At 40.3% G+C, this 576,716-nt stretch overlaps 3 protein-coding genes and 1 long non-coding RNA gene across 14 annotated transcripts; 3 read left to right on the top strand and 1 right to left on the bottom strand.

The window, feature by feature from the left end:
* The first annotated feature begins 186,193 nt into the window (after window positions 1–186,193).
* LSM6 (LSM6 homolog, U6 small nuclear RNA and mRNA degradation associated) lies at window positions 186,194–211,976 on the top strand. 2 transcript variants are annotated; one of them, XM_067736744.1, is made up of 5 exons: window positions 186,194–186,312; window positions 187,722–187,824; window positions 199,503–199,618; window positions 208,948–209,061; window positions 211,574–211,976. In XM_067736744.1, exons 3-5 carry the CDS (start codon window positions 199,525–199,527, stop codon window positions 211,606–211,608), a joined length of 243 nt encoding a protein of 80 aa, XP_067592845.1. In that variant the 5' UTR covers window positions 186,194–186,312; window positions 187,722–187,824; window positions 199,503–199,524; the 3' UTR covers window positions 211,609–211,976. The 2 variants fall into 2 exon arrangements, with proteins under 2 accessions (XP_067592845.1, XP_067592844.1); XM_067736743.1 differs by lacking the exon at window positions 187,722–187,824.
* A 22,531-nt stretch (window positions 211,977–234,507) lies between these two features.
* On the top strand, window positions 234,508–246,316 carry REELD1 (reeler domain containing 1). Its single transcript, XM_067734749.1, is given in 8 exon segments — window positions 234,508–234,657; window positions 234,659–234,716; window positions 237,448–237,603; window positions 237,606–237,677; window positions 239,478–239,631; window positions 242,758–243,072; window positions 244,506–244,569; window positions 245,711–246,316. Coding segments are annotated over 8 exon segments (1,575 nt in total).
* A 25,587-nt stretch (window positions 246,317–271,903) lies between these two features.
* SLC10A7 (solute carrier family 10 member 7) lies at window positions 271,904–525,310 on the bottom strand. Of its 10 annotated transcripts, XM_067736733.1 has the most exons (12): window positions 524,928–525,295; window positions 518,864–518,946; window positions 512,527–512,663; window positions 507,114–507,189; window positions 450,798–450,836; window positions 351,909–351,944; window positions 332,898–332,981; window positions 323,205–323,370; window positions 322,011–322,062; window positions 312,287–312,360; window positions 276,919–277,064; window positions 271,904–274,472 (listed from the first exon to the last, which is right to left on the bottom strand). In XM_067736733.1, exons 1-12 carry the CDS (start codon window positions 525,025–525,027, stop codon window positions 274,443–274,445), a joined length of 1,023 nt encoding a protein of 340 aa, XP_067592834.1. In that variant the 5' UTR covers window positions 525,028–525,295; the 3' UTR covers window positions 271,904–274,442. The 10 variants fall into 10 exon arrangements, with proteins under 10 accessions (XP_067592834.1, XP_067592836.1, XP_067592839.1 ...); XM_067736735.1 differs by lacking the exon at window positions 450,798–450,836 and having other exon boundaries at window positions 524,928–525,299; XM_067736738.1 differs by lacking the exon at window positions 332,898–332,981 and having other exon boundaries at window positions 524,928–525,298.
* Window positions 525,311–538,289: 12,979 nt separating this feature from the next.
* On the top strand, window positions 538,290–541,494 carry LOC137223257 (uncharacterized). The gene is made up of 2 exons (XR_010942767.1): window positions 538,290–538,502; window positions 541,214–541,494. It is a non-coding gene; the product is annotated as an uncharacterized lncRNA (long non-coding RNA).
* The last annotated feature ends 35,222 nt before the right edge of the window (window positions 541,495–576,716 follow it).

The following is a 576,716-nucleotide window of genomic DNA, read 5'->3' as shown; positions in this document are numbered from 1 at the left end:
GTAAGAGACTCTGGCTTTTTGTCTAGGAGAGAAGGGGTAAAACAGATGCCCTGGTACTCTCTCCAGGAAATGTTGCTTCCGGTTTCCTGAAAGACAAGTATGAGCTCCCACGTAGACATCCATTGTTACATTATTAAAGAGAGCAAAGTCATCTCTGCAAGTAACCAGAATGGAGACAAGCAGTGCCTTCACTGTGCCTTGTTGAGGTCACACTGCGCTGGCTCTTCCACCTTTGCCTCCTGCATTCTCCTCCCTCCCTGCCCTATTCTGAGCCCTAAGAACTGACCTCTAGTGACTGCATCAGCCAAGCTCTCTGGCTGGCTTGATGTACAGCTGGGCCAACCAACAGGAGGTACTTGTGGGAGGGAAAAGAGTAGGAGGGCAGAGGGGTAGGGATATTTCTTCGTTCCCCCTCCCTGCTTTGATGCTTTGTCTCTGGCTGTGACTCTGTCCCTCCATGAATACAGCTTCTGAGCATAGCTCAGACATCACCGGACTTGGGATACACTATTTCCTTCCCTTGTTTTTTCAGCCTTAGATGTGGTAATGGCTTTCCATCATTGCCAGTCTCCGGATGCCTCATCAGCCCTCATTTATTCCCATGACCTCACCCACACCCCAATAAGTAGTCCCTTGGTTAAGGGCTCTTCATTTGAATCATCTGAGGTGAATTTTGCTCACGGCCCAAACGTAGACTGATCCAAGCTCCTTTCATTCATTCGCCAAATATTTAATGAGCGCTTCTCTGTGCCAGACACTGAACAAGCCACTGGGAATGCCATAGTGAGCAAACAGAGATATTATCCTTGACAGTGTAGAGTTTGCAGAACTCCCGGGCTTATTTTAGTTAACACTTCTTTGTTATTTCCCATGAAACTAGGAGGAGTTTTTTTTCCTTTAAAGTATAGAAATTCTCCAGGCCAGCCAAGAACTCTGAGAACAGGGAACAAAGCTATGTGAGAGGTAATAATAAGCCTTGACCCAATATTAGACACATAATTAGTAAATGCTATGGACTGAATTTTGTCTGCCTGAAGTTCCTATGTTGAAGGCCTAACACACAATGTGATGATATTGGGAGATGGTGCCTTTAGGAGGTAATTAGATTTATATAAGTTCAGGAGGGTGGGGTACTCATGATGGGATTAGTGCCCTTATAAGAAGAGACACCAAAAAGCTCTCATTTTCTCTCTCTGTCTCTCTCTCTTTCCTTCTTAGGAAAGGCCATGTGAGGACACAGCAAGATGACAGCCTTCTGCAAGCCAGGAAGAGAGTCCTCACCAGAACCTGAGCATGCTGGCATCCTCATCTCAGACTTCCCAGCCTCAAGAACTGTGAGAAAATAAACTGTTGTTGAAGCCACCCGGTGTATGGTATGTTGTTATGGCCATCTCAGCTGACTAATATAGTAGATGGAAAAAAAAAAAAAAAAAAAAGAAAGAAAGCAGAATCAGTTGCCCAAAGAAAAGTCTTTTGCCCTCACGCTCTAGGACCATCTCAGTTCCACTCTCTGAATAAATTTGGGGTGACCTAAACAAAACTGCCAAGTGGGTGATGTTTTTCTCCAGGACCCATTCCTTACATCTTCTGTCTTTTCTCCCACCCCCACTTCCACATATTTGGTGCCCATTTACCCTCTCAGCAGTGCTGCTCCCTTTAGCACCCAGGAGTACCGATTGCACTGCCCACCAAACCTACCCTCTACTTTTTTTGTTTTTTTTGGCCACCCAATGAGCATTCCAGATCTTAGATCCCTGACCAGGGATTGAACCCGTGCCCCCTGCAGTGGAAGCACAGAGTCCTAACCACTGGACTGCCAGAGAAGTCCCAAAACCTACCCTCCCCTGACAGGTGGAGCCCATAGTCTTTCCTCATTCAAAATATACCTGCTCCTTTTTTCCCCCACCTCCCAAGGTGTCTTCATGTTTTTATTCCCCCCAAAATGATAGCCAATGGAATAATGAGAGCTGTTCATTTTTTTCTTTTTTACTGTCTGCATGATTAAAATATATTGTCATAATTAAAGATTTTTTTGAATTTAAAATTTAAAAATTTTGAACAGTTAAGTATATTAGCTACTCTATGCCAGTGTCTTCAGCAGTACAAATAGCTTTTACTTGTGTTTTTTCCAATAGGGATACACATAAAGTAGTCTGAAAGTACAAGATAGCACAGAATAAACATGTCTGTCTTTCTGGAATGCTCCTTTCACTCAAATATTTGTTGGCGGAGAGTTATGTAATTTAACTTTTAAATAATTTAAAGCATACTTTTATTAAGATATATTTGGATATACCAGGTGCCTTGGTTTTTCTCCTGGAAAGTGGGGGTAATGAGAGCATTGTCCTTACCCTAGGACATTGGGATTTAAATGAATCCAGTGTGTGAAGCCCTAAGCACAGTAACTGTTCCTGATGGCACAGACTATGCTATGAGGTCCAAACTCTAAGTGCATTTTAAGTGAAAATGCAAGGTCTCAAAGAAATGTTTCCCGGAAACCTCTTCAGGCTCTATCCCTAGATTCCCGGAGGATGAGTTTTCGTTTTCTTTGGCTACTAGAGGAAAAGTTTGAATATATTACCTCTGCTTTCTAGACTCCCCATGCTTTATCCCAGAGCAGCAACTTTAATAGCAGGAATTTTAGGCATTGTGGCATTCATTCAGTTATAAATTTCACTTATAAAACATTTATTGAGGAAAAAAAAATTTATTGAGGTTTTCAATAAAAGATTTGGTTTGTTTTAAACCAACCTATTCTCCCTCTTCCACCCCCATCATTGTGCCCGAAACAAAATAAATGACCCAGTATTATTTGGCATTCATCTGACATAAATCATAACCCACATTGGATTACTTACAAGTCTATGTTATAGTCCTATGGAAAAAGTATATTTCTGAATGAGGACTACCCTTTCCCTTTTAACACTTCTCTTTGTCTAAAACAGGTAGGCAAACAAAATCTAAAAATATAATATCAAAACTAAAATTTATTTTATAAACCTGGACTTTCTCTGAATTCAGAGAAGGAATGTTATACCAGAAAACCTTCCCAAACCCAAACAAAACAAAGCCCACATATACAAAGTTTGATAATGTTTAACCAAGTCTTAGGTTGGAATCTTATTCTTGAAAGAACTAAGGTCACAAGACAAGTCCAGTTGTCTCCATGTGCTTTGAATGAATGAATGCTTTTAATTATACACTATTTCAAGTACCTGTGTCACTCTATTAGTTACAAAGCATTCAACTCGCCACAAAACATATGCAATAATTAATAATAATAACATTGAATGCAGAGTAATGGCTAATATCAGCCTAGGCCACCTATGCTTTGGGTATACAGTATGATAAAGGAACCATGGTCCCTGCTGTCATGAAACAAATATAATGACAAGTTACTGTCCTTTTAATAAAAAAGCTCTAATGGTAACGCCTTAGGTTTTAATCCAGTTACTTTTGTTTAAAAATCAACAAAACAGGGCTTCCCTGGTGGCGCAGTGGTTGAGAGTCCGCCTGCCGATGCAGGGGACACGGGTTCGTGCCCCGGTCCGGGAAGATCCCACATGCCGCGGAGCGGCTGGGCCCGTGAGCCATGGCCGCTGAGCCTGCGCGTCCGGAGCCTGTGCTCCGCAACGGGAGAGGCCACAACAGTGAGAGGCCCGCGTACCGCAAAAAAAAAAAAAAAAAAAAAAAAAAAAAAATCAACAAAACAAAATAATTGAATTATGAATCTCAGGAAAAATGATAAATGTGATAAAATCTCTTATTTCAGATGCTTTGGTCAAAGAGCTTGTATCTTATTGAAAGTTCTTTACATAAATCACCTAAATTCACAGTCCATTTATAATTGAGAGGTTGTCTAAACGAACAGCAGGGTCTGGGGATGGGGAGTGGGTTGCACACAGTTGAACAGAGCAGTGAGGCCACCTCCTGTTTCTCCACTCCAGGGACTGTGGACCCTCTCTCACATGTCTTCACATCTTTTAAGAGAAGCAGGAAATCTAAATTTTGTTGTGAAATCTCTAAGCAGGGGGACATATATACCAAACAAATTACATCGTAGGTCAAATCTGTGAATCACCAGTTTTCAATCTCCCCTTTATACATACGTAACTCTCAATAAATCATTGCAGCTCATACATTGTTCTTATCTTGTGTACATCAGACCAAAAAATAAATAAGGCCCTCAAATACCATGGTGGATCACAGATTTATACACTCTCCACATGGGGAGTGGGTTAGCACTTACCTAGCCTAACTTCTGATTTGATCATCCCAAATAATGAGGAAGACTCTATCTAACTGACAAAACTTACTGTGAGATAGTTCTTTTGTAGAGTCAGTCAAAATCTAGCATTTCGCTCACACTCATTAGGATGGTTATTATCAAACAAACAAAATAATAAGTAATGGTGAGGAAGTGGAGAAATTGGAACTCTGGTGTGAACGTGCAGCCACTGTGAAAAACAATATGGCGGTTCCTCAGATAATTAAATATAGAATTGGCATTTGATCCAGCAATCCCACTCCTGGGTACATACCCCGAACAATTGAAAGCAGAGACTCAGCTATTTGTACACACAGGTTCATAGCAACATTATTCACAGTGGCCAAAAAGTGGAAACAATCCAAATTTCCCCTGATGGTTAAATGGCAGTGTATACATACAAATGGCATATTACTCAGCCTTAAAGAGGAAGGACACTCTGACACATGCTACAACATGGAAGAACCTTAAAGACATCATGCTAAGTGAAATAAGCCTGACACAAAGGGGTATATATCGTATGCTTCTCCTCATATGGGATTCCTAGAGTAATCAATTCATAGATACAGAAAACAGAAGAGTGAATGCCAGGGATTGTGGGGAGGATATTGTTTCCTGGGTACAGCCTTTCAATTTGGGAGGATGAAAAATTTCTGGAGATGGATCATGGACGATATGCACAACAACGTGAATGTACTTAATGCCACTGAACGGTACACCTAAAATCGGTTACGATGGTAAATTTTATGTTGTATACATTTTACTACAGTAAAAAATGTGAAAAGAAACCTAGCATTTCCACTCTCTGTTCTTTCTTCTGCTCTCTGAAGCCATACTGCACAGGTCTGCCCTTTTACATGACTATTCTCCAAATATTGGCAGAGAGCGGCCCTGGTACTTCCCAGATTCCCTTTTTACATCTTTGCTACTTTCCCCTGGAGCCCTTCCAGTCTCTCTGGGCCCTGTACCCAGGCCAGAACCTAGTGCGTGTGTAAAAGGTGGAGCGGGGAGGGGACGGGGGGCAGGAAGATTACCACCCCTGATCTATTGCAGTCTCTGGGAGGCTGCCTCTGATTACATGACTCAAGTGATTTAGGTTTTATTTCATTTTCTTTTGGGCCTTGGAAGTTGGCTCACTTATTTGCAGATGCTGGCTAACCTCGAAGGGAAGAAGCAGAGAAAAGGAGACATCCAGGACTGTTATTCCCTGATCAGACATTTTCAAAGCCCATGTATAAGCAATACTTTAATTTGTTTCTGAATTCTGGGACTGCAGCTTGGATGGATTTGCATTTTCACTGCAAATTAACTTGCAGTTGAAAAAGGCCCCAAAGGGGGCTTTCTGGGTCATCCGTGGACTTTGCTTTCTAGAAGCTGTGTCCATCAGCAACCAGATGAGCCTCCAAGAGGAGGGACACTGAAAGATGCCACAACAAAATTTGTTTTTCCCTCTAGACCTTGCCACCCCCTTTCCTGGCACTTTCAGTACTGAAAGATAAAGGCAGTCTTGCACGTTTAAAAGTTGAAATTTCCAACAGGCCTCCTCCTCCCCTTCGGTCTCAATAAAACCAATTGTCATCCTTCCAGTAAAACCCTCCCTAACCCTAGAATACAGCGACTTTTAAAATATTATTTCTAATTTGCTATTTGCCCATCCAGCAGAATGTAATAAAAAGTGACTTTCTAAAGACGCTCTGACAAAATCCGTGAGCCCTTTTGACCTCACAGACTTTAAGGCATCTCAATGTATTTCCTTCTAAGAAGAAAGGCGGAAAAAAGGCTTCCTCGCTCACACACAGCCCACTTTGCAAAGGACCTTGAAAGGTCTGGGGGATGCTGGGAGTTCCCAGCTGGCCAGCTCAGGCTCCGGTTCCACTAGGTCATGTTCAATGTGAGTGTGCACACGAGAGAAGGGAGGTGACCTCAATTGTCTCAACAGGATGTAGGACAGCACAGGGGCGAGGCAGCGAGTGGCCCAGGCCTTCGCTATGAAGAGCTTTAAATATCACTGGTATTAGTAAATGAGCAGCTACAAGCAGTGTCATAAACTTTATGGGTTCACAACACACTGTGACAAATCCTTCTTGAAATATTGGTTGTGGCTGAGGGATTCCTGAATGTGCTGGGTACGGACACAACGCAGATGAGCCAGCAAGAAAGGTCATTTGTCTCTCAGCCAAAGTCCATCCCTGGGCAGAGGCATTATTACTTCTTATTATTCACTCTAATGACAGCAAGACACGTCTTTATGGCATTTGAATATTGCAAAGTACTTCAACGTCATTCTAAGTTATTCTACCCCACAATGAAGTCGGTACAAGGGCAGAAGGAAAATACCAAGCTTAGACGTAGCAGAGGCTGATCTCAAGATTCAGGTGGAGTTGGTAGCCCACAAGAAGTCGTTGGTGAAAAGTTAAAAAGTCAATGAGAGCAGCTTGCTTGAAATGGCCAGAAATGTTCAATGTTGCAATTGCAGACTTCAACAAAGTGTCAAAAATTTGAGCGTTGGGGTTTTTGCTTTGCCTCTCCTTTCCCTTTTAGCCATTCACTCTGCAACTCCCAACTTCAAGCCAGGACTCGAAACTCTCCCTGCCTATTGACCTAACCTACCTCTCTGAACTCACTTCTGGTCCCCCTCCCTCCGCTCAGACATGTCTGGTCACATAGTCTTGCTTCTCTTCCAACAAGCCCAGCTCTTTCCTTCTTCAGGGCCTAAGGTTGCATCATGACTTTTGTGGGCACGTTCTTCCATTAAAAAAAATTCAGATTATATTTTATGACTGTGTTGGTAGAAGGATGAATGTATAATGTTATACATTAAAATAGTTCCTTTGATCTGAAAGTTTATTTTTTCCTTCTGATTTTAAAAGGAATTAAGACATTTTCACGGGCCCCTAAAAGTATTGTGTCCCTGTGTCTACTGGGTCTGATGGAGAAGTCATCCTTGTCAAGGTCTTTGCATTTGCTGTTCCCTCTGCTTGAAATGCTGTTCCTCTGGACAGTCACACAGCATATAACCTCAATTGCATTCATGTTTCTGCAAAAATGACATTTTTTCAGAGAGGCTTTCTCTCATCACCTCATCTAGAACAGACCCCACACCTCAACTTCTGCCGATCATCTCCATGCTTCAACTCTGCTCTACTTTTCTTATAAGCATCTGACAACATATTAGATATTTATTTATGTTTTACTTGTTTGTGGTCTGTATCCCCCACTAGAATGTAAATTGTGTGACACTAGGTATTCTGTTCCCAGGGCCTAGCACCGTGCCAGGCACACAGCCGATGCCCAGAAATGTTTGTCTATGTTGAATGAATTTGTGCCTTCTTGATTTCAAACACTTTGTCGTCCAATACAGAAAGAAAATTAATAGTGAGCATGAAAGGAGAAGGAAAAGGCTTTCTTGATCAAATATCCAACCTTACAGAAGATCTTAGAAAAGCTGGGCACGTGCTGGGATCGCCCAGCTCTTCCACGCAGGCCCTCTGCTCTGGGCTCTCCATAGCCTTGTACATTTCCCTCTCCCCATCACACCACCTTGTTCTGTAATTATGCATGGTTGCTGAAGCTGAGGTTTTCATCCCTCGTGCCGCCTCCTCCTCCCCTCCTCCCCCTCCTGCTCTCCTTCCTCTTCTTCTTCTTCTTCTCCTTCTCCTCCTTCTCCTTCCTCTTCCTCTCCTCCTTCTCCTTCTCCTTCTCCTTCTTCTTCTTCCTCTTCTTCTTCCTCTTCCTCTTCCCCTTCTCTTCCTTCTCCTCCTCCTTATTCAATTGCATTTTATTGTGGTAAAAATACTTAACAGGAGATCTACCCTCAATGAATTTTCAAGTGTATAATACAGTATTATTAACTATAAGTGCAATGTTGTACAGCAGTTTTCTAGAACTTATTCATCTTTCTTAACTGAAAATTTATGCCCATGGATTAGTCATTCCCCATTTCTGTCCTTCCTCCACTCCCAGATTCTAGCAACCACCATTCCACCATCTATACATTTGCCTATTTTAGACCCTCATATAAGTAGAATCATGCAAGATTTGTCCTTCTGTGACTGGTTTATTTCACTCAGCATAATAACCTCAAGGTTCATCTGTGTTGTTGCATATTGCAGAATTTCCTTCTCTCTGTTTTTTTTTTTTGGCCACACCATTTGGTTTGTGGGATCTTAGTTCCCTGACCAGGGATTGAACCCAGCCACGGCAGTGAAAGCACTGAGACCTAACCACTGGACTGCCAGGGAATTCCCCAGAATTTCTTTCTTCTTTTAAGACTGAATAATATTCCATTGCATGTGTATACACACTTGCTTTATCCATTCATCTGTTGATGGGCATTTAGTTTGCTCCCACGACTTGGCTATTATAAATCACGCTGCAATGAACATGAGTGTGTACAAATACTTCTCTGAGATATTATTTTCAATTCTTTTGGATATATACCTAGAACTGGGGTTGCTGGATCATATGGTAGTTCTATTTTTTTTTTTTGCGGTACACGGGCCTCTCACTGTTGTGGCCTTTCCCGTTGCAGAGCACAGGCTCCGGTCGCGCAGGCCCAGCGGCCATGGCTCACGGGCCCAGCCGCTCCGCGGCATGTGGGATCTTCCCGGACCGGGGCACGAACCCGTGTCCCCTGCATCGGCAGGCGGACTCTCAACCACTGCGCCACCAGGGAAGCCCGGTAGTTCTATTTTTAATTTCGTGAGGAAATGCCATACTATTTGCCATTCTGGCAACACCATTTTGCAATCCCACCACCAGCTTTCAGGGGTTCCAGTTTCTCTACATCCTTGCCAACACTTGTCATCTTCTGCTTTTTTTTGAAAATAGCCCTCCTGAAAGGCGTGAGATGATAGCTCGTGGTGGTTTGGATTTGCATTTCCCAGATAATTAGTGACAATGAAAGTCTTTACATGTATCTGCTGGCCATTTTTATGTTTTTTTTGGAGAAGTGTCTGTTTAAGTATTCAGTTTATTTTTTATCTGGGCTATTGGTTTTTTTGCTCCTGAGTTGTAGGAATTCTTTATATATTTTGGACATTAATCCCTTTCGGACAGTTGGAAAATATTTTCTCTCATTCCATTGGTTGCTTTTTCACTTTGTTGCTTGCTCCCTTTGCTGGGCACCTTATGACTTCTTCTTCTTCTTCTCAGTACTCAATTTATTGAGTACTGAGCACTCAATAAACTGTTGCTGAATTAAAAGTGAATGAACACAAAGGAGAGAAAGATACAGAAGATTCTGTAAAAGTGTAAAGAGCTTATGCTTTATGCTTATGTTTATGCTTATGCTGTAACATTAGATTGCACAGAATTAACGAAGATGGCTTCAAAAAAATGGGGACATTTGTTGGCGGATGTGAGAATCATTTAGTGTGCAAAAAAAAGAGAGCTTATAAATATCACAGATATCTAGAAACAGGTCTCTGGAATGATGCTCAGAGTAGCAGGTATGACTCTTTTGGTTGCAAAATTCTCTCTTAAGGAAAAAGGAGACTTCGTGGTTCTTTGAAAAGTCCGAGGATAGGTTTACTTCCGGCTTCCTGGATTCTGAGGTCTGCCAGCTCGCTGGGCTGTGCTGCTGTCTTTTCCCAGCCCCTCCTCCTACTGGAGTGGTTTCATGGCAGCCTCCAGATTGCAGTAAAATGGAGGCACTGCTCCAACCTTTTTGTCCTCTCAAATCCAGCATGGGAAGTAGGAGGGACTCTTTCTCAGAAGTTATCCCCGAGGTCTCACTGTATTTCATTGCCTTTGGTTTGGCCATTTACTTACCTTTGGCCAATCACAGTGCCTTGGAGGAGTGTGCTGATGTCCTTAGGCCTGGTTCACCTTGTGGAGTGACCCGTGGTGTGGGGGAGGGTGGTAGGAGTGCCCCTGGAGCCACAGGGAGCAGGGATGAGTGCACTGGGGCTCCCCAAACCGCAGTTACAGGAAGTAGGGTGTATGGACGCTGAGTGGCCAAAAAACAAATGTCCACTACTCTTGGCTCCAGAAAAAAAGTGTAATGGATTGGTTTGGCATCAAAGGTCAGGACTTGAACTAAGAAGTTGCAGGGAAGTATTCGAAGTATTGGAATCCCCTGGGACAATGAGAAAAGATCATTAGCAATTGTGGAGGAAAAGTAGATTCCCTTCCTCACAATTCCTGCACCCTGTTATCTAAACAATTCTTATGATCTAAGGAATGAAGAGGTAGAGGTTCATTTTACTGAAACATTTCACACACACACACACACACACACACACACACACACACACACACACACACGACATTAATCTTGTTTTAACCCGGCTTTGACCTTGAGACTTGGGTGTGGGTGTGAATGGGGAGTGAATTACCTTTCTTCATGGAAGGGAAGGAATCTTTCCCCGGGGAAAGCTGCTGTATAGACCGAGTAGGTGGTTTTTCTACAGCTGCTTCTGATCGGATTATCTTAAGTAAGTCATATCCATGCCTTAGAGAGGTTGGGTCAATGCCAGGTAACTTTCTGCCTAGGCTTAAGTGTTAGGCCAGAGAGTTTGGTAGATGTCTTATTTTATTTATTCTTTTGAAATTGAAATATAGTTGTTCCAGGTGTACAGCAAAGTGATTCAGTTTTACCTATCTTTTTTCAGATTCTTTTCCTTTATAGGTTATTATAAATATTGAATACAGTTTCCTGTGCTATACCATAGGACCTTATTGTTTATCTATTTTATATATAGTAGTGTGTATATGTTAATCCTAAACTCCTAATTTATCCCTCCCTCCCTTTCCCCTTTGGTAACTGGAAGTTTGTTTTCTATGTCTGTGGGTCTATTTCCGTTTTATATATAAGGTCATTTGTATCATTTTTTTTTTAGATTCCACATATGAGTGATAGCATATGGTATTTGTCTTTCTCTGTCTGACTTACTTCACTTAGTATGATAATCTCTAAATCCATCTGTGTTGCTGCAAATGGCATATTTCATTTCTTTTTATGGCTGAGTAATATTCCATTGTATATGTGTACCACATCTTCCTTATCCATTCAGACGTCTTATTTTATTACGTCTTATTTAGTAAAGAGAGGAGACAGATGTTCACCTAGGCCCCCTCGTAGCCACAGCCCACTCACACAAGCAAACCTGCCTTCTTCCAGTTTTATGGTGCTGGAACCAGAGGGGCAAGAATGTTCATGTTTCTGGGAAGTACGTCAGATCATAGGCTGCACAGAATTGAGAGGTCCACTCACCTCTCCGCCTGCTCTAAGGCAGAAGGCCACTGAAGACCAGATTGAGCAGATAGACGTGCCCATGTTCTTCTCTTCAACACTGTGAATCGTTGTTCCCACTGAGTAACAAGTTCTATTGAACCATAATTGGTGTATTTTGCCTCTTAGGAGGAGAAAGAAAAACACAAAACAAAATAAATAAGAAAATATTTAATTCAATTCAGATTGCAACCACCCTATTTCCTTGCCGTCCTCTTTTTTTCCTAATGAAAAAGAAAAGCGTACTTTCTGTTCCAAAGTTAAAATATTGTAAAAGCAGCAAAAACTAAAAATCAGTAAGTGTGTTCCTTTTAGAGAGTGGGGTGGGGGTGAGGTGCCAGGTTAGGAGCTGTGCTTTCTGCTGACCTATGTTATAGAGTAAGAGAGCTGAGTGTGTGTATAATACTTGGTAATCCTTGGGCTCAGGTGTGTAACCCAAACAAACAAACGAACCCGTAAACCTCTGAAATAACACGGTGTTAGTTTTGTTTTGGCCAACAAAAATGTCTCAGAATGTCTTACTTCTTATACCTCCTTCCTTTACTTAAAAGAGAGAGAGCGAGCGAGCATGGTTGCACCACGCGGCATGCAGGATCTTCCTTCCCCGACCAGGGATTGAACCTGTGCCCCCTACAGTGGAAGCTGAGAGTCCTAACTACTGGACCACCAAGGAAGTCCCCCAGGATGTAAAATCTTGACACCAATCTGGATCAGATAACATCCACCATCTCTCCCCCCTTGAGTGGATGAATGCAAGCAAGAGCAATAGTTCCATCTTACTTGCTAATGTTCAACTTCTTCCCTCTTGGTATCCCTCTTATATCGCCCTAGACAACACTCTCCCAGCAAATCTCTATTCCCACCTCTATTAGCAGGATTTCAGTACTACTGTTTACCCAACGGCATCGTTCTGCCATCTGCCTTTTGCCATGGGGAATTCCTCTATTTTGTTCACATTTTTAATTCGGTCCCTTATTCATCAATGCAACCAAAACCTGGGTTTCTGTCATGATGCAATTCTCTTACTAAATTTCTCCAGCTGAAGCCACTCTTCTTGCTCATGGGCTGAGAAGAGGGGATCCCCTCCCTGAACTCTGCTAATTGCACTCAGTTCCACTGCTTTCTCTTCTGAAGTCTACCATTCACTTATGCCAGCCTCTCTCCATCCTTTCTGCCATCATGTCTCATCTTAGAGAAAGCTTCCTTCTTCCCCAGTGACTTCAGATCTGTGTTCCATGGAATACCAACATCCATTGGCATTCTGGTATTCACGTTAATGAAGACAAAACCCTTCAGGCTCTTGACCTCTTAGGCTCTGGGGATGATAATCTCCACTTGGCCATTGATGTGGTCTCACCTTAACCTTGGACTTCATTGTCATGTAGGATGTTCCTTTCTAAGCCTTCATGATAGCTAGCCTCCAAAAATGGCTCCCAATAAGCTTCTCTTCCCCGTAGGTTCAGGCTGACTTACACATCAAGAAGTATAATTTATTTCTCCTTCCCTGGAATCTGAGGTGGCATTGAAATTCATTTTGGTAAACAGAGTGTGGCTGAGGAGACATCGGCATCTTCTAAACCCAGGCCTTAAGACACCTGGCAGCTCTTACTTCCTCCCTTCAGGGAATCAGCAAGAAGTCTGATTACTCTGAGACAACTATGTTGTGGGGGAGCTCAAGCTAACTATGTGAGAGCCCATGTGGAGAGACAGAGGCTGGGCCAGTCCCCAGCTGTTCCAGCCATCCCAGCTGAGGCTCCAGACATGTTGGTGAAGAAACCACCGAGGACACTTCCCCAACCCAAATTGCGGAAGCGTGAGAAATGATATACTGTTATGGTTAAAGCCACTAAAGTGGGGGATGTGCTAAAAAAACAAATTCGATGGAGTAAATTTTAAGGATTGAGTTGGGTTTTTTTTTGCACAATTCATGACTTGGGCAACACCCCATCTAGCAAGTAGAGAGGAGCTCCAAAGGGTTACAGAAAAGGAGAGGTTTTTAAAGGCAACACAAAGAAGTCCTAAACAAAAAAGATAATTTCAGGCTTAGGTAACTTACCTACAGGGGACAGAAGGGGACTATGTGGCAGATGACCTTTGGGGGCTGGAGAATGCCCATGTGACAGATTACTTCATTGGTGCTGACCAGAAAAGTCCTGACTGAGCAGTAAGACTGCATTTCTGGGGGGAGGTTGAAGTTTCAGTTAGGTTAGGTATGAAGCCCCAGTTTGGTGGCACGGCCGAGCATAACTGATTCCATTTTGGGCCTTTGGTTTTCTCTTTTTTTTTTGCGGTACGCGGGCCTCTCACTGTTGTGGCCCCTCCCACTGCGGAGCAGAGGCTCCGGGCGCGCAGGCTCAGCGGCCGTGGCTCACGGACTCAGCCGCTCCGCGGCATGTGGGATCTTCCCGGAACGGGGCACGAACCCGTGTCCCCTGCATCAGCAGGCGGACTCTCAACCACTGCGCCACCAGGGAAGCCCTGGTTTTCTTTTTAAGGAGTGATTTGTTATGTAGCAATAGACAACCCACACCATCTTGAATTGTGAAATTTCTCTCTAGTCATATTCTAACCCCCCAACTCTCCCTCAGTTTCATTCCTATGGAACATCTCAACCGCCAGTCCTTAGAGTCCTTCCTGAAACTCTATGACACTGTTGTGGCTCCAACGTATCTCTCCTTTTCCCTCATCAACACATTTCTTGAAAGAGTTGTCTGTTTCCTGACATTATTTCCTCATCACATACTCCCTTTTTGTTTCAATCTTTCAAAAATACTTACTGAGCACCTACTACTACCTACTACTCTTTTAGGGATATAACAGCGAATAAAATAGATAGTATCTCTGCGCAGCCCTTATGAAGATTACATTCCTGAAGAGGGAGTCACAAGGAGACAGAAAATAACAACAATGAAGAAAAGAAAACTTATAATGACAGGTGGTGACTTGCGCTTTGGAAGAAAAGCAGAGTTAAGGCAGAGAGGTCAGGAGTTTGCCTCTGTGAGCCCTGAGTCTGTCTCCTCAGCTCAGTGTTTTGCTTGGGTTTCCCGCCAGAGCCAGGGTCCAGTAAATATCTCCAGGCAGAAAGCTTGGGCTCCATTGGGCTTACTCCTCCTAGGGATGACAGTTGCCCAGTGTCCAACTGATGTTGATTCATACGTTTCGTCCAGTTTTCTAGTTGTTTATGGTGGGAGGGCTAGTCTGGTGACCAGTTACCCCTTCATGCTCAAAAGTGGAAGTCTTCTGGCTTAAATTTTAGAGGATGACTCTGACTGTTGTTCTCACTACCTGCTATTTTCTGCCCTGGCTGTGCTGGTTGAATTACTTTCTCATCAGCTCTAGCCACCAAATCCAGTGGGCTCCTCTTAGGCCTCATCCTTTCATTAGCGTTTGATTCTACTGGTCACCCTCCCCTTCCTGAAATCCTCTTTTCTTGTGGCTGTCGTAATGCTCAGAGTTATTTTTGTTTTGGCTTTTGTTTTTACAGTGACACTCCACTTCACGTGCTCATTTGAATACATACCAACTTCCCCCCTTGACTGCAAGCCCCTTGCAGCAGAGACATGGAATGTTCATTTTTGTGTACCAGGGCTAGTGTAGTACTCTTGACTCCAGCAGGGCTCTCAAGGAATGTTTATTGAGTGAATCTGAAACCTAGTCATAAAAGACAGTGTATAAGAAACACTGTCGGTCTGAGGGGCACAGAGCTGGTTAGAGCTTTCTCAGAGTGGTTAACCTTCCCTGTAGGCCCAAGTGTCAAACTCTCAGTGCTAAAACTGGGCAAACCAGGGTGATGGGTCATCCTAGCACTTCCCAACCTTGTCAAGTCATGGCACATGGAAAATGGTTACCTTTTTAAAGCATCCTGGAGTTGATGGGTGAGACCAGCCTTGGCAGGAGATGGCCTGGGGACTCTCAGCTTCTCAGGCTTGCAGGGCCCCTGGGAGGGTCACAGGAACCTACCAGCTGAGCAAGGAAAGCGTGTGTGTCCTCAACAGGCGGATAGCCCTGCTAATAGCAATTCCAAGGAGGAGGCGGCTGGCTGGCAGGATGGGGCTGAAATTGGAAGGCTTCCATTAGAGTCCTTACTCAGCCACTCATCACTTGTGAGCGTGGGCAAGTCCCCTTACCTCTCAGAGATTTAAAAGTGGGAAAACAATAATACCTATTTTTTTAGATTGTAAGGATTCAAAGGAAATTATGTACACAAGAGCATTTTGTATACTAAAAATTCCATACCGATGTTATTTCTTATTGTTGCCTCTATTACAGAATATGAGTTTCTAGAGGGAAAGGAGCTAGTGGAAAGGACAGAGCCACAGAGAAAGTCTTCAGGATCAAGGGGGACGGGTGAGGCTGGAACACAGGAAAGGGCACCATCTTTCCTGAGATAGGGGGAAAAAAGAAGAGAGGAAAACATACTGAGGTGGGACACGTTAATGGGGGGCCGTTTAAATCTAACCACTTTGAAGTTCTCAGGAAAGTTAAAAAAAACTGTTGTTTGTTCAAACTTAGGTGACACTGGGAACTGAAGGCCCCTGAAGAGGGTTTGCAAGGACTTCATTGTTCTTCTTTTTTTTTTTTTTCGGACGCGAGGCATGTGGAATCCTAGTTCACCAACCAGGGGTCGAACCCGTGTCCCTGGTAATGGAATCACAGAGTCTTAACCACTGGACAACCAGGGAAGTCCCCTGGAATGACTTCGTTTTATTAACCCACGTGTGATGGTGGGTGGCAGAGGAGGGAACTGGGGCTGTTTGTGGGGTAGGTAGAAAAGGGAGACCCCCGCAGGCCTTCACATGTGGGCGGAGCAGGGAGCAGAGCCTGGGAAGAAAAGCCATGGACCGAATATAATCATCTTATTTTCTCTACTTTCGTTCATTTCCTCAACTTTCTCATGTCCCTTCTTTTTCCCTCCACTGACCATAATAGGGGCAGTTTTAAAGACATTAGTCTTATGACTTGTATTTATCGAACTCACTATTCCTTTAAAAGCTTGGAAGTTGAATGCTTTGTCTTCCTCTCTCTCAGAAAAAGAAATTAATAGTGATAGTGTTTTCATTTCCATGCAGCCAGTAATGATTTTTTTTAGTGGACCCTTTATTACTCTTGTAAGGGAAAAAAAAATCTCCCCACCTTGACTATTCCTATAATGGTTAAAGTATGTGGCATCAATGGTTCTTCTTTAATATTCATTTACCACATGGAGTGCCGTTTTCAACTTTTATTTCCTGGGCAGCATTCTTTCTGGAGAGGCAAAAAATCTCTCTTTTGACCATCTTTCCCTAGATGTTAAGGGCACACCATGGTTAGATCCTCCCAAAGGTCATCTGCCTTGTAGTCTGTCCTGTAGCCAGTGCTGTCCTAGGAAGAGGAGGGTTTAGGTTCAACAGCTGTTAAGCACCACTGTCCCAACTCTGAGTACACTTTGAGTGGTTGTGATGATTCTCATAAATACTAGATTTCCTAAAACTATTGCTTTGGTCCTCATGCTGTAATTTCATTTGTCCCTATTCTCCTGACCATGACTGCACCATTTATTTATTACGAATACCTTCACACAAGCACACTTTCTCATACGATTTCTGGAACAATCAGGACCGCATCGCTGTCTTTGGCCTCCAACAAGCAAAGGATTAACCCTCTGCCATCTCTCTGTTTATTGAAGTCTAAGCCTAGAGATCATTTCTGAAGTTGAGTTTACTTATTTGGCTTTGCTGTTTGAAGTTAATTTATGACATGGCCCAACTAACTTATCTCCTTACCAGCCCACAGCGGTTTCATTTTGCAAAGTGGCAAGGGAATAGTATGTAAGTACAGAATGGTCTTAGGCTTTCAAGTGCTATATTTATCTTTCTTCCTATGGCTTTAAATATCAACCATCAAGTCAATAAGCCACTATTTGGCATTATTATTCAATATGCAAATGTGTCTTCAATGAAATGGGCATTTCGATGGCCATAGATTAAGTCAAGCTACTGGGTTATTTGTTGAATTCCACATTTACACAGAAAATCAGTTCAAGACATTTAATTGTATGGAGTTTCAAAATACCCGAATTCAGATATTTGCATAAGTCTATTCAGTTTAATCCATGATCCTCTATCAAGATCATATTCCATAGGACTCTCATTTGGTATCAAAATGAATGACTGTCAGAAAGTTAGACTAAACTTTTCTCATTGCAGTGCATTTAGTCTACCATAATACAGACAGTTTTAAAACTTTCTCTTAAGAATTTGAAGATTCATAAAAAAATTTGTAACAACTTTGCCTCCTCTTCCCATTATTGTTTGGTGCAATCTTCCAATGTCCAAGAGAGCCTCCTGCTTTTGTGGAGCAATTGGAAGTCCTATTTGCTGTTTTGCTCTCCATCCCAATTCCTGCCATCAGCATGGGTTACGTCACTGACCAGGTGAGGATCCATTAAACACCCTACCTCACAGCTCCTTAATCTCTTGTAGGCCAGTGACCTTGGTCTCTCTCTCCCCAAATTTTTACCAAGACCATCTTCTGGACTTCGTTAGCGTCAAGGATCACCCCATCTCTGAAACACCACTGTTCTCTTTTTAGACTACAATCTCCTATTCTTTCAGCTCTAGTTCTCATTCTGTACCTTGCAAGGCTCTTTTCTCAGTCTAACTCACTAATGCCACTTTCTCTATTTCTTACCATGCTACTGAAAAAAGAGGATATTGATTGTAAAATACATCATCATTTTACAACCACTAGGGAAAATAACGATGCCAATTAAACAACAGCACAGTGAGTTCTTACGGCTTAGAAAAATTTTTAATATTTATTGAAAGAGCTTTTCTAGACTTAGGCATAGTTTTTATTATGTATCACTCTCGTGCATCTATTAGTAAGGGAACTTGACTACAATAGTGTCTGAATTTTCTGAATCACTTTTCAAAGCAGAGTCATTGATACCTATGGTTTGCCACACAAAATCTTCCTCTGTGTTATCCCCAGCATTGGTGATGTAGCAATTTTTAAGAGAGAGAGAGTTCCACTATTGTCTCTGTATTTTTTTCCAAGACAATGACAGCCACTCTGCAAGTTTCGATGCTGACATATTATTGATCTTACCAGAAAGTATCAATGGAAGGTTTTTTGACAATTCTAAGGGCTTGTATTTCTTCCTCAAATGGTCTTCAAATGATTTGTTGACTGAAATGTCAAGGAGATGCCATGTCCTGTCATGACACCAGAAATAACAATCATATCATTACTTTGTAGCAAGCTTCTCTTTAACTGTAAATATACAAGTCCATGAAATGCATCAAAAGCTAATTATTGGGTGGGTTATGTGAGGTTCATGGAGGGCTATTCCAGATGACATTTAGTGATTTCTACTTCTTTCTTTCCCTGTGCCCTGGGGGGATCTCTTTTGGCCCAGGGAAATCCCCTTCCCTTAACTTTGAGAGGACCTCTTCTGTCTGTGAATTCCTTTCCCCTTTAAGCTAAGCCTGTATTTTACATTCCTCTTTTTCTTTCTCTTCCCTTCCCCTCTGTTCCTTTCTTTTCTATGCTCTTCTTTTCTCTTCCTTTGTTTTCCTGAACAATTTGGTCCTAAAGCTGTTAGGTGGGGCAGAACAAGGTAGGTGTCTGAACCTAAGGTAGGGGGTGTGTGTGTGCCCCAGAATGGGCTACAGGAGCCTGAGGAGGGTACTCATGGGGGCAGCCTGCAGCCAGTGTCATAGACTGAGCCAGGTGAGGAGGACACCCGTGCAGGGGAGGGGACAATAGGAGAGCTGGGGTTTGGGTTACACATGGTAGACTGACCAAAGGTAACCAGAGAGCCAGGTTTTTTACTTTTGGATAATGGACTTACAGATGTGGAAAAGGAGAAAATTAGAAGGAACCCAGTGCCATTACACTGGAATCAGCAGTATCAATATGTGTCAAAAAATGTGAATAGATTAACAAAGTAGAGATACAGAGAATTCCCTGGTGGTCCAGTGGTTAGGACTCAGAACTCTCACTGCCGTGGCGTGGGTTCAATCCCTGGTCGGGGAACTAAGATCCAATAAGTCACGTGGTGAGGCCAAAAATAAATAAAATTAAATAAAATTAAATTAAAAGTAGAGATACAAATGTGTGTGCGAATGTATATATGTTTGTGTGTGTGTGTGTAGACGGATATGCACAATGCACAAATATATTCCCTAGTTCTGTACACTGAGAGGGCCTAGAACACTCCAATAATATGAGCACATCTAGCTCCCAGGATGTAGCTTCTAAATATTATTCTCCACAAAAAGGGACCAAGGATCCTTAGAGAAATGACCGATTTCAGGGCTGGTAGGGAAAGTACAAGATTAGTCTGGGATATCTTAATTTATGCCAGAAATCAAGGAGGTGTTTCAAGAATGACACATCCTTGTCCAAAAGATACAGAAATTAGCCTGAAGGGGCTGCCACTGACCAAATCTGAGATGGTTTAAGCACATCCATAAATAATAACAGTAATGGATTATAACCAACTGGGTAAAGAAATCATGAATCCATTCTGATATAAACTAATGAATGAAGAAATTGAAAGTTTGATGAGAAATAGCAGGTGTACTTATTCATTACATAGGGGAAAAGAGTAACTTTAAAGTGAAGAAAACTGACAGATACCACCTTAATCAAGCGATCAAAGCAAACAACACCAGTAATGGGATAAACTGAAATCATGTACCACCTGATAAGATGCAATAAGAAGAAGGTAACATCACAGTGATTTTCCCGCCAAAGACGCATAACCTGAATCTAATCACGAGGGAATAACAGACAAACCCAAATTGTGGGACATACAGCAAAATAACTAACCTGGAATCTTCAAAAGAGTCAAGGACAAGAAGTCCAGGAAAGAATGAGGCCCAGTTCCAGGCTGAAGGATGCCTGACAACTACATGTAGCCCAGGATTCTGGACAGGATTCTTTTGCTAAAAACGATTGATGGGACATTTGGCAAAACTTTGCTGCGAGTGGAGGAATAGATGGTAGTAGTGTTGCAAGTTAATTTCCTAATTTTGCGGTTATCCTCTGCTTATGTGGGAGAATGTTCCTGTTTGTAGGCAATACCTACTAAAGAATTATGTATTCTTTACATAAGGTGATGGGGCATCAGATCAGCCACTTAGACATCATTAGTAGGGTTAAAGGGGTAAAAGGATTTTTTCATTTGTACTGTAATTACAGCTTTTCTATATGTTTGGGATGTTTCAAAATTAAAACAATAAAGAGAGAGAAAGAAAAATATTGCCACCTGCTTCAACCCCAGGTATTTAAAATTGCATTTATCTCAAATAGAAATGACCACTCTTCCAGTTTGTTCCTTTCCTCAATTCTCAATTTTGGTTATGGGTATTTTTACCTAAGTGTTTACTAAAGCTGGGAACCTTGGAATCATTCCTAACGTCTCCTTCTCTCTCACTCCCACATCCAAGCTTTATCTCTTCTGCCTCGGAAATATCCCTCAATTTGAACTGATCTTTTCCACCCCCATTACCATTACCTTGGCCTCCTTCTTTGTCCCTGACATCACCCACCAGTCTTCCTGCTTCCAGCCTGTCTCTTCCACAGCCCTGCTGGCAATGATCGTACTAAAAGGGAATCTTTTCATGTCATCCCACTGCTTAGAAACATCATCTGGCTGGCAAGGGCTTTCAGGATAAAACCTAACATTAGTAGAGTAGTTTTCCAAGCCTTTGTCAATCCCAACCAACCACAGTCATCTTCTCTCCTATCCCTCCTGAAACACTGCCGCCAGCTACCCATACTTCTGTACCTTCTCTAGACATACCTGCCCATCCTTGACTTTGTGTTTTTATGGATGTTGTCCCACTCCCTAAAATGCTTCCTGTGCCACCTTTAAAGTAGGGGGCATGAATTGGAAGGCCCACACACTGAACCTGGCCCCCAGAATATTTTGTCTGTCTCCCCGCTAAAAGGGGGAACGCGCATCCATTAGGTGGGGAACTTCGTCTGCAGCTCATCACGAAGCCATCCACGTGGACTTCACACCTTCACCTGAGTTGGATCTTTCAACACTCATCTCTTTTGAAGCCCTTCCTGACTTCTCCCTCTTCAAGCCTCCGTTCATCACCCGAAAATAGCACTAATCACATCATCCTGAGGTTTCTGCTGCGTGTTGCTCAATTCTATGGGCGTCTCAGCAAGAACTGTGGCACCAACCTAAATTCTACAGAGGGAAGTCTGCACAGATATTGGGAAACACTAGATAGGGGTTCAGAAGTGATTTGCTCCTTACCTGGAACATTGAGGAATTCCAAAAGTATAATACGGAACATCCCAGATCATACATCTTTTAGAGGAAACTTCCAGAGGGAAGACTACTTTGAAAATTTCTTTCATCTTCTTTGGGAAAGTGGTGATCCTAAACATTTGGCCTGGATGGCAGATTTTGCCTAATTATGCCTTTTGGTGAGTTGTGAAGGAGAATGTGAGCTTTTTCTTAATTTTGGTGTTGGCTAATTCCATTTCTGTTTCAGGTCTACCGGCCTTTGGACAGAGAGAAAGCAGATGAAGAAGCATTATCTCTGTATATGATTATCCCCATCTGGCGGGGCAGCAAACATATTTCTGTTACAATAATTAAAAAGCCTTTTTGGTTATCTGAGTCAATATCAAACTTTGGCTCCCATAGAAATGAGCAAAAGGATTTGCATGATTCCACCAATCCTATGTGAATGTTTATTTTTTGCTAATTTTTTTGGATTTGAATTATGTTCTCTCACAACACATTTTTAGAGGGTTTGAGAAATTAACAAGCACAACAAGCAGACGGATAGAAATGCAGAAATGACAAAAGTACTCACCACGTGTATTCCCTGGATGCATTCATAGTTCTGTTTGCTCCCATCAGAAATTAGAACTCATAAAAGCCAGGCACCAGCACAGGGATGACAAACAGATGCCAGACACATGTGGTTCGCTTTAAGAACCGTCTTCTGTGGGGTGTTCTCTGTGCTTCTGACAGTCCTATCTGTGTGTCCAATTCTCAGATTCCTTAGACGAAAGCAGGCTCTTTTCCTTCCTGCAGTGGGTAAGAGGGAGATGGGCTGAAAAGAGGAAGGGGGCGTGAGAGACTGCGGCTTTTGTAGTCATCAGGGAGTGACACTCAATTCCTAAATCAGGTCCCTTGTCCATCTACGGAGAAAGCCGTAAGTTGCTAAGTCAAATTCTGGGGATGGTCAAAGTTAGCAAACTCTGTTTCTTCATTTCATTGTTTTCTATTGGATAGAGTTGGTAGAAAGTTTCAATTTCTCGAAATCTAGAAACAGGGTTTTAAAAAATTCATTATGTGTAATTAGGGATGGTGGTGTTAATCCCTAATTATGTTTCAGATGGGACAATCTGTATATAGACCTTTTGGTGACAAGTGGGCTTACTGGTTTAAAAATGTTGAACTCAGAAACATATAATAAGCCTTGTCTCCTAATTTGTTTTTTTTAAATTACCCCCAAATTTGAATTTGTTATATATATACACACACACACACACACACACACACACACACACACACACACACAGTCTACATGTCTAGCTGTCTAGATGTCTCTGCCTAGACCCATATATTAGGACCCTCTTAACCTGTGGACATGGGGGTAAATAGCATGCCTCTGGCCAACCTATCTGGTTGCCTTCATTGATGTTCTATAGACTCCAGTTCTGAGATGCCATCACATGCAAGATGTACCATCAATCTAGTAACTTTTCAAGGGGAAACACCCCCATTACATTTAATATGCATTGGATTTTATGATAAATCCTTATTTTAGAAATTTTGTTAAGTGGCAGGGAGAAGGAAGGAGAGATGCATCTTAAAATGGGGGTAGAAAAATCAATACTTGGAGAGAGTTTGTTCTTACCAAATTGGTTCAACTACAAAATAGCATAAATTTTAAGGACATAGAAAGATCTCCTAGAACCCGGTGGCAGGAAGTACAGGAAGACTTCATAAGAACCAGGCAGTCACCGGGCAGTAAGACTCAAGTGCTGGTGAGGTCTTCTCTCTGCATGTCTCTCTAGTTCTTTCTGCCGACCTTCCCATTTACCACTCCGAATTTCTGCCCGCCCATCATTTCAGCTTTGACTTTTCATGGTGCCAAATTTGGACTCCATCTGACTGATTCCTGCTGATCAGAGACTTATTCTTAAAGTGTTCCAATATTTAATAGGGGGAATCAGATTGGCTCAGCTTGGGTTCGGTATTCTCTCTTTGTCCAATCAGGTTTGGCCATGGAGTTGGGGTCACCTAATAAAAACAGAGGCACATAGACTTACTTCATCAAGGTATGGGTGGATCTAGGATCTCTAAATATGGGAGGGGAGATAATGATTATCATTGCATGAAAATCATGGATGTGTAAGGAAATTTTCAAATCCATAGATTTTGGAGATAAATGAAAGGTGGTCATAAGCACCTTGGTTTCTATGTAAAAATAACCCAAACAGTTCTGTTTACTGCTCACCTAACTAGTGCCTATTGTTTTAAAATGTGAAGCTCCATCCTCTAGGCTATAAGCTAGATCCTCTGATATCTAAAGTGTCAGATATTTAAAACTACAGGACTCTGGGTTTATATAATATACAATTTGTGTGACACACTCTCTTTACTTAAGTTTGTCATTTTAATGCAAAACATAGAGTGAAACAGGAATTTTCTTCCAGTGCTTGTGGGAGTGCCAATTGTCTGAATCCTTTTAGAAAGCAATTTGGAAACGTGTATGTATCAAGAACCTTAATGGCCCATAACTTCATTTTGAATTTAATTTGAGTCTTCTTTGAGCTGGTCACACAGTTGGTACTCAATGAAAGCTTGTTGAGAAATTACACTTGGCCCTCTGTATCCACGGATTCAACCAACCAGGGATTCAAAATATTTGAAAAAAATTCTGGAATGCTCCAAAAAGCAAAACTTGAATTTGCTGTGTGGACACTATTTACATTGCATTGGGTATTATAAGTAACCTAGAGTTGATTTAAAGTATACAGGAGGATGTGTATAGGTTATGTGCAAATACTATCTCATTTTATATAAAAGAAATGAGCGTCTATGGGTTTTGGTATCCGAGGGGTTCCTGGAACCAATCCTCCTCCGACACTGAGGGACGACTGTTGTTTACAGTTTATACATCGTATCCTTTCACGCTTTTCTGTTTAACTGGCCTTACTGTGTACGGCATATTGAGCTTATGTTTTAATGAATAAAACAACATTTGCGAGAGCAGGATAAATGTGTGCATGCAATTGAATCTAGATCGCATGAAAATGGAGCTCTGTGCTCAAGTTGGCCTGTGAATACAGGTGTCCAATGTGAGCTTTAGGATGTGATGATTGAAGGCAAACTTGGGGAAAGGGCACTGATGAGAGGTTGAGGTTTTATTATGTCCACTCTTGAGTGAAATTTCATCATCCCAGAGTTTTCTTGGTCTGGCTCAACTCACTTTCACGGGCAGCCAGACCTCAGCCCCTTACCCACCGTGCAAAAGGCCCGTCTCTTTCCTTCGACACTGGCTCTTTGTCAGCAGTTGGAGAGAAGGCTGTGAAGTAGACTATTTCTTCAATGCTATAGGCTTAAGCACTCCTCTCCTGTTCTACTCTTGCGTCCACGTATCTTATGGTATTCCACCTACACCATCTTGCTTCTGTGGGATTTTCACTTACAAAGTCTTCCAAGAATGAGATCATGTGTTTGTCCTTCCGGGTTAATATGGTAGATCTTTTTTTTTCTTCCAGTTTTACTGAGATAAAATTGACATGTAACACTGATTCCTTTTAGGTGGACGACATGATGATTTGATATATGCATATACTGCAAAAAGATCATCACGATAAGTTTAGTTACCATCCATCACCGCACATAGTTACAATTTTTTTTTCTCGTGATAAGAACTTTTGACATTTACTCTCAGCAACTTTCAAATGTACAATACAGTATTGTAAACTATAGTCATCACGCTATGCATGATATCCCAAGAACTTATTTATCTTATAACTAGAAGATAGATCTTACAGATCTTATAGAAGACAGATCTAGTTATCTTATAACTAGATCAGGTCTTATGACCTGATTCTCGGCAACCTTTTACAGAATTGCACAAAGGTGGTCCCTGATTTTGGAAAGAATTTGTCATCACATGTTCTTGTGCACCCAGCAAGGTGTAGATCTTTCCTTGTTTACTTTAGGACTGTTGTTCCCAAGGCAGCAGTGGAGATTGGTGAATGCCAAGATTCTGCTTCCTCATTACAGACAAGTTCGGCCAGATGCCATCTTTACATGTGGTTTGCCAGAAGTGAGACAAATCTAACTTGAAATCCCCATCCTTCTGGGTATGCAGACATACAAATGCATGGTAATAACATTTTCTGTTTGACATATTAAATTTAGATGTTTGTAAAATAATGTGGAAGTCATCACTGAGTAGAAGAACTCAGTTATGTGACCGTGAAATTACTTAAAATAACTTAAAAATTCAGTATTAACTGACTCAGATTTTTGATTAGGTTTCTGAGATTCCAATGAAATCTTTAACAAGATCTGTCATGAGAAATGCCAGCTGCCTCTGGCAGGTTTGCATGATCTATACTAAATAATACTTTGCTAAAGGCCACTGGAGATCCCATACACGTACTTCTTTTTTCATCAAGATTCCCATGTCTTTATGTTACAAAAAAAGCCAGTTAGATTGGGGGATTGAGGAGAATTTGGGAAGAGGAGTAAGGAAAAGAAGACAATGATTTTTTTTTTTTTTTTTTTTTTGCCGTACGCGGGCCTCTCACTGCTGTGGCCTCTCCCGTTGCGGAGCACAGGCTCCGGACGCGCAGGCTCAGCGGCCATGGCTCACGGGCCCAGCCTCTCCGCGGCACGTGGGATCTTCCCGGACCGGCGCATGAACCCCTGTCCCCTGCATCGGCAGGTGGACTCTCAACCACTGCACCACCAGGGAAGCCCCACAATAATTTTACCTACAATGGTTTTGAAATAAAAGTTCCAAGAAGACCCCTGCCAAACATCAGCATAAAGGTGAGTTGGTGGAGTTCAATTTACACTCAGTGTTTAAAGTGTAATTCTAACTCCTTTCCTGCTAAAATTTGTATTTTCTAAGAATTAATGATAGAGTGACAAGATGACCCTTCTGGTCTCCAGTTAGTTCTAGGCCTTAGTGTACAGAGCCCTTTTCTCCCAAGGCCAAGGGGTAATTTCAAGTTTAACTCCCCATTCCAGACACTTTAGGGCTCCAGGAAGCCTTGGCCTTGTGTCCCTTTGTCCTTGAGTTCCCACAGAACGGCAGGCAGATCTGTCTACTGGGTCACAATGCAGAATGTTAGCCTGCCAGAAAGGCAGGGAGACTTCTATTAAGATTTCTATCACCCACCTGTTTTTGTTGTCAACTCCGAAGTTCAGCAACAAAGGGGAACTTTCACTCCGTGCCTGCACCGCATTCCTTCCTGGAAGTGAGAAAGCCGTTGGCATTAGAACAAGAGGAGCCCGGCTTCCCTTGAGTCTCGTGATCACTCAAGGTGTAGCGGGTGACCAGAGAGCTTTCCCTGGGAATCACTCTGAGGCACTGAGGCAGATTTGAAACTAGTCCCTTATTGTGCAAGGTCAGGAGAATAGCAATAGCTGACGTCAATGCCAGCTGCACGTGTGAAGTACCCTCAACCCCACATTCTGCATTAATAGTCATAGAGAAACAAGTCAGAATCTCACATTTGGGATGCCATATTTTTCAATCCTGCTCAAGTAAATAGTTTTGGAGAAGGTAAACATTTCACTCTTCCTGCCAACGTTAAGGCATTTCAGTTTCTCCTTTCTGGTGGATACAGCAAGAGACAAAGGAAGTGCTGGTATTCAGCCTGGACCGTGGTTAAACATCTATACTTAATGTCATTACTCTGTCACCAGGAAAAGTCGTAACAGAGAACATTGGATTTTTATCTTAACTGCTTGGTAAGCTACATAAATACTTATAACCCAAATAGAGATATATTAATGTATACAGCTACAGAGGGGGTTTTGGGGTTTATGTTTATTTTGTTTACTTCTTTGACTTCAACCATTTTTCATATATAATATTTTATACGTGGATATAAAGCCACCTATTTTTGTATGTGAAAGTGTTTATTCTCTGGAAAATTTTAAATGGATGCTTTCCTGAGTTTTATGTTTTTTAGCAGTTTTTCTTTGTAAGTTTTCTATTTTATTCAGCAGAGGAGAATTCAACAAAGTTCTGCAAAGCATTGTTGAACTTGCAATTGGCTGTGATTACATTTACAATGCTTACTTTCTCTTCAGTTAAATGCATTAAATACTATTGTTTCAATGGCCCTTGCTGTGTCAAACTGTTATTTCTGGCATTTCAATATAAGCATGAGGTCAGGAAGAATAGAGAACACCAAATAAATTTCTCAGCAGGAATTCCAGCTTCCTTTCTCCTATATGTTCAGACTTCTGATTTCCAGGAGGAAAAAGGGAAATCTAGGTAGATAAAATTTCTGAATTCTTCTATCATTTCTGCTCATGGCTTTAAGAACACTAAACGTATGGTATTCTATGCCGTAGCAGATAGTTTTGTATAGTAGAGGCTAACTAACTATAATTCTTCTTGGCTTCTACAGAGCCAAATAAAAATTCTAAAATAAAATGTATTTTAAGTCCTCAACTCATACTCTCTCTGAATCCTTTCTTATGTAATTCTCCTACAGGAAAACCTGTCACCACGACATCTCATTTCCAGAGCTCCCATCGACTGGTGCTTTCCAAACTCTGATGTCTGAATGTCTTTAAAAATGTTTAATCTTCGTCACACATAAAACAATGTGGAGCAGTCTGACATTGTTTGTCTTTGTGTGGTTGAAAAAATGCAAAAATAAATTGTTTGTATGGTGCTGAAAATGGCGGTTGGGATTAAATTGACCTCAGGTTAATGACAGGATGAAGATCAACTGTCAAGTAGCAAGAAAACGCTATAGCCTTGGCAATAATTAATGTTGAACAATGATTGGAGTTCAGATTTTTGTAATGAGAGATGATATGATGTAATGAGAGATGTTCTGACTGTCCAGAGGTCAATGTGACTTGGTTTCCTATGGTTAGGGGTAAATAAGGAGGACTTTCTAGTAAAAACAATGTAACTGGATACAGTGAGCCTGCAGTGACCCAAGGTTCATGGGAGATATTGTTAGTATGTATAAAGACTTTATAAAATATGTAGCAACCAATATTTTATGGAATTTGGTGCCTGATGGGGTGCAGAGCTAGGGAGGTGTATATCTAACTGTAGGAAACAGACCAAGATTACAGTTTCCAGAGTCACCACGTGTTGGCTATTATCCTGTAATTCTAATGAATCTTTTCTTGAATCCTTCATTTTCTGAATTGCACCATTCTTCTCATCATACATCATCAGTTGTCCTTGCTCTGATAATGTGTTACATCACTATATCATTAAAGCAACAGATGTATTAGAGTAATACATTATCAGAACAAAGCACTCTGGTGGTGATGTATTTCATAAAAGATGGCTCTGTCTTGGGCAGAACAGGTCCGGAAGCAGAGTCAGTTCAACAAGACAAAGGTGAGTCCATGGCACATGTTCGTTGGCACCTAACACTCAGTTCCAGTTGTATGTTGTGACCCGAGTATAATGCTCATTCTTATTTCTGTTGGCCCATTGACTCTTCATCAAAATCCTTGGGTATGGTGAGTCTCATTTCTGAAAAACAGAGTGGAGTGAAAGTCTTCTGTGAGAGCGGATTGTTTGTAGGCAATGGATTGCCTACACAGAATGGCAGCTGTATTTGCTTTCCCTTCCACCTCACCATAAGCATCATTTTCCTTCAACACTTTATCAAGTCCTTTAACCAGGACAGGTGCTTTCCAAATCAAACATTTGGTCTACAAGTAAAGGGAACAAGTTTACAAGATGCTCAATGTCTCCAGAAAAACTAAAATAGAAAAAAAAAGGTAAAGAGAGAAAACCAATACACTTCCTCTAAGATGGGCATATGTGAATTCTGCCACAAGTGACCAGAGAAATGGTACCCAGATGGGAGCAGATATGGAGAACTTCAATACTTGCTTAGTGCACTTTTAGATAAAGATGGATTTTTCTTTAATAGTTTGTCTTTCATCATCTTCATTCTCACAATAATTGGTTTAGGAACTCAGGATATGGGGAGGTTTGGACCAGAAAGGCATTCAAATCACATTTGGTATGTTGACATGTTTACAGGCAGATAGGGCCATGGCTGGTACCACCATCAGTGCCGGGATTTTTTTTTTTTTTTTTTTTTTGCGGTACGCGGGCCTCTCACTGTTGTGGCCTCTCCCGTTGCGGAGCACAGGCTCCGGACGCGCAGGCTCAGCGGCCATGGCTCACGGGCCCAGCCGCTCCGCGGCACGTGGGATCTTCCCGGACCGGGGCACGAACCCGCGTCCCCTGCATCGGCAGGCGGACTCTCAACCACTGCGCCACCAGGGAAGCCAGTGCTGGGATTTTTATGGCAAAACCCCACTTGCATTATTGCTGTCATGGTACAGAAATCAGATTTTTTTTGTTCACCGTTACCCTTTGCAGCTACTAGGCTTGACTTGCAAAAAGTTCAAGGAAAGGAACAGAATATGTATAATACCTCAGAGGCATACTGGCTAGAAGCTGCAACTGATGGGAAGTTTCCATTATTCAGGGTGTGAGTGATGGGGGGGGGGTAATACTCTCTAGGTACTGACCTCTTCCACCTGAGGGAGCCTGAGAGAAAGGGTTATTCATTTCAATTCTTTCCCTTGCAGAATCCTCTCAGGGCTGTGAGATTCTCCATCCCCTCCCTCCCCCACACCATTCCAGGAGAAAGCAGTAATCACCTCCTCCTAAGAGCCTGCGGCAGCAGTCAACACCTTGAGAAAACAGCCACAGTTTAGAGAATGGCATCTCATAAGGGGTTTCCTTTGGCACCTGAAGGAAGGATTTGGGAGTGTCCAAAGCGGGAATATATGTACTTGCTAATGTGGTTTTACCGTAATTGCTGTGACTCTTTGTCACATGACCTGTGCCTAGCCCCTTGGGGTGAGATGTTTGTTAACTGGGCATTTTCTGAGTGGATGACTTAGATGAACAGATGGATTAATCCCTTAATGGCTTGACTGTCTCTTTGTAGATTACAAGACATCCCAGGAGAGAGGAGTAGAGGGAGAGAGCCATTGTTTTACTAATTCTAGTCCCTTGTCTGGAAGTTACAGAGCAAAATACACATGAGTTCCATGCTTGAAAGAGAAAGAACTTTGAGTAGGACTCATTGGAAAATGCCAGCCTTAAATAGAAGACACAGAAACAGGCTTGTGAGAAGAGACAATTATCTCCCACAGGAACTTGGGTTCCATTGTGTGTGTATTTGCAGCGACCTTGCCACTGTCATTTACTACTGGATGATATGAGAAATAACTGAGTTCCATTCGTTACATTTCAACAGAATAGACTCAGTCCCCACAAGGGGACTGATACATCCAGTCTCTGAGGCACCATAGATTAATTCATTGATTTTAAATATTTTACAAAACGTACCCATCCAAAGGCTAGAAGCATATATCCATTAATTAAAAATTAAACAATCAAGGCAAAACAGTACACATACACATACGAACTCAACCGTGCCACCCATTACTATGAATAAGCCATCAACAGGAGACCAAGGAAAGACATAACTTACACCAGGCCTGCTAGTGAAATACATTTATCAGCCCACTTAATAAATGCTTTTTTGACATTTAAGAGCCTGCTTCTATGTGGTCCTGTACCAAGAGAGATGTACGCATACATACCGTGTACATTCTCAGAACTTATAGTCCAAGAAAGAACCGAACAGTCCACTGAGGGCTCCGTGGCATCTTCTACTAATAGGAAGTTATTTTAAAATATAACAAATTAATATGGTGGCCTTTGGGGGTTTTCCTTACATCATAATCTGAATTTGGAAGATAGATGCATGAGAAGATAGACGAATGAGAAGGCTCACGTCAAATGGGTATGCAGGGACTCACAGATATGTCTAAGGGGAATGCAGATAGTTTCCAACTTCTGGGGCAATTTGGCAATGTGCCGTTAAAGCCTTGACATGGTTCATCCTCATTGGCCCAGAAATCCTACTTGCAGGAATTTATTTTAAAGAAATAATCATGGAGTTTGTAAAGGTTTAGCAACAAGAATATTCATTTCAGCATTGTTCACGATAGTCGCCATTTGTGAACCGTCTAAATGTTCAAAAATATAGGATCCTTTCAATCTATGAGAGGATACTCATATAGTCAAAGCCTATCGAGTTCCTAACAAAATAATGAAGAACGATTAATGACATTATAAGATGAAAGAAGTATGCTGCAGAACAATATTACTGAATCATCACTTTGTGGTTAAAAAATTACACATACAAATTTACATATATGCTCTGACTTCTGTGTTCATGTAGACAGCACAAGACTGCAAGGAAACACAACCAAATATTAATAATGACTATCACTGTGTGGTGAAATTGTTGATGAATTTCATTTTATTTTTGCCTACTTCTTGTATTATCTTCATTTCTGAATTGAACTATTTAAAACTAATAAAAGTGTACTAAGGTAGGTGAAAACAAGTGTCAGTGTGGCTGGGGAGGGGAGTGCCAAGGAGAAAAAGTTGGAGATGGAGACAGAAGCTAGAATAACCTCGAAGGCTAAGCTAAGAAACAAGACATTTTCTCCATATACAGGGCATTTTATTGAAGTTACGTAAAATTGAACAAGTGCTATGTAAAACATTGGCAGTCTCACTTTATGTTCAAAACTGAAGATAATTGGAATCTCCCTCTCCCCGCATTAAAAACCTTCATCAAGAATCACACACTAGGGCTTCCCTGGTGGCGTAGTGGTTGAGAGTCTGCCTGCCGATGCTAGGGGACACGGGTTCGTGCCCCAGTCCGGGATGATCCCACTTGCCGCGGAGCGGCTGGGCCCGTGAGCCATGGCCGCTGAGCCTGTGCGTCTGGAGCCTGTGCTCCGCAACGGGAGAGGCCACAACAGTGAGAGGCCCGTGTACAGCAAAAAAAAAAAAAAAAAAGAATCACACACTATCAGCACAGGGAACTCTACTCAATACTCTGTAATGGCCTATATGGGAAAAGAATCTAAAAAAGAATCTAAAAAAAAAATCTAAAAAAGAATCTAAACAAAAAAAGAAGAGTGGATATATGTATATATATATGTATATATGTATATACTTATATATATGTATACATATATATGTGTGTGTATATATATATATATATATATATATATATATATATACCTGATTCACTTTGCTGTACACCTGAAACTAACATAACATTGTAAATCAACTATACTCCAATAAAAATTAAAAAAAAATTTTCTCACCTGTAAAATGTGGATAATAAAGTCTTGAGAGTTTCATGAGATAATCAGGTAGTTGAAAAAGTATCTCAATAAATGAAAATATTATTTATTTTCCTCAAAAGAAAAAAAAAATACCTAAAAAGAATCACACACTATCAGAGGTGGCGGGCTGAGTTGTCGGGATGCTGTGTTCGCTGTGTGGTCTTGGGGCGGCAGCACCTTAACCAACATCCTTTGTAAGTGCCCGCTGAACCACAGCTCTTTACCTGCATGCGTGTCTGTGAGAGACCTGATGGCTTCTCCTCTGTTATTTTAACATTTACTGCCATTATAATTTAAAATTTTCTTCATATCCAACCTATAATCCTGTAACAAGGTCACTCAAGAGTTCATTAAGTGGTAGAGCTGTAAAACACTCAGGAGAGTCAAGGACTTTGGTACAGAACTTGGATGTGTTAAATCTCCATTGAGAAGGCCAGACAACTCTCATGACGCTCTGTGCTGTTAATTTAAGAGAGAGCACTTCAAAATATTAGAGAAAATACAGGGAAAATAAAAAGCAGTCTTAAAGCAAATATACATTACCACGTTTGCAGATTTATGCACTTCAAGATTCATCCCCCTCCTGCATGCACTTTATATTCAGTCCTGTGGGAAAAGCAGGCTTGAATTATGTAAGTTTTGAATTATATGAGGTCTCCAGGAATACATTCTTTGCATGAAATGTAACCATCTTGCGCAGTGGGGATGGGGTAGGTTGAGGGTGGTGGCGGCAGAACGGAAGGCAGAGAGGACGCTGAAAAGAGGGTGACAGGAGTATAGGGATTTAGAAGCTCAGAGGGGGAATTGGAGGGAAGAGAAGATGGGGGCTGGGAGACAACTGGGAAGGGGCAAGAAGGAATGAAAAGTGACTCAAGGCACTGGAGGAATCGATTTACAGGCATCACGTGGCTTAACTTTCACAGCCATGAGATGTTATTTCTTCTTGGCAAGAGAAAAAACAAATGGAGACCCCAAAGAGGCTTGCGTGGAAAGACTCTTTTATTTATTCATCAATTTCTTTTTAATTCTTTAATTCTATTATTGTCGTTGTTGTTGTTATCTCACGGCTTGTGGGATCTTAATCCCCTGACCAGGGATAACCAACCTGGGCCCTCGGCAGTGAGAGTGCGGAGTCCTAACCACTGGACCACCAGGGAAGTCCCTCTTTTCATTCTTTTGAATGCTCTAAAATGAAAATTTTGATTATAAAAGTAACGCATGCTTAAAAAGAACTTTAAATATTGAGGAAGTATTTAAAATAAAAAGTGGAAGTCCACCATCCAAAAACGTCTTCGCCTCCCACAATTCAATTCTGCTCCTTAGAAAGAACTGCTATTAATGGTTGAGTTATGACCTTCTAGACACTTTTACACATGCAAAAAGATCATTCTATACCAGCTGTCTGAAATCTGCTCCCCCCACCCATCTAATCATAAGCTGTGTGTACTGAGATATGAACCACCTTATCCTTTTTCTTTTTTTAAATTAATAAACTTTATCTTTCAGAGGAGTTTTTGGGTCACAGCAGAACTGAGCAGAAAATACAGCTAGATCCCATATTGCCCCCAGCCCCACACGTGTACAACTTCCTTGACTATCCACATTCTGAAGCACAGTGGTCCACATGTTACAATCCACAAACCTACACTGATACATCGTTATCACCTAAAGTCCACAGTATATATTAAGGTTCACTCTTGGTATTGTACCTTCTGTGGGATTGGACAAATGTATAATGACATGTATCCACCGTTATATGTTATACAGAATAGATTCACTGCTCTAAAAGTTCTCTGTACTCTGCCTATTCATCACTCCCTTCCCCCAGCCCTTGGCAACCTCTGATCTTTTCGCTGTCTCCATAGATTTGTCTTTTCCAGAATGTCGTGTAGCTGGAATCACACAGGTTACAGGTTTCCCTTGTATCCGAAAGTAGTTCCTATGAAGACTTTTGTAAGCTGAAATTGTGTGAAGCAAAAAAGCATTTACCTTAGGACACATCTTGCTAATGGATGCACAAAATAAATTGAGATGAAGCACAGATGCTCACAGACACAGTTCAAAGCAATGATGGCTTGTTACTGAGTTGCTGAGTGTGGTTCCTGGGAAGGAACTTGTTTGCTACAAAACAAACGCAGAACGCTATTTTCGCTTTTCACTTTTCTTCATAAAAGTGAAAATCCTCTTCGGATTTCTTTCTGTTAGTGAAAGCAGGTACTAATGCAGGTCTTTCATAAAAATGAAGTAGCATACAGGGAACTTTCAAAAATGAAGGAGACATGTACAGCCTTTTCAGATTGGCTTCTTTCATTCAGTGATATACATTTAGGGTTCCTCCATGTCTTTTCATGGCCTGATAGCTCATTTCTTTTTAGCATTGAATAATATTCCACTGTCCGGAGGTACCACAGTTTATTTATCCATTCATCTACTCCAGGGCGTCTTGGTTGCTTCCACGTTTTGGCAATTGGGAATAAAGCTGTGGGGACTTCCAGTTTCCGGTTCCACCTGTAAGGAGCTTGGAAGTTGCCGCTCTTACCTAACAACAAGTAAAAAGCTGAACAGACTACAAAATCAGCAGTTCTTCTTGGATTCGCTAGGGAGGGGAGGACACAGAGCAAACTGCTGCCCCCAAGACTGGAGAGTCAGACAGGAGAATACAGGAAGTTGTAGCGTACTGGAGCAGAGACTCCCAATGAACTATGCGCCATGGGTCGGAACACCTGAACTGTAATTGGCAAACAGTTGGAAGTTCAGAAGTTAAAAACTCCTGGGGCACCCGGTCATGAGGAGACTCCCACAATATTCTGAGTTATATCTCCAGGAACTTGACCAGATTCCCACAATAAATATCAGAGAAAAATCTCCTCATGCTTCTTGCAAAGGGAGCTGGGAAAGGAACCATTTTGAAATAATGCCAGAGACCTCTGTTCTTCTTAACAACCAGATTCGGGAGAATCTGGTTAACCAGAGCCTAATCGCCTGGGGTCTCATCAAAGCCTAACTGATCTGAGGAAGGGACATACCCCACCCACTCTAGCCATCCTGACACACTAAGGGGGGAGAAAAAACTGAGACATACTTGTGAAGTGCACAGTCCAGAGGCACAGGCTCACTAAAAGACTAAAATCTAATCAAAGGACTATGGAATGCTTCTATGTGTACCTTTATATTTCAAGTGGGTTTCTTGTAGACCACGTATAGTTGGGTCTTGCTTTTTGACCTGCTCCGATAGTTTCTGTCTTTCAATTGGTGCATTTAGACTACTGACATTCAAAGTGATTATTTATAAAGTTGGATTAATAGCTATCATATTGTTACTATTTTCTGTTCATCTTGTTTTTTGTTCTATTTTTATTTTCCATACTTTTTCTGCCTTTCGTGGTTTTATTTTTTTTTAACTTTTTAATCGTTATTTATTTATTTATTTATTTGGCCATGCCGGGCCTTAGTTGTGGCACTCGGGATCTTTAGCTGCAGCATGTGAACTCTTAGTTGCAGCACGCATGCTGGATCTAGTTCCCCTACCAGACCGACAAGGGATTCAGCCCAGGCCCCCTGCATTGGGAGCTTGGAGTCTTACCCACTGGGCCACCAGGGAAGTCCCTGCCTTTTGTGGTTTTAATTGAGCATTTTATATGATTCTGTTTCTTTCATTTCTTAGCATATTAATTGTACTCCCTTTTTTTAAAAACGTTTTTAGTGGCTGCCTTAGAGTTTGCAACATACATTAATAACTAATTCAAATCCACTTTCAAATAACATTATACCCTTTCATGAGTCATATAAGTACCTTATAGTAACAAAATAATCCTGATTCCTCCCTCTTGTCCCTTGTATCATTTCTGTCATTCATTCACTTCTATATAAGCATACATAAGCACATATATATGTAAGACATATACATAAGCATACATAATCAAATATATAGTTGCTATTATTATTTTGAACAAACTTTTATCTGCTAAGTCAGGGGTCCCCAACCCCCGGGCCATGGACCGCTTCCTGTCCGTGGCCTGTTAGGAACCGGGCCGCACAGCAGGAGGTGAGCAGCAGGCGAGCGAGTGAAGCTTCATCGGCCGCTCCCCATCGCTCCCAATCACTTGCATTACTGCCTGAACCATGTCCCCTCCCCACCCCCATCCTGCCGTGAAAAATTGTCTTCCACGAAACTGGTTCCTAGTGCCGAAAGGTTGGGGACTGCTGTGTTAGATCAATTAAAATTAAGAAAAACAAAAGTGTTATTTTACCTTCACTTATTTATTCTCTGATGCTCTTCTTTTCCTTATTTAGACCCAAGTTTCTGACCTATGTCATTTTCCTTCTGTCTGAAGAACTTTTTTTTTTTGCGGTACATGGGGTCTCTCACTGTTTTGACCTCTCCCGTTGCGGAGCACAGGCTTCGGACGCGCAGGCTCAGCGGCCATGGCTCACGGGCCCAGCCGCTCCGCGGCATGTGGGATCTTCCCGGACCGGGGCATGAACCCGTGTCCCCTGCATCAGCAGGCGGACTCTCAACCACCGCGCCACCAGGGAAGCCCCTGTCTGAAGAACTTTTAACATTTATTGCAAGGCAGGTCTACTTGCAACAAGTTCTCTCAATTTCTGTTTGTCTGAGAAAGTCTTTTTTCCTCCCTCACTTTTCAAGGATAATTTTACAAGGTATAGAATTCTAGATTGGTGGATTTTTTTCTCTCAACACTTTATTTTCCTCACCTCCTGTTTGCATGTCTTTTGAACAGAAGTTGGATATAATTTTTATCTTTGCTTCTCTATAGCTAAGGTCCTTTCCCCCCACTCTGGCCTCTTTCAAGGTTTTTTTCTTTATCGTTGATTTTCTGCATTTGGAATATGATATGCTTAGGTGTGTTTCTTTTTTGTATATTTTGGTTTTGTTTTCTGTTTGGCATATATTCTTCTTGGTGTTCTGTAAGCATCTTGGATCATGGTTTGGGGTCTGATATTAATTTGGAGAAAATTCTCAGTCATTATTGCTTCAGTGATTTGTAAGGGCCTAATTCGCATTTTAAATTCCTTCTGTTTAACACATCTGGGTAGTTTCTGTTTCTAGCAATGGATCCTACTAATTCCAAAACCTATAAAGCATTACCTGCTAATACAAGATAGTCAGGGTGTCTGGTTCCAGCTCCCCAGGAACAATTATTTAGTGAGATAAGGATCCATGAGCAAGTGATTTACTAAGGAAGTTCTTCCAGGAAAGGCTAATAAAGGTATGGGAGAAGCAGACAGGGGAGGGAAAGATACCAAGCAAGCATGGGATCTCAGTAAAGACTGGCAGAGGGTGGTTTCCACCAATCCCACTGAGGAAGTTATGCTGAGTGTAGGGTAAGTGATACCTCAGAGTTGTCTTGCCCCCAGGCAAGGGAGATGGGTCTCTTATTCCCACCGCTGTCAGTCATTGGTTAAGAGCTGCCCCAGGGGGTGGGAGTTTTCAGGCATTTCCAGCTCTCTGTACTTGTGGGCAATGCGGTTCCAGTAGCAACGCTAATCCTCCAAAGAAGAACCGCTGGTGCTGGCTGTTGAACGTGACAGCACATCAAAGACAAGAAGGGTGACATGGTAAGAAGGGGCTTGAGGGGGCCTGGGCAGTGCCCAGGGCTGCACTGGGCTTGTTGTTAGACTGGGGCTGAGAGTTTGGAGCATGGGCAATCCTTGGGTATAGCTGGTTCCCTTTTACCTTGGTACAGTTTAGGAGTTAATCGTAAAAACAAAATTGACGTCAAGGGGACAACATGAGCCACAAAGACAAGAAACTTGACTCAATCTTTACTTTTTAATTAGTTAGGGTTTTCTCAGCCATCGAAGTTTGTTTGTCTTCTGTTCTGGTCTCACGAACCATTAACAAGTATTGGGCATCTGCTTTTATCAAGACACTCTTAGGTGTTGGGGATACATAAAAGATGTAGAACCCAAGCTCACTGGCAAGGCCCACAGAAGTCATCATGCTTCAGCCCTGCCTTCTCCCACTGTTCCCCATTTCCCTGTTCACATCCGGGCTGCAGTCGCATGAACTTGTGTAAACAGTTAGAATACGTTGCTCTTTTCCCCCAACTCTATGACTTCTCATCTGTCATTTCTTTATATTGAATACCCTTCATTGTCCATTTTGCAGTTTCTTACATTCACTAGGATCCAGTTTATGGCAGGTGCTTGGAATGGACCCAACCATGTTCCCAGTTCCTCCTCCCTTGTTCATTTCCCCTGTAAACGACAGAGATGGTCTCTTCCGCAGCCTCCTTGGTTGCCATGGTTGGCCACGTACTCAGTCCTGGCCAATGAAGCAAAGGGGAAATCTACATCCACTTGGGAGTCTTGGGAAAGTTTCTGCTTTCTGATAAAAAGGACAAGCACAAGAATAGAGCTGCTGGGGCTGCCTCTTCCTCTTTCTTCCTGTCTTGATCATGGGTGGACCCAATGCTGGAGCTATTAAAGTCATTCTGTGTCATGAGAAAACAAGCATGAGGGCAGGCAGAGCTGATAGATGGAAAGAGCCTGGGATCATAATGGCAACCAGGATCTCCCAAGCTACAACCGATAACCACACATCTCTGAGTTTCTTGATATATATATATATTAGACTTCTATTTGTTTAAACTAAGGGTTGGCCAATTATGGCCCCGGATCTGATTGCCGTTTTTTTTCTATTATTTGAAGCCAAAGAATTCTTAATTGAAACATGACTGAAGGATCACCTCTTCTGGGATCTTCTTCTGCTCCTCCATGCTATTAATGCATTGTATGTCTTTATAAATTATTTTATTGTTCTTATCCCATGGAGCTGGAATAGCTGCCTAATTCCCTCTCCTCTAAGCTTTGGAACTGTGACGGGGAGAGCCTGCGTGTTATTCATCCTACATATTTAACATCATTCCAGCCCCATGCTCCATTCTCAGAAAATGATTGTTGAATGAAGGAAAGACATAGTGTCCCCTCTGTGGTGTACACTGAGGGCTGCCTCCCCAACAACCAAGTCATCTCGTGGCTGCGGCGTGTGTGCTTTCCAACATGCTCGATGCCTAGTTTGGTCGCTCTCCCTCCTCCTTCATTCCCCAAAGCACCATGACCATCAGGCTGTAGGGTAGAGCCACTCACAGTGAGAGTTTGAGGGTAAGGGATGAAGAATTTTAGCACAGCTCAGAACAGGAACGAACTTCAAATGAAGTTCCATATCAGACATCATTGTCTGAAGCTCTTCAGTGACTGCCATTGGGGAACCTCACACTGGTTGTCTTTCCTTTCTCGCTGTCTTTCTCTTGCCCTGGAGACCTCCTCTTTTTCTCTCCCCTTTCCCCCATTCTAGAGCTTGCTACCTAAATATATTAACCAACGTAACACTCAAGAGCTTTCCAAGTGGCCTGGATTTACTTTTGGTTATCAGTGGTATCTAGCTAAACAAAAATGCCCTCTATCTCTGATGACATTCAGCAGAAGTTCTGAAATTCATTTTTCTTCTACTTCCTTCAATTTCTTGGGCAGGGTTTCCTGCAGTCTATAATCTGTGCACTAGGGGGTGGAAAGTAGGTGGAGTGGTTCTTATTCTTGTGACAGTGGGGTAAAAAATGAGATGATTTATTCTAGAAAGGAGAAAGCTAAGAAACAATTTAATAGGCTTCAAGTAAAAATTTTATTAGTATCTTGAGAGAGGAGAGTGGTAGCTCTGATCATCTCAGATTTATGAACAACACTGAAATGCATATGTTTGCACACTTGATTTAGCTAATTTTATAATGAGTTGGCATTCACCTGCTTTTTGAGAGTATACTAGCTGAGTCAGAAAAGGAGATGATGCTACGGTAATGTGTAGGATGGAGGGGGAAATTTACCTAGGATTTTTTTTTAATGCCACAAAGTGGGTAATTAAGAGTTAACTCTCCACAAAAAGAGATTATATAACCATTCTTCAACCCCAGGAAAGAGAGAAGTGGGATGGGAGAGGGGGAGAGGAGCAGAGGGAAAACACAGAGGGCAGGAGCTAGCTGTTCTATCTCTTTATGCTTGTGGAGCTAGAATTTCCGGCTATCTCTGCTGAGGGTCTCTCCTGTCCCCTTAAACAAGAGTTGCAAAGTCTTTCCATGCCAGCTTGTGATGGCTTAGTTCCCTGCTAAAACTATGTATCCAGAAAGTGGTAGCACAGTCTAGATATATATAGCTTACTTCAGCCAAGGCCAGGGATCCTTGGAAAAGCTTCCACTGTGCTTCTGAGGACTAATCAGAGACCAAGTTATCTTGTGCTCAACTTTCCCCTTACTTCCTCCTCAGTGTTGTTTTCCTGTGGATGGCACAGAATGACTGCACAACAAGAGGAGGAGGAAAAGGAAGACGCTCCACTTCCCCACAAGAGGAATAGCAGTGACAAAAATCTTGGGTTGCAGGGATACTCATTACAGCATACTCACTGCCTCCACCCCATGTGTCTGCCTGGTTTATGAATGATCCAGGCTCCACCCAAAATTCAGCTTAGCATGGCCCTGAACTTGACTCCATCCAAGACAATAGGTTTTCTAAATTCTAAAGAATTAAAGAGACAAAATGAAGGTTTCTTTGAGGGAAGGGAGGCAAGGGGATTAGGTAGGTGGGTGCAGAGGAGGGAGTGTGGGAACCGCATGATACACTGTGATAAAGGCTATCATCCAGGTCCTAGCTTTGGTTAAAGGTGGTGGGCTCCTAGGTGCTTATGATATTATTAAAGGTAATTATTTAACCAACTAAGCAAAAGCAGGTTATGCATGACCTCCAAGGATGACAGTGTCATGAATCAAGGATTATGATCTATCTGATGCCAAGGGGATCAGGGATGAAAGGGGAAAAAGACAGATACTGGTTCTATCTCATGGCACTATTCCTGGCCCATAGTTTAACACTTCAAATTATTATTTAAAAACAAACAAATAAAAACTTCAAATTATTGAAAGGGATTTAGGAGGGACAGGGGCACTGTTGATTGTGGTGGGTGATCTCATAATGAGTTCTATGGCTATGCATACAACACAATCCCACTCGATCCTGGCAGAGTCCATGGATTTGGCATGAGAGCCATTTCACTGATGAGAGAACTGGAGCTCAGGGAGATTACACGGTGTGCTTGAGGTTGCACCAGTTAGGAAATGGTGTCATCGGGTTTGGAACCTGGGTCTGACTCCCAGACCCTGAACTTTCCCTCTGCTGTACCACACAGCAGTCCAGGGGGCTGTGGAGAGCGAGGCTGAGTACCCGCTCTCCAGTGGGTCCCAGCCTGGTGCCAGGTTAGTGGACGGTTTTTGTACTTTGATAATGATCTTTTAATAGGGTGAAGCACAGTAACAATAATCCTACTCCATGCCGTGGACTGGCTCAACATACCCAGTTTCCCAGAAATCGTTTTTTTGAGTACTTAAACTGCTTTTTCTGGGAACCACATTTTATGTTTCTAATACTTAATAATATTAAAATCATGCTACATTATCATCTGTTAACCAAAATGTCAAAAAACAACAGCAACAGAAAAGCCCTAGCAAAGCCTCAGAGTAGGCAGAAGTCACACTTAGGACTTGCAAGGAGAAAATATGGTGACAAACAAGGCTGGGTACACAACACAAGTCATGGGGCTTCTAGGCACAGGGCTCACAACAATGTCTTAAAATAGCCAGTCTTGAGTCCTTAGTGAGTTCTGAAATCAATCTAGTAGGTCTCAGTCGGTATTTTTTTTTTTAAAGAAAAAGAATAGAATAGAAAATAGAATTAATCTGTATAGTAAGGGTAAGTATTGCTTCATAAGGGTTTTTTTTCGGTCATATAGGTGTGTGCGTGCTTTTGCATGTGTGCACACGTGTGCATGTATATGCATTGGGTGGTGGACTTCTTACTGGGGGTGGAGGTCATAGAAGGCCCTTCTGTGTGAGCCCCTCAGAGCATTAATGAACGCCTCTGAGGGGTTAACGGGAAGGGAGCTGAGAATATACCCTGATCTTGTGGGCTCACAGGAAACATGAGCAGGCTCGTACGCAGGATGTATATCCATGACCTGTGTTTTGCAGGGTTAGAATTAGATATTGAGGCAAGTCATGAATGCAGGCCGCTGTAAAGCAGATGGCACCTGGGAGAATTTAGAACACACATAGTCAGCGAGAGAGTTGGGCTGGACATAGCCATTTGGACCAAGTAATTGCATGAGTTATAAGAGGCTAGAGAATTGCAGGTCCTTAGAAATATTGTGGCTTCACTGCTACCTTACTGCCTACAGATAACGTTGGGAAAGAACGTCTCCTATTATGAGAAGGAATGCCTCCTACTTACTATGGACAGTAGTTCTTTACTACTCCTTTTAAGTGTATAGTGTATACTGGTTTCAGGATGCCTGAAGATACCAAAATCCATGGAGCCGCAAGTCCCTTATATAAAATGGTGTAGTATTTGCATATAACTTACACACATCTTCCCATATACTTTATTTTAAAACATTTTATTTATTTATTTTTGGCTGTGTTGGGTCTTCACTGCTGCGCACGGCCTTTCTCTAGTTGCAGTGAGCGTGGGCTACTCTTCGTTGTGGTGTGCGGGCTTCTCACTGCGGTGGCTTCTCTTGCGGCATGTGGGATCTTCCCAGACCAGGGCTAGAACTCATGTCCCCTGCATTGGCAGGCGGATTCTTAAGCACTGGGCCACCAGGGAAGCCCTTCCCATACATTTTAAATCATCTCTAAATTACTTATAATACCTCATACAATGTAAGTGCTGTGTGAATAGCTTTAAGTACAATGTAAATGCTAGCTAAATAGTTGTCATCATGTGGCAAATTTAAGTTTTGCTCTTCGAAATTTTCTGGAATTTTTTTTTTTAGTATTTTTGGTCTGAGCTTGGTTGAATCCGTTGATGTGGAACCCGCAGATATGGAGGGCTGACTGTAATTCAAGACATGTATAGTTATCTCTAAAATGCAAACAATAACAGCAATAACTCCCATATTTATTGTCTACCTGGTGTCAGACACCCTCTTAGGTGCTCTGTCTGCATTATCTTTCCTCCTCTCAGAGTCTGTACAAGGTTATTCTTGTAGAAGTTTTACGTATAAAGGGACAGCAGCTATTGGTACTTCCAAGGGTTAACAGGAAGCTGGTTGCCATGCACAAGCTCACAGGATGCCATTAATTTGGTGGCAGGTACCCATTCCTTGGCTCTGCAGGCTCAGATGCCCACTTTTGTCAGCAACCTGTGAGTCGGTCTCTCAGACACAGGTCATGCCGTCTAAAGCTCCCAGAGGCGTGGACAACCAGAATGTCTGTTGATTAACTTATGATGAGAATAACTGTGCCACAGCCTGGACCACCAAAGCAAGCATAAGTATAAACATGGGAACTCAAAACCCAATTGAAGCTTGCTTGGTGAACCTGGAATTAGAAAAGGGCACAGGGACTGTATAGCACAGGGAACTCTGCTCAATATCATGTAACTACCTAAATGGGAAAAGAATTTGAAAAAGAATAGATGCATGTGTATGTATAACTGAATCACTTTGCTGTACACCTGAAACTAACACAACATTATTAAGCAACTATACTCTGATATAAAACAAAAAGTTTAAGAAGTAAAGATAAACAAAAACAAACAAAATGAATAGCAAAAAAAAAAAAAAAAAAAAAAAAGAAGAAAGAAAGAAAGAAAAAGAAAAGAAACAGAAAAGGGGACGGGGTAGGGGTGGGAGGATTGAATGTTTTCAGGTCACAACGGCCTGAAGCATCTCTTGGAGGTGAGGGTTGCCAGTCCTCACCCTGCACTCATGTAGGGGTCTCAGTGAGAGGAAGAGGCCCAGGGAATGTCTAAGAATCAAAGCAGTGCCTGTCTCTTGAAGCCCCCAGGCTCCAACTCACCCAAACTGGCATGGCCAAACTGACTTACCCCTCCATCCCCTGCCCTGCGCCCCCAGATTCATCCCAAGAAGCTAAGGCAAGAGAAGGCAGAAGGCAGCCTAGTGAAGACGTGAGGCTCACGGGCCGAGGCTCACGAGCCCCAGGGCTGGGCAGGCTGATCAAAGAGAGCAAAAGAGTCCGAGGTGCAGGAGCTGTGCCCTGACTCTGTGACCCCGCCCCCGGGCACACGAGGCCAGGAGTTGATAGGCTGTCCTGAGTCTGGGTAACTCCTCCTCCTTTGGGGAGAAAAGAATAAAAGGGTGGAGAAAGCGAGCGCAACTGTTCTCTGCAATAGTCTGCAAGTTGGATGGGTGATCGTCTATGAGCATCAGATGGCAATACAGGAAGGGCAATAACATTCATAGCCCCAAATGCGCGAGCCCAAGGCCTGGACTGCCTCTTTCCCCCGAGTTATTCTTAGATGGATGCTGTGAGCTTGGGATCCCATGAAGGCAGGGCAAGTCAGATTTGTTAACTGTCCTGAGCACAGTGCTTAGCAAACTCTCAGAAAGCAAACAGAGCGCATGAATTTGCCTCTCTGCTCTCTCCTTTTCCTTCTCCGATAGTATCCAACACGACTTCAAATTGACCGCTATTCCGTTAGCTGTGTTAATATCTTCCATTAAGTTATTACGGTCAATGTGATGGCTTTGCATATCTCTGCTCCATACAATATATATTGATGTTTAAAAAACTGAAGTATAGTTGATTTACAATGTTGTGTTAATTACTGCTGTACAGCAAAGTGATTCAGTTATACACACACACACACACACACACATATATACCATCTTTTAAAAATTCTTTTCCATTATGGTTTATCCCAGGATATTGAATATAGTTCCCTGTGCTCTACAGTAGTTGATTTTGTTGTTTACCTCTTGGAAAACAATCTCATTTTCCTTCATTCCTGATACCAATTTCTTTAGGGGGACATTTCCCTGCAGCTGGCAAGCGCTTACCATCTCTTGCCCATTCTATAGTCACCTAAGGGCAGAGGCAAAGTTATGATCCAAGGACAGAGGGAAGAAAAAAATTACTGGATGTACTGTTTCAGCCACCCCTGTTAGATATTTGTGTTTCAAGAGAACGCATCAGAGAAACCCAAGTCTTCACAAAACTGCATTTTCTCTGCCGCCTGCAGTAGTCAACTTGCCCAAGAGAGGAAACTGTTTCCAATTTACACTTGGTAAAGGGCACCTTCTGGAAAATTTCCTTTGAGGCCCAGAATGTAATCTTACCTAGAGGTTAATACTGTTATTGCAGCTACTCCTTAGCCTGAGTAAGGGAGCAACGCTTCCTCCGCCACCCCTTTCGTAATGTCGGTGAAAAGAGACTCTGGTGGGGTTGTTGCAGACGCAGCCCGGCGGATCCGGTGCAGTTACATCGGCTGCCTGAAAGCAAAGATGCCAGTTCCAGCTACTTCAGCCCCAAACCACCAGATCCGGTCACCAAGGAGATGAGCGGGGCGAAGGCGGATGTCTCTTTGCCTTTTTCTTCCACTTCCTGTTCTTCCACTGCTTCCATTGCCTTCACACAAGTTACCCGGGCTGCCGGCTTCCTTTTCTCTTCTCTTTTCAAGTTCTCAAATGACAGGATAACTTTCAAAGCCTTTGTTTCTCTCCGCATTCCATCCACGTCTCGTCCCCTCAGCTACGCAAATGCACGAAGTTCACCATCCAGCTAAGGAGACAGTGCACTTTTCAGGGTCAAGAATGTAGACCCGGAAGCCAGACTTCCTGAAGCTGAATCCTAGCTACCTCGGAGAGTTATTTAATCTCTTGGTGCCTCAGTTTTCACATCTGTAAAGTGGCCTCATAGGGTTATTATGTGAATCAAATGAGTTAGTATGTGAAAAGTGTTTAGAAATGTTGCTTAACACATACAAGAATGTTTGCTGGGGGAAAAAATAAACAAAATCTGGGGGGGAAGAATGAATAGGAAAATGAAAATGGGTCTCAGAACACGAACCATATTCCACACCTAGAACACGAACCATATTTCACACCTTGTTCCTTTGATTGAGGACAGGGGATACCCTTATACCTAACTCTGTATCTATTCTTTTTATGAAAGTTGAATTTAGTCCAAAAGTATTTGCTCATTTTCTTTTTTTAATTTGTTCATATTTGCTACCATTTTCTTTTGCCAGAATGACAAATCTGGCACAATGACGTATCTCTTTTGTGAAGAGATATCTCTGGCCAGTTTTTTAATGGTGTTAATATTAATGACTATTTTTTATGTCCATGTGATATGTAACCTAAATGACTACATTATATAATTCATGTCCCAGGTATGGGGAGAAAAATGCCAGGATATTATGGGGAAGAAAGAAGTAAACATCACCAACCCACCAGTAACATCCCCCTCCTCCCATATTCACTCCTTAATTACAGAACTGTATTTATGTACATATTTAGATAATTACATGTTTACATGTCTTGTCTCCCCTAGATCACAAGCTGGTGTCTGTTCCATATTATGTAGTCTCAGTGCTCAAAACAGCGCTCTATTTACCTGTGGGTGTATAAGTACAATTTGCTGACAAACTGAGGTTGTTGGGACAGATCAATACAAACATACCATACATCAAGCAAGTTTTATAAATATAGAGTCCATCAAATTTATGAGTTTTAAATGACAAAAATGAAAGGAAAGAATTAAAATGAGAGTGGTTTGCATTTTTCTAATCACATTTTCTCCAGAAAAATCTGGGAGGCAATCTTAAACATACTTTTGTTCTCATATGCATACAGAAGGGATATATATATATATATTCATGGTGTATATATGTGAGTCATATATACATGTGTGAGAGAGATACATGTATATGTATACTTACACACACATACACACACACAAACATAGTTACACACACACACCTACCTAATGTGTGAATTAAGCAATTGAGTCGGTTCACCCACAAGGAGAAAATCATGATAGCCAAAATTACCTTAGAAAATTGCATATATATATCACTTGGGGCTCCATCCTTGGAAGATTAAGAAAAAGAAGGGTTAGCTTCATTTGTTTCTATTTATATGTTCTTTGTGACCTTGTTATCTTTGGAGCCCCAGAGTCTAGAGTCTCATGTGAAAGTGGGGTCCATGTAATGGGATCCAAAAAATAATTTTTCTTTTTTTTGTGCACTGAGATTTATGAGCAGTCAATGCTTTTATTTTTTATTTATGTATTTTTTTTGAAAAGTAAATGCTTTTAAATGCAACTTTATAGTATAGGTATGTGTATATGTGTATACATACATATACATATATGTGTGTATACATATATATACATATATGTGTATGTGCACACACACATATATATACATATATAAGTGTGTGGTATATTATATTTTAAATTTTCTTTTTTTTTTTTTTTTTTTTGCAGTACATGGGCCTCTCACTGTTGTGGCCTCCCCGTTGCGGAGCACAGGCTCCAGACGCGCAGGCTCAGCGGCCATGGCTCACGGGCCCAGCCGCACGGCGGCATGTGGGATCTTCCCGGACCGGGGCACGAACCCATGTCCCCTGCATTGGCAGGTGGACTCTCAACCACTGCGCCACCAGGGAAGCCCTTAAACTTTCATTTTTATTACTTCATTTCATTCTTACAATAAACCTGTAAAGCAAAGTTTCCATTTACAGATCAGGAAGCTAAGAACGCTGAAGGGATTTGCTCACAGCTGGTAGGTAGTGGAGCCCTAGGTTGGAACAGGAGAAAGCTTACATGTTGATGCTTCTCCACTAACAGTACTTCCCGAAAGCTCATGAAATCATGATAATGAAGGAGCTTTTGAAACTATGGATCTATAACATCTTTTTATAGCATCATGTGGTCACAAGACTGGAAAGCCCTTAATTAAATCCTCCATTTACAGAGGGGAAAATGGAAGCTCAGATATGCCAAGAGACTTAGCCCAGGTCATCCCTTGTTGATGGAAGGACTAAGAGAGCAAGTCTGCCTTTCTACTCCCAGCCTTTTCTCCACCCCACCTCCTTTGCCTCAACCAAGGGGCTAGATCTCAGAATGCAACAAGACAAAGCCTTCCTTGATCAATAGTAAGACTGTAATGCTAAGAAGGAATATTAACAACTCCTTGGAAAATGACAAAGAGCATGCATAGCTAATTTATGAAGGAAGGTGCGTATATATTTTTTAAAAGCTTGACTTACCTTGTAAACTAAGAAATGTAAATTAAAAGAAAAACCATTTTGACCCAGTTGGCGAAGACTTTTTTAAATGCTAATACTCATTGTTTGAGGGATGGGATCTCACTGTGACAGACGTTCTCTTAGCTGGTGGATGTAAACCATTTCAGTTTTTCAAGAAAGCAGCTGAGTACTGTGTATCTAGAACCTTAAACATGGTCGAGGCTTTGGATCTAGCAATCCAAATCCTAGGAAAATTTTCCAAAGATAATCAGGTACGTGGCCAAAGGATATTACTCACACCATTATTTATAATAATGAAAAACTGATAATTGTGTATATTCCCAAGTAGAATGGTTTAATAAATTAGTGTAAATTCATGTGATGTGATATTATGCAGCTGTTAAAATCATTGTTTTGAATATTATTTGATAATCTGGAAAATGTTTATGCTATGTTAAGTGAAAAAGAGAATCCAAAACTGTATATAATCTGATTCCTATTTTATTATCAAAAGTGTGTTGAGAAAAGGGCTGGAAGGAAAGCAATTGGAAGTTAACATTTCTGGATGGTGAGCCTTGAAATGTGCTCTGCACATAGGAAGGTGTGCAATTTTGTATATGTGTTACTCGAATGAGCAAATGAATGACTTGTGGGATTATGGATAATTTAAATTTTATTCTCCATAGTTTTTGGAGTTTTCCTGATTTTATAAAATGAGAATGCATTCTTTTTATTATTATAAAAATGTATCATTATAGAAAACTTATAGTGTGTTGACACTGAACAAGACAGGAAAAACTAGTTTTTTTGTTCAGATCCTTCATTTTTATTGTTTTCCAAAAATTCAGAATATGAGGACTCAACATTGGCTCGGTGCCCTTTTCACGGAGAGGCTGGACGGATCCCTTTAAAAATTAGTTTGCTCTCCATTTTTACCTAGTGATCCTGGTTGATATAATTTCTTCTTTCAAGACTGTCTGAAGACAAATATCATATGGTATCACTTATGTGGAAACTACAAAATAATACAAATTAATCCATATACAAAACAGAGACAGAGTCACAGACAGAGAAAACAAACTTATGGTTACCAAAGGGTCAAGGGAGGGGGGAGGATAAATTAACAGTATGGGATTAATGAATGTAAACTACTAGACATAAAATAGATAAGCAACAAGGATTTACTGTATAGCACAGGCAACCACATTCAATGTCTTATAATAACCTACAATGGAAAATAATCTGAAAAAATATAACTGAATCACTTTGCTGTACACCTGAAGCTAATACAATACTGTAAATCAACTGTACTTCAATTTAAAAAAGACCATCTGCTGAAGAGTATCCTTGTATTAGTCAGGGTTCCCCAGAGAAATAGAACCAATAGGAGATGATATAGGTGTAGGTATAGATGATACGGATAGAGAGGTTTTTTATTTTTAATTTTTTACACAATTTTTAAAGGTTACTTTCCACTTACAGTTATTGCAAAATATTGGCTCTATTCCCTGTGCTGTACAATACATCCCTTAGCCCATCTTACACCCAGCAGCTTGCACCTCCCTCTCCCCCTCCCCTTGTTCTCTAGAGATACAGAGATTTATAATGAGGGATGGGCTTACATGATTGTGGAGGCTGAGAAGTCCCACGATCTGCTGTCTGCAAGCTGGAGGCTTAGGGAAAGCAGGGGTGTCGTTCCAGTGCAAGCCCTGTGGCCCAAGAATGAGAGCAGGGCGCCAGGGTGGACGTGGAGGTGATGGCATAAGTCCCAGGCTGAGTCTGAAGATCTGAAAATTAGGGGCACTGATGTCCGAGGGCAGGAGATGGATATCCCAGCTCAAGCCAAGAGAGCAAATTTGCCCTTCTTCTGCCTTCTGTTCTATTCAGGCCCTCATCAGATCAGGTGAGGCCCACACACACTGGTGAGGGCGATTTTCTTTCCTCAAGTCTCCTGACTCAAATGCTAATCTCTTCTGGAAACACGCTCACGACACACTCAGAAATGATGTCTGAACAGCTATCTGGGTATCCCTCAGCCTGGTCCTGTTGACATATAAAATGAACCATCCCAGCCCTCAGAATTAAAATCATTATAAAAGGCTCTTTCCAATTTTGCAGAGATTTTTGTTTTGAGGCATAACTTTTAGACATACCCAAGGCCTGTATCATTTCCACACGAACAGAGACATGTATATTCCAGAGCGCAGAAGGTAGTTGGGGCTATGACTGTGCTATGGGGTCTCTCTCTATACCAACTGTCTTGCATGGAAATAGGACTTTTGATCTCAGGCTCCTTAGCGTCATACGTTAACCAAGTGATTTTCCATGTGCTAGCAGTCACAGTGGGACTCAGTGTAGGGCTATGGATGGCTCAGCTCAATCTATTTCTTGTTTTTGAAAAACAATTCTAATCTTGAAGCCTAGAGCTGGAAGCCAGTTGGGTTACATTCATACAAGGGCAGCCCAATGTCCTTCCATGTTATCATTTCTTTAGAGAGTAAAAAATAAGTCGCTGTGTGTCATTACCAAGCATGGGCAAATTGGGGCAGAAATCATAAAAGAACATATCTCTTTAGTGAGACCCATCTCCTACTTATTTTTTATACTTTAGTAATTTTTCATAATCTTTCAGAATTTAGTAGGGCAGAAATGATCCCCCAAATTACTAGCAGATTATCACTGACTTTCTTGCAAAGGCAAATGGAGAATTTTAAATTTTTACTAGATCTGGGGTTTCAAATTGGGAAATTACTGAGGAACTAAGGGGAACATATGGACCTGTTCCAAGCAGAGAGATCATATTAAAATAATTCTGACATTAAAAAAAGAGAGAATCAGTTACACGACTGAATCAGATACATGGCTGAAGTCAAATAAGACATTCTCATGTCAGCACATAAAGGAAGATTCCACTTAGTTCCTACTGTCAGGGAGTCAGTCCATTAGAACTTATTGAATATTTTATAAGTAATCGAGCTATTAAGATTATTTTGAACAGTGAGGTTATCTGCCACTGCAGGTTATTTAAAAATCTCTCTCTATAAATTAGCTAAATATGATATTGAGTTTGTTTTCTATGACCATATATGTAGGAGTCAAGCTGAGAACAATATAGAACATTGTGCTTGACCCAGTCATTTAAAATGGAAACACGTGGGACTTCCCTGGCAGTTCAGTGGTTAAGACTCTGCACTTCCACTACTGGGCAAGGGTTCCATCCCTGGTTGGGGAACTAAGATCTTCCATGCCGCACGCCTGTGGCCAAAGAGAAAGGAAACACATGAGAATGAGTTAGGCATCTCCAAGCCACAAACACTAGCTAAATATACTGCTGCTTTATTTCTGATCAGAAACGAGCTGTCTTTTGCATAAATGGTTACCTGTACAACCAGAGGATGAAAAAGTTCCCTCTAATGGAAAGAGTACTCACTCTGGGCAAGTCTCAGCACTGAGTGGTTTACCTCAATGACTTGTCAAATAATGAAATTGTCCACTGTGATCATCTGTCCTAAAGGCCTTCTAGACACTTACTCATTTTCTTTTAACTGCCATATAAATTTTTGATGAGCATCTCCTAGGTGCTAAGTGCTAGGGGAAATAAATAATTAAGCCATGACACAAACCCTAATTCTGTCCACAGTGTGCTTTCTCTCAAGTCTATAAGAGGACCACACATCCACTCAAGTAATTATAATCCAAGAAGAAAGTGTTCAGTGTAATTAGTAGAAGACAAAACACAGTACCTTCGAGTTACAGCTGCGGGAGTTTGAAGGAAGGAGAGATCATATTTTAACCGGGTTAAAGCATTAAGTTATCCAGGAAGATCACCAAAGTGACGAGGATTAGATTATTTTATTGATAAATTACTACAATCTTCTATCATCTTCAGCAATGATTTCTAAACACTTTTGATTGTACAGGCCACTAGTAAGTAACATTTTGAGTAGAAACTCTCAAGGATGTCTATTTATATTTTGTTCTATACACACATTGCTGTATTTATATATGATGCACATCATAGCATACACAAAATAGATGTTTTCAAAGGATGATCTAAGTTGGAAATTAACAATATTTGAAAATATTTATTCATTTTTATTCATGACATGAATTTTTCGCTTGAAAATGCTATGTTTAATCAGTGCAATGTGTTTGAATATGCTTCATTATTTTTGAAAATTGTGGTGTGACGTTTTGTGATACAGCAATTCAAAGGTCTCCTTCTAAGTTCAGTTTGTTTTCTCATTAGTTTTAATGGCTGTCACAGTTGAAAAAGACATTTCACAGATGCAATAGAAGCTCGATAGATGCACCTAAAGTGAAATTTAGGTGCATGATGGTAGATATCCTTTCATATTTCTGGTAGTCTTCTGGTTATTTTCGGTTTGGTGGGAACCACTTCTTGTTTGGTACCAGCAGATCGTCCTGATTTTTCCTGTGTCATGTAGCTGAGGAAACCTTGTCTTAGGACCACAAATGTCAGCTCTGCCTTTACCTGGCTTGATTCTGCCTTAGTCGCATCTTCAATCAGAAGAGTGTTTTTTCTTTCCCCTGTAATCTTTTAAAGCTTTTTGTATATTTTGTGAGGCTAGTTTACATAAAATTAGATACTATGATCTCTAAATCCACTTAACTGGCGTAAATAAACGTCCATGTGTTGCCAGACACTGGAAGCAGTGGGATGCCACAGTCAGTGCCCACAAGCAGTGAAGCCCCTACTCTTCCGTAGAAAGGTCCCCTCCTGGGAGTGAGGTCTGACCATCAGACATCTCTACCTCGTGTCATTGCCGCTGTCAGTCCATATATTGAAAATTCGGAAGGCATATTTCCCTTTTTGGAGGGGGCCACGTGGCATGGCACGGCACGCGGGACCTTAGTTCCCCGACGAGGGATTGAACCCTTCCCCCCTGCAGTGGAAGCACAGAGTCCTAACCACTGGACGGCTAGGAATTCCCTCCCTTGCTTTTTTGTTTGTTTTTGTTTTTTGCGGTACGCGGGCCTCTCACTGTTGTGGCCTCTCCCGTTGCGGAGCACAGGCTCCGGACGCGCAGGCTCAGCGGCCATGGCTCACGGGCCCAGCTGCTCCGCGGCATGTGAGATCCTCCCGTACCGGGGCACGAACCTGCGTCCCCTGCATCAGCAGGCGGACTCTCAACCACTGCGCCACCAGGGAAGCCCTCCCTCCCTTGTTTTTAAGATACTCGAAGTGTTCTAACATTTTCTTCTCACAATGCAATGACTGCTCTGAGAATCCTGTGAGGGGCACCCACTTTGGAGAACTTCCAACTATTAGACAGGCTCTCCGCTCCACAACAGAGGCAGGGGACAGGTGACCTAGACACCCAGGATGGAGCCCCAAAGTGGTGCTCTTTCCCTGGTCAATAAAATTCCAGGTGTTTACAAAGCCAGATAACCATTATGTTGCAACTATACCACTTGTTTTTGCTTTGGGGTCCCTTTGGATGAAATAAACCGATTGACTCTGTCCTAATCTCCAAGTCTCTTGAAGTCTTAAACGTGTGTGAGTAGATTCATTAGACTGATGGATTACAGCCCTGCTCCACTCTCACATCAACCGTGCAACCCAGAACATGAGGTTCCCATTTGTTCGTCATCGGCATTGGGAGCTTGATAAACAGTTTTAATACTAAATGCCAAATATCTGCGTTTGTAGATCTATCAGACAGATGGTCTATGTTGTTCTTTTCTTACTTCTCAGACTCAAAATGAAACACTGCCCTCTCTAGGATGTCACTTACTCTGAGGATGCCCCCGTGGCTCAGTCTCTGGGGGCCCGAGACCTGAGCCCTTCCTGCTTCTTCAAAGGCTGGACAGCCTATGCCTTTTGCTATGTAATACTTGTCTCTGATCAGCCCCTGGGCTCTAGCTGTGTCCCCCCCAGCCCTTTTAACTCCATCAGGTAGTTTTGGTTTGGCCTGAGAATGTTTGTATGAAACCCAGTTCAAATTCAGTTAGATAAGTTGTTTGGTGTCTTCCAAATGGGCACGACACCTAGATCCATGGTTATTCGCTTTTTGGGGTCATCAACTCCTTTGAGGAGGTATGCAGCATTTAACCAGAAAAAATGCACAAACATTTTGCATAAAATGTTTGCATAAAAATTTCAAAGAGGGGTACTTTATATCCCTTCTGAAGTTCATCTTAAACTAGGACTGTTTTTAAAAGTAAATTTACTGAGGTATTTCCCTGGTGGTCCAGTGGTTAAGACTTCACCTTCCAATGCAGGGTTCGATCCCTGGTTGGGGAGCTAAGATCCCACACGCCTTGTGGCCAATAAACCAAAACATAAAACAGAAGCAATATTGTAACAAATTCAATAAAGTCTTTAAAAATGGTCCACATCAAAAAAAGCTTAAAAAAATAACTTTATTTTTAAAAAAAAGTAAATTTACTGAGTTGATGTCCTACAAACCAATTGAGTTGAACTAATGTTTTAGGTTTAAAATTTTTTATTGCCATTTTTTCCAATGGCTTAGCTTTAAACAGTTATAAAATGTTTATGGTATGTCTATTTATATTGCCTTGAATGGTTAAGTACTGTTCATTATGGCATAATGTTTCTCCTTAAAGACATAGTTACAAAGGTCCCTGCTTTATAATTTGGTTGTCACTGAAGTCTGTACACAGGCTGCTAATTGTTTACCCAGAATTGATCTCTCCTCTTTTTCTTCACTAAGAGAACCCTGTTTTTGAAGGGGATGTCAATGTAACCAGCTGAAACCCTACATTTTCCAGCCTTCCTTATGGACAGAGATGGCCACGTGGCTAGATTATTGCCAATGCCAATTTAAAGAATGTTCCTTAAAAGGGGCTGACTCAGCTGGAATGTGAGGCATTTTCGCCTCCCCTTCCCACCTTATTCTTTCTTTTTCTTGCCAAGAATACAGTTATCATGGCTGGAGCTCCTGTAGCCATTTTGTAGCCATGAGGCAACTTTGGGAGTGAAAGCCATGCTCTCTGCAAATGGCAGAACAAGAGACTGACAAGGAGACAGAGAAACTTATAACCCTGAAGCCTCTGACTAGCCCTGGGCCTCCTTCCTTTGGACCTCTAGTCTTCAAGTTACATGAGAGAAAAAGGAACACTGACCTTCATCAAATAAATAAATAGGTACGTTTACACACATACAGACACACACACACATCCATGCAACTTAACACATTCTTTGACTAATAAAAGCTTCATACATATGCACATACTTTTTTAAAGTCTATGAATATTAAGTAGCAAATTCTTTTTCCTTAAAAAAACTGATAATTTCAGCAAATTCAGCAAAGTATTCTGAAAATGAGTTATTTGTAATGACCTGTTTGTAAAGTATCATCAAAACACATATATTAGTGGTTAGCATACAAATGATATTCTTGCAAAAATTCCCAGTTTACAAGTATTCATGCCCTTTGATGTCTCCTCTCACTTCCCTCTCCCCCAAGACCTTCTTCCCCAGAATAACCACTTGCATCAGTTTCCTGCTGCTGCTGTAACAAATTACCACAATCATAGTGGCTTAAAAAAAATCCCCCATGAATTTATCTTACAGCTCTGGAGGTTGGAAATCCAAACTGGGTCTTGCTGAGTGAAAATCAAGGTGCTGCAGGGGCTGAGTTCTACTCTGGAGGTTCCAGGGGAAAATGCATTTCCTTGCCTCTTGCAGCCTCTAGGACTGCCTGCATCCTTGGTTCCTGGCTTCCTCCCCTCTCCAAAGCCAGCAATGGCTGGTCCAGCCTTTCTCACACCTCATTACTCTGACACTGACTCTCCTGCCTCCCTCTGTCACTTATAAAGCACTTGTGATTGTATTGGGACCACCTGGATAATCCAGGATCATCCTCCCATTGCAGATCCTTAATTTAATCATATCTGCATAGTTCCTATTGTCATGTAAGATAGTATATTCACAGGTTCTGGGGAATAAAATGTGGACACACTTGAGGGACCGTTACTCTGCTTACCACACCACTATTACAAGCTTGGTGCATATGCATGAAGACTTTTTGGTAACGTGTTCAGTTATATTTGTATTTTAAATATTTTATCAAAATGACATTCCATGCTATTCTGAAACTTGCTTGTTTTCACTTAGTGACATGTAACATACAACCTTCCACGTCGGGATGGATAGACCCAGTAAGGAAATGTTTTAAAGAAAAGCCTCCTTCTGGAATTTTGAGGTTTTTTTTTTTTTCTGCTGAAAAAATGAAAAGAAGGAAAAAAGATTCTAAGCATCCCTCCTAAGGCTAACTGAAGTGAAAAATGTTAGTGAGAATTTCACAAGAAACATTCTCATCTATTTACATATTACAGGTGAATGTGATATTTCACAAAGCAGTGAATATCCAATTGTGTTCAGTTTAGCTCTGTTGAAATGTTGCAAGCTGTCCACAGTGGGCATTTCTGGTTATTTAACTGCTTGGCACTCCTTCCTCTTGACAATAGCATCTGAATTCCCTTGGAAAATTACCACTTCCTAATGGATAAAGTTTGTTGGGATTAAAATAGTTGCCCATCTCTTAGCCAAGGGTGGCCACATGACCCAAGCTAGGCCAATCAAATATTCCCTCTGCAAAATCCAAACTTTGATCAGAGTGTTATGGACTAAATGTTTGTGTGACCCCCCCACCACTCCTCCTAAATTCGTATATTGGAGCCCTAACCCTTAATGTGATGTTATTTGAAGATGGGGCCTTTGGGAGGTAATTAGGATTAGATAAGGTCAAGAGGACCAAGTTCTCATGATGGAATTAGTGGCTTTATAAAATGAGGAAGAGAGAGAGATTCCCCCCTGCCCTGTGCCCACATACCAAGGAAAGACCATGTGAGGACACAGAGAGAAGGTGGCCATCTGCAAACCGGGACGAGAGCCCTCATCAGGACCTAAACATGCCGGCACCTTGACCTTGGACTTCCAGTCTCCAGAACTGTGAGAAATAAATTCCTTGTTTAAACTACCCAGTCTATGGTATTTTGTTATGGCGGCCCGAGCAGCCTACGACAATTAAGAGTGACAATTAAACTGAAAATGGCTGACTCTCATGCATCATCACAGCAACTCTAAAAAGATTAAAAGCAGGGGTAGTACTCAGTGAAATAGAAAACAAAACCCCTAAAAACCACATTGAAGCAGGTCTGCAGAATTGTATCCAAAACATGTTAAGAATTGTCAGTCCTGTAATGTTAGATCAGAGCTATTTGGTGAGCTCTCTTGCATTTATCCTTGGGGTTACAAGGTCAGGATAGTCCTAGGAATGGCTTGGGTACTCCTGAGAGCACTGAGCTTTCGTAATGCGACAATTTAAGGAGATGTGTTCGCTATTGCCCCGAGAGGTGGCGTCCACCTACCTCTGTAATCTGCAGCCAGACCCACAGCGTTGAACAGCTTCAGTCAATGTCTAAGCTGGGGGTGGGGAGAGCAACAGGTAAGAAAAATCCCAGTAAGGAAGCATCCAGGCCTGAGAAATCACTGACTGAGAAATCAAAATGGAGAAGTAATAGAACGCTTTGCCTAATTAGGTAGTGATTTTATAACTATTTGATCAAATAAACAAAAGTAAATGCCAGACATTCATCAGAGCTCTTGGTTGTAAATACCAGAAACTCACTTGATTTACCTTGAGCACAAAAGAGGAATAATGGGAAAGATATTAGGGGAGCTCCCCGAATAGAGGGAAAAGGGGGACGGCCAAGCCCCAGAAGGCAGTGGAGGCCAGAAGAGGGCAGTGGGGACCTCAAACATTGGAACCAAGGACTTGAACCTTTGTATCACCTGTCTCTGAAACTTGACTTCATTCTTACCGACCAGCTTTCTCCATGTGGTGGAGTTCCCTCGCTCTTTCAGGCATCGTCACTAGAAGAGAAAGGGCTCTCCCTCCACTCCTATCTCTTCTTGGAAAACCCTGGAGAAGACCTCTAATTGGTTTCACTTCCATAGCCTCTTGGAGCCACCATGAAAGACAGTGGATAATACATGAAGATTAACCACATTCCTGCCACTATGTCAGGAACAGAAAATCGGGGCTCTGCAATTAGAAGGTCCCACATGGTTGAAGTAAAGAAACAATTCTTCCAAAAAGTGGGGGAGTTGTCACCAGAAGAAGCAATAAGTACTAGGTAGACAAAAACAATAGAGGTTCAGGGAAGCCTGGATGGGGGCAACTTGCCAAAGACCCAATTTAGGTATTCCATATGCCTATGCGAAGAATGAATCTGAATATCATTTGGTTTCAGAAACTAACATTCCATCGAAAGTGAAGACAAATAAAGTGGGATTTATTCAACAAATTATCTGTATAGTTTAAATTGAGCAGAGACTGTTTATTCCTGACGTCTGACCACTCTCTGGCTTTCTCAGGACAACACTGACATTTTTTTGCTCTCTGTGAATGTGGAGGTCTTAGCAATGTCACTTCTGGAGGGTTTCATACTATGTGCAGGAGATAAAGGAAGAACTACCGTACACTCACCCCCAACACAGATTTCTTAGTAAGCTACGTTCTAGGGGAAATACTGCATGTGTTACCAAAGTTAACATGTATGAGTCTGTAGAGCTACCCTTTGAAAATGTGTAAAATGTGGAGATGTGTGTGTGTGTGTGTGCATGTATATGAAAACCCTTCTGTAAAGTGAAAGATAAATGGGCCCTGAGTAACCTAATAGCTCAAACAACTTTTAAAGTAAAAAAGAATACCTATTAAATTTGAACTGTGATGTTTATTTCTCCTGCAAAATGTTGATTTCATTAATCATAGTAGTTGGCCAGTGATAGCAATTTCAAAATAATCCCTTGATAGTTGACAGCCCTGCCAACTCTTTGCATAGTTATTAAAATATTCTTCTTCTTATGGTATAAGTATGTATTACTGCATATTTTTTCAAAGTTCAATTTCCTCATTCTTTATAAACTAGTGGAAATAATGTACTTTAAAAACTGTTCTTGGGCTTCCCTGGTGGAGCAGTGGTTGAGGGTCCACCTGCCGATGCAGGGGACACAGGTTCGTGCCCCGGTCCGGGAAGATCCCACGTGCCGCGGAGCGGCTGGGCCCGTGCGCCATGGCCGCTGAGCCTGCGCGTCCGGAGCCTGTGCTCCGCAACGGGAGAGGCCACAGCAGTGAGAGGCCCGCGTACCGTAAAAACAAACAAACAAACAAACAAAAACAAAACTGTTCTTCACATTTTTACCATTACTACAGTATGTATTACTTAGGCCTATCAGCTAAAATGGTATTCTTTTTCTCAATAAAATTTTTTCATAGTAAATAACAAATAAGTACAGGTAGACAAACTTATAATGAAAGCTCACCATCTTTGTTTGGGCTTCCCAAAAAGTAGATCCTGTGAGAAGGACTGGACTGTGGGTTGTTTAGTTGGTGATCCCAGAAAGCTTGTGGGACGGAGTGGACAAACAAGAGAAGGAAAGGGGGAAAGTCAAAAAGGTGCACTGATAAGCAGACTACCACTTTGGACAACTGGGGTTCACCACCACTGGGGGCGCTCTGAGGAATCAGGTAGAATATATCCCAGAACTAATCCACTGAAGGGTAGGGAAGTTGGAGCAGTAACCTTCTGGCGCTTGAACCTCATTGGTAAAGGGTTGATCTTGGAGCCAAAAAAGGCTGAAAATAGCAGAATTCGTGAAACAAGCCACACTCCTCCCTGCTGTGGCTGGTCCCAAGGCCATCATCTATATCCATCATCTCTCCCCTCTGCCACCTAGTCTAGATTTCCTTTACTCTTAGCCAACACTTGCACTAATCTGACTTGCTTGCATGTAGAAGGACCAGACCTTCATCTCTGGGCAGTTGGCCCTGGTTATCTTGCCCGTGTCAAGCCCTGGTTGCTTGGATTGCCCTTTCCCCTTATCACCAAACGTAGAAGCACTAAGGAGTGTCCCAGCGAATCCTCCAAGTTCCAGACATCTTCCTTCCCATCCCCATTACGAAGCAGCGACTCCAACTCTACAAGATAATCAGAGTCAGAGATCCCCACCAGTATAGTAATTCCCATCTTTACCTGCTGATCTGTCAACATAAGGATCCCCCAATCATCAGGGGGGCAGTTATTGTTTCAGATGCAGTGGAATCATTACTATATTCCTAGAGGAAATACCCGCTACTCTACACACATATACTGAGAACAAGGCCTTTGATCTGGAAGAGCCTAAATTACAAGGATTAAAAACACAAATTTCACTAATGAGTCCCTGGGAGTGTGGTGAATGGGGTCAAATCTACTTGGATCCTTTAATTGCCATTTCTGTGTGTTCCAGATATTAGGATACAGCACATAAAGTGATTATAGATAGTGATCACTGGCTTAACATACATGTTCCATCCTTAAGGACAGTGATTTGACCATGTAAGATGTCATCCCTATGCTGATTCCTTAGCCGAGTCTTTTTTTTTTTTTTCCAGTACGCGGGCCTCTCACTGTTGTGGCCTCTCCCGCTGCGGAGCACAGGCTCCGGACGCGCAGGCTCAGCGGCCATGGCTCACGGGCCCAGCCGCTCCGTGGCATGTGGGATCCTCCCGGACCAGGGCACGAACCCATGTCCCCTGCATCAGCAGGCGGACTCTCAACCACTGCGCCACCAGGGAAGCCCCTTAGCTGAGTCTTTAAGAGGCTATTTAAATACTCTCTCAGGCCCCCTCAAAATCAACAATCTTCTAATAAATGGGTCAGAGTAGTATTCTCAGGGTAGTAGTATTATTTTTTTTTGCCTAAAAAACCAAAGTAGCTCACCAAGTGCTGTGACTCTTTCCTAGTGGTAGTAAATGTGATACATCCTTTTAGATGCAATATTCTAGATCTTTAGGCCTCTAAAATATTTCCCGATGGGGCAGGCTTTAGAAACTTTGCAGGGTTTACTTCTCATCCTCCAGCATGAAGTATTTTACTACAGCAATCAGCATACTTGCTCCTTCCTAAAAACCAAGTCCAATGATCATGCCGTCATTCACATAATGGCCCAGTATGACGTTCTATAGAACGTCAAGATGACCAAGGTCCTTGCTGATGATACTGTAACAGAAAGGAGAGTTAACATCCTGAGGACCAGGTAGTGAATGATGAATAGAATGCATTCTCTAAAACAACAGCCTTTGGCACTTAGCAGGAGGCTATTATAAAGAAGTTTGCGTTCGCAAGAGAAAGATAGAAATGCACATTCACTATCAGCATGAAGTATTTTACCAGAGCAACCAGTGCACTCGCTCTTCATGTGCCTTGGCTTTCTTACAACGTGGTGACCGCAGGGAAGTTGGTCTTCTCACATGGTAGCTCAGACCTACAAAGGGAATGTCCCTATGGACAAGGCAGAAGTTGCATCACCCTTTATGACAGCCTTGGAAATCACCCAGCATTAGTTCTGCTTCACACTGTTGATCAAAGCAAGTGAAGCCTAGCTCAGATTCAAGGGGAGGGTAATTAGACTCCATCTCGTGATAGGGGAATGTCAAGTTTGCATTATAGAAGAGCCATTGGGTTGAGGGATATTGTTGCAGCCATCTTTAGAAAATAAAAACTATCACGTCTCTCACAAGAGGAGCTCGGGCTATGCTGAGACCTGTCCCTAGTTTTTGGAGTAGAGGCGGTGAGAGGAGGCAGGGGCAGACCTCGAGCATAATCTATGAGGCATCTGCTGCAGAGAAGAACTTTGTAGGGTCTCTGGGCAATGGCAAGCTGTTCTCTTCAACTATAAGAAGGTGAGGGACACTTCTAGGCTGGGTGGTTCAGGGAAGTCTAGAGGCGTCAACGTTCTCTATTATACATCTATCCACATGCCCTCATCCCCTTTCTCAGGGCCCCTTTCCTCCCTACCAGGGCTTTGACTTTTATATAAGAGGCCTGACTGGCCTTTGCCTTCAGTCTACTTTGCAGTTCTGTTACCCTTGTTATTAGGCCTGACTTTTCACAAGTCTGCTTTCTGGCTTCAGGAAATGGGGATCTCCAAGGAGGCTTTGCAGCTTTCATTCTCATGTTGTGAATTGATAACTGGATGATGTAAATGCATCATTCTCTTTCCTCAATGCTTCTGGCCAGTGAACAAAAGCCAGACACCTCTTCAATTCCTATGATCACCACATCCTCTGTATCTTTCAGGCATAACACTATTGCATAAACCAAGCATCTCCTTTCACCTTTACCTCATTCCAGTAGACCACAGGTGAAAGTTTGATAATTGTGGTGCTACAGAGTGCCAGGGTTTATCATCACCCAACTTACCACCACCAATGGGGTCTTTGTTACCTCCATACCATTGAGAATATACTTTCTAGGGTCTCTTCCACTGCTGATTCCCTTAGTTTGAGTTCCTCCAAAATCAGACCTCAAGGCAAGGCCTTGGATACAAGGAATTTATTTTAGAAATGATCCCAGGAAGTACGAGTGAGGGAGTGTGGAATATGAGAGAGGAAAAGGAGAAAATCCAATTGATCAATAGGCTACTACTATGGGCAACTTGGGCTCAGGTCTACTGGGGACTTCTGAAAAACCATGAAGAGTATCTCATAATAGTCTCACTAAGGTATGGGAAACTTGGCTATTAAGCCACTGATTCCTATTCTTCATTGGGTGAGAGGTGTTGGATTCCCAGAAATTCCAGGATACCTTATGGGAGGGCTGAGCAAGTTCTTGTGATACTGGAGAAAATCCTCAGTCGTAGAGGCAGAATGATAGAGGTGCTTGAGCTGAGAACTTTTCAGCACAGTTAGGCAATGTTCATGTTCAGCTACAGGTCAACTCAGAAGGGAGCCAAGGGGATATGGGGCAGGGCATAAAGACTGTCTGCTATGTGCACTATTCAGTAATCCAGATAAGAAATCGGGAGGAAGTCCCTGTTAGACATGGTGGATCGAACACGTGCATTTATCATACCTCCGTCTGAAAGTCTCTCTAAAATGACTGACAAGGAATAAAAAAACAATTTTATAAAACCTGGAAGGGTAGGGACTTCCCTGGCGGTCCAGCGGTTAAGACTTCACCTTCCAATGCAGGGGGTGTGGGTTCGATCCCTGGTGAGGGAGCTAAGATCCCACATGCCTTGTAGCCAAAAAACCAAAACATAAAATAGAAACAATATTGTAACAAATTCAATAAAGACTTTAAAAATGCTCCACACCAAAAAAACTTAAAAAAAAAAAAAAACCTGGAAGGGTAAAGAGAGCAGAAGAGACAACCACAGATAAGACCTAGCAACAAAATGTTAGAAGACAGAAGGCTGGTGGATGAGTGGTAACAAAGTTAACAGAACAGCAAGAAAGTTTGCTTTGTGGTGGAAAATATCAAAAAGCAAATAGATCCCTATGATAAAACCCTAAAAAGGCTCAGAAACTGGTAGTAGTTTTTACCTCTATAAGAAGGGGTTCAGGGCAGGGCTGAAAAAAAATAAGGAACTGTAGTTGGACCACAGAATCCCTCTCCTCTCCTGTGCAGGAAGGGACCAACACTAGCGTCAGCCCAGCTGGCAACAGGAGGTTTAATTTCTGGGGAAATGAAACCAGAGAGTTTTCAGAATGAATGATACCAAGTTTGGTAGAGGACGGGAGTAAGACTGAAAATGACCCCAGAGATCTCCCCTTCTGCCACGTGAGGACGCAGTGTGAAGACAGCAGTCTATGAACCAGGAAGTGGGTCCTCAACAGAAACGGAATCTGCCGGCAACTTGTTCTTGAACTTCCCAGACTCCAGAACTGTGAGAAATAACTTTTTGATGTTTTAGCCACCCATTCTATGGTATTTTGTTATATGGGTGGCCAAAAAGTTTCTTCGGTTTTTAAGTAAAAATAAAAGACACATTTTTCATTTTAACCAAGAACTTTACTGAACAATGTATTCACCATTTTGTTCCACTACCTTCTGCCATTCTCCTACTGTATTTCCTCTCCTACCCTCCTAAATGACTGTATCTTCTATAATATCTCCTCTCTCACCCTATTTTAAAGATAATGACCTTACTTCCTAATTCCCTGAGAAAATGAAAGCAATCCGAAAAGTACCACTGTTCATCCTCACCACCACATTCACTTGCATCTGTTGGCATACTCTGCCTGTGTATAGACTGTCCGTGCTCTGAGCTAAAATAATCCCTCTGCTTGTGTTCTAGATTCCATCCACTTGCTTGCACGTTCCTGTAAGGGTCCCTTCTTTCTCATGTCATTAGTTTTCTCCCTCTCTTGGATCATCCTCACCAGCCAACACATGTGCTATAATATCTTTCATTGAAAAATTAAACCCTCTTCCTTATGGCATGTCTCTGCTCCCCTTCAGGACAAAATTTAAAGAGCTATCTATGTCTACTGTCTCTATTTCTGCTCTTCCACTTCCTCTTGAATCCACTCCAGTCATGTTTTAACTCTTGCAGCAGATCTAATCAAAGTCACTGATGACTTTGTTGCTAACTTCAAAGGTTAATTCTCAGTCTTTTCTTACCTAATCAACCAGCAGTGGATCACCCCCTTCTTCTTGAAACTGTCTCCTGGTTTTCTTTCTACTTACCCAGTCACTCATCCTTAGTCTCCTTAGCAGGTTCTTCCTCTGCTCCCTGATCTTTGCGAGACCGACATGCCCCAGATCTCAGTCCTCAGACCTCTTCTCTTTTCTGTATCCCCTTCACTCCTTTGCTACTGTCACCAATTTTGTCATTATTTATATGCTGATGACCTCAAAGTTTATATACCTAGTCTAGTCCTCTCCCCTTAACTCCGGACTCCTGTATCTAGCTGCCCACTTGAGATCTCCACTCAGAAGTCTAGTAGCTATCACCAACCAAGAAATCCAAAACCGAGCTCCTTCTCTTCCTACAGAATTCTCCATTTTGGTAACAGCAGCTTCTTCCTTCCATTTGTTTAGGGAAAAACACTGGTGTCATATCCGACTCCACTCTTCCTTTATCCCACCTACAATCATCCCACCTAAAATCATTCCTGTTGACTCCACACTCAAAACATAATCAAACACTGAACACTGTTCAACACTTTCAACACCACTAGCTGGAACACCCCTGGCTGGGTACAAGTCTGTTATTGCTGGCTGGCTTCCTGCAATCACCCCCTAACTGGTCTCCCTGCCTCTGCCCTTAGCTCAGTCAGTCTTTTCTCAACACAGCAGCCAGTATGATCCTTTAAACATATAATTCAGATCATGACATTTCTCTGCTCAAAACCCTTCATTGCCTCCCCAGCTTATTTGGGATAAAAGCCAAATCCTTATAAAAACCTCCAAAGCCTGATATGATCTGGCCACTGACTACCTCTTGCGCTCCACATCTAACTTCTCTCCCCCTGCAACTTCTGTCCTAACCTCCATGGGCCCTTGCTGTTCCCACCTCTCGCCCCCCGGGCTCTTTACACTGGATATTAATTATCTGGAAGGCTCTTCCCTCAGTGGCACTCTCCCTCACTTCCTTAAGATCTTTTTTTTAAAATTAATTTATTTTATTTTTTATTTATTTTTGGCTGTGTTGAGTCTTCGTTGCTGTGCGCGGGCTTTCTCTAGTTGAGGCGAGCGGGGGTTACTCTTCGTTGCGGTGTGCGGGCTTCTCATTGCAGTGGCTTCTCTTGTTGCGGAGCACCGGCTCTAGGCACGCGGGCTTCAGTAGTTGTGGCACGTGGGCCCAGTAGTTGTGGCTCACAGGCTTAGTTGCTCCGCGGCATGTGGGAACTTCCCGGACCAGGGCTCGAACCCATGTCCCCTGCATTGTCAGGTGGCTTCTCAACCACTGCACCACCAGGGAAGCCCAAGATCTTTTTTTTTAACACTTCAAGCAAAAAGACGAAACAGCAATGCCTTTACGAGACTGAAGTACTACCTACTGCACTAACAAGGCACCTAGCAATGCCTTTAAAAACTTTGCTAGAAAAGATTCTCGATCTGTAATTCTCTACATATCTAGAACATTAATCAAGTTTGAGGGTAGACATGATATTTTAAGGCATGCAAGGTCTCAACAGATTTCCCTTCTGTTTCTTTTTCAGGAAGTTCCTGGAGGATGTGCTCCACCAACATGACATAATAACCCAAGAAAGAGGAAACAGGGCATCCAACACTGAAGAGAGGCAGCGGGAATTCCCAGGGTGATGGTGACCGGAAGTCCTGAGCACTGGCTGCGCAGCCAGCCTAGAAAGATGACACAGGGCTCTGGGAGGAAAGTACCAAGGGGGCAAAATGGAACTGCAATGTTGCCTGATGTATTTCATCATAATAAAGAGAGGGATGCAGTTTTTGAGTTTGGAGGTGATACACACGAGGGTTACATAAAAAGCCAGAGGGATGGTCTTCTGCAGGAAACAGAACAATTGGGCAAGAATGATAAAACACATTCATAATATTCAACATGCCTCAAGTGGTAACAGTTTTTTCATGATTTAATCAAAAATTGTATAATAACTCTGTTGGGAGGATGCAAGAAGAGTGTGGAGAGGAGAGTGGGTAGGGAGAGAGCTAGAGCCTCCACTTTCAGCATAGGAGACTAATACATCACATCTAAAAGTGTAAAAGTCGGGCTTCTAGTGGTTAAGAATCCGCCTGCCAATGCAGTGGACATGGGTTCGAGCCCTGGACCGGGAAGATCTCACATGCCGCGGAGAAATTAAGCCCGTGCACCACAACTACTGAAGCCCACTCGCCTAGAACTCATGCTCCACAACAAGAGAAGCCACTGTAATGAGAAGACGGCACACTACAACGAAGAGTAGCCCCCGCTCACCACAAGTAGAGAAAGCCCACACGCAGCAACGAAGACCCAACGCAGCCAAAAATAAATAAATGAAATAAATAAATTTATATAAAAAAATAAAACTGTAAAAGTCAAGACACAACAATGGAGCCGTGTTACTGAAGAATGTGTAGGTAAATACTGGAAATGATAGCCCAAAGATGTGAAAATGGCCCTCTCTAGTAGAAGAAATCAGGATAGAGGGGGGAGATTTTTTTTCCTTTCTTAAATTGAAAGCCTTGTGATAATTGATTTTTTAAATCTAAGATGTGATGGTAAATTTTATGTGTAAACTTGACTGGCCACAGGGTGCCCAGATTAAACATTATTTCTTGATGTGTCTGAAAGCCTGTTTCTGATGAGATTAGCATTTGAATCAGTGGACTCAGTAAAGTAGATGGCCCTCTCCAATGTGGGTGGCATCATCCAGTCCACTGAGGGTCTGAAGAGCCCATAGGGCAGAGGAAGGAGGAATTTGCTCCTGTTTCCTGTACGGTAGATTGTGGAACTTCTTAGCATCCATAATTGCGAGCCAATTCTCATAATCAATTTCCCAGAATAAATCTATCTATTTATCTATCTATCTATCTATCTATCTATCTATCTAACCTATTGGTTGTTTCTCTGGAGATATCTAATACGTAAGTATAATCATTTCTTTGAGAAAATTAAAATAAAATAAAAAGTAAAGCAAAAACTCCCCTCTCTTCAAATCATACAGAAAAGAGAGCCATGAGTTATATAAACCATATTTAATATAACTGATATGTAAGTGGTGTAAATTTCTCATAGATGGAAAACAAAGGAAATTATCTCAATGTGCTATAACTCTGTGGGTATCTAATAACTTGGTCAGCTAACATTTCTCCTGTTTCTAGCAAATACATCCCCTTTGTTTTAGAAATTTCTTTTTTCTCCAACCCAAACACAAGCTTTTGGATGTACCTATCAGAGTATCACATATTATGTACATAGGATTAGGCATGTGACTCAATCAGGACAATCTGGGTCCTGTCCTGGAACTCTCTGAACTGAATAGAGAAAGGGAACGCTGTAAAGGCAACCCCAGAGCTGCCAGCAGGTATGTCTCCTCCCATGTGAAAAATCCTGTCTGGAACTTCTGGTTTACAGTGTTGCAGGTAAGGAGCTTGGAAGTTGCCACTCCATCTTAACAACAGCTAAAGAGGTGACTAGACTGAATACTCAACAACTCTCCTTGCATCCATAAGAGAGGGGAGGACACAGGGCCCTCAAGACTGGAGAGACAGAGAGGCAAACACAGGTTATCAGGGCTTCCCAGACTCACTAGCAGAAACTACTGCAGGAATCAGGATGGATGGGACCATCTGAGCTAATTGATGAATTGCTGGAGGTTCAGGGTGGACAGTTCTGAGAGTTAAAAATGCCAGGGTATCCAGACATAGGAACCCCACCACCCCAGACTTTTGTGGCTTTACCTCCAGGAGCTCGACCAGCTTCTCACAGTAAATAGTGGAGAAAAATCCTCTCATGCCACCAGCATAGGGAAAGAAAAACAAAACCATTTGGAAAAATTCCAGATAACTCTGTCCTCCTTAACAAGGCCTTCCCTCGGGGGATACTAGTTAGCCGGAGCCTAACCTGTTAGTGAATTATCAGAGTTTAACTGATCTGGGAGAAGAGAAACTCCTAACTCCCACGCAATCTAGCAATTCTCTTCCATCTAAGGGGGATGGAAAAAAATGGAAAAACACTTGTGAAGTTCACAGCTCAGAAGCACAGGCTCACTAAAGACTGAGATCTAATCATAGAACTATAGAATACTTCCCCTCCACCCCCCACTTTATCACCACATTACTGAAGGCCTATTTACAGCAGTTACTCTTACCTAGATTCATGTCCAACTATCAAGAAAAAACAATAAGGCATACTATAAAGGAAAACAATAATAAGGCATACTATAAAAACAACTTGAAGAGAAGGGGCAAGCATCAGAACCAGACATGGAAGGGAGGTTGGCACTACCAGATTAGTAATTTAAAACAACTATGATTAATAGGTAAGGGCTCTAATGGGTAAAGTAGACAGCATGCAAGAAGAGATGGACCCTGTAAGCAGAGAGATGGAAATCCCAAGCAAGAATAAAAAAGGATTGCTAAAAATGAAAAACACAATGACACGAATGAATGAAGAATGCCTTTAATGGGATTATTAGTTGACCGGACATGGCTAGGGAAAGAAGCTCTGAGCTTGAGGATATGTCAGTAGAAACCTCCAAAACTGAAAAGCAAAGAGAACAAAGACTAAAAGAAACAAAACAGAATATATATAAGGACTGTGGGAGCAACTACAAAAGATGGAATATTCCCATAATGGGAATACCAGAGGAGAAGAAAGAAAGGAACAGAAGAAATATTTGAAAAAAAATCACTGAGAATTTCCCCCAAATTTATGTCACACACCAAACCACAGAGCCAAGAAATTCAGAGAACACCCATCAGGATAAATGGCCAAAAAAAAAAAAAAAAAAAGAAAGAAAGAAAGAAAGAAAAAGATCCCCAAAAGTAAACAAAAACTACATTTAGGCATATCATTTTCAAGCTACAGAAAATCAAAGACATGGAAAAATTCCTGAAATAAGCTAGAGGGGGGGAAATCTTACCTATAGTGGAATAAAGATAAGAATTATATCTAACTTCTCCTAGAAACCAGGTAAGCAAGAAGAGAGTGGAGTGAAATATTTAGTGTTGAGAGAAAAAGACCCTACCAACACAGAATTCCCTACCCTATGAATTTTTGTTCAGAAGTGAAGGACTGATAAAGACTTTCTCAAACAAACACAAACTGAGGGAATTTGTTGCCACTAGACCTGCCTTGCAAGAGATGTTAAAAGAAGTTCTTTAGAGAGAAGGAAAACAATGTAAGCCAGAAATTCAGATCTATATAAAGAAAGGAAGAGCATCAGAGAATAAATAAGTGAAAGTAAAATGAAAACTTTTATAACGTATATATGCTTATGTACAAGTGAAATAAATGACAGCAATGAAATAATGGGCAAAAAGGAAGAATTAGAAATAGTTTGTTATTATAAGGTACTTGCACTACCCATGAAGCAGTACAGGGTTATTTGAAAGTTAAACAAAGGCATGATCCATGAAAGAAATAATTAAAAAAATTAAAACTTCTGCTCTGCAAAACACAACGTCAAGTAAATGAGAAGACAAGCCACAGACTGGGAGAAAATATTTGCAAGAGACACATCTGATAAAAGTCTGTTACCTCAAATACACAAAGAACCCTTAGAACTCAATACTAGGAAGACAAACAACATGATTAAACAACAGGAAAAAGATCTGAACAGACACTTCACCGAAAAAGATATACAGATGGCATAAGCATATGAAAAGATGCTCCACACCATATGTCACCAGGGAAACGCAAATTTAAATAACAATAATATACAACTACATGTTTATTAGAATGGCCAAAATTCAGAAAACTGACAACACCAAATGCTGGTGGGGACGTGGAGCAACAGGAACTCTCATTCATTGTTGGGAATGCAAAATGGTTCAGCCACTTTGGAAGACAGTTCGACTGTTTCTTACAAAATTAAACAGATTCTTACCATATGATCTAGCAGTCGTGTTTCTTTGTACTTGCCCAAAGGAGCTGGAAACTTAGGTCCACAAAAAAACCCTGCACATGGATGTTAATAGCAGCTATTCATAACTGCTAAAACTTGGAAGCAACCAAGACATTTTTCAGTAGGTAAATGGATAAATAAAATGTGGTACATCCAAACAATGGAATATCATTCAGTGCTAAAAAGAACAGAGCCGTCAGGCTATGAAAAAGTATGGAGAAAACTTAAATTCATCTTGCTAAATGAAAAGGCTACGTACTGCATGATTCCAACTCTCTGACCTTATGGAAAAGGCAAAATTACACAGGTGGCCGAAAGATCAGTGGTTGCCAGGAATTGGGGGATGGAAGAGGAATAAATTGGAAGAACACAGATTTTTAGGGCAGCAAAAATACTCCGTATGATACTATAATGATGGATACGTGTCATTATACATGTGTCCAAAGCCATAGAATGTACAATACCAAGAGTGAACCCTAATGTAAACTATGGACTTTGGGTGATTATCATGTGTCACTGTAGGTTCATCAATTGAAATAAAGGTACCACTCTTGTTAGGGATGTGGACAGTGGGGGAGGCTACGTATATGGAAAATCTCTGTACCCTCCTCTTGATTTTTCTTGTGAAACTAAAACTATTCTTAAAAAACTGAAGTCTTAGATAAAATCCTGTTTGAGGTAGGTAGTAGGCAACTATGACTCCGCCATGCAGAGAAATCTGGGTAAGAGATGAAAAAAGAACCACAGAGTGAGAGAGAAACAAAAGACCGGCAGCATTCAAGTTCCTACTTCCAGTTGTCCCCAGCTACTTGCCTGCATTCCCAGTTTACAAGCCAAAAAGCCCTCCTTTGCTGCTTAAGCTGCTTCAAGTTGGATTTATAGAAACCGCCAAAAGCATGAGTAATATACACGTTATTCAGGCAGAGGCGGCACCACCAACAAACATTTATTGCTCCCCTGCTAACTGTAGGGCACCATGCTTGACCATGGGTCCACTCTCAAAAAACGTAAGCAATCCAGACACAAAGACAAGTAGAATCTTGCAGAACCTCGATTACAGGTAGCAAATGGCTACAGAGGGAGGTATGGTAATCCAGGAGTAGGGGACCAGATCGGCAAAGAAGGTGTCCATGGCAGGAAGAGGAGAGAAACGGGAAGTGTATTCTGGGCAGGGGACAGTGAGAGCTAGGGTTGCAAACTCATGTGCTTACCAGGGCCAGGCATGAAATCAGGCAGGCTGCGGGGGATCACGGGAACCCAGGCTCTGTCTACAAAGAGCTTCTCTGCCCAACAGATGAATGCTGCCAGGGGACAACCCAGTGTTACCAGACCTTCCAGTTTTTTAGGAAAAGTGGGAAATCTGAATTTTATTGTGAAATTTATTACTTTTAAATGTTGGCAATAATTTCAAAAAATTAAAACACAGCGTGAGCCAAACATAACATGTCTGTTGGCTGACTCTGGGCTGTGGACCTCCAGTGAGAGACGGATGCTTGTAAGCAAAGGCAAAGCGGGAGGAGAAGCACTTCTGTTTGTGAAAGGGAGACCTGGAGCAGATGGCTCGTGTAGGAGAATAGTAGGAGAGTCTGGAGAGTTCGATGGAGTCTTGGACCTGTTAACAGGTTATTCAAGAGAAATGCATGCAGATCAATATTTTAAGAAGATATAGTTAGTAGCTGGTTGCAGAATGGGTCAGACATGAGAAAGAGCAGAGTACTGTTTTATTTAAAGATAGGATTTTGAGGGATTGGTACTTTTGTGTTTTTTATTGCACACTGGGGTCGAAGTTATTTTCATGTGAAATCAGAAGGTTTCAGAAGCAGGACTGATTTCTTCGTCACCTTCTGACAGAGCAATACTGAAATGACAGGTGACTGAGTGGAGAGATGGAGGGGAAGATTTACATTGTACAACACTTGGAGAAGAGTCTAACGACATTCTCACTGTGTGTTTCTATACTCTCCACAAAGTCCTTCTTTGACATCTGGCCACTGAGTCTCCTTCTGTCCCCAACCCCATCCCCCTCCATTATTATGTACATAATCCTCCTCCCAAATAGAGATGTCAATGGAATTGCACCACCCCGATCTCCCTACTAGAGAGAATCTGCCGTGAGTTGAGTTAGTCAACAGCCTCTAGCTGCAGTGCCCTCTGGGACCTGCCACAGGGCACGTGCTGAGGTCAGGCTCTCCACAGGCTGCTCCCAGCCAATCACTGAATATGGCATGAGTCTTAGAGCTCGTCATTTGACCAACATGGAGCCCTCCCAGTGGCCAGTTGGGGCTCCTCATTGTGCTGGCTGAGATTTTCTCAGAGATGCACTTCAGTTGTAACCTGTTGCTACCCAAGCCTCCTTCCTTCCCCATTTCATTTCATGGAGTCAGACGTGTATCATGGTCTGAAGGTTCATCCCTGCCTACTCTTGCTTCCTCACCCCTATATCTTTCTTTTGTTCTTTCTTATTTTTAATTGGAGTATAATTGCTTTACAATGTTGTGTTAGTTTCTGCCGCACGATGAAGTGAGTCAGCTATATGTATACCTATATCCCCTCCCTCTTGGACTTCCCTCCCCCGCCCCATCCCATCCATCTAGGTTGTCACAGAGCACTGAGCTGAGCTTCCTGTGCTTTATAGCATGTTCCAACTAGCTATCTATTTTACACATGGTAGTGTATATATGTCATACCTAATCTCTCAGTTCATCCCACCCTCCCCTTCCCCCACTGTGTCCCCCACTGTGTTCTCTACATCTGTATCTCTATTCCTGCCCTGCATATAGGTTTATCTGTACCATTTCTTCTAGACTCCACATATATGCATTAATATATTTGTTTTTCTCTTTCCGGCTTACTTCATTCTGTATGACAGACTCTAGGTCCATCCACCTCACTACAAATGACCCAATTTCATTCCTTTTTTATGGCTTAGTAATATTCCATTGTATATGTGTACCACATCTTCTTTATCCATTCATCTGTCGTTGGACGTTTAGGTTGTTTCCATGTCCTGGCTACTGTAAATAGTGCTGCAATGAACATTGGGGTACATGACCCTTTTTGAACTATGGTCTTATCTGAGTATATGCCCAGTAGTGGGATTGCTGGATCATATGGTAGTTCTATTTTTAGTTTTTTAAGGAACCTCCATACTGTTCTCCATAGTGGCTGTATCAATTTACATTCCCACCAACAGTGCAAGAGGGTTCCCTTTTCTCCACACCCTCTCCAGCATTTATTGTTTGTAGATATTTTGATGATGGCCATTCTGACGGGTATGAGGTGATACCTCATTGTAGTTTTGATTTGCATTTTTCTAATTATTAGTGATGTTGAGCATCCTTTCATGTGCTCCTTGGCCATCTGTATGTCCTCCATGGAGAGATGTCTATTCAGGTTTTCTGCACATTTTTTGATTGGGTTGTTTGTTTTTTTGATATTGAGCTCAATGAGCTGTTTGTGTATTTTGGAGATTAACCCTTTGTCTGTTGCTTCGTTTGCAAATAGCTTCTCCCATTCTGAGGGTTGCCTTTTTGTCTTATTTATGGTTTCCTTTGCTGTGCCAAAGCGTTTAAGTTTAATTAGGTCCTATTTATTTGTTTTTATTTTCATTACTCTAGGAGGTGGGTAAAAAAAAGATCTTGCTGTGGTTTATGTCAAAGAGTGTTTTTCCTGTTTTCCTCTAAGAGTTTTATAGCCCAGTCTTACATTCAGGTCTTTAATCCAGTTTGAGTTTTTTTTTTTTTTTTTTTTGCAGTATGTGGGCCTCTCACTGTTGTGGCCTTTCCCGCTACGGAGCACAGACTCCGGACGCGCAGGCTCAGCGGCCATGGCTCACAGGCCCAGGCACTCCGCGGCATGTGGGATATTCCCAGACCGGGGCACGAACCTGTGTCCCCTGCATCGGCAGGCGGACTTTCAACCACTGCGCCACCAGGGAAGTCCTGAGTTTATTTTTATGTATGGTGTTAAGGAGTGTTCTAATTTCATTCTTTTACATGTAGATGTCCAGTTTTCCCAGCACCACTTATTGAAGAGGCTGTCTTTTCTCCACTGTATGTTCTTGCCTCCTTTGTCATAAATTAAGTGATCATATGTGCATGGGTTTATCTCTGCGTTTTCTATCCTGTACCATTGATCTATATTTCTGTTTTTGTGCTAATACCATACTGTCTTGATTACTGTAGTTTTGTAGTATAGTTTGAACCTGGGGAGCCTGATTCCTCCAGCTCCGTTTTTCTTTCTCAAGATTGCTTTGGCCAATCGGGGTCTTTTGTGTTCCATACAAATTGTAAAATATTTTGTTCTAATTCTGTGAATAATGCCGTTGGTAATTTGATAGGAATTGCCTTGAATCTGTAGATTGCTTTGGGTAGTATAGTCATTTTCACAATATGGATTCTTCCAATCTAAGAACTTGGTATATTTCTCCATCTGTTTATGCCATCTTTGATGTCTTTCATCAGAATTTTATAGTTTTTTGAGTACAGGTCTTTTGCCCCCTTAGGTAGTTTTATTCCTAGGTATTTTATTCTTTTCACTGTGATGGTAAATGGGATTGTTTCCTTAATTTCTCTTTCTGATTTTCATTGTTAGTGTATAGGAATGCAAGAGTTTTCTGTGCATTAATTTTGTATCCTGCAAACTTACCAAATTCATTGATTAGTTCTAGTAGTTTTCTGGTGGCATCTTTAGGATTTTCTATGTATAGTATCATGTATTCTGCAAACAATGACAGTTTTACTTCTTCTTTGCCAATTTCTATTCCTTTTATTTCTTTTTCTTCTCTCATTGCTGTGTCTAGGACTTCCAAAACTATGTTGAATAAGAGTGGTGGGAGTGGACATCCTGTCTTCTTCCTGATCTTAGTGGAAATGCTTTCGGGTTTTTACCATTGAGAATGATGTTTGCTCTGGGTTTGTCATATATGGCCTTTATTATGTTGAGGTAGGTTCCCTCTATGCCCACTTTCTGGAGAGTTGTTAGCATAAATGGGTGTTGAATTTTGTCAAAAGCTTTTTCTGCATCTATTGAGATGACCATATGGTTTCTATTCCTTAATTTGTTAATATGGTGTAACACATTGATTGATTTGTGTATATTGAAGAATCCTTGCATTCCTGGGATAAATCCCACTTGATCATGGTGTATGATCCTTTTAATGTGTTGTTGGATTCTGTTTGCTTGTATTTTGTTGAGGATTTTTGCATCTCTGTTCATCAATGATATTGGTCTGTAATTTTCTTTTTTTGTGACATCTTTATCTGGTTTTGGTATCAGGGTGATGGTGGTCTCATAGAATGAATTTGGGAGTGTTCCTCCCTCTGCAATTTTTTGGAAGAGTTTGAGAAAGATAGGCATTAGCTCTTCCCTAAAGGTTTGATAGAATTCACCCGTGAAGCCACCTGGTCCTGGACTTTTGTTTGTTGGAAGATTTTTAATTACAGTTTCAAGTTCATTACTTGTTATAGGTCTGTTTATATTTCCTAATTCTTCCTGGTTCAGTCTTAGAAAATTGTACCTTTCCAAGAATTTTTCCATTTCTTCGAGGTTGTCCATTTTATTGGCATAGAGTTGCTTGTAGTAGTCTCTTATAACCTTTTGTATTTCTCTGGTGTCAGTTGTAATGTCTCCTTTTTCATTTCTAATTTTATTGATTTGCATCCTCTCCCTTCTTTTCTTGATGAGTCTGGCTAAAGGTTTATCAATTTTGTTTACCTTCTCAAAGAACCAACTTTTAGTTTTATTGATTTTTGCTGTTGTTTTCTTCATTTCTGTTTCATTTATTTCTGCTCTGATACTTATGATTTCTTTCCTTGTACTGACTTTGGGTTTTCTTTGTTCTTTCTCTAGTTGCTTTAGGTGTAAGGTTAGATTGCTTATTTGATATTTTTCTTGTTTCTTGAGGTGAAATTGAATTGTTATAAACTTCCTTCTTAGAACAGCTTTTGCTGCATCCCATAGGTTTTGGATTGTCACGTTTTCACTGTCATTTGTTTCTATGTATTTTTATTTCCTCTTTGATTTCTTAGTGATTTCCTAGTTATTTAGTAGCACACTGTTTAAGCTCCATGTACTTGTGTTTTTTACAGTTTTATTTTCCTGTAATTGATTTCTAATCTCATAGCATTGTGGTCAGAAAAGATGCTTGATTTGATTTCAATGTTCTTAAATTTTCCGAGGCTTGATTTGAGATCCAAGATTTGATCTATCCTGGAGAATGTTATGTGCGCACTTGAGAAGAAAGTGTATGCTGCCACTTTCCAGTGGAGTGTCCTATAAATATCAATTAAATCTATATGGTCTATTGTGTCATTTAAAGCTTGTGTTTCCTTATTTATTCTCTGTTTAGATGATCTGTCCATTGGTGTAATTGGGGTGTTAAAGTCCTCTACAACTATTGTGTTACTGTCGATTTCCCCTTTATGGTTGTTAGCATTTGCTTTATATATTGAGGCGCTCTTATGTTGGGTGTATAAATATTTATAATTGTTATATCTTCTCCTTGATTGATCATTATGTAGTGTCCTTCCTTATGTCTTATAACAGTCTTTATTTTAAACTCTATTTTGTATGATATGATAATTGCTACTCCAGCTTTCTTTCTTTCTTTTTTTTTTTTTTTTTGCCGTACGTGGGCCTCTCACTGCTGTGGCCTCTCCCGTTGCAGAGTACAGGCTCCGGATGCGCAGGCTCAGTGGTCATGGCTCACAGGCCCAGCCACTCCGTGGCATGTGGGATCTTCCCGGACCGTGTCCCCTGCATCGGCAGACGGACTCTCAACCTCTGCACCACCAGGGAAGCCCCCAGCTTTCTTTTGATTTGGATAAAGAAGATATGGTACATATATACAATGGAATATTACTCAGCCATAAAAAGGAATGAAGTTGGGTCATTTGTAGAGACATGGATGGATATAGAGACTGACATACAGAGTGAAGTAAGTCAGAAAGAGAAAAACAAATATCGTATATTAATGCATATATGTGGAACCTAGAAAAATGGGACAGGTGAACCAGTTTGTAGGGCAGAAATTGAGACACAGATGTAGAGAACAAACGTATGGACACCAAGGGGGGAAAGTGGCTGGGGGATGGTGGTGGGATGAATTGTGAGATTGGGCTTGACATATATACACTAATATGTATAAAATGGATAACTAATAAGAACCTGCTGTATAAAAAAATAAATAAAATAAAATTCAAAAATTCAAAAAAAGAAGTGATCATGAAACAATAAAGCTTTTGTCTCAGAACAATAAAAATAAAAAAGAAAAGGCCTTGGCTGTGGGGGGCGGGGCTTATGCGAGGGGGCTTAGGCATGGCTGGGGGTTTAAGCAGGGGCAGGGCCTATGCTTAGGGCCCACGAGGCTTAAAAAGGCCCTGAGGGGGTCGGGGATGGGGCTTAGACTCAGTGCAACCGGAGGGGCCCTGTACTGCCTTTGGCCTTGGAGTGTGGATGATCAGATCCAGGACCTCAGCAGGCTCCCCAGGGCCTGAGAGGGTGGCGTACACACTAGCTGTGCTTCCCCCCGAATCCTCTGATCCTGGAGGGTCCCTCTCCATTTGCCTCTACTCTTCTTCCCCCTCCTCCCTCCTACTCCCCTAACACCCACGTAGCTTGAGGAGGCCTCAGAGGGAAGAGGACCAGGCCCAGGACCCCGATAGGCTCCCCAGGGCCCAAGTGGACAGGGAAAATGCTAGGCACGTTCTACCCTGATCCTCTGATCCTGGATGGTTCCACCCCCCCATCCACCTCTCCTTTTCTTCCCCCCTCCCTCCCTCCTATGCCCCTAGGACTCACGAGGCTGGAGGGATCCCCAGAAGGTGGAGGACCAGGCCTGGAAGCCCAGCAGGCTTCCTGGCACCCAACTGGGCAGAGGAAATGCTAGCCACATACCCCCTGATCCTCCAAACCCCCGAATGTCCCTCTGGGGAGGGAACCCCTCCCCTCCAGCAGCCACCCCTCAGGGAAGCCAGTCCCATCTGGCCTCTACTTCTCCTCCCCCCTTGCTCCCCCCCACCTCCTAGGCAGTTGCTGAGGGGCTCCTCCCGTTCCCTTGGGTGTCAAGGTCCCCCAACAGCAACTGGTAGGTGCCCTAATTGTGGGGAGATGTGAACTCCACAGCCTCCTACTCCGCCATCTTGACTCCACCCCACACCCCTATATATTTCAAAGGTGTTTCTCCCAATAAACCTTTGGCATTTCTAATTCCATCTTGGTGTCTGCTTCCCAGAGGACTGAACTGACACAGTAAGAACAAGGATTGGTACCAGAAGGCAGGTAGTGAGAGGAGTTTGGGGACTGGATTGTTCAATGTCTGGCTACCAAGGAAGACACCCACCTCAAATGGAGTGTGGGGTACGGACTGTCTTTGGCACAAGATGGCGGCCTATTTGCAAAAACTTGCATTGGTGGTGACCTGGGAAATCAGGTCACTGAAAGTTATGAGGTTATATTTGGTTATGTTTTGTTTGATTACATTTGATTATATAGATTATATTAAATTATATTTGATTGTTAACAAATGTAACCAAATATACTATATTTGGTTATAATATTTATGTAGTGAGTTTTCATCATATGCAGGAAAGTTTTCCTAGTCTTTGAGAGTATTTTGCTTTTGAGAGTGTTTGGATGGATCAATATTTATTAGTCCATAAAAGAGAAAGAAAGTTATGAGGGAACAATGTGTACAAAGACAATGAACTTGGTAAGATTTTACTATGTTGTCCAATCCTCTGCAAAGGGATTATGAAAGACAGGTAAAAACTATGTGTAAAAGACCAAAAATATTTTTTTAATGAGGAGGGGATTTGAATAGACACTTGCCCTAAGAAGAGATATAGTGGCAAACAGGCACATAGAAAGATGCTCAATATCATGAGTAATTAGGGAAATGAAAATTAAAACCAGAAAGAAATACAACTATATACCTATTAGAAGGACCAAAATAAAAAAATTCAGATAACTCAAAGCCCTGGCAAAGATGTGTAATAACCATAACTCTCATAGATGGCTGGTAGAGATGCAAAATGATGCAGCCATTTTGGGAAAGTTTGGCAGTTTTTAAATACATTTAAACATACACATTATCATATGGCCTGGCAATCTCACTCTTAGCTATTTACCCAGGAGAAATGAAAATGTAGCCTTTACAGAAAGACCCATATATGAATATTTTTAGCAGCTTTATTTGTAATCACTTCAAACTGGAACAACCCAAGGGTCCATCTGATGGGAAAAGGATAATCCAATCATGATGTATCCACATAAGGGAATACTCTTTAGTGATAAAAAGGAACCAACTACTGATATATGAGACAATATGAATGAATCTAAATGCGTTATAGGAAGTGAAAACAGCCAGATGCAAAAGCCCTCATGAATGGTTCTGTTTATATGATAGTTTGTAAAAGTCACAGAGACAGAAGTCAGATCAGTGGTTTCCAGGTGCTGGGACTGTGGGGGAGAAGACTGACTACAAAAGCACGTGATGAGGGAACTTTTGGAGGATGATAATAATGGTCCATATCTCACCTGTGGTGGTGGTTACATGATTCTATACATTTCTCAAGACTGATCAAACCATTCATCTACATTTTACTGTATGTAAATTTACCTTAATAAACCTGAATTTTACAAAGAGGCTAAAAATGAAAGCCTTGGATAGTTTACAAAGATGCCCTTGTCTTTGGCAGTGGACAGTGGACACAGCTGAGGAGTAGAGTCAGCACTTAATAGGGTCACAAAGGTAACTGAAGGATCAGACAAGGCAGCTCTGTTATGCTAAGGTCAGGGCCCTGGGTGAGAAAGCCAGGGACCCTGAAATGTGAAATGGAAACATTTGGTGAATGCCCCCTAAGATTTTGGTTCTGCAAACTCCCTGAACCCTCAGAGCTGCAGATGTGTCCCATTCTCCATACTAAGAACCTCACCAGGCAGGAAGACACTGCAGAGTCCTCTTTCCCTCAATACAAATGACCCCTCAGGACACCATCTCTTCTCCTGGTGCCAGGTGGATAAATAGGGTTCAGTCTCAGCATAACCCTGCTGAGGCATGCTGGGTCTGATGAGGGGAGAAAGAGATTACATCCCAAAGGGGCTGGACGAAATACTCAGCATAGACAGGCAGGAGCCAAGGGGAATACTCATTGGATTTGATGTTGAGGGTGTTTGATCGAAGAGGCCAGAATAGGAGACTGGATAAGCAAGAGTTCAGTGTCTTGGGAACTCTATCTTGGGACATTGGATTTAACACCTTGTCAAAAACCAAGGCAAATTTGTGGCTTGTGTGGCTCTTAGAAATATGGAGAGAGTGATGACGCTACCAGAAAGTATTTACCATGGAAGAGGCTCTGAATAAGCAACTGACTTGGTCAGTTGATGTGGCCAGAATTGACATGGCTGGCCCCTGAATGGAGTAGCCTTGGATGCAGAGATGGCAGTTACACATGCGTCCAATAGCATGAACTGCCATGATCTAGCTATTGCTGCCTCCGAACGTCCAACCTTCCAGTAACAGATACTAACGATGAGCCTGCAACAAGGAAATTTTCTTGAGTCAACTTGGTGGCAAGTTGACTTGCCATCCTTCCAAGATGGGACCTGATTCATTCTCACAGTAATAGACAGCTATTCTGGTATGGGTTTGCATTTCCTGTCTACAGAGCCTCAGCCTGCCCCACTCTTTGGGAACTGATGGAATGTCCGATCCACAGGTATGGAATCCCACATGACATAATGTGCAACAAGAGACCCAATTTACACTAAGCGGAGTCCATGGCTTTGGGTCTATTGGATGTACCATATACCACACCATCCAAAAGCAGCCAGTCTCAAAGAACACTGGAACAACCTTCTAGTTACTCAACTTCAGTGCCAGTGGAGATACAATACTTTGTAAGAATGAGTGTCATCCTCCAGGATTCAGAGTATGTTCGGAATCAGAGACCTCTTTATGGAGCTGTGTCCCCAACAGGAAGAATACGTGCATCCAGGACCCAAGGGTTGGAAGCCGGAGTATTTTCATTTCTACCATCATTTCTTATCATCATTTCTAATGACTCATAGGGACATTTTATTTCCTTGGCTGCACCACTGTGGGCTCCACAGGGTTAGAGCTCCTGGTCCCAAAAGGGGTTGCATTCTTGCCAGGAGCACAGCAGAGTTCCATTGGACACAAGTTAAGGCTGCTTCCAGGGCACCTTGTGAACAGCAAGTGAGAAGAGAAGTTACCTTGTTGGCAGCGGGATGTTGATTTTGATCAACGAGATGAGGTAAGAACATTTTTACACAACGGGCATGGGGGCACTCAGAAGATCTACTACCCTTGCCCAATTATACTGTAAAAGGACATACACAGCAACCCTGAAAGGTATGATCACCCAGGCTCAGACCCTGCAGTAAGGTAGCCTTGATCACATCACCAGGTAAATCTCCTTCACTTGCAGAGGTACTAGCTGAGTGTGAAGGGAATTTAGAATGGATGATGGAGGAGGGAGAAAATGAGGACCAGTTGCATCCCCAAGACCAACTTCAGTGATGGGACTGAGGTTCATCCCACTAACTTCCCTCCTCTGAGTTTCTCCTCAGGAAGCAAAGCCCACAGAAGCCATAGAAGAGCTGTTCCTTGACCTCGCGGGAAGACGCAGATGCCGTGGATGAACTGCAGTGGCCATGTGCTCGAATCTCCCTTGGAGAGGGCCTGTTGTAAGGAGTGTAGTTAGTGGGCAGTTTCCAGCTGCAGAACCTTCTGGATCCTGTGCAACGTTCACACACACTAAAATCAGGCTTTCGCGAAGGACTGAGTGTGGCAGGGGAACTACAGCCTGGCCATTTCTACCCAATGCAGGACTCCTCTCATGGGCTGTCTTGGCTCTGTGGTTCCTTGTTGGGCTGGTTGAGACTTTCTAAGAGCTTGCATCACAGTGTGAGGCTCTTGCTATCCAACCCTTCCTCCTTCTCTCTTTCCTTTCATTAGTGTCAGTACTACATCACAGTCTGAAGGTTTTCCCTGACCACACCTGCTCCCTCTTTCCTTTTAATAGCATCATGGTAACCCTAACTGAGGGAGGAGTCTCTTCTGTTGGGCAAATGCCTGCATAGCAACTGGACTTCTAATGGGCTCAGGCATAAGAAAGATGGTACTTCCCCCAAGAAATGTCTTGCATTTCTAATTCTGTCTTGGCACCTGCTTCCCAGAGGGAAGTAATTCTTTTACTAAAATTAAGAACAGAAAATTAATATTTCTCCACATTTTAACATCGAGAATGACTAAGTTATTAAAATTGAGGGGAAGATTTCATTTTTGCCAATATAACCATTTATATTTTAAGAAAGAACCATCCCATAAAGTGAGTGCACATGCAGTACATTTGCTCCAATTTCCAGAAGATCCCCAAACAAACAAGTTTTAATCTATTCTTTTAGGTCTCTTCAAGTTTTGTTAATTTCCACAGCTCCTTATCCCGAAACATACAAGTCCATTTTTCTGCTCCATAATCTGTTAAGAAAAATTCCAATTTCCGCTGATTGAAAAGGAAACTGCAGCTATGAAAACATAACCTGGCAGCTTTGGAGGGGCTGGCACTATTATGCGTAAATGGTTTTGAGTGTTTTAATTTCATGTCCCAGCCAGGTTTTATGCAAACAGTGAGTAAGGTCTATGCCTTATATTTCGTACATCCCTCCCAGGCTCCAGGCACTCTGCCTGTGCTTAACTGGCTTTCAATAAATAGCTATATTTTTTTTCAGTCTTTTGCCCTGCCCTCTTCTCTTTCATCACCACTCTAGGATAATGGCCATGCCTCAGAGGGCCAAATCATTCTTTCTCTTGTTTTTCCTCTCCCAATATGCTTAAATATTTAAAATTATAAGAGCAAATATGCTAACTGAAAAAAGTGGTATACGTCCAAATATGCATAAAGAAATCATTCCTTAACGCCTTCTAGTCCCTTCCATCCTCACCCCATGGATAAGCAGAGGTAACAGTTTGGTGCCCATTTGTCAACATTGTTCCCCAAGCTCATACAGAAATGCAAAAACAGGGGTACTTGTGTGCAGTACGTTTTTTGTTTGAACAACAACAAAATCACATCTAAGCAACCTGAGTTTCTCATTCCTCTATCTTAGTAAGTGAGGCTCTGGCTCATTTTATTTAAAACTACATCATATTCCAAGTTATTGGTAAAACCACAATTTATTCAGTTTGTTGATCTCTGAGTTCTAATGACATTGAGCATATTTTCATAAAACCTACAGTTATCTCTCTTCCAAGAATTGCATGTTCATATTCTTTATTTCTTATGTTTAAATCTCTAAGCCATGGGAATCCTATTTTTGTGTATGGTGGGAGCTATAGTGTGAGTTTGTTTTCTTCCAGACGGATGGCCAGCTTGTAGTATCAATTCAAAAATAAATCAATCTTTTACCTCTGAATTGAAATATCAACGTTTCTATAAGTTCTCATACATAGTTGCATTTATTTGGGGATCAATTTCTAATCCATTGATAATTTTTTCTAGTCTAGTCCCCTTTTAATGTTGTTTGGATTACAATGACTTTATAATATGTGTTAAGATTTGGTAAGGAATTTCTCCCTGTAACAAACCTTTATTTTCATAATTTTCTTGCCTATACTTGGATATTCATTTTTTTTTATATGAACTTTTTTTAAAAGATATGTGATTTAAAATTTTTTTTTCTTTTTAAAAATTAATTTATTTATTTTTTGGCTGGTTGGATCTTTGTTGCTGTGCGCGGGCTTTCTCTAGTTGCGGTGAACGGGGGCTACTCTTCATTGCGGTGTGCGGGCTTCTCATTGCGCGGTGGCTTCTCGTCTTGCGGAGCATGGGCTCTAAGGCACGTGGGCTTCAGTAGTTGCAGCACTTGGGCTCAGTAGTTGTGGCTCGTGGACTCTAGAAAGCAGGCTCAGTAGTTGTGGCACAAAGGCTTAGTTGCTCCGCAGTATGTGGGATCTTCCCAGACCAGGCATCGAACCTGTGTCCCCTGCATTGGCAGGCAGATTCTTAACCATTGCTCCACCAGGGAAGTCCCTCATATGAACTTTAAATTTATTTAATCCAGCTTCATAAAATAAGTCAATGTGATTCTAATAGAAATTGCATATAGTTATATATTGATTTTTTATAAGAATTAACATGAACGCTATCCTGTCTGGAGCAATGACACGATTCTCCACTTGTTTAGAAGTTGTTTTCTGTCTTTAAAAATTTTTTTATAGTTTTTTTCGTATAGGTAATGTTCTTTATTATTAAAAAAAATCCTCAGCCATTATTGTTGTTATCATCATTTTTTTTTTTTTTTTTTTTGGCTGCACTGTGCCGCAGCATGTGGGATCTTAGTTCCCCGACCGAGGATCGAACCCACGCCCCCTGCAGTGGAAGTGGGGAGTCTCAGCCACTGGACCGCCAGGGAAGTCCCCACATCATCATTTTTAAGAAGATATTTTAAATTTCAAATTGCATCATTAAATATTTAAAATATGTAGAAAAGTATAGAAAATAATATTCAAGGCAACAAGTGCCCTCCTCTCATACTTATTAGATTTTAACATTTTGATATATCTAAGATTTCCTTATTTAACATATAAAAAAATAAAGAATGTGGAGACACCCTTTCATCTTCATGCTTCCCAGAGATGTAATTACTATCCAAAAGTCTGTGTGCTATGCATGTAAACTTTGCTCTCTATCCGTGTATCCTTAAATAATAGAAAATGTTTTTATATGTTACAATAACGGAAATTTTAAAAAATCAGTTTCTATCCATGACTAGTTACTGCTAGTATTGAGAAAGGTCAATGATTTTTATGTGTTTATCTTGACTTGAGATGGTCTATCCAATTTTTTTCATTGTAGCAGTTTTATTAGAATCTTGGGCTTTCTTTGTTCACAATCCTATCACATGCAAATAAATATAATTTATTTATAATTTTATCTTTTCTCATATGATATGCACCAAATGTTGCATTTTCTTTTCTGTTTAATTAGGTAAATGTTCTAAATAATGTCTAGTAATATTGTTCACATTACTCGCGAGGCACAGCTAGATGGTTCACAAAATGTGCTCTCTGGACAAACAGCATCAGTTATCTCCTGGGAATCTGTTTGAAATACGAATTCTTCGGTCTCATACCAGACCTACTAAACCAGAAACTCTGAGGGTGGGACCCAGCAATGTGTGTTCTCACAAGCTGTCTGACACACACAAGTCTGAGAACCACTGGTCTGGAGAACAGTACGGAGCTCCATCAGGCTGTTATTGGCTCATCTTTTTTATTCTTTCAAGTTTTCTCTTGTTCTCACTTCTCCCACTAGTTATCACCCATTTCTCTTTTCTTTTGCGAAAAAAATTTTCAAAAGAGTTGTCAATGTCTCCAAGTCTTCTCTTCCCATTCTTTCTTCAAGCCGCACTAACTACAGTTTCTGCCCACGTGCACTGAGACTGCTCTTGTCAGGTCTGTGATGATCTCTATGTTGCTACATCTAATGACCATCAGTCAGAGCCTTTGACAGTGCTGATCACTCCCTACTTTCTGATACACATGTACGTTCTACATTTTTCTCTAGGGCATCATACTTTCTGGGGTTTCCTCCTACTTCCTGGCTGCTCCATATCAGGTTTTTTTGTTACTTTCTCTTTTCCTTCCTGACCTTTAATGTTGGAGTGATCAAGGGTTGAGCACCTAATCCTTTTCTATCCTCCATCTCACTCACTGCTTGGGAATCACATCTGCTCATTGCTTTAAACGTCACTAAGTTTGAGTTGCCCAGTTTAACAAATATAAATACAGGATGGACAGTGAAATTTGAATTTCAGATAAACAACAAATCATTTTTAAATATAAATGTGTTCTAAATATTACATGGGGCATGCAATATTAATTATAATTTTGTTAACATTATTGGCATTAATTATTTACATAATCATAATAGTTATATTAAGGAATTAATTACATGTCCCAAGCAATATTTGGGACATACTTATACTAAAAAATTATTTGTTGTTTATCTGAATTTCAGATTTCACTAGGTGCCTATATTTTATCTGGAAATTATAATCTATGGGCCAAGGAACACCCAGATTATATCTCCAGCCCAGATCTTTCTCTAAAACTCCAGAAATCATTAACTATCTACATTTCTACTTTGATGGCCAATGGACAGTTCAAATTCAATATGACTCATACTGTACTCCAGCTATTTCCCATCCCCAGATCTGCTCTACCTGTAGCCTTCCTCTATCCCTGCTGATGGCAATGCCTTCCTTCCAGTCAATTCAGACAAACATTGGGGCCATCACTTTCTTTTTCTCTTTCTCTTACAACCCACATCCAATCAGTCAAGAAGACTTGTTGGGTCTACCTTCAAAATGTATCCAGATTCCAACCACTTCTCACTATCTGCACTCCACTACCATCCTGGTGCAAGCCACCATTGTTTCTTGCTTCCAATAGCCTCCTGGTGGGTCTGCATCCCCTCACCCCCCTTTTTCTGCTACAGTCTGTTCTCATCACAGAAACTAAAGGGGTTCTTTCAAAATGTAAGTCAGATGTTCCTCTTCTGCTCAACCCCCTCTAATAGCTCCCTCTCATGCAGAATAAAAGCCACGCTGTTTTTAATGGCCTGCAAAGTCTTACCCACTCAAACCCTTGTTACTGCTCTGATATCATGTCCTATTACCTTCCCCTTCATTTACACTCTTCTAGCCATACTGGCCTCCTTGGTATTCCTTTGTTCATTCTAGATATGTTCCCACCTGAGGGCTTTCTAGTGGCTGTTTCCTCTTGTCCAAGATATTCACATGGATAACTTTCTCACCTCCTTCAAGTCTTTGCTCAAATGTCACATTCTCAGTGAAGCCCAAACTAATCACTAGATTTAAGTTTGTGATTAACCCCTTCCACACCCACATACCTAATATCCCTCACTCTGCTTTATTTTTTTTCCATAGCACTCCTCATTTTAACACAATGTAATTTAAACATTGTGCTTATTAGTTAGTATCTGTTTCTTCTCCCTCACTCTAGCCCAGAATGATCAAGGGAAGCTCCTTTTTTATTTCTGTGAGTGGACTTGCCCAATACTCCTTACCCCTACTTCTTTCTGAACATATTTTCTTAATACTAATAAGATCCTTTAATTGAGCTTGGCCCCTCTTCCCAGCAAGATAGTACAATTCATTCAAAGAAATAAGGTGCTGAAGAGTTTTGATCTCAGAGGAGTACTTTGCATGTCCCAGGACCTCAAGATTAAGTGATGTCCAATACATTTGGCTCCGGTCAAACTAGTATGATACCTATAGACATTTCTTTACAGAAACTTATATAAATGAATGTATGTTCCCCAGCAGAATTTGCTTCTTATTTTAAAAGACCCTAAATGCCTTAACTACAGGGTTTTCCATTAACAAAGTATTTTGACAAATTAAATATTATGAGGTTTTCTAGAGTGCATGACACATGGTAGGTACTTCATAAATATGTTTAGATACTCTCACATTCTCTCTTCCTTAAAATATACTGCGTATTTAATCTAACATCTTTTTCCTAAGAGCTCTTGCCTCAGCAGAGCTCAGGTGAATTTATAGCTATTACACCATTAATTTAACTTATAAAGTAGAGTTACCAACGGCTATTACCCTCATTTTGTGGAAGGGGAAATAGAGTTCCTTGTAAGTCAAAGTGATTTGCCCTAACTTTTATGTGTCATTGTCACAGGTTTTCTTTCCATCAGTTCTTAGTACCTTAAAGCCAATATCTGGTTGCAGTTTCATGAGAGCCTTTAAGTGAAACTAGCTGTAAGAAATCAGCCTAGAGAAAATACTTTATATTTATTACACTTCCCTAGGACCCTTGAGATTCAGCATCTCAGTACTCAAGAAACAAGCAGTAAATTCTGAGGTTCATTTCATGCTGAGTGAAATGATTGAAATCAACAGTCATTAAAGGTGACGAAAGTGATAAATTCTGCTCCATATTTCAACTGTTTATCATCACTGCTGTTGCTCATCAATCAGCAAATTAAAAGATAGTGCCTGTATTGCTATTCATTCAAATCATTTATTTAACCACTGTCATAGATTACTAATATAGCAGAAGGGAGATTTTAAAAAATTCCACTAAATTTATAAAAGCGATAAATATAACTCTGATTAAACATGTTAGCAGTCTCACAAATTACATTTCTAAGAACTCTAAACGAAAGCTATGAATTCCCAAACCTGGCCACATCTGAATGATCTGATTCAGCAGATTAAAACAAAACAAAACATGAACCTAATCTCCAAACATTCAGATTCAGTAGGTTTGAACTGGTGGTTCAGGAATCAGTATTTGAAAATATATCCCCCACTGGATCAGATGTAAGCAGGTTCGGGAATCACTGAGTTAAAGAAACAGACTATTAGAATGAAGAGAGTGAGCTTGAAACTTCTCACCAACTGGCTGATTATTAATGGACCCAAGCTGGACGATCCAATTTCATTGGAAAGTCTTCATTCAGAATGTCAAACAGATAACTTAGCACGAGATTTCCTCTACAGACTACTGACCCGTGCCATGTAAAGACAGTGTGGCGATTTTCCTAAAGATGCAAGAGAGAGGCTGTATTAGACCCATCTCTTCTGCTACCAGCATCATCTCTCAGGTGTGATCCCTACCTGTAAACTTGCAGGTGCCTAGTTCTTGCTTTTCTTTCCTATTATCATCCTCCCTTACTCTCCCAGTCCCCCACCACACTACCTTGCCTTCTCCCACTGGGGAGGTATGGACAGTGTCCAAATCTGAATCTAGAGAATGAGTGTGTTAAGTAAGAGGCCTCAAGTAAACAAAGAGCTCATGCAGGCCCCGAGTACCGATTTATTTTGATAGTCTTTTAAAATAATCACCCCACATAAGATCATATTTTTCTTTGCTGTGCTCCTCCCTAATCCTTTCCCTCTGTTTAAATTGGACCTTGAATAATTATTATCTTCTGATAGCTCTTCTCTATCTCCTTTTATTGATCTCATCCTTTGCTCCAATTTGTCATGATTTTATAAATTTTAATTCAATTCCTTTTGCATGTGTGATCCCTCCAGCATCACACTGTCTTTGCATTTTTATTCATGTGGTCTCCAGCCTAACTTCTAAGCTGATAGTTATTATTATTATGTGACGTGAATGAGACTACTTAAAAATATTGTACTGCGGCAGCATCTTATTAGAAAAAAAAGTCTTGCCTTGACATGAAGCCATTAACATTAACTTTTATGTTTAATTTTCTTTTTTTTTTTTGGCCAATCTGGCATTCATTTTACAGTGGAGTTGCTTGGTCCACGTGTCTCTAGTTTTCCTCTGGGTGTTAGGTAAAGGCAAATGCTTTTCTAACACAGTGAAATCATACCATGAAACACTCACTTTGGTGCTATGTTTTTTTTCTTTTTACCTACAGAGCTTCTTAGTTCATCAAATAGAAAAATCCTCCACTTTCTTCACCTGCATTAGTTAAAGTAAAAAACCAAATTCAAGGCAATGTTAAAATAATAGAAAGCCTTTGACATCAAACTACAAATTCGAGACCTTTACAGGTAATATTGATGCTACAGCCTAAATTCATTCTGTGGAATCTAAGTTCAAGTTTCCCCAGAGAGCTGCTTATCATGGATCCTTACTGTACAAAAAAGAAGTGGGTTAAGATAAATGAGTGGATTAAGATATAGATGTCCCCGATGTTTCCGGCAATTCCAGTCAAAATATTATATATTCACATAAAGATGATAAACCTCAGTAGTGATATTCTGCCCTTGTTTGCACCTTCTAGTTACAAATTTCAGCTCTTTCTAGAATCGTGAAATTTCAGAACACTTGAGAAGCAATGTTAAGCAAGGTTATTCTCTATTTCCATATTAATAAACAGAAGAGTGAGGAGTGTTTATGTATCCCAGGGTTTTGAAGCCAAGAGATCTACCCCACTCTTGCCTCTAACATTGTTGCACAGTTCTGTCTGTATTGCGCTCTCCCTGATAACCTCAGGGCTTGCTTGTAAACTGGGCTTTTGACATGATGACCAGTTTTCAGGCTGAAGGCCTCATCATTGCCACTTGCCCCGTTTTGACCTTTTAATTCCCCATGGCTTAAAATTCATGATGGAGAATCTCTCTCCAAATGGGCTTGTCAGCTACTTCTGTTCATCTCATTTTGGGGTCCAGCCTCTAGGGCATTTCATCTCAGCAAGACCCAGGGTCTGGCACCCCGCCATGTTTACCCTGGATCCTTCTGGAAGATCCAGATGCCACCCATGCAACCACAGCTTAATTGACCTGATATGAAAAATGTGGTTATTTCAAATCAACATGTTTTTTCTGTACAATTGAATCCTGTGGGATTGCCCTTATTGATTATAAGGCCTTAAGACACCCTCTGCCACACCTAAGAATGTAAAAAAAAAAGGGCATTTTATGGTATATATTTAATTTTCCTGAGTAGAAAAGGCCTAAAGTATCATTGAACTTCAAAGTCAATTTGGCTAATGTTTTCAATTACTGCAGAGGCTGTACAATACAGACCTCCAAAGACGGTCTCTTGAATTCAAATATTAGGGGCAGGGGAGAGGGACCTCGGAGAACATATAACTGACCTTCTCATTTAACAGAGTAAGAAGTATAAATTACGGAGAAGCTAAGTACATTTTCTAGTGCTCGAACTAGAACCCAGATCTCCAGTGTTCTCTAAACTCTTTCTTCTATCACTCTGCCTGACCTGTGAAAATGTTCCTACTTTTCCAAAGATTAGTAAAATGAAACCATGAGTAACAAAATACATGCATTATAAGAAAAATAATCTAGCATATGTTGGAAATTTCTGGAATGTTTTATGAATTGTATCCTATTGTGAAACAGGACCACAGCATTTTAGAGTTGGAAAGAACACATCATCCACTCCAGCCCACATAAGAAGGCAATGGACATGTCTTATATCTATATTAGCTTTGAGTTCACTAACCAGTTCCTTGTTCTTAAATTCTCTCCAAAGAAGTTGCTACATTTGGAGGTCTCATGAGAATGTAGCTGAAACAACCACATGGAGAACTGTTTTGAGAATTCTCAAGTTCATCCACTGCAGTTTTGCCTCCATGATTCCAAATAGTTTCATTCAACCCATGAAGCCAATAAAGCTATAAGGCATAATAAGCCAGTTCAAATCCATTTAAGAATTTTAAGGAAAGGGAATAAATATTCACATTACAGATAAAAAGATGACAATAAAGTAAACAAATAAAGTGGCTCTTCTGCAAATGGTCAAGACGGGTGTTTCAGCTTATGATGATAGATTGAGTGACAACATTCTGACGTTGTCTGTTAGGACAGCCACTAGTTCACATTTGCTGTCCCTCAGATACCTGGCCCCAGTCTTCTGTGTTCCTTGGCAATTTCATTTGGTATTTTCTCAATCAGCTATACCACCCTGGCTCTTAGACTGATCACATCTTAAAGACCTCAGTTGATAGTAAAGGAATCACTGTCTTTACCCAAGATAATTAGCTTGCAACCACTTGCAGGTAGGAGCATCCTTGGGAGGAAGCTGAGGAGGCTTGGTGGAGCCCTGAAATTGGGTAGCTTGAGAGTTATGCTAGACCAAAGCTGTCCAATAAAAATCATAAAACTCCTAGGAGAGAACATAGGCAGAACACTCTTTGACATAAATCGTAGCAATATTTTTTTGGGATCTGTCTCCTAAGACAAAAGAAACAAAAGCAGAAGTAAATAAATGGGATCTAATTAAACTTAAAACTTTTGCACAGCAAAGGAAACCGTTGCCAAAATGAAAAGACAGCCTACTGAATGGGAGACAATATTTACAAATGATATGGCAGATAAGGGGTTAATATCCAAAAATATCTAAACAACTCATACAATGCAATATCAAACAAAACAAAACAAAACAAAAGCCAATTAAAAAATGGGCAGAATATCTGAATAGACATTTTTCCAAAGAAGACATACAGATGGCCAACAGGCACATAAAGATATTCAGTATCATTAATAATTAGAGAAATAAAAATTAAAACCACAATGAGATATCACCTCACACCTGTCAGAATGGCTATGTTCAAAAAGTCTACAAATAACAAATGTTGATGAAGATGTGGAGAAAAGACAACCCTAGTGCACCACTGGTGAGAATATAAACTGGTGTAGCCACTGTAAAAACAGTATGGAGGTTCCTCAAAAAAACTAAAAATAGAGTTACCATATGACCAATAATCCCACTCCAGGGTATGTATCTGAAGAAAACAAAACCACTAAATTGAAAAGATACTTGGACACCGACGTTCATAGCAGCTCTATTTACAATAACCAAGATATGGAAGCAACCTAAGTGTCCATGAACAGATGAATGGATAAAGAAGATGTGGTACATATAAAACAGAATATTACTTGGTCTTAAAAAAGAATAAAATTCTGCCATTTGCAACACTGTGATGGACCTAGAGGGTAGTGGAATAAGTCAGACAGAGAAAGACAAATACTCTTATGTTATCATATATGTGAAATCTAAAAAATAAACAAATGAATAGAACAAAATGGGAACAGATTTACATAGAAAGAGAAAAAAACTAGTGGTTACCAGTGGGGAGAGAGGACGGGGGAGGGACAGAATAGGGGTATGGGATTAAGAGGTACAAACTACTATGTATATGATAAATAAGCAACAAAGATATATTGTACCACATAGGGAAATATAGTCATTATTTTTTAATAAATTCAAATGGAATATAATCTATAAAAATAGTGAATTACAATGTTGTACACCTGAAACTAGTATAATATTGTAAATCAACTATACTTCAATTAAAAAATAAATAAAAAAGACACATATGCAATTAAAAAATTTCTAGTAGCCACTTTATAAAAAAGCAAAAAAGAAACACATGCAAGTAGTATTAATAGTCTATTTTATTTAACTCAGTATATTCAAAATATTTTCCTTTCTGCGTGTGGCATAGCCACATTTTAAGGGCTCAACAGCCGTGCGTGGCTAGTGGCAACCGTATTGGAGAATGCAGTGTTAGACAGATCTCTTGGCAAATCACTTTTTTCCAATTGAGCCTAGTAAGCTCTCACTCTTTATGATGAGCTTGCCATGACGGGAAAACTATGACGTCATGACTTCCCAGTTGTATGAGTCAGGGTTCTCTAGAGAAGCAGAACCAATAGAGTGTAAGGAATTAGCTCCCTCAGTTGTGGAGAGTCTGAAATCTGCAGGGCAGGCCAGCAGGCTGGAGACGGAGGGAAGGATTGATGTTGCTGCTTAAATCTGGAGGCACAAACTTTTTTCCTCTGGTGACCTCAGTGTTTTTCTCCTAAGGTCTTCAACTGATTGGATGAGACCCACCCACATTAGAGAAGCTAATCTGCTTTACTCAAAGTCTACTGATTTGAATGTTCATCACATCTTTAAAATATACCTTCACAGAAATAAATATATAGACTGGTGTTTAACCAAACAACTGGGCACCATAACCTAGCCAAGCTGGCACATAAAATTAACCATCACATCAACCGAAGCAAAGAAAAAGATTTGAAGCCATGATCCATGTAACTCAGGAAAAAATCTTTATCCAAGAAGTCAAGATAGAATTGAGTTTGGCTTTGGCTGTGATAACCTGGCAGAAAGAATGTCTTTTCCCAGCTTTTCTTAAGTTACTTATTCTTCTCATGGATGGCCCTCATTTGAAACATTTTAACTGTTACAACAAGTGACTTAATTGTATTGTATTAGCAAGGAGGACATTTTATAAATTAAAGAGATAAAAGAAACTAGGAATGTCAATCCACTCAAACAAATTCCCTCTGGAAGAAGGAAAAGCCACAAGAATATGTCATGTATATAACATCTAATGACACCATGGGAAAGTACAGAAGATGGTTATTGATCCTTTTTCACACTTTATTTCATACAGGACTGATAAATGTAGAAATCACACTCTCTAATTGCTTCACTGCTTCTGCTGTCTTTCCCAAGTTAAGATTTGGATAGTTGTCATTTTTAATAGCCTGGTATTTTTTTTTTTTTTTTTTTTTTTTTTTTGCGATACGCGGGCCTCTCACTGTTGTGGCCTCTCCCGTTGTGGAGCACAGGCTCCGGACGTGCAGGCTCAGCGGCCATGGCTCACAGGCCCAGCCGCTCCGCGGCATGTGGGATCTTCCCGGACCGGGGCACGAACCCGTGTCCCCTGCATCGGCAGGCGGACTCTCAACCACTGCACCACCAGGGAAGCCCAGCCTGGTATTATTTTGGGTATAATCCAGAAAAGGTGGAAGGCAGGCCTTCTTTGGAACCTGAAAGGAGCAGATGTTTCCTCTGCCCACTCCCTGGATATTGGGGTAAGGACATAGAAATGAGGTTTTTAGATTTTTGCAAATCTTTTTAATCTCTGGCAGAATAGGAGACAACAGCATTCTCAGGTATGTTTCTGCATTCAATCCGTCGTATGTACTTTAAGTTAAAATATGAAGAAAATCCAGCCTCACTTGGATATGTAATTGGAAAAGATAAGAGAATTTTGATAGCCTTTTCAGATAATTGTAGATATTTTTCGAGACAACGCCAAAACTTGACAAGTGGTAGTTTCTTAAAGGTTAGTTGCAGTATGGAATCTGAAACCATACCAATAAATATTTCCTGTTGTGTGGCGTTAAAACTGATTTAAAAATGGTTCTGCAACATACATTGGTTATTTGTAAAATATGGCTTTACTGCAATAGATCTTCCATATGGCTTTACTGCATTACACAGATCTTCTTGACGCACCTCACTGTATAATATCAGAACATTCATTAGTGTCACCACCAAACTCATGTAAAAAATCCTTAAGTATTAGGAGCTTGTTAGGCTGACACTGGCAAATATAGATTTTTTTAAATTCTAATTTTTACTTGAAAGCTCAGATTTTATCACTGGCAACAAAAACTCCCAGCTGCTTCCCTCCAAGGGACAGGATCACTTCATTCATTCAAAAAAAAAAAAAAAAAAAGAAATGTCTACCGAATACATCAATAGGAAAAACTAGTTAGTCTGAGAGTAATTTCTTAAGTAAAAATGGTGTTCTATGAAAAAAGTGTCTGGTTCAGCTGTGTTCAAACTATCACTCAAGTCCTTTTCCTGGAGACATTCATGGTACTTTGGAATGCCCAGAAATGCTTTGTACGTACTGCCCATTTCTTCACATAGGATATTTTAAAATCCTGTGTTCAAAGGTCTCGATTTAATAAAATGAATAATTTTTGCTGCTTTATCAAGGACATGCTTAAGTGAAATTGGCATTTCCCCCTGCAAGTGTGGTGGTAAAGAATGCAATGACCACCAGGGCAGCCTGGAGCCACAGCCCTGATCCATGCTGGGTCACTAGTAGTTTTACCTACTATTAATGCAGAAGCTGACATGATGTAGAGGCAATGCTTTAATAGTATTATAAAAATAGTTTGAGGACCCCTAAAAGTTCTCTGGCCACACCCCTGCGGGGTTCATGGACCACAATGGGAGAACGCGGGGCTCATGAGTAATGTCTACCATTGCCAACCAAAGGAGAGGCTGTGTAAGTCTCTATCAAGCGGAAGCAGGTGAGAATAAGAGCTGTCTTCTTCATTTACACTCTTTGTTATCATTTTATCTACATAAAGAGTAGCCTGTCATGGTTTTTTGCAAGACTCTTTTCTATCTTACTCTAGGTATAAGCCATGTAGAATTGTAAAAGCTGGAATATCGGGGTATTTGGCTCTTTGTGATCCTACTGGTTATTTTGCCACTCTGACCTCTCAAGCTGTGGTAGGTAGTGCCATAAAGGGTCATGGGTCAAGGGTCATGGGGCTGGAGTGTCAGGAAACGTTAGTTGAGCTCTTGTAATAACCTATGGGTATGGTATGTTGGTTTAGGTATCAGAGAGTCCAGGAGGTGGTATTGGTGAAACCGCTCCTGAAATCTAGCCTTCATGGATTCTGACCCTTTGATTAAAGGCTTTTAACATGCAGTGAAATAAGGGACAATTGTAAAGGCAGAGATGAGAAATTTACACGAGCTAGCTTGAAAGGGCACCGCAGACAGGATCCTGGCCCTGGATCATAGTGGATGGATAATGACAAGAAGGACCTCTAGTAAAAGTTCTTTTTCCAGTAATAATCTAGTAGAATAAAGTGTCAGTTACGAATCCACCCTCTGGTTTAGGGTGATTTCTCGTCAGTCAGTTTGAGCATTTTAATTAACAAATATTGGAGAACCTCATTTTTCTCCAGAGAAAACATGTTAAAATTGCTTTTGCAGACCAACACTGATAAATACTAGGGAAAAATTTTTTTTCAATCCCAGTTTGAAAAAAAACGTTGATTAGATAACAGATAACAAAGAGTTAATCACAGTTTACAATACCCCCAGATTAAAACGTATGATAAAAATTCTAAGGAGATATATCTGGTAACCGAATACCTGTCAAGTTTTAAGTTTTGTTATTTTTTTAAATAAATTTATTTATTTTATTTTTGGCTGCGTTGGGTCTTCGTCGCTGTGCACAGGCTTTCTCTAGTTGCGGCGAGTGGGGGCTACTCTTCGTTGTGGTGCTCAGGCTTCTCATTCTGGTGGCTTCTTTTGCTGTGGAGCACAGGCTCTAGGCGTGTGGGCTTCAGTAGTTGTGGCACACGGGCTCAGTAGTTGTGGCTCACGGGCTCTAGAGCACAGGCTCAGTAGTGGCACACGGGCTTAGTTGCTCCGCGGCATGTGGCAATCTTCCCACACTCGAACCCGTGTCCCCTGAATTGGCAGGCGGATTCTTAACCACTGTGCCACCAGGGAAGCCCAAGTTTCGTTATTTTTATTTTAAAGAAGTTAAATAATGGAGAATTGATGTATTTAAAAGGCTGGACATACAAATTCTTCAACATACCTCTCATACAGTGCAATTAAAATTACAGTATGTCATTATGCAGTAAAATTCCCGCATATCTTGACTTGGAGATAGAATTCAAGGAATTAGAGTCTTTGGCCTGGCACAAGGTCAAGGTCATGGGCAGGCCAGGGGCTGATGAGGCTTGGAGGTCACGAGAACTATCTTCATTGCTGGTGGGGTGGGAGCCCATCCAATATGGGAAACAATTTGCAATATCAAAAATCTGAAAATGCACATCCCCTAAGACCCAGAAATTCCATTTCTAGAAACGTTTCCTAGAGAAACATTCACACATGTGCACAAAGGGAAATGTAGAAAGAATAATCACTGCAGCATTATTTATAATAACAACATTAAAAAAAACTCTAAATAGCCATTTAGAAATGGATAAAGGGTAGAATAACCAAACAATAAAATAGTAAATAGTTGAAAAAAGTAAGCCAGAGCTACGTGTTGTAGATCTATCAACACGAATAAAGCTTATCAATGTAATTGTGAGTATAAAAACCAAGCTACAGGGACTTCCCTGGTGGTCCAGTGGGTAAGACTCTGTGCTCCCAATGAAGGGGGCCCGGGTTTTATCCCTGGTCAGGGAACTAGATCCCACACGCCACAACTAAGAGTCAGCATGACGTAATAAAGATTCTCCGTGCCGCAACTAAGACCTGGCACAGCCGAAATAAATAAATATTTTTTAAAAAACTACAGAAAGTATACATACATCATGATACCATTAATGAAAGAAGGTAAAACAAGCAGCATATATTTTATGATGAATACAGTCACAAAAATTAAATATCTATAAAAAATATGAAAACAAGGGAAGGATGCACCTCAATTTCAGCCTAGTGATTGATTTTACAGAAGGAGGAAGTGGGAATCAGATGATTGACTTCAATTTTGTCTATAACATGTTATTCTTAAGTTAAAAGGATTGGAGGTAAATATGGCAAAATAACCACATTTATTAAAGGGGTAATGGGTATGTGGAAATTTGATGTATTATTTCTATGTTCATAATGAAGTAACAAATATTTAAAAGGAGAATGAGCCTGAGAGTTAGGGAGATCTAGGTCCCAATTTAGGTCCCACTACTTACTAGCTGTAGGTCCATGGGCAATCACGTAACCTTGCTAAGCTGTTTCCTCCCATCTCCCAACTGTATTTACCTCTTGGAGATATTGTGAAATTTATTGGCGCTCATATAAAGCACCTGGTACACAGCATACAAAACAAATGGTCCCTTTTTTGGTAAAGTACTGCCTGGTAACATTGATTCAAACTCCATGCTTCTGTATAAATTAGAAAAAGGCTCTGTAGGGGGAGAGGGACGCAGAGGGCCTGCGTCCTCTTCCTATTTGCCTTATCCTGGCCTTCCTTTCCTCTTAAACCCCTACCTGGTCTCTGGTGTTAAATGCATATGTGCATACATGAGCACATAAGCAATAATTCACAGATGCTTTAGAGTAGACGCTAAGCTTTTGGAGGGTTTAATTTCATGTAAGCATGAAGCGTCTCGACTTATGGGCTCCAAATAATTACAGCACAGTGAAACTGGAAATCATTTAAACTTTTCATGTTAAGAAAAATGATTGCTCGTTTAAGTCTCATGGTGTATGCATTCGTCTTTAGGAAGGCTTTCATAGAAATATAATGAGGACAGCTTTGTATGGTGAGCTTTCAATTACTCTTGCTATGGAGATGTCAGAGAGCTCAGGAAAATCCAGAAACTTCATCTGAATCAATAGTTTCATTTTTTTCAATTGCCATTTGAGCTGGCAGAAAAGATAATAGATTCGAGTATCTACCCCTTTTCGTTATTTTTTTTCAATCCAGAGAATTTGTTACAGAAAAATATGGACGTCAAAATATCAGCAGCAATAAAGATGAAAGAAGGAACTGAACATTTAAAAGTTCTCTGCTACTTTGGCTGTCTTGTAAAATGCCTACTGAAAATCACGCTGACCAAAATGCTTGTCTTGAATTCTCCGTTGTATATTTCTAGCCTGAAGCTCAGAGCTTCCTATAATGAAGTTTGGCCCACGGAGGAGGAAGGAGTGCAGAGAATAGGCAGGAAGGAGGCTGGATCGCCAGGGCCTGCCATGCACGTTGCGCACTGCGCAACACCAGAGAGCACCATTCACGGCAACAGCCAAGTATGCATACGCTTTAAAGGCGATGTCAAAGTAAGGAATAGAAAAGGCCTCTAACGGCACGGAAGAGTCCCTCGTCTCTGAAAATGCCTCAGAATCCAACTCTGTGGATGGAACATCCCTTTTTTTTTTTTTTTTTTTAACCTCCCGACACAAATAAGTGACAGATTTGTGGAGAATCAAAGTCCATAATGTAGATAATATATAGAACTATTCAGTGGGATCCCTCCTAAAAACATGGGAATAAAGAGAATAAAACTAATAGGAACCAACACATAATAAGTTTATCCATCTGGAAAAGTTACCCAGTTACCCAAAGTCGACTGCTGGTAAACAGTCGAATCTAATTTAAAAAGTAGACAAGGGACTTCCCCGGTGGCCTAGTGGTTAGGATACTGGGCTTTCACTGCGGTGGCCCGTGTTCAATCCCCGGTTGGGGAAAATCCCACAAGCTGTGCTGTGCGGCCAAGAAAATAAATAAAATAAAAATAAAAATAAAGAGTAGACCAAGCCGCCCCTGACGTATGTTGGGTAGTTTCCTGTATTAACAAAGACAAGAAAAGGCAACAGTAATCAGTATTGGGATAAAAACATGAAGAGACTCATCTTTATTGAAGTTCCGTTATTTAATGATGAATCTCATCTTCCCATTGATAGACACATGTGAGGAGTCCAGTTATACAATTTTTGCAGCTCTGAGAATAAACTTACTAAAAGTGTAGAGAAAAAAAAAGTACTGGAGAGTTTTGAAGAGAATCTTGAGTTTCATCGCTTTGGTTGGAAGTGTAAAGTGGGTGACCCCCGCCAAAGGTCCTTCTATTTATGTATGAAGTTGAAGGTTAATTCATGAGTTCTTTTTAGCTTTAAGGTTCTGTGATTCTGTTAGCAATGATGGATGATACACAGGGAAGAGGAACGGAAAGAAATCAACCCTTTCCACAGATTGCAGATGTTCTTCTTTATCACTGCTTTTGTGTGTGATTAAATTCTTTAATTTTGGTTAAAAAATATGTTATTCCAAATGCTCTGCTCCAAATCTGAATAGAGTGCCTTTGATGTAAGCAATGCAGGACTGTTGTTTAAAAATGTGATTTGGAGATCAAGTGCTTTACCTAATATGGTCAAGGTCTATTTTGAACTCTTTCCTTTGAAAGTAGCAACAAAAGATTAAGGACAAGTTTACACTCCAAATTGAAAGTAGAAATATCTTTTTGACCAACATTTAATTTCTTGCTCTTTCAGATTCCAATTTGGTGAGATTTTGGAGGTTGAGTATTAAGATTATATTACTGCCTTGTGCTGAAAAATAATTCTAGTCTGTATAACGGCATGGTAAGCATTCAGAGAGGTCCAATGCTTGTTTTCATGGCATATGGATGGTTACTGGCTTGTGAACCATTAGTAGGTCAAGTTCATTGTCAGTAACCATCATATTATCCTACCCTCTCCTGCTGACCACAGAGCAAATGAACCAGAAGATAAGGTTCTTTCCTGGCTCATTAAATGTTTCCATTTTGGCAAATTTATATCTTTCCTGATGTAGCAAAGCAGCAGTAAGCATTGTAATTTCAAGAGCTGAAGCAGAGGTGTTACAAAAAGAAGCCAGATGTCTGCCAATACAGTGGTGGTGTTACGGTGAGGCAACCACTGTCCTAAGTCTGTACTCAGACTTTGAAGTCTAGAATTGGTTGTTTGCACAACCAGATTTGATTGGGCAATAGCAAATAATCAAACTCACAAAGAATTGATGTAAAAACAAACATTCCAACTTCTTAATTACAGTGGTAAATATTTACCATATCATGAACAGATGATGTATGCTCCATATTCAAGGACCATTTTTAAAAGAATCTTGGTTTCTGGGAAGTTGAGTGAATTTCACAAAGATGCTTGCTGTAAAAGCTAGGGTCCAATAAAGAGAAAGGAAAATCCACACAGTAATTCAAACAAGGAATGTATAATATACAGCATTATTAACTCTAACAGAGAATTGGACCTATAAGGAATTAGCTAATAAGAAATATTAATAACTCTAAGGCATACAGGAAAAGCAGAGACGAGGAATAGTCACTAGTCTTAAGACTAAGAAGAAGAAACAGACCTTGTTGGAGAGGGTGTAGCCGCGGCTCACAGGATGGCTGACAGGCACTGAGATGCCTTGCCAGTAGAACTTGCTGGAAACCCAGCCTCCAGGGTATCAAGGAAGCCATCCACACAGAGACACCACACCTTGGAATTTACTGTGAAGCTGCGTGGGGAGGTGCTGTTAGCCCCCAGCTGCTGTTGGCTGCTGTATGCTGCAGGGGGTCTGGCAGTCCAGAGGCCACACACAGCAAAAGAATCTGGGGAAGAGAGCAGACCAGAACAGGAGAGAAACCCTTCCTCCTCTGGTATCCTTCCTTACCCTCTCCGGGCATGATATCCTGCCAGATGGAAAAGGGAAATATTTACAGGGCCTTTCTCAATTCTCAAAGAGTAGGTAAGAGAGGGTGGATTTGGAGCTGAGAAGCCATACGTTGACCACTGGCACACTTGCCAAGTCAGAGCTAATTTCATGCCAAAGTCAGCATGAAATTAGTTCATAGAAAGGGAGACAATTTTGAAAAATATGTCCTTCATGCCAAGGAAAATCCAATAAGCTCTCCCTGTCCTAAAATAGAGCATACTTCTCTGTTCAAGAAAAATGCCTGTGGGTTCCAGACTCGTCACTCCTGGGTGGCTCTGGGTTAGCACAATCCAATACTTGCCCTGTTTTCTAAGTTCTCTGATGACCATCTTCCTGTGTGGGCAGGGTATAGTAAAACAAACCTTGTTTTAGTTTTCTTAGATTTTTATCATTGTATGGCCTATCTCCCTCTAATTATAATCCCATTACTTTGACTAATATTGGGTGTTTCACATGTCTTCAGCCATAATGACAGTCTTTGGGTAATAGTTACAGATGGCTACCTTTCCAGACCAGCGTTCCAGACCCTTAAGTTCGAAGATGACCCTAATTCCAAGTTATAGAATATCTCTCACTATAGACTCCTTTATGCCTATAGAAGGAGCTCTAATGCTCTCCAACCTGACCTGAGAGAGGTAAAATCATTTATCTTTTTAGGCCAGTAGTGTTTGATTTCATGAAATACTAAAGAGCTTAGTAGCCTTCTTAACAACCTTTCTTATTCCCTGGAAATAAGCTTTGTAAAGGGGGAATTAATAAAATAAAAGGAACATGGACTCAAAAAGATAAGTATTTACTAGCTGTGTATCTTTAGTCTCTCTTTGTGCCTAGTTTTTTCACAAAGCAAAAGGTGGATACTAATAGCAACAATTTCGTTGGGTTATCATAAAAGTCAATTGAGATAATACAGGTTAAAGAACTTACGCCAGTACCCGGTACAGAGTGAACATTTGTAAGTGATATATGTGACCTGAAATGAAAACTAAGAAATGATGAGAGAAATTATGCCCATTTTGAAAGAAAAAGATCAGTAAGAATAAAGCATTATAATACGTTTTTTTAAAGAAAAAGAAGGTATTGGACTCATTGGTACTAGACTAAGTCTACTTCCATCGACTAAAGTCAAATATGCTCTATTTATTTGAACACGTGAACATATGAAAATTTAGAAGATCTGTTCAGTTAGGGACGAAAAACCTTGAGGGCAACGCTGTCTCCAATGGGTTCATGAATTGGCAATGCTTGGTGTAACATTCAGTGTCACTAGATGGCGCTGTAGAGCAATTAAGCTTTGGGCTTGTTAAATGTGATTTTGAACATTATTTTAAAATTAAGATTATTTGTATACAAACATTCTGCCCAGGCACAGATAGTTATGTGAACTGAAAGTAATGTGGGTATGTTCACCAGGTTTTTTACTCTTAAATAGCTCATGTGGCAAGGGTAAATGACCTTGAGAACCAGTGGGCTAGGAGGAATAGTAGACTTTAGGAAGATAATTGAACACGAATCAATGTCAGACTCAGTGCCAGCTGGGATCATTAAATGGTGATGGAGCAACTATGATTCAAGGTCAAATTGTCAAAACAGAAACAGACTCACAGACTTAGAGAATGAGCTTATGGTTACCGGGGAAAGGGTGGCAGTGGGAGGGATAGGTTAGGAGTTTGGGATTGACATGTACACACTGCTATATTTAAACTAGATAACCAACAAGGACCTACTGTCTATCACAGGAAACGGCTCAATATTCTGTAATAACCTAAATTGGAAAAGAATTTGAAAAAGAATAGATAACGTATAGGTATGGCTGAATCACTTTGCTGTATACACCTGAAACTAACACAACATTGTTAATCAACTACACTCCCATATAAAATAAAAATTAAAATAAATAAATAAAGCCTGTAACAGTAAATAAACAAGTTCTCATCACAAGAAAGAAAAAAATATTTGTAATTATGTGAGGTGATGGATGTTAACTAAATTTATTATGGTAATTATCTTTTAATATATATAAATATCAAATAGTTATGGTGTAAACTTTAAAGTAATACCATGTTATCTGTCAATTATATCTCAGTAAAGCTGGGGAAAATGAACTACCTTAGCATAAATTTAAAAATTGGAAAACTAAAAAAAAAAAAAAAAAAAAAAAAAGAAAAGTCAAATTGTAGCTGGCATCACCAAAATGGAAATGTGACCTAAACAAACATATCAAAAAGAGAGCATCGGAAGAGTATGATTTGATATCATTATTTATATGTTAGTTTCCAACAGTATTACCTAATGTTTCACTATCTAGTTCCCATAAACAATGCTAAAATGAAATTATATTTTTTCTAGTCTTACCTTGGATTAGTAGCTTCACTTTGAAAAGGGCATGTTTTGGGACTTCCCTGGTGGTGCAGTGGTTGGGACTTCTTGCTCAATGCAGGGGGCCGGGTTCGATCCCTAGTCAGGGAACTAGATCCCACATGCATGCCGCAACTGAGTTTGCATGCCACAACTAAGGAGCCCACGTGCCGCAATTAAGGGGTCTGCCTGCCACAACTAAGACTCAGTGCAACCAAATAAATAAATATTAAAAAAAAAAGAAAAGGGCATGTTTTAAGGGGCGTAAGCAATGATATCAAAAACTGTGTTTAGGATAGAGTAGGGCATTTTTAAGGAGGTAGTGAGTGAGGGAGTGAGGCAGAAAGTCAAGCAAGATAGGAGTGGGTTTTATAGACAGATGTCACAGAGGCAATAAAGAAAGAAGGTGCTGGCCACATGTCGACGTTTGACTCACACTCCAGAGCACTAAAACTAGTCGATTCAGCTCATTGCCTTCAATCTCCTCAGTCAGTACAACCTTGCCAATTGTTAAACCAGCCAGCAGAAAGCAAGAATGACTGGATGCAATGCTGTAATCCATTTATTGTACAACACAGAGCTACAGCTAGATTCTGACTACGCCGTAACATCAAAAAGGAGCTGATTGCACTTAACCTGTAGATGAATGGCTTTTGATGGGATCTTAGATGGAGATAAGGAAAGTCAGCTGCTACGGCTCAAACTTTAAAAATGGTGGGAAAAGGAAACGATCTAATAATCTTGGAATAAAGAAGAAATGGAGATAAGAGATTCACAAGGTCAAGAAATGAAGAGGAAATAGAAAGGAACTTAGAAGGAAATTATTCCCTGGCTTCAGGAAATTAACTGCTGATTCTTCCCTCAGTAAATTGGAGCCTTAAATAGTCAGCAATGTCTGTGGTGTGTTGAGAGGAACATCTGTCTGGCTGTGTTGTAACTCTGGACACTTTGCTGATGCTAAAAGGTGTAACATTTCAGTAATCTGGACCTTAGAACTCCAAATTTTAGTGGTTTTAGTGTTGTAATGTTTTCAGTCTCCACAAAGTTCAGCACAATTGAGTATTGATACTTCATTATCTTTGGGTTATTAGACTTTGGGTTATAGAATTCCTACTTTAGATATCTTCTTAAAATTAACAAAGGGCAAACGTGTATAATTCTTAGGTATTTCCCTGGCACTCAAGGTTCAGGTGATAATTCAGTCGGAAAAAAATGTCAGTTACTGAGTGTAATGATACAGAGAAAATGTTATTTCTGTTGCAGCTCGTATGACAATGCCATCTCTAAGGAGGTTTTGCTGAGCAGGGACTGGGCCATTCATTCTAGGGACTCTGGGCTGTGGGAGGTGAGGTGGGAGTGTGTCTTTGAGGAGGGGGCTAAGGCAGAGGGAGAGATGCTGGTGAGATGGTAGGAAGTGATGCAATCCACATCATAATCTCTCCGGTGGACCATCGAATCTACCATGTTACTCATCGCATGACAAGCTTGGTGTGAGCAGATCCAGGGTCTTTAGGGAAAATCCTGAAAGGACTGGGCCTTGTGTCTGGCTGGCATGTTTGAACTTAGGGTTAAAGAGGAACCATGAGAAAGTATGATGTTGAGAATCATAACATTGTTTTACTGTCGTCATTTACTTAGAGCTGATAATAGGTCATCTAGCTAGAGCACGGCAGACCTGCCACACCACTCTTACTCTAATAGAGGGGAAAAGTAAGCTCTTACACAGTAAAATTAATGAACATGCAAGTTCCTTCTTTTTCAAGGGTGACTAGTACTCCGTTGTACGTATATATCACTTTTTCTTCATCCGTTCATCTGCTGATGGACATTTGAGTTGTTTCTATTTGACGGTTGTGAATAAGGCTGCAGTAAACTTGGAGGTGCAGATATCTCTTTCAGAACAAAATGCAACAACATGGATGAACCTTAAGGACACAGGAAGACAAATACTGCATGATTCCAATACATGAGGTATCTAACAGAGTTAAATTCGTAGAATCAAAGAGTAGAATGGAGTTTGCCAGGGCAGGGGGAAAATGAGGCGGTACTAGTCAATGGGAAGTTACGAATCAATGGACATAAAGTTTCAATTAAGTGAGATAAATAAGTTCTAGAGATCTGCTGGACAATACTGTACACTTAAAAATCATTAAGAAGGTAGCTCTCATTTTAAGTGTTCTGAGCACAATAAAATAGTTGAAAAGCCATGAATGAACATGGAGACTAGTGAGGCATTCCCTCTACCACACTGTCTCCTCTTTATTGCAACCCTAATGTTAGCCAGGACCTCCCCGTGGCCTGAAAGGTTAGGTAAACAGAATAAAGGAGAAATTATCCCCTCAGTTTCCTTATCTGTGAAATGGGGACTTCGTGGAACCTTTCCCATAAGATGTGATGATAGTGACTATAAAGCCCTTAGACTATTGCCTGTCATACGGTTGAATATGGAATATATGTTAGTTCTTATTATCCTTAAAAAGGTTGAATATATGTTAGTTCTTATTATCCTTAAAAAGTGAATTGGAGAGCTGTTATTCAAAGGCCATAAGGTTTTAGTTATGCTAGATGAACAGGTTCTAGAGATGGGCCATATAGCCTAGTGTCTATAGTTAACAATACAATATTGTGCACTTCAACATTTAAGAGGGTAGATCTCATGCTAAGTGTTCTTACCACACACACACACCACACACACACAAGGAAGGAACACAATGAAACCCTGGGAGGCGTTGGATACGTCTGTTACCTTGACAGTGGTGATGGTATCATGGGCATTTGCATATGTCTAAACTCATCAAATTGTACACATTAAACATGTGAAGTTCTTTGTATGTGAATTATACCTCAATAAAGCTGTTATATATAAAAAAAGACCTAGTTCAATACTCTGTGTAGTAGTAACAGATGAAGGAAACATTATCCTCAATGTTTAAACTTTCTTCACCTTGTGCTTTATCACCACGCTGTCTGAACCCCCAGCAAAAGTGCCAACTCTGGAGAAAACCTTAGTGCTCTACTGTGGGAAAAGACCCAGAGTTCTTTTTTTTTTTTTTTTTAATATTTTTTGTTATTTTATTTATTTATTTACTATTTATTTATTTATTTATTTGTGGTACGCGGGCCTCTCACTGCTGCAACCTCTCCCGTTGCGGAGCACAGGCTCCGGACGCGCAGGCTCAGCGGCCATGGCTCACGGGTCCGGCCGTTCTGCGGCATGTGGGATCTTCCCGGACCGGGGCACAAACCCGTGTCCCCTGCCTCGGCAGGCGGACTCTCAACCACTGCGCCACCAGGGAAGCCCTACTATTTATTTATTTATTTATTTATTTTTTGTGGTACGCGGGCCTCTCACTGTTGTGGCCTCTCCCATTGAGGAGCACAGGCTCCAACGCGCAGGCTCAGCGGCCGTGGCTCACGGGCCCAGCCGCTCCGCGGCACGTGGGATCTTTCCGGACCGGGGCACGAACCCGTGTCCCCTGCATCGGTAGGTGGACTCTCAACCACTGCACCACCAGGGAAGCCCTATTTTTTTTTTATTGAAGTATAGTTGATGTACAATATTATAGAAGTTACAGTTGTACAATATAGTGATTCACAAATTTTAAAGGTTTTACTCCATTTATAGTTATTATAAAATATTGGCTATATTTCCTATTTTGTATAGTATATTCTTGTAGCTTATTTGATACACAACAGTACCCCCCAACCTCAAATTTCTCCTCCCCACTGGTAACCACTAGTTTGTTCTCTATGTCTGTGAGTCTGCTTCATTTTTGTTATATTCACTAGTTTGTTTGGTTTTATTAGATTCCATATATAAGTGAGATCATACAGTATTTGTCTTTCTCTGTCTGACTTATTTCACTTAGCATAATAATATCCTCCAAGTCCATTCCTGTTGCTGCAAATACTACTTAGCCATAAAAAAGAAAGACCCAGATTTCTTGATGCTGTACAGTCCACCTCCCAGCTGTAGGCACTGTGGCCAAATGCCAAGCATTAAAATATCCCAAGAAAGATGAGGATGGAAGCTAAAGCAGAAAGGAATCAGAAGGGGAAAAATAATCATTCAAATGACACCCAGTTACAATTAAATACAGAACTAAAACTGAGAAAATTTTTGGTTACTCTCCCTATGAGTAATGTTTGTACTTTGAGACTTTTAAAATATTTAAGGCAAGAAGAAATAAAATGCATGGCAACCAGTTAAGGTCATACATTTAGGACAAAAGTGATAAAATATTAAAATGAAAGAAATAAATGTTCTAACTGAAATACTGAGATTCTGTGAAGATGAATTATTCAGAGTTAGAAACACATGTGTCCTCCAATCTTATTATGTAACAGGGGGAAAATGGTAGTAAAGATCAAGGGTAGAGCAATGCCAAGAAATGAAGAAATGATGGTGGCATTGCTTAATAATATGCTAAGTTTATGTTTCATTTCAAGGGAAGGGGCTTCAAAGAAAGAAGAGGAATGGTTGGCTAGTGTGAAATGGAGTTGGAAGTATAGATTCTCAGGGCTTGAGAATGGTACTTTCATTCAGGACACCTAAGCGGTCGGGACAGACTAGGTTGTGCAGCAGTAACAGACAGCCCCAAGCCTCAGGGTCTAAAACAACACAGTTGTACTGCTTGCTCACAGTAGAGGTCTATCATGAGCTGGTAAAGTCCTCTGTTCACCGTCACTTAGGGAGTGAGGTTGCCCATGTCACAGCCACCGTCTTGAACTTGGCCAATCTCTGTTCTAAAGGGAAGTGAGAGCTTAGGGTTTCAGATCATATGAAATGCCAAGGTCCAGAAGTGACACATGTCACTTTTCTCACTGGTTAGGACACTTCAGGGTGGTCAGAAAGTTCAATCTTACCCTCTTCCCCAAAGTGAGGAAGAAACAAAAAGATGTGGAGAATATTCCTAGTGATTCCCATGAAGTGCAGTATGGCATTTGTTGGAAGGGAAATCTTGTTTGCTTGGCTAGAGGCTTCACACCTTCTTTTTCATGAAAACACAAAAGAATGAATCCTGACCCCAGCACTTAAAGTGAGTAGAACATTTGTGACTGAGATGTTCATAAACTCAGGATGACTTTAAGGAAAGGATTTTAGCTTTAATTTTAGTACTCATTGCCATAGATGTAATGGAAATCCAGTAGACACGGGAAGAGGCAAAGGCCCTAAAAATCATCTAGCCTCAGGATCTTGAACTCAAATGGCCACAGGGTCAAGGCAGGTAATGTGAATGAGTGGAGCGGCCTGGAGTCATACAAGAGGGGGGGTGGGACAGGGTGACAGAGAGGACACGTCCTGTCTGAAGGGAGCAGCTGCTTCTCAGCACCAGCTCATTGTCATCATGACAGATTGTGAAATGACTGTTGCCAGATTTTCTGATTTTTTAAGAGAAGCCAGAGACAAAGGGTTTTTTTGTTTATTTGTTTTTCAAAATCATAAATGTGACAATTTCTGATTTTTAAACATTGGTTTCACATTTTAACTTTTTTTTTTTGCCAAGCCGGGTGGCATGCGGGATCTTATTTCCCCGACCAGGGATCAAACCTGTGCCCCCCGCAGTGGAAGTGCACTGAGTCTTAACCACTGGACCGCCAGGGAAGTCCCCTCAAATTTTAACTTTTATAACACCCTTTGGAACCAACAAAACATGGCTTGAGCCCATGGCCTACCAGTTTGTGATGATGAATTTAGCCGTGTTTTTCACCACCTTTTCTCCACCACCACCCCTTCCCTGCACCCCCCTCCCCATAAGCAGCACGGCAAACCTTTGGTCCAAATTGAACTCAGAAGCCCAATCTGTAGAATGGTTGTATCTGAGGAACTGCTCTGACTGGAGCAAATTAAGGGGCCAGACCCTAAAATTCAGCTCTTTCCCTCTTCTCGCAGGACTCAAGAAGCACACTTTGAAAACCAGGAGATGAGTGCAAAGCTCTCCTTCTGCAGGAGATAGACCACCCAGCCGCCTAACTCCCGGTCCAGCTCCTCTTCCAGAGCATCTGTGGCTGGTGCAGAGAGCGGGCATCAAATGCACTGACTGAATGCCTGCTGAAGCTCTCTGTTTATTTAGAGATTCACTGGGGACCCTCTTTGACATGATTTTGGTTGGCAAGGTCATCACCACCTTCACCATCACCAAATGTGCCCTGAAAGACTCTGCTGGAAACATATGAGGCAAATGATGCAAACGTTGCCTTCGCCAAGGAACTGTTTTCTAAGATGTGCATTTCCATCTCAGCAAGCTCAGAGACAAACACCCAGGCACTATGCTCTAAAGAAGTTAAACTGATAAATTAGGGGAGCAACATCTTGGGGAACATCTGCACAGGTGTTCAGTGTGTTGTGGGAGACAGAAGGTGTGAGTGGCATGACAGACCTGGCGGCAGGAGTGGGAAGGAGTACACGGAATCATTGGTGTACGACAGTTTGAATATTTTAATAGTCATTACTACTTTTCAAAGAATGCCTTGTATCTGCACCCAGACCTTTAAGGTCTGGAGGTGTGTGTGTGTGTGTGTGTGTGTGTGTGTGTGTGTGTGTGCGTGTGTGAGTAATTTTATATATATATATATATATATTTTTATATATAGTTTTATTTTTAAATAAAAGATTATGTTATTTTTTAATTGAAGCATAGCTGGTTTACAGTATTATGTTAGTTTCAGGTATACAGCAAAATGATTCAGTTATAAATATATATATATAATACATATATTCTTTTTTAGATTTTTTTCCATTATAGGTTATCACAAGATATTGAACATAGTTCCCTGTGCTATACAGTAAGTCTTTGTTGTTTATGATTATGTTATTTTTTTAATTCAAATATGAATACACAGAAAAGAAAAATAACCAGCCTCACCAATTACCTGATCCAGGGGTCAAATTATGGTCCCTGGGCCAAATTCATCCCACTACCTGTTTCTGTTTATAAAATTTTATTGGAATAGAGTCATGCCCATCTACTTATATACACCAATGAAGCATTTATGCTGTAATGGCAGAGTTGAGTAGTTGCAACACTGGCTGTATGGCCTATACAATCTAAATATTTACTACCTGGCTCATTACAAAAAAAGTTTCCCTACCTCTTATCTAGTTCCACCAGCCAAGATCATCACAATTATTATTTTGCATATTTCTTTCAAATTCCTCTATGTGCATGCATACATTGGAAAAAATAATAAAATCATAGTCTGTATTAGTGTCCTCAATAGAACTTTCTGCAAATGATGGAACTATTATGTATCTGTACTATCCAATATGATAGCTATTGAATACTTGAAATGTGCCTCGAGGGCAGACAGCAGAAGCAAGAAGAACTACAATCCTGCAGCCTGTGGAACAAAAACCACATTCACAGAAAGATAGACAAGCTGAAAAGGCAGAGGGCTATGTACCAGATGAAGGAACAAGATAAAACCCCAGAAAAACAACTAAATGAAGTGGACATAGGAAACCTTCCAGAAAAAGAATTCAGAATAATGATAGTGAAGATGATCCAGGACCTCGGAAAAAGAATGGAGACAAAGATTGAGAAGATGCAAGAAATGTTTAACAAAGACCTAGAAGAATTAAAGAACAAACAAACAGAGATGAACAATACAATAACTGAAATGAAAACTACACTAGAAGGAATCAGTAGCAGAATAACTGAGGTAGAAGAACGGAGAAGTGACCTGGAAGACAGAATGGTGGAATTCACGGCTGCGGAACAGAAAAAAGAAAAAAGAATGAAAAGAAATGAAGACAGCCTAAGAGAGCTCTGGGACAACATTAAATGCAACAACATTTGCATTATAGGGGTCCCAGAAGGAGAAGAGCCAGAGAAAGAACATGAGAAAACATTTGAAGAGATTATAGTTGAAAACATCCCTAACATGGGAAAGGAAATAGCCACCCAAGGCCAGGAAGCACAGAGAGTCCCATACAGGATAAATCCAAGGAGATACATGTCGAGACACATAGTAATCAAACTGGCAAAAATTAAAGACAAAGAAAAATTATTGAAAGCAGTAAGGGAAAAATGACAAATAATATACAAGGGAACTCCCATAAGGTTAACAGCTGATTTCTCAGCAGAAACTCTACAAGCCAGAAGGGAGTGGCATGATATACTTAAAGTGATGAAAGGGAAGAACCTACAACCAAGATTACTCTACCCGGCAAGGATCTCATTGAGATGCAATGGAGAAATCAAAAGCTTTACAGACAAGCAAAAGCTAAGAGAATTCAGCACCACCAAACCAGCTCTAAGACAAATGCTAAAGGAACTTCTCTAAGTAGGAAACACAAGAGAAGAAAAGGACCTACATCAACAACCCCTAAACAATTAAGAAAATGGTTATAGGAAAATACATATCGATAATTACCTTAAACGTGAATGGATTAAATGTTCCAACCAAAAGACACAAGCTTGCTGAATGGATACAAGAAAAAGATCCATCTATATGCTGTCTACAAGAGACACACTTCAGACCTAGGGACACATACAGACTGAAAGTGAGGGGATGGAAAAAGATATTCCATGCAAATTGAAATCCAAGAAAGCTGGAGTAGCAATACTTATATCAGATAAAATAGATGTTAAAATAAAGAATGTTACAAGAGACAATGAAGGACACTACATAATGATCAAGGGATCAATCCAAGAAGAAGATATAACAATTATAAATATATATGCACCCAACATAGGAGCACCTCAGTACACAAGGCAACTGCTAACAGGTATAAAAGAGGAAATCGACAGTAACAAAATAATAGTGGAGGACGTTAACACCTCACTTACACTAATGGACAGATCATCCAAAATGAAAATAAATAAGGAAACAGAAGCTTTAAATGACACAATAGACCAGATAGATTTAATTGATATTTATAGGACATTCCATCCAGAAACAGAAGATTACACTTTCTTCTCACGTGCGCAGGGAATATTCTGAGGATGGATCACATCTTGGGTCACAAATCAAGCCACAGTAAATTTAAGAAAATTGAAATCATATCAAGCATCTTTTCTGACCACACGCTATGAGATTAGAAATGAATTACAGGGAAAAATACGTAAAAAACACAAACACATGGAGGCTAAACTATATGTTACTAAATAACCAAGAGATCACTGAAGAAATCAAAAAGAAATCAAAAAATACCTAGAGACAACTGGCAATGAAAACACCACAATCCAAAACTTATGAGGTGCAGCAAAAGCAGTTCTAAGAGAGAAGTTTATAGCTATACAAGCCTACCTCAAGAAACAAGAAAAATCTCAAATAAACAATCTAACCTTACACCTAAAGGAACTAGATAAAGAACAAACAAAGCCCAATGTTAGCAGAAGGAAAGAAATCATAAAGATCAGAGCAGAAATAAATGAAATAGAAACAAAGAAAACAATAGCAAGGATCAATAAAACTAAAAGCTGGTTCTTTGAGAAAATAAACAAAATTGATAAACTGTTAGCCAGACGCATCAAGAAAAAGAGGGAGAGGACTCAAATCAATAAAATTAGAAATGAAAAAGGAGAAGTTATAACAGACACTGGTGAAATACACAGCAACCTAAGAGACTACTACAAGCAACTCTATACAATAAAATGGACAACCTGGAAGAAATGGACAAATTCTTAGAAAGGTATAACCTTCCAAGACTGAACTGGGAAGAAATAGAAAATATGAACAGACCAATCACAAGTAATGAAATTGAAACTGTGATTAAAAATCTTCCAACAAACAAAAGTCCAGAACCAAATGGCTTCACAGGTGATTTCTATCAAACATTTAGAGAAGAGTTAACACCCATCCTTCTCAAACTCTACCAAAAATTTGTGCAGGAAGGAACACTCCCAAACTCATTCTATGAGGCCACCATCACCCTGACACCAAAACCAGTCAAAGATACTACAAAAACATAAAATTACCGACCAATATCACTGATGAATATAGATACAAAAATCCTCAACAAAATACAAGCAAACAGAATCCAACAACACATTAAAAGGATCATACACCATGATCAAGTGGGAATTATCCCAGGGATGCAAGAATTCTTCAATATAAATCAATCAATGTGATAAACCATAAAATGTAAATCAATGTAAATCAATCAATGTGATAAACCATATTAACAAATTGAAGAAGAAAAACCATATGATCATCTTAATAGATGCAGAAAAAGCTTTTGACAAAATTCAACACCCATTTATGCTAACAACTCTCCAGAAAGTGGGCATAGAGGGAACCTACCTCAACATAGTAAAGGCCATATATGACAAACCCAGAGCAAACATCATTCTCAATGGTGAAAAACTGAAAGCATTTCCTCTAAGATCAGGAACAAGACAAGGATGTCCACTCTCACCACTATTATTCAACATAGTTTTGGAAGTCCTAGCCATGGCAATCAGAGAAGAAAAAGAAATAAAAGGAATACAAATTGGAAAAGAAGAAGTAAAACTGTCACTGTTTGCAGATATCATGATACCATAGAGAGTCCTAAAGATGACACCAGAAAACGACTAGAGCTAATCAATGAATTTGGTAAAATTGCAGGATACAAAATTAATGCACAGAAATCTCTTGCATTCCTATGCACTAATGATGAAAAATCTGAAAGAGAAATTAAGGAAACACTCCCATTTACCATTGCAACAAAAAGAATAAAATACCTAGGAATAAACCTACCTAGGGAGACAAAAGACCTGTATGCAGAAAACTATAAGACACTGTTGAAAAAAATTAAAGATACCAACAGATGGAGAGATATACCATGTTCTTGGATTGGAAGAATCAAGATTGTGAAAATGACTATACTACCCAAAGCAATCTACAGATTCAATGTAATCCCTATCAAAGTACCAATGGTACTTTTTACAGAGCTAGAAGAAAAAATCTTAAAATTTGTATGGAGACACTAAAGACCCACAATAGCTAAAGCAGTCTTGAGGGGAAAAAGTGGAGCTGGAGGAATCAGACTCCCTGACTTCAGACTATACTACAAAGCTACAGTAATCAAGACAATATGGTACTGGCACAAAAACAGAAACATAGATCAATGGAACAAGATAGAAAGCCCAGAGACATAAGGTCAGCTAATCTATGACAAAGGGTGCAAGGGTAAACAATGGAGAAAAGACAGTCTCTTCAATAAGTGGTGCTGGGAAAACTGGACAGCCACATGTAAAAGAATGAAATTTGAACACTCCCTAACACCATACACAAAAATAAACTCAAAATGGATTAGAGACCTAAATGTAAGTCTGGACACTATAAAACTCTTAGAGGAAAACACAGGAAGAACACTCTTTGACATAAATCACAGCAAGATCTTTTCTGATCCACCTCCTAGAGTAATGGAAATAAAAACAAAAATAAACAAATGGGACCTAATGAATCTTAAAAGCCTTTGCACAGCAAAGGAAACCATAAACAAGACAAAAAGACAACTCTCAGAATGGGAGAAAATATTTGCAAACAAATCAATGGACAAAGGATTAATCTCCAAATTACATAAACAACTCATGCAGCTCAATATTAAAAAAACAAACAACACAATCCAAAAATGGGCAGAAGACCTAAATAGACATTTCTCCAAAGAAGACATACAGATGGTCAAGAGGCACATGAAAAGCTGCTCGACATCACTAATTATTAGAGAAATGCAAATCAAACCTACATGAGGTATCACCTCACACCAGTTAGAATGGGCATCATCAGAAAATCTACAAACAACAAATGCTGGAGAGGGTGTGGAGAAAAGGGAACCCTCTTGCACTGTTGGTGGGAATGTAAATTGATACAGCTACTATGGAGAACAGTATGGAGGTTCCTTAAAAAACTAAAAATAGAATTACCATATGATCCAGCAATCCCACTACTGGGCATATACCCAGAGAAAACCATAATTCAAAAAGTCACATGCACCCCAATGTTCATTGCAGCACAATTTACAATAGCCAGGTCATGGAAGCAACCTAAATGTCCATCGACAGATGAATGGATAAAGAAGATGTGGTAGATATATACAGTGGAATATTACTCAGCCATAAAAAGGAACTAAATTGGGTCATTTGTTGAGAGGTGGATGGATCTAGAGACTGTCATACAGCGTGAAGTGAGTCAGAAAGAGAAAAACAAATATCATATATTAACACATATATGTTGAACCTAGAAAAATGGTACAGATGAATCGGTTTGCAGGGCAGAAATTGAGACACAGATGTAGAGGACAAACGTATGTACACCAAGTGGGGAAAGTGGAGGGGGGGGTGATGGTGGTGGTGTGATGAATGGGCAATTGGGATTGACATGTATACACTGATGTGTATAAAATTTATGACTAGTAAGAACCTGCTGTATAAAAAAATAAATGAAATAAAATTCAAAAATTAAAAAAACTTTTCATCTTTATCATGTATGCCAATGGTAATTTAAAAAAAAAGAAAAATGTGCCTCGTGCCACTGAGAAACTGGATTTTTAGTTTTAATTATAATGAATCAAAATTTAAATTGCCATATGTGGCTAGTAGATGCCATATTGAACAAAACTTTCTTGAAATATTTTCTACAAAACAGAAATAGACTCACAGACATAGAAAACAAATTTATGGTTACCAATGGGGAAAGTGGAGGGAGGGATAAATTAGGAGTTTGGGATTAACATATACACACTACTATATATAAAATAGATAACCAACAAAGACCTGCTGTATAGCACAGGGAACTCTATTCAATATCTTGTAATAACCTATAATGGAAGGGAATGTAAAAAAAGAATATATCAATATATTTTTATATATCTATGTATAACTGTATCACTTTGCTGTATACCTGAAACTAACACAACATTGTAAATCAACTGTATTTTAATAAAAACTAAAAAAACAAAGAGTCACTTAGGGAATGAATGAGGTTCAGGAACAAAATTGTTTAGCTGGAAGAAGATGTGATTGTGGAAGGAAACAAAAAGAACTTTCTTGAAATACTTTTATTTGCATAATATTTCATGATCATTTCTTTCAATCATTAAACGTTCTTTGTAGAACCCCTTGTTCTGATTGTATAATATCATAATGTATGGATGTGTCATCGTTTTCCTAAACAAGCCCCTATTGTTGACACTTGGATTATTTTCCATTTTTCACTATTATAATCCATTTCTGTGATAAGCAGTTCTGTGCATATAAATATGTACACATGTCTATGATGATTGACTTAAGGTAAATTTCTAGATGCAGAACTGTTTGATCAAAAAACATAAATATTTTTCAGATTCTTGAAACGTATCATCAAATTGCTAGTTAGAGAGATTGGTCCACTCTACTTATTTGACAGCAATGTAGGAAAATGCTTCTTCCCCATACTCTACCCTATGTATTTTAAAGAATTGTCTTGAAAAGCCTCTCTCCCTTGTCTCCTCCACCTAGACTGAAGTCAAAGGAATAACTGAGGAGGGCACTTTATGAGAACCCATCAGTGTGCTGAGAGAGGTGGGGCAGAGAGCAAAATGGAACTTTTTCCACTGAACTTTTCTACACAGTCAAGGTTTCAGGCAACTTGATTAACTTGGGCAATCACTCCTGAGCTTCGTGCTCGGGACAAAGTCCTTATTCTGTGGCAGATCATGACATTGAAATGTTCTTGCTTGGCGGTGATTAAGACTTAAATGATCTTGTGTATGGGAAAGTGAAACAGTATGCAAATAGCAAGGAGGGAAATAGTACCTTTTCTTCCTCTAGCTCCCATCCCCCAGGGTCGAAATTGTAAGGAATACGTAACATAGAAATAGAGGGATGGAAGAATAAGGAAGTTAGAGGTAAACACCAACTGCGAGTGGTTGTAAATAAAGGTGAGATGAGGTGAATCAGAGAAGGGTTTTCTGGTCAGACAAACACAGGATTGAATTTTACTCTGCCATCTTATCATGGAACCTTTATCTCTCTGAGCCTCAATGTTTTCACGAGAATAATGAGTACTTTATGATGAGGATTATTAAAAATAATCTATGTGAAACATTCAGTGCAGGGCCTGACTCATGTTTATAGCATCTCTAAGAACAAGGGGGGGGGGCCATCAGTGGGGTAGGGCTCATAAACCAGGAAGTTCTCACTGTCTCTTGAATTGGTAATACAGTGTATTGGCAAAAATGAGATTACGTAATCCAGATAGGCTCTCTGCAACCACGGAAATCTACCACTCTGGTCAAGAGTCAGACACTAGAGAAGTGGTGTTGATATTTTACCAATTCCACAGTGGCTGCTGAGAGCACCAGCCGAGTTTTTGAAGCACAGAGAAGTCAGCCATGCAGCTCACGCGAAAAGCAACTGCAACCCAGTCTAAGTATGTTGACAGCCGGCTTAATTACTAACAGGAGAAAGTTGACATTTTCTGTGTGGAGTCCAGAAAGTGAGTGAAAAGATTACATTTTCATCCAGCTGTGTGTGGGTAGGGCATGAAAACCAGTCCCTGCTTGCTTAAGAAGAGACAGAAATCCTGGGTGTGGACGGACTTTCAAGTTCAAGCATGGAGACCAGTGATTGGATTGCCCCAAACTGCCTTAATGAAGCCTCCCCGGGTCTACACAGGGGAACACCCACCAACCTTCAGAGAGATTCTTTGGTCATCCTCACCCACCACGTTCTCCGCTCTATTTACCTAATATATTTCCCAGCAAAAAGATTAGTTGATACATTCACACATGAAACTAATTATGATAGAATTAAAGCTTTCCCTGCTCCTTTCCACAAATTGAATTACTGAGACTCAGACTGAATTCTAAAAAATCTCTTCTTGAGTCATTCTGGGAGGAAAATGAATTACACGTGTCGTGAGCCTTGAGTGCCATGGTTTCCTTATGTTGCCACCAGTGAAGGGAGCTACATTTTCCAGGGGACTGGGTGACCCTGTGTGACGGAAATCAGAAAATGGGAGTGGGAATTACCGTTGGGTCTTTAAAATAGCCCCCCTGGGACTTCACTGGTGGCTCAGTGGTTAAGAATCCGCCTGCCAATTCAGGGGACACGGGTTGGATCCCTGGTCCGGGAAGATCCCACATGCCGCGGAGCAACTAAGCCCGTGCACCACAACTACTGAGCCTGCACTCTAGAGCCCGAGTACTGCAACTACTGAGCCCACACGCCGCATAAACTGAAGCCCGCGTGCTCTAGAGCCCGTGCTCTGCAACCAGAGAAGCCACCGCAATGAGAAGCTCGCGCACAGCAAGGAAGAGTAGCCCCAGCTCGCCACAACTAGAGAAAGACCGCATGCAGCAACGAAGACCCAACACGGCCAAAAAGTAAATAAAAATTAAAAAAAAGAAATTCAAAGAAAAAATAGCTCCCCTGGAACACAGAACTCCAGAGAGTGACACAGTTGGTCTTGTAGTTGAGATTTAGACTGTCTTAAGTCAACCATTCATAAACTGGTTTAGTTATGACTCCCTTGAGAAATTGTCATGTCTGTCACGTCCTGGACATTTTGCAGGCTCCAAATCATGAAATAAAATGTCCAGAATATTCTCAATGGCTCTATTTACGTCATCCATTTTAACTGGCATGTCAACATTTACATTGCTGGAGAATAGCTTTGGGAACTATTGCTCTGAATACAAATTAACGATGGAATGCACCAACCCAATAGCATGGTGTGGTGGAGAACCGAAATAACTTTTCCCCCAAACTCTAGATGAACCGTGTGTGTGAGTGTACCTGTGTGCCAGTAGGCGTTAATCAATTGGTATTGGGCAACACAATTAAAACTCACTTCGTGGGAAGCGCATGTTACGATAGGATTTTTTCCCAATGGTGTTTCAGAGCAGGATGCTTATAAGCAAAATACAATGAAACATGCAACGATGAAATTCTACAGCTCATCATTCTTTTCTAGTACCTAGTAGGTTAGAAGCACCATGGGAGACACAAAATAATCAACCCCAGGCCTCACCCTCACAGTATTTACAGCCTATTAAGAAATACTAGTTTTTTCCCAATAACAGAGAGAATTAAAATACGGCTAGTTCCCCGCATTTGTTGTCAAAAATAGAAAGAAAACCATACTCTGCTGGAACATATTATTATTTGCTTAAAAAATTATATAAACAGATGCCAGCATAGTAAATTTAATTTAAAGTATCATGGAATTGGAAGTCCTTCATTTATACCGACCAATAAACTGAGCCAAAGAAAATGTGAATGACTTGCCCAGGGTCACACAGCTATTTAATGCCTCCAATGGCACCAGAAACCAGCTTTTTGACCCTCAGATGGAGATCTTTGGATGTATACTGTGCATACTAGCCTGGGATTTGGTCTGGCTCTAAAATTCTGGGACTCTCCAAGGACTCTGCAACTATGCTAACCACACTCCTGTCATTCATTTTAATGAATAAAATCACTCAGTTGAACAAAAACAATAGTTTCATTAAGATGGAGAAAGTGCACTTTCATTACTAAAAATGACCTCATGCCTTATTCACTTTAGGGAAACTTTTATATTTAAAATTTTAACATAAAGAGATTTTAGAGATTTGCTTAGCAAGGAAAAGCAACCAGTCTATTATTGCATAATATTTGATTACCTATTAATTTTGATCATATCACTGAGCAAACTGTTAGATCCTTGCACTGAGGCATGTGTAGAAACTGCCCTATTTTTAACTCTGCCATTCTGGTTGTTTGTAGAATGGATTTCCCTTTATTTGGAATGATGTGTTTGGTTTTTGTTTTTTTTCAAGACTGCAGTTTTTAATTGCTTTCAAGGCATTGAGGAATGAAATGGACAGAGAGGGAGCAAAGGAGCCTAATTGGAGGCACTTTGGGGACCACTTTAATGAACAGAAGGGCAAGTCCTGTATAATTAATATGGTATGGGATAATGTTTTAAACTGAGCATTTGATGTTAACATCATCACCCACTGAAAAAGTGCTAAGTGCTTCCTGAAGAATGCAAGGCAAAGTGAACACTTTCAAATCAGCGCATGAGGCTTTGTTAGCAATGGCTGTGTCCAGCCTTCAACTCAGCTTGTGAGGTGTAAAGAGAAAGTTTGTGCCTGTTTTTGTGGCATTTGGCCAGTTGCCTTTGCTTCAGCCTGCCTCCTGCTCCCTGCTTGCTAGGTCCTGGGAAGTCAGTAATTGCATTAGAAGACAGCGGTAATAGTGATAAAATGTGACATTTGTATTGATAGTACTCTGAAACCTTGTTTCAATGCACTTTTCCACACAGTACCTCAGTAACCCTAAGGGAGGAAGGAAACAGTGTTATGATAGAAAAGTGAGGTTCAGGAAATGTAAGTGACCTGAACTTTGACAGGGGGCAGACCCAGGACTAAAATCCAGGTTATCGGAAGTTCTGTCTGGGGGTTACTCCCCAATGGCAAGGAAGGACACGTAGAGACAGTTCAGTCTTAAGCCACCTTAGGGATGGGAGATATTTCTGCACCTGTCCCTTTGATGACTCCAGGAGTGGATCTCTGGCTTCTGGGTATCCCTGGCTGCTAACGTCTTACTTGACATCGGTCATGGTCACATCTTGCCCTACAGCTTTCATGCACTTCTTTCCCTGTGCTGTGGTCTGTCTTGTTGGCCATTTGATATGTCCATCATGGGATACCTTACTGCCCCAATTTTAATTTTTGGATAAATTGGAGGAAACAGAAAACTTTGGATTCTAAGACTTTGAATCCAATCCCTCATTCTCAGTCTCAAACTCTGCCGAACTTACCATTTATTGGGCACTTAAAGCGTTAGGTGTTACGCTAAGAACACTGAATGTTCTCAACATCCTGACAAGGTGGAAATTGCAGGGATTTAAACCCAGGACATCTAACTCAAAACCCACACTCTTAGATGGGATGGTACCGTTGTCTCCCACGGTAAGATAACCGTATTTTAAGTTTTGTATAACACTAGTGTTTAGAAATCTCTTCAAAAGTATGGGATCCTGAGATTTCTTCTTGCACTGTGGCATAAACAGAAACTATGAACATACCTAATGAACAGCTGCCACTGATATTTACATCTTAACTGGGGGTTAAATATCAAAGACATTGTTCTATTTAGCAGGATTTATGGTGTCATAACTTTTCCAGTAGTTCATTTCAAACAGATTTTTTAAATAGTGGGAGAAAACAGTATCATAGTAGCTTTTGAAAGTCTAGTGTGGGAAATTAACTGCAGATATTCAAAAGATCTCTCACACACTGTCAGCATTCATTTTTAACCCCCAAACAATGACATGAGCAAAAGTGACTGTTTTTTTCTCTATTTTCTTTGCTCCACTTTCCTCTCCGAAAATAAGCCCATTAATAAGGAGGTATGAATGGAAAATGTAGATGTCTCAAGACAAATTACACTAAAAGTTGTTTCTTAAAGAAACAATTTTACCAAAATGAGTTTGCATATAAAAACATAACTAGCAGATGAACATATTAGGGAAGTGTAGCCATTAGGCATGTTTTTATTATGCAATAATTTATCCATGAACAGTTTATATTTCACATCCATATTACAGTATTTCTTTCCTGTCACTGGGAGTACTCAAGAGAATTGAATGAATGCTCATTCATCTGGAAAGTTCCAGAAGGGAGTTTGCAATGGGTAGGAAATTGAGTTAGGTTGGACAACAAGGTCACTCCTAATCTGAAGATTCTATAATTTCCAACTTGGACAACTGAAATGAGGTCAGTGTTCTGGTAGGCTTCATGTCACAGTGAAAAAAAAAGGCCTGGTGGTGGGAAGCAGTCATGGGCTGTCCTGGGGGCCTGGAGCCAGCCTGCCTGGCTTCACCACTTGATTCCGCCACTTACTAGCTGTGTGACCCTGGGCAAGCTATGTCCCCCGTCTCCGCCTCAGTTTCCTCATCTGTGAAGTGGGGATAATAATAGCACTGACCTCACAGAGTGGCTGTGAGGAGTAAATGAATGAATGTAAGCAGAGTACTTAGTGGTACATGGGAATGTCCCATAATCTTAGTTGTGCTGTTATGTTCCAAGAACGATGGGGCTAGATTGTTCATTTCTAATGAACAGTCTTATCTGCTTCTTCTTGTTACCTCCAACATGAAATAAATGGCAGTCCATTCCGAGTTTAATGAAGGTGGGGTTAGGGCTCACAGCTTGCCTGAAGGGAAGGAGATAAGGAGGAGAAGGGGAGAGGTAAAATGAGGGATTTTGTTTAAAGGGAACAGAGAAATGTCTGATGTCCAGGGAGATAGATGGAAATTCCATGGGAATGACACCTGCATGGGATGCTGGGAATGACAGTTGATAGGAGGAGAGAGAAAGCTCATGGTACATACATACTCTCATTTTACAAACACACACACACTTCATAGCAAACAGATATGGGAATGACTGGTCTATTTGTATCCTAAGTTTTCCACGTTAGCACAAGTATTCAGTTCTAATATTGACCTATGGTTTCAGTCGGTCAGTTCAAGTCCACAGGTTTGCCCTGAGCCTCTGCCACAGTACCAAGCACGGTGTGAGGTTCTGTGGAAGCAAAGAGGAGGCTGCCCTGTGGTGCTCAGCCTGGGAGGAATGCAAGAAGTTAAACGCTGTACGTTTCACTCAGCGTGCTAAGTGCCGTGACCAACCTGTGTGTTACACTATAGGGTCTCAGAGGAGGCCACTTGACCCATCTTAGAGAGACAGGGCAGACTCCCAGGAGGAGGGGAAAGCTTAGACTTGAACCAGCTCTTAGGCTGATGAAGAAGGGAAAACAAACAAACAAAACAAAGGAAAACAAAACCCAAAGAAAAGTAGACTTATGAAAAGTTTTAATTCTCTCCATCGACTTGGAAATTTGACACAGCTGGTTCTGCTACTTATTAGCTACATGACTTTGGGCAATTACTTAAGCTCTCTGAACTTCAGTTTTGTCATATCTGAGACAGTTTCTGGCTCATTGGGTTGTTCTAGGAATTAGGGAGACAATGTATGAAAAGCCCAATCCCTGTGCCTGACGCAAGCGGTGTGTGCAGGCTTATTTTGAGTATCGGTGACATTAAATTACTCGTACTAAAATATGATAAAAGAAGAAGTGATGATTTGTTGAATTTAGGCTAGGAATAATGTCAAGACAAGCCAAAAGTAGAATAATAAGCTCAGTGTTAAGGCCCATGTGTCAATTTTGCCTGAACCACTAGTTCAGAGCCTGGATGGAGAAAAGCTGGCCGGAGTAACATTCCATCTAATGATATACCTATGGAGGGCAGGGGAAAGGATTTTGGCATCTTACCTTGTCTATTACCCGCCCGTTGTACTACAAAGCTCCAGCCCAAACTAAAAACCTAGAATAATCCCATGATCCACCTTCTCAGCAAATATGATGGTTAAACCATCCACAAAAGTTATATGCAAAAATATTGATCTGTTTCATTAGCACCATCTGTAATTTCACCTTAACATAGAGATGAAGCCAAACAGGGGCCCAGAAAAAATCAGTTTTTTCTAATGCACGAGGCAACTTAGGAGAAGGTTCTGTTCTCATTTACAAATGAAGAACCCAAGGCAAAATTGGTGACTTAACAAAGGTCAGATTGCTCCTTCATGGGAAGCCACCAACAGGCCGATCTGTCTGCCAGCAGAGCTGCTCTCTTCATCATGGGGCTAGGACACCTATTGCTCTGTGATTGGGGAAGGGAGGTGATATGTGTGGTCAAGGACCCTCAACGTCACCAGGAGACTACGGAAGGCCATTCTTCTTCCTTCTGCTTCTGTGATGCTGCTGCCGCAATGTTGTAATAATATTGTGAACTGTCCTGGCAAGTCAGGAAGTTTCTCAGGGAAGAGAAGAGAAAGGTCCACCCAGAATGGGAGAGGAAATGCTAATTGGAGTTCTTCAGGAGCTGAGTGGAGTTAAAAACTTCATCCTGGATGAGGCTGTTAGATCTCTGCTTTGCAGATGACCCCAAATACAGATGCAGCCTCTCTGAAATGAGAAGGAGTTCTCTGGTTCTGAGGAGGTATATTTTCTTCTTAGGTGGAGTGGAATGCTTTTTTTTTTTTTAAGATAGATATTAAAAAATCAGAGACCTTGATTAAAATCCTGTCTCTGCTACTTAATAACTGTGTGATCTCTCTCTAAACCTCACTACTCATCTGCTAAGTAAAATTAATGGTATTTACTTCACTTTTCCTATCTCTAAAATGGTGATAATACCTGCCTCTTAGGATGGTTGTGAGGATTAAATGAGAATGAAGTCTGGAGTGTAGGAAATGTTCCCCAAAGACATCTATCATATTATTTCTATGTTATTATGTTCATTAGCTACATTACAGCATTCTTATATAAAGTGCTTGGATGTGGTAGATGATCAATAAGTGACAGCTATTGTCATTAAAGGGCAACATTTTTGTATTGGTGGTGGTCTAGTGGTGGAATTGAGCAGGCTGGAATGAAGAGAAATTCTAATTCCACAGGCAAACATAGAAACAAAAATAAAAACAAAAAAGCAGAACTGGAAGGAAAAGAATCCTACCCCGAGTCAGCCAACTTATTCCCAGAATTTAAATATCAAAAATCTCTACATTATAGAGCAGAAGCAAGAAGAACTACAATCCTGCAGCCTGTGGAACAAAAACCACATTCACAGAAAGATAGACAAGATGAAAAGGCAGAGGGCTATGTACTGGATGAAGTAACAAGATAAAACCCCAGAGAAACAACTAAATGAAGTGGACATAGGAAACCTTCCAGAAAAAGAATTCAGAATAATGATAGTGAAGATGATCCAAGACCTTGGAAAAAGAATGGAGGCAAAGATCGAGAAGATGCAAGAAATGTTTAACAAAGACCTAGAAGAATTAAAGAACAAACAGAGATGAACAATACAATAACTGAATTAAAGAACAAACAGAGATGAACAATACAATAACTGAAATGAAACTACACTAGAAGGAATCAACACCAGAATAACTGAGGCAGAAGAACGGAGAAGTGACCTGGAAGACAGAATGGTGGAATTCACTGCTGCAGAACAGAATAAAGAATAAAGGATGAAAAGAAATGAAGACAGCCTAAGAGAGCTCTGGGACAAATTAAATGCAGCAACATTCGCATTACAGGGGTTCCAGAGGGAGAAGAGACAGAGAAAGGACATGAGAAAACATTTGAAGAGATTATAGTTGAAAATTTACCTAACATGGGAAAGGAAATAGCCACCCAAGGCCAGGAAGCACAGAGAGTCCCATACAGGATAAACCCAAGGAGAAACACGCCAAGACACATAGTAATCAAACTGGCAAAAATTAAACACAAAGAAAAATTATTGAAAGCAGTAAGGGAAAAATGACAAATATATACAAGGGAACTCCCATAAGGTTAACAGCTGATTTCTCAGCAGAAACTCTACAAGCCAGAAGGGAGTGGCATTATATACTTAAAGTGATGAAAGGGAAGAACCTACAACCAAGATTACTCTACCCAGAAAGGATCTCATTCAGATGTAATGGAGAAATCAAAAGCTTTACAGACAAGCAAAAGCTAAAGCTAAGGGAATTCAGCACCACCGAGCCAGCTCTAAGACAAATGCTAAAGGAACTTTTCTAAGTGGGAAACACAGGAGAAGAAAAGGACCTACAAAAACAACCCCTAAACAATTAAGAAAATGGTCATAGGAACATACCTATCAATAATTACCTTAAACGTGAATAGATTAAATGCTCCAACCAAAAGACACAGGCTTGCTGAATGGATACAAAAACAAGACCATCTATATGCTGTCTACAAGAGACCCACTTCAAACCTAGGGACACATACAGACTGAAAGTGAGGGGATGGAAAAAGATATTCCATGCAAATGGAAATCAAAAGTAAGCTGGAGTAGCAATACTCATATCAGGTAAAATAGACTTTAAAATAAAGAATGTTACAAGAGACAATGAAGGACACTACATAATGATCAAGGGATCAATCCAAGAAAAAGATATCACAACTATAAATATATATGCACCCAACATAGGAGCACCTCAATACATAAGGCAACTGCTAACAGTTTCCTCTAAAAGAGGAAATCAACAGTAACACAATAATAGTGGGAGACTTTAACACTTCACTTACACCAATGGAGAGATCATCCAAAATGAAAATAAATAAATTACACAATAGACCAGATAGATTTAATTGATATTTATAGGACATTCCATCCAGAAACAGAAGATTACACTTTCTTCTCAAGTGCGCATGAAACATTCTCCAGGATAGATTACATCTTGGGTCACAAATCAAGCCACAGTAAATATAAGGAAATTGAAATCATATCAAGCAACTTTTCTGACCACATGCTATGAGATTAGAAATGAATTATAGGGAAAAAATGTAAAAAACACAAACGCATGGAGACTAAACAATATGTTACTAAATAACCAAGAGATCACTGAAGAAATCAAAGGAGAAATCAAAAAATACCTAGAGACAAATGACAATGAAAACACCACAATCCAAAACCTATGGGGTGCAGCAAAAGCAGTTCTAAAGGGAAGTTTATAGCTATACAAGCCTACCTCAAGAAACAAGAAAAATCTCAAATAAACAGTCTAACCTTAGACCTAAAGGAACTAGATAAAGAAGAACAAACAAAACCCAAAGCTAGCAGAAGGAAAGAAGTCTTAAAGATCAGAGCAGAAATAAAAGAAATAGAAACAAAGAAAACAATAGCAAGGATCAATAAAACTAAAAGCTGGTTCTTTGAGAAGATAAACAAAATTGATAAACCATTAGCCGATAAACAAAATTGATAAACCATTAGCCAGACTCATCAAGAAAAAGAGGGGGAGGACTCAAATCAATAAAATTAGAAATGAAAAAGAAGAAGTTACAACAGACACTGCAGAAATACTAAGAGACTACTACAAGCAGCTCTATGCCAATAAAATGGACAACCTGGAAGAAATGGACAAATTCTTAGAAAGGTATAACCTTCCAAGACAGAACTGGGAAGAAATAGAAAATCTGAACAGACAGGTCACAAGGAGTGAAATTGAAACTTTGATTAAAAATCTTCCAATAAATAAAAGTCCAGGACCAGATGGCTTCACAGGGGATTTCTATCAAACATTTAGCGAAGAGCTAACACCCATCCTTCTCAAACTCTTCCAAAAAATTGCACAGGAAGGAACACACCCAAACTCATTCAATGAGGCCCCCATCACCCCGACACCAAAACCAGACAAAGATACTACAAAAAAAAGAATATTACAAACCAATATCACTGATGAATATAGATGCAAAAATCCTCAACAAAATACAAGAAAACAAATCCAACAACACATTAAAAGGATCATACACCACGGTCAAGTGGAATTTATCCCAGGGATGCAAGGATTCTTCAATATATGTAAATCAATCAATGTGATAAACCATATTAATAAATTGAAGAAAAACCATATGATCATCTCAATAGATGCAGAAAAAGCTTTTGACAAAATTCAACACCCATTTATATAAAAATTCTCCAGAAAGTGGGCATAGAGGGAACCTACCTCAACATAATAAAGGCCATATACAACAAACCCATGGCAAACATCATTCTCAATTGGGAAAACCTGAAAGCATTTCCTCTAAGATCAGGAACAAGACAAGGATGTCCACTCTCATCACTATTATTCAACATAGTTTTGGAAGTCCTAGCCATGGCAATCAGAGAAGAAAAAGAAATAAAAGGAATACAAATTGGAAAAGAAGAAATAAAACTGTCACTGTTTGCAGATATCATCATACTACATAGAGAATCCTAAGGATGCTACCAGAAAACTACTAGAGCTAATCAATGAATCTGGTAAAGTTGCAGGATACAAAATTATTGCACAGAAATCTCTTGCATTCCTATGCACTAATGATGAAAAATCTGAAAGAGAAATTAAGGAAACACTCCCATTTACCATTGCAACAAAAAGAATAAAATACCTAGGAATAAACCTACCTAGGGAGACAAAAGACCTGTATGCAGAAAACTATAAGACACTGATGAAAGAAATTAAAGATGATACTAACAGATGGAGAGATATACCATGTTCTTGGATTGGAAGAATCAAGATTGTGAAAATGACTATACTACCCAAAGCAATCTGCAGGTTCAATGCAGTCCTTATCAAATTACCAATGGTATTTTTTACAGAGCTAGAAGAAAAAATATTAAAACTTGTATGGAGACACAAAAGACCCCGAATAGCCAAAGCAGTCTTGAGGGAAAAAAACCGAGCTAGAGCAATCAGACTCCCTGACTTCAGACTATAGTACAAAGCTACAGTAATCAAGACAATATGGTACTGACACAAAAACAGAAATATAGATCAATGGAACAAGATAGAAAGCCCAGAGATAAACCCACGTACCTATGGTCAACTAATCTATGACAAAGGAGGCAAGGATATGCAATGGAGAAAAGACAGTCTCTTCAATAAGTGGTGCTGGGAAAACTGGACAGCCACATGTAAAAGAATGAAATTAGAACACTCCCTAACACCATACACAAAAATAAACTCAAAATGGATTAGAGACCTAAATGTAAGACCGGACACTATAAAACTCTTAGAGGAAAACATAGGAAGAACACTCTTTGACGTAAATCACAGCAAAATATTTTTTGATCCACCTCCTAGAGTAATGGAAATTAAAAACAAAAATAAACAAATGGGACTTAATGAAAGTTCAAAGCTTTTGTACAGCAAAGGAAACCATAAACAAGAAGAAAAGACCACCCTCAGAGTGGGAGAAAATATTTGCAAATGAAGCAACAGACAAAGGATTAATCTCCAAAATATATAAACAACTCATGCAGCTCAATATTAAAAAAACAAACAATCCAATCCAAAAATGGGCAGAAGACCTAAATAGACATTTCTCCAAAGAGGACATACAGGTGGCCAAGAAGCATATGAAAAGCTGCTCAACATCACTAATTATTAGAGAAATGCAAATCAAAACTACAATGAGGTATCACCTCACACCAGTTAGAATGGGCATCATCAGAAAATCTACAAACAACAAATGCTGGAGAGGGTGTGGAGAAAAGGGAACTCTCTTGCACTGTTGGTGGGAATGTAAATTGATACAGACACTATGGAGAACAGTATGGAGGTTTCTTAAAAACTAAAAACTGAATTACCATATGATCCAGCAATCCCACTACTGGACATATACCCAGAGAAAAACATAATTCAAAAAGACACATGCACCCCAATGTTCATTGCAGCACTATTTACAATAGCCAGGTCATGGAAGCAACCTATGTCCATCGACAGACAAATGGATAAAGAAGATGTGGTCCATATATACAATGGAATATTACTCAGTCATAAAAAGGAACGAAATTGGGTCATTTTTAGAGACATGGATAGATCTAGAGACTGTCATACAGAGTGAAGTAAGTCAGAAAGAGAACAACAAATATTGTATGTTAGTGCATATATGTGGAACCTAGAATTATGGTACAGACGAACTGGTTTGCTGAGCAGAAATTGAGACACAGATGTAGACAACAAATGTATGGACACCAAGGGGGGAAAGCAGTGGGTGGTGGTGGTGGTGGTGTGATGAATTGGGCGATTGGGATTGACATGTATACACTGATGTGTATAAAATTGATGACTAATAAGGACCTGCTGTATAAAAAAATAAATTAAATTAAATTCAAAAATTAAAAAAAAAAGATCTTCCAAAAAATAAATCTCTACATTATTAATTTGACCTTTGGAGATTTTAAAAAATTGCATCTTTTACTGTTTTCTTTTGTTTTTACCAAAGTCCATTTGAAGATTCCAGTCTTCACTGGGCCAAGGAAGAAAGGGAAAGGGACTTAAGTTTCTACTCATTTAGTTAGTTCTGCTTGTGAAAGAAAGAACAGCCCTGTCCAGGATCAGATCCTTAACTGCCCTCACCTCTGAAGATTTTCTCTTAGTCTTTCTTGCCTTTTTGGGTGATGATGTGTCTATGTCTATGGGAGGGGGAAATGGGGACCACATGCCCTGGCGGTGATGAGACAGAATGTAAAGTACTCTAAAGAAAGGGGGAAGATTCAGGAGACAAAGTCAGAGGCTTCTTGTGTAGTTATCCCTTCCACAACCCTCACCCCCCAAGCCTGGAGTGGTTTGTCCCTAAAAGCTACCTGATTGTTCCCTTGGTGATTTTTTTCCCTATCATGGATCTCAGTGGAGCTCAATCCCTTCTATGGCTAAACACCCAACTACTGCTGTCTGGTGAGATGGCTGGAGCCGAGGAGGGTCACACTGAGGAACAGTGTGAGGGCTCCTGACACACCATGACCCTGTGACTGATGCAGGCCAGCCTGGGCAGCCAGCAAGCACCGCATCCCTGAAAGGTGATCGTCCACAAGGAGTCCTGCCACATCGTGGGCCACCTGACCTAGAGCAGAGACTGGGGGGTGGGATGGGATGGGGCGTGGTGGAGGAAATGCCAGGGAGCCGTGGCAAGCCAATATGGAAATAGGCAGTTGTCCTCCGGAAATGATGCTCACAACTTGTCTATATCTATCTATTATCTTTCTTCTTTTAAATTAATTTTTATTGGAGTATGGCTGCTTTACAATGTTGTGTTAGCCTCCACTGTATAACAAAATGAATCAGCCATACACATACAGATATCCCCTCCCTTTTGGACTTCCCTCCCATTTAGGTCACTACAGTGCATTAGGTAGAGTTCCCTGTGCTACACAGCATGTTCCCATTAGCTGTTTTATATATAGTATCAATAATGTATATGCGTCAATTCCAGTCTCCCAATTCCTCCCACCCCAGCCATTTCCCCCTTAGTATCCATACATTTGTTCTCTCCATCTGGGTCTCTATTTCTGCTTTGCAATTAAGATCATCTATACCATTTTTCTAGGCTATCTATTATCTTTCTATCTATCATCTCTCTCTCTCTCCCTGTCTATCTATGTATCCATCTAACATCTATCTATTATCAATCAATCATCTACCTACCTATGTATGTATTTATGTGTATAAGTTTGGGGGTGGAATGGTGTAAGGTAGGTTTGGAGACACTGCTATTCTTTTTACTGAAGTAGAGTTGATTTACAATGTTGTGTTAATTTCTGTTGTACAGCAAAGTGATTCAGTTATACATATATCTATTCTTCAGATTCTTTTCCATTATAGTTTATTACAAGATATTGAATATAGTTCCCTGTACTATACAGTAGGACCTTGCTGTTTATCTATTTTGTATCTACTAGTTTGCATCTGCTAATTCCAAACTCCTAATTTATCCCTCTCCCCACCCTTCCCCTTTGATAACCATAAGTTTGTTTTCTAGAGACACTGCTATTTTGAAACCTACCTAGAATTTGCACCTATTACTCTAGTGGCAGAGACAGAATTCATTTTCAGGGAGACCATCCTTTTGATTGGGAAAACACTGTAATAGGCTTTGTAGTAAAACAAAGATAGGGCCATGCTTCTATTTTGGAAGAGACAGATTAAGACAGGAAAGCTAAGCTGTTCTCCAGAGGGTTTTTTCTCTAACAGATCTGATGGCTTCCTCAGGGGAGAGCAGTGTCAGGCGGAGTGGAGATAAAGAAGGAGGCTCCTGGAGAGGAGAAGTGGACTTTAGCATTGTAGTGGTAGGCAGGAGGTTCAGAACAGAGTTTAATTGTAAGGGATTCCTTTGACAAGGCTGTGACCAATGGGCTTAAGGAGCAATGGTGTCAAGTTTTCCACCTCCCTTTTCTGTGGTATGACTCCTCAGGTTGTCCTGGACTCTCAGTAAAGTTTTGTCACACTCCATGGCTGGTGTCAGCAGTGTTGTTGGAAAAAAGGGAGGAGCTGTGTCCACACAGGACAGACAAGTCACAGGGAGATGGGGGTCAGGAGATGACAGGAGTTGATTGGTAGAGATAACTAAGCAAAATCCTGAGCTTCTCCCACAAATCCTCAGAAATTCTTGGGAAAGAAGACAGCACATCTCTTGGTCACACAGAATGGATTCAGATTATTTGAGGAGGAATATTGTCATAGTTATTTACCATATGGGGCACTATGTGATTTGTGGATGCACTTTTTAAAAAATTAATTAATTGATTGATTAATTAATTAATTATTTTTGGCTGCATTCGGTCTTTGTTGTTGCACACAGGCTTTCTCTAGTTGTGATGAGCAGGGGCTACTCTTCGTTGCGGTGCGCGGGCTTCTCATTGCGGTGGCTTCTCTTGTTGTGGAGCACGGGCTCTAGGTGCGGACTCCAGTAGTTGTGGTGTGCGGGCTCAGTAGTTGTGGCTCACAGGCTCTAGAGCGCAGGTTCAATAGTTGTGGCGCATGGGCTTAGTTGCTCTGAGGCATGTGGGATCTTCCCAGACCGGGGCCCGAACCCGTGTCCCCTGCATTGGCAGGCAGATTCTTAACCACTGCACCACCAGGGAAGTCCCCATGGACTCACTTTTAATGTTTATGGAACTCCCCACACCTACCCACACGTGAGTGTTGATGAGAGGTAGAGCCCAGCTCTCCCATAGCCCTCAAGCAGGTCAGAGCTTGCTTTCCTAACCCCCAACCCCCGGACTGGGCATATGTGACCTAGGTTTGGCCAATCAGGCACTGACCCAGGACCTTGAATTGGAGGCTCATGAGCCAAAGCAGAGGGGTGGTGAAGAATCTATTTTGGGGAGTGGGGTGGGTGCAGTGGAGGACAGCTGGAACCTCCAGTTTCCTGGGGCAGGAGAGAGAGAGGGCTGGTACCATTTGTTAATTCAGGTTCTCTAAGAAGCAGATTTCAAGAGATTTAATAGGGAAAACAGCTCTGGAGGATAAAGAGGGAGGGAGTGGGAGTTGGTGGAGAGAGCTGTTAGATTAAGAGGCAGCTCTGGCCACTGCAAAAGGAGAAAGGGAAGAAAAGATTGGTGGCAAGAGCCTCGGGCAGCAGCATAATTCTGCAAACATCTTGGCTTGGCCAATGTGGATCCCCAGGGAAAAACTCTGCATTAGTTTTCTGTTGCTGTTTAAAATAGCACAAATTAATTACCTAACAGTTCTGGAGGTCGTGAGCCTGCAATGAGTCTGACTGTCTTATCCAGGTGTTGATAAGGCTAGGTCCTTCGGAGCACTCCAGGAGAGAAGCTGTTCCTTGTCTCTTTCAGCGTCTAGAGACTGCCAACATTCCTTGGCTTGTGGCTGCATCACTCCAATCTCTGCTTCTGTCATCACATCTTCTCCTCATTATGATCTCCTGCTTCTCTCTTATAACAACCCTTGTGATGACATCAGGTCCGTCCTGATAATCCACGATAATCTCACCATCTCAAGATCACATCCTCAAAAATCTCTTTTGCCATATGAAGTAACATAGGAATGTTACTTCATAACATAGTAACATAGGTTCTGGGAATCAGGATGTGGATATTTGGGCGGAGACCATTTTTCAGCTGACCACAGTTGCCCTTAGAGGGTCCTGCACTGGGCAGGAATGGGCCAGCACTAGTATCCCCGAGAGGCTCACCCACTGGGTATGAGCAGCCCAGGGGGAAGCATGGTCTCAATGATGATGGGCCAGCAGCTGGACGCTCACAATCAGCGCTGCTCCCTTGTGTAGGTTCTGTTGAAGGTCTGTTCTAAGCAACATCACTCCATGGATCCCTCATAGTCGATCTGGTTTCCTGTGTTGGTGGCAAGAGTGCAAGCTCTGGTGTCCAGTGTTCAGTGGTTCCAGAAGCAGTGTCCTCTACTTATAGTCCTGTGGCACGGGTTTTTCTTTGGTTCCAAATACTTCAGCTCTCTTCTGCTTGTTTTCTGAGCTTTCTTCTAAAAGCTTCCTTGTGTTTCTGTGGGCTTCTTGATCACCTTTTTAAAAAATATTAATATTTTATTTAAAAAGTTTTTATTTTATATTGGAGTCTAGTTGATTTACAATGTTGTGTTAGTTTCACGTGTACAGCAAAGTGATTCAGTTATATATATATATATATATACATATATCTATTCTTTTTCATATTCTTTTCCCATTTAGGTTATTACAGAATATAGAGTTCACTGTGCTATACAATAGGTCCTTGTTGTTTATCTACTTTATATATAGTAGTGTGTATCTGTTAATCCCAGACTCCTAATTTATCCCTCCCCCCACCTTACCCTTTGGTAACCATAAATTTGTTTTCTAAGTCTGTGAGTCTGTTTCTGTTCACCTTTTCATAAATTTCTTTTCTACTTAAATCAACCAGAGTCAGTGTGTTTGGTTATTGTTTCCCAATATTTATTTTCCCCCTTTTCTTTTAGTAACAGAACCTCTTTCCAAAGTTCAGCTGGGCAAATGGCCACAGGGATAGAGCTTAAACTTTCTAATTTACCTTATGGCCAGGCATGGCCATGTGACTAAATTGTCATCAGGGGAATGTAAACAGTAGTCATGTGTATAACTTCCACGTGACTTCTTCAAAAGGAACTTGCTTGCACTTCCCTTCCTCATTTTCCCTCTCCTTGTGGGCTGAATGTGTGTGGTACTGGGGAGTTGCCTTTGATTCAGTGAGTAACAGCAACATTTGAGGACAAGATAGGGCGGGTGGAGAGAAGGAACCACGTTCGCTGGGTGACTTCACAGAGCTCAGCCACCTGCCTACCTTAGATTGCTTGTATTCTTCTGGACTGTTACAGGACAAAGAAATAAACCTATATTGTTTGAGCCATTGTATTTTGAGGTCTCTTTTGAAAGCCACCAAGTCTATTAGAGTTTAGTATAACCTACCTAATGAAAACAAGCAGTTTCTTTCTCATAACCTGGACTAGTTTAGAGACAGAAACCAGGAGTAATTCCAGTACCTCAGGAAAGGAAAGAGGAAAGAATTCTGGGATGAATTGTCTGGAAAGTTGGGACTAAGGGCATTAAAATTCCAGCCACAGTATATAAGAATGAGAATTTGTTAGCCTATAGCGTGCACCAATGAAACAAACAAGTGTCGGGGATCCACATAGCCACTGTCATCGAATAGTACAGATGGGAAGAGGCACACAGGACTGCGGGGCAGGGTGGTTACTACTAATGATAGGAGTAGCTTAGATAAAGAAAATAACAAACAAATCACTAAATTCTAAGCTCAAATCACAGAAAAGAACAGGATCATGTATAACTATGATAATACAATCTCTTGCAAGGGGGTCAACACAGCTACAAACCAAATACAATGGCTAAATCTGAAGTTAGCTTCGATCTGTTTTATTCTCAGCCTTGCCAGTTGAACATCAACACATAGGATCCTGAGAATTGAAATGGGGAGATATGGGAGGATGCAGAGGCCTCATACTATTATTTTGATCCCCCGAAGGCCACTGAGCCTCTGGAGGTCACCGAGGAACACACACCCATAGGTAACAGTGCATGAGGTGCTATGGAAATCAGCTGTTGGAAATTCTACTGAATTTTAACAAGGTAAAGGGAGAAAGGTCTCCATCAGTGTCTGGATGAGCACAACTCTCTGAAGAGGTTGTTCTTGCCTTTTTTGAAAACCCTGTAATAACCTTTCTGAGGATTTACTCTACAGGGAAATGTCAATTGTTTATTTCCACACTCTCAACATCCTTCATTGTCTACAGACCTATAATTAAAATGCCAGCATGCCTGTGGAGTGAAAGGGGAGCAATTACAAAGTCAAGTAGCAAAGGAAAAGTCTTTCTAGAACAAGAGGATAATTTTTTTTCCTATTTTATATTATCAAAAATATTTTTGGAATATGATTGGGGAACGGATTCTGGGGTGCTAGGTCAAGGAGGGGGAGAACATACATTTAAACCACAGATTTTTGTCTTTATCTTGGTGGGGGGTGGTTTTTCAGGGTTTCCTCTCGGTCCAACCTAAAGAGTTAATCAAATCAACCTAACATTCGTGAGGGAATTGCTGACTAATGATGAAATTAGATATTAGAAGCACAAAATGGTTTAGTTGTCCATGTAACTTTCTGGTTTGACTGGAGTAGAACATGGATCTTAGAAAGTACAGTGGATTATTGTAAACTCACTTAGGTGATGACTCTACAACTTCAACTCCAGATGTAGTCTCCTTAATGGAGGCAATTATTAGAACCCATGTGTCCAGGTACTACTTAGTTTATCTTTTTTCTCTGTCCCAGGGATTGGAAGACTTTTTCCGGATAGTATATATTATAGGCTTTGCAGATCATATGCTCTCTGTTGCAACTATTCAACTCTGCCATTGCAGCAAGGAAACATCCATAGACCATACATAAACAATTGGGCATGACTGTGTTCCAACAAAATTTTATTTACAAAACTAAGCCATAAGTGCCCCAGTAGCAATAAGCATATCTTATTGTGCCCAGATCTTGATTTCTGATACCATTCTCCAATAAAAGGAACTAGGGCTCCTTGGGAAAATGTCTGAAAAGACTGAGTCAAAAATATATAAGATGAGCCAAAAAGTAAGGAAGAGCTAAAAAAAATTACATTGATGGAGGTATGTCAAAGCGCCAACTGAAAGAGCTTCCAATGGCCAAAGTGGAACAAATTGAGCAAAAAAGTAAAGTATTTATAGTACTGGATTATAACCCAAAGGATATGGTAAATATCCATGAGCCCATATTGTTACAAATAAATGACTGAATAAATAGTAAACGGAGAGAAGAGGCAAATACCTCATGCAGGAGAATTCTAAATAAATTATGTAGATACTTGGTCCTAAAGAAGGAGGAGCATAAGTCCCAATTCTTTAAGTGTGGGCTGTGCACAGTGATTTCTTTCCAAAGAGTACATATGGAAGGGTGGAAAAGAGTAACTTTAGCGTAGAGAAACCTGACAAATATGGCTTCATAGGTGACTGAGGTCAACATTGACAGTTATAAATCAGGGTGATAATATGTACCCTTGATGTGATGTGATGAAAAGAGCCCTTTACATCTGTAATATTCTTTCCCAAATCCATCACCCCAGTCTCATCGTGAAAAGATCATCAAATTCCAAAAGAGAGACATTTTACAGTATTTCTGACCACTACTTCTTAAAACTGTCAAGGTCATCAAAACCAGGGAAAGTTTGAGAAACTGTCATAGCTATGAGCAGCCTAAGGAGATATGACAACTACATGTAATGTGGTATCCTGGACTGGATCCTGGCACAGAAAAAAGAACATTAGGTTAAAAAGAGGGCAGTCAATAAACTACAAACTTTAGTAATAGTGTATCAATGTTGGTTCATTGATGGGGAAGAATGTACCCTACTAATGTAAGATGTTAATAATAGGAGAAACCATGAGGAATTATATGGGAGCTTTCTGTACTATCTGCTCAATTTTTCTCTAAATCTAAAACTGTTCTAAAAAAATAAAGTCTGTTACGTAGAAAACAAATGGATGGTTACCAAAGGGGAAAGGAGGGCGAGGGATAAATTAGGAGTTTGGGATTAACAGATACAAACTACTGTATATAAAACAGATAAACAACAAAGACCTACTATATAGCACAGGGAACTATAGTCAATTCCTTGTAATAAACTATAACGGAAAATAATTTGAAGAGGAATAGATCTATATCTATATAACTGAATCACTTTGCTGGACCACAGAAACTAACACAACATTGTAAATCAACTATACTTCAATAAAAAATTAAAAAATAAAGTCTGTTAATAAAATAAAAGAAGGTGACAAGCTGGATTTTACCTTCAGACTCTACTTTGCTGACTCCTGCTCTATGCCATTAAGCAGAGAAAACAGTCAAGTTTGCCTTCACCTGTCAGGAATAGTAGAACATCTTTACTGTTTTGCCTCAGGGTTATGTCAGTTTTCGGGGTCTACAAAACAATACAGTACACCAGTACCTTGACCATCCCATTATCCCATAGGATATCATCATGATCTACTAGATGGATGACATCTTGCTGGCACAGGTTGAAGAGGAGGAATTAAGAGGTAACCTACTAGTGGGAAGCAGCCGCATAGCACAGGGAGATCAGCTCGGTGCTTTGTGACCGCCTGGAGGGGTGGGATAGGGAGGGTGGGAGGGAGGGAGACGCAAGTGGGAAGAGATATGGGAATATATGTATATATATAACTGATTCATTTTGTTGTGAAGCTGAAACTAACATACCATTGTAAAGCAATTATACTCCAATAAAGATGTTAAAAAAAAAAAATAAGAAAAAAAAAGAAAAAAAAAAAAAAAAAAGAGGTAACCTAGATGCCTTAATAAGATACACGTCGGCCAAAGGGAAAGAAATACATACTCCAGGGACTTCCCTGGTGGCACAGTGGTTGAGACTGCATGCTCCCAACACAGGGGGTCCAGGTTCAATCCCTTGTCGGGGAACTAGATCCTACATGCATGCTGCAACTAAGAGTTCACATGCTGCAACTAAGGAGCCTCAACCAAGACCCGGAGCAACCAAATAACTAGATAAGTAAATATTAAAGAAAAATACATACTCCATAAAAATAGAGGAGGAGACCTACCACTTCAGTGAAGTTTCCAGGAGTCTTAGAGTCCAGGGCATATTGGAGTATCTTCTTTAAAGGGAATGACAGGTTGGAACACATGGTAGCACCTGTTTATTACAACAGGTACAATCTGGGGCTCTCTGAAATTTATTGCATTTGATTGGGTTGCCCTGAACGATTGACAAAGTGAGAATTGCTAGGATCTTATAGGATGCAAGGAATACAGAAAGTATCTCAGTTAACAAGGTTTATTGATAATTATAAGGAAAGTAAGAAAAACCAGAAAAAGTCAAAATAACCAAAGCTAAGCCCCTAGAGAACTAAAACATTATTGCTATCTAAGATGCACTGAAAGCTCTCATCATATGTCTACTGACTTAACAGTCATCTCGACTCATGATTCAGGTCTTCCACCCCACTTATTTTCTTTCCTAGAACTAATTCTCTATTTTGTCTTGGCTTCTGTTTCTGCTCCTGTAACTACTACAATTGAATAACTGTTTTTAATCTCCTCTATTTATCTCAAGATTTCTGTTTACTCAGATCTTCTACTACTACCCAGTTTTGCTTACTGCCTTCTTTTTGTGCATGTGTCTCTTGGCCTCTCCAGCCTGCTGACTCTCTCTGAATGCTTTGCATTTAATCTCTCAAAAAGAGTTTCTGGTGGGACCCTTAACTCCCATCCAATGCCCTTTTATGGCAGAGCTCTTGTGCTAGATTCTCTCATAGGCCCCTAGCCAATGAGATAGCCGACCAACACCCATCTCTGGTCCAATCAGCTTTGGCCATGGCTGTGATGTCACACAATACACACACGAACCCACTGACCTATGCAAGTGATCCTTCAGAAGAGGCCGTTACTGTGACAGGCACGCTAAAGATTCTCAGAATGAGGATATTATAACTAGGAGGCACTTTCCCTGGCCTGTCCAGACAATTTACTTTGCCATTTTGATTAAGGAAGCCCCCAATCTTTAACACATTAAAGAATTAAGGGAGGCTTCCCTGGTGGCGCAGTGGTTGAGAGTCCGCCTGCCGATGTAGGGGACACGGGTTCATGCCCCGGTCCGGGAAGATCCCACATGCCGCGGAGCGGCTGGGCCATGAGCCATGGCCGTGAGCCTCCAGTTTTACTGGAGCCTGTGCTCCGCAACGGGAGAGGCCACAACAGTGAGAGGCCCGTGTACAGCAAAAAAGAATTAAGGGAAAAAAATTAAACTCTTACTTATTTCAAGTTGGCAGATGAGTTAGAAAGTTTTGATTGAGAGGAAGATACTTTGAGGGAATTCCCTGGCGATCCAGTGGTGAGGACTCTGCGCTTTCACTGCCGAGGGCTCGGATTCAATGCCTGGTCGGGGAACTAAGATCCCACAAGCCACGCGATGGGGCAGAAGGAGAGAGAGGAAGGTACTTTGGGAGACCACCAGTCATTATAGCATACTTCCTGTCCCCTTTTCTCTGCGTATCTGTGGAAGGTTTTCGTCCCAGTGGGTAGTCTTGGTTTATGATGGGAAAATGAGTAGGGCTGTGGAGAAAAGGAACATAGTAGCTCCAAACCCCACATGTAAGTCCGGTGGCTGCCATACTGTTATAGAATGCTATACAGTTAGAGCTCAGTGTTAGTTAGTCCTTGCCTGTGTTGGGTCCTGTGTCCAATGATCAGCTACTTGCTTTTCTTTTTTTTTTTCCTTGAAAATTAACCTGATCTTTGTTTTTTGTTTTTGTTTTTGTTTTTTTGCGGTACGCAGGCCTCTCACTGTTGTGGCCTCTCCCGTTGCGGAGCACAGGCTCCGGACGCGCAGGCTCAGCGGCCATGGCTCATGGGCCCAGCCACTCTGCGGCACGTGGGATCTTCCCGGACCGGGGCACGAACCCGTGTCCCCTGCATCGGCAGGCGGACTCTCAACCACTGCGCCACCAGGGAAGCCCGAAAATTAACCTGCTCTTGATGACTGTGTTCTTGCTTATGGAAACCTGCTCATGCAAACCCTTGGCACAGCTGGTTTGATTTCTGTGTCCTAGCACTCAATCTCCTCGCCTCCTCAGCCTCTCTGCAGTACACAGCCTCCAGAGCTCTGCAAGGTGTGAGTGATGAAAGTGCATCACTGAGATTCTGCCTCTGGCTGCCTGTCACAGGCGCTGCCATCAACCCCTGGATTCATCCCTCTTGAATTCTGTGAAACTCTCTCCTTAGTCATTCAATGTGAAAAGAAGAAAAACTCTCTTTTCCTGATCTAGTTTTTTTTTAAGAAAAAATTAGTTTTACCAATATTTCCCATTATACCTACAAATATTCCTTCCCTGTCATGGTCTAGTTCTTGTCATTTCGTATTAACGTTAAGAGAACATTGAATGGAATCTTCTTTCAATCACCACTCACATTAGCACTTATTTTAATATTTGCAACTTGGAAACTAAAGATCTATAAAATTTTAAATATAAACTCTCTAGACACGAGGTTCTCAAACAATCATGAGTGACTGAATTTAGTGTTGGACTTATAATCCAGAGAGAGAAATACTGGGTGAAGAATACCTCAGAGACTCAGAAATCATATCCTGCAAAAGCAATCATGTTTTATTCGTTTCAAATCAAACTAGCATCATAACAGGATTAATTCAAGTTATTATCTAAGAAGATATCAGCCTATGCACTGTACATAGCTTCAACACCCAGTTTCATTTTGCTGTAAGAAACTATAAATTTTACTGGACAAGCACACAAAAAGCCTGTCATATTATTCTTCACCCCTAGAAGCGGGTCATAGAACAGCAAAGTAATGCCACTAACAAGAAGCAGTTTTCTGTAGTAGACAGCAATTCTCCCCCTGCCATGGATTTATCTTACTATTGACAGTAAATTTGGCTGGCATTGACCAGAACTGGTGCTTCCTCCAGCCCCATACCAGAACTTGAGCATGAGATAAGCTTACGCCACGTTCAATGTCAGTCACATATTTCCCCCACTCAAAGTCACATCCGTCTTCTGATCTAAATGATTAAGGAGGATGTTTAAAAGCAGATATTCTACACTTTGTTACAGAGTGGTCAGTAAGTAATATTTTGCAATGCCAATACTTGTAAGAGGAAACAGCAACTACTTTAATATGATTAAAGGTAGCAGTATTCACTACAACAAATGAGACCTACCATTGGCCACCAGACATTTCTCTGTGGCTGGCTAACTCTCTATTTACTTTGGTCAGGAAAATGCCAGGTCAATTAGCACAGGAATTCGCTGGGCTCACAAATGACCCTGTGAGGAGTTGGTATTCTATTTTCCTAGTTCTGTCATTTCTGTTGCCTTTTTAAGATATATTGTATGATAAAGCTTAATGCAACTCTCATTTTTTAAAAGTCACTTGAGGGATGAGATAGCATGAGAATCTGGGGAGGTATACAGAGGCAGTAATCAATAAAGTTTGCATGAGTAATTGGGCTCAGGGTATGCAAATCAGCAGGGAGAGCGATGTGCCCCTCAGTGAGCAAGTGCTTGGTTGAAAGCTGCTGAGGTGGGTAACCTACTTGGGGTCAGTGGAGGGACTGATGAAGCAGAGACAGCTCCAGAAAAAATGATACCTACCTCCCAACAATATCCATTCCCCCTTTATAGAGCTAGTAGGAAGTTTAAAGACAAAAGGAGTAAAATTGTCCATATCTACAATAAGTATGAAGAGATACACAAAACAAAAAGATGTAAAATACAATGTCAAAGACATTAAATGTTGTGGGCATGGGAGTAAAAATGCAGGGTTGTTAGAATGTGTTTGAACTTAAGAGACCACCAACTTAAAATAATCATATATGATACCAAAATCAGACAAGGACACCTTCAAAAAAGAAAAGTACAAGCCAACATCACTGATAAGCATAGATGCAAAAATCCTTGACAAAATATTAGCAAATCAATTTCAACAATATATTTCAAGGATCATACAACATGCTCAAGTGGGATTAATCCTAGGGATGCAAGGATGGTTCAATAACCACAAATCAATCAATGTGATACACCACATTAGCAAATTGAAGAATAAAAATCATATTATCATCTCAGTAGGTGTAGAAAAACCTTTTGACAAAATTCAATATTCATGTATGATAAAAACTCTCAACAAAATGGGTACAGAGGGAACACCTCAACATAATAAAGTTCATATATGACAAACCTTCAGCTCATATCACAGTCAATGGTTAACAGTGGAAAGCATTTCCTCTAAGATCAAGAACAACCCAAGGATGATCACTCCTGCTAATTTTATTCAACATAATATCAGAAGTCCTAGCCATAGCAATCAGACAAGAAAAAGAAATAAAAGGAATCCAAATTGGAAAGGAAAAAGTAAAACTGTCACAGTTGCAGATGACCGTATACTATATACAGAAAAATCCTAAAAATGTCACCAAAAAACTATTGGAACTAATAAGTGAATTTAGTAAAGTTACAGGATACAAAATTAATATAGAGAAATATGTTGCATTTCTATACACTAACAATAAACTATCAGAAAGAGAAATTTAAAAAGATTCCATTTATAATTGCATCAAAAAGAATAAAATACCTAGAAATAAATCTAATCAATAAGGTAAAACATCTGTACTAGGAAAACTATAAGATGATGATGAAATTGAAGATGACACAAACAAATAGAAAGATATATCATGCTCATGGATTGAAAGAATTAATATTCTTAAAATGATGATACTCCCCACGGCAATCTACAGATTCAATGCAATCCCTATCAAAATACCAATGGCATTTTTCACAGAACTAGAATAATTCTAAAATTTGTATGGAAACACAGAAGGCCCTGAATAGCCAAAACAATCTTGAGAACAAACAACAAATCTGGAGGTATCATGTTCCCTGATTTCAAACTATACTGCAAAGCTATAGTAATCAAAACAGTATAGTACTGGAATAAAAATAGACACAGAGATCAATGGAACAAAATAGAGCCCAGAAGTGAATGTACATTTATATGGACAATTAATCTATGACAAAGGAGGCAAGAATATATTGATACAATGTGGAAAAGACAGCCTCTTTAATAAATGGTGTTGTGACAACTGAACAGCTACATGCAAAAGAATCAAACTAGACTACTTTCTTATGCCATATACAAAAATAAACTCAAAATGGATTAAAGACTTAAATATAAGACCTGAGACCATAAAACTCCTAGAAGAAAACATAGGCACTTTTCAGGAAAAAAATCATGCTCTTTGACATCAGTCTTAGCAATATTTTTCGTATATGTCTCCTCATGAAAGGGAAACAAATGCAAAAATAAACAAATGGGACCATATCAAGCTAAAAAGCTTTTGCACAACAAAGGAAATTCAACAAAACAAAAAGGTAGCCTACTGAATGGGAGAAGGTATTTGCAAATGATATATCAGAAAATGGGCTAATATACAAAATATACAAAGAACTCATACAACTCAACATCAAGAAACAAACAACCCAATTTAAAGGTGGGCAGAGGACCTGAATAGACATTTTTCCAAAGAAGACATAGAGATAGATGGCCAATAGAGACATGAAAAGGTGCCCAACATCACTAATCATCAGGGAAATGAAAATCAAGCCCACAGTGAGATATCATCTCACAACTGTCTGAGTGGCTATTATCAAAAAGAACAAATAACAAGTGTTAGTGAGGCTGTGGAGAAAAGGAAACACTCATGCACTATTGGTGGGAATTCAAATTGGTACAGCCACTATAAAAAACAGTATAGAGTTTCCTCAAAATAATTAAAAATAGAACTGCTATATGATCCAGCAATTCCACTCCTGGGTATTTTTCCAAAGAAAACGAAAACAGTAATTTGAAAAGATATATGCATCCCTATATTGATTGCAGCATTATTTATAATGGCCAAAATATGGAAGCAATCTAAAGTATCCATCAATAGATGAATGGATAAAGAAGATGTAACATATATATTTATATATAATATATATTTATATAGTTTTATATAATGGAATATTACTCAGCCATAAAAAGGAACGAAATTTGCAACAACATTTGAAACTTTTTTTTCAAAGTGTCAACCTTGTTTATAATTTCTTAAACATTTTATAAGTCTTAATATCTGCCTTAACCTTTTTTTAAAAAAAGAAAAAGTAAAAATCTTCCCTTCAATTTGCAGTCTCTTTTCCCCAAGACAGAAATAACCAGCATATAAGTGCACTTTTAACACTGTAGAAATAAAAATGAAATCATCTGAACTAATGTCCTAGTACCTAATATTTCCTTCCATTTGCAATATCAATGGACCTAGAGGATATTATGCTAAGTGAAATAAGTCACATAGAGAAAGACAAATACTGCATGATTTCACTTATATGTAGAATCTAAAAAATAAAACAAATGGACAAACAATAAAACAGAAACAGACTCATATCAGAGAATAAACTGGTGGTTGCCAGAGGAGTGGTTGGTGGCTGATGAGTAAAATAGGTGAGGGAGATTAAAGAGGTACAAACTTCCCTTTATAAAATAAATAAGTCACAGGGATGTAATGTACAGCATAGGGAATAGAGTCAATAATATTGTAATAACTTTATGATGACAGATGGTAACTAGACATCATATTGATGATTTTGTAATGTACAACAAAATTGAATCACTATGTTGTACACCTGAAACTAATATAATATTGTAAGAAAGAAAAAAGTATGCTCTGAACAATTAGAAAAACCAATACCCACCCCTAGTTTTATATTATCTTGTCTACTGGAGAATTTTCCCATAAGTATGCCACCATTGGCTACTCTCATTACCTGATTGATGAAGGCTGGAACCAAATCCATTGAATCTGTCTCACATAGCACTTATGAGGCTACTATGAAGCTACCACAATTAAGGCTACTATTAGCAGGATTCCAAGCAGCAGGATGAGGGCAACCTACAGTGCTGACTTCAGCCACGCTGCCCAGAGTGCCGGGCCAACCAGCTTAACAAATCTCGTAAGCCATCAAGGTCTACCTTAGAAAGCCAGGTGTCTTTCTCCTTAAGTTTCAGCATTGACCTTTCCACTTGGCCCTGGCATTACTCCAGGTACAGCAGAATGTATTAGTGATTGCACAGATTTTTCTTTGGCCCATGAGGAGGAAGTTTACGGCAATTCTATCATCAATAACAGGTCTGACCTACATGCCTTCCAGGGCCTGGGTGGTGTCATTGACAATTTCAGCTAAAGGACAGGACAAATTTTATACTACCTTTTCTAATTGGATCACTTCTGTCTCCTATCATAGAGATTATTGCCTGCATAGTGTGCATAAATAAGGAGGGACATCTGAGAAGCAAGCTCATGTAACCAAGCCTAGCCTTGTTTTGGACAGGACTCTGCAGCCATCTGAAGGCATTATGATCCACTTACGATACTGAGAATTAAATCCCATTAAACCAACACTCCTGTGAGGTGCTCTAGCTGAAAATGGCAGTGATGTATGTCGCCTGCATTTTAATAAGAGGACTTAAAGTGTTAGATCCTCAGTTCTCAACCAGGAATGGTTTCACTACCACCCCTCACTCTCCTCACCCTACCCGGGACATCTGGCGATGTCTGGAGACACTTCTGGTTGTCACACTGGGGACCGGGGGAATTGCTCCTGGCATCCAGTGATTACAGACCAGGGTTGCTTCTAAAGGACAGCCCTCTCACACAAAGGCTTAGATAAAAAGGGAATTTCACTGACAGTGTCTGGGCAAAAAATACCCTTTGAAAAACACACAGACACGTGTTGTGTCACCACCTCTTCTTCAAATCATGCAAGTGTGGGAGTTTCTGGAAGGAACGATGGAATCCTAGAGGGACCCGGAGCAGCCTGACTAAGGGGCTGGTCACCTTGGGGTACTTGAAGTACAGTCAGCACCTTGCTTAGTCAGGTCACCCCAAAATATAGTGTTTCCTTAAACACTTGAAGGTCTCTCGAGAGGCCCCAGCCCCCCAAAGTGCAAGTCATTGTATTTTGGGAATACGATGCTTGGGAAGCTAGTTAATGTCTGACTTCCACACAAAAAGTATAGTCCTGAGGATGGACATGGTACGCTGGAAAGAAAGTTTTGTTTACAATTGTTGGGGACCCCCAAAGGGGACCTACATCAGTTGGGGGCACAAGCTGATAATGTTTCTAATGTGGACTTCTAGCCAATTGGTAAATCTTAGAGGTCCCAGTTCAGTTCAAATAACTGAGTCTAATCCTTGTTTTTAGAGGAAAGACATCTACATATGTATCTATTATCTCTATCTATAGATACATAGACACATGATGTTGAAGAATTATCCATCTACCCTTGTTTTGTTAAGAATCTTGTTTGGCCCAGAATATATTTGAACTTGATCAATTGTTTCGAGCATCTGTAGAGATAATCATATGGTCTTTCTCCTTATATGTAGTAATATGGGAAATTACATTAAAGATTTCTAACTATTAGGGTATTCTTACGTTCTTAAAACAAACCCCATTTAGTCGTGTATCATAATTTCAGTGTGTTGTTGTATTCTGTTTGTTAATATTTTATTTAGGATATTTTAATTGATGTTGATAAGTGAATTTGGTCTGTAGTTTTCTTTTATGTGCGATCTTTGTTAAACTTTCTATGTTATGCTCACTTCATTTAAGAAACATGATCTGCATATAGTATTTGGAATTTATTAAGGTTTACTTCATGGCCTGCTACATAATAAAGTTTAAAAAATATTCATCAGGGATTTGGAAAGATTGTGTAATTTTGTGTATTGGATAGCTTGTTAATTGTGTGTGGTTTAAATTCTCTATAACATTCCCCTCTCTGCTGCCTCTGACCTCTGTCCCCTTTTTTTTAAGTTAGTCAATGTCAACAGTTTCTGGTGCATAGTTCCAGAAAAAAACAATTATGTATTTAATATCATATATGTGAATACGCTTTTTAAATATAAACAATTAACTTGTTTTATAACCTATATTATTTTAATTTAATATAACTTGGAGATGTATTTTTAGCCAGACACATAGATAGACCTCATTGTTAATAGTTCTTTCTTTTTTATTTTAAAGAATAAATAAAATAGTCTCTTCTTCCCATGTAGTTAGATTTATTTTAGATGTATTTTGTTCTTAACATCTAGTTTCCTTGCATAATGATCAGAGAATGTGGCTGTATAGAATATTTGGAGTTTATTGAGATTTTCTTCATGGTCTGATACATAATAAAATTTTTAAATGTTCCATCGGGACTTGGAAAGAATGTATAGTTTTTGTATCTTGCCTGACTTATTAATTGTTTGTGATTCAAATTCTCTATAATGTTATGGAGTTTGACTACTTGACCTGCCAAGTCCTGGAGGTATGATTCTCCCATTATGACTGTGGTTTTGACAATTCTCCTTGCATGTCTAACCTTTTGGTTTTTATATATATTTTGATTACTGTTGTTTAGAATAAAATAGTTCTTGGCTCTTTTATCATTTTTGTGGATTGTATTTTTAAGTCAATATAAAATATCTCCCATTGCATTAATGATTTCTGCATTAAAATATATTTTTCTGACAAATATATTTTTACATGCCATTTAGTTTACATTTGGCTGACATATATATTTGTCTGCTTTTTATGTCCAACCAGTTACAGTTTGCTTTATGTATGTTTCATGAAAATAGCACATAGCTGGGTCTAACAGCTATAAGAAGTCTATAGGGTGTATAATGAAATTTTTTGGCATCTCCCAGACCCAGATCTAAACCTTGACTCCACCATTTACTGGTCATGTGACCTCATAGAAGTTATTTAACTTCTCCAAGACTCAGTTTCCTCATCTGTGAATTGGGACACTACATTCTTAGTAGTTAGTACTTTGTATGGTAATAAAAAGGCAATTCAAATGAGGTTACATGCAAAGGAAATTTTCTGTGGTGTCTCATAAGAAGCAATAAAAACCAAAACATGAGGAAGGACGGGGTTACCCCTGCCCATCATTTATTCCTTTTCTACAACAGTGTCTCCTCATGCCCTTGTTATTTCCAACCAGAGACCCTGTTTATTCATAAACTTTAGCTCACACTGCATTTTGTTTATTGTCTGCCTTGGTGTTACAATGTAAGTCTGATGAGGGCAGCAAACCCATTGGTCTCCTTCGCTACCCTACTATGTTCCACACACTATCTCACCAGTGTGTGGCACTTAGTAAGTATGCAATTAAACATATTTGTAAAATGAAAACAGATGAACTGAATTGGGCCAACATGGTGGAGGGTAGAGAGGGAGAGTTATGGGTTGAATTGCATCCCTACAAAAAGATGTGTTGGAATATTAATGACCAGTACCTCAGAATGTGACCTTATTTAGTGACAGGGTGTTTGCAGATGTAGCAAGTAAAGATGAGGTGGGCCCTAATCCGATATGACTGGTGTCCTTATAAAATGGGAAAATTTGGACACAAACACAAACATGCACAGAGGACTATGTGACCAGATACAAGGAGAACTCCAGGTAAAAATTATGCTGCCACAAGCCGAGGAACATCTGGGGCTACCAGAGCTGGAAGAGGCAAGGAAACATCCCTCCCCTGCAGGTTTCAGAGGAAGCGTGGCCTTGTAAATACCTTGATTTGCGGCTCCTAGACTACAGAACCGTGAGACAGTACATTTACTTTGTTCTACGGTACCTAGTTTGTGGTACTTTGTTTCAGCAGCCCTAGGAAACTAACACAAGTGGGTCTCAGGTACCAAAGACTCACTCACCCCCAGCATCCCAGATGGTACATGGTTACAAGGTATTCACAGACCCCACTAGCTGGTGGCCTGGGCTGCTCTGAGTCAAGACAGGATCAGGAAATGCATGCATGAAACTGCAGGTAACAGACACTGATGAATCCAACGGGCTGTGCCTGAAAAACACCATGCCTGACCACTGACCACCGAGTTCAGCAGCACGGAGAAGGGTCCCTTTGGGGAAAAAGAACTTGTTTCTGACTCAGCACAGAGTTGGCTGCTGAGTGTCTGAGAAATCAGGATTGTGAAGGAAAACACTCAAACCTGAATGCGTATTCAATCACACACCACCCCTGTTTCAGAAGTAGAAATCAGGAAAGGAAAAGCCAGCCAGTACACTACTCTGAGCAGCATTTGCAACATCAGAGATAATTGTGGAATTAGGATTTTTCAAGGTTATTTAGGCAGAATAAATTAAACAGATCACTCGAGGAAAACTGAGGAGGAAAATGACCTGCTTCCCCGCCTCTGACCTTTAATTAGCCATGAAAAAGACAATGCTTGAAAAATTCCTGTGTCTTTCCCACCAAACTGGAACGTTTCAAAGTGCCTCAAGAACGGTGCTTTTTGTGTGGAAAGATTCTCAGTGACAGTCAGTTTATTTTTATTTATTTATTGGCCGCACCTGGAGGCATGCGGCATCTTAGTTCCCCGACCAGGGATTGAACCCATGCCCCCTGCAGTGGAAGCGCAGAGTTCTAATCACTGACCACCACGGAATTCCCGATAGTCATTTTAGAAAGTTGATTGGACTGACCAAAATTAATGAGATTTGAATCCCAGATAAGGAAATATCCACATGTATAAGACATTCTAATGAACACCACTGGATTATGGACACATGTTTCTATGCAAGAAGCTTAGAATACACCCACCATTAGAAGACGAATCATTAAATTCAAATGATTTTGCTTACCTTTCAATAAATGCAGTTCAAGTCTGTTCTTTCAGTACCATCTCCAAGTATAATCTCCAAAAATATTCCAAAGGGTTTTCTTTTAGATTTTGTTTCTGAATTCAAAGCTTTCCATTGGTTTCAAGTGAATAATCAGGGTCTTTTGATAAAAGTCAAATAAACTTAGTTTCGATAATTTTAATTTAGCTGAGACTAAGAGGCTTTTGGTTTCATTCCCATCACCCTATCCTGATTTTGTTATTTTTAGGTTGACTTTTTTAAAATGCTATACAAAAAAAAAAAAAAAAAGTAGGGAAAGCTAAAAGTGAGTTAAGAGGAATAAATTAGGAAGTTGGGATTAACAGATACATGCTACTATACATAAAATAGATAAACAACAAGGACCTACTGTATAGCACAGGGAACTATACTCAATATTTTGTAATAACCTATAATGGGAAAGAATCTGAAAAAGAAAATATATATCTATGTATAACTGAATCACTTTGCTTGCACCTGAAACTAATAGGACACTGTAAATCAACTATACTTCAATAAAATAAAATAAATTTAAAAAAAAAACCCAACTCATTACTCACTTAGCATGGAGAATGCATACATTCAAAAAAACATGAGTTACATATGATCACATTTATTTTGACCAATATGTAATTCTTCATCTTAACTTTATCATTGAAATATTAGAAAAACATGAACACTTTTACAATCAGAAGGGGAGATATGATGTAAAGTTGGGTTCTGAGCAATGGCTTCCTCTCTTCCTACTCTGTGAAGGAATCCAATTCTTTTTTTTTTTTTTTTTTTTTTTTTTTTGCGGTACGCGGGCCTCTCACTGTTGTGGCCTCTCCCGCTGCGGAGTACAGGCTCCGGACGCGCAGGCTCAGCGGCCATGGCTCACGGGCCCAGCCGCTCCGCGGCATGTGGGATCTTCCCGGACCAGGGCACGAATCCCGTCCCTCCTGCATCGGCAGGCGGACTCTCAACCACTGCGCCACCAGGGAAGCCCAGGAATCCAATTCTTAATGAAGTAGAGTCAGTTCAAAAGCTGAGGGAGGCTGAACTGAACTGATGGGCCCGTATTCTGGTTCGTTGTCAATGAATTCAAATAATGATGCAACGATTCAAAGAGTGCATTTTAAAAGTTTTCAGACAGGTACTTTCTTGAAGCTTAATCAAAGCTCTATATTTGACTTTGTATGTTATCTGGGACATATAGCTACACTGAGGTACAAATTTCATCTCCGCCAGTTATCTGTGTAGCTGTCACCTAGGTCCTGCATCTGATGACCCAGCATCTCTGTTATTAAGTGTTGGAGCCCCTCACCTTAATTTTCTCCTAGGCTGTTTATCACCAGGTAATCTGAAGAAGGTCACTGCCCGCAGTAGAGGGAAACAGGGGTAATCTGTGCTAATGTACCTTTAGAATACTTCCCAAAGTCTTTCTTATTCTAATATTGTCAAGTTTCTCCACCAAAATTGGGTTGTTACTGAGCTGCCTTTCCATTGGAGGAAGACTTTGTATATCTGTACCAAATATGCAGTTAACAAGAGGGCGGTGTTGATAGCTACGCTCTTGATGGCTGGTCTGCTGGGCCTACTTGCTGAGGTTGATCCCATACGGCAGCTGGGGCTGATATCAAGGACACGCAGGAAGAGCCATTCCCCTGGTAGGAGGCAGTTATCTGCATCCACCCTCAGCAGTCCTCACTGTGATTAACCCAGAAACCCTCCATGCAGTGGCTTCGATTTCTCTGTATCTGCTCAAAATACTCAGCTAGCAAGTTATTCTAATCAAGGAACTGCTGCTTGCATCAAAAAACCTTGCACCCCAGCAGGCGGATAATAGTTATATCTTCTGAAAGTCAATAACCTTGACCCGTCCTGCTCCTCAGGCTCATACCGTCCTTGTGTTTTTCAGTTATTTGGGGCATTTAAAAATTACTCCAACTCTGGGCTGCAGCAGTCACACTGATACCATCTTCTCCTTCTCCCTGGCACAGGAACTCAGCACAACTGACTGTTTGGATATTTCTGGCCTGAAATCTTTCTCCTACCCTGCTCTGCAGTGCATACTGGTTCTCTGACATGTCTGCACTCATACCCATCAATTAGTATGGCAGGATGCCCACTTCTACTAGGTATGGAGCCAATTTCAACAAGGCGATGTGCCAATCCCATCCTGGCTCAGACAGGGACTGAAGCAAGTGACACAACATGTCCATGGAGATCCTTGCTGGTGGACAGAGCTGCCAAAGTGGGACCTTGTGTTTCTCTCCAGGGAACTGTCACCGTGGAAATCTTTAATCACTGTGCATCATTTCTACGCTATCCTTTCTCTTGTTAGAAAAGAAATCTGCATTATCGGGTACTGTGGATCCAAGACTCTGAAAAATTCTCTTGTACAACCAGAAGAGAGAAACGTGGGTATTACCAAGCATGGAAGGTCACAATAAGAAGTGTGGGGTCATCCTTCCTCCCCAAAGCTGAGAACTGCCTTGACAGACAGGAAAGCATGATCACAGACAGACAGCAAAGCCCTCTGTGTGCTGGTGTTGGGACCTAGGAAAGGTGACTCTGGTGGTGCTAGAGAAGAGAGAAACACTACTGTAAAAGTACTGTAGAGTTGCCCTTTCCCAAGAAGTTCTCCCTTCTGGCTCATGAAGAAAGGCCTCAAATGAATTAAGATGCTAAAAGAGCAGAAGGAACAGGTAGAATATAGGAGTAGGATGATCAAGATAACCTCTCATTAGTTTAGGGGCTTCCCTGGTGGCGCAGTGGTTGAGAGTCCGCCTGCCGATGCAGGGGACACGGGTTCTTGCCCCGGTCCGGGAAGATCCCACATGCCGCGGAGCGGCTGGGCCCGTGAGCCATGGCCGCTGAGCCTGCGCGTCCGGAGCCTGTGCTCCGCAACGGGAGAGGCCACAGCAGTGAGAGGCCCGCGTACCGCAAAAAAAAAAAAAAAAAAAAAAAAAGATAACCTCTCATTAGTTTAAATAATGTACAAAGAAAAAAAATCTGTGAAGCTTTGTTCTGACTGCCCCCCACCCCCCTGCAAAAACATAAAAAAGCCTGTCCATGTAAGAAGTGTCCTCAAGGTGGAATGAACTTTTTTAGTAGTGAGTCCAGTTCAGGTAAGTGGCCTGGAGCCATCTGCATGCAGGAAAACAAGGGTAATAATATTAACAGTGTTTTCTATTTTAGTGAAGAGGTTTGCTGTATGAATTTTTTATGTAACTCTGTTTTCCCATTGTTTCCTGAAGTAAATGTACAATTGCTTTTTTTAACAAGGAAAAAATACAAAAATAAAAAACTCACTTCAGAAAAATAAGACGGCAAGGTATAAAAATGAGACAAACTACTGTCAAAGGAATTTGGAAGAAAGGAGCAAAGGTCACTAGGCATTTTCAGCAAGTAAAAGCATTCAAATAAAAGGAAGATTGGCAAAGAGGAGGAATCACTAATGAAATGCAAGAAGACTTCCCAGAGCTTGTGCCTTGCAGTCTGTCATAGAGTAGACATAATGGAGCCCTCGTTCACAGAGATGAATGAAAATTGGGGACCTGTGGTCACTAACCGGGCTCAGGAGTGTTTCCAGTTATACTTAGTAAATATTTGCCAATGCAAACCTTGTGCATCGGGAGCTGTCTGCGCCTCAACTCTGGGTGCTGCTGTTACCGCAGGCTCCTGATGCCCCAAGTGGGCTATGCTCTGGGTCCCTGAGTCAGTGGCGTGCTGGAACCATGTAGACGGACAACAGCTGGTGGTGACATACTCAGGAATTTTGCCTGTCGTCATCAAACACAGGCATTATTAAAATCTAAATTACATAAACTTACAATTAAATAAATTATATTAAAAACAATACTTTCTCAAAACTCATCAGTTCCTAATTATTTTACTATGATCGTAACGTTTACCTGACTCTATCGAATCTGTAGAGTGAAATTATTATGTGAGGAGGGGTTACTGTCTATCTTCTCCCACCTCCATGTTTGATGACATCACATTGGCAGCTTGAAACTGGCCATGGTGGGAATGTTTACACCGTGAAAATCAGCAAGTTCTACACATTGGGACTTTTACTTTTTTATTTTCTAGAGAGCTGATTGTTCAAATGTATTGGCACACCACTGCTTGAAATCCACAAAAGCCAAACTTCCGTGTTCTGTAATCAGGTGACCAGCCTCCTTCACACCACCTTCTATGTGCTTTGGCTGCCTTTTCCCAAAGCTGAGGTTTGCTTTGAATTTCCAGAGCCCCAAGAAGGCGGTGAAAAAGGTTCTTTTAGTCTTTTTTCTCTCCCAAGGACTCAGGCATCCATGTGATGTTGGGTGGGACGTGAGGGGGAAATGACACCACAGGGTCCTCGGAGCTCCCTTCCTCGGAACCCGAGGGCCACCCAGTGTGTTGTCGCCTCTCTTAGAACCATCTTCCCGCGGAGGCTCCTCAGGCCCCCGTGGGCACGCACTCTGCCACCAACCCTCAAGATCTGCTTAGCCGCAAAGCTTCCGAGGCGACGGGTGAAGGGAAGGTCAGGCTGCAGTGATGCCAATGGGAATAAAAGAGAAAAAAACAAAACAGGACAGATCTGAGGAAGAAGGAAGAAAGGGTGATGCTTTACATCTCATTCGTTACAGGTGATGAAAGAGAAGATTGAGACCAAGATAACTCAGTTTCACAACCTTTGACCCCACTAGGAACAATCAGGACTACAGAGAAGAATAACTTCTGTCAGAAACTCATACCTGAGAGTACAGCATTTCCATTTGGCATCCTAAGAACAAGGGGTGACAATGATCAAAGTGTGGCAGTGATAATATTGGCTTGAAATACTTCTCCAAAAAAAAAAAAAGCCTGTTTAATTCATATATATGGAATCTAGAAAAATGGTACAGATGAAGCTATTTGCAGGGCAGGAATAGAGACGCAGACGTATAGAATGGACATGGGGACACGGGTTGGGGGAAGCGGGGATGGGATGAATTGGAAGATTGGGATTGACATATACACACTACTATGTGTAAAACAGATAGCTAGTGGGAACCTGCTGTGTAGTGCAGGGAGCTCAGCTCGGTGCTCTGTGGTGACCTAGAGGGGTGGGATGGCGGGGGTGGTGGGAGGGAGGTCTGAGAGGGAGGGGGATATACGTATACATAGAGCTGATTCACTTTGTTGTACAGGAGAAACTAACACAACATTATAAAGCAATTATACCCCAATTTAAAAAAATGAAAAGCAGCTATTCGAAACGTCTAAAAAAAAAATAAAATACTGTAGGGAGAGTTTAAATGTCCATTCAATTTGATGACATTTCTTTTGCTCCTTATCTCGACCCCTTAGGGCATCGGACAGTTGGATAGTGAGGGTCATGGCCTCTTTTTTTTTTTTTGCGGTACGCGGGTCTCTCACTGTTGTGGCCTCTCCCGTTGCGGAGCACAGGCTCCGGACGCGCAGGTTCAGCGGCCATGGCTCACGGGCCCAGCTGCTCCGCAGCACGTGGGATCTTCCCGGACCGGGGCACGAACTCGTGTCCCCTGCATCGGCAGGCGGACTCTCAACCACTGCGCCACCAGGGAAGCCCGTCATGGCCTCTTTGAAATATTCTCCTCGCTCAACTTCCACATCAGTCCGGGAGGGAGGGAGGGAGGGAGGAGAGAGGGAGGGAGGGAGGAGGGAGGGAGGGAGGGAGGGGTTTATTTTAAGGAATTGGCTCACAGGACTGTGGAGGTCGGCAAATCTGAAATTTGTAGGACAGGTCAGCAGACTGGAAACTCAGGCAGGATTTCTGTTAGTCTTCTTATTCAGGAAACCTTGGTCTTTCCTTTTAAGGAAGGCCTCCAACTGATTGAATGAGGCCTAGCCATATTATCCAGGGTGATCTCCTTTGCTTAAGTTTGTGAAGATTAATCACATCTACAGAATACCTTCATGGCAACATCTAGACTAGTGTTTGACCAAATAACAGGGCACCACAGCCTCGCCAAGTTGACTTAAAATTAACCATCACAGCTTCCAAGCAAGACCTTCCTCCTGACTGCTGGGGTCCCTTCTCATAAGTCTCTTGCCAGCCTCTTCTTCTGCTGGACCCCTTTTAAATGTTGATATTCTCCAGTATCCATCTAAATTTGAGGTACAGTTTTTAAGAGTTAAAAGAAATTTTATAAATGTGTGAACAGACATAGAACTGTGAAAAGCACATAATATGCCTAAGTAAATGGTGAAACTTAAGACATGATTTTATTTGTTCTGAGGCAGCATAGCTTTCGTTGGGACAGAAAATTAAAATAAGGAATCAAAATAAGGCACTGTTTGTTCTCTTTAAACTTTTGGAACATGACATGCCTAGAGTTTCCCATGTTTCATCTTCAGCCCTCTTTTCTTCCCATGCAACATTTTCTCTTTGGGGATCTGATCTATATCCATCCTTCAGCGATGCTAGTGTCTCCAAAATGATGTTCCAAGGCACACTAGATTCCATGTATAAATAAGGTTGAGAAATGCTAGCTAGAGACCTCTTGCTCTTGGAGAATTGCAATCCGTATTGTCAAACTAAAGGCTCTGAGAAGTCCTGCAGTAACAGGGAAACATGGCCCTGAATCTGCATTCTGAGCCCAGCGCCCTAAGTTTCAGAATGATGCTTCCAATTGTTTACTGTATGTTACACTTAGATGTCCCATGTAATTCAAAGTTAAAATGATCAAAACTGACATTATTTTGGGACTTCCCTGGTGGTCAAGACTCTGTGCTGCCAATGCAGGGGGCAAGGGTTCTATCCCTGGTCAGGGAACTAATATGCCACATGGCACAGCCAAACAACAACAAAAAATAATGTCGTTATTTTGCCTGAGCCAAAGTGTCTCCTCTTATGTTCCTTTTCTCCTATAATCCTTATCTTTTTCTCATAGTCGGTACCTGCGTTGTCCAAAAAAAAAAAAAAAACGAAAACAAAAAACAAGACTTGCAAGGCCACGCAGACTCTTTCTCTCCCCTCGTGGCTCCCCATTTGCTAGTTTACTTACTTAGGTCTGTTGAATCTACCTTCTCAGACTGTCCTGTGTGCCCCTGTCTCCACCCAAGCTGCTCCTGCTTCCCCTCTGCCCTCCATTTTCCCTTTATCTGTAACAGTAACCTCAGTGCTTCCGCTGCCTCTGGAAAGACCGTCTTCAAACACAAAGTGATGACATGACTTGTGGTCGACACACCACGAGTGACTCCAGGTAATGTCACAACTCTCATCGTGGAATGTGTTGCACATTTAATTTAAGATGAAGGGCTAAAGTTTTCTTTGTTCCTCCTGAGTAATTTAAAGAAAAATCCTCTACCTTCCTTGGAGATGCAAATGTGTCTCTGTTGTATTTGAAAAGGCGTCGACAGTATTCAAGTGAGGTTTGGGAAGCAGAAAAGTAGAGAAGCATTATTGATGTCTAATTATTATTATTTTTAGTCATTTGTTTCTGACCATGGAAAATTGAGAGCTGACTTTTTAGGGAATCATTACATCAAATAGTCTGAATCAGTGTTTGATTGACTTGGGAAAATGGAATACTTAATACTACTACAGTGAACTTCCTCACAGATCAGAAAAATTCTGACTGCTCTTTAAAAAAAAAAAAGACTTCTAAAAACTTCTAGAGATACAAGATGTTGTAATACGAAAAAGAGCAGGTTGCAAATTAAAAGTTTCACCTTGACATGCTCAAGTGGTGACACTAGTATATTTTTCTATACAAGGAAACACAAATTCTGGAAGAATACATCCCACACTATTAATCGAGTTTATCCCTAGGGAAAATAAATTGGTCATTTTCATATTCCTCTATCTGCTTAATTGTGTTTCCTAACATGTCTACAATGAATATGAATTATTTTTATAATAAGTAAAAAAGTGTGGTTTTAAAAAAATTATTTGAAAATCTTGGCAGCTTGCCAGACTGACCGATCTTAGTCTACTTATATCCAAGATGACCTCAATTTACCTCTTTTCCCTCAGTTTTGTTTCTCTTCCAGAAGAACAGCATGTCAATTTGAACTAGCCAATAGCGTGCTTTCCGTGCTCATCCGTGTGGTCTGGCGTTCAACGTATTTTCCATGAGAAGGTAGTACGACCCAACCATGATGACAACCCTTCTAAGAAAACCCTGGCTACTCTGTCTGAGAGTTTAAAAGTAAAAATTGCAAACTGGCTTAATCTCAAAATGATGAATTAAGGATGAATACTGATATGCAGAAAAAAATAACTTAAAGACCTCTTATCTAAGCTATGCTTCCTGTTTATTTGAATTTATTTGTATACCCAACCCATTCTAATATCCTAGATATTTTATCATTTCTGCATGGATTTTCCTCCCTTTTTTTCTTTATAAGTGGTCTTATTATGGCTGGAATGCTTAATGATTAACTTTGCCTTTTTTTTTTTTTCAAATAGATTTCAAGCCTAAGTACCTAAAATGTTCATTTTTCTTTACCTTACTTGGAGGGGGTAGGTATATGTCTCTACTTATTTATTTTCTAGTTTTTATTTAAAAAGTACTTTCCTTTTCAATATGCTAAAACAGAAGTAATTCTGAAAATATTATACACGGCTTTTAAGATTTTTATTTTTATCCCAAGAATTAATTTTAAAACAAATTGCTATAATGTTGATCCCAATATCTGAGGGGAAAAAAGCACACATAGTTCATTCAATTAGGGCGACTATCTTTTTTCACTATTCTGTTTAATAAGTTTAACAAAATTTAAAGCACACACTTTAAAAATTTCTGAAAGGGCTTCCCTGGTGGCGCAGTGGTTGAGAGTCCGCCTGCCGATGCAGGGGACACAGGTTCGTGCCCCGGTCCAGGAAGATCCCACATGCCGCGGAGTGGCTAGTCCTGTGAGCCATGATCGCTGAGCCTGCGCGTCCGGAGCCTGTGCTCCACAACGGGAGAGGCCACAACAGTGAGAGGCCCGCGTACCGAAAAAAAAAAAAAAAAAAAAATTCTGAAGTAAGTCAAAGTCTTTTCTCCTCAAAAGGATCACAACCCAGAACTCTTTTTACTTCTCCAGATAACATGACATGCACTTAATAGAGTCCTCAGGCATCTGATTATTGAGTGCCCCCAAAGTTTAATAAACATGGTAGTTTAAAAAATGCAATATTTTGGGGGCTTAGTTCTTAAGAGCAAAGTTATCCACAGAACGTTCTGCGAAGATGGGAAAGTTCTGTATATGTGCTGTCAATACTGTAGCCCTAGCCACTGGGACGGTTGAGCACTTACAGTGTGGTTAGGGTGACTGAGAAGCTGAATTTTAAATTTTATTTAATTTTAGTGAATTCACTTTTAAGTAGCCACATGTGTCCAGTAGCCACTGATTGAACTCACAGCTCTAAAGTTATAATCGGTTGAATTATATTCAGATAAAAGTATTCATGGATATTTGCCACTTAGTAATGTTCCTTTTGCCTTAATAAAGTCAACGTTAGGACTTGCCAAATTTCCCCAAAAGAGTAAATTACCTGTTTTCATTACCTCTTTACTTCCAATTCTTCCCTGGCAGATGGTAGGAAATGAGAGCTTCATCTATTTCCCCTGAGAATGCGTTGGCACGTCACTCCATCCCAGTAATAGTCTGGTTGAGCCCTGGGGGCTCTCCTGATGAGCCTCAGACTGATTAAAAAACTGAAGTCCTTTATTTTCTACTTATAGGAGCACAATGAGCCAATAGTAAAACTTTTATTTTTATTTTATTATTTTTTTTGCGGTACGCGGGCCTCTCTCTGTTGTGGCCTCTCCCGTTGCGGAGCACAGGCTCCAGACGCGCAAGCTCAGTGGTCATGGCTCATGGGCCCAGACGCTCCGCGGCATGTGGGATCTTCCCGGACCGGGGCACGAACCCACGTCCCCTGCATCGGCAGGCGGACTCTCAACCACTGCGCCACCAGGGAAGCCCAAAACTTTTATTTTTATATATGACTGAAGAGTGTTTACTAGTAATCTACTAACAGTTAATAGGGCTTACTTTTCTGGATCTAGAGGTGATAATTAATTACATTCCTGTCCCCACCTGTATTAGTTAGGATCCCAATAGGAAACAGAAGGCACACGCAAACCTGTAATTAAAGAGAATTTTAAAAAGGACACTCTACAAATGTGTGGGCTGTGTTAAAGGAAACCTACTAGGAGTGGTGGGTATCCTAGGGTCAGAAGCAGAGGTGAGCTCCTGGACCAGATAGGGCAAGGGAGAAGGTGGTTTTGGAACTATTTGAGCGTTGCCTTAGGAGAAGATTGTTTGATAGGAGCTGTGCTCTTTGTTAAAGGGACACAGCCAACAGTGGCAACATTACTCCGGTCTTATCCTCTGATCTCTTGGTGTATCGCATTGGCTAAACCAACTAGAAGCTAGAAAACTGGGGAACCTCTAGATATAGTCTATATAGGCAGCCTTCCAGAGCTCAGACATTTGGATAAACATGGGTAGGAGATCTGGAGAGGCAACAGAAAATATCCAACTACCTCTCCCAAGTTTGGAACCAATTGAGAGAGGCACAGATGGTTCTAAATCAACCACGAGAGACCTTAGATGGTTATAAAAATATCTGCTTTATTACTTATGAAAGCTGCATTCAGTGACAAGGTTTTGATGTGTGCACTGGGCCGGGTTTACGCATGTCCCCAGACTCACAGCCTCACCTGCCCTCATCGGAGAGCCTTGCCCACCACCACTGTCACCTAAGTTAAGCAGCACCAGTTTCTAACACCACTAGTTATCTTGCCCCCCTGGCTATAGAGTGCCCCAGACTGCCTACCACTGCAAGAGCTACAGCAGCTTTGCCACCAAGGGCTGGACGCTCTGGATCATCCCACTTACTTCTGGACTCAGATGAAGGGCCACACAGTGGATTATGGAATATGGCTTCCCCAGCAGCCACCTTGGAGTGTACGGGTTGCCAATTCATAGGGCAAACTTTGACAACGAAAGACAACAGACAACATGGGGGTGAGGAACTAGCAGATAAAGTCTTCTTTCTTCCCAATAGACTGTTCTGAGGTGGTTTTCTCCACACATCCTATCTGGAGACTGAAATGTTCAAATAACTGGCTGTATTTTCTTGTATAACCCTGGCCAGGTCAGTCACGTACCATCTTATATTTGCTGTCCCTCTTCCCCGCCCGTGGCCTGTGGTAGGTTACAGATGGCAGCATATTCTTGTTATGCTTTCCATTGAGAAGTAGAGTTTAATTTCCCCTCCCCTCGAATCTTACACTGGTCTTAGGGACTTGCCTGATTAATAGAATGTAGTTGGAGCAACATTCTTGGACTTCGTCTTGCAATGTCTGCCTGGTTCTCCTGGAACCATAATGCTGAGAGAAGCCCACACCACATGGAGAATCCACATGGAGAATCCACGTAGCCCAGCTGAGCTCCCAGCCAAGAGCTAGCATCAATTACCACCGATCCCAGACCATGTGAGTGGGGACGCCATCTTGATAGTGGATCGTCTATCCCAACCACCAGAGCTGATGCCACGTGGAGCAGAGGTGGATCACTCATTCCCATCCTTCCCAGGTTCCTCACAAAATCAGGGCAGAATAAAATGCTTATTGTAGGCCACTAGGTTCTCGGGTAGTTTGTTATATAGCAATAGAAAACCGGAACACTGCCCTCAATAGACTGTTGTTAGAAGTGCCTACTTTCAGGGATATATGGCATTGGGAAGCTGACTAGGGTGTTGCTTAATTTGAATACTTTAAAAAATCAATAATTATTGAGCAGAAGGCTATCATTGCCTTCCACGAGGGAACACTGTACTCCATCATTGAGTTTCTAGATCTAAGTCAGTTAACAAACCCAGAGCCCATTGATTGATTGGATTGGATTGATTGGATCCCCTTGAGGAAGGACCCTCTAATGCCACTGAAAGTATATACAAGTATATATACTTGATCCTTCCCCGGAGGGAACCGAGGCAATTTGCCCGGGTAACTATACGCTGGGGAAAGGGTCAAACCTAGACTTTTCAAGGGCCATTAGCTACAGTGCATGAGATGATCCTGATATCAGGAGACTTGAATCACCAACACAGTCCTCTGGTTAAAACGGAGGCTTACGGAGACCAAGTCCTTCTAATGGTGGGTTCAGTGGTTTTGGATACCCGCTTTGTGATTAGTTCCCTGGTTTCTGAATGTATAGTCAAGACAGATGTACTTAGCTCTGGCAGCATCCTCAAATCAATGACCTGTCCTGTGAATTAGCTGTCCTGTGAATTGACTGTGGTAGGAACGGTTAAACTCAGCACTACTGCCATTTGGAACCAGACAATTCTTTGCTGTGTGGTATTCCCTGGGCATTGTAGGATATTTAATAGTGTCTCTGTCCTCTCCCCATTAGATGCCAGTGAGACGTAGTTGTGACAACAAAAACCATTTCCAGACATTGCCAAATATTCCCTAGGAGGGCAAAATCGCCCCTGATTGAGAACCACTGGCTACGTGTAAGCCCCTGAAACTCCCTTATCCCCTGTCATTTGCAGGAGTAATACCACAGTCCTTGAAGAATGACGGAGATTAACACCATCATTAAAGATGGAGGGGTTCTCATAACATTCTCTTTTGAGTCAACTCTCTGGCTTCTGTGAAAATCAGAGAGATCATAGGGCATGACAGTGAACTGCTGCAAATTTAACAAGTGATAGAGCTGAGCACAGCTACTGTGCCAGATGTGGTGTCTCTGCCTCAGCCACCACGCCTCTAAGGCTCTGACACTACCTCTGTCATGAGCGTCACAATGAAAGCCATAACAGCCTTGGTCCCTAGAACTAAACTGATAGGACTTGCTGAGGATCTAGCTCTTCTCACCCAGTGGGTGTGGGATCTGACTTCCCCATCAGTTGCCTGGAAGTGTGGGTGATACAACCTCTAAGTGTTAGGGAGTACATGCCATCTGGAGCAAACTTTTTTTTTTTTTTTGCGGTACACAGGCCTTGCACTGTTGCGGCCTCTCCCATCGCGGAGCACAGGCTCCGGACGTGCAGGCTCAGCGGCCATGGCCCACGGGCCCAGCAACTCCGCAGCATGTGGGATCCTCCCGGACCAGGGCAAGAACCCGTGTCCCCTGCATCGGCAGGCGGACTCTCAACCACTGCACCACCAGGGAAGCCCTGGAGCAAACTTTGACCAATGCGAGACAGTATACAGAATGGGAGGGGGATGAACTAGTAAATAATTTTTCTCCCTTCTCCCACCAAAGAACTTTTCTGAGACAGTGGTTCCACACAGTTTGTGACATGTGACAAGGTAATTGGCTGTGTTTTAATTTTTTTGTAACGCCATGGCCAGCTTAGTGATACACCTACCACTTTATATTGGCTCTCCTTTCTTCCCTTCCTCACACGTTTTCCCTCATTCCAGTTGCCGTGGGATTGCACCCCTTCCCAATAAAAGTTAGCCTGTAGGTTTCATCTCAGGTTCTATTTTCTAGGAAACTCATGCAACAAACAAATTGCAAAAAAAATAAGTTTCTGGGGACTTCCCTGGTGGTCCAGTGGCTAAGATTCCATGCTCCCAATGCAGGAGGCCTGGGTTTGATCCCTGGTCAGGGAACTAGATCCAACATGCCTCAACTAAGAGTTTGCATGCCGCAACTAAGATCCCACATGCCACAACTAAGGATCCTGCATGCTGCAACAAAGATCCTGCAAGGGGCAATGGAGATCCCAAGTGCCGCAACTAAGACCTGGCACAGGCAAATAAATAAATATTAAAAAAAAAAGTTTCTGAATATTTCTATCAGAATAAAATTTACCCATCCAATAAAAGGCAGAAGTGGAAAAATATGGTATTGCCAGTTGAGACAGGCCACCTTTTTCATGGTAGAGAAGTATAGAACACAGAAAGAAGTGGTGTTGTCAGAGATACTTAATTCCTTCTCCCAAACTCACCAATCGAATTATTTACTTCTCCTTCTGTTGGGACATGTGAGCAAGGGGCAATGACAGTCCAGGAGAGATTCTGTCCTATGTTGCCTCAAGGACATGTGAGGTCAGGAGAGTTTTATCCTCCTTTCACCATGGTGACTAATGCTTGGCATTTATACCTTTTGTAATTGTCCCACAGTTCTTAGATATTCTGCTCTATCTTTTTCACTATTTTTCCTTTTTGTATTTCAGTTTTAGAAGTTTCTATTGACTCAAGTATCAAGCTCACTGATTCCTTCCTTGGCTGTGTCCCGTCTATTGCTAAGCCAATCAAAGGCATTCTTCATATCTGTTACAGCGTTTTTGATTTGTAACATTTCCTTTTGATTCTTTCTTAGAATGTCCATCTCTCTGCTTATATTACCAGTCTCTTCTTGTACGTTGTCCACTTCTCCATTAGAGCCCTTAGCATATTAATTATGTTGTTTAAAATTACTAATCTGCTAATTCCAAAGTCTCTGCCAGGGACTTCCCTGGTGGCGCAGTGGTTAAGAATCCGCCTGCCAATTCAGGGTACACGGGTTCAATCCCTGGTCCAGGAAGATCCCACATGCCATGGAGCAACTAAGCCTGTGTGCCACAACTACTGAGCCTGCATGCCACAACTACTGAAGCCCGCGTGCCTAGAGCCCATGCTCTGCAACAAGAGAAGCCACCGCAATGAGAAGCCCACGCACCACAACGAAGAGTAGCCCCCGCTCTCCGCAACTAGAGAAACCTCGGGTGCAACAGTGAAGACCTAACACAGCCAAATAAATAAATCTTTAAAAAATAATAAAATAAATAAATACATCTAATACCTCTTTTCAAACGAACAAACAAAGTCTCTGTTATATCTGAGTGTGGACCTGAAGCTTGCTCTATCTCTTCAGGGTGTGTTTTTTGTCTTTTAGCATACCTTGTAATTTTTTTGTTTAAAGAAGAACATAATTTACTGGATAAAAAGGACTAAAGTAAATAGACCTTTAGTATAAAGTTTTATGTTTAGCTGGCTAGGAGTTAGGCTATGTTTACTGTTTGCTATAGCTGTAGGTATCCGAGGCTAAAATTTCCTCTGGTGGCTTTGTTGCTTTCCGCTCTGTGTTTTCCTAGAGACTTCTTCTTAAATAAAGTCTGAAGTGTGCAGTTATTTCAGTCGTAATCCCCTGATATTATACCGGAGCCCTACTTATGTGTTGGTAAGATGTGGGGGAAGGAAAAGCATTCTATGGTCCTAGGATTAGGTCTTAGTCTTTTAATGATCCCATGCCCCTGGGCTGTGACCTTCACAGGGGCTTCTCAGATTTTTATTTTCTCCCTCTTAGATGAGACAGGAAGGCTAGATGGGACTGACATTGGGTATTTCCCTACTCCTAGGTCATTAGGCTCTGGTAAAAGCCATGTTGTTTAGGCTTTTGTAAAATATTTTCCTTGAGGGCAGGACTTACTAAGAACAGGGAGTTCTGGGCTGTTTCGAAATGGCTACATTTGCCCTCTCCATGGTAGAAGCACAAGGGGATTTTTCTCTACTCTTCACTGTGAGAACTGGTTCAGGATTCTGGAGGTAAAACCCATCAAAGTGTGGGGACCACCTAAGACTGGGAAACCCTGGCATTTTTAACTCTCAGACTTGTCCACACTGAACTGCCAGCAATTATCTACTTACAGTCTAGGTTTCCTGCCCCCTGCTCTGGTTTTGCAGAGCTCTCTGCTCTGGGAAGCTTTGCCGCTCTAGCCACCTTTCTGCTTCTCCAACTTTGGGGGCAGAGGTTTGCCCTGTGACCTCAGTTCTCTGACAGATCTAAGAACAGTTGTTGATTTTCCATTTGCTCAGTGTTTTTTGTTTGTTTGTTTTGTGGCTAGGTATGATAACTTCTGCTTTATTTATGTTAATAAAGTTTAATGAAAGTTTTGACTCAATATTTTACTAATAAGCCTGCCTCCCACGCCTGGCAATACTGTGAAATTCTTCCTGTGTGTGTATAAACATATGCAGATGAGGAAAAACAGAAAATGGAACTAATAACACATGAAAGGTAAGATCTGGTATGGTATGTGTGCCATGAGGTCTTGTGCTCCGCCTGAGTGAGCCAGGGTCCAAGTTTAGGAGCCCCTCTAGTATGTTATGACCTTGCTGCCTATATTCCAAGGATATTGTTTGGTTCCCATGCCTCGACGGAATCCAAAATCTCACCCACTACCTCCTGTCACACTTAGAAACTAAGAGACAACAACAAAAGATGTTCCAGCCATATGCACAGCCATGAATATTGTGCCAAGATTCCAGTCATGTCCTCATTTCCTCTCCTACTCCAGCAAGACATCAAGAAGCCATTCATCCCTTGCCCTTAAAAAACAGGAAAGAGGTGGCCTGAGAAATTTGCCTTGTCTCTTCTCTCTCGACCCTCACCTGGCCCCCTTTAGGCCTCTAGATCTGAAGGTACCTCCTAAGCAGAAGGCAATACCAATCTTACCAAGAAAGAGAAGGGAAACTACATATCCTTCCAAAGGTCCATCCTCTCATCCTTGATGTGTGGGGGGAAGGGCATCATCCTCCAGTGAGCTATTAGGACCTCTATATACCATCTGCCTCAGAATCAATGGTCTACCTACTAAAATCGCACATGCCTGGGCCTCTGTCCAAGTTTACCAAACCGGCATGTCTACATTAATAACGTGCTCCCTTGATTCTCTTGTGCACATCAGAGTTTGAGAACCACTGGGTTATAGTAGCCTGGGGGTGGAAGGGCAGGCGTGTGGGGTAGTAGTTGCCATTAATATTTGAATGGGTACACATTTTTATGTCAAAGTCATCATTCAAGGATCAGTAGCCCATGGACCTAGGGCCACATGTAGTCGCTTAGAGCTTGAAGTATGATCCTTTGAGCAACCGTGAAGAAAAAATTTCCATTACAAACTATATACATAAGGTAATTTTATATATTCTGAAGTATTACAAATGAGCTCTTAGTGCAAGACACATGACTAATATGGATATTTCTCTTCTTTTAATTAAGATCAATATCTTGTTATATGTATCTTTTTTACTTAGGATAACTATCTTATTTTAATAATTTAACTTAAATGTCTAACAATTAAATAAAATTGATTAAAATTAAATTAATATTTAATTTAATTATTTTAATAATAATAATAGTGGTGATAGGGGCTATCATTTATTTTTTCTGGAGTATAGTTGATTAACAATGTTGTGTTAGTGTCAGGTGTACAGCAAACTGACTCAGTTATACATATACATGTACCTATTCTTTTTCAAATTCTTTTCCCATTTAGGTTATTACAGAATATTGAGCAGAGTTCCCTGTGCTATACAGTAGGTCCTTTTTGGTTATCTATTTTAAATATAATAGTGTGTACATGTTAATCCCAAACTCCTATGCACTCCCATGAGTGTCTAACCATGCTTTAGGCATGGTGGTAAGTGGGTTTCAGTGATTATCTCAATTAATTCTCACAGATACTGTGAGGTAGTAAAACGATTATTCCCATTTCACATATAATGAAACTGAGGCCTAAAGAAATTAGGTAACTTTTCCAAATCGTATAACTTGTAAGTGGCAGAGACAGAATACAGCCCAGGACTGCCTGCTCAGGCTCATAACCACTGTTTCACTGCAGTAAAATTAATTAGATAATAACATCTTAAAAAAATTTATAGCCCTTTGTGATATTGGTCATTTCTAACCCTTGCCTTTACCGTTTGGCTCCTTTACACGATAAATCTTTGATACTTAATTTTGAGTGTGTAGATGGCTGAATGTACCTCCATTTAATTAAAGAGAAGTACGTTTCATTGCGCTGGCAAAGTTTAGATGCTCGGCTATCCTCTGAGCTGGCAAGACCTCCTAAGTTCTTAAGTTAACCCTCGGACTTCCAGAAATTTTGCTTAATGAATGAAAGTTTATTTGAATAGTGAGAGCCCCTCTGGTTTTGGAATACAGTATTAGGGTTTTCCTTGCTAAGCCGTATCAGACTTTTCTCTGATGTGATGGAGGGTGCTTTCAGAATTTCACGGGGAAGTAGCTTGCAGGAGTTCCTTTCTCCCCTTTCCCAGGTACACGGGATTCAGCAACATAGCAGTTCTCAGATGATTTGATAAAAATCCTTCCTGCTCAGTTAGGAGTGGGTAGCAGTGTTAATTAGAGGACTTAGGACAAGGACATCTGAATATCTGCCTCTGAGAATGCAACGCTCTTTTCAAAACCAGAACCAGTATTTTCTACACCAAATGCTATACCTTTAAGGCCTCATTTGCAAACAAAAAGATTGCGAGTTGCTAGCATTTGTTTACTGTCGTTTCTCCAGGCACAATCATCAGGCACCCTCCTAATGACAGAGGAGCTGTCAATATCATTTTCAAGTGATGAGACCTCTTCCAGGTAGGAGAGCAGGGAGAGGAAATGGTCAACAGGCAATGCAGCTTTCATTGAAATCCTCCCCGGAGGATTTTCATTACCCTTTCAGTATCAGGACCTTTTCCCTTCTCAAGGTCAGCTCTGTCTAGACAGTTCAACTTCTGGTAGCTTAAGCACACTCACAATAGACTTGTGCCCAGGACCTCGCAGGGCGCCCTTCCACCTAAATCTGGAGAGTCCCTTCCTTCTGTCTTATTTGTGACCTTTCTCTAGGTGAGAAGGTCTCCTAGGAAGCAGCCAGGTCGGCCTTGTTATGGTGATGGCACTGCAGAAAGCGGCTTCTCCCTCGTTAGAAGTGACATCACTGTACACTAAAGACATCATATCTCCTTTCATATTAAAATGCCTGTCAGCTCTCTTGCTCAAAGGTTGTAAATCTGCCAGAGTCGCCTGAGCGTGGGGAGTTTTCATTATGAAAATACAAAGATAAGCACTCTGTTTTCCTGTCAAAGGGAAAAAGGTAAGCCTTCTGGTAATGACATTACTTTAAAAAATAAATATACATTTTCTTAACTGAGTGTTATAGGAGCACATTTGGAAAAGATAGCTCCCCCCGCTTTTTTTTTTAAGTTTTAAAAATTCAGGCTTAGAAAGCGGGCTGGCATAGCTCAGATAGGATATATAGCTGGAGTAAGATTTATTAATGCATGCTTTTCACACTTACTCTTAGAGTAAATCATTAGACATTTTCAATGATTTTAGCCCTTCATTTTTTGTTGTCCAGTCTCGAAAGTGACCAAAGAATACTTAACCCACCAGTCACTTGTAATTCACAAATGAAGTAGCCATTGTGTTGGACTTAAGCTTTTCCTTAACATTTTTAAAGACTTGCCAAATCATCTCTTGCTTGTAGAACTTATTTGACGACGGCCTCTCTCCAGCACAGGGAAAAAGATGGTGCCAACTACAGACTGGCACTTGTCATCTACCTCTACAACGATTAAATCATGAGCCGCTGCAGCTGCTGACTTTCAACACCCCCTGGAAGGAGTTCAGGGTGGAGATCAGGAATGAGGCCCTCTGTGCTCTGGGAAAAACTGGTAGAACAGGTCTTTAGATAGTTAGATATTTTCAAGGGAAGATTTTATGAGCCCAATTCTTGCAATCTCCTTGTACATAGAAAAGCACTAAAACCCTTCATGGTGACGTCTGCTCCTCGTGACTCGCAGTAACCTTCACGAGACTGGCAGAAACCTGCAAAAAATATGTGATTGATTGCATGTGCTCCCCCTTCACCAAAATCACATCTTTACTGACCTTCCCCCCTGCCTCTCTGGAGCAGTTTCTCAGAGCTATCTGGGATGCTGTCTCCTGGGCTATTGTCCTCATTTTTTCCCCAATAAAACTTAACTCACGGGCTTCCCTGGTGGCGCAGTGGTTGGGAGTCCGCCTGCCGATGCAGGGAACACGGGTTCGTGCCCCGGTCCGGGAAGATCCCACATGCCACTGAGCGTCCAGAGCCTGTGCTCTGCAAAAAAAAAAAAAAGAAAAAAAAAAGAAAAAAAAAAAACCAATGTAACTCACAACTCTTATGTTGTGCTTTTTTTTTTTTCAGTTGACAAAAGTGAGTTTAGGGAGCATTATCCATGGAAGGTGGGGTTTCCTTTCTACCTAAACACATAAAATAGAGAAAAATGGTTGAGGAAACTACAGTATAAACCTTTGCCTCTGTGAGGCTTCAGGTTCCAAATTAACACTTTCCAGGCAGGGACATTTGCATTTTCTGAAAGGTCTTACAATCAAAGACCTAAATTAAACTCTCAAAACACCGCTGCATTCAGGAGTGGGGTTTCATCAGCTGTCTGTGAAGCAAACTAATGATTCTCAATTTGGTTTTGAGGTTCATCTCCGAAGTTTATTCTTACTTGGTAGCTCGTGAAGAAGAACTTAGATTTCAGATACTATTACTTCTCTCTGCAGAAGTGACCATTAAGATCAATGCCGGTTATTCAGGGCATCCCATTAGTGAAAAACAAGTGGCACAGCTGTGTCTGGCTGTCAGCTACTCTGTGGATTCTTAAAGACTCAGAGAACTCAGCTTCTCAAAGCTGACAAATCAAAAACTTCTCATAGGTTGGAATTAACTCCTCTTTCATTCATAAAAGGCTAAAATATCAATATCTCTATATTCATCCCACTGACAAATGAATAGAAATGCCACAACGCTCCCTCTCTTGCTTTTGACACAACGCTGTGGACTGTACATTATCACTTTCCAAGGTAAGCCGTGAAATGATTTTATGGCTGTGTTTATCTGTAATTCAGTAAGTCTAGGCCCTATGACTGGTGACTTTCTATGGATTAATTCAAATGAAAATAACCAGACTCAACAAGCCCAAGAAAGGCTTGGGTATGAGAAAAGCTATCCAATTACCATGAACAAAAAAGAAAACCTCCAGGGAAGTGGCTGAAGCCCAGACATCCTCTGTTTGCTGTGTTCTGTGTAGTGTGTCTCAACACCAGCCTGGCTTGCTGGGGCCTGCTCTGTGGCTCTCTCGGTAGAGGAGGAAATCTAGTTGAGATTAGTCAGTGATCGCAAATGCCCAGACATAAAACTAAGTCAGGGAACAGGCTCTGTAGTTCCTAGCGGCAAAGAATTGGTTCCGGCAATGTTATAAGTCAAGGAATTTGGGGCACTCCACTATCTAGTGAAGCGAAGTGATGTTTTCAGTTATCAGCAAAATTCTCAAGGGCAAGTTCTGTTGTTTCTCCACCCTCGCCCTTAGAAAATTTAGACCATGTTACAAAAGTTAACAACCTCCCACCAATAGCGGTGTGCCTTGTGCCAATTCAAAAGGAGACCAAACCTTCGCTCATCATCAGATCCAATGAGCATTTAAGGGGATCCCTTACTTTATAATCCTTCTGTTGAAGGAGAGGAGGGGGAAAGACTCTTGGCCTTTTGGGAATTTCTCGGAGTCTGGCTTGGGGCTGGGACGCTTTTCTCCCTAGCTGTGCTACAGGCAGTCTGTACTCACGGATGTTGGCTGTCGGTTCCTTTTGAAGTCATAATCACAAGCTCACATAAAATGGGCCTAAGTTACTTTGTGCCACTGAACATAGTCACGCACTAGAGTGTTTTGGACTTGTCCAGAACAGGTGGGACAATTTAGCACAGACAGGCCGTAGTGACTTACAACCAGAGACACTAACCTACGCAGAAACGCAGCGTTCTCAGACTCCACCAGTTTGAAATCAATGACAGGCTTTATAAAACAAACAAACCAACCGTAAGCACCCGATATCCCCAAGGCCGTCATGGAGGGCTGATTGAATCACTCCGAGCTGGTTTCCTTTGGGGGGACTTTTACTTTGTTACCTACAGCCAAGAAGTAAATAGGATTGAAATCTCTAGCTGTCACTACTCGGGCCTCCTAACGACTTCCTAAATCAGCCTTGTTTGGTAAATGAAATCACAGCTGAAAGGGGACAGGCCGTCGCGGTGGACATCACTGCATGGGGAGGGGGTCAAGTTGCCTTCGCCTTTCTGCTCCCAGCCCTTTATTGCTGGCCTGCTGCCAGAGGCCAGCACTTGCCTGGACACCGGTGACCCTATATAGAAAGCCCAGCACAGTAAAGTCAGCTACACTGAATCGAATTCGTGTATGTAATAAAAAACAGTTTTGCAATAAGGATAATTTCTTAGAAGCAGAAAAAGTATATCTTTCCCATTTAGTTGAAATTCTGCATTAAAATCCTGGACATTAGGTCAGGGTCCCAAGCTCAATTTATATAAAGTCTGGTCATTTCTCTTTGGTCCAGAGCCGCAAACTCTACCTCCATTCTGTAAATATACTCTGCCAATTTGCCATTTTATAGGCATGTTTTATCAATCAGAAGAGTGGGTTGCTGACAAACAAGAATGAATCAGTGCCCACATTATCAACTCTGTGAGTTTTAAAGCACGTTTTATGGGCAAAGAAATTTTTAGTTATGTGGCAGATTGTATTTCCCTTTTTTTAAATTTACTTCTTAAAAATATCTTTATTGGAGTATAATTGCTTTACAATGTGGTGTTAGTTTCTGCTGTATAAAAAAGTGAATCAGCTATATGTATACATATGTCCCCATATCCCCTCCCTCTTGAACTTCCCTCCCACCCTCCCTATCCCACCCCTCTAGGTCTTCATCACAAAGCACTGAGCTGATCTCCCTGTGTTATGCAGAAGCTTCACACTAGCCAACCATTTTACATTTGCTGGTGTATATATGTCAATGCTACTCTCTCACTTCCTTCCAGCTTCCCCTTCCCCACCGTGTCCTGGGTCTTTATTCCTGCCCTGGCATTAAGTTCATCAGTACCATTTTTTAAGATTCCATACATGTGTGTTAGCATACGGTATTTGTTTTTCTCTTTCTGACTTACTTCACTCTGTAGGACAGACTCTAGGTCCATCCACCTCACTACAAATCACTCAAAGAGGGCAGCAACAAGATTTCCCATCCCTTGTGTTCTTGCGATGTGACTTTGACATACCTCCCACTGAGGGGAGGAGTCTCCCTTAACAGTGGAGTTGCTTTGTGACTTTTGACCAATAGACTACGGCAGAACTGACTCTGTGACTTCTGAGGCTGGTTCATAAAAGCCTTCAGCCTTGTTTGCTGGAACACTCACTCAAAAAGTCTTTAACCACCTTGTAAGTTGTCTGCCATGCTGGAAGGAAGCACAATTAGCTCATGCTCAGAGACCATTACAGAGTGGACTCACGACCACATGAATGGAGAAAGAGAGAGAAGTACCTAGCTAATCCCCAGCTGCATAAGCCCACTGTAGTTCTAGCTCTAGCTACCATCTGACTGCAACCTCGAGGGAGATCCTGAGCTAGGGACACCCAGGTCTGTCCCAAATTCTCACCCACAGAGACTGTGGGAGATAAAATGATTATGATTTAAATAACTAGGTTTTGGGGTGATTTGTTATAAAACAATAGATAACAGAAAAGAACTTAGCTATTTGGCCCATGACTACTGCAGTGCACAGATTAGTATTTGCAATTTAAAAGAAATCTACTGGGCATATACCCTGAGAAAACCATAGTTCAAAAAGAGACATGGGGCTTCCCTGGTGGTGCAGTGGTTGAGAGTCCGCCTGCCGATGCAGGGGACACCGGTTCGTGCCCCAGTCCGGGAGGATCCCACATGCTGCGGAGCGGCTGGGCCCGTGAGTCATGGCCGCTGAGCCTGCACGTCCGGAGCCTGTGCTCTGCAACAGAAGAGACCACAACAGTGAGAGGCCCAAGCACTGCAAAAAAAAAAAAAAAAAAAAAAAAAAGACATGTACCACAACGTTCATTGCAGCACTATGTACAATAGGCAGGACAAGTTCATTATAGCACTATTTACAATAGGCAGGACAACCTAAGTGTCCATCAACAGATGAATGGAAAAGACGATGTGTCACACATATACAATGGAATATTACTCAGCCATAACAAGAAACGAAATTGAGTTATTTGTAGTGAGGTGGATGGACCTAGAGTCTGTCATACAGAGTGAAGTAAGTCAGAAAGAGAAAAACAAATACCGTGTACTAACACATATATATGGAATCTAAAAAAAAAAGGTTCTGAAGAACCTGGGTTCAAAGCTCAGATCCACAACTGTGTGATATTGGGCAAATTATTCTTCTGAGCCTCAATCAACTCATTTACAAATCGGGGATGACAGCTGTAGTAACTTCACAGGGTCTGTGTGAGGATTAAATTAATTCATATTCATAAAATGCATAGGAGAGTGCCTGGCAAAGAGTAAGTGTTAGTAGGAGAAGTCCAGGTTATATAGGGGCCTGAAGCATATACAATTTGGTTTCTCTTTTTTTTTTTTTTTTTTTTTTGCGGTATGCAGGCCTCTCACTGCTGTGGCCTCTCCGGTTGCGGAGCACAGGCTCCGGACGCGCATGGCTCACAGGCCCAGCCGCTCCGCGGCATGTGGGATCTTCCCGGACCGGGGCACGAACCCGTGTCCCCTGCATCGGCCGGCGGGCTCTCAACCACTGCGCCACCAGGGAAGCCCCAATTTGGTTTCTCTTAATTCCAAATACATAAAATTACAAATACTAGACATACTTTGGGTTAGGCATGTTCCAGGAGCTAGGGACATAGTAGTAACCAGGAGTTCTCGCTGTCTTCCAGGAGCTTATACACCACAAGGGAAGGCAGGAAAATAAACAGAAATTTACAAACGAGGCAGATTATTTTGGAAAACATCTATCTTTGGGCACTCTCATTTATTTTTTGAGGAGTATAAATTGGTCTTCCTGGAGACACATCTGGCTACAGTTGTAGAAAAATATCCTTTAAAACACGCAAATCTTTGGAAATACTGATTCTACATTGCGGAATTTATCTAAGGAAATAGATAAGCATTCAAAAAAAACACAAAAAACCTCACACACATATTTAAATATATGTTGCTATTGTAGCAAAGAATTTAAAATACAAAGTTGTTTAATAATGACAGGATTAACTAAATTGTGACGTGAGTGTTATGCTGTTATTAAAATGATTTTATATTCACTGATATGGAAAGATCTTCACTAAGTCTAATTAAATGAGAAAAAAGTTATACAAGAGTGAGTGTCATCTGGAGTAAGAGAGAGCGAGAGACACAGACAATGGCAGTGGCCCAGGGGAGCTCTGTACTCACACACTGGTTTGCTCGGAAGTGGTGAAATAACAGGCAAATTTTGAGTTTTCTCTTTTTCATCTGTATTTATCTACAGAAAACATGTCATATTTGTGTTTTTTAAAAAGTAGATAATTTTTTTAAAAGAATGACTACATTTCACTCAGTGTTTTTTCTTGAAGAGTAACAAACCCATCTCATTAAATATTCATATTTGCCCTCACTTCTTGGTCCACCTTAAATAAAAACACATATTTGATCAAGCATTAGTTTTTGCAGACTTGGAATCACCTTCTGGCTTGGATGGAGATGTATTGGAACAGGAGGTGAAGTGCAAGTTTGTTAGCCAGGACCGGACATGAGCTAAGAAAACACACGCCCTTCCTGGACGACCTTCTGCGCTTCCACATCCAGATTCACTAATGGAGCGTAACTAAAATCTGAAGTGTGATATAAAATGTTAACAGTATTGATAGAGAATAACGCATCATCTCTGTGGTTTAACTGGATCGACTTCCTTGGAAGTAATCAGGCACGTTCATCTCGATCATCTTTGTGGCTCACCTTCGTGACAGCTGCCACTATTCTAACTGGGGGGTAGAAGCCTTTCATTTTTCAGGGATGGAATAAGAGGCTTAAATCTTTGGGGTTATAAATATTGAAAGTGTTCGAGTTAAATAAATTATATTCCATGCCACCTTCATGTCCTTCCTCTCCACCCCCTCCTTTTTTTTTTTTTTTTTTTTTGCAAACAGGTGCTGTTTTATTCCTTGGTTTGAATGAGATGGACAGAGTCTAATGTGGTCCACTCTTAGCCCTATACAACAGGAGGGCTAGGCAGTCAGGCTGCTCTGCGTCTTTGGGCAAGTGGGCTCGTCTCCTGCTTGTCTGGGAAAGCATTGCACCTATAAATACCTGCACACTGTCCCCACACCTGGCACTGATGCCAACGCTTCCTAAGAGATTTATGACTCTAAGCTATTAAAGAACTCCACCTTACAAATGCACACGAGCAAAATCACATATTGGATCTGCTATTATCACTTTATCAAAAATGAGCTTATGAGGTCTTTGCTATGATGACGTTCAGCTGAAAACCTGGGGAAGAGACCGAAAGCACAGGAATTACCTTGGGGAACATTTAGAGGGTAGAAGGGCAAACTCAGAGCCAAGGCTCAGTTCCTGGGGACACTTGAGAGAAACAGCCCGAAAAGAATTCCAGTGTTGTCAGGGGATGGCCTAGGAGACCAGAAGGAGGAGAATCTTGGCAAGGAAACTTTGGGAAGATGTCAAAGACAACAACTTTCTTCAGACAGCTCTTCCCTTGGCACTCACTATTCACATGGGAGGCTGAGGGTGTCATCTTAGAGGCTTATTTCCCCAGCTGAGAGGCAAGGCTCACCCCTTCCTCATGCCCTTCTCTACAGAAACCTTGCTTCTAGTGTGTCTTCCAGTGGACGTTCTTGTTCTGTGGCACCATATCTGACTTGCCAGGTCCCTCTCGGACTGAGGGGTGGTGAGCTATGGTGGCCTACCTAACGATTGCCACCTTTCTAACCATCCTTGCAAATCCCTGTCAGATGCAAATATTCAGCTTTAGTACTGGGATAAGTCTTGCAAATGGTCAAAGGCGAAAATTAATCCCTGCCCAAGTTTTGTCCAGCAGCTGTTTCCAGGCGAAAAGTTTCACTCTTTCTAATACGGCACTTGGTGCAGGTTTGTGTGAAATTCACAGCCTCATACCTTATCAATCAATACCTCTAAGTTAGGTGAGCACTCTTGGGCCAATGACAAGTTGCCAGAGGTTTAGGAATGAAGGAACTTCAATGATGGAGAGAGACCACGCACAGAGCTTACCCAAGGCTTCCTTTGCTAGTGGAGACTAATAAAATATTATTGTTTAGAACACATGCATACACTCTAAGAATACAAAAGTCATCTACCTTTGTATTTTGAAAGAACAATCAATTTTCTCTATAATAGATTTCCTCCAGAATCTTCTTTTCTCTTGATTTTTGAATTTTTAGGAGTGTACTATTGAATTTTGCTCACAGTAAGTTATTCTTGAAAACCCTCCTTAAGTGATTTGGGGTGGGGCAGTTGGCATCCGTAAGACTCTAGTTTTCCTTCACATGTAGTTAGGAAGTAACTTACGTGCTGAAGGAGGCACTGGCATGGTCTTTATCCAGTTAGGAAAGTGAAAAGTAAGCTTCATTGAAGGTTCTGCGATCTTTGCTGCCCCTGAAGAGGAACGGATGCAGAAAGTCAGATTCGGAAGCCATTACCCATTTCAGGTACTTAATCATTGATGAAGAAATGTTTATTAACTAATTGTGTGATTTGGGGATGGGAGAATAAGGCTCAAGAAGTGTTGAAACTCTGATTCCTGTAGAGTTCACATCAAGGAACTTCATATTCTTTCATATTTTATTTAATATTTATTCAAGCTGTGGTTCTCAGAGGGTCTTACTCTGGGACCAGCTGAGGATGTGTCACGTAGTCACATTTATTCATCCACGTATATTTAGGAGTACCTTTTCTTTGCCAGGCACTGAACAAAGACATAAAACTTTAAAAGGGAACAGGTTGTCATATGGATATAATGTTAGGATGGATCTTAATCTAGCAAATGCCTACATTAATTTTTCAGTATCTCCCCCACCAGGTGTGAGAAGAGTATATCCAGCAATTGTAATATACATCCTGGCTCTTGACTAAATTGGACGCTGTGATGTCCTCACCACGTTTTGTGTCCTCTGCGACCTATTTGTCTCAATTCTTCAGCGTAAATCCGAAGGCCTTGTTTCTCCTTCTAACAAAAAGCAGAAAGGGACTTTTCTGATGGCGTAGTGGTTAAGAATCCGCCTGCCAATTCAGGGGACACCGGTTCAAACCCTGGTCCGGGAAGATCCCACACGCCGCAGAGCAACTAAATCCTTGCGCCACAACTACTGAGCCTGCGTACCACAACTACTCAAGCCCGCGTGCCTAGAGCCCTTGCTCTGCAACAGGGAAGCTACTGCAACGAGAAGCCCGTGCACCGCGAGGAATAGTAGCCCCACTTGCCGCAACTAGAGAAAGCCTGCGTGCAGCAATGAAGACCCAACACAGCCAAATAAATAAATAAATAAATAAAAAGGCAGAAAGGATTCTCCTCAGCTGAGTCTGTAGAAGACCCTCAGGGAAAGAGGGTATTATCCTTTGCTCTAGTTACAATTTATAAGATGGCTGTCAGTTCCCCAAATTCTTTTTTGGGAATCTTATGAAATGAGGACAGTGTTGTGTTTTTGAGGCAGCTGATCACCCTCTACCTATGGGTAACCTTCTAGAAATGTGTCCAGACGTTGGTGCAGGTCTTGTCACACCAGAAAGAACTAGACAGTCTGCTACTCAGAGTTTTAGGTAGCCACAGATGTGTTTTTTATTGCAGTAACTTCAGTGAGAGAAAAAGGCAACTTTTTCTCTTTTGTTTTAAGAAAAACAAAATTGGAAGGAAAGAGTTTATGCTACCATATTGGTAATTTCTAGCTGTATTATGTTCACTAATCCAGAACTGGGAAAAACAGCTTCTAATGCTAAAAGTTACAGAGAGGTAGCATCTGCTCTTAAATTTTTGCTTTCTCCCTGTATTGAAGGCCTGAGATTCTGAAGTTGTTCTTGAACTTGACCCTGCTAGTTTATAATATGCTGTCTTTTAACTACACCACAGTGCTGGTGAAAGAAACATTTACATCAAAAAAGCATATGGATTTGATAACCCACCCTGGGAAATCAAGGACACCTGTTGGTTTTTTTTTTTTTTTTTTGCTGTAAACATTTTTTGAAAGTCTAAACATAAAGCACTGGTCCAATTCATTAATATTTTGGAATGAATTTAGTTATGTGTCATAATAGAAATGGATTGTGGTGTTTTTTGTAGTTGAAAAGATCAAAATTTTCACATTATCAGTTAAAATCACGTTAGTAAGAAACATTTTGAAAATTGAATTTATTTTAAATAAATGTGGTGTCAAGTATTCAAGCAGAGAAAATCCCTCAGAGAGGTAGATGTGCATTTTTAAGAAAGAAAAGAACCACATACCTTGGAAATCATTTGCTGATATCTAAACTATTCCTGAATTTTTATAGACTGTAATTTGTTTATTTCAACTGGCTGTACAGTTTTAATTAGTTTCACTGTGGTAGAATTAGATCACTGAAGTAGATTCACTCCACTGCAAGATGAACAGCAGCCTTATGGACCACAGATTTCCAACATAAACTATAATTCAGAAAAGGCCAATACAACTCTTTTCTTTGTGGCTGGGTAACCATTTATGTCTGAGGTGAAGATGTTAATATGGAGATTTTGTGAGCTAGGAAAGAAGACGAACGCTATCATTCTAATTTATGACCTTTCATATAAGGCCAAATGTAAAGGTAACTTCAATTGTTTTATATCTCAGAGCCAGCACATAGCAGATGTATGAAATTTGGAGTGTTAGACATAAACTTTTATTACTAAATTATAAATAATTTCTCCCACGTATACTGTTCACCTTTCAAGTTCATCTTGATTAAAATACGAGAGCAGGGCTTCCCTGGTGGCGCAGTGGTTGAGAGTCCACCTGCCGATGCAGGGGACACGGGTTCGTGCCCCAGACTGGGAGGATCCCGCGTGCCGCGGGGCAGCTGGGCCCGTGAGCTGTGGCCACTGGGCCTGCGCATCCGGAGCCTGTGCTCCGCAACGGGAGAGGCCACAACAGTGAGAGGCCCGCGTACCGCAAAAAAAAAAAAAAAAAAAAAAAAAAAAAAAAAAAATCCAAGAGCAGCGTCACACCGATTTCACTGAATTTTACTACTGAGAGCGGTTTTCTAGAGTTCAGAGTGGAGCATAAAGCATAAAGACTTTCCTCATAGGAGTTCAGACCCTGAGCCCATCTCTTCTGAAATTCAAGTTATACCAAAATGATGGTCGATGACGTCTGAACATTTATTTAAACATCTCAAATGTTATATCTGAAACCCAGTGCCCATGATGTAGAATATATCACATCTTTTGGGAAAAATAAAAGGCACACCACGGTTTTTTCTGAGAAATTTGGCCCACAGTCAATAAGCTTATATTACTTCTCAGAAGATATTCGACAAGAGTATCTTTTTCCTTGTTGTCTTTAACAAAAAATTTTCACATCCCATGATAAAAGGTAGATAACAGTGGTCCAAATACCCAAATCTAGGATGTGACAGGTGTTTCTACTGTCCAGTCTGAAGCTCCAAGTGCAAGCCAGCACTTCATAGAGTTAATGCATTGCTGGAACAAGACGGCCAAAGTTACTAGAAGCATAACACTAATTTAGATATTAAAATCTGCTTTGGAGACTGTTGACCAATCCAGTTTCATGTTTGCATTTCTCATCATCAGTGTCATGAACATAACACAATCACCCACATGTCCGCAGGGCTGTTGGGTGTTTTATAAAGTAAGCTAGACGTGATATTGTTACCCAACTGGGTTTGTTTGCCTGAGGCTCAGCAAGCCAAATGCTCAGATGATGAGGTTTGCAGCAGAGAAAAGTTTATTCACAAGGCAGCCAAGTGAGGAGAAGGGAGAACAGATCTTAAAACCGCCTCCTTCAAAGGCGAGGGGCTCAGGATATTTATGGGATAAAGCTGAGGCATAGGAAGCGTGGAGAGAGGTGCCTGGAGATAAGAACAAGGTGAGGTGATCATCATTCTGCGCAAGCGCAACTATGCTACAGGCTTTTACATGGGACACGTGTTCAGAGAGTGGCGGTGCCAGCATGTTTTGAGGGTGGAGTTTTGGATCCTCTGATGTCAACAGGTCACCTATTGGACAGCCTAATGGGAAGGTCAGTGGTCCTAACCAGTCTTAACCTACCTGAGTTTGAACTGGAGACACAGGTGACTCCAAGTTTCTAAAACAAATACTTGGGCAAACATCTTATTGTTTAGGCTACATGATGCTTGGAGGACATGCAAGTTTTTGTAAAAACAAAGTGAGTTTGATCAATGAAGTCAGGTTACAGTTTATTATTTATTAATGGCTAATTGACGACTGCCCTTGACTACCTTCTCTTATGCACATGAAACACTGAAGGACGTGGTTTTTTCAAAGGCCTAAGTACAAAGAACTATACAAGTTTGGAACAAAAAAACAGAGTGGCAAAAGTTCATCTCAGTATTTTTATGCTAGCATTTGCCTATTTTAAGAATAATAAATTCAAGAGAATGAAAAGACAAGCTACAGATTGGGAGAAAATATTTGCAAAAGACACATCTGATAAAGGACTGTTATCTAAAATATACAAAGAACACTTAAAACTCAATTTTAAAAAATGAACGATCTGGTTGAATAATGGGCAAAAGATCGGAAAAGACACCTCACCAAAGAAGATGTACAAATGGCAGATAAGCATATGATGATATGTCATTAAGGAAATGCAAGTTAAAACTGTGAAGAGATACCACTATATACCCATTAGAATGGCCCAAATCCAAAATACTGGACACACCAAACACTGGTGAAGATGTGGAGCAATAGGAACCCTGAGTCATTCCTGGTGGGAATGCAAAATGGTACAGCCGCTTTGGAAGACAGTTTGGCCATTTCTTACAGAAGTAAACACACTCTTATCATACAGTTCAGCAATTGCACTCCTTGGTATTTATTCAAGTGAATTGAAAACTTATGTCTATACAAAAACCCACACACAGACATTTATAATAACTTTATTCATAACTGCTAAAACTTGGAAGCAACCAAGATATCCTTCAGTAAGTGAACGAATAAATAAACTGTGGTACATTCAGACAATGGAATGTTAACCAGAGCTAAAAAGAAATGAGTCATCAAGCCATGAAAAGATATGGAGGAACCCTAAATGCATATTACTAAGTGAAAGAAGCCAACCTGAAAATGCTACATACTGTATGATTCCAACTGAATGATATTTTGGAAAAGGCAAAACCATGACGACAGGAAAAAAATCAGTGATTGCCAGGGGTCAGTGGGGAGAGAAGGATAAAAACACAGACGAGGCACAGATGATTTTGGAGACCCTGGAACTGCTCTGTATGATACGATAATGGTGGATACATGTCATTATATGTTCGTCAAAACCCATAGAGTGTACGCCATCAAAGTGAACCCTAATATAAACTATGCACTTGGGGTGATTATGATGTGTCAGTGTAGGTTCATCAATTCTTACAACTAAAGCATGTAAGCTAAACTAAATCTTGTCATGCTATTTTTATGACTTTAAAACTCCTTAATAAATTAATGTTTGTGTTCAGGGTTTTGAAGACTTTTTCTCAGTGTACTACTATTCCGAAAAAGCCTTGCACGTGTTTTCTTTGTATAATAAAAGATGCTGGGGGGAAAAAAGCCCTGTAAAATATGGAAGGTTGCTTTGTGGGTTAGTGAAAGCCAATTCTAAGCTGCTGAGGGGGTTCTGGGCACAACTACATTTTGGTAAACATTTTTGGCTTGTGAACTAATTCATGGTGCCCACCCTGTTTATCTGCTTGGGCCCTTACAAATCTTTGCCCCTTCGAAAATGTTGCAGCTGCTCTGCAGATGAAACATGTCCTTAAAATTCTTCCTTGTCCCCTGCCCACCAGTCACAATGACTCCATGGAGGCTCTTTGGTAAAGTGAAAGAGGCTATGAATAAAAAATTCTGTTTTAAATAATTGAAACAATCGGTGCAGAATATAGTACAATTTGATGTCTTCTGTGAAGGTTTTTGGGGATGGGGCTTTATATCCTATTATGTTGTGGGGTTTTTTGGGGCAGCTAATTAATTTATTTAAATGACACTTTACCTAAATTTTTAAAATTTACATTATATTTTATATTGCAAGAACTTCAAATACAGCTCTTTTAAATAAATCTACAATTATGTGGTCTTTACCCAAAGGGAGCTCTTATAAAAGCATATAAGGAAGTCCTTCCTTTCTACCAAATCACACCTAGTCATTCTCTGTCCCCTGTGTCAATCAAAGGTTCATTTCTTCTGCCTTTAGCTAAGAGAAGCTCACAAGAGGGTGAACTCATTTTTGTCTTAGAAAAAAAATCTGTATTTTAGATCCTGTAACACTTAAACAGGGTTAAAGATCTGCTTAAAGATATCATCGCTTTGTTTATAGTATTACAAATTTGGAATAGAAGTAAAGGATAAATTTTAAGCTGATGAGGGTATGTGTGTAGGGGAAAAAGGATCAAGTCCTGGCATATTAGTTTTCTTCTTTTTCCTCTCCCTTGAATAGCAAGAATATTGAGAATTCATGCAAAGTTCCAAACCAAGTTCCAATAGCAGCACTTAAACAATGTCTGTACACCATGTCCAGTTAGAACTAGTTTGTAATGCAACGCACTTTATGCCTTTATAATACGAGTTACTTCAGTGATTTTAATTTTTTGTGTCGATTATCGTCGCTATGGAAACAATCTCTTGCTAAGAAAGACTTCGTCTTCACACATTTAAGCAAAATCCAAAAGTGGATTTAAAGGTCCGAGACTGCTTGTCTTATTTATTTATTTGTATTTAATTATTCAAATTCAGGACGTTTCTTGAGTATGTATAGACATTACTTTCGCAGTGAATTCCAGTTTCTTAACGCCTTCAAGTTATTTTTTAACATTTCTGCCTAAAAGAAATCCTGGTTAAAATATCCTTTCCAGTGTTGCTTTTTCCTTTGCGGGAGTGGGGGAGGGAGGACTGGTGGTGTTTGCTTTCTGTTAGAAAAGAGCCCCAGCGCTTTCCACCTTGACTCCGGGGCGCCAACTTCACCTTCAGGCAAACCAGGATTCTGGGATTAGCGCGCTCTGGCGCGGTGAGGCTTTTCGGTCCTCGCGGGCTGCCGTAGTCATGGAAAGCAATGATTGGCTGAGACAGAAAAGCGCCGCAGCCTCGGCGATTTCAGTTTCGGTTTCGCCTGGTTGGTCGGCGGAGGCCGGGCTTGTGGGGTGCCCGGAGTCGGGGTGCTGATCCCGGCCGCGAGGTGAGCCATGCGGCCGCGCGGGCAGTCCGAGGCCTCAGTGTTCCGTCGTCCCGGGCAGGGTTAGTGAGCAGCATCCCCGGGCCGGGCCTGCAGCCCCTGGAGGGCCCGGGAGCGAGCGCGGACTTCGGAGCCTGCGGGTGCCGGGTCCCCGCGCTCACGCTCGGTCCTCGGCGCCTGTCGTGCCCGGGAGATCTGGGACCGCCGGCGCCGGGCTTCCCGAGCTCGGTCCTGAGAACCCCACCCCGAGGGCAGCCTAGATCGCGCGGGGAGGAACGGCATTGGCCGGGCCCCACGAGGTGGCTTCCGAGACCGCTCATGGTGGTCGAAGTACGCAGGGAAGCACGACATGAGCCCGGGGATTCGGCGGGAAAGCGGACCCGAACACAGGGCCAGGCTTCGCCTGGGATTGCTTGGCCTCCGCTGCATCGGGGTGGCTGCGCCTGACTCCCAGGAATTAAGAGCTGGACTAGCCCACCTTCCCGAGTTGTCAGGTTGGGGATGCCCACAGTTGCATGGTTTTAAGTCCTGTCACCACGGCTTTTGTGAGCAGGCGTGTGCGCGCGCGGTCAGCCCGTATTTTCGTTTAAGGTGTCTAGAACTGGGATGATGCAGATAATCTTGAGAGTGATTTGGTGTGTCCTTTCCCTACCCCTTATTAATACAAGACGGTTATAGAAAAATTGAAAATACAGAAACGTTTAGTGAAGAAAATAACGTTCATGGCACCCTTCCGCCTACAGTCTGTTCTGGGCTGGTTTGTATTTGAGTTAAGGCTGTACCCATTTTATCACTTAACAGTATATTTAGTTTTTCACTTTCATTTAGAAATCATTCCTGAGTATAATTTCTAATTTTGTATTTTCTTTTGATCGGCTACCTAAATCATCATTGTGTAGGTCCTACCCATTATTTAACCATTTCCCGGCTGTGGGGCATTTAGGGTGTTTGTGAATTTTTGCTTCATTTTAGTATTCCAGGTAATACTTTGATAAACATTTTTTTTAAAAAGTATTTCAGATGATTAACTTGGACTGATTCTGAGGAGTGAAATTATTAGAATAGATGCTGTGATCTTGTGGGGTCTTTTTTAGGTCTTCATACACATGGCCAGATTGTTTGCCAAAAAAGTTTTAGCAGTTTCCATCATTCACGTTTGTGCCTTTTTCACCAAAACTAATTCTTTTCTAGGATATCAACTGGCAAGGTTGAGCCTCTTTGGGTTTTTTTTTTTTTTTTTAATGTAGTGTTACGTGGCAATTCCACTTGCTTGAATTTTGTGCAGGACTCTTCAGAGGATGTTATTGTGTGTGTGTATTTGTATTTTTGGAGTTACTGCATAGGCCCTGACTGAATGTTAGAGCAGGATGATCCCTTAAGCGATCGTCTGGCATAACTCCTTTATTTTGCAGATGAGGAACCTGGGGCCTGAGAGGTGAAATGATGAGTTATCCAAGGCACACTGCTAATTAAGTAGCAGAGCTGGGATTAGAACTCAGGGTTCCCGCATCCCAAGTGAGTACTCTTTATGCTGCAGCAGGTGGTCTCTCACTGAACTGTGACGTTCTTAGTATTAGAATTTTAAAAGATGTTTACATCACTTGGATTATTCAACAGTTTATTTTTTTTATTGAAGTGTAGTTGACTTACAATATTGTGTTAGTTTCAGGTGTACAGCAAAACTGATTCAGCTATGTATATATAATTTGTATCTATATATAATATATATATATATTTTTTTCATATTCTACAGTTTCAGATTTGGGCCAGGTAACAGAGATTGTAATCATCTGAGTGATCTGTAGCACTGAAAAATGGGAAAAGTGACGTTTTCATGGTCAGGACTAGAAATTCATTATTTGGAATGGCAATCCCGTCAAGATTTTTTTTGACAGTTGTTTTCATATTCTTTATATGTTGGAATAAAATATCTAATAAGTTATGATTTATACTCTGTCATGTGGTTAGAACTTAGCTGTTGGTTCTCATTTGTTAACCCTTGAAGGTTTTTTAAAAACTTGTTGCCTTGAGATCAGAGAACAGTGGTTTTAGGGCTTATAACAGAGTTTCCCAACCTCAGCTGACATCTGGGGGCAGATCGTCCTTTGTTGTGGAGGACCGCCGTCCTATGCTTTGTAGAGTGTTAAGCCGAATCCCTGGCCTCTACCTACTAGACATCAGTGGCACCGCGCTCCGCAGTCAAGAGACTCTAAAATGTCTTCAGACGTTTCTGAATGTCCCTGAGGGTGGGGTTTAAAAGCGCTGCTGGTGGAGAACCACTTGCTTATGGAAATTATTTGGGGAGCTTTATACAGCATAAATTACAGTGTTCCTTACCTAGAGAGTCTGACTGGGAGTTGGCTTCAGGAATCTGCAGTTAACAAGCCATCTGTGTTGATTTGGGTGCAGCTGTTTCTTGGACAACGCAGAAACGTTTCTGTTTTCTCCATCTTTCTTTAATTTGGTGGTCAGTAATAGAGATATGACTAGGTTAGAGCTGTTTACATGCATGGATGATGCTGTACTCATCCCTGTGCCCATAGCTGGGAGAGGAGGGGAAGGGACAGGGCTTTTCCTTGGCACTGCCCTTAAGTGCTGCTTCCTCAGGCCTGGGCAGTGTGCTTAGGTACCAGGGTTACTAAATGAGGAACACATTTTCCTCGTCCCCGAGAAGCTTAGAACCCAGTGTGGGAGACTGGTCAGCAAACAGGAAAACTGCAAAACAGCCGCCCAGGGCAGTGACTGCGAGTGGAGAGAGGCGCTCTGGGTGCGCAGAGGGCCAGCTCAGCGTGCCCCCGGGAGAGAGGGGAGGAAGGTAGCCCCCTGTGGGTGGGGAGGAGGGATTGGTCTGCAGCCTTCGGAAGAGGGCAGCGTATCCGCTGTCTCGGAAGGGAGATATAGAGAGAGCTGTGTTTCTCCGTGTCTCATGCCCTCTCTGACAAATGATGTGTTAGTCTACAGCTGTGTTTACTTGGGTTGTAGTATTGGGTTTCATTGCAGTTTTTTTCCTTTTCAATTTTTTTCACCCTAAACTGTAAATACTTCAAGAGTAGGTGAAAGTTTACAGTGAACATTGCCAAGAAACAAGGATTTGCAAGTCTCCTTGTATATTTCTTTCTGTTTGACCATTTTTAAATATTGTCACAGGCTAATTTACAGGACTTTGTCACTTTCGGTGTTTTCCCCTCAGTACTGCTACTCTCCAGATAAGATCTCTCACTGTCTCTATGGCCATTCCCCTGGTTTGACACCTATTCAGAAGGGCAGCTGAACCTCTGAAAGGGCTTCGGCTTTGGGGTCAAGCCTTAGTTCTGCTCACCCCCTCACAGGGTTGCTATGTGAATTGCTGAGGAATCTAGTGTGGCCTGGCACATAGTGGATGAATAAAATGTTTCTTTTTTCCTCCCCATTCTTCTAATTAAAAAAATCTCTGCAAGGCAGTAGGCAGATGTTCTTGTACCAGACCTCTCAGTAGCTTCTGCTAGAAAATATACTGCTTTTGACTTAATAGCCATTTATGAAAATAGGTCATTTAAAACCCCGAGTAGGAGTCAGGGAAGGGAGAGGAGGCCTAGAGGGTGATTATGGCTTTAATTTTGAAGAGAAGTTTTATCAAGGTGACCCTGAAGCAAGAAAGCCTTTTTCCTCTTATATGTTTATGGTTCAAGAGGCTTTTTTCTTCCTTCAGAAACAGTCAGAACTGTTCCTTCTGCCTTATCCAATTTAAAAGATGAAAACTTAAACTTACGTGAGGCAAGTCATGGGAAAAATTGTGGTGTCGAGACCAATTGACTCATACAAAATGGATTTATGGACGAGTCATTAAGTAACAGGGAGTACCACGGAAGCCTAATGAAGACAAATGTAAAAGATACACTCTCCTAAAGTGATGGATAAAATGTGTTTGAAGCAACCATCCTCTTTACAAATAAAAACAAATTTTTTTTCAAGAGATTTAGCACAATGTCGATGTTCTAGAGAGTAAATGAGAAGCTTGGTACTAGTCTCTCCTTTCACGTGGCTTCCAGTCTTGTGAGGGAGCAAAGACTCCTATTTAAAAAAAGTAAAGCATATAAAAGAGTAAATAGTGACAGGTAACCATATGGGAAACTCTGACGCCAGAACTAAGTGAGAGGGCCTGTCTCCAATCATGCAAGTCTCTGCTTCAGACCTCCCCAGGGTCCCCATCACTGACACAAGTATTTCCCATGCTTGCCAGTTCATAGGCGTCTCCTGCGCTTTTGCAGACAGATTCTGGTTCCTGCCCCAGAACTACCGAATCAGGATCTCCAAGTGATGCAGATGATTCACTTTTGGGAAACTGGCCTAGAGGCTCAGGGCTGCGCTCTCTCAGTCTGACTTGCTCTGATCCCATGATGGTGGCCCTGCTCCCTTCTGCAGCTGCTGCTTGTCCTTCTTGCCAAGGTGGCATTTTCCCCTCAAACCCAAACACTGTCTAATACCTTTGCTAAGATTTCTCTCCTTTTAGGCTGGTGGACTCCTTTTCCTCCATATTCAGCTCAGGTTCACCTCCCGAAATCTTCCTTTGATCTCCAAGGCCTGGTGTAAGCCACTCTTCCGTATGTGCTGTTCTCTGCACCATTTTATCCAAATGCATACAGCTTTTTAAAAACTTTGCCATTTGTATGTTTCTGTCCCCTTTGGAGTATCAACTCTGAGGGCCCAAGGCCACATCTTATAGGTGCTACATCCCCAGCCTAAGTGCCTGACAGGTAGGTGCTGCATAAAAATTTGAAGCGTTGAATGCCTTCAGGAAGAGATTGATGTTAATTGGGGTAGAGATGAGACTTAATGGCAGAGGCATGATCTTTGATGAGTTTAGAACAAGAATATGTCCATGCTTTTTTAAAAGGTGAGGAAAGATAGTGTTAGCAACATTTTAAAAATAACTAATATCATCAGCTAAGCAACTATCAGTCTAGGTTTGTATTCTTTCATGTGTCTTTAACTTTTTTCTTTTTTCTAAACAATGGAAAATTTTATTTGAGGATCCTAACCCAGGAAGAGCATCTCAGAAACTTTCAGAACTGTTCTCTGTCATTAACTTTTTTTTTTAACATCTTTATTGCAGTATAATTGCTTTCAATAGTGTGTTAGTTTCTGCTTTATAACAGAGTGAAACAGCTATACATATACATATATCCTCATATCTCCTCCCTCTTGTGTCTCCCTCCCACCCTCCCTATCCCACCCCTCTAGGTGGTCACAAAGCACTGAGCTGATCTCCCTGTGCTATGCGGCTGCTTCCCAGTAGCTATCTGTTTTACATTTGGTAGTGTATATATGTCCATGCCACTCTCCCACTTCGTCCCAGCTTACCCTTCCCACTCCCTGTGTCCTCAAGTCCTTTCTCTACGTCTGCGTCTTTATTCTTGTTCTGCCCCTAGGTTCTTCAGAACCAATTTTTTTTTTTTTTAGATTCCATATATATGTGTTAGCATATGGTATTTGTTTTTCTCTTTCTGACTTACTTCACTCTGTATGACTGTCTCTGGATCCATCCACCTCACTACAAATAACAATTTCATTTCTTTTTATTGCTGAGTAATATTCCATTGTATATATATCCCACATCTTCTTTATCCATTCATCTGTTGATGGACACTTAGGTTGCTTCCATGTCCTTGCTGTTGTAAATAGAGCTGCAATGAACACTGTGGTACATGACTCTTTTTGAATTACGGTTTTCTCAGGGTATATGCCCAGTAGTGGCATTGCTGCATCATATGGTAGTTCTATTTTTAGTTTTTTAAGGACCCTCCATACTGTTCTCCATAGTGGCTGTATCAATTTACATTCCCACCAGCAGTGCAAAAGAGTTCCCTTTTCTCCACACCCTCTACAGCATTTATTCTTTGTAGATTTTTTGATGATGGCCATTCTGACCAGTGTGAGGTAATTCCTCATTGTAGTTTTGATTTGCATTTCTCTAGTGATTACTGATGTTGAGCATCCTTTCATGTGTTTGTTGGCAATCTGTATATCTTCTTTGGAGAAATGTCTGTTTAGGTCTTCTGCCCATTTTTGGATGGGTTGTTTGTTTTTTTGATATTGAAGTGCATGAGCCTCTTCTATATTTTGGAGATTAATCCTTTGTCAGTTGCTTCATTTGCAAATATTTTCTCCCATTCTGAGCATTGTCTTTTTGTCTTGTTTGTGGTTTCCTCTGCTGTGGAAAAGCTTTTAAGTTTCATTAGGTCCTATTTGTTTATTTTTGCTTTTATTTTCATTTCTCTAGGAGGTGGGTCAAAAGAATCTTGATGTGATTTATGTCATAGAGTGTTCTGCCTATGTTTTCTTCTAAGAGTTTTATAGTGTCTGGCCTTATTACATTTAGGTCTTTAATCCATTTTGAGTTTATTTTTGTGTATGGTGTTAGGGAGTGTTCTAATTTCATTCTTTTACATGTAGCTGTCCAGTTTTCCCAGCACCACTTATTGAAGAGGCTGTCTTTTCTCCATTGTATATTCTTGCCTCCTTTATCAAAAATAAGGTGACCATATATGCGTGGGTTTACCTCTGGGCTTTCTATCCTGTTCCATTAATCTATATTTCTGTTTTTGTGCCAGTACCATACTGTCTTGATTACTGCAGCTTTGTAGTATAGTCTGAAGTCAGGGAGCCTGATTCCACCAGCTCTGTTTTTCTTTCTCAAGATTGCTTTGGCTATTTGGAGTGTTTTGTGTTTCCATACAGAATGTGAAATTTTTGGTTCTAGTTCTGTGAAAAATGCCATTGGTAGGTTGATAGGTATTGCACTGAATCTGTAGATTGCTTTGGGTAGTATAGTCATTTTCACAATGTTGATTCTTCCAATCCAAGAACATGGTATATCTCTCCAACTGTTTAATTTCTTTCATCAGTGTTTTATAGTTTTCTGCATACAGGTCTTTTGTCTCCTTAGGTAGGTTTATTCCTAGGTATTTTATTCTTTTGGTTGCAGTGGTAAATGGGAGTGTTTCCTTAATTTCTCTTTCAGTTATTTCATCATTAGTGTATAGGAATGCAAGAGATTTCTGTGCATTGATTTTGTACCCTGCAACTTTACCAAATTCATTGATTAGCTCTAGTAGTTTTCTGGTAGAGTCTTTAGGATTCTCTTTGTACAGTATCATGTCATCTGCAAACAGTGACAGCTTTACTACTTCTTTGCCGATTTGGATTCCTTTTATTTCTTTTTCTTCTCTGATTGCTGTGGCTAAAACTTCCAACACTATGTTGAATAATAGTGGTGAGAGTGGGCAACCTTGTCTTCTTCCTGATCTTAGTGGAAATGGTTTCAGTTTTTCATCATTGAGGACGATGTTGGCTGTGGGTTTGTCATATATGGCCTTTATTATGTTGAGGTAAGTTCCCTCTATACCTACTTTCTGGCTGGTTTTTATCATAAATGTGTTGAATTTTGTTGAAAGATTTTTCTGCATCTATTGAGATGATCATATGATTTTTCTCCTTCAGTTTGTTAATATGGTGTATCACATTGATCGATTTGCGTATATTGAAGAATCCTTGCATCCCTGGGATAAACCCCACTTGATCCTGGTGTATGATCTGTTTAATGTGCTGTTGGATTATGTTTGCTCGCATTTTGTTGAGAATATTTGCATCTATGTTCATCAGTGATATTGGCCAGTATTTTCTTTCTTTGTGATATCTTTGGTGTTGGTATCAGTGTGATGTTGGCCTCGTAGTATGAGTTTGGGAGTGTTCCTCCCTCTGCTATATTTTGGAAGAGTTTGAGAAGGTTAGGTGTTAGCTCTCTCTAAACATTTGATAGAATTCGCCTGTGAAGCCATCTGGTCCTTGGCTTTTATTTGCTGGAAGATTTTTATTCACAGTCTCAATTTCAGTGCTTGTGAGTGGTCTGTTTATATTTTCTATATCTTCCTGGTTCAGTCTTGGGAGGTTGTGCTTTTCTAAGAATTTGTCCATTTCTTCCAGGTTGTCCATTTTATTGGCATATAACTGCTTGTAGTAATCTCTCATGATCCTTTATATTTCTGCAGTGTCTGTTCTTACTTCTCCTTTTTCATTTCTGATTCTATTGATTTGAGTCTCTTCCCTTTTTTTCTTGATGAGTCTGGCTAAGGGTTTATCAATTTTGTTTATCTTCTCAAACAACCAGCTTTTAGTTTTATAGATCTTTGCTCTTGTTTCCTTCATTTTTTTTCATTTATTTCTCATCTGATCTTTATGATTTCTTTCCTTCTGCTAATTTTGGGTTCTTTTTTTTATTCTTCTTTCTCTGATTGCTTTAGGTGTAAGGTTAGGTTGTTTATTTAAGATGTTTCCTGTTTCTTGAGATAGGATTGTATTGCTATAAACTTCCCTCTTAGAATTGCTTTTGCTGCATCCCATAGGTTTTGGGTCGTTGTGTTTTCATTGTCATTTGTTTCTGGGTATTTTTGATTTCCTCTTTGATTTCTTCAGTGATCTCTTGGTTATTTAGTAACGTACTGTTTAGCCTCCATCTGTTTGTATTTTTTATGGATATTTTCCTGTGATTGATACCTAGTCTCATAGTGTTGTGGTCAGAAAACATACTTGATACAATTTCAGTTTTCTTAAATTTACCAAGGCTTCATTTGTGACCCAAGATATGATCTATACTGGAGAATGTTCCATGAGCACTTGAGAAGAAAGTGTATTGTGTTGTTTTGGATGGAATGTCCTATAAATATCAATTAAGTCCATCATGTTTAATGTGTCATTTAAAGCTTGTGTATCCTTATTTATTTTCATTTTGGATGATCTGTCCGTTGGTGAAAGTGGGGTGTTAAAGTCCCCTACTATGCTTCTGTTCCTGTCGATTTCCCCTTTTATGGCTGTTAGCATTTGCCTTATGTATTGAGGTGCTCCTATGTTGGGTGCATAAAGATTTACAATTGTTATATCTTCTTCTTAGATTGATCCCTTGATCAGTATGTAGTGTTCTTCTTTGTCTGTTGTAGTAGAGTTTATTTTAAAGTTTATTTTGTCTGATCTGAGAATTGCTACTCCAGCTTGCTTTTGATTTCCATTTGCATGGAATATCTTTTGCCATCCTCTCATTTCAGTGCATATGGATCCCCAAGTCTGAAGTGGGTCTCTTGTAGACAGCATATATATAGGTCTTGTGTTTGTATCCATTCAGCCAGTCAGTGTCTTTTGGTTGGAGCATTTAAGGCATTTACATTTAAGGTAGTTATCAATATGTATATTCCTATTACCATTTTCTTAATTGTTTTGAGTTTGTTATTGTAGGTCTTTTCCTTCTCTTGTGTTTCCTGCCTAGAGAAGTTCCTTTAGAATTTGTTGTAAAGCTGGTTTCCTGGTGCTAAATTCTCTTAGCTTTTGCTTGTCTGTAAAGGTTTTAATTTCTCTGTCTAATCTGAGTGAAATCCTTGCTGGGTAGAGTAATCTTGTTTATAGTTTTTTCCTTTCATCACTTTAAATATGTCCTGCCACTCCCTTCTGGCTTGCAGAGTTTCTGCTGAGAGATCAGCTGTTAACCTTATGGGAATTCCCTTGTATGTTATTTGTTGTTTTTCCCTTGCTGCTCTTAATAATTTTTCTTTGTATTGAATTTTTGATAGTTTGATTAATATGTTTCTTGTGTTTCTCCTTGGATTTATCCTGTATGGGACTCTCTGCACTCTCTGCACTTCCTGGACTTGATTATCTATTTCCTTTCCCATATTAAGGAAGTTTTCAACTATAATCTCTTCAAATATTTTCTCAGTCCATTTCTTTTTCTCTTCTTCAGGGAGCCCTATAATTCGAATGTTGGTGTGTTTAATGTTGTCCCAGAGGTCTCTGAGACTGTCCTCAATTCTTTTCATTCCTTTTTCTTTATTCTACTCTGCAGTAGTTTTTTCCACTATTTTATCTTCCAGGTCACTTATCCATTCTTCTGCCTCAGTTATTCTGCTATTGATTCCTTCTAGAGAATTTTTAATTTCATTTATTGTGTTGTTCATCATTGTTTGTTTGCTATTTAGTTCTTCCAGGTCCTTGTTAAACGTTTCTTGTATTTTCTCTATTCTATTTCCAAGATTTTGGATCATCTTTGCTATCATTACTCTGAATTCTATTTCAGGTAGACTGCCTATTTCCTCTTCATTTGTTTGGTCTGCTGGGTTTTTACCTTGCTCTGTCATCTGCTGTCATTAACTTTTAACTTCGGACAAGGTAGTTAATAATAGATTTTCACATCAGAATGCATCTTAGTGGGTTTTTTAGCACAAAATAAACTAGTTTTTTCTCAAGTTTGTAGATGAAGAAGCTGGCACAATGGGACTTAGCATCTGATGGGAAATGAACCTAAGTCTCAGTGAATGAGTCTCTGTGGGGCCTTCAGCATGTCTGTAGACCTGTCCAACTACAGAACAATGCATGTTGAAGACAGAAATAAAGCACTTTGTAGATAAATGGGAAGATGTGTTTCCTTTTACTAATGTCATTAAAGGTATTGAGTCTGCTACAGTATTTACTCTGTAATTTTCTTCGTGAGCTCAACACACCATAAATAATGTTGTGTGGTCTGAGTCATGAATGAATAGTGATTGTCCTGAATAGTAGTCGTAATTTCAGTTATCTGTTGAGACAGTGTAGCTAAACAAATAAACTGGCAATTCAGTGGAAAAATTAAAATTTGCCAAGCAGAATAATTATTTGATCACATTTAAAAAATCCTTCAAACCTGAGGAGATGGAATGGATAGACCAAATGTCAGCCCCACATTCAAGAATAGTTTTTGAAATTTGTATTTTCTTTTGTTTAATTTGAGGTATTGACTTTTCTTGTTTAAAGAAATTTTTTTTTTTTTTTTGGTGGTACGCGGGCCTCTCCCTGCTGTCGCCTCTCCCGTTGTGGAGCACTGGCTCCGGATGCGCAGGCTCAGCGGCCGTGGCTCACGGGCCCAGCTGCTCCACGGCATGTGGAATCTTTCCGGGCCAGGGCACGAACCCGTTTCCCCTGCATCGGCAGGCGGACTCTCAACCACTGCGCCACCAGGGAAGCCCTAAAGAAAATTATTTTACTTAAATTACGATCATTTTTGTTTACTCATGCCCTTTAAACAAGAGTTTAAGTTCTTTTAGATTCTAAGTTCTTTAAGGTCAGAGCCTGTGTGTACATTTAAAAAATTTTCTTGCAGGGCGTGTCCATACACATAATTGTTAAATGAAAAGCCAATAATCTAGCATTCTAGTTTATCCAAACTGCTGAGTCTGCATGGATTTACATTGAGAAAATCTCTAAACAATCATCTTAAACCTGAATTGAGATCATTGAGTGGATGGACTTGGAGTGAAATAACCAGTGCTATTTATGGAAGAATGTTTAGTGAAAGTTTTGATTGAAAACAAAACAAGAAAAACCTTGATTTTTTAAAAAAAATTAATTTATTTACTTTTGGCTGTGTTTGGTCTTTGTTGCTGCGTGCAGGCTTTTCCTAGTGGCGGCGAGCGGGGGCCACTCTTCACTGTGGTGCACAAGCTTCTCATTGCGGTGGCTTCTCTTGTTGCAGTGTGTGGGCTCTAGGTGTGTGGGCTTTAGTAGTTGTGGCACGCGGGCTCAGTAGTTGTGTTTCGCAGGCTCTAGAGCGCAGGCTTAGTAGTTGTGGTGCACGGGCTTAGTTGTTCCGCGGCATGTGGGATCTTCCCAGACCAGGGCTCGAGCCCGTGTCCCCCGCATTGGCAGGCACATTCTCAACCACTGTGCCCCCAGGGAAACCCCACAACTTGAGTTCTTGAGGAGAGTCCTTCAAGTATTGTATTCATACTAATTTTTAAATGTGAATGTTTATATGGCTACTAAATAAAATTGATGCTGAATTTGACTGAAACAGAATAATTAATTTCCAAAGTTTTTATTTAAGTAACAGTTTCGTTTTGTTACGTTTGTTTATCAAAATATTTTGAGATAGAGAACTTATAAAACAGGATGAGTTTTGAAAGGAGTGATGGGTAGCTATGTATGTCTGTGATTGATTTGGGTACGTAATGCTCTTTCTGTATTTTAGATTTCTATTATACTTGATTTTTAAGATTTTTTTCTTTGTTATAAGGAGTGTATATCTGCTATAATTATAATATAATATAATAAAAATATTTGGCTACATTAGCAGCTTTCAGGAGACTGCATAAAGGTGTGATTAAGACATGGGCTGGCCGTCTACTTACTGGCTATGTTACCTTGACCAGGATGTTTAGCCCTTTCTGTGTCTAGTCATCTGTAAAATGAGTGAGCGCTAAGTGGATTAATACATGTAAAGTGCTTACATAAGTGCCGGCCTGTAGTACACTCAAATATTGGCTCTCAGTTATGATTCTTATTCTTTCTGGAGATACTGTTTTGGCATATAGTATTTACAATCAGATGTTGTAAATACTATATAAACATTATGTAAACTGTGGCTTTAAAACATGCCTGAGGGCTTCCCTGGTAGTGCAGTGGTTGAGAGTCCGCCTACCGATGCAGGGGACACGGGTTTGTGCCCCGGTCCGGGAAGATCCCACGTGCCGCAGAGCTGCTAGGCCTTTGAGCCATGGCCACTGAGCCTGCGCGTCCGGAGCCTGTGTTCCGCAGTGGGAGAGGCCACAACAGTGAGAGGCCCGTGAACCCCCCCAAAAAAAAACAAACAAAAAAACATGCCTGATTAGAACTTGAATGTTGATCCCCTCACATTTGTGGGCACGTAATTTCATCCTTCTGGGCCTTTAATTTCATCAACAGCCTTTAATTTCATGGGGATGTGAAGACCTTCTTCCCAGGGTTCTTGTAAAGATTAAATTTGACAGTATTTCTAGGGATCTTAGCAGAGCGCTCAGCATGAAGTGAATGTTGGGTAAGTGGTGGCGGTGGTCATGGTGGTCGTGGGTATGTTGACTGCGGACACAGTGGTGACAAGTGGTTAAGAACAGGGGCTCTGGAATCACAGGACTCTTCTGTGGTGAGGCTGTGTCTGAGGATTCTTGTGGGCCTAATGAGGTAACGTGTGTCAAACGCTTTGCTTAGTATCTGGCTCCAGGTAAGAACTGGAATCACGTGCTCTGGGTGTGGTGGTGGAGCCGTGTTGGCTCTTTGCACGTGGTCCTTTGACACTTGATTTCCTATAAATACATTAAGGGCTTCCAGGCTTTTTTGTTGAATAATTAACTTTTGTCTTTACCTTTATTTCTCCCTTTCAGATTTCTGATCAGGATTGTTAAAATGAGTCTGCGGAAGCAAACACCCAGTGACTTCCTGAAGCAAATCATCGGACGACCAGTCGTGGTAAAATTAAATTCCGGAGTGGATTACCGAGGTAAGATTTCCATGCTTCATCCTTACTGGTGTTCACTATAAAGAAGTAAAGGTGACTTAACTGCTTTTTATTAACCTCTTTGAAGTACCCAGTAGACCAAAAAAGTGTTGGTTGTCAACAGTTTCTATACCCATTCCTTTTTTTTCTTTTTTTTTTTTGTGGTACGTGGGCCTCTCACTGCTGTGGCCTCTCACTGCTGTGGAGCACAGGCTCCGAACATGCAGGCTCAGCGGCCATGGCTCACGGGCCCAGCCGCTCCGCGGCATGTGGGATCTTCCCAGACCGGGGCACGAACCTGTGTCCCCTGCATCGGCAGGCGGACTCTCAACCACTGCGCCACCAGGGATGCCCCTATACCCATTTCTTTTTCTACCTCTGAGATGGTTCATTTTAGAGACAACTCTGACAGCAGAGCGTGTTCCTCTGACTTGCGTGATCTGGGGCTCCTGTCTCCTGTCTTTGCTTTGAGATTGGTGTGCCTGCATCCCCTGGTGACAGCCAGGCTTGAATAACCGGATACTAAAGAACTCCTTGGCCCAGCAGCATTTGTTTTTGTGGAAGCAGTCAAGATTGGCAAGCAACAGGAGGGACCTTCAAGACGGCAGAGGAGTAAGATGTGGAGATCACCTTCCTCCCCACAAATACATGAAGAATACATCTACATGTGGAACAACTGCTACAGAACACCTACTGAACGCTGGCAGAATACCTCAGACTTCCCAAAAGGCAAGAAACTCCCCACGTACCTGGCCAAGTGTCTGACAGGGTCTTGGTGCTCCGGCCAGGTGTCAGGCCTGAGCCTCTTAGGTGGGAGAGCCGAGTTCAGGACGTTGGACCACCAGAGACTTCCTGGTCCCACGTACTATCAAATAGCGAAAGCGCTCCCAGAGATCCCCATCTCAACGCTAAGACCCAGCTCCACTCAACGGCTAGCAAGCTACAGTGCTGGACACCCTATGACAAACAACTAGCAAGACAGGAACACAGCCCCACCCATTAGCAGAGAGGCTGCCTAAAATCATAATAAGTTCACAGACACCCCAAAGCACACCACCATATGCGGACTTGCCCACCAGAAAGAAAAGAACCACCCTCATCCACCAGGACACAGGCACAGGCGCCAGTCCCCTCCACCAAGAAGACTGTATAACCCACTGAACCAACGTTAGCCACTGGGGGCAGACACCAAAAACAATGGGAAATATGAACCTGCAGGCTGCAGTTAAGCAAAATGAGAAGACAGAGAAATACACAGCAGATGAAGGAGCAAAGTAAAAATCCACCAGACATAACAAATGAAGAGGAAATAGGCAGTCTACCTGAAATAGAATTCAGAGTAATGATAGTAAAGATGATCCCAAGTCTTAGAAATAGAATGGAGAAAATACAAGAAACATTTACCAAGGACCTAGAAAAACTAAGGAGGAAAAAAACAGTGATGAACAACACAGTAAGTGAAGTTAAAAATTCTCTAGAAGGAATCAATAGCAGAATAACTGAGGCAGAAGAACAGATAAGTGACCCGGAAGGTCCAATAGTGGAAATAACTACTGCAGAGTAGAATAAAGAAAAAAGAATGAAAAGAATTGAGGACAGTCTCAGAGACCTCTGGGACAACATTAAACACACCAACATTCGAATTATAGGGCTCCCTGAAGAAGAGAAAAAGAAATGGACTGAGAAAATATTTGAAGAGATTATAGTTGAAAACTTCCCTAATATGGGAAAGGAAATAGATAATCAAGTCCAGGAAGTGCAGAGAGTGCAGAGAGTCCCATACAGGATAAATCCAAGGAGAAACACAAGAAACATATTAATCAAACTATCAAAAATTCAATACAAAGAAAAAATATTAAGAGCAGCAAGGGAAAAACAACAAATAACATACAAGGGAATTCCCATAAGGTTAACAGCTGATCTCTCAGCAGAAACCCTGCAAGCCAGAAGGGAGTGGCAGGACATATTTAAAGTGATGAAAGGGAAAAAACTACAAACAAGATTACTCTACCCAGCAAGGATCTCATTCAGATTAGACAGAGAAATTAAAACCTTTACAGACAAGCAAAAGCTAAGAGAATTTAGCACCAGGAAACCAGCTTTACAACAAATTCTAAAGGAACTTCCCTAGGCAGGAAACACAAGAGAAGGAAAAGACCTACAATAACAAACCTAAAACAGTTAAGAAAATGGTAATAGGAACATACATATTGAAAACTACCTTAAATGTAAATGGCTTAAATGCTCTAACCAAAAGACACTGACTGGCTGAATGGATACAAAAACAAGACCCATATACAGTCTGTCTACAAGAGACCCACTTCAGACCCAGGGACATATACAGACTGAAAGTGAGAGGATGGAAAAAGATATTCCATGCAAATGGAAATCAAAAGCAAGCTGGAGTAGCAATTCTCAGATGAGACAAAATAGACTTTAAAATAAAGACTATTACAAGCAACAAGGACACTACATAATGATCAAGGGATCAATTGAAAAAGAAGATATAACAATTGTAAATCTTTATGCACCCAACATAGGAGCACCTCAATATATAAGACAAATGCTAACAGCCATAAAAGGGGAAATCGACAGGAACACAATCATAGTAAGGGATGTTAACACCCCACTTTCACTAATGGACAGATCATCCAAAATGAAAATAAGGAAACACAAGCTTTAAATGACACATTAAACAAGGTGGACTTAATTGATATTTTTAGGACATTCCATCCAAAATCAACAGAGTACATTTTCTTCTCAAGTGCTCATGGAATGTTCTCCAGGATAGATATATCTTGGGTCACAAATGAAGCCTTGGTAAATTTAAGAAAACTGAAATTGTATCAAGTATCTTTTCCGACCACAACACTATGAGACTAGATATCAGTTACAGGAAAAGAATCTGTAAAATATACAAACAGTTGGAGGCTAAACAGTACACTCTTAAATACCCAAGAGATCACTGGAGAAATCAAAGAGGGAATCAGCAAATACCTAGAAACAAATGACAGTGAAAACACAAGGACCCAAAACCTATGGGAAGCAGCAAAGGCAGTTCTAAGAGGGAAGTTTATAGCAATACAATCCTACATCAAGAAACAGAAAAAATCTCAAATAAACAACCTAACCTTACACCTAAAGCAATTAGAGAAAGAAGAACAAAAAAACCCCCAAAATTAGCAGAAGGAAAGAAATCATAAAGATCAGATGAGAAATAAATGAAAAAAAATGAAACAAGAGCAAGGATCTATAAAACTAAAAGCTGGTTGTTTGAGAAGATAAACAATATTGATAAACCATTAGCCAGACTCATCAAGAAAAAAAGGGAGAAGACTCGAATCAGTAGAATTAGAAATGAAAAAGGAGGAATAAGAACAGACACTGCAGAAATATAAAGGATCATGAGAGATTACTACAAGCAGTTATATGCCAATAAAATGGACAACCTGGAAGAAATGGACAAATTCTTAGAAAAGCACAACCTTCCAAGACTGAACCAGGAAGATATAGAAAATATAAACAGACCAATCACAAGCACTGAAATTGAGACTGTGAATAAAAATCTGCCAACAAACAAAAGCCGAAGACCAGATGGCTTCACAGGCAAATTCTATCAAACGTTTAGAGAGAGCTAACACCTATCCTTCTCAAACTCTTCCAAAATATAGCAGAGGGAGGAACACTCCCAAACTCATTCTACGAGGGCAACATCACCCTGATACCAAAACCAAAGATGTCACAAAGAAAGAAAATACTGGCCAATATCACTGATGAACATAGATGCAAAAATCCTCAACAAATGCGAGCAAGCAGAATCCAACAGCACATTAAAAGGATCAAACACCAGGATCAAGTGGGGTTTATCCCAGGGATGCAAGAATTCTTCAATATACGCAAATCAATCAATGTGATAACACCATATTAACAAACTGAAGGAGAAAAATCATATGATCATCTCAATAGATGCAGAAAAATCTTTCAACAAAATTCAACACATTTATGATAAAAACCCGCCAGAAAGTAGGTATAGAGGGAACTTACCTCAACATAATAAAGGTCATATATGATAAACCCACAGCCAACATCATTCTCAATAGTGAAAAACTGAAACCATTTCCACTAAGATCAGGAAGAAGACAAGGTTGCCCACTCTCACCACTATTATTCAACATAGTGTTGGAAGTTTTAGCCACAGCAATCAAAGAAGAAAAAGAAATAAAAGGAATCCAAATCGGCAAAGAAGAAGTAAAGCTGTCACTGTTTGCAGATGACATGATACTGTACATAGAGAATACTAAAGACTCTACCAGAAAACTACTAGAGCTAATCAATGAATTTGGTAAAGTTGCAGGATGGAAAATTAATGCACAGAAATGTCTTGCATTCCTATACACAAATAATGAAAAATCTGAAAGAGAAATTAAGGAAACACTCCCATTTACCATTGCAACAGAAAGAATAAAATACCTAGGAATTTACCTATCTAGGGAGACAAAAGACCTGTATGCAGAAAACTATAAGACACTGATGAGAGAAATTAAACAGTTGGAGAGATATACCACATTCTTGGATTGGAAGAAATAACATTCTGAAAATGACTATACTACCCAAAGCAATCTCCAGATTCAGTGCAATCCCTATCAACCTACCAGTGGCATTTTTTGCAGAACTAGAGCAAAAAATTTCACAATTTGTATGGAAACACAAAATACCCCGAATAGCCTAAGCAGTCTTGAGAAAGATAAATGGAGCTGGTGGAATCAGGCTCCCTGACTTCAGATTATACTACAAAGCTACAGTAATGAAGACAGTATGGTACTGGCACAAAAACAGAAATATAGATCAATGGAACGGGATAGAAAGCCCAGAGGTAAACCTATGCACATATGGTTACCTTATTTTTGATAAAGGAGGCAAGAATATTGAATGGAGAAAAGACAGCCTCTTCAATAAGTGGTGCTGGGAAAACTGGACAACTACATATAAAAGAATGAAATTAGAACACTCCCTAACACCATACACAAAAATAAACTCAAAATGGATTAAAGGCCTAAATGTAAGGCTAGACACTATTAAACTCTTAGAGGAAAACATAGAACACTCTGTGACATAAATCACAGCAAGATCCCTTTTGATCCACCTCCTAGAGAAATTAAAATAAAAACAAAAATAACGAAAGGGGACCTAATGAAACTTAAAAGCTTTTGCACAGCAAAGGAAGCCAGAAACAAGACAAAAAGACCACCCTCAGAATGGGAGAAAATATTTGCAAATGAAGCAACTGACAAAGAATTAATCTCCAAAATATAGAATAAGCTCATGCAGCTCAATACCAAAAAAACAAACAACCCAATCCAAAAATGGGCAGAAGACCTAAATAGACATTTCTCCAAAGAAGATATACAGATTACCAATAAGCACATGAAAGGATGCTCAACGTCAGTAATCACTAGAGAAATGCAAATCAGAACTACAATGAGGAATTACCTCACACTGGTCAGAATGGCCATCATCAAAAAATCTACAGAGAATAAATGCTGTAGAGGGTGTGGAGAAAAGGGAACCCTCTTGCACTGCTGGTGGGAATGTAAATTGATACAGCCTCTATGGAGAACTGTATGGAGGTTCCTTAAAAAACTAAAAATAGAACCACCTTTCAACCCAGCAATGCCACTACTGGGCATATACCCTGAGAAAACCATAATTCAAAAAGAGTCATGTACCACAGTGTTCATTGCAGCTCTTTTTACAATAGCCAGGACGTGGAAGCAATCTATGTGTCCATCAACAGATGAATGGATAAAGAAGATGTGGGATATATATTACAATGGAATATTGCTTAGCAATAAAAAGAGATGAAATTGAGTTATTTGTAGTGAGGCGGATGGACCTAGAGACTGTCATACAGAGTGAAGTAAGTCAGAAAGAGAAAAACAAATACCGTATGCTAACACATACATATGGAATCTAAAAAAAAAAAAAAAATGGTTCTGAAGAACCTAGGGGTAAGACAAGAATAAAGGCGCAGATGTAGAGAATGGACTTGAGGCCACGGGGAGGGGGAAGGGTAAGCTGGGACGAAGTGAGAGAGTGGCATGGACATATATACACTACCAAATGTAAAATAGATAGCTAGCGGGAAGCATAGGGAGATCAGCTGGGTGCTTTGTGACCACCTAGTGGGGTGGGAGGGAGACCCAAGTGCGAGGAGAAATGGGGATATATGCATATGTATAGCTGATTTACTTTGTTATACAGCAGAAACTAACGCACCATTGTAAAGCAGTTATACTGTAATAAAAGTGTTAAAAAATAGATTGGCAAGCAACTATTTAGACAGTATCATTTTTCAGCGTAAACTTCTCACTCATATAATATGTGGGGTATCCAAAGACACCTTTCTGGTCTTGTAGAAAATGAAATGCTCTTTTTAAGAGGCTTGACACTACTGAAACTAACTTTGTGTAAGGAATGGTATCCAATTCCATTTTTTTGAAGTAACTAAATTCCTAATTTTCCAAAATTAAGATATGTTAAATTACTGGGAATATTTCACAGGTATGGATAACTAATTGATTAGCAAAGTTTTAAAGCCTTTTTTGGCCTCTTTCCTGAATAATTCTTGGTCTCTTTCCTGAGTAATGATCGAAATCTCTTGAGATTTTTCCACTTTCCACATGTGCAAACTTAATTTTATTGAGAGCTTACTGTGGGTCCCGTGTGCATGAATCACTTTAATTTTCATTTTCTCTTCACATAAATCCTTTGAGATCTCTGTTGATTATCTCCACCTAGTAAGGGAGGAGCTAGCACTCAAACTCAAGCTTGCTTCAAAAGCCTTCCTAAAAAATACTCTGCTTTTTATGTACTGCTTTAGTTTCTTGACATTAATAATGTAGCTCCAGTTTAATTTGACTTTTACAGTGGAATCAATGGATTTATACTGAATACTGCGATATTATAACATCTCTGTGTGCCGCTTCTCACCCCTGGGCTTTTGATGGGCCCAGAGGAGGTAATAGATTCGTAGAGAATATCCAGCAGCTGATTAGGGTGGCGACATGTGTTCAGTATCTTCTCAGTACCTCCTTCATTGAGGAGATCCACCAGCCTACTCTTTAGGGGAACATTTTCTATTTTCAAAGGAAATATATACACATATATATATATATATTTAAGAAATTTCAAAGCAAATAATGGAGAAAAGTATATAGAAGAAAGGTAAATCTTCCCCAAATTCTACCATCCAGAGATAATCACCCTTACCCATTTAGATCTGTCTCTATATAAGCATAATTTTACATAAGTGGGATCAATTAATTGTACATGCATTCTGATTTTTTTTTAACATTAAATGCATTCAATTTTCTGACAACATGGAGTGTTTAATGGCTACATAGGAATACCATGAGTGGATGGACCACAGTTTTGTTTTTGTTTGTAACCAGTGTCCTATTAATGGACATTTAGATGTTTACCAATCTTTTTTCTAATGTAAATGACTGCTCCTTTAACATGTATCTCAAGCCCTTGTCCAAGTGTCTCTTTATAATAAATTCCCTGGGGTACGGTTTCAGAGTCAAAGAGGGTGTAGATGACCCTCCATCAGGGCAGGTGGCTCATTCATCTCTACGTTCTCATCAACCCTTGTGTTAGCCTTTAATGTCAACTTTTCCATTCTAATTGGCAACAAGTAATATCTCATTTAATTTATATTTCCTTGTTTACTAGTAAGTTTCAACAACCTTTCACATGGGTAGTAGTAACCCTAATTTTTCTCCGTTTATGATTGTCTGGCCATGGCTTCTATACTATTAAAGCAAAACGTTGTACACTATTGAGAGCATACTATAAAGAATGTGATTAAATAAAAACAAACAAGGAAACAGCCCAGTTCTCTGTAGCAATTTCCCTTCAAGTCTGAAGAAACTTGTTTTCTGTTATTCATTGTAATTTAATCCCTTAGAGAAGGGAGGGGGTTATAATCCCAACCTCCAAGAACCTTTTTTGTTAAAAAACCTTTGCTATGAGAATATTTTTATTAGAAGGGAACATTTCATTTTTAAATGCGTTTAATTAATTTTCAAACATTTGCATATCATGTCTCAGAAGTTTCTTGCTCATTTATAATTGTGGTTTAGATATAAAGTAATACAGCCGGAGTGAAACTAAAGTTGTAGCTTCAGCTTTCTTTTGATAGGAAATATTTATTATTATTCACAATGCATTCTGATGCTTCGAAAGTTTGCAGCTTCTAGCAGAATTTTGTTAGCTTACTGTCTTGAGCTCTCATTACACACACACAAAATTTTGAAAAGAAACTTTTGTTGAGAGGATAATGGGGGCAGAGGCAGGGAGTGAGAAGCATATTAATGAAGTTGAGACTACATGGGGCTATCGACTTGGTTAATTGAATCACATTTGTAGTATTTGTTTTTACTTAAGTTGTCTATCTAGAAAATACCACTTGAAGTTAGAGGCTCAGAGTTAATGGTTTACATATCTTCGTCTTTTTTAAAAAAGGATCATCAGGTCCAATTTTGCAGAATTGATACCATCTTAACACAATTAAAAAGGTTCACTTGAACAGTTTCCTCGAAAGCTGCCTGGAACGTTTACTGTTTTTCTTATTAGTGTGGTTCTGCAAATATTCTAACTGGAACAGCACAGAGAGGCATGTGCTATAAAGCAATATGGTGCCCGTGTTCTCAAGCTCTTCCTCACTGGGAGTCACAGCTTTAAGATGTTCTTTCAGGAGCACCTGCTGTCTCCTCTTTTCCATTATTCTGACAGATTGTGGAGCCTTCCTCTTAACCTTGGAATACATTCATCCGCTGCAGGAGATGTTGTGAAAGAACGAGATCAATCTGCCAGACCCGTATTTCACTTAGTGCCCGAAGTCAGAAATGCCACTGGGCATGAGGAGTCATGGCTAGGGATCATTTGTTCCTGCATAATTGCCCACTCCTGTCTTTAGCGCTCAAAGAATGGTGTCGTACTTGGAATATTCTTACCGTGTTACTTTTGTGAAGGCTTTAAAAGTTGCCATTGTTGCCACACATGCAATGAGGGAGGCGGCAGCCCATTGTTTTCCCTGCCAGCAGTGGGTGCATGACGGCCTTCGTGCTGTACGCGTCTTAGCCTTTCATTCAGACGGGCAGAGAGCAAAGACTTTTGTGCTTTGCTCTATTGAATTTCATTTACGGTGTGAGTTTTTATATTAAGCATGTAAGAGCTAATGAGTAAAGAGATTGTCAGCTCTAAGGTATACCCTGTAATTTTCAACTCTTTGCTTTGTATGTCTTCTCTTTGTCTGAATCCATCTCCAGGGGTCCTGGCTTGCCTGGATGGCTATATGAATATAGCCTTGGAGCAGACAGAGGAGTATGTAAATGGACAGCTGAAGAATAAGTACGGGGATGCATTTATCCGAGGAAACAATGGTAACAGCCCTTCACTCTACAGTTATATCGCATCCAAAACAGGATCACCAGCATGTTTTCTAGATGACTTAAAAGTTCAGTTTTAGTTTTGCTTTGTTTTTAAATTCTTACTACATCTCAGATCTTCGGTGTGGCTAGTTCTTTTTTGGATGCTTCATGGCATTTTGGAACTAGAAATTCTCTTCTTCCCTCCCTTTGCTGATGGTGAATTGAGGGGCCTTGGTACACTGACCCAGAGCTCTGTTCTCGAATACAGTGTGTTATATTCCCCCAACACGGCCTCTCACACTGGCGGTTGGTGCTCTGAGAATGGCCACTATTTCCCTGCTACCTTTGGTTTGGCAGTTAGCTTGTCTTGTTTCTCTATTAAGCATTCAGATGCTTTTTTTCTGTGGGAGATCTGTATCCTTTAGTTTGGCAGAAATGACAAAAGAGGAAATATGGTTCTGAAGTTACCCAGCTTTTTTAACAACTTATTATTGATATGATTATTATGGTTACTTTCAAGTACCTGGTTTAAAAACACATTATCAGTAAAGTCATATTTGAATTTTGGGGTGGGGGCGGGGAAGACATCAAAACTGGGGGAATTATCCCTTGATTCATCCCCACTTTTTGGTCCCATCCCCCAAATGGAGCTCTGTGACTCTTGATTCGGGGTTTTTTATTGATGTGTATTCTTTAGTTCGGATAACTTCTTCAGCCCCCATAACCCTTGGATCTCTTTGCTGTGAACTAAACATCCTGACTTTCATTGTAGTTATTCTACCTCCTGTCCTTACAATACCATATTGCTGCTTCACATTATATCTTCATTTTATTTTATTTAAAATTTTTTTATTAAAGTATAGTTGAGTTACAGTGTTGTATTAGTTTGCGGTGTGCAGCAAAGTGATTCAGTCATATATGTGTGCATATATAACTGACTATATATATTCTTTTCAGATTCTTTTCCATTATAGTTTATTGTAAGATACTGAATACAGTTCCCTGTACTATATAGTAGGACCTTGTTGTTTATCTATTTTATATATAGTAGTTTATATCTGCTAATCCCAAACTCCTAATTCATTCCTCCCCCCACTTCCTCTTTGGTAACCATAAGTTGGTTTTCTTTGTCTGTGAGTTTATTTCTGCTTTGTAAATACGTTCATTTGTATCATTTTTTTAGATTCCACCTATAAGCGATATCATATGATATTAGTCTTTGTCTGACTTATTTCACTTAGTAGGATAATCTCTAGGTCCATCTGTGTTGCTGCAAATGGCATTATTTTATTCTTTTTTATGGCTGAGTAATATTCCATTGTATATATGTACCACATCTTTATCCATTCCTCTGTCAGTGGACACCAAGGTTGCTTCTATGTCTTGGCTATTGTAAATAGTGCTGCTGTGAACATTGGGGTCACATCATATCTTTATATATATACCTTTTTAGTCCTTCCAATGTGTAGAATTTCTTTTCCTATTTTTAATATTGTTCTTGTTTGACTCTCTCCATTTACTAAGAAATGTTAATGATCTTTCCCCATCTCAGTACAGCTGAAAACAGCAGTCAGCTAGCTGCAGGTTCTGTGAGAGGTGATAGGATGCATCCTGTCACGTACAGACTACACCTTGGACTTGGCCAGTTTCCTAGGGATGTTTTTACTGTCATTCTGATGCTTTCCTTTATATAACTTTTTCTATGGGGTAATCGGCTCCATAATTCACATCCTAGGCTCTTAAAGAGGATCCTGGCTTATTTAATTAATCTGTGCTATGTCCTTTGATCAGGATGTCTCTTAATGTTCACTTTGCACAAACCTGTCAGAGTGTGAGTAGGCGTGGGTAGTAGGAGGGGAGGTACACCTCTGGGGAAAGCTTGGTCTCTAGTGACCAAGACATTAGATGTGGTCTGATTCTCATGTACTACATGTTCAGTATACCCTGAAGAGTTCATGTGGGTGGTCACGAGAGGACTAGCTGAGCAAAACTTCGGATAAACCAAAGGCTGATACTTTACAGGGAATTCAGAATAAGACAAAATAACAAACTCCTCAGCTCTTGTTTATCCTGATGCAATTAAAAAAGTAAACAGGAAGTTTAGTGATTATATCGAGGAGATGGATGAAAATATTTATTTTTTATTTATTCTTTATTTTGAATCTGAAATCTGGCCTGGTAGATTTACTAATTTGCTTTAACCACCAATCATAATTGTTATACCGAGAATTATAAAACATTCGAAGATTCCAGAGACTTTCACATACATTTTATTTTATCCCCTTGGTTGCGATTTGCAAATCCAGTCAGATGTATAGCTAAGATCAGAACACAGTCCTCTAAGACATCAAACCCAGGTCTAGAGTCATAAAATTAGTCTTATAATAGTTCTAGAATTTATTGTGTGGTTTGAAAATTCCTTTGAAATATGCAGAGGTGTCAGACTAAAATCTGCTTGCTTTTAAAACTTGCTATTATGATACTTAGAAAAGTTTTTTTCAATTTGTTCATTTTCTCTTTTCAGTGTTGTACATAAGTACACAGAAGAGGAGGATGTGAAGACACCTAGAGTGCCATACTTTTCACACTCGGATATGTTTTTTATTAAGTTTTTTGGTTCTTCTGTCATATAATTTGTCCTATTTTGTCATAGTTGGTGATTTTTCACTGACACGTGAGTGAGATAAATGTATAAAATTGTGGATTTAATTGTAAAGAGTTCTTTCATATTTAAGTTGCAGTCATTTTCTTTTACCTCTATGTCAGTGAGCAGAAAGCAAAAAGAATTTTCAAAAAAGAGAAAATCTTTTTCTCCCTACATGATTTGTAACTGAAGTCTCAAACAACACCATTTGATTTGCCTGCTTTGCTTGTGGGACTGACTGAAATGATGGACGTGAGGACAATTAAAACATTTATAGAGACGGCTTCCTCTCTCCTGCTCTGTTCACCGTACAGAATGCTTGAGGGAAAATGTTCCACGAGGCATCCAGTTTCAGTCTCAGGCTGAAAAGGTTCCCTGAGACCAGATGCTCAGCCTCTGTTTCCATTATCTTGATAGGAAATAGAATTGGGTGTCTAACCGTGGCACTTCTGCAAAAGGAGTGGGAATCCGAATTGAGCTGGGGGAGAGATTCTAAAGGTTCCAACATGCTAGGTGTAGGTGTAAACGTTCCTTTTAAGCCAAGTCTGTGCGCACTCATCTTACATCTCCCCCGGGCGGTTCACGCGGTGGGTGACGGAGTCCGGGCCATCCACGCCGTCCTCTCACTTTGTGAACACGGTGGAAAGCGAGGCCTGGAGTTTGTAAACTCATTCAGGTTCCAGTTGCTCTGCTATGACTGGAAGAATTTCTCTGCGCTCTGGCTTAGGGAGGGGCTCCCGGGAAGCCTTTCTCTCCAGTCCCAGCTGGGTTTGATGTGACCTCATCAGAGCACAAGTGTCCACGTTGCTTGGCACGAGGCAGCCTCTCTGTGTCATGTGGCTCCTGCCGAGAGGGTTTCCCACTCTATTCATGACGTTTCCACAACCCTGCTGTATTCCCTGAACAGTTCACGCTTTCTCTCGGAACAACAAACACATCTGGGCACTGCGGTTGAACGAACACCAGACAATTGTGTGACCATCGTGTTGGCCTTCCTCCTCCGCCCCTCCCCCTTCTAAGCAGCAGTCCTGTTCCAGGAGCGCCGTGTGAGTTTCAACAGTTTCCTGGTTGAAGGATGTGCGGGCAGGATGGGGAAGGAGGGGAGGGAAGGGGCGGTGCTGGGTCTGGAGAGGCATGTGTGGTATTTTGTCTGGTTTTAGCTTAAAGGTCACAGAGTAATTGGAAACAATTATTTTTTAATTAATAACTTAGGAAAGGTGAACAGAAACATTTCACAAGGTATTACTGCACACCAAAAATAAAACTATGCTTCAATAATTTATCACTCCTTGACAGAGGCTTGAAAAGGGTCCAGTCTGTAAGTACAAATCACCAATTTGCTCTTTTATAAATGACTTCTTCTAAGGGGAAAGTGGATGTCCCTCCAAGTGGAGCATACATGTTCTCATTTGTTTTGTAGAATATGGGGCTGCCAGGTTACTGCATCCCTTCATTTACTCACATCAGCCGCTTCTAAAAGCAGTTCCACTGTTATCTCCCACCAATCTGTAGCATCCTGTTTTTACTAACTTTTCCCCTGACCTCCCTTTCAGTATGTGTCTATTTTCCCCTTGCTGTCTCTCTGTTCTAATATCTGTGTGGTGGAGTAGTGTTTTCAACCATGGAACTACTTTTAATCATGATCAACTTTGGGAAGTGCTACCATTTTTATGGTAATAAAGGACTGTATTATTCACTTGTACCAATGCAAGTTGTCCCCTGTGTATACCTTCACATAGTAGAACGGTGAAACAAAGTATAAAAGCTAAAATTACTTTTTTTCTTAACTGGAGTCTCCTAGAGGTCAGTGAATGATTTCCAATTGCATTGTAGCAAAGACATTTGTTCTGGGTTGAAGAATTTTTCACTTGAGTAAATACATTTTTCCCTGTCTCTCTGCCCCCAAACTCTGGCCACCAGGCTCTGTCTCTTGGGCTGTGACAAAACAGTGTTTAGCGAGAAACAGAAAATTGTGCTTGATTTTTTTTTTTTTTTTTTTTAGACTATCTGACTTCATGTTCTGTTTTGGTCTTCTGAGCTGTTCCTTGGTTAATCTTCCAACAAGTCGAATTGATTCTTACTTCAAAACTGTTTATCCCAAAACAGAGCTGTTGACAAGTACAAATACAGATGGCAGACATGTGCTGTGATTTCCACATTCACATCTCAGCATTCAGGAAGGGAATGCTATTGAGAGATGGTTTACATCTTCAGCTTTTTTATCCAGGGCGATGTGGAGTGCATGCTGGGAGTGCTTCATTACGTGACAAATAGTCAGTGTTTAAGGGGTTTCCGTAAGGTCTGAGAACTCAGCGGCGATGACTTGCATGTATGGTTTATCACCTGGGAGGCTATAATAATCTACTTTATAAGAATAAAAGTGACCTCTGGGGGGAACATTGTCTTCGATAATCACACTGACTCACAAGTGACCTTAGTACAGCATTCCAGGCCGAAGGGTCAGTCTGTCCTCTTACCGTGGGCTGACACTGACCTTTGTCCTCATAGAAAATGATCCTCAAAGTATTGGCTAGCTCTTCTATTCAGAGGCAAATCCTGGCCCATTCTGTGGCCAGGACTAGTCTCCACAGCCAAACTGCATTAACCATCCTTTTTCTCTCCACGAAAAGAAATTGTTGGTGAAAGGAAAACAAACTCCAGTTTTTTATCTCCCGTGACCTTGTTTCTGGAGGGCCTGCACTCAACAGCATGGCTCTGACTACCTTTACTAAGATTGCCCTCATCGTTGTTGAGCTAAACTCCACCTGAGAGTTCGGCTTGAATTCTGGGATCTGAATATCCAGCAGCTACTTTTATTCCAGTTTGTACCAGTACACAGCAGTACACAACAGACGTGCGGCACTCACGCATGTCTCCGTTGTTGACCGACTAGCTTTGACTCACCAGTTGGAGTCCAGTTAGCCAAAGTGGGGATGAGACCACAGAAGTGGGTGGGCAAGAGTGGCACATGCCAAGAGGCGGGACAGTGGATGTGACCCTGACACTTGCTCTGCGCCTCTCTCAGCCTGCTTCCCTGGTTTAGGGGATGGGGGAGGGGGCCAGGCAGTGGGATTTGAGGAAGTGGTAGCAGAAATCAGTTTCACATTTAGGGAATGATAGCAGTAGGCAGGCACTGTGCTAGGTCCTGTGGGGAGAGTAAAGTAAGTGTGACCCTGTTCACGCTCTCCATACGAAGTGTGCAGGTTTAGGTGTTTGTGGGAGAAAATGGTGTCATCCCTTTTTTTTTTTTTAAATTGAGACAAATTTTGAGAATTCCTTTAAAAATCTGAACACTTTAGGTGGATTTGATCATCTCAACTGTATGTTCATATCTTGCAATTCAAGATAACCTCAGGACTAGATAATTTTGAAATCTGATTGTCCCCATCTGTTTATCCCATTTCCTCACAGGCCCATATGGTTCAAACTCCCATCTTTATACACTTTTTTTTTTTTCCATCTAGCAAAAGCCAGATTTTTGGTTTCGATTCATCTGTCTTATTGAAAGATTATCTCTTCTTAGTAGTAATTTGGGAGTTATAGCAAATAGAAGGTGGACATATTCTAGGACCTTCATAAAATCATAGAACACTGGAGCAGTTGAGATAGAACATTTTGTAAACAAGATAGGTCTTGTTTACAAAATGTTCAAATCCATATGGACTCCATTTCTTCCAAGTTTCGTAATGGAATGGATGCTGGAGGGTTTAGCAAAATATTCTACCAATAATTTGGATTAAAGGCGAGGCCAGTTTGTGAAAAGTTTACATAAAATAATTTTAGAGAAACTGTTTTACTGCCATCATGTGCAGCATTCCAAATTACTATTCAGTGTTTACATCAAATAGAAGTCCTACTGAACTTGTAATAAAGAAAAAATAAAAAATTGGTAATCGGCACGTTGAGTGGATGTTGCTAGGATACCAGACAACTTTGTTTTTTTTCCAGGTGGTGTGTCAGTCATAAACAACACCCAAATCTCAGTGGTTTGAAACAAATGATTTTCACTCATGCTGTACATCCACAGGGGCTTGTAGGTAGGACTCTGCTCGTGTGGTCACCTGGGGGCCCAGGCAGAGGGAGGCAGCACCTTATGTTTCTAGCATCTCAGCGTGACTCAAGGCTTGGTGCCCTGGCAGAAGAGCGCAAAGCATCACGCCCTGGCTCTTAAATGCTTCTGCTTCGAAGTGACACCAGTCACTCCCACTCCCATCTTATTAGCCAAAGGAGGTTACATGGCCGTGGTTTACCTTAAGTTTTCAGTAAAGTATAATCTTTTCATGGACCTAGACGGGGAAGAAACCAGAAATATCGGTGAACAATGTTCATATTTATTACAGTATGTGTGTTGGGGTTCTCCATAGAAACAGAACCAATGGGGGTGTGTGTATATCTGTCTATCCATCCATCCATGGGGGGCAGGGAGGGGACATTTATTTTAAAGGACTGGCTCACACAGTTGTGGAGGCTTGGTATTTCAAAATTTACAGGGTAGGCTGGAGACCTGGGGAGGAATTGCAGTTCGAGTCCAAAGGCAGTCTGGCAGAATTTCTTCTGGGGAGGTCAGGTTTTTTTCTATTAAGGTCTTCAACTGATTAGATGGAAGTCTGGCCACATTATGGAGGGTAATTTTGCATTACTCAGAGTCTGCTGATTTAAATGTTAACCTCATCTAAAAAATACCCTCACAAAAACATCTAGAATATTTGACTAAAAACTTCAGTACCATGGCCTAGCCAAGTTGACTCATAAAATTAGCCATCCCAGAATGTTAACTACATCCTTTGCATTATACATTTTTCTTACAGACTGCAAAAAGTCTCAGATTTTTATTGCCTTGAAAAAAATCCTTTTTTCGTTGACAGGGGTCGAGGGACCTGTGTTCCTAGTGCCTTAACTACTTCTTCACTAGATTCCAAAGGAAAGTAGTGATCGTTCCTTCCATAGTTTCTGAAGCTGGGTGTGGATAGGTTGGTTTGGTTTTGTTGCAGGATAACTTAAAAGTTCCCTATATTTCTGGATTTAAAAGAAAATGCAAAAGGTAAGAAAATCCATTCCGTGGAGCAGGTAAACATGATCCCAAGCCAGACACATATGTTTTCTGTCCACATATTGTGGAGAGCCGTGGAGCCTTTCATGTACATCACAGCCATACCCTGTGTCAGCTGTGTCTCAGAGGCACAGGGTATATCACATCTAAAACTGAACCTCATCACTTTTCAAACATTAGGTTGGTATGGCTCTCACTTTCAGTATATTTGAAACCCATTTTAAGTATCTTTATCCTGAGAAAGCGAATGTGCTTCCTATTTGTCCTGTTGGTAGGACCTGACCTTTGAGCTGAGCAAGCCTGCCTCACACCCTCTTCCCAGTCTCTCTGGCATGAGCACAGATGCAGAGATTTCTGGGATGATTTCCCCACCTTGGGAGTGCGGTAGAAGATCCCCACGGGATCACACCTCCGCCCTGACCTCAGGAACCGACTGGGCAAGTCCTCGCAGTCTCCCTCTGTGGTCACTGAACAAGACAGTCGCCTTTCCCAGACGCTGAAGCCTGAAGCAAAGAAGTTCCGAGACTTGCCTGGGTCACTTGGGGAGTGGCTGCGACTAGAATAACAGTTCCCACTATTTGATCAGGCTCTTTTTTTTTTTTTACATCTTTATTGGAGTATAATTGCTTTACAATGGTGTGTTAGTTTCTGCTGTATAACAAAGTGAATCAGTTACACATATACATATGTTCCCATATCTCTTCCCTCTTGTGTCTCTCTCCCTCCCACCCTCCCTATCCCACCCCTCTAGGAGGTCACAAAGCACCGAGCTGATCTCCCTGTGCTATGCGGCTGCTTCCCACTAGCTATCTATTTTACGTTTTGTAATGTATGTATGTCCATGCCACTCTCTCACTTTGTCCCAGCTTACCCTTCCCCCTCCCCATATCCTCAAGTCCATGCTCTAGTAGATTTGTGTCTTTATTCCCGTCTTACCCCTAGGTTCTTCATGACCTTTTTTTTTCTTCTTAGATTCCATATATATGTGTTAGCATACGGTATTTGATTTTCTCTTTCTGACTTACTTGACTATGTAGGACAGACTCTAGGTCCATCCACCTCACTACAAATATCTCAATTTCGTTTCTTTTTATGGCTGAGTAATATTCCATTGTAAGTGTCCATCATCGGATGAATGGATAAAGAAGATGTGATCAGGCTCTTAAGTGCTGAGTGCCGTCGACTTCTCTGTTGATTGTACGTTAATCAATAAATCAATGTTCTCTTTACTCATCGTCCCAGTAGTCGCAATAAGAAGGCCCCAAGGTGTGTGCGGTCCTCTGCGTTCAAAGATGATGTTGCTGACAGTGATTTGTTGGCGCTCTGCTTGGGTGTGACAGGAAAGATCAATAGGCAGCCAACAGCCCTTTACACCCCGGCCGAGGTACAAGCTGCCCTGGGGCTGTGTCTGCAGGTGCTGCATCTTGAGTTTTTTGACATGACTGTCTTTTAGAATTTGTTCCCCCCGCCCGCCCCCGGAGTCTCCTGAATCCTAATTTCTACACGCCAGGCTGTTTCCCAGCAGCCCTTTGCTGCATCTTCATGTTAGAAGCTGCATCGTCGGACCCAGTAAGTACATGAGAGAGATGGAGACGGACTGTGTGCAATGGGATCTCCTTTTCCACCCCGACCCAGCTCTGGCTGCATCCATTGTCCTTGGTCACAGGTACATGCGCTCAGATGTCAAATAAAGACTGAAACAGTTTGGTGCCCTTTCTAGAGTGAGATTTGCCGTGCTGCTTGACCACCCTCCTCTGCACCCTGTCACACCCACAGTGTGAGCTCAGGGGTCCCTCGCCCCCCACCCCTTGAAGCAAGACCCACCCCATGAAACCGCCACACCCAACACATGGGGCTCAGAATCCAACCGGGTCGTGTTGTGTTTCCTGTTAGACACATTTTACTTGACAGGTTTACTGATGACTCCTCTTTTGCTGTTCTCCTTATCATCTTTCACTTTATTATATAACTTAAAAAAAAAACACACTTTTCACTGAAGCTGATCACTGAGAATTGTGATGGAAAAGTCCAGGATGTCGAGAGATGTAGCAGGCCTCCATCAAAATGTCCTATTGTGTTTGCATTTTGGAGAAAAAGAGAAACATCTATTTTAAGAACTATTTAAAATACTTCTGAAGAATGGGTGAGAGGCTGAGTGAGAATAGGTGCTTTTCCCCTGATTAGAACAGTGTTTTCCCAAATGAACCTGTTTTGCCCGTTCAGAGAAATGAAAGTATTGTTTTAACTGAAGAGGAAAACTAGGGTAAATAATCAAGCCATCAGACAGAGAATTTAAAAACCGTTCTTTTTATTATTGAATAAAACCCAGAACAGACTCTTAATATGATTCCTTTTATTATTGTCATTCATTCCCCTTTAACGGAGTGAAACTTAACTCCAAACTAAGGCGTTCTCTTCTCTTCTTGCACCATCTCCCCTGTGTTGTGGGAGAGACCAGCCTTGAGACTACAGTTCCTGTTCCTGACATCACCCCTCCCAGCTTATACAGGCATCCTTTCTCTCCAAGTTGCCCTTCTGTACGTCATGTCGATTTCTGTATTTTTCGAACAAGCTGACCCTACCTCGAGCTTTCCGCGCAGGGGGAGGAGATGTGCCGTGGTCACGGCTGACCTTCAGTGGAGGAAGGACCCATCCCACAGGTAGTGACCACTTGAGGGGCTGGTGCGTGAGTGTCACTGACGTGGGTGCTTTAGGAATTTAACAAAACATGAAGAAAGAAGTTCCTCTCTGGCGCATGTGGAGGCATGAGAGACACACCACTCCAGTGGTGTTTAGACAGAAAACAGCGAGGAGACTGGATGGATTTTAGAGCCATCGTAGACTGGAGGCTCCTTGCAGGTAGGGCTGTGCTTGGCTTCGTATTTCCAGTGCCTGAAAGTGTCTGGCTCTTTGGCGTTTGTTTGCTGTCTTCCTGATGACAAGTAACCACACAGAAACGCAGTCCTGACGCCCTTAAATAATTTACCTGGGTCGTTGGCAGGCCTTTTTGCTTCCAGATAGACATGCTCTCATCCTCACCATCAGGCCCACTATTATATATTATTGGGAAGTTTGAAAACACTGGCAAAGGCAGGGTACGGTGCTATTCCTTCATTTCCTAACATTGGCCGGCAGCTCATCCCGCTACAAGGAGGTCATCTGACACATTTTTGGCTTGCCTGGGTGACAGTTTCATCCCTTAGAAATCAGAAGAAACACCAAGGAGGGTCGATACTGGGCTCAGAGGAGGAAATGCTCACCGACAGAGAAGTGATGGGAACTGGGGAGAGTGATTTTGTCACATAAAATAAACATGAATGTAGTCAGTCGTGTAGCCCAGCCTTTAGGAAGGCAGATAGCCAAAAGTTCAGAGAAAACATCATCTTGTGAGAGGAGACTCCAGAAGGTTAGAAACCTTCGTAAAGTTTCTTCCGGTACAGAAACTCCAAAGAGAAAGTGAAGGATCGGCCTTCAGAGAGTTCCCCGTGATACCGATACCAACAGCAGCTAATTTCATGCTGGCCACTGTTCTAAGCTCACAGCAGCCCCACGAGATAGACATTATTCTTCCTTTTGCAAATGAGCAAGTTGATCACAAAGAGGTACTTGCTTGGCATCACCCAGCTAGTAAGTGGCAGGGGTGGGATTTCCACCCAGCAGTTGATTTCAAAGACTCTAACCTACCACCTGAATATGTCAAGAAGCCCAAACCACAAATGAGCTGAGGCTTTTCAGAATAAAGTGAACCACCAAGGGACAGGCCACTTGTTAACGGGGTGCTACCAGGTGGTAAGAAGACCAGGCTACTCTTTATTCTTCAAAAAAAAAAAACAACTCTCCAAGCTGGAAACATTCCTAGGAGAGAAAGAGAATCCACCAAGATACAGGAGACTGTAGCTCGTCCAAGTTAACTCATTGAATTATGTCCCCCCGCACAAAACAACTTGCTGGTGACCTTGAGGAAACACTGTTAGGAGTCTGTGAGATCCAAGAAAACAAGAGGCGAGCAAGTGCCCTGGTTTTAAAAAAGGAAGAAAAGGTTAGGAAAACAACGGATCTGTGACTTGAGGTTACAACCTTTCAAATTCTTCTGAGGTTACTCAAAATAGAAAAAGAGGAAAAAAAGGGGTGATTTTTAGGAGGCACTTTGGGTTCACTTGAAGAGGCATGCCAAGACCACATTAGTATGGTTTTGAGCAGCTATACTGGAGGAAGATCACTGTGACACCACCATCATCACCATCGATGTCATCCCAGCTAACAGCCATCCAGCCAGGCACTGTCTAGAGCACCCGGCTTACATCACCTCATTTCATCCTCAGAACCAACCACCCTATGGCATAGCCACGGTCTCTCTCTCTCTCTCTCTTTTTTAAAATATATTTTATTAAAGTATAGTTGATTTACAATGTTGTGTTAATTTCTGCTCTACAGCAAAGTGATTTCGGTTATACATATACATATATTTTCATATTCTTTTCCATTATGGTTTATTACAGGTTATTGAATATAGTTCCCTGTGCTATACAGTAGGACCTTGTTGTTTATCCATTCTTTATATAATAGTTTGCATCTGCTGACCCCAAACTCCCACTCCTTCCTTTCCCCACCTGCCCTCCCCCTGGCAACCACAAGTCTGTTCTCTATGTCTGTGAGTCTGTTTCTGTTTCGTAGATATGTTCATTTGTGTCGTATTTTAGATTCCATATATAAGTGATATTATATGGTATTTGTCTTTCCATGGTCTCTTAATCTTACCACACGGAACAAAATTTCTCAACCTTGTGGACAAAAATAAAATAGAGAAGTTGTTGGTATGCTTGAAGGATTTGTAACTGATTCTTGGAAAAGAAACTACATAAATAAACACACCTGGGTGAGCAACTGCACTTAAAATGAGTTGCAATCTTCTGTTCTTGGTTCTATACAGTTTCATATTTTCATCAGTTACTCAGGTAAAAGGATCAAAGATTTTTCAGATGATGTAGTATAAGCAGGAACAGATAATAGAAATAGATCAAGAATTGAAAAGCTTAATAATCTAGAATAAGAGAAGGAAAGCAATAAACTGGAAACAAAAAGCAGTTCAATTAGGGTTTGGGTTTTTTTTAAGCTACATAACACAGTTTGTATTATTGAATGACTGAATCTCATTGTAGGAAGGAATTGTTGGCTCTCTAGCTCACCCAAGCAGCCCACTCAATAGTTCTCCAGGCCAATGTTTTTCAGTCCGCGTGATATGGCACTGGAGATGAAATCAATTTAGTGGATGAAGTTCAGCATTTAAAAAAAGTAAAATAGAGGGACTTCCCTGGTGGTCCAGTGGCTAAGATTCCCCACTCCCAATGCAGGGGGCCTGGATTCGATCCCTGGTCGAGGAACTAGATCACGCACGCATGCCTCAACTAAGACCTGGCACAGCCAAAATAAGTAAATCAATAGATTTTTAAAAAAAAGTAAAATAGGAAGAAAAACCCAAAGTGCATCATAGCAATTAGTAGTAGTAGTAGTTAGACTTTTGTTTCCATTTTATTCTCAATCACGTATGCATGTATATGGTGGTGATATAAAATATATTATCTACTATATGTATATACTATAATATATACTATGTATAATATTTAATAAATAGTGTATTATATATACTATGTATAACATATACATTATACATATACTATGTATTATATATATATATATATAATTTTCTGAATATTGTGGTTGAAAATTTGAAAGCCACTGCTATGGCCCATTCTTAAATACCTTTCTTTCATTGCTTCATAAGTAAGACACTATCTACATGAAATCTGCAGACTTCTACTTTGTATTTGTACAGATTTGACTCATAGGAGGATTTTTTCTATTAATATTGAATTTAAATTTGTTCTGAGCTCGAGCACATTCGTTGTCTCTCAGCCCTGCCACATACTGGCCAGAAGGTCTTTGCTCAAACCATTTTATGTCTTTAATCCAAGATATCCAAATATTTTGGATTAAACGCTCTTCTTCTTCATAATCCTTAAGTTTACCTTGGACAAACCTAATCTCTTCTTGTCAACCCTTCAGCTATTTGAAAACACCTCTTATAAATCTTCTTCCCCGTCCATCCAACTGCACTTCAGAAATGCAGGTTCAGAGTCCACAAGCCACTCCGGCCACTCTCTTCTAAATGCACTCCAGTTTGCATATGTTTATTCTGTTTTATTTATTTTCTTCTGTATACTCATTTTAAAGTAAGTATGCAACGTGAAAAGAGACATGCAAGCAATGAACATAGCCGTGTTGGGTGAAGGAACTTATGGACAACGACTTTGCTGCTTCAAATTTTTTTTTTTATAACATCTTTATTGGATTTTAATTGCTTTACGATATCAAAATTTTTCTTAATGTTAGTTTAGACACATCTTCCACAGAAATAAAGCAGGGTGCCCAGAATCTAATTCCAAATGTAGACTAGTGATCTCAGAATATGAAGAACATATTCTTGTTCAAAAGACAAAATTGCACTAAGAAGTTTTGGGTTGTTTTTAGTGACATGCTTGTAGTTTAAACCTCTAAAGTTTTTTTGTTTGTTTTGTTTTGTTTCTTATGCCTGCTGGGGAACCATATCTCTTCCATCTTGGATTGGTACCATTGGTTTTTTTCTGACCTAAGAAAAGCACTTAACATTTGTCCTTGTTTAATTTCATCTTGTTAGATTCAGCTCATTGCTCCGGCCTGTCAAGATCGTTTTTCATTATTATTCTGTCGTGGGGTTGTCTGCCTGCTCATCCCAGGGCTGGTCACCTACAGGCCAGAGTCACAAGCCCGCCACACCTCCCTCCCTCAGCACTGGGGGAAGGGGCCACAGGGAGCCCCTCGCCAGGTGACATGAAGGAGACGACAATAAGTATCCTTTCGGAGATCCTGCAGCCAGTTTATCGTCTCTCTAGTTATCCTTGTGTTATTTTAGCCCATTTTTCTCCTTATGGTCCATAAAGATAATAAGTAGGCAACTGGTTATACTTACCTTTCTTACTTAGCTTCTAGGAAGCTCAGAGCCTGGGCCAATGATCCATTTTCAATGGGTCTAAGCCATTCAAAATCGATAGAAATAAACTAATAACATATGTGGTAAAAAGCTTTTGTTTTTAAATGATGTACTTCTATAATATATGTAATTTAAAAGAATCTGGCTATATAAATCCCACTTGGGACTGTTCCTATCTTGTATATTTCAAATAGAGTTATTTTTATACACATGGCGCAGAAAAGCAAAACACTAAAGGAGCGGCCATATTTGAATTTTGTTTAGACAAAAACTATGTTCGAATAATGAATAGTTTCTGCTTAACTACAGATCCTTCAGTAACACACGTGTGAATTTGGCTTTGGGAGGGAGATAGAGGTGCTTTGGTGGAGGAATTCGTACTGATGCGCCATCTTACCCTGTGAGATAAGCAAACAAGTCGGCAGGAGATTTAGTGAAATGATGGCGTTAAAGTGGTATTGTTGGCGCAGCTCAAGGTAGACCTTTCATTAAACTGAAGGGTGCTGTTGCTACATGGATTTTGTCCCCTTCAGCAATGTTTTCATGTGAAGAGAGAATTAAGTGCTGGCCTAGGAATCGGGAAGGCTGGTGTTTCTCCTTCCAGCTTTCCTGCTCGGAAGCAAATGAGCACATTTCTCTAAGATGCCTCAGACTCATGCAGACGTGGGCCCCCCTCACGTATTAGAGGTGTGTGCAGAGGACGTCAGTGATTCGGTAAAGACACTGGCCAGTCTCCCGGTAGCAAGTGCAGGTGTAGCATTAGCGGCTGTGCGGCACTGCCCTAGAGGCTGACTGCTACTGCGATTTAACGGGAGGCCAGTGAACGAGGCCTGTCCGTTTCAGGTGCCCGTTTAGTAGAAGAAAGGGCTGTGTTAACAGAATGTGACAGAACTCCAGTGGGTCTGGGGGGAATTTGGACCCGGCTCCGGAGTTGAGGGTCATAAAGCCAAAGAAGGAATTTGTCCTTCAGAAATTGTCTATAAAAAGTGAACCAGAGAATCGTCTTTGGAGTTTGGTCTTTGTAGGTGCCTTGAAAAATGTTTTTTAAAATTTTCTCAATTTTGATGAAGGGCTTTCACGTTCAAAGATCCTGGTATTCTCCATTGGCAAGGGAGGGCGGGGTGGAGGGTGCTAATCAAACAATCTGCTTCTTTTTGATGCAGGCTGGATAAGAGGTTTGGATCACTTCCGTAAGGGGGAAACTTAGAGAACCCTCCTTGTCGGGACTGCTTCCGTGATGGGACAGAAAAAGGCAGTGTGAAGGACGAGAAAGGGAAGGATGATATTTAGGTACTAGAATAAGCTTGTTCTTTATTTTGAAAAGAGGGAGAGAAAAAAGGGAAAAAGAAAATACATCCTTAGAATTTTAAAATTTCTTTAATTTGAGAACATCTGCCGTGGATGGAAGGATGGAAAACATTTGACAATGTGCAGTACTGAGGCTCCCTTACCTGCAGTTATGCTGTGGGCTTTTTACCTGCATCCTCTGAAGGAGTGGATTTGCCCATTTATGTTAGGTTTGCAAGTTCAGGATGCGAGTTCCTCCCTGAGGGGAAGTTCTCACGGGGTGTCCTACTTACCCAGAGGGCCTTCCAAACCCTGGTCCAAGAAGCAGAAAATGGAAGTCTCGCTGCCACCCTTAATGTACTCTTTAGAACCCTCACAACCCGCACTCTCTGTGTACTTCAGTTTTCTGCAACATCGATGGCAGCTGTAACAGCACAGGGGTTGGGCCACAGGTTCCAGAGCTCCTCCGCTTAGGAGCAATGTGACCTCAGACAAGTTGTCCTAATCTTTCTATGCCTCAGGCTGTGAAGCGGGAGAGTATTAATACATAGTTTACAGGGTTGTTGTGAAGATTAGATGAGTACACACAAGTAGAGTTAGATGTGTGCCTAGCACATAGTGAGAACTCAACAATTGGGAGCTATTACTCCTCCTTCCCTGGGAAGGTTGGAAGAGGATGTTTAAAATAAATGAAACACATAGAGTTCTGAACACAGAGACGCATGCACCTTAGCTTCTGTCTGTGCTCAATTATTTAACAGATAGCCTCACAATAAGCATGGTATTGGGCTATGTATTGGAGCTTAGCAACTTTAAGACGAATCCTACCCTCCAGGGGTTTAGCGCTTGGGTGGCAGAGAAGATAAGCACACAACGCCCGGTCAGGTGCCATGCAGGGCAGGGAGGGGGACCAAGTGGCCACATGAGGATAAAGAGTAAACATGGTGTAGGATACTTAAAAAAGGCTACACAACAGTCATAAACGCATTACTTGAAGACTGATCTTTGAGACTGATTTTTGGCATCCAATCACAAGATGTGAGTGTTCGGGTTTTTTGAAAAGGGAAAAGGCAATTCTTAACCAACCCCCAGATACTCCTCCTCTGTACTTCCATGGTCGTATGTGAGTCTATCTCCGCTGATCATTTATCCCATAGTTTTGTGATTATCTGCTGATGCTTTGGTCTCCATCTCCAGCATGACAAAGGCAGATGTTGTGTTATTCATCTTGATAGCCCAGCCCTGTGTACATGGCCTGCACTTAGTAGGCATTTAGGAGAGGTTGGCTGAGGAGTGGATGATGCTAAGAGGGCGTTTTCAGCATGTCTAAGATTGAACGCTATCTCCCCTATTTCAGATATAGGTTATATTTTTCGTTCAGGCTTTCTAAATACCAATTTTTAAAAACCCCTCCTTTGTCTCCATACAGACAGTCTCCAGATCTTCCTGGCGCTTCCCTTTACTTCCATTTCCTCCCAACAACATCACTAGCTCCAACACCCTACATCAGGCATGCCTCATTTTATTTCCGGATAATTACAACTAACGCGATCCGTTTTTTCCCACTTTCACACCATTGTGCAATCTCTTTCTCCGGCTTTGAATGTTCTACTACCCTTCTCTATCTACCCAGACCCCACCTAACCTCTAAGATCCACCATCTTTTCTTGTTTCTAGTTGAAATACCTCTCTCTGCTCTAAATTCTGGTAGCCTGGCTTTAATCTCCCTTCTGATAACAGCTGTGATTTACTGCTATGCATCATGATACAAGGACACCTAGTCCTTACAGTATCCTTGTGAGAAACCTAATCATCTCCCCATCTCACAGATGGGAAAACTGAGGCTCATCAACATTAATTAACTTGCCAAGGCCACACAACTAACTTGCCGTCTGACTTCTTTCTTCTACATCCTGCCACCCCACCCCAAGTAAAACGTTAACTCCTAGAGAGAAGAGATACTGCTGACACTTTCTCACATTAGCCAACTCTCTGTAAGTACTTTTTTTGCAAATAGTAAGCAACTATTGATTTGTTTTAAAGTCCTGTTCGTCTGTATTGTTCTTTAACAGGGAGAATATAGGAGGGGATAATTGGGTAGGAAAAAAGCACCAAAAGATTCTTTTTTTCCAATGGAAGAAAGTGCATGGCAGCATGGAGAAGGAAGCAAGTCGACAAGCCTGCGACATTTACATAAATGTCCATCAATTTCCCATTTTTAAGTAAATTAAAGTCGAGTTCAAAGAAAATTGTGAAAATTTTTCTCTTTTCTTACACTGATGGTCCCAGAACTCCAGAAATCTGTAGTTTTAATAAAATTTTTATTTCTGAATATTGCAATGCTCACCACAATAACGATACTAGAATAGCCATATCTACCTACAAACACCAATCAATGTCAATGGAAATTCACGACCAAGGCATGAAAAAGGGACAAAGGGTGTTAATAAGTTGCCAAAGGCAGGGCCTTCCCTGGTGGTCTAGTGGGTAAGACTCCACGCTCGCAATGCAGGGGGCCCAGGTTCGATCCCTGGTCGGGGAACTAGATCCCGCATGCATGCCACAACTAAGAGTTCGTGTGCCACAACTAAGAGTCCTCATGCTGCAACTATGAGCCCACATGCTGCAACTAAAAGATCCCTCATGCCACGACTAAGACCCGGCACAGCCTAAATAAATAGTAAAAAAAATAAGTTACCAAAGGCACATTCTCCATTTCTCCCTTTCAGAAGCCTCTAAACATGAAGAAAATGTCCCAGGGATGGGACTGGGCTGGTGAAGTTGGCAGGTCCTTCATCTCTGAGGATTTCATGGAGGTTGGGAAACACTTTTCCAAGGCTGCTCCCGTACCTGGAGGATGCAGGTGGTGTGGTCATGCCATCATCACGTGCCAGACTTGGTCCATGTCATCCCAAGATGCTCTGAGGGTAGCTCATTCTATGCCTTCATGACTAAAATAAAAGTAAACATATGTATAATTTTCTAGCTGGAAGAAATCTGAGGGATCATTTAATTCAAACCTTTTATTTTATACCGGAGGCAACACAGAGAAGTTAAGTGATTTACCGAAGGACACAGAGCTGCCGATTTTTAACCATAAAACCCACCATGAAAGAGAATTTTCTTGTGTGTGATGTTAATGTAACTCTTCTAGTCGGGGGGCCATGGGATGTTAATGTAACCACTTAGTCACTTAATGTACCAAGTCCAGCCAGATTGCCAGTGTGAAATGACTCCAGCAGATTCAAACAAAAAGCAATGTTTTCTTGCTTTCCCTGTGCACCCCGGAGCCCAGATGCTGGATACCCTCTTTCTTAGCCCCACTCTGTCTCTCTTCCTCACTGTCACACCCCTCACACCCCCACCCCCCGAGGGCTGCCTGGCAGGAAGCCTCTCCTCCGCAGCTCAGCCCTTCCGCAAACGAACGTGCTCTGAGCCCTTCCTTTGTGTCCAACCCGGGCCGAGGGCTCCCTGCTTACTCTTTATCACCTCACTGAAACCTCACAGAACAGGGGGATGCAGGTACAAGAAGGACGGTTGTCCTCATGTTTGGAGGAGGTTATAAAGGGGGTCAGTGGCAGAGCTGTGGGGAGAGACTGCGTCTATCACAGCCTGGAAGCTCTAGAACCTTTGGAAGTTAGACACAGGGGCTCAGTTTCCTCCCCTGTAAAATGGGCTAACAGTAGTACGGCCCTCCGGTGGTGTGAGTGTTCGTGAGCTAACTGGCTAAATGCCCAGAATGTGGCACCGGGAGTCCTGCCAACCCAGCGGAGGCTGTGAGTGAGGCAGGCATTGAAGGTCATGCCTCGGATAAGGTGTCCTCCTGGTTTCCACCAACAGGAACACTTAGTACCTGGGTGAATGGCAGGATTATTTACTGAGCCGTGTGTGGGCTCTCTCCAGCTGCTCGCCAGCCCCTCTCTAACCTGGGGGCTGCTGGCCTTTTGAGAATCACTGCATCAGAGGGCATACTTGTTATGGGGCTAAAGCAGAAGTGTTGGCACCTTACCCCTCTCTCTGTGGCAGGTAGATTATACCAGGTGACCGGGGTGGGGAGTTGGCTGGAGATAGTGGGGAGGGATCTGGGGAGGGGAGATAACCAGTTATCCCCAGACTAGGAAGGGAGTGGGGTGAAGAAGTCTTTCCTAGCAGCAGGAATCTGTGCCCCACTCACGGGGGACCCGGCAGAGGGGGTGGGAGACCCTCAGAGGGCAAAGGACACACGGTGCATCTGGGGAGGTCAAAGCCCAGCCTGGCTGGAGACTTGAGACTTTCTTTGCACCAGAGCATCTGAGCCAGAGCCTTCAAATGACCTTGTGAGCAGCGGCGATGGAAGACCCTCACCCTAGGTTTCTGAGCCCCCCAGAGTCTCTGCTGACTTAACAGAAGATTGAGATTTCCTCCTTCCTGGTGGGACAGAGGCTTGGAGAAGTCAGATTCTATCAACGTGATTTCACCCTGCACAGGGAGCACCGGCGTCCTGGCCGAGGGAGCTCAACCTCCTCTGGCGTCTGCAGGGCAGACGGTCTTGCACTTGCCGTGATGGCCTGAGCAACTTGGCCCCCAAACCGACATTACGGGCCTGGAACTGTGGTCTTCGAGTCGGTGCTTTGCCCATGAAGTCACTCACTTCATTGCCTGGAGCAGAGACTAGGCCTAACGGTCCAACTGCTGCCCTTCCTGGAGCCCTACTTCCTGTTACCTGGCACCGCCGGTGCTAGGATGCTCTCTAGGACATCCTGCATTTATTTTTTTTTAATTTTTTAAAATAAACTTTATTGAAGTGTAGTTGGTTTAGATTGTTGTGTTCATTTCTGCTGTACAGCAAAGTGACTCATTTATACATATATATATTCTTTTTCATATTCTTTTCCATTATAGTTTATCACAGGATATTGAATATAGTTCCCTGGGCTATACAGTAGGACCTTGTGGTTTATCCAGCCTGTGTATAACAGTTTGCATCTGCTAATACCAAACTCTCAATCCATCCCTCCCCCATCCAACCCCCCCCCCTTGGCAACCACAAGTCTGTTCTCTATGTAGGACACCCTGCATTCATTCGGTCACCAGATGCTACCAAGTCTGTCTCCAAATGGTGTCCTGAGTCCCTCCCTCTCATTATCTCCACTGTCACTGTTCACCTCACCCTTTCTGACTGACCTGCAATACAGTGGCCTCCTCCACAGCCCCTGGGCTCTCTTCTCTTCCCAAGTTGTCTTAAGGGACCCCACTGCCTGCCTGAAACTCTACTGCTTAAACAGCCATGGAAGTTCCTTACTTCCCACTGAATACGGTTGAACCTCCTAATACTATGACGCGCGAATCCCTTCAGCGTTTGGTTGCTACCACAGTTCTCAGCCTTGCTTTCCTCTCCCTCAGAACCTTCTTTCTGGGCATGTCTCAAACATGCCAGGCCCTTCTCAGGACTCCACGGTCAAGTCTCAGAGACGGAAAAACAAAGACAAACAAGCAAACACACGAAAGCGCTCTCACATAGTTCCAATAAAGGGGAAGGAGGACGTGACAGAGAGAGAGCTCTCAGAAGTGAAATTTGGTTGGGCTGGGCATGTCACCTGTTCCAGTCCTCACTTTCTGTATCCTTTTAGCTCAGATGATGTGTTTCTTGAAAAGTCTGGATTCTCAAGGCAGCCTGGTTGGTTGCTTCCCCATCAGTGATTGACTCATCTTGGGTAAAGTGACTGCCTCTGACCGATCAGTCATGGTAGGGAGGGGGCAATGCCATACAGTATAAAGGGTGTCTGCCAAGGGCTGAGATCTGGCAGGTTCTCTGGGAAGCCTGTGAAAATGCAGGAACCGACTCAGTGGCTCTGCCTTTCTCACAGGCTCGCAGGTGACACGGGTGCTTCTGGTCCATGGACCACACTTTGAACAGTGAGACTCTACAATAGGATGTAGTCGGGAGAGGCAATAAACAGTATTCAGTACATCCTTCTTATTCTAGAATGTTCTCCATTCTTTGTTGGCAGGAAACATTTTGCTCACTGTTTAAGGTGCAGTTCAAATGTAAGGTCCACAGGGATGTTGGGTTCTCCTAGAGTTAATCTCATAAGTCCTTTCTGGAATCCCACGTGTCATTTGCCTAATAGTTACTTGTGTGTATTTGTCACGTTCGTTTTTGCTTATTCTACTTTTTTAATGTACATACAGTAAAATCCACTTTTTTTGGTACACAGCCTGTGAGTTTTAACAAGGTGGTACAGTTGTGTAACTACCACCACAATTGATTCAGATTCACAGTAGCTCCATCCCCCAGAAGGTTCTCTCCTGCTGCCCTTTGGAGTCACCCCTCCCCACTGACCCCAGCCCCTGGCCACCACTGACCTGTTTCTGTTCTACAATTTTGCCTTTTTCAGAATGTTATAAAATAGAATCATGCACTCCGTAGCCCTGTGAGTCTCCTCCGTTTTGCTATATCTGTGGATTGGGATTCGTGTCTGATTCATCTTCATTTTTGACTAAATAAGTGCTTAACACCAAGTTAGAGTTCAGATAACCCATATGCACGCATGATGCTTGTAGTGAGTCCAGTGTCTTTTCAGAAGCCTGACTATTAATAAACCTCCAGGTGGGGTGGAGCCTCTAGAGGTTTGGTGGTGATTCTTCAACTCAGTGTTTGCCTAACTTGCCTGGTCAAAGAATCTCCTGTCTCCTGGGTGTGTAGTAAAAATATGGATTTCCAGAACTCTTTCCTGCACAGTCTGATTTCACAGGTCTGGAAAGAAACCTGGGGAGCTTCTCAAATTATGCTCATGTCAGAATCACCTGAGTCACAGATTGCACGGTCCCACTCCAGAGTTTCTTTTTCAGTGGGTCTGCAGTGAGGTCTAAGAATTCGCACTTCTAACAAGTTTCCAGGTGATGCCAGTGTTGTGCTCTGGGGATCCCACTTTAAGATCCGCCGATCTACGGCTCTGCGCTAGGGTCGTCTCCAACGATCTTTGTACGCATGCGCAGGTGTGAATTCCAGCTTAAGTGCGACTGATGGGGAGGGAGTGTGCTATGTGGGCATTTTTGTACCAAACATTGCACCCTGGCCACGACCTCAATCCCACTTCACCCGGGACAACTTCTTCAGCCCACGTTGACCCAGAAGCAGAGATCTCTGAGATTTGTTTGATTCGATCATTCTCCCCGTGGCGGGGCACCAAGATGAAGGCGTCCGGCTCCTGCTGAGAATGCCGAAGGAAGTCGTATGCGAAACCAGTCCCAGTTCTTTCTAGTTCTTCACACAGGCTTGAACAATGATGATGTGGAAACTGTACATGAGGATGTGTCTCTGATCTTAAAGAAACCAGTGCGATTAAGGCTGGATTTGGACTCCGAAGAAAAGTTCCTGGGGACGCTGAGGGTTAGCGGTAACAGCTGTCATCCTGCCCATTGGAGGAGAAACTGAAGGGGGAAGAAAGGACTTGTTGAAAGGATGTGTCTCTGCAGCTCTGAGAGTGGAAACTGTTGCATCAATCCTGGAGGAAAGTGTATTCCTCGGTAAGTGGATGTTTTTTCTGGTTCAGGTAGACAACAAAGTGCCGGTGGGTAAGAAACTTCGAGATCTAAGGGGGGGGGGGGATGAAATTTATGGCTTTCGGTGGTGATCTGCGGCATGTGGCCCTCACCCCGCTTCCTCCATAGGCATCTGTGTTCAAGCTGCCTCTGTGAGGAGGAGACCAGCTTCCGCCATCCACAAGGGCCCCCCGGGGCTGTCTATGTGGCCCCTCTGAAAGGAGACGAGAAGGGCCCTGGGTCTCCTCAGCTGAGAATAGGCTTTTACAGCTCCTTGTTCATCATCTTCTAATGTGTCTGGAAATCGGTAGGAACGGCCCCTTGTGGTGTAGGGGTTTTGACTTTTACTGCCTTATGGAGAACAAACCTAGCAGAGAAAGGTATTGTCTGAGGACTCTTAGGACAAGTCCAAGAGATTCCCATTATACAACAGATCATACTCTGGTCCCCTGTGTCTGGTCAGTGTAAAGGTGGCGATGGTGTGTGCAGATAGGATGGCAGTAGATGACACGATGATTTGGTTGTATGGTTTACCTCCTTAGTCTACTGCTTTTATAGCTAATTTCACCAAATTTTTACCTTTTAAAACCAGCTTATTAGAGAGGAGAGCTGTTGTTGCTTTGCATTGCTCCTTAGATCACAATATTAGCAGAACTTTTAAAATACATGTACATAGGACTATAAAAACAAATAGCTATTTTTAAAAAATGCCTACTAGTCCAGAATTTTTACTCAGAGAGCTTTTCATCTGTCTTATTTGCTACTTCTCACTTTACTTCCATCTGTGAACTTCTTTGACAATCAACTTTTAATTCTTTCTGTGGATGGGCATCGGAGGTGTAAACAAAAATATTTACTCTATAAATGTTGTTTTGCCCAAACATTTTATTCTATTTCTGAGCCAGTTTTTTTGTGGGCTTTTTTTTCCCCCCCAGTATATTTAACAATGTATAGAGTGGATGGGCTTGGGTATAACTTTCTCTGTGAGAAAGGAGTGAAATAATTAAAAATCATCAACAGGAGCAAGGACAGGAGCTATGGAAGCATTGCAAATTTAGCAGTCTCCTCTAAATAACTGATAGTTGGCAGAAGATACGTAGCAGTTAACTCTGTAATCTGCAATTAGAGAGATAAACCAAGTCACCATATGTCAGGCTGCCTGCCCATATTGGAATATTGGGTGTCTCATTTCAGCAATAATATATTACAGCTCACGTTGTCCTTGGATATCAGGCAGTTTGTAAGGAGTCCACATTAGGATTCAAACATTTTCTGGTCTTTTTTCTTTGATGTAATTAGTATAGCCTCTCTTTAAAAAGAAACATTCTTACAAAAAAATTACAAGAAGAGAGGTTTAAAAAAAAAGGTTTAGAAATGAAATACTTCCTACAGTCTGGCACATTTTTTTTTCTTGTGGTTTCATTTTTCACATTTAAACTTTAATTCAATTGAAATTCCTTTTAGTTAAAAGATGTTCTAGCTATATTTATTGATCATTTCCACATTGATTTTTTTTTGTTTTTTTTAAATGCCATTTTAAAGAGATATACCTTTTTTTCAACAGAAGTATAGTTGATTTACAGTGTTGTGTTAGTTTCAGGTGTACAGCACAGTGATTCAGTTATACATATACATCTATTTTTATTCAGATTATTTCCTTTATAGGTTATTACAAAATGTTGAGTGCAATTCCCCATGCTATTACAGTGGGTCCTTGTTGGTCATCTGTTTTATGTATAGTAACGCGGCACATCTTTTTGATCTTGACCTTGAGTGCTTACAATCTGGGGAGGTGATACCGAAGGTATTTCAGGTTTAAAGGCAGTGTGGGATCCACGTCAGGCACATTCAGAAGGACATCGTATTGTTTTCCTAAATAACATCTGCATTGAAGCTGCTGTTTCTCGGGGTACAGGAGAGGGCAGGATGAGGGTCCCCGCTGCCCTCGCAGGCTGGCCTTGTGCCGCTCTCTGCCCGGCATCCAGCTCCTCTGCCTTTTCCCATGGGGCCGGCTCGGTGGCCTGTGTGGACATGCAGCCCAAGCACATTCCAGCCCAGCCTCAGCACCCCAGGACCCCCCCACATCACCATTCTCACTGGCAGCTCTTCTGACTCACCGGGTGACACGGCTTCGGGTATGTATGGGAGGGGCTTTGAGAGACCCCCAGGAGCCCCTGGGCCATAGTGACAAATTCCAAGTTGTGTTTGTCCCAGGTAGGAGTTTCCTGGGCTAAAGTTGGGCTTAATCCTAAGAAGAAATTATGCAGCCAAAAATAAGCATGAAATATTTGTGGGTTTAAAAAATTTTTTTTTTATCGAAGCATAGTGGATTTACAATGCTGTATTAATATCTGCTGTGTAGTAAAGTGCCTCAGTTATTCACATATATACATTATTTTTTATATTCTTTTCCACTATGGTTTATCATAGGATATTGACTATAGTTCTCTGTGCTCTACAGTAGGACCTTGTTGCTTATCCATTCTATATGTAATAGTTTGCGTCTGCTAACCCCAAACTCCCAATCCATCCCTCCCCACACCCCCCTCCTCCGTGGCCACCACAAGTCTGTTCTCTATGTCTGTGAGTCTGTTTCTCTTTCGTAGATAGGTTCATTTGTGCCCTATTTTAGATTCTACATGTAAGTGATATCATATGGTGTTTGTCTTTCTCTTTCTGACTTATTTCACTTAGTATGATGATTCCTAGTTGCAGCTACGAAGCATGAAATATTTGTATCATGAAAACCATATAACTTATCTCTATATTGAGATTAATCTTTATAAGAGAAGAGGGCACAAATGGCCTTATAATAAAAACTTATTTTGTCTTTATTATAAGGTATAAATATAGTTACCCTGAACAAACATCACATATCGAGGATGTGTGAGAAATAGACTTTTTTCCTCCTTATTTAAAACTAAAATTATTTGAGGAGTGAAAAGAGCATTTCCTGCTATTTTAGTTCAGGTGCCTACAAATTCAGAGTGAGAACTTGAGTGCAGGTGGTTTATTTGGGGAGTGATCCAGGAAGCATAGATGAGAGAGAGGGGAAAGGGTGACAGGGAATAACGAAACACTAATGAAGTGTCAAATAGAGTGGGTTACTGCCGTGGGCAACGCACTGGGGCCCAATTCCAGTGGGGACCCTCTGAGAAACCACGGGAAACACACCTGTGAATCATCCCTTGGGAGGATGGAGGAGGGGTATTTATTGGTTGAGGGTAGCCCCCCAGGGGTGTTTCCACCATCCATCCCACCTCCCAACACGCATACACACACTTCAGAGTCACACCTGCCCACCTTGGACCAAACTCCCAAGATGCCAGCTGGAAAAAGCAGGAAAGACAGCTACTCATGCAGAGTGAAGGAAGTCAGAAAGAGAAAAACAAGTATCGTATATTAACGCATATATGTGGAATCTAGAAAAATGGTGCAGATGAACCAATTTGCAGGGCAGGAATAGAGAGGTGAACGTAGAGAACGGGCAGGTGGACACAGTGGGGGAAGCAGAGGGTGGGATGAATTGGGAGATTGGGATTGAAATATATACACCACCATGTGTAAAACAGATAGCTAGTGGGAACCGGTGGTATATAGTGCAGGGAGCGCAGCTCAGTGCTCTGCGATGACCTAGAGGGGTGGGATGGCAGGGGGTGGGAGGGAGGTCCAAGAGGGAGCGGGTATATGTATACATAGAGCTGATTCACTTTGTCGTACAGCAGAAGCTAACACAACATTGTAAAGCAATTATACTCCAATAAGAAAAAAGATAGAAAAAAAAAGAAAGAAAACTACTGAGGTGATTCAGTTATACATAGACATATACACCCCTGGGGGGGCTACCCTCAACCAATAAATACTCCTCCTCCATCCTGAAACTAACACAACATTGTTAATCAACTATACTCCAATATAAAATATAAAGTTAAAAAAAAAAGAAAGCTACTGATGTTGAAGATAGTAGCTAAGCGTAGACAGGAAGGTATCTATTTAATCGCTACAGTGAACTAAAACACATCAACACTGTTGACTCCATTCCTTTTTGATGTATGCTAACTCTTTTGATGGGAATTAGAGGCAATACATGGAAATGAAATTTACCCTCTGTATATGGTTTTATCCAATCATTTTGTTCTACTGATTAGTGTGAGGAATAAAAAAAAAATGGAAAATATTGTCGGGTTACCCCCTCAAAGAGTTGCATAGTTTAAGTTCCAGTACTACTGAATGAGTGCCCTAGTTTTTCTGTTGGCCTATCAATATTGGTTATAATTACACATTTTGAAATTTGTTAACATGACAGGTATAAAATAGTGTCTTATTTATAATTGTTTTAAAAATTATGATTGAGCTTGTTTATTTTCTGTTTGTGTCTATTGATAATTTTCAGTTTGGCTATCTTTTTGTTAATTCACCATAACTCTTTGTATATTTGTCTGTTGTATCTTACAAATACCTTTCTCATTTTATCGTTTGTTATTTCTTCTATATTGAGAATTTTAAGAAATCATCTTTTCCTTTATGGCTACTGAATTTGCTTGGAGAGGCATTCCTAACTCCAATATTAAAACAAAAACAAAAGCAAAAAAAACCCAAAACAAAAACAATGAAAAAAAAAAGCCAAACTATTGTTTCTACTTCTTTTGTATTTCATTTTTACATATCTTTTATATTCCATCTTTACAAATGGAATTTATTTTGGGTGTGAAATAGCACTTCAACCTTTTTTTTTTCCCTAATGAATTGCGTACTTTTGGGGGACTGGGCTGGTCCTAAGCTTTTCATTTTGAAAATACGCATGTAAAGTCACCAAGTGGAACTCCTTCAAGTGTGTTGACCTTGAGTGGATGTTTTCTGTGGAAGTGGCTGTGAGGGGCAGTCGTGATTTCATGGGCTTTCTACTTCAGGCCCAAAGGGAGTCTGATCATCAGACAGCTGGCACTTTGGTTTTCATTCCTCCTCATTCCAAACCGATGGCTTGTTTTGAAGAGGCTGACACAGTCACCCACGTGGACAAGTCCGGAAGAGAAATCTGTCGTTTGAGTGGCGGGCCCCCGCCCACCCCGTAAGGGACGTCAGGTTCCTATAAGAGAGTCAAGTTCTGGTTCTTGGTAACTGAGCTTCCACTTTGAAGACAGGGAGCTTCTCCTCCCTTTCTTCTCGTTTCCTACCTCCCACCCTCCACCTTATAACAAGGACAGGGTCACTGGGGCTGCCCCAACTAGAGTGTCTCTACGGGGGGGACTAAAAAAAAATTGTCCCAACTCCCCTCTGTGCTGTTATCCATGGTCCAGGAATATGTGATGTCCCTCCTGCCCGCGCACAGATGAACCTTGGCCAATCTCTCCAGGAAATTCTCACTAGGGGACAAAAGAGCTGCTGGTGGGAGAGTCGGGAGAGAGCCCAGAAAGAGAGAGACAGAAGCAGACAGACAGTGGACACTTCCTGGGCCTGGGCAGAGCCACTGAGGGCTCTGTGCTTCAGCTTATTGTCCCCCAGATGGGTGTGATCATGACAGCACCCACCTCGTAGTGTTGCATAAGGACGAAGGAGCCAACTGCGTGGACCAGTTCCCGGCAACTGTAAGCATCATACAAGCATCATCGTTCCTCAAAAGGAGACCGTGGCTTTGTCTTTCTTTTCACTCACATGTACCAAGAAAGCGAACTTCTTTTTTTTTTTTTTTTTTTGGTTTTTAGGAAAGGGTATGTATTCCTCTGTTTCTTTCCCCTACACCCTCATATACAGAAGAGGGAGGTTGTGCCCAAGTGTGGAGGTATCCAGACCCCATGGTTGTCCCCTCTGCACTGGGGAACATGAGAGATGAGGTGTACATCCCCTGTCCCTCAAGGTCCTCTTTCCTTCCATCCATTCCTGGTGGCCTAAAACAGCAGGAAGGACAAACAAGGAGGACAACACTGTGCCCTGACAACTTTGCCCATCTGGAAAGGCCAGGACCCACTCGACTGTTGGTGTAACTGGCTCCTGCCAGGACTTTGGTTCCAATGCAAGGGGTGTGTGGTGCCTGAAGGCCTTCAATCTGTACAGTTACTTTTATTTCTCAAAGCCCCTCCGTTTGTATTTTTAGATGTACTGTCATAGCTGCTCTGTGCTACAGAAGAAGTAGTTCAGAAACTGTTATCTCCTTTTGGCAGAAAAAGGAGCTGAGTCACTGGTCAGAAGCATCTCTCAAGTCCTCCTACATTCTCTCACCTCCCAGGATCCTTTCCCACCATAACCTTGACATGACAACAAACCATGACTTTTACTTGCCCCTTAACTCTCTGGGTGATCTCAGCTAAATTCATCACATTTTTATAACTGCCTTCTGAATACTTACAGTGAGAACAATGGTACTTGCCAATAATCCCTACTTCGGTGAAATTTGGGGGAGGATGAATGAGATCATGTCAGTGCAAATGATTTTTACTGAAGAAAGGCATTATGTATTCAAAATATTATTTAGACTATGAATGATTTACCTCTCATTTTCAATAGCATTTACAATTCCAATAGGATTATATGATTTTACGACAGATTTATAAAATTTTCAATGAAGGGTGTAATTCAATTCATGACGTACCAGTACTGGCGAACGATCACAGTTGAAGATGAAACCTTTTGAGTCCACGGTTCTAGAAGACACCTCTTAGTCAAAAGGAGATTCTTAATGATTGCATTTATTCGGGAGGGTAATTGATTTGTACCTATTGTCTCCTATAGTCACCCGAGGGAGTAACACAATCATCTCTCTCTAAGTTCTATCCATGTAGACTTGGGCTCTTCTTTATCTTTTTGTTTGTTCTCTCCTTTCTATCAGGACGGCCCGAGGTACGATTTAAGGGAAACTAAATCCTCGAATCTCTCTGCTCTCTTTCTCCACCGTTTATCAGTGGTCCAGTCATATTTCGTTTACTGGACGAGGATTGAATCATCTGTCGTGTCTCAACAGACACACAGTAGAGCTAGTTCCGACAGCCACGTGGAGCCTGGCTCACCTATGCCAGCCCCTGGGCAGAGGCCGGAGGGCATGGAAGGAACCGCCCCAGGCGTAGCTTGCCGCTGCATTCACCAGGCTGGTTGGCAGCATTATTTTCACAGTTACTAATTTTCACTTAAGAATGACTCTAGCCAGTTTCCTGTTCCTGGGACCCAACCAATAGACACCTGCCATAGGAGTGTCAACAGTTCCTGGGGATGGGATCCCACAGCCATGGGTGTGGGTCGGGGAGACTCTTGCAAGTTCAGGGTTCGCTGCAGCAAATACACTCTGTCCGGCTCAACCTCACAGGTGAAGTTGGGCCACGAAGCATTGGAACTGAGCTGCAAAACCAAAAAATTAGCCAACCACCTTCCCCCACTCCCACACTTAACAAATCACCACGATATTTCAGCTGTTTTCCCCAGACCCCTGAGGCTGCACAGGCAGCACCAGAAAGAAATAACCCTTTTTTCTTTTTTTATGTAAGTTCATCCAGTTTTGATCGTTACTTTCCGAGGTAGGTAGATGGCTCTTTGCAGCCTGGGTTGTAGAACAGAATGAGGAACGAGAGGCTGTTTTGATGGCAATGGGTGTTTTCCCTGGCTCACCAAGTGGCTTTAGATTCCATTGGCCCATGAACTTCTGAGAAAACAAACAAACAAAAACAGATAATGAAAAAAACCCTAACCAGCTAGAGAATGTCTGATCCACCTGAAAATTCCTGGTGAAATGGAACTCATTTTCGTTATTTATATCTAGTTAAGTGCTCTGAACAGATGCCTTCGTAAAGGCATCCAATCACCTGCACAGAAGATCCAACCTTTGGTCCATTCAATTCCACTTTCCTTTCCGGGCTAACATGGTGAGGCTGGGATCCGATATGAATCCCTGACTTTGCTAGTCTAGCAGACCCAGGCTCAGAGCCAACCCTGGGCCACCCTCCATCCCTGCCTGTGACCAAAACCTTTGTTTTCTCCACATTGCCCAGCACTGCTCCTCCAACCATTTCACCAAGATACTCCTAAAAGCAGAGAAAAGGTCTCAGGGTCTGAGAGGGTGGCCTTAAGAAGACCCTGCAAATCCAACATGGGTTTGAAGTCTCCTGTTTCATGTTATAAATCATGTGAATGTTGCATTCGGATCCCAGGCATGTTTATTTTAAGATGAATATGAATATTAGTGAGGCTTCAGGAAGATGGGTCCCGTTGATACTGTAAAGTCTCTCAGATGGTTGACCCTGCTGGCACCTTGTCCCCTGGGGGGTGGCGGACTCCAATCCGAGCAGCTACAGGGTGGACCCCTCATCATGCTACTCACATTCCTCCCCTTGGCCCCCGCCTCTTTTCTTACCCATTCCTCTACACAAACCCCAGTGCTTCCCAAGGGTAAAACGAATGTGTGTGTGTGTGTGTGTGTGTGTACACGCGCACACATTGGGGGAGGTGTCATCTAACAAAGTTAAATGGATTTTTTAAGTGTAAGAAGACTTCAGTTGGCAAATGTGAGTGACAAATTGTCCCATTGGGAGGATAGTATATTGTAACTCTCAAACTTATTTTCCAGCAGAGCCTTGGAACACTTTGGGGTCCTACCCAACCGCACTAGGCATGACCTACTTTTATATCTCCATGTTTTGCCTTCTGACATTTCCTTAAATGGAACTGTTCCTCATGATGAACTATTTACCTTTCCAGGAGCGATTCAAATATCTCCTTTGTGAGCCTTTTCCCCTTACTTCTTGGTAGGCAAATGTAATTGCTTTCTTTTTTTTTTTTTTTTTTTTTGCGGTACGCAGACCTCTCACTGCTGTGGCCTTTCCCATTGTGGAGCACAGGCTCCGGACGCGCAGGCTCAGCGGCCATGGCTCACGGGCCCAGCCGCTCCGCGGCACGTGGGATCCTCCCGGACCGGGGCACGAACCCGTGTCCCCTGCATCGGCAGGCGGACTCTCAACCACTGCGCCACCAGGGAAGCCCTGTAATTGCTTTCTTCAGCTCTGGTATTGAAGCTCTCCTCACACTGCGATTTATAAGGTTAGGCATCTAGGAGTCTGTCTCCTAGACTTTGAATTCAGAAACAACAGTTAGCAATCGGCATCACTTCTACATCCCCAGCACCTGGAATGATGCCCAGCACGCAGTGGGTCTGCAGAAAGTGTCTGAAGCATTTAGAGTTCAGGCAGGAGTTAAAACTGTCAGAAGTTTTGCTAAATTCTGCATGTCTGTGTAAGCCTTCTTTATTTTTCACGTCAATCTTGGTATTTTTGAGTAATGAAGACATTAGAACAAAGTGTCACAAGAAAAAAAAAGAGAGAGAGAGAGAGAGAGAGAAAGAATTCAATCCAACCCAGTTGCAGCCCTGGCCAGAGAAACTTCTGTCAGCACCTTTTTGTGAACAACATCGTGGTCGCCCTACTCATCATCGTGGTAAACACGTAGCGCTCGTCGCATCTGTACCAGGCACTGTGCTGCGTGCGTTTACATCAATGATTTCACTTTACCCCTGCTACAGTCCTAGGCTGTAGGTACCGTTACTGGTCTCATTTTGCAAAAGAAGAAACTGACCTTCTGGAGGACTTACCCCAAATCAGGAATTAGCAGAGTGAAGATTCCAAAACCTGTGCTTGTGTGTTTGCTGCCCTCTGTGAAGCTATTTCTAATGCTCTGGGCCATCATGTCAGCTCATCACAGATGGGAAAGGAGACAGTGGAGGGCAGTGATCCCACCTCTGCCCATAGCAGAGGCTCGAGCCCTTACCATCCCTGGGGAAACATTTTGCATTCATATACTATGGCAAGAATGATCTAGGGCTTTAAAAAATCTGTGATTTGTGGGATTCCATTTTATTTTCTAGCTAGAAGCAGGCTTTGGCAGAAGTGAGAAAACACAGAGTGGTCACAGCGGTTTCTATATTCTCTGATTGGTGTCTGTTAAGAAGGCACAAGCCCAGAAGCCTAGGAGCTTACACTTTAAAAAGACATGAGAATTCAGGTGCTTTGCTGCTTGGTCAGGAGTTTCTATTACTGAGCAAATCATCTTTATGGTGATGCTTTTGAGTGGTTCACACTTAATAGTCTGTCCTCAGGCACGTTAAAGTCTCTGGCATTCAGCCCATTGTCCTGGCTGTGTGTGCTAATCGATAAAAGGAACGATTTCTCCTTCTCTCCCTGTAGTGTCTCTGGGCCTCCGCTTGGCCCCCAGGGTCCCCGTCATTCTTCCTCAGCAGCGCACGGATATCTCTGCTGTGGCCGTCCCTGGAGCTGCAGGAGAGGACAGCTTAGATCCTGTTCCTGCCAATGTTCAGGTGACAGAATTTCCTGGGGCTGCAGAGAGTCCGTTCCCAGCATCTTCACACATAGCTGCCGTAGTCAGCGATGGCCACCAGCCCAGTGGGGACAGCAACCAAACCCTGGAAGCATCCCCAGACGTTCGTGGGCTGGAGAGGTTCATGGCCATCAGGGGATTCTCCTCAGAGAGCTTTGCTTCCAGCCCTAGCACCCACCACAGGTAATGGGCCAGGGGTGGGCCATTCGGGACAGGTGGTGGGATGAGGCCAAACACAAGGGTGCTAAGGAAATGCAACCTTCTTGGAGTCAGACAGAAAAAGATCTCAACCATATTTATTCTTAAGTACATGAGAAACACTGATTGCAGAAAAGCCACTGGTCAGAAGAGCTGGATATATAAATTACCTGGGGAAACTGTACTGTCTTGGACAGGGTGAGGTCTCTGAGATGCTGCTATAAATAAAATAAAATATAAATATAGGTTTTAGATACATACATTTATAATATGTAAATATATATAAATATAAATTATATAAATCAATTCAAGCATTCACTGAGTCTTTGCTGCCATCTTCACATATCACCCGCCCCCATGCCCTCTCCAACTCCAAACTCCAGTGTTTCCAACAAATGTAATTTTATCAGTATACACAGCAGTGACAGGAAATGTTGCTTTTATTTATTTATTATTTTTTTTTTTTTTTGCTGCGTTGGGTCTTCGTTGCTACGTGCAGGCTTTCTCCAGTTGTGGTGAGTGGGGCTCTTTGTTACGGTGCACAGGCTTCTCATTGCAGTGGCTTCTCTTGTTGTGGAGCATGGGCTCTATAGGCACGCGAGCTTCAGTAGTTGTGGCTCGGGGGCTCTAGAGCGCAGGCTCAGTAGTTGTGACGCACGGGCTTAGTTGCTCCGCGGCATGTGGGATCTTCTCAAACCAGGGATCGAACCCATGTTCCCTGCATTGGCAGGCGGATCCTTAACCACTGCACCACCAGGGAAGCCCCAGGAAACGTTGCTTTTTGATTATCATACTAAGTGAAATAAAGTCAGAGAAAGACAAATACCATATGATATCACTTATATGTGGAATCTAAAGAAAATAATGCAAATGAACTTATTTACAAAACAGCAACAATCTCACAGACTTAGAGAACGAACTTATGGTCACCAGCGGGGAAGGGCAGATTGAGAATTTGGGATTGACATGTACACGCTGCTCTATTTAAAATAGATAGCCAGAAAGGTTTTAGCGCAGGGAACTCTGCTCAGTACTCTGTAATAACCTAAATGGGAAAAGAATTTGAAAAAGAATAGATACATGTATATGTAAACTGAATCACTGCTGTACACCTGGAATTAACACAGCATTGTTAATCAACTCTACTCCGAAATAAAATAAAAATAAATTAAATAAATTAATTTCTGAAGGAAAAATCAAACAAACAAACAAAAAAACCTGGCAGCAAAGTAGGTAGGTAGGAATAAAGATAAAATAAAATTGGTCATGAATTAATAATTTTTGAAGCTGGGTGGTAAATATTTGGGGGTTCATTATATTATTCTACTTGTTTACTTTGAAAATTTTTATAATGAAAGGTAAGAAAAACCCCCCGATACTTAGGGACTCCTTCTAAGCCTTTTTTCCCTTCCCTTTAGGACTCAGAATGATCCAAGCTTTGATTCATGGGAAACTTGCCTACCCTCGGATAGGGATGAACAGGTAACAGCCAAGTTGCGCATGGGCAGTGAGTTTGGTATTTTTGACGCCAGAGTGGGAAGTTCCAGGCTGGGAAATCAGAGCTATTAGACTAGTAGCCAAAATCAGAGAGAAGGAGGCAAGGGTATGATATATACACAGCATCTTTTTCCGATCAATATCAGCCTTTTCATTATACACAGCATCTCTGAAGTTATCGGCAATTGTAGAAATTGATGGTTTTAGTGAGTTGTTTTCCCACTTAGCTTCGGTTAATAAGCCCTCTCTCCTCCTCCCCCCACCCTGTCCTTCATAACATTGGCCTCAAAATACCATGTATGGTCCCAGAGGTGAGATCAATGGACAATATAAAATATACATGCCCAATGAATACTATTCCTTTGAACTCTTAAAAGGAACACAAAATAAAACATGGTATACTATCCTTACTCAAATTGATTGGAACCTACAGCAAGATTCAATGGTCCCTCTTGCATAAAAAGACACACTCAAAGCTTTCAGCCATTGGAGATGACTGTCACCCACATTGGTCTAGAAGCCTCTTAAACGACCCTAAGTTTATTCTTGACTTACAAGAATGATCTCTCAGTGGAGTTTCCATTAGCTTCCCCATCACCATCAATAACAAGTGCATGTTTATCTGCATGGACGTTTTCCTCTGAGCTCTTTTTTTTTAAATTTATTTATTTAGTTTTGGCTGTGTTGGGTCTTCGGTGCTGCACGCGGGCTTTCTCTAGTCGCGGTGAGCAGGGGCTACCCTTCCTTGCGGTGCGCGGGCTTCTCATTGCGGTGGCTTCTCTTGTTGCGGAGCACGGGCTCTAGGCACACGGGCTTCAGTAGTTGTGGCTCACAGGCTCTAGAGCGCAGGCTCAGTAGTTGTGGTGCACGGGGTAAGCTGCTCTGCAGCATGTGGTATCTTCCCGGACCAGGGCTCGAACCCGTGTCCCCTGCGTTGGCAGTCGGATTCTTAACCACTGCGCCACCAGGGAAGTCCCCTCTGAGCTCTTTTAAGAGCAGGCATGAGGCTGGGTTTTCATCTGCGATCTGGGATTCTCTAAGGAACTCAGGTTAGTTGCCAAGTTCAGTGGCTGCTTGGCGGGGAGACCAGCCCCTTTGGTCTCTCTGTTTTCCTTTGCTTTTCTAGGACAAGATGAAGGCCTCAAATAGGACGGTGATGAGGCCTCCTCTGTACACTGTCCGTCTTTCCTATACTCGCCTTTGGTCCTCTGGGGCACTCACTGGACATGGGGCCAGGGCGGCCAATCCAACCCCTGTCCTCCACACCTCTGCCACCTCCAGGCCACCCACTGCCAGTGGTCAGTCAGAGTCATCAAGACCCTCTGCCAGCTTCCTGCCTCAGTCAAAGCACAAGGAGCCCAAAGTGAGGGAGGGCAATGGAGAGAGTGGCGTGGGACACCCCATGAAGACCAACCCAAGGCCTGAGCTTGGGCAAGACGAAGCCAGGGCCCCTTTGGGGATCCAGCTCGGAACTCTGCAGCTGGGAATCCTGCTTTGCCTCTCAGCTGCTTTGGGCATGGCCGTGGCTGCTGGCCTTCGCTACCTGCATACCCAGTCTTGCCACAAGCGGACAGAAGTATTCTTTAGTGAGCCTGCTGGGCACGCACCTGCCAGGAGTGACGGAGGCGAGATCGTGCATGTCAGGAGGATTGGGGAGAACAGTTTTGTTTTGGTTGAAGCAGGATACAACTGGATCACTCCCTCTGTGGGTAGCAAGAAAACAGTCCTCTGAGAAGGCTTCTCAGTGCCCCCCCTTAGACCCTGCAGAGTGTCTCAGCCAGAACAGAGCTACTGAGACTAGCTAATGAGGACAGGGTTTCACTGTGCCTCCCATCAGGGAACAGTGAATGGAGGGAGCAGCAAAAGGACAGTTTTATCAACAGAGGGAATTACTTTCTGGCTTTGTTGTCTTAACATCTGTAATTTAGCAGTTTTTTTTTTCCTTTCTTATTTTTTTTTAGCAGCTTTTTTTTTCTTTTTGCAATTAGACGTTCTGTTTGAAGAGTTAAACTCAACACAATGAATATTGTATAATCTGCTCATTAACTAGACTCCTGTGGCCACTGAACTTCCTCCGTTGCCTTAAGGAACCCGCAGAAATAGAACTTCTGTCCCTCCTCAGTGTGTCAGCCTCATCGACTCTCTTTGAAAAAAAAGTAACGTTGAGGTTGAGTCTCTTGCAAGAAAAAGGACTGCAGCCCTCCCTTTGCCTCTTCAAACCACCCCCAAAGAAGTCCTGTTTTCCAAACTGGAGTTCAAAGGTGGCTCTGATGTCATTGTCTGGGTGAGTACAAGGGTGTTCAGCCTTCTTGGACACTCAGAAGCCCAGCAAATCTGCCATGGAAATTGATCCAAAGCAAGGAAGAGTTTAGAGAGTTGGATTACCCACATCTGTGGGAAAACATACATGCAGCGGGAGGCCATAAACACCAGAGAGGGGTAAGCAAACCTCTTCATCAGGGGTAAATGGATCTGAGATCACCCATCCATTTACACTTGATGAGAGACTTACGTATCCCAGAGACTAGCAGACATCTTGCCTTTTGCGAAAGGTCATGCTGAAAAAAATGATGATACCAGCACAGTTTTAAGAAGAGTCTTTACCCGTCTAAGAAAGCAAGAAGGACGAAGACTGTCTACCCACCTCATGACTTTATGAAGGTCACTTCGATTTAGCAAGAGTCCCATAGATACTACATGCGGTCAAAACAACGTGTTTGAATAGAACTCTCGAATCTGCTCACCTAATATAACACAATGGAATTAGCTGTCTTTTCAAAGGTAAACCTATGACAGAGTCATGATCCGTTTAAATGTGGAAACGAAAACCACTATAGATTTGAAAAGGGTATTTCCTGATTGAGCACCTAAATCGTGCAGATACTGTGCTAAGAACTGTACATATATTTTCACATTCAATTCTCACAATAACTTCATGAGGAATAAGTTCAGTAAATCGCTTAAAGGGAAGGAGGCATTCGTGACATCTCAATTCAACAAAAACATTTTTAAAAAATTGGGTGTGTGGGAAAGAGCTGCTTCTGTTTTTCCAGCCCCTGTTAGCTCACTAGGCATCAGTTCCAACACTCTCTCCTCCTGGATTCTGGGGTTGACAGATCTGTCCCCTGACTTCAGGCAAGCACTTCATTGGGCACGTGGAGACCTAGGTAATTGTATGTTCACAAATGAAGGTGTTCTAGGAATGCTGTGGAAAGAGACACATGTACTGTACTCCAGGTGGGGCCACAGATATCCCTCCTACATACCCCACCCTCCCAAGGGATGCCCCCCGCCAAGATGCAGAAGACAAGCCATCTCACTAGTGGAGAGCTCCCATCTGGCCAGGTCACATCAGAGCTGGGTGCACCACATATACACTACCTTCCAAATCTTTCCCGTCCAAGAGGATATTATCCTGTGTAAACACACTGTTTTTATTCTCTATTGCTGTGAAACAAACTACACCTTAACCCAGTGCTTTAAAACAACGCCTACCACTGATGGTCTCACGGGACGCTGGGGTTGCCTGGGCTCAGCTGGGCAGCTCTTCTGCTCTGCCTGTTGTCAAATGGGCTGGGACATCCCAGATGACTCACTCACGGGGCTGGCAGTTCCTGCTGGCCGCCGGCTGGGTACTCACTGGGGCCGTGGATGAGTGTGAGAAACAATTTGCTTCTCCTCTTTGTGACTTCTTACTGCATAGTGGCTGGGTTCCCAGAAGGAGTGTCCCAGGCAGACAAAAGCAGAAGCTGGGCATCTTGGAAGGCTTAGCCTGGGAAGTAACATGGTTTTACTCCCACCACGTTCTGGTGGTCACAGCATGTCACAGCCCTCATTCTTCCAAGGGAAGGGCAACAGATTTCAGTTTTCAAAGGAAGAGGTGGCCAAGGAGTTGAAGTTATGCTTAATTCACTGCATCGCTGGTTAGACTGCTGACCTGCCACGGGGCTCGTGTGAGAAGAGACAGGCTGCTCAGCTTCAGGAGATGCCATGGGTCACCCTCCCTGCAAAGCATCAGAGGGGCCGAGGGAATTCTCCAGGCCTTAGGGGGTTTTTTTTGTTTGTTTTCTTGTTTGTGTTTTGGCCACACCACGAGGCTTGCGGGATCTTAGTTCCCCCGACCAGGGATCGAACCCATGCCCACTGGATGGCCAGGGAATTGCCCAGGCTTTAGGGTTTAGGCACCTCCTCCTCTCCAGCTGGGAACTCCAGGTCAGGCACGATAGTGACAGGGTGCAGAAGAGTCAGCCAGACTTATGAGCCTCAGCTTCCTCATCAGAGATAAATGGATCACAAAATGATTTATCTCTTTTGGCTGTTGTGAAGATTAAACGCATGTTGAACACTTAGCTGCCTCTAACCGACATGCCATTGTTATTAACATCACCCTGCAGCTGCGACACTATCTTTAAATCTAGTTCATTTAGAGAAATCCTATGGCCACCAAAAATGTGATTCCCTGTCCGTGACAATTTCTCCCCCTGTGCCCCTACAGCCCCAGCCCAGCCAGTGGAGGCATCACCGCGTTGGTTGTCATGGCAGCCACTGGCTACAGTTCCTGCTGGGGTCAGACATTTTTGCTGAGACATTCTGAGTAAACTCCGTTTTGGGAAGGGCGGCTGGAATCCCCAAGCCTGAATTCAGGACACATCAAACCCCTCAGTCACTGATCTTAAAGGTCCTCTAAGCCTGGCTTCAGAGAAGCCCCAGAGGGGAGGGAGTAGGCAGTGTTCATTTAACCTGAAGGCATTTACTAAAGCACAAAGCCCTTAAAAGTTATAAAAAGGCGAAGGACTCAAATGCAGCATTTAAAATAACTTTTTTGTTTTGTGGGAACAGCTAGAGAATTGCTCAGCCCACCACGTCTTGGAGAAGGAAGTTTGGGGCTAAAGACACACTTCAGGGAAGATAACAGAAAACCAATTGCTAAAATCTCTATTTTAAACAAATGGTTTTACATCTATTGTGCTAATTTCATAATCACAGATCGGGGCTAGGGGTGGGCTTTAACCTTTTTACATTCAGAGACTATTTTTGATATTTCTAATTAATTTCTCCCCTTGGATACAATAATTTTGGTAAATCACGACTTAACGCTTAACTGTAGCCCCGCTGAGCTATCTCACTGGCAAGGCTGTCTGCATTAATTTACTGTTACAATGTTTGCTTTCTTTTTTAAAAAAAAATCTAATTAACAACAACAACAACAAAAGGGATCAACAAGCCAGTAAACATTTAAACAAGTGTCACGTTTTATTCGAAATGTTGTCTGGGAAGAGCCAGCATTTTATGAATAAATTACAGATAGCATACCCTCTCCTGGTCCTGGACTTCCGGTATTACAACGTGATCCCAGCCTTTCTGGAATGCAGGCCCTGTGATTGGATTTCATGTCACCCCGACGTATTCCCCTCTTCTAAAAAACGGTGTGTGGCAAGGAATTTCTTCTATTCGAGTGAAATGAATTTGCATTAATTTGTTTTATTAAACTTGAGAATTTCTCCGTTGTCTTAAGCTATTCGGAACTCGGCTCCATCTGGCCTTTAGGGGTTTGCAAAAGCGGCCATAATCATCTCTGGCTTAGAATGTCAGGAGGACCTTGGTGACGAAAGGCCGGTTGATGTTTTGTGGGTTTGCTCTGTTCTTTTTTTTTTTTTTTTTTTTAAACATCTTTATTGGAGCATAATTGCTTTACAATGGTATGTTAGTTTCAGCTTCACAACAAAATGAATCAGTTATATATATACATATGTTCCCATATCTCTTCCCGCTTGCGTCACCCTCCCTCCCACCCTCCCTATCCCACCCCTCCAGGCGGTCACACAGCACCGAGCTGATCTCCCTGTGCTATGCGGCTGCTTCCCACTAGCTATCTACCTTACGTTTGGTAGTGTATACATGTCCATGCCTCTTTATTGCTTTGTCACCGTTTACCCTTCCCCCTCCCCATAGCCTCAAGTCCATTCTCTAGTAAGTCTGTGTCTTTATTCCTGTTTCACCCCTAGGTTTTTCATGACATTTTTTTTTTCTTAAATTCCATATATATGTGTTAGCATACGGGTCTCTTGTAGACAGCAAATATATGGGTCTTGTTTTTGTATCCATTCAGCCAATCTGTGTCTTTTGGTGGGAGCATTTAGTCCATTTACATTTAAGGTAATTATCGATATGTGTGTTCCCATTCCCATTTTCTTAATTGTTTTGGGTTTGTTATTGTAGGTCTTTTCCTTCTTTTGTGTTTCTTGCCTAGAGAAGTTCCTTTAGCATTTGTTGTAGAGCTGGTTTGGTGGTGCTGAACTCTCTCAGCTTTTGCTTGTCTCTAAAGGTTTTAATTTCTCCATCAAATCTGAATGAGATCCTTGCTGGGTAGAGTAATCTTGGTTGCAGGTTTTTCTCCTTCAACACTTTCAATATGTCCTGCCACTCCCTTCTGGCTTGCAGAGTTTCTAAGGAAAGATCAGCTGTTAACCTTATGGGGATTCCCTTGTGTGTTATTTGTTGTTTTTCCCTTGCTGCTTTTAATATGTTTTCTTTGTATTTAATTTTTGACAGTTTGATTAATATGTGTCTTGGCGTATTTCTCCTTGGATTTATCCTGTATGGGACTCTCTGTGCTTCCTGGACTTGATTAACTATTTCCTTTCCCATATTAGGGAAGTTTTCAACTATAATCTCTTCAAATATTTTCTCAGTCCCTTTCTTTTTCTCTTCTTCTTCTGGAACCCCTATAATTCGAATGTTGGTACGTTTAATGTTGTCCCAGAGGTCTCTGAGACTGTCCTCAGTTCTTTTCATTCTTTTTTCTTTATTCTGCTCTGCAGTAGTTATTTCCACTATTTTATCTTCCAGGTCACTTATCCGTTCTTCTGCCTCAGTTATTCTGCTATTGATCCCATCTAGAGTACTTTTAATTTCATTTATTGTGTTGTTCATCGTTGCTTGTTTCATCTTTAGTTCTTCTAGGTCCTTGTTAACTGATTCTTGCATTTTGTCCATTCTATTGTCCATTCTAGCTCCAAGATTTCGGATCAACCTTACTATCATTATTTTGAATTCTTTTTCAGGTAGACTGCCTATTTCCTCTTCATTTGTTAGGTCTGATGGGTTTTTATCTTGCTCCTTCATCTGCGGTGTGTTTTTCTGTCTTCTCATTTTGCTTATCTTACTGTGTTTGGGGTCTCCTTTTTTGCAGGCTGAAGGTTCGTAGTTCCTGTTGTTTTTTGTGTCTGTCCCCAGTGGCTAAGGTTGGTTCAGTGGGTTGTGTAGGCTTCCTGGTGGAGGGTACTAGTGCCTGTGTTCTGGTGGATGAGGCTAGATCTTGTCTTTCTGGTGGGCAGGTCCACGTCTGGTGGTGTGTTTTGGGGTGTCTGTAGACTTATTATGATTTTGGGCCGCCTCTCTGCTAATGGGTGGGGTTGTGTTCCTGTCTTGCTAGTTGTTTGGCATAGGATGTCCAGCACTGTAGCTTGCTGGTCGTTGAGTGAAGCTGGGTGCTGGCGTTGAGATGGAGATCTCTCCGAAATTTTTGCTGTTTGATATTATGTGCAGCTGGGAGGTCTCTTGTGGATCAGTGTCCTGAAGTTGGCTCTCCCACCTCAGAGGCACAGCACTGACTCCTGGCTGCAGCACCAAGAGCCTTTCATCCACAGGGCTCCTTAATTTGGGATGATTCGTTGTCTATTCAGGTATTCCACAGATGCAGGGTATATCAAGTTGATTGTGGAGCTTTAATCCGCTGCTTCTGAGGCTGCTGGGAGAGATTTCCCTTTCTCTTCTTTGTTCTCACAGTTCCCAGGGGCTCAGCTTTGGATTTAGCCCCGCCTGTGCGTGTAGGTCGCCGGAGGGCGTCTGTTCTTTGCTCAGACAGGACGGGGTTAAAGGAGCCGCTGATTCGGAGGCTCTGGGTCACTCAGGCCCGGGGGTAGGGAGGGTCACGGAGTGTGGGGCGGGCCTGCAGCGGCAGAGGCCGGGGTGACGTTGCAGCCTGAGGCGCGCCGTGCGTTCTCCCGGGGGAGTTGTCCCTGGATCCCGGGACCCTGGCAGTGGCGGGCTGCACAGGCTCCCCGGAAGGGCGTGTGGCTAGTGACCTGTGTTCGCACACAGGCCTCCCGGTGGCGGCAGCAGCGGCCCTAGCGTCTCATGTCTGTCTCTGGGCTCCGCACTTTTAGCCGCGGCTCGCGCCCGTCCCTGGAGCTCTGTCAAGCAGCGTTCTTAATCCCCTCTCCTCGTGCACCAGGAAACAAAGAGGGACGTAAAAGTCTCTTGCCTCTTCGGCAGTTCCAGACTTCTCCCCGGACTCTCTCCCGGCCAGCCGCGGTGCACTAACGCCCTGCAGGCTGTGTTCACGCCGCCAACCTCAGTCCTCTCCCGGCGCTCCGACAAAAGCCGGAGCCTCAGCTCCCAGTCCCGCCCGCCCCGGCGGGCGAGCAGACAAGCCTCTCGGCTGGCGAGTTCCGGTCGGCCCGATCCTCTGCGCTGGAATCTGTCCGCTTTGTCCTCCGCACCCCTGTTGCTGTGCTCTCCTCCGCGGCTCCCAAGCTCCCCCACTCCGCCTCCCGAAGCCTCCACCCGCGAAGGGGCTTCCTAGTGTGTGGACACTTTTCCTCCTTCACAGCTCTCTCCCGCTGGTGCAGGACCCGTCCCTATCCTTTTGTCTCTGTTTAGTTTTTTCTTTTGCCCTACCCAGGTACGTGGGGGGTTTCTTGCCTTTTGGGAGGTCTGAGGTCTTCTGCCAGCGTTCAGTAGATGCTCTGTAGGAGTTGTTCCATGCGTAGATGTATTTCTGGTGTATCTGTGGGGAGGAACGTGATCTCCGCGTCTTACTCTTCCGCCATCTTTGATCATTTCTCGCTCTGTTCTTTAACTGCGAAAAGAAAAGTGAACATTTTGAGACTCTGCTCCTCTGAGCAGATGGGTGGAGCGGCCGATACAACCGAAGTCTGGCAAATGTTTTTCGGTGTTTGTATTTTGCTTTTAAAACATAAATCGTTCATGCTACACTGTCTCCACATTCACTGATGGCTTTCCATCTTGCGCAGAATAAAATGTCAATATCCGGACTGGGCTGACCAGGTACTGCGAGACCCCGTCCTCCAACCACCTTCTTGCACATGCCCTGAGTTTCCAAGAACGGTTCAGGGGTGCTGCACAGCTCCATCCAGCTCCCTTGGTCTGGCTGCCCTTCTTGTCTGGAAACTGGTACCCCCAGAATTCCACAGTCTTCAGAACTTTGCTCCCATGTTGCCTCACCCGAGCGGCCTCTCCTGTGCATTGCCCCCCCCCCCACTCTCTATGCCCTTGGCTGCTTTAATATCGACAGCGCTTCTTACCTCCTGAGTCTACGCATTCACTTGTGTGTTTATTTTCTGACTCTCCTTGACTGGGGTGCTTTGTAAAGGCAGAGGCATTGTTTATTCATTGCTGATTGTTCCCAGTACATAGTAAGTTATCAATAAATAACAAGTGAGTGAAAAGTTCAGTGTTTGTGTTACTGTCACCACTGCCTGGTCTAGATCGAACTTGAATATGCAGCCAGCACCTTGGGCCGCTGCAGGTGCCTGGGTGTCAAGCAGTATGAGTTTCTCTCCAAAGGCGAACTAAAGAGTGCTGTGTGCCACCGTCCCCAGGAGGGGAATATTCTGTGTCTCAGATCCAAGGCTTGGAGAGTTCTTGGTGGGGGGAGGAGTTGAGAATGGACTTACCCTTTCAATCTTGGCTGGGCAGAAGAGAAACTGAAAGGAGTCTTCCTACTTCACCTGTGAGCATCCTTTCCTCAGTGTATGTGGTCTGGCACGGGGTTTCTCATCCTCCATGCTACCAACATTTGGGGTTGGATTATTCTTTGCTGTGGAGGACTGTCCTGTGCATTGGAGAAGGTTTAGCAGCATTCCTGGCCTCTACCCTTTAGATGCCAGTGGTACTCCTAGGCGTGACAACCAAAAGCATTCCCAGACATTGCCAGATGTCCCCTGGGGGGGCAGAATCACCCCCAGTTGGGAACCACTGGCCTAGCAACTAAGAGATGCAATGATAGGCCCTTCGATGAAGCCGCATCTCCTAAATCATTCTCGTATTCAGTGATGGAGTGGGCAGCATTGCAATAGAGAGCTACAAGATTCAAAAATTGGAAATGGCTTTAAAGATAATCTGACTTAGTGGTTTTGAATTTTCAATTTTGCCTATTAGGTGAGACAGTAAAGGCTGAACGCTCTAGTTGAAGGCTGAGTATATTTCCCCTCCGCCTTCTCTCTCACCTGAGGCACCGCCTCAGAAATGCAGGGCTCCAACAAGCACGGACTGAAATCACTAACAACACCTCCTCATTAAAGACGATGAGAGCAAGGCCCGCGAGCCGTCACAGTCAAGCAACAAGACAGGGTCTAGGTGGTCCTCGGATTCCTGCCTCTCCCCTCGACTTCCAACCCACTTTTCTTTCGCCATACTCGGCAGATCAGTTATTTTCTTGGACCATGTTGGGTGCTGTAAATATTTCAGTGGATCAAGAGCGAGCCTGGAATCAAGCAGAAAAATGGCCTGGAATGATTAATCTACAGTCGCCATCAGGACCAGAAGGATGAACGGACTTTGAGCGATGGCCACTGCGGTGGGCTGAGGGCGTTACCGAGTCCAGGCTTATGCCGCTTCCCCCACGACAAGCCAGTAATGGAGAGAGGAATTGCTGGGGCCAGGAGTAACGACTTCATTCGGGAAGCCGGGAAACCGAGAAGATGGTGGACTTGTGTCCCAAAGAACCATCTTGCCTGAGTTAGAATCCAGGCTTCTTTTATACTAAAAGGGGGAGGGAGTAAAGCCAAACACTCCCTGGTTCCCATCAGCCTCCGGAAGGGATGTGTTCATTTCTTCCTTCCTGCAGCCATTCACAGGTGGGCCTGGTCAGGATGTTTCCCGTGAGCTAAACAAATGTATTTTAGCTTAATGTTCATGACCTGGGAAGCAGGGTTCCCAGAGATGGGCCATTATGTACAATTTAATCTTATAGGCAACATCCCTTTAGTGATTAACTTGTAATAGAATACAAAAGATTCTCCCTTATTACAAGGGGAGGAGACATAACGGAGGGAAAAGAGACCAATAGGCCCAGATAGGGAAGGTGCTGGCTGTCCCCATCCACTGCCCAGCTAAGAGACACCACTTTAAGATGTTTCTCTGGTTTACAGACGCCATCTTGAACTCAGTGCCTCCCTTCCTCTGGGCTACTGCATTTTCCTTCCTTCCAAGAGCCCCTTGGGAGAATCTTCCCCCCATCAGCTGGTCAGAGACGGTTTCCGCCAAGGGTTTTGTTAGTTACTTCGTCGAGGAAAGAAGCTGCCTGGAGATACAATCCATTGGATGTTAAAGAATGTGTTTTCTTGATTTATAGTCAGGCCAGGCAGGGTTGTCCGAGAGGCAAGGAACCAATGGGGCGATCCACTTTGACTAATGATTAATTATTATACCTAAAGTGATGTTTTCCTATCATCTGATAGGCTAGAAAAATAGACTATAGCTTGCCAGGTTAGCGTCACGGGTCACAGACGTTGCCTCTGCATTTTCAGATTGTATTATCCATTACAGTCGGCATCTTCTCATTTAGAGACATAATTTGTTGTTCTCGCAGACAAAAAAAAAAAACCCTGACATTTCACTTGCAAGCCGAAGATTAGAATCACAGCACAGGACCACAGATGGGAGTACATTAGGAGGTGGTTGTGGCGTCCCTGCATCAAGGACAGGAGGCTTGTGCCAGGAGAGCTGTAGAAGGCGGTGACTTCTGATCTTTATTATGCAAATGTGCGGCCCCGAGAGCCGGGCTGTTTAACCTCATCAGGGGAAATGTCACTGATCATTTCAAGCTCCAAATGTAGCACAAGCATTAGTACTATTATGTTATGATGATTATTATTTGTAGGACATGATGTAAGCCCGAGCCCTCTGATGAAGCTGAGTCTCTGCTTGCCCAGACCCTCTGGGGTTGAAAATCAAGTCTTCTTGATGTTAAACAATTAAACAAACCAATATATTTTGTTCTCTCTCTTTAGTACTTGTGGAGGGGGCGCTGTCCAGGTCTGGTGTCTGCCGGGCATGGGGAAGATGGTGAGAGTTTCACAACGTCTAATTTCCACCCCCAGATGCTTCCTCTCCTGTCTCCTGCAGGAATGATGCCCCAGCGACAGAGGTGTTTAGAGAAGCTGGGGCAGGAGAGGGGGACGGATCTGGGGGTGGAACATGGTGAGGATGGAAAAGAGAGAGATACTGCAGGAGATTAGAGAAGAAAGGGCTGAAAGAGGGGAAAGGTCCTTCAGCCCCGGGCATGGGTCCCTGCTATCTACCGGAGCCATAAAGCAAACTGAGAAGGCTCCCGGATCTAAGAGGTGGAGACAAAAAGAGATCGGAATCAAGCAACAAAGAAAAGGAAGTCAGTGAGAAGGGGAAAAGTCAGAGGCAGTTGACTTGCAGCCCGGGGTGATAGAAGGCAAAGGCTTGTGCATCTCTGAATCCAGATTTCAGGACCTGAACTGGCAAGGTCCTAGTTTCCGAAGAAGAGACTCCCGATGTGGGAAACTAAGAAATAGAAGTAAAACACACAGAGGTAGTGAAGTTCTGGAGGAGACGCAGAGCCCGAGTGTGTTACTGCTTTCCCCTCCCACAGCCTGGCAGTAGGGGAAAGGTCCAGCTTCACAAGTAACCCAGGAGGGAGGCTGATTCGCTGCACAATTGGGAAGACTAGACACTTCTCCGCAGACCCTCAGAGGCTCTCCCATCTGGACCCAAATCCTTCAGACATAAACACTGACATCAGGATCCCAGTCCAATTAAATCAGACTTCTTAGGAGTAGGGCCCACGTCCGTATTTTTTAAAGCTTTCCAGGTGACTCCGATGGCCTGCCAGGGCTGAGAACTGCTGCTTTAGATTCTGATGGATATAAACTCCACAAACTCTTGTGTGTTTATGTTCTGCTGTATCCTCTGGCCTCTAGCACAGTGCCTGGCACAGAGTAGAAACTGAATATAGATTTACTACATGAAAGGATAGTGGGTAAAGCACGGCATTTCTGTAATAGAAACAAGTCCTATAATTAGGCCATGCAGGGCATCTGTGCAGAGGAGTTACCTCCCAGCCCTCCAAGAGCCATGGTCTCGGGGCACGTTTGTCTCTTGTTGTGTCAGTGCAAGCAGACGCACAGATGTTGGACTCTGGGTGTGGGTTGTTTAGTTGACAGCAAACCAACAACACTACCACCCAAGGAGTTGGCCCAGTTGTCTTCCTCTCTTCTCCCAGGAGCCCTGGTGTGACAACATGGCTTTCAGAGAAGAGGCTCAAACCATCACGCCACCATCGGCAGGCAGCCCGCTATGGGCCATTAATCTTTCCCCACCAGCAACTGAGGAATAGACAAGGGTCATTTCCGGTGGACTTTTCTTCCTTCCTCTTCCTGCTTAAGGTCCGGTCAGTGATGAGTTCGGCAGAAGTGTTGAATGACCTTTTCACTCAGAGGCAGGAAACCTGTCCCTTTGGCTACTGGATGAGAGAAGCCTCGTGAAGGGAAGCTAAGGAGGGTCCCCGGGTGTGGACTTGGATCTGAGTTAGTTTTGTGGAAGAGCATCTCCTCAGCATCTCTGCAGGACCGAGGTCGAGGGAGTCTGACATCAATGGCCAGACTTGTGTACCACTGTCAAGAGCCAGAGAAGCAACACATTGGATTGGAGCTAGAACCAGTGTATGGTCTGGGTCCTTCCTCTACTCTCGCGGGAGTCCTGCAGCAGATGCTGGGAGACAGGGAGCCGCGTACTGTGAACCCACTTCCGACGGTGCGGGATGCCCATTCGAAACCTGCGGGCTGGGAGAGACTTTGCGATCTCATCGTTCCCCTCCCCATTTCCACCAAGAAACAGGGCATAGGGAAAGAAAGATAGACACTATTTGGGAGTAAGACGGGCCTCAATTCCAAACTTGACAGTGCTACTGATGAACTGACGACGTCTGGCCAGTCCTTTCAGACCTACACATCTATAAAATGAGGATGACACAATTTACCGGGCAGATTTATCTTGAGCAATAGATCTTAGGGCTATGGTGAAATCTCCCTGTTTGGATCCTATGGAATTGTTATTTCACCGTTGCGCTCTGAGCTCTTTGAAGGTACAGATGACACCGTCTTTTTATCTTTGTATCCTTAACCTCTAACACAGCAAACAGCTGGCCCATAATAGATGCTTAACGTAACCTTCTCAGAGCAGTCTGCCCAAACGCTCAATCTCGCGACCCCCCAGTTATGCATTACACTCTCTTGGTTTCCTTCAGAGCCTCAAAATGATATATTTGCTTGTGTATCATCTGCCTCCAAATTACACTGTAATTTTCATGAGATCAGGACCTTGTCTGTCTGGGTGGTCTGAGTCTAGAACAGAGTGCCTGGTGCCCAGGAGGTGCTCAAATATGCTTCTTGAATGGGGGAAGGAAGGAACGGCAGCTATTTTATTACTACTCGTGGTAGCAATGGTTGCAAGATGAATTGGAATCCATCCAAACGGAGAAAAGTTCATGGACTCTGGAAAGCGGACCAGAAAGGGAATGGGAATGGTCAGAAGCCCTTTGAGTTTCCTCCGCACAAAATTCTGCCAGGGAAGCCTTCTTTAGGGCCGGCGATTTCCTCAGGCCTCCGCCAGGGGGCCCTTCATGCTAAACTGAGCCGCGTGAACGGGGTTTTATGACGTGGACAAGGGCTGCCTCGGAGCCTGAACTGGGACCCTCTGGGGGAAGCGGGCGGGGGCCACACCCACTCCTGGGCTCGGCACCAGTGGAAGGCTCCAGACGGCTCGGGCTCTGCGCCAGGCTGCTTGGTTCCAGTGGGAAAGCTGACCTTGGCCAGGAAGAGGCACAAATGACTCATTGTCCCACATCCTCCAAGGTAAAAACCCAGCAGTGTGTGTGGCCTTTGGGGCTGGACGTCACTGCAGCCTTGGCTGCCTCCGCAGCCAAAATAAAAGCCGTCGGCCAGCAACCCAGCGCAGCCTAGGAATACAACCCAGGGATCTCTCCCATTGTCCCCTTCCACACACTTCCCTGCACGGAAAGTTCCTGAACACTGTGTGTAATTTCCAGTTCTAAAAGTGGAGCACCATTTCCTTTTAAAGACTTCAGGCAGCCTTCATTTCCAATCAAGACCATGTGACATTTTATGGACTCGTGGAAGAAACTGGATCTGTTTTCAGGTCACGTGTGAAGAAGGTCTGGGTGGAAGGTGCTTTATTTTTATTCAGGAGTTTGGGAGCCAAGTCCCTTCAATTTGTAAAACGTGCCGCTGCCTTCAGATTTCCACTAGAGGGCACTCTTGGAAAATATTTATAAATATATATCTTATTGCTCTGTCTAGGAAATGCTGTTTGTAAAAAGAAGGGGGAAAAAAAAAACACCGGCAGCCCAGTCTAAATTTCAGGGCAAGCCCTTTGCTTTCAGTTGGAACTATTCCTGATTCTTCCAGAAGCACAGCTAGAGAAGGAAGCTGGAGAGCCCACAGGCAGCTGCTACCCTTGTCTTCTGTCCTTTTGTCCACATGGGATGCCGCTGACCAACCCCGCTCGTCCCTCCATCCCCGGGCCACGGCCCAAATCCCCTCCACGCCGTAGGGGGCCACCCCTGGCCTGCCTGGAGAACCCCCTTGGAAAGGGGCTTAAAGATGCTGAATTTGGGGGCCTCTGGTTTGGTCGGGGGCCTTCCCTCACGAGCCAGCGGTGGCCAGAAATCCTCAGAAAAGCGCCAGGAAGGGTCAGAAGGGTGGCTGGAGCGTCAAACAATTAAAAATAGGGCTTCCGGGCAGGCAGCCATGGAGATCTGGCTTGATATGTAAATAAGTGTAAATAAGAGCAAGCCTCGGTGCTGGGAGGACGTTGTGCACATCTTGTGCAGCCAGGGCTGTCCGGGCCGCGGTGGGCGGCCTTTATTCTGCACACAGCCCAATTTAGAAAAAAAAATATTATTTTTTCCCACCCAAAAAGAAAATAGCTTCACTGAGTTCCACTGGTGGGGTAGGGGTGGAGGACAGGAGATTATTCTTCCAGCTTAAAGTTCATACTCAATGAATAGAAGAATGTCAGTGAAGACATTGGGACTGATTTTTAGCCGCTCTAACTTAATTCTGGAGCATATTTGATACACAGCACTCAACCTTCCCATCCCTGACGTTTCTGTCACCTTTTAGAGTTGACACCTCATTTCATCCTGGAATCAGCTCTGTGAGGTGGGTATTACCATCAACATCCCATTTCACAGACGGAAACTAAACTCAGGGAGGAGCAAGGACACACAGCAGCGGTACAGAGCCCGGGGCAGAGGCAGTTCAGTTTCAGCTGTAACGTTTTACTGAGCATGCGCCGAACCGGCCGCTGCTTCTTGCTCTTCCTCAAAAACCAGGCTCTCCAAATGTCAAGGCAAGTCTTTGACTTCCTTGGAACCGTTCCATTCTTCCAGAATGAACCGTTCCTCATTCTTCCAGAAGCACAGCTAGAGAAGGGAGGGAGAAGTACAAAGGCAGCTGCTTCCTTTGTCCACGTGGGCATCTTCCCCGTAGTCAGAGCTCCTGTCCGTCTGGGTGGAGCCACCAGGGCGTGCCCCTTCCTCGGGGCATCCCGGGTCGATCAGGGTAGGCCTGCCCAAGACCGCAGCTTGCTCCAGGGTCCTCCAGGCAGGAAGGCAGGCATCCGTCCACTCCTTGGCCGTCCCCCCGCTGACCTTGGCCTCATCTGTGCAATCCCACAGGGACGGACAGCAATCCTCAGAAGGCTTCTCTCTGTCCAGAGGTTTGCGCTGCAGGCTTCCTGCTCTCTAGTTCCTCTGTCTGGAGGGAGGCTGCACTTGAAAGTAGGCTTAGGGTTCTCAAGAAGCAAGATGGCCGCAGTGACTCCTGAAGAGCTCCCCTGTGGCCTAAGGGCTAGGGCGGTAGAGAAAGAGAGGCAAAGACCACAGAAGGGCTCTGGGCAGTGGTTCCCAAAGTGTGCTCGGCAGATCGACTTTCCCTTGACTCCATTCTGGACTTCTTTCCGTGAGCACGTATTAGTTTATAACTAAACACACAGGTGCACGCGTGCGAGCACACACACACACACACACACACACACACACACACACACTCACACAAAGCACTCCTGCAGCTTTGAAAACCAGCTCCTGTCCAGTTTGTCAGGGCGAGTAACACCATATGCTGTAACAGTGACTGCGCATACAGATGGATTCCCCCCGCCCCCCAGATTCGGATGCAGCCGGGAATCTATATTAAAAGTGTTGATACCCGTGAACAGAAACAGACACAATAGGTTGTCTCCATTTGATAATACCGAGGTGTCTGAAAGCATGGCAACAGAATGAAAACGCAAATTGGGAACCTGGGGGCTACTTTCTGCTTCAGAACCCCGTGAGAGGGGTTGGATAGGAGGATGGGGGAGTGAGAGAAGGGAGAGCAGAGGCTCTGGCCTGCTGCGAGTGGTCCCGAACTCTGGTCTTTTCTCGATTCATCTAAAGGGTGAGGTCAGGCTCAGGTCTAGGAACCACAGGCTCCCGTCCTAACAAGCAGGGCTGGAGGGACCCAGAGAGAAGGAGGTAATGGGTTTCTCCGGGCACAGAAATGTGGCAGTGGATTTCCTGGTTCATGGCTCTTACAGGTGGCTCAGAAGTTTGCTCCACACACCTTGGCCGGGTTTCCCAAAGCCAGGTGAGCTCCGGAGGCGCGGGACCCATGGTTCGCATCCTCCAGGCCCATCCCCTGCGCTGCGGCCGCCGCGGGTCGGCAGAAGGGGCGGTGGGTGCGGTCTGCGCCCTGCCGGCCAAGGGGATTCGGACGGCGAACTGGCGAGGATGTTCCTCAACAGCCCAAGGGGGCGCCTTGTATTCAGAGCCCCAGAGTCTTGGGAGGACTGGGCGCTCCTGGGATGACCCAAGAGGGGCCACACTGCACCGTCCCGGAGGGGTTAGAGGAAGTGGAGCTCGGACAAGGAAACTCTCCGAGGCCCAGACCGGGGATGCTCGGTGCCGTGGTTTCACCACCCGGCGAAGAGGAGGGGTTTAGACGTTTGCAGCGAGTCAGACCGCCCTGTGCATTTGCCAGAACAATCCAGGGTGGGTGGGAATTCCTCCCCCTTGGTGGTGAGGAGAGTCCAGTCTGTGGGCGTTCCATAGACTGTCTCCCGAGAGTCTGGCAGGGCCTGTCTGTGCCCAGAAAGGGAGGAAGGGTCTTTCTTAGCTTGATGCTTTTAAGCTGGTGGCTTAGACAGTTCTATGAGGGAAGGAGAGAGGCGAAGATAAAACACCCTTAGAGAGGATTGTCCCCCGTGCCCCTCATCCAGAGAGCTAGTGGTGAAGCCACTGTCCCTGCCTACCCTGCCCTGTAACTCACAGGGGACGCATTCAGCTGCCCAGCCCTGCATCGTGCAGCAGACAAGGATAAAAATGTCTTTTAGGGATTTTTCTGTTGTGATTTTGACCGCTCTTCTTCTGATGCTGCAGAATCACATTTTCTCAGTTGTCCCATTACTTCTGACTACTTTCTAACACAATGGCCTCAGAGGGAAAAGACAAACCTAGATTAATAAGGTGCTCAGGAAGGGGGTGAGACGAGAGAGCCGTCAGGCCCCCCGAGCGGAGGTTGCTGAGACGTGGGCTGGCCTGGCCTCAGAGGCCTGCCAGAGCCGGGGGCCTGTCGCCTGACTTCTCCTCCGTCTCCACAGAGTCCAGGGCTGCTTAGGGCCAAGTGTGATGTGGACACTTGCCTGCTGGTTGGTGACAGAAGCTCATTTTCCATCTGTCAAGCAGCCTGACACAGAGCTGCTAATGATCTTCTGCCAGGCGAGGCCTGGCTGGATTTGAACCAGTGACCCAGAGGTAAAAGGCCCCGATGCAGGGCTCCCTATGCAATAACTGGCCTGCCTCTGCCTGGCCCTGTGCTCTCTGTTCCTCTGCTCCTGCGTTCTCCTCATCCAGTTGAGTTTTGGTTGGATCCTAACTTAGCTTTTGGGGCTGAGCGGTTCAAGTCCCAGGAGGGCAAGCAGGGGTGCATTTCTGTCCTGGGGGGCCGTGAGATGGAAGGCAGTTGGAGGGCAGAGGGGTGGGGGGCCATCTTGATTAGCCTGGGCCCGAAAGCCACGTGCTCTTCCCAGGCTGGGTGCCTGATCCAGGCCTCAGGACCTTTGCACGCATATAGAGCTAGCCTCCACAGCAAAGGCTACAGCAAGAAATGTACGTCTGAGGGGTACTGAGGCCTAGATGCTCTGGGCCTCAACTACTCTGAGGTCAACATTGTCATCATTTTTTTTTTTTTTTTTTTGCTGGTAGTTTTCATGAAAACAAAAAAAGTCCTTTCAGGAGCATTCATAGGTTGATTAACATGATGATTCCCATTCACTGAATGATAATCGAGTCCCATGCCACTCTCCAAAAATAGTTTTATCATCTGAAGATGTCTCCTCCAGAATCAGAAAAGCAACCTGGGGGACAGTAAGGGCCAACCCGTCGTTCAACAAACATTTATTGAGATTCCTGCTATCAGGCAAGCACTCTTCTCATTATCAGGGTTGCAAAGATAAACAAGACAAGGTCCCCATTGAAGGAAGGAATCATTTAGAGGGAGAGGGGCATGTGACAAAAATGATTTGGCACAATCTGATGGGTAATCAATAAGCAAAAGAAGAAATTCAGTACACATTTGAAAACCAAGGGCCGTGTCTCACTGTAGGGGTAGAGGGTGTAGGGGACACGGCTGGAGCCCACAGATCAGGAGTCAACATTGCAGAGGGGGAGGGAAGCACAGGTGCTGGCCAGGTCAGCGCCCAGGTGGGCAGCCAGGCTTTGCCACTTATAAGCTAGGGCATCTGATATTTTCTTTCTTGGGGCCTCCACTTTCTAGTCTGTAGAATGGGAATAATGACGCCAATATAAAAAACCTTCATAAGGATTAAATGGGATCGTTCAGGTAAAGCATTGAGCAGAGCACCCAGCACCTGGTAGGTGACTGAGAAATGTCAGCAAGGGCTTCCTGGATTGGAGAAGGCTTTACTGGAGGAAAAAAGAATAGTAAATGACGGCAGCCCAGTGGACAAGACAGTTGAGATTAAGGAGAGGTTTTGCAGATAGAATCAAGGGAATCTGGTGATTAGCTGAATATGAAAAGTGAAATGCGAAGGCTGAGGGGAGGACCCCAGGCCCAGTTGCTATGACAAGCCAGGAAGCTGGTTGTGGAGGATAGTGTGTCAGGAAAGATGTTACTGACTTTTCCTTCAGGGCCAGGCGTGCCTTCAGGATGCCCGGGGTGGGGGTGGGGGGGTGGCGGGGAGGGGTGGTCTCCAAACACAATTGGAAATGTGAACTCAGGGCTACAGGACTGGGAGCTCTGGCTAAGTTACAGTGGTAGCTGGCGCTGCGAGTGGCCCACAGGCTCCCAGTGGGAGTGCATGGCGGGGGGGGTGGGAAGAAAGATCGGAGACCAGGATGCCTGGAAATGTCAATATTAAAGGTGTGAGTGGAAAGGGGGCCTGTGAACAGGAAACCCAGATGCTCCAGGGCCACGGGGGCACCTGACGAGGTGGAACTGAGTGGCTGTCCAAGAGGACTGTGGTCATAGGGAGACAGCTCTAGAGCAGCTGTACAGTCGGACCTCAGATCAGCCGGGCGTTAGCAAATCAGTGTCCGTATAGGGCAGCTCTGTCAGCTGCATTATCAGGTGGTTCTCAGCCAGACTCAGTGCTTTTTGGGGAGTTGGGCAAAATTTCTGCTTGGAGTTCTTTGGAGTAAGTAGAAAAAGGCAAGACCCAAGCAGCAATGGTGGGCTGGAAAGGCCTTTCAATTCCTCCTGGAGGCCAGGGATGGCTGCAGTCGTCTTACAATTCAGAGTCAGGTGTCTTCATCAACTGATGAAGTAGGCACTCATGCCCTGGTCAGGTCCTGACTTAATTGGTGACATTTAATGGACTGCCTAATAGATTTTTTGCATAGATTAGAAGTCAAGCAGAATAGACCCTGACAGCTGACCCCATACATCCGATACGGTTTACCCAGGTCCCATCCCTGTGGAACCATAACAATAGCTGTCACTGACTGGGTTCTTACCAAGTGCCAGACACTGTGACAAGCCATTTGCAAGGATTCTCTCATTCATTCCTAATAACAAACCTGTGGCATTACACGCTTTTCACTTTGGCTTCATGAGCAGAGAAGTGATACAGATGGTATCCTGCCCCGTCTTCAACGTGCACAGGAGCTGGAGCGGCTGCTGAGGGGAAGGGGCATTGTCAGAGGCACCACGTGTGAGACGGTGAGAGTAGTGGGTCCCAGGGTAGGAAGTTGCCGTAAACATTTAGCGGTGGATGAGTTCTAGCTATGTTGGCAAAACCAGCCCGGGAGGCCGCACTGACAGCAGTGCTCTCAGTGAACACCTAGCATCAGGGTCAAGAATGCCCACTAGGGATCCCAAATCAATGTGGTTGTAAGGATTTCTAGTCTGGAATAGCCAGTAACAAGGGAATGACCCATGTCTAGGGCTGAGGCCAAGACTTGTTTCCTCCGTGTGTGGTCTTTTCCTATCAGTGGACTCTGAGGCCTGGCATGTGTCAGAAACCCTAGGCTCCTTCCTGCCAATGCTCTGGAATTTCTGAGTCGTGGGGCTTTTGAGTCACTCCAGCGAAGAGAAAACAACACCCTTTATGAAAACCTTGGCTGCAGAGTTCAGGTAGAGTTCAGAATCATTGCTAGCTAGTTTCTAGAATGTTAGAATATGAGAAAATAAGATCTTGCAGGGAGCACATAGTTTCCGAGGTGCAGAAGAGTCTACTCAGTGGTGAGCAGTGTGGACTCTGGAATCAGGAAAGTCTGAGTTCAAATCCCAGCTCCACCATGTAGGCGTTGTGAGGCTTGCACTCTTTTTCATCTTGGTTTGCTTATCTGCACATCGCCGATAATAAGGGTACATATCCTCTTAGGAATGTTGAAATAATTAAACGAAAAACTGGAATAAAGAAGCTAGTATCGACCTGGGGGGCAGAGGGATTTTCACACCTTGGCTACTGTGAGTAATGCTGCAGTGAACACGGAGGAACAGGTATCTGTTTGAGTTAGTGATTTTGTTTCATTTGGATATATAACTGGAAGTGGAATTACTGGATCATATGGTAGTTCTATTTTTAATTTCTTGAGGAACCACCATACTGTTCTTCACAGTGGCTGTTTCTGCAGTTTTAAAGCACCTGCTGCCCATCACCCCTCAACAAACAAACAAACAAACAAATTTTTAGTACAAATCTCCTTTTCCAGCAGACATTTTTGTTCATTTGGAGGAAAATGAAGTAAAAGTTCCAACATCCACAAGGAAGTTATATAGGGGAGAAAAAGAACATTCCAGTAATACAGACACCAAGTCACAAGCAGGAATTCTGTGCATGAGATGATAAAAATGGAAACTCCTGGAAATCTTGGGGGGCGTAGAATGCTTCCCACAGAACATGGAATTCATTCTCAAACCATTACATCTAAATATAAATTAATATGTATTCAGATGGACTGGGGGATTGCAACAGCCATAACTAATATTCAGTGCTCTGATCTGTGGTACTTGCCAATTTCTGGGGTGTAAACAGTCCCACCCTTGCCAATTTCAAGCTACCAGCAAGCTGTTCCTGAGTTGGCATCGGGAAAGGATGCCCTCGACTGGCTCTCAGGAGATGATACAAGCCGACTCCAGCCTACGCACAGATACCTGTTCCTCCGTGTTCACTGCAGCATTACTCACAGTAGCCAAGGTGTGAAAATCCCTCTGCCCCCCAGGTCGATACTAGCTTCTTTATTCCAGTTTTTTGTTTAATTATTTCAACATTCCTAAGAGGATATGTACCCTTATTATCGGCGATGTACAGATAAGGAAACCAAGACGAAAAAGAGTGCAAGCCTCACAACGCTTACATGGTGGAGCTGGGATTTGAACTCAGACTTTCCTGATTCCAGAGTCCACACTGCTCACCACTGAGTAGACTCTTCTGCACCTTGGAAACTACGTGCTCCCTGCAAGATCTTATTTTCTCATATTCTAACATTCTAGAAACTAGCAATGATTCTGAACTCTACCTGAACTCTGCAACCAAGGTTTTCATAAAGGGTGTTGTTTTCTCTTCACTGGAGTGACTCAAAAGCCCCACGACTCAGAAATTCCAGAGCATTGGCAGGAAGGAGCCTAGGGTTTCTGACACATGCCAGGCCTCAGAGTCCACTGATAGGAAAAGACCACACACGGAGGAAACAAGTCTTGGCCTCAGCCCTAGACATGGGTCGTTCCCTTGTTACTGGCTATTCCAGACTAGAAATCCTTACAACCACATTGACTTGGGATCCCTAGTGGGCATTCTTGACCCTGATGCTAGGTGTTCACTGAGAGCACTGCTGTCAGTGCGGCCTCCCGGGCTGGTTTTGCCAACGTAGCTAGAGCTCATCCACCGCTAAATGTTTACGGCAACTTCCTACCCTGGGACCCACTGCTCTCACCGTCTCACATATGGTGCCTCTGACAATGCCCCTAAGTGGCCATCGACAGATGAATGGATGAAGAAAATGTGGTATATATACACAATGAAATATTATTCAGCCTTTAAAGAGAAGGAAATCCGGCCATTTGTGACAACACAGATGAACCTGGTGGGCGTTATGCTAAGTGAAATAAACCAGAAAGAGACAGACAAACACTGCATGGTATCACTTATATGTGGAATCTTAAAAAGAAAAAAGTAGAACTCATAGAAGCAGAGAGTAGAATAGTGGTTGCCAGGGGCTGGGGGGGTGGGAATGAGAAGAGGTTGGTAAAAGGGTACAAACTTTCAGTTATAAGAAGAATAAGGTCTGAGGATCTGATGGACATCGTGGTGACTGTAGGTGATAACTGTATCATATAACTGAAATTCGCTAAGAGACTGTATTAAGCAACCTCACACACACACAAGTAACTGTGTGAGGTGAAGGGTGTGTTCATTAATCGTGGGAATACTTTCACAGTGTATGTGTATATTGGATCATCACTTGTACACTTCAGATAGCTTACAATTTTATTTATCAATTATACCTCAATAAAACTGGCAAAAGATGAAAATGATGATATGATAATTAACCACCACCACCACTATCACTTAGGCCATCACACATTTCCCACTGGACTGTCTTTTCTCTTTGGCCCACTTCCTCTCTGGTTCCTCTTCTTCCAGTCTTTGGACCTCTCAGCCCCCTTTCTCCGACTCAAAATTCCTCTCACCTCAATGCATGGGACAGTCAGATTCCCTTGTCCGGCCCTTAACCCCTAGGATGTGCCTAGAGGCCCATCTTTCTCAACCGAAAAAGGTTTTGCTTGACAAGTGCGTCACGGCTCAGAAATGAATTACGCCGTTCGCTCAAGAAGTAGCAGAAGTAGCCCCAGTTTGTGCTTTATGCTTGTTAGAACTCTTCCAAAGTGTGATTAAAAGAAAAGGTACAATTAAAAGTAAGAACACCTCTGCATTCCTGGTCCTAGGAATCATCACTGTTAAGTAGTCTAAGCGTGGTTAAAATGCGCCCACTTCTTAATTTTGTGGCCTTGAAAGCCACTTAGTCTGGGACTCAGTTTCTCATCTGTAAAATGGGGATAATACCACCTACCTCATAGAGTTGTTGAGAGGGTTAGATGAAATAATGTACAGGGCGTGAAATAGTACCAGGCCTAAAGGAAAAGCTCAGTAATGTTACTTATAAGTATACCTCTAAACATTTTTTATGTATGGAGTGTCCCTACACATATGTAACATATATTTTAACTAATGAAAAAATAGGATATATAAAAATAGTATGACAAAATGCATATTCTTCCCTGAAATTTATTCTTCTTCCTACTCAACAATATATCGTTATTACGCAGTGACCGTCATTTCTTTTAATGCCTAAATAATGTTCTACGATAAGAGCATAGCATTGAGTGTTTAAACACTTCCTTGAGTTGGGGAATTTGGGTGCCCTTTCAGCCTTATCAATGTTCTGAAATGTCCTTGTCAGTAGATTCTAGGGCACTTATCTATTTCTGGATTCACAGAAGCCAAAGAGCTGGGCTGAAGAACACATATATTTAAACTTTCAATGGCACAGCTAAATAGCCCTCCAGAAAATTCCATCCCCATTTATGTTCCAACTAGAAGGGCACGAGGTCCCTCTCCCCAAACCCTTATCAATATTTGAATATTATCAAACTTTCAACTTTTTGTCAATCTCATAGGTGAAAAACAGTATCTCATTTAAACGTATATTTCCCTGATCTCTGGTAAGACTGAATATTTAAAAATATGTCTATTATCCATTTTGTATAAATTACCCATTCACAAACTTTGACTGTTTTGCTAGTGCAGAGAGAAGTCACAGCTCCTTTTCCATCTCCTCCCCGACGTTCGGGCTACAGCTCATCCAGAACATACGCGAATCCTCATGTTGCCTCATTCCAACGCCCAGTTGGCGAAATGAGAGGAAAGTGGAAATGAGGAAGTTTCTGTCAGGTTATATAGCCATTGGCCCCAGGGCAAGTTCAGGAAGTCAGAGAATGAACAAAGAGGTGGCTGAACTTCTGTGAACTTGGGGGTTGGGGAGAGAAAGAGCTGGTAACAGGGCAGGTAGATGGGGTTACGGGGAAGGGCGGTCAGTGAGAAATTCCAGGTGGGAGGGTGGCTGGGAGATTGGTGGGAACAGGATGTCTAACATCCCATTTTTTTCCTAACATTACATTTTAAGTTTCTCTATCCCCCCCAAACTCAGTGTGTCCAGACTTTGGTAGAAATCAAGGAACTGGAATGGAATTCCATGTGTGGGTGGTGGAGTCTGAGATGCTGGAGAGCTCGGTGGAGGAAGGGGGTCTGGAGAGGCCTGTGGGCATCTTCTGGGTGACCCCCTGTGACTCAGCTCAGCCCTGAGACTTCAGTGCTCGTCTGCACCTGTGTTTACAAGCACATTGGCACCAACCGATCGTTAGAGTGACGTTTAATGTTTAATACAGTTTCTCATCATTGGCTCTGTAGACAAGTTCTCCAGGGTCTATGAAAAATTGTTTTCCCTTTACATGAGGTTAGTATTTTACTCACATTTGAGAAACTGTTCTATAGTGTAAATAAGATTAGCTGCTTTGCTAAAGAGAGTACTCTTATAAGACCCTTGGTATGTACCTACATAAACCAATAATATGATGATAATCATAATAATTTGTATCTAGTCTTTATAATAAGTATGTCAGAATTCCGATAAGGAAAACGCTTTATTTTTTATGCATATAAAGTATTCACTAATTCAGATCAACCCAAGCTGATTTAGCCTGAATTATTGAGGGTTTATTGTTCTGTCAAAATATAAAAGATGAAAGTTATTTGCACATCACATCTGCAGCTTCAACTTGGAGAGCTAGTATTTACACAGTTATGAAGCCATGCATGAAGCCATGCATGTGGCTTCACAGCGCAATGTGGCTTCACAGTTTCCCTCAGGCTAGCTAGGAATAGTAGCAAAAAAAATCAGTTTTTCTTGTAACTGAGTAATGATCTATATGTAGGGAAGAGCTTTCATAATTATGAAGGTTCATGTCTTACCTATTAAGATCACAGTTTGGAAAATGGTTTTTTGGGTTTTTTTTTTTTTTTCTGGTTATTAATCTGAGTCAGGCACTGTGCTAGGCACAGGAGGAAAACAAATGAGGACCACATTGGAGGAGACAGAAATGTAAAGTGATGATTAGACAAGCAAAGGTTTTGGAAGACTTGAGGGACTTGTTCTAAAGGCATGTCACAGGGAGTAAGTCTAGAACTGACTGGGGGAGCAGGAAAGCTTCCTGAATGAGGTGACATTTCTGTCAGCCTTCCAGGGAGAAGAGGCTTGCTAAGTCAAGACAGCAAAATGAGAACACGAAGGTATGGAATTCTACAAAAGGGAATGTACCCACGAAGAAACTCGGGGTTTGGAAAAGGCATTCTGCATTCTAAGGGTTCATATTTCTATCCCTGAAAAAATTGACAAGGTGGCTAAAACGCAGATCACCTATGTTCTGTCCCTTCTGTTGGATATGTTTCTCTTTTGGTCCTCAATCCTGATGCTGAGAAAATCTCTAACCAGCAAGGGCTGGTTCTGGATTTTAACGTTATGGCGTGGTGGGGTATTGGGATGGATACCTGGGAAGACTATGAAACTTATGTCCAGCTAACCACAAATAGTATAAGAGGATTGGAATGAATTAAAAGAAATCTACAGATACTTGGAAGGCATTATGAGTGTATATCTGAAATCAGGTTAAAAATAAGCCGCAGGTTCTCTTGTGATTTCTGAAACATCTTTGTTTAATCATAGAATTATGTCCATCTTCCATTCATCATAAATAATCCATTTCATGACTTTACCGATCCTTTTGAAAAAATTTGGTATTTAGCATAAACAAACACTGAACATTAGCCAGGGGTGTGTTAGTTTTAACCAGAAGAGGGAAGAATAAAAAGAAGAACCCACAAAATTTTAAAACTTAGAAAAGAGCACATGAAAAGATGAACATTCTCATCCATTTAAAAAATCAAATTTCATAACAACCATTAACAAAACTCCAGGTGGAAAAACAAGCAAACATAAATATAATCTAACGTATTTCTTTCATAAATACATTCAGACAAAACAAATGCATAAAAGAGATAGTGCATAGATATAACAACATATTTTAAGACATGAATAATTAAACCCCAATAATCATGAATTAAAAATAGATTTTGATTTTATTTTTTTGTCCTTTATGGAAAAATATGCCCAGCATTTGTGTAAAAAAAGAAATAGGTATACACATCAATAAAGCCACCAAAATTCACTACGGAAAGAAGATTATGTGAAAAAAGAACACATTTTTTTTAAAGCAAAAGGTAAAGTGTTATATCATTTTCAGTTGAATTTTATCCCATAGTCACACCTACTATAGGTGTTAGATAATAGAGGTAGATAAGTTGGGGGAAAAAAATCAGTATTCTAATGCTAGGGAGAAGATTTTTATGATAGCTCAGAGAGACAATTCCATTCACTCTGAAATTCAAAGAAGCTTGCGGGAACAAAACATGAAAACCTTTCTGTGCTCCATATGTAAGCATCAAAAGTATCAAGCAAAATTACTGTAGTTTTAGACACAAGTGAAATTCTTGACAATAGGAATTCTTGCCAAACAGCCTATTTAGCATAGCTTTTTTGCAGGGTCTGGCCCTAGCCTTACAACTCACACCCAGGCTAACTCTTAGGAAATTTATGAGGTTCAGTGACATTGAAATGAGTCAGAAGCAACACAACATGAGAGCTGGTAGTAACAATAATGTAAATTTACCATACTGGTAAACATGGTGAGTTTCTAAGGAATGATTTTTTGTTGTTGATAAAACAACAAAACAGCTGCTGAAGATATGGTGTGACTCATGATGTCAATATCACCTGTCAAATCACGAAAAGACACGTACAGAGGATGTGACAGAATGGTGTGCAGGCAACAGAAAAAGTGTTCCCTTATTTCTATACATTGCTTTTTTCTCTATTCGGGTCGTGAAAGCTCTTCCAGACACGGTAGAAGCAAATATTGGATACTCCCTGGCAGGCTGATGCCCAACTGGGAGCTAATTTTACTTAATATTTTGGTTGACGAATGGTTTTGCATCTTCTGTGTCTATTTTTCTTTCCATCTCGCTAGACAGAATGTGTATATGTAACATTTGTTTGCCTCTATGACCTTTATATTTTCATTTATTTGTAAGAGCAATGTGATTTAATTTTTTTTAAAATGTTGCAAACATTTGTCAAATCTGCCAAGGAAATCCTCATTAATAACTTGTCTCAAATGCCTTAAGTGTGCTTAATTTAAAGATGTAACAGGCTGCTTCTGGCTAAAAGAGGAAATTTGTGCCCAGCACATCTGTGTAACAGGAAACACATTTTGGTCTCCGTTGTGGAATGTGAAATAATCCATCATTAATTGTTGCTGCTCTCGAACTAATTGTAACGTTTTTGGGTCTCACATTTGGTTGTTATGAGTTTGCAAGTGTGCTGGAAAACAGGTAAGCAAGAAATAATGGAAGAAAAACGAAAAACATTTGAAATATAATTTTAAGAATCCTGAAACCCAAATCCTGCAGTTTATCTGAAAACTGCACGTACTTTGACTCATAACTCAAACATCAGGCCCTTTCTTTGAAGCAGCTTATAATAAATTTAAGACATAGAACACCACAATCTCTTGTAATGGAACTGAGGAATTTCTGAGTGGAAACTATTTGAAGGAATGTCTTAAAAACTGATGTCAAGAAATGCAGATGACTTATGCTTTTCAGCATCTATTCAATCTATGACCCCTGCTGAGTTGATAAGGAAGAGGCATGTCACAGTTGCAGAAAAAAAGAATCACAAGGGAAATCAAAGTATCCGTGAATAAGACTTTGGAAATTTTCACTGTCATGAGAAGAGCATTTTCCTGATGGTGTGACCTCATTCCAAATAGTACAGTAGCTAGTAGAGAGCTGTATTGCACAGAAGGTGGTACGATGAAAACGTGTTTGCTTTTTGTCACTTATGATGACTGTTTCCTGTGTTAGGAAAAAAAAAAAACAAAGAACAACTCCAAAATACTGAACCACCCCTGGCAGTAACCAACAAAGTAGGTTTTGGAAATAACGCTCTCGTCAAATCCATTTTAAGGCACTTAAACAGTTATATTTTTTTGTGTAAAAAAATAAAATATGCATTGAAGCAACGTTCACAAATACATGTCTTCAGAACTGTTTGTATGTACAACCCTGTACGTATATACATCGCTGTGGAAAGACCACCTCCTTCCTTATACCGTTGGCCTTGTCAACTTCACTCCCTACGAGAAAGGAAAACATGACATCAGAGTTGGACGGTATCCACGAGCAACGTGAGAGCATCAGTTAACACCAGATAATTTATGCTACGAGAAGGAAAAAGAGGTCCGCCTAGATAGCATTATATAACCCAGGATCCAAACCCCTGGATCCAAATAAATTCACCCGCCCACCTCACTGGCCTGCAGAATCTGGCACCTCCCCCACGCCCGGCATGGCTATTCATCCCGTCTGCTGTGCGTTAGATGGTGCCTGTGGGTCTCAGTCAGTATTGTCTGTAAAGCAGAGGAGACACTCAAGGATACCCTTACGATGGACACTTTGTTTTTGTGGCCAGGTGGGAATGGCTAAATATTCTAAGCCTTCTGGATTATTCTACATTAGCCAGTGGCCCCCTGGTTTGGAGTGGTTTCTGTGTGAAGGGAAAAATGAACAGCGTCCAGTTTGGTCTCCCTTTTGGAAATGCTTCTGTTACTCTGCAGGATAAATCCTAGAGCTTTTAAACATTTAGAAGAAAACTTCATTCTGATTAATTTGCTGTTCACTATGACTGTGTATTATTGATGGAGTATTAGGATTTTCAAATAATTTTCTTCATTCTTTGTCAAAATTTATATGTATAAATTCTGGTCTATCATGCACATACACATTGTTAAACACGAGCATATATACAAATGAAGTTTTCAAAGGGGATAAATAGTAAAAGAAAGAGAATTACTAAACTGCTCCTGTACCAATTCTGAGTGGGAAGACCCCAGACTGGAGTGGTCCCCAGCACAGAATGGTGTTTGCTAACATTTTGTTCAATTACAAGAGGAGGGAAGGTGCTGGAGGGCTACCTTCTCAGGCAGGATTCTGGGGACCTAGGGCTCTCCTTCTAAAAGCAATCTTGGGGGTGGGGGGGGGAGAGATAAATTAGGAGAGTCTGGGATTAACATATACACACTCCTATATATAAAATGGATAAACAACAAGGACCTACTGTACAGCACAGGGAACTATACTCAATATCTTGTAATAACCTATAATGGAAAAGAATCTGAAAAAGAATATATATATATTCCTATATATTTTTATTCTTATATATATTCTTACATATATAACAATCACTTTGCTGTACACTTGAAACTAATGCAACATTGTAAATTAACTGTACTTCAGTACCAAAAATTAAACAAAAGCAATCTTGTATTTCTGTTTGGAGCATCGTTGTGGTGTAGGGGAAAGATTTTGGGGGACACATAGACCAGGGTTCAAGTCCTAAGTCTAGCACTGAGTAAACCCACCCCCACAACCCTGGGCAAGTTGCTCAACTCTCTGGGCCTAGTTCCTATGTGTTCAATGGGGATAGCAGAGCCTGCTACAGTGTTGTAGAAAATAAGGAACATCAGTGATGATAACAGAGATTATATCAGATAGCTTTTGTCAAATACCTGCCACGTAATCCTCCACAACTCTAAAGAGTAGATGTTATCATGAGTCTTAGTGTGGCAGAGACTGAGGTGCACAGACGTGAAGTAACATGGCCAGGGTCACACGGGGGTAAGGTGGCAGAGCTGGCAGGATGGCTCAAGGGCCCACACTCCGAACCTGGTAAAGGCTGGCACGTGCTTAGCATAACACAGAGCTTAACAGGCTGTAGTGGGGCGGTCCCATTTTCAGGACACTAAGAACATGACACACAGCGCTCTGTCACTGGCTATCTCCTTGCCACCTCGTGAGCAGGCGAAAGCAGACTTGCAAAGTCTGAGCCACTAGGAAGAAGGAAGAAGCCAGCTCTATGGGCACTTCCGTGGTATGTGCTGCCTCTGAATTTTGTATGAGTCACTCCGTTTATTTTATTTTGGCTGATAATTTAGAAAATCAAATCCACAAATATCAAATAAGTAACACGACTTCTGAGCCAAGTGTGGTGAAACTGATGTCCTTGTGTGGCCTCCTTTGCTACTGAAATTTTATTTTTTAATTCCCAAACGCATAGTACAAAGAAGTTATTATGTGTCTGGAAAATTAAAAATAAAGTAGACGCTCTGGATAAATCCAGGTGCTATCATATTTAGAAAGGCATGTGAAGTCAGGACACATACAAATGATCAGGTGGGCAAAGATGGTGGGCACCCGAGCAGAGGGGCACATGTATTTTGAGTATATTTACTGAAACTTTAATCCACTGCAATATGCCCTTCGATAGGAGCAAATTAAAAAGGGCTTTTAAAAACTACCTTCTAAGTATCATCGTGCTGTTATAATAATATAGAACAATTAGCCCTCAATCCTCTTGTTCAAATTGAATTGGATTAATGCGTCATTATTACCGTATTTAGTTAAGAGAATGTGTACTTGAGAACAAGGTTATATGTGCAAAAGTTAAAGCATATGAACAGCTAAGATTCAGAAATAGCATTTCAACGTGACTTGGATCCAAATAAGATTCTTCTAGAGTCTCACCTTCTGCCTGGACACCATCCAAGACCTTATTGTTGGCACCAACACACTTCCCAGAAGGATCTGCACCGGGTGGTAGATCAGCAAGGGGACGGATATTAAAGAGAGGTACTCATGGCCCGCAAACACGATCTTCAGCATTGGAATCCCTGATGAACAAAGAAGACAGAAAACCTAGAGGCAAATTCAGTCTGTCATCAAACTAAAGACATACGCCATTAAAACTGGACTTCAGATTGCACCGCCTTTCCCTTGTGTATATTCACAGAACTGAAAAGGGAAGGTCTGGAACGACTCCCCAAATCTTTCCATCTTCCTTTCACTGTGTAAACCTCCAAGCTCTATCTAGAACAGATTAAAACTGAAAAGGTGGTCGGTTCAAGGGCAGCAGTAACTCTCACTGCAAGTTAGCAGCCTGTCTAACAAGGAGAGGAGAGAAGAGAGTGGGGAATAGAGTTTCTTTTTTTTTAATTTTTAAATTTTATTTATTTTTTTATATAGCAGGTCCTTATTAGTCATCCATTTTATACACATCAGTGTATACACGTCAATCCCAATCTCCCAATTCATCACACCACCACCCACCCACCCCCGCCGCTTTCCCCCCTTGGTGTCCATACGCTTGTTCTCTACATCCGTGTCTCAATTTCTGCCCTGTAAACTGGTTCATCTGTACCATTTTTCTAGGTTCCACAGATATGCGTTAATATACGATATTTGTTTTTCTCTTTCTGACTTACTTCACTCTGTATGACAGTCTCTAGATCCAACCACATATCAATAAATGACCCAGTTTCATTGCTTTTTATGGCTGAGTAATATTCCACTGTATATATGTACCACATCTTCTTTATCCATTCGTCTGCTGATGGGCATTTAGGTTGCTTCCATGACCTGGCTATTGTAAATAGTGCTGCAATGAACACTGGGGTGCATGTGTCTTTTTGAATTATGGTTTTCTCTGGGTATATGCCCAGTAGTGGGATTGCTGAGTCATATGGCGATTCTATTTTTAGTTTTTTAGGGAACCTCCATACTGCTCTCCATAGTGGCTGTATCAATTTACATTCCCACCAACAGTGCAAGAGGGTTCCCTTTTCTCCACACCCTCTCCAGCATTTGTTGTTTGTAGATTTTCTGATGATGCCCATTCTAACTGGTGTGAGGTGATACCTCATTGTAGTTTTGATTTGCATTTCTCTAATAATTAGTGATGTTGAGCAGCTGTTCATGTGCTTCTTGGCCATTTGTATGTCTTCTTTGGAGACATGTCTATCTAGGTTTTCTGCCCATTTTTGGATTGGGTTGTTTGTTTTTTGATATTGAGCTGCATGAGTTGTTTATATATTTTGGAGATTAATCCTTTGTCCATTGATTCGTGTGCAAATATTTTCTCCCATTCTGAGGGTTCTCTTTTCGTCTTGTTTATGCTTCCCTTCGCTGTGCAAAAGCTTTTAAGTTTCATTAGGTCCCATTTGTTTATTTTTGTTTTTATTTTCATTACTCTAGGAGGTGGATCAAAAAAGATCTGGCTGTGATTTATGCCAAAGAGTTTTCTTCTTATGTTTTCCTCTAAGAGTTTTATAGTGTCTGGTCTTACATTTAGGTCTCAAACCCATTTTGAGTTTATTTTTGTGCATGGTGTTAGGGAGTGTTCTAATTTCATTCTTTTACATGTAGCTGTTCAGTTTTCCCAGCACCACTTATTGAAGAGACTGTCTTTTCTCCATTGTATATCCTTGCCTCCTTTGTCATAGATTAGTTGACCATAGGTGCGTGGGTTTATCTCTGGGCTTTCTATCTTGTTCCATTGATCTATGTTTCTGGTTTTCTGCCAGTACCATATTGTCTTGATTACTGTAGCTTTGTAGTATAGTCTGAAGTCAGGGAGTCTGATTCCTCCAGCTCCGTTTTTTTCCCTCAAGGCTTCTTTGGCTATTCGGGGTCTTTTGTGTCTCCATACAAATTTCAAGACTTTTTGTTCTAGTTCCGTATAAAATGCCATTGGTAATTTGATAGGGATTGCATTGAATCTGCAGATTGCTTTGGGTAGTACAGTCATTTTCACAATATTGATTCTTCCAATCCAAGAACATGGTATATCTCTCCATCTGTTGGTATCATCTTTAATTTCTTTCATCAGTGTCTTATAGTTTTCTGCATACAGGTCTTTTGTCTCCCTAGGAAGGTTTATTCCTAGGTATTTTATTCTTTTTGTTGCAATGGTAAATTGGAGAGTTTCCTTAATTTCTCTTTCAGATTTCGGAATAGAGTTTCCTCGAGAAGGCTGAGGCATACTAGTAAGGTAGAGGTTAAAAATGGATCTTTTCTGCACAACACTGTAAAGCAACTATACCACAATTAAAAAAAAAAAAAAAAGGATCTTTTCTTGCTTAGTAGTGAAACACTCTGTTAGTCTTTAGGGAAGCCTGCCTGGCACCATTTCACGGCCCCCAAGTTCACTTTGGGGCTGAAAGTATATGGTAAGATAAAGTATGGTATATATGGCTATAAGTCGGAGGGTACTTTAGCCAGATAGACATTAATAAAGGCTTTTGCACATTCTCTTTTGGCCAAGAATCTCGAAGCGCTTTAAGCAGTACTGTATACAGCAGATGAATTCTAAAATCTGTGCTGAATGATTAAACCCCACAGTGAAGGCTGTAACGGAACTCAGGTAAATGAATACTACTTCTGAGTCTACCGCTCTGTTATATCCAGGGCAAGGTGTGCATACTTTGTAAGCAGCTGCCTAACATATGTAACTATTAAGCTTCTGTAACAGAATTCAGACACTGGTGATTTGACTATTATCACCAATTGCTTTAATGTGGTCCAGTTGTTAGTACGGCTGTGTATGTACGTCAGTTTTTCAACTGAATAGCTTTAACAGCTTAGCTTTCTGTTTCTTTGAGAACAACCACTGAAAAGGACCCAGGCTCCTAAATACACACAATGATGGTACATAAATAATGTTTTATGATAGCCTGGTGAGGAAAGCTCTGCTTTTTCAATTATTTTTACCTTCTAATAAATTTCAAACCTTTATGCAAAAATGTATTTCATGGCTGCTTTCTTTTTCATAGCCTCACATATCATTGCCATAAACTGCAAACACTTAACTCTTCCCAAACAAAGTCTCTCTCAAAGCTTCAAGCGTATGCATTTAAATTTTTGCACAGCTTCTGTCTTCTCACTAATATAAAGAACAAAGGAGTTTTCTTTTTAAAAGTAATATGCTTAATCCACTTATTGGATTTGAATTAGATCAGTGTTAGATATTGAAAAGCAGCATTTAATATTATAATCCCAGAGGGCTTCCCTGGTGGCGCAGTGGTTAAGAACCCGCCTGCCAATGCAGGGGACACGGGTTCAAGCCCTGGTCCGGGAAGATCCCACGTGCTGCAGAACAACTAAGCCCGTGTGCCACAACTACTGAGCCTGCGCTCTAGAGCTTGTGTGCCACAACTACTGAGCCCGCGTGCCACAACTACTGAAGCCCACGCACCTTGAGCCTGTGCTCTGAAACAAGAGAAGCTACCACAATAAGAAGCCCGCACACCACAACAAAGAGTAGCCCCCATTCGCCACAACTAAAGCCCACACGCAAGAACAAAGACCCAATGCAGCCAAAAAATAAATAAATAAAAAAATAAAATAAAATGAATAAAATCTAAAAAAAAAAAAAAATTATAGTCCCAGAAAGTTACTACAATGAGAAATGAAGAAGACCTGAACATATACTACTCCTGTTTTCAGGAAAGGTTATTTGGCCCAAAAGGATGATGTGAAGGAGTTGGGGGGTGGTGTGGAGTAATAGTGGGGCTAAAGGGAGCAAATGATAGAAATATGCAGGTATGTGTCTCTAAAACATGGTCAGAGCAGGGGTTTCTGACCCCAAATTCAAGGACGATGGCTGCTGGGCTAAATCACCTGAGTTACACTTTCTTGGCTAAGTTCAGGCAGGCTCTGGGTCGTTCTTCAGCCAGCTCAAGCAAGCCCACAGATATGGTCACAGGGCTGCTGCTCCAATACATAAGTTCACAAGGTATCTTAATGGAAGCGACATCAATTCACCGTAGTGTGATGAAAAGATAGTAGTAATAATGATAATAACGGTTTGTATGCAGTGAGTACTTACTTGAGGCCAGGTGCTGTCAAGGGCTCTCCCATATGAACAGACAACAACTCTCGGTGGTTGATGAAACCTATTGTTTGCACCATTTTACTAATGAGGAGACTGAAACGCCTCATTAGTGGTTAGAAAACTTTCCCAAGTGGTGGAGTCTTTACTGCAATCCAGGCCACCTGGGTTTCCAGTTCTCTGTGTCAGGTAAGGGTCAAGGCCTCCGAGGTCTTCAGTTCAAGATGCCACAGGCGTGGCAGCTCCATGAAGCAGAAGAGGGCCTGGGATGCAAAGAGCTTTCTAGTCCAGAAGTCCTTTCGGAACTCGCTCCCCTTGGGCCCCTAACCCTCCCAGCAGCACTTCCGGGGGCAGCAGACCTCACACTCCCCTGCTACCCACGCTGGGGTATTCCTGTGATTTCACAGCGGCCAGGAGCTCAGTAACCACGAGGCCTACCCCAATAGTGGCAAGGGAACCCCAGACTGACACTGTCTTCAAGAAACTTCCAGTGTACAGGTGAACTTCTACCTTCTGTGGATGCTGCTATCACTTTGTATGAAGTCTCTTCTGGTCCTGGGCTGGTTCTTCAGCTCTTCCGTCTCATCTTTGAACACACTCTTCTGTACAGACCAGGCTGGGACTCTGCAAACATCACTCCTCCTTGGCAGCAGGTGGCCCCCTGGACACTAGAGGAAGGCTGGAGAAGGCGCAGAGGCCTGGGGTTTGGCCCCAGCGGCTAGCCCACTGTGCCCCTCCTTGAAGGTCTGACCCCTGTTTCCTCTCCAGACTTCTAGGTTCTGAGAACCCAACTTCTTCCTTTGTTCCCCCAGCTCCAGCTACTTCCTGCACTTATTACTCCTTCATTTCCTCACTGTCCCCTCCCCGCTTTCCCACACTGTTTTAGTGCCCTATGTTGATTGTGTGGCGTGTTTGCCTGCCTCACCCTGGAGACACAGGCCCTCTCTCACTTGGCTTCGCACCCCAGTCATCCACTTCGCCTGGAAAAGAGAGGGCTCCCCCATGACTGGCCGCTGCTGTAGACATCTGTCGAATGAAGTAGGGATTTCTCTTCATCACTTTGTGTACCTGCAATACCTTCTTGTTAATTGTTAATCAGATTTCCTATCACCACCACTCTCAGTGACTAATGTTAAAAATATGATTGAAAATCACATCAGAGAGAAAAACTTAGCTTCCGGAGATTAGGGCCAGGTCCCTTTGCTGCGTCTTTGCTTGTCATTCTCTCAGGGTGGATTCACCACCGGCTAATCCCCGGATGAGGGGAGGGGGACTCCAGAGATTCAAGTCAAGCTATTTGTTTTGGGAACCTTTCTGTTCCCTCTGTCTGAAACTCTACCTTACTTCTCGATCATTCAATTATCCACTTTCCTTTTCAATTATTAGTTCCTTCGCAATCTCTTCTTTATATCTCAGTCTTTCCCCTGCTTTTCTTCAGTTTCTCCCCAGCTGCCCTCCTGGCAGCTTCCATCCTGTGCATTTTCATTTTCTCGAGGGTCAGAGTAGGAAGAGAAGTTGGGAGAAGTGGGGGGGTGGAGGGGGAGGTAACTATTCTACGATTCCACGTCTGAGTGGTCCAGTCCACCCTGGCGATGTTTGGAAGCGGCGAGTTTACGATCTCTGTTCTAGGGCATCTTTGCCACGTTTCCAGCTCTATCAGGATGAACACTGGAAATGAAATAGAGAGAGTCCTGGAACTGTGAGGGCCACTGTGCTCACCACACTGCGATTTCTGTCACCTGGCCACGAATTTGGCAAAACTTGACCTTCAAGTCAAATCAGAGAGCATCGCTATGTCTTTTTCCAGAAGCCCATGTGATGCACCACCCTGTCATCCTCTTCACCCACCCTTTCAACAATTCACTCAATCGTTCATTCAATTAGCACTCACTTCACAGATTAACTAAAGGGCGAGGCATGTGACACGACCCTCACTCAGGTAACTCACAGGCCCCTCTATGACCACTCCCACTGCCTCCCCGTGACCTTCCTTCAGGGCTCGGTCAGCCCTCACCCGCCCCCCAACCCTCGCCCCAAACCCATCTCTCTGCCTTCAGGCTTGTCCTCTGCAGGGTATTTTCCAGTCTGCAACCAGGCTGAGTACAAAATCTCTCTCTGTCTCACCACGCTCCCCTGGGCTCTCTCTGTGCTCCAGCCATGAAGAGTGTGGTGCCCCTTCCTCCCCTCCTCTCCCCAACCTGTGCCCATGCCCACGCTCTAGGCTCTAGAAGTCTCACCTCTCGGTCTTTGCACGTGAGTTCCTTTTGCCCAGGATGCTCGCCACCCACTTCTTGACCTGCCCGATTCCTTAGCCCGCAGTTCCTAACTCACCTCCTCTGGGAAGCCATCCTTGATGTCCCAAGCCTCCTTTCTGCTCTAGGCTTACCCAACTGGGGCGTGTTCCAGCCTAGCGTTTGCTGCATTTATTATCGCTGCTTGCTTCGTGTGTGTGTGTGTGTGTGTGTGTGTGTGTGTGTGTGTGTGTGTGTGTGTGTGTGTTTCCCTCACTAAGCTGTTAGCTTCTCAGGGTCAGTGACTGTTTTGTCTTCATCTCTGAGCATCTTAGTGCTCAGAGGAAGAGCACTGAAGGATCGGACTTGTGCTTTTCCAGACCCCATCATAAAGTTACTGTGCAGACTATCACTCCATTTTCACTCCATTCATTAACTAGGGAGAAAAAAAGGGCAATAATTTCAAAAAACCAAACAAACTTACTCAAAAGAGTTTTCTTTTTCAAGTAAAATTTAAATATAGGACTCTTTTCATCTTGCGATCACTGCGGTAACATAAATGAAGCAAATTAATTTTAATGCTCCCAGGTACTGATTCTGTGTCACCGTGGTTGACAGGATCCGACTAGACTTTACGAGACGGCGTTTGACTTTATGGAAGTGAACACCATGCGCACATTTACAATTTTACAGGGACTTTAAGCTGTCATGCTGAAAAATGTTTATAAAACATTAATCAAAAAATGCCTCTTTAATACAATGCATTGTCTGAAAGATGTTAGAAGGCGCATATTGTAAATGGATTCCTTTTCTGACTAAAGTAATTTCCACCAGAAGCATTTCCCCACTGCTCTACAAGTACACTGTGTGGAGAGATAAAGAGCACTTCCCCAGCACATTACTACCTGCTCCAAACACTTGGGAAATCACTAATGTATGGCATGCCATATTTCCATGTCACACATGACACATTCGTCTAAAATTATCCAACAGACTTTGACACTGCGGCATATTCCATAAGCAGAGCTTTCAACTGACATCTGCCAACTAAGAACTTCAAGTGAGAGCTTTCTTCTTCTAACAAGCAAATAAGGGGTTTCTTTTATCCTGCACCCAGGATGGAAAGGATAAAACAATACGTACCGGAACAAGTGGGGGTTTCCCCCCCTATTTTAAATGTTTATTTTATGTTCTCTGAATTAGAAAATTCCCTTTGCATCAAGTTTCAACAGTTACTAGTTTCTATTGGATGGACGGTTTTTAAATTTTTCCTTGAGAAACAGACATTTTTCTTCCTCGATTAAATATGGACCTTCACATACCTCTCACGGAAGGCCGCTCTATTGCTCACAATAGGAACACCATCTACTTTATATCGTTGTTCAGAGTTTACTTGTAGGAGCACGATGCTCTCACCATCTACTCATTCATTCAAAAAATACTTTCTGGGCCTCTGCTGTATGTGATTCACTGTTCCCGGTGCTGAGGATATAAGGAAAATAACACAGACAAGGCCCCTGCCTTCCTGGGGCCCACTTTCTGTAGCACTTGCCCCAATCACCTCGGCTTCCCTTCGTCCAGAGAGTGAGTGCCGGCCTGGTGCATGCTTACCAAGTTGCTACAACTCAGAGTTTGGGGATCACCATTTGTCTTTCTCCTTGTAGATCAAGTCACCAAGTTCTGGAGGTTCTTTCCTCTATCGAGCACTGTCCTTCCCCCTCAGTTTTCACTGCCAACTTCCTAATTCGGTTCCTCATAAAATCAAGCCAAATGACTCTTTCAGCCTCCTGACATAACCCCCTGTCTTCAGACTCTTCCCTTCATCAATCCTACAAACCACAGCCAGATTAATCTTCCTAAAACCCACATTAATTAAAGGCAATACCCTGCTCAAGAATTACAATGACTTTCCAGTGCCCATTCATCAAATCCTCTACCCCTTCGACGTCAGTAAAGAACGATGGCAACTACCGCCATTTTGTAAGTGCTTCCTGCCTGCCAAGTGCTTTTCCTGCATTATCTCACTTAATCCTTAAAACAGCCCTAAGAAGTAGGTGGCAATTTCCCCACTGAAACATGAGGCAACTGAGGGGTAGAGCAGTTATGTGACTTGCCTAACATCACACATCTGGTAGGTGGTAGAGGCAGAATTAGACCACAGTCTATTTACTTTTAATCACTAACCTATGTTAACTCCATTAAACCAACCTCTCAGTTGCCAATTGCTGTCACTGGCTCAGGCCTAGAACTTTCTTGTCTTTGTAAGAGCTGAGCCCCTGCCTCGATCTTGTCCTTTCCCTCTGGGTGACTAAATCCTAGGGGTTGTTTTGGGCTCAGCTTTACATTTTTTCTCCATGGTGAAGGTGGCCTCCCTACCGATTTCTTCCTCTTTTGAAGAATGAAGCCTCTCTTCCTAGCTGCACTCCATAATTTAGCATTTGCTTATGTTGCCATTATTTTCTTTTGTGTAGGTTTTGTTTGCCCCTGAAAATAGGCAAAGCCTTATATTTTTCTTTTAATCTCCTGCAGTGTTTAAGCACAGGACTGGTACTCAATATATGAATGATTAATTATTGAAGAATAGGTGCTAAAGCAATGTTTCCCATCAAAAAAGACAGGACAAGAACAAATACTAGTTGCTTTACTGGACTAAAAAGAGAATAAGGGCTTCCCTGGTGGCGCAGTGGTTGAGAGTCCGCCTGCTGATGCAGGGGACATGGGTTCGTGCCCCAGTCTGGGAAGATCCCACATGCCGCGGAGCGGCTGGGCCCGTGAGCCATGGCCGCTGAGCCTGCGCGTCCAGAGCCTGTGCTCCGCAACGGGAGAGGCCACAACAGTGAGAGGCCCGCATACCGCCAAAAAAAAAAAAAAAAAAATCCTTCGCACACCCCTCTGGGAGAGGGTTGTATTTCATAGGAGAAAAATATATTCATTATGGCAGGAAGGAAAGAAACTGGTCTGACCGTGGAAACCAAACTTTGAAATGAGTATTGAATAGTGGAGTAGGAAAGGAAATATATTGAAAAACACCCTTTGTGTTTTTGAACTTGAATATGTCACTTACTTTCCCACTTCGCTAAGAGACAGTATACGCCAGTCACCTGGATCCTTTCCTGTCTTTCAAAGGTTCATTCGCCTGAATTCACATGACTTGTTTTCCATTTAAATTCTTTCTCGGATGTTCCAGTGAGTTCTGGAGAGAGCTGCTGGCAAATCTGGCATCGAGCTGCTTAGCTCTTCAGTCGTCATGGAGATTTCCCACTTTTGTTTAGTTTGTTCTTAGTTAGAAACATCCATAATTTTACTCTCCAAACATCTTACACATTGTTATTTGAATTCTATCTCTTCCTTCTTAGTGCATCTCTCAGTTCAAAAGCCCACATTTGCCTTTAAGAGTCACTGGGATAGATGGTCTCCCCAATCATAATGTAATTGCAGAGGCAGCCGCTATTAGAGGAACACAGCCACTCTTTTCAGGCATCACTAAATGCCAGTCTGGGTCCCCTTCTGACACCACGCACGCGCGCGCGTGTGCACACACACACGCACATACACACACACACACACACACTCACACACTTTCTCTTCAGAGACAAATAGTCACAGAAAGTCAAACTCACTGGCGCTGATTTATCTCAGTTACTACACAAAGGGGTACTTATATGCCTTTTCTAGAACACAAAATGGTGTCATGATAAGGTACACCAACAGTTTTGGAATTTGTTTAGAAAAGGCTTTCAGTTAGGATTTTCCTAAAGCAAGCTAATTTTCAGTAATATAGCTGTCGCTTCATGCAGCAATTTATCATTTATTATGTCCAGTAGCCTACACAAGGCAGTACAGGTAGCTGTTACGAAGCCTGATACAAGACGCAGAGAGCCCCGGGTTGGAATCCCATGCTTACCACTTACCAGCTGTGTTACTTTGGTTAGGCAAGTGATTGAACCTCTGTTTTCACATCTGTAAAATGTACCTACTTTGTAGGGTTTTTTTTTCTTAATAAACCATAAATGAAACAATACACAATGTCTGGTAAGTAGTAAGTCTTCAGATACCATTCTAGGTGCAGTGAATAAGTGGGTAAACCGATACCCCTCCCCCAACCCCGCCTTCACGGAACTTATGCTCTTATTGACTAGGGAGAGAAGATGGAGAGTACCATGCCAAAGCTAGGTGAAGAGCAAATTCCACCCAACCACAGAATCATGGCACAGGGCAGTGAGGAAATGCAGCACTGCAAAGCTGTTAGGCAAAACGGATGCAGTGAACATTTGGGTTATTCTAATTTTTGTCTCTCTTTTAGAGTGGGTACAAAGAAAGGCCACCTACTTCCAGGTTGACGGGTATGGCTTGGCATGCTGTCCTTCAGAGAGAGGGCCACTAACGTGTGGCCTGTTGGAGCAGGTGGTACGTCTGCACAGCCCCCAGAATTACTGCTCGTAATGCTGGCTATGCTAGGACTTCCCCTGAAACCCATTCTGCAATGTTCCAAAGGCTGGCGAGTCTACTTCCTGCAGATTCCCTTAGGAAGGTGGACAGGATGTCACGGATCATGTGACCTGCTCTCATTCACTCCCATCTAAATGACTGGTCTTTTGCTCAAATTCTCCAAGGTATTTTAATACACAGATTGGGCTGCCTTACCCTTGCCAGTGATTTACATTTTATTTGCTTCCCTGTTCTTTTCGTGTCGTTCCATCTGTAATGGAGAACTGCTATATTATCTTTTTTTTAAATTTATTTATTTTATTTTTGGCTGCCTTGGGTCTTTGTTGCTGCGCACGGGCTTTCTCTAGTTGCGGCGAGCGGGGGCTACTCTTCGTTGCGGTGCACAGGCTTCTCATTTCAGTGGCTTCTCTTGTTGCGGAGCACGGGCTCTAGGTGCACGGGCTTCAGTAGTTGTGGCTCGTGGGCTCTAGAGCTCAGGCTCAGTAGTTGTGGCACGCGGGCTTAGTTGTTCCGCAGCATGTGGGATCTTCCCAGACCAGGGCTCGAACCCGTGTCCCCTGCATTGGCAGGCGGATTCTTAACCACTACGCCACCAGGGAAGCCCGCCATATTATCTTTGATGTGACTCCACCATCAGAACCTCTATTGTTGCTTTATGAGACACAGAAGGAAAGATTCTTGTCCTTTTTGTAGGAGTCATCCAAAATGATGTACAACTAAATAATATATGCAAATAAGAACTCTTTAGTTTTCTCAGTGTCCCAGTGATGGGTTCAGGGAACCCACATAGACTTGGGCATTTCTAAATCGCTGAACACAAAGGCAATAGCAGCAGCTCAGGGATGGCTAACAACCAACCCCCTTGGCTAGACCTCCGGCAGAAAAACAAGACAATCTTATACCATTTTCACAGGTAAGTATAAATGGAATTTTAATTTCCAACCTCTGAGGCCTGAAAAACGTCCCATGGTTATCTCTGTAGATGGCATATGAGAGGGAAAGGGACACGTGGAAGTCCACACAGGAGGTGTCAGAAATGCACTTCACATGTTGGACTCAGACATCCCCTCTGAGGTCCTGACGGGGCTCTCCTGCCACCCTCCCCTCCACGGTTAGGAAGACTCACAGCTCCATTTCTTTTCGGTGTAGTCAGGAGCTATTTAGCTATGCTAAATCGATGTTTATGTAAAACTCTCCTAAGAGATTTATCCTTCCTTCATATTTCAAAACCAGAATTCAAAAACATAACATTTTTATATATTATAAAATACAGACTATAATAATATATAAAAATACATCTCCCTTTATCCAAAAGGCAGAGTTAGGCCTGGAAGAGCAGGAAAATGAACAAATACAAGGGTATAAACTAGAAGTCCGAGGCCATTACTAACAGAAGGAACAATCTTTCCAGTAATTGAAAGTTTTAGGAAAAAAAGAGCAGTGTTCATGTTGTAGTCTTTCGGTCATCCCACCTCAGGCAGGACTTCAGAAGCCATATCTGGAGTTCATGGACCTTTCTGGCTCTTATCGGTATGTTGGTAGGTGGAATACAGATTGTGGAAAATCATTACACAGGGCTTACTATGGGTCAGGCACTATTCTGAGAGTGAGCCAACATTAGCTCATTCACTCCTTATGTCTACAATGTGAGTAAAGGCTACCGTTATTCTCCCCATTTTTCAGATGAGAAAACTGAGGCAGCAGAAGAATAAAAATCTCCCCAAGGCCACGCACAGTGAGCAACAGCGTGTAGATGTGAACACAGACAGACTGGCTCTGGTTCCGGGCCCTCTACCACATTACTGCCTCCAATGGTGATTTGTCAGAGTGCCTGGAACCCGAGAGAAAAAGAGATGCTTGATGATATTAACACAGAATAATGGAGGGTGAAAAGGAATAGAATACAGAACGTAAGAAATGAAATATTTACACAGGAAAGGTCTGCAAAGAAGAGAGGTATTCCTTTCGACAGAGGAGCTCATATGACCAGCTTTTACTCACTTTGAATAAAAGTTGGTCGATGACCATTTTCTGACCATTGTCAGCCCATTCAGAAAATGAAAGATGGTGGTTTAGCCTTCAGTCACCTGGGCTGTAACCCTACCCCTTTGCTGAAAGTTTTATGTAATAAAACTTGCATAAAGATGCAAGAAAAGACCCAAATGAGCCGCTGGTGTTACTTCTGTTTTGAAACAGGTACATTCTGATTGGAAAAGATGTTTAATGAATGTCCTGAACTGGCTCACCACATGCTGACAATGAAACATTTAACTCTACCAATCGAAGTTCTCAGCCTCGGAAGATTAGGTACATCCTCACCTATCTGACAGCACTGTAGGAGTAATTAACAGATGGGGAATTCAAGAATGCATTGAAGAGCTGAGCCACGGAGGCTTCATTCAGATGCCCATGGTGGCTTCTGGGAGGGGTCACCATATTTACAGAGACAGGTGGGAAGGAAGTAGAGTGACCTTAGCATTTTCCTTCTCTGGGCGGCGAAGGAAGAGTCATTTGTCTTCTAAAGAGAATAATCTGCCTAATGTTCACAATCACAGGATGTGAAACCTCAAAAATAGAGAGTTTCATATGACAAAAACAACACAAAGGCATCAGAATAGATTAAACATCGTCACCAACACAGGGCTGGCCCCATCTGACTGGCTCTGGAAAGCCTTGTCTAGTTTCACAGATTTTTTAAAAGATGTGTTTTTATATAAATGAAGAAAAACACTTGGAACTTTTTAAGTGTGAGCCAATGAGAGGCTGATGAGTATGACATGCACTTTTACTGATTCTGCCACAGCTTCCAACACCCTAAACTTAGTTCTCCCTAAGATTTTGCATTGATAATGTTCTTAACAATGGACAGAGGAACTTCTGGAAGGCGTCCAAACTGTAGTTAAGTTGTAAATGGGAGTAAACTGTGACCCAAATGCACATACACTTTCTGTTTTGTCAACATGGCCACGAATCACCCTCTGGTGCTAATTTTCTTCTTGATGGTACCATGTTTATGATAAACTTAAACCTCAGAAGAGATATCTTCTGACACAGAAGAACAAGGATGTTTTGATTTGGGGATTAGAAACTAGAGTTATTTACCCATAAATCCATCTCTCTTTTAAAAGGCTGACTCGGAGACCTTCAAGATGGCGGAGGAGTAAGATGCGGAGATCACCTTCCTCCCCACAAATACATCAGAAATACATCTACACGTGGAACAACTCCTACAGAACACCTACTGAACGCTGGCAGAAGACCTCAGACCTCCCAAAAGGCAAGAAACTCCCCACGTACCTGGGTAGGGCAAAAGAAAAAAGAACAAACAGAGACAAAAAGATAGGGACGGGACCCGCACCAGTGGGAGGGAGCTGTGAAGGAGGAAAGGTTTCCACACACTAGGAAGCCCCTTCGCGCGCGGAGACTTATGGTGGCGGAGGGGGAAAGCTTTGGAGCCGCGGAGGAGAGCACAGCCACAGGGGTGTGGAGGGCAAAGTGGAGGAGAGCGCAGCCACAGGGGTGCGGAAGGCAAAGATTCCCGCACAGAAGATCAGGGCCAAACAGCACTCACGAGGCCGAGAGGCTTGTCTGCTCACCCGCAGGGGCGGGCGGGGCTGGGAGCTGAGGCTCGGGCTTCGGGCTTCGGTCGGAGCGCAGGGAGAGGACTGGGTTTGGCAGCGTGAACACAGCCTGCAGGGGGTTAATGCACCACGGCTAGCCGGGAGGGAGTCCAGGGAAAAGTCTGGAGCTGCCGAAGAGGCAAGGGACTTTTTCTTCCCTCTTTGTTGCCTGGTGCGCGAGGGATTAAGAGCGCTGCTTAAAGGAGCTCCAGAGACGGGCGCGAGCCGCGGCTAACAGCACGGACCCCAGAGACGGGCATGAGACGCTAAGGCTGCTGCTGCCGCCACCAAGAAGCCTGTGTACGAGCACAAGTCACTATCCACACCCCTCTTCCGGGGAGCCTGTGCAGCCCACCACTGCCAGGGTCCCGGGATCCAGGGACAACTTCCCCGGGAGAACGCACGGCACGCCTCAGGCTGCTGCAACGTCACACTGGCCTCTGCCACCGCAGGCTCGCCCTGCATCCGTAACCCTCCCTCCCCCCGGCCTGAGTGAGCCAGAGCCCCCGAATCAGCGGCTCCTTTAACCCCGTCCTGTCTGAGCGAAGAACAGACAACCTCAGGCAACCTACACGGAGAGGAGGGTCCAAATCCAAAGATGAACCCGGGGAGCTGTGCGAACAAAGAGGAGAAAGGGAAATCTCTCCCAGCAGCCTCAGGAGCAGCGGATTAAAGCTCCACGGTCAACTTGATGTACCCTGCATCTGTGGAATACCTGAATAGACAACGAATCATCGCAAACTGAGGAGGTGGACTTTGTGTGATTTTGTCTGTATAGCTTTGCTTCTACCATTCGTCCTAGGGTTCTGCCTGTCCGTTTTTTAGTATAGTTTTTAGCACTTGTTATCATCGGTGGATTTGTTTTTTGGTTTGGTTGCTCTCTTCTTTCCTTCTTTTTTTAAAATTAGTTTAAATTTTTGTTATATTTAATAATTTTTTAATGACTTTATTTTATTTTACTTTTTCTTTCTTTCTTTTTTTCTCCCTTATCTTCTGAGCCGTGTGGCTGACAGGGTCTTGGTGCTCTGGCTGGGTGTCAGGCCTGTGCCTCTGAGGTGGGAGAGGCAAGTTCAGGACATTGGTCCACCAAAGACCTCCCAGCCCCACGTAATATCAAATGGCAAAAGCTCTGCCAAGATCTCCACCTCAATGCTAAGACCCAGCTCCACTCAAAGACCAGCAAGCTACAGTGCCTATGCCAAACAAATAGCAAGACAGGAACACAACCCCACCCATTAGCAGAGAGGCTGCCTAAAATCATAATAAGTCCACAGACACCCCAAAACACACCACCGGATGCAGTCCTGCCCACCAGAAAGATAAGATCCAGCCTCATTCTCCACAACACAGGCACTAGTCCCCTCCACCAGGAAGCCTACACAACCCACTGAACCAACCTTAGCCACTGGGGGCAGCCACCAAAAACAACAGGAACTATGAACCTGCAGCCTGCGAAAAAGAGACCCCAAACACAGTAAGTTAAGTAAAATGAGAAGACAGAGAAACCCACAGCAGATGAAGGAGCAAGATAAAAACCCACCAGACCTAACAAATGAAGAGAAATAGACAGTCTACCTGAAAAAGAATTCAGAGTAATGATAGTAAACATGATCCAAAATCTTGGAAATAGAATGGAGAAAATACAAGAAACATTTAACAAGGAACAAGAAGAACTAAAGAGGAAACAGACAATGATGAAAAACACAATAAATGAAATTAAAAATTCTCTAGAAGGAATCAATATTAGAATAACTGAGGCAGAAGAATGGATAAGTGACCTAGAAGATAAAATAGTAGAAATAACTAGCACAGAGCAGAATAAAGAAAAAGGTATGAAAAGAATTTAGGATAGTCTCAGAGACCTCTGGGACAACATTAAACACACCAACATTCGAATTATAGGGGTCCCAGAAGAAGAAGAGTAAAAGAAACCAACTGAGAAAACATTTGAACAGATTATAGTTGAAAACTTCCCTAATATGGGAAAGGAAATAGTCAATCAAGTCCAGGAAGCACAGAGTCCCATACAGGATAAAACCAAGGAGAAACACACCAACACACATATTAATCAAACTATCAAAAATTAAATACAAAGGAAAAATATTAAAAGCAGCAAGGGAAAAACAACAAATAACACACAAGGGAATCCCCATAAGGTTAACAGCTGATCTTTCCTTAGAAACTCTGCAAGCCAGAAGGGAGTGGCAGAACATATTTAAAGTGATGAAAGGGAAAAACCTACAACCAAGAGTACTCTACCCAGCAAGGATCTCATTCAGATTCGATGGAGAAATTAAAACCTTTACAAGCGAGCAAAAGCTAAGAGAATTTAGCACCACCAAACCAGCTTTATGACAAATGCTAAAGGAATTTCTCCAGGCAGGAAACACAAGAGAAGGAAAAGACCTACAATAACAAACCCCAAACAATTAAGAAAATGGTAATAGGAACATACATATCGATAACTACCTTAAAAATAAAAGGTTTAGATGCTTCAACCAAAAGACATAGACTGGCTGAATGGATACAGAAACAAGACCCGTATATATGTTGTCTACAAGACCCACTTCAGACCTAGGGACACATACAGACTGAAAGTGAGGGGATGGTAAAAGATACTCCATGCAAATGGGAATCAAAAGAAAGCTGGAGTAGCAATTCTCATATCAGACAAAATAGACTTTAAAACAAAGCCTATTAAAAGAGACAAAGAAGGATACTACATAATGATCAAGGGAATCAATACAAGAAGATGTAACAATTGTAAACCTTTTTGCACCCAACATAGGAGCACCTCAATACATAAGGCAAATGCTAACAGCCATAAAAGGGGAAATCGATAGGAACACAATCATAGTAGGGGACTCTAACACCCCACTTTCACCAATGGACAGATCATCCAAAATGAAAATAAATAAGGAAACACAAGCTTTAAATGATACATTAAACAAGATGGACTTAATTGATATTTATAGGACATTCCATCCCAAACTAACAGAATACACTTTCTTCTCAAGTGCTCATGGAACATTCTCCAGGATAGATCATATCTTGGGTCACAAATCAAGCCTTGGTAAATTTAAGAAAATTGAAATTGTATCAAGTATCTTTTCTGACCACAACGCTATGAGACTAGATATCAATTACAGGAAAATATCTGTAAAAAAAATACAGACACATGGAGGCTAAACAGTACACTACTAAATAACCAAGAGATCACTGAAGAAATCAAAGAGGAAATCAAACAATACCTAGAAACAAATGACAATGAAAACACGATGACTCAAAACCTATGGGATGCAGCAAAACCAGTTCTAAGAGGGAATTTTATAGCAATACACTCCTCCCTCAAGAAACAACAAACATCTCAAATAAACAACCTAACCTTACACCTAAAGCAATTAGAGAAAGAAAAACAAAAAACCCCCAAAGTTAGCAGAAGAAATCATAAAGATCAGATCAGAAATAAATGAAAAAGAAAGGAAGGAAACTATAGCAAAGATCAATAAACTAAAAGCTGGTTCTTTGAGAAGATAAACAAAATTGATAAACCATTAGCCAGACTCTTCAAGAAAAAAAGGGAGAAAACTCAAATCAATGGAATTAGAAATGATAGGGGAAGTAACAACAGACACTGCAGAAATATAAAGGATCATGAGAGATTACTACAAGCAACTATATGCCAATAAAATGGACAACCTGGAAGAAATGGACAAATTCTTAGAAAAGCACAACCTTCCAAGACTGAACCAGGAAGAAATAGAAAATATAAACAGACCAATCACAAGCACTGAAATTGAGACTGTCATTAAAAATCTTCCAACAAACAAAAGCCCAGGACCCGATGGCTTCACAGGAGAATTCTATAAAACATTGAGAGAAGAGTTAACACCTATCCTTCTCAAACTCTTCCAAAATATAGCACAGGGAGGAACACTCCCAAACTCATTCTAAGAGGCCACCATCACCCTGATACCAATACCAGACAAAGATGTCACAAAGAAAGAAAACTACAGGCCAATATCACTGATGAACACAGAGGCAAAAATCCTCAACAAAATACTAGCAAACAGAATCCAACAGCACATTAAAAGGATCATACACCATGCTCAAGTGGGGTTTATCCCAGCAATGCAAGGAGTCTTCAGTATATGCAAATCAATCAATATGATAAACGATATTAAGAAACTGAAGGATAAAAACCATATGATCATCTCAATAGATGCAGAAAAAGATCTGACAAAATTCAACACCCATTTATGATAAAAACCCTCCAGAAAGTAGGCATAGAGGGAACTTACCTCAACATAATAAAGGCCATATATGACAAACTCACAGCCAGCCATGTTCTCAATGGTGAAAAACTGAAACCATTTCCTCTAAGATCAGGAAGAAGACAAGGTTGTCCACTCTCGCCACTATTATTCAACATAGTTTTGGAAGTTTTAGCCACAGCAATCAGAGAAGAAAAAGAAATGAAAGGAATCCAAATCAGAAAAGAAGAAGTAAAGCTGTCACTGTTTGCAGATGACATGATACTATACGTAGAGAATCCTAAAGATGCTATCAGAAAACTCCTAGAGCTCATCAATGAATTTGGAAAAGTAGCAGGATACAAAATTAATGCACAGAAATCTCTTGCATTCCTATACACTAAAGATGAAAAATCTGAAAGAGAAATTAAGGAAATACTCCCATTTACCATTGCAACAAAAAGGAATAAAATACCTAGAAATAAACCTACCTAAGGAGACAAAAGACTTGTACGCAGAAAACTATAAGACACTGATGAAAGAAATTAAAGATGATACACATAGATGGAGAGATATACCATGTTCTTGGATTGGAAGAATCAACATTGTGAATATGACTCTACTACTCAAAGCAATCTACAGATTAAATGCAATCCCTATCTAACTACCAATGGCATTTTTTACAGAACTAGAACAAAAAATTTCACAATTTGTATGGAAACACAAAATACCCAAATAGCCAAAGCAATCTTGAGAAAGAAAAACAGAGCTAGAGGAATCAGACTCCCTGACTTCAGACTATACTACAAAGCTACAGTAATCAGGACAGTATGGTACTGGCTCTAAAACAGAACTATAGATCAATATAACAGGATAAAAAGCCCAGAGATAAACCTATGCCCATATGGTCACCTTATTTTTAATAAAGGAGGCAAGAATATATAATGGAGAAAAGACAGCCTCTTCAATAAGCGGTGCTGGGAAAACTGGATAGCTACATGTAAAAGGATGAAATTAGAACACTCCCTAACATCATGCACAAAAATAAATTCAAAATGGATTAAAGACCTAAATGTAAGGCCAGACACTATAAAACTCTTAGAGGAAAACACAGGCAGAACACTCTATGACAGAAATCACAGCAAGATCCTTTTTTGACCCATGGAAATAAAATAAAAAATAAACAAATGGGACCTAATGAAACTTGAAAGCTTTTGCACAGCAAAGGAAAACATAAGACGAAAAGATAACCCTCAGAATCGGAGAAAACATTTTCAAATGAAGCAACTGACAAAGGATTAATCCCCAAAATTTACATGCAGCTCATGCAGCTCAATATCATAAAAAGAAGCAACCCATCCAAAAATGGGCAGAAGACCTAAACAGACATTTTTCCAAAGAAGATATACAGATTGCCAACAAACACATGAAAGAATGCTCAACATCAGTAATCATTAGAGAAATGCAAATCAAAACTACAATGAGGTTATCATCTCACACCAGTCAGAATGGCCATCCTCAAAAAAATCTACAAAGAACAAATGCTGTAGAGGGTGTGGAGAAAAGGGAACCCTCTTGCACTGTGGGTGGGAATGTAAATTGATAGAGCCACTATGGAGAACAGTATGGAGGTTCCTTAAAAAACTAAAAATAGAGCTACCAGATGACCCAGCAATCCCACTACTGGGCATATACCCTGAGAAAACCATAATTGAAAAAGAATTATGTACCACAATGTTCATTGCAGCACTATTTACAATAGCCAGGACATGGAAGCAACAGATGAATGGATAAAGAAGATGTGGCACATATATACAATGGAATACTACTCAACCATAAAAAGTAACGAAAGTGAGTTATTTGTAGTGAGGTGAATGGACGTAGAGTCTGTCATACAGAGTGAAGTAAGTCAGAGAGAGAAAAACAAATACTGTATGCTAACACATATATATGGAATCTAAAAAAAAAAAAAAAAAAAAAAGGGTTCTGAAGAACCTAAGGGCAGGACAGGAATAAAGATGAAGATGTAGAGAATGGACTTGAGGACATGGGGAGGGGGAAGGGTAAGCTGGGACGAAGTGAGAGAGTAGCATTGACACATATATATATACTACCAAATGTAAAATAGATAGCTAGTGGGAAGCAGCTGCGTAGCACAGGGAGATCAGCTCGGTGTTTTGTGACCACCTAGAGGGGTGGGATAGCAAGGGTAGGAGGGAGATGCAAAAGGGAGGAGATATGGGGATATATGTATATATATAGCTGATTCACTTTGTTATAAAGCAGAAACTAACATACCATTGTAAAGCAATTATACTCCAATAAAGATGTTAAAAAAAGTCAAAAAAATAAAAATAGAAACAACAGGGGCTTCCCTGGTGGCGCAGTGGTTGAGAGTCCACGTGCCGATGCAGGGGACACGGGTTCTTGCCCCAGTCCGGGAGGATCCCACATGCCGCGGTGCAGCTGGGCCCGTGAGCCATGGCCGCTGAGCCTGCGGGTCCGGAGCCTGTGGTTCGCAATGGAAGAGGCCACAACAGTGAGAGGCCCGCGAACCGCAAAAAAAAAAAAGAAAAGAAAAGAAAAGAAAAGAAACAACACAACTTAAATAAATAAATAAATAATAGTCTGACTCACGTTTCCGTGGTTTAACTTGGCTAGATGTTGTCCCGTTAACCTACTTCTGCCCTCCTTTGTTTTCAGTGATATAAAAATTGGGGAGTGAAGACCTCATTCAGAGGACTTTTAGGCAGAGGAAGAAAATAAGAGAACCCTGGAAGCCATTTCTGGAAATAACAATGTTTTTCTAATCCCCTTGGTTTTCTTTAAACTCTGAACAGTTTAACATATCTAATCACAATACAGAGAATTGTGGTTTTCACAAATGGTCGGTTTTATTAACAAATGAACAGGTAATAATTACAGGTGTAATCCCACCTGGATCCTTCTGGAACACAGTGGACCACGCATGCGTACAAATAAAGGAAGTAGCATGATACCATGGCTCTCAGCGGCAGCTGCTCGTTAGAATCACCTGGGTAGCTTTTAAAAACTGTGATACCTGGGTCTATCCTGAGAGATTCTGAGCAAACAGGTATGGGGAGGGTCCCGGCCCAGTTTTGCGTAGCTCTCAGGTGATTCCAGTGTGAGCTGGGCTGAGAAGCTTGGTCTGGTAATAAGGGAGAGCAAGAGGATTCTAGAGGTTTCTGGGGGTTTCTGGAGGTAGACACATGGCCACTGTGTGCTGGCTTTGCCGTTCTCCTCACTGTGTAAACTGGGGTGATTTACTTGACCTCTCTGAGGCTCGGTTTTTTGGACAATGGGATCAATAATAGCTATTGTGCAGGGTTGTTGTGTAGATCCAATGAGATAATAAGGCAACCCATGTGCTTGATGCAGTGCCATAGGACTGCCAGACCCTCTTCCTTTTAATGTTTCAAAGTGGTTTTATATCTACTTTCTTATTCAATCATCACCTCAACCTTGTGATATGGGAGAAAAATACAGGCTAGCCATTTTGGACGTCTACATGTCTGGCTGATTTCTAATTTCAATATCATTTTACACTCAAAGTAATTTCGTAGCCTCCCTAACCTCTGGAGGGCCTCAGGGCCCAGTGCTCTGGAGCCCTTTTCTCCTCTGTCTACCCATTCTTTAGTGATCCCATGGAACCTGATAGCTTAAACTACCATCTATATGCTGAAAATTCCAGCCTAGACCAGAATTCTAGACTCAAAGACAACTCTTCTCTGGATGTCGAAAAGGCATCTCAAACTTAACACGTTCAAGATGGAACTCTGGGTCTGCCCCACATCCCTCTTCCACCAGTAAAATCTGTTGCTCATCCAGTCTAGTAAATGGTAACTCCATCCTTCCAGCCCCTCAGGCCAAACCCCTTGGAATCGCCTTTCATTCCTCCTTCTTTTACATACAAATCCAATTCGTCAGCAAATCCCAGTAGTTCTGCATTCAAACTACAACCAGGATCCGAGGCTTCTCACCACTCCACTAGTACCTTTAACCACACCACTCCAGCTTTCGTCTGGATTAAAGGCTCTTAACTGGCTTTCCTGTTTCTCCCTGCTGCACCCTTCCCCCCAGCCAGACCCAGTCCTTTTTCAACATAGCAGCCAAAGTGGGAGCTGAATCTTTTGACTTTTTCACTCAGACCCCTCACGGCTTCCCCTCTCCTTCTGCACAGCGGGCAAGTCCTCACAGCGGGTGGATAAGGTCTCACACGGTATCACCGGCACTCTCCTGTGACCTTTTACCACGCCTCCTAGAACTCTCTTCTCACCCCTTCTGCTCCCTGAACACTGGCCCCTTCCTCTTTCTCCAACTTGCCGAGCACACCATGGCCTCACGTCCTTTGCCCTCGTTGTTCCCCCTGGTGGGAGGCTCCTTCCTCTCTATATCATGTGGCTTGCTCCCTCTTCCCTACAGGTCTTTGACTCAAAGCTCTCTTTAAGCCTAAAATGTCCCCACCTCCCTCTGGCCCTCCTTATTCTCCTTTATGGTTTTCTTTTTCTCCACACACTTCCCATCATCTGATGTGCAATATGTCTGAGTGTTTGTCTGTTGGACCCACTAGAAAGGAAGCTGGATAAGGGGGAGTGAGTTTTCGTGTTTTGCTCACTGCTGTGCCACCCTAGGGCCTAGGACAGTGCCTGGTGCATAGTAGGCATGAAATAGACACTTGTTGGATGAACGCATGAATTGAGCAAATGATGTTGGCAAAGCATCTTTCCATTGGCACCGTTTATTCCTGCACATTTCTGCACTCGCTATCAGTTGCAGAGGAGTTGGTTTTCATTATTATTAATATTTAGAAAGCTTGCTCTACCAGTACTAGAGTACAGTAGTAGTTCTAGCACAGAGAGTAACTAGTACGTAGAGCAAACCTGAAGCAAAGGCAGATCTGGGAAATGTCACTGCTCCAAAACCATGAGCGTGCTCAGCTTCAGGGGGTGACATTCCAAACGAGCTGGCTTCCTGGGGCCCAGGAATCTTTTGAGTTATGTCCAATTTTAAATTTATTTATTTATTTTGGCTGCATTGGGTCTTTCTTGCTGCCTGCGGGCTTTCTCTAGTTGTGGCGAGCATAGGCTACTCTTCATTGCAGTGCACGGGCTTCTCATTGCGGTGGCTTCTCTTGTTGAGGAGCACAGGCTCTAGGTGCTTGGTCTTCAGTAGTTGTGGCTCGCGGGCTCTAGAGCGCAGGCTCAGCAGTTGTGGTGCACGGGCTCAGTTGCTCCGTGGCACGTGGGATCTTCCCGGACCAGGGCTCAAACTTGTGTCCCCTGCATTGGCAGGCGGATTATTAACCACTGCGCCACCAGGGAAGCCCTATGTCCAATTTTATATCTCCTCCTGCCTCCAGGGTAATTTGTCAAAAACCTACTGCATCCCGCATGGCTTTAAAAAATGGGCAGCTAACTTTAATATCTGGCTGGAATTGTTTGGATAGGTCTATAGACGGGGACAAGGAGGCAGTGGGTGTCACCTCATTCTGCAGCCGTGGAGTCCTTTATTCTTTATTGTAAAGAAGCATGGAGCTGGCTGTCATCAAATCCATGCAAACTGGTTTATAGTGTCTGGTTCAATTAAGGGAATTTCTGGGAAGAGTTATGACCAAATAAATAATGTGAGAGATGCAACTCTGAAACAATAATTGTTATTCATCAATCTCTGTTTGCAAGTAGAGATGGAGAGAGAGAAACTTCAAGTGAAGGAGCTCTCCTGGGTGAGATCCTTCACTTCAAACACAGTAAACAACTGTTGTTCTGTGATGCACATTTTAGTACCGCTAGAGGCAACCTTTCTAAATATTAATAATAATAAACAATCCCCTCCGCAACTGACAGCAGGTGCAGGGATGAACAGAGAGCCCTGGGAGACGGGCTGTGGTCGGCCCTCCTGGATGTGGCGAAGGCCTCCTCAGAAAGGACAAGCTCCAGGACAACAGAATGTGGTCCCCTCACTTCCTGTTTTCAGAAGCACGGAGTGCATATGGCTTCGGGCATGTGAGTTGATTATTAACATGTAAAATGAATCTCTTTAGAGCTCTTTCTAACTATGACACGGTGGTTTTTATTTTGAAAGAAATATGAAACTGCGGAGTTAAAAGCTTCCACCACTAACAATTGACATTTAGAGACGCACAGGGGTAAGGATTCGGTGTATAGTTTGAGGTGCCGCTGTACAATATGTGGGATTTTTTTTTTTTTTTTTTTTTTTTTTTTTTTTTTGCGGTACACTGGCCTCTCACTGTTGTGGCCTCTCCCGTTGCGGAACACAGGCTTCGGACACATAGGCCCAGCGGCCACGGCTCACGGGCCTAGCCGCTCCGCGGCATGTGCGATCTTCCTGGACCGGGGCACGAACCCGTGTCCCCTCCATCGGCAGGCGGACTCTCAATCACTGCGCCACCAGGGAAGCCCCCAGAGACACCATTCTTTTTTTCTGTTTTTTTGTATTTTTTTTGCGGTACGCGGGCCTCTCACCGCCGCGGCCTCTCCCGTTGCGGAGCACAGGCTCCGGACGCGCAGGCCCAGCGGCCACGGCCCACGGGCCCAGCCGCTCTGCGGCATGTGGGATCCTCCCGGATCGGGGCACGAACCCACGTCCCCTGCATCGGCAGGCGGACTCTCAACCACTGCGCCACCAGGGAAGCCCTATGTGGGATTTTTTGTCTCCTTGCCATTGAGCTGTAGGGTAACAACGGTGAGTGAGCTCGGCTACAGTGACGCTGCCGCATGTAAGCCTTGGCCGCTCTTGTTCCTGCTCCAATCCTGAGACCGAGAGAGCAGCAGACGATGCACCACTGGAGCTATTTCTAGAGGACTGGGTGGTGTGATGGAAAGGACTTGGGCTTTGACGTCAGAGACCTGGTTTTCAGTCCTGACAGTGCTACCCACCAGCTACGTGATCGGGTGACCTGACCCGAATACCCTCAGTTTCCACATCTGCTCAAAATGAGGTTAAAATAACTATCTCAAGTGGTAGTTGGAGCTTTCAGTGAGACAGTGCATGTCAAGTACCCAGTACAGTGCCTGGCATAAAGTCGGCATCTCCAAAATGATAGCTATTATTATTATTATGAATAGCATTATGAATCAGTATTGCGGGGTTCAAATTCGGTAGTCTACAGGACTGAGCAGGGAAGGGGTTTGTCACTGAAATCATCAAGGATGAGGTCGGAAGCATTCCTAAAATTTTTGAGAATGGGGACTGCTGAGGACTGCCACGGGAACTGAAACATCTACCTCGGATGCCACGCAAACCTCCATCGGCCTCCATCTGTTTACAACTTCTTGATAAGTGCTTATGATTCTATCTGGCCTGCTGTCCCTTTCGGAGCACTGACTTCTGCAAAGCATGATTCTATTTTGTGTGTTGATGGGTTTTTTTAAAATCTTTCTACAGTATCAATGACACTGTGAGACTTTTGGGGAAAATCATATATATTTCCTTTCATAATGGGTTTTTTAAAAGGATAACTTGCAAATAGTAAGGCATTCTGAAATTGTTTTTAAATATGCTTAAATTCGACCGTCAGCTTGCCAGGAAGACATGGTCTTAAAGGAAGAAAGTCCCCTCTTTTGGAGTGAGTGCTTGGTATGATGGGCACGAAATGGACGGTTTTCTTTTGCTCGGGTTATACCTCGTGAAATACTGGTACACTTCCACATCCAAGCACGGTGGTTTAACCAGACTGGTAAAAAAAAGGACTCAAGAGAACATCTGAAGGCAAAAAATCAGTACAGGTTTTTATCCTTCCTAGACATGACCATGAGGCCATGGAACGAAGTGAGTGATTCCTAGAAATCAGAGTCCAGGCCTACTGAGTCTTTAAGAAAAATGTTTGTTGTTTACCTTTTTATAGTACTTAGTGGTGTGTCATAAGCCTCTATGTCCTAAGCATCTCATTTTGGCTAATGATGAGATAAAAAAGTATCTAAAAGTGGGGCGCACCATGGCTAGGCTAAAGTTAAAAAAAAAAATAAAAAAAAGAAAACCAACAACCATGGTTGGTACAAACTGGTTCCCACCATCATCACTAAGCACCTATACAAAGTTTGGCCGAATGCTCTGCTAGGTCAAATGCTCGCCTAAAAACCTGGGTGGGTGAGCTAGGTTCTCTGGAAGCTGAGAGGTGATTATGGATGGATGTAATATGGTGGCTCTTACACTTTTGTGTGCATAATACCCTTTTTTTGCGATGTGTTACAATCAGGCTCCAGGGTCTTATTCTTAAAAATTCTGAATCGGTAGGCCTCAGATGAGGCCCCGTAACGTTTTTTTTTTGGAAGCAATTTGCTATATTTTTAAGGGCCACCCTTTGAGAAATGCTGATCTTAGGCTGTCCCTCTGAATGACTCAAGATTCTAAAGCTAACACTTAAGTCTTTCAAAATCAGAAAATTATTGAATCTTAGAACTAGAAGGATCCCAGAGATCATCTAGCCTAGACTTTTCATGTTAGCAACCAAGGGCTGATACAAGAACCTGGGTTTCACAGCATAGGACCTTCCCCAGAACTCTCATTACAGCTCGGCACAGTGGCTAAGAGTCAGACTTCTGGCTTTGCCACTTGAGGTCATGTGACTTGGGCAAGTTGTTTATCACTCTGGACCTCACCTCCCTTGCGGGGGGTGACTGTGGTAGTGAGGTGAGCTGGTGCATGGAAAGGACTGTTGGAACGTGACCTGTACCAGGCTGGTCATGCATAAGCTCCAGATTCTTCCAGCAGATAGAGTACAGTGGCTGAAGAAATTTGAAGGGTAGGTGAAAATTACCTGTACTCCCCACTCCCAGCACCTTGCCAGCAGCTTTGAATGAAAGCCAGCGGCCACAGGTACAGGTATTTTTAGGTTAACACATATTAGCAGTAAAAGTGTCAACTAAAGTCCCAGCTCTGACCTTGCCAGTGCTCTCACTAGCACCTTGCAGGAGAGGGTCTCTCAGAGCAGGATTCAGTAACCCTTACAGTCAGCCTCAGGTGACTACAGGGCCTCCGGACAGAGTCTGAGCACAAAACTGGTAGGGATCAGGCCTTCAGCACAGCCCCGGGGATTGCATACTCAGGACATGGGATTTGCTAAATTCTTCTAGCAAGTGGGAAGTGTGTCTCTTAAGTTTAAAGGCAGGCTACATATCAATGAGGGTCCATTTATTACATTTATCATGCAAGGCAACAAGTCAGTAATTTCATCAATAAAAACCTATTTCTGGGCTTCCCTGGTGGCGCAGTGGTTGAGAGTCCGCCTGCCGATGCAGGGAACGCGGGTTCGTGCCCCGGTCCAGGAAGATCCCATATGCCGTGGAGAGGCTGGGCCCGTGAGCCATGGCCGCTGAGCCTGCGTGTCCGGAGCCTGTGCTCTGCAATGGGAGAGGCCACAACAGTGAGAGGCCCGCATACCGCAAAAAAAAAAAAAAAAAAAAAACCTATTTCTGAATTCATTATGCTAATTAGTAAAGTCTCTGGTTGATAGAGATATAGATAACAAAAGCATCTGTTGTAGCTGCCTCTGGAGTATTTTCTTTTTGATAAAATAATAGCTGAACACTCCAGTGAGAATTTTCCATGAGAGCAGTGGGCTGTCCCGGGCGCCGAGGTCTACACTAACCATCAGCATAAAATATTTTCAAGTAAATTACTTCTTGTAACAAGCATTTAGCCTATTAAGTACCCAATTAATCTCCATTGTTATTATTATTACTAATTGAAAACATGTTGAATAGAGAAACAATTTAAAAAGTAAATCAACAAAAGGTATAGAAACTCTGTTATATAAGCTGGATTAATAAAATCTAAATGGAGGTGACCTGACTGCACTTCAAGAATTATTCCAAGTCTCAAATTAGGTCTGGTTCTTACATGGTATCAGAAATTTCGGTTAAAGTTTCATGAAAAACGGACAGCAGTAGCCGAAGCCTACATGGTAACTATTTGAGAAAGGGGGTAAAATTTCACCAAGCAATACGTGAAGTAGTATTTTTCAGACCTTGGATCACGACCCATTAATGAGTTGCTGAATCAATGTAATGGGTTTTGATCTAGCACTTGGCTAGCAGATGGAATGTATCACGAGAAGTGAGAGTGAATGTTGTTTTGTCAAACTTTTACACACATGCAAATGTTTTCTGGATCACACTGTAAAAGGTATTTCTAAACTGCAGGTTGTGGTTAAAAATGTCTGACAGTCCCCGGCACAGGAAACGTGGAGAAGGAGCAGAAATGTGCGAGCACCAGGGCATCGGTCCTGGTGAACACCGCACACTGCAAACACCTCCTGCGGTATCGTTCAGAAGAATGGTACCTGAGCATCAGGCTAGGAAATCCTCAAAGAGGTTTTAATGTATTTCATTTGATACTTATGCAGAACCTGGGGACTTCCTAAATTTTTATTACGAAGTCTGGATATGCTAGTGATGAAGTTCAGACACCAAATTCAGAATCAAAAATTCAAAACAAAGTAATCTGCAAAGCTCCAAACATAAGTGAATCACTTTGTTTGAGAACTTGCATCTCTCTCTTTCTTTATGTGGATCAGAAAACAGTACAAAAGGACAGACACTACCCAACTTGTTTTCACTATGATGGTAAATCCTACTGGGCCTTTAATTTCAGTGGCATCTTTAAGACTCTGTCAGATGCCAGATGAATGGATAAAGAAGATATGTATATATATATATATATATATATATATATATATATATATATATATATATATATATATAAAATGGAATATTACTCAGCCATAAAAAAGAATGAAATAATGCCATGTGCAGCAACATGGATGACCCTGGAGATTATCATACTAAATGAAGTAAGTCAGACAGAGAAAGACAAACACCATATGATATCACTTATTTGTGGAATCTAAAATATGATATAAATGAACTTGTTTACAAAACAGAAACAGACACACAGACATAGAAAACAATCTTATGGTTACCAAAGGGGAAGTGGGGGAGGGAGGAAAGGATAAATTAGGAGTATGGGATTAACAGATACACACTACTATACATAAAACAGATAAACAACAAGGATCTACGATATAGCACAGGGAACTATATTCAGTATCTTGTAATAACCTATAATGGAAAAGAATCTGAAAAAGAATATATGTATATATATATTGAGTCACTTTGCTGTACACCTGAAACTAACACAACATTGTAAATCAACTATACTTCCATTTAAAAAAAAATCTGTCAGGTGGTAGAGGACCCCATACTGTCTTTCCTTACAGAACTGAAACGCCAAAAGCAAACTGCAGGACAAAAAATATATTTACGCTTATGCCTCAGAGACAAACTTCTATTTTCTGTCTTTACCCAGGACTTCGATTTCTACTTTGATAGTTTGTTGTTAAACAGCATTGTGGTTCTCAGTTTGCAAGAACAGAGTGCAGACACTGATGCCCCTGAAAGGTAAGGGCTGGCCCATCAAGGCACACTTTAACTACAATATAACCTTTTGTTAATAAAGAAAATATAAGGACTGTGTGCCAGTTTATGACGGGCCATAAGGAATATATACATATGGCCACAATTACAGGTAGTGAAGATTTTTAAACTGTCTCATAACTAGCAATGGAATCAGAAGTGATTTTCTTTTTTAAACAATCAATAAAATGATTCAAACCCACACTGAGAGTGTACACTGAGAACACTCAGAATCAGTCTAGCACTTCTGGGTCTTCAAAGAGCTTTCACATCCTATTGTCCAATGCAGCTCTGGAAGCAGGAGACCTGGAATCTAGTCTCTGTTAGTTATATGCCCTGGCATAAATTTTTAGAATTTTTTCTACGCTTCACTTCTTTGTTTGAAAAATAAGATAATAATTACTGATTTGCTAATATTCAAGGTTATTTAGGTAACAAGAGTTAAGGGGTTAAAGCCTTTAAAAAAGTGCTTCCCAATTGTAGGGCAGTTTCATCAAGATAATAGTCTTTATGTGCCAAATAGAATTGCAGAGAAGCTTTAGGGGGAAAGAAAAACAGAAATGCAAACTTTCCTATTTCAATTCCATTTCCTCTGGAGAAAATAACCCAGATGTTATTAAATGATCTTTTCAGCCCAAGCTGCAGGGTAATCCTTTAGCACTCTTGAAAAGCTTCCAAGTAAAATTGAAAATGAGATCCTTTTCAGAGTTTGTGTCTCCTATGAAACACTTTGGAGAGTATGAAGATAATTTTTAGCCTCTTTAGGAAGATGTAACAGTCATATTTCCTTTCTTGTAATATTGTAACATTATTTATATAGCTGTTCCTTTCAAGAACTCTTTTCCTTTTCACACATAGCAGGGAAACTGTTACCTTATAGAATGGTGGTAATATCAGTCACTGAGCAAAAGACTCATAGGAACTTAAAACTGGAAGGAATCTCAAGTACCATCTCTTCCATCTTCTCATTTTACAGATTTGGAAATTGAGGCTGATAGCAGTTAAGTGATTTGTTCAGCTTTTGGTGAGAGAACTGCAACTTGAATCCCAACTAGAATCAGGTATGTATTCTTTCCACTCTTTCCAGAATCCTATGTCTATCAAAAAGCTATATGCTTTTTGCTTAACGCATAGTTTCTTATCACAGCTCAGCTGTGTAACTGCAAGCGTAGACTCATAATGAAGTTCAATGTGAGGAAAAGATGCCTTGATTGGTCTTTGTACACAAATGTCTATAAATGGTAAGACCCATAGTGGACTTTTAATACACATTGATCACGACACTCTATTTAAAACTTAAAGAGCATTCTTTCAATTCAGAAAAGCTTTTGGAAACAAACAACTGGTCTCACAACTGATTGCCAGTTGTCAGTTGACATGCTCTAGGAGTATACGCTTTCATTTTGCCATTTGGAAACATGAAAAACTAATATAAACATACACTCACTTAAGGATCTCAAACATCCTTAAACATTCTCTTTCTAGGAATAGTGAGAAAGCTTTCTCTATATATTAGAACTCTAGATACCAAAGTGATTTGAACACTCGAGAGAAAAAGATAAATAAAATAAAATACTAATTCCACAGGGTCCCTCGGATCGAATTTCTTTTGTGATGAGCTCTATTGACTGAGTGAGCACTGAACCATTGGTAACTAGGGTGCACGCTGTTCTCCCACCTCTGCTATGTAAAGTGTCTTCTCATCATTATACAAAAATCACCATCAAACTAGAAAACAATTTGGGAGAGTTCATGGCTTTTGGAGCAACCCACAGCCAGTGATGCTGTCTTGACAAAATATAATTATCTCCAACCCTGAGGTGCAACTACAGGAGAGCAGCAAACAAGCCCTGTAGTATTGTTTCAGATGAAGCACAGTGAAAGCGCTGCACTTCCTCCAGGCCTCCGCTTTCTTCCTGAACGAACTCCAGGGAATGGCATCATGTCAGGCCTTCCAGATGGATTATGTGAAGCCATAGCTCAATGTCATTTTCAATAGGAAGCCTCATAATTAAAGGTCAAATAGTCACTTCATCTGCAATCAATCAGTAGAAAAAGTACTAATACGAAGAACTAATCTATCAATGGCAAATGCACTAATAAAAGCAATGAATCAAATTCAGCATGTGTGTAGATGCAAGTACATTGAAGAGACTGAGACAGGGCAAAAGCAAGAACAAAAAAATAAATTTCAAGTGTATGTACAAGAGAACTTTCAGAAGGCTTCTCAAAGCCAGAGTTTTCATCTTTGGTTCATTAGTTACCTGGGTGTCACCGGGCCTGCAATAATTTATTCTTAAATACAAATACTGGATATAATAATAAAACATGTTATTTCACAGGGCTTTCTTAATGTATTCTATTTGAGATGTTATGTGTGTGTGTGTGTGTTTAAAATCACTAGAAGAAATATTTTGACAGGGATCACAAAAGGGATAGATATATTTTCTACATGCCAAATAGATGCATTTTAATCTGTCGTATTTCATCTTGAAGTAAGAGAAATATAACTCTGAGTGATATTACCTGAAATTTGCCCCCTGCTTTCTGGAATATGAATTCTTCACACTTATTGTGATGTTCTTTCATTGCTATGCAGATGAGAAGTTCCATTAGGATAATTATCGGCCTGTACCTCAGGTCACTGCCAGGCATATCCTCTGTACCAGAGAAGTCAGGTCACCAGTAGAGAGAAACATGAATTGGATCTTGTGAAAACTGATACACTAAATTTACAGGGCTTAACAAGTCCATTCAAGCAACAGGACCCGAACACCCCTTGCTGTATGTAGAAATAAGGGTGCTCCTGGGACAAGGGTGATCCGTGCCATCTCGCTGAGATAAGGAAGCAGCAAAGAGGTCATTTTTATAAATGCTACCTAGGAGATTGCAGGCAGGAAGCCAGGTCTGATCCCAGCATGATAGAATAGCCTAGCTCGAAGTAAAATTCCCTAATCTAAGAGCTACGGAAACTGAGGCCTGGGGATGTCTCAGTGGAAGAGTCAGGATGAGTATTTAGGTCTTGCAATTCCAAGAAAGCATAGGTCTACCATGTTATGGAAATAACTAAGGATTTACACTACGATGGTTACTTAGATACCACATCAGTATTTTATTGGAGGACCCAAGTATCTATTTCATGGGCGAACACTGCAAAAGCAAAATGCAAAAGCAGAAGTCCAAGTTAACCCAAACATTTTTAGCACAACAGCTACTTTTGATCGACGTTCAGAGCACCTGTTTGCCTGAAAATTAGAAAGCATCAAGGACAGAAGGATATGGCTTTGAGATGAAAAAAATGAAAAGAAAAAAAAAAGATAGGATGAGTAGGTATTCTGCTTACAGAAAAGAAAAGAATACTGATCACGGTGCAGTATGCTTCTCGGGTTCACCACCGCCAGCTCCAAGCACAGGAGAAAATCATGGAGAAACAAACACAACCCATTTTGGTTGTCCTGACAAAAGCAAATCCTACAGGGGGGGCAGGTTTGAAAGGCCACTGCAGAAGTGTGGAAGCATATGTGGTGCAGCCAGGACTCAGCATCTGCTCTAACGACACAGGCTCATTTGATCCCTGACTCGTGACCTCTGAGGTGCCTGGCAGCATCCGCCTCTGGCCTCCCTACCTTTGTAACAGCCCCTTCCTTTTCAGGAGACCTGGAGCACCGGGCATCACATCACAACGACCGCATGAAGGAGGAAGTGCAAGATGATTTCTCTGAGGTCAACAGTTAAACCACACCTGTTACATGAACATCTACGGAACCGGGGTCAGGGGACTGGAACCCTGGGAATGGTAATACCGTCATAACCAAAACAGTTAATAATAACTAATAACAGCTGCTGCTTTAAGGGTATGTGTTATGTGCCAGGCAGCACACCGAGCTCTCTAGGTGGGCACTCTCATTTCGTCCACAGCAATCCACACACAGCACAACTACTGAACACATTCTGTCATGTACTGACTTGTATTAGGTACAAGTCCTGTGCTGGGTACTTAACACATTTTATCTTTAATCTTTACAGCAGCCTTAAGAATTAAGAAAAAGTAAGAAAATGGCTTACAAAGTGAGAAAGCTGAGGTTCAGGGAGCCTAAGTGATTTGTCCAGGATCACAAAATCAGGACTGGAATGTGGCTTCCAAAAAGCTCTTTCAAATTCTATTTGGTGATGATTATAAAGAAAACCTAACAGTCATAATGCAACGTATGGACAGTATATATATATTTTTTCTTCAAATAAGCTGAACCCCTAGATAGCAATTGCTTCTTTAAGAGTATGTCCAATTTCTAAATCATTTCCCAAACTTTGCAAGACTGAAAATAATTCTATCAGACAAATATGTTTGGGGCTAGTAAAACCATTATGAAATCTCTTTGTTTCCTAGTTTACAGACTGAACTTTAACACGAGCAGACTTAGAGCAATGTCATTCTCTTTAGTCAGTCACACGTCAAAATGTAATGGAATTTTTAAAACTAGTTTTACCACAATGTGCCTACTACCCCAAGGAGTTTGTTAATGATGTATATTTCAATAAAGTTTCTCATTACTTAATGACTTTTAATGACTAAAAACATGGATTCCAGATGTCTTGGACAGGTTATTGGGATAATGTCATTAAACTGGATAAAGCTAAGTAGAAAATAGCACTTTTCTTGATCTATTTTTATCCATTAAATACGTACTTATTTCATTTTAGGTGCTGATCAGATTGAGTTAATGATAACTATGTCGTGTTTCTTTATAGAAATAACATTCTGAAAGGAACTTCAAACTAATGTCAATATCAAACTAGAGTAATAACATTATTTCCACCTTGCTCCAAGCTTCCAGAAAATATAAGGTGACATTTCCCAGGGGTCACTCTAGAGCCTTCCAAAACCAAGTTTGTGCTCATTGCACCCCCTGCCCCCAACTACGCACCCCCAGACTTTTAACATGAACATTCTACATTGAAAATCTTCTATGAGAATCGAAAACATGATTACAAATAAAGTTAAATCCTACACTATTAAATGTAGGCCCTCAAAAATGGGTTCAATCCAGTGATGGTATTTCAAAGCTATGACCCATCCTCACTTTGCTATTGTTCTTTAGGTCACAGAGTGGAAAATACCCCCATTCCATTTAATTTGAAGAGTTGTTTGAATTTCAAAATCATAAGATGCAATTATCTGAGGGTAATATTAAGTTGGTTTTTACGTCTGTGGGACACTTACCCAATGTGAGGGATTTGTGTGTAGAACAGAACATGACAGCCACAGTGTCTGCTGGTGTGAAACCTGAATTATTCCTAGTGGCAAAAGAAAAAAGTGTTTTACAAATAAAAAGCATATTTAATACATCCTCAATCAAACGTAGTACCTACCTTTGTGCTAACATCCCTTTGATCAGTCCTGGTGACAGAAGTAATTCTATACCCAAATGTACAGAAATGTCCAAATTTCTTTTTAGAGAATAATTTCTGAGTCATTTATCCATGAAAAGGAGACAGTCTTAAAAATGTGTGGTGGAGGTCTTCTAAAATCACATATGTAATCAGCTTGTGGCACAAGACTTTATAAAAATCACGCAGCAAGGAAAGTTAGCTCAGTCACTAGGCTATCACTTGATTTTAACCCAGTGGCTTGAAAAGAGTTAATGTATTTCAAAAAGGCTTCCCTCAAGGAGCAACACATCCCTTTGGCAGCAAACAACGGCCTTTGAGAAATACACGGTATGAACAAAGGTTTAACATCATATGTTTTTAGTAAAAATAATAAATTACCAATTTTTATCCATTACTATGTATCAGGTATTCCCTTAAGGTCTTTGCATATAAAGACAAAAACCCTATCAGGTAGGCAATACAATATCATTATTTATGGATGAGAAAACTGAGGCACACAGAAGTTATGTAACCTACCCAGGACCCCATAGCTAGGAAGTGACAGAGCCAGGATTTAAATCAAGTCTGGCTCCTGTGCCTGCGCTTAACTGCCATTGTTTTATTGTTATATAATATGTTAAGGATAAAAAAAATCTTGTGTAGTCAAAATCCATTAAACGTTATGGGGATCAGTACTGGTGAATATCATATTCAGATTTCCTATTTTAGATCATAAAGATTTAGAGAACCAGGAACCAAAAAGGTTAGAAATGTAAGTTTTATTATTGCATCCTTGATATGTTAGAAACTATTCCTTCCTGCACGATCAGTGTTTGAAGATATAGTGAGTCTGTTCATTCCCGCCCTGAACTCAGACAAGAGGGCTAGCAAACGGAAAAATGTTCTAGAACCCGACTGCATGCATATAGTTGTAGATGTAACAATCTAACCAATTGTCAAGTATGTCTAAAGAAAGAGACCCCACCATTTCCCTTAGTAACCTCATCCTTATATACAACTTTCACTGGGAGAAAAAGCTTCCCTCAGCAGATCCCACATCTGTTTCTTTGTTATATACTCACTGGAGGGGAGCAGGACCCTCTCCTCCACCACCTGCTCCTCTGTACATATGTTAAGAGAATATTTAAATTGCCCTTTAGTCTCCTCTCCTTTGAAAAATCATGTAAGCTCATGCTTCCTAACCAGTCTTACCTGCAGCCTTTTTTTTTTTTTAAATAACATCTTTCCAAATTGAATTTTTGGTGTCTCACCTCAGTTGAAAGAGAAGGAGGGAGGGAGACAGAGAAAGAGAGAGAAAGAAAGAGAGAGAGAGAGAAAGGGAGAGAGAGTCTCTAGAGAGGATGTTTTGGTTCTGAAGGGGAGGATGATCTCAAGCTTGTCAGGGGGGTAGGGGATGATGATGAAGCCTGTGGAGAACTTCTTGGAGGAAATTACAATTGAGCTAGGCTTTAAAGAACAGGTTTAGACATGCGCAGATGCGGATTTTAGATAAGGGAGAGCAGAACGGAAGCATGCAAGTGCCGGAGGCAGTTGGCAAAGCGCAGACTCTCCAGGGTGACTTGTGTGCAGGGGCACTCACTCACGTCCAGGGGCGTGGACTCCATAAGATAGGATAAGGGGAACTACTGAAGGACATGGGGCAGTAGAATGGCATGGTCAGACCCGTTCTTAAGGAAGAGTAGTCACACAGCCAAGTATAAGGCTAAGTTGATGAGCCCAGGCAGGGAGCAGAAAGCTATGAGGGCCTGAAGAATCACAGTGAGTACAGGAGCTGGTGGTAAGAGACATGAAGATAGAATTAAAAGAACTTGTCAACTGGTAACTTCTACAAAATATTCCCTCCCAACAGCTTAAGAGCACAGGCAGTGCGGGAAACACACTGGAATTTAAATTCAGACCATCCTTTTGCTTAGATATAAAATGGGGATAATACTGTCTGCCTCTTAGGGTCATTGTGAGGATAAATGCCAATATCTGTTAAGAACTGGGCACATAGCAAGTGTTTAAAAATGCTAGTTTAAGGCTTCCCTGGTGGCGCAGTGGTTGAGAGTCCGCCTGCCAATGCAGGGGACACGGGTTCGTGGCCCGGTCTGGGAAGATCCCACATGCCGCGGAGCAGCTGGGCCCGTGAGCCATGGCCATTGAGCCTGCGCGTCTGGAGCCTGTGGTCCGCAACGGGAGAGGCCACAACAGTGAGAGGCCCACGTACCGCAAAAAAAAAAAAAAAAAAAAAGCTAATTTATACTTTTACGGTTATTGTTGCCTTGAGAGAAGAAGAGAGATTGAAGAGAAATTAGAAACTTTGAGAGAAGTATCAAAGCACTAATGGAAATAAGGAGTGGAAGAGGAAGCCCAGTAGGGTCTGGGCAGGAGACCCAGGAGTTGAGGTTTAAGTTTACTGAATTTGCAGTAGTGAAGGGGGCTGTGTTTTCAAGAAATCTGGTGAAGAGAAGAAAAGGGCCATGGAGACGAACCTGTTTATACATAGAAAGTGATGATACAGCAGGTAGAAATAATGGACGAAACCACATCCTCAAAGGGGCCTGAGAGGATGAGACTGAGATTAGCTGGAGAGGAGAGTGTCCTACAGTCTGAGAGTCTGTGAGCTGGAAGCAAAAGAAGACAAGGTGGGTGAACAATACAGAAAATCTTCAGGTGGAGAATAAGAAAGTGGAGGGAATCTACATCAGAGAGTTTACTTTCTGTGCAAAGCGTGAGGCAGTTCATTCATCTACAGAGAAGTCTGAGGGAATACTGAGGCCTGAGAAAAACTTGACATAAACAGACTGGGGAATATGACCTACGGTCAATTCACAATGAATAAAAGATGTCTCCAGGAATGAATGCCCAGCTGTGATTGTGGAACACGTGGCAGAGCCAGCTGGCCTAGTCTGGGGTCTTTCTCCGTCAATGCTCTGGTGTCAATAACACTGCAAAGGCCTTTGAGGGCTTCGGCTGCCCTTGTTTGTAACCAGTTGCTGCTGCATCTGGATTTAGGCAGTTTGGTTTTCTTCGAAGGGAGTCCGGCAGTACACTTCTTCTTTGGTGAACGCTGTTCTGCTTGACCCATTTCTAATGTGTCTAGATCTCTCTGGCCAAGAAAGCTCTGATTTAATCTGGCGCTGGCTGCCATGTTGGAGCAGCATTTCCAGTGTGGCGAAAGAGGATGTTTGCAAGATATGCTTACTTGTCCTCTGCTCCGGGGTAAGGAGACCGAAGGTAAGCCCACACGAGGAGGTATCTGGCCTGATGTGGGTTGGAACACTGCCCTAGGGTCCTACTGACACAAAGTCCTTCAGTGGGGAGAGAGAATCAGGATGTAAAGATGGAATGTTTGAGGTTAAAAACAATACTCCACCTAAATAGGGCTGACGTATACTCTATGTCTACAGTAACAGACTGTTCTACATCACAGGTCTTGGAGAAGCCAGCAGAGCACGTGCTCACTTAACCTTCCATCCAAGATAAGGAGGAAGAGGATAAGGATGGTGAGTAACCATAGCAGTAAACATTGAAGAAATTTTTTTCTATCACATATATATATATATATTTTTTTTAATTGAAGTATAGTTGATTTGCAGTCAACTTTTTTTTTTTTTTTTTTTTGCGGTACGTGGGCCTCTCACTGTTGTGACCTCTCGCATTGCGGAGCACAGGCTCCGGACGCGCAGGCTCAGCGGCCATGGCTCACGGGCCCAGCCGCTCCACGGCATGTGGGATCTTCCCGGGCCGGGGCACGAACCCGCGTCCCCTGTATCGGCAGGCGGACTCCCAACCACTGCGCCACCAGGGAAGCCCTGCAGTCAACATTTATTGAGCACTTTTCTAAGCACTTTGCATCCAGTTCTTCTTTCTTCATAGAACAGCCTTAAACGGTAACAGTATTTTTGTCTTGTTTTTTCCAAAAAGGGATCTTGAAGCACAGTTGCCTCAAGTCACACAGCTAATAAGGAGGGTGCCCCAATTTGTGAAGACAAGTTTGCCTTCTGAGAAGAACATTATAAAAACTCAAAACCATAACCAAAATCACCACACAATTGTGGATGAGAGCAGCCATCCTGGTAACTAACCCTCCCTCACCCATGCTCTGTTCAGGGGTGGTTAAATGGTGAAAAGTCGTGACAACGCACAGAGAAACAAAGTATCCCATACATTATATTAAGTGGTAATGGCTATAATTATTTTCAGTGATTATCATCTCTACTGTGTCTGCTCACATTCTTGAAAGGAATCGCATTACTATTTATTTTCGAACTCTACCTTATCTCTATTTAATATTGATTTTCTTTTTATCTTGTTTTTATAATTCTTTTGATTACTTTGGCTTCCCTCGAGATGTTTATTTCCTTTTCTTCCCAACTGGTCTTTTTATTCTCTCACAAAGCTTTCATTCAGTGTTTTCCACATAATATTTATTTTGCCTTCCTTTGAGTACCCACAAAGGAAAACATGTCAAAAGGTTTTACTAGCAGAATTACAGAATGTGGAGCAGAAAGGGTCCTCTGAGATAGTCCCGTCTAAGCCCACTGTTTTTACAGGGGGAAACTTCCACGTGAAATACTTTCCTTTGTTAACCTCTGTACCTGTGTGGCTTTTTTTTTTTTTTTAACAGAACATGGTTTAAGAATCTTTACCTGGGCTTCTCATCTTCTTTTTTTTGAAATTTTATTTCATTTTTTTTATACAGCAGTTTCTTATTAGTTATCTATTTTATACATATTAGTGTATATATGTCAATCCCAATCTCCCAGTTCATCCCATCACCCACCCCCACCCTGCTTTCCCCCCTTGGTGTCCATATGTTTGTTCTCTACATCTGTGTTTCTATTTCTGCTTTGCAAACCGGTTCATCTGTACCATTTTTCTAGATTCTATATATATGCGTTAATATACAATATTTGTTTTTCTCTTTCTGACTTACTTTACTCTGTATGACAGTCTCTAGGTCCATCCATGTCTCTACAAATGACCCAATTTCGTTCCTTTTTATGGCTGAGTAATATTCTATTGTATATATGTACCACACCTTTATCCATTCGTCTGTCGATGGGCATTTAGGTTGCTTCCATGACCTGGCTATAGTAAATAGTGCTGCAATGAACATTGGGCTGCATGTGTCTTTTTGAATTATGGTTTTCTCTGGGTATATGCCCAGTATTGGGATTGCTAGATCATATGGTAATTCTATTTTTAGTTTTTTGAGGAACCTGCATACTGTTCTCCATAGTGGTTGTATCAATTTACATTCCCACCAACAGTGCAAGAGGGTTCCCTTTTCTCCACACCCTCTCCAGCATTTGTGTTTATAGATTTTCTGATGATGCCCATTCTAACTGGTGTGAGGTGATACCTCATTGTAATTTTGATTTGCATTTCTGTAATAGTTAATGATGTTGAGCAGCTTTTCCTGTGCCTCTTGGCCATCTGTATGTCTTCTTTGGAGAAATGTCTATTTAGGTCTTCTGCCCACTTTTTGATTGTTTGTTTGTTTTTTTTAATATTGAGCTGCATGAGCTGTTTACATATTTTGGAGATTAATCCTTTGTTGATTCGTTTGCAAATATTTTTTCCCATTCTGAGGGTTGTCTTTTCATCTTGTTTATAGTTTCCTTTGCTGTACAGAAGCTTTTAAGTTTCATTAGGTCCCATTTTTGTCTTTACTCGTTTTAGGAGACCTCGTCTATCACCAGCTGTGTGGCACTAACCAAGTTACCCAGAGCTCTGGCTTAGTCGGCCCATCTCTGAAATGGCTAGGAGACTTCCCAGGAAATAACAATGCTCCTCTTCTCTCCTTCCCTCCCTTTCTCCCTCTCCTGCCCTCCAGGTCACTCTCCTTCCCTCCCAGGACTATGGCCTGAGGCTGAATGAGACATCTGGTTGAAAATGTACTGATAAGGGCTAAACCACCTAATGCAAATATTTATATTTGTTTTCTTCCTTTTCCTTTCTTAATAGTTTCTTTTGTCACTCTAGGGACAATCTAGGTTTCTATTACTCTAGTTATCAATCTACCAAACTATCTTGTATATACTTTTAAAAGGCTCCCAATTACTGCTTTATTTTTCTAAGCTTTTTCAACTTTTTTCTTCTACCTTTGAAGCTTCTGAAAGTTGCAGAAAGCTTAGGTCACTATGGACAGTGGACTCTTGGTTTGATGAGTCAACTCCCCATTCCTAGCAACTGTGACAGAGAAACATCCAAAAGAATATATTGCAAAACTAGAAATGCTAATTCTCTCTCTTCCATAATTAGTTTTTGAAATAACATACGCTACTGTGATATAGCAAATATTTTACAGTAGCTAACATTTCTTGAGCACTTACTATATACTAGGTATTATGCTGAGGGCTTTATGTGCGTATTATTTAATTCTCCAAATGACCCTATGAGATAGGTACTACTACTATCTCCATTTTATCAATGAGGAAACGGACAAAAGTTACAAAGTTATTAAACAGGATTGAAACTTGAGTCTGTCTGACTCCAGAGTTGGAATTTTTAACCCTGATGCTCTTCTGTAGACAGATAAATGAGAACACAGAATAACAACTCTCAAATGTATTTTAAATACTCAAAGTAGAAGAGGCTCCCCTGCCAGACACAATGACATGCTACACAATGGTAACATGTCAGGTCTGTAAACCTAAGAAATATTAACCAGGTAAACAAGTGTTGCAGGGAAGTTGAATTTTCTAGGCTGGGTCTCTCCTGGTTTATGCTAAACTTCCACCATCAGAGGTCAGTGGCATGCTGTACAAAAAAAGACAGACTGATTTCTATGTTGAGATTTTTGTCTCTGGATATCTGGATTGGTTTTAGCTTTACTGAATTGGCAAGTAAAAGAAAAGAAAAAACCCACCACAGGCCAATTTCACTAATTTTAAGAAGGAAGGAACAAAAAGTAGGAAAAGAAAAGAACTCAGAGAATAAACCAATGGGTCCTAGTTCTAACTCTTGGTATCTTTGACTAATTTGTGTGTGTGTGTGAACTTGGAGAATCCAGTTATATGCTCTCTACAAATTCCCCAACCAAAACAAGGATTGTGAACATTAAAATTAATTGAAGTAGTTTAGTGCAGTGGAAAAAGCATGGGTAAATTCTTTTGGAAATGTCAAATGGAGATGAATTTCAGTTCTAAGTGCAGTATTTGCCATCTGATTTTGGGTAAGTTACTAAACTACTAAAATCTGATTTTAGGGAAGTCCCTAAACTACTCTAAGTGTGGGTCATCATCTGCAAAATAGCAACAAAAATGCATAGTAACCTAGTCTTTTGCTGTCAGACTTACACAAAATAACATATGCACAATCCCTAGCACAGTGCCTGGCACAGAGTAGGGTTCAATAAATGTTGGTATTTTTCATTCCTCCAATAAAATCCTCAAGTGCTATGGGGTCTTCCAGCATGAAAACAGAATGTGAAAATCATAAATTTTGTCTAATTGAAACATCTCCAAATTTTAATGGCATATTTTGGGGCTACACAACCACTACCCAGGAGCACGATTACAGCTACTCCATATTCTGTTGTTTACCAAAGAACAGGCATGTCTGGCAGTGGGCCAAGCAAGTTCAAAACACAACAGAACTTTAGTGAAGGCAGAATAAGGCAGAATAGAAGGGCCTCAAAACCACAAGGCTTTATGAAAGCCCAGCCTACTCCATGCTGACAATTCTCACTTCGAATTCAACTAGTTGTGATACTCCCCTCCCCCAGCCCTCCTTCAGCAATCCCAGTAGTGGCTGTTCTGTGCTTTTCAAGGAATTTTTCAGTCACTGACAGTCTGATACGATAGGATGACTGGGTCTGAGGATTACTTCGGCCACAAGGACCAGCAAACAAACAGCCAGCGGAAGGCAAACATCTTTTCGAAGGTGACGTAACAAGCCATTTACAGAAAGAACTTTAAAATAGCTCCTACTCTCAGACTTACCCAATTAAGTCACATTTTCTCTGTGACTTAACGGCTCCAGGCTCTACTCTTACTTCATAAATCACAACCACAAGCCTGGGAAAATGCTTCAAATTACACCAATCAATAAATTTTTATTGACTGTTTACAACTGGCCTCGTGCTATAGCAAGTGCTCTAAGAGCCAAGTGCCTAATGTGAGGCCTGAGCCATCCATGCTCTGACGCTATTTCAGGCCCCATAAACAACGCAGGCCCCTTGCCTTGTGGCAGCTCATTGCCAGCACCTGGCATTCAAGGCCCTCGCAATCTGGCCCAAGCTTACTTTTCCAGTTACTATTATTATTTTTCATTTTCCTCTACTCCTATTGTTCCACCAGGTCTTCGTGTGTGTGTGTGTTTGCATGTCTACATTTGCTTTACTATTTCTTCTTCCAAGAACTCCCTCTTTGCATCTGTGTTTGCTGAATAATTAGCTATTCTTTATGACTCACGTCAAATCCCATCTCCTCCATGGAGTCTTGTTCTACCACTCTCTTCGGGAGTGCCTTCTTCTTTGAATTGACTCCAGGTTGTGTTACTGTCTCACTAAGAGAACACTCAGTTACCAATGCATATATCTAGTCTATAAACTCATACGGGATCAAAATCATTATTTGTGGTATTCACTGTGGTAACTTTCTCCTACCAAAGGCTTAAGTCATATCTGTTGAATGTATAATACTGGTGGAAGAAGTGAGGCTTTAAGAACAGGAAAGATGAACCAGGACATGGAGACGAATTTTGGCGTGGGGTCAGCCTAAGCAAAGGACAGAAATGAGAATGCTTGAGGTTCTTCCAGGGAACAGCAAAGATTTTACCTCAACCTAAAGCTTAGAGAGTGTGAGTGCTAGTAGTGGTTCACTTAGCCCCCCAAAATGAACCTCATTCTGCAGGCACTGGCTGACCACTGAAGGTCTCTGAACAGGAGACCTATTATCAGGACTCTGAGTTATTGGAAGCAGTATGAAATACACAAGAAAAGCTCGGTCTGGAAATGAAGAATAACAGTAAGACATGCATGGCAACAGTCTAGGGAGAAAGAGGCAGCGAGAGCCTGAATTAGGGAACGGGCTTGGAGAGCACCGAGGTGGGATCAAGACATTGAAAAAATAATAATGTGAAGGATTCCAGTCTGAGTAACTCCATGGACGGTAGTTCCATTAAAAAATATGAGAGAAAGAGGAAGTACTGGGGAAAAAGATTAATTCCATTTTGAATATTTTGAGTTTAGTGCAGTGGAAAAAGCACGGGTGAGTGTGAGGTCTTGTTAAGACAGTCCGGTGAAGATATCCAAATGGTAAGTGATGAGCAGGGCCAGAGCTCCAGAAAACAGGGCAGTGTAAGGTCTAGGCTTCATCAGCAGGAAGCTGAGAGCTCGAGCCAGCAGAACGGAGGAGGCTGCCTACGCACAAAATGTGAATAATGAAACGAGGGCCAAGAACAGATCCTTCGGTAACTTCCACAACTTGAGGGCGACAGGAGCAAGATACAACAGTCGGGAGACAGGAGACCAAGTAGAAGCATGTAGGGGCCTGGAAGCCAAGTAAAGAGCATGATTCGTCCATTAGGAAATTAACAACAAGAGATACCAGGTCACTTACCTCGTTGAAAAGATGAATGTTAAAAGCATAAAACTCAGCTGAATGGAACAGACTGAAGAAAAAACAAAAAGATTAAATCTAAATTAGCACTGTAGAATCAGTATCTGTAGCATACTTACTGGTATGCTTCGTTTTATCTGAAACTTATGGGAATTCAAATAGAAATATAAACAAACGAATAAGTGAAACACACACACATTGCTAAACTGACAGAATCATTTAAACCAGTGGGACTCAACTTGTTCTTTTTATTTTATTTTTTCCACGCCTCGCAGCATGCGGGATCTTAGTTCTCCAACCAGGGATCGAACCCGGGCCCCCTGCAGTGAAAGCGCACCTGGGCCCCCGGCAGTGGAAGCGTAGAGTCTTAACCACTGGACTGCCAGGGAAGTCCCTCAACTTGTTCTTAGTGAAGATATCCTCAGATATAACCTATGATATTTGCTACTCAGGGTAACTCTAAAACCCTCTTTGATTTAAAGTTTGGATATTTGTTCAATTTCGGAAGAGCTGGTTTGTACTATGAATAATAGCAAATAGCATAAATGTGGTAGCATATAACATATATTTTGGAATGACTCATGTTGATTTTAATAACAAAACATTCTTTGATATTATAATTACCAAAGTAGTCTTTGGTATTACTGGGTAAATAGAACAAAAGGTTAGTTTTGGACCCTAGCAGTTACTTGCATTTTATAGCCTGCTGCTTCTTAAAATGAAATGATATTACTTTGGGTATATTTTAATAGAAAACATTATGTAAATAGTCACATTTTAACCAATGCAGCCAATTACTATACTTAGAAAACGACAGTACCATAGATTATAAATCCTACTTTTAATTCACAATAAAGGGTAAGATTAGCTTCAAGTTACAATAAAATAAATTGGCAAAAAAGTGCTCAATCTAGCATTTGAATTTGACAAATATTATGGCTTCTTTCATCTGGCATCAACTATTGTAAATCAGACATAAAAAACACAGGAGATTATGTCATAAGTGCATAACTGATGTCTTTCTAAAGAACAGATACATACGATAAAGTCACTGAGTCCGTACATGCAACACAAAAGGAAGTATTCTTTTCTAAGCAAATGAATATTGGCAATGAATTTAGGGACCACAGATGGCTTTGCTTTGCTATTGAGGAGGCTGAGGAGATAGCAAGGGTATCCCACCTTCCAACTTACTTATGAACAGTATGAGAATAAGACTGAATCTATCCAGGTCGATATCTGGGTTCGAGAACGTGTCACAGAAGGTTGTGTAGATTATCACGAGGAGCACGCTGCTGCTGACAGCACCAAAAGGAGGCTTCTTTCTTTCAAGCCAGTCCTTGATGTATCTTCGGACAATCTGAAACACAGAGACCAATAGTTTGCCTCTTTTCAGATGTGGAGGGAGTTGAATTGGGCATTGCAAAGTGATTCTGACAGCAGAAAGACATAAAGGAAAGAGAATAATTTGGAGGATGGCCATAGGGGATTTCAAAGCTTCCCTGCCACACCACTCTTCTCCTGGGGAATTTAACATTTGTAGTGCAACTTCCACTGGTGTCCATAAGGACAGTATATTTTCCACTGCATTCAAATCCATCCTTAATCATGCCAAATGCTCTTTGCTAGCTGTCACTGAGACATGCCCATTAAGCCTCCCCAAAGTTTATCTCTTCTGCTGATCCTAATGGATGTGTGTAATTATCACAGTCCCCTTTGCCTCGATGGACAATTCCAAGTGCAACTTTGGGAATCTTAACAGTCTGACATCTTCAAGAATTTCAAGACAGTAGATAATCGAAAATGATCCATGGAACATATTAATATTTAAAATGCTAGCAATGCACCAGAAGTTTTTAATTAAATTATAACTCATGCTTGAAAAGCAAAAGTGCATGTGTTGTGGGAGTTTAAATAATTCAGACTCTGAATATCTAGAGTTTTTGTGAATCCAAAGACAAATGCCATTTGCATGCTTTTAGAATTCCAGAATTAACACTTAAAAATGAATAAACCTGTCCTAACTTTCCTACAAAAGGATGAGTGAAATATGAAGTTATATGGCAATCCTCTCATATTTTAAAATCAAGTCAGATATTTCAAATAAGGACAGCCTGAACATTGGCGATAACTTTAAGTCTGGATATAAAAGTGAACCACTCTATTTAAAACCTTTGGCTTTTGGAAGAAGCTGAACAAACCCGATAATGAAGACTAGAGTTGAGAGACATTAAGTTTTGAGTCACTCATTATCCTGCATAATTGAACATGAGATTTCACAACAGGCTGAATTACCATGATCCATTAGCAATAATGAGGCCAGGGAACTTCTCCTGACAAGGCTGATGGGGTTCTGTCATCTTCCACTCTGTCACTAAAAAGGCTTAATTCGCAATGAGGCATGCCTTCACAGATACTCAAGAATAAATAAACGACTCTCCAGAGAACCTGTGAACAAACGGCTATTGGATCGATCTCCTCCGATCTCAAGTGCTCAGTAAGTAAAACAAGTGTTGAAAAAGGGTGTCCTGGCAGAAAGCTGACCAGTTGGTATGAAGTATAGGTGCAGCACCTTGAAGGTTGGGTGGGGCGGGAGGAGAACGAGGGTTTTATAGAGAGAGATAAATAGTGGTTAAATATTTTGAAAAAGTAGATCTTGTAATTAAAGTTACAGGTGAATTTATAAAAAATCATGTTTTGTTTTTGCACAAGTGATCCGAAACCACAGTAACTTATCTAGTGTTCATTTCTTTCTTTAAAGTTTAAATGTAGTGAGGTAGAGAGAAATAAGAGTAGTTCTGTCACATAGTATTATGGACTGATGTATCAGCACACAAATTTTGGTGCTTGAGGGACCCAGATAGTCCCATGTTCGGATATGTCACCATGGGGGTAGCTGCTTAATAGAAGGCTACAGAGACTTCACTTAAAAGGTCATTTCATAATCTGTTGTTTCTGGTAGCATAAAGCTGGTAATTGGTCCAATTCAGTGCAACCCAACTTCTTCAGGAAATAAAATAAATGGAAATTACACAGAGTTATTGAAATTGATACTGTCCTCCAATTCTGTTTTAATATATAATGGTTAAAAACACAGAAGTCCTCTCTTTGCAATAGGTTATAGAATGTATGATCCCAATTCCAAAAGTATTGGGTTGGCCAAAAAGTGCCTTCGGTTTTTAAGTAAAAATAAAAGACACATTTTTCATTTTCAAAGAACTTTATCGAAAAACATATTCACCCTTTTGTTCCACTACCTTCTGCCATTTTTCAGTCAACTTCATAATTCCATCTTCCCAAAACCTTTTATCTTTTTGAGCAAAGAACTGTTCCACGTGCCTTCTACAGTCTTCCAGGGAATTGAAATTTTTTCCATTAAGAGAACTTTGTAAGGACAGAAGTAAATGGAAATCTGAAGGTGCAATGTCTGGTGAATACAACAGTTGAATCAGAACTTCCCAGCCAAGCTATAACAGTTTTTGACTGGTCATCGAAGAAACATATGGTCTTGCGTTATCCTGTTGGAGGATTATGCATTTTCTGTTGACTAATTCTGGACGCTTTTCGTCAAGTGCTGCTTTCAGTTGGTCTAACTGGGAGCAGTACTTGTTGGAATTAATCGCTCAGTTTTCCAGAAGGAGCTCATAATAGAGGACTCCCTTCCAATCCCACCATATACACAACATCACCTTCTTTGATTGAATACCGGCATTTGGTGTGCTTGGTGGTGGTTCATTTCACTTGCTCCATGATCTCTTCCGTTCCACATTATTGTACAGTATCCACTTTTCATCGCCCCTCATGATTTGTTTCAAAAACAGAATGTTTTCATTACGTTTCAGTAGAGAATTGCATGCGGAAATATGGTCAAGAAGGTTTTTTTCGCTTAACTTACGTTGAACACAAACATCAAAGCGATGGACATAACCAAGCTGGTGCAAATGATTTTCAGTGCTTGATTTAGATATTTTGAGTATGTCGGCTATCTCCCACATGGTATAACATTGACTGTTCTCAATTAATATCTCGACTTGATCGCTATCAACTTCAACTGGTGTACCTGACCATGGGGCATCGTCCAGTGAGAAATCTCCAGCGCGAAACTTCGCAGACCACTTTTGACACGCTCGGTCAGTCACAGCACCTTCTCCATACGCTGCACAAATCTTTCTTTGTGTTTCAATTGCATTTTTACCTTTCTTGAAATAATAAAGCATAATATGCTGAAAATGTTGCTTTTTCTCTTCCATCTTCAATATTAAAATGGCTACACAAAAGTTCACCAATTTTGATGTCTTCTTTTTTAAATGCACGCTAATATGACAGCTGTCACATACAATCTAACAAAATTGTTTCGAATGAAGTTAAAGACAACTAAGTGCTACTAGAGCCATCTTACAGAAAAAACCAAATGAACCTTTTGGCCCACCCAATAAAAGCATCTTCTTCCACTACCATCGAGCCCTCTGACAAAATAAACAAATAAATATGAATGAGGTGTAACTCGAAAGTCAAAGCCATTTTAAAAACCAAGACAAATCTGTAATCATCAATCAACTTTATAAGCTGTGATTTGACTTAGTCAACCTTATTACCTCTTTCTTCATTACAAAGTACTCAAAGCCTCATAGTATATTAGGATTCTTTCAATAGGCAAGAAACACGGGCTCCAAATCCTGCATCCTCCTAATGACTTTCTTCTAAACTCTAGCTCACAGAAACGCAAGCATTCAAAATTAAATGACTTTTTTGCTTTTCCCTGTGGAGAGAGAAGGGGAAAAAAATCCTCCTCAGGAAACTTTTTATTTTATTGTCTCACCTTCTACATTTTCATTTTCTTTTTTTTAAATTAAGCACAAGGAAAGGTTAAAGGGAAACTAAAATTCGAATCCCTGTACTTCTAATAAGCTGAGTGACATGTCAATTACTGCATGACCTCCAAGCTGAACCCCTGGAAAAATAACACATCTTAGGTGAAGAAGGTTGATATGCAGAAGTAAGTGAGAAGTGTAACAGCCATCATTTTGTTTTCTTCATTTTCTTTTTCGGGGTATTTTCTTATGTTTTTCTTTCTACTCTGTCTCTATACTTATGAATTGATTTTTGAGTGGGGATATACAATGGATAATTTTTCATGTTAAGTCTGAATTTTAAAATTTCTTCAGTTGGCTTCAATTTTTTTAAGATTTTTTTTTCATTTGTTTTTATTTAAAAACACTTTTTAAACTTTAATACAATTTTTAAAGGTTGCTTTCCATCTACAGTTATTACAAAATGTTGACTCTATTCCCCGTATTGCACAATACATCCTTGAGCCCATCTTACACCCAGCAGCTTGCACCTCCCCCTCCCCCTCCCCACTGGTAACCACTTGTTTGTTGTGTGTATCTGTGAGTCTGCTTCTTTCTTGTTATCTTCAATTTTTATCCCCATTCCACTGAATCCATACATTTTCATAAGCTGCTTTGTTTCTTCATTAATATTCTGTTGAAATGTATAGTAAGGGATATGATATCAAATCCAATTATGTAACGCTTATTAAATATTGAGTAGATTCAAAATATCTGTACACTTTCTAAAAAAGTAGAAACAATAATAATAGATGAATACAAGACGCACCCGTCATCTACTGCACTTTTCAAAAATTCTTTCCCTCTATTTACTTCCATTCTCAGGAGCGAGGTCGTGCAGATATTATCCTGCTCAGTTTACAGCTGTAAACAAGGGCATAGAGACCCCAAACAGCTTGAATAAATGTTAAAAAGCTAGTCAGGTGGATGAGCAGGACTCTGACCTCTATTTCCTGAGGGAATAATAGCGTAGAGGTTCAAGGTACAGACTTTGGAGCTTCTTACTTTGTCATCTTGGGCAAATTCCTCAACTTCCCTATGCCTCATCTCTAAAATGGATATAATAGTAGTTGTAGTGAGGACTAAGTAATTAAATAAATATAAAATGCTTTAGAACCAGGGACCGTACGCGGTAAATAATGGCTCTTCTTATTTCCAAGTCCCAGTTTGGTGATGTTTCTCTCACAACACTGTTCAGCAATACATCCCAATGCATAATGTAAAAGTCACTGTTCTCTCAAAGCAATTCAAGTGAAGCAATGAAAACCGTTCATAACTAATTTTATAAATGCAAAATTTTACTAGCATTAATAACATTAACTGCAGCTTTAGCTGGGTATTATTTAATACAAAAAGCCAATCTCAAACTGTGAAACAAATCACTAATGAAAGACTAGAGAATGCATAAATGATAAATAATATGGTTTTTTTTTTCACTATTAATTTATTGAAAGAAAAGTGGGGTTTAGCGTGCTGTTTTAAAAAATAGTTTTCAAAGGTGCTGGAAATTCCATTTCATTAACATTTATTCATAAATCTCTCAAACTTAATGCATAAAATAAGTATGTGTCACAAGCACTTAGATATATTGAGGGCTTTATCGGAAGAGAAGAAATATTACAATAACAGACATTTTATCTCTTTCTAGAATTGACAGAAGCAACAATCTCCCAGCCATCTATGGAAAGACTAATCTTATCTCACAGAGTCACAGCATCTTCGGGCTGGAAGATATACTCCTCATCCTACAAATGAGGTAAGTGAGGCCTAGAAGTCGTGTGTATAGCCAAGCAGTGGCAAAGACCAAACTGGACCTCACGTCACATCACAGTCAGTCAATAATGATTTCAACCCCAAAGAAGTACTGTTTGGAGAAAACACACACAAAAAAAGAAAATAAAATCCACTCTCAGAAATATAAATAAAAAATGGAATGATGAAGTTTTATCATCACTAAAAGATTATGGAAAATATTTTCAACTCACCCTTCCTGGTCTTTTTCTTCTCCCTCTAGTTCCCATTGTTTATTTAAAAGGTAACAATAAAATCTCATTTAAAGATGCATATAAAAGTCTATAGAGATGTTTATTTTCACAGTGTGGCACTGAAACTATAATGTGGTTACAGTGGAGAAATGAGGCTACGTTGCCAGGAATCTAATTCCTCTGAAGTAAATAGTACACTGAGCACTTCTAATGAGGGCTTTAAAGATTGCTTCACAAAAGTTAGGTCTGTCAATCAATTACAAATGAGCAGAGATAAAAGAGCAGACAAGGTCCCTGGTCTCATGGAGCTCATGTTTGAGGAGATAAATAAAAAGCAAAACAACAAATAAATGAGAAGCAGATAATGATTCATACCAAATAGAGGTTTAAACTGGATAATACATGAGTGATTGAGTGGGTAGCCTCTGGAGGAAGGGCGAGGAAAGGTCTTTCTGAGGAGGTGACAGGTGAGAGGGGGTTCCAAACAGAAGTACCAGCCAGTGCAAAGGTTCTAAGGCAGCATCAAGGCTGGCTGCTTTCAGAAAACAGAAGCAAAGTCCGTGAGACCCAAGGGTAATGGGCAAGTGGGAGAGTGTTAGGGGAAGTAAAAGGGACTTGAAAATAGAGGACAGGGTGAAATAATCCTGTAAGGAAGCAGAGTAAGATATCTGGAAAGTACTGAGTGACATTTTAAATTTGGGGTCATGAATTTAAAACAAGATGAGAACCAATCATATGTTTCTCTCTAGTGAAGCTGGAGACCTAGGGAAAACGGCTGCTGGGGGTACTGAGGGGATAGGTTCAAAGTTTTCTTCAGCCAATGTTTTTATACAGTTTACACCCAACTACTGAGTATGCTATTAAATATACTTATGATAGAGTTTCCGCTTCCTGGAAGCTCACGGGTACATTACTGTCTCTCCTGATAAATACGACGGGTGAAGTATGATGGGAGAACTGGAGTTTACTCTAGGCCCAGGGAGTCAGAGCACATCAGAGGGCATCTCTGTCTTGAGTCTTTAGAAATGAAGAGAAGTTTGCTGGCAGAAACGATGGCAACAACGAGATAAAAGGCATGGAGCCGTGAAGGGGCACGGTCGGGTGAGGGGGTAGTGGGCACACCACATGGCAGAAGAGGAGCCTGTGTGAAGGGGATGGTGGGAGGGGACAGGCTGGGGTCAAACTGTGAGGGGCTTTGTGGGCCACACGAGGAGTGGGCGACAGGGAACCGTGAGGGAAGATTCTAAGGAGAGGAATAACATAATCTGGTTTGTTCTTTAGGACTACCCTGGAGTGGTGAACACATTAGATGGGGACTGGAAGAGATTCCCAGCAGAGAGACAGGGTTGGGAGGTGCAGTAATTTAGACAAGAGATGGTGAAGGTGTGGCACCCTCTCTGGCACGCACGAGGCTGCAGATGCCAGAGCTGGAAGATTTTGGAGGCAGAAATGGTGACATTTAGTGCCTGCCTGGATGTGAGGGAGTAAGGACGTTAGGCGGCAGTGTGGCTTCTAGGGGGAGAGACCAGGGGTGTGACTCTTAATTCCCAAGACTAGACTATAAGAGGTAGATGCAAACACATCTACCTTGTAAGTGGTTGCAAACATAAAGGTTTCCTCTTTGAAAAAAGCCACGAGGGTACTTTGGTACCAGAGAACTTTTTAAAAGCCAGCCCTCTTGCTTTTTGACTACCTTTACTGCTTTATAATTTACTGTAATACTTTACTACTGGGCACGCAAGCTATCTAACAATTCATTATTCTCTCTGGATAAATAGTCTTAATTACATAAATAATATAACACTATATATTTAAAAAATCCATTGAATAGTGTAGACAACATTTTTTTGTCCATATAATTGAAGACAAACATTTATTATTAAGAGAGATTGTTTCTGAGATCTACTAAGAGAAGAATGTGTGAGCCCCGAGTTATTATATGGAATTCATTTCAGAACCAAGAGAATAAGCGTGGGTTTAAACTAATACTGTCCAGAGCTGAGCAGGGCAGGCAGGTTCCTCTCTAAGACACAGCATTTCCCTAAGTGATCGCAGACCTCTCACGCATTCACTCCCTCTCTCCCTCACCCAACACGTATTTATTGGGTGCCTATGTAATGACAAACAAAGCAAATGTGGTTCCTGTACTCATAAAGCTTACGGTCTAATGAGGGAGACCAACTGTTAACAAGCAAACAAAAGATAAGTATATGTTGTGACAAGGGCCAAGAAAGGACTCAAGCAAGGTGCCACAATGAAGAGTAAAAGGGAAACATACTTCAGGTAGGTGGTCCAAAGAAGGTATGAATTAAGGAGCCCAATGAGCAATGAGTTGCAGTGGGAGGGTGGGTAGAAAGACATTCTAAATGTCTAAAGACATTCTAAAAAATTAAGCAGCAATTGAGAAAAAGCCAAGGCTAGAGTTTAGGAAATGGGCAAAGAGTTAGAGAGGTAGACGCCGTAAGATTTATTCAGAATACCTGTTATGTGAGCAGCACTGTGGGAATATTTTTTCAAGGATTATCCTGTATTTATTTAATGGTATTCTCTGAGTGCTTTTAAACCCTCCCCCTTTACTGTGTTTAGACCCTTTCCTAAAACTAAAATTAAAAAAAAAAATAGCGCATGTACAGTGGATGCTGTGTTGTGCCCCCCAGACCCATCTCTTCAGTAATGAGATGCTTATTCCCATATCTGCAGGGCATGTTGATTGACTGAAAGATCTCAGTTGACTTCCTCTTTGGGAACTGCTGCTAAGAGAGCAGACTCACCCAAGGACCTACTGCGGAGGGGCAAGGAAGCCAGCATCTGATGACTGCTCAGCACAAGAGGAGAGAAACCAGGCACGCGTGTCTTAGGAAGGACAACTCTGAGGGGTTGGTCCAGCCTAAGGCTGTGGCCCCTTCACCCCCGTCCTACTTGTCCCACTCTCCCAGGTGTTGATCCCAAGGGTTCTCCCCCATTCAGCTTCCTGCATGGAAACCTCTGTCTCAGAGTTGATTTCCCAGAAAACCTAAGACAGCATGTAAATATTACATGTCTATACACACACCATTTTTTATTGTTAGTGCCTCAAAGAGTTGCTTCCTGTTTCGTATCTACAGGGAATTTGAAAATGATGATGAAACTATAGAGCACTTACCTGTATCAGGTTCTATGAGGACAAAAACTTTACATGCATCATATTTCATTTGATGCTCACAACAACCCTTCAAGATAGGTCCCATTATTACACAGTTTGATAAATTATGAACCTGGAGCTAAGGAGATTAAACGACTTGCCCAAGGTCACACAGCAAATAAAAGGCAGAACTAAGAGCTAGAGTCTAGTTGCTCTTAACCCAACATCTGTGCTCTTCGCCATCCTAATGTACTCTTTTTCTAAGACTCACTCACTTTAGCAGTACATTAAACTCTGTACGCTGTTACCGTGGCTACCTATGATGAAAACAACAATGACAACCTTGTTTTTGAATCTGTATGCTCATAACTGAATTATATGCTCATCATCAGCCTGTTATAAGAAGTAGGAATTTCTTCTGCGAGTCTAATTCAGTAAGAATGATAAGGGAAACTAAACTTTCTAAGGTCTAATTTTAAGAGCTAATAGAATTAAATGTTTATTTTATAAACTACAGGGTCACAAATATGATCACTGCTATCGGAGGAGCCTAAGAATAAGAAGAAGCCAGTCAAATGCAGATGGTTGTCCCCCAAATGGTCACAATTGCTGAGACCTTATCAGAAATCAAGGTAATGATCTGCTAGACGTTTCCAAGCTAGCTACATAGCTACAAAGAAGGGAAGATACATTTTAAACATCAAGATTGTGTGCTGGTGTCCCTATATATAGCTATCTGTAAAGCAGATTGATGTTAATTAAAAAAATAAAAAGATGAGACCTTTGTGGCTGAGGAAACCTTCTGTTGGACAGTCTTAGATTTTCATTTAACCATCTCTTCCTCTATCTCTTCTCTCGATTGTCCTGACATTACATAAGAATTCACAATTTGATCTATAAAGAAAAGAGCAGAGAGAACTGGAGACCTTACCTGTCCAATAATGAGGGGAACCACAACAGTCATAAAAAGCTGAGAAAAAATAGATGTAAAAGGCACAGAAGAGGAGGAGTGAAGCTGTAAAACAAGAATACGAGGAGTTAGAATCACTTTAAATCCGTTCTCAATACCGCTGTTAACTAGTGTAATAAATGAATTCTCTCACATGCACAAAAACTTGGTAGCTATATACAAGGAGCAAGTGAAGTTACTTTTATTTTTGAAATTTAGCACGAAATAGACTGAGTAGTTTAATATATAATTTCTATTGGGAGACTAAGATTGAAGAAAAATAACTTGTTTTGCAATTAACTTAAATTTCTTCTTATTAAATACATTTCTGAATTGTAAAGCCGTTCTGTGTTCATGCTGTCTGTACCCATATGGCATATTTCACCTGTAATCATAGTTTACGTGATTTCTATTTCACCCGTCTGCAGATACCTAAAACAAACAAGTGTGTCTCATTCTTTTATTAACGAGATAATATTTGTATTTATGTAAATGAAAGTTTCTAACTTTCCTACTCCTCCAAAACAAAGGCAATGATTCTCATACCCTTTAAAATTCATTCTTAAACAAAATCTTGGAAATGGGAAATCCTGAAATGGAACTTATTTTTCAACTGAAAATTTCAATATACCGCTCCTAAATTTGTATGTCTTAACATTGCTCAGAATTCCCGTTTTGCCTCTGTCCTCAGTTTTTGATTCTTTCTTTGCTAATGATTGCCGTCTCAGCTTCATAAAGATGCCAGCAGCATCAGGCAGTGTTTCTCTGTGAACACATCAACACTCACATTAACCTCAACTACCAAGACCTGCTGTCTTCCTATTAACTTTCTAATGTTTTTTTCAAAATCTCCTTTCTGGACAAACAGTAGCCTGTTCCACAGTTGTTTATCCCTTTCATGAGTCCCTTCTGCAAACAGGTTCTCCCAAGCCATCAGTGACGATCCCCCCGGCCCTTGGAAGTTACTTTCGCCTTCCCCTGCAGACCACACCTCAGTTTTCATATTTACCTAAGTTTAGTTAAACTTGGAAATATCTTTTGGAAAGTAATTTTTGTGAAAGATGCGGAGACGGTAATGATGGAAGGCAGAGAATATTAAATAAAACATATCAAATATTTAGATAAGTGAAGTCCATAGCTCAGAATGAAGTGATGTGGGACCAGTGTTTTCACTGTTTTCTGTGTGAACTGGCTTACCGAAATCTTTTCTATGCCCTGGCCTATTTTATAAAACTCTGTCCCCCATCCTCAGCCCCAATCTATACGCACTCAGAAGGTCAAGAATGTATGCCCTGTCCATCAGTGGCCTGCATCCACTTAATACTGCCTTCAACACTGACCACTGGCTGTCAGTTTCACCCACAAAAAGTGTCGCCTCTAGCCTTTTCCTCCAGAACAAATATAAACGAAAGAAATACAAGCAGAAAAAATGAAACTGGTGAAGAACACACAGGATTTGTGGTGTGTTAAATGTTACATGGCTGTTAGATATTTCTTTTTAGTCAAAACCAAAGTATTAAAAGCTAATGATTAGAGCAACGATGTCCTTGAAGTGCAAGGTATTTAACAAATATATTCTCTCCACAAATATCAACCCTAAGGATGCTCCTGGGGCAAGGACTGAAATAAGGAAAAATATATTTTACAAAGAAACTGAGACACTGGATAATTAGAAAAATAAACTTTAAAGAACAAAGTTTTCGAGTTCAGAAACATTCAACTCAATGCTCTATCCATAGGGTTCACAATGTTTGAAGAGAGGCAGTAGGGTTCGAGGTGATAACCCTCAAGTAAAAAGTCTCAACTCTTGCCTGAAATCTCATGGGTGATCTCACATATCTCTGTTCCTCTTTTTATCTCAACTTTATTAAGTTATTTAATGTATTTTTTAAACGTTTTCATGAATAATCATATGAAGCTATATTCCCTCTGTCAGCCGAGTGCTTATCCCAGGAACTGGCACAGAGAAGATGTATGCAGAAAGCATGAACCTGTGCAGAATGAACAGATGAACTAATTTGTAAACATGGGGTGCTAAAAAGAGACAAACTCTTATCCAAAATCATATCCCTGTTTTTTCTAAAAAAAAAAAAAACACACAAAACTTAAGTATATCTAAAAATCTCTTATTATCATGTAGCATTACAAAATCAGTTGGTATTATTATTTTCACTGCTTGTTTATCACGAGTAACAAAACGAACTTGAACGTGCACCTAGAAACTAAGGGCATCTATTCATGATAAAAACCAAGGGAAGAAAGAACCAGCTCACACGCACGTGCGCCTGTGTAAAACAACAGAGCGAGCCTGGTGGTGCATGTTACCTCCCTCAGTTCTCCTCCACCCCCTCCTTAGCTCCTTAATGCTGCTCTGGAAGGGAAGACCTAAAATTGATAGAATCCTAACCTGCAAGAGACTTGTAGTCCCATTAGCTCTTTTTAAAAATGGAAAACTGAGGTCCAGAGAGAAGCAGCTTGTAATGAACACTTCGAAGACCTGTGTTATGAGGTGCAGTTGGCAGTGCTCCTCAAACACATGCAAGCAACTCTTCAGCCAGATCTGCTCTGTGATAGAAGCCAGATGCACACTGGGAAGGCTGGTTAGTTTAACCATAAAGTATTACTGCAGAGCAGTAAACTCAGATCAAATGGACAGAGGAGTTAAAATGTGATTTCGTGTATTGAGTCCATGTTGGGGGTTCTTTTTAATCCTAATCCAAGCTAAAAGGGAAGTAGAGGAAAACCCATTTCAATTTTGGTGTTGAAGAATATTCTGTGTTTCACTTTCTAGATCCATCACGTAACAGACCACCTGCATGTTCAGTGTCTGGGAGCCTCTTGTTCCTAGAAGACAGTGGAAAAGGTTATGGGGTGAGGGGAAGGGTGGGAGGTTGTCCATGATCCCCAAGGTCCCTGTGTCCTCGAAAACACCCATGATCTCTGATCCACTTGATTAGGAGCACAGGTTAGAGCAGCCCTCCTCTGCGGCTTTGTCAGATCAGATCAGAGGCCAGAGCAAGCTAGCCAGGGATGTAGGTAACTGGGTACACGAAACCAGACTAAGTACGGTGGAGATGTTGGGGAGGAAGTCCTGCAGGGTGGCTTCCTTAGAAGCGGCTCTGAAAGGAAGGAAATCTCAGTGCTGGGGTCTAACTTGGCATAAGTCCTTTCTTTTGAATCGGCCACCAGACCTGTCGCTGTGGTCAGTTTGAAGATGCAGAGGTCCCCTTGGGGAGGTTCCTGACACTATGAAGTACGCCCTGGCATCCAGAAGAAAGAAGAGTGAGCATCTGCATTTGAGAGTATGACTAGAAGATTACAAGACCCAATCACTTTGCATGCAGAGTTGATTTTAACTAAAGCAGAAGGAAATACGCTGCCCGGGCTATTTGTTTCTTCACATTTTAATGAGGAGCCTCATGTGGTTTCTGTTTCAGAGACCAACGTGTTTGGTCTCTGAAGCATCAATTATTGAAGCATCAATAATTTGCACGTTTGGATAAAGTTGCGGGTTCAGCATAAGCTTGTGTCAAGCAAGTGCTCTGGGCTTCGCTGAGCCACCCGGCGGGTTTAAAGGTCCTACGTCTCACATTGCCAAGCCGTGCTTTACGATATCGCATGTGAAATAAACAATCCAGGCATTGGCTAATCTCTTTCAGGACTATAGTGCTTTAAAGCAGAGAACTCACAATTAGGTTTATTTGTTTTAATCTCATGCTGCGAAGAAACGTTTCAGTGAAAATTAAATATGTGGGAATTTAAGACCTTTGTGTTCAATCATTCAAATGGCAACTGGTGCCTCCTGTGGGCCAGAAGCATGTTCTCAGTCCCAGGGATCCAACAGTGAACAAAAAACCAACCCCCCCCCACCCCCCCCACCCCCGCTCCAGGAGCTGCTTTTCAAAGTTGAGGTCTGCATGTGGGTCCACCCATCACCAAGTGCACACTCCTTTCTTTCCCCTGCTTATAACTGGAAAAGTCCTAGTCTTTTCCTAAGAATTATTTCAAGCATCACTTCTTTGGGGATTATTTCCAAACCCTCCTCCCCAAATGCGGACTCGGCCACCCCCTCTTTTGTGGCTCTGTGTTGCCACTGTACCGCTCAGAATCCTTGGTTGTTCTTGTTTACACATCTGCCTCTCCCAGTAGACTGTATGTTCCTGAAGGTCAGGGACGCGGTCCTTTTCATGTTTATGTTCCGGGTGCCCAGCAGAGTGACTGCGTTCTACATCTAGGGTGGTGGTTCTCAAACGTTAACATACCAGACACACCTGGAGGGCTTGTGGGAACACCTGTTCCTTGGTGCCACCTTCAGAGTTTCTGATTCGTGACACCTAGCAGGAAGGACGAGGGGAGGAAGGGGAGAATTTGCACTTCTAACCAGGCCCCAGGTGATGCTGCTGCTACTGCTGGGCTGGGGTTTACCTTTGAGAACCACGGAGTTAGTACACAGTATGTGCTCCAGAATGTGTGTTCACCTAATGAATGGCCACAACACATAGGTAGAAAGAGAGGCTTGACAATGTTTTTTCTTCTTTCCATCCTTCCAGCTTTCGGTAAGTTACAGAGTCCTGCTGAATTCACAGCCCCAAGAAAGGACCAGGAGTCTCCCACCCAATTGTCTCCTATAATTACAGTTATGGTAACATTTATTGTGCACTGCTCTGAATGCCTAATGTGTTGAAGGATTTAATACAGCGACCCCTTGAGGTGGGTCTCATTAGCACCCCCATTTTCATATGAGGAAACCGTGGCACAGAACACTTGAACAGCCTGGACATGGTCACCGTACCTAGAAAGTGACGGAGCCGGGAACTCAACCCAGAAGGCTGTCTCCACAGCCCTCACACTTAATCCTTACATTCCACCGCACATTAACAACAGAAGGGACAGAGCAGTGAGATGGGGAAGGGGGCGGGAGTGGAGGCCAAAGCTGGCCTCCCCTTATCTTGTCCATGTGAGAGAAAGAGAAGAACGTCTGTGTGTCTGTATGTGTGTTTTGTGAGGGCTGCAAGGAGATGGGGAGCTGGAGGGCAGAAGCAAAAAGACAGAGGGAGGGCCTCCCTGGTGGCACAGTGGTTGAGAGTCCTCCTGCCGATGCAGGGGACGCGGGTTTGTGCCCTGGTCCGGGAAGATCCCACATGCCGCGGAGCGGCTGGGCCCGTGAGCCATGGCCGCTGAGCCTGTGCGTCTGGAGCTTGTGCTCCGCAACGGGAGAGGCCACAACAGTGACAGGCCCGCATACTGCAAAAAAAAAAAGAGGGGAAAAAAGAAAAAAAGGGGATGGGAGGAAACTGGATAAGCAGTGGACAACGGTGCAGCCTTTCTCACCTGGGTTTCTGGATTTGAACCACAGGACACCGAAAATTATTTGAGTAACTCTTTTCTTAACTCCCTCAAGGATGGCACACCACTAGTACCAGGGTAGATGTGTCAGAAGGAAGTTAATCCAGTACATACAAGGCCTGCTGTAGAGCATTAGGATTTAATTTTCTAACCTGGCAGAGAAAGGCTGAGTCAAACGAAGCAAGATTGGCTGCTATCGATCCATTCAACTTAGAAATTGTTTGATTTGGAAAGAATCTGGGGGCGTCCAGTCAGTGAAATTTTACAGGGCCAGACTAAGCAGACTCAGAAAGACAAATAAGTAAATTCTTGATGAAGACACATTGACCGTCCGTAAAATCAGTTATCAGCCTATAGTTAGAAAACAGATGGTGCGTTTTAAATCACTCCTGTAAGTGAGCTGACCTGTATATCGTCATTAACGCACCAGGTCTTCACTTGCTCTCTGTGTAATCAGCCTTTTATCTCCTACCAGGGAAATCCATTAGCCACAGGCGCTGCAACTATTTGTGTCCCTTCTCAGCTATTAAAACATTATTGTATTATATAATTCACCCTTGATGATTGGTCTTTGCTTTCATGAGTCCCACATTCAGAGAAAAATAAGAATAGATATTTATAGTTTATACTGTAGAGAATTTTAAATCTCCTTTGCGAGGAAATCAGGAAGAAGCCACTTCAGACCTATATAGAAAGCAGGATGAGCTCCCTTCCGGCCCAGTTCTGGCCCCTCACCTACATTACCCAGAGCCCAGCCCCAGGCGAGGGAAAGAAGGAGGGGACTTGCTTACTATTGGATCTAACTTTCTTGTACCCACACACAGACATTATGGATGTTCATAAATACTATCCCCTTCCCGTCACAAAGACAAGGCATTCAGACGTAAGAAGGGAGAGTGTCCCTAGGCCTTGATCCCCTGAGCCCTTCTACAGTCCCGTCTTTCCCCAGAATCTATAGTCCAGTCTGTCTTTCATTCCATGCGAACTGAACTGATTACTTACACAAAATCAATGACTCAAAGGTATACCAGGCTGACAGGCTCAGTGGAAAAATGACTGTCATTTTTATGAAAATTAAGAATATGGTTGTTAAAAAGCCACACTGATTTGGCTGCGTGTATCAAACTAGAGGTGGGTTACGGCATGGAATGTGTATAGGTCGTTGAGGAAATGATCCCTTTTATTTATTATTTATATATCTAGATGCATGGTATTTTTCCTTCTCTGAGCAACAAAGAACAAAATAGGTTTTAAATGATTTTTTTAAAGATTAAAAAATATGTAAAACATTTCTTTTTGTTATCTGCTAATTTAAAACGTAAGATGAAAAGATTACCTTCCAATAACTGATGGAAACGACGTACAATTGTAAGTTCTGTTTATTCAAACAACACAAGAATTGTAGTGAAATGTGCCCAAATGAACTGTAAATCAGCTTATCGCCCGCAGAGGAAAGCTGTGTGAAGATGGGCTTCCAGGACACGGCTGGCTAGAGGCAGAGATACGCAGAGGCATCTAGAAACAAGCTTTGTCCGTTATTCCATGACCACAGGATTCGGTCTTGTCAATCCTGAGTTTGGTTCAGGAACCACAGAACCTGCTGTTGCTAATTGTTCCTTAAGGAGACAAAGTTTTAAGTTCCTCCAGAAGAGGGACCAACAGGCAAGGGTGGTGTAAGGAAGCAGTGTCCTTCTCACTTCAGCCAGATCATAACTGCTTGGGGAGCAGCCGCTGGTGTTGGAGCGGGACCAAGGTGCAGGGAGAAGCCTGGCTAGGACAGCGCTGCACCTGAGCGCATCCCTTCAGATAAGTCCGCCAAGTCCCAGAGCAGCAGTGGACTTGGCCTCTCTGGGTCAATGGTCCTTGAAGGGGGATGGGGGTGGGGGGAGTTTATCAATGTTGCTTCTAGAGCATTTGAAAGTGGCTTACCAGGTGCTCCCCTGCTTCCCCGTTATTTCAACAAGGTCTGGGGGAGTCCCAGGAAGAGCATTTATAAAAGACTCCACAGATTATCTTGCATTACAAAATTCTCCATGCGTGAGAAGCATCCCTGTGTGATTTATACACACAGTCAGAAGATAAGCTGCTCTCAGGCTCGAGGAGATGAGATCCGTCTTACTTGCTTTAGGAACAAACGCTCCTGGGCACATGGTGGAGAGCCCGGTTCCCTGTGGAACAACTGAGGCAATCAATGGGATCGTTTCTCTTCAAGTGCTTTATGTTTTATCATCATTTTATACATCGCACATGTATGTGACCATCAGTTATGCAAGCATCATTGGGAACACACTACAAAAAATAATCAGAGTACTGTACATGACACTAATGTCTGTATTTGCTGTTTTTGTTTCTATTGATGGGATCAAAAGTTGAAGGACTTTCTATCACAGGTAGCCAATTACTAGAGAAACTAATGATGACCGTAGCCTTGAAAGCTGCCACTGACGTCTCTCCCCAACCCTGACCTCGCTCTTCTGTGAACTCCTATGAAATTCAGTCTGAATCACATAGTTTAGTAGTTAATTTTTCCTCTAAAATTCTTCCATAGTCTATTCTTCTTTACCTACATGAGGTTTAAGTTTCTTCAAGGCAATATTTATGCCTTATTCTGTTTATCTTTCCTATGTTACCTAAAATATATGTCCAGGAAGTAGTAACTGAGTGCTGATAAAATGTCTTAAAATCACCTGTCTCCTAGGAGGCACGCTTTGTAAGCAAAACCTGGAAGGAACGCTGCCTGAAAGCGCCCCGTGTTCTTGACTAGTCTTTGAACCTAAGTTTTCTCATATAGGTGAGGATAATACCTACCTTTAAAGGTACTCATGCTACTCACATGGGAATATGCATAGAGTACCCATTATACCGACTCAATAAAAATTCGTTTCCCCCTCCCCCCACCGTCCCCCTCCCCTTCCGGAAAAACAAGGTTTCTTTTAAAGTGTCCTGAGAATTCAAGCTGATTGGATTTAAGAACTGCTGAAATGGAAAGTAACAGAAGAGACAGTCAGACGAATGGAGCATACAGTTAGCCTAGAAACAGGGCCTGGTGTGCATGCATGGGGGTGCACGTACATGTTTGCGTGTTGTACACATGTGTGTATGTATGTCCAAGTATCACAATGCCTTCTAAATATCTACTTGATGAGGGGCCAGATTTCTAAGAAATCAAGTCATATAAAATCAATTAATATAACAGCAGAGCTGGTGGTGCTCCCACTTACTTAAGGGGCGCTTACATTACTATTGACTGGGTAAGCATGAGGGTGAATGTTTATTAAATATCCTAAGCGATTGATGTGACCATCCCCACATATGGAGACGGGTTGATCTGTAACTCTGAGAACATGACTTTCAGCAGTGGTCCAAGTTTCCGCCCTTCGTGTTTCCACGGGTCTTGATGTTGAGCTGACCTTTGTGGCTGTGGTGGAAGTGAGGCCTTGATTTGTCGTTTCAATGGCACAAGCTCAAAGCGCTACTGACTCTCCCCTGCCACGCAGGAACTCATTTAAATAAAAGTGGTGGTCTACAGAATTATGAGGCTTGAGGCCATGACAATACCAGATAATATCTGGTTTCCTTAGATCATAACTGTGTAGAATTAGACTGACCTGTTCCACAGTGTGAACATAGTTATCTTACCTCCTTTGTCTTAATTTTAGAGGGAGTAAGGGAGAAGTTTAGACGTTGCTTCCTTTCATTCCGCACAGTCACCAAGATGTAGTTGGGAAGAAGGTGTGAGGGAGCTGCTAAGGAGACTTGGGGGGACAGGGGTCTACAAAGGCAGGAGCTTCACGCTGCCCAATGGACTGTCCCTGACCTCACAGCCTAAGTGCTTGACTCAGCACCAGGGCCTCTGCATCTTCACTACCCACAACACTCCATTTCAAGTTTTCAAATCTCTCTCTTTCAGTCTTCTCTATTATTTGCTGCTGAACAAAAACTGTAATAATGGTCGGTAAACAGAGTGTTAGTGAGAAACCACATCAGAGGACAGGAAAGATCTGCAAGTTTTAAGTGATGTTAGATATGAACGAGAATCAGAACCACGCACATGAAAAAAACTTGAAGTAAGTAGGAGATCCCTGGAGAAATATTAGAAGTTTCCATCTACCTCTCAAATTAAAAGTTTTCCTCAAATTAAAAGTTTTCTTTCAAAAGGGAGCTCTGCTACACTGTTGGTGGGAATGTAAATTGGTAAAGCCACTGTGGAGAACAGTATGGAGGTTCCTTAAAAAACTAAAAATAGAGCTACCATATCATCCAGCAATCCCACTCCCGGGCATATATCCAGAAAAGACAAAAACTCTCATTGGAAAAGATACATGCACCCCAGTGTTCATAGCAGCACTATTTATAATAGCCAAGACATGGAAGCAACCTAAATGTCCATCAACAGATGAATGGATAGAGAAGATGTGGTACATAAATACAAAGGAATATTGCTCAGTCATAAAAATGAAATAATGCCATTTGCAGCAACACGGATGGACCTAGAGATTATTATACTAAGTGAAGTAAGTCAGACAAAGACAAATACCGTAAGATATCACTTATATGTGGAATCGAAAATATGACACAAAGGAATTTATCTACGAAACAGAAACAGACTCACAGACAATAGAGAAGAGACTTGTGGTTGCCAAGGGGGAGGGGGAGGAGGGGGAGGGACGGATTGGGAGTTTGGGGTCAGCAGACGCATCTGTTACATATAGAAGGGATAAACAAAACAAGGTCCTACACACACAGGGAACTACATTCAATATCCTGTGATAAGCCATAATGGAAAAGAATATGAAAAAGAATGTGTGTGTGTGTGTGTGTGTGTGTGTGTGTGTGTGTGTGTGTGTATAACTGAATCACTTTGCTGTACAGCAGAAATTAACATGAATCAACTATACTTGAATATATTTTTTTAAAAAGCTTCTTTCAGTAAAAAATTATTGTAAAAAAACCCACTTCTCCTATTAAATAAAATGTTTTCTTTTTTAGTAATCTCCTTTGAAATATTATGATACTTGTGATACAATTTCTACCTTGGATTTTAATTAGCTGTGAATATATTCTATTTTCTCTGTTAAATCATAAATTCTTTGAGGGAAGGATCAATGTCAGACTGATCGTTGTAATATTCACAGTGCACAGTAGGCATCCAAACACTGAACAAAAGAATGGATGTTTTAATATTATTGAAAAAAATTGTAAGTTATTTGTCATAGCAGATATAAAGTAAAATTTTATGGCTCAGGCTGGAATGCTAACCTTCGAACCACTTATTTATCATCTGAATCATTCTAATAATTGTTCACCCATCTTTCTATTCCCCTCCTTCCAACATTTATTGAATATTTGGCACCAGAGATAAGTTAATGAATAAGATATTCATGGTTCCTGGCCCAGGCGGACAAAATCTAGTGGCTGCTTACCACTGTTTCAGAAGGACAATTCACATGGAATTTCAAGTAATGAACTTATAAGTATGGTTTTTAGCTAGACAAGGCCTTTATTTACCCTTACAGATTGGAACTCCATGGTCTGATACACATCCACTAACAAAATAAAGACAATAATTTCTGCCCTTGCCAATAGCAAAGGTATGTTATCAAGAAAATTGAGGTGATATATGTAAAAAGCACTTTGAGCCTTAGGAGTTAATGGTGCTATTTCAGGAAGTTTCACTGCACTCATTGCCAGCCATGGTAAATATTGGATTCATTTATATACAAGTTTATAAGATTATAGATGATTATAGAATCTTACAGTTTTAAGACTCAGCCCATCATTAAGGTCTGGACTAGCTGGACCATCGCTGCATTTCATCAGATAAGTGCTTTTGCAAAACCTTGACATCCTTCCTGGCATTATTTTCTATTTTTCTTTATAAAGTGTCAAATTTAAATAACTACCATTTGCTGGTTCCTTACAGTTTACAACAGGCTTTCCCATAAATGAATTCATTTCAGCTTATAATTCTCACTTTACAGAGGTAAAAACCGAGGCTAAGAAGGGTAAAAGAAAATCCACTGTTCACAACAAATACTGGCTGCAGACTGAACCAAAACGGGATGCTTTCTCCCCATACCATGCCACCCCTGCACAACAGACTGTGAGGGAAGTGAAGTCGGTCCATTCAAAATGGCTTTTCAATAAGGAATGTGGCCCTGAAGGTAGAGCAAGTGATGAGGACATACAAGTCCTAAAAGTGGTCCTAGCCTGACTCTTTGAACAGAGGGACCTGTCCAACTGTGATGTAGTGAAATAGTAAGAAATATATATTTGGTCTTTGTCCCCAATTCCTAGCACAGAGCTTCTAAAACCCTCAGAACTTCCTGAGGGATGGGATGATAAGAGTGTCTTTTGTTACATTATTTGGGTTTTGTCCCCAGTACCTGGCACAGAAGGGTTCAGAGAGCTTCCGGGTTGGTGAATGCACCCATATGCAGGGTGGGTGGCACACCCCAAACTCCATGGGACAGAAACTCCTGCACTTGGGACCGTTCTGGACCTTGCTCTATGTACCTCTTCACCTGACTGTTTATTTGTTTCCTTTATTATTAACCGGTAATAATAAATAAAGTGTTTCACTGGGTTCTGTGAACAGTGGTAGCAAATTATTGGACCTGAGGAGGGGGCTGTGGGAGCCCCCTGATTTGTAGCCAAGTCGGACAGAAGTGTGGGTAACCTGGAAACCACTATTTCTGATTGGCACCTGCAGTGAGAGGCAATCTTGGGAGACTGAGCCCTCCACCTGTGGGGTCTGCATTAACTCTGGGAAGTTAGTGTCAAAATGAATTAAATTGTAGAATACCCGGTTGGTATTTGCAGAGAATTGGAGAATCCCTTGGCATCGAAAACCCACACCTTTGGTGTTAGAAGTACTGTGAGAACAGAAACAGTTTTTCTTTACCAAGCATCCATTCAAAAATGCTTTCAAGTGGCTTCCACAGCCAGGCATTATTTTGAGCAGTGGGCTTTTAGCAGTGACCAAAACATAAAGTCTCTGCTATCTTGTAATGCTTTGCTCTAGTTAGGGAAGATGGATAATAAACAAATTAACTAGTGATTAAGATGTCACGTGATAAGTGCTAAAGAAGAACAATTAAGAATGGTAGGTGGGGAGAGAGTGATGGAATATATTATTCTTCTCCTCTAAAATGACATCTGACCAGAGACCTGATGAAAGTGAAGGAGGGAGCCATGTGGATATCCGGGGTGGGGAGAATCCAGGCTGAGCCAATGCCAAGTGTAAAGACTCAGGATGGTCCTCGGTGCTGCTGGACCATAGCACTGCATTTGTCCATTCCATTCACTCTGCCACATGACTGTTTCATGTCTTTGCCTTTCTCATCAAATCTCCAACACCTCCTTGCCTTTTCTTGTCCTCCACCCCTAACCTTGCTTGCCACTTCACTGAGAAAACAGAACCAGAGGAGAACTTAACAAGCTCCTATAACTACATCATCCAATTTACTTGCATCCCTGCCTACATCCCATGGCTTCCTTTCCGTGACTCTGGATGAACTATCTGTGCTTAGGAGGCCATACTCCCTTTACACACTAGAACTCATCCCTTTCTCCTACTCAAGGACATGGGTCCACGAGTTCTCCCCTCTTTTTTCTGTATCAAATTTTCCTTCTCTAACTGGATTAATCTATTGATACAAATATGCTAATAATTTTCCCAACTTAAAAAGGAATCCTCTCTCGGTCCTTCATTAACTTTGTTGCTCTCCCATTTTCTGCACACTTTACAGCAAAATGAACTCTTCTTTCTTCATTTATTCTTGAACCAACTTCAATAAGGCTTTCTCCTCCAAAACTCTGCTGAAATAGCTCTTGTTAAGGTCTCCAGTGGCTTCCATCTTGTTACAATCAATGGCCAATTGTTGGACTTCATTTTATCCGAATTATTACCAGCATTTGAAGTAGCTGACCATGATCCCCTTTTTGAAACACATTCTCTGCTAGGCTTCTAGGACATTAAAATCTCTTGGTGTTCTTCCTAAGCAAACTGGATATCCTTGGTCTTCTTTGCTGACCTCTTAATGTTAGAATGCCCCAAATTCAGTCCACTGATACCTCTCCTTCTTTATTCTCTTTTGGTGATCTCGTCCAGCCTAACTCAAAATCCATCTCTATGCTGAACTTTCCCAAATGTGTATCTGTAGAGATACACACACACAGAAAGTCCAGACCCTTTCTCCTGAATTCCAGACATATAGTCAACTGCTTACTTGACTTCTCTACTTAGATGTCTGAAAGGCATCTTAATCCAGACATGTCCAAGACTGAATTTGTTGGGAGTTCCATCAACTTGTTCGACCCTACAGCCTTCCCTATCTTAGTAAACGGCAATCCCATACTTCAAGTTGCACAGGCGTGGAGTCATCCTTGATTCTTATCTTTCCCTCATAATTTTCATTCAATCTCTCAGCTCTTTCAAGAAAATAAAGAACTACCTCCCACCAGATTTATTCAACCACGCTGGCCCAAGCTAATGGCATCTCTTGCACTAGCTTTCTAACTGGTCTTCCTGTCTCCACCATGATCCCCTTAACAATCTACTCTCAACCCAGCATCCAGAGTCACCCTTTTAAAGGGAATGTCAGAACATGCCATTCCCTTGATCAAAACTCTTTCAGTCGTTTCCTGTCTCTCTTGAATTACAATTCAAAATCCGTACAAAGGACTTTAAGGTCCTCTATCATTTGGCCTCTGCTATGTCTCTGACCTCATCTCCATCTACTCTCCCCTTGCTCACTCCATTCCAGCCACACTGGCCTCCTTGCTGTTCCTTAGGCACCAGGCACACTCTCAGGACCTTTGCACTTGTTGTTCCTTCCACCTGGAACATTCTACCACCAGAAAGCTCACTTTCTGGTGGTATCTCCTCTAGGCCTTTGCTCAAATATTGTTTCTCAGTCAGTCCAACCTCCCAACCCACTTCCCTTCCTTACTTTATTTTTTCTTTAGCACCCATCTTACACAATATATTTTTACTTATTTGTTGGTTGCTTCTTTCCACTAGTATATAACCTCCATTAGAGCAAAGATGTATCTGTTTTGCTCACTGCTATATCCTTGGCACCCCGGAAAGTGACTGGCATATTGGAAGAACTCAATACGTATTACTGAATGAGTGATAAATAAGTTAAAATAACTTTTTGGAGGACTTCCCTGGTGGTGCAGTGGTTGGGAGTCTGCCTGCTAATGCAGGGGACACGGGTTCGAGCCCTGGTCTGGGAGGATCCCACATGCCGCGGAGCGACTGGGCCCGTGCGCCACAACTACTGAGCCTGCGCGTCTGAAGCCTGTGCTCCGCAACAAGAGAGGTCGCGACAGTGAGAGGCCCGCGCACCGCGATGAAGAGTGGCCCCCGCTCGCCACAACTAGAGAAAGCCCTCGCACAGAAACGAAGACCCAACACAGCAAAAAAATAAATTAAATAAATTAAAAAAGAAGGCTCAACATTAAAATAATAACAACTTTTTGGAGGAACTGTGCCATAAAAGAGTGCACAGAAATGGACTACAGGTAGGATAAGGTGAAATTTAATTTTTAAGATGTGTAATATTACAGAATGCTTACACGCTGACAGAAATGACCCAGCAGAGATAGAAAATTTAATGACATAGGAGAAAGAGGGAAATGTGTGTGGCTCCTACTGTTAAGTAGGCAATAAGGGATGGCACAACTGGAGGGACTGGCCTTAGATGGGAGCAAAGATAGTTTATCTACGGAAGGAGGAGAGAGGTGAAAAATATAGAAGCAAGTAGGCGGGATTTTGTAAATTTCTCTGATTGCTTCTGACTTCCTCATCATCTAGTTTCCTTTCTGCATCAGTTAAGATGAAAAAAAGAGAAGAGGCACTGGAGATTTGAGAAGCAAGGAGAAGGTGTGAAATGATTCTCTAGAGATTGGGGATGTGCATCAGTTCGGGGAAGGGAGTAGGACTGCCAGGCTCATTTACAATTAGTTGTCATGGATTTCGAATGAGATCAGTCAGCATGAGAGTGGGTGCCCCCGCGTGTTCAGGTACAAATACAGAAAGGTGTAGAGTTGGATTTAAGCAGGCCTGGCACTTGCCAGACAAATAGGAAGCAGTAAGAAATGAGCAAGGTTGTTGACGGTGTATGTAATAAAGTAATTACAGTGATGGACCATGAGATCTAGGCTAGGTCAGATGGAATCTGAGGGTAAGAGGGTGAAGGTAGGGTGGATTAGTTAGAAGCATTGAAGGTGATAAGGTAAATAAATGAGCCCTCCTGGCAAGTTTGCAGAATTCTTAATCTGGGGAGTAAGTCACAAAGATAGCAGCTGCTAGTAGGAGAAGACATTTGAAAATAGGATTATGGAAGGATGCTATCATTGGCAGTAATAAGTCAAACGTCTGACTGCAGGGGTGACTGGCTGAGATGAGGGGGAAGGCAATCTCACTGGTGAAGGGGGTCAAGAATTTAGAGGCCAGGGTATTGGGAAGGTCAACTATGTGAATACTGAAAACACCAAGAATCAATCCAAGTGTATTGTGAAAAAGAAGACAATGGAAAGGTACTAACATTTTTCTGGACTCTTAGAGCGTGACCTGGTGTTCCACTGACAATTACAACAAAGAGCGGCAGCAGGTAATATAGGTGTGCTGGCATAACCTTTAAAGGTAATAGGAGGATTTTATGGAGCAGGCATGGGAAGTGATTTGGGATTGGTAAAGAGGAACAAGAAAGACACCTTCTCCCATTTCAAGGCTCAGTGATATGAAAGATGCCAACAGCAAAAACATGAATAAGAAGACAGGTTTCAGTTGGAGCAAGATGGTAAAGGGAACATTCTGAGAAGATGTTAAGAATACAGGGAACTGAGACTCCATCAGCAAAAATGGCTTTTACTAGCTACTGTGCCTGACTATCCAGAAATTTACACTTTCAAGATATGATTTAAAAAAAAAGACAATTCAATTTTCAGGGGTTGTATTAGCTTTTTTGACTTCTGTAATGAAATATCATAAACTGAGTGGCTTAAAACAACAGAAACATATTGTTTCACAGTTGTGGAAACTGTAAGTCTGAAATCAAGCAAGGCCATGCTCCCTCTGAAATCTCTAGAGGAGAATCCATCCTTGTCTCTTCTAGCTTCTGACGTTTGCCGGCAACCGCTGGTGTCCCTTGGCCTGAGACCCGTCTCTCTAATCTCTTCCTCCGTCGTGATGTGGCATTCTCCCTGTGGTTCTCTGACTCCTATTCTTTACGGACAGCAGTCATATTGGATTAAGGACCCACCCTGTACCACTATGACTTCATCTTAACTAATTACATCTGCAACACCCCTATTTTCCAATAAGGTCACATTCGGATGTACTAGGGATTAGAACTTCAACCTATCTTTTGGAGAATCACAATTTAAGCCACAACAGGGGTGTTGATGAAAAACACTACATCTTTAATGATATGTGTTCATATTTTAAGTCGCTCAGGCTTTTCTCTCCTGCTAAGTGAAGCCTGGTCACCCAAGTGTTTAAGCAATTCCCATTGTTCGTAAAATGCACAGGCAAAAAGTATTATATACTGTACATGCGATTTCAAGTCACGTAACACAGAAGTAACTATTGATGTCGTGTGACGGTGCCATTGAACCTAGTGGGACAGCCCAGTTGGCTCAAAAGGGAAGCATTAAACTTTTAAGTTGAGGGTCTTGGGGTTTCTTTCACTATTCCTGTAGCTCGATGATTTAAAAAGGTTGAACCAACTAAAGCTCACAAGTCTAGGGTCTAAGAGGGGAGGCAAGCTTGCATGATGCCATTAATATTAACCAGCTGGGAATGTCTTGTTACGGCATGGAAATGGGAAGAGAGGGAGAAAAGTAAGCATCTGGTTCTTTTAGTCACAGCTGAAACAGTGTCTCAGGGATTCCAGACTCTGAGATACTCAAAAGTGCTACCTATGGGCTTCCCTGGTGGCGCAGTGGTTGAGAGTCCGCCTGCCGATGCAGGGTACACGGGTTCGTGACCCGGTCCAGGAATATCCCACATGTCGCGGAGTGGCTGAGCCCGTGAGCCATGGCCACTGAGCCTGCGTGTCCGGAGCCTGTGCCCCGCGGCAGGAGAGGCCACAGCAGTGAGAGGCCCGCGTACCGCAAAAAAAAAAAAAAAAAAAAGTGCTACCTAGGTCTTAGCCCCCTAGCTGTGGCTGTGACTTCTCTCGTGATCTTCTTCAAAGAGTCCCCTGAGTAGGAGATGCTACTCTTCTGCAATGGAGAAAATCTAGGCTACGTAGCCATTTATTGGACACTTTCTATATGGCCAGCTCTATGCTACTTCTCTGACTCACTGCCAGGGCGGACCCCAGGCTGGCCTGCATCCTGTGCCCACTGAGTGCTGCTCCTGGGAAATTACGATCCCAAGGCTTGGAAAAAACACTGAGGGATGATCCCAGGTCCTCACATCTAGTGAACAGGTGAGCAGGTAGGTACATACCAACCAAGTCGTTTTTTCCCAAAGAGACATTCACTTCAGTTTCAATTTGACTCACTGCAAATTCTGACTTGCTGAGTCTAAATTAATGAGGTTTGTGATGCTGTGGGAAGTGATCTGATTTGACTCTCCTTACTTGTCAGGATGGAGCTAGCATTTCAGAAGGGATGGTAAGGCTGAGGGTTATTACTGGAAGGAAATGTCTTTCATGAAAGACGCAAAATCCAGCTGTTTAGTAGGGCATCTCTCCCTCTCCACTTCCTACACAGCTTGTAAGAAATGAAGTCCCACATTCTATTACTCTAATTGAATTTCAACTTGGGTAATTACCCTATAATTAAATAAATTTGCCCCATAGTTTTAATTCACTGACAAATAGTGCTAGTCAAACAGCTACATTTCACTCCCAGAAATGCATCCCTACTCTATTTCAGTGATGAGTGGAGTGATTTATACTTGGGAGATGTGTGTATGAAGAATGCACAGTTCATAAAATATTTTAGGTATCATTCATGGTTACATATGCTTTTCTCAGCATGAGATAACATTAATTTCTATTATAATCTCTCATCTAATTTCTCATATGCTTAGTGCCAAAAGAAATAAGACAGCTAATTAGCATTTCTTATTTTCAGAACAATTTTTGCTTGGTTTGCCAGTAGCTTGTACTTTTCCTTTCTAAAGCACATTTCATTATCCCTGGGAGACAGGCTGGGGTAGGTGTTATTGTTTCCCATTTTACAGATGAAAACACCGAGGCAGTATTCCCCAAAGTGAGGAAGGCAGTTCCTATCAGTACCAGCACAGGAAACTAAGCTTTGTCTGGTCCCCTGGACCAAGGCTCTTTCAATCAAACCCTTGCTCACTAGCAATCACTTCCATCTCACTAGTGAGAAAATAAAGTGCAGCACATTTTTGACCTACGTCACAGGTCATTAATTTGTAATAATTAATGATTTAGCCAGGAGTCAGAGGCCCAAGAACTGGGTCCTGTTGCTCTCCTTGGGCCGTGAGACTACAGAGATTCTTTGTGTCTCCATGTTATGACTTGGTACAGCTCAACTGGAAGAACAGTTCAAAATATGATGCAAGATTCAAATTTCAATTTATTTCTAAAGACCTTTCTTAAAGGGTTGTAGATGGCTTTTAATAAAGAATATTAAAAACAACATCAAAATACTCACAAAAAGCAGCAGTAGCAGGGGTGTTACAACGATGCCCTGAAAGAAATGAAAGAGATGATGATCATTTATCAGCCTGGAAAACAGGACACTTTCTTTGCCATTTTAAACTCTGATGCATGGACATGCTTACCCTTCTCATTTCTGTTTAATAAAATCTAGGGGATAAAGAAGAGGGAGCCCCACTCTTGGCTCTCCCGACCATAATGCCTTAGCATCTCTAGTATAATTATTCATATCTGGCATCATTTAAAGTACAACCACCAATCTTCCTTAAACTCGTCTTGCCTTTTTTAAGCTTAAGTTTCCTTCCACGTTGCATATGCATCACTTGGGTGGAAGCTGGCAAGATTTCTCACTCCAAGGCTTTCAACTCTAACTTGGATAAAGTGCCCCTTTTCAAGAGAAGACAGGTGGTTTAGTCCCAGTTGGGGTCCTCTCCTGAGCAAAGACCACGTCAGTTGTGATGAATGGGATGTCATGATTTTGTAATGTGAACTGATCTCCCCTAGGAAATGAGTTGGGATCTCAAAACTCATTTCACTTGATTGGACTCCATGTCTCCATGGTGGAAGGCAAGTCTTTCATCTAATTCAGCCACCCAGGACCACCTCAGTCCCTCTGCCTCCAGAGGCAGGAAGGAGCAAAAGATTTGTTTTCTTCGATGACAGGGAACAGTTTGAGGCTGTTGTTGATGAGGCAGGATACAAGCTTTTAGGATTCTTGAAGGTAAATCTTTAAAACTAGGTGTTTGAGTTGGGAGTTAACATGACAGGTCTCGGTTTTACAGCAGCAGCTGATGATTTGCCCCCTTAGTTGTTCCTTTATCTCTCAACACTTTATTATGATTTATACAAGAAAAAGCAGTTCATATTTTTATTAATGAATTCTACTTGGAACTTTAAAATTCCAAAGAGTCTGTGTGTGTGTGTGTGTGTGTGTGTGTGTGTGTATGTGTGTGTGTGTGTGTGTGTGTGTGTGTGTGTGTGTGTGAGAGAGAGAGAGAGAGAGAGAGACAGAGACAGAGACAGAGACAGAGATAGACAGACAGAGAGAGACTATACTGTGCCCAGGATCGAGGTCTGGGACCACTTCATTACTTTTGGGAAAAAGTCCTTTTGGTATTAATATATGGAAGCCCTTTTATCATTACAGTAACTAAATTCTTTTGGATGTGGCCCAAAGGGAATGGCTTGCCTTATATGAATATTGCTACCATAACTTTTTTAGGCATATACACATGTGAATATCCACACACAGACTTGTTTTATTGTTAAATAATAGAATAAATGCTTCTTTATTGTGCAAACTTTCACAGCTAGGTGGCAATAAGGAATACCACCTTTTTATTCAAGTGTTATATTTTAAAATCTACTTATTAAAACACGTATTGTGGTTTATCAGCTCCACTGATGCCTCTGAAGCAAGGTCTCATCAGCACCATTTAGAAGAGCTCAATGTGCAAAATAACTTTTAAGAGTTACTGTCCTTCAATAACATGGAATCTATTCAGACTCTGGGAGGAATTCCGAACTTTGTGAGGTCACGTCGAAATGGAAATATCTGGCTGTTTCAGTCTAGGTGGGAGCCATCTGATTTCAAGTCAATTTGTTTAAATGTCTATTGAATATCCACTTACATGCCAGGCATGGTTCCAAATAATTAGAAGAATTAATGAAAAGTGATCCGGTAGAAAGGGTGTTAGGATATTGCAGGAAGAAGGAAGGGCATTTGCAAAGCTATGAAGTTGAGCAGGGAGGGAAAAAAAGTATCAAGTGGAGGATTCAGATACCAGATCATCAAAGGTCTTGGAGGCCAGGAGAGGGAGCTTGGAGCTGATCCTCCAACAATGTCAAATTATTGTGTGGGCCAAAAGTTCATTTGGTTTTTTTTGTAAGATGGCTCTAGTAGCACTTAGTTGTCTTTAACTTCATTTGAAACAATTTTGTTAGATTGTATTGTGACAGCTGTCATATCAGCATGCATTTTAAAAAAGACTTATCTAAATTGGTGAATTTTTGTGTAGCCATTTTAATATTGAAGACGGAAGAAAAAAGCAACATTTTCTTCATATTACGCTTTATTATTTCAAGAAAGGTAAAAACACAACTGAAACACAAAGAAAGATTTGTGCAGTGTATGGAGAAAGTGCTGTGACTGATTGAACGTGTCAAAAGTGGTTTGCGAAGTTTCGTGCTGAAGACTTCATGCTGGACGATCCTCCACAGTTGGGTAGACCACTTGAAGTTGATAGCGATCAAATCAAAACAATAACTGAGAACAATCAATGTTATACCACGTGGGAGATAGCCGACATACTCAAAATATCCAAATCAAGCGTTGAAAATCATTTGCACCAGCTTGGTTATGTTCATTGCTTTGATATCTGGGTTCCACGTAAGTAAAGCAAAAAAAACCTTCTTGACCATATTTCCGCATGCAATTCTCTACTAAAACATAATGAAAACGTTCTATTTTTAAAACAAATTGTGACAGGCCATGAAAAGTGGATACTGTACAATAATGTGGAACGGAAGAGATCATGGGGCAAGCAAAAGGAACAACCACCAACCACACCAAAGGCTGGTATTCATCCAAAGAAGGTGATTTGTGTATATGGTGGGACTGGAAGGTAGTCCTCTATTATGAACTCCTTTCAGAAAACCAAACAATTAATTCCACCAAGTACTGCTCCCAGTTACACCAACTGAAAGCAACACTCCACAAAAGGCATCCAGAATTAGTCAACAGAAAACGCATAATCCTCCATCAGGATAACGCAAGACCGCATGTTTCTTTGATGACCAGGCAAAAACTACTACAGCTTGGCTGGGAAGTTCTGATTCATCCGCCGTGTTCACCAGACATTGCACCTTCGGATTTCCATTGATTTCGGTCTTTACAAAATTCTCTTAATGGAAGAAATTTCAATTCCCTGGGAGACTGTAAAAGGCACCTGGAACAGTTCTTTGCTCAAAAAGATAAAAAGTTTGGGGCAGACGGAATTATGAAGTTGCCTGAAAAATGGCAGAAGGTAGTGGAACAAAAGGGTGAATATGTTGTTCAATAAAGTTCTTGGTGAAAATGAAAAACGTGTCTTTTATTTTTACTTAAAAAACCGAAGGCACTTTTTGGCCAACCCAATGTTAAAGGGGGGGTATAATGAGTTAGTAAAATAATTTAGTAAATGGAAAATGAATTTGACTTTGCTTCTAACCTAGCCACTTTTACCCTTGTTATCTATCAGTTCATCTAAATTCAGATAAAAGAAAACAGAAACTTATATTAATGTTAATTATGGAATTTCAATAGCACTAATAACACTTCTGAGAAACAGTATGATATCTGTGATAGGATAAGAATTTTCCCCCAGGAAGAAGGTTGAGCATTGTCACCACTCTGGGAACATCTGTCTTGTATTAGAGGGGTCGAACCCACACTGGTATCATATAACACATGGGCACCCATATTCTTCCTGGTGCCCGTTTCATTTTCCTTTGCAATAGTGGAATAGTAACAGTATTAGTAATAATACCAGTACTACTAATGGTATTTTGCTTCAGTACTTTTATGTACATTTAAAAATTTGACCTTCCTCTACTGAAATAGTTGGTTTCCATAATATCCCCACTTTATGGATGATGAAACAGGTTCAGAAAAGCCAAGCAACCAGCCCAAAATCACACAGGAAATAAATGTCAAAGCTTGGACTAGAGCCTGCTTTGTCCAGCTCCAAATCCTGAACTGACTCCAGTGCAGCACTGGTCTCTGGGTAGCAGATTAACAACCAGTACAGTTTCCTACAGAGTTCTGCTAAGGACATATATGTCATGATTAGTTGCTATATGACCTTGGCTTCCAGCTGATCACCAATTCTTAGAGATGCTCTCGTTCTGGAAGGGAGAGCACTATTATCTCCAGATTTTCCTGCTTGAATATTTCAAGTGTATGGTCACCAACACACAACAGTTCTTACAAGGACTTACGACATTTGTTGCTAAGACATTAAGTTTCCTAGTGAATAGGATGTATCTTCTAATTCTAGATTCACAATTCCTCATTATTTTCTCAAGAATGGCTGTTTAAGTTCATTAACTAAGAATGAATTGTTGCACAAAGCTGAAAGTTGCTTTTCAATTGTATTAGGAAATGAGTCAGCCATGGTGCCGTTAATCCTGACAAGAGCACCATAATTAAGTTTTGGTGAAGTTGTTCTAATTATTATAAAATAATAATAGCTAATATTTATGGAGTACTTGTATTAGATGACGCGCTAAGGACTTTCTGTGTGTTATCTTACGTAATCCTTACAACACTATACAGTGGGTACTGATATTATCCCCATCTATTAGGGAAGGAAACTGAGTCTCAGAGACACTGAGTGACAGGAAAAGGCAATGTGAGGAATTCAATCTCTATCTCCCTGACTCCAGAGCCTGTGATCCTGAATTGTGTAAACAAAATCTTTGCAATCTTACACTATTTCCCCAGGTTTATATTTTAAGAGTAAACCTAAGAGGAGCTTCAAACTCAGTATGTCTTTTTGATGACATGAAACAAATTGAGATATAAGCCTTTGTGTGACATGGCTGATACAGTTTTTTAAAGTCGCATTTTTGCAAATATCCATGGCAAATATCAATGGTAAAAAGGGTAAACTAAAAAGCTAAACTGTAACTGCAATAGTCACTGGAAGCTGGAAAATCAAATAAACACGCTATTTGCTCTTGAATATATCTGGTTCCTTCTCCTTTCTCTTTCCCAAGTAAATTCTATACAGATGGTTAAAAACAAACAAGTGGTAGATGGGCACTTCTAGCAAAAGATGTTACCCAACTCCTTGCAGATTCAAGGTCAAGCATAGTTTTAGCATCCTTGCAATTGAGATGATGTGTTAAGCTTTCTTTTTGCAACACCTGAAGAAGTTAAGTCACAAAGCGTCTGACTTTGATTATCTCTTAAAAACCTTTAGAAAATCCATTTACACCTCTGATGTGAACGACCAGGTGAATATATTTCAATGACTTTAGTGGAAAGGAAAAAAAAGTGTCACACCTGAGACACTGAGATTTAGTCACATTAAAATACAAACCAGCATCACCCTCCCCAAATAACAACAAAATCAACAACAAAACTGTGAATGCGCTTCTCTCGGGAGTAGAGCTTGTAAAAAAGGTAAAACTGAAGTAAATTATCAATTTTTAAAAGGAGAAAAAATTATCAAAAGGCTTCACTGCAATAACTATTGTGATCACACAGCTACTAAAACTAACATAAGGCTTCTGTCTCCAGGATATTAAATGTTGAGCCTTGGAAATGGTGCTTCTTATTTTTTAATTAAACAGCAATAACTCAATTTTCACAAAATAACAGAATCTCAGTTTTCTAAAGGATCTTAGTTGAGGCTGGTCCAGTCCTCATCTGAAACGTGACCCTCCTCTGTCTCCTTCACTTGCTCCTGATGTGAGGCTGTGATGGCCACGCCTTTGCCAGAGAACTTGCAGACAGACACCTGTTCCTGCTCTCAAGGCACACACTGCCTGGCTGACGTTCTTTCACGGTGAGAAGCTCTTTCTCAATCTGAGCCCAAACCACTTCCACTGGTGCCCTGTCTTCCCCTTGCAGCAACTTAAGGCACATCTCACCCCTCCTTTCTTTCTTTTTTTTTTTTTTTTTTTTTTACGGTAGGTGGGTCTCTCACTGTCGTGGCCTCTCCCGTTGCGGAGCACAGGCTCCGGACGCACAGGCCCAGCGGCCCTGGCTCACGGGCCTCGCCGCTCTGCGGCATGTGGGATCTTCCTGGACTGGGGCTCGAACCCGTGTCCCCTGCATCGGCAGGCGGACTCTCAACCACTGCGCCACCAGGGAAGCCCTCACCCCTCCTTTCTTGTGATGGCCTTTTAGCTGCTGCTTTTGGATGGTGTACGTAAAATCTCTGCACTCTTAAACTATTTCCTCAGGCCTGTAGTTTAAGAGTAATGCTGCAGTGAGCATTTGGGTCCCCATACTAAGTCTTGTCCAGGCTAAAAGTCCTCAGGCCCCCCCACTGTTCCTCCTGGTGGGGAAGGGCGGTTCTGAGCCTTCTTTTATTTATTTAATTTTATTATTATTTTTTTTTGTGGTACACGGGCCTCTCACTGTTGTGGCGTCTCCCGTTGCGGAGCACAGGCTCCGGATGCGCAGGCTCAGTGGCCATGGCTCACGGGCCCAGCCGCTCTGCGGCATGTGGGATCCTCCCGGACCAGGGCACGAACCCACGTCCCCTGCATCGGCAGGCGGACTCTCAACCACTGCGCCACTAGGGAAGTCCCGAGCCTTCCTTTAGACATCATCTTATCCAGACGAATTTAAGAGTCCACAGCACTTGCTTAATAAAAATTGACCAAAACTTGGAAATAAGGCCAAATGAGGACCGCATGTCCTTTCAAAGTCACCCTGGAGATTTGTCTAACGGGCCAATCCAAGGATTACTTACTTAATTTCCTAGAGGGATATACCTTTGTTTGACTTCTACTTACTAGTGATTAGGGCCCAGACTATCAAATTACATGTTCACTTACAAAGCTTTGTCCAGTAGAGAAGGAAAGAATTTCTATCTAGTAGAAGAACAATCACAAAGGTTATGGTTTTATTACCCTGCAGAAATTAGCTGGTTCCGTCTCTAACTCAGCAAACTTATTTCGGTATGTTTTTCTGATGGACCAAATAACCCCTATTTCTATCATTCCTTGAAACCATCTTTACCATCCTGCCGGCTCCCTCATTATTCAGTTAAATAAATATTTGACAGGCGTCCATTCTATATTTATAAAAAAGTCATATTTTCAACTTTTGAAGATTATGCTTTGACAACTCCTTTACTCTGAACCTTGCATTTATGTTAATGCAAAGATCACTTTTATTTTTATTTTTTTAAGATTAATACTAACTTAAACTCGCAGGTTGTCTTAATATTTTGTTCTGTGGTCAGTATGTAGTGACATCTTAAAAAGTAGTAGTAAAGTTTAATCTTCAAGAATGAAATTGTATCAAACCAATATGTAATGAGTGACATTGGCCAACACATCCTAAGCAATAAATTTAAAAGGGGTGGTATGGAGAATTTTGGAGACACCTAAATTAAATAAAATGGTCAGGTTATATGGCCTCAGGGAATATGACCTTATAAATATGGCTCTCAAAATATGTAGTTGAGGAAATTTTATAGAGGAAAGAAAAATGCATTAGGAATCTAGGGAAGGGCAGTTGGAAAGAAAGTGGTGGTTGACTGGTAGGTGAGGGCCTCTTCCCTCCCCTCTGCCTATATTTTCCTCTTTAAAACTGGGCCTTCACAGAGTCAGTACCTTAAAATGCCCAGCTAAGCATTTCTCAGTATGTTCATAGCTCTGTCGGGACGGGTATATCTTAGCAGCTGATATGAGCATTCTGGCTTGTTCACCAGGCACAGTGCACTGTAGTAAAGTCAGATGCATCAGACTATTTGAGCTTGATAACACCAGCCACTGAAAACATCCACTTAATTCTCTCTAGTTGGAGTCCATGCTTGCCAAGAAAACACTGAATAATAATTTTGTTTTCCACATAGTATTTCTGATAGGAAGAGAAGACCCTGACTAGTTGACACCAGTCTCCTAGAGCACAACCACATTGGGGGGTGCTCATGATAGTTGAGTTTCTGGACCCGCAAAGCTAAGGGTCTATTCCTGGATTCTGGTGACCCCATAAAGCAATGTCACCCTGTGAGGCCTCGCAGCAATAGCAGTTGGCTTGTCTCAATGGCATACATTAAACAGACATTTATTGAGTGTCAACTGTGTACAGACATGATGGGTGCTGAGGGAGAAAAGATTCCAAGTCACCTAAACACATAAAACTTTATAGTCATTTTAAAGTGGACTCTTACCTAAAACTCCAGAAAATAGTTTCTGTGAAGTCCTTGGGGTTGTCTTTAAAGACTGTCTTGGAAAATCTTTGTTCTTTCTTTTCTGTTTTTCTTTTCCCACAACCACTGTTAAGCACTGCTTACCCTCACTAATATACTTAGAGTGATTTTTGATTTTTCAAGCCAAGTCTCTGATATGCACATATTTGATCTTTCATTGATGGTCCATGCCCATAAGGAGTTCCCATTATAGAAAGCAGTTCTACCTTGTCCTTCTGTAACTTCAATGCTTCTGTTAAGAAATGCCTCTACCATCTTATTCTCAAAAGATTGGGACTGGGCTTCCCTGGTGGCGCAGTGGTTGAGAGTCCGCCTGCCGATGCAGGGGACACGGGCTCATGTCCCGGTCTGGGAAGATCTCACATGCCGTGGAGCAGCTGGGCCCGCGAGCCATGGCCGCTGAGCCTGCGCGTCCGGAGCCTGTGCTCCGCAGCGGGAGAGGCCACAACAGTAAGAGGCCCGCGTACCGCAAAAAAAAAAAAAAAAAAAAAAAAAAAGATTGACACTTTTTTTTCAAACCAAAATTAAGATATATATATATATGTATATATATATACACATTTATATATGTGTGTGTGTGTATATATATATATATATATATATATATATCACCACTCTGGCTATAGTTTAGAGAAGAAATTAAAGTGGTGAAAAATTAAAGGGAGGGAGACTAACTAGGAGGTTGTTCAGTAATCCAGGCAGGAGTTGATTTGGGCTAAGGAGATAGAACCTTAGAGATCAAATTAGAGAGACAATACATTCAAGAAATATTTGAAATGTACACTGGTAGATTAACTAAATATTGGGGGAGTGGTGATAAAAAGAAAGGAAAGATAGTGTCTTAATCTTCTGAGTTAAGGGATTTTTAACCAAATAGGTAGATTATAGATCAAATTACTGAGCCAGGAAAGCACTGGGATGTATAGGTTAATTTTTTCTTGGGGAAGATGATGAGTTTGAGGTGTCTACAAGGCATCCAGTTAGAGATACTGTAAGGAGTTGGATATATGGGACTTAGGCGCAGAGTACTCTGGACAGTGGCTACAGATGAGTGAGTCCTCAGCATTTGGTTGGTGGTTTACTGTTACAGAGAAGATAAGCAGTTTAGGAATACAGAACATATATTAGAATTCAAAGGATGCCTAGAAGAATACAGTTTCAGTGGGATGACTGAATGAAAGTTAAACTGGAGTAGATTGAGGACTGAGAAGGAAGAGGAGAAAGAAAAACAGAGTTTGGACAATTTCAAGAAATCTGACTGTAGAGAAGAGGAAAGAAATAGAGCTGAAACTCAAAGGGGAATAAAGATGAGGGAAAGGAAGCTTGCTGTTTGCTTTGTTTTTGAAAGGAGAAACTTAAGAATTTTCAAAATTCATAAAAAGGGGGGTGGGGGATGGAGATTTAGTAAAGAAAAGGGGTTATACTTACTACCCCTAATGAAGCAGCAGGGAGAGTTCCAGTGCACAGCTGGAGGGGCTTAACTTTGGAAAAGAGGTAGGGCCGACACCTCTTCATTGTAAAAGGAGAGTAAAGGATAGATTAGGTACAGATGAAGATAGACTTGTATGCTTGATGTTAGAAAGTTGAAGGGACTTTCATTTAAAGCTTCTTTTTCCTATATTAAGTAGAAGGTGAAGAGTTTTACTAAAATGAGGTGAAGACAGGTTCAGAGAAAGGGGAAAGTCAGTGATTGCAAACCTGGGCTGTGACTCATGGGAGAGGGTGTCTAAAACTGTGAAGGGGCTGAGATTTTACCAGACTTGAAGATCACAAGTTAGCCTGCCAGAGCTTCATGGATGCTGGAAGCAGACACAAGATGCCCGGGTCAGAGCCAAAGGACTGTGTCACTCACACACATTAGAGCGAGTAACCTAGCATGACGTTAGCATCAGTTCCCCTTGCCCCCAAGTCAAGGGGGTGGTACAGATGGGTTTGGGTGGATGCCTGCATCTATAGTGGGTTACATTACAGGAAAGGAATACTGAGTTTAGGAAACCCAAATCTTTTTTTTTTTTTTTTTTTTTTGGTACGCGGGCCTCTCATTGCTGCAGCCTCTCCCGTTGCGGAGCACAGGCTCCGGACGCACAGGCTCAGCGGTCATGGCTCACGGGCCCAGCCGCTCTGCGGCATGTGGGATCTTCCCGGACTGGGGCACGAACCCGTGTCCCCTGCATCGGCAGGCGGACTCTCAACCACTGCGCCACAAGGGAAGCCCCCAAATCTTTTTTAATGCGCAGTAAGCAAACTTGCCAGTTGTCCCAGAGGGAGATACTATTTGTATCTTTCAAGGCAGTTCACCATACAAACATCCTTGAAAAGAGAGTTGGGTAACAAAGAGCAGTCAGGGCACAAGATGGATAGAAATGTAGGAGACACGTGGAGAACTGTCTTCCAACAGAGGAAATGTCCAGCAGACCAATCTAGTTGATACTGGACACCTAAACATTTGAGCTATTGAGCTCATTATTGCTCCCTTCAAATATCATCACTGAGCCAATGTCCTTATACAAGGAAATGATCATTAGATAATCATTTTTTTAATTGGGGTATAGTTGTCTTACAATGTTGTGTTAGTTTCTACTGTACTGTAAGTGGAGTTCCCTGTGCTATACAGCAGGTTCTCATTAGTTATCTATTTTATATATATTAGTGTATATATGTCAATCCCAATCTCCCAGTTCATCCCTAGATAATCATTTTTAAATGATCAGAAAAACTTCTCTCCAAGATAACACTGATCCTTTAACAGTCCTTGGGCACTATGATTCAAATAAGAGTCGAACCAACTGAACTGACTTCCAACTCATAATTCACTCTCTTGATTTTTCTAAATGGGGAAATTTTAAATCTTTTTGAAATCTACATCCTCGCCAGACTGAACTGTGGTCTGTAGACCAGCAGCACTCACCTCACCAGGAAGCTTGTCAGGAATTGCTGAATCTCAGACCTCACCCCAGATCTACTGTACCACTATCTGCATTTTAAACAAGATTTCCAGATAATCTGTCGACACATTAAAATTCAAAAAGAACTGATTTAGGCTCTAGAGCAGGTGTAGGCAAACCTTTTCTGTATACGGTCAGATAATAATTATTTCAGGCTCTGCTGGCGATACAGACTCTTGTTAAAATTACTCAACTCTGCTATTGTAGCTAGAAAGCAGCCCAAACAATAAGTAAACAAATGGACATGGTCAAATTTTGCCCAAGGGCTGTAGCTTGGACCCCTGCTGTAAGCATTGTTTTAGATTAGCAATTACATTTGAAAAAGAAATAAGTTATTGTAACAAACTTTTACTTTTAATGACTTGGTTTTTAGTGAACCCAAGCTGGCTTCTAAACATCACAGCAGTTCCTCTGTAACTGCTTATAACACACTATTAAATTATCCAGTCTTCCAACTTTTCTCCAAACTGAAAACAAAATTATCAGTTAATAGTGTGTAAAATCTACTTTTTTCCTCTTTTTGATATTTGCAGTGACATTTGCACATGGCCAGCTGCTGCTTCTACTCCTTTTCTTTATGATTTGTCAAAGACAGAGATTCTGTAATCTCAAACATTAGTTTTCTCAGGACCCTACAACGTAATTTGTCTGGGCCAGCAGATAGAGTCCGCTTATCTGGAGCCTACTTTCCTTTTTCCAATATTTACTTTAGCATTTCTAATCTTAAGATGGTTCTCTTTGCCAAAGATGATGGAAGCAAAGGGAAGGGCCAGCAGGGAGGGAGAAATTAATTAAGGATGCTGAACAGCACGCATAATGTGTGGCGTTTAGGGTCTTAATATCCAGAGCTGTATAAGAGAAAAACAATAACACAAGAACACAAAAGGGGAAAAACATGTACATTGCTAATTAGAACTATATAGTGATATATAGTAAAGCTGAAATACGGTGCTCAAATTCATGATTTTTCCTTTTCCTTTTTAACTGAAAAAGTCAATCTTTTTTTCAGATTATGTACACTCATAGATCTGTATTAAAACTATTAAGTTGGATTTTTCTATCCAGATTAAGAGTGATAAGAACAATTTGAAATTCACCTAAAGCCCACAGTGAGATGCATATGGGAATTTTCTGTATTTTCCAAGAATCTTTCATGTAAATGACTTCTAAGTGCATAGACATAACATGCAATAAATATTTTCCAAAGGACTTTCTTAAAAATGCTTATCTGTAGAATATATATTAGACCAAAAATGCAGCAAAAGGAAATTAAGTCAAAATTTCTTTTTTGATGACACAAGCTTTCATAGCTGAGGGAGGACTTGCCAGGGTTCACTTTGGTTTGCAGGTCTCCACTGTGGGTACACAGCTGCAAGCCAAAATGCTGAAGTTTTGTTTTCCCTGGTAATGCACGTGGCGGCCTATTAAGGGTCATCGTAGCACAACAAACATTTTACACAAGAAGCACAGCTCTCACAAAATGTCAAGAAGATGGTCCCACGTTACCCAATGGTCAGCCCAAATTCCTACGGTCTGAATATTATACGTAGGAGCCTGTAGTATCTCTTACTTTGGAATCACTGCTTCAATAATACCAAATACCACCATCACCAAAGGCCAACATTTATTAAGGTATATTATGTACTAGGAACTGTGCTAAGTGCTTTACAAACATTATCTAGCTTAAAATTCCAATAAGTAAATTGATTATCCCAATTTAATAGGTGAGAAAAGAGGCCTATGGAGACTAGGAAATACCAGGAGGCAGAACCCCAGCCAAAGGAATAAAAACAAAAGTTGAGAGGTTAAGAGATAGGCCAAACATAAGAAAAGTTTAGAAAAGAAAAAAGAAGAGCAAAGGAGGAAAGAGGAAACTCAAAATAAAAAGATAGACAGGAAATAGACTGTCAGAAACCCATACAAAATATGTAATATAAATTAAAAATAGGGTCAAAGATCACACATACAATCTACCAGTGGTGTATGAATATATGAAAAGAATGCACCAAGTAACTCTCTCGGGTGACTAGGGAAACACTGAATATTTACTACTCACTGGCTTAAAAGATTTAATGTGTATCTACCATTATGCTTGTTGATGCCTATAAGAGAATAGCACCTGGCATATATTAGGCACTCAATACATTTTTTTGCTGAACAAATGAATGAATGAATGTATGTCCACAAGTGCTTCTCTCAGGAAGCAGCATATCCATTTGATGAGAAACACACACTTTCTGAAATGCTTTAAAACCCTTATGTTTGTAATAATAACAAGACTAGTTGACATTTATTGAATGCCTACTTTGTATGTGTCAGGAACTATTCTATACTCTTCATATGTACTAACTTGTTCAGTCCTCACAACAAACCTATGGGAGGTGCTGCTATGATTCCCATTTTAAAGAGGAGAAAACTGAGGTGTACAGCAGAAGAATACAAAATTCCCAAGCAATAAGTGGCAGAATGGGAAGCAAGCTATGCATCTGGCTCCAGAATCCATGGTCTCTATCATTATGTTTACATAACGGTTAAGAGTTCTCTGAAAATTTAGAGATATCAGAGAATTTTAGCTGAAAGGAATATTAGAGATAATTTGCTATCTCATTTAATAGATTGCAAAGTTGAGGCCAAAGGTGGCAGTGTCTCTCACCCATAGCTTCAGAGTTGGTGGAAACAACAGGACTGGGACAGGAAGTATCTCAAATCCCCTGCCCAGTTCTTTATTTCTGACACCACACTGCCCCTTAAAAACCAGCTGAATAGAGCAAAACTCACAGATGGAAGACTTGAAAGCTATTATATTATTAAATATGAGTAATTATTTATTATTTTATTTATCATATGCATAAGACAAAAAAGACATAGACAATAAAACTAGAATGGACTATAAAAGGATGTTTTGAAGGAAATCAAATCTTGCAATAGATGCTCTTCCCCCCTCCCCAAAGTCCTATGAATTGTCAACGTGGCTATGGGAGAACAGTTTTGCAAAATGTTGCAAAAGCAAGGAAGAGATGTGGAAGATGGAGAGAGAGAGTATGAGGGTCAATGAGGATGGAGAAGGGAGGCAATGAAAGGCGATTTATGGGAGATTTGGGGAAGGGGCTTTTAATTCAGGTCTCTGGATGTTAAAATAAACTTCTAGAACAACTGTACATTGATTTTCTTTTTTTTTTTTTTTTTGCGGTACGCGGGCCTCTCACTGTTGTGGCCTCTCCCGTTGCAGAGCACAGGCTCAGCAGCCATGGCTCACGGGCCCAGCCACTCCGCGACATGTGGGATCTTCCTGGACCGGGGCATGAACCCGTGTCCCCTGCATCGGCAGGCGGACTCTCAACCACTCTGCCACCAGGGAAGCCCCATTGATTTTCTTTTAAATAAGATATTCAAATTAATGGTTTAGTCAAAACCAGTGTTCAAACTTAATAGACCTTTATCATAAACAAACAACAAACAAAAAAGCCAGACCATGTGTACACATGTGAAATGAATGGGCTTGGCATAGCCCATCCATTTCTTTTGGATGTGTCTAAATGACAGCACACGCTGCCACTAGATCTAGCTGTGACGATCAATACTGAGTGTAAAGATGGACAAAATGAATGGAGACAGCTGCAGTCCACTTGCCTTGTCTCATATATCAATGGTCTGATTTACTCTAGTTTTCATAATATTCCTAAGCCAGAGCCAAGTGGCCCTGAACTTTATGACTCAGAAAGGCTTCAGCTCAGGGATGCAGGTGGATTAACCGATGGCCCCTAATTAATGTCTGTTCCTCATGTAAGAATCCTTGGTCCACAAATCCTCCCACCATCACCAGGGCAGAGGCAGTAGAATCCTGATATTCAGGCTGACTTTTGGGAGTCTTTTCTTTCCTAACACAATTCCCACCATCCATGTCTGTTTTAAACAGGTTTCTCCTTAATAACATGTTTAGTTTTATTAAATACCAGCGGGCAGGAGAAGAAAAACATAGAGTGTGATACTGGGGTCTGAAGAAGATGGATCTTAGACCCTGACCCTCTCTAGGGCAGTGCTATCCAAAGCCTGACAGGATTTCTGGAAGCAGATAGAAAAGCACTGATGAGGTGAGGAAGAACATTGTCGTACCAGCTTATAAGAAGTGGTATATAGACCTTGCCATTTTATGATCATGTGATTTTTTTGGTATAAAAAGTTCAATAATTAATACAATAAGTAAATCACTTCTGCACCATTAAATTTGATCTTGACACCCAGGAAAATGAGAATGAGCTAGCTAAATTTTTTTGAGTGCTTAGACTTTTATCCTCAAAATTCCTATGGTGAGCTGCTAAACCAGTCCTGACTCATTTTTTGGTTATGTAATTATATACAGCTAATTCCCCTTAATGCTTCAGTAAAGATTCATGTTATACAGTTATTTCTGGAGCTACACTATTGGGTGTTGTCACTAAGGGGTTTTTAAGAAGGAAAAGCCAATGTTTTCACTCAGAAACGGCTGTAGGTATCTTCACATCAGATATTTATTTTGAAATGTACGCTGTTAATCACTTCAATATCTTTGGAACTTAAAAGTGCCCGAGAGCAAGAAGTGATCATCGGGTAAATCACATCAATGAACTTAACTAAGAGTCTTTAAGAACACTGGAAATCTATGTCAACATAATTTTTCTAGTTCCCCAGTAGAGGGCAACTTCTACACACTTCGACAGTCAACAAAGAAAATCTATGCACACCACATCAGTAAGAACCACTGTATGTTTAAAATAATACAATTTGTGTCTATGAATGGATTTTCACTAACAGGTAGCTATAAAATGTCATGAAATTTTAAATATGTAATTAGAAATCGAATATACTTAATAATGAGTAATTAGCATTTTATGATTAATATAAGTGTTACTGTGGGAACTTTAAAGTAGCAACCATTTAGGTCACTATGATAGATAGTAAGTGAAATATAAAAGGTAAATGATGAGAGTACTGTTCCTTAGTAAACATTTTGATTGAATTTCATTATGACTGACATAGCTAATGTGAATGCATAAAATCTAAGAATAGGCAAAAAAAAAAAACCCATAAACATCTCAAAGTATACTTAACTTCCTTTGTTACTATAAACTTTGAATTAATACTTATCAATGTTCATATTTTAAATGATGTCAGATATAAGAATGCAACTATACATGCGTATTTATGTATTTGCAAACAGAGTAAAATTCTACTATAACACATCTCATTACTATAGAGATTTGGACATAATGTGTTATGTTTTCATTCATTCACCCATTCAACATTTATTTACTGAGCACTTACTATATGCCAGAGACTATTCTAGAAGTCAAGAATACAGTGTGACAAATCTGACAAAATTCCTTACCTTCTTGGAGCTTATACTCCCACTAATAAAAAATACTACATCATGAAGGCTTCTGAAAAGATTAGCTTATAAGATAGATGCTTACCATGTCTCATAACACTAGTTTCATTTTTTATTAGAAAAGTAGGCTTTGTTTTTAGAGAAATATTACAAGGAAAAATGAAATGCTTCAAATCTTAATATTCAAAGACCACTTGTTGACCTTAAATAAAGTAATAAAGTTGATTAGAAAAATATTAATTGTACGGAAAAGTACAAAATGAAAAGTGAAATTTTCTAGCACCCCACTCTCCCCAGAGATGTTAACAGTTTCTTGTGACTCTATCCAGAAAAGAATATACCAGTATTCATCCATCATTCTTTCCACCCATTCATCTAGTCTTCTTAAATTATTCAAATTTATACAGTTTTCTTAAGACAATCATATAATCAGACAAAAATACTTACTATACTCACACTTCACTATATTTCTTGCAGTGCTTTCCATAAAAGAATGTATAAGTGTACCCCATTCTTTTATTTGACTCATTTTATTTTTTAATGTAGAAGTATTTTATAACATTCCATCTCTAAAACCCTCAAAATTCTAGTTTTAAAAGTGGTTATATAATTTTGTCTGAAACTGGTAAGAGCTGTGGAATGTGTCGTTACTTAGTGTGTTTTAATTTGTGGAGACTGGGAATTCATGGATTTCAAAAAGAAGCCCGGAAAAATTACCTTTCCTATAGAGCAGCAAATGAAAAAAAAGAATCAACATCTGCTTTGGGTAAAAAGCTTACCAATAACTCCATTAGATCACACACAGGGTAACATCTTTAGCTGTGAATTAGAAATTCTAATACTTTTTTTTAACTAGTCAATTTTTATAATAGTTCTGTGTTATACAATCATCATTTTTTGAGTTCTACTTAAAATTTTTCAATTAAACATGTAAGAATTACTTTCTATTTATAATACTGCTTAAACCATATATTTATTTCAGTGCAAGATTTGATATTAAAATGTGATCATCAGAATTTTTTTAATTTATAAAAATATTATGCAAAATAAAATACAGGGCACTAGGTGGTGCTGTGGGACCTTCCAGATAAACCAACATTGCAACCTGCACTTCATTAGTTAGTTGTGTGGTTGATTCTATATATTTAAACGTACATTACATATTTTTTTCTAGATAAACTAATGCCATGTAAACAATAAAAATAACATAATAGAAAAGCAAAGTTTTGATGATGACCTCTTTCAAAAAGACATGACTCCCTTTCATACTCTAGCTTCTATGTTAAACTATTAAAAAATCTCTATATTATAAATGTCACTTTTGAGGCATGCTTCTTAATCAGTTATTTTTCATTTATCTTTAATGTTATTTTTTAATATGTATGCAAGAATAAAAAAATCAGTGAACTGATGAGGATGATTATATTTTTTGTGACTGTTTGAATTAACAAAAAAAATCCTACAAAGACTCAGAAGCAAAAAATATACAAATCAGTTATCACTGCAAAGTGAAGGAGCTGTTACAGTGGAGGATTACTGGACTGAATGTCAATATTATGACATAGTATGAGTGTGTTTTGTGTTTGGTAATTGCAATCATTGTTGCTTCTGTTGTGGTCATCCATTTACAATGCTTGCTGTCAGTTTATTTATCTCCTGTAAAACTAAAATACAGTATATGTGTGTGTGTGTGTGTGTGTGTGTGTGTGTGTGTGTGTGTGTGAGAAAAAGAATACAAAATCAGCAATTATATATTTTTACCAAATAATTTTCTACTAGGCAATTTCCTATTTCACAGTACACATTGTGTTCTTGGGTTCTATTTTTCTATTCTCCCTAGATGTGACTGTTTGTTGTAGAGCTGTTAATTCAAAGGCTGACAGTGGCCAGACTGACAAGGTAAATGTCTGAATCAGGCCATGTGTAAGATAATAGGGAGTGAGGGCACCCTAGAAAAAACAGAGTATAGGCATTCAAATCCAGATGAAAAACAAAACCAGCACACGTGTGCACACACTCATACCCCGACACCCCCCTATGCAGGCCAAAGAAAGCACATCTGTGGCCTGCGTGAAGTCTGTGGGCCACTTATTTGTGACCTCCGACCAAGGCCAACACATCCCTAACCATGAATCTATGAGTGACGTATTTGAAAAGAAAATCCAATTTCAGTTCGAATGAAGGAGTGCCAGTGGTGTTTCAGCTGTCCTTCTAGAATGTTTACATCACTTGTATATATATCCCTCCTTAAAGAACAGAAATCACTAATGATTCAGGAGATAAACTGTAGTGGTCAAGAGAGTTAATTCTCCGCGACAAGCTACTGGTTCAACGAAAACCATAGATTTAGCAGCCTCCCTCTAGCGGCAGGGTCTTCTCTTCCTGGAACCACTTGTGTGACCCCTCTAATGGGGTGTGGGTGGAGGGGTGAACCATTTACTATTGAATGCATAGAAATATATGATTAACATACATTTTAAAAGGGTAGATGGTGATGGTGGAATTTATATTACGGTACAAGGTGTGATTAAAAGGAACAAAAATAAATTTTTGACAAAAGCAACAACACTCATCTAAAGGAATGTGGTCCTTCGAGCTTGTTATTGAGAGAAGCCAAACTCATTTTTAAATGATGCATCATTCCAAACATTTTTCGCTGTCTTCAGAAAGAGTTTGTGTGCCACATAAGAAAATAATATAAAATCATGTCATCCCTGAACTGGAAGACAGCACAGAGATTAACAATACTCTTGTTACTTTAGCTACACCTCACAAGGCAGTTCTTCTTGAAAGATAAACATGGTGAAGCTGCGGTCTCCAGGAGAGGCTGTGCCGTAGAAAGCTAAGTGACCTGATGCTCAGAGGAGGGAATCACAATTTACTTTGCATAGGGAATAAGCCTTACACCAGAAACCAAGGCAAAACCAGCATGCTTCAGGAATTTCAAATATTGTCTAAACATCCATGAGAGTCTCTACTAACATTGAAAATCATTTGGAATTTTTAGAGAATTTAATGCGTTCAAACCCAGATGTACAGAAGAGGTGATGAAAGGCAGAAACAGATTAGAGTCACACTGCTGAATTCTTTTCATTCACTTTTTAGATTGCCTGAAATGCCATCTCACATGAGCATCTTTTAACTTAATAAGCATCTTGGTTTTCTTTTAATTGCATGCCTTCGTCTGGAGCAGCAGTTCCCCAGGGTCGCTAAGACCATTTTGGGGGCTCAGTGAGACAAAACACGACTTTCATGATAAAACTAAGTAAGACACTCTTTGCCTTTTTCACCTTCATTCTTTCACAGTCGTACAGCGAAGTTTTCCAGAGGCCACCCAACATGTGATACTGAGAGATTTTATACAGAAACAGATATGAGACTCCAGTTGTCCTGTATTAAGCCAGACATTAAAGAGATTTGCAAAATGTAAAATAATGGTATTGTTCTCACTGGTTTTTCTTTTTGTTTTGGAAAATAGAGTTATTTTTCATTAAAATATGTACGTTTGCATATCACGGGGTTTACTGTTATTTAAAAATGAATTAATAATTTCCCAGCTTTAATTTCAAACGTGGTAAATACAGATAGATCTAACCGATACAAATGAAAACTCCTTGGGGTTTTCAACAAACCTTAAGAATGTAAAGGGGTCCTAAAAGCTTGAGAACGCTGTTCTTGAGGTAAGCTGCTCACATCTTAGTCTAAATCAATTCTGTTAGGGTGCTTTCCTCTAAATATTAATATGAATGTAAAACTTCTATCGAAATGAGCTTTGTTAGAAATCAGGGAAGGTAGAGCATCTGGGGGTAGGAAGCACTCATCCGGGCAAGGTGAGACTGTCAAGCTTGATGCAGAGGGGTAAACAGAGGCAGGAGAGCTAGGGGCCCAGGTGGAATGACTCAGGTAGAAGAGGGAGCAGAGAGGGAGTCAGGAGGGTGCAATGGCAAATGTCTGGATTTCAAAATGTAGCCTGGGACCAATGCTACATCTAGAAAGGGGTCATTGCTCTTCACCTTCTCTTACCTCTTATTACTTTGGGAGACTCCAATCCAGTCTCCACACTGAAATGCAATCCTTCATGGGTTTCCAACTCGTCTTTAAAGACCAGGCATGACCTACAACACCCTGTATGATCTGCTTCTGCCTACCTCTCTATTTCCATCCCTCCTCATTCTGCACTGGGCTCTCCATGCTCCAGCCCCGGGGCCCCTGGTCTGTTTCCTTGACTGGGCTATGTTCCCTTCCACCTGCAGGCTTTGGTTTCCTTCAGCCATCAAGGAAGGCTTCCTGCCAATATCAATTTCCCCTGAACATGCACTCTTATGGTATCATGGATCTCCTTTGTAGTACTTCCTATAGTTGCAATTTTACAATTACTTGTATGATTTTTAAATTATTATCTGTGTGTCCTACACTAGACTGTAAGCTTATGAGGGCAGGGGTCATTCTTATTTTTACTCCATCCTGTATTCCCTGTACCTAGTAAAATGCCTAGGACATAGTACGAGTTCAATTAATATTTTTGAATGGAGGAATAAATGATTTCTTGCTTCTAGGACTGATTAATAATTATAATAACAATAATAGGGAGTATTTACTGAGCATAGACACTGTTCTATGTACTTCATGAATGTAACATAATTCTGAAAATAAGCCAGTGGATAGGTACAATTATTATCCCCACTTACAGAAGAAGAAATCGAGGCACACAGAAGTTAGACCATTTGGCCAAGGTCAAACAGTCATTTTTGAGGTCAGGATATGAACTCAACAGTTTGATTCTAGAGCCTGTAATATAACTGTCATTTGTGGGCCCAATTTCTACTCATAAGGTTGCCATTCAAAATTATTTCCCATAGAAATCAACAAATGATTTACAAAGTTTAGGAAGCTAATTAGCAAATTGATGAGTGACTCTAATGGGGAACTGTGTAATATGTTCTGGAATTAAAGGGATCTAAAAAACAACAAACAGTCATTTTTGCATTAGTGCTTTTGTAGCTTTCTGTGTTTCAGCAGTTAAAAGAGAAAAAAGACATTTGTACATTCTGTTTTCCAAAAGTAAAATGGGATCCAAGAAATAATGACAAAAACGATGTTCTCTTCTAGACCTCTAGAACTAGATAGTACACATGTTAAGATATAGAAAAAAAAAATCTCTGATCTTTGAGAAATTGTATTTTTTAAAAAGGAAGTGAACCCAAATAAAGCAATGAGCCTAAACTTTCCAAATTAAATAGATACATGTCCTCCTCCCCAATCTGGTTTAATTTCATTAAAAATTTTCAGTATGTTTATTTCTTAACAAACACAGGTTTTATTTCTATTAACCTGGTCATTTGAAATTACAAATTAGTCTCATGAGTCTTTCAATACAAAACATAATTGTAATTCAAATCTATTTTTTCTGTTATCACAGCATTCTTAAGAGCGTATGTCACTACAAGAAAAACGAAGGGCAAATCTAGGAATACTACAAATGCCGACGACTTATCATCTAAAACCTAACCATCTATTTCATCATTTTTATGTTTAATTTCAATTTTATATTGTTAGTATCTTTGTAGTTCTGTTCAGCAAATAACTATTGGACACCACTCTATGTCAGCCATATCCTAGAAGCTGGGGAAACAATGTTAAAGGTGGCCTGGTCTCTACTTTACAAGAAATTACGGTCTAGTTGCGGTAAAGTAAAAAGCCAGAGGCCAGATAATGGAGGGAGGAAGGGCTGTTCACCTCACCTAACTGAACGAGGGATTCTGAAAGGAGTAATGTCTAAACTGAGGCCAGAATGATGAGTAGGAAGGGCCAAGAGACAGGTGGAGGTGGAAGGTTCTGGAAGTGACCTGGGAAGTGGGGGGACAGCGTGTACAAAGACCTAAACACAAGAAAGTGTGCTCATGGCATTTAGGACAGGCAGGATGAATGGGATGTAACAAGCACCATTCTGGCGGCAAGAATCTCACAAATTCCTCATAAGATAACCAGTTATATCTACTAGACTTCTCACCTTCTAGTAAATCAAAGAACCAGAAAGGGCAATTAGATTAAGGGATACCCCAAAAAGTGCCATTTGGAATTTTAACTTTCCTCAGCACTAAACTTTTTAAAAAATATATTACCAAAATGTTAGCCAAACCAAACACTTCCAGGGCTGCTAGGTTGAGAGATGGTTGGAGTGGAAGGTAGGGTAGTAAAGTTAGGAGCTTAAGACTGTCCGAATCTTCTATTGCTGGCGAACGTTCTGTTCTCTGGAGAATATTTATTAGTATGGCAAACTTACTCCTTCTGGAATTTTTGTTACTTTGCAAGGAGTTATTTCTATTCAAAAATGGAAAATTCAAAGACCTGAGACCCCTCACCGTTTGGTAATCTATATGGCTTGTGTACTGGTGCTGTCTGCTGGGCCTCAAGTCATCAATTATGTACAGAAATGTACAGCTACAGCAGTAGCCAGTGTTGTGGGCCGGTCAGGGGTTTCCTAAGAGGAACAAAAACATCTGACTGTGTCTTCTAGAGGAAAATCTTTGAGAGCAAATATGGGTAATCCTCAATATATAAATTAACTTCTTATAATAACTGGAAAATGAATTTTAAAAAAGTACTTGAAAAGAAACCAAAAATATAACTAGGGGAAAAAGTCTCAAAAATAGATATATGAAAGGCTGACATTAATTCATTAAAACCACACACTTTAGAATATACATCCATTCCTTGCATATTTGAGGAAAAGTAACTAAATGGGGTCACCAAGCTCCAGGCTCTCTGAACCAAATTCAATGGATTCTATGTTTACAACCAGGAGTAGTCAATGTTATTTGAAATAAAATGTCTTGTAATCCCCAAACCTGGCTGGCTTCTGAGGTGTGAGATTCCATTCTAAATGAATGAAGCATTATTTAGACACTGACCAGAGGGTACAAGGACTATGACTGAAAATGCGATCTAAGATATCTTACGGAATTTTCCCTATTATCCCAAACACAAAAGCTTTCACTGGGATTTCAATAAATGTAGCTCTACCCATTGCTGCAGAAATTTAGTTATTCTCCCTTTCTCTAGTGGATAGCTGGGGTAGCAGCTGGTGTGTTTTGTAATTAAAACGTGAGAAAGATCTCTCTCAGTACCTAGATAAATGTGCTCAAGAAAATTTGGAGAAATGATTGACTTTAAGTAAAATGACTCTATTTCCTTTCCTGTAAGATATCCGACAAGCTTTGAAACATCTAAGAGTGAGAGTCGTGCTTTCAAAAAGCATACCGATTTCTTCTGCAGGAAACTATCGTGCATAAAAACATATTTACATTTATGTAGATTTAAATGCACATGTTTGAATGTATATCCTGATTGTTCAGCACTATCTGCGTGGAATTTTTAAGGCCTGACTTTTATAAAATAATTTAGGTGACATAAATATTGTGAAGTAGCTAGAAAAAGATATCATAATTTTATATTACTTTAAAGAGTATCTAACAGTCTCATTTTGTCATTTCTATAGAGGTTAGATCAAATGTCATATTATTTAGCCAAATCTATAAAATTGAAAGCATGTTTATAAATCAATGCTAAGTCATTAGGGAATGCCTGAAACAGATAAGAATTAAATCAATTTCCTTATTTCTTAGATTTAACTGGAAATAGTTTGCTGATCATTCGTAGAAACTGTAATTTAGCAAAAGTCTCCCGTGAATGCTAAAATACCTGAATTTCTCAGCTCTTATTTTTTAACACATGATCTCTGCCAGTTTAAATGTGAAAATTCTGACACATTTAAACACATGACATATCAAATTAACTACTTACTAATACAGTCCGTTAAAAAAGACAAAGCTACAGTTCCACAACAATTATACTTTAACTTACTGACTTCCATATTTTGGCTTATGTTAATTGAAGATATTAATTGAATTGAAGTTAATTGAAGATATTGCAAATTCAGTGAGAAATGGAATTGAGGCCATTTAAAAAATATCTTTCACTGTAAATTTTTAAATTCATGTTTTATTACACACATGAAATGTGAAGAAAATCTTCAGTTACCGTCTACTATATGACAGGTGATTTACATAAATTATCTCAATCCTTAGAAATTTATTATTGAATATTGCTCCAGTAAGGTACATAACTTGTCCAGGGGTCACATGGCTACTGAAAGCCCCTCATGTTATCCATCACTCAACAGCATACGACTTCCTCCTTCTTGAAACACTTTGTTCTTTGGCTTGTGGAATATTGCAAACTCCTCTTCTACCTTCTTCTCCTAGATCTTCCTCCCTCACTTAGTTCAGTTCTCTTAGAAGACCTTCCCTGACTGCCTTATCTACCCCAACCTGCACCTACTTTCTATTCCTTTATCTTGCTTTATTTCTGTTCACAAAATTTATCACCACTTGATATTATATTTAGTTATTTGCTTATTGTGTTTATTACCCCTACTGTTCACCTATTCCTACCCCCCAGCGAAGGTCCCCAAGGTTGGGATATTGTTTGTCTATTTCCCCCTGTATTCTCAGTGCCTACAACAGTGCCTGGCACAAAGGTGGCCCTCAATAAGTATGCTGACTGAACGGCTAGAAGTGTGAAGCTGGGATTCAAATTCTGGTCTTTCTAAACTCTAGGGATATGATTATTTTACCACACCTGGTTTAATTTCAAATATAGCGCACCTTCATTAAAAGTTTCCAAATAGTAAACTCCAAGGACACAATACATCTTTACAATGAATCCTAAAACCCTGTCCCTCTCTGCTCTACCCAAAGCCTATAACTAAAGAAAGATGTTTTACTGAAAGGAAGGGAGTGAAAAGTCACCTAGTCCAGGAAGAAAGAAGAAAGGAGTTAACTTTTTGCACACTTACCTTGTTCTAAGTACTATGTGTATAATATGTGTGTATGTGCACGTGTGTATTTGCATGTCCATTTCTGTATACATATAATTCATTGCTATTTTATCCTCATGGCAATAATATAAAGCAAGAGAGTGGGCCCTGGCTCCCTCCCTGAGAAGCTTACAGCTGAGAGGCTGGCAGGGAGAGAGGCTAAAATGGGAGCAAACTGCAAGTTCTCCACTGGCCAGGCAAAGACGTGTCAGTTTTCCTCTGGGTCAAGTGACCCAAGGAAGAGATGGACTCAAGTCCTTCTGACTAGGACTCCAGCCGTAGGAGTAGATCACTAAAGGCCAAGGGCTGCAGCTGGCGTGTTAAGAGGATCACTGCCCATGCCAGGCAATGCTGTACTGGGAGGTTCCTAGTGAAGCAGGATTGCTGAAAAACCCGCAGCAGCGTCCCCCCGAGAGAAAGAGCTGGCCTTTGGCGATGTGCCACACTCGGAGGGCAGCAAAGCCCGATTATAAGCCAAGACACATCACTGTGTCCCTTCCTCTCTGGTCCCTCCTTCCCCCACGTACCTGATCCTGGAAGGGACAAAAACAGTGGCTCAGGAATGGGACAGGAGGTGGCCCAAGGATGAGAGAAGAAACCTATCACAGTTCTCCCTTCCTTACTGCAGATGGTTGATCGTGAGTCGATGGGGGAGGGGAAGAAAGGGGAAAAGCTTTCAATTAGCTAAGAGACTGAAGTTTTGACATTAGACTGGACTAGGCTTTTTCTCTATTTATTGAAGTACATCAAACATGGCATAAATTTTTACACATATATCTCATACACATACATACATACCTGGGTAACTGTCACACAGATCTAAATATGAAACATTTCTAGTAATCTAGAAAGATCCCTCATGCTTCCTCCTAGTCAAGTCCCACTCAGCCAAAGTCATCACTATTCTCACTTTCATTGCCATGGGTTAATTTTTCTCACCTTGAACTTCATATACATGAAATCATACGTACAAACTCTTTTGTGTATGGTTTCATCGGCTCAATCTTACGTCTGTAAGAGTTAACCATGTTTCTGGGTGGAGCAGTAGCTCATCTTTTCCATTCATATGTCATGTTCTATTGTATGAACACATCACAACTTATTTATCCACTCCCTAATGATGGACATTTGAATTTTTCCCTTTTGGTTTATGAAAAACAGCTGCTACGGAACATGCCTTCCGGTGGACATGTGCACTCATCTGTTGGGTATATACGTGACAGTAGAACTGCTGAGTCAGGGGTAGGCATGCATTTAGCATTCATAGATATTGCCAAACAGTTTCCCAAAGTACTAGAACCACTTTCCACTCCCACCAGCAATATATGAGAATTTCAGTTACTGGGCATCTGCATTAATACTTGCTATTGACAATCTCCTTAAATTTTAGCCATTCTGCACTTTCCTGATGATTGATGATGTTGAGTCCTTTTTTAGATGCTTTCTGAAGATCTGGATATCATTTTCAATGAAATGTCTATTCAAATCTTTGCCCATTTCTTATTGTGTCACCTATATTTTTTATTGATTGTATGAGCTATTTACATAGTCTGGATACGAATCTTTTGTTGGATACCCGACAATGTGTGTACTCGAAATATTTTCTCTGACTCGTGGCTTGCCTTTTACTCTCTTAATGGTAGTTTTTGTTGAACAGATGTTTTTAATTTTAACGAAGTCCATTTGATCAATCTTTTCAGATATAGTTATGATTTTGTGAGTTGAGAAGATGTTCTCCCATGTTTTCTCCTAGTACACTGGACTTTTTAATACCTGAAAGTGACTGAAGAAACTATGGCTTTTTTCTGAAATTTTATACAAAAAGGGGAAAGAATTATTTCACAGAGCAAGTGTAAAAACAAGTACTGAGTGACAGTAATATTGCTTTATGCTTGTACCCAATAAGAGTCTAGCTCATCAATAAGTCAGTTATACTTGGTTTGACTATGAAGATTCATTTGAGAAGGTATAGCACCTTTTTTTTTTAAATGAACAATCCTCCCAGTGAGTACATGAGGCACTCCTGATTTATTAGCTAAGTTTATTATAGATATGACACAGCTATACAGAATCAAGACTTTCCATTATTGAATATATATCGAGTGCCTTAGGGCATTCCATACAAAGATATGCTTCTTCTCTTATAATTTGGTTTTCTTAGAAATGGTATTTGCTATTGAAGTTTAGTGTCATACTGAAGGGATGCTGGCCAGGAATTCAGAAGTGTTTCCAGTCTGCTCTGTCACTGACTACCTAGCAATAGCTCATCCACATCCATAGAGTTAATTTTCCAAAACTGTACATTACAAGGTTGGATTTGGATTTCTAACCTGTCTTTCTGTCCCCACCCAGTGACCCCAAACTAGAAACCTAGGAGTCAACCCTAACTCCTCTCCCTCTCACCTGCCACATCTACACCCACCAAGGACTCTATCCCACCTCTAAAATAACTTCGCAAGATATATTTGCTTCTCATCATCCCACTGCTACTTTCCTCTAGGCCAATGTTCTTTTTCTCTTGAATCACGGTACCAGCCTCCTAATTAGTTCACACCTCTAGTCTAGCCCTGCTCCAAACCATCTTCCATATGCAGGCAAGGTGGTTCCTCTAAGTTAATAATGACGAAGTCTTCTACGGCACTTACTCTGCGCTTGGTCCTTTATAAGGCATGATCTCATTTGATGTCTCTAACAACCCTAAGAGGGAGGTACTGTATTTCTCTTTCCTTTAAATGGAGTCATTGAAGCTTAAAGAGGAAGAGCAACTTCCCCACGATGATTCAGACAAGGAAGGAGTCTGCAAATCTGATCAGGTTGCTCGCCCCACTCGCCCTTAAGTTCATCAAATGAACCAGGCTCTCTCTCTGTACTGGCCCCTGTGTGTGCTGTTCCCTCTGCCTGGAACATTTTTTTTTCCTACTCTCTACTTCCCACCCCTCTTTTCCCTGACTCACGCTTCATCTTTCAGGCATCAGCACTCCTGAGGTTCCTGAAGGTTGAAGTCTCTATTTACACACTCAAATAGTTCCCTATCTTCTCTCACAGCATTGTCCACATTTTATTTTGATACTTGTTTAACTGTCTTCTCCACTAGATGAAAATTCCTTGAGGGGAGGGGTGGTCTATCTCGTTTATTACTGTTCCTGCGGGCCTAACCACGCGCTGCCGAACTTTTAGTAGGCACTCAATAAAGGTTAAAAGAAAAAAACGTCAGAAGAATATTTTGTGATTTGTGGATTGTTCAATGAGAAACACAATGGACCACAACACTGTGAAATAAACCACCAAATAGAAATTATATTCTTTTCTCAAACAGCCCCCAAATAGATCATCAGGAAGTATGTAAACTTGCTATAAGTTCCTTGAGTGCAGCGTCTGTATCTTATTCATTTCTGTAGTGCTTCCCACACGACGGGCATTTATTAAGTGACTGTCAAGCAGAATTACTTGCAATGCCTCTCTTTGGATGCTTTTCCCTATCCATTACTGAAGACACACTCAAGACTCCCCTCAGATGAAAATACAGACTAGTATGAATTCTGGAGCCAGACTACTTCTGTTCAAACTCTAGCACCATCTGTTGTATGATCTTAGATAATGATTAAACCCTTATGTACCTCAGTATCTTCATCTGTAAAATGGACATAATAATTGTACCTATGATGGCTGTTAACATAACTGATGCCATCTTGGGCCCTTACAGTTTCTCCCGTCCTTCTGTGAACCTACCCAGTAATTCAGTTTTCTGTTGTCGAGAGCTTTGTAGTTAATAGATATTGTTCATTAATCATTAGGATCAGGTGGCCTCTATGCTGTTAGTCCCCAAACAATGATGAAAACCGCTGAGGAATTCTCAGTGCCCACAAGATTAGTTACTCATTCACGAGTCTTGACTTACGAATGCACATCCTGTTTCCAAGCACATACTCCATACCGTAGGTTAACTATAAAATTATCTCAATGGCCCCTTGGCAGTATGGAGTGCAGCTGCGAATGCTTCTGCATCATGGTCTGCCCAATCTCACCCTGTAAGTTACCCTATAATACACTGATCCATTGATTACATGGAGCTGCCTGCCTCATTTTTCAGTCTCAAGATGCCTTCTCAGTTCGGTGGGCACTTTTTGTTCCCTCCATCCTCCAACATACCTACTTCATAGGGCTGATACAAGGATTACATGAGTTAACATAAAGTATTAGAATAGTGACAGACACAGAGAAAGTACTATGATACTGATGCTACTATTTATACTACTACTACTACTACTACTACTACTGCCACTAAAACTAATCCTTCTCTTCTCTGAACTTCTTGAAAGCAAATGTGTTAACTATCTTTTTACCTCCATCCACAATGCCAGGTATAACGCTTCACACATCATTGGTCCATAATCAGTATTAGTTGGGTAGGTTGAGAGATTATTGCATTTCTAAAAAGAGCCAATGCCAGAGAGTCAGATGAACGGTTTTTTTAGGTAGGTCAAATGTTCACTATTTATTTCAAGCTAAGTCAGAACTGTGCTTTGTAGGTAAGTTGGAAGAATGGGCTTGGAAGGCTTTAGAAGAGTTATTTTGATGGAGCCAATTAATACGAGGCTGTCACAGCAAAATCACAAAGAGAATTTAGGTCAGTGATTCTTGCTTCTTGTCCAAGATCCTGACAAGTACACAGTTTAAGAAAAAAAAAAAAAAAAGCCAATACACACAGTGGAAGCCTCTTCCATTTCCTTTTTAGTACTACTTTCATTGGAGAGTATCCAACAAGGTAAACTGCCCCCCACCCAAAAAGCAGACTGCCAATCCTTGGCAGAAACTGACGTCAAGAGATCCATGGACCGAGCAAAGTATCAGGGGACTCTGTAATTCTAACTCGGCTTATTATATATTAAGATCACATTATTACAGCATAAAATCCAGTAAATATAGAAAATATAAAATTTTGCCAAAAAATTATGGTTCACTAATAATATCTTTTGTACTCCTAGAAAGCACAAAACACTATCTATATTTATATAAACACTGAATTAATCAATAATAAGTCAGATATTTGCTTCCTTTTTTCAAATATCTATATATGCATTTTTAATTTTAATTTTTATCTAGATTTTTTAAACTGTATTTTACTGTGTAAAATACAGTAAAAATCTCATATAATGATTTAAAAATCACAAAGTTATGTCCAAATATTATTTTAGTGCCTCATGATTGACGGTAGCTGACTTTATGACTGAGTTTAAAATTAAAGTTTATCTTTACTTAAAGCACCGGTAACAGAAGTTTTAAATTATATCATTAAATTAAATTAAATCATTAAATTCAACTTCAGATATTTAATAAACCAAAATTTTCTTATTATTGATAAATAATGCTTCAAAATTATAGGGATGGTTACCAACTTATCAATATCTGAAAGTTCTGCTCCAGCTCCAAAAGGTGGGTAGTTATATATTTACTGTTTCTCAATATACAGTCATTTTATTCAAATGAAGCAATGCTTTAGGCACTCAAATTCTGGAATCAGACAGTCTGAGTCTTAGCTCTGTTTCCTAATAGCTATGAGGACTTCAGCAAGTTATTATTTTTCTTTTTTAAACTTATAATTTTGAGATCATTGTAGGTTCATATGCAGTTATAAGAAATAATGCAGAGAGATCAGTGTACCCTTCACCCAGTTTTCCCCAGTGGTAACATCTTGCACAAGTTTAGTATTGACAATATCACAACTGGGAAATTGGCAGTGATACAATCTACCCCTCTTATCCAGAGTTCACCAGAGTTTACTATTTTTAGAGTAAAATAGTTTTATACAACTTAAGAAAATACTTATTCTCCCTTCATGGAAAAGGGTCTACTTTCCTAAGTATTTCCTTCCAGATTTTCTTGGTCTTGCCTTTTATCATGCAGACAAAAATTCTTCTGAGTACCCTGTGTTGAAAATGTACGTGGGTTATAAATACATTAGGGGCAAAGAAACTTTATCCTTTGACTCCATATTCAGATCTTTTCCTCTTCTGAGCAGCCTATAAGCAAGGCTTTTTTTGCTATGCATCCTAAAAAACATGGCTTAGTTAATCTACAAGGTATTTGTTCAGTTCCTGAGTCACTGGAATAATGTATGTATAGAGATCTGCGAGCTGTTTAATATCATAACAGTGCGACACCAAGATGAATACAAAGTTCTCACACTAATTCTCCTAACAGTTATAGTCTCTGCCTCTATAAAAAAAATATGTTAAAATGATAACTAAAAGCCAAAACCAAAACCAACAAAACAAAAGAAACAAACGAAAACTTATTTGGCTTTCCCTAGTATTGTCCAGTGCAGTGCTGTCGACTAGAACTTTCTGCAATGATGGAAAAGTTCCAGTCTGCACTGTTCAACACAATAGCCAGTAGCCACATGTAGCTATTTAAACACTTGAAATGTGGCTAGTGCAACTAAGGACCTGAATTTTAAATTTTATTTAATTTTCTAATTAATTTAAAGTTAATTAGCCACATGCGGTTAGTTAATAGTGTATTAGATAGTGCAGGTCCACAAACGTCAATTGTTCATGAATTCTTCTTCAGTGGAGACACTGAACGTCACTTTTAGTTTTAAATGATTTGTAATGTTATCCATTGGATAAAATTTGGGAGCTCTTTTCTACAATTTTACTTGAAAAGAATCACTGAAAATCAAATTGTCAGAGCCTGCACGAAGAAAAGTTTCTGTTTCATTGTGCTATGTTGGTGGGATTTGGCTAAAGAATTCATCACTTTATCCAACATTTGTCTCCATCTATTATTCTCTGGTTCTTTAGGCTGTTCTATCCGCCCTGCATTACCAAGTGGCTTCAGGCAGACAAACATTAAAAACAAAACAAAACAAACAACAACACACATAGTCAATATAGCAAATGAGTCTGCAATCAGACAACAAAAGTGGCAAGTGACAAAAGCCAAGTCTCTACTCAATATTCTGTAATAACCTATATGGGAAAAGAATCTAAAAAAGAGTATATATATATATATATGTGTGTGTGTGTGTGTGTGTGTGTGTAACTGATTCACTTTGCTGTACACCTGAAACTGATACAACATTGTAAATCAACTAAACTCCACTAAAAAAAAAAAAAAAAAACTATCACTGTCAAAAAAACCACTTTAAATTCCACCACAGTACACTGACCCTATTGCTCAGTATTAAAAACTTTACTCAAGTTTTGAAAACCTCCAGAAAGCTTTGGTTTCAGCAGTCATTATACTGCGGCTCACAATTAACACTGCCAGATTCCTCTCTAATCAACTATTCGCTCAGATGTCCAGCATTTCTTTGGAGCTCCTTACCTCCATGTCACCATGGTTTAGGAGATGACACATGCCTGTGTACTTTTCAGAATGAAGGGCGGGCTTTAAGTGGGTTTTAACACTAAATGAGAACAAGGGTGAGAGAAGAGAAATCAACCCTTTTAGTCAAAGTTGAGCTTCCGGCGAGCTGCAGGCAGTGCACAGCGTGAGAGAATCTGGCTCCAGAAAGTGCCCATGTGTTGACAGCTGAATAAGAGTTTGAAGCCTTAATGGTACAAATGTTCTGTCACTGGTACAGTTACACAGGGCTTTACTTCACCAGAACCGCCAAAATATGCAAAGCTGTTGACAACCCATGATGTGAAATTAATTCACTCTAGACTTTGACATTAAATTAGCAAGTTATTTTTACATAGGTAGTCACCCTGCACTGACTTGATTAACTGAAGAAAAAGAAGGATCATTTCGTTCAGCCTAAAACTTTAAAGGAGTAAGACTAGAGACTATGAAAGAATGCAACTAGTACCCGTGCCTTCCTTCTGGAACAAACCCGCTAGACAGCAAGTTGGCATTGTGTAACATTTTTATCAGGTGTAAATTCAATTTATTTCACAGGTGAGAGATCTCCAAATGCAAAGTTCACCCCAAAGTATAAATATTCAAAATAATCTGGGAGTAAATTAAACTCACTAAGAGATACTCCTACCGGTACGTAGCATCACGTGTAAAACATAAAGATACCGCAGTCTGTAAAATTACTTCCAGTATTAACATTCAGTGTTTGGGAATTTTAAAGCTTTTCTAGGCATCTCAGTTTTAACTAAATAATGACAAGTTGTTCTGAATGCTACCCAGCCTATACTAGCCCTTTTGTCTTCTTGAATTCCTGCAGCACATATCTGGGGGATGTATTCTGCAACTTAGTAGTTGATCTTTTATTATGACTTCCTGTTCATGATTATTATCACCAGAATGAGAAAGTGAGCCCCCGAGGACAGGGACTAAACCTCTCACACGTGCCTCCTGCAGGTCTGCTAGATTAGTTAGGAGCATGGGCCCTGGGGCCAGACATCCTGGGTTCAAATCCTGCTCTACCACTGACAATCGGTGTGATCATAGCAAGTTATCACCCTAGCAAGTCATCTGACCTCTCTGGGCCTAGGTTTCCTCGGTAAACTGGGGATAAACACAGTACCGACATGCCTTTGTGTTACTGTAAGGAATGAATAAACGTATACATGCTAAAATGCACGGTGCAGTTCTTGGCACTTAGTAAGTATTCAAAAGATGTTGGTTTACATTATTAGTAGTAGGTTTTTCTTGGACAAGTAGAGTTAAAAAAATAACAAAACAACTTTTTCTTTTTTTTTTTTCTGGATTGCAGGATGCATTATGGAAACTCTGATGTGAAGCATAAAACAGCTTCATTTTTAAACATCCCATGTTGGGTAAATAGAAAGAAAGGCTGATAAAGGAAATGAGGTTATCCTTTTGAATATATCATTGTTGGTAATACTGACAGGTAAATTCTACTATCCTAAATGATGTTTCTATGAACAGTCACCTTGTGATTCGTATAATATGAGGCCTCCACAGCAGACAAATGAGGCTTATTCCTAAGGCCTGATTACTGATAGACCATAAAATGAGTAATGTTAGAGGCATTATCTTTGTTATTACAGTGAATGATTTATTCTACACCAGAGCTCAGGAATCCTAATATTAACATATCTCGCGGCAATCAATCATATTCAATTTTGACTTTCAAATCTTTGTGAAACATCAAATGATACTGCTAAGCATACAGCTTAATTGTGGAGACTGCTGATGTGGACAATAATGCCATTAGTGGGCCCAAAAAGCTAAATCAGCAGTATCGAGCCTGAAAATAAAAGAGGTTGGAATGCTGAAGAAAAAGAGTTAACCCACCAATTGAAACAAGATAAACACACTAAAAATAATTTGCAAAACAATGTTCTTCCTGCATTTAATAAACATGTGTCAGAAGAAACAAAAATCACAGGAGCTGAAAGTAAAAAAAATCAATTAAAATAAAGTCACAGGGCATGGTAGAGAATTCTTTCTGGCAGTCATTTGATATAATGTGGTTAATATTTCCTGTCAGTCAAATTAACGCCATTTTGCCACTGCAGATTTACAGTCACAAAATGCACACTCCCAAGAGGCTTATTTTATTCCAAGAATCAGAGCAACAAATTCCTTTTAGGCATAGAACAACTTGACCATTTTCTTCTGAACGTAAGTAATGAAAGAGAAACCGTCCCTCAGAAAAAAAATTAATTTGCTGTACATTCACATTTGGCCATCATCTTGTTCCTCCTTGATTTCCCCTTCAAAGTCCTTGGATAGAAACCCGTCCATTTATCGCTCCATTTGTATCAACAGATATGCTTTTATTTCTTATCGGCCTGCCTATTCGTATCATGTGTACTCCGCCATGTTATTGATTGAAAGAAACTCAGGCAAGGTGGTGTCAGCTCATATTCCTAAAGGGAGTCCCCCGAGTAGATTGGTGAGGCACTTAAGGTCAAGTCAGAATTGTCTGTTTCTACATTAAAACTGCAGGGCACAGAGACAAGAAGAATGTAGATTTCTCAAGCATGCCAAACAAATACGAACGTTCAACCTTCATGGTTTTATCTTCCCCCACAGAGTTCAGAGGTACTTTTCATGGAGGAAAACTTGGTTTTGTAAAAACAAAAATTATTTGAAACCCTTCTTCCTACTTTCCATGCTTTCTTCTTCCTTTCTTTCATCTCTTTTATTTATCTATCCAAATGGTTACTCCAAACAGAGAGAAATCGTAAGGCAAATAAAGTCACTGAAGCACACAATGGCCGGAGAGAGAGGATCTAGTAAGTCCCCTAATAGGTTAATCTGGTGTTTTCCTGATGACTTGTGAGGTAATCCTTTTCTCCTTTGAGCAAGGAGAAAGTAAAGTTAACCATGTTTGTCAACTATATGTTTAGCGCCATAAAAATTCCCAAGATCTGGATTATTGGAAGAACCTCAAAATTCATTCATCAAACACTTTCCAGAGCACATATTATATGCACAGCACTCTTTCTGGAACAAGGGTTTCAAAGATGGATATAATATGCTTGCATGATATGTGCTGTGATAGGACATAAACCACATGTCAAGGGAGAGAACAGCATATCATGGCCTAAAGAGCTAGAGTTAGACAGACTGGGATTCAAATTTGTCTTTCTCCACACATAGTGGGGCTCTGGGAAGTCACCTACCTTCTTGAATTTCATTTTGCCCAAATATAACATAGACATCGTATTATTTATCTTACATAGTACTCTTGGTAGATGGTTAATAAACAATAGTTTGCTTTTCCTCCTTGGATACAAAGTCAAGGACAATTCGTTTGGTCTAAGGGCAGAGAAGATAAGGAGACAAGGGGCCAAAGAAAGGGCAGAGTTGACACTGGCTTTGTAGAAAAAGTAGGATTTCAACAGAGAAAAATGGGAAGTAAGGTATTCTTGGCAAAGAAAGCATCATGAGGGAAAAAAATGGAACTGTATAAAGTACATGTTTGTTTGTTTTTTTAAAAAACACATGGCATGTTTAGAGGGAGAGAGCAGAGTGGTTAAGAGTGGGGTTATGGGGTCAGCCTGCCTGAGCTGGGATCATCATGCCTACTTGGGATAACCTGGGGTAGGTAACTTGCTTATTCACTTTCCTCCTGTATTGCCCACATATAACAATACCTACGTCATAGGGTGTATTGAAGATTAAATGGAGGATATATATATATATATCTCCTCCATATATATGTGTGTGTGTGTGTGTGTGTGTATATATATATATATATATAACAGGGCCTCCTGTAAAATCAATGTTACTGCCATTATTGTTAGAGCTATTACAACTAAAGACCTATTATTGTTAGAGAAGTCTCAGTGGGTTGGGGATGGCTCAAGTTTAAGGAAAATGGAAGAAATATGGGTCATCAGAGTGGTATTTTTCATTCTTCCTTTTGACTACCAGGCATCTGATTACTTAGTACTCTAAAAGCAATATTTTATCTCAGTTGGGTGAATGGGTTACTTCTATAGATATCAGGCTACTCTATGTCTCCTCGCATTGCTAAATATATTCTCGTCCAGTGGTTGCTAAACCTGGCCGTGCATCAGAATTCCTTGGGAATCTGATTTTAAAAAGAGAGAGAGAGAGAGAGAGAGAGAGAGAGAAACTCTTGGGTCTAAACCTAGAGATTCTTATTCAATAAATTTAAGGTGGAGCTGAGAAAACTGCATTTTTTAAAAAGCTTCCCTGGTGATTCTGATAAACACCTAAATGTGGAGACCTTCACTGTAGTCTACTCAGAAGCCAGGTCAATATGTTTTACTCTTATTGTCCATTGAATAAAATAACATCCAGCTTATCTAATAATAAGAGATTCATAAAAGTGCTAGCCTCCTTTTAATCTTAAACACTCTTATTCATTGAAAGAAGGCATTAATAAGAGTATAACTTCTTTGTTAATTAGTTACTGAAGCATTTTGCAAGGATGATAGCATGAAAGAGGTTGGAATGACAGAGGTAAGTTAACTTTTCATCAAACATTAAAAAAGAAAATACCCTTTTCTCAGATTAAATATCACAACGCTTCCAAAATAAGTTGTTTCACCATTATTTACTCTACCCTCAGATACATTTAGGAATGTAAATTATGAAATAAGAATCCAAGGAATTCATGATGGTTTCAACATTACTACTAGGAAGACTCAAATTTTGATTGTCCAGAGTCCGTTTGTTCTTTCAATAGATTTGTCTGAAAGAATATCAGTCAGCCATATCAGTGAGACCTATTAGCTTCATAAAATAATTGTTTATTTTATTAAGACCATTTATAGCTTCTTAGTGCACCTAAGGGTTTGTTGATCATTATTGGATAGGAAGTCCTAGAGGAAGAACATTTTAAGCAAAAGGCTGATTTGGAATACAAATAAACATCCCTGAGGTTATAATTTTAAAGTAATTTTACTTTACAAATAAATTCAAGGGCAGGGCAAGATACAAGGGCTGGCAAGGTAAGCCCAGGGACCAGGTCAAGAACTGCCATATTAAGTACAGATTTTATCCTGAGAGAAAGGAGGGGCTACTCAGGGATTTTAGTGGTAAAATTTACATTGTAAAAGGGTCTAATACAGTAGTTCTCAACACTGAATACATATTTGAGTCACCCAGGAGCTTTAAAAGAATATCAGTGTCTAAACCCCCCTACACCAGATTATAATTTAATTGGTCTGGGGTGGGGCCCACACAGCAGCAATTTTCTTAAAAAAACTACCCCGGTTATTTACTATATGGCCAGGGTTGAGAACTACTGCTCAGACTGGAAGCAAGGAAATCAGCAGGGCTGTGGAGAGACGATGGCTGAACAAGGGCCCTGGTGGTGGAGATGGAGACACGTGAATAAAGTTGACAAATACTCAGGTGATAAAATGAACAGGATGTACTGATTGGTTACCTGTGGCAAGTGAGGGAAATAACATGAAGTAAAAATTGCGTACAGGTTACCCCAGGAAAATGGGCAAATTGTGATGCTGTTCATTGGCCTTAAATTCTATTGGACCTGGGTTTGGATCTGGTTTGTCCATTTTCTATTTTGAGCCTTTGGCCAAGTTATTTAATATCTCTTTGATTCCTCATACAAAATGGAGTCAATTTCACTTACTTCACAGCTGTAGAGATTATACAAGATAACATATATAAAGGACCTAGGACAGTGCCTGTTACACAACAGGTGCTTAATAAATGTTTTTCCCTTCCATATTATAACACAGCTACTCCAGGTGTCTCATTTAAATTCCTAAAGGAACTAAATTTGTTTCAATACATGAAATTATCTTAACATAGTATTTAACAAATACTATGATTTCTACTTCTCAGAAGATGCAAGACACTTAAAAAGGATGTCTTGGATGTTGGGAAATAGTTTACTATCATTTCTAGAAACACAGATACATTGAGGAAAATCTGCTTCTAATTTTAAGTTATTTCAGAAACAAACAGTAAGGATAGAGAGAGTTTGATAATGAAAGACTGATCTTAGGAAAAGCATTCTAGTTTCAATTTATAAACACAGGGTCTCAATACCTGGAGGGATGCTCTCACTTCGTGGCCTTTGCACTGGCTGTTCCCTTTGCCTGGAATGTTCTTCTCCAGAAATCTTCATAGCTAACTCCCATGAGAGCCCTCAAGGTTTTGTTCTCCCTAAACGAGGCCAACTTGATCGCTCCACTTAAATCCCAACCTCCCCACCTCTGCCTCAGCACTTCTGGCTTCCTTTAACCTCTCACTCTCCTTCTTTTTGTTTGTTTCTGTAGCTTTTATCTTTTTTTTAACAAACTGTATAATTTACCTATTTGTTTATTTTTTATTGTCTGTCTATTCCCAACAGGATGTAAACTCCATGAGGGAAGAAATCTAAGATTGTTTTATTAACTTATTATCATTGTACCAAGGACCTAGAATAGTGCCTGGCACAAAGTAGGTATAAAATGAGTATCTGCTGAATAATAAAAGATTTAAAAATTGCCAACAAAATTCAAAATTCATAGAAGTATATGCTAGTATTGTAAGTAGGCATGCGACTAATATAAAATCAAGTCATCAAAACTGATTAAAAAAGAAAAGCATAGGTGAAGGGGTTGTTGAAAACAAAAATTTTTGTTCACTAGTACCAATCAGTGCTCTGTTCTTAGAGCATCTGCGCCAGGACTAGTGGAAAACAGGAAAGAGTATGTGTTTTAGGGGAAAACTAGCTTTGGAAGCAGTACCTTGGGAGTGAGGCATGATCTAGTGATGAAAACAAAGATTAGGATTTAAGAGTTTGCCATTTTGCTTTTAAGTTTGCAGGGATGCTTTCATATGCCAAAGAAGGGCATAAAAATACACTTTCTTATTAACAACTTATCAGGGATACTACCTGTCTGGCTATAGAGAAGATTATAACTTAGAGCAAGCTAAAATATCATTAGTGTTCTCGCTCGCTCTCTTTCTCACCCCCCCATCCCTCCCTCCCTCTTTTCTTATGTCCCTTTCTCTCTTTGTTTCTGAAAACAGGAGAGGATGATGATAATAGTCTGGTCTTTGACAAAAACATAATTCACAATCCAGCCCTGATTTCCTAATCCACAGAAAACTGTGACTCACAGAGAACCAATCTTTCTTCTGACTGAATGACAGCTGCCTTGAAGAGCACAAACAAGCAAGATTACCAGGGCACCGAGGACAGCCTAGGCGGGAACGACTTTATGAATTTCCAGAGAAGAGATTAAATTACATCGTAATGCTCTATCTACATTACAGAGAACACAAAAAAAGGAAAGGTGTTGGAGTAATTCCATTTTGCATGGATTTCATGATACATCTGTTCTCCAGTCTAAAGATTTCTAGGAGATAAGAGTAAAATAAATGGGGTTCAGGCAACTCTAGAGAATACAGATTAAGATAGAGAAAATGCCAAAGCAAATAAGCCCGAAGCCATTTAACAAAGCAGTGCCTGTTGATTGATTTATATTTGGTTTACTAATGGGATTGCACACAGAGTCCACCATGCCCAACTTCTTGCACTTCACATTTGAGACCCATACTTGGCAACTGAAAGCCCAGTAGGGAGGCTGATGAAAGAAGATCAGATAATCTGCAAAGCAGATAATCTGCTTCTCACAATTGAGTATTAGAACAGTCTAGTGGGCCACCTGAGCCCCCGTAATATACCCTTTCCAGGCTCACAGACAGAGTCTCTCAGGTTATTGACCTGAGCCCAGAGGCATCGTGGAGGTTCACAATTAAAAGGCTTTGACCCAACTTCTGACCTCAATGTCTGCTTCCTGTGGAGAGGGTCTGAACTGGCCTAACAAAATTGCAGACTTAGGAATGCTGTCCAAATTACTTTCATTCTGTCTTCTAGTTCACCAAACCATTAGGATCCTATTTGTTCAGATATATGCTGGCCCACCAGCTCAAAACAGTCCATGTTAGTCTTTGTTGTAGAGGGCTTTTGGTGTTCTCAACAATTACTTATCCTTTACTCCTATCAAAAGTGACAATCTTTAACACGTGTAATACGTGTGTCTACAGCTTCAGCTCTATGCTTGATCGATGAATACAACATCTTTTATTGATGCAGATTTATCAGAAGATTCAGAAAGATCATCAGAACAAACAGGTCTTAGAGGAACAAGACCTCCAATAAAAAAGTTACCGGTTACCTTAATTTTGTAATTGCTGCTGCGGACAGAATAAAGGATATTCAAAACTACGACACTTGGTCTAAAATGAAACAAATATTTCACCTCATTTAATTGCTTGTGACATTGCCTGAATAACTAAGAGGATGAGCCCAATGGGGAGGCTGAGAAACAAGCATCTTCAGAGATGAAAATTCCAGTCTGGACAACCTCTCAGGCAGAAGAAAAAATTTTAAATATACTATGTTGATACTAATAATTAAGTACTTTGCTCAAAATCACTGTATTCTTTCTATATTTTTAATTCTCTCCAAAGAACATGGCCATAAAAGACTATACTCTTTCACTGTGTACTTCTAGACCATCCATCATTTGAGCATTGAGTCAAGAATTACTCCTAGCTGAGAGAGGTAAAGGTCCTGAGAGCTTGGAGAACGGCCCTAGCTCTTGTCAAGTTCTGTGCTGATAGCTCAGAGTTCATTCAGTGATGCAAACTATACAAATACCTGCTTGTCAAAAAACTATCTGTGCGTGTGGACTGCTTGTGTGTGTGTGTGTGTGTGTGTGTGTGAGAGAGAGAGAGAGAGAGAGAGAGAGAATGTGTGTATAAGAATATGAGTGAGTAAGCAAAAGAGAGCTAACTTCGTCTGTTACAGAAAGCTGTCGCAGCTGAGAAGAAAACTATCAAGGATATAAGTTTCAGATACAAGTATATAACTAGTCAAATAAAATTTTGTTGAAACCCAAGTATACTCCGTTAGTTATTATTTCTCCAGGTCAATTTACAACCCTATCAAAAGCAGGAAAAAAATCAACAACAATAATAAAAAATAAGGAAAAAAATATCCCCAGAGCTTTCGGGCATACATGAATTCTCAGACGAGTCATATAGGATGCCTGAGTTAACCATGGATTCACTTATCAAATAAAAATGTGGTAGCAGGTTTGTGATCTCATGTTAATTATACTTGCCAAGGGATGATTATGAAATTTCCGGTAAGTAGAGAGTTTTGCTTTGTAAAAGTTACTTGCCATCAATGTGCATACAGCTACATTTAGGTTAAGTGTTTTATTTTTTTCACATCAGCCAGATTCTGCTAGCTCTTCTTTTTAGTAAAGCAATCCAATTCACAACATAACACTTAGTTTCAATTCAACAAATGCTTTTTGACCACGTACTGTATACAGGGCACTAAATGAGATATTGCTAAAAGGTAGAAGGATAAATGGTATCACAATTCAGAATACAGGAGATCTGAGTCTTTTAAAAACTAACCCATTTGATTCTTATTTATAATTATTGTACCAGTACACAGAAATATGTAAAAAATGGTACCTCTATATTATTATATCATATTTTTTCTACTTTTCCTTTTTTAACATTACTAACACTCTATTTAGGGAATAAAGTAGTCACTGTACTCACAAAAACATGTGATTAGCTAGGATATTGTTCATCTCAACTCCCAGAATTTCAAAACCTTGATAATTTAGAGTAAACAGATATAGGTCTAAGCATTTATGAAACTTAGTTCCTGAATCCCTAAGGAGTGAAGAAATGCTGGCCTTCATTTTGGAGAACTTTTCAATTTATGCCAATCACTCATTATTATTGGAATTTTATCAGCAGGGACAGATGTAGGTTTTGTGGGACTCGAGGCCTATACAATTTGGGGCTCTTCTTTAAGAAAGGAATGCAAAATTAGTTCCAGGGTGAGGGGTCCTACAGTTTAAGCTTCATTAGCTTCTCAGCAAATCTGTCTCTGTTTTCAGCCATTAGTAACAAGCTTTTATTAGTGACATGATGTAAAACAGAGCAACAAGTATCTGAAACTTAAGTTGGGGCGGAAACATATTTCTCTGAAATTTAATTATAGGAGCTATGTGGACTTTTGTGAAAATGAGCTCCTAAGGCACCGCCCAGAAACCTCTAACATTACCATGCACAGCGTCAAGAGAAGGCTCAAGGTTAATCACTCATTTCCCCTTTCAATCTGTCTCAATTACTGTTCTGGGATGCTTCAATTAGTCATTCTCCTTCTCTCCAGGGATAGGGAGAGATTGCAGATAACTCATCCCAAATAGACTTCACAATTTGAATCCCTCCACCCTGCTAAACAAAAATCTTCACTAGAGACAAGCAAGATTTGCTATCATCCACTCTGTATTCTGTCAATGCCACTCTTTCATCAGACAAATAGAAGTCATAAGTCTTCTGGGATACTGGGCCTTCTTTTCCCTTCCCCCAGAGGAGTGAGTTCTTTTTCTGCAACACATTCAGCCCAAGACAGCCGTAGGCAATTGTTCTTAAAACTGCCCTTGGATGGCCCTTTCCAGAAGCCAGCCCCTGAGACAGACAACCATATTATCAATCACCTAGACAGCATTTATCCCTTTTTCTATGCCTACTCTCCACCTGTCATAAGGAGACTGTTTAGCCCTAGAGTCTAAAATCTGCAAAAGGAGATATTTCATAACTCTTTAATAAGCATGCGTGGTATCAATAGTTTACAGAAGACTACGTAGAAAATAATGATTTCTAAACCCGGAAAGAGTAATGTCTCCTATCATTAGAGAAGGCATTCAATCTCTCTAAATTCATGGGACGAGAAAAAATTCTAATCCAACAAAAGGCTTTGTTACAAAGGTTGATTTTTCTTTCTTTGCAAACAAACAAACGAACAAAAAACTAGGTTGTTTGGGTTCTGCTATCATGCTATGGAGATTATCTACAGCAGTAGTATAAATTGACCCTAGGAATGGATAACGATTTCTAGTTATGTTGACATTTTGGTAATTGTGTATTTTTCTGTAGAAGGACTAAATGTGCTCAAGGACTGTGTAAAGTGGTCTGTTTCTGATTGGTCATTTCTTCCTTTGTGCTATCACTGGATTTACACTATCACAGCACTTGTATCATGCTGCAATTACTTTTTCTCATGACTGATACACCCATAGACTATAAATTTCTGGGGCTAGGGTGCAGGGGGAACACTGGGGCTGTATTCATTTTTGTCTCCCTAGTGATGAGTAGAGTGCTGACACATAGTAGATGCTCAACGTACTGAAGGAGAATCATGGAATGGATAATAGTAAATGGTGAGATTTAAATATTTTAAACATTGACTTGGAATTGTGCTCTTCAATTAAATGTGAATGGCAGGGAGCCCAAGGTTTTAGGAATCAACATGGTATTTTGAAAAACAAATAATGAAGTTACTTTATAAAGACCTGGCACAAAAGATGTTCTCTATGGAACCAAGCAGTGTTAAGTATGGAGTGATTTTTAATACATGGTAACTTCTCTTTCTGGAAAAACCTTTCAAAAACTAGAGATTAAAAAATTCCAGATGTGTTTAAAATTACATCATTTATTTCAAATTTCTTATAAAATTGACACTGTAAGTCCTGACTTTCCTTTTCATAACATTTGTATTTCTGCACATGAGAAAAATACAGAACTCAGTCAACTTATGAAACTCTTCTCATCTATGAGCCCAAGATATCTCAAGACAGAATTATATCAATATTGAAAGGATGGAAAGAGGAGGATTAAATCTAATCAATATTGATGACACTTTCATTTATATCATCTAACCTCCTCTTGGTACCACCTCCTCTTTGCATGACTCTAACTTGTTTTTGCAAGCAGGCCTCAAAAACAAATCAATGTTCAATTTGTCTCCTTATCTAGTTTGTGTTCTGCTCTCTCATCACACAATTTAAGTATTTTTATTGTATCAGTGACCATTGTAGATTGTGCTTACAATCACGACTCCAGAAGGAGGCGGGAAGCAACTAGACAAGATTAGTTGGCTCAAGCTGATTCTAGGAGACTAAGTGGTTCTATAATAATATTGGGAGGAGGTCATAGCCTAACTCCTGGGGACAGAAGGTCCTGCACTCAGGATCCTTCCAGACCTCACCCTATGTGCCTCTTCATCCATTGTTCATTTGTACTCTTTTTAATAAACTGGGAAAAAAAGGGGAAAAAATATTATTTCATATAATTTTTACATAATTATTATTTTGATACAGGTGCTGGTCTGTGTTCTGCATATTAGAAAAAACCAAAAACTGTTTCTTTCAACTCCCTTATGAGATAGTTTCTTTCACTATTGTCCCCTATTATAGTTGAGACACCTGAGGCTCAGAAAGACTAACAACTCACTGCTAATCTCACTGAGGTTCAATGTCAGTCTGCTTCCAGAATCTGTTCTCTTTGAATAATGATGAACATACTGATGACAACAGTGAAGTAACAATAATAGCTAATACTTAGGCAGCACTTATTAGGTACCAGCCATGTTCTAAGTACTTATATGTATTTATTCACTTACTGAAGAATCAACACTAGACTGAAAGTCAAAAAAAGACCAGAATTCCAGTCCAACTTCTGGTGCGATTAACTCCAAAAGTTTGAGGAAGTCTCTTCAACCAGTCTGGGTCCCATCTGCCACAGATACGCATTGAAGGTATTGTACCAGATGATCTCTGAGGTCTAACATCATATTTATAGTTGGCCCACTCAGAATAGGACAGAAGAGACCCTTGAGATGAGTGTGGGTACTCGAATGAAATTATATTCTTGTTCTCAAAAAAGTTTTATACTAAGTCAAACAATATCAATGATTGAACATTAACAAAGATCTCACACAGTGCTCAAAACTGCCATTTGGTGGATTAACGCAGAATGCAATATTACACTTGGTAATTGCTATGGCTGAATTGTGTTCCCCCAACCCCAAATTCACATGTTGAGTCCCTAATTCCCACTGTGTCGCTATTTGGTGATAGGGCCTTTAGGATGTAATTAAGGTTAAATGAGGTCGCAAGAGTAAGGTCTTAATCAATAGTGCTGGTGCCTTATAACAAGAGGAAGAAACACCAGAGATCTCAGTCTCTCTCTCTCCACCATGTGAGGACACAGTGAGAAGGTGGCCATACACAGGAAAGAAAGAGATCCTTCACCAGGAACTGAATCATCTGGCACCTTGATCCTGAACTTCTTAGCCACTGTGAGGAATAAACTGATGTTTTTTAACCTACCCAGTCTATAGTATTTTGTTAATGGTAGCCTGAGCACACTAAGTAATTTAAAAAAAATTCCTAGAAGCTATAAAGGAAGAGACTGCTAAATTTAATTGCATATTAAACAACTTTATATGAAAAATATACAGTCAAAAGATAAATGAATTAAAAAAATTTGCCACACATGTAACAGGCTAGATTATTATTATATGAATAGCTTATGAAATCAATATAAATGATAAAATTGGTAAAAAGATACGAACATTTTTCTATCTTTGGTGCCTAGCACTGTTACTTGAGAGAAACCAATGGTAAAGAAGCTAACGATTAATTGAACTAAATACATAAACTATGTAATTTTATTATCCCTCTTTGTTAGGTTTTTTAAAGCACATAATATATATATAGATATACCTATATGGATATATATATATAGTGATTTAGATAATAAGGTTAATTCTACACATAGAATTTTATAGGAATATAAAATCAGAATATTGTATTAAAAAAGAAAAAGGTAGGAAAAAGTTAATGAAGATTTTAAAAACTGTTCAACCTCATTTATAATTAACAATAAATAATATAAATAATGCCATAATAAAGAATTGATAAATACACATCTAAACCAGGTAATATTTTCTCTTAATGAATTTACAAGTCAGTAATACCCACTATTGGTGAGGGTGTGGCAAAAACCCTCTCACACTATTGAAAGGAGGGTAAATGGTAGAGCCTTTTAAGAGGGAAATTATCAAAATTAAAACTATGAACAGTTTTTGGCCCAGCAATTCTACTTCTAGGAATTGTTGCTAATAATATGCTCCAAAACCAACCAACGAAACATCAAGATAAATGTACACTAATGTTCATGACCAGTTATTCGTAACAGTAAAAAACTGAAAACAACCTTACATGGTCATTCACGGGGAATTAGTTAAATCCAGTATGATATACCTTGCCAGTGGACTCATAAGCAGATGTTTAACAGAACAAAGGAAGATTGGATTGAGTTAAGGAAAAAAAAAAGCAAGACCCCTAGATATATTACCATTCGTGTGAATTTTTGAAAGTACACACATATGCGTGTGTGTGTACACACAGATATGATACTGGTATTGTCATAAATATTTTTCTGGTAGAAAACATGAGAAACTTAACAATGGCTATCCATAAGGAGAGGCTTGGGAAGGATACTTTCATTAACCGTTCTATTTTGTGTGTGCACCTGTAATATATATTTAAGAACATAATTCTTCAAAACAGAGCATTTATATAAGAAGTCTCTAAATTATGGGTCTATCTTTAATAATTTCTAAGGATCAACCACCCTTCCTGAAAAGAATTCCTCAGCGTATTCAACAATCAGTGTGGCAGACAACTCAATTAAGCCAGCATCTTCTTCTTTCCTTAGCAATTTCTCTTCTACAAACAAACAAACAACACCTGGAGTTTTTCCTGCGCTCTCTATCCTCCTCCTTGTTCCTTCAAATGCAATCAGTTGCCAACTCCTATGGATTTTCTCCCATCCCCCTGCTTCTCCCCTCGTTCAGGTGTTCGGCATCTTCAACTAGATAATGGTAGTAGTAGACGGAGATGTTACTGAGTTCTTTTGCGTGCCAGGTACCTCATATGCTCTGCTCTTGAATCCCTACAGCAATCACAGAAGGTTGGTATTGTATTCTGTTGGCATGTATTCTGTGCCTATTAATACCTTCTGCTATCCTGGCCCTTCAGAGATCCTTTCTCAAGCATGTTGAATTCTCACCACTTCTGGTATAATGCATTTACTGTTTCCTTTCCTTGGAATGTCCAAATCTATCCATCCTTCAAAGTCCTGTAGTCTATGAAGGCTTCCCTTCTCACTTTTCCTTCTGATGTCTGTGCCTCTATTATACCACTTTTTGTTTTCTTCTTGGCACCACGATTAATTATGTATATGTCTCACATCCCCAAATAGTCCACGAACACCTGAGGACGAGAAGTGTGTCCAATAGCAACCTGTATTTTCACAGGGCTTAGCATAGCTCCTTGCAGATAGGAGACACTCAACAAACATCTGCAAAATCAACCAGCAGGATCACTGAATAAATGTTTGTTTATGAGAGAAGCAGAAGGAGGTTCTGACCCTGTCAGCAACTCTTTTTGATTTTCTACGAGTCACTTAACTTTAGTAGTGATAATACTGATGATAAAATAATAGCTCTTTCTTTTTCAAGACTAGGCACTTTACATATACTGTGTCATTCAGTCCTTTCAACAGCCTTATGAGGTAGACAGTATTACCATATTACAAGAGGAAACAAGTGTAGAGAGATCGAGTAACATGTCCAAGGTCACACAGGTGAGCTGTTGGCTTGTGATTTCTGTCTTGTTCATCTTTGTATTGTTTTTATTGCTCGCCTGACCTTTTGTATGTGTTCAATAAATGTTTGAAAAATGACTTTTTAAAAAGTGGGTATTTCTTCAAGGAGAAAACTTTTTTCTTTTTTCCTTTTCTTTTTATTGTATCTATATGAGAGGATGGAGGTTAGCTAGACCTACTGTGGTAATCATTTCATAATATATGTAAATCAAAGCATCATGCTGCATGCCTTAAATGTATACAGTGATGCATGTCAATTATTGCTCAGTGAAACTAGGGAAAAAACTAAAACTAAATAGATAGAGAGATAGATAGATAGAAAGACAGGTAGATAAAATTGGGTGTTGCTTTGTACCTGCTTGGGCTTTTATGAATTCAATGACTCATGCTATTGAGCCAAAAAAAACCCAAACAGATAATTAAAGAAAAGCTGATACTTTCTGTTATACACAGAAAGCGACATATTGATCTTTGGGACTCTATGATAGGTTGGTTTGGCTTTTAACTTTTTGCTTTATCATGAACAGCAGCAATACTTAGAGAGGTACTGCTTGAAACATATGCAAAATTAAGGGGCTTTTTCTTTGGGGGGTTCTGGTGATGAGCTAGGTAATTTTAGCTCTGCTTTTATAATTGGCAATTCCACCAAAATCCCTCAGATGGGCATGTGTGATTTCTCTATTAAACATTTTATATTACCTTGGACAATGCTCAGGCCAAGAGTCCAGTGTCAGGGCCCTTTGTTACCAAACTGGGGATCTGGTGCCTATTTCTCACAGGTCTGAGAGTCAGTGGGCCAGGTACAACCTTTCTGGCTGACAAGGGCTGCGGAACCTCAAATAACTGGGCTACAGTTTGAGTTCTCTTAAATTCTGATGCCAAATTAACTGATAGGTTTTGCTCTTTAAATGAAAAAAGAAAAAAAGTTATGTGCATAGAACAACTTGTATCAAATTTTGTTTCCCTGAATTACACAGACATTCTCACAAACTATGACTATGTTTTAGTTTTGAATATATATGCTTAATAAGCTATATTAACTCTTTTAAGAGCAGTAAGTAGCCAAGACAAGTAGCAGACCAACACCTCCAGAGAGAACTTCAGCCTCCTTGTCCAGTCTTTATGGCCAAGGTCAGGGGATCAGCTTCAAAAATAGTGGCAGGGGGCAGGGAAGGGGGAAGTGAATGGCTGTTGTATAGATATAAACTCCAGATTTGGAATTGGGAAGCCTGGTGAGATAGTCTTCTGGCTCTGAGATGTTGGGCACATCACTTATCTAGCCTGTATAACCCTCAGCAAAAAATGCAGGGGTCCATTCTTCCCTGGGGCAGCTGATAGGATTTCTGATTGTGGGTGTGAAAGCACATAGCACAGTTACCTAGCTTAAGAAATGCTCGATAAATGTTGGTTGAATGCAAACTATGGGGACTCAAAACATATGTTTTTAGGGATTAGGACAATGAAAAGTGTTAATAGCATATGCATTACTAAAGCGTATGTGTTCGAGTTTTAATCTTTTAGTAAAATTTGTTGTAGACATCCTAGATTCTGCTATTTGAAGGATGACATATTTTATACCTATAAATGTGTGTGTCCAGTGAACAAATGAATACATGACTGAAAAATGGGATTTGGGGTTATAAACATACCAGTTCACAAGAAACTGTATTAAAACTAACAAAAGGCAATTGGAATGTTTTATGGTTTCAATTATTGATAATATTGCTAAAGCTAGTACTTATTAAGGGCTTAAATTATGCTAGCTTTGGGGAGTTGTAGGGTAAGGATATGGAATACGTAAAAGATACTCATTTAAATCAGAATCCTAGAACTGGGAAGGTTCTGAGTAGGAAGTGCCAAGAAAACATGAGCCATTTTCCCTTCCAGCTTTATCAGTTATTTAAATGTACTGAGTTTAAACATGCCTGCATTGCAAATACTTTTTGGCTTTTAATTCTAATTTCAGATTTAGCAGACATAAAGACACAAAATTCAAAATGCAGAAAATGGAAATAATGGAAATGGTGGTACAGACAGAGAATATAAAAGCAAGAAGGCTTTAGGAGAAACTGATGCTCAGAGCGACCTGAAAGGGAAAAGGAAACAGACAAACAAAGCTTGATCTATTTTCATTAAGAAGAGAGACAGATACTGAAGCTAGAAAGGGCAATATCATCCTCCTAGTAAAATGTCGATGTGATATGTAAGTGAAATTTCTAATTGTTTATAAAAAACGACGTATATATGTCATCTCGACTTATAAAGAAAATTTCTGCTTTGCTCAAAATAGGATATGTAGACCATATAAACTCATGCACTTAGTACAACAATTGGTAACGATCTAGAATTTTTATTTTTATTGTAATTCTCATATCCATATTAATATAAAGGATGCCAGAGCTTTTAAATACTGGCCCCCAAATTTGAACACTACAAACGTGTAAAGAGGAAAACAATGTCAGGTATCCATTTGTGACTGTGCAAATCAATGTCTCTAAAAAAAGCAGTCTGGACTATGGGTTATTCTTGTTACCAAAAAGGAAAACAGCCAGTGTGACCATCAACATGGAGAAAAAGTGCAAAGTAAAAACACTGCTAAAAGCAAAGAGAATTCTTGAACTCTTTGACCTAATTTGAGTTGAGATATAAAGTGTCCTTCAGCCCCTCGGTTCAGAGCCCACTCATCTTTGGGGCCGTGGAGCTGGATTTCATTGAGTAACTAACTGGTCAGTGGTGGGGCTGAGCTACACAAAAGACAGATGAAGTCTTTCATTCTGAAGGTTAATACACCTGCTCTTAAGGTCCCGAAACCTCCCTAACTCTAATCAGTAATTGCCATTAAAAGCTCTCATTATGTGAAGTAAGTGTAATTAGAGCATCTTGCCCTCACAGGGTGTACTGCACGGAGAAGGCTGGAAGCGTTCATAAATTAGTGCCAATTCACTCTGCCTCTATCTACCATGCATTCTGCTGTGAGGGGGAAAAATCGTATTTATACACATTAAGTCAAAAGCCCACTGGCCCTTACAAAATTAGCCTCAACGCTAACTGTGGTTATTTGAGGGACTCCCTATTTCATTATGTGTCTCAGAAATAAAAGAGATAAAGTTTGCTGCCATCAATAACGCTGAACATATCTGCTGAATCCTGCAAATTCCAAGAAATTAATTATTCAAAATCTTGTGGGAATTTTGTCATGGTGGAGATATGACTTGTTTGCAAACGGAGCTCAGGGGATGCTCAGTATGATCGAGCCCTGTATATGTACACAACTGCTGCATTCATCACGACGTGGAGAACACAGCCTTCTCCTATATCTCTGCAATTCCTGAAAACTTGGAATTTATATTATAAAGTCGTTACGCACAACACAATACATTCCCAATCTCTTATGAAGAGTAATCATGATCTGTCATTATAGCTTATAGATTAAAGGGATTGGTAAATATATTTTCTCTTCCTCATCTCTTAAACATACATGCCATAACTCAAAAAACATTGAAATCGAATGGTCAGAGGCAGAAGATAGGAGAGAAAAACATACTGGTCTCTCTCGGGAGACAGAATGTTTGTGTGTGTGTGTGTGTGTGTGTGTGTGTGTGTGTGTGTACACAAACATACATGCATGTATATTTATATGTATACATGTGTATACCTGTACACACATAATGTGTTTATATATATTTGCACATATATGCATATACTCATACACACACACGCTCATATAATTCTGAACCGCAGATTTACTCAAAACCTAGAAATTGGCAATGCCAATTTTATCACTGACTGGTATCCCAGGGACCAACACCCAAGAAGGTGACACTAGCAAAAAATCCAATATTTCCCCCAAAAGGTCCCTTTACAGATGAGCCAAATTCTTGATGAAAAGTTTCGAACCATTGTCAATACTTAAGCCAGAATAATCTTTCCAAAACTCAAATCTAATCATGCCATTCCCCTGTGGAAATTCTTCTTATTGTCCTTAGAATAAAGGCCTAAATCCTCCTTAACAAGGCCCACAAGACCCTGTGTGATCTAGCCACCCCAGCCTACCTCAGCCTCATTTTAAGCCATTCTTCATTTTCTGAGCTCTAGGCACAGGGGCTTTCTTTTAGTTCTTTGGACACATCATGTGCCCTGTCTCAGGGCCTTTGAACATGGTGTTCTTTCTTATAAGATGCTCTCCACTTAGCAAATCCCTACCATTGTTCAGATCTCAGTTTAAAAGTCAATTGCTCACAGAAGCCTTCCCTGACCCTCCCTCTCCCCCTCAAAAACAAATAGGTAATAATCACTAAATGTTCCTGTGTGTTAGGCACCATGCCCAAATTTTCACAACAGCCCCGTGAAATTAGCATTATTATTATCTCCATTTACAGATGCGAAAATGAGTCCCAGAAAGATTAATATGCAAGAGTATACAGCTTGTAAATGGTGGAAGAGGAACTCACTGATGTCGTCCCCTTGGTGTAGTCTCTCTTCACACGCTACACACTTCGGTTAATACTTAGCACATAATCAGTTGCTTAATGTTTGCTTTCCACACTAGAATGTAACCTCCATAAAGGCAGTAAAGGCAGAACGGGTTCTACCTTGTACTAAGATACGGTGCTGGTACTGGGAACGAACACAGAGGTAAACAAATGTTTCTTGTTGCATGAATGAACGCATGACATATCAAGTCATTTTGAACACAAAGAAAAGAAAGGCTAAAAATGCTCATGATAAGTTGCTACCTATGCAATTCTAGCACTGAATGTGGAATGCTGAAATAGGCATAACTTATTATTAAGTACTATATGAAGTCAAATCAAGTCTATAGTAAATATAATTTGAATAGGAAATGCATGAAGCATGTGTTAGAAAGAGGCAAGGCAGTGTACACATCTAACTCCATACTGAAACCTACTAGTAAGAGTACTCAGAGCACTTTTTGAAAATTCAGTTCTCTGTAGTTTTCAGAGTCAGCTTGATAGCTCCCAATTCCAACTTCAAAGTATAATTGGTATGGCCACTGTGGAAAACAGTATAGAGGGTTCTCAAAAAGCTAAAACTAGAACTACCATATGACCCAGCAATTCCACTCCTGGGTATATATCTGAAAAAAACAAAAACACTAATTTGAAAAGATACATGCACCCTAATGTTCATAGCAGCATTATTTACAATTACCAAGGTATGGAAGCAACCTAAGTGTCTATCAAAAGATGAATGGATAAAGAAGATATGGTGTATATATATATATATATATATATATATATATATATATATATGTATGTATATATGTGTGTGTGTATATATATATATACCACATCTGAATATATATATTCCATTGTATGGAATGAAATATATTCAGCCATAAAAGTGAATGAAATTTTGCCATTTGCAGCAATGTGGATGGACTTGGGGGGCATTATGCTAAGTGAAATAAGTCAGACAGAGGAAGACAAATACTGTATGATATCACTTATATGTGGAATTTAAAAAATACAACAAATTAGTGAATATAACAAAAAAGAAACAGACTCACAGACATAGGGAACAAACTTGTGGTTACCAGTGAAGAGAGGGGAGGGTTGGGGAATATAGGTGTAGGAAATTAAGAGGGGTAAACTATTAGGTATAAAATAAGCTACAAGAATATATTCCCCAAAATGGGAATATAGCCAATATTTTACAACAACTATAAATGAATTGTAACCTTTACAAATTGTGAATCACTATATTGTACCCTTGTAACTTACGTAATACTGTACAGCAACTATACGTCAATAAAAGTAGGTAAATAAATAAAATCACGTTGAAAAATTGTGTGTAAATATGGTAAAATCATCTCAAAGACCCATAGAAGATTTATCTCAATGAATATAGCTAATCCTAGCATCTAAACAAGATTACTCATATTATATCAGGAAATCTATTCAGAATAATGGCAAATTTTCTTGAACTTAATATGTAAGGCCAATACCACTGACTCTGGAGATTGGTCAAGGTCAGCCCTAGATTCCAAATTCTCATAATCCATGGTTATAACATGAATGAAAACCTGACTTAAGTATTTATTTCTACATTTCACCTCATTAAGTCTTTTTCTGTGTGTGTGTACATACATTTTATAAATTTTAAATTAAAAATTATGTAAGAGACAATGTAAACACCTAATACAGTGCTTGACAGTTTTTCTTTAGAATTGTAACCTAATGTTACACATGTATATCAAAGATGGCATACGCTTGTTCCAGCTAAACTACATGATCAGTTAATAGATGTGGTTTTCACCTCAAGTTTATGTAATTTACACATTATAGTTCTTGTTGGTTACATTTCCATTTTCTTTATTATTAATATATTAATCTATATCTCAAATTTATGAAAGCAAATCAATAGCTTCAAAGCAGTTTTATAGTATTAAATTAGTGAGAAAAATATTAAAAACATTATAAATAAATATAGTAAACAAGACAAGTGAAAATATAAAATATACATGCTGACATAAACACATCTCTAAGTATAAAAATTGGTATAAGTACTGCAAAAAAAAAAAAGGGAAGAAGAAATTTGGAAACTAACTGATTTGAGCCACAGAACCCAGGAAAGCCTCCGTACTTGACAAAGTAAGCGTAAGAAGAGGGAGAATAGGAGAATTGGTTGAAAGCCTGTATAAGAAGCAATTAGAATTCAAGATCCCCTCCCCCATCCCATATACTCCCTGGGACTGAAAACAAGATTTTTATTTTCTATGGAACTGAACCAGAAAGGTTCTAGTGCAGGGAATTCCATGTACCATGTAGAGTGAGCAATGACACATCATACTGAAAACAAAGGGATTAAATGAAATTCTACATTATGAACAATGAATAATGACGCTCAGGCTCGTTTTCCAGTCAGTTTCTAGAATGTTTGCATCAGGTTAGATACTCCCTAAAAGGAAATTCTCTGAAGGGTTACTAGCACAAGAGAAAAGATGGGGTGGATTTCCAATAAGCTTTTTTTTTTTTTTTAAACATCTTTATTGGAGTATAATTGCTTTACAATGTTGTTAGTCTCTGCTGTACGACAAAGTGAATCAGCTATATGCATATATATATCCCCACATCCCCTCCCTATACCATTCCTCTAGGTGGACACAAAGCATCGAGCTGATCTCCCTGTGCTATGCAGCTGCTTCCCTCTAGCTATCTATTTTACCTCTGGTAGTGTGTATATGTCAATGCTACTCTTACACTTCACCCCAGCTTACCCTTCCCTGACTCCATGTCCTCAAGTTGATTCTCTACCTCTGTGTCTTTATTCCTGTCCTGCCCCTAGGTTAATCAGAAACTTTTTTTTTTTTTAAGATTCCATATATATGTGTTAGCATACAGTATTTGTTTTTCTCCTTCTGACTTACTTCACTCTGTATGTCAGACTCTAGGTCCATCCACCTCACTACAAATAACTCACTTTCATTTCTTTTTATGGCTGAGTAATATTCCATTATACATATGTGCCACAGCTTCTTTATCCATTCATCTGTCGATAGACACATAGGTTGCTTCCATGTCCTGGCTATTGTAAATAGTGTTGCAATGAACATTGTGGTACATGATTCTTTTTGAATTATGGTTTTCTCAGGGTATCTGCCTAGTAGTGGGATTGCTGGGTCATATGGTAGTTCTATGTTTAGATTTTTAAGGATGCTCCATACTGTTCTCCATAGTGGCTATATCAATATACATTCCCACCAACAGTGCAAGAGGGTTCCCTTTTCTCCACACCCTCTCCAGCATTTATTGTTTATAGATTTCTTGATGATGGCCATTCTGACTGCTGTGAGGTGATACCTCACTGTAGTTTTCATTTGCATTTCTCTAATGATTACTGGTGTTGAGCATCCTTTCATATGTTTGTTGGCAATCTGTATATCTTCTTTGGAGAAATGTCTATTTAGGTCTTCTGCCCAGTTTTGGACTGGGTTGTTTGTTTTTTACATATTGAGCTGCATGAGCTGCTTATATATTTTGGAGATTAATCCTTTGTCAGTTGCTTCGTTTGCAAATATTTTCTCCCATTCTGAGAGTTGTCTTTTGCTCTTGTTTATGTTTTCCTTTGCTGTGCAAAAGCTTTTAAGTTTCATTAGGTCTTATTTGTTTATCCTTGTTTTTAATTTCCATTTTTCTAGGAGGTGGGTCAAAAAGGATCTTGCTGTGATTTATGTCGTAGAGTGTTCTGCCTATGTTTTCCTCTAAAAGTTTTATAGTGGCAGGCCTTACATTTAGGTCTTTAATCCATTTTCAGTTTATTTTTGTGTATAGTGTTAGGAACTGTTCTAATTTCATCCTTTTACATGTAGTTGTCTGGTTTTCTCAGCACCACTTATTGAAGAGGGTGTCTTTTCTCTATTGTATACTCTTGCCTCCTTTATCAAAGATAAGGTAACCACATGTGTGTGGGTTTATTTCTGGGGTTTCTATCCTGTTCCACTGATCTATATTTCTGTTTTTGTGCCAGTACCATACTGTATTGATTGCTGTAGCTTTGTAGTATAGTCTGAAGTCAGGGAGCCTGATTCCTCCAGCTCCGTTTTTCTTTCTCAAGATTGCTTTGGCTATGCGGAGTCTTTTGTGTTTCCATACAAATTGTGAGATTTTTTGTTCTAGTTCTGTGAAAAATGCCATTGGTAGTTTGAGAGGGATTGCATTGAATCTGCAGATTCCTTTGGGTAGTATAGGCATTTTAACAATGTTGATTCTTCCAATCCAAGAACATGGTATATCTCTCCATCTGCTTGTATCATCTTTAATTTCTTTCATCAGTGTAATAGTTTTCTGCATACAGGTCTTTTGTCTCCTTAGGTAGGTTCATTCCTAGGTATTTTATTCTTTTTGTTGCAATGGTAAATGGAAGTGTTTCTCTAATTTCTCTTGCAGATTTTTCATCATTAGTGTATAGGAATGCAAGAGATTTCTGTGCATTAATTTTGTATCCTGCTACTTTACCAAATTTATTGATTAGCTCTAGTAGTTTTCTGGTAGCATCTTTAGGATACTCTATGTACAGTTTCATGTCATCTGCAAACAGTGACAGTTTTACTTCTTCTTTTCCAATTTCGATTCCTTTTATTTCTTTTTCTTCTCTGATTGCTGTGGCTAAAACTTCCAAAACTATGTTGAATAATAGTGGTGCGAGTGGGCAATCTTTTCTTGTTTCTGATCTTAGAGGAAATGGTTTTAGTTTTTCACTACTGAGAATGATGTTAGCTGTGGGTTTGTCAGATATGGACTTTACTATGTTGAGGTAGGTTCCCTCTATGCCTACTTTCTGGAGAGTTTTTATCATAAGTGGTGTTGAATTTTGTCAAAAGCTTTTTCTGCATCTATTGAGATGATCATATAGTTTTTATCCTTCAATTTGTTAATATGGTGTATCACATTGATTGATTTGTGTATATTGAAGAATCCTTGCATTCTTGGGATACACCCTACTTGATCATGGTGTATGATCCTTTTAATGTGCTGTTGGATTCTATTTGCTCGTATTTTTTGAGGATTTTTGCATGTATGTTCATCAGTGAGATTGGCCTATAGTTTTCTTTTTCTGTGACCTCTTTGTCTGGTTTTGTTTATCGGGGTGACGGTGGCCTCCTGGAATGAGTTTGGGAGTTTTTCTGCCTCTGCTATATTTTGGAAGTTTTGAGAAGGATAGGTGTTAACTCTTCTCTCAATGCTTTATAGAATTCACCTGTGAAGCCATCTGGTCCTGGGCTTTTGTTTGTTGGAAGATTTTTATCCACAGTGACAATTTCACTGCTTGTGATTGGTCTGTTTATATTTTCTATTTCTTCCTGGTTCAGTCTTGGAAGGTTGTGCTTTTCTAAGAATTTGTGCATTTCTTCCAGGTTGTCCATTTTATTGGCATATAGTTGCTTGTGGTGATGTCTCATGATCCTTTGTATTTCTGTGGCGTCAGTTGTTAATTCTCCTTTTTCATTCCTAATTCTATTGATTTGAGTCTTCTCTCTTTTTTTCTTGATGAGTCTGGCTAATGGCTTATTAATTTTGTTTATCTTCTCAAAGAAACAGCTTTTAGTTTTATTGATCTTTGCTACTGTTACTTTCATTTCTTTTTCATTTATTTCTGATCTGATCTTTATTATTTCTTTCCTTCTGCTAACTTTGGGATTTTTTTTTCTTCTTTTTCTAATTGCTTTAGGTGTAAGGTTAGGTTGTTTATTTGAGATTTTTCTTGTTTCTTGAGGTAGGATTGCATTGCTATAAACTTCCCTCTTAAAACTGCTTTTGCTGCATCCCATAGGTTTTGGGTCGTCATGTTTTCTTTGTCATTTGTTTCTAGGTTTTTTTTTTATTTCCTCTTTGATTTCTTCATGATCTCTTGGTTATTTAGTAGCATACTGTTTAGCCTGCATGTGTTTGTATTTTTTTACAGTTTTTTTTTCCTGTAATTGATATCTAGTCTCATAGTGTTGTGGTCAGAAAAGATACTTGATATGATTTCAATTTTCTTAAATTTACCAAGGCTTGTTTTGTGATCCAAGATATGACCTATCCTGGAGAATGTTCCATGAGCGCTTGAGAAGAAAGTGTATTCTGTTGTTTTTGGATGGAATGTACTATAAATATCAATTAATTCCATCTTGCTTAATGTGTCATTTAAAGCTTGTGTTTCCGTATTTATTTTCATTTTGGATCATCTGTCCATTGGTGAAAGTGGGGGGTTAAAGTCCCCTACTATGACTGTGTTATTGTCAATTTCCCCTTTTATAGCTGTTAGAATTTGTCTTATGTATTGATATGCTACTGTGTTGGGTGCGTAAATATTTAAAATTGTTATATCTTCTTCTTGGATTGATCCCTTGATCATTATGTAGTATCCTTCTTTATCTCTTGTAATAGTCTTTATTTTGAAGTCTATTTTGTCTGATATGATAAATGTTACTCCAGCTTTCTTTTAATTTACGTTTTCATGGAATATCTTTTTCCATCTCCTCACTTTCAATCTGTATGTGTCCCTAGGTCTGAAGTGGGTCTCTTGTAGACAGCATATATATGGGTCTTGTTTTTGTATCCATTCAGCCAGTCTATGTCTTTTGGTGGGAGTATTTAATCCATTTACATTTAAGGTAATTATCAGTATGTATGTTCCTATTACCATTTTCTTAATTATTTTGGGTTTGTTATTGTAGGTCTTTTCCTTCTCTTATGTTTTCTGCCTAGAGAAGTTCCTTTAGCATTTGTTGTAAAGCTGGTTTGGTGGTGCTGAATTCTCTTAACTTTTGCTTGCCTGTAAAGGTTTTAATTTCTCCATAGAATCTGAATGAGATCCTTTCTGGGTAGAGTAATCTTGGTTGTAGGTTTTTCCCTTTCATCACTTTAAATATGTCCTGCTACTCCCTCTGGCTTGCAGAGTTTCTCCTGAAAGATCAGCTGTTAACCTTACGGGGATTCCATTGTATGTTATTTGTTGCTTTTCTCTTGCTGCTTTCAGTAATTTTTCTTTGTTTTTAATTTTTGATAGTTTGATTAATATGTGTCTTGGCATGTTTCTCTTTGGTTTTATTCTGTATGAGACTCCTTGCACTTCCTGGACTTGACTGACTATTTCCTTTCCCATGTTAGGGAAGTTTTCATCTATAATCTCTTCAAATATTTTCTCATACCCTTTCATTTTCTCTTCTTCTTCTGGGACCCCTATAATTCAAATGCTGGTGTGTTTAATGTTGTCCCAGAGGTCTCTGAGACTGTCCTCAACTCTTTTCATTCTTTTTTCTTTATTCTGCTCCCTGGAAGTTATTTCCACCATTTTGTCTTCCAGCGCACTCATCCATTCTTCTGCCTCAGTTATTCTGCTATTGATTCTTTCTACAGTATTTTCAATTTCAGTTATTGTGTTGTTCATCACTGTCTGGTTACTCTTTAGTTCTTCTAGATCCTTGTTAAATGTTTCTTGTATTTTCCCCATTCTGTTTCCAAGATTTTGGATCACCTTTACTATCATTACTCTGAATTCTTTTTCAGGCAGGTTGCCTATTTCATCTTCATTTATTTGGTCTTGTAGGTGCTCCTTCATCTGTAACGTATTTTTTTGTCATTTCATTTTTTCTTTTTGATGGGTGGGGCTGTATTCCTGTCTTATATGTTGTTAGGCCTGAGGCGTCCAGCACTGGAGTTTTCAGGCAGTTGGATAGAGCCAGGTCTGGGTGCTGAGATGAGGACCTCCGCGAGGCCCCACTCTGATTAATATTCCCTGAGGTCTGAGGTTCTCTGTTAGTCCAGCAGTTTAGACTCATTGCTCCCACCACAGGAGCTCAGGCCTGACCTCCAACCTGGGAACCAAGATCTGCAAGCTGCGTGGTGTGGCAAAAAAAAAGAAAGAAAAAAGGGAGCAGTACAATATCAAAGAATAAAGAAGAAAATAAAATTAGAAAGATAAAGAATATATTAGGATAGGTAAAAATATAATTGACACAACTGGTCGCTGGGAACTCCTCCCATCCCTTAGGTGTCTGTGGTTCCCCACCGGTGCCTGGTAGGTGCACTAGTTGTGCGGAGATGCAAATTCCTCGTCCTCCTACTCTGCCATCTTGACTCCGCCCTCCTCATTAAATCTTTTATCTACCAGTACTGCAACTGAAAAGCAAAATAAATAGGTCTTGCTTCATAATTTTCCTTTCTACCTTTCTGTAACAAAGTGGTTAATGATTACTGACATGGCCAAAGGCATGAGGCAGCTTGCCATGAAAAAATTTTCAAAGAGTACAAATATTATACCTTAAATCACATATTATAAAGGCTAATTATACTAGATCAGCACTTATATGAGGACACTGAGACAAAAGTCTGTCACTATATCTTTAGCAATGTACCTACTTAGACAGCCTGCAGAGCCCACCATGTACACATACACTAAATATGAACCACATGAGCAAATGAAAATATGGAGGACCTGGGAAAGATGCAAAGACATCTCCCTTCTAAATCCTTTTTCCATTCATGTATGTGTGGGATCACATTCCTTCATATTCTCATTCTTATGAGTATAAAATGAATTATCTGTAATTTTCAAAACACATGCCTTAATAGACATACATGAACTCTTTTCAGCTATCAGAATTGCTTAGTACTGTTCTCTGATCAACAGCTCTACTTCTTCCATGGAGCCTTCCCTGAATATTTCTATCTTCCCTCCTAAATCTCTGAGCTCTTACTCCTTGTTACCATGGTACCTGTCCCTCAGTTATATGCTTCCCTGTTAAAGCACACAGTTTCTACTATCTTGCTTTTCATATACTTATGTGTACATGTCTCCCCTTTTAAAGTAGAAGCTCCTTCGGGATAGGTTTTTCACCTGAATAAAATCTGCCCTGCTTCCCCTAAGCACTTGTCATAATGGATGCACATAATCGACAGAACAATTCACTTCACAAGTAAATGAACATGGCTGTCTGTGCGTGCAGTAGAGACAGGTGCTAATATATATTTGCTCCAACATATAATAACATCAGAGATGAGGTTATAACTTGATAAAATGTTATAACATAAGTAAAAAAACAAAACAATGTGTGTATGGATGGCATGACTATCTTGCTAGACTAGTGTTTCTACTTTGATTATTCAATATTTCAATGTATTTTCTAACCCCTGGGCTCCCCCCACCCTGTACCTGTAGATAACCATATATGTCATTTGTTTTCCTTTGCTCAATTTGGACTTTATAGAACTTAATATTCATAAAAATGAATAAGAGATTCTCATAAATGTAAGCCAAGCTGGCACTGAATTCCAGACACTGATCATTCTCTTTGCTGTGCATCATGGATTATTCTCATTATAGGTCAATTTACAGGGTTTTTTCCCCCCTTTACATCCTTCCAATATTAATTATACTTTCTTCTCTCTAGTCTGGATCTACTATCCAACAGGTTGCTTAATCATTTCTATCTGAAGAAAATTGATAAGGTAACTAGACTCTGGTATCATTTGATATTCTATTCTCCAGTTTAATCACCCTGCTTAGTCCAATTCTTTGGCCACAATAGGGGATCATTATGTTGTTTTATTATAAATAAAGAGATGACTAATTAATCCAAAGTAATCCAAAGGGCTTAGAATATTGGAAGACACCCAGACAATGGTAGAAAAGCCTATTTCAATGGAGGGGGCATATTTAAATTAAAATTTTCCCTCCAGTGACAGACATTTTAGTGAAAGCTTTAAATAAAATGCATTATTTCATGCATTGTGGTGTGAAAGTCAAAAGCTCATGAAAGTAGAAAAGGCTGATAGTTTCAGATTACATTACTCTAAATAAAGAAGGAATTGTTGCTGACAGTACCTTAAATATACTGCATATTGACATGCTTTTGAAGGAATTATAGTTGTGTGGCACAAGTCAAAATCAAATTTAGTTCAATCAGCTGCAGCATATTTTTAAAAAATAAAAACATATTAGGACACAAATGTATGAAAAGGTCTTTATCAACCTTGCTTTTTACATACCAAATTTTTTAATCCCTTCTTATTTGCAAGCAAAAAATGTGTACATTGGTGAAATTGTGGGATTATGCATATATTCATAGAAAAAGTAATTTCACACACACACACAAATTCCTGTCCACTACCTCCTTAAAAGTTCACTGAGAATAAAAAGCAGGGAGGGACCTGCCGCTTTAGAATTCAGTACTAAATGTTTAAAGCCATAAAAGGAAAAGTCACCAAGATTTATACATACATAACAAAGGAAAAAAGAGCAAAAGAAATAACAGAATTAAGTCAAACCCTCTGTAAACTCAATTCAGACTTTAGGGTTTTACAGGGCATTAATCTAATATATGCCAAATTAGATTTTCAAATTCCATAATATTTGATTTCTTTTCTAAAACTGCTTTACCCTCAGTCCCAGAAGTTTTTCTTTCAAAGATAAACTACAGTTCTAAGTGAGATTTACGTTCAACTAGGAGCGCTATTTATTGTTTTTTTTAAGTATTTATGAATCATATTTACGATTTTACCCTCTCTAAACATTATTTTTGACTTTAATAAAGTTAAGGCAGTTGTAAGAACCAAAAGATGGTTTAATGTGGATTAAATAATGCTCATTTAAAAAGCAGGCCACCTGTACACTATTTGTCAACTAAAATCATGTCAGAAAAGTTTTCAGACATCTGGGAATTTCTTCCAACTTAACAACTAAGTTCCAGCAACAATAAAGTCATCCAGGAATTTTCAGGATAAGACAGAGCTGCTTTCAAAACACAACCCCCCAAATATACACAATTGATCACAGGTAACTTTTCTGCTTTTGCTGTGGGAACTTTAGCTTGAAAAAAAACCAAACAAACCCCATGACTATGTTTTTTTTTTTTTTAACATCTTTATTGGAGTATAACTGCTTTACAATGGTGTGTTAATTTCTGCCTTATAACAAAGTGAATCACTTATACATATACATATGTTCCCATATCTCCTCCCTCTTGCATCTCCCTCCCTCCCCCATGACTATGTTTTAGTCTACGTCAGGAAGAACGTGCACAGCACGCTGGGATTTTTAGCAGTGGGTCAGCTTGAGCTTTCCTTCACACCCTGCTTAACCCATTAGCTTTTCGCTAACATCACTCCTGAACATCGAGTCTCAAAGTGAGACTGTAAAACAGAAGTCCTTCAGTTTGGCCCATCCTCTTATGCTGACGTGGTGTTGAGACGTAAGTCTGTGGGTTGTTCAAGAACAAATAAAATATGGCAGCAGGATACCCAAGGATGTAATCACTGTACAGTGAGTAGATCTGGGGTAGCATCAAGATAGGACAGCAGAAGAAACACCTTTAAGAATTCTCGGGAGTATGATTTAACAATACAAACCAGAGCAGAAACTAAAGCTGAAAGAAAAAAACTGGATAAAGCAGTAGCAAAAGAAGTTGTTCATTTTGGGCAGAGGCTCTGGGGACCAGAGTTTAAGAGGTAGAGCTGTAAAGCACAGTGAGCTCTTCAGGCAGTGCAGATGTGTATAATGCACAAGTGTTCAAAGTGTTAACAATAGAGCATTGGCATTGTCTGCAACATCATGTAATCAGAACACCTTGAGATTTCTGAAAATACGTGGACATGTGTGGACATGTACAAATGCCTGAGAAAGAGTAGAACTCTTCTACGGGACCCTCTCAATCAAAAAAGGAAAAAGATTCTGTACTGAAAAAAACAATAGATAAATCTCTTTACATAAGTCAGTGTCCTACAATTTCATATTTATTTCAGCAATGAACTATCAAGGTAGAACAAGCTATGTAAAAACTGGTAATAGTTACATACACTTATACACACACACAATGAATGTGTGACATCCACTACAGCTTAAATATTTGGTTATCTTTCTAGTTTCAGTATAGTAAGAGAAGAAGTATCAAAAAGATTCTTCATCACAAAAGAAGTCAAAGAAGACAGATGAAGATCAAGAAAATCAGAAACTCCAAAGGGGAATCTATACGCGATTATACTGTAACAACAGTGGAACATTTGTTTTAAGAAAAGTAGACAAGCCTTGGACCAGTGATCAGGAAGTCCTTTAATTTGATGTAATAAGAAACAGCTTTATGGACCACTGCATGCTGGACTTACTTTCCTTCACAAACGAATCTCTGAGTGATGTCAAAAGACCTGAAGGATGAAATGTGGCCTTGGAAAGGCTGTTTAGAGATGGAAACAAAGACAAGTCCACCCTGAAGAAGAGAAAAGAAGGGAGAGAAAAAATAGCAAGGGTGGGAAAAGTGAAAGCTTACCTGTGAATACGTAACACAGACAGACTGCTAACTGGTAAGACTTGAAAATTCCCAGGCTTTTTGTTCTACTCTGAGTCCTGGAAAATTGTTAATTTATTCTATAGCTATTTAGCACAGTATAGGTGCCAGGCACTATATAAACAGCAGGAGTATTGGGATGAAAAGGGCAGACAAGGACCCTCCTCTCTCAGAGTTTACACTCTAGTGGGGATTGACATACAGCAGATAAATGAACAAGATAACTTGGATAATAATAACGGCTTTGAAGAAAATAAAACAGGTTGATGTGATAGAAAGTGCTGGGGAAGCACTCAGGGAAGGTCAGTGAGGAGGTGCCGTTTGAGTTGACACCTGCATGACGAGAACGAGCCAATCCAGTGAAGACTGGAGGAAAGAATGTTCCAGACAGAGGGGGTGGCTAGTACAAAGGCCCTAAGGAAGAAACGGGCTTGGTGTGTTTGGGGAGATAAACTTTGTGCTGCTGAAGTGTGCTGAGTATGGGGTGTGGTATAAGGTAGGGCCAAGGAGGAAGGCAGGGCTAGGTAACAGGACCTTATTGGTTGGGATAAGGAGTCTAGATTTTATCCTCAGGGCAACAGAAGACACCAGAGATGTCTTAAAACCAGGGAAGAGCTGGGAGAGAGTATGGTGACACAACAAGAGTTTTACATTCTGAAAAGGTTACTTTAGCTGATATGTGAAATCAGAATTTTAGGGGGATCAGAATAGAAGCAGGGGGACAAATTAGGGCATAATTGTAGCATAACAGGCAAGAGTTGATGGCATCTTGCATTTGGGTAGTGACAGTGAAGATGAAGAGAAGATGATGAACTCAAAATGTATTTTGAAGGTAGACCCAATAGGATTTGCTGATGACTTAGATACGGGGAGGGGGAAATGCTGAAAAGAGAGAAATCTAGGAAAACTCTTAAATCCAAGTAATGGGTAGAGCCATTAACTGAAATGAGATAGATTAAGGCAGAAGCAGTTTAAGGATGGGGGAGGTGTGATCAAGAATTCTATTTTGCATATGGTAAGCTTGAGATGCTTATTAGATATCCAAAATGAGACATCAAATAGGTATCTTGATGTATGAGTCTGGCATTTGGGGGAGAAGTTGGAGCTGAAGACATCAATTTGGTAGCAGATGCATTTTGATGTTCCATAAATCCATGAGATTGGATGATCTTTCCTAGGGAGTTACTGTAGACTAAGAAAAGACCAGGACTTACCACCAAATCCTGACACAATCTAACATTTACAGAAGTTAAGCACAGCAGAGAACCCACATAGGATACTGAAAAGGTGCAGTAGGAACCTCAGGAGAAGGAGGTAGCATGGAAATGAAGAAAGAGGAAAACATGTTCCAAGGAGAAAATGACTGACTGTGTCTAGTAGTGCCAAGTGTTTGGGTAAAACAAGGACAGAGAAGCCACCGTGGCTTTGGCAAGATGGAGGTCACTGGTGACCTTGACAAGAGCAGAGTCAAGTTCTAAGTAGAGTGCTAGGGAGGCTTGATTAGAGTCAACTGAGGAGAGGCAGTGCTGTAAGAAGTAAAGATTGGGACAGCTATTTCAAATTTTGCTTGCTTGGAAGTTGAGCAGTGAAATGGGGCAGTGGCTGGAGGGAACATGGAAGGTGTTATAAGAGCACGGTCCAGTAGAGGCCCACACTCAATCCTATTCTGGTTTCTAGGCTCAGTATAAATATATGGGATGGAAAGCAGGATCTTGAGTTATTTACTGAGTCACGGATACAATAAATACTTGTGAAACATCTAGATGCAAGATGTGCAATGTGGTAGGAGTCAGAATAGAACTAAGGACATGGGCTTGAAATCAAAACTACGATGATATACACATATGCATATAACTGGATCACCTTGCTGTACACCTGAAACCAACAAGACATTGTAAATCAACTCTGCTTCAATTTTAAAATCTTTTTAATTAAAAAAAGAAGGATATGGTCTTGGAATTTCAGCACTTGAGCTCTTGCCAGGCAGAGAACCCTAACCCTAGAATTTGGTTCCAAAAAAAGAAGGCTAGGCTTCAGGTCCCACTGGACTTACTGTACTTCACATCTGATGACAGATGAACAGACAGGCTGTCAACAAGAGCTCCTATTCGCCGCACATACAACATTTATTATATATATCTGACCTTGCAGATACATATTTTTTCTTTAGATTTTTCAACTGAATGTTTGTGCCTTCTGAGCACCTTCGCCCAGTTACCGCATCCCCCCGACCCCACAGATATTAAAAGAAGAGGAAGAATATGAAGGAAATAGAAATGAACTAACATGTAATAAAGATGGCATAAAATGTATGTGGATATTTAGGGAATATATATTTACATATAAAAGTGTAAAGAAGGCTAGCAATAAGGAAAACACCCCAAAAAGAACAAAGGAAAAATGGAAACCATCAATGAAAGGGAAGAAACTGCAAACACTGAATGGCTTCAAGACTCAGAACAGCTAAAATTTGCTTGCTGAGTAAGGAGTCAGAGAGGAAAATCAGATAGTCATTTGGCCATGATCAATCAGTATTTTTCTTAGAGATCGTTAGCTGCTGTAACAGCAGAGATAATAGTATCCAGGTTGGAAAGACCTGCTCTGCTCTATCCAATCCTCCTCACTGACACTGGCTGCTGGTCCCCAGTAACCCACTCCAGCAATCCTCTCGTCCTCTCTGTGCTCTACTCCCATCCTCCCCCGCAAACTGTGATCACCATCTGGCTTGGTTCATCTTCTGGATGATGATGGATGACTTAATTACAGAAATAAGGCAAGAATCAGCTACAAGGAGAGAAGCCAAATATGAACAAAAGGGCAGGGACAGAGCCTTTTCCTATGGTCCCTTATTAATAAGCTTTGCACTTCCCTATGCCCGGGAGGCTTGTGTGGATGATTTTGGTGAGAGGAGGAAGAATGAAGTGAGGAAAGGCAATGCTTACTGCATGTCTCTTACATGCCAGCAACTCTGCTTAGGCTTTTCATGTTTCCACATTTGTTCCTGACAACAATCCTTAGTTGCCTATGGATGAGGAAACTGTGAACCAAAAAAAAAAAACCCATGAGAATTTTGCCCACATTCAAACAGCTAGACAGAAGCAGAAATGGGGTGTAAAACCAAGTCTGTCTGACTCTAAATACCATTATTTTCTCATTATAAAACACCAAGGAGTGGATTGCATATGTTTAAAATATATTAAACTAATGAGAAATTATGAACTTATATACTATCGTACATCAACTATATCTCAATAAAAAATTAGAAACAAAAACTACAAAGCAAATAAATAGAAAGAAACTATGTGAAAATAATAAGTAAAAAATGTATAAATGTAATAAATTTGTGATTTGGGGTACTCTGAATCAGTATTTTTTGTTGAGATTGCAAAGGTCAACTAAGCTCAAAACTAGATCAATAGAAACTTTATGAAACATTTTTAGAAACCAGGTTAAAGGGTTACATAGTATGCAGACCTGTTTAGAATGAAATAAAAATTTACATCTACACAACCACCACAAAAGAGGTATGAACAGGCATACACACTCAAGCATGCACACACACACGCACACACACAATCATTATCTTCAGAACCAACTGAGTGTAAGTTGCAGACGTGATACACCATTAACACTTCAGAGCGTATTTCCTAAAAGACAAGGACACTCCCATATACAACCACAGTAAAACCTGCTAAATCAGGAAATTATCTTGATAATGATACCACCATCTACCATCAATCCAGTCCCATCAAACTTCACCCAACTGTCCCAATCTAGTCATATTTTGCACTTAGTTGTCATGTCTCTTTATCTAGAACAATTCCTTAATCTTTCCATGCTTTTTATAACCTTGGTATTTTTGAAGAGTACAGGCCAGTTATTTCGCAGAGTGTCCCCCTATTTGGGTTTCTCTGTGTCGTTCTCATGATTAAATTCAGGTGATGCATTTTGACAGGAATGCCTCAGAAGTGACGCTATACTCTTCTTAATGTACCACATTCGGCGGCAATGATGTCCATTTGCCCCACTACCGGGGATGTTCACTTTGCTCATTTGGTTTAAAGGTGGTTATCTTCTAGGTTTCTCCTCAGTGAAGTTACTGTTTCCCCCTTTTTAATTAAAATACTTTGAGAATACTACCACCCTGTTCCTTCATTAACTTTCAAGAGCTAGTTTTAACCTCCATGGATGATTCATGCCTGAATCAATTATGCGTATTACTTCTACAGCAGTGCCAAATGGTGATTTCCTAACTCCATCATTCTTTCTATGTTTATAGCCTGGAATTCTCCCCATTGATTTGTTTATTCATTTATTTATTGATATTAGTATGGACTCCTGGGTTCCTATTTTATTCAGTGGAGTATAATCTTTTACAATCATTATTTATTTTGATGCTCAAGTAATTCCAAATTTGACCAGTGCATGTCCTTTCAAGTTGGCTCCTGTATAACTTCTGACATGGCCTCGTCATTTTTTTAATTGAAATATAGTTGAGGTACAATATTACATAAGTTACAGGTGTACCGTATAGTGATTCACAATTTTTAAAGGTTATAATCTATTAATAGTTACTACAAAATACTGGCTATATTCCCTGTGTTGTACATCCTTGTAGCTTATTTTATACATAGTAGTTTGTACCTCTTAATCCTCTACCCCTACCTTGCTCCTCCCCCATCCCCTCTCCCCAATGGAACCACTAGTTTCTTCTCTAGGTCTGTGAGTCTGCTTGTTTTTTGTTATACTCACTAGTTTGTTTTATTTTTTAAATTCCACATAAAAGTGAGATCACACATTTTTAGCACTGAGTACCCTCAATTTAGTCATATCCCCATACCTCCTACATACAATGGCTATCCTGACCCTCTCAGCCCCGGCGGCCTCTTCAGTCTTACCTCCACCCAAAACCCAGCCCCAGTCGCCTCCTCAGCTTGAGCACTGACCAGCCCTCTTGGTCCTGGCTGCCTCCTCAGCCCTGGACCTGAAGGCACCCTAACCCCAGCTGCCTCAAGAGGAGGGAAGGGAACCCAAATTATTTTTTAAATAAATGATGAGGAAAGGAAAAGAAATAGGAGGAGGACAGGAAGAAGAACTCAGCCTCACTCTTGAATGACTGTCAATAATCTTCGGGGGCAGGGAGGTGGCCATTTTCCCACAGCACCTGAAGATATTCCATTTTATTTTGTCCTCTCTTACTGCTTTAGAGAAGTCAGCTGCCAGACTAGTTGTTGTTGCTTTAGAAAGTTGTCTTTTCTCTCCGGTTGTTTTGAAGATTTTCTCCTTGAGCACTGTGTGCAGTGGTTAAGAGCACAAACTTGGGAGCCAGATTATACGGGTTCAAATCCCGTTTGGCCACAAAGTAGCTGAATGGCTTTAAGAAAATTCAGTAACTTCTTTGTGCCTTATTTTCCTCTTCAATAAAATAGGAAAAATTGTAAGTTACTATCCATAAATAAGTGAGTTAATATGTATATAAAGCACTTAGATGATTACCCAGCACGAAGTGACCACTATATAAGTGTTTGCTGGTACTATTAGTAGTAGTTGCGGTCTTAGTAGTCTGTGTTGTATTGAACTTTTATTCTGACTCATTTATACTCATTCTACTTGGGACTTGGTGAACTTCTTCAATCTAGGGATTCATATCTTCTAATTCTAAAAAATTCTCTCTTTTTGGAACTCCTGTCTGAAATTAGTTTTTAGATTAATTTCTAGGCTTGGAGTTTCTGGACCCATAAAAATAGTATAAATTCATACTCCACAACCACCTGTAGAACAGGCTTTGAGTTTCCATTGTTCACAGGAGATTCCTTTTCTTCCATTCAAACTCCCAGCCTAGGACAACACTATCACTTATCTTGGCCAATGAGTAGGTTTTTTTCCAGTAACCCTCTGACTGAGGGGGCACCTTTTAGGTTCCCAAGTTTCTTCAGTGGTCTCAGTTCCCATTAACTGCCTTGAATATGCCCAAGCTACATTTCATGTAGGTGCATGTATACTTCTCACCTAAATATGAAGGTATGTAACATTCTTGTACATACAACTTGGGCATTGATGATTGTCTCTTTTTTTTTTTTAAGATTTCTTTTTGATGTGGACCATTTTTTTTTAAGTCTTTATTGAATTTGTTACAATATCACTTCTGTTTTATGTTTTGGTTTTTTGGCCATGAGGCATGTGGGATCTTAGCTCCCCAACTGGGGATCGAACCCGCACCCCCTGAACTGGAAGGCACAGTCTTAATCATTGGACCGCCAGGGAAGTCCTGACGATTGTCTCTTTGATATAAATTCCTAGCACTGGAACGGACCCACCAAGAGCAGGCTGAACTACATAGTAGCTGTGGAATCTGGAGTTAGAAAGATATAAGTTCAAATCTAGTCTTCATCACTTAATAGCTATATCACTCTGGGGGAAGGGGGAACTCAAACTCTTTAAGTTCTGGTTTCCTCATTTATAATATAGGAGTAATAATAATTATTGTGAGAAAAAATATAATACATGCTAAATGTTTAGCACAGCTCCAAGTTCAGGGTAGCTTTGATAGATGCTATTATTATTGCTGTTATTATTTTAAGTGTTTTCGATTTTGCTTCACACTGTGAAACTACCATCTAGAAAGATTGTATATACGTACACACCTACCACCAGTGTGTATTTCTAAGTCTTTCCCTTCTTACCAATAATAGGTCCTGTCAATCTTGTTCAACTCTGCCAATTTTATAGATGGAAAATATTTTTTATTTGCACTGATCTGACTGGCAGTGCGGTTGTTCATCTTTTCATAGGTTTATTGCTCATCCATAGTTGTTCCTCTGTGAATGGCCAGTTAAAGATCTTTGCTCATTTTCCTCCTGGGATATGTATTTGTTTCTTCTTTATCTATAAGAATTGTTTATATATTAAAGATAAAAACATCCTTGTGTATATTTTGCCCCTTTGTTATGGTGAACTTCGGATACTGAAAGCACTTTCTTTACAGAGAATGAATTCGTTGACATATCACTGTCAGAATAAACTGAAGATGTAGTCTTCACTGATGTACGTTGCAGTGGTTTGGGCTATCACCAATCTCGTTTGCCAATTGCATATGAAAAGAACATAGGACCACATCCTTCTTTCTAGGTCAGATTTGACCTCCTCTTGCCTAATCAACACAAAATTCTGTTTCTAAAGGATGTCCCAGAGAACATGATAAAAAAAAAATAGGAGGCCTTGTTTAGCATAATAACATTTACAATTACTTAGGATATGTTCAGAGTTTACAGGAAGATTTGCTACATCTTAATTTCTCTTTGGTTTGAAAATAAATTCACCCAAAGCTTTTAAAAATTACTTTTCTGTCCCTGTTAAGTAGCTCCACTTCTTATATTTCAAGAGAGTTTCAAGAATGTCCTTCCATCTTTCTGTTTCCAGATCTAGCATCTTGGTCCATGTTCACCCTACCCATGCCATTCATGATTTGATAGATTTCTACTTTCCAGGCCAAAGACTCCTAATCTTTCACTTTGTCCTCATATGTCAATTCCTCTTCCCCCTCTCCTACTCCTCTGATCATTTTATAATGAATTGGTAACCACAATAATGAAATTTACAGGGAAAACTAAATTTTGAGATGCTGCCATAAATAATGGAGTCAGAGAAATGATGAAAAGGGCTTTAAGGACGTTTGAGATACGGTTAGAATATTACAGATAGAAAATCAATTTGCAAAATGCTGTCAGCTTCGTCCACAGGGGGGATATTATTTAAACACACACGTATCTAAAGGGTGGGAGTAACTTTGAAGGCAACGTAGAACTGAGAATTGTTTTATAATAGAGAAAAATAGTTCTTTTTTATATCTATCTATCTTTCTATCTGTCTACCTACCTATCCATCATCTACCACTATTTTGCTATGATTAAAAGTCTAAGTAGGTAAATATCCAAATACATTGGGTATTCAAATTCCGGAAGCACTAGTAAATAATTAAGCATTTGACTATTATAACTAATTTACCCTTAACGCTACATAATCTTGAAGGTAAAAGAAAGAGTTTTACGTTCCTTTGCAATATCACTTACAAAAACACTGCCTAATTTTGGTCACCTCATGCAATATATTTTATCTTCCTCAAGAGAAAAACTGCATTTCGTAGACTCAGGACTGATGAATATTTTACAGAAAAACATATCTTTTCCATAAAACCACTTATGCCATCTACTGCACATACTGTAAAGCACCATATACATCAAAGAGAAATTACTGTTTAAACAGATTATCAGGTCATAGAACAATTAGAAGTTGCAGTTCTCTTAAAATAACTCTTAATGAGACCTGGAAAACTGCTTCAAGTCTGGGTTATTTAAGCATTCAACAGATTCTCTGTTTTCAATCTTTGAAAATCTGATGAAAGCTATGGCCTTGCTCTCTATAAAAATCCATATACAATTACAGAATAAATTTTGAATATAAATTTTCAGAACGTACTAGGACTCCAAGTCTTCAGGCTAAGAAACTCTTGCTCTAGAGGAAATTTGGTTTTTAAAACTATCACGAAATACCTAATATACAAACTAATCTGTCTCTACCTTAGGTACTCCATCTATTTATTTTGGAGCATAGAAGAATTAACGCTTCACCATAAGTTTCACCTCATCCATAAGCTCTTCATCAGTGCTTTGCAGAGTAAAGCCTTATCAACCCCTGAAACTCACTTCCGATGCAGCTTCTACCTGAGCTCCACTCTCAGCTACAGCCGACTTCCAAGGAGCATCCAAACTGACTACACTGGAGACCTAAGGATCTGCCAGAGCAGCCGTTGCAGTTTGACATGTAAGCAGCTAGCTACCACCGATCTGCTCAGTGCCTGGTTCCTAGGAGCTTTCCTTACGATGCACTTCCGGTCTCTCACGTATAAACCTGGTTCACTTTGGTGATAGGCCCTTTCCCACCCCTCACTTTCTCTTTACAACTGCCAGCATAACTCAACGTATGCAGAAGTCATATTATCGCAAGTGACGCTGAAAGTATACCTGAAAAAAAGAAGGCAACTTTACAGCTACAAGCCTCCTTCACAGTATATAATAGTTTCACTATGAAAGGGGGAAAAAAAGTAACTCCCCAGAGTAACAGATACACATTTATTCAAATCCAAACACAACATATTCCAAGATCAAATGTAACTTATTGAAGGAAACAGCTACTGTGCCAGGCTCTGTTGATTGGTTACCTAAAAGCCACTTCATCTTATATGCTAATAGAACCCTGTTTTCTTTAGAGCAACAATATGTCTAATCTAGGATGTGACTCATTACTAGTCTAAACTAGTCATTTCCAACCAATATGAGTCTTAAATGCACCACAGATAGCCAAGTTTTGACTCCCTTTAACCCTCAGGGCAAAAGTGCAGGACCTAGAGCCGCAGGAACACTCTTTTTACCCCTAGGATGTGTCATGAAAGGAAGGGCTCAAGAAGCATAGTTCTAAGCCAAACTCTTCTCCGTTTGATACCCTACCTGTCTTCTTTCCTTAGAGCTAGCAGTAACCCTGTGATTGAGCTCTGACCAATGAAAGATTAGAGCAAGTCTGCTGAGAGCCTCTTGGGAATGTTTGTTCTTACTTATTAGAAGGACAGAGATGAGAAGAAAGCTTCCCAGCAATGCCTTTCCCCTTCCATCCTACCTTGAACAACACACAATGCCTGAAGCTGCAGCAGCCGTCTTGCTACCACGAGGCCACAAAGCATAGACGCTGAAGCTTTTTGTCTTCAGAGCCAAAAGAAAGATAATTTACACCTATACATTGACACAGAGTCAAAATTTTAGCAGTTCCAAAACTTTGAGTCTCAACCGAGGAAGAAAGGAAGGAAGGAAGGAAGGGAGGGAGGGAGGAAAGGAGAGAGACAGAAGGAAAGAAACAAAAGCATATCTTGTTCCTAGCTTCTTCACCTTTAAAATGAGGTGTTTATGCTTTTCTCCTTGACATACATAAAACCTCTTTGGGTGTCCTGAAGTGCTCTAAGTTCACCAAAAGCAGGTGTTTTGACACTAGTATCAGTCTCTAGGTACCAGTGTGGTAACCTGTAGCAAGGTTAACCAGCCTTTGAGACCAAAACGCAAAATGAGCCAAAATGAGAGTAGAAATAATTCCAGGAATTGTGATATTTCCCTTAAAATGTAAGTCTGCTTTAAAATTACATATTAAATGTTTAAAAATATCTCAGTTCTACCTTTTAAAAAAAACAGGAGTCTTAATTATAAGATTATAGAACAAATGGCTTATTTTTTTTTTAAATCTTCTTACCCAGCACGGAATAATGCACACACAGGGACTTGAGAAATATTTCATGGTGAGGTTGATGGTAATGACAATTAGAAAGCTACTTTTGCATTTATTTGTCTTTAGTGGCTTTCATTATAACAAAAATGAGAAAGAAAAACCATTTCCAGTTTCTATTGTTTTATATCGTCCCTTAAACCTGTGAGTTATCTGTTCCTGGGTGTATATTTTTTTTTACACATAGAGATGTAAGTCACTTGCTGGAACAAAACTTACAAAATGAAGTTCATTTTGCTTGTCAAGTACAGATAAAAGGAAGAAGGGGAAGAAACAGTTTAAATGTAAAAGGCACCTTTTCCCTAACTCCTGAACTAGTTCACACAATACAATGAATAATTGAACTGCCTGAAACTTCGTATGTGCAGAACGCTGCAATGCAGACCAGTGGCATTTTCACTTCAAATTTGTATAGTCTTTAGTCAACATGCTTCATCTGCATTGCTAACACCTGCTTCAGTCAGCTGTGAAGTAGGCTGTTATTTCTATGGCTGTCTTTTATCTTTACTCTGTCCCTCTAACCAAAAAAAAAAAAAATTGCATGATGGAATATAATTACTTGGCCTAAAAGAGATAGGGAGGAACTCACATGATCTTCTGGAAGGCATTTTCCTTTACCTTATCCAAAGGTAATTTTAAAACAAGTTACTAATCATCATTCTTTATCACATACATCTTTAAACATAAATTTTGTACAGCAAAAATAAGAGCATCAACACTTTTCTGCAATGAGTATCTGTTTTAGGAACAAAGGAAAGTAAAAAGTTAAATGCAATGACTGATATCATTTGTAAAGTACACAAATATCTCTTCTAAACTAGTTATTATTGTGCTGCTATTAAAATGATACTCTTCTAGCTTAGTGCCCCTAATGTGACCTAGGCTAAAGTTTTGTGTATGTCAACATAAATGTCAGCCAAATTTTGACTGTCTATCTATTAACAATGACTCACATTATTTGTCCTGTATTAAACAACTTCATATGGATGACTTGAGCAAAAAACTTAAAAGAACGAGTTTCTCTGATAAAAAACATTATCTTAGGAGAAGAGGAAAAATGGGGAGTAGTTGAAGAAAGAACTGGACTAAAATGGAACAATTTCTGCTTTATCATCGCTCTGCTTATTTCCTTCATAATTAAAATTATAATGTAATTACTTCATCTCTTGTTCACTTCCCTATTTGAGTGTAGACTCCATCTGGACAAGGACCATGCCTGGCTTATTGACCACTCTACTGCTAATGTCTAGCTTAGTCCTAGGCATACAGTACATATTAAGTAAAATTTTCTTAAACAAATGAATTAAAAATTTTTCTACCAGATTGAATTGAAAGGGATTCTGAAGGACCATTTGAACTTCTCTATGGGGTGGGGGGGAGCATATATCTCCTTAAAGTCTTAATTTAACATTCACAGAATCGGAACTTTAATTCCGAGTGTAAACAGTAAACAGTGAACAGTCGAAAAAACAATAGAAATTAAGCAATTTCCAGAGAAGGAATTATTTGATAATTCAAAGGAGGTTCAAACTCTTGGACTACTTTAAGGAAACAAAGCTAAACTTTATGAAAAATTAGATACATGGGGAAATGCCATCAGAAGGAAGGAATGTTGGTCAGGATGGAATACTGCAAAGTTCAAATTATAGAGTATTTTAAAAGAAACTTTTACTACCTTCTATAACTTAAACTATGCTCTGGTTTAAAATAGAACTCCTTCAGCTACAAAATATAATGGAAAGCAGACTGTATGAGAAATAATAAGAACTGGATTCTAGCTGTGTTTCTTCTCATTACTAGCTAGGTAACTGGACAAACTAATGGACTTTTCTGACTCAATTTCATTATCTATTAAATGACAAACATAATGACAACTAGTATTTATTACTTACTAGTGTGCCACTCTACTAAACATTTAACAAAGAATGTTTCATTTAATCTGCACAACACTATACAAGGTAGGCACAATTGCGATTCTCAGGGATTGAACGCACATAGGGAAATACACACCCAGGAAGTTGCTCCAGAATTAGTCTCATTCAAAACTCCAGTCTCACAATACTGTGCTTGCCTCACAGGAGAGGCATGGTGCTTGCCTGAGAAAATATATGTACAAGAGCTCTGACATTCATAAGATACTATATACATATAAGCAATCCAGGGAACAGCCTGTGAGAATGCGCAAAGCTGTAATAAGCTTGGTTCAGTAGCTATCACCTGGGTTCCAGCCACTATCATCTTTTGGCTGAACTAGTGCAACCATTTCCTAACTGGTTCCTCTGCTCCTGCCCTTAATCCTACAGTCCATTCTCAACAAAGTGGTCATTGAGATTATGTTATTGGTCTGCTCAGAACTCTCAAATGTTTTCCCATCTGCTATGAATTGAATTCTGTTCCCCTAAAATTCCTATGTTGAAGCCCTAACCCCTAATGTGACTGTATTTGGAGATATGGCCTTTGAGAGGTAACTAGGTTAAATGAGGTCATAAGGACGGGGCCCTAATCCAAAGGACTAGTGTTGTATCAGAAGAGAGACACCAGATCCAATCCCTCTTTCTCTCTCTCTCTCTCTCAAGCCACCCAGTCCACGGCATTTTGTTATGGCAGCTCAAGTTGACTAATACACCATCTTATTTAGATTTAAACTCAAAGGTCTTTCAATGGCCCACATATAATCTGGCCCCTTGTCACATATCTGAATTTATCTCTATTGCCCACCCTATTCTGGCCCTTCTCCTGCCTGGCCCTTTAAACTTTGGAGACATTCTCTTTATATGGACACTATTTCCCCAAATATTCTCATGGCTTTCTCCCTCAGCTGCTTCACGTCTCTGTTGAAACATTCTAAGTGAGACAGTCACCTATCACCTTTTAAAAAAACTGCAACCCTCTAGCTTCCTCCTGTCTTTCTCCCTTCCTGCTTCATTTTTCTCCATTTTCTCCATATGACATATACACACATATAGATATAACTAAAATATATAGATAACTAAAATATATAATATAAAATGAATATGTAATGATCACATGAAATATATATACACATAGAATAGATATACATGTAATATATACGTTTAGTCTCAAATCTATATATTTTAGTTGTTATAGTCCCTCACTAGAATGTAAGCTCCATGAGTTTTTGTCTGTTTTATAGATTTCCATAGCCTCAATATAGAGTACGTGCTCAATAAAGTATTTGTTGGATGAATGAACTGGAGAAACTCAACTATATCTACATGGAAGCTGCCTTGTGGGTGAAGAAGGTGGCATGGGATGAAGCTGGAGAGGAAGGCAAGGCATAGACCATGCAGGCCCTTGTAAGCCATATAAGGAATTTTGGTATTTATTCTAAGAAACACTGAAGGATTTTAAGCAGGAAAATGTCATATCAATTTACATGGTTCAAGATCATTCTCACTGCTATAAAGAGAATGGAATGGAATGGGCCAAAAAACAGAGGGAGAAATCCAGAGCAACTTCCATTTCTGGGGTTAATGCATGTCTTGGTGTCTCTTCATGTGAGGATGTGTACACCCTTAACACATGCTGATGTAAAAAGAAGGCATTGCTCACCTTATCACAATTATATTTGCAAAGCTCCCAATACTATCTCTCAAAATTTAAATATTTCTTTCCCATATCTTTTCCTTCTGAATAAGCCCTGCAATGAAAATGTACTTACATAATGACTTTTAGGAAATTCTAATTACTCAGCCCCCAATGCATAACATAGTCAGTACTTTGAGCTTACACAAAACATATCTCTGCACAAGGTGAATAAAGGTCATGAGGAGCCAAATTTTCTGAGATTCTTTTTGCTATAAATTTGGCTAAGAGCTTTGGTAGTACGGGAAAGAAGATAAGTGAGAGAAACACTGGTGATTTAACCTCCAGTGTTCCCTTAAGGACAAACATTTGTCACCTTGACAGCAAGGTGAAAGGTTTGCAGCGAGTGTGCTTATAACAGGACTCTCCCCACTCTCCCCTCCCTGGGGACCTGTGATTTCTGAACAGGCATGATCTGAACGGATGATGATGATGATGATGAGCCACAGGAAAGGCCAGGGGAGGAAAAGAGGTTGAGACCTACATAACTCAGAGCCTCAAACTGAAATGCTACTCCAGGGACCATCACAGAGATTTACCATTTGCTGCTCTTCTTTCTAAGGTTCCACTTGAAGCTGGAGTAATCAACCCTATAAATTATCACAGAACATTCAACCAGCATCCAATGTTAACAGCAAGGATCCCATTGCTAATAATTATGAGCCTGTTATAAAACTGAAGTAGGTCCTAACCATATATACTTCCACTTTCTATACACATCTCTAAATTTCTAATTCGAATATGAAAGTCTGCTGCAGGCTCAAATCAGGTGCTAAAATAAGCCTGATTCTCACTCTTGATGAACACACATAACAAAAATTAGCATGAATGTCATGACACCTATGCATCAAAAAGAATAATAAGACCTCTATTTTGGCCTATGAGCTAAATTGTTTACTATTTTCAAAGTGAAATAGGAAGAGGTACTTTGAAAGCTAAGAACTTAAAAAAAGAATTAAAGTTATGAATTTATGAGCATTTGTGTTCTAATTTAATTTCAGGAATCAGTGGCAACTATTTGTCTCCCTTTGATGGAACTTTGGCTATGATACTATTTTACACTTTTCCTTTGAAAAACATCTTAAGCTGAAATCACTATAAAATCAAAATTGAAGCTATCATCCATCCCATTTGAATATTTATTCATTACCTATTAATCATCACTGACTCTAAGTACTGTCAGATGGGCCAAACTATTTTTAATAAAAAAATAAACTTTAACCTAATCAACTCAAATAAACACAATTAATAGAAAAGTAACGTTAAAAAATGTATAGGAGTAGAGGGGAGTGGCAACAGAGAGGTGAAGGCTGGGATACAGAAAGGATGAGATCAAAAGTTTAAAAAAAAAAAAAAAAGAGGGAAGTGCATTAATGATCAACCCCAAAGAATCTATATTGGTTTAAGATCCATGTATCCTCCATTCATGAAGGAAAACAGATTCCAATCATGTCCATCCCTGGACACCTGCCTTTGAACGTCCCACCACCACCATGTAACTAATAGGTATCAATTCAAACTTAGTCATCTCACTCAAAATTAGTCTCTTGCTTAAATTCCCTGTTTTTCTTCACGACACCACAGCTTTAATCCTAAGATCCTTGAGTCTCCTGTCTATGTTCCTTGCATTTCCTGGCCCCTTTCTACCATAAAGATATCCCAAACTCTTTCGTGAAAAACTGGACCAGTAAAAGTCTGTAAGTGGGAAAACAGCATCATAGTTATGTTTAATAAAGAGAGCCCTTACCTATTAAATTCATGTTGAAATGAGAAGACGTGTGGCGTTTGCTTCAAAATAATACCTGAGAGAAGAAAAGTGGATGCAAGTGTAGAGGAAACAAGAGTGGGCTGAGTTAACAATCACTGAAGCTGAGAGATGTGTACACAACATTCATTAATATTATCTCATCTACTTTGTATAAGTTTCAGAGTTTCTAACTAAAAAATGTTGTTGTTTTTAAGGGTCCAGAGGTTTAGGAAAATACTGTTTCTAGGGACTAGATAAAAAGTCTAAATACAGGATTATAGAGAGGGTTTTGGCCATAGGGATGAGGACGGTCAGGGTTTCTAAAGTAAGCTGGATAATAGTAATTATAATTCTTATAATTCTTGCTCATGTGCCAGACATTCTGCTAAGCATCTCAGGGACTCAATCTAACTGAATCTTTTTAACAGTGCTAGGAGGTAAGTATCCTTGATTCAAAGCTTCGTAGTGAGACTCCTATGTCAGGACCTTCATACAGTAGGCACTAGGTTAATATTAGCTGTCTAAATAATTTAATAAATGGCTAAGAAAGTTTTTCCTTTTTCTTTTGTGCTTGTGATTATTTCTTTGTAAGAAAATTTAAAGGCTCTCGCCAGGGCGTTCATCACTGTTTGTCTACACTCAGAATGGTGTACGTTCGTCTTTCACATACAAACTCACCAACAAACACACCGCTGCCAGGCCACTTATCTTAAGATACCACTTTTGGCATGATATACTCTTAGAAGACACCTCAATAATGCCTCACCTGGTATCAAGTTCCAGATTTGCTTCCGATTCAAGGCTCTTCATTAACCTATCTCACATAATTTCTACAAGTCACCAACAAGAATTGGCTTAGTCCCATAAACACCTCTCTTTTCACTGTGTTTTATCTACCCATTCATTTATTTATTCATTACATATTGATCATCTACTATGTACCAGGCACTATATTTGCCATTACATCTACATATAGAGATAGAGGAATGAGCATAAATAGCACGGTCCCTGCCCTTGCTGGGCCATATCCACTCTCAGGTTGACCTTCTCTGCTTGTTCTCGATTTTAAAGATCTTACATTGAACATCCTCCAGGAATCCTTTCCTGATCACTTTACCCTGTCTTGCTCTCCCTTTCTGAATTGATGGTACCACACATTTAAGCACTTGATTATATTTTTTCTTGTTTTTCTCCCAGCATTTTACTTATGCCTGTTTCATTTCCTCCATTACACTAAGTCTCTGAAACAGAAATTGTGTCTTATACTTTTCTTCATCACCCAACTGAATGTAACTCAACTGAATTCATGGATATGTATACAGCATGTCATTAATCAATAGCTTTTGGTATTGAAAAGAGTTCAGAATACTAAGTCAAACTAAGACCAAGATCTAATTTATCTTTGCAAATAGAGATATAAGAAAATCTCTGGAAAAGGAACAGATATATAAAAGATATAGTTATATAAAAAAAAAAGAGAAGAGGAACAAAAAGAAAAATTTCTCCTACATGGTATAACTGTCTCCCAATCATGTGTGATATTTCATAAGTTCTATGAAACATCAGTCTTTTTCTTTAATTCATGTATTTTATATTTATTTTATACAACATAGAGACCATACTATAGCCCAAGTTTAATAGGGTTCTACTAAGATGTCAATAATATTGATGAAAGTAAATGAGGTCTTTACTTATTTAACTTTTTTAAAAGAAAAAGTATTTTCAAAGCAAGCAAAGATTAATATTCTACATGTAGAGACCATTTTCATTTTCTATATATAGAGACTACTGTCTTTTATATTTACCTAAAAAGAATATTACGACAGTTAAACCATGTGTAAAAGTGTAACTAGAATGTCTAATAAATGAATTTGCAGGCTTTTCATGTCAATTATACCTTTCTTGCAGAAATTCAGCTATGACAAATATTAGACCAGGCCTCCTTCTATGTATTACTCATCCCTGTTGGATTATTATTTTGTATTATACCAGATTTTTGTCTACAAGACACTAACATTATAACTCATCAAAAACTTAAGCCTACTAGGTAGACTTCTGCAAGAGAATCAGTAACAGTAAGATCCCCTTAGCCTTAGTCTGGAATGAGCATCACTACATTCCCAAATTCTATTTATTCTGCAAGGCTTCTTCTCATACCATCTCTGCTGGGAAATATTCCCAGTCGCGCATACTGTAGCTGTTCTCTTACATGTACTTTTGTATGTATTTGATTACTACAGTGTAAGCCCTCTGAGAGCAGGATCTGTGCCCAGAGACATCTTGGCCTCCCAGAAGCTACACTGAATCCATTACCTCTAAAGTACTCAATAACAAGTGACCTTTTCTAATGATAAGAACAATTGTGTATAAGAATATGGATGAAAAAATATTTATTTGAGTGTATATACATACTCTCCAATAAGTTCTTTCACAAGTCAACCAAGCACATAAAAATTCCACTGGTAAAAATTATATATATATGAATTACATGTTACCTTAAAAAATATTTTCCAAACTACATATTTTTTTCTAAAATTCTAAGTTCCTAAAAAGTGAGCTGTATTATCCAAATATTCCCCAAATAGACTTTTCTCTGAAAATGAATTATTAGGTCTACTTAAGAATTTACTTTGTCTTAATTCCTTTGTTTTCATCTCCCTCCAGTTCTGGAAGAGATATCTATTTCTTCCTACTCCCTAGAGACTATAACTTGGACAAACTTAGAGTATAGCTCAGACAAATGAAAATCTGGTTAATAGTTGCCATGGTTGAGACTTAAATAACTTTTTGATAAATTACTACCACTTATTAAATGTTCTGACTGGCCTGATTATATTATAGGATTTCCTTGAATAGAGACAGTCTTTGCCTAACAAATAGCATAGAATCTATATCAAAATTGTAATTCAAAATACCAAATAGAGGTGGTAAAAATATCAAAAAAAAAAAAAAAAAAAGAAGAAGAAAACCAGCAAAGGTTGGTAATTTACAGCGAAGAGCTTAGGCTTGTGACTAGTCAGAAGCTCTAAAAGAATAAATGGGAAAAATAAGAAGAATGTAGTATGACTATCATAAAGCTAAATTTATTCAAGGATGTCTGAAATACATCCTTTCAGGTTTTATGTTTAAATGTCCATTCTTGGGGCTTCCCTGGTGGCGCAGCGGTTGAAAGTCCGTCTGCCGATGCAGGGGACGAGGGTTCATGCCCCGGTCTGGGAAGATCCCACATGCCGCGCAGCGGCTGCGTCCGTGAGCCATGGCCGCTGAGCCTGCGCGTCCGGAGCCTGTGCTCCGCAACGGGAGAGGCCACAACAGTGAGAGGCCCGCGTATCGCAAAAAAAAAAAAAAAAAAAAAAAAAAAAAGTCCATTCTTCCATGGATTGAAAATGATAATAAATGGTAGTTCTTATTTGGCAAAATAAAGAATTAAAGACACTGGGCACTCCCAAAAATTTCTTTTGAAATTTTACTGATCAAGAAATCCAAATGTTCGAAAATCACTGACCCCATTAAACTACCAGGTAAGAAAGACCAGTCTTATTGAGTATGATCTTTCAAATGTACAAGAGTAAAGCAGATTTTAAAAAATTCTAAGAATCCCATGAGAACAGTTGTTAAATGCAGAGGAAGGCACACAAATTAAAAATAAAATCATATTCAGACTTTGAAAATGGATTGACTTTCAGGCCCCTCTAGCTACAACATTGTACTATTTTCCAAAGGATATCTCTTACGCATTTATTTTCCTGGCACTGTCAGCATTTCTGAATGAGCTTTATTAATTTATCAAAATAGCAAAGTGTTGGAAAAAGAAAGAAATCTACCATTACAAGTCAAAATTATGAAAATTATAATATAACCATTTAAAAATGTTTTGGCTGTGCACTGGAGTTTTTTCCAATACTCCAAAGTAAACAGTCCTCTCAGTAACTGTAGGAGAATTGCAAATGAAATTCATGAGCACTTGTTAATAAGCAGAGTAGTTAAGTGCTGGATACATAACCAACAATTATCTTAACAACAACAAAATCCCTGTTGATCGACTTCAAATTCACTAAAGAAGATCGGAATAGTAAGTTGGACTATATCTGAAATACATATACAAAATGAAGACATATAAAGATATCAGACACCAAATTATATTAAAATAGATAATGCAAACTATCTTGTCAATTAAACATCTCTTCGGTGTTGTCCAACAGAACTTTCTGCAACGATGAAAATGTTCAGCATCCTGCACTGTTCATTACAGTAACCAGCAGTCACTGTGGTTACTGAATCCCTGAAATGTGTGACTGGGGAACTGAATGTTTAATTTTGTCTAATTTTAACTAATTAAATTTTAAATAGCCGCATGTAGCTTGTAGCTACCTTATTGGTCAGTTTAACCATAGATGATACAAAATGGGATTTTATATTTGTATTTCTTCCCTCTTTGAACTTGGAAATAAAGGAAATGCCTTTACAGCAAAGACATGCAAAATCACTTTAAAACATTAGAATCGTTTCAATGTCAGCAAGATTTCACTTTAAGGTATGGTAAGTCTATAAAAAGGGAAACTAGTCAGCAATGAAGGCAGTGAAAGTACCTTGAAGTAATTTTTAAGAACACCTACCTAAGCACCATCTAGGAAAGAAGATCCCTGATCCAAATGATGGACCTGTTTCCAAGGGCAACATAACCCTCGTTGTGGAGCCAGACACATTCACTTACAACAGCCTGATAGAATCAAACTTGGGAATTATCTCCCTATCTCTCCTTCCTCTAATTCCAGTCCCACCAAGTAAACTTCCCTTTTTTTTTTTTAAGTAAAATTCTTATTAAAATACCTTCTCATGTGAATTTAGCCATGAGGAGAGAAGGCATCAACCCAAGTGTCTAAGAGCTTCTCATAATTATCTTTCCCACTCTCAATTAATAAATTGGCAATCTGCTTGAAATATCATTATCTATGAGTATGATTAATGTGAGTCCATCCCTGTGAGCTGGAGACACAAAATCAGTTTCTGAAACAGGACCACAGTAAATTTACAAAGTATGTGTCCCTTAGAGCTCTGGCAATGAGGAGCTCAGTATCTTAAAAGTGGATGATTCAAATAGACAAAGAAAAAAACAATAAGGTTACTGGAAATGATTCTGCTTAAGGGTGACATCATGCCAAAAAAAGGCTTAACCCAAGAAAAGAGGTCTCAGATCTTTGAAGCAACAAGAGTGATTTCCAGCAGAGAAAGAAAAACTTCCTTTAAGACTATATGGCACCCAACTTCTTAAAGGAGAAAAACTTCCCCTTCTAGTTTGTTTGTATTTTTATAACACATATCAAAACATATATGTTAGGTAACTCACTACATATAGTTCCCATATAGAAATGAAAGGCTAACAACATCTAGGAAATCTAAGACAGCGATGCACAATGCTACTTTAGATTTCCATTAGTTTATGATATTTTTGTCACTAGAAAACCCTTAGTGATTGTGGCATCAGGTTGATAGAATTTGGGGAAAAAAGCCAGACTTAATGGAAGATTCGTTTCAAGACTAAAGATTGTTGAGATTACTCCCTAGGGAGATCTTGATGCTACTTTTCAAATATATCTTGAAGCGTCATACAAAAAAAAAAAAGCACTCTAAGAGGAAGCATTCTTCCTAATGTAGATATTTTCTACTCTTACACATTTAAGCCTTTTTTTAAGACCACTTGTCTGCACTGGTGGGAGTTCTTATTCAATTTTTTTTAAGAGTTGGAAATTTAACCTTTTGACTTCAACAGTTGTTTAGCTTGAAACTACATGAGATATGGATCCAAAATTCTATAGAGACATTTAATGATACAGAATCAGGATTCAACCATCTTTGAGGGAAAATATCTATGAATTAAAGGGCAAAAGGCAGGAAGCCTCCACATACATTTCTCTAATATTTTCCATTATTTCTACTCATTTTTTCCTCTTTAGTTTAAAGAAGTAGAAGTAAATGAAGAAAAAAAAAAGTAACATGTAAGTCTACTTTCTGTGGTGGGGGGCAGTAAAGAAGAAATAACCTTTCCTATTGCTTTAGTTATTGAAAAATATTGAAAAGCTGTCCTGCTCCAAATTTGTATACCTCAGCAGTTACTGATCAGGAATTCTGAATGCCTTATTAGGCTGCTATAACAAATATAAATGGCACAAAGGTATTTTTTAGGTTATCATAAGAAAATGCAACCAACTCTTCCGTGAAAAAAATCATGTCTGATTAACTATACGTCTCTTCCTTTAGTATCTTAAAATTCTCTCTTCTTTACTCCATTATATAGAGGTATTTCTCACTCTCCAAAGCTGTGCTAACTAAAGTCACATCTTCATTATTTTCTATATCTCACTTAACAAATTTTAACCTCTGACAAGATAATAAGACCAACATCAAAGCAATATTCTGAATCATGAACCTACCAAACTCAAGTGCAGACGGCTGTAACATGATGCTTCTAAAGAAGGAACTGCATTAGCTTTCATTTGCTGTCATATCATATTGCAAGTTCAAGCTATCTGCCTCCTCATTATCACCTTGGCTTTTCTTTCTTTCTTTCTTTTTCTTTTTTTGGTCATTTCTATTTCCTAAGTACTTCTAATGCCTCTCAGTCATGGATTTGACCTCGTTTTTATACACCATTGAATAGGTTCTTCTATTTTTCAGACTTACTTTCATTTTTACTTCTTCTCTAGGATACTGTACAATTTCTTTTTCAGCATTGTCTAGAAATTTGGCTCTCATTTGTCAATTTAATTATATATTTCACAAGTTGTGAAAGGTTAAACTTTAACAATATAATCCTTTTCCTGAATACCAACAGTGCAACAATTCTTTAAAATGAACTCACTTATTATAGCCCCTTATCTACAAATATCCAGCTCTTTATAGATATATATGTAGTAATCAAACTTGTAGCAATTTTTCATGGAAAACTTTCTGATATTTAAGATAAATTATTTGAATCATAATAGCATATGGGTTGGTAATCTATTACATAGAGATGATCTGCCCTAATCTACTCACAGGGAGTTATTATAAGAAAATCTTACAAATCACCCAATATCAAATTTAGATGTGGGAATGAGTTTGCATCCTCATTCCAAATCAATACCGTGAATATAAAACAATACGAATTTCTATGGCTATAGCATTTCTTTTTGTCTTTTTTTATAGCATATGTTTTATTGAAACTAAAAGTTTATGATTTAAAATCACTTTAACATAAGTAAGAAGAATTTGGTGGATAACCAATTAAAGTAATATTGGGATTTTTGTCAAACTAATTTAACACCTAATTAGCATGCATTTTAAGTGCACATTATACATAAGATATTTTACAACCTTAGATACATGACGAAGACAGGTTAAAATAACATTCACTGAACCTACTTCTTCATTTAACAAATATTTTTTGTGTGCTGACCATGTGCCAGATACTACATGTGCTGTGCATAGTGCAGTGAACCAAACCACCCAGAAGAAAAATACCCACCTTCATGGAGCATTTATTGGAATAAGGAGAGACAGACAATAAAAATAATAAATATATAATGTTAGAAGCTAAGTATTTTAGAATAAAATAATAAGACCAGGATCACAGGAGGAGCCAGAGGTGGGAGACAAGATCAGAATTTTAAGCTAACTATATCAAGCAGTTGCAATCTAGATGGAAACTCATCCCAAGAGCTAAATAACCATAAAAGAAAAGCTGGAGAACTTGCTTGAAGGGGCATACAGGCTTTTGAGAGATGGATAGGATATGGAAAGGATGGGAATAGTATAAGCAAAGAGGTGGGAGTCCCAAGTGCTGGAGGAAAGGGAGGAAAGAGTAAACCAACAGTTAAAATGTGAATGTAAGAAGGATGCCGGAGAGAGAGGGGATGGGGTTGCACTGAGAAGACTCCAGAATGGCCAACTGGGTGGTGGGCAATAAAGAGCCACTGAAGGCATTGAGGCATAGGAGTAACATATAAAAGTAGTATGTGAAGATAGTTTATCTTACAATAACAATAGGATGGTGAGAAAGAATATAGGACGCACCACTTTGGTTCTTGAGAATAACCAAAAGCACAATAATGTTAATAAACATTATCCTTCCTAAATAAATGGATAAAAAGAATATAATAAGCTTTCAAGTGAAAACGTAGGAACACTTTAGAAAATAACTACTTTTAAGAGAGTTGCCTGAATAATGAAAAACTAAACCACAAATACTGACCACTAGACCAAGCACTGTTACAGTAAAACTATAAACACAGTGGAAATTTTTAATCTAATTACTCTACTTATTAGAAACATCACAGAAAAAGCTACTCAGAAAAGTAAACATGTATTTGGTTCTGTCAAAACAGAAAGAAAATGTACAAACTGCATACTCGGAGTACAACCATCAATGGACATGTAAAATATGAATCAATGTTCATCTCATGAGCCTGGAGAGCTGTGATGCTTTGACTTTAATTTCCAAGATACCATGTTCTCATCATGAAAATTTTCTTTCCCCTGACCAGTACAGTTTGTTCAATTATAAAATTTAAAATCAAATTGATCAGGGTTTTTTAAATCATATTTTATCTTTTAAAAGTCCTCTATTATTTGAAACTCTGCAACTAAGAGAGCTATTCACCTTACTCAACAATCCTCCAAGTAGAAACATTTTACTGTTAGTTTGTGTGAATATTTGCAAATTAAATTGATAGAGATCAAAAGGAGGTTTCTATAATTTTCAATCACTATTCTATGTACATCTCCATTTTATACTTCAAATGAATAATTTTATCTTAGGTAATTATATTAATGTCATGGGTAATATCCTAAGATAGAGAAACCATTTTTAACAGTCTTGAATACTGATCTAATTATTTTCAGGGACAAGCATATATGTCACTATGTAGATATGACAGTATCACTACAAAGATGGACTTACATGAAAAGAAAACAAAAAACAACAGTAGGGCCACAGCAGCAACAGAAATTGACTTCTTTAACCAATGATACCTTAATCAGGTGAAGTACTTTCAAACTGTTATTTGTATTTGTTAACTCCTGTATGACAGGCTTTACTTTTAAGCATACACTATGTATGCATTTTGTCTATAAAGCTAAAAGAAAATATATGTGAAATTTTATCTGATACTGTGATTAGGGAAAGGCTTTATCAGTATAAAGACTATGGAAAAATCCATAAAGGGAAAGATGGATACATTTGACAGACATAAAAACTTTAAACTTCTACAACTATATGCAAAATAATGAATCCCAACTCATATAAGGCATCATGTACAAACATTAATTCAAAATGGATCACAGACTTAAATATAAAAACAAAAACTATAAAACATCTAGAAGAAAACATAAAGAATTTTGTGATTTTGGATTAAACAAGAATTTCTTAGAGGACACAAAAACCAAGAGCCATAAAAGAAAAAAAAATGGATTTAATCAAAATTTAAAACTTCTGCTCTTCAAAAGAAGAGAAAGACATTAAGAAAATGAGAAGACAAGCCACAGACTGGGAGAAAACACTTGCAAAATACATATCTGATAAATGACTGGTGTTCACACATATTTAGAAATTCACAATCCAATTATAAGAAAACAACCCCATTAAAAAATAGACAAGAGATTTGAACAGACACCCCCAAGAAGATACACAGGTGGCAAATAAGCACAAAAAAAGATGTCCAACATCATTCGCCATTAGGGAACTAGAAGTTAAAGCTATGATGATGTATCGCTAAACACCTATTAGAATGGCTAAAATAAAAGGTACTGCTAAAATCTAGGGCTGGCCAGGATATGGAGCAACTAGATTCCTCAAACATTCCTGATAGAAATGTTAAAAGGTACAACCACTTTGGAAAACAATTTGGTGATTTCATATGATATTAAACATATGCAGGTGTCCCTCAGTATCTGCAGGGAATTGGTTCTAGGAACCCCACAGATGCTAAACTCCACAGACACTCAAGTCCCTTATATAAAATAATGTAGTATTTGCATATAACCTATGCACATCCTCCCATATACTTTAAATCATCTCTAGATTACATATAATACCTGATACAAGGTAAATGCTATGTAAATAGTTGCAGCAAGTTCAAGTTTTCCTTTTTGGAACTTCCTGGAATCTTTTTTTTTTTTTCCCTGAATATTTTTGAGCTCAGCTGGTTGAATTCTTGGATGTGGAACCTGAGGATACAGAGGACTGACTATACTACAATTAAAATAGCTTTAAAAAAGTTAATTTTTAACACAATGTTCCCACAGAATAAGTTATATACCGTAAGGTACTTTTCTAAGTCAGCTTTTGATATACTTACAAACTGAATCTAGTATCTGATAAGCTGCTTTTTAAAAACATCTATATTGGCAGACACATAAACTTAAAATTCAGTTTTCTTTGGAATTTCAATAAAAATGAAAGAGTTTTATTTTAATAATTGGAGATGCTAATCTTCTGCTTTATTTGAAGTTATATAGTCAGAATAAGTGGTCCTCAAACTCTGTGAGAGCAAATCATCATTTAGGGGTAATTAAGAATCAGGTTGCCTGGGTAATCACACTGTGAAAAATGACATTTAAAATCCAGGAATTTTATATGCCTTGAAGCCAAGACCTCATATACATACATATATATATATATATATATGTGTATATATATATATATATATATATATATATGTAAAATTTAGTTAGTTAGCTCTAAAACCTAGCCCAGAGCCTAGCACATAGTAGGCTACTTCCTAGCAGGAAGTCCATAAATGTTTAATTAATAAAATTGATATAAGGGGAAACAATGACACACAATGAATTGAGCTAAAAAAAAAAGTTTGATTTCTTAATTTCAAACTACAGTCTGCCATTTCCAATAACACAGACCATTGTTTTTTAGAAGTGCTAAGTGTTTACTTGAAAACCTGCGTCTGCAATGGAGTTTAGATGTCTAACTTTGCTTTCTTCCTAAAGACCAGTAATTAAAGGGAAGGTTCTTTCTGGTTGGTAGAATCCACAAGTTTAAACAGTTTATGCATGCTCAGATGCCCTTCTGCTTCTTTCCCATGCCCAGATATATTTTGGAATGGCAGTTCGGTCTGAATCAATGAGGTATATTGAGAATGAAAATGATTACCTCCTCCCTTCCCCCCGCCATGGGACTTGATATTCTCACCTTAAGAATCACTAATGCAGATGAAGACATGAAACTTAATTGTTTGGCTCACCACACTATTATCCCCAGATCCCCCAAATATTAGCTTAATAACTGGGTTAATCATGGTAAATTTTTAGTTTGGAGAAACGGGAACTATCTAACACATTATCATCATTTAGCAGTTAGTGGGTATCTCCTACTAAAGGCCATAGACTAAGCAATTTGTAGTTAGGTTGGATTCAAATTAAGGAAATAGTCTTGCTTTTAACCAACTACTAGGATTGTGTTTCTTAGGAGGCCCTTTACAAATATCCTGTGCCCCGCCCCCCAAATTTATATTTATTTATTTTTACCTAAATCGGTATAGGAGCAAGTACTTTTCCAGTTTGGGAATGATGACATTTTAAAAATTAATAAAAATAAAAATGAAAGTACGTGGCATATGTTAAAGGGTAATAAAATAATTTCAGTCAATTGACTAGTTCTACACCAGTAGATTTCTTTAAATGGTAATGAAATCATTGCTTTTAAAAAAATCCATCATTATTAAAATAAAAAAAAAGTTGCCTCAGCCTCCACCAAAATTAGATTTGTAAGTTGCCGGTCATTCCTATAATTAAATCTATGTCACAAATTTTCAAGAAAAAATGGTCACTGTGACTAATGCATTTACTTGCTACACAAGTCCTGTCAGACGGCACAGAGCATTATGCTGCTATAATGGAGTAGGTAAGGATTCTATACATTTTTATGAAGTAACGAAGACCATTTTTTTATTTACGGTGACTGTACTTCAGATAAGAATTTGTCTGAGAAATGAATCCAAGTGCAACTATCACGGGGTTTTCCTTACTAAAGCGATATTGCATACTTTTACGTCTACAAACATGTTTGGCACACATGCATACTGCTTTTCTGGACAAGCGTTAGGTAGAAAATATTCTAATGAAAGAAACACGAATATATTCATGTTGCCAGAGTCCCTGATTCTGGGGGTTTCCTCATTTGACCTCCCAAAATGGTTTTAATTCACCTCTTTGCTGAAATGATTTGAGAAATGACCCTAGAGGACAGTGCTTCCCAGAGCCTAAGAACGTGAAGCCCAAAGTGGAAGTCAAAGCAAACGACACAGAGACAGAGAATTTGTAATAAAACTTACTCTCTTTACAAAAAATCTTTTTCAATCCTTCAGATTGCAGAAAGAGACAGTTCTTGGTTAGGTACTGATGCTAATTCCACTTCTTATCAAAAGGAGGGTAGGCATGGACTCAGAGCCTTGTGTAGGCAGCAGAGTACAAATTAATGATAGCTTTTTCCTATTTGATTTAACTTCAGTTACCTTCTCTTCATGACAAGATTGGTTTTTATTTGATGTGCTGATGTAGAGTTTCACTTTAAAATAAAGTTAAATTTTAAAAGTGAGTTTTATTTAACTTAATAATACAAATAATATGTTGACATGGCAAAAGTTATAAAGGTGCCTGAAATTTGGAAGACACTGCCTTCAAGGCAATTCCTGTCCTCTTAATTCTTTTACTGTTACTTATTTTTTTCACATATTTATGTATTGTGCATTTGCTTCAGTATCTGGAAAAGTGCCTTGAATCTAATTGACTCTGAGTATATGTGTGTTAATTTTATATGCTATTTTCCTATTTTGTGCCATACTGCTAATTGACCCAATGGCATTTTTTAAAGAGGAAGTAGTCTGTTCTCAGCAATCCAGCTTTCATGGTGTCCATTTGCCCAAAGAGGCGAACAAATGAAAGGCATAGAATGATGATGGATTCTGCTTTATAAATGTAGAAACTCACTTCCTCTTGTCCAAACATAGTTCATAAGTTACTTTAAAGCCCAGGATGATATTTAGAATCCTGGTTTTATTGAGTCCTTAGCAATAAAAGGATAAATGTAAGAAATGACATCCTGTAAGATAGTACTGAATATTGCTCAAAAATTCAGTTGTTTGTTCTGGTGTTTAAACTTAATGAAAATAAAAACCTGCATTTTAAACAAGTCATGAACTTTTGAGGGGAAACAAAGATCTCAACTGAATAATACAGGTTGGTTAAGATTTTAAACAAATTAAGGAAAAAAACTGGCATAGTTTTCAGTATTGCACAAAATGAGTATTCCGTAAACAAACTGAATTAAAAACTGACATCCTAGATTTAGATGAAAGGAAATCCAAATTAACAATTAAGCCTTGTATGGTACCACCCTTAACCTTCTTCGTTAATATTTGAGATTCTTGATCTGATTTTTTTTTTTTTTTTTTGGCGGTACGCGGGCCTCTCACTCCTGTGGCCTCTCCCGTTGCGGAGCACAGGCTCCGGACGCGCAGGCTCAGCGGCCATGGCTCACGGGCCCAGCCGCTCCGCGGCATGTGGGATCTTCCCGGACCGGGGCACGAACCCGCGTCCCCTGCATCGGCAGGTGGACTCCCAACCACTGCGCCACCAGGGAAGCCCTCTTGATCTGATTTTTAAAAAGCAGTGTTGCACAGCAATCAAACAAGTTACAAAGTTCATGTGCTTCCTCTCTAACCATTCTGAGTATGGCTGAGCACATTTTTGTATTTACAAGAAAGGAAGAATAAAGTGATAAACATATATCCCAAGTTATTAAAACATGGCATTTGTGTTTGAGACTTCTTTTATTTCAGCAACTGTTTTCTTTCAGCATCAGTTAACTATTAAATCTTTCTACAAAGATGGGTAGTAATGGAGGATCAGCCAAAGCAAAGAAGGAAGACAGAACAGGTAAGGGAAGAAAAATATGTGCTGGCTAGTTCTTCAGCTCAAGGTAAGGAGTTTCTTTTAACCCTTGGTCTGGCATAAAAAGAAATAAAATTATTCATCTTAGAATAGCTTCTGCTGGTTCTAGAAATGACTATTTTAAAGGAGAATTATGTAGAATAAACCCATTTCTTGATACTTTAAATGATGAGATTTAGAAAGTAAACAGTGACTCTTAAAGATCTTTTTTAGACTAGGTGTTATCAATTCACAAAAATGATTTAACTTTGCTTAGAATTCTTTGCTACTGTTTCAGAACTCCTTACATTTATGTTGCCATGAATTACTATAATGCTGTATAACATAGTTATTCGAAACTCAATTTGACAGATCGACTTTGTCACTCACTAGGGTTTCCCTTTAAGATTAGGAGCTACCAAAAATAATAAAATAGGCTAAGGAATCTAAAAAGAAAAAATTCTACTTTTTCCTTTTAAACTTTAACGTATAATTCTTGAGAACATGGAAACACTGAAATTTAGCCTCCAAACCAAAAATGCTCAGGGTCTAACAAATCATGTGATCAATTTTTTTTCAACATAGTTGAATCTTTTTAAGTTAAAGAAATGATTTTTCAATTGGAATTTTTCAAAAAGTTGCCAATATCTAAATCTATTTTTAAAAAATCTTTCATTTGATGAGGAAGCAACATATGAAATGGTTGAACTTGAAATACATGGTTTTACATAGAAAAAATAGATATACATATAAATTTTGATAACATTTTCGTTATTCAGGGTGGTTGACTATCAAATTTTATTAAAATTTCATCGAGGGAAATCTCAAAACACTTATTATGCTCCACAATTATTATAAACCAAACAATTTAAATGAGAGGAGGAGATAATAACATTAACTTCTTAACTTAAAGCAATCCTCTGTGGCATAATTTTAAAATATTTTCTTGGCCTGAAATTTATGTAAATTGAATTCATCTATCATTAGTTATTATCAGCCTAGCTACATTAAAAAAAGTTTTCTGTGACAATTAGTTCTTAAAAACACTGTTTTAATTAGACCTGGGACATTATTAAACTAGCTAATAAATATGTACAGTAGTTTACTTGGTACACCCACATGTCTGAAAACCAACAAGAATGTCCAAATAGTTCATTCTTCAAAAATTCTTCAGTAAAAGGCCTTCATTCAAAGTTTTAATGTAATCCAAAATAAATAGCCTTTTCACACTCTATGCTTTAAATACAAAAGAAATGGTCACTCATAACCAGAGAATAAGCATTGAATCAGTGTATCTTAGAATTATAGGGCTTAGTCACAGATAACCAATTTCTTCATTTTATGAATGTCCATGGTCATGCACAGAAAATTCATGGTAGAACTTGGACAAAACCTAGACCAGTTATTTCTACTACATCATTCAAGCATTTTTTATAGATTATCCCATTTAATCCTTACCTCAACTGTATAGTTTAGGTACTATCATTACCCCATTTTATATATATGGAAGGTTTTGTGGTTAGAATAGTATTCAGTCAAGTAAGGATTTAAACCCAGTCTGACTCTAGAAACCATCCTACTACCAATAATCCTAAATTTTAAGGATAGGTGAATATTTTTCATTTATAAAGAAAATTTAAAAAAAAAAAACTCTTAACAAGTACCACCCTTTAGGAATAACAAAATAAAACATGAAGGTTATAGTTTGGAATTTTCCTCCTCTAAAATAAGTCCTTTTACCCAAGCCCAACTCAAGCACCAACTTCTCCCTGAAGCCTTCTCATATCATTCAACTAAGCTTAACCTCTTTCTTCAAACCCTTGACAAATGCTATACACTGCTCTTTTGCACAAAGCACTAGCTGCCTCTTATACATTCTCTTCTTCCTTAGTTACAGAAATTCAGTTTGTAGCTCTTACCAATTTGCCACGTGTCCCAGCCTCTCCAGTGGCTGGGTAGGATGATATGACTAAGTTCTGCAATAAGATATTACTGCAAGTATGGTGTTGGAGTTCCAGGAATGCTGTTTAAAGAAAGCAGACTTAGCTTTTAGGGGAGCTCTTTTGTGCTTTCCCAAGGTAAAGACCTTGCTATCCACTTGGACCATAAGGTAACATTGATGAAGGCAGCTGTGTGCTGTGGATGGTGCAGGAGAAAGATGGTTGTCTCTGTACACAATGAGACCATGAAGCTCCCATGACAGCCTCCTTCCAGATTTTACATAATAGAGAAATAAACATTTACCTTTGTCCAAGCCACTATTTTTTTTTTCCTGGTAAATAAGCTGAGCCTAATTCTAACTGATTTAGTTCAGACTTGCACATAGTTCATAATCCAAGGTTTGTTGTAACTATGGTGAAGAGGGAAGAAAAAGGAATAGAGTTCTTTCCCTTACAACACTGGAGCAAAACATCTCCAATCATAATTTTTATTCTCAACCCCTTCTGGTAATTTTCAGCTTTGGGAAAGAAAAAGGAGGGAAAGGAAGGGGAAGGGGGAAAAATGGAAGACGCTTCTGCCTCTCTGCCACTGTTCATGCCTTTTTCCTCTCCTCTCTTCTTGACTAGCTAAGTCCTATCACACTTCAAGGCCCAACAGCGAAATTGTTTCTGTCCGACCTTTCAACCCAGAGTTCATATCTGATAATCATACATCACCTAGTAACATCTTTTGTTTGATTTGTTAGCTTTTACATTGTATTTCTTTTTCTATGTGTTATCTCCACAGCAGAGTGGGACCATGTTGTATTTTTTTGCACTTCTACAGCTATTAGAAAACCACCTCTGTGTGCAGGAAATCAATAAATATTTTCGATTGACTCATTAATGTAAGAAAAAAAGGTGAAGAGAGGAAAAAGAGCAAAAGACTAAGGAGTGAGAATGCATAACGTTTTAAAAGTGAAAGGGCATAACAAAAATCTGAAAGAATCCCTAGAACAAGTTTTACTTCACTGGATCTTATCAAAGAATTGGGCCTGGTAGAACAAATAACATGATACATTTATTGTTCATACAGTCAGTCAGTGCAAAGCTCAAACTGTACTTAGTGAGCTTGTCCTCCAACTAAAGGACTGTATTTTGCTTTAGTTACTCAGACAATTGCCTCAAAGTTATTTTCTCAATTACACCAGACATTTTAAAGAGTAGGAGATCCAGTTTAGGTAACCACGTTTCGACAGTGGATATATACAAATCCAAACCATGTAAAAAAACTGGCTTACAGCAAGAACGTATCTTACAGATATTATTTTGTCAATTGTGACAACATATAGAAAATAATACTTGGATATGTGAAATAATGACAAGAAAATATCACTGAGTCTAAAATAAGTAGCTCAAGAGATCATTTGCATTAAATGGACTCTATTACCTCTCTTCTAAAACCCAATAATAGTAATACACCATCGGGAATAATATTACTGCTTCTTTAAAAATAAGATAGAATCTAAGCATGTATTTTGCAGAAGCTACATCATTAAAAGCTCTGTAACATTGGGACATTAAAAGCTATATAGGACTGTACAGAATTAACACTATGTAACAATATGTTTTAAAGCTTCAAGTACATTTAAATACATACAATAATAAGTGACATAAAGAGCATTTTAAACAGAAGTAATTGATATTTTGCCTAGACTCATGAACCAGCTTATATACCTCACTGATTTCATTCTCAATTTTTTGTAAATCACTGTAACCACGTATCTGTTAATGAGTTATATATCTAAAAATACAATATTCTAATTTGTTTTCATCAATTTAGCAAAGTTTTAGGGAAGGTATAAATAAAATATTCAGTTGACAGAAAACTCAGTTTCTTTCTCATTCTTTCATAACACAAACCAAGTCTTTGTTTATATCATCTGTTTAAAAGATAATGATTAAAAAATGCTAAAATAGTATTGTCCTTATAATTATATTGGTTCCACTTACGAAAGATGAACTATTTTTAATCTTTTTATATACAATTGATAGTTCACATGTCAAAAAATATTGTATTTTCTTGCAAATTACTCGTTAGTTATTTCCTCATTTCAAATTTTTTTTCACATAGATTTCTCAGAAGTATCCAAGACAGTAGCTTCTTTAAAAGTGAAATGTACAAAATAAATGACATGTCAACAAGTAAATTAGCATTCCCTTTCTGACCAGCTGGGTCATGTTTCCTTTTTCAAAATCCTCAGTCCCATGACACAAAATAATAATAATCTAAAAGACCTCATTAAATGATCAATATATTGACATACCTCTATAAGGAGACACATAGTGTTTTAATTGATTCCTTGAATCCATTAAATGGAATATTAAACCCAAGCCTCCAAATTATATTATAATGGCATATGACAGGATTCAAGAACTTTTATATTTAACCAAATAGTAAAAAAAAGTCCAATTTTCACTAAATATTTCATACAATCATCACAACAAAAGTTATAAAAGATAAATTAAACCATGTTTACTTACCAAAAAACTTCCAAAGGCCGAATTAAATATTGCAGCTGCCTATAGAGAGAATAAATGGGGGGAAAAAAACTCACTGAAAGTAAACAGGAAAAGGAAAAGCAAAGACTATCATTCTCCCATCCCCCACTATTCAAAACCTTAAAACACTGACTCTGTAAAGCAAAGTTAGTCACTGCTTACAAAAATTGCCAGTAGCCTGTAGTTTACTAAGATAGATGAGCTACAGCTTAGGAATTCATAAATAATGGGTCTCAAAAGCAAGGAGAAAAGGCTTGCCATAAGATGCTTTGAACCTATATGACAGTACTGAAGAATCATCCCCAACAGCAAATTGAAACCTTGTTGTTATTGATTTTGCTACTAAACTTAAAACAATCAGAGGTTGATTTGTTCACCAAAAAAAAAAAAAAGAAAGAAAAAGAAAAGAAAGGAAGAAAATTCATATTACTGGGAAAAGGAATACCAGAATTGTAAAGCAAACATTAAATACTCTCCATCAAGAAGCATAAGACCTATGAGCTACGCCCACAAAGTGAGATCTGTAGTTCCCACACAACGCACATCAGAAATATGAACAATGCTGTTAAGACCATGGGAGTTATTGCTACACGATTAATTCTAACGTAGAAACAGGCAAGAAAAACTTCTGTTTGGTGTTCAAAATTCAAAGAAGAAATACTTGACTTTGAGCTTACCTAAATATCCCGGGAATACATAGTAGATATAATATAGCTCTTAACTTTAATTCAATCACTACGGTCCATGAAGCTACACCTGAATTCTGAAAGCTTCTCACATGACCTCCAAAAGATAAAAACTCATATAATATCCAATTGGATGGAAAAAAAAGAGAGAAAGAAAAATAATAAAAAGTGGAAGGAGGGGCAGAGAAAACCTATTGACATCTCCTGTGGATCCAGAGCAGAATTAAATTAATCATCATGGACATTAGCAGCCACATCGTAGTAAGAAGAGGATGTCAGTTTAGCAAGTTTGAATAAAGTCCAAAGCCAAGCTAAGAGCTGTAGCTGAAAATGCCTTCTGCTCCAGAAGAGAATGCAATGAGAATGCATGGGTAATGAGATCCTTGGCTCCAGAGAGCTTAGCTCTCCTATTCAAGTTCATAATTAATTCAAAGCTTTGATAATTTCATTAGATTTCTCCTTTGCTGGCCTTATCAATAAAAGATGGCACTGGACCACAGCTCCGCTGTGGCATAAACATAGGCACAGGCACAGACCAGGGAAACCTTTGCTTCCTGACAGGGACAATGGCATATGGTATTTCATGTTGTACAGGGAGCTGTGAAGGAAAAAAAAAAAACATTCGGCTAAATAAAACATCACAGATGACAAATGTAAACTGTAGCAACATATTTAACACATCTTCCTAGTATCCGATTATGGATGATTCAGGGAAAAGTTTTATGTGCAGAGAAAAATAAGTAAAACTGTATAAATAAATGAGTTGTGGGGAGATCAATAGGGAACACTGCCTTCCTTTTGATAAAAATGTACTTCGCCACAAACAATGTTTATTTCTAGACCCTATTTTGTGCTTAGAACGAGTTTCTCTCTTTTTAATAAAGAAATGAGGTATTCCCGTTTGAGCTCCTCTCTTCCAGATTTGTTTCTTTCCAGTGCCTTTCACCAGCCTTATACTAGACCACTAATAGTTTTGCCTAGCATTTAAAAAAACAAACAAACAAACATGGAACATTAGAAACAAAAAGACTCAGAAGTCAAAGTAAAATAAGTATTAACTACCACTCAGTAGATCAAATCGCTATACTCCCATTCCATCCTGTTCTCTTTTAACCCAAACCCAAGCAATATATTTTATGTGGATTGGCTATGTTCCTGCATTTTATAAAATGATGGTGATGACAGTGATGAGATATCTTAGGTATCCAAAGATGCTGCAGGCCAACTTCTTAGCTATTTTCCTGACAGTGGTGATGGATTTGAAATCACTCACCATGCAGTGGGCTCTGGCAACCACTGGTGACTTGGCTGATTAAGGTTCTGGGTTCCCTGAAGAACCATGTGAAATCGGATACCGAACTAAGGATCCTGGGCTCAATAGCAACAGATAATGAAGCTAACAGTTGGCTCAATTTTGCCGTTGCAGCATAGGAAGCCATTACGTTTTCCAGAGTTCCAAAAAGTGATGACAAATATTTAGAGAGCTTTTAATTGATATACAAAGACAAGCATATCTTTTGACTTAAGGGGGAATTCCCAGCTCCTCAGCATGAACTACAAGGCCGTCCATAAACAGGTCACTGTCCATCTCATTTATTACCTCAAAATTTATATTCTGACAGCACTAAACTACTTGTGATTCCCCACACTCATCATGCTGTTTCTTACCTCTTTGCGCCTTGGCCTGGAATGCCCTTCTGCCTGCCAGGGAACTCCCATTTATCTTAGTGACTCAGCTTAAGCATCGTCCTTCCAAGAAGCTTTCAGTCACCTCCTCAACACTCACACATCCATACTTCTGGGTGGCCTGAGTGTCCCCATACCTGCTGTCACAACATCCTGAGCATACTTCTGCCCTGGCACTTGTCACACTATTGAATGACCTATCTACATGCCTCCCTGCCCCGCGAGAGACTCAAGTCTTCTAAGGAAGGAATCTGATGAAGCTCCCGAGCACCTCCATGTTTGCTAATTGGATTTCTAAAGCAAGTAGGATTCCCAGAAATGTCCAAAGTCTACTTCTCCAACTACATTATTCTATGTGTTTGGCAGAATCCAAGGATTGGCAGACAAAGAAGACTGGATCAGCCACCTGGCACCACAGCCAAGCAAGCAGTGGAAATGACATTTAGACTTTGGTCTCTCACCCAGTATAAGTATCTCTCTCACGGCATCGTATTTTACTTCTCTTAACCTCCCTATTCTTATATAGTTATATACATACGCTTAATGTAATATAAAAAATGTTTTAAAATTTGCCACCACTATATAGCAATAGAGTTAGTTAAATAAAATCTAGAATTACAAAGGAATACTCTGTAGCCATTAAAAAGATGACATGCATATACTGATATTAAAGCAGGCTAACATATTTTAAGTAAAAAAAGCAAGTTTCAGAACAGTGTGTGTAATTCCTTCAGTATGTGTTTCTCCACACCACCATGAAATTCACCCACCACCAGTTGGGTTTTCTACAATTCAACTCATTTCTGACATTATCTACCCTCAAATAGCATCAGATTCCCCAGGTTAAGGGTTCAGAACCACAAGGCTGTCCCCACTTCAGATGTCAATCAAAAGTCAAGGCTGTCACCTGTGCTTCTGACCAACTGACTATACATCGGAGGTTCCACAACCCAGTCCCCTCCAGTTTGATTAGTTTGCTAGAGCAGCTCACAGAACTCAGCTTACTCACTAGATTACTGCTTTATCATAAAAGGCTATAACTCAGGAACAGCCAGATGGAAGAGATGCAGAGGGCAACGTATGGGGCAAGGCTGTGGAGCTGCCATGCCCTCTGATCGCATGCCTCTCTCATCACCTCCAGTGCTCACCAACCCAGAAGCTCTCCAAACCCATCCTTTGGGTTTCTATAGAGGCTCCATTACATAGCATGATTGATTTCAACATTGGCCACTGGTGACTGAACTCAATCTCTAGCCCCTCTCCCCTCCCCAGAGGTCCAACCTTCTAATCTCTGATTGGTTCCCCTGGCAACCAGCCCCATCCTCAGGTTAGCTCGGAGCTTTCCAAAAGTCATCTACTTAGCATAACAAAAGACACTTTTTCCAGCTCTCTTCACTTAGGAAATCTAATCATTTTAGGAGCTCTGTGCCAGGAATTGAGACAAAGACCAAATATATATTTCTTATTATAATCATAATATCACATTCCTATTGTGTAAATGTGTACACACACACACACACACACACATATATACACAGACAAGTATAAAAAAAAACACTTGTTTTCTGAAAGGGATCACAGAAAAAACCTCAACTATGATTAAATTTGTTTGAAAGGAATTGAGTGGGGGTCATTTTTATTTTTCATTTTCTTCTGTCTGTCCTGTTTGTCTTTTTTTTTTTTTTTTTTGTCTTCTTTTTTAAACGTGTTGCATTTCTATATCTGGGCAGGAAGATGTTGAGCCATTTACTGTTCTCATTTTAAATCCCTTTGTGTTAAAAATGGAATACATATTTTATTTTTAAATAAAATTAAGATTTCAATCCCTACTTTGCACGTTAGTGATATCTCTTGCTGGCTGCCTGACAAGCTGGAGGTTGAGAACCCTCTGGAACATACATCAGTGTGCTGGGGGTATGAGAAGCCACAGGATGAAGAGAGGACACCTTCCACAAGTATCTGTAGCATGTGAATATTTGGTTTAGAAAATAATCCAAAAATGCACTTTCATTTTTATATTAAAGCAAACATGGCTGTGTACAAACTTCATGTACTGAGCTCAAACGTGAACCACCAAAGACAATTTGTTCTGAAGGGAGGACCCCTCAGGTTATATGACCAGACTGTCTTAGGATATGAGTTTCCTCTCCTCTGTCTTCTAGAAGCCACACCTGAGAGAGACCATTGATTTTTGTTTTTTAAAGATTTTTTTAATTTTATTGAAGTATAGTTGATTTACAATGTTGTGTTAATTTCTGCTGTAGAGCAAAGTGATTCAGTTATACATATATATATATATATTCTTTTTCACATTCTTTTCCATTATAGTTTATCAGAGGATATTGAATATAGTTCCCTGTGCTATACAGTAGGACCTTGTTGTTTATCCATTCTGATTTTTAAATAGTGCATTTTATTTATTATCTCTTTTGCCAGAAACAACTTAATTATCCATTCCCCCTCTAGAATGTTCCATCACAAGAAGAATTTTGTCTAATTTGTATCTTCACTGCCTAGATTGTATCTTCACTGCCTAGAACAGCACCTGACTTGTAGTAAACCCTCAACGAATATTACTGAACAAAAGAATGAATGAATAAATGAATGAATAGTTCTTATGTTAACTGAATGTCCTACACAGTAATGTTTTCATTATTAACTCAGGAATCCCATGTGCAAAGTACATACCTTGGTGTAATCATGTTTGAGGGATAATTTGATCAATGCTAACTAAAAAAGTTCATATTGAGGTGGTTTTTTAATACTGAGTAGATTGGCTTCCTTTATATTGTACATTTTTAGATAATATATTGCTTTTAGTATCAGCCCAGTTTTACTTGAAATATGGTATTTTACTAATGTTTCATTATATATTACAGCATGTCTTTATTAAATTATTTTGGAAAATTGAGCAAGTTCAATAACAAATTAATTTCTTCATAACTTACTTGGAATTATTTGAAATAAAAAGGTAAATTAAAACAAAAACAAAACACTGAAAAGCATGGTGACAGAGTGTTCTCTAACTCAGGAAATCAAGTGCTTCCACTGCTGAATGCCCTTGAATGTTATGAAGTCCTACCTGACAGTAAGCCCAAAACCTTCACCTTCCATAACTGCTGTGCACTGACCATGTTCCATACTCTGGAGTTACATAAACATGTGGTCCCCTTATAAAATGACTGCACTCCAAATATATGACACTGCTGGGCTCTACCCAAGTCCTCTCCTCATATCACTATATCTACAGTTTTCATAATGCTGGCCCAACACCCCTCTTTTTCTTTCCCTCATCAGTCCACTAAAAAAAAAAATGAGATCCATTGTTTACACTGAGTGTGAATGATCTGTTACAAATTAATTGATGAAACTTCCTGTGTGGTGTTCCGTGTTCGCTGTTGCATAACCTGTTTCCCCAGCCAATGTATACAGCAATGCTTACTAAAATGCTAAAATGGAACATTTATGGTTGTCTCGGAATTTCTAATAATGCTCCAAGCTAAGGAGAATGTGTGGCAAGTATCCCACTAGTCTAAAGTAATATTCCAGAGATATCAATGCAGAGCTTATAAAAAGACATGAAAACTAAGCTAGGGACCATTTCACATGCAGCCTATATAAGAAAAGCCTAGATGTTCTAGAGGAGATTGATAAAAGGAAATTTCTAGTAGTAGTGGGTTTTTTTACTTTTTCTTCTTCCTCTAGGCAAGAAAGCTGATGTGTCTGCCATGCCTCCCAAAGTGGGGATGGATGTTTACTGAGGGAGAAAGTGCTCGCCAGGCTGCCACAGGAGTGGAGTGCACTCTGTGAGCGCTCGTGGAACCATCACGGTCTATTCCCTAGAACTGTGCTGGGGGGAAAGGGAGGGTGTGTAATGAACCAGAGACAGGTACTTGCTTCCCGACTAGAAACAGCAAAGCTGGGGAGGCTGCCTAGGACAGGCCACAAGGGTAGGGCAAGGACGGAGGTAAGCCATTGGGCAAAGTATACTTCAGTTCAGTGATGGGGCAAGGTTCCGTCAATCCCAGGGGCCAGGTAGGGGCCTCAGAGGACTGCCATGAAACTTGATTCATTGTGAGAGACCCTACATAGCAGCCTTCCGGGGAGAAGAGACTCCAGCAATGAGAGGATGAAGGGCTGTGTTGAGGGTTGGAAGCTGCACGTGTACTCTGAAGAACTCCCTCCCCAACCTGTCCTGGAAAAAGAAATAGAAGGTAGACACCTGCTATGACAGAGGGCACTACGGGCCAGATTAGAACAGCACCAGTAAGATCAGATTCTGTCCCTCTCCCTCTAAGCCAGTGGTCCTACTCTCATCCCTGACTCTACAGAGTAGGGAGGGTGAGAAAGTAAAAACGTAGTGAAACAGACCATACCTTCTTCCCCACTGGCTCTACCTATCTGTTTATTTAAAAAAAAAAAAAAAAAGATTATATTTGTATATGTGTATGTATTCATTAAGAAAAAAGTACAATTTTCTGTGCTTTACAAACACAGATTAGGGCCTCTCGCCTTCTGAGCTGGTCCTCACTCTGTGGAGTGTGTTTCTCTCAGGGCTGCGCTCACCTTTTGAGAAGGACCTCACTCTGTCTATGGTATGTGACCTCTCTAAATAAATCCATTTCCTACCTATCACTTTGTCTCTCACTGAATTCTTTCTGCAAGGAAGCAAAGAACCTGAGCTTCAGTAAAGTCCTGACACCAGGAACTAAGGCTCCCACCCAGGTGGAGGATGGAATGATGATGTTGACCCTTCTGTCTTCAATAAACTAAAGCTTGGACTGTCGACCTTTGCCCCAATTCTATGCTGAATTCTTCTCTGCTCAAGCCCCCTTAAGAATATGCACATACCCATAGTTTAAAGCTTCCCCAATTTTGCAGTTCAGGGAGACACTGCTTTGGGAAAAGAGCCCTGGTGTTCTCCTTACTGGCTGCAAGTAATAAATCCTTCCTTCTCGCCCACCCGCCCCCCCGCAAAAAAAAACGGAAAACAAAAAACACAGATTAGGCCTAGGTTGGCAAAGAAGAGAATTTGTTTAAGCTAGACTGCCCCGAATGATATAATACCAGAAAGTTAAACTTAATTACTAAATATGACTGTTTTTGTAACAAAAAGTGACCAGAAAAACCTTGAGATCTGTCAGAGATGTTGCCCAAAGAGAGGGTAAGGGTGGGGAAAAGGACTATGTTAGACGGCATTTCATGTATATAATCCTTAAATTCACACCACTCAATAGATTATAAGAATATAACATTTCAAATGTATAGTTGAGGGGCTTCCCTGGTGGCGCAGTGGTTGAGAGTCCGCCTGCCGATGCAGGGGACACGGGCTCATGTCCCGGTCTGGGAAGATCTCACATGCCGCGGAGCAGCTGGGCCCGCGAGCCATGGCCGCTGAGCCTGCGTGTCCGGAGCCCGTGCTGCGCAACGGGAGAGGCCACAACAGTGAGAGGCCCGCGTATCGCAAAAAAAAAAAAAAAAAAAAAAGTATAGTTGAGCCAAAACAAAACAAAAACCCTGGTAGGAGACATATGGAAGTTAGTCAAAGACAGAGTGGTCAAACAGGGGGTTTGAGGCTGCACTCTCCCAGGCGATACTGACGCATGCGCAAGAAGCACTAGGACGCACTGCCTTTGGCTACAAAGGGTGAGGACCTGAGCTGAGGCACCTGCGGCCAGAAGAGCGGGATGCTGAAGGGGCTGCCCACCAGGGGAGGGCAACTAGAAAACTCTCCTCAGACAATCACGGAGGTAACACAGGGCCTGGCGTCAAGGGTGGGCACGGAATAGAATTTACACTACCTATGTGACTCAGGAATCCCAAACTAACGATCAATTCGGAGAAAAGAAAAGACAAAACGGATCAAAGACCGGTGGAACCCCTGAGGCCCGGAAAGAAGCAAACGCAGAACTTCTCTTTGGAGTCACTCTAATAATCCGGAACAAAGCAGATTCCCAATTAAACGACCCCCAGTGAACAGGAGTTTACAATAAAAAAAGTACAGACAATGCGAGAAAGCTGTATATGACAGCAGCTCCACTGTAACACAGTTGGGAAAGGAGGAGAAACTGAGTTTTTCACAATATGCTAGAAAAGAAAATACAACATAAATTAGAGACCTAGAATTGGAAGGCACAACTTTAAAACTCTTAGAAGAAAATATGAGACTCACTGTATGCTTCCTGAAAAGGAAAAAAAATTTTAAATAAGACACAAAAAGTACACGTGAAATAGGAAAAGCTAGGGTGGCCACGCAACAAGGTGCTGGCCAGTGAGATATAAATTGGTTTCCGCTTGATGGTTGGGGGATAGGGAAGTTAGTTTCTGGCACTGCCCTTCTTCCGTTCTTCCTGCCTAGAGCAGTGAAAGCTACCTTGCATCCAGCAGAGAAAGGCCAAGAGCAACGCAGAGATAATATCATTGAGCCACAGAACAAATGCCAGCCAGCCGCACCTCCAGGCATCTTGATATATGAGAAAAATAAGTCCCTGCTTGTGTAAGCTACTTTTAGTCTGATTTTCTGTTACTTGAAGCCTAACTGATACAATCATGTTCCTAAACAAAGGAGTAAGTAATGAAGTACTAATCAGGCAGGTTAGATAAATCAAAAGCGTTTCCCAGACATAAACTTGACTAGGCTATTAAGTTTTATTTAGCATAATCTCTTGTTCCCATTGCATATGGCATAACATATCATGAAAAACCAACAGAAAGAAAATTGACTATTGGTGACGGTTGTTGGAGATCAAAGCTGCATTATCCTAACCTGGAAAAGTTCCTCAACTATGTGAATTTATATCACCCCTGCCTCTGAGTCACAAGAAGGAGAACTAGCCTAAATATTTATCCCCTTTCTAAGCATAGCTGTAGTTGGAAAAAGCATAAAGGCATCAAAGATTGAATTCCTATCCTTGGTCTCCAATTAAACAAGGAAATACAAAACATTTTCTTTTTACTTGTAAGGTATTTTGCAAAATGCTACAGAAAGGCCAAAAAAAAAAAAGAATTAAGAAAAGCTTATTCTGCCTGTTTTTAAAAATTATAATTGGCTGACAAGCACCTTAGTTGCTAGGACATTTTAGTACTAAATTACCACTATTTTCACTGTATAAATCTCATAGCAAGTAAAATTTGAGTTATACATTTCTATATTACCTTTAAATATTATTGAACCATACCACACAAAAGTATATATAAGACATCAATTTAAATGCGAGTTTATTTACCATGCTCAATATTAAAGGGGCATTATTCATTTGATTCCATTATTTGTGTTGTATTTTTTAAGCAGCAATGGCTAAAAAGTAGAATATTGCCTTAAAATCACTACTGAATATTGCTTCTCAACAAATACATCTAAGTGAAGACTATAGAACTGCTACAAGGCATTCTCCAATTTAAAGAAAGATTATTTAATATACCATTAAAATTCACCATCTTAATGACCGCTTTCATTCTTTGTTTTGAAAACACTACAGGAATGAAGAGACGTTCATCTATACGCAAGTTATGAGAAAATACCATCCAGCTGCTTTTTTGAGAGTAAGCGACATTTCTTGCCTACTTCTATGGGTCCATTTCTTGATATCAATGGAAAAAAATATTTAACATCCCTAATCTTGAGGTGAATGGGGGGGCGCTATTCTTGTTTGTAACTATTCATCTCAATTCAGGCAAGGAAAAAATATATTCAAGTTACCGCTTCTGGATGCCAAATTGAATCAGGTGTCCTCTCCTCTTAAGAAAATTAAGTTGCTTTTGTGCAAGAGTGTTTTAATGAGAACCGAGCCCGCCGACAGTGATAAATGGGAATGACACCAGAGAGAGCATGTAAGCAGGACAATATATGCATGTTACAGTCTTACAGCCTATGTTTCACTGACAATTCTGAATGACTTCGCTGTTTCTTAAGGGGCCTATTAATCTCAAATTTAGTTATTACACACGTTTATTTGAACATATATTCTGCGGATGATGACAGCTAATAAAGGAAATCTTCCGCAAGCTGTATTTTTACATATTGTTCCAACTCCAGCTCCCAGTCATTTGATGGTATTGATGGAATAACCTACATTGTGCTGAGGCTTTAAAAAAAAGGCACATACATTCTGATTCCTTTCGAAGCATATGGGGACTCTTAAAAAACAGTTAAAATGCATACCAAAAATCCTACTAAGAAATGGTAAAAGTTAAAGGACATCTTAACTGTTCAACAAAAATTGTTTAATGTGAAAACGGACCCTTGTAAGATAAACCAGACACCTCGGAACACTTTTAAAGCTTTGGTCCATCATATGCGATAGTTCTTGCATACCAATCTACATTTTTACAATATGCGTGGAGGGGAGGGGAGACAAAATCAATTTTCTTGAGGTGCAAAAAGAATCAAGTCAAATAGTTGCTTTTCTCCTTGGTATGCTTTTTTGATAAAATACCAGGTACTGAAAATAGTGGCGATACTGTATATCTTATTTCTGGTCACATACCTAAAGGCTGATGAGAATTATTTTAACACTTTCCTACACACATATTTATCAGCTCAAATTTCATCTGGAATTCAGATTTTGATTCAAGAATCACAATATGTTATGAAGTATAACTGCTTCATAATAACAAAAACCTAATGATATTAGCAAGAAATATTTATACCAGTTTAAGATTTTTAAATCTGCCTCATAATTAAGATGAATATAGACTTAAACACTTTCGATTTCATCCTCTGAAATCTGTCTTCAAAGGTGTTCAGTGTCAATGAAATCAGAATTTTCAAGCGAGAAAAGGCCCTTAGATACTATGACAATCCCTTTATAAATGAAGAAACAGACCTCTAGAGATAAAGGATCTTTCCTAAGGTCATACTGGCTAGTGGCAAAGCCAGAATAGAATTCATCTCCAGATGTTCCCTCTACCCTCTCAATAACACCCACACAGCCTATTTTATATATTATTTTTAATATGATATTTGTAGATTTATAGTGTAAAAAGGGCATACACCAAAACACTCACAGTGGTTATACTGGGGTAATAGGATTAGGGATATTTTTTTCCTTCATGCTTTTCCCAGATTTTCAAGGATTTTTGTACTGATTATGTATTTATTAGAAAAAAAGCATATAATAAATGTTATATGTTAAATACAACTAGCATTTTAGAGGTTCTCTCTTTAATCTTTAGGCAAACCCTGAATAATGTTGCACTCAATCGATATCTAACTAAAAGCTGAATGATACTGAGGATAATACCAAGAAGAAAGTACCTAAACAGTCCTACTTGTTATATTAATGCTGAATACTCAGAGGAACAAAGTGTGATTGTAACTCAGAATATCAACTATTAAACTGAAAATATATGTTACTTACTTATTAATAGCTTATTAAACACTTGTAAATATCTAGGATGAAGCTGAACAAAACGTACTTGAAATATTACACACGATTTGACATTACATCTCTCTTTTTAATGCCAATTTTCTCAATATTCCTGAAATTTAATTGTGCTTAATCTTTTGGGTTCCCTATTTCCTGCCAAAAAGGAATAAAATAAATGTTCCTTTAATTATTCATTCATTCAACAAAAATTTATTAAGCAGTTTACAATGCTAAGCACTGAGAATACAAAAACAAATACAATAGAGTATCTGCTCACAGTATCGGGCTAGAAGAGAGACATCATAATGGCTATAACACAAGAAGATCAATGGGATCAAAGCTATGGCAGCACAGAAATTTACTAAAATTTCCTTTTAAGTGGGCTTTTTCAATACCTCCTAGTGATATACAAACACTTTTCTGATCAATTAATGGAAACTCTATTTAATGCCAAACACATGAACTAAGCTCTCAGCACACCAACAGAGAAATTGGCCAAGAATTCGCCTAACACTTTCCTTAGAAGGGCATCCACAAAACATAAGTGACAACTTATGTCAAACCATCTAATGTTTCTTACAAATTTTAAACTTGAGCTACCTAACTCTGTTATTTCTGCTCTTTTCCGTCCTTTAGGTCTGGGAATCTCAGAGCTTCTTAAAAGGGCAGTGGATCAATCCCTCAGCAATAACTCACTCATCAGCTTTTCATTTGCAATAAAATAGCTTTCCTACCATCTTCTGGGAAATAACTTACCATAGATTCACAGAACTGCAATGGACTTCTACAGATCATCTAATCAAGGCACTTTTCCTCAAGAAGGACTACACTGAAATCACTAACAAATGGAACCTACTATCCTATTCTTCATGACTTCAGGATCAAGACTGCATAATCTCTTTGAGAATTTTAGATTTAAAATCTATATTTTAAATCACATTTTTTCACCAACAAGTCTTTTCCTTTTCTGAATTAACTTTTAAGATCACCTTTTTGTGTTAGGTGCCCTGAGAGGATTAAAAAAGAGTTGTGTTGATGGCCAACAGGCACATGAAAAGATGCTCGATATCATGAATTATTAGAGAAATGCAGATCGAAACTACAATGAGGTATCACCTCACTCCAGGCAGAATGGCCATCATCAAAAAGTCTACAAATAAATACTGGAGTGGGAGTGGAGAAAAAGGAACCCTCCTACACTGTTGGTGGGAATGTAAGTTGGTACAGCCGCTATGGAGAGCAGTATGAAGGTTCCTTAAAAAACTGAAAATACAGCTATCACATGATTCTGCAATCCCACTCCAGGGCATATACCCAGAGAAAACCATAATTCGAAAAGATACATGCACCCCAATGTTCATTGCAGCACTATGTACAATAGCCAAGACATGGAAGAAACCTAAATGTCCATCGACAGATGAATGGATAAAGAAGATGTGGTATATATAAACAATGGAATATATTATTTACTCAGCCATAAAAAAGAATGAAATAGTGCCATTTGCTGCAACATGGGTGGACCTAGAGAGTATCATACTAAGTGAAGTAAGTCAGACAAAGACAAATATTTGATATCACTTACATGTGGAATCTAAAAAAAATGATACAGGGCTTCCCTGGTGGCGCAGTGGTTCAGAGTCCGCCTGCCAGCGCAGGGGACACGGGTTCGTGCCCCAGTCCAGGAAGATCCCACATGCCGCGGAGTGGCTGGGCCCGTGAGCCATGGCCGCTGAGCCTGCGCGTCCGGAGCCTGTGCTCCACAGCCGGAGAGGCCACAACAGTGAGAGGCCCGCGTACCGCAAAAAAAAAAAAAAAAAAAGAGAAGCCCACATGCCACAACTAAGACCTGGCATAGCCTAAATAAATAAATTTAAAAAAATTTTTTTAAATAAAAAAAATAGCCCATTATATATTAAAGACATTGAATCTGTGCTTTAAAATTTTCCCACAAAAGAAATCTCCAAAACCAAATGGCTTCACTGGTGAATTCTACCAAATATTTAAAGAAGAAATAATATTAATTCTGTAAAAACTCACCCAGAAAATACAAGAAGAGGGAAAAATCATTTTATGAAACCAACATTAGCCTGATACTGAAACTAAGTCAAAACATCATAAAAGAACTGCAGAACAATAATTCTCATGCACATAGACAAACACAAAACTTACAAAATTTTAGCTAATTAAACTCAATAATATACAAAAAGGATAATATATCATGACCAAGTGGAGTTATTCCAGGAATGCAAACTTGGTTTAAGATTTGAAATCAATCAAGGCGATTCACCTCATCAACAGATTAAAAGAAAAAACATATGATCAGATCAATAGATGGAGAAAAAGTATTTGACAAAAGTCCATATATATTCATGATAAAAACTCTCAGAAAATTGAATTGGTAAGAATTTCTTCCAACTGATAAAGGGCATCTTTATCAAAAATCAAACAGATTAACATCATACTTAATGAGAAAAGACTGAATGCTTTCCCCCTAAAATCAGGGACATGATAAGAATCTCTACTCTTACTACCATTTCTATACAACATTGGCCTGAAAGTCTTTGCCATGTAATAATGCAAGAAAAAGAAATAAAAGGCAGAGAGATAGGAAAAGAAGAAATAAACCCATTTTTTTCACAAATTATATGATCCTAGAAAACCTTGACCAAAAACAAACAAATAAAAAAAAAAAAAACAAAGTCCAAGAAATAATAAGTGAATTTAGCAATGTTGCAGCATACAAGGTGTAAAAATCAATGAACATCTATATACTGGCAAGGACTAAACTGAAATTAATAAAAATACCATTTACAATAGGACACCAAAACCATGAATAATTTGAGAAATATTTAAAGTCCTAAATAGAGACATATGTATTAGAATCCTCAATTATTAAGATGTCAAATTTCCCCAGATTGTTCTATATATTTAATGTAATTCCAATCAAAATCCCTGCAGGATTTTTAGAAGAAAACGACAATATGACTAAAATCTATTGGGAAATCTTCTTCTTGGAAAAAGAAAAATAACAGTTGGAAGACTCACACAACTTGATTTCAACACTTAATATAAAGCTATATTAACTGATGAATTCATAAAAGTGCTAACTCAAGATAAAAAAAATAATTACATGGGACTGAGTGAACTGATGAGGATGATTATAATTTTTGTGACTTTCTGTTTGAATGAAAAAAAAAAGCTATATTAGTTAAACTAGTGTGGTACTGGCTTAAGGACAAGTATATAGATCAATGGAACAGAATAGAAAGTCCAGAAATAGATCTATATAGAAATGATAAATTGATTTTTGACATGGGTGCTACAGTAATTCAATGGGAAAAGAATAATCTTTTCAGTAAGTGGTAACTGATTTCTCTATGCAAAAAACAACAATAACAAAACCCAGAACTTTGACCCTTATACACTGTACACAAAACATAAGCTGGAATGGATTATAGAGCTAAATGTAAGAACTAAATCTATAAAACTTCTAGAAGAGAACATAGAGAAAATCTTTGTGACTTTGGGTTAGGACAACATTTCTCAGGACACAAAACTTCTAACTTTAAAATTAAAAAATGATAAATTAGACCATCACAATTTAAAACTTTTTTCCTTCAAAGACACTGTTAAGAAAATGCAAAAGCAAGCTACATATTGAGAGAATATATTTACAAAACACACATCTGGTAAAGGACTTGCAGGTAGAATATATTTTTAAAATTCTTACAAGTAAATAATAAGATGACAATCCAATAAAAAAGTGGGCTAATGATTCGAACAGACACTTCACTAAAGAAGAGATTTGGGTGACAAATCAACACAAGAAAAGATGCTCAACATCATTAGTTATTTGAGGTATGTAAATTAAAATCATGAGATACCACTACACACCTACCAAAAACTTAAAAACAAAACAAAACAAAACCCTGATAGTTCAGGGCTGGTTAGGATGTGGACCAGACAGAACTCTCATATATTGCTGGAATGAATCCAAATGATACAGCCACCTTGGAAAAAGTTTAGCAGTCTCTTTTAAAGTTGCACATATACTTACCATATGGCCCAGCTATCCCACCACTGGGTATTTATTTACCCAAGAGACAGATATTAATATGTTCATACAAGAACTTGTACTCAAATATTCATAGCAGCTTTATTTGTAATAGTTCATAATTGGAAATTACCCAAATATCCATCAACTGGTGAATAAACACATTATGATACATCCGTACAAGAGAATACTACTTGGCAACAAAAAGGAATGAACTACTGATACATGCAACAACATGGATGGATCTCAAAAGCATTGCTGGTCAAATGCAGCCAGACACAAAAGGCTATGTACTATATGAGTCCATTGATATGACATTCTGGAAGAGTCAAAACTATACAGACAGAATTCAGATCACTAGCTGTCAGGGACTGCAGGTAGGGAAAAGGAAAAGAGGCACAAAAGAATTTTTTACCATGATAGCAATGTGCCACACAATTTTATTTTCCAAACTAATCAAACTACATACTTTAAAAGAGGGAATTTTAATATCTATAAGTCATGCATCCATAAACCTGACTTTTTAGATTTATACAAATTTTGAAAGTAAACAAAAAAGTAGAGAAATGTAACTATATAATATTATGATTCAGCTTTTTCATATTTACTTTGTTTTGAGGTTTACAGAGAAAATTTCAATAAATAAGCATTAATAGGTCTTTACTTAATAAAAATATAAATTAATCAAAACCACAGAATTACTGTTACTACTTACTACCTATGAAAACTGAAGCTTCAGAGCTCTACCGTGTAATTTGTAAAAATGTCTTTCCAAGTCATTGTTTTAAACATTAACATAATGTGGATACTTAAAGAGTCTATGGGCTTATCTGATATTCAAAACAGATATCCTTGTTTTAAAGATGATAAAGATATCATGTTAAATAACTGTTTTAATTTAAAATCATCAGAGACAAAAATGGTACAAATGAACCTATTTACAAAACAAAAATAGAGTCACAGACGTAGAAAACAAACCTATGGTTACCAAGAGGAAAACAGGGGGAGGGATAAATTGGGAGATTGGGATTGACATATACACACTACTATTTATAAAATAGATAACTAGTGAGAACCTACTGTATAGCACAGGGAACTCTCCTCAATACTCTGTAATGACCTATATGGGAATAGGCTCTAAAAAAGTGTGGATATATGTTTATGTATAACTGATTCACTTTGCTGTACAACTGAAACTAACACAACATTGTAAATCAGCTAGACTCCAATAAAAATTAATTAAAAAAAAGAAATGGTAAAAATAAAATAAAATAAAATAATCACAGAGACATCTCTGAAAAAGTAGAAAAAGCAATGATAATGAAGTCAGAAGACTTAGTTTAAAAACAACCTGATCACATACTCAGCTACGAAAACTCTTTAAATCTCAGTTTCTTCACTTCATTAAATGGGAATAACAACATCCACTTCGTAAAATTTTTGTGAGGATTAAATAAGATGAAATATAGACCCCCTGGGTATTCTACAACTATAGCAAATCTCATATACAAAAGGCCCAGCAAGCCCTCATCATACAAGTATTCATTCTCCAAGTCCCTGAAGAATTTAGGTTTAGGTTGTACAGGGAAATCAGAGACTCACAAATGAAATGACCATTTCTAAAATGATTCTCAAGAAAATATTTTCTCCTCCCACACTCACACCCCAACTACTTCGCAATAATATCTATCTCTGTACCTCAGCTTTCGTTGGTTTATTCTCACCAATTGTCTGGTACTTTAAGCCACCTGACAATACAACACAAATAAAACACAAATAGCTTGCTAAATATAATTGCAAGTCCTATAGAAGATGCAGGATTTCATTAGTCAGTGAAATCAGAACAAAGTCAATGACAAGTGAGAAAAAAATGACAGGATAGGTATTAAAAGGAGAGTAATCGAAATATATTTTTAAGTGAGAGCACTCGTGAAAATTGATGAAGCCTCAATTTTTTTTTTTTGGCAAATTTGTATCTTTATGATTGTGTCACAAAAATAAACAGGAGAAAAAGATGTGACGTCATGTCATCATCATACAATTCCTTGCGAGAAATACATTGATCCCTGCCCTCCAAAACAACACTTGATTCTTTCTTCATTCACTCCAAGAATTAGCAGACAGTTATAATATAACCTGAATTTTGTTCAACAAATTAAAAAATAAGCTTATTTCCATAATTTACAGTTCCATTTTTTCAAACTAAAAACTAATATTTTTCAGTAATTATTACTAAATGCTAATTCTTTTTTTAAAGTTAGTTGACTTTAAGTGAGCTTTCTTCTATATCATTTACCATTGAATAATTGGATTTTTTTTTTTTCTAGTTACTCAAACTTTTATGGGGGGGCAGAATAGAGCAATTCTTTTTATTTCCTATAAAAGCATCAATGAGGTTAAAAATGTTTCAATGTGTTACATTCAGCAGAATGTAATTTATATTTTCTACAAATAATAGAGCGATGCAGGAACAAATATCAGCCAATATCTTCCCAATTTCCTAAATTTTACATGTAAGGTTTGGACAGAAGCCCAGCGTGGGAAGTGACTTGCTCGAGATCACACAGTTTCTGGCAGTGGCCAAGCTGGGGTTATAAGAGCTCCCAAACACTCTTCCTTCTCTAGGCCATTAATGTTTATTTGATTCTAATATATTATGTAGATAAGATCTATGTGAATATCAAAAATACACAGAATGGAATATATAGACACACTAAAGCGTAAAACACTGGTCAGCAAGCAGTGAAGCACTAAATCGACTTCAAATTTTTATTAAGGTTATCCTTCTGTTAGTGATTGAAGGTATATTAGCTTAGTGGGCCATACAATAGCTGTAGCACCACAACTAATGGACTGCCAAGAGATGATTTAATAAAGAGGCCCAGCTGAACAACAGTGTATAAGTAACTCTGACAACCTGAGGCTTTCTTTTGGTCAAATGTTTTATGTCTGTAAGTGACTTTCTCTAAAAAAAATTACCTGAGAAGATACCCTAAGAAGGTTTCACTGTAATAACAGCAGCCCAAATATTCTTATATAAGTTCAGATTCTTCGAGATCTAAAGATGTGATTAAAAAAAAAAAACCTTAAAGGTCTTGTCCCCAGATCCTTCTACAGGAACCATTTATAACATGGTTAGAGATCTAGTTAAACAACTCATTCAGCAACCACACTGTGTCTTTCTTTTGATTGAAATAAAAGAAATAGAACAACTTTTTAAATGTTGCCCTCAAGCTTTTACTCTAAGATATGAGCAGTAGAAATTGGGAGAGGACTGGGGAGGATGAAGTGAGAATATTTATTAAATACACTGTTCTATAAAATATTACATGGACTCCTCATCTTTACAACATGGACCAATCTGTAATGGGAAGAGAAAAACGAAAGCCGTGTGGAAGAAAATATCAAATGAGCAAAGAACTAAAAAATTAATAATGCTGATGACTGATCAGAGTTCAGGGAAAAGACACTTTGCGTCCTTTATAACCATACTGGATGTGCTGCGGTAAGTAGTAAAACCTTAAAAATGTCCATACACACCCCTTAATCCAGGAATTCCACTTTAAAAAATTTATCTAAGAAAATAATACAGATACAAGAAAAGATTACTAAAAGGATCTTCATTTTAACATTATTATTATTTTTTTAATAGCAAAAGTTATCCAGGGCTGAAATGAACCATTGCACAGCCACACATGAGAATGGTCAGTAGCCTTTAAAAAGAATGTTTTAGAACCCTGTTCAAAATGTATTGTTAGGTGGACAAATAGGATTACAAAATGGTGTATATTATATGATCTCATTTTATTAAATATATGTACAGATAAAAAGGTCTGGAAAATACACATTCAAATATCCCTGTGGTTGTCAGACCAGTGGGATTATGATATTTCTTTGTTTTGTTTAGCTATATTTTCTCGATTATCCACTAGGAATACATAGTGCTTTTGTAATAAGAAAAAAACAAGTTATTAAAAATTTTTTAAACAGTACAAGAATATAAAATTCTATATAGTCATTTTGGAATATTGTATGTGACTTCGAAATGCCACAATATAATGTGCTTCAGGGCAGTGAATGAATGGTAATCCTTTCCTTTGATATGCCACTGGTCAAAAATTATGTTTATGTGAAAAAAATTATGTTTATGTGATAGTGAGAATCTAACCCGAAAGAAAAATAATCATTTCATTGAGAATAACAGTAATTTTATGTTATTAGAAAAAGAAACCATGACAGTCATTATCAAAGTAGTCATTTTGGGGAAATTAAATTGCAAATAAATGAAGACATTTACATGGAATGATTTTAGGTTGCAAGCAAAATGAATGAGGGTTTAGATACTTAAAGTCACAAATAGTATTTTAAGTAAAAACAGAGTTTTTATTTCCTTTAAAACAGGGTTTAGTATTTACTCATTTAAAAAAATGTGTTCCCTTAAATACTCCTTACAATATAGCACAAAGTCAAAGAACTCTGTTCCAGATGTAAAGTCAGATTCATGTTTCTATTTTAAGGATGTTCAACTTCTAATGAAACAAAGACAGAGCTTCCCACCTGAATTTTCACATGAAATATTTCTACTAAGAGACAATCTAAAAGTCTTTGAAATTTGTTTTTTTATATTATGTTTATAGAGTCCAATAAATATTAGGTAGCCAATGTGTGTAACTAACATACACACACATACACACTGTGGTTTGTGTATCACATCTGTGGTATGACTCATTCAAAACAGGTTTATGAAGTAAATATTTTCCTCTTCTAGACACATGTGAAAATAAGGAAATGACTTAAAAGTAGGAATAATACCATTGCATTTAGAACTGTGTTTAGGGAATTCCCTGGCGGTCCAGTGGTTAGAACTCCATATTTCCACTGCAGGAGGGCCAGGTTCGATCCCTGGTTGGGGAAATAAGATCCCGCAAGCCATCCCACAATTCTTTTGTTGGCATGGCCAAAAGAATAAATTAAAATAAAAACAGAAAATTAAAAACAACAACAACAAAAAAACTGTTTAGATTATCTTAAAACAAACTCTTGGGACTTCCCTCATGGTGCAGTAGTTAAGACTCCGCACTCCCAATGCAGGGGGCTGGGGTTCCATTCCCGGTCAGGGAACTAGATCCCACATGCATGCCACAACTAAGAGTTCACATGCCACAACTAAGGAGCCGGTGAGCCACAACTCAGAAGTCCACCTGCCGCAACTAAGGAGCCAGTGAGCCGCAACTAAGGAGCCTGCCTGCCTCAACTAAGACCTGGCACAACCAAATAAATAAATATTAAAACAAAATAAAATGTGTTCTTGGGAAATTTTAAGAATAAAATGAGGCACAATGTTATTCCTTTTGAAAAACTGTTTTCAAATTCAGTATCAAATAATTAATTGCTATACTTCTTTCTCCCAATCATAGACATATGACTGCTCAACATTTTTTAAGACCTTAAATCTCAAATTTTAGTATTCTATAGAAATTAGGGGGAAAAAATAAGGTATTTGTCTTTCTTCCAATACTACTCTTTATTTCCATTAATATAATGAAGTTATCATAGAAAAGCACTGCTTAAATCTGAACTGTCTATGCACAAAGTGTCTATTACACCTAATTATTCCTAAGACACCCCCTTGATCAGAATATTGTAAGGAAAATTGAAGCATCAGGTAACAGGTGAATTGAAAGACCTCTGTTTCTATCGACTTCCTTCCCAATCATTCTCGGCAGTTCTTAAAGAGCTCAGGTTAACTGAAGTCTTTATCAGACACCAAGCAAGTTAATATGTACTGGAAGACTCTAGGGATATAAATGAGAAGGCTACTCAAACCACCCCTCCTTCTTTAAACACAAGTAGCTTAAATTCAAGACCCATATTGTGAACACAGTTTGAAAATTTTTCTAATATGTCCTTCAACCTGCTTCCTGAACCCTTCTCTTCCATATGTCCTTTATCTTTCTAACCTTAAACTTTAGAAAGGCTTACATTTTTCAGAAAAAATATGGAGGCTTTTTCAAAATGTATTCCCTTAACTACTCCTTACATCTACTTTCTAATCCCCAACTCAATTAAATTCAGCATGAATTTAAATTGCAATTAACATCTTTTGAGGGATTACATGTTTTAATCACAATTAGGCAGTGAATACTTGAAACACATGCATTTTGTTATATTATCTGAAATGCAAATTGGAGTCCAAAAAAAATGTTTAATAAAACTGTATAGTACTGAAGACTTTATTATGGAACCCAAGGGACTAGAAATGAGATTTAAGAGTAAAAGTACAGATACAAGTACAAAAACAAATTGTTTCACCTCCAAGACCCCTGGAAATGGCCTCACTTGGCTACCATTTAACCTAGCTTCATCACAGTTTAAAAACTACCTTCTAAGAGTTTTCATTAACCAAACTAAATTTCATTTTTTCCCCTACATCAGGAGCTCACAGGGTCTTAAAGGAGAGATGATGTAAAATATTCTATAAGATCAGGAGATCAAACCTGTTTTCTGACCCAGGAATTTATAGTGAAATGACTTCTTTTACTTTACTTTTCCTTCAAAATAGCAATTCATAAGCAGAAAAAAAAAAAGCTGACCTTTTCTGAGCATCTTCTATGTGCCAAACAATAAGTGATATTTCACATAATCCCCAAAAGAACCCTATGAGGTATTATTCCATTTCATAGATTGTGAAAAATAAGGCTCAGGGAAGTCAAGTGGTTGAGAGAAATAAGTGCAATGAATCAGTGATGACATTGGGACTCCTAAACCCATGCTCTTGTAAAAGGACAGTATCATAAATGTAAGACCTTAGGAAGAAAGCCTAGGACAGAGCACCTGTTTTCAATTGTCTATTTTAACTAGAGTCCTCTCAAACAGGCCGCTGGGATTTCAGGAGCCCCAGCAGACACCTTCCTCTCTGGTTAGGAGCCTGGATAAAGTGATTCAAAAAGTTTCATTCTTGGGACTCTCAGGGCTCTTTCTGCAAAATCCAAAAGCTTGCTGAAAGCCAGGCTTACTTCACTGCCTTTTCAATCAGTGTCCGGCAAACAGGACAGGCCTTATCAGGAAGTCAAGATCTGACTTATTAACTTATACCCGGTTTCCTTTTGATAACTTTTCTCTTCAAGGTCTGTCTGTGCACTTAGCAGATTGTTACATCCAAGGTGAGGTTTATCTTTAAGGAAACTAATACAAATTTCATTCCCTTCAACTGTCAGCTTCCTATTAGCTATTTACTACCCACACAACATTTGCTGTCGAGCTTTGCTAGTAAAAGAGGGACTAGTTAGCCTAGCTCATAGTTTTTCCTTTGAGATCATTATGAGATAATACCAAGTTACTAAGCTGCCTACCCAGTCAACCCGGAAAAGTAGGGGTAAAAAAACCCTACTAGCGTGGTTTTCCTTTTATTTATCCATGATCCATCCTCCTAGACCTATGTGACGTGATTATGCCTAATGTGACACAACCTCCTGTGCAAAAATAGATACAGACGGAACCCAAAGACTGAAGGGAGACAGGTGGGAGAAGAGGGCTATGTTTTCCGTATGCAGTTTACCACCTAAAATAGCCATGAGATATACAGGCACACACAAGAGGGCACTAGACTTAACTGACCTAGGTCCGAATCCAGCACCAAAGCCAGAGGTACCTCCAACAAGATCAGTTTTCCATCTCATGCCTGTTTCCTCATCTCAAAAATAGGTGTAATATTAGTATCTACTTGTGAGTACTAAGTAAGAATTAAATCAGACAATTCGTGTAAAGTATTAGCACCGTAAATGCTTAATAAAGATTAGTTATTATTATATGTTATATTATTATATTACATATATATAATATCATCAATATTATCATATTATTAAGTGGTAAGAACCATTAATCAATGACTTGCCAAATTAGAAATCCAGAAATAGAGATAAAATTTCTGGTAAATTTGAAAAAATAGAGACAAACAACTTAAGGTCGAAAAAAAGAAGGAAGGATGAACATTGGGATGTGAGGCAAGCAAGCCTTTTTAAAAATGCAGTGTTTCATATATATGGAATCTAAAAAAAAAAATGGTTCTGAAGAACCTAGGGGCAGGACAGGAATAAAGACCAGACGTAGAGAATGGACTTGTGGACACGGGGAGGGGGAAAGGGAAGCTGGGACGAAGTGAGAGAGTGGCATGGACATATATACACTACCAAACGTAAAATAGATAGCTAGTGGGAAGCAGCCGCATAGCACAGGGAGCTCAGCTCGGTGCTTTGTGACCACCTAGAGGGGTGGGATAGGGAGGGTGGGAGGGAGACGCAAGAGGGAGGGGATATGGGGATAAATGTATATGTATAGCTGATTCACTTTGTTATACAGCAGAAACTAACACAACATTGTAAAGCAATTATACTACAATAAAGATGTTAAAAAACAATACAGTGTTTATTTTGTTACAACATAACTCACTGTGTTTTAAAATTATAACCTGTTATGTAAAATTCTTTGGTAATATTTAGAGATTTGTCAGACCTCAGAAAATATTCAACAAAAAAAATTTTTTTTACCATTTTTGGGGTAAAAACCTGAAAGAAGTCCTGGATTGGGGTTGGGAGAAGAGGTGGAAATGAACCTTTATAGCAGAGTGGGTCCTAACAATTCTAATTAGGATTGGGGTTTGGAATAAACTAATCGTTCACAGTGCTCATAAAGTCTCCCAAAAGCCAAAGGCTGAATGGGGAACACAGCCAGAGGGACGGCAGGTCACTGGAGAAGCTAATGGCTTCCAGGAGAACAGAAACCAACCCATCCGGCAAGATCTTTGCATCTTTCTATGAAGTGAATCTCAATCCAGTCATCATTTCTCCACCTCTAGCCTTTCTTGCACCTCTGATAAAATAACAATGTGGGGAGGGGGTAAGGAGGTGCACGTGGCCGGTAGAGGTAGGAAGGTGATCAGGAGAAGTTAACACTGGCGTCAGAAAGGTTGAAAATTGAACTCAGTCAGCAGCTTCATGAAGCTGCCAGAGGGCACATGGATAATGCTTCCTTGAAAGCAGTACTAAGGAAAGGTAAGAGAAAGCAAGGAATGCTCAGATCCATGGACTTAAAATCTGAGTATTACCTTCAAAACCAACCCAGTTATCTGGTCAACAAGTATTTGATGAATTCTTTCTGTGTATAAGGAACTGGGATTCCTTTTTTAAAATATAAGCTGTGACCCCTGTCCTCAAGAATATTTCAACCTGCAAGGGAGTATAGGATGTATCAAATCCAAAGCTCCTTTAGAGAAAAGCAGGCATTGGACAAATGTTTATTTAAAACAAATAGACTGCATAGATTTTCTTCAAAGTCGACTTCCTTTAGAACAGTTTGTTACTGGGCTTCCCTGGTGGCGCAGTGGTTGAGAATCTGCCTGCTAATGCAGGGGACACGGGTTCGAGCCCTGGTCTCGGAGGATCCCACATGCCGCGGAGCAACTAGGCCCGTGAGCCATAACTACTGAGCCTGCGCGTCTGGAGCCTGTGCTCCGCAACAAGAGAGGCCGCGATAGTGAGAGGCCCACGCACCGTGATGAAGAGTGGCCCCCTGCTTGCCACAACTAGAGAAAGCCCTCGCACAGAAACTCAGATCCAACACAGCAAAAAATAAATAAATAAAAATAAATTTTAAAAAAGAAACAGTTTGTTATTTACTCTGTGATGGGCTTCTTTCTGTGCACAGTGGCTATGTCTGGGGCAGAAGTATAACTGTGTGCTGACAACAGGCAGTGTACACAGCCTGAACTGTTGGTTGGTGGGAAAACAAGGATGTAAAGAAAGGGGTAATCCTTCGACTATTTCTCTACCTACCTCATGGTCTTACTGCTTCTACACACACCCCATACATAAAACACATTACATATAACATATATAACACATTACCCACAATGTGAAAACATGTTATAAAATTTTGCTATAACCACAAAGGATTGCTTAGAACTGGTTCCTTCTCCCTTTATTCTGTGTATGTAAATGCACTATTACCTTTTTAGAAAAGAATCTTTTTGCTAATATAACACAAGGAACCTATCTTAAACTTTAACAAAGTTTTCAATGGGATAGTAAAGTGATTTGAAAAAATTACAAAGAATCATGTAGACCCTTTTTCACCAGATATATATGGTAACTGTCTTACTAGCCTGAAGAGCCTATACTAGACCCAGACTTTCTGCACTTGTTGACCTTGAGAATCTCCCTGAAGTTCCTCCTTTTTAATCTGGAAAGTTACAAACACAGGCTGGTCTGTCAGTATGGAACATGCACTACCACTAATATCAGTGACCACCATCTCCCAATCCCTCCATGTGTGTCAGGCACTGTGCACAGATCATCTTTACACAATCATCTCGTGCAACAGGTACGGTGCTAAGTAATAAACACAAGAGATATATTTAAAATAGTTCCCAATCATATACTGCCATTTTAAGCTAGTTTAAATGTATGTATTAGAAAGTTACACATACAAGAATATTTGGAAACTTTCCCGAATTTAGGCAAACACTAAAAGTACCTCCAGAACTGTCTAGAACACTGGCCCAACTAGATTTTCTTTTCCATTCAATATTCTTTCACATTTGAAGGATGACTTATTATAAAACTAATTGTTTAAGAGCATATTCTAGCATTAACCCTTTCAGTTAAATAATGTCTATCTGAATAATTTTCTGTCTCAAATTCTGGTTGAAGCTAAAGTTACTCCCACTTGGTGAGGTTTGGTGATAAAAAGGTAGATAATCTAGGAGAAAGTTAAAAAATCTTCAATCCATTGAAATCTATTGAAAGTATAGAGCCATACATATTAAAATAATCATCTAATAACTGAAAATTATTACTGTTATGATGGCAATTAAGTATAATTATTATGGCAAGCATTTGTGAGTACTCACTCTAGGTCAGACTAAATGATTTATATTCATTATCCTCTCATTTAAAATTCATATCACACCCATTTTACAGGTGAGGTAGATGAGTGGTGAAGTAATTTATCTAAAGTTAGACAGCTAGTAATGAGTAGAGCTGGGATTTGTATAGGTCTAGAGACACCAAAGCCCATACTCTTTTTATTATGTTACAATGGCAACATTAAAAACCTCAACTGAGGGCTTCCCTGGTGGCGAAGTGGTTAAGAATCTGCCTGCCAATTCAGGGGACACGGGTTTGAGGCCTGGTCTGGGAAGATCCCACATGCCGTGGAGCGACTAAGCCTGTGCGCTGCAACCACTTAGCCTGCGCTCTACAGCCCGCGAGTCACAACTACTGAAGCCCGCATGCCTAGAGCCCATGCTCTGCAACAGGAGAAGCCACTGCAATGAGAAGCCCGCGCACCGCAACGCAAAGTAGCCCCCGCTTTCTGCAACTAGAGAAAGTCCACGCGAAACAACGAAGACCCAATGCAGCCAAAAATAAAATAAACAAATAAATTTTTAAAAAATAAAAATAAAAATCTCAACTGAAAACAAAATACTACTGCAATTTGAACCCCTACTCATATCAAACTCATAACCCACCAAAATATCCCTCCAGCTCATTCAATCATTTCCTCACATCCACCCCTACCTACTCCCAAAAGATAGGTTTAGGAAGTTTCCTAAAGCTGCATCAAAAATAAAGAGAAATAAAAGTGATGTCAACACAAAATATAAATCCTTCAGCATCTTAAAAAAATAACTTTTCTATAAAATATAGTGCAATAACTAAGGGACGAGTATTAAAGAATAATGAAGGTGCGAAAAAATGCATTACTGTCAGCACTCTACCTGGGTACCAATGTGTTAGAGCATCTTAGTTGAAAACAAATCAACCTAAGTGCCTATTTTGGAAAACATTGCCTGTGCTGTATATACCAGTGTTAGGCGAAAGCAAGCCCAGAAATTAATTAAGAAATGAGTAAAACCACTCATTATGCTATGAGAGAAAGTACTTTGTAATAAACTTTCTCTCTACACTTAGAGTGAAATCTTCCTACAGATTGCCTTCCTTCATTTACATATCTGCGCAGGTCTATTCTTTTTTTTTTCCTTCCAAGCCCCTTTGCCCTTTCAATCATGAAGCATATTACTCCACTGTCAGTGCAAAGCAGTTCCTAACAACAGGGAACCCAGCTGGGATAGGAAGAGGGCAGCAGGCTCATGCATTAACATAATAATCCAACTGTGTTCCCATAGGCCCTTAGGGCAGACAGCATATTAGGTAGGCCTCCTGTGCAGACCCTGGTGGAAGCTGCCTGATCACCTGCCTATCAACCTGTGGCAGCCACAGCGGGCTCAATAGCACCAGCTCCTGCCAAGCAGTGGTGCCCAATTACCTTACTACAAAAGACAGAAATCCATTTTTCTATGTCTATTTAATGTACTCAATGCATTTCCTTATTTACGATTTGAATCTATGTTTCTGCATCGTTTCCAGGGGACTGACTTATGGCCTTTTAACTTTTGAAAGTCTAGTTGTCCAAAGGCCATATCACTGCAGTAGGCAGGAATGAGAATGAAAACCAAATTTCAAATACAAGAGGCCAGGTTGGTAAAGCTAACTGCTTGGTCATCAGTTGTCGAAAGATTCTTTCCTCATCAATACAGAGGACTAGAGGTGTGGGGAAGACCTGAAAGGCTGCCATCTCTATTTCCTCGAGGGGACAGAGTTGGGGGGAATCCTATCCCCATGTCTTCTCGAAATGTAGTTTTTCTTAATTCTAACCCAAGCATGTTTTGATTTAATGCTGCTCGGTTCCCGGAGTCTTTGATTTACTCTATGTGTGGTTTTCTTTCCAAGCCACAATATCTATCAAATAAGGAAAAGCCCAGGGGTATATTCCACTAAAAAGATATTATTTATACATTACACAAGATCACCCTTATCACGTCATAAACATATGTTTGAAATTATAGTTCACCTCAGTGAATTAAACACAGTAGTCTCATTCTTTGATGAAATTTCTCCTTAAAAAGGTTGCAAGGAAGGTGCATAATTTGACATTTAATTTAATACATGAAAAAGTACTTTTAGAAGCATTCCAAATAATGCTATTTAAAAGATCACGACACTACCAATTTGGCTAGAGAAGCATTTTCTACTGGTCAAGTATTTCTTAAAAAAGTTGAGTTTCCAGAAATGTTATGTTTTGGGTTTTTTAATGGCTATTTTAATAAAAAATGAATCCTCTAGTCAAACAAAAGTGCATTTATCTAACATTTCTATGAATTTTAAATGATACGGAACTAATACTATTGTTTAAGCCAACCAATCTGATGTGCTTTATGTGTATTCTAATAATTAAGTAAAAATTAAGTATCAAGGGTCATATCTGCACATGCCACGGATTTTCACTGTCAAGGTTACCTCTGTTACCTTAGCATGAACAGTGTGTGCATTACATTAACAGATGATGGTGACCATGCAGCAACTTGTCAGTTCTTTGATTACTTCCACACATACCAGACCAGGTTTTATATAATGTAAGTTCTCTCATCAGGAGGAAATCTGTTTGCTCTTTACCAAACAACCTAGGGAAAATTCAAATAAAAGAGAGGAAAAAAAAAACCTAACTTTTTTTTTTCCTCTTCTGTGAATAAATCGTGAGCTGTTTAACGGCCTCTAAACAATACGCTATAATATATTATACGTTGATGGGAGTGTAAATACAAAATACTAAACTCAATAATAAATATTAATGCTTATATATGTGTTAAACAGCAAAATTATACACATCCCCTCCTTGATCTTTTGGGGATTCCAGAGGCTCTTTATTCTTCATAAATTCTTATATTTTGACAAAATGTAATGCATCTTCCAAGTCATTAAGTACAGAAACTTGATTTTTGATTAAAAAACAATAAACTACAGCCATGTGGTGACAGAATAAATGGCAGCCTAGACTTTACCATTTTAATTCCTTCAAGGAGTATGTTTCTACTCTAGCATAAACAAAAGAAAAGCATTTATAGAAAATAGAAATCTAGCTATTCCATTAGTAAGAACTTGATTTTAACTTAAACAGCAAGTTATACAGCTAGAATAATTCAGCCTCTAAAGAATGGTAGAGAAGGCAATAAGGGACAGAATTGTAGTATCATTTCTAGCATGAGACATTCAATTTTGGATGAGGTTAAAAAAAAACAAAAAAACAAAAACCTAAGCATAAATGAAAGAAAGTGCTATTTCAAATTTAAGTGGGAATAAGTAGAAATAGAAAATAATGCAAAACAAACCATAATACACCAAAGTTTAAAATCTCCTTCCCCTCCTCCCTGCAGCCATTCCTTTAGGCTGTATGTTCCTATATTTGAAATACACCACATCTTCATTTTTATTCTACTAGAGTAGTCCCTTCCCAGCAGAGAATTACCTAGAAAGGACCCTCTTCTCCCCGTGGAAAACTACTTGATTCTTAAAGACTTTACCCAGTTCAATTTGATAGTGTAGATATGGCTTCAGAGACGGTTTGCAGCTAGTATATTCTGACATTTCTGCCAAGGATAAGATTAAGTATGAAATATCGAAATTACACGTTAAAATAGATGCCATTTTACTTTGTTTCTTCCTGAATAGCCCTTCAGCTGTTGAGGCACATACATTTTTCCCCAGGCAAAATCCCCAGGCTAAAATAACTAAGTCTCATATCTTCAGGAAACCCAGCTTCCCAAACATTATTCTTAGGTATCTGATTATCTATGGGCTGTAGTTTCATTTCATAGTGAATCATGTAAATCTTACTTGAAAAAGGAAAACTACTCCACTGTAAACATTTCTCTTCAGTCAACTGCTCATACTGGATATGACAATACATAATTTTCTACAACTTCTTAAAAACATTTTTTTTTATTTTAGTAATAGAGTTAGAAGTCACAAGGATTCAAGAACTGATCATTTGTATTCAAAACATAACTTTCCTGGGGCTTCCCTGGCGGCGCAGTGGTTAAGAATCTGCCTGCCAATGCAGGGGACACGGGTTCGAGGCCTGGTCTGAAAAGATCCCACATGCTGCGGAGCAACTAAGCCCGTGCGCCACAACTACTGAGCCTGCGCTCTAGAGCCCATGATCCACGACAAGAGGAGCCACCGCAATGAGAAGCCCGCACACCTCAAGGAAGAGTAGCCCCTGCTCAGCACAACCAGAGGAAGCCCACGTGCAGCAATGAAGACCCAACACAGCCAAAAATAAATAATTTTTTTTAATTAAAAAGAAAAAAAACCCATAACTTTCCTTCCAGGACTGCCCTCTCTAGCAGCATGCTACCCTACACTTGCCACTGGGGAAAGGACCTTCCCATTTGCTAAGATCTAATCCTATCACTTTGCAACCTCAGACTCTCAGGCAACTTAAAGTCAAAGACCACCGCTTTAAACAGTAAACAGATGTTCCAAGGCTATTACTCCAAACCTCAGGTGAGGATAAATACAACTTTAAATTAAAACTAAAGAAATTTAGCAAGCAAGTAAAAAGGTAAGTAAGTCAGGAGCTCTTAAGATCTTTCAGACCATCATAAATTAAAAAGAAAAGTTTAAGATTCTACCTTTAACCTCAAAGCTTTTAAAATTAAGAGGAATTAAAATGCATATTATCATCACATTCTAACAAAGCCAACTTGAGTTATATTGCAAGCATTTTTATTTAGCACATAATCCCATCACAAAAAGTTTATAGATTATTCCCTCCATGCCCACTCAAGTACTGAATCATTATGCATTAAGTTATTAAAAGAATTTTTTAATATAGGTCTTAATTGCCTGCTCTTAACAACTTAGTTCTTATTTCAAATCAGAACCCATCTTAGAAAGCTGTAGGCAGAATGCTGAAACAGAGTTAAGAAAAGTAAAAGATGAAGAAAAAGAGAAAATATGACAGCGTAGAGGAGAAGGTCATAAAAAAAGAAATCTATGAATGAGAAGATCAAGTGAATAGATAAAAAGCAGGAACTAGAAAACCCACACTCTTCACCTCCTCAAATTTGATAATATCTAATTTTTAAAAAACATAATTAAACACATCTCTGTACACAGTGTTGTGGGAGAAATGCCCCACGAAGAGCTGATACACACAGCAATGGTTCATAAGTTATGGGAGGGGGAGAGGAGGCAAAGAAGGTGGGCAGGGAGTGAGATGAGTGCCCCAAATGTCAGTGGAGCAACCCAAGGTGAAGGCATTCACAGGTTCATGGTCAGCAACGTTGGTAACTTCTGAAAGATAAAAAGAGGGGTTACCTTTTTGTCTTCTCCTTAGCAAATCCCTATTTTACGTGTGTGTGTGTGTGTGTGTGTGTGTGTGTGTGTATACATGAGTCTGTGTGTCTTGCGGACGAGGGGAAAGAGGGAAACAAGAACAGCCTCCCCCGGGGGCTTCCCTGGTGGTGCAGTGGTTAAGAATCCGCCTGCCAATGCAGGGGACACAGGTTCAAGCCCTGGTCCGGGAAGATCCCACGTGCCGCGGAGCAGCTAAGCCCGTGCACCACAACTATTGAGCCTGTGCTCTAGGGACCTCAAGCCACAACTACTGAGCCCGCGTGCTACAACTACTGAAGCCCGTGTGCCTAGAGCCTGTGCTCCGCAACAAGAGAAGCCACTGCAATGAGAAGCCCGCGCACCGCAACGAAGAGTAGCTCCCATCCGCCACAACTAGAGAAAGCCCGCACGCAGCAATGAAGACCCAACGCAGCCAAAAATAATAAATAAATAAAAACAAATAAATTAAAAAAAAAAAAGAACCGCCCCCTGGGCTACAAAGGGTGGAGTGCTACTTCTACCACTGGACCTCAGTCCTGGAACTATGACCCTCATTCCCTCAGATCAAATCTTGCCATATAACCAACTCCAAGGAACTGACTAATATTGTGGTACTGGGAGGTGTTTTGTTACTCTTGAATACTACTTGCTTAAAGTAAGCCATTAACTGGGGCTGAGAAATATTTACGATATAGTGGTCATAGCTGACAACTTGCGTTCAAAATAGGAAAACAGAGCTTCCTCTTCCCATAAGCGGCGAGGTGACCTCTGAAAATGGTTCACTATTCATGTGACCCAGAAAACCCCACAGAGTCATACAAGTCAAGAGGTTCAAATCTTTGTGTTCACTTTAAGAACACTCATGAAACCACCCAGGCCATGAAGGGTATGGATATCTGAAAAGCCACCCAGTATGTGAAGGACGTCACTTTACAGAAGCAATGTGTGCCACGCTGTGGTTACAATGGTGGAGCTGGTAGGTGTGCCCAGGCCAGACAGGGGCTGGACGCAGGGTCGATGGCTCACAAAGAATGCTGAATTTTTACTGCACATGCTTAAAAAAGCAGAGAGTAATGCTGAACTACAGGGCCTAGAAGCAGATTCTCTGATCACTGAGCACATCCAGGTGAACACAGCCTCGGCACAGAACCTACAGACAACACGTGCATAAGCTTTCCCTGCCACGCTGAGCTGACCCTCACTGAAACACAGCAGGTTGTTCCTAAAGCAGAAGAAGAGGTTGCACAGGAGAAAAAGATATCCCAGAAGAAACTGAAAAAACAAAAACTTATGGCCTGGAAATAAATTCAGCATAAAGTAAATGCAAATAAATAAAAGAGGGGAAAAAAAAGACAAATAAGCAGCCTCTGGTGATAGCAAATGGTGTTCACAATGGTAGCCAGTGAGAGAAACACAGGTGGAAAGAGTGAAAACGCAGATCGCCCTTTGTCACGGAAGTAACAACAAATTCTGCTCTGAAAAAAAACAGTTTCCTCTCCAGTTCTTTGTGCAAGAAGCCAATATTTTATTCTTGCTTCCATACTTAAATCTAGAGACAAAGAGATCTATTAATCCTTATAAACTGCTCCTAGGAGCTTCCTTTTCCTCAAGGAGTTAACAGAAGCCTTGACCATCACACAAAGGAGATGAAATCTCTGCACTACATAGCAAACACATAGCTCCAATTAGGTATAAGGACATTTTTACAGCTTTTATGCCAAGTTTATATTACCAGATGTTAAAGAATGTGTGGTAGCACTTTAAAGCGCTAAAGCTGGCTAATCACGCTCTTGATAACAATGGTTTATGATTATATCTCAAGGAAAGCAGGAAGAAGGCATTTACATGATTTTGTTGTTACATCATAATATTGAACAGAAGCAAAAACAAGGGGCAAGGTCAACCCAAATCTTTTGTTCTCTCTTTTGATACTCTCATCTAGGGGCTAAGACATGGGAAGTTATCATTAGATTTTTCCTCGTGCCTTAGAATAAATTCAGCTAAAAGGCTTTAGAGCTTTAGGATGAAGACTAACTCTAAAAAGCAAATGTATTCATATTGTCCAAATCTGTATATGTCTAAACAATATAAAATTATACCTATAAAGCAAACAGGTAAAGGATGGCAAGAATTTTTAATTAGCATTTCATTATAATACCAATGTGAAAAGAAAGAGGTCAACTATTAATAAGGGACAGATTTCCCACCACTGGGATTTATTCTGAATTCATTTTAAGACCAGAAAGCTGTGATCTTAAAAATCTCCACTCTGAAAGGGTTAAAAGTTGAAATAACAGTACTTTAAGGATTGGGGCTTTAAGAACAGCTCTTTGTATGTAGAAACCATGTAGTTCCAGACTCTTAATTTGTAATTTTAACTTAGAACCATAATGCCCACTTATTTCATGAATAAATGATTACACACTGGATAGCGTATCTATTTTGGATAAGGATAAAGGCTTAGAGGTTTCAATCAAGCATGTGACTTCCTTTTCATTTCTCTATTTTGATACGTGCACTTCTCAAAATTCCACAAAAGAATACATATCAAAAAAGAAATATACTCACTAAAATTTAAGGTTACTCCAACAAAAGGGTTAATTAGAGAAACAAATTTTCTCAGACTGTTAATAATGGGAATGACACATACTATGTGCCCATAAGTAATTCTCAGGTATCTTTGATCTTCAGCCCCATGCGGTTTCTGTTGCCTACCGTAGCCTGGCCTCTGGGACTCTCTCAGAACCAGACATCTGGCTACTTTGTTGTTTTAGACTAATCTTCTCCCAGGAGAGCTCAAGAAATGACACCAGGCAAGGAGGGTCCTGGCAAGGGAAAAAACATTACAGTATTGGCAGATTTCTTTTCGAGTGGACGAGAGTATCAAAATTGTCTTCAAATTTCTACAGTGGTCTTAGGAGTGCTTCTGTTCTGTGGTTTTACTCCAGCATAATTTAAATAGGATGTATATATTATATCCTTAAGGCCCATCAATCAGCTTTAAGAACTCACCGAATGTTAATCATAGAATATTACAATGTGTAGGAGAAAGTTGTGAGGAAAAATACAAATCAGATTAATGCTTCACCCATCTGTTAGGGTTGGGTGATGACTGATAAAACAAAGATTTTAACTGTCAGCTGAAGGGTTACACCAAAACTGTGGGATAATGTCTAAGATTTGCAAATACAGTTGCATGCCTCTCATTACGCCAACCTCCTATCATGTTTCTACTTTTAACTGGGATTTTTTTTTAAAGAATCTTAGCTGCCAATCTACCAGAAAGGTTCGATTAAAGTATACTTCTGTAATGTGCCTCTGAGGAAAGCAAGAGGGTGCAAGAAGTGATGTAAGCTTAAAAAAAAAAAGCCAAACAATTCAGTCAAGGACAAAATGTTATTTTTGAAATGACAAAGATTATCAATATTTTCCCCCCAAGTCAACAAATAATCATCAACATTTTAATTCCTTTTTAGGGATTATTGTTTAATCTCCCAAGTCTACACATTCTGAGAAAAAAAATAATTTACCATTTTTACACAAATAGAATATAAGCCAAGTGGGATAATGGCTTAATCTGTGAACTTCAATATTTTATCCTAAAATCACATTTTATCTATTTGCAATACATTCAGATAATATATGAGATCAAGTGTTATACTACATATGACATTTATGTTCTTATACAGGGTGACAGAAAACTCATGAGACTTGCTAAAATACCTGATGCATTCATCTCATACCTGTCAAAAGAAGTCCTTGTTTTGTTTCAATTTTTTTGTAATATTCAAAACACAACTATATAAAGACTTCTACCTTGTAGTGTACTTCATAAGTTAACGATTCTAATATCCTATTTTATCCTAACACTATCTACTCTGTTAACATCCATTATAATTACCACTAGAGACAAAAATTTTCAGAGGATGAACGTAAGAAATTTAAGCAATAACAATTTAAGCAATAACAATTCATTTATTATCAAGTAAAGCAAAAGAATTATGTTAGTGTGAAATAAGCCCCTCACAAAAAGACAAATATTGTATGATTCCACTTACATGAGGTTTCTAGAGCAGTCTAATGTACAGAGACAAAATAAGAAAGTTGGTTGCTGAGGGCTGGGGGCAGGGAGAAATGGAGAGCTATTGTTTAATGCGGATGGAGTTTTATTTCGGGAAGATGAAAAAGTTCTGGGTGGTAATGATTACACAGCAATGTAATTAATGCCAATGAACTGTATACTTAAAAATAATTAAAAAGGTAAATTTTATGTTATGTTTGTATATTTTACAACAATTTTTAAAAGAATTATGTTAGATATATAATAATATGAAAACTCAAAGATAATGAAAATTTGGAGGTCTTTTATTTTGAATGTCTTTCCTTGACCAAAGATACATAAATGAGAAGCATCCGCAATCATGTTTTAATTTATTTACTCTTATCACCATCACTCAAGAAATGAAAAAACAAAACAAAACAAAAGCCCTAAATCAATTTCAGAGCACATTAGCAGAATAGATTCCAAAAAACGTATTTCCAAAATTTCCCCTAGATGTCTAGAGTTTGGGACCTCACATTAGGAATACTGCTGCTAAGTAACAAAACTATTTCTCAATATTAATCTGCATTTCCAGAATTAAAAGAGGTAGAAAATTCAAGACAACCAATGAGATTTTTTTACAATACTGTGAACTATTAAGATATAATGGACCCAGGAATTAATCCGGCTCTCCAAGTGCCTTCCAAATATCATATTATTTTAAATTATATTCAGGGTAGTTCCAGTGCTAAGCTTAATTTATTCTATTCTATTATTTGAAAATTATACAAATATATTTTATATTAATTGTGATTAAGTTTAACTACATACACACACTAAAAAAGAAACTCCAAATAACAGTAGCTTATACAAGAGAGAAATTCACTTCTCTTTCACGTGAAGGAAGTCCAGAGGTAGGCAATCCAGGGCTGGAATGGCAGCTCCACAGACAAAAGGACCCAGAATCCTATTCTTGCTGCTCTGCTACCATTAGCAGGTCAAATCATTAGCATGGACGAAGTTTTCTCCTCAAGTTCTAGTCATCAAGTCAACATTCCAGTAAGCAGAGAGGAAGGAAAAATGAAGGCTGTACCACCTACTTTTAAAGAGATGTCTTGGATGTTAATATACAATATTTTCACTTACATTTCACTGGCCAGAACTTAGTTACGTGGCCACTAGAACACCAAGAAGTCTAGTAAATACAGTATTTAGGTGGCAGTGTGCCCACCTGAAAGTTTGGGTTCTGCTCTAAAGACGAAGGGAAAAGGAAATTAGAAAGCAACCAGAGGTGTCTGACACATATATTAACCAGAATACTCACTTAAATACAACTACTATTGTAGGTAAATAAACAAGTCGTAACAAAGGGAAAACAAATTCATTAACTATTACTGGTATCTGAAGAGTATAATTCATATAAAAGAATGAGAATTATCAACAAATCACCATGATGAAAAAAGGAAATTTGAAATCAGTTTTCAATTTGAGAAAATATCAATAATATCCAATTAAAGAGACAGGGAATCAATTCATTTCCTTGCAACACAGTGAATTTCATTTATTTCCTTAAAAATGAATAGAGTACTTACTAAATAAATGAATCAGGCAGATTCTCCCAATGAGTTAATATTGTGTGTTGGCTTAGACCGAGTCAACGTAGAGATGAAAACATAACTTCAGGTCTGGATTGAATACAGTGTTTTTCCATCACCCCACCCCCATCCCTTGCCACCACTGAGGAAAAAAATGTTGGAAAAGAAGCAAAAGAGTGAAAATCAGAAAAACTAAACCAATTCCCCTTAAGGCACATCTTCCAGATCAAATGGAGAATTATTTGTACAGAATCATGGAGGAGGGAGTTTAAGAAGATTATATGATTTGACTCTGACTAGAGATTTTAGAGAGTTCCAGTTATAGCCCAAATTCCTCTCATTTGGCTATTGGTCTCCGTGCCTTCTGCAACATCCATATAAAGCTGCAATGATTCATTCTGAGAAGCCTCTGGAAGCAGCACTTTAAAAAGTGGCTGCCAAGGAGAAAGGCCCAAAGGTGCATGACAGCAGCAGCACGACAGCAGCGGCAAGCAAAACAGGGTCACACATTCTAAAGGAAGCTTCCTAATACCTTGGTGCTGAGGGCGGAATGCTTCAGAGTCCCACGGACCCTGAAAACACCTGCTACACACAGAGCTGGTGTGCAGGGCAATCCCCTGTCCCAGGAGACCTTCAAAGACGATCCCTGCCGGAGCAGACTGACAGACCCTAACAGCTTTTGGAAGAGTATGTAGGGCCAGGAAAGTAGATACTTTTGTCCTTACAAGGCCAAGTTCAGGATTTGGAAACCTGAGTGGATGCCCCACTCTGGGCTGAAAAACAGTTACGCCCAGAGCTTCCAAGAGACCACACGATGGCGAGATGACCACGAGGGCAGTGACAACAACAAAGGCGCCAGAGGACCATGCAGGAACCTATTGAAGGGTCTACTTGGGTTAAGACCTAGTTAGTGGAGGAACTAAAATTCACCAGCAAACAGAGGGAGAAACAGTGATGGAAGAAAAAGAGGAGAAGGACAGGAAAGAGAAAGGGAGAAGCTCAGATGATAGAGGCATAGATTTTTAAAATATAAATATAAAAAATGAATAAGCTTTAAAAAATCAAGTAGACTATCATAGCATCCTCTCTTCCCAGGCTTATGAGGCAAAAAGAAGTATGTGAAGCAACTTAGGCAAGTAAGAGAGATAATAAATACTAAATGTTTTTTCAGGTATCATGATAAAACTAGTCTTATCAACCAAGGTGAAAAATACCACATTTAACTTCTAACCCCCAAAGTAATAACACAACATTCAATAAGACATTCAATACTCAACTAGAAACTACAGGCCATTCAGATAAGCTGTCAAGAGAGCAATAATTAATTTATGAACAATTAGCTACATCCAATAGACTTTCCAATCAACAAAATTTTTAAAAGCCAGTCATCTATAGCAATAACGTAATTATATAATGTTTTGTAATTTGCAAAGCATGTACACATTATGTTAATTTAATCATTTAACAAGCTAACACTAAACAATGTGTATCTGTTGCTGGGAGATATTTTATATAACTTAATCTATGGTGTGGATTTAGGGGGGAAAGTGGGTATGTACTTATAGGGTTTCTAACATTGTAATTAATTTTTTCTATTTAAATAGCTTTTAAAGAAAAAGCATGTACATGGTATCTTATAGTTTCAGATACTGGAATAACATTTGCTAGAAAGGGATATATTTGCTGCTGTGTTTCTGGGTGGAACTGGCTTCCTGGTGGTAGAGTGTGGGTCTGTGGTACCAAAACAAATTCAAGACAAAAGGCCTCCCATGTTTGAGGCGTAGAAGGAAACCTCGGCTTTGCTTTTCACCTTTTCATCCTGCAGGGAATGGAAGTTGCTGAGATATACGTGAAAAATCTCCCTGTGATTAGGGCAGTGGTGAGTTTCTCTTTTAACCCTGCAACGGCCGTGAAGCAGGGCACACAGGCTTGACCTCCCTGTACCACCGACCTACCCACACCACCCAAGCGTTTGGTTATTCCATTCAGATTTGGTACCTGTGTGGCACAGCAAAGCAGTAACTCTGCCACTAGCTCACTAAGTATAAAGGAAGCAACATTTGCAGTCAAATTGTCAGCCACAATGCAATTGCTTCTTTGGTCAGTCTGCACTCCGGCTCTCACATGCAGGTCAGGTATGTTGCATTGATCAGGCCACTGGGACAGGATTTGTGAGCAGCAGCCCTTCCATCAGACTCATCCATTCTCTTGGATCTTCCAACCAGTGTATTATCTTAACCCTAAGGGGGAGGCCTTTCAAAAAGATACCCTAAGCACTAGGAGAGAATTTGAAAGCCTATCACTTCCAAGAACCAACTTGCCAACCAGGACCTGTGGGCCCAGCTCAAGCTCTAGGGACCTCCCCTGCCCCCTCCTGACTTACTCCACTAGCTCACTCACACGCACCTGCTGTTAACGCTCCCAGTTCTCCCCATTTCATTACCAAACTCTGTGAAAGCATACGACATCGCATTCTCTTTGTACTCCACCTCCCCACGCCTCAAAATACTAGCTCGGTGCTCTGTAAATTGCAAATGCTCGCTAATGTGTTTTAATTTAATTGTACACTGACATTCATCTCTCGGAAAAAAATTCAAGCCATCCACCTTTAATGAGAAGCCAACACAAGATCTAGGTGTTCCTTCTTATGTGACTGATTTCTAGAGTGTTGCTGGTTTTGCTGAAGATATTGCATAATTGGATGAAAGGTCCTGGAGAAGGAGTCTATGCTTCCCAGCTGTGTGACTTTAGTCACCTCACCTCTAAATCCTAATTTGACCAACTACGAAAATCAGGATAACATAATACCAGTCCTATCTACTTCATATAACTGTTGGGAGGTTAGAAAAAGAAAATACAGGTAAAAGCATTTCATAAGATATGCAAAATAAATATATTTATCACAATAGGAGATGTTCTGATTAAGGGTACAAAAACAGTCTCTCCTGTGGAAGGAAAAAAGAAGTACTGGCATATGTTTTAATTCTATATACAGTTGACCCTTGAACAACAAGGGTTTGAACTGCCCATGTCCACGTATATGCAGATTTTTTTTTCAGTAGTAAACACTACAGTTTTTACTGTACTACAGTACTAGACAATCAGTGGTTGGTTGAATCTGTGGATGTGTATATGGTGTTGAATCCATGGATACGGAGGAACCAAGGGTATGGGGTCTGACTATAAATTACACATGGATTTCAACTGTGAGGAGGGTTGGCACCCCTAACCCCTACGCTGTTCAAGGGTCAACTGTATACTGAAACTTCCATACAGAAATCACTATTTATTTTAAATAATGGAAAGAAATTTTACCTTATCATTCATGCAAAAAAATATATTTTAAGTATCTACTAATACCTTTAATGTCAAAATCATTTTTCCCACGTGAGATATTTACTAGACAAGTTAATTTAAGAGCATCCAAAATTTACAAGGGAAGAAAATAGACTAAAAGGTCCCATTCAGCTACTAAAACGTCTGTGTATGTTTTTCATCACTTAATAGGTTTGAAAATGCAATATCAACCCTATAGAAGTCTTTTATTCCCTTCCAGGCCAGATCAACCATATAAAAGTCTTTCATTCCCTTCCAAGCACTAGAAATCTTGTATTTCCTTCTAGGCATTATGCCAGCCATTTTGGAGACTGCCACCATGTAAGTGGCTATGACTGCTGATGCTTAGACAAAGCAGAACAGGTGGGCTTCCCTGGTGGCACAGTGGTTAAGAGTCTGCCTGCCGATGCAGGGGATACGGGTTCGTGCCCCGGTCCGGGAGGATCCCACATGCCACGGAGCGGCTGGGCCCGTGAGCCATGGCCGCTGAGCCTGCGCGTCCGGAACCTGTGCTCCACTACGGGAGAGGCCACAACAGTGAGAGGCCCGTGTACCGCAAAAAAAAAAAAAAAAAAAGCAGAACAGGTGTGAATAACGGAGAAAAGTAGAAATGTTACAAGAGACAGCCAATTATGTATCCTGATTTTTTACAAAAATTTATGATATTTCTATAAAAGTTTATTTAACATACAACAAAGTAAAACTAGATATCAGATATTACTTTAATAAGACATTTAAATGAAGACGCTGATAGGGCTAGATTTAAAGTCCTTCAAGAATATTAATCTATTCAAATATATTTACTGTGGCCCCAGTACATGCCAAATGCCGCAACAGACACAGAGGACACAACCGTGAATAAGAAATACACATTTCTGTCATCTCATGACGACAGTGAGATACACAGGCACTTACAATACTCTGTGCTATACGTGCCTTGATGGGGTCAGTACCACAGAGCCCTGGTAGAGAGATGGGAAAGCGTCCTCAAGGGAGGCTTGCAGTCAAGTGGGAAAGTCAATACCTGTACAACTTCCTAGTGTTTTACCTAACTCCATTTTTTTTTTTTTTTTTTTTTTTTTTTTGCTAACTACTGGCTTTTTGGTCTACTCGTAGATCAACCCTTATTTTTCTTACCTAAGTAGTTCAGGCACTAAGCCACGTGTAGATGGAGAGCCTTTAGTACCATGGGTCCTATCTACCTCCAGTGTTAACTCAGAGGCTAGTATTGAAGGGGAGACTAGGAGCACAGGCATTGAAAGAGAAGCGCCTGGGTTTACATCCTTGCTCTTTCGCACTACATAACCCTGCACAAGTTTCTTAATCTCTTTTTGCGTCAGTGTTCTCATCTATAAAATGGAGATAATAATAATAATAGTACCTAGCTCAAAAGGTTGTTAAAAGGCTTAAAGGAGTTAATCTATAATATAAAGCACTGAGAACAAGGATTGACACATATCGTGAGCTATAAACGCACTGGGATGTTATTATTTTGATGGCAAGACCTTACTGTGATCGCAGTTATCTCTTGCTGTGTGGGTCAGCAGCTAAATAAATCAACTTAGGGCAGAGGAATTGCCCAAAGTTAAGAATGCTCCCCGGAATTGTGCGTTGTTGCCGTCCTGTGTCATTCCATTGTCCTGCTGTGCCCTTATTTTCTTTTCCAGGTCAGAAAGTGGGAAAACGTAGAAAAACGTTAGCAGTTCTTCACATGTCTAAGAGGCTTTGTAAAACCTGAGGTCAAGCTTCTTCCATCCAGTAAAAGGCTCCTTTAATTAAACAAACAAGCTTCTAACTCAATTAACTTCTTTCCTCTTTCTATATTGACAATGAATTTATAATGAATTGCGCCTGAAGTTGTAAAACTTCATCAACCACAGGCAAATTGTTTCTTGAAGTAGGTTCGTTTTTTTACCCTCAGAAGTATTTCAAACACAACTTGAAAATAAAATTTTTTTCAAGAGAGCTACATAATCCTCCAACAAAAATTTCATTTTTGGTTATCCATAAAAAGATAACGATATCAAACCAACAGAATTCATGTGTCTCCTTATAAACTACTTGAGCATAGTAGATCTGTTTTAATTTTAATGCCAGCTTCCATTTTTCATATGAAAATGTGACTATGTATCTCACATTTAACAGCAAGTGTGCAAGCACACAGCAAAATAATTGGTAATTAAAACTATCTGGGAACTGGAAACATCAAACGTTGGAGGAACTAAAAGAATAACGCATGGCAGCAACTCCATTGCATAAATGCAATGAGTGTCCACGATGGCTTATTTTGACAAGGACTTAACATAAACTCAAACAAGAATTAAGGCATATCAGTCCCCGCTGTCCTTGACAAGGAGGGCAACAAAAGTTGAAAAGCATTTTTCACAGGCTAACTCATTATGCACTTTAAAAAAAGATTAGTACGTATAAGTATATGAATACACTTTGCCTCACACAGTTTCTCAGACTGGTTTTCAGAATTAAAGTACCATGATCTCCCTATCTGAAAAACTATACCATTGTCAAACATGAACTTAATGTAACTGTAATAAGACTGCAAGTTTGCAATAACACTGTCTCTGAGTCCAGATCTAAAGGACTGTTTAATGAGAGACACTATGGAGCATAAACTCTGAAAATTTCCCATAAATAAGCGCTCTTAATGGGATCTAAAATGTACGTACATCAATGAGAAAATATGTCTAATCTAGATAGAACATTGTTCAATTCTATCCCACTTTATTCTGGTACAGTAAATACAAAAAGATACTTGAAGGAGAGATTGAGAACATATACTTATGAAAATTAGTGCAGTGTAAGTGACCTCACATTGTTCTGAACAACTCTGCTGGGACCATCGCGTGACTAAGAGTCATACAAAGCTAGAGTCATTCTCTAGCTTCCCCAATCCTTTGCCATTTTTATTATGGATACTCTAGTACTGCATTAAAGGGATACAAAGAAAAGCAGTTCCTGCCAAGAAAAGTCAAAAATTGATTAAAGAGCCTAATACATGCAAAAGTATCTGATTAAAGGTACAAAAACAGTCTCTCCTGTGGAAGGAAAAAAAAGATTAATATTTCTGCCTGGGCATCTGCAAGGCTTCTTACGAGGGAAATGATTATTTGAGCTGGGTCTTTGACTGATGGGCAGGACTTCCACCAGCAGATACTGGAAGATGAGGAGGTCTCTGTTACAGAGCAGACTGGTCAAGTGAACTGATCACAAGCAGCAGAAGACTTTCTCAGAAACACAAAGTTCTCACACTGGTCTGAGGGCCAACACCAAAGGAACGGTCTGCAAGTAACAGGAGGCCAGGAATCTCCTTGAGAATAGACAAAAGGCTAGAAATTCTGTCCAGAGGATCAGAGGAGCTGACTCAGGAGGAAATACAGGTGGCACGTTTCCACTACAGTTTAGGGTTGTGTTTTTCAAACTGTAGTTCCCAAAACCAACTAGTAAATTGGCATTTATTTTACAAAATGAAAGAAAGTAAAGTAAAAGGAAGGGAAGGAAAGGAGAAAGGTGGAGGAGGAGGGGGAAGGGAAGAAGACAAGAGAGGAGAGGAGAGAGTGAATTACACATAGAGTACCTTTTCAGTTTCTAGCTGTGGATTGTGTTTTTTTTAAAAAAATGGAAATCACTCATTTAAAGGGCCCTTCAGGTCTAATCTTGGCACTTGATTAGAATGCAGCTCAGTCTCACTCAATATATTCAGACCATTAGTTTGGGTCTAAGTGTTCTTGGTCATGAATAATTGACTTAAAAAATCTTACTGCACTAAGCAAGATGTTCTCATTAGATACTTAGAAGACACAGTCTGATGTCTTCATAAAGCAAGTAAAGTTTAAAAGAGTCATTTCCAAAGTTCATAGCCATGCAGTAAAGATTATGCTTGTTTCCTTTAGACTGACAGATGCTAAGCATCTTCATATGAAAGATACATGGATAATGTAATGCTCTGTTATGAAGCGGATAATCTCATAGGGAGAAGAAATTGAGAAAGCATAAAGATCTACAATTAACACAATAAAGTAGATCATATTTCACCAAGAAGTAAACAGCTTAAAATGACAGATTACCTCCTCTCATTTATATAAGTCCTTATATATTTTTTCCCAAAGTATATTCAGCTAAAACAACCCTGCCTACATACAACTGATTAAAAAGCTGAAAAAGAGAATACCCAAGATCACAGAGCTAGTTAGCGATGGGGCCAAGAGAAGAAACTAAGTCTTCTCAGGTTTAATTTATTAGTATTACCATAATTCCATGGTTTAACAAATTATTGAGAATAATCTCCTTTTTCAATAGTAACAACTTTACAAACACATACAAATATATATGTAACTAGCATGTAGTCAATGCACAGATAAGCCAAAGAACCTAAAAAAGGTGCTTGCCCAGAATTTGGAAATGAAGGTATAAATACTCAAATTCTCTATAACAAGATACAACAAATGTGAACATTAATCAAATAAGATTAAGAAAAAAGTGATGAGTGTGTTGTTGTTTAGACTAGTGTTTCCTCAAAATCACTGATGGACCCAGGGTACCTCCCTAGAAAAGGAAGTTTGATTATTAAAATGTAACTAATAGAAATAAACCAAATTATTGAAAAATGTTTTATGTTAGTCATAATATATGCAGACAATCTGAAATTGAAAAAGAATTAGATAACAAATGTCCAATCTTTACGAAGAATTGTTCAAAGGACACATGGTACCTGATTGTTTCTGTGGTCTGTTTGTTTGTTAGTTACAATGGAACCCGGGGTGGTTTTCCAGGCATTAGAGTTTAGAGGAAACATCCTGCAGGTCTGTTCAGTCCTCTTTATCTGGTTCTAAATTCCCAAAGCAATCTTTCCGTAAGTAACTTGACTTCCCGTGCCCTTTAGTTCCCAGAGGGGGTAATCTCAGATATCTGACATGAATATTCCATGTTATGGTAAGAAATATTTATACAAAAATGTTGAGGATCTATAATAAAAACTAATAAACTGGGATTACCCAGTTTGTTAAATTTATTTAGACACCTGCCATCTTGTAAACTTATTTAAACACCAACCTTCTTATATTGCAATTTACTGTTTATGCTTTATATCACTTACTCAACTGAAAATTCTATGAAGGTACGATATATAGGAAGCTATAGTAAGTACTCAACATATATTTTTGAATGAATGAATGAACAGAGTAAATGAATAGACTTAGATCAAACTTTGAGGAAGCAATGATAATGACTCAGAAAACTAGGTGATTTCATCAGTGACAAACCTCTACAATGAGGATGACGCTGATGCTTGCTTGATACGTGCCCTCACAATTTATAAGTACTTCTGCATATGATTTCATGAGATCCTTGTAAGCAATTTTATGAAATAAGGATGCAAAGACTATTGATCCTCAGATGAGAAAACCAAGGCTCAGAAAGGTCCAGGGCTTACCTGGTGACCACTCAGACCACTAGGTGAGTGATGGCAAAAGCAGGAATCAAACACCAGCTTTCATTTCCTGGCAAGTGTATCCTTTGCTAAAAGGTCAGGTGGCCTAGCAGCTCAGGTGTGATGCTGCACCCAGCACGTTAAGCTGGTGTTGTTTAAATACTTCTCACCCAAGATCAGGACTTGTCCTTATGTCTGAGGCAGAGTTGGACCCAAAGGTGGGGGTCAAATGACTTCAGCTGTAGAAAGAAGGACTCAGAAACAGGAATCTGGCGATGTTGAACAAGGTGTTTCAAGATCAAGTCCCTGGAAGATACTCCCATTCAGATGGGAAAGGAGCCAGGTAAGAAGAAAAGGAGTGATGAGAAACATAGGAAGAGAATTAGGAGAGAAGAGGGTCAGAGAAGCAAAAGGAAGTTGGAAGCAAGTAGGCGTGGTGTCACAGGTCGAAGTCAGGTCATGAAGGATGAGAACGGGACACTGGATTTGGTGAACAGACATCACTGCCGGCCACCAGGACCCATTTGGTTGGAGTGGTAGAAATAGAAGACAATTTGAGAGGCTTTAAGGGGTTAAATGAGAGAATTCTAAGTTACACACAAAAATCTTGGGAAATCTAGGTATGTTTCAAGCCCGTTTTATAATAGCTTCAAACAAACCCAGTCAACTCTTCTGAGGGCTCCTAAGAATGCTAACCCAAAGCAGATAATGAGACTAAAGTCCAAAGGTAGAAACGGAAGACTAGTAGGCATATGGAATTTCTTGCTGCTATTACTTCCTTTCTTTCATCTGTCAAAGAGGAAAAACTGGAGCTTCCCTGGTGGCACAGTGGTTGAGAGTCCACCTGCTGATGCAGGGGACACGGGTTCGTGCCCCAGTCTGGGAAGATCCCACATGCCGCGGAGCGGCTGGGCCCGTGAGCCATGGCCACTGAGCCTGCGTGTCCAGAGCCTGTGCTCTGCAACGGGAGAGGCCACAACAGTGAGAGGCAAAAAAAAAAAGAGGAAAATCTGTTACCATTTCTCTGAGAGCACAGGAGGCTGGAGGGTAGAAAGTACACATAGGCCAGCTTGCAAGCGGGCTCAACACTGACAGGCTTTTCAGGCTGTACAAGATTGCTCCAGGAGGCCAGTAAACTCCCACTGCAAGCAAAAGCAGTGACCAAGCCCATTTAACAGGAGAGAAATGCAAGGTACACAAAAGTCCAGTGATGGCTGAAGCTGAGACAGTGACTGACAGATCAGATTTCCTTCTCACTTCAAGTCCTCTCTCTGCTGATCAGATCTACTCTAAATGCCTTTATAAATGTTTCAGTGAATCTTATCTTCATGCATTGGATTAGCAAGATCAACTCCCCACTGATAATGCAAAATAACCCTGAAATGTTTCATGCCTTGCTGATCAGCCAGAAATTGAACTTTCCGTCTTCATTTGGACGGTGACGATCTTGATCTTTCACCTCTAGCAAAAATCTTCTCATAGCTATAATTTTAAAGTTCGTAATGAGTGCTTCATTTGCTTTCCAAGCAGATAGAACACCTTTTTTAAATACACTCAGCCTGCCATGACCTTCGTCAATGACTTAAAGAGTTCACCACATGTAATCATTTTCTTTGCTCGGGAGACATTCTTAAGTTTTCTTTGAAGAGATTTGGGCAATAACTCCATCGATGAAATTAAGCACACGTGCGCGCACGCGCGCGCGCGCGCGCGCACACACACACACACACACACATTTTCAACTTGTCACCTTTCTACCATACCTGAAATCAAAACTTTTCCTTAAAATGTACTTGGAATTCTGCATGACTACCAAAGGGTTCTAAAATCCTTCAGCCTGTTAACTAAAACACAATAAAAACGTCAGCTAAATCTGTTTACACTAAAAGCAACACACCATCTTAACTCTAGGCTAAGCAAGAGGACAGCTTAATGCCTACAGGAAGCAACTACAGTCCACATGCCCAGATGGAACTTCGGGCTGCCCTACACAGCTGGATGAGACTGAACTCACTTGGGGTACATTTTGGTTTTTTTCTACACTAAGAAAAAAAACAATGATTTTAATGATATGGGCCAATGTAAAGCCATTCTACTCTGTTTTGCCTACTTTTGTGAGGTTTTTAATATGAAATAGAGGTTTTGAGTAGTGTAACATGACACTGAATGTAGGCTTCTTGAAGGCAGGCCCCAGATCTTACTCTCCTTTTTTATTCCCTATGGTAAAAGGCAGTGTCTACATAAAGTGGGTGCTAAACTACTGTTGACTAGTACATTCTATTTCTAAAGCTGGATGGCGGGCACAGTGGTGTCTATTATTATGCTTTAAAATGGATATATGTGTGTTTTTTGTAGATATGATATTTCATAATTTTTAAAAAGAGGGAGAATCCTGAGGCCTACCCACTACACATTCTAATTCAACAGGTCTAAAGTGGAGATAAGGGATTTTTTTTTTCTAATCACCCCAGGTAACGCAGATGTGGGCGATCTATAGAATTCACTTTGAGAAAAAAAACAACAACAAAATAAATAAACAGACCAATATAAATAACATGCCTGTTATCAGTACACTGCTATTAGTGGTGAAGGTGTTTTACTTTCCTGGTTCAAATTATCAGGCTCAGACTTAAACACAGAGAACATAGTATTTAGCATAAAATATTACCCTCAGATGTGCCTGGAAATTCCTTCCTAACTTGCTCTGATTTTCCTCTATTATAATTCTTAATGCTTTTGCTTTCCTTTTCTTTTTTCCTTCAGATATTTGAAGACAGAAATCCTTAATTACATTTCTCTCCTACTTAGTTTATTGCCCAGACTCACAAAATCTTACAAAGTTATACAGCTTTGCAACTTTACTTGGAAATTAAGACCTCATATTTACTTCATATTTTGAGGAAGGGTTTTTAGCTGAATCCTTCCATATCTCAGTTTGCAAAAAAAGAAATAGAGGTAAAAGGAGATAGTGCATCTTTTCCCAAACCCTACCTCTCTTGCTTTTTCATTAAACAACAGTATAAGTGTCAAATGAAATAAAAATACCTCTATAACAACAACACAAAAACCACATGATATCTTCTCTCCAAACTTAGGGAAATAATTTTCCAGTTTTTTTTTTTTTTAAGAAATGCCTTGGGCTTCCCTGGTGGCGCAGTGGTTGAGAGTCCGCCTGCCGATGCAGGGAACGCGGGTTCGTGCCCCGGTCCGGGAAGATCCCACATGCTGTGGAGCGGCTGGGCCTGTGAGCCTGCGCGTCCGAGCCTGCGCGTCTGGAGCCTGTGCTCCGCAACGGGAGAGGCCACAACAGTGAGAGGCCCGCGTACAGCAAAAAAAAAAAAAAGAAAGGCCTTTTATAAAAGAAATCCCTGTGGTAGTTACTATAAGGCAGAAGTTACTTGAATTTAAGCACAATGATTTTCTTAGCAAATCTCATAAAGTTTAAAACCTATGTAAGGCTTTTGGAAAAAAAATCATGTCTTTTACCACCTAACATTACATTTGGAACAGAACTGTATACAGTTTTAAACAAAAAATATGTGTTTATACTATGTCTCCCATGTTAGAATAAAAAACATTTTGACTTATCTTCTTTTTTATACTTGGCAATGTAATTAGGACAGACACACACACACACACACACACACACACACACACACACACACACTACCATTATTGCCACCAATCAGACCATGTCAACATCATACACTACAATCCTGCAGGTTTGAAAAATTGCATTTAAAACACTGGAATGAATAAATAACAATCACAAAAACAAACCTAACCAAGTTTCCAATACTTAATTGAAAGTAGTTTAAAATTTTAAAGCCACGAAATAAGACTGGCAGTCAGCTATACCCTCCAACAGTCTCACTTTAATACCTAAAGGATATGCTGGCATTCCAGTGTACACGCATTGTTATGCACATGCATTGAGCTCCCTCTGCTCCTAAAAATGATTATAAATTTTAATTGGCTCACTGAAACAAAAACAATCTAAGTTATAAAAACAGAAATTGTTTTTTAACTTTAACAAAAAGTAAAAAGGCTATTCTCACCAAAGTACAAGATGTGAGTTTAAGGGACGCAATAACTTTCAATCCATGACAAAAACCTTTCAGTAAGCAACAGTTTTATGGAAAAAAGCATTTACAATGAGAGGTATATAAGTAACAGAGAAAAAAAATTCCTTCTAAGTTATACAACAACTTTACAAAATAAAATGAAGAGAATCATTTCAAATGACACTATTGTATCTGCATATGTCCCCAAAATCATTAAATACAAATATGCTACACAGTCGCACATTTTAACATACGAGAGCATATGCTAAACATGTGTACAGGTATTAAAAGATGTATATATAAGTGTTTGAGAGCATAAACTCAATGTCAATAAGTTTAATAACACAAAATCTGGAAAGAAAAAAGTTTTCTTACATGTATAAACACTGCAAAGAATGGTCAGCTGAAAAGAACAGTGTAACATGGAAATGTGCCCCAGTAATTTTCCCCCCATGCTAAAATCCATGTGGGTACATAGCCGCTGTATGTGAGACAGAGCAGACAACCACGGTGAAGTAGAATCGAAACCTTCACCTAATGGCACCTGACACTGCACTCAGCTTTTGGATCTTTTCATTTACATGCACGAAAAAATTTATTTTCTATCCTTAGTTTTTTCCGATATATGATACAAAAGATTAATCTTCCCTTACATTTATTTCAACAAAAGCCTATATTCGGTTACCTTATAACAGTATTTTAGAAAACCATGAAACTTAAAATTATCTAGTATTTTTACCTACAGATCATTTTCTTCCATAATCTGACATAAATATAAAATAGTCTATTCACTGCACATCGGAAGACATGACCAAAATGGACTTTGAAAGCTTCATTTCTGAAGCTCAATGTTCAATATTTATGAAAAATTGTGTCTTATTCCCCAGGACTTCAAAAACGCTTGACAGGGCTTCCCTGGTGGCACAGTGGTTAAGAATCCACCTGCCAATGCAGGGGACACAGGTTCAAGCCCTAGTGCGGGAAGATCCCACCTGCTGCGGAGCAACTAAGTCCCTGTGCCACAACTACTGAGCCTGCACTCTAGAGCCTGCGAGCCACAACTACTGAGTGCGCGTGCCTAGAGCCTGTGCTCTGCAACAAGAGAAGCCACCACAATGAGAAGCCTGCGCACCACAACGAAGAGTAGCCCCCTCTCGCTGCAACTAAAGAAAGCCAGCACGCAGCAACAAAGACCCAACGCAGCCAAAAATAAAAATAAATAAATAAATAATTTTTTTAAATGACAATCATGAAGCTGCACAATATAAACATTTAAAGAACTAGACCAATGATACTAGAAAACAAAGGAGATGTTCATAAATTCAGCATTATTAACATGCAACATTAATGTAAATGATTTAAATATCCACTGGGGAATGAACATGTAGATACAATTTCAAATGTTATACGTTGATGTCAAGAAAATGAGTGAACTTTGAACTTCTGCCAAAAGTCATTTGAGAAAGAAAAGTTTTTTAAGGGAATCACATTAGAAAGAAAGAGATAAATGACACCTTTAAACCAATTACCATTAGTCTCAGATATACCACAGGAGACCCTTTCCTCAAATTCTTTCAAGGCAATAGAAAGATAATCATAGCAGGTGCTAATCCAAGACTCCAGTAACTTCTCTACCTCACTAATTATGTGGCAACTGAAAGAATTACTTGGCATACTGAAATGCTGGTTAAATCCATCTATCTGCCAATTCCATTCCTACACCGAGAAGTTAAATGTGGCTTAGAGAAAACACACATCCATGATGCCTGGCTTCACTTTAAATGCATGGCTTGGTTTCAGCTGGGTCCTTGGTGCTGCCTGGCAATGCTACCATCTTCTCCAGTTGACTCACTCTCCCCATCTACATGGCAATTCCGCATTTTCTTCTCTCATCTCGAACATTAATAGCACTTACCCCCATCACCACTCTCTGCTGCTGAGAAAAAAATGAAAGCCACCAGAAAAAACTCCCAAGTGTACCCCTTCTACCCATCTACATGGATCTATAGCCAAGCACCCTGCCTTCCCTCTTGTTATTATGAACAAATGGTCCAAGCTCCTACTGAAGCTCATACAACCCAATACCATTGTCTCCCACTTGATCAAATAAACTACTCCAGCACTCTCTCTTAAATCCACAGCTTGCTCTCTGCTGTATGATTTTCATCATGATACAAATACACTGTCCTTTCTGCATTAAAAAAAATATCTTGAGCCCACAACCCTCTCTAAACATAGTCCCATTTCTCTATTCTCTTTTATCACAAAGGACCTCATAACAATGGTCTAGACTTCCTGTCTCTAATTCTTCTCTTCCTGTTTTCCTTGAACCCACTCTACAAGCTTTTGCCCCTACGCTCCACCAAAACCACCCTGGTCAAGGTTACCAGTAACCTCCACATACCTTAATTCAATGGTCAACTCTCGGAATTCATCTTACACAACTCACATTAGCAGAATTTGATACTGCTCATCATACCCTCCTCCTTCAAACGCCTTCTTCACCTGGCTTCGAGGATACCATGCTCTCTTGTTTTTTCTTCAGTCTCACTAATTATACTCTCTGTTGCCTTTGCTGGTTATTCCTCATTGTCCTGACCTCTTAAAGTTGGAGGGTTCCCGGACTCAGTCCTTGAACCTCTGCTCTTTTCTATTTATGCTCTCTCCCTAAGGAATCTCAACCTCAATCTTGGCTTTTAATACAGTTTATTCACTGATGACTCCCTAATTTATGTCTCCAGGTTTAGGCCACCCCTCACCTCTCAACCCCTGTAACTCTAATTGCTCACTGACATTTTCGTTTGGATATGTAATAGGCATCTTGACACATCAAAAAAATAAGCTCTTGATCTTTACCATATGGCTGACATTACAAGTGTTCATCAACGTCCAGCTCCCCTCCCCTTCAGGGCACAGGAATGACAACCCATGATAAGACCACATGACTTGTTCTGGCCAATGTAATGTGAGCAGAAGTGCCATATGTCATCTCCAGCCTGGACATGATAAGCCCATTGTGATTCTCCAATCTCTCTCCTTCCGTGCTGTGGCAACTGAAAATGTTTTGTGTTCCATCCAGATGGTGTACTTCAAGACGTGGAGCCAACCAGGCTTCCTTAGTGATGGCAAAGACCTTCCCACTGACCAACATGGAACAGGTACCATTAACAAGAAATAAACTTATATGCTTAACAAGCCATTGAGATTTTGGAGTTCTTAGTTATCACAGTATAGCCTTGCCTACCCAGACTAAATACCCCCCAAAAGCAGCTCTCACGTAGTGGTCTTTTCTATCTCAGCAAACTCCATCCTTTTAGCTGCTCAGTCAAAAACCCTGAAGTCATTCTTGACCCCTTTCTTTCTCTCATACCCCACATCCCATTCATCAGCATACCCTGCACCTTCAAAATACATACAGAATCCAACCACCCTTTACTTTTTCCACTACCACTCTGCTCTTCAAAAGACACTGATAAGAACATGAAAAGACAAACACAAACTGGGAGAAAACACTTTAAAAGCATATAGATAAAATGAAGGGCTTGTATCCAGAATATATAAAACTCTCCAAGCTCATCAATAAGAAAACAAAACACCCAATTTTTTAAAAAACAAAATTTTAATAGACATTTCCCCAAGAAAGGCATGGATAGCAAATAAACACATGGAAAGATAAGAATGCTCACCACTATTAGTCACTGGAAAATGCAAATTAAATTAAAACCGCAATGAGATACAACTACATACATATTAGAATGGCTAAAATTAAAAAGAATGACAATACCAAGTATTGATGAGACGTAGAACACAGCAATTCTCATATATTGCTATTTAAAATGTAAAATGATACAACCACTTTGGAAAATATTTTGGCAATTTCTAAAAAGTTAAACATACACTGGTGGTAAAAGAAGAGTGTTTATATATTGACAGATATGGTCCACTCCAGAAGTTGTTTATAGATGACTTATATTTATTGGTGATTCTTCCCTTGGCTGAAAGGTGCTAAAACATACACCTATTAGATGATCCAGCCATTCCACTCCTAAGTATTCTCAAAAGAAAGAAAGTATATGTCCACTTAAAGATTTGTACACAAATGTTCATAGCCCAAAAGTGGAAACTACCCAAATGTCCATCACCAAGTGAATGGATAGTCAAATTGTGGCATATTCATACAAAAGACTACTATTCAGCAATAAAAAGGACTGAATTACTAATACACACAATATAGATGAATCTCAAAATAATTATGCTGAGTAAGAGAAGAAAAGGAAAAGAAAAGGAGTACACACTGTGTGATTCCGTTACAGTACGTCCCCTACATACAAACGAGTTCCATTCCAAGAGCGCATTCGTAAGTCCATTTGTTTGTAAGTCCAACAAAGTTAGCCTAGGTACCCAACTAACACAATCAGCTATATAGTACTGTACTGTGATAGGTTTATGATACTTTTCACACAAATAGTACATAAAAAACAAACACAAAAAATAAAGAAAACATTTCTAATTTACACTACAGTACCTTGAAAAGTACAATAGTACAGTACAACAGCTGGCATACGGGGGTGGCATCGAGTAAACAGGCAAGAAGAGTTACTGACTGGAGGAGGGAGAGGAGGTGGGAGAGGATAGAGCTGTCAGCGATAGGAGACGGAGAGCAAGGTGCAATTTCACTCATGCCTGACATCGATGGAACACACGTTCGCATCTTTGAAAGTTCGCAACTTGAAGGTTCGTATGTAGGGGACTTACTGTATATAAAACTCTAGAAAATGCAAACATCTATAGTAACAGAAAACAGATCAGAGGTTTCCTGGGGAAGACGACAGGAGGGAGGGATTACACAGCGGTACAAGGAAACTTTTGGGGGTGATGAACACGTTCACTATCTCAATTGTGTTGATGATTTCCCAATGCATACATATGTCAAAATGTTAAATTGTTTTAATTTGTTCAGTTTATTGTATGTCGATGATACTTCAATTAACTTTTTTTTAAAAGGAATATAGCAGGTACTGAATAAAGTAAATAAAGATGAAAACAGATGCAAAGAAAGCAAAATCCTAAGAACGAATTGCAGTGGGAACATTTATATCCTCCCTCATTCTATAGTATTCTTTTCTGAATGATAAAATATTAGTGGAAAAGGAGGAATAAGCTACTACAAAGCAGAGTCCCTCAGTATAAAGTCGTAGGGTCTTTCAGCCAAGAAAAACCACCTATAAGTAGCTCCCGAAATGGACAACTGCCACCCCAATATACAAGCACTCTTCTTTGGCCACAGTTTCCTAGTAGTTGAATAATTTCTTTGAATTCATCTTAGAAACCTGGCCTAATTTCTCCTTTTTTATATCATCTTCATTTGCCATTAAACTTATATTGACACTTTTCCCATGAATTAATTTGCTACAAATTTTTTAAGAACTAAGGAATGGCCATGGCAGGTGTCCTCAGTTGATGAGTCTTGGATGTAAAAGTTCCTTGCCTTGGACTCACTGTCTTCTGTCTCCTCATTTCCCACTGAGGTAGAAAAATCACCATCTCTATTTCATTCACCTCCCTTGCTCTTCTCTTTGAAATCCTAAATTTCATTCATTATTGTCAATTTTAGCATCATCCTAAACATGAATTCACCCACTTCTTTCATATGCTGCTATGGTTATATGTTTTCTGTGACATGACTCCATCATAGAATAGAATAGAATAGAATAGAATAAAATAAAATAAAATATAAAATAAGAGCATAGCACCCACTTATGTTTAAACAAGTTAGCCCTGTGACTTACCTCATTTCCACCAACTGCCTTGGTTAAAATCACTGCAGAAGACACAGGGGGAGGCATGCAACCTACTGTCTGCAACCTGAAAAAGAAAAAAATAAGCAACTATAAGTAGGCTTTTGTTATCAATTATAAATAGTTTTCACTACATTCATTCTAAAATAGCAAAGCTGAGTAAATGAAAATAGGAGAATGTTTACTGATGCACATGCCCTTTTGAGTTTAGACAATTCTATATGAGGCAACATGGCTTAATAGAAGCTCTCACTCCATTCCACAGACTTGGGTGATTTTATTTTTTAAATTATTTAAGGTCTTATACAATTCAAAAAACAGTCAGGTTATGGTGAGTGTAGTCATTGCAAGATAACCAAAATGGTTAATCATTTGGCAAGTGTATATAGTCAGTTATTTTCAGGTATCTTTTCCTTACATTTTTTATAGGAAGGTTTTTGGCAAAAATAAAACTTTAAAACCTCTTGCAGATTCTTTTCCACATAACAGCAATTCTCAAACTTTCATCTCATAAAAGACATTTTCATGCTGTTGTAATATCATTATAAAAATAGGCATGACACAATCATGTACTTCTTAGATTCAGACCCTATAGTAAATTCTAGTGTCTATTCTAAATTTGGTTTTTATTAAACTATGTGTATACTCCCAAGATCGTGACAAGAATTCTATTCTCTTAGTTTAGAATAGAAAACACATTGCATGACAAGCAAATGAAATTATGAGTAGTAAATCCAAGTATTAAAGATAAAAAACATTCCTCAGCATTCATACAGAATATATATTCTGGGGACAAAGCCCAACTAAAGTGGAAAGTTTATACAAGGAATCAAATACACAGAGTATCTGACTAATATTTTGAATGTAGGATCACAGGTCATTTTTATTCACTTTTGTAATAATATATTGTCTAATCTTTATGCAATGAATTTATATTGGCTCTGAAGTAAGAAAAAATAAAAAGTTTTCATTAATTTTTGACTGAAAACTTAAGAAAAAACCTTATAGGGAACTTCCAGTTCAATTCACTTTAACATGGTCTTCTTTTAAGGTCTGTTTTCCCAAGTGATGCTGAAGTAGTCTGTCTGATTAAGAATTCCCAATCTCTGAGCCTTCCTTGTAATCATTACCATCAACATCACTAATATTACTGAGATTTTACCATCTGTAGTAGATACTGTTCTAGACACTTTACTCATTTATCCCTCACAAGTATTTAAGATAAATACTATTATTATTCTCATTTTTACAAAAGCTGAAGTTAAGACAGGAGTTAAATATATGACCAAACTCACAAAATCACCTATCTTGGGTTAAACTTTTATTCTGTAATCCAGGGCCAAAGCCTTACCAAGGCCACCCCTCCAGGCTCTCTGCCTTCTGGCTTCTCTACCACCAATACAAGGAACAGGTCCTCTCAGGTATTTTCAACCGAACTTTTTCAAACTTTCCCTCTCATCTGGCCTCTTCCCCTCTATGTACAAAGAAGGAGAGTTCTCCGTATCTTAAAAAAAAATCTCTAAGATATATACTGAATACATATACTTTCTACAGGTAGGACACTACACAAGGGTATAAAAAAAAGTATAAGACATCATTCCTGCCTTCAAGGAGGCAGAATATTCAACACACAAATGTAGATAACTAACCTCAAAATTAGTACTGTTGCCTCCTCAGGATGTAATAATACTTTTTCCACTGTGGCTCACTGTTGTGCTCTACCTCCAAGACCCCAAAGCTCATTCCCTCTTTGCTCCCCTGGAATCTGACTTATGCCCCTTCTAGTAAAAGCAGTAACCTTATAAGTAACCAGCAATCTCCCAATCACCAAATCCAACATCCTTTTCCCTGTATTCATTCTCCTTTCCTCCTTGCTTCTCAAAGCACTCTATTCTCTTGGTTGCCATAGTACAGTATCATTCTAATTTATCTCCTGTCTTTTAAACCAGCCCATTCAAGTATTTTCCTGTCTTCTGCTCAATCTTATTTGCAAATCTGAATCTATATGAATACTTACAAATTTCTGTTGCTAACCCTAACCTCCATTCCCAAATCCGTAGCTGTCTATGACTGCCACCATAAACAAAACATGTCTAATGTTGAATTTATGTATATTCTAAGAAATCAATTTTGCCTCTCAATTAACCTATTTCTTCCAATGGGACAGCTTTTTTCCTAATGATCCAGTCTGAAACTTTGGAGTTAAGTGGAGCTCCACTCACTCTTCACAAACCAAACAATCGCCACAACCAACTTTCCATTCTTTTCCATGACTACTGTCATCATCCCCCTTCAGATGCTTTTCGCCCAAGTCTGGACATTTCTAAATGCCTACTCAGTGCTCTCTCTACCTTCACTCTTTCCCTTTAACACAGCAAGGTAAGGAGTGTGCGCTCAGAATACATTTATCTCAGTGATTTAAACAGGACCTTGATGTAGAAGTCGGTAATTCCCTCCAGTTAACATACTAAGTGTGTACTCTCAAATTGGGAGGGGAAGGGAGAAAAAGTGAGTGAGGAAGAGCTTTCTCTAAGTGAGGTAGACTAAGTTTGTACTCCGTTAAGTTTAATATCCTGAGCTGAGAATTGTATGCTTTTTTTTTATTTAGCATACTGTGATTACAAACTCTACTCTGCTCTGCTTATATACCCAGGACAATACTATCAGACAATCTTCTTTAATGACCATTTTCTAGCATGTTGTTCTCTTGTTTAGCACATTTAAGAACCCTGCATCATCTACAGATTCAAACTCAAACTCCTCAGCCCAGTAGTTCCAGTCTTGCAACTTGGCCTTAAGGAAGCTTTTTATCTTTGTCTCCCACTAATGCCTCATGTTTGAATTCTCTTCTTTAGGAGTACACAACCCTTGCTGCACCTCTTCCCCTTTAACTGATTACACCACTTATCTAACAAATCATATGCTGCCCCATTTTATTGGTTACTGTTTTATATATCTGTATATATATCCTACATATCCAACTAAATTGGAAGTTCCCTGAATACAATGAAAATGAGTTAATATCTTCCAATTTCTTGAGTGCTCTCTACAGGGCAGATAGTTGGTAAATACTGGTTCTCTATATGCATCATACCTTGTTGCTCTAAAATGATGTCATCACATTTATGTAGCATTTTATGCTTTCTGGTGAAATTTTATGTTCATTCTCTCAAACTCGACCTGGCCAAAACAGCACTCTTGATTTCCTGCTCTCGTCCCAACCTATTTCTCCCCCAGCTAAGAAAATGATGCCGCCAATCGGCCAGTGGCTCATACCCCGAATCCAGACTCCTCCCTGTCCTCTCTCCACAACCTATCCACCCATGGATACTGAGAGCTCTAATTTTAAAATATATCCTCCATACATCCATTTCTTTCTTCTGAGCTGCTCCCTCATCACACTAGCCTCCAAGCTGGTCTCCTAGTTTTCTCTCAGGCTCTTCTACTATCTATTCTTCATACAGGAACTAGAAGAATCATTTGCAAACATAAATCAGAACCATATTACTCTCTCATTTAAATCCCTCCTGTAGCTTCCTGCAGCACTCGAAATAAAAACTGAATGCTTTACAAGCCTACAGGGCTCTGCATGACCAGGATCCTATCCATCTTTTCAACCCCGAGTCACATTATTTGTCCTCTATATCATCAGGCTTTGGCCATCATTGTCACTTTCCTGACCCTAGAAGACACCAGGCTTGTTCCAGTCCTTAAACATTTTGTTTCCTTTACCTTGAACATTCTGCCCCCAGAACTCTGCAGTCTAAATTGATCACCAGCCTGTCCTCTCAACCATTCATATCACACAGTTTTACTTCAGATCACTTATCTCTATCTTGATCATCTATTTACTTATTTATTGACAATCACACCTAGAGTGTCCTTGACGTGCAAAACTAACTTGCCAATTTTGTTCACTGCTGTTTCTCTAATACCTATGATAATTCCTGGCATATAGAAGGAGCTGAATAAATGACTTGAATAAATGAATGAATAAGTGATCTCAATTGATATCCCCACAGCATTACTAAGCAGGCAATAAAAGTATGATTATCCTCACTTTCTACAAAGGGAAATTGAGGTTCAAGACTATTCAATGACTTTCCTAAAAGTCACATAGCAACTTAGGGGCAAGGTCAGACTGCAATCTTTAGGCTTTAAGTTCAGCGTTATAGTTGTTATACCATGATGCTAAAATGTGGTTAGTTTTAAACCACTTCAAATAATTTTTAAAAATCATTAAATCCTTTTAACAAACATGGCAACATTTTTAATGGGAGAAAAGATCCTAATAAAAATCTATTGCTCTATTTACAACAGTCAGGACATGGAAACAACCTAAGTGTCCATAGACAGATGAATGGATAAAGAAGATGTGGCACATACATACAATGGAATATTACTCAGCCATAAAAAAGAAACAAATTGAATTATTTGTAGTGAGGTGGATGGACCTAGAGACTGTCATATAGAGTGAAGTAAGTCAGAAAGAGAAAAACAAATACCGTACACTAACACATACATATGGAATTGAAAAAAAATGGTTCTGAAGAACCTAGGGGCAGGAGAGGAATAAAGATGCAGACGTAGGGAATGGACTTGAGGACACGGGGAGGGGGAAGGGTAAGCTGGGACGAAGTGAGAGAATGGCATGGACATATATACACTACCAAATGTAAAACAGCTAGCTAGTGGGAAGCAGCCACATAGCACAGGGAGATTAGCTCGGTGTTTTGTGACCACCTAGAGAGGTGAGATAGGGAGGGTGGGAGGGAAACGCAAGAGGTAGGAGATATGGGGATATATGTATACGTATAGCTGATTCACTTTGCTTTACAGCAGAAACTAACACACCATTGTAAAGCAATTATACTCCAATAAAGATGTTAAAAATAAATTAAAAAATAACATGAAAAAATCTATTGCTAATTCAATTATCCTATCAAACATAAAACAGAACAAGGGAAAAAGTAAATGTTTGTCCCCTCTATATATTTTTCTTTCCTATGCATTTTAAAAACACATATTATAGTCAGCCAGTATCTGTATACATTTGGTAAGATATAGAACACAAAAGTTAAAGCACCCAATTGACAGCCTACATTACACACATGCACACAGACCTTACATCCTGTAGTGCCTTCCAATTTTCTCCCAACAGAAAATTGTCTCTCCTAGAACCTTATCATTTAGCAAGAGTGTATATTTTAAGATTCTTGTTATAAGATTCTTTAATGCAGTTCCTTAGTGAAACACTATCACTTTAAAGAATAATAATAATGTTAAAAGTGTTTTTATTTCCTTATATGACACATAAGCCCTTTTGTGTACAGTTGCCACAGAAATAATAATGTTACTAAAGATACCCCATTAAAAGTGGACCCTTCAAAATATTTAAACATACCCTTTTAAAAGCCACTCATTGATGGGTGTGATTGACAAAAGCTGAAGAAGAAGCCATATTGCTGCTGGGAAGAATGCAAGTGTAAAGATCTGAATAAAAAGATGTAGTTTTATATGCACCAAAGCACTTGTCAGCTCCTGTGAATATGAAGGACACAAAATAACAAAGGTAAGAAAACTATTTCTGAAGACTGCTACCAAAACAACATCATATGAATTAGGTTTTTTTTAAATTGAGATATAATTGACATATAACATTATATTAATTTTAGGTATACAACATGAAGATTCATTGTGTATACTGCAAAATGATCACCACAATAAGTCTAGTTAATATCCATCAATGTGGAGTTATTTCAGAGCTAAAACTTTTACCTATAAGCATATGCATAAGAGACAGACTTTAAGGGAAAAAAAAGTTGTTCATCATAATTATAAAGTATTTTTCTATAAAATTTCTGAAGCATTCTAATTTCTTTCAAATACAGTATACCCCAACAATTCAGATTTGTAAAAGTCTGGAACAGGACTAAGCTAACTACCTTTACACTAGTATAGATTTCAGAATTGTTGACACTGCAGACAAACATGTATGTTTAACTATTTAAAACAAAATCTTGTTTAAAAATTTTGGCAGGACCTAGAACTTTAATTAAATTTGATAATTAACCTCTACTCATTACACCAGACCTAGCAAGGACTCGATTTGGCAAGATGTTACTAAATCTACACACAAATCCTAATTTTTAAAAATGTTTTCCCAACAATATTCTACATTTCAAAAGGGCTTTTTTCCCCAAAATCTACTCACTAGATTTCTTTATTAACATTTACTGAATAGCAGCTCTGTGCCATGCTCTGAGCTTGCCACTTTATGTATGTTATCTCATTTAATCCTGACAACAACCCAGTTAGGAAGATATTATTATCCCTATTGTACTGATGAGGAAATTGAGATCGAGAGTGAAGCCCAGAATCAAACCCATTTCTGGCATTCTATCAAACACACTCACTCCTGCTTCTCCCACCATGTCACACCGCTGCCCCAGGAGAGAAAAGATTTGCATGAATCATGACACACCAGGCACATATTGTAAGTCTCACAGCTAAAAAGGGATACTCGGTAAACTTTGGGATTTCAATATGTACAAACCAACAAGCGTTTACCTTTGAATTTCTTTGAGTTATGTGGTTATTCAGCAAAAATAAAACAAATTCAGAAAGTAGTAGAATATAAAACATGCAGGCAGTCATTAAACACATTCAAAGTTGCCAGAGATTCACTGGTTTATAAACATAGCACTGTCATGTTCCCCACCTCCCTTAGTTCAAGTAAGTCATGAACTAGCCTCAGAGACATTAGCCAAAGTTCATGGTGTAATAAACAGTAGGTTAATGCAAACTCATTCACTGGTCACCACTTTCTGCAATCTGTCTCATCAGTTCCCACCATTAATCTCCCTTCATGTTACACAGCAGTTCCAGTTTAATCACAATACGTCCCTAATGGCATCTATGGAACTTCTGGAAATCTGGGTCTAATGCAGGACAACTGGGAAACACTGTGCAAACTGGAAGCCACACTGGGTCCACGGATCTGAGCTAACATAAAAGGAGTCATCTTTACAATGAACCCGAAATTGCACCCCAGAGAAAACTTGAGCACCAGCAGTTCCAAGAATTCTCAGCAGTCTTGAAACCAAATCTCACGCAAATACACTCAGAGGCATTCTTAAATACCAAATGAATATCAGTAGGTTTTTTATTTTCAAAAAATGAAAATAAAATGATTAGCCAGAAGGCAGTAACAAAGACATTTGCATACACTTCTCATAGGAATATAAAACGCTGTAACTTTTCTGAAAAGTAATTTGGGAGAATATCTCAAGGACTATAATAGGATTCATACTCTTGGACCCCGAAATTTTATGTCTAGGCATTTCTCCTGAGGATATAAAAAGTGGTTACAAGCATTTATATATAGAATTGGTTGATAGTCACAGCATTATCTATTACAGTAAAATCTGGAAACAACTTATATGTCCAAAAGTGAGGAAATAACTAAATAACTTAAGGTAGCAACAGAGTGTTCAGAGCTATTAGAAACTATGTTAAAACTGTGTAGACAAGGATGTAGAAGTTCAGGGTCTTGCCCTACTTAACCAACAGGTGTCTCACTGGCACAGCCTACGTAGACCAACCTAGCAACTCATTCCTTCAGGCGGCAAACACTTACCCAGCACCTGCCTCCTTTCTAGGTACTTGGACTATCTCTCACAACTCAAACTTCACATATCATCTGACCCAGCAATCCTACTTAGAGGAATTAATCCTTCATACATATTCCCAAATGTAGGAAATGACGTATTTTTAGGTTATCCTTTGCAGAATGTTTATAATAGCGAAACCCCATAAGTTACCTAAATGCCATTCAAGAGAAGATGAGGAAAATATATCAAGACACATTCAAAAATGGAATATTTTTCAGCATCCAAAAAGAAACAGGGAGTTTTTTATGTGTTGATATGAAAAAACCTCCAAAATATGTGTTTTGAGTAAAATAAGGTAAGGTGGCAAACGGTATAAAACACCCCAGTTTGACAGGGGCGGGGGGTGATACACATATGTATGTTTTGCATAGAATACCTCCAGAAAGATACACAGAAACTGTTAACATTGGTTGTCTCCAGAGACGAGAACTGAATATTTAGTAGGGGGGTAAAAAGAAGACTTCTCATCGTATATACTTTTGTACCTTTTGATTTATGTTCATAAAAGTAAATAAAATATAAATTATCTTATTTTCAAATATGAAGAAAAAATAAATGAAATATATTACATGGAAAATTACTATTATACACTGTCATGTATTAAAAATAAAATTGTATGTGTGTATATATGTGTATATTTATGCAAGTATGTGTATACATATATACACATATATACATATACACAATTTTTTAAGTATTTTATTTTTAAAGTAGTCTCTATATAAAAAATGCGTTTAGGGAAAAAAGGGCTAAACTACACACAACTGTTAACAGCAGTTATTTTTATTCTTTCTAATCTTTCTACATGGGGAAAGACTACTTTTGTAATCATGAAAAAAGTTATAAAAAGTAAAATGTAGTTAGAAAACACTAGTTGATCTGAAAAATGACAGTAGAAACAACTGATATTGTATCAAAATAATGGAACAGTAAAGAACCCAGCAAAATGAATCACAAGGGGCCACTATGTTGGGTCCTCAGGGGCTTCTTAACAACAGGGAAATAACAGACATGAAGTGTTTCCAAGAAAGATTTTCAAGACTGTCACAAAAACCCAGTATTCTATATCTTCTATACCTTCTTCATACAACCTTAAAGATAAAATAAGCTTGCACTGGAAAAGAAAAAGCAAGTAAACACTATAAAATTCAAAATACTATTATTCCATACATATCCATGCAGAATTGAGGGCCACATACTCAAATAAATACCATCATGAATAACTGAAGAGTTGATACCACATGACATCTTATTTATTCACATGTAATACAGGTCGAATCCCATTAAAATAAACTTAAGGAGATACTCCACATACCAGGGCCTCACTGACAGCATCAAGAATCGCTTGAAATCAGAGGCTCTGACTGGGACTTAGAAATATTTTCATTACGTACCAATTTCCCTCCTAACCCTTATTTGACCTTTATTGGATTTGCTTTCGGAGAGTCAGCCTCATAGCTCTGGGCTGGAAACAAGCGGCAAGAACCTCAATTTTAGAATTTGCTGTATTTATTTCTAAGCTGATGGGATTTTTCAAAAATGATCTGTTTAGGAAAATAAAGGAAAGCCGGTATATTCTGGCCTAGTGGGGACCCTTTTCACGCCCTGAGTTTCCTGTTCATCTTTGCTTCTGTCCCGAGGCAAGTACAAGTGCACAAGGTGGCAGTGCCTTGTGGCCACAGGTGCTAAACAGGTACTTGTTTAAATGAGATTGGTCTTGTCACAGCGTCTTAAGTAACAAATCCTCTGAAACTGTAGATTTGAAGTTCGCTAAATATGAAATATATTTTGAATGTGACCTTATTTCATGTCACTACAACAAAATTTCAGAAACCACTTCAACAGGTATGTCACAAACTAGAAATCAACAGTCATAAAACCGAAGACTTAGCATTAAATCTTTTCAGCATGAAGTATTAACACAGTCCTTTATAACTTTAATAAATGAACAAAACAAATTCTAGAATACACATCATTACATCAATGTATAAGTAATACTACATGAAATGTTCACTATAAATCAAACTTGAGTGGGGCCGATGTAAATGCTTTCAAATAAACGCAAGTTAATTATAACCTACCGTCTCCTGTGTGCAAAAATGCACTGTTCCAGGACCTAACAGGATATAAAAATAGTAGTCCCAGCTGAAATTAGTTTGTAAACTAGAAAACAAATTGTTACAATCTTGTTATTGAAACAAGATTGTTAACTAGGAAACAAATAACAAGAAGTTCACTACCTCCTAACTTACAACTGTTTGGTTGCCTGGGAAATTAACAGGGCTTAGAGATGGTTTAACATTACAGAATGACGCAATCTAGGGCATCTTAAGTTAAACGGATCTTGAAAATGACTTAATGTTGTATTAGCTTGAAAAGGGCCTTTAATATGGAAGAAGTGGCTTTGATGGCTATTTAGATGCCACAATAAAGCACAGGATCAAGGCATTTCAGCGTTAGATCCCAATTAGCTGGATGATTCTGAAGGTTTCCTAGGTGCTTACAGAAGAATTCGGTCCTTAGAGAAACGCTGGTAAGTATGACCTTCTTCCTTCTTCAACTCCTGCATCCCGCAAAGTTGGCTGCTTGACAGAAGAGCATTAAGCAAGAAGCTAAAGGAGTGAGAGAATCAAATCTTGCCAGATTTCCCATGGCATAAAGAACAGCCGTAGCCATTAAGCAGCCACCAGGGGACGTAGTTAGAGCAACGTCCCAAGTAGAGGACTTGGGTAAGGCAGCTGCTCCACAAAGAGCATCAGCAAAGGCCAGCAGGAAGACCTCCAGGGAAGCTCAGTCCAGCACCACAGGAGTGGCAGCTATCCTTCTGTATCACTGGGTCCCACATTTGAGAACCAGTAGGAGAACTCAGGCGTTGACAGAAAAAGCCTGTGCCCCCTTAAGCACTAATCATAGTCCTTTATTGCAATATAATTTCCAAAAACTAGAATTCAACATATTTAGGAAATCCTGTTCTATGTCAGTTTTCAAAAGAGCAAGTAATTAGTGAGAATATTTCAAATTCTTGAGACAAAGTTTCTCAGACACTACACGGGGATCCCATTTACATCAAAAATGTCCCATTGATAAGATTTATACCAACCTGACAACTACAGAATACATAAATATAGTAAAACCATGCTTTTTCCACGTCACTACTAGGATGGTCAAAGAAGAAGGTAACTAAATTGGGTCTTCATTCAAAGCACACTTCAAAGAAAATAAACTTAAAATAAATAAAGGCAAGACATAATGCTGAAACAAATTGTACAGCCATTTCTAAAAAAACCCAAAATCCTGACATAGTAAGATTTCCCTATCTACATAAGAATAAGTATCTTAGAATGACAACTTTAGAAACTCAATGTAATTTCTTCAAAAGTAAATAGGTATTTTCTCCTCTTTTTTTCTTCTACTACAATTCAAAAGAGAATCACAACTTCTACTCATTCCTCTCTTGGATGTAAAAATGCCTGGATTTGTTTAATTCTATAAGAATCCCATATTTAGTGACACCTAGATCAGTAAATAACATTACCTGTGTGTCTTCATAATAGATGGTGGCTTAGTATGAAAAATTCCAGAATTTCTCTTAAAACATTTATTAATATGTAACAGATATACCAGCAAAGAATATACTTATAAAAAAATTAGTTAAAAATTATAACATAACAAGCATCACTTGAGCAGCATAAGTCCTGGAAGCAAAAGATGATCCACAAGTTATGGAAACCTAACTAAACATCAATAACTCCAGTGCGCCTCAGTGCCACTAGAGTGACCACCACAATCTGAGGAAGACCTGAAGTAGATGTTTCAGTTCAGTTGTTGTACTGAAAACATAACCACTATAAACACACCCTTATTCTCCATGCCACCCAGCTATGCAGTATCTATAATATATAGGTACAAAACGCAAGTCCTTTGCTGCAGTCCAAGTTCTCTTCTGTGATAGTGAAGCTTCAGACTGTACCTACACACGGCTTTACAAAAGGAATCTGAAATTTCAAAAGAGTAAGCATGAATTAAATTTTTCTCCCTGCTTCTCATGTGCCCCATAGTTGACAGTACCTCCGTATTTAATGATAATCCACTGTTAAAGAATATTGTTGCGACAGCAATGTAGGAGACAGTTATTTCTGGCATCAGTGGTCCTAAAGAGAGAGAAATGAGTCACTGTTAGATAGGCATTTCCTGTAGATAACTTGACATGAAAGGAGAATCCATTGGAGAATAAACGGTACTTTAAATCTCGGTGTCGCCGCTAGTATACTAATGTCCTGACAGAGTTAAGTGTTTGCTGTGATGCAGCCTAACTCCAGAGGATTTTCCAGATAGGCGAAGACCACGGTTGTCCAGTGCAGCACAGTATCCTCAGAGCAGAAAAATGAAAATAAATGCTGCTCTCACACGAGAGAGCAAATAGGCCGCATCCTTCCATATTAGTTCCTCTAATTTTATCTGCCATAGTAAATGTCAGCCCTGCCGACATTTTGATTTCTGAATTCTAGCCACCAGAGTAAGTTCTGGGGAAAAAAAATTTCTGTTGTTTTAAGCCACCCAGTTTGTGGTAATTTATTGTGGCAGCGCTAAGAAATGAACACACTCCCTCAAGCCAAACAACAGGACCACATCATGGTTCCTCCATTGCCTGTAACCCTCCACCATTCCAATAGATACTGCTCAGCAAATAAGACCAAGCTGGGGAAAAATCACCACTCAGTCAGTCAACAAATATTCACTGAGCAACCACAAGGCTACATTTTAGGCATTTGTAGCACATCAGTGAATAAAAGAAACAAAGAGCTCCTCAAACACTGCAATACCTAAGTGTCCTCAACAGATGAATGGATAAAGAAGATGTGGCACATATATACAATGGAGTATTACTCAGCCATAAAAAGAAACGAAACTGAGTTATTTGTAGTGAGGTGGATGGACCTAGAGTCTGTCATACAGAGTGAAGTAAGTCAGAAGGAGAAAAACAAATGCCGTATGCTAACACATATAAGAAAAAAAATCTAAGGAAAAAAAAAAAAAGGTCATGAAGAACCTAGGGGTAAGATGGGAATAAAGACATAGACCTACTAGAGCATGGACTTGAGGATATGGGGAGGGGGAAGGGTACGCTGGGACAAAGTGAGAGAGTGGCATGGACATATATATACACTACCAAACGTAAAATAGATAGCTAGTGGGAAGCAGCCGCATAGCACAGGGAGATCAGCTCAGTGCTTTGTGACCACCTAGAGGGGTGGGATAGGGAGGGTGGGAGGGAGGGAGACGTAAGAGGGAAGAGATATGGGAACATATGTATATGTATAACTGATACACTTTGTTATAAAGCAGAAACTAACACACCATTGTAAAGCAATTATACTCCAATAAAGATGTTAAAAAAATGATAATCAAGTTTGGGGATCTTGAGTTCTATAGTGGAGACTATAGTTCATAATACCATTTTATATACAGTAGATCTTAAATGTTCTTATTATAACAACAACAAAAAACATGGTAATTATGTGAGGTGAAGAATGTGTTAACTAACTTGATTGTGGTAATCATTTTGTATATCTAAAATCATCACATTGTACACCTTAAACTTATTCAATGTTATATGTTAATTATATCTCAATAAAGCCGGAAAAAAGAAAAAAAAATACACTGCCATACATTCTTTTAGATACCTGGCATTTACTCAAATCATTTTGCTATGATCTGAGAAAAGGCAGCAAAAGGGAGAAAGTAGGGGAAGAGGCATTACACTTCAGGGCAGTGAAAGTGGTTCAAAAACTTAAAAAGAAGTACATTTTTCCCCCCATACTTGTGAGTGAATCTGTCTCAGCTGCTCACACTTCAAAATAATATTTCCTCGAAAGCTGAGGAAGGTGATTCAGGAGCAGGTTTGAATGTCAAGGAATCTGGCTTGTTTTAGTAAATGCCTTCCAGGAATTTTTAATATCCTGTTTGTTTTTTTTCAAACTCATATCCTTTTTCTTTTCCTCCAACCCCTTGCTTTTTGTGAGACCCGTTTTTGTCAACTGTGCTGCCATCCACAGTGGTACCCCAGATTCTCTCTATAGGGTGGGTTATAGTTAGCAGTATATTTGCAAGCAAGAGCTAGGTGATGCGTCCGAAGATTCATCTCCATAGCAAGCACACGGCATTGACTTAGACCACATGTTTCTTTGGAGCAGCTAAAGCATCTACCTTAGTTAGCCAACAACTGGATTTTTTAAGAAGGTAACTCTTCCTACACTCCATGCACATATATATATAAATACACATGGTAGCTCTTAACTAACTGGCATAACTCAGTGGAATGATTCCTTACTTTGAATGTCTTAAATCCTAGAGACAGGGTATACTGTTTATTTTTATATTGTTTTTTGTATTAGATGCACATCCAAATAACTAATCCATGAAAGGACCTGGTGAGGCTCTTCCAGGGCTACCTACAATGTACCTTTTTAAAAGGGAAGGAGGAATTAATTCTTATCTGGGGAAACCTAAGGCCCCTTTGAGACAGCTGCTAATGGATCGCCCACGGTGTGAATGCAGAACTAGAAGCAGGCAGGGCTGAAATAAAAAACTGGTAAATATTTGCACAGAGGTGAGAGTTGAAACTACGCTATGAAATGGTATGTGGCCCCTCTCCAAGGTAATGATTATATCCTCCAAGTCATGAAAATAACCAGATTCAGATCTTGGGAAGGCTACAAAGCGCAAAGTGGAAATATAAGTTTTAACTCTTCCTTAAACCAAAGCAAAAAAAAAAATGTTTATCAGTGAAAATGGAATGGAGTAGCAACATCAAAAGAAAAATTGGCCGTAAAAAATGAAGCAATTTTGGGACTTCAAACCCACGCTTTTTAATGTGGGAGTGGAGTGTGGGGAAAGAAGACGAGCTGGAATGTTTAGGAATGCAAGGAACTATTACCGTTTCATCAAATCTACCTATCTAGTAAATTTCACTCCTAAACCTCATCTAAGGTATTCATGCTAATATTCTTAAGTTTATACAGTAGCATGTTTCTGGTTATGTTTTCTTAATGCAAAAATGAAGCAATTTCCTTTTTAGGATTTATGTCTTAATTAATGGCAAAAATTTCAGTTAAGATGCAGGTAGAAATGAGATGCTTAATCTGTACTTCCAAAGAAGTAAGCCTTTCTCTTGGAGAATGAATGGCACAGTGTTGAACTCTGGTAAACTCTAAGATGTGCATAGCTCAGGGCTCCCCTGTGTGGAAATGAAACAAGAGTATCTACACTTCAGGATCTACAATTTACATCTCCTGTGGCTCTTTACTTTCAACCTTGTATATATTTTAAAATGAAATGTAACTGAGTAAAAAGAACAGGGAACTAAAAATTAAATTTTCCATGCTAGTACCTGTTACACTTTTTCCCATATGGAAAGTCATTCAACTTCTCTCACTTCAGAGTTCCCACCTCTATAAATTTCCTGCCATATATAACTCACTCACTGGCTATAAAGATTGTTTTTTAAGGGAGAGCAGAGCAAAGGTGTGATCCTTTAAGTGTAGAAGTCTTACACTTCAAAATAGAGTCATTAAGGTATTGATCCAGGTAAAGGAAGTGAGCATTTATTAAGTTGAAAACAATCAAAACTTTCTACTGAAGAGAAAAGAATGTCTAGAAAACTGTTCGACTGAAAATTGTTCAGTCAATGTGAATGCATTAACAATGCACACGCATTCTAGTGTACAGACCCCAAAATGGAACTTCTGACTAAAAGTGACAAGCAAAAAGAGATGCTTTAGGTCATTCTGTAGAGCAGAAGAGGACAGACCACTTTCAGGCACCATTACTCTCCTTGTTCCTAGATTTTTGTTGTTTTAACTGATGGGGTCAAAGTGTTATTTGGTACTATTAGGAAGTTTGTTTTTATTGAAGAAGTTTTACAGGTGGGAAGGTCAACTGAAGTACCAAGAACTTAGCCTGACAGCTTATATAAGACAGCTTATATAAGCTTATATAAGAAATCCCAAACAATTGTTTGTTTAACTGTTGTTTTTAGAAACAGTAACTTTTACACTTGGACAGATCTCAAAAAATCACATGAATACACAGTTGTCTAATATTACCCGATTCTGCGCAGCTTCTTTTGGCCTAAAACTCAGGGCATGGAAACCATCTTTATTACAGAGAGCCTTTCTTTATAATGGTTATTCATTTTTAGTGATTTTTGCCAAGAATATTTGGATGGATGTTGCAACTGGTATGAAATAAGGGGGAATCCTGGTCCCCAGTCAGTCCTTCCTCTTCCCTAAGCTAGCTAACCTGACCTAGGGTGAGTCACCTGACCTGAGGTCTCAGTATCTTCAGCATGTTAGCTGAAAATAAAGTTCCCTCAGCTCTTAACAGTCTCCTCTTTTATAATTAAACAAACGAACTCTCCTAGATTAATGGCATAAGGACTAGTGAAAGTGGGAAACAATATTTCTAAGATACAATAATTCCCAAAACTTCAAGAAGCAGAGTCTGAGGGAACAAATCAGATTACAGAATCCATCTCACACAGGCCACTGTGGGGAAGCCCTAGGGAAATGATTCAGCAATCAACAGCTCTCCTTCCCACTGAGCAGCCCAGGAATAGAAGAGAAAAGGAATTTTACCAAACCTAGTCTCTGCAGGTCTCAACTTAAAGATCACACATCACCTGTGATTTCACCTTAACACTGAGCAAATCAGAGATCTAACCCTAGAAGCTATAAAGTCTGCAAGTGAAGCTAGTGAAATCTACATTCCAGATCACCACAAAGACGCTCTCTAACATTCTTACTACCTGGCTAGCTGCAGGGACAGGGAACTCATTGGACAGTACCTAAATACCAACCTTCACAAGTTTCCCCAAAGCTCACAGAGAAACTATGTCAAATGAGAAACTGGTATCTTCAGCAGGGTAACCCCAAACAGCTTTACTCTCACAGTTACCCACCCTCCACATTTTGTACTAAGTTGAACATAGAAGAACATAAAATAAACCAAAAAGTTTGAATCCCCACTACCTTTGTCCAAAAAATTCCTTTTAAATGTTCTCTGAAGCTACCTCTAAATGGAGGTATTGAGGGTAGAGGGTAGAAGGAACCACTGTTCTCCTGACAGATCATTTCATTCAATTCCATCATGTTTGAACAAAAAGGTTCAAATAACTTCAAATATCCTCCTGACAGCTTCCTAGCATAAAGATTGTGTGTGCTCACTTCGGTTCTTATCTGTCCTTGCATGAGTAAAACCTGTCAATAAGTGTGAAAACTGCTAAACAAGGTCAAACAGACAATGAACTGAAGAAATTCAATTAATGTTTATGAAAAGTGGGACATGATTGTCTAAGGGTAGGAGGAGGGGGTCGGGGGGCATGAAAAGCTAACGGTATTTCCAGTCGTTTCCACCAATGCCCATCCACACATGACAAGGATCCCACAATTCAGAGATCTGGGTGTGATTTTTAGCCCACCTACATTTCCTTGCCAAAATACACACTACACATGGTCTAACATGGATGGATCTGTTAGACTGCTAAAGGTAGCAATTGAGTCCCGGCAGCACACGGAAGCAGTTGAATGCAACGTGTCAGTCGGTTTGAGAGTTTGTGGAGCGGCAGGAACTGCAGCAAATCATCACCCTCCAACATGTGGGCCAACAAATCTGAGTTGGAAGAGGAATGGGTGTCCCTTTTTCTTTCCCCACTCCTTTTTTTTTTTTTAACATGGGGGAGGGGCGTGTCGGAAACAGACAAGGTAATGGTGTCCACTCCAAGATAGATAAGGAACTCCTGGCAACCTAGCGTCCCTTGGGATAGGATGCTACTTTGAAGGCAAATAAGTTTCATTCTCGGTAACCTCACTCCTTGACACTAAGGATACTCATTGATTGTTCGCGGAAAAGGCAACCTGCGTTCAAATTCCCTCGCCCCGTTCCTAATTATAAATCCTCTCTGGGGCTGGCAAATTAAAAAACCAGCAAGAGGGCCAAAAGACACCTTGGACTGGTCAGTGCCCCTAAGAGAGGCAGACACTCCCCAATTCCGGTCTCCTCTCCTTCCCAAGACTCGCAAATTAGTTCTGAAGTGGGAATCGCAGTGGAGCATATGCAGAGGTGCAGCACTTACCCCCATTCACCCCTATGGACGGCTCCAGCTTTGCTCCGGCGATCGCCAATACTATTCCAATCATGAACCATTCTTTCCTCATTCTCTCCAGTAGCCTCATGTTTGTTAGGGTGGGTGGGTTTTGTTTATTTGTTTGGCTTTTTTTCTTTTTAAGCTGCTATCGCTTAATCCCCGGGGCGTCTCCACACTTTCCACGGTCCCACCTGACATGCAGCAGAGCAAGTCAAATTGCTACTTGTAAATTAAAGACCGGGGGGTTGCTCCCGCTGCTTTGAGGAGGGCTGCGAGTAGTAGTATCCAGTGACAGGAGAGTCTCACTGAGCGCCGCCATCATTACCGTGTGCCTACTAATAGACGCGCACAAGCCACCGCGGCTCCGGCTGCGCCTCCCAGCCCTCTGAAGCGGACGTTTGGGCCAGGCCGACCTGCGCAAGCGATCGAGGAAGGGAAGCTGGCCGCCGAGTAGGGCTGACAGACTGGCCACCGTCAAGACCTGTGGAACCTTAGGAATGACAGGGGCGGGGAGTGGCGTGAGGCGCCACAGCCTCCTAGCTCTATCAAGGGTCCGGCTCCAACAAACCTTTAGACACAGCCCCCCGCGCCCCTGGAATACATCCATGGAGAGACTCTTTTTGGCTTCGCCTTGAGCCTGCGGTAAAGGCTAGCGTGCGCTTGGGGCAGGGATTTCTCTGTCGGCAGCTGCGGCGGCGGGGTACAGGTTTTTTTGGTGGCGAGCTTCTTCGAAGCATTACGACGCTTCCTCGACGCCGGCGTTGACGTGTACGCAGGGGGGGAAGGGGAGGCCGCTCTCGGTCTCCTAGTCCCGGCCGGAGCCTCTGGAGTTAGCCATGCTCATACCCCGGCGCGGGAAAGCGGCACCTCAGTGCGGGTAGCTTTAGCCCCGGAAATGCGTTGAGAACTGAACACCGAGCCGACGCCCACATACGTAGCAGCGTTGCAGCCCGGGAGGGTGGGCGGTCCCCCAGGTCGGTCATCCGCGGGTGGGCGCCGGGCCCCGACCCCCTTCGCCATCACCAGCCCCAGAGTGGGGACTGCAGAGGTTCAGCCCCCTACCGGGAAGCGGGGACCACATCTTCCTTTGGGGATGGTGGGTGAGTGCTTGAGCTCCCTCCCTACCTCCCAACGAAGCTGACCGGGGGGGGGGGGGGGGGGGAGGGGGCGGCGAAGTGGGAGTCTGTGCTGGCGAGTCTGAAGCGTGCACGCTTTCGCTTGACCCTCAGAACTTGCCCCACCCAAGCAGCAGGGCAACTGTGGGAAAATCAGGATACCCAAGGCAAAAGTGGTGAGGGACCAGGAAGAGGCAGGACTCCTGTCTTCCGTTGCCCCACGTGCTAGATCCTATCCGTCCCCATTTCTCCCTTGAAGTGTTTTCTGCCAACCAGTGACATTGATAGTTTCATGAATGGACTTCCTACCCACAGACCCTGCAGGAACATCAACTCTTTCCATTTTGCACCCAAATAAATAAATCAGGCAAATGTTGTGTTACAGTTTACTAAGAACTCAGATCTATTTACAGCAGAATCAAACTCATGGAAATGATTTTTGTTTTGGTGGTTACTTAAAGGGAAAGAATACAGTGCACTGTGAATTCTGTATTAGTTTCCTGCGGATACTGTAACAGATACCTAAAACTGGAGGCCTTTAGAATAATGGAAATTTAGTCTCTCATAGTTCTGGAAGCCAGAAATCCACAATCAACGTGTTGGCAAGGCCACACTAACCCTGGAGGCTCTAAGGAGAGAATCCTTCCTTGTCTCTTACAGCTTCTGGTGGTTGTTGGCATAACTTGGCTTCCTTGGCTTATGGCCACGCCACTCCAGACTTTGCATCTGTCTTCACATTGCCCCCTGCTCTTCTGTGTGTCTCCTATAAAAACATTTGTCATCAGATTTAGGACCCAACCCGATAATCCAGAATGATCTCATTTTAAGATCCTTAACTATATCTGCAAATATCCTTTTACCAAATTAGGTAACTGTACTTTGTTGAATGGTGTCCCCCAAATGTTCATGTCAATCCAGAACCTCAGAATGTGACCTTATTTGGAAATGGAGTCTTGCCCATGTAATTGGTTAAGATGAGCTCATACTGTGTTAAGATGGGTTTAAATCCAATGACTCATGTTCTTATAAGAAGGTCACGTTAAGGCACACAAAAGAGACCTGAAGAAGAGATCATGTGAAGATGGAAGCAGAGATTGGAGTGATGTGTCTGCAAGCCAAGGAATGCCAAGGGTTCCACTTTGGAACCAACCACCAGAAGCTGGAAAGTTGTGGGAGTGGGGCAACCGGAAGCTGTGGTAAAGGATTTAGATTTTATTAAACACTGTAGGAAGCCACTGAAGGAATTAAAACTAGCTAGTGGAGTCATGTCCAGTTTTGCTGGAGAGATTACTTTAGAGGCAGTCTCTGAACAAATGGTTCAGAAAGAAGTGACTAAGTCAGCGGAGCCGGAAAAGGTAATTAGTATAAGAACTTTTAAGCAGGAAAAATCAAAAATAAATGACCAGGGCTTCCCTGGTGGCGCAGTGGTTGAAAGTCCGCCTGCTGATGCAGGGGACACAGGTTCGTGCCCCGGTCCGGGAAGATCCCACATGCCACGGAGCGGCTGGGCCTGTGAACCATGGCCGCTGAGCCTGCGCGTCCAGAGCCTGTGCTCTTCAAGGGGGAGGCCACAACGGTGAGAGGCCCACGTACCGCAAAATAAATAAATAAATAAATAAACAAACAAATAAATAACCAGTTGCCTATAGGGGAGTGGTGACAACGGTGAGAGGCCCGCGTACAACAAAATAAATAAGTAAATAAGTAAATAAATAAATAACCAATTGCCTATAGGGGAGTGGCGAAACAGTCTAAAATGACTCCCAGAGTATGTCTGTCAGACAGATGCTCGTACCAGTCACTCAGCCAGGGAAACTTTATATAGTAGATTTGGGGAGGAGATTATAAATTCAGTTTATATCTTGTGTTCAAGGCCATTGGAGCATACAAATAGAGATGTCCAAAGGGGGTAGAATGGATGTTTGAGTTCGTGAGTACAGAGTTACTGTAGGTCTGGGATTCTTCAACAATAGATTATGGAAATCATAGGCATTAATGTAGCGAATATTTACTTTTATACTTTGTCACATTGGTTACTCAATCTCTGAATATAGTTCACTTACTTATAATATTTATGAATGTTTACTATGTGCTAAGAATAGGAGTACACCTTGTGATTGAACCTGTTCCATCAGGCTATTGAAAAGATTCAGTGGGATGTACATTGTATGTACATTGCTTTGCATGGAAAAAATGCTCAGTTATTCATTTATTCCACAAATACTTATTGAGCTCCTACTTTGTGCTAGGCATTATTCTGTAAATACGGGGGTTACAAGGAAAAGTGAGAGACAAGGTGTCAGCTTTCCTTGTGTGTTCCAATGATGACATAAAAATGAAAATTAACAAGTAGTGATAACTGCCACCATGAAAATAAAACAGGTCGCTTGAGAAAGTAACAAGGAGGCTACTTTGAGTGGTCAGGGAAGGCCTTTCTGAAGGATGCAATTTAAGCAGAGACCCAAATGATGTGGGAACATTCATGATGCTGACATCTGAGAGATCAGCACCTCAGGCAGAGGGAGAACTGGTGAACAACCTTTGCAAATGCCCTAAGGTGGAAATGATCTTGACATGTGTTTTAAGTTTCCTTTTGCTGCTGTAACAAATTAACTCAGTGGCTTAAAACAACATAAATTTATTATCTTATGGTTCAGGGGCTCAGAAGTTCAAAACGGCTCTCACTGGGCTAAAAATCAATGTGTCCACAAGTCTGCATTCCTTTCTGGGTTTCTAGAGGAGAATCTTTCCTCTTCCTGCTTCTAGGGGCTCCCTTCATCTTTAAAGTCCACAACTGCCTATCCAGTCTTTCTCATGAAGAATCATTCTGGCACCGCCTCCCTCCTTCACTTACAGAGACCCTTCTGATTCCAATGTGCATACCCAGATAATCCAAGGTGATGTTCCTATTTAGTTTAATCCTTAATTTAATCACAATAACGAGGTCACAGATTCTGAGGATTAGCATGTGGTCATCTTTAGGGGCCATTATTCTACCTACTACAGCATGTTAAAGGAAGGAAGGCCAAAGGACTGGAATAGGGCTTCCCTGGTGGCGCAGTGGTTGAGAGTCCACCTGCCGATGCAGGGGACACGGGTTCGTGCCCCGGTCCAGGAAGATCCCACATGCCGCGGAGCGGCTGGGCCCGCGAGCCATGGCCACTGAGCCTGCACATCCAGAGCCTGTGCTCCACAATGGGAGAGGCCACAACAGTGAGAGGCCCGTGCACCGCAAAAAAAAAAAAAAAAAAAAAAAGGACTGGAATACAGTGTTCTGGGGAGCCAGAGGAAGCAGGACCAGAGCCTTCAGATCATGTAGGTATTTGTAGACCAGGTAATAAGATTTTATTTAAGTGTGGTGGGAAGCTATAGGAAATTTTCAAGCAAGGAAAAATCGTTCTTAGGTCACTCTGGCTGCTGTGTGGAGGAGGAATTTTAAAGAAGATGGAAAAGGAGATACTAGGCTTTTAGAGTACTTCAAAAAAGAGATCCTGCTGGCCTGTGCTGGAGGGGCAGTGGTAATGGGGAAGAGAAAAGACAATCATTTCCAGTTATGTCACAGAGGCAGAGACAGCATTTGCTGTTGGACTGGATTTAGATGAGTTAGGGAAAGGAATCAGGGATTTATTATTTATTTAGCTAAACCTAAGGTTTAGCTAAATCCACTATTTATTTGGGTGAACCTTGCTATCAATTTACAAAGATGAAAGAGGGAAGAGCAGATTTAGTGAGGAAAATCAAGATTTATTTTGAGATAGTTTTGAGGGGCCTGTTAGAATTTCAGGTGGAGGGAATTCCCTGGCAGTCCAGTTGTTAGGACTCAACCTTCTCACTGCTGGGGCCCTGGGTTCAATCCCTGGTCGGGAACTAAAATTCTATAAGCCACATGGCATGGCCACAAAAAAAAAAGAAAAGGAAAGAAATTCAGGTGGAGGGAGACCAGGCAGTTGACCAAACAGTTCACAGAGGGAGATCAAAGCTAGAGAGAAAAATTTAGGAGTCATAGGCATGAGTGGTCTTTAAAGCCATGCGATTGGATAAGATTACCCAAAGAGAGAGTATGAACAGAAAAAGTTTAAATAAAGGACTATAAGTCAACTACCACCAACTAGAAATCTCACCCTCTTTCCAGAAATATGGCCCCACCCGACTCAAAGATCTTCAATGGCTTCATATATCCCACAGAATAAAAGTTTAATAAAAAGGCACCTGGCAATGCACAGAAACAATTTAGATGGTAGTGTCCGGTTCAATAATCAACCCACGTAATTTATCACTGTTGAATAATTTGTGAAAATTATATAGGGTGTGGTGATATTTTATATTTTTCTTTTGAGAAGTTAAGTCATTTGTATTCTTTTTAATGAAGTAATTACAAATTAAGTAATTATGAAGTAATTACAAATTAAATGAAAAATCCATAAGGACATAATCTTCAACATGTCATATAATCTTCCAACAAATGAATATTTAAGAGCAACTGTTTTGATCAGAGAATACTTTTACACTAGTGAATATTGTTAGCTCCAAAATGTTACCATGAGAGGAAATGCTGACTTATTTTCCTGTACAGTATTCTAAATATAGCAAAGATAGAGATATATAGTGGCCGCGCCAATTACAGCAGAAAACTACCAATACGTGCATAGTTTGAAAATATATCGTAGCTAGCTAGCTAATTTCCAAAATAAATATCTGGTAGTCCACTTCTCTGAGCATTGCTAAAGTGCTTTATGGAGATAGAGTATTATTTTCTTCTTTGCTATTGGCTCTCCCTGGAACAATTCACAGACTAATATTAAACAGTTATGAAAACCAACTCAAATATAGGAGGCCATGCTTTACATTAGACGAGAAGTATAACCACTTCGGTTTTTCCTGCACAGGAATTTAGGCACTTAGCTCCTATTGTATTTGTGTTCATGAGAGTTATGCATGTAGATTCCCTCAATTTAAATGTGTTCCTGCCCTCTTCACATAGATAGGGAGTGGGTTTGTCAGGTGGAGATGTAATGCTACTTTCTTTAACCCATAGTGGGTGAAGTGTCTCTTTGCAGAAGACCTTCTGCTCCTGTGGTTTGTGGGAACTATCTAATAGTTTCTCAGTCTCTTAAGTGGAAATCTGTCTCAGGAAATTAAGGACAGAGAGGAGAGTCAACAGCCATAGATGATAACCTATGGGGAAGCCCAGTAAATAATGGAGGGAAATGCAGCCCAAAAGAGAGGGATCATTTAAGGCTATTAGATGACAAATCCACTTCAATGCAGTTATTATACCTGTAAATATAGAAAAATGATAATGTTGACAACTCTTCATCACACAATCTGGGTCATTAATAAATGGTGAAGGATAGAAAGAGTAAAAGAAATAAAGCTGAGACTTCCCTGGTGGTGCAGTGGTTAAGAATCCACCTGCCAATGCAGGGGACATGGGTTCGAGCCCTGGGCCAGGAAGATCCCACATGCCGCGGAGCAACTAAGCCTATGTGCCACAACTATTGAGCCTACGCTCTAGGGCCCATGTGCCACAACTACTGAACCCACGTGCCTCGAGCCCATGCTCTGCAACAAAGAGAAGCCACCGCAATGAGACGCCCGTGCACCGCAACGAAGAAGAGCCCCGCTGGCCTCAACTAGAGAAAGCCTGCACGCAGCAATGAAGACCCAACACAGCCAAGAAATAAATAAATAAATTTATTTATTTAAAAAAAAAGAAAGAGCAGAGATCTAAAAGAAATTCAGAGAGCCTTAAGTCTCTATGACGTGGAGACCTGTGTGTATTACACTAGTTTCATGGAGCTCCCCAAAGCTGCACGTTTCATAGACTTGATTAATATAAAGGCTGTGTATGTAACTAGAATGGGTACTAGGACCCATTCTTAGTGGCAAAACTCCTGATTCTAGCTGGGCACATGGCCACCAAATAAAGATGACAGCTTCCTTTGCAGCTAGTAAATGGGCATGAGACTAAATTCCAGGAATAGAATGTGATTGGAAGTACCTGATTTCTAGGATGATTCTTATAGGAAGGCAACGTTCACTTCTTTATACCCTTCTTGCTTGCTATAATGCAGATGTAAAGGCTAAAATCCCAGCAGCCAGCTTCCACCAAGACTGGCAGAGCAGCAAGACAGGGGGTGCATCTAGACCACCAACTTCCAGATTGTATGTGTGTAAGTGAGAAACAAACTTCTATTGTGGTCATTACTGTTATTGTGAGTTTTCTGTTGCTTATAGCCGAGCCTAATTTTAATTAATATGCCATACATTTTTGAAAACTTGAAAAGTAAGCAGTGATGTCCTGACCTTTTTTGAGTGATCAAAAAAGTGAATTGCTAACCCTAATGCCTAATTGCTTACTTTTAACTCATACAATCTTTTGAGTGTACACGTAGTAGAAACTGAATCATCAGTGATAAATTAATTTTTGGGGTTTGTTTTGGCTTTATTTTTCTACGTAATTTATTGTGAGGTTATCAATGTCAGATAAAATATTGATTTTCATCACCTGCTTCTGTTCATCTGTTCTGATCCAGTTCCTCATTTTTCCTTCTGAAACATTGCATGCCACACTTGAGATAATGAAGAATTTCTGAACACCACAGCTAAGAACCTGGACATTCATCTGTAGCTACCTATATACTCCTTACATGCAGCTGTGGTCCTAGTGGTTTTTTCACAGCTGTCCTTTATGACAAGTCCTTGGAAAACATTTATCCCAATGACCTTCATGCATCTTCAAAACTCAGGCTTTGTTGCACCTTGAAGGCTCTCCTGCTGCCTGGCTGATGGTGCCTCATACACCTTCCTTCCTTGGCAGCTTTGCAGAAAAGCAATAGATTATTAAGTAGGAAACTAAGACTGGAGTTTGCTGTTGTGATTGGCCTACCTGTCTTGGTGGATCCAATTTGTGCATACTATTTGGAGGAAGAAAAAGTTTGACCTAGGGGCCAGAAGCCGTATCTGAAGACACTTTAAAGCCACACTGGCCAGGCATCTATAAATATTATTTTTGAATACACTGCATCTCCTAGCATCATTTGTGAGGCTGGCTCATGATCTCTTAAGTGGCCTGGGTACTGGTATTGAAACTCTTGAACAGTGAGGAGGAAAACAGGTGCCACTACCATTCTCCAAGGAAAGTGTCACTTTTTTCTTCTACTGGAAGGGCTGTGGCAATTGTGTTTCCCTAGAAACAAAGGATTGAATAACTGGACCAATAGCATTTCCTAATTTGTCCAGTTGATCAAAGCCCTTAAATTCACATCTCCAAATTACTAGTCTAGTATTTCCCTTACACCAGCAGTGAGCAAACTAAAGCCCATCCCTTGCATTTTGTTTTGTTTGTTTTTTGTAAATAAAACAAATCCTGAGGTTATAAATAAAGTTTATTGAAACCTGGCCACAGCTCTGCCTGTCTGTTTGGTATTCTCTATGGCCGTTTTACCTACAAAGTAGAATTGAGTAGTTGCGCAATGATCTCCTTACCCAGCAAAGCCAAAAATATTTATTATCTGGCCTGTTCCAGACGTTCGTCTCCGTAAAAAATATTTGCTGCCCTCTCCCTCCCCAGACAGCACTGCCTTAGATAAGAAAAACTTAAGGTTCTTAAGTTTCCTCTTTGACTTTTAAGTCCCTCCTATGCTAAGATAACTCCCCACCTCTGTCTCCTTCTGGGTGCAAATGACATGATTTGCTAGGGCATGAGTAGAAATTTATTGTCAAGTCTCACTGTCAAGTTTGCCTGCAACACTTCCCTGCAACACTTGACCTGAAGCCAAAGTTGGTATCTATACAACTTAGTACTTGCATCTGGAAAGTTATGTCCTTGGGTAGCCAGAGGATGTCATGACATAATTTTTGTTCCTTTCTGGAATGCAGAAAAAAATGCATGGAAATGAAACCAACAAATGATTAAGGAAAGAAACAGAAAAAGGATTCAGCTGACAATATATGGCTGAGGGAAAGAAGTAAAGATAGGACAGTTGAAAAATAGCATAGAAGAAAAGCAGTGCAAGAAGGTGTATTAAGGTAGGCACAAATAATTCCGATAAGGCAAAGAGACTTTCCTGGTCAAGTCATTCATTTCTGGTTGAAAGTTATTCACATGTTTCTTCCATGTGTTGCAGGAAGGGGACCCCTTCCAGGGCCCGAGAGTGAGCTCTTGTCTAACACTTGGAAATGAACTGTCCGAGGAGACACACGTGCTGACAAAGCAAGAGACTTTGTCAGGAAGAGGTGCCCGGGTGGAGAGCAGCAGAGTAAGGAAACCCAGGAGGACTGCTCTGCCTTGTGGTTTTCGGTCTCAGGTTTAATGGTAATGGGGTTAGTTTCCAGGTTGTCTCTGCCAAATCACTTTGACTCAGGGTCCTTCCCAGTGGCACACGCATCTCTTAGCCAAGATGGATTCCAGCAAGAAGGATTCTGGGAGGTTGGTAGGAGATATGGACTGGCATCTCCTCTCTCCTTTTGACCTTTCCTGAATTCTTCTGGTTGGTGGTAGCTTGTTAGTTCCACGTTCCTTACCAGGAGCTCCTGTTGTAAGGTAACTCATGCAAGTGGTTACTATCAGCTTGGCCAGGCTGGGTGGTTTCGGTCAGTGGTTCCCCTAACACATGAGTGCTTACCCAAAAAAGATCAACCCTATTTGGATGTGTCACCATTTTCCTGGGATTTTAGAAATTTAAAACTGAAGGTAAAACTGATACCAAGCAGGACCCTGTGGGGCTCCTGGGCACAAAAGCCTTTCTGTGTCCCTCATTTCTTGATTATAGGAAATAGGCTTCATTCAGCCTCAGTGACCTTCCCTGAATTCCAATGAGCAAGTTCAAACAGTTGCTAATCAAGGAAGGGAGGAGATGCTGAGTCAGGGGAGGAACAGGTAAAAGAAACAATAGTGCAGCCTTGGGGCAGCATCCTGGTTCCCCCTCAAGGATACACATAACAATATCTTTGAGCTGTTTTGCAGATGCTGAAACGCCCACCAGGTGGGAGAGGTTAATGGTTAATGAAGGTATACTGTCCACAAGCACACAGACCCCAGACCAGTTGGATCCAGAAGGTTGATGATGCTGACTCCCACTTCCCACCAACCAATCAGAAGAATGTCCATGAGCTGACCACACCCTCTTTGAACCATTACTATAAAACTCCTCACTACCCCCTCCAGGTTGGGACACACAGTTTTAAGGGCATTAGCCCGCTGTGGCCCCCATGGCAAAGCAACAAATCTATTCTTTTCTGCTTCACCCAAAACTCTGTCTCTGAGATTGAGTTTGGTGTCGGGGTACAGAAGTCAGATTTGGCTTCGAAACTAAAAGTAAATTTTAAAAGTAAAAATAATTCTAGTCCAACATGCTGATTATACCAACAAGAACCAATTGTACCCCTGCTGAAAATCACAGCATGGTGACAGAGCTGGGACAAGCAATTAGAGCCCTCAGTCACTCTGTGCTTTCTCTCATATACACTACAGTACGACATATACCCTCCCAGAAAGCTATTTTAATGGTGAAAATTATTAGACACAGAATTCAGTTTGGGGAAAGAAAGTTCAAAAGCTTTGGAGATTTAGAGTTGCCTTAAACAATTGGAAGGTAAGCCTTTAGAAGTTCCTTTGAAAGATAAAGTCAATGCCTAATGTACCTGTGCTAGCTGCAAAATGAATGTAATGTAACCGTACTTTGATAACCCAAATATATCTTCAGATTAAGAACAGAGACGGGGAAAACTCCACTAATATTTTCCCCCTTTCCTCATGTGGTACACAAATTAATAAAACAATTTTGAGTATTTTAATTACTGTAACTTTTTGATGTATCTCCCTGAACCGTGTGCTATCTTCCTTTTACCATCTACTTCCAGTAATTAAAATTCCTTATCATTTCTTTATTTCCACATTCTTTTTTTTTAAAAAAATTATTTATTTATTTAGGCTGTGCCGCGTCTTAGTTGCAACACGCAGGATCTTCGTCGCGGCATGCATGCAGGATCTAGTTCCCCGACCAGGGATTGAACCCAGGCCGCTGCATTGGGAGCTCGGAGTCTTACCCAGTGGACCACCAGGCAAGTCCCTATTTCCACATTCTTAAACACCTGAGCTTATATTTTCCTTAAAGTGATCTCAATCACTGTATTCCCATAGTCCTTTATGGAACAGTGTTAGAGAGTATTGAGTGTTTTAGAGATAGAGATGAGAATAAAAAGGTAAGCCATGCTACTAGATATTTAGGAATATTAATTAGGTCGTAATAATACTTAAATGCTTCTTTGTGGTGGCAATAGCACATCTTCCTTACAAGTTCTCTTCTTTGTCTTACCTTGAGTAGCGGGTGATATTTGTTGCGTCTCCTCTTCAGCTGGCTGCCAGCTGCATTGTCTCAGTGGCTTTCAAAAGGAGACTGATGGACCTAATCCGTAAATACTGACTGGAAGCCAGAGTAAGGCAAGAGGCTCTGTTTATCGGCCATTAGTCATCAATAAATAATAGCAGTGTTAAACAGTAAACACAGAGCTCTGAGAATATCATTAACATTACTTACAAAATAAATGTTTCTGTGATATATCAGTGTGTGGCAGTCAAATCCCCCGAGGGCTCTAGGACTGAATTTGTCATCTGCTGTGTTTTAAACTGAAATATCTTTTTAGAAAGCTCTTTCTGGTTCTCTGCTCTGATTGACTTGTAAGAAGACTGGGATTTTCTCAATAAGATCTTCATTTCTTCTGGTTATGTGTCATGTCTTTATTGGGTTGACTTCATGAAGAGCTGGGAATATCTGACAAATATTTGGGGTCCCTATACTTGAGATATACGTTATAGGAAGCATGCCTAACCCCACTGACTACCTAGCCCAAGGAAGCAAAGTATAAATCTTGGGGCTTTAAGAAATAACTAACCACAAGCAAGATATTGTAAATCTTTTCTTGTATTGCTTTCTAGAAGAACATGGGGGAAAGCAATAACAAAGTACTTTGTAAACAGTCTGTTTCTCCCCACCCCCTTTTCCTTGAAATCATATGCCGCCTCACTTGGTACCACGTTGCAAACAGCTGGATTCTATCACTCGTCATGGTATTATTCCCACTTGTTGAATGTCCTAAAACCAAACACTCTAAAAGCAATAAAGAAGGAAAGAGTAAACATGTTCTAAATGATTCCATTTTCATGCTTTATGACTTTCTCATGATCATTTTAGTCATCTACCTGAAGATTTATTTTGAAGGCTAAGTGGTGATTACACAGATGAATCGCCCATTTGAAATGCCTTACTTTAAAACACAAGAATGAGAGAGTGAAAACCTGGAGCCTTCAAACTCCACATCCACCATTTGAGTAAATTATCTGACCACAGTTATAGGTCTGTTCCTTCATTGACAGAACAGAGTCGGCAAGGAGCAAGGTTGCTATCTGGCACATGTGAGTTCTCAAAAATCACAGGGAAGACATGATTTTGTTGTTACTTTTAAAAATTGCATAAAAATCTCATGCTATCTCAACTGAGAGGCATGTGACCCTTTTATTCCCCAGTGAAACTTGTTATGGTTAATAATACTTACTTCACAAGGTTGTCATGACAGATATAGATAAATCACCTAGCAGTAGAGTTAATGGTCAATAAATGTTCATTCTTTTCCCCTTGTGTTTTGTCTTTCTTCCCATTCTGTTTTAATATTTATTTATTTAGTTTATTATTTATTTTGGCTGCACCTGGTCTTAGTTTCAGTGTGCAGGATCTTTAGTTGTGGCATGCCTGCAGGATGGGAACACGGAGTCCTACCCACTGGACCACCAGGGAAGTCCCTCTTTCTTCCCGTTCTTAAAAAGGAGAAAAGTCAGCAGTGATCCTAAACATGAATATTTGTGGAATGGACTTAAAAACAGAATAAGAGGAAAGTCTCAGACTTTTTAATGATAAACGTAAAATGATAGCAAGACGTATAATGCCTTTCTAATGCTTTTTGCACAGGGAAAATATCATACGATTTCCCTCATTTTGAAAACACAGACAAAGAAGCATCAAAATGTTAATACCTTCCCTAAGGTAATACCGTACCTAAGATCAGATACAAAGAGAATTGTCAAAATCTCCAAATTGAAATTCTAAAACCAAATACATTATTTTTAAGATATTATTTGGTGTATTGTATCTGTGTCAGCAACCAGTAGTGAAATCACTAGTTAATTTTAGGTTGTGTTTTTCTTCTGTGCTTTTTTGTTTCTTTCTTTTTTTTTTTTTGCCGTGTCACGCGGCCTTTGAGATCCTAGTTCCCCGACCAGGGATCGAACCCAGTCCCCAGAAATGAAATCGCTGAGTCCTAACCACTGGATCACCAGGGAATTCCCTCTTCTGTGCATTTTTAAATGGATATCTCATTACAGGTTTAGATGAGGAAGGCAACAGGGCCTCAGGAGACCCAGAGTGGAGAGAAAGAATGAGGCTGTAAGCGAGCAAGTACAGGTGCAACTGCCATGGCTGTCATTGTGGAGAAGCTATTTCGTCTCAGTAGTTGATATCATTCTCCTCTGCCTCTTACTGAACTTCCTGTGTTTCTGTAGCTGAGTCTGTGAAACTTTATTCTCTGCTACTTTAGAGCCAGGCCCCACTTGCATAGCTGCCTGGGGTCTCTCCCAAGACTGCACTCTTCAAGACTGGTTCTCTTCCTAGTCTCCCTATTGCATTTGCTGGCGTGGCCCTCTGTCAACTTACACGTGCTTCACTGCTGCCAGGTTATTGCCCTCTGCACACAGGATGCTAACTGTGTGATCTCTGCTAGTCATAGGACACCCATTGCTTGATAGAGTAGAAAACTCATCAATGCCCTGTGACAGTGTTAGAACATCCCCCAGAATGCTATAAGTGGGTGACATACAGTGTCTGCATACGAAGATCTCTAAATATGTTCCAGGACGTGGCCTCATTCTCGACCATGGCCACCTGAGGGATGAGAATTTTGCTCCTGTCTCCAGGTTGAAGGTTTTCCAGAGAGTCACTTTGATCTAGTTTCAGAGGGTCCCCGATGGGATAGCTTTAATGTACCCCTATAGCTTGGATCCTGCTGCAGTATCCTCAAGATGTCCCTAATCATAGTTTTCTTGAGATAGACATCCTTGGAGGTTCTAAGACCAAGCCATGCTTCCAGATGTTCATGGATCACAGAGAACACCGGACCAGGCCACTGCCTTTCAATGCTTCCAAATAGCAGAGCAGGACGAACTGTACAAACGATCCATGTGAACATTTAGCCTTATTTGCAGTAAGGACCCAGAGAGGCGATCAGCCTGCTGCTACTTGGCAAAGTGCACTTCAATTTCAAGCTGATGTGTTTACTTTCCAAGGCTGAAATTGTTGTCAGCAATTTTTATTTTAAGTAGAAGTTGCAGTCACTGATCTTTTAGAATACGTCATATTTACAAAGGTGCATTTTATAAGACTATCCTGATGTGCTGTATGAATATCATTTCATTTATCTTTATCACACCTCTGTGAGGGAGAGTAGCCCATATCATCCTTCCCATCATCACCAGGCTTAGTGTTCAAATGAAAGCACACAAAGGCTTTCTAGAGAGCAGCACAGAGCTCACAGTGGACCCAAGAGTAGGCCGGTTAGGGTTGTATATGAATTTCAGCCTCCGGCAAAAGGCTGGGGGCATAATTCTATCAACCCAAGAAAATAAGACTTTCTTAAGTGTACTTAAGGGCAGAAGAAAGGGGTCTCACTACAAAATGTGCCTGTTGTGTTGAAGACACTTCTTTTTTGATTTCTTGTTGCTCTGGTTCTCCAGTTACCAGTTATTATTATCACTATAGAAAAAGAGTGGCAGGGAGGCACGGAGCCAACTGGACCGTGAGCCTGTGAAACTGTTGCAGGTCCACCATCTTGGACCTAATTGGTTCTAAACAGTTTATATTGTGTCCTCAACAGCTGTGTCATTCTTTTAAAGGTTGTGCCCTGCCCCCTTCCTGTCTTAAAATGTTGGTCCTGTTATTTGAAATACTCACCTGTCTCTAGATCAGAGACCAACATTTTTATTCGGCATCACTTACAAGTAATTAGGATAGTCCATTAAACATATCCTAAGAACCTTTTATTTCCAAGGATTAAATGAGTCTGATTTGACTGTTTAGTAGAGGTCTTGATAACTGTACAGAGTATTGACCAAAAAAGTTGGGAAGGGTGAAGGTAGTAGAAATTTATCTCTTTCTTTTACTCAGAAGTAAGGAAAAGAGTATTTATTGAGTATCTACATTGTACCAGTAGCTCTTTTAGATGAGCTCATTTATGCACGGAATTTTCAGTTATAATTACCATGCTATCTGCCAAGAAACCACGGCTCAGAAAAAATAGGTGACTTACTCAAGGTCACACAGCTAGTGAAAGTAAACTACAGAGTCTGGATTCAACCCAGACCTTTCTAATTCTTTTTTTTATAATTAAATTTATTTTTATTTATATTATTTAGTTTTGGCTGCATTGGGTCTTTGTTGCTGCTCACGGGTTTTCTCTAGTTGTGGTGAGCGGGGGCTACTCTTCATTGCAGTGCACGGGCTTCTCATTGCAGTGGCTCCTCTTGTTGTGGAGCACGGGCTCTAGGTGCATGGGCTTCAGTAGTTGTGGCACACGGGCTCAGTAGCTGTGGCTCACAGGCTCTAGAGCGCAGCCTTAGTAGTTGTGGCACACGGGCTTGGTTGCTCCGCGGCATGTGGGATCTTCCCGGACCAGGGCTTGAACCCATGTCCCCTGCATTGGCAGGCAGATTCTTAACCACTCTGCCACCAGGGAGGTCCCCAGATCTTTCTAATTCTTAAACTCCAGTTAAGAGCTGCTTGGGGATTGTCCTTATATGCTAATGTGAAGTTACTCAAGAATATAGCAGAAATACTCTTACCAAGAATTAATTGTATTTGTTCCCAAACCAGCCTTGTACTTGTTATTTGAATTATGTTATTTAATTAAATAATTAATTAATAACATCCTTCTGGACTAATAAAATAAAAATACAAAACAAAGAGGTTTACGTTTCTATGAAGACTAACTAGAATGCTTTGGAAATACAAACCGAGCAAGACCCTCTGGGCCCTTTTGGGTACAACAGTGATGGGGCAGGGTCCTGGTTCCTCCTTAGTGAATATACATAACAATCTGATGTGTGTCTCTGAGTTTTTCTACAGGAACTAAGGCCCCCACCCAGGTGGAGGATGACAACTTCAGGCTGAGCACAAGCACATGGACCCCAGACTGGTGGAAACCAGAAGGATGATTCCTGGAACACTGCCCTGTTGCCTCACTACCAACCAATCAGAGGAAGGTCTCACACCCTCCAGCCCTTCCCCCCAGATCTTGCCTATAAAAACTCTTCCCCAAAACCCCCTTGGGGTTTTTGAGCACAAGACACCCCTTCTCCTTGTATGGTCCTTGCAATAAACCTTCTCTGCTCCAAACTCTGACGTTTCGGTTTGTTTGACCTCAATGTGTGTTGGGCACACACTTAGGTTCAGCAACACTCTGTATTCTGGATTTCTTCCTGTTTTTATAGATGTGGTTCATCTTCTTTTCCCACAGTAGCTTTGCTCTTCTGCACAATTTCTACTCACTCTTCAGGACTCACTTTAGGTGTCTCCTCCTCTATGAAGTACTGCTGTTGCCCCTGGGACAGAAAGTGAGGTCTGCCTCCTATTGTGTCTCCAACCTCCATATACCTAGCCTCTGATACGGGGAACACCATGTGCAAAGAAGCCAAGGAGAATTTGCCAACAATAGATGGAAAAGATCAAAGGTCACTGTGCTCTTGGGGGATCAGGTGTGCTGGACCAGTGTCTAAGCAGCTGTGGACTTGAGGAGAGCAAAACAGGAAAAAAAACCCAGCTGTGGGACCCATCCTCCCTGCCTGAGCCATCCCCTGTGGGGATTTTTTTTTTGGTTGCACTGCGTGGCTTGTGGGATCTTATTTCCCTGACCAGAGATCAAACCATGGTCCCTATAGTTGACTCTCAGAGCCCTAACCACTGGACCACCAGGGAATTCTTGCTCTGTGGGGGATTATCCCATAAATGCTGAGAATCAGTTTCTTTCGTTCTCTTTTTATTTTGGCCGCACTGTGCACTGTATGTTTTCAGGATCTTAGTTCCCCGACCAGGGATGGAACCCAGGTCCCTTGCATTGGAAGCACAGAGTCCTAACCACTGACTGCAAGGGAATTCTCTAGAATCAGTTTTAATCTTGTGCTTTTTATCAGAATCTTCTCTTTATTCATACTGAATATCACCTTATTTTTTTGTATTTATATTAATCTGCCCAGTTAAATTATCAAGGGGAAATACCAAAAGATTTACAATTTCCCAGCAGCCTGACCTTGCCTTTTGGCCTTCTACAAGAACTATAAATTCAGTCTGGCAGCAAAGTGAATTCTCAAGTTTTTCTTATGCTTATACCATCTCTAAGACCAATGTAAACTTGAAATTGGTTATTCTTAGTGTCTGGCATTTATTCCATGAAGGTGGAGCATATTGGGAAATTATCACTAAATTTAATTTTTCTCATTCTAAAACTATTTACATAGATATCAGCTGTTGTTAAGAGGCTCCATTTTTCTATTCTTAAAATTGCACCAAGTAAACATTATATTCACATATAGTTGTATGCAGTAGTTTACAGTTATGGAAACCACATGAATTCATTCACTTCTCATAGTGGCATAGACAGAGCAGGTATTATTTCCTCATTTTATTTAAAGGAAACTCAGGGTTGTTTGAGGACTCTGCCCAGGGTTAGCATCGGTTCAAAAACAAACAAACAAATCAAGTTATCTGGTTCCTGAGAAGAGCTGGTGCATAGGCAGTTGCAAGCATTCTTTTTTTCTAAGGAGGAAATGTATTGGATATAGTATTTTAAGCTTGGTAAAACCATTTTTCAAGTGTTAAAATCTATCGATAATACCAAGGAATAGAAAATATGGGCTCAAAATTAATTCTTCCTTGACTTCTTCATCATGACCTTGTATATAAGAACCATGGTTTTATTAACCAGACATCTCTATCATTAGCTTATAAGAAGTCTGGTTTACCTCTTCAGCCATCTAAGACAACTTACGTATAGAATTAAATATTTACGAAAAAAGAAATGTAAAGGTTTGTCTGATTCCTATAATTCTGAAAGCAGCATATCTACATTTTTAAATACCACAGAAGGAAATCAGGACAGTGTTTACATTTGTTACTATTTTTATGGCAATTAGTAAAACTAGGTGGAAAAAAAAGAACCTAAGATTTTAGTGACTAAAAAGTAAGCTCCAAGGAAGCAGGAACTTTGTTCACTGGCACATTCCAAAGGCCTTGAACAGGGCTGGAATATAGTAAGTGCTTAATAAATATTTGTTGAGTTCATAAATGAACAAACATAGGAAACAGACAAAGTCGAGGCTCGCAACCTTACGTCATTGGAGAAATAAAAAGAATTAATGTATTCAGCAAATATTGACTGAATGCCTAAGAAGTTCTAGACAGATTCAGAGGCTCTGGACTAGAACCACCATGCCCCTATGGCTGCGCAGGGGGAGGTGAAGCCGTATCCAGCCTCTGTACCCCGACACCAAATTAAATCTTGGTGACAGAGTTTGGGTGAAGTAGAAAAGAATAGCTTTATTGCTTTGCCAGGCAAAGGGGGCTACAGCGGGCTAATACCCCCAAAACTGTGTGTCCCAACCTGGAGGGAGTAGTGAGAAGTTTTATAGTAATAGTTCAAAGAAGGTGTGCTCAGCTAGTGGACATTCTTCTGATTGGTTGGTGGTAAGTGGGAGTCAGCATCATCAACCTTCTAGGGGTCAACCCCAACTGGTCTGGGGTCTATGTGCCTGTGGGCAGCATACCATTAACTTCTCCCACCTGGTGGGCGTTTCAGTATCTGCAAAACAGCTCAAAGATATTGTTATGTGTATCCTTGAGGGGGAACCAGGATGCTGCCCCAAGGCTGCACTATTGTTTCTTTTAACTGTTCTTCCCTTGTCTCTGCATCCCCACCCTTCCCTAATGAGCAACTGTTTGAACCCACCCATTGGAACTCAGGGAATGTCATGGAGGCTGAATGAAGTCTATCTCCTGTCATCAAGAAATGAGGGACACAGAAAGGCTTTTGTGCCCAGGAGCCCCACAGGGTCTTGCTGGATATCAGAGGTATTCTGATTTAGCCTGAGTGACCAGGGAAGGAGGAGCTGCCCTTTGGGATCTGAATGAAATGAAAGAGCCAGCCATGCAAAAATAGTATGACCTACCTGTTGTTGCAGCATTAAATTAGATGATGCATAGAAAGCACTTATCTCAGTGATCAGCAACTGGTAGTGATGAGGTTCAGGACACAACACCCCAAAATGTGATCCCTCGGCTTACTGAATATTTCAAGCTGAAGGAATATGAGAAATGGCAGGTGAAGGAAGGACTTTCTGACTTCCCCTGAGGCAGGTCACAAAACCCTCATATGAGAGGTGCCTCCCTTAGAAAGGAACATCCTTATCTCCAAAAACGGAGGGACACCAAGAGAACCACCCCCCTTTTTGTGGTCTTATCACATTTTCCCACTACTCTCCTCTCTTCATCAAACCTGGCATGAAAACATTCAGGTTTAACTGCTTCTTCAGGTCTTATTTCCTTATGAAATCTCCAGTGTCCTGTAAAACCTACGTTGAATAAACTTGTGTGCCTTTCTCTTGCTAATCTTTTGGGACAGGGACCCAAGTCGAGAACTTAGAAGGGCAGAGGAAAAAGATAGTTTTCCTCTCTTATAGTAGATATTATTGTTATTTCTATAGATGGCAACCAAGATATTTATTCACCCTGTTCAAAACCGAGACAAGTCCATGGTGCTATGATACATAGGTATCTCTAGATGGCTTTTGCAAACCTTGGGCTTGCGTGCTCCAAATCCTTGGAAGGAACGAGGACTTAACTCCTGCCCCCAGAGGATCAGGATCTGCTATACATTCTGACTTTATATATCAAAACCCAACATTTCAAATCCTGCATACCCCAATGTGGCAGATATTCTAGTTGGTTTTAATGACCCTTGAACAGGATTAGGCTCTGCAAACGGTCTGCTTTTTGTACTTGGACCATAACATATCAGCATAATATAAATCCTTGATGCAATGTTAAAGATTTGCCAAATCAAAATATTTTTTACTGGTTATCTGGAGCATATATGATGCCTTATATTTGAAAACATAATATTAATTTTTGGCCTTTCGAAAGCCTGTTTATATATTCTGTATTTTACAGATTTGAAAAGTTTTTTCTTAAATTGAACATTAAAATTGATACTGGTAATTCTTTACACTTCTTTCCATCTCATTATACAAGTAAAGTATGCTATATTGTAGTCAACCGGACAAAAAAATTTAAAGAAGAAACTAAAAATCATCTGAGATAACCACTATTAAAACTTTAGTAACCATCCTTTAACATACCTCTTCAGACTAATATATGCAGACTTATATATAAAATGTTGAGAGAATTCCCTGGGAGTCCAGTGGTTAGGACTCTGCGCTTCCACTGTGTGTGTGTGTAGGGGCCTGGGTTTGATCCCTGGTTGGGGAACTAAGATCCCACAAGCCACACTGTGCAGCCAAAATAAATTAAATTAAATTTTGAAAAAATAGGATCATATTATACACGTATTTTATTAAGAATATTCTTTAAAGCATTTCATTAAGTTCTTTATGTCTTTCCTCTTCCTCTCTTATCCATCCCTCCTCACCATTCCTATAAAAAATGTTAGAAAACTGTTTTTCTCACTTGAACACACAGTGTGAAAAATCTCTCCAATCAACTAATACAGACCTAACACGTTTTCTTTAGTGAATGCATCCCATTTCATGGTATGAATGAACCCCAGTTTATTTCTCTATATCTCTAGTGATGAGCACTCCTTTTATAGTCCTGTTTTTTACCCCAATGAACAATGCTACAGTAAACATATTTCACATGCACCCTTATGGGCTGGTAGATTAGTTTTTATGGTATTGCTAGGAGAGGGGGTGTATGTACGGTCATCTTAGTAGAGATGTCCAGAATTGCATTCTCAAAAGATGTTAACAGTTTACATTTCCCCTTTTGTTTTATCCAGTGTTTATTTTTAGTGTTTATATGCATATAGGCATACATAATTGGGGGTAATTACTATAGACATGACTTCCTTAGTGATGCTAGAAAAATTCAATGATTATTCAAGTTTCACCAGGCTCATTGATCCTTTCACCTGTATTTTAAAAGTAAGTGAGGGACTTCCCTGGTGGTCTGGTGGTTAAGACTCTGTGCTTCCACTGCAGGGGGCACGGATTCAGTCCCTGGGTAAGGAACTAGAATCCCGAATGCTGCATGGCATGGCCAAAAAAAAAAAAAAAAAGTAAGTGAAACAGGCCTTCAATAACCATTTTTCTGAAGCTCTGACAAGTAACAAAATAGAGCTCTAACCGCCAACAGTTCTGAAAACCACAGTGGGATGTTATTCACTCATTCCACCAGTTCATTCGTTCATTTATTTATTTATTTATTTATGTTGGCTGTGTTGGGTCTTCGTTGCTGCGCACAGGCTTTCTCTAGTTGTGGCGAGCAGGGGCTTCTCATTGCGGTGGCTTCTCTTGCTGCGGAGCTCGGGTTTAGGCGCGCAGGCTTCAGCAGTTGTGCCACGTGGGCTCGGTAGTTGCAGCACACGGGCTTAGTTGCTCCACGGCATGTGGGACCTTCCCGGACCAGGGCTCAAACCCATGTCCCTTGTATTGGCAGGCGAATTCTTAACCACTGTGCCACCAGGGAAGTACCTCCACCGGTTCTTGAAGTTAAGAATGCTCTCTGCATCCCATTTAGCAGAGGAAAACAGCTCCATTTTGCCCATTGCTTTCTGATTTTCATCCTGCTGCTATGCTATTTGCTTCTAGCACCTGAAAGCACTATAAAAATGCATTTTAAATCATTGACTAGAATTTCTCTGCTCTGATTTGCATTACAAACTTTTTTAAAAAAAGACAATTTAGAGGTATGAATCGCAGCATCTTGGTAGCATTCTAATTTTTTAAGTGCTAGAAAAAAAAAATTAAGATCACCCATCTAAGAAATGTAATGCCATTTAATGAACCATTGTACTGATACAGGATGAATTATTTATAACCTAATTATTATAATTAGAATTAACGCACCAAACACATTCAGGCTCGGGTTTCACAACAATGTTCTGATTGATTTTCTGAAATACACAATCACTGGCATGTATTTGCACAGGTGGAAATCAGTGTCTCATCGGTGGTCCTTCCAGGTATAACAGTCTGTTAACCTGACTCTTATGCTAAGCTCTGAACTGTAAACTGAAAAAGGGCAAAAGGCTATTCATCATCAAACACCATATTTTCAGTCACCTCTTCAAGTAGGAAAAATTTAGTTGCCTTCTACTGTAATCACAGAAAAAAAAATGTCTAAAGATACCCTATTATTTTTTTAATATTTTAATTTTCTTGGATTTAATTGATTTACAATGTTGTGCTAGTTTCAGGTGTATAGCAAAGTGATCCAGTTATACATATACATATATTCATTATTTTTTAGATTGTTTTCTCATATAGGTTATCACAGAATATTGGATAGAGTTCCCTATGCTATACAGTAGGTCCTTGTTGGTTAAAAGATGCCTTCTTTTTAAAAGCTTACTATTATGATTATTTGATCCACATCGTAAATAGCTATTCATCTCCAAGTATGATAGAAAAACAATCTCGGAATATAAATGAAGCCCAGACTTTTTTTAAAAAAATCATCTGTCCAGTAGCTGTTTATAAACAGCTGGGCGAGCCCCAAATGAAACGCCCAGCAATAATCACTGCATACACGCCAGTCCCCAGTGAGCTGTGTATTAATGTCTGGCTGGTAATTTAACGGCACCTCTAGGCATAAACAAAGGTTTATTAAAATAGTAAGTAAAATATTCCTGAACACTGGATCACTTTTTAAATTTTCCTCTGCTTTTGAAAATTAAGGAAGCCTATACTGTGATGCTAAAAGACACTGATTGAATCCATACTTGGTGTCCTTTTATTTAGGTTGTATTTAACATAGCCCAAAGCAAATAATCTACCTATGCTTATGTTAAAGTTTTTTTTATTTCTGGGAGAAAAACCATAATGGGAAAGAATAGAGTCCCTTTCTTCAGGTTCGCTTCTTCAATCTACCTCTTAGTTTTACTTCCACTTTCTCCCTGCACAGTTTCTACCCTCTTCTCCATGGCAAAATCCCTGAAAGCTTTTTTTTTTCTTAATGAAAGCAAATTAATCTTACAGAATCTACCTCATGAATCCATCCTGGATCAGCAGCTTTGGAGTTCTCATGGTCTCCTTATAACAATGGTATCCACATGGCTTCTGGTGGGTCATAGATCAGAATAATTCTTCGTTTTTCAAACTAATAGTTAGGGTTAGGGTTAGGATTATTAAACTTAGTTTTTCAAACTAATAGTTTTTCAAACTCTTTTCCTTTTTTCAAAGGAAAATAGTCTAAGGCTATCGCCAGCATCATTGTGCATTTCTTTGTAGACTCCCAGCAGGTAGAATACACTGATATCTTGAGAATATTGACTTCAGAGAATGTGGTTATAATTTCTTCTCTGGATATGTTACATCACTGTACTCATAGCTTAGGGTCTTTCAGCTTAAAGAAACATCAAAACTGTACCTAATGGTATGATCTGTCCCACCCTCTTCTACAAGTGACAATGCAACTCTTTTCTTTTTAAAATTATTTATTTATTTATTTTTGGCTGCGTTGGGTCTTCTTTGCTGCACGTGGGCTTTCTCTAGTTGCAGAGACCGGGGGCTACTGTTCATTGTGGTGCGCGGGCTTCTCATTGCGGTGGCTTCTCTTGTTGCGGAGCACGGGCTCTAGGTGCGTCGCTTCAGTAGTTGTGGCTCGCGGACTCTAGAGCACAGGCTCAGTTGTTGTGGCACACGGGCTTAGTTGCTCCGCGGCATGTGGGATCTTCCCGGACCAGGGCTTGAACCTGCGTCCCCTGCATTGGCAGGCGGTTTCTTAACCACTGAGCCACCAGGGAAGCCTAATACAACTTTTTCTGAAGAGACTAGAAGCTCATAATTCTTAACTTTCTCTTAGATCTCTCTCTCTCTCTCTCTTTCTCTCTCCCTATCCAGAAGTTAACCTAATATAATAAAACACTGATTTGTAAAAGTTTGTCACTAAATCTTTTCATGTAGATTTTACCTTACACTACGAAATTCTATTGCTACTGGTACTTTACCAATAGATAGTGCTCAGTATACATCTGGTTGACTTTTCAATAACCAAAAAAGATATTTAATGATGATATTTAATGAAACTTGATACACATTTTTTAAATGATAGAAGTTGGTAGTGACCTGTGTCAGAAGTTTATTTTGCCCGCACGTATAGTTACAGGTAGCAATTTTAGCTATGCATCCATACCAAATCACTTAGAGTAACTTTCACGAGATAGTTTTAGCAGAAATGACTAGTTTAGGTACAGTTTTCTGACGTAAGAATATATTTAAGGACCTCTGGGGGATATCTTCCTTCAGTCCTTTGAGGTACGCGGGCCTCACTCTGTTGTGGCCTCTCCCATTGCGGAGCACAGACTCCGGACGCGCAGGCTCAGCGGCCATGGCTCACGGACCCCGTCACTCAGCGGCATGTGGGATCTTCCCGGACCGGGGCACGAACCCGTGTCCCCTGCATCGGCAGGTGGACTCTCAACCACTGCGCCACCAGGGAAGCCCTTGAGTTAATATTTTAATCTAAAATCTGTTTTATATAATGTCTCCCAAAGCAGACATTGTTTTCCTTCATTAAAAAGGATAATTTTCCAGTCTTCATCCAGAAAACGTAGGGGTTTTTTTGTTTGTTTTTTATTTTTGGCCACTCCCTGTAGCTTGCAGAATAGTTCCACTGCAGGGGGCAGGGATCATACCCCTGCCCCCTGCAGTGGAAGCACAGAGTCTTAACCATTGGACTGCCAGGGAAGTTCCCAGAAAACTAGCTTAAAATTATAATCATGGGGGTTAGGAGGGAAGGGATAGACTGAGAGTTTGGGATTAGCAAATGCAAACGATTATATATATGTATAACTGAATCACTTTGCTGTACACCAGAAACTAACACAACATTGTAAAATCAACTATACTTCAATAAAATAAATTTTAAAACATTACAATCATGGGCACAATCTATTATGTTGAGTAAAACTTATTTGAGTGATTTATTTCCCCTCCAAAAATGTATACTTATTCTTTATATCTTTCAACAATGCAGCGTGTGGGCAAAACAGTGTCACTTTATGAGCTCTGTCCACAGGTTTTAGTAAAAATAATTGCTTTACCAATAAAAAGAATGACAGGAAGTTAAGAAATAAAGGACAGGCTGGTCTCAAAAAGAAGAAAATTGCCCTAACGTGAGGACAGAGTTTAATTAGGGAAGCTCTGTGGTGCCCCATCTCATAAAACTCATTTTATTAAATTTATGTCCCATATTTTTGCCAGACTATATTGCTTTCTGCCCTTAAAATCCAGGCATGAGGATATGAAATTATTTTCCTACTCAGTCACTGGCTTCAGGGGACAGGGTTCTGATTTCACCAGGGTCTTTGGTCCTCTTGCCCTTTTGTATCTTATTCAAAAATTTCAGCAAATTTGACCTCTGAGAAGGTAAAATTTCCTGTTAGCCTTATAGTTTGTCTTTTCTGTTTGCATATCTGGACACTGCTCAGAAGTAGAAAGTCTTAAAGCTGAGCTTGGCGGTCAGCGCCAATATCAAGTGGAGTTTTACTGCCATCGTATTTCACAACTCAGCCAGTTTCCTTACTTAGGACTTGGCATCTGAATCCTATTCTTTTTACGGTCCGTTTTGGAGTGACATGTTTGTATAGTTCTCCACATAATCCACTCTTGAGTATTATCTGGTTAGTTCTGCAAAATGTCTTTGTCTCCAACATTGAGCCATGCACTTGAAGGGGAAAAAACCCATGCGTTTCAGAAGTCTTGGTTACTGGGGAAGGTGGGGAGGGGTGCTGTCTACACTGCTAACATCCAGACAGGTGCTCAGCTCCCCAGTTCTTCATTGGTAGTGACCCAGTCAGACCAGAACATTCTTTTGTCGAATTTGGTCCTATTCGAGAAGAAGTAAGATTCCCAATTTCTACTTGAATTGTATTTCACAGATTCACTTGTTAGCTAGCTGCTTGGAATGCACTGTCCAATGAAAACAGTGTTAAAAATCAGAGGCCGAAATGCAAACACAGGTGTTTGGGAACGGGCAAGAGTGAAGGAGGCAGGGTGGAATGTGCATGATTTATAAAGATTTCAGTGAAACAGAAAATACTGGACAAAAGCCCTGACCTTTGTTCCCTGTCAAATGCTGAGAGACAGGCAGATAGCCCTGAGCCCCTCTTGGCCTCATGAGGAGACTCCGCTCTGACAGAACAACAGAGGGTCACTCATGACTGGTTTGCATAACTGGGTGATGATTGGGAGAGAGGAGGTGAAAAGGTAGGATCAGAGGTTGGGTTCTGACTCATTTTAGTGGGAAATTAGGGCAGAAATGATGGTCCTGTGTGAACTTCCAACACAGCTCTCTTACCCTGTCTGGGGACACTGCAGGGAGATGGTTCCCTATTCCTTTTATAGAAATACAGAAAGAAATGAGCAAGGTTTATGAATAAAGCAGCTTTAACCAGAGAATTTTCAGACATAACACATTTTCTTTCCTTGTGATCTATCTTCTGAAAAGAAGCACACAGATTTTGATCTACTTTGCTTACAGTAATCACAGTTCATTAATCTTACTACCTGTAAGAAGAGTCACTATACAGTTATGTTAGGGGGTCTGAGGCCTTATAAAATGTCTATAAAATGCTATGTAATAAATACTAACATTCATATGGAAAATAGTAGAAAATAATTTTATAATATTAGTCAAAATGCAGTTATGTTAGGGGGTCTGAGGCCTTATAAAATATCTATAAACTGCTATGTAATAAATACTAACATTCATATGGAAAATAGTAGAGAAATAATTTTATAATTTAGTCAAAATGCACAGAAAACAGTGAAAACTTAAAGAAAACACCTCAGGGAATTCCCTGGCAGTCCAGTGGTTAGGACTCCATGTTTTCACTACCGTGGCACGGGTTCAGTCCCTGGTTGGGGAACTAAGATACTGCAAGCTGCTCTGAGCAGCAAAAAAAAAGAAAAAGAAAACACCTCAGATGCTAGAACTTGAGGAACAGTAGGTTTAATGTGGATGAAATATTGGGGAGAAACGTGAGGAAATTCTGAAAGTGACTACGTTTAATTTCAAAAGTTATGAAATTGTTCTTAATACAAGAGTTGCCTAGCACTTTCAGGGCAAGGATGGCAAACACATGGACTTCAGGCCAAAGCCTAGAGTCAAACTAACATTAGGATGAACTGACCAGCTTTCATCAAAACTGGGAGCCTGGCTCCAAAAACTGTATTTTTTTACATTTTCTGAACTAACATTATTGTATCATAGATTAACACTTAAAATTGCTGTAATAATACTATGTGAATGTAAAGCTACTGGCTTTGCAAAGGGATGTTTGTGAATTTTTTTTCTCTAGTGTATAATAGTGTTGAATTGATTAAAAATATCCCAGAATTAATGTTCCCTTTTGTCACTGTTTAAAAACATAGTAAATCACTTGTGTCTATGCCTTTGGGTCTCTAAAGTATTGTGGAATTTTCAAGTGTCTATATCTGATTGCCTAAAAATAATATTCACAATTTAGCTGATAAATAAATGTTACTCCCCTAAAAATAACTTTAAAAATTAAAAAAAGAGGTATATTGAGAGGTGTGCTGTTTAACCTTTTAAAATTGGAATTTGAATAGTTTGGGGTGGGGCAGACACACTCTACCACCCCTGTATTTCTACTCCTAGTTTCTTCATGTTTATAGTGTACTGGGGTCCTGAGGTGAATTTTTTGGCCCTAGATTATGTTACTCTGGAACTCAGAAATGTTAAGAAAAGCAGTGAAAAACAGAAGACCAGGAGGGGAGAGATGGAAATGCAAGGGTTAGAGAAAGATAAAAGGAGATTTGCATGGCAAATAATTATTTGGTTCCTTTCCTGCACTGAGCACTGTTCAAAACACTAGGTAAGAAAAAATAAATAAAACAAAGTCCCTACTTTCCTGGAGTTTATATTCTAGTGGGAAGAAATATAAAACAAATATCAGTACTGTCAGTGGAGATAAGAAACATGAAGAAAAATGAAGCAAAATAAGAGCTATAAGTCCTGGTGGGGATAAAGAAAGATGCTAATATGTGGAGTGGTCAGGGAAGGACTTTTTGACAAAGTTACACTTTTTAAAAAATTTATTTCGTTGTGCTGGGTCTTAGTTGCGGCAGGCAGGCTCCTTAGTTGCAGCATTAGAACTCTTAGTTGTGGCATGCGTGTGGGATCTAGTGCCCTGACCAGGGATCGAACCTGGGCCCCCTCCATTGGGAGGGTGGAGTCTTAACCACTGCACCACCAGGGAAGTCCCTTGACAAGATTACATTTGAGCAGAGACTTAAAGCATGTAAAGGAATGGCATTCTAGGCAGAGAAATGGGAAGTGCAAAGGTCCTGAGGCCAGAGCATGGGCAGTGAGTTAGAGGAGAAAGGAGACCATGCTGGGGGCAGAAAGCATGAGTGGGGAAGTGATAAGACACGTGGCAGTGGGCCAGATGATGTAGGGCACAGCTGTTAGGCTGCACCCCAAAGGCCTACAAGGCCTATACTTGCCCAGCTTCAGGACTGAAAAAAGAGCCTGGAGTCAGCGACAGAGACATCAACAGTTTAATGGATGGAGGATCTTACACATCTGAAATAAGGTCCTGGAGTGACACCCCACCATGTGGGGCAGGACACGGCAGCAGTCTTGGCTCCAGGGGATGGGGAAGTTACCAGTTAAAGGGGGAACTGATGTCAGATTAGCCCATTGGTTACCAGGGAAACTAGCAGAGGGGCATGCTCACACAGCCCCTTTGATAAGCTCTGGTGGTGGAGATATTCTGATCTAAAGGTTAGAACAATCACTAGCTGGGGCCTTGGGCAAGTATGTATCCACAGGAAGTCAGTCATTGAAGTAGCGTGTAGCTGAAGCAGGCACTGGTCAAGCAGGGGATGTACAGAGAGCAAGAGAACAGTCATCTTGGGTGGCCTGACCATACAACAGCCATCCCAAGACCTTTGGCATTTCCTCTGAAAGAGATGAGAATTTTGATCAGAGTAATGATAAGATCTTGCATGAATTTCAGAAGGATCTGGTTGTTGTGTTGAAAACAGAGTCAAGGGCAGAAGTTAGTAAAACTGTTAAGAGTCTCTTGCAGTACTAATTATGGGTCAGGAGGGTAATAATGGTAGGGATGCTGAGAAGTGGTCTTTTTAATCTTTGATGGTAGAACACATAGGATTTGTTGGTGGATTAGATGCAGAGTATGAGCAAAAAAACAACGGAGTCAAGGTTCACTCAACTTTTGTGTAGTTAAAAATGTCCATAACAAAAGTGAAAAAAGAGTCAAGGATGACTCAAGATGTTGGGCTCAAGAAACTAAGAGAATCAAGTTTCCATCTACTGTTATGAGCAAAACCAGGGAGAGGCACACATTTGAGAGGGTGGGATCATGGGTCCAGTTTGTGATATGTTATTTTTGAGATGTCTGTTTAGACTTCCATGTGATGATACCAAGATGGAAGTTGATTATTTGAGTCTAGAATTCAAAGGGGGAAGTGTGAGCTACAGATAGAAATTTTAAGTTATATACAGCTAGTTGGCATTTAAACTTAGAGGACTGAGTGAGATCATGTGAAGAGTGAATGACAAAGAAGAGGTCTGAGGAGGAATACTTTGGCACTCTCAAGTTTGGAGTCTGGAATATGAGGAGGAACCAGCAAGAATATGACAAGAGGAGTGACCAGAGAAATAGGAAGATAAAGAGACAAGCAAAGAGAACATTTTAAGAGGAAGTGATGGACTGACGCAAATGCTACTGATAATGCAGACGATGAGAACTGGGAAAAAAACATTAGCTTGGCAACATGGGAATCACTGTTAATCTTTGAGAGCTAGGGCTTGCAAGTGGAATTGGCTCAGGAAATATTAGAAGAAAGGCAGACAGCAAACGGAGTTCACCGTGTGGAAGACTTTTGCTATGAAGGGGAGCAGAGAAATGAGGTGGTATCTGGAGGTGCACGTGTGATCAAGGTTAGGTTTTCTTTTTAAAGATGAAAGAGATCTAGTTAGAGAGGGAGATATCAACAACGCAGAGAAGACACGCAACTGCGGGAAGGATGCTCTTGAGTGGAAGAGAAGCCATTTTATTCGTGGGGGGTGGAGGTTGTCCTTAGTTAGGAGCAATGTATTCAGTGTAACAGAAGAGAAGGCAGAGGTGGGGCATCGAGGGAGGAAATTCTGTGGATTTGGTGGTGGGAGCATGAGGAAGTTCCTTCTAATGGCCTCTATTTTTTTAGTAAAGTGAAAAGCAAGGTCATTACAAGTAAGAGTAAGGGTAAAGGATGAAGTGCTGTAGGTTTGAGGAGAGAAGAAAGTTGAGAGGTAGTTGTCTGGGAGCATAAGAGAGGAAAGGGACCAGTCAAAGGCAATAAAATTTCCTGGCAACAGTAAGGGCTCACCTGAGATTAATGATAAGAAATTGAAGGAGTATGTGCCACCACAAGTGTATTTTCTTTCAGCCACCTTCAACCGTTCAGGGACAGGAAGGAGTAGGTGGAAGTTTTGATTGAATTAAGAATGAGTAAATTTGATGACAGGAGAGAAGGACAGGAAATTGGGATGTATGCAAGGGAATGATCACCATGTTGAGCCACTGAGTCTTAATTAAAGAAAGAGGTAAATTAGGACCCAGGGAGGTGGGGGACAAATGCTGAGGTCAATAGATAGGTGTTCCTCCTGGGCTAAAAAAATGATGAGAGTGGGAGTGCATGATGTCTGAAATTAACATTATGCAGGGGATGCAGTTACTAGTAACAATACCGTCTAGGGCCTGACCGTGGAGCAGGGTGGCTGGAGTGATATGGAGAATAAGATCAGAGGAGAAGAGGACATCAAGAGCCTGAGGTGAGTTTATTGCAATGATCTTTCCAATGATTTTGAAATCACCAAGAATTATGAGAAGAGTGCTGTTGGAGAGATTGACAGTGGGTCATGCACGAGACTATTCAAGGAATGATGAGACGTGACTATAAAGTCTGTAGATGCTTGACACATGGAGAAGTGGGTGACCAATGGCTGAGCTTCAAAGGAAGCAAGAATGTTTAGGGAGAAGAAAAGGGGGACCATCTGGAACTGGCAGTGAGTACTCACAGCTGTAGGAAGAACAGGTTTCATTTAGAATAAAGAGGTGGAGGTAACATGGAGAAGACCTTGAGGATACAGGAAATTTTGCTGATGACAGACAATGAGTTCCAGAGGGCACAGTGAAGAGTTTGTGTCAACCATGTGCAATTAAGAGTTTGGGAAGGGGATCCCCTGGTGGTGCAGTGGTTGAGAGTCCGCCTGTCGGTGCAGGGGACATGGGTTCGTGCTCCGGTCCGGGAAGATCCCACATGCCGCAGAGGGGCTGGGCCCGTGAGCCATGGCTGCTGAGCCTGCGCGTCCGGAGCCTGTGCTCCGCAACGGGAGAGGCCACAGCAGTTGGGAAGAGTGTGAGATTGGGTCGTATAAAGGGAAGGACAGAGCTGTAGGGGGATGTGATTTAAAGGATGAGTCGTGTTGGGGCTTCTCTTGATGGCTGAGATAGCTTGTGGGTATGTGATTTGCAACTGCAGAAAATTTCTAAAATGATTTACTGGATTTCTAATGTAGACAACATGGGAGAATATGGCTTGTACGTGTGCTAAAGCCATCTCTTTAGACAATTTAACACCATGACCAGTAGACAGTGCTGTTGGCCCAAGATAGCTTGGTTCAGCACAGGGAAGGGAAGGGAAGGAGGTCACAGGTTGGGTATGATGGGAAGAAGGCAGTACATCTGCCACGAGGTGAAATGCAGAGGTTGCTGGTAGACTTAAGAGATCTCCCTTTCTGAATTAATCATTCTTATACAAAACTAATTTTTTGTAGAATAGACAAACAAGCACTAATTCTCAGAAAGGACTGGGACTTAAAAAAAAACAAAAGCCAAAAAACCCTTCAGTATAAAGACAATTATGGAAATATATAAAGTGAACATGATGGTGTGTTTGCTTTTTATCTTTTGGATCAAAAAATTAGAAACAGAGCAAGAGACAAACTTCAAGAACCACTGAAGACAATTCAGGATGCCAAGCCTTTGGGATTTCTCTTGTTTCACCTCTGGGACAACCATGTGCGGTTAATCCTGGTAGACAACTGTATGAGAAATCACTGGCTAAATCCTGGTATTTGTCTGAAAACACATGCTCTGTAAAAGGCAAATTCAGTTTTTTGTATAAAAACAAACAAAACTCTCTCCCCTTCTCTTCGCTCTCCTCCTGCTTGCTTTGGGGATTCAGAACACAGCTTAGAAAGCCAGGGGGCACAGCGACTTCCTTTTCAGAAGGAGGAGCGGCTGAGAGAAGAAGTTGCTGAACAGAGTCCATGAGCTTCGCATATTCATACTCCTCAGCTGCTCAGCTCTAGAAAATTCTGGTAATGAGCGTGTGAAAACTCTAGCAGCCTTTGTATAGCTTGGGGGTTTGCTATTCTCGTGTTCTCTGTGTAGAATTGCCTCTTATCAAACCAGGAGGCTCTCGCTCCTCAAACTGAATCAGCACTTGTACGTTGAAGTTTTCAACATCACCCACAAGATTTTTAAGGCTTGTCAAAAGACTCTTCATAGTCTCTAACCATGAATAAAAATGATTTCAGATATCTCTCTATTGCATATTTTATTTCATGGGATTAATTTAATTGATTGAGCTGAATGGTTAAGGGTTGTTAAGTGGTTGCTAGTAATAAGGAGAAATGTTAAATTTTTAGGAAAATATTCCAAGTACATACTGACATTTTATTTAAACGGTTGAAACTCTTCTTTAATGTTAACAACACAGTTACACCTTGATTAAACAATCTTCTAAAGCAAAAAAAAAAAAAAAGCCAACAAACTCCTTTACAATGAAATCAGCCTTATTAAGAAAAAAATCGGCAACTATCACATGAAGTTGCTTCGCCTGGGATTCATTTGCACATTAAAAATGTTATATGATTATCTCTGCCCACATCTCCTATTTGGCCAAGTATAGTCAAAAGTTAATAACACTAGCCCTGGGAAAAATTACTATTTTCTAGTTTCTCCTGGATACATCATCCTGGCTAGGCATTTGAGGGCCAAGTTATTATTTTACAATTTGTAAAAGATTTAAAGTCTAGCGTTTATGAGCTAAGCTCCAGGAAATTTTTTGGAATTACTATTTCTTCTCCTTATTAAAAATTACAACAAAAGACCAGAAATCTCCACTTTTCCCCCACTGTTAGGTAGACAGTGGGGCCTGACCTACTTCTTCCTTAAGTGTGATTCATTCTAGAACAATGGAGGACATTCTAGAATAATGGAGATCTTCAGCATATGCTATAATAAAACTTTCTGTCTCTGAACCTGGAACAAAAGCTGCTCTTCAGCGGCAATGTCTTCTAGAACAAATCAAGGGCACCCCATACGGTCAGCGGCTGTTTCTATCAACACTTCCGGTCTGCATGCAACTCAGAGCAGTGTTTATCACAGTGTTCAAAATCATCCATGGTATTTGTTAAAAATTCCTGGACCTTACCCCAGACATAATGAATCGGGATCACTGGGGTGGGCTGAAAATTTGCATTTTACAAACTCAGAGTTGAATCTTTGCTTACATCTCCTACTGGCAACGAGTGTGTAGCTGTGCTCCCAAAAGAACTTTTAAACAGAACTACTTTAAATGTCTGCAGAGAAGACAAACAGTATGAAATATCATTATGTCACAAACCTAGCTCTTCATCTGACATATCATGAGCGGGCTCAGAGGAATCTTTTTGATGACCCATTCAACTTTTACTAATTCCTCAAAACCCCTTACTCAGCCTTCTTTCCCTTCTTCTCAGCACTTTACCTTGTGTCCTATTTCATCAGGCAACTAGAGGTGATCGTCAGTAGACATTCACTCTTCTTTCTTTCAATAATTATATGAGCTTCTAACTCCCTGGAATAATTCAATCCTGCTCAAAATCCCTAGACTATTATGACTGATACAGGCTACTTCCAACCTTCTCCTTTTATTTACAAACAATGATTTTAAAAAATATACCATTCTAGGCTTAATGTTCAAAACTCTCTCATCCAGAGTCACATAGCCAAGTGTTACTTGACGTTTTAATTGGGTGCATGTATAACAGTCATCTCAGTGTAAACATACTGAAAACTGAGCTCCTGTCATCTTCTCCTGCAGTCTTCGTCACCTAAGTTTATGGCAATTCCCTCCCCATAGTTGCTCAGGTCAATCACTTTGGTGTCATCCAGGACTCCTTTATTTTCCTAACAATCCACACAAAGCCCATCTGCAGAAGCTGGCTCCTCTACCTTTAAAATATATCTAGCATAAGATCACTTTTCACCACCTGCTTTATCATCTCTCTGTCCCAAACCACTCATCTCTCATCTGGATTATTAAAAGACTTGTTCTCTTCTGCTCTTACCCCTCTGCAGGCTATTCTCAGTGCAGTGGCTAGAGTTAACTTGAAAAACTGAAGGCAAGTAATGTCGTTTACCTGCTCAAAACTTTCCAGTGTCTTCCCATCGCTTAGAGTAAAAGACAACGTGCTCACTATTATCTGCAAGGCAGCCCCTTCACCTCTCTAAGTTTCATCACCTACCCTGTCCTTTTCCTCTCTGCAGCAGCTACACAGCCCTCGTTACTGGTCCTAGAGCATGCCATTTATGCTCTCAAGGTCGTTGAACATGCTTTCTCACTTTGCTAGCTCTCTCACATCCTTCAAAAAATGACCTTCTCTTTGAGGCATTCCTGGGCCACCCGATTTAAAATTTCAATTTCCTCAATCCCTGATATCTTCTGTCTCCTTTCCTTAATTTATTTTTTCTTTTTCGCACTTAATGTTATCTTACATGCTAAATATTTTACTTATGTGTCTTGTTTATAAAACGTCCTCTTCTAGAAGAGCCATGAGAGTAGAGTATTTTTTAGTTTTGTTTAATATTATAGCCCCAGCACCTAGAACGATGTCTGGCACATAGTAGGTGCTCAATACCTATTTGCTGGATTTTGACTAAATAATTCTTTGCAATGTTGACACAGATCATTCCTGTCATATTTGGTATATATTTCTGGAGAAAGACTCATTAAAGTAAGAGAATAAAAGCGTTTGTAGCATTTGGACTATTCATGTCAATCAACAGATATTTATTAAGTGGATGGAGTGGAAATATCAAATGATGATAAAAAAAGGGATGAGAATATGATATAAAGTAATGGTGACAGAAAAGTCACTGCTTTTATGGAGTGAAATGTTAGGATGAACTATAACTTTTATTCTTGTGGGAGGAGATAGTGATAAATAAACCAACCAACCAACAAACGGATAAAGGAAAGTACTAGTACATCAAATGATAAATGCTGTGAAAAAGAAAATGGTGGATAAAGGGAAAGATAGTCATGGTGTGGATGCACTTTATTTATTTATTATTTTGTTGAGGTATAATTGCCATATAACATCATGTTAGTTTCAAATGTACAACATAATGATTCAATATTTCCACGCATTGCAAAGTGATCTACACAATAAGTCTAGTTACCATCAGTCACCACACAAATTTACACATTGTTCTAAGTTTCATTGATAGTTTCTAAGATTTACTGCCTTGGCAACTTTCAAATATGCACACCATGCTGTACATTATGAATGTGCTATTTTAGAAAGCCTCTCAGAGGAGGTGATATTTGAGTAGAGACCTGAAGGAAGCGAGGAAGGAAGCCAAGTGGATATTTGGGGTGAATGTGTTTCACACAGAAGAGATTGCAAGTACAAAAGCCCTGAGGCAAGTGTATACTGGGGCGTTGAGGTGACCATAGCTAGGCTAAGGAGGATGGGGCAGAGAGAGCCTGAAATAGAGAGAGGGACGTTGAGGAAAGTCAAGGGATACCCTGGGCTCAGCTCATTTGAGTTCTTGTAGGCTGGGGTAAAGCTTTTGGATTATACTTGGAGTGAGCTGGGAAGCCATTGGAGAGTTTTTGAGTAGAAGAGAGTCATGATCTGACTTGCATGTTAGAAGGATCACTGAGGCTTCTGAGTGGAGAATAGGATGTGGGGAGTTAAGGGCAGCAACAAGGAAGCCAATGGCCATTGTCAAGAAGGAGTTGATGGTATTAGTAAAAGTAATAAAGAGTGGTGAAGTTTGGAAATGATTTGAAAGTAGAGCCAACAGAATTTGAGATTAGATGTGGAATATGATAGAAAAGATTTAAGGCAACTCCAACATTTGGGGCTGAATAGCTAGGAGACTGGAGTTGCCACGTCATAAGAAGGGGCAGACGTTGAGGGCTGGGGTAGATACCTCAAAACAATAATTTTTTTTCATGCTAAGTTTGAGATTCTCAAACTCTCAAGCCAAGAGTTTCAGTATGTAGTTAGTTATATGGATCTGGAGTCCAGAGAAGAGATAGGGGCTGAAGATACAAATTTGAGAGGCCTCAATAGATAGTATTTAAAGCCATGAAGTTTCCAGAGAGTGAACATAATAGAGACAAGAACTGAAGAAATCTCAAAGATGAGAAGGAATCAGCAAAGAAGCTTGGGAGTTAGAAAGAGAATCTAGAAAGGGTAGAGTCCCATAGGCCAAGTGCAGAAAGTGTTTCAAGAAGGAGGGAGAGATTTTCTGTGTCTGACAGGTAAGACGGAAAGAGGAGGACAGAGAAACACACAGACCACTAGTGACCTTGACAAGAGCAGCTTCACAAAATGGGGAGACAAAAGCATGATTAAAGAGAGTTCAGGAAAGAATGGGAAAAGAGGAAGTGGAGACAGTGAGAGTAAGACAAATTAGCCTAAGAATTTTGCTACAAAGAGGAGAAAAGAATGAGTCTATAGCTGAATGAAGATGTAGGATCAAGAGATCTCTTTTTAAAATTTAAGTTGGGCAATATTATTGCATGTTTATAGGCCAATGGGAATAATGCAGTAAAGAGGGAAAAAAGTCAATGATGCAGGAGAACGGACCACTAGGAGAGTGAGATCCTTGGATGAAAGAAGGAATGGAAATGGAATTGGGGATTGGTTTAAATAGGATAAATAAATATAAACTCACCGTTTTTGGTTTGGTTTTCTCACAACAGGAGAGAAAGCATAAGAGGTGGGCACCAATACAGGTGGTTTTGTAGATTTGGTTGTAGGAACAAATAGTAAATGCTTTCTGATCGTTTCTATTTTCTCAGTGAAATAAAAAAGGTCAAGGTCATCAGCTGAGTGTTGCAGAAGGACTGAGAATCCATGATCTGGGGGAACTTAGAGCAATTGGACTGGGTCAGTGAGGTGGGATCACAGAACAGTACTAAGTGGACACTGAGACAGCGGTGATGAATTTGCAGTGAGACCAGCAGGGGAGAGGAGGGGTTGGATTTAACCACTTGGGCATTTCCCCACATAACCACTGCTTGAAGAAAGAAAAGCAAGAGATTTAAAGGTATGCCTAAGGAATAATTTTAATGAAGGACAACTGGGTTGGAACTATGTCAGAAGGGAAGAAAAGACATGAGAGGAGTGGGGATTCTCTGGCAGTCCAGCAGTTAGGACTCGGTGCTTTCACTGCTGAGGACCCAGGGTCAATCCCTGGTCGGGGAAATAAGAGCTCACAAGCCAGGCAGTGTAACCAAAAAAATTTTTAAAAAAAGACATGAGGGGAGTGAGGCTGAGTGAAAACGTGGCCAAAACAATCAAATTGGAGGTTCCAGTGGGGTTGATGAATCATCGGTGTAGAGATATCAGAGGGAGATGAGGGGAAGATGGCGGAACAGTAAGACGCGGAGATCACCTTCCTCCCCACAGATCCACCAGAAATACATCTACATGTGGAACAACAACTCCTACAGAACACCTACTGAACGCTGGCAGCAGACTTCAGACCTCCCAAAAGGCAAGAAACTCCCCACGTACCTGGGTAGGGCAAAAGAATAAACAGAGACAAAAGAATAGGGACGGTACCTGCACCAGTGGGAGGGAGCCTTGAAGGAGGAAAGGTCTCCACACACTAGGAAGCCCCTTCGCGGGCGGAGGCTGCGGGTGGCGAGGGGGATAGCTTCGGAGCCAAGGAGGAGAGCACAGCAACAGGGGTGCGGAGGGCAAAGCGGAGAGACTCCCGCACAGAGGATCGGTGCCGACCAGTACTCACCAGGCCGACAGGCTTGTCTGCTCACCCGCCGGGGCGGGCGGGGCTGGGAGCTGAGGCTCGGGCTTAGGTCGGAGCGCCGGGAGAGGACTGGGGTTGGCGGCGTGAACACAGGCTGCAGGGGGTTAGTGCGCCACGGCTCGCCGGGAGGGAGTCCGGGGAAAAGTCTGGACCTGCCTAAGAGGCAAGAGACTTTTTCTTCCCTCTTTGTTTCCTGGTGCACGAGGCAAGGGGATTAAGAGCTCTGCTTAAAGGAGCTCCAGAGACGGGCGCGAGCCGCGGCTAAAAGCGCGGACCCCAGAGACGGGCCTGAGAAGCTAAGGCTGCTGCTGCCGCCACCAGGAAGCCTGTGTGCGAGCACAGGTCACTATCCACACCCCTCTTCCGGGGAGCCTGTGCAGCCCGCCACTGCCAGGGTCCCGGGATGCAGGGACAACTTACCCAGGAGAATGCACGCCACGCCTCAGGCTGGTGCAACGTCACGCCGGCCTCTGACGCCGCAGGCCCGCCGCGCACTCCGTGCCCCTCCCTCACCCCGACCTGAGTGAGCCAGAGCCCCCGAATCAGCGGCTCCTTTAACCCCGTCCTGTCTGAGCGAAGAACAGACGCCCTCCGGCGACCTACACACAGAGGCGGGGCCAAATCCAAAGCTGAACCCCGGCAGCTGTGTGAATAAAGAAGGGAAAGGGAAATCTCTCCCAGCAGCCTCAGAAGCAGTGGATTAAATCTCCACAATCAACTTGATATACCCTGCATCTGTGGAATACATGAATAGGCAAGGAATCATCCCAAATTGAGGAGGTGGACTTTGAGAGCAAGATTTATTATTTTCTCCCCTTTTCCTCTTTTTGTGAGTGTGTATGTGAATGCTTCTGTGTGAGATTTTGTCTGTATAGCTTTGCTTTCATGATTTATCCTAGGGTTCTATCCGTTCTTTTTTTTCTTAAAAAAATTTTTTTTCTTAATAATTATTTTTTATTTTAATAATTTTATTTTATCTTCTTTCTTTCTTTCTTTCTTTCCTTCCCTCCTTCCTTCCTTCCTCCCTCCCTCCCTCCCTCCTTTCTTTCTTTCTCCCTTTCTTTCTTTCTTTCTTCCTTCCTTCCTTTCCTTCTTCCTTTCTTCCTTCCTTTCTTTCTTCCTCTTTCTTTCTTTCTTCCTTCCTTCCTTTCTTTCTTTCTTTCTTCCTTCCTTCCTTTCCTTCTTCCTTCCTTTCTTTCTTCCTCTTTCTTTCTTTCTTCCTTCCTTCCTTCCTTCCTTCCTTCCTTCCTTTCTTTCTTTCTTTCTTTCTTTCTTTCTTTCTTTCTTTCTTCCTTACTTCCTTTCTTTCTTTCTACTTTTTCTCCCTTTTATTCTGAGCCGTGTGGATGAAAGGTTCTTGGTGCTGCAGCCAGGAGTCAGTGCTGTGCCTCTGAGGTGGGAGAGCCAACTTCAGGACACTGGTCCACAAGAGACCTCCCAGCTCCACATAATGTCAAACAGCGAAAATCTCCCATAGATCTCCATCTCAACACCAGCACCCAGCTTCACTCAACGACCAGCAAGCTACAGTGCTGGACACCCTATGCCAAACAACTAGCAAGACAGGAACACAACCCCACCCATTAGCAGAGAGGCTGCCTAAAATCATAATAAGTCCACAGACACCCCACAACACACCACCAGACGTGCACCTACCCACCAGAAAGAAAAGATCCAGCCTCATCCACCAGAACACAGGCACTAGTCCCCTCCACCAGGAAACCTACACAACCCACTGAACCAACTTTAGCCACTGGGGACAGACACCAAAAACAATGGGAACTACGAACCTGCAGCCTAAAAAAAGGAGACCCCAAACACAGTAAGATAAGCAAAATGAGAAGACAGAAAAACACACAGCAGGTGAAGGAGCAAGATAAATACCCACCAGACCTAACAAATGAAGAAGAAATAGACAGTCTACCTGAAAAAGAATTCAGAATAATGGTAGTAAAGATGATCCAAAATCTTGGAAATAGAATAGAAAAAATGAAAGAAACATTTAACAAGGACCTAGAAGAACTAAAGATGAAACAAGCAATGATGAACAATACAACAAATGAAATTAAAATTACTCTAGATGGGATTAATAGCAGAATAACTGAGGCAGAAGAACGGATAATTGACCTGGAAGATAAAATAGTGGAAATAACTACTGCAGAGCAGAATAAAGAAAAAAGAATGAAAAGAATTGAGGACAGTCTCAGAGACCTCTGGGACAACATTAAACGCACCAACATTCGAATTATAGGGGTCCCAGAAGAAGAAGAGTAAAAGAAAGGGACTGAGAAAATATTTGAAGAGATTATAGTTGAAAACTTCCCTAATATGGGAAAGGAAATAGTTAATCAAGTCCAGGAAGCACAGAGAGTACCATACAGGATAAATCCAAGGAGAAATACGCCAAGACACATATTAATCAAACTGTCAAAAATTAAATACAAAGAAAACATATTAAAAGCAGCAAGGGAAAAACAACAAATAACACACAAGGGAATCCCCATAAGGTTAACAGCTGATCTTTCAGCAGAAACTCTGCAAGCCAGAAGGGACTGGCAGGACATATTTAAAGTGATGAAGGAGAAAAACCTGCAACCAAGATTACTCTACCCACCAAGGATCTCATTCAGATTTGATGGAGAAATTAAAACCTTTACAGACAAGCAAAAGCTGAAAGAGTTCAGCACCACCAAACCAGCTTTACAACAAATGCTAAAGGAACTTCTCTAGGCAAGAAACACAAGAGAAGGAAAAGACCTACAATACCGAACCCAAAACAACTAAGAAAATGGGAATAAAAACATACATATCGATAATTACCTTAAATGTAAATGGACTAAATGCTCCCACCAAAAGATACAGATTGGTTGAATGCATACAAAAATAAGACCCATATATTTGCTATCTACAAGAGACCCACTTCAGACCTACAAACACACACAGACTGAAAGTAAGGGGGAGGAAAAAGATATTCCATGCAAATGGAAACCAAAAGAAAGATGGAGTAACAATTCTCATATCAGACAAAATAGACTTTAAAATAAAGACTGTTAGGGCTTCCCTGGTGGCGCAGCGGTTGAGAGTCTGCCTGCCGATGCAGGGGACACAGGTTTGTGCCCCGATCCGGGAAGATCCCACATGCCGCGGAGTGGCTGGGCCCGTGAGCCATGGCCGCTGGGCCTGCGCGTCCGGAGCCTGTGCTCCACAACGGGAGAGGCCACAACAGTGAGAGGCCCACATACCACAAAAATAAAATAAAATAAAATAAAAAATAAAATAAAATAAAGACTGTTAGAAGAGACAAGGACACTACATAATGATCAAGGGATCGATCCAAGAAGAAGATATAACAATTGTAAATATTTATGCACGCAACATAGGAGCACATCAATACATAAGGCAAATACTAACAGCCATAAAAGGGGAAATCGACAGTAACACATTCATAGTAGGGGACTTTAACACCCCACTTTCACTAATGGACAGATCATCCAAAATGAAAATAAATAAGGAAACACAAGCTTTAAATGATACATTAAACAAGATGGACCTAATTGATATTTGTAGGACATTCCATCCAAAAACAACAGAATGCACATTTTTCTCAAGTGCTCATGGAACATTCTCCAGGATAGATCATATCTTGGGTCACAAATCAAGCCTTGGTAAATTTTAAAAAATTGAAATTGTATCAAGTATCTTTTCTGACCACAACACTATGAGACTAGATATCAATTACAGGAAAAGATCTGTAAAAAATACAAACACATGCAGGCTAAACAATAAACTACTTAATAACGAAGTGATCACAGAAGAAATCAAAGAGGAAATCAAAAAATACCTGGAAACAAATGACAATGGAGACACGACGATCCAAAACCTATGGGATGCAGCAAAAGCAGTTCTAAGAGGGAAGTTTATAGCAATACAATCCTACCTTAAGAAACAGGAAACATCTGGAATAAACAACCTAACCTTGCACCTAAAGCAATTAGAGAAAGAGGAACAAAAAAAACCCAGAGTTAGCAGAAGGAAAGAAATCATAAAAATCAGATCAGAAATAAATGAAAAAGAAAGGAAGGAAACTATAGCAAAGATCAATAAAACTAAAAGCTGGTTCTTTGAGAAGATAAACAAAATTGATAAACCATTAGCCAAACTCATCAAGAAAGAAAGGGAGAAGACTCAAATCAATACAATTAGAAATGAAAAAGGAGAAGTAACAACTTACACTGGAGAAATACAAAAGATCATGAGAGATTACTACAAGCAACTCTATGCCAATAAAATGGACAACCTGGAAGAAATGGACAAATTCTTAGAAATGTACAACCTGCCAAGACTGAATCAGGAATAAATAGAAAATATGAACAGACCAATCACAAGCACTGAAATTGAAACTGATTAAAAATCTTCCAACAGGGCTTCCCTGGTGGCGCAGTGGTTGGGAGTCCGCCTGCCGATGCACAGGACACGGGTTTGTGCCCCGGTCTGGGAGGATCCCACGTGCCACAGAGCGGCTGGGCCTGTGAGCTGTAGCCACTGAGCCTGCACGTCCGGAGCCTGTGCTCCGCAACGGGAGAGGCCACAGCAGTTAGAGGCCCACGTACCCCAAAATAAAAACAAAAAAAAAATCTTCCAACAAACAAAAGCCCAGGACCAGATGGCTTCACAGGCGAATTCTATCAAACATTTAGAGAAGACCTAACACCTATCCTTCTCAAACTCTTCCAAAATATAGCAGAGGGAGGAACACTCCCAAACTCATTCTACGAGGCCACCATCACCCTGATACCAAAACCAGAGAAGGATGTCACAAAGAAAGAAAACTACAGACCAATATCACTGATGAACATAGATGCAAAAATCCTCAACAAAATGCTAGCAAACAGAATCCTACGGCACATTAAAGGATCATACACCATGATCAAGTGGGATTTATTCCAGGAATGCAAGGATTCTTCAATATATGCAAATCAATCAACGTGATACACCATATTAACAAATTGAAGGAAAAAAACATATGATCATCTCAATAGATGCAGAGAAAGCTTTCGACAAAATTCAACACCCATTTATGATAAAAACCCTGCAGAAAGTAGGCATAGAGGGAACTTTCCTCAACATAATAAAGGCCATATATGACAAACCCACAGCCAACATCGTCCTCAATGGTGAAAAACTGAAAGCATTTCCACTAAGATCAGGAACAAGACAAGGTTGCCCACTCTCACCACTCTTATTCAACATAGTTTTGGAAGTTTTAGCCACAGCAATCAGAGAAGAAAAGGAAATAAAAGGAATCCAAATTGGAAAAGGAGAAGTAAAGCTGTCACTGTTTGCGGATGACATGATACTATATATAGAGAATCCTAAAGATGCTAGCAGAAAACTACTAGAGCTAATCAATGAATTTGGTAAAGTAGCAGGATACAAAATTAATGCACAGAAATCTCTGGCATTCCTATATACTAATGATGAAAAATCTGAAAGTGAAATCAAGAAAACATTCCCATTTACCACTTCAACAAAAAGAATAAAATATCTAGGAATAAACCTACCTAAGGAGACAAAAGACCTGTATGCAGAAAATTATAAGACACTGATGAAAGAAATTAAAGATTATGCAAATAGATGGAGAGATATACCATGTTTTTGAATTGGAAGAATCAATATCGTGAAAATGACTCTACTACCCAAAGCAATATACAGATTCAATGCAATCCCTATCAAACTACCAGTGGCATTTTTCACAGAACTAGAACAAAAATTTCACAATTTGTATGGAAACACAAAAGACCCTGAATAGCCAAAGCAATCTTGAGAACGAAAAATGGAGCTGGAGGAATCAGGCTCCCTGACTACTACAAAGCTACAATAATCAAGACAGTATGGTACTGGCACAAAAACAGAAAGATAGATCAATGGAACAGGATAGAAAGCCCAGAGATAAACCCACGCACATATGGTCACCTTATCTTTGATAAAGGAGGCAGGAATGTACAGTGGAGAAAGGACAGCCTCTTCAATAAGTGGTGCTGGGAAAACTTGACAGGTACATGTAAAAGTATGAGATTAGATCATTCCCTAACACCATACACAAAAATAAGCTCAAAATGGATTAAAGATCTAAATGTAAGGCCAGACACTATAAAACTCTTAGAGGACATAGGCAGAACACTCTATGACATAAATCACAGCAAGATCCTTTTTGACCCACCTCCTAGAGAAATGAAAATAAAATCAAAAATAAACAAATGGGACCTAATGAAACTTCAAAACTTTTGCACAGCAAAGGAAACCATAAACAAGACCAAAAGACAACCCTCAGAATGGGAGAAAATATTTGCAAATGAAGCAACTGACAAAGGATTAATCTCCAAAATTTATAAGCAGCTCATGCAGCTCAATAACAAAAAAACAAACAACCCAATCCAAAAATGGGCAGAAGACCTAAGTAGACATTTCTCCAAAGAAGATATGCCAACAAACACATGAAAGAATGCTCAACATCATTAATCATTAGAGAAATGCAAATCAAAGCTACAATGAGATATCATCTCACACCAGTCAGAATGGCCATCATCAAAAAAATCTAGAAACAATAAATGCTGGAGAGGGTGTGGAGAAAAGGGAACACTCTTGCACTGCTGGTGGGAATGTGAATTGGTACAGCCACTATGGAGAACAGTATGGAGGTTCCTTAAAAAACTACAAATAGAACTACCATATGACCCAGCAATCCCACTACTGGGCATATACCCTGAGAAAACCATAATTCAAAAGGAGTCATGTATCACAGTGTTCATTGCAACTCTATTTACAATAGCCCAGAGGTGGAAACAACCTAAGTGTCCATCATCACATGAATGGATAAAGAAGATGTGGCACATATATACAATGGAATATTACTCAGCCATAGAAAGAAATGAAATTGAGCTATTTGTAATGAGGTGGATGGACCTAGAGTCTGTCATACAGAGTGAGGTAAGTCAGAAAGAGAAAGACAAATACCGTATGCTAACACATATATATGGAATTTAAGAAAAAAAAATGTCATGAAGAACCTAGGGGTAAGACAGGAATAAAGACACAGACCTACTAGAGAATGGACTTGAGGATATTGGGAGGGGGAAGGGTAAGCTGTGACGAGGTGAGAGAGTGGCATGGACATATATACACTACCAAATGTAAAATAGATAGCTAGTGGGAAGCAGCCGCCATAGCACAGGGAGATCACCTAGGTGGTTTGTGACCACCTAGAGCGGTGGGATAGGGAGGGTGGGAGGGAGGGAGACGCAAGAGGGAAGAGATATGGGAACATATGTATATGTATAACTGACTCACTTTGTTATAAAGCACAAACTAACACACCAATTTAAATCAATTATACTCCAATAAAGATGTAAAAAAAAAAAATAGAAAAATAGAAAAAAAAAGATATCAGAGGGAGTGAAGTAAAGTTGGAGTGAACGTGCTTGAGAGTGAATTATGGGAAAGGCGGTGATGAGGTCTAGATGACCCTGGAGTTAGGTGGCTGAATGGCATGAATGACAAGATCCTTGGAGAGAGGCAATCAAGGGACCAAGAACTCATTTTAATGAAAGGATCATCTCAGTGATAATGAGTTGACTAGAGAGGTTGACAGTGAGGCAAGAGCTAAAATCTTTGAGGACTGATGGAGAGTGACCTGGAGAGCTGTAGGTGACGGCAACTTGGAGGCATAGTGACAGAACTGACAAAAGTATGAGCTTCCAAGGAGTTGCTGGGTTTAGGGAAGAAGAGAAAGCATGGTCTGGAAGTGGCCATGAAGTACACAAAGGACAGCTACAACTTCTGAGCCCAGGGATAGGAGACAAAAACAGTCACTACCTGAGGGGATTTTAGGGGAAGTAGTGTTTTCAGGGGAGAGCTGGGTTAGAGTTGCAGCAAGATGAGATTGAGGGTATAGGAAATTTTGTGGGGGTTCTGTTGTTTTTGTTTGGTTTTGGCCATGCTGCACAGCTTGTGGGATCTTAGTTCCCTGACCAGGGATCGAACCCGGGCCCTTGGCAGTGAGAGCATGGAGTCCTAACCACTGGACCGCCAGGGAATTCCCTAGGTGATTTTGTTGATACAGATTTGAATTCTGGAGGTTACAGCAAAAGTGACCGTGACTACAGAGGGAAGAAAGATCGGGACAGATTATTAAGGGATTCCCAGAGCCTTCGGAAGTGAGCACTGGAGTAAAGCAGCATGATCTGGGAGTCTTGGCTTTCTTGAGTTTGCTGAAGTTAATAGGGATGGAGAATATGATGGGATTTTTCCTAGTGGATTCTTGGGCAGATAAGGGTGCAGAGGCTGGGAATGCATCAAAGAGTGAAGTCAGGGCTCCTGCCCACAGCAGGTAGAGCTCTGAGGGTTCACGGTTCAGTCATTCTGACGGTGGCTTTGAGGCTGACGCAAATGTAGTGGCACCAGGGACCCTGGGGACTTTGACAGAGTCAGTGTATGCAATGGGGCTTTAGTGATGGGCAGAGGGAAGTTCTTGACGGCCTTCCATCAGTATGGGCAAAATAGTTTTCTCCATCTAAAAGAATAACAAATGTAACAAATGTTTCCCCTGGAGTTCACTCTTGGGAGCGTACACATCACTCTACGAAACCGGGATGCAGGGTGGGTCAGACTCAGCCATAAAAAGAAATGAAATTGAGTTATTTGTAGTGAGGTGGATGGACCTAGAGTCTGTCATACAGAGTGAAGTAAGTCAGAAAGAGAAAAACAAATACAGTATGCTAACACATATATATGGAATATAAAAGAAAAAAATATGGTACCGATGAACCTAGTGGCAGGGCAGGAATAAAGACGCAGATGCAGAGAATGGACTTGAGGACGTGGGGAGGGGGAAGCTGGGGCGTAGTGAGAGTAGCATCGATATATATACACTACTGAATATAAAATAGTTAGCTAGTGGGAAGCAGCAGCTTAGCCCAAGGAGATCAGCTTAGTGCTTTGCGATGACCTAGAGAGGTGGGATAGGGAAGGTGGGAGGGAGGCTCAAGAGGGAGGGGATATGGGGACATGTGTATGCATATGGCTGATTCACTTTGTTGTACAACAGAAACTAACACAGCATTGTGAAGCAATTATACTCCAATAAAGATCTATTAAAAAAAAAAAAAAAAAGAAGATGCATGTTCCACAAACTACATAATGGAAGCAAACTAGTTAATTTAAAAAATTACTGGGGAATTCCCTGGCCGTCCAGTGGTGAGGACTCCACGCTTCCACTACAGGGGGCAAGGGTTCAATCCCTGCTAGGGGAACTAAGATCACACAGGCCGTGCTGGCGGCCAAAAAATAAAAAACCAACACAAAACAAAAACAAACAAACAAAACAAAAACAAAAAAACCACTTAAGATTCTTGGTTTTGTTGGCTTAGAATTTGGGAGATGAATAACTCTGAGATGGCTTAATATGAGTTTCATTGAGAAAGAGATAACTTTTTCATGGAAAATATTCACAGGCTTATTAAGTTGGAGCCCATCTTAGCAGGGCCTGGAAGAGTGTTTCCCAACACAGGAAGCTTATCTGTGTTGAATGTCCTCCCCGTAGGGCACTGATATCAGGCAGATCATCTGGTGGTTTTCTACCCATTACTTCTGCAAAGAAAATGTTAAAGGTAAATTGAGGAATTAAAGACTATGAATATCTTCTTTTCAAGGAGAATGACATTTAGGTTGGAAAATAAAGGAAAGCACTGCAGGGTAAGGGAAAATGGGTAGGACTTCTCTCCTCCTTTCCAGATCAGAAACTGCTTCAATCTGCGTTCTCCCTCATGAGTCAGAAAAATAAAGGAGACAAAATCCAGTCTATTCCTATGCCTTGAGGCATGACTGTAACTAAACCATTAGGGGATGCACACTGAATCCTCTCTGACTAAAATTCAGTGTATAACTTACTGTTTGGGCCACATGCAGAAACCATCCATTCATAAATGGTCTTTTCCTCTGAACATTCACAGGCAGGCTCTGCTCAAGCAAGGAGGAAAGTTTGACTCACAGGATTATTAAAAATGAAACAGTACTTTAAATTTTTCCTTAAGTTAGCTGATAACATGCTGAGAATGATATCAGTTTTATTCACTGAATTTTGAAAAATGAGACATTTTATTAACTTGATAGTTTATGAAGAGCAGTGCAAGTGTTGAGGTGTAGATAGCTTGCTTCTTACCTCATTGTTTGGGAGCCTGGAGTTAAACTATTGTCAGACAGTTTTGTCCTGCCTCCCCACCAGTGATGGATAGGATTGAAGCATTCATTTACTGTAAGCTCCTGTGACTCCTTACAAATGCTAATGGGCATAGTACTGTTGTTCCTTATAAAAACTAAAAATAGGATTACATTATGTCCCAGCAAGTCCATTCTGGATATATACCCAAAAGAGCTGAAAGCAGGATCTCAGAGACACTTGTGCTCTCTGTACACTCAGGTTCATGGCAGCATTATTCACAATAGCCAAAGGTGGAAGCAACCCAAATGTCCATTGACAGATGAATGGCTCAACAAAGTGTGGTGTATACATACAATGGAATATTATATAGTCTTAAAAAGGAAGGAAATTCTGACACATGCTACAGTGTGTATCTAACATATGCCAAGTGAAGTAAACCAGACACCAAAGAACAAACACTGTATGACTCCACTTATATGACTGGCCCAGAGGAGTCAAATTCGTAGACACAGAAAGTAGAAGGGTGGTTGCCAGGGGCTGGGGAAAGGGGAGAATGGGAAGTCATGGTTTAAGGAGTATAGATGGGGATGATGGAAACGTACTGGAGATGGATAGTGGTGATGACTGAACGATAATGTGAATGAAATGAATAACACTGAACTTAAAACTGGTTACAATGGTAAATTTTGTGTTATGTGTATTTTACCACAATTTAAAAAAATGCTAAAGGCTCTATGGATTTGCCTGTTCTGAGCATTCCATATCAATGAGCTCATACAGTATGTGGTCCTTTGTATCTGGCTTCTTTCACTTCCTGTAATGTTTCAAGGTTCATTCATGTTACAGTATGTGTCAATACTTCATCCACTTTTATTGCTGAATAATATTCCATTGTATGGATAAACCAACATTTTTTTCCAGGAGCTGGAGAGAAGAGGTAATGGAGAGTGACTTTTTTTTTTTTTTGGCCTCACCGCGTGGCTCGCTGAACCTTAGTTCCCCGACCAGGGATTGAACCCGGCCCGCGGAAAGGTCATATCAGGTTTGGAGGAATGGTCTGATCTTTCTTTCTGGTCCTCTCTTTCTAATCATTCTCTTGATCCCTATAGAGCCAGGAAAGAGACTTAGTCTTTAAGATACAGTCAACACACACTACTATATATAAGATAGATAAACAACAAGCACCAACTGTATAGAACAGGGAATTCTACTCAATATTCTGTGATAAGGTATATGAGAAAAGAATCTGAAAAAGAATGAATATATGTATATAAATGACTGAATCACTTTGCTGTACGGCTGAAACTAACACAACTAGACCCCAATAAATCAACTAGACCCCAATAAAATTAACAGAAAAAAGATACAGCCATTTCCTTTGCCCCACCTTGATGCTGCTCTCCAAAGACAGGGGAAAAGTGCCACTCAACCAATTCTCCAATTTCCTCACCAACATTTCATATTCTATTGTGAGCTATTATTAGGAAAAATGGGTCAATGAAAGAATAATTGACTTTTCCCCTCTCTGAACATCTTAGGGATAGTTTAGATGCACCTCCTGCTTTTCCTACTTAAGAGAAAGACACTCAGGGGAATTCCCTGGTGGTCCAGTGGTTAGGACTCCACGCTTTCACTGCCGAGGGCCCTGGGTTCCATCCCTGGTTGAGGAAATAGGATCCCGCAAGGCGTGGCCAAAAAAAAATAAAAAGACACTCAGAGTGTGTGCTCAGAGGACCCGTCTTTATTATGCATCTTGATTTAAGAGACAACTTACCAAACAACAGGTCTTGAGATAAGGCTGAGCTCCCAATCCATCCACAGAGCTGGTGATTCCTTAGCTAATTAGATTGTACATTGAAGATGGTGGGCAGGGGGTATTAGTATTCCTGTAGTTGAACATACTGAATTGATGAGAAATTTAGTGTTTCTAGGACAGCAGAAGGTAAGAGAGTAAAAGAATAGGAATGTTTGCTGAGAAGCTTAATCCTTGAGGTTTGAGGCATTTACTGGAAGCAGAAAAGGGACACTTTAGAGAGAAAATCTCAGTTTCATGCTAGTTAATGTAAGAAACTTCAAGTATGTCAGATTGCTGACACCTCAAACTTTCTATGGCCAGCTGCTCAAAATATTTATCTCTTTATGAAAACTCCTTAAAATATTGTTTAAAAAAAATCTGTCCATTCAGGTATCTTTGCAGAGGTGAATAATATTTCAATATGTTTGTAAAAGCCAAATGCTTGGCCTGTGGCCTCACTGGGGGTGGGTGTTATCATGCTCCCACCAAAGAAAAATATCTATCTTATTTAAAAAAGAAATCTTTCATTTTATGCTCTATGGGAAAGTTTAAAATAGAGAAATATTATTTTCCTTAGAAGGCCTGATAAATAATTCAGACTAGCTATAAATCTTAATGAAAAAAAATCTTTTTTCTTTTTCAGTGAGTCTCAGTCCTCTGTCTGTAATGGAATATAGTTGTTCTTTGGCTATTCCACATCTATTCACAATACTTTCTGGAAATGGCCTCTGGTTTTCTTCTCTTTCTCATTCTCAATCTTTGTGATTCTGGTGAAATATATTCCAAGGGTGGACATGTGACCCAAGGCTGGCCAATCAGACTGGGGATAGTGATTGGTTCAGAAAAGGAACATGATCCAAGTTAGACCAATTAGAGACAACAATGTTAATTTCAGGACATCATCGGTATCAACTGGTACATTTTCAAACAAGTTACCATTATAGGTAACTGGCGCTTAATCTTGCTTTGAAATCCTGGAAGCAAATGTAGGACACATACCTCAGAGTTATCCTACCGTAGGGGCAAAGGAATTGGGTATGTTTACCCCACCTCCCATCAGTCATTTGTTGAGGGCTACTGGTGGTGGTGGGAGAAGATCATTAATCCCTTGCATTTTGGGCTTGGGTGATCAGAGAAAACCCTCAGGCAAAGAAATACATTTGGAAGTTGGTTCTGCGTGTACTGAAATAGTAAAGGCATGGGGAATATGGGTGGGGCATATC

The sequence above is a fragment of the Pseudorca crassidens genome, chromosome 4 (assembly GCF_039906515.1).
Source record: "Pseudorca crassidens isolate mPseCra1 chromosome 4, mPseCra1.hap1, whole genome shotgun sequence".
In the NCBI taxonomy this organism is placed as follows: domain Eukaryota; kingdom Metazoa; phylum Chordata; class Mammalia; order Artiodactyla; family Delphinidae; genus Pseudorca; species Pseudorca crassidens.
Note: the sequence above shows the minus strand (reverse complement) of the source record. Positions and strands in the feature narration are given on the sequence as shown.

What these genes read in the sequence shown, in the direction of transcription:
- LSM6 (XM_067736743.1), top strand. Translation starts at nt 199,525, where the DNA reads ATGAGTCTGCGGAAGCAAACACCCAGTGACTTCCTGAAGCAAATCATC. An exon ending in TTCCGGAGTGGATTACCGAG is followed by an intron (nt 199,619 to 208,947) that starts GTAAGATTTCCA and finishes ATCCATCTCCAG; the next exon opens with GGGTCCTGGCTTGCCTGGAT. An exon ending in ATTTATCCGAGGAAACAATG is followed by an intron (nt 209,062 to 211,573) that starts GTAACAGCCCTT and finishes TTCTCTTTTCAG; the next exon opens with TGTTGTACATAAGTACACAG.
- SLC10A7 (XM_067736732.1), bottom strand. Translation starts at nt 525,027, where the DNA reads ATGAGGCTACTGGAGAGAATGAGGAAAGAATGGTTCATGATTGGAATA. An exon ending in CCCTGCTACTGCTGCTTTTT is followed by an intron (nt 332,982 to 351,908) that starts GTGAGTATTTTG and finishes CTTGTTTTACAG; the next exon opens with CTTCACTCCTCCTCTTCTGT. An exon ending in ACATTCATCTTTTCAACGAG is followed by an intron (nt 312,361 to 322,010) that starts GTAAGTGACCTG and finishes TTTTGCCACTAG; the next exon opens with GAATAATTCAGGTTTCACAC.